Genomic DNA, 504904 nt, shown 5'->3' with positions numbered 1-504904 from the left:
TTTACAGTTCTTGGTGTGCAAATAGGCCCTAGTAACTGTTTTTACCCTTGAAACAGTTTTAAAATGGGAAAGGAAGCAGAAAAATAGAGGGCAAACTGTGAGGGCAACCATGCACCATCAGAACAAGGGTCTGTCTGCCACAATGTAGTCAGTCACACTGGTCCAACTGAGAAACAGAAGAACGGGGCACAGGGAGCTTTGTCCTTTTCTGATGCTGCTCCTCCTCACAGGGTTAAAGCACTGCTAGGCTCATCCTGTCCGACATCTGCCAAAAGCTTTCTCCCTGTCAACGTGTTTAGTCCTGTGGATCAGTTCATGCTGGTGATTTGAGAGCCTGCTGCAGCAGCACAGTGTAATCTTCAATGTCGTGTTAGGTGAGGAAATGCTGCACGCAGTTTGCAGTTGCTGCCTGGTTGCTTCAGTGGATGCTGGTTTGTGACTTGGGACATAGGTGAAAGACTAATCTTTGGTTTGTAGCACTTGGGTTTTCTGGATGTCTCTGGACATCTCTTGTGTCCTTTACAGTCACCTGTTGTTGTTGTTGTGTGGGTTTGGGTTTTGTGAGGTTTTCCCCTCTGTTTTCCCTGAAGAATCTCACTTCTTCCCTTGGCTGCAAGTGCTTCCTTACCCCTTGTATACCTGCTGCCTTTCTGAGCAGGTAGCTAAACTCTTAACATTCTTCAGTTCCATTCTGGTTTGTGCTTGATAATACCCTGCGAGTATTGAATTGCATCTGGTTCTGAAATAGGATAATAGAGTTGGACAGATGAGTTCTCATTTTGGGTTTGGTTTGATTTCTTACCACTTTTCTAGGTCTTAGACTGAGCCACTACATCCAAGAGGTGGATATGTAAAGGCTTCTGAACTGGTGTCAATGGCATTCTATTGTGGTTTTGATTTCCTAGTAACTTCTCTGCTGAAGTCAAGATGTTCCTCCCAAGTGATGACAAGTAGAATTGTGTTAGGACCATGACTGTGTTTTCTTTAAGTGCAATACTCTTCACTTACTGTTCTAGAATATAGGGTATTTCATCACTTGTTCACACTGCACCATGAATCATCATAGAATCAGCCAGGTTGGAAGAGACCTCCAAGCTCACCCAGCCCAACCAATCACCCAGCCCTGTCCAGTCAACTAGACCATTGCACTAAGTGCCTCATCCAGGCTTTTTTTGAACACCTTCAGGGACAGCAACTCAACCAGAAGTAGCTTTTGTCTGGGGGAATTCAGAAGAGCTCTGTGTCTGTGGGCAGGTTATTCCTTACTTACTTGAGCTTCTTTCCATTCCTTAAAGATTATGCCCCATAGCAAATGTCCCAGGGCAGATGGCACTGCACTATTAGATGCTTGCAATGGTAAAAACAAACAAGGAAACCAAAACCATCACCACCACCCCCTGCAAACAATCCAATCCCTGGAGCCAAACCCCATGTGTATTGGTTATTTCTTATATTTTATCCCATTTTTAATGAGTGAAATGACTTTTCTTCTTATTTCATAACAACTTAGAGCCTCTGATGGCAAATCATAGAATCAACTAGGTTGGAAGAGACCTTCAGGATCATCCAGTCCAACCTGTCACCCAGCCCTAGCCAGTCAACGTAGAATCTCTACAGTTATATCCAGTCACTAAGTTATTCTCTACAAACCTCTCTGCCAAACCCCAAACTGCACCTTCTGTGCTGCACCCGAGTAGCTGTTGAAATAGCCTTAGCTGAACTCTTTCTCCTGAACTATACCTGGGAGTAGAGTGCTTTACCCACCAAGTGTATTTCTGGTTTTATCCACCCCACTTATTTTTTTCTGTATCCTTTCCAGGACATCTTGAGTTAGAAAAGCTTCACTGACCCACAGTTATATACCTGTCTTTGACCATGAGCTGCCCTGAGCCTGAAAAGACAGGGATGAGCGAGAAGAGTCCTAGGTCTCCTCAGAAGCAAGTTATCTTCAAGAAAAGCAGTCGTGACAAAGGTGTAAGTACCAGAGCACCGCGTTTATATAGGCATGAGTTTTGCTTAGGTTAGAGGCTTGATGAGTCAATAAAAAGCTCTTTTCTGTTGTGTGGGGGGGGGGGGTTGGGCAGTGCTGAGTGATCTGATGTAACAAAACACAAGGGATAACATTAGGACACAGAGAAGGATGTGAGATAAGGAGTGCAGCATCAAGGAAAACAACCTTGAAGTTGGCAGAGAAGGTGCAAGTTAGCTGTGCGAGAGGACTAAGGGAGCTGGACAGTCAAGTTTGCTCCTCGGGCATGTGCAGAGCCTGTACTCTGTTATGCAATCAGAATTATACAATTCAAGAGCGATGTTGAGGTGCTGGAACGTGTCCAGAGAAGGGTGACAAAGCTGATGAGGGGCCTGGAACACAAACCCTATGAGGAGAGGCTGAGGGAGCTGGGGGTGTTTATCCTGGAGAAGAGGAACCTCAGGGCAGACCTCATTGCTGTCTACAACTACCTGAAGGGACATTGTAGCCAGGTGGGGTTGGGCTCTTCTGCCAGGCAAGCAGCAACAGAACAAGGGGACACAGTCTCAAGCTGTGCCAGGGGAGGTCTAGGCTGGATGTTAGGCGGAAGTTGTTGTCAGAGAGAGTGCTTGGCATTGGAATGGGCTGCTCAGGGAGGTGGTGGAGTTGCCATCCCTTGGAGGTGTTCAGGAAAAGTCTGGATGAGGCACTTAGTGCCATGGTCTGGTTGACTGGCTAGGGCTGGGTGCTAGGCTGGACTGGTTGATCTTGGAGGTCTCTTCCAACCCGATTGATTCTGTGGTTGTATGTGTTGTATTAGAGCTCTACATAGGCACTGCTTTTAGCCTGCAATAAAGGTTCCACTTATGCATCATGTTGATGTCCCAGTGTCATTCCGGTCCCTGCATGCTCAGAGCAACCCCAGCAGTGTGTGTGTGTGTCCCCCTTTTTTTTCTGAAGAAGGACCATGAAGTGTGTTTAGTGATAATTTTGAAGAGAAGATGTAAACAGGAGTTTACAGGATAAGCTTCTCGTATATTGTAATGCAAGAGGAAGGCAACCTGCTTCTCCTGCCTCCTGGGCTGTAGTCCTGCTGGCAAATGTTTGGAATGAAGCTGATTCATTGTCTTTCTAACCTGATGGCACCAAAAATCTTTACATCTGTACATGAGTATTTATGTTGTATTGAGAGTTAATCTGTATCAGCTCTTCAGGACTAATGTCCTGTGACAGTTTGGGTATTACCTGCCCCCCCACTCTTATGAAATCACCCAGACTAGACTCAGCCAAGCTGGAAGTTAAGGAATGCAGCTTTGTATTCACAGCTTAGCACAAGATAAAAGCAGGTTTTTACAATATCTACAGCTACATATAGAAATACACAAGTTAAAGGTAATACAGAAACACAGCAGCCCTCCCAGAAACCAGAGTCCCCAGGAGGGGCTCCCAACCACCCTTGCACCTCCTTTCCACCCCTCTACCTTATCCCAGACTTTGTCTTACGTGCAAGATGAGCTGTGAGGATCAGACAGGGGAGTTAGAAAGCTGAAGGATTAGTTACACAGAAGCATTCCAGGAGACAAAGACACACACTTGGACAGACAGAGCCACTGTGTCTTGTCTGTGTTTGTGTTCTTGCTCTTACCCATCTCAGCAAGCCTGAGAGTGCCGTGGACATCACCATTGTTTCCTTTTCACAGCCTATCATCTAATTTCTCCCACTGAACTATTCCAATTTGCCTCAAACTAGCACACATGTGAATAATTCTGTTGAGTCTGTGCTGGGAGAAAATGTAATTGGGGTTGTTCTGACTGCTTTGAGATTTATTGCTCTCCCTTTATCCCTCTGCCCGACACACATTCATCACCTCTGTGCAGTTCAGCCATCATCATCTTCTCCCTACAGCTGACCATCTACCTTGGAAAGAGAGACTTCATTGACAATGCAGGGGATGTGGAACCTGTAGGTGAGTCCACAAGGATGTGTGCTGCCCTTCTTGCTCTCTCAACTCCAGTTAGCCTTTCTAAATAGGTGTTATTTTTCCCCTTCTTTCAGATGGTGTCGTATTGGTGGACCCTGCAATTATCAAGGGGAAAACAGGTCTGAGGCTTCATGCAACATTTGTTTCAGAGATTGTTAGTCCTCTTCTGCAATGAGACTCTCAGATCCTTTTTGGTTGTTTGAAGGGAACAAATGTAACACTTCCCCCTCGAATACTCAACGTAATGGACGTTCTGACAGTGGGTGCGAATGCTTACTGGGTTGTGCAGCAGTGCTGAGAGGGGTTTGCCTGACTCTCTCTGCAGGAGGATTTTACATGCCCCCCTGGCTTAGCCTGCTGCATGCTTTACCTCTTGCGTGCTTCTTTCCAGTGTACGTGTCCCTGACCTGCGCTTTCCGGTACGGCCGGGAAGACATCGATGTGATTGGTCTCACCTTCCGACGGGACTTGTTCTTCTCTCAAGTCCAGGTGTACCCACCTGCTGACAAGCCAGGCTCTCTTTCCCGCTTGCAGGAATCTCTGCTGAGGAAGCTGGGGGAAAATGCTTATCCCTTTTTCTTTACAGTAAGTATCTTCTAAGAGCCTTTGACCTTCTTTTATTCCTGCGATCCTGAAACCTAGTGGTGGGCTGAAGGGATTAACAGGGAATTCATGTTCTGCAAAGTTCCACTTCTGAGTGACAGGCAATGCACCAATAACCTTTTTCTTACCATCCTAAGTGGAAAAGTGCAAGAAGCTCCTATCTGCATGTGAAAAGTGCTTTCCCTGAAATGGGAAGGAAATATGGAATGGCTTTGTGCTAGCAACAGCCTCTGGCATTCTTGTCTTTCCCGTTCCTGAGAGGCCAGAATACTTCACACCATTGCCCCAGCACTCACAGTGCAAGTGCCAAATCCTTTCTCTTCTACAATTTTATGGACCAAACAAGCAGATGAAAAGCTCTGTACCAGATGTTGTCAGCAAAGAACAGCTCATTGTCGAATCCTGACTCTGCTAGAACATGCTTCCAGTACTGTCAGTGACAGCATCCCCTAGGCAGATCCAGGTTTGAAACTCACACGCTCTGGTACAGCAACAAAGGCAGCTTCAAATGATTCTACTAAAGGTGTTGGTACCTGCCATAATGTTACTAACCACTCTGATACAATCCACTGATCTTCAAACTTGGGGAGGCTCTAGTGGGCTGTTAGCACTCAGTCTCTGCAGGCTTCCCAGCTGCTGTCTGGAGTTACTGGTTCTGCAGATGGATACAGGCTGGTGGCTGCTGTGAGCTGCGGCACCTCCTTGGATAAGGAACCAAATGTTGCAGCTTCTGCTCTGAGATGTGCCTCTAGGGCTCTGTTTGGTTTTTTGTCTCTTAGACCAGGTGCTTCATGTGCTTAGACTTCTTTTTACCTTTATTTTTTTCCTTTTATTTTTTTCTTTCTTTCTTGACTCTTAAAGTGTTTGGGAAGAAAGAAACTTGTTCCTACAAGCAAGATAGGGCCCAGCATACTAACACCCTTATCTTAGCTAGAACTTCAAAGGGCTACTGTTGTCTTTAGGATTGCTGTGTGCATTTTTTGAGCAATATATTAACTAGACTATCTGTCTAATATTACTGCTGGGTATTTATCTCCTCCTCGTCTTTCAGTTTCCAGATTACCTGCCTTGTTCAGTCTGCCTGCAGCCTGCACCTCATGATGTTGATAAGGTGAGACCAATGGGACGCTTGCACTTAATCACATTTGAAGCAAGTCAGATGGAAAATGTCATGTGAATTTATTTGGCTAGCTTGAGAGTACAGTAAGGTGATACTGGATTTTACTGTGCTATGCCACCAGTATCAGGAACCTGGCTTCAGAGCTACAAGACAGAGTACTAGAGAACAAGAATGAAGCTGTTCAAGGCAGGATTGGACGTGCCACTTGGTGCCATGGTCTAGCCTTGAGCTCTGTGGTAAAGGGTTGGACTTGATGATCTATGAGGTCTCTTCCAACCTTGGTGATACTGTGATATCAGCTTAGTTGGCAGGTAATGCAACTTAAATAGCCAAGAGTCAAGTATGTCCAGAATAAAGATGTGATTACTCTTGTTTTAACCTAGATTATTTTAAAGGGAAAGTCAGTTAAAGTACTCTGGGCCTATAATTAGCTAAAAGGAGGAGAGAGTGAGGGAGCTGAGGTTGTGCAGCCTGGAAAAGAGCTCAGGGCAGACCTCATTGCTGTCTACAACTATCTGAAGGGAGGCTGTAGCCAGGTGGGAGTTGATCTCTTCTGCCAGGCAAGCAGCAACAGAACAAGGGGACACAGTCTTAAGCTGTGCCAGGGGAGGTCTAGGCTGGATGTTAGGAGGAAGTTGTTGGCAGAGAGAGTGATTGGCATTGGAATGGGCTGCCCAGGGAGGTGGTGGAGTCACCATCCTTGGAGGTGTTCAGGTAAAGAGTGGATGAGGCACTTAGTGCCATGGTCTGGTTGACTGGATAGGGCTGGGTGCTAGGTTGGACTGGATGAGCTTGGAGGTCTCTTCCAACCTGGTTGATTCCATGATTCTAAGTGTGTGTCATGGCACTGGAATTTAAGTCCTCAGAATAAGAAAAGGATAGCAGCAAGACCACTAAATCTACAGTGCTTGTATTTTCCTTAAGGGTACCACATGATTTGTGGGTTGGATGCACAGAAAATGCTTGTAGCTGTCAGGCTGCATGAGAGAAGAGAACACTGAGTGGCTCAAATCTCACAGATCACTAAAAATAGCATGTGTTAAGACCTGCTTCTGAATTACATGCAGAGAAGGGCTGGTTTGCACATGTATGTAAACAAAACAAACCCTGGCATAAAAGTCACCACATCAGATGTTCTGCAAGGTTTCTGACACCATTTAAAGCATTCCTTTTTTGCTTGCCTGGATGCTTCTCTGAACAGCAGAGTTAGAGTAACCATCTGGGCAAGATGAGATGCAGGTTATAGAATCCATTGCAATAAGGATCAGCTGTGGGTTTTGTCAAGGAGCATTACTCTAGCAAAAATCTTTGCATTGCTCTGTAGGGAGTTATCTGGGACTCACATGGGTGTCTTATGGTGGTATAAACCTGTTAAAGCAAAGGTCATCTTGGCCTGAGGACTCCCACTGTAGATGCTGGGAAAGAGTTTGACCCTAGGTCAGTTAGCAGCATTATAGCAGCATTGCAAAGCCACTTTAGAAATGCAGTTCAGAAAGCCAAGGTGGAGTGGAGAACCTCACGGGCTGGTTGGTCTTCTGACCTCTAGCATGCTGTGAACTCTCCAGCACTGCTCTCTCAGAAGGCCTTTTAGGAGTAGGGAACTGAGCCTCACTTCTCAGTGGCAGAGTGGAGTGGATAGATGCTGCCACATCAGTTGGTAGGGATCTCTATTAGAACAGGAGGGGATCAGAAGCATTTGCAGTTGGCAGGAATCTGCTACTTTCTGGTGTACAGGAAGATATTTAAACATCTGTAGATGCTCTTGGCTTCTGACACTGATTTCACAGCTATGCCCTCTCTCCCTGGCAGTGCTGTGGGGTGGATTTTGAGGTGAAAGCTTTCTCCACAGAGAACTTGGAAGAGAGAGTTCATAAGAGGTAACAGATTGTGTGTGTCTGTCTTCAACTTTGCACTTCTTAATGGGGATGGGATGGTCCAGTAATGCACCTTGGTTGCTTGCTCAACTTTGCTCCACTTATCAGTGGCCTTCTTGGGTGTAACCACATATGAATGCAGAACTCAGGCTCAGCCAAGCACAAAGCACCACCGTGTTGTCCTGTGCTGCTTCCCAGGAACTCTGCACGCCTGCCGATCCGTAAGGTGCAATATGCTCCAGAAAATCCAGGCCCCCAGCCCTGTGCAGAGACCACCTGGCAGTTCTTCATGTCCAAGAAGCCATTGCACTTGAAAGCTTGCCTCAGTAAAGAGGTGAGGAGTTTGCCCTGGGTTGTGGACTTCAGAGTATGGATGTGTCAATATGCATTTTGCTGTTCAAAGCAGCTACTTTGTGTATTACTCAGATGATCACAGCTGAGAATGATGTGTCCAAGCATTCAGGGGCCCCCTTGTAATCTCTGTCAGTAGCTACCCTTCAGGAAGGGTGGGACTCTATTACCTGACACATTTAAGGCTAAAGTCATTGAAGGAAGAGTCATGAAGGAGTAATTTTTCCTTTTCTGGCCTCTTGAGGAAATGTAATCTGGAGGGACTAAAGGGGCTTGGGGCTTGGGAGAAGCCTCCCGGCTGGATTTCTGAACATCACATTCCTCCTAGGTGTATTACCATGGTGAGCCCATTCCAGTCACCATCACCATCAACAACAGCACAGAGAAAACAGTGAAGAAGATCAAAGTCCAGGGTATGGTTTTACTGTTCTCTGGGGTTCTTGGAGGGTAAGAAGAATGGAATGGTGAGAGGACCAAAAGACAGAATGTTATTTGCAAAGAACTTTAGCAGGCAACCTGGGGCAAACCAGGAATTTGTCCTTCCACCTGTTTGTTGCTCTCTCTGCTGTGCATGGAGTGTCATGCTGCAGCTCTTCTCCTGATTCTCAGGGTTAGGCACAGCTTCAGGTGCCTCTAGTAAAGAAGGGCCTGGCATCTGCAGTGGGTAACAGAAAAATCCAGCTCTTCTGGGAGGCTAATGGGAAGGGCTCCCCTGTCAGTGTGATGCTCCTGCTAACTGTGAATGTGCCCAGATGGGGTCAGTTCTGCCTGTCGTTTCACAAGCACCTGGCAATGTGAGGAGCAGCCACGCTGCCAGCAATGCTGTCGTTCCTCCCAAGGAAGCTGAGGGCAGGGGCTGGGTTTCAGAGACATTTTAGTACTGGTTTTATTTGTGGCACTGCATAGTTTCATCCCACAACCCCCATTGCACTTGGACCTGTGGAGCACAGTCTGAGACACCAAGGGTGAGAAAGAGAATGCAGGGAGGGAACAAAATTGCCGCAGTGTACAAAGCTCTATAGCAGAGGAAGTCAGTTCAGTGCCAGTCTTCTATGCACTGTCTGGTGGTTCTGAAGTATTTTTAGGCTAACAAAACTCTGTCAGGCATAAAAAGACTTTGTTAGTCCCTGGATTCTGTCCTTATCCTTTTTGGTGTTTGAAGAATATAAGCCCCTTACTCTCAGAGGTTCTTGGCTGTAGTGTGCTTGGTGATGGTGTCTCCTGGATGCAAATGCATGGGTTCTAGATACACCAGAAGTAGACACCATAGGCAAAAGTTCTTAGAGAAGAAAGAGGGAGATCTTTATAATGGAAAGTGCAGGTTCCTGAGGGAAACGTGGCTTGTTGATTTTTGTTACCCCGTGTTGAGCTGGCCTCTCTTCTAGGCTGCACAGGAGAGGGAGAGACACCAGGCTTACACCAAAGTGATGCACAATGGTCAGTCCATTTAGTGAAGCTAGGCCTGATACCTCTAGAGTGGAGTTGGGTAGAGGGATGTGTACTTTGATAGGCTTACACAGCAGAGATGGGCTGTCCACACGCACAGAGGCAGACCTGGCCCACCACCCCCCTTAATCCCCCTTTGCAGCACCTTAGCCACAACATTGCTTGTTCCCAGGGCTGCCCAGCCTGCCTTCTCGCAGCTCAGCTACAGAGAGCAGCTTCTCTGCCAGCCTCCCACGGCCACTCTTCTGCAGCTGTGCCTCCTTATCAGTTCAGTTACTCAATCCTGCTTACTCCCCTTATTTTCTCAGACTATTCAGTTCTGCCCAAACCCTGACACCCCCAAATCTAGGTTGTGGGTGCCATTCAGGGTGAGTAGACTTTGACCATTTGTGTGCTGTTGGTCTCATTCCAGGCCAGGCTGTATGACCTGGTGGTCCCTTCAGGCACCAAGTGGATGGGTTTTCCTGCTGTCTTCATCACATCTTCCATGCATGAGACTCAGTAGAGGGCAGGCAGCTGTGCTGTTTCTGATTGTCTGCTTTCTCCCTTCTCACTCAGTGGAACAGGTTGCCAATGTGGTTTTATACTCCAGTGACAACTATACGAAAGTGGTGGCTGCTGAGGAAGCACAGTGAGTGAATGCTCTGCTTATCCCTTCATTGCTCCTTCACACTCTTTTATTTACCCTCCTCCTCAGTAATGGCACTCCTAGCTGTAGTCTGCCTGCTGTCAACAGTACTTTCATCTCTCCTCTTGCCTTGTTTGTGTGTGCCCAAACCACCCATACTATCTGGATGCAGCCAACCTCCTTTTCACACAGCCAACAGAGACCCTGCCAATTTTTTCAGAGAATGAAGGGGTTTGAAAAGTAATTACCTGCTGGAAAAGCTTAGCAGAGGCTGTGGAAGGCTCACCACTGCTTGAAATCCTTAATTAGACTTGCAGCCTTTTTCAGAAAGGTACTGTTGTATGAGTGGGAGGCATGGGTGCTCTAGCTTGAGGCCAGTCTTCTTCACACTATTTACCTTGGTTTCTTTTGACTTTGGAAAGCCCATGAAAACCTTGAGATCCTGTGGAAAAGCACTTACAATCATAGAATCAACCAGGCTGGAAGAGACCTCCAAGCTCATCCAGTGCAACCTAGCACCCAGCCCTGTACAATCAACCAGACCATGGCACCAAGTGCCTCATCCAGTGTTTTCTAGAACACCTCCAGGGATGGTGACTCCACCACCTCCCTGGGCAGCCCATTCCAATGGCAAATCACTTCCTCTTTTGCACTGTGCTGTCACTGCAGCATTGAGCTTTACTTTGCTAGAAGGGTTGGACAGCCCCAGGCACTCTGCAGCTCAAAGACATATTTTCCATTATCTTCTCAACTAAGATACATTTTTTTTTCCACATTTGGAGGTTTGCATCTCAGTTTTGACTTCTAAAGTAAGTCTGCCATAGTGTGAAATTAATTACTTTCTGCAAATGCTTGTTCCCCTCTGCTGATTATAAAGGCAATTTTTGGACTAGTTTCAATTTAGACATCTGTGTTGCAGACAATTAAATTTGGGCAGGTAAATTCCACTTCTTTTGGACAGCTTTGTTGTTAGAAATTCTCTTTGTTGGGTGTTGGCAGACAACTAAATTTGGGCAGGTGAATTCCACTCCTTTTGGACAGCTTTGTTATCTGTTTGGAAATTCTCTTTGTTGGATAAGACAAATCAGAGCATAAAGCTTTCCTCCTAGGATCATAGAATCAACCAGGTTGGAAGAGACCTCCAAGATCATCCAGTCCAACCCATCCCCCAGCCCTATCCAGTCAACTAAACCATGGCACTAAGTGCCTCATCCAGGCTTTTCTTGAACACCTCCAGGGATGGTGACTCCACCACCTCCCTGGGCAGCCCATTCCAATGCCAATCACTCTCTCTGCCAACAACTTCCTCCTAACATCCAGCCTAGACCTCCCCTGGCACAACTTCACACTGTGTCCCCTTCTTCTCTTGCTGCTTGCCTGGCAAAAGAGACCAACCCCACCTGGCTACATCCTCCCTTCAGGTAGCTGTAGACAGCAATGAGGTCAGCCCTGAGCCTCCTCTTCTGCAGGCTGCACACCCCCAGCTCACTCAGCCTCTCCTCACAGGGCTGTGCTCCAGGCCCCTCACCAGCCTTGCTGCCCTTCTCTGGATACGTTCCAGCACCTCAACATCTCTCTTGAATTGAGGAGCCCAGAACTGGACACAGTACTCAAGGTGTGGCCTGACCTCCTCTCTCCTGCTGCTTGTTTTCAGGGAGAAGGTGCAGCCAAACAGCAGCCTGACCAAGACACTGACACTTCTGCCCTTGCTAGCAAATAACCGAGAGAGACGGGAAATAGCTCTGGATGGAAGGCTGAAGGATGAGGACACCAACTTGGCTTCTAGTACTATGTGAGTAGAATTTTCAGTGGTCCCAGGGAGTGAAGGGCTATAAAATGTCAGAGACACTTCACTCAGAGTTTGTAGGTGTAAATGCATGGCTGGATGGGTACCTCTAAGTTGCATTACTTATCCTATCATTCATTCAGGATGAATAGTGATGATGATCTGGAGATGTTTTGTCAGGGTCCAGAGAACAGAGATTAACAATATCTCTGTCCAGAGGAGCAAGATCTGTTCTTATAGATTGCCCTGTTGTGAAATTAAGGTGCAAGCGAGACCAGAGATCACCACAGGACTATTTTGTAAAGGATAAAGTTGAACAAAACAGATGGGGAGTGAGACAGAACAACAGAGAAAAAGAGAAGAAGCAGGGAAGGAAAAGAGCAGGGATTGTATTAGCATCAGCAGCAGATGGGGGGGAGAGAGAGACGTGTGTGTGGCCCAGGGATGTTGTGCTGTGGAGTTCTTCTGGCGGTGCTCTGGTGGAGGTGCACACCTGGAGGTCCACACTTTGGCAGGCATTGCTCTTGTCGTCTTATGTAGGTTTTTAGGTGGGTGTCCAGGTGCAGCTCCCCAGGGAATCTTCCTGTGCTTTCCTGCATTCGCAGGGGTCTGCTGGCAGCACCGGGGGAGGGCCTCCACCCCCTAGGGCCCTGTGCTGCTTACCTGTCCATACCCTGAATACGCAGAAGCCTTTTCTCTTCGGGGTAGCTGACATAAGGTGTGCACATCCTGGGCATTCAAACCAGGCTGAGGTCCAGGGATTTCCTCAAAGGCACTGTCTATTGATTTGCATCCCTGAGCTTTCAGCCAAGCTCCTTGTCTGAGCCCGGGAGGTTAACAAAGGCAATCTTTATCTTTGTTGATGAACAAGGGAGAGAGGATTTAGACTCTCACAGATGTCCCTCGGGCTCACCTGCTCTGTCACTTTCAGGAGAACAGATTCTTCACCTCCTTCTTCTTCCAAGTTGTTGTTGTGTTGCACTACCTAACCCTATTGTCTGTTTTCTCTGGCAGTGTTAAGGATGGAATAGACAAGACAGTGATGGGGATTTTGGTTTCCTACAAGGTCAAAGTGAAGCTCACTGTTCCAGGGTAAGCGTAACAGGCTTTTTGCTACATTTACATAGTGTTAAGGGGAGTTTGTGTCCTGCATTGATGAGTGGAGAACTGGCAGCACAGTCCACCCCAGCAGAAAGGACAGGTGGTGGAACACCAGGCTGCCTCTAAAGCCTAAGATTCTATCCAAAGAATCTATCCTGAGCCAGAGTGGTTGGATTAGCTTCTACAGATACCATATGACTTTAGGGCTGAGGTATCAACCTCTTCTCTGCATTGCAATTTCTTTTTTTTAAGCCATCAACTTATTTTGTGAGAACTGAAGTGAAATGAAATTTTGTATGAGCCTTTCTACTGGATTTCTTGTTCTCCCATCTGTCTGAGAGCCATAACTACTGTAGATCAGGTTCTGTACTGATCCAGCCTTCTGAAATAAGCTGGTGTTACCAATATACAGTGCAAAAGAAGACAAGAATCTCAGCTGATGATAGTTGATAGAATCAACCAGCTTGGAAGAGACCTCCAAGATCATCCACTCCAACCTATCACCCAGCCCTATTCAATCAACTAGACCTGATGAATCCTCTTTTCTAGTACTCCTCTTTTCTGTGCTCCTCTGATTGCCCTTGCCCTTTGGCTCTCAGAAAAACACCCATGCCCAAAACTTCAGTTCAGTAGAGTCTTTCTCCATGGGAAGGACATGAAAAATCAAAATTACCTTTTTAAAAATGAAGTTTATCTGGATGTTATGCTTTGTGGAGAAGGTTGTAGGAGGAAGGTAATTGTAATAGTCCACCAGTAAACCAGCACTTAATAATGCAGTACAATAGAAAGACACTAAATATGTTTGGTTTTCTCCTCATCATCTTCTGTAGCATGCTGGGAGACCTCACCTCCAGGTAAATGTCATCCTTTTTTACAGACCATGTAGTCATAGGTGTTAATTAATCTTTTTTAACCTCTTTCTTATTCCCTTTCCACCACCCCCTCCCCCCCAAAAAAAAAAACAACCAAAATGACCCAAATTTTTTAAAAGCCCAACACAATCAAACCAACTGAGCCTTGAGCTGATGCAAGGAAGCAGTCTGCGCATCCAGCTGTGTGCTGGGTTGCTCAAAGGCCCTGCAGGAGTGGGAAAGACACAACTTATACCAATATGATACACAGAAGGTCAATCTGTTTGTTGAAGCTAAGAGTGATGCTTATATAGCAGATTGGATACACACATATGTGATTCTGATGTTTTGTTAGCCATAACATTTGCTTGTTCCCAGGGCTGACCAGCTGCCCCCCTTCAAGGCCCCCTCACCCAGCTCAGTTTACAGACAGCAGCTAGACCTTCCCAGCTTCTACCCAAGGACACTTCCCTGCAGCTGCACCTCTTATGAGTTCTCAGACTGTTCAGTTACTCAGCCCTGTTCAAAGCCCCAGCAACTGCAAAAATACCTTTGACTTTATGTAAATACAGTCAGCACATAGAATCAGACAATGGTTTAGGTCAGAAGTGACCTCAAAGATCATCCAGTTCCAATCCCCTGCCATAGGCAGGGACACCTCCCTCTAGAACAGGTCACTCAAGTCCTCAGCCAACCTGGCCTTGAACACCTCCAAGGAAGAAGCAGCCACAGCCTCCCTGGGCAACCTGTGCCAGGGTCTCACCACCCTCACTGCAAAGAACTCTTACCTAACATCTAGTTTGAATCTCCCCTCTGCCAGTTCAAACCCATTCCCCCTTGTCCTCTCATTACAAGACATTGTCAATAGTCCCTCCCCTGCCTTCCTGTAGGTCCCTTTCAGATACTGGAAGGCCACTGTAAGGTCTCCTTGAAGCCTTCTCTTCTCCAGGCTGCAGAGCCCCAACTCTTGTAGCCTGTCCTCATAGCAGAGATGTTGCAGCCCTCTGAGCATCTCTGTGGCCTTCCTCTGCATTTGCTCTAACAATTCAATGTTCTTCTTTTGTTGGGGGCTCCAGAACTGCACCCAGGACTCCAGATGGGGTCTGAGGAGAGCAGAGGAAAAGGGGAGCATCCCCTCCCTTGCCCTCAGTTTATTAAAGTGACTATGCCTGGGATATTCATGGAGAAATCAGAGTTTAACTCATTTTGAGGGGAAAATTATGATTAGAAAAAGAGAAAAGAATGAGTGAAGCTGGAATTTGGGGCTTGGGCTGATCTGAGGTGGGGACTGAGCCAGACCCGAATGAAGTTGCAGCTCTGATGCAGTCTCTCTTCTTCTCAAAGCGAAGTGGGCACAGAACTGCCGTTTCGTCTCATGCACCCCAAACCCGTGGAAGAGAACCCAGCAGGTGAGTTATGACTGTTTTTCACCTCTCATCACTTAGGTGGAATCCTACAATTGCAAGGCTTACAGTGGTTTGCTCCCCAGGAAGCTTTTACAGTCTACAAGACTGCAGTTGGGGGGCTGCTCTGTGTGTGCATGTGTGTGTATCTATATGCATGTATATATGTGGGTGTGTGTGTATATATTTCTACAACTCTGTGATGGTTTGGGTGTTACCTGCCCCCCCACTCTTATGAAATCACCAGACTAGACTCAGCCCAGCTAGAAGTTAAGGAATGCAGCTTTGTATTCACAGCTTAGCAGAAGATACAAGCAGGTGTTTACAATATTTACAGCTATTGACAGAAATAGACAAGTTCAAAAGCAATACAGAAACACAACAGCCCTCCCAGAAACCAGAGTCCCCAGGAGGGGCTCCCAACCACCCTTCCACCTCCCTTCCAGCCCTCTATGTTACCCCAGACTTTGCCTTACGTTCAAGGTGAGTTTGGAGAATCAGCATGGGGGGTTCAGAAGAAGAAGGATTAGTTACACAGACAGCAGGTTAGGGAGACAAAGGAGGCAGCCAGAGCCAGAGAGCAACTCTGTTATCTGTTTGTGGTGTTTTCAGACATCTCAGCAAGCCTATGAGTGCAGTAGACATCACCATCGTTTCCTTTTCACAGCCTATCATCTAATTCTTCTCATCAAAATATTCTAGCTAGGCTCAAACCAGCACAATCTCAACCTCAAGGCACAAAATAACAGGGAGGAGGGATGCTGAGATGGGAGAAAGTGGAACGGGATCAGATTCCATTTTTATCTTTGATCCATGGAATCATAACTCAAAGCACAGGGACTTGAGTAAGCACTGCACAGTTAAATTTCATGTCTGCTGTGCAAAATGTCCTAAATAAAAGATTTAGCAATCCATGGCCAGCTTCCAGCAGAGTGAAAAAATAATCTGTCACAGAAGTCATCTAAGGCACATGAGCACTGTCAAAAGCAAAATACTTTTAAGTAAAGTTAGGAGGAGATAAAACTGTGATTTAGGATGTCCACTATCTTGATGTGGCCTTTATGTTCAGTGGGTATCTGAGAGGAATGTCTGCTCAGAATGGGGTCAGTGAATGGAAGTGTAGCAACTTTAAAGCAGTGTGAGGATCTAGCTTTCCCAGGCAAGAATCATAGACTGGTTTAGGTTGGAAGGGATCTCAAAGATCATCCAGTTCCAACCCCCTGCCATAGACAGGGACAACTCCCTCTGGAACAGGTCACTCAAGGCCTCATCCAACCTGGCCTTGAACACCTCCAAGGAGGAAGCAGCCACAACCTCCCTGGGCAACCTGTGCCAGTGTCTCACCACCCTCACTTTGTTCTTTACAAACTTCTTCCTAACATCTAGCTTGAATCTCCTGTCTGCCAGTTCAAACCCATTACTCCTCATCCTCTCATTACAAGACCTTGTCAATAGTCCTTCCCCAGCCTTCCTGTAGTCCTCTTCAGATACTGGAAGGCCACTATAAGGTCTCCTTGAAGCCTTCTCTTCTCCAGGCTGCAGAGCCCCAACTCTTGTAGCCTGTCCTTACAGAAGAGCTGCTGCAGCCCTCTGAGCATCTTCATGGCCCTTCGCTGCACTGGCTTCAACAGTTCCATGTCCTGCTTCTCTTGGGGGCTCCAGAACTGCACACAGGACTCCAGGTGGGGTCTGAGGAGAGCAAAGCCAAGGGGCAGAATCCCCTCCCTTGCCCTGCTGCCCACACTGCTCTTGCTGCAGCCCAGCACAGGGTTGCTGTCTGGGCTGCACTCACACTGCAGGCTCAAGTTGAGCTTTTCATCACCCCAGCCCCCAGGTCCTTTTCCTCAGGGCTGCTCTCAGCCATTCCCCACCCAGCCTGGAGCTGTGCATGTCAAGGTTTGGGATCAGATTCCAAAACTGCAGCCTGTCTTGAGCATCTGGTTCTCCTCCCACTTCCTCAGGCCCTGGCTCTCTCTTCTCTGTTCTTCGAGCTGAAGCTGCAAGGTGTTTGCTCTGTATGAGAAGCTCCTGTACAGCACCTGAAGTGGCTGAACACCAAACATTATGCCAGCCTTTTGACATTGGGGCTGTTAAAGAGGAGTGATCTTGTCATGTCCTCACTGTCTGGACAGTTTCATGGGGTTCAAACAAGCCATGCCTGCTTCTGTGCTGTGCCGCCTCCTCTGTCAGCTCTAACTTAGCTAAAGCTGCTGTTTCTAAGGACACTGGAAGATGGTGGAACCTGTGAGAGAAGAGTTATGCCATGGATAGGTGCTTTGTTCAACACTGGCAGCATTAGAAAGGAGTGACTTAAGGCCCTGTGGTGCAAAATTGTTGGGGGAATTAAGAGTGAGCAATGAGAAGAGAGATTGGTGAACTTCTCCACACTCGTTTGCTCTGGTGAGGAATTGATGTTTGCTAACTGTGCCATGTGCTGGTGTGGCCAAAGGTAGGTTCTTTGCTGCTCTGAGAATTGCACCACAGGGAACTCCAGTTTTCCCTTGGAAAACTCTGCTGTGAGCTGTGCACAGACACAGAACATTCTCACATGAGAAGTTTGTTGTGTGTGTTACAGCCTCTCCAGGGCAGCACAGCAGTGTAAGAGGCACCTCTGGGACAAAAACAGAAGGTCTGCTCCCCACTGTTCTGCTGTGTCTGTAGAGGAAGCAGCCACATCACCAAGGAGCAGCACAGGACACCCTACAGCAGCATGCTGGCCAAAGCTGTCCTGTGAGCTGCAGAAGCTGCTGTGAAGCAGCTTTGTTGGCAGAGCTGTGCCTGTGCTGTGGGTTTCCCTTTCAAGCCTCGGAGCCTCATTGAAGCTCTGCCAGCAAAACGCTGACATTGCTGCGCGCTTGAACATGACCTCAAGTGTGTGACTCGCTGTAGGAGTGCCACTTTGGCCAGGGTCTTCTATCTCTTCTGGTAGCTTGTACAGGCTGAGGCTTTCCCCTCAGATTCTGGTGCAGTAGTTCTCTTGAGGAGGAACTTGGAAGGGGGCTGGAGCTGGCCTCAGCGGGCACAGAGGAGCAGTGGCTGGTGAGGGCCATCTAGTGTCGGTAGCAGCCTCCCATGGCAGAGCTCAGAGCTGCACAATCCGGAGCTTCCATGGGCACAGAGAAGAGCTTGAAAGCTTCCAATAGGAATCATCCAAAAACTTGGGTAACTGTGAAGTATTTGACATGTTTAGAATGGCAGGAGTGTTTCTCATGAGCCGTTTCCTGGTGTTAAGAATGCCACAACCCCCTTTCTGTTACCGCTGCTTCGCTCAGATGGCTCTCGTGGAAGCATTCATAGTATGAGGAAGAATGGAACTCAGAGCATTCATACAGTCAGCCAGGTTGGAAGAGACCTCTAAGATCACCCAGTCCAACCTAGCACCCAGCCCTAGCCAGTCACCTAGACCATGGCACTAAGTGCAAGGGGTGTCCCTCAGGGGTCAGTGCTGGCACCAGTGCTGTTGAACATCTTTGTCAGTGACATGGACAGAGGAATCAGTGCACCCTCAGCAAGTGTGCAGATGGCACCAAGCTGTGTGGCACAGTCGACTTGCTAGAGGGCAGGGATGCCATCCAGAGGGACCTGGACAGGCTGCAGAGGTGTGCCCAGGCCAACCTCGTGACATTCAACAAGGCCAAGTGTAAGGTCCTGCACCTGGGTCAGTGCAATCGGAAGTATAAATCCAGGCTGGGTGGGGAATGGCTGAGAGCAGCCCTGAGGAACAAGACCTGGGGGTCTGGGATGATGAAAAGCTCAACAGGAGCCTGCAGTGTGAGTGCAGCCCAGACAGCAACCCTGTGCCGGGCTGCAGCAAGAGCAGTGTGGCCAGCAGGGCATGGGAGGGGACTCTGCCCCTTGGCTCTGCTCTCCTCAGACCCCACCTGGAGTCCTGTGTGCAGTTCTGGAGCCCCCAACACAAGAAGAACATTGAATTGTTAGAGCACAGGCAGAGGAAGGCCACAAAGATGCTCAGAGGGCTGCAGCAGCTCTGCTATGAGGACAGGCTACAAGAGTTGGGGCTCTGCATCCTGGAGAAGAGAAGGCTTCAAGGAGACCTTAGAGTGACCTTTCAGTATCTGAAGGGGCCTACAGGAAGGCTGGGGAGGGACTATTGATAAGGTCTTGTAACGAGAGAACAAGGGGGAATGGGTTTGAACTGGCAGAGGGGAGATTGAAACTAGATGTTAGGAAAGGGTTCTTTGCAGTGAGGGTGGTGAGACCCTGGCACAGGTTGCCCAGGGAGGTTGTGGCTGCTCCCTCCCTGGATGTGTAAGGTTGAATGAGGCCTTGAACAACCTGTTCTAGTGGGAGGTGTCCCTGCCTACAGCGGGAGGTTGGAACTGGATGATCTTTGAGGTCTCTTCCAACCTAAACCATTCTGTGATTCTAAGAGCCATGGACTCCATGTGCAATTCTCCCTTCTAAGATCATTTCAGAGGACAGCTGATACACTCAGTTGTATAATACACTCAAAAGGATGTGGGCAGCAGATTTCACAGGGGAAATGGAGAGCTGCAATATTTCTCAGATCTCTTCCCCCAACGCATCCTCTTAGCACAGCCCACGTATTGTTTGCTGCATTAAGTTGTCTAGGAGCCTGCTGTCAGAAGATAGCTGTGGTTCATGTGCTTTGTGGAGATGGAAATCACTAATCTCTTACACACTGAAATAATTGTAGGTCGTTTCAGGAGCTTATCCTACGGGAAAGCCTAACTCAAGAAATATATGTCTTCTCTTAAAATAAAGGTACTGTAACACAACAGAAAATTCCTCTGAAGCCTGCACAGATGACTTAAACTGTGATGGAACATGGTGTCTGAGCTCATTACAGGGAAGAAACACAAACCCTGGAACATAAACTCTATGAGGAGAGGCTGAAGGAGCTGGAGGTGTGCAGCCTGCAGAAGAGGAGGCTCAGGGGTGACCTCATTGCTGTCTACAGCTACCTGCAGGGAGGCTGTAGCCAGGTAGGGTTGGTCTCTAATGCCAGGCAAGCAGCAACAGAACAAGGGGACACAGTCTCAAGTTGTGCCAGGGTAGGTATAGGCTGGATATTAGGAAGAAGTTCTTCACAGAGAGAGTGATTGGCATTGGAATGGGCTGCCCAGGGAGGTGGTGGAGGCACCGTCCCTGGGGGTCTTCAAGAAAAGCCTGGATGAGGCACTTAGTGCCATGGTCTAGTTGACTGGATTGGGCTGGTTGCTTGGTTGGGCTGGATGATCTTGGAGGTCTCTTCCAACCTGGTTGATTCTATGATTCTATGAGGTGTCCCTGCCTATGGCAGGGGATTGGAAGTGGATGATCTTTGAGGTCACTTCTAACCTAAACCATTCTGTGAGTCTATAATCTCTCACCTGGTCCTGACTTGTCTGGATAACCTGTGTATCTCCAGGACTTCCCATCTTGGCAGGAGACTTTTGGGTGCAGGCAGGATGTCTTGCCATGTGCAGTCTTAGCACGACCCCATGCTGGCTATGCAGGCCGATTGTGTGGAGGCATTTAGAGCCTGTTCCTGGTAAACTCGAGGCAGGAAGTTTTCAGGCAGTTCAGGATAGCTAACTAACAGTTTAGCAAAGCATAATGCTGCAGAAGGTAATGACAGAACCACTGCCAGAGATAGAGAGCCATAGCAGCAGGCAAGAGGCATGAATGCAATGGCAGAGCACACTGTGTTTTACCTGCTCGTCTCTTTTTATCGATGTAGCCCAAGACTAACAGGCCTCTGGACACAGAATAGCCAATCAGAATGGCAGTTATCCAAGTCTGACCATATTAGGTGGAGCCATAGGCTTGCTTTACCCAAATTTGGGGAAAGCATAGGCCTTGCAGAAGGCAGGCACAAGCTAAGCCTGTGTACCTTGTTTACCATAGGATGTAAACAAGTCTGGGCAAGTCAGAGTCCTTAGACTCAGTGGCTCCAGGTTCTCTGTCCTCTTTCCTGCAATTGTTTCTCCCTAAAACAGAAAGAGGGAGAGCAGAAAAACATGCATGGGCAAGCCAGGCCATAGATAAGGCTATTTTGACCTGCTTAGGCATGCCACAACAACTTCATCTAAGATACAGCTGGGAGAAAGGAAAGAAGGCGAAGTAACCATCTGCTAGAGCCAAAGCCAAAGTGGGATTAAAAATGCCATGTAGTATGCTTCTTCCTTGGAGTGGGGTAGTATCCTTTTCCCTTCTGTAGCCAACATGGCTTATGTCCAGTGTAAATCATGTGTAGCATCAATATATTTAATCATGCACAGCTGATTTGGGTGTAGAGAACCTCAGAAAGATAAGCTGCTCAAGAAGATGGTTTGATTTTTTTAGGGACAAAGTGGGACAAGGGTGGTCAGCTATTGTGTGCTTTATTCCACAGCAGACTGCTCTGTCTGGTTTGTCTGTGAGCGAGCTCTGAAGCATTCATCACTCACTCAAAAGCAGGTCTGTCAGAGCGCATGGCTACTGCAGATGGATCTTTCTCTTCTGTGCCTGGAGGAGACAGAAAGAGAACAGTTTGCTACCTTTCCTTTCCCATGTTTATTTATAGTTTCCTTGTCTTGGGCTTGCAAGGCAGTATTTGCATGTTTCATGTGTGCTGGTTTGACATCTGGTTTTGGCCCCGTGTGGTTCACAGGTGGTTATTTTTAGCCAGAGCAGCTCCTGTCTTTTCCGCCTGTTGACAAAAAACGTGCAGAGATCTGTTTCTTTTAAAGATAGATTCAAACTGGGTTGTGTCTCTTCATGCTTCCAAGACCTTTCCCAGTCAGCAGTTAGCCCAGAAGCTCCTGCTGTTTTTTCCTCAAGGCTGTGGTTTCAGCATGAGTTCTTTGGTCTGGGGTTTTCCTGCCCTTCTCCTGATGCTTTGCATTTTGTGAGCCTATGTCTTGGACTGGCCTTTGTTTTGGCTGCTGTTCAACAAATGGTCATGAGTCTGCTCCCTTGGTGAAACCAGTCCTTCCATACAAGTCCAAGAGACCCATAAATGGTGTGTCCCTTCAGTAGTAAAGCTATACCTGCCCCATATTGGTATTGTAACTTCCAGGAATTAGTGACTTTTTAAAGCACTTGAACGTCTTGACAAATAACACAGCCTACTCCTTCCCCCCCCACCTTCCTTTAAAGTTGAGAAGTCAGAAGCAGTCTTATAATGAAAATTACCATATGCCACAAGTTAAATTACATGGAATCAGTTCTGTGGCTGCATAATAAAAGCATACAGAAAGCCTTCTGCAGAGAGTATGATGACATTATGGTACCTCGTTGATCTTTGGACACAGCCCCCTCCCACCTCAGCCCTCAAAGCAATTGCTAGCATGACAGTTACAAAAATCAAAGCTCCATCCATTTTCAGGTGCCTGAGAATTTGTCAATGTTATAATGTTAAGTAAGCCACAGGACAGCAAGAGAACTATTTGGAGTGGGGCTAGGGTTTAAATGTAGACATGTAACAAGCATATGGGATATAGTAGAGCAGCCTGAAGGTTAAAGTCTTGCATCTCTGAATGTAATCTTACATCTGAAGGTTGAAGTCTTGCATCTCTGAATGTAATCTTACATCTGAAGGTTGAAGTCTTGCATCTCTGAATGTAATCTTACATCTGAAGGTTGAAGTCTTGCATCTCTGAATGTTGTTTAGCCTAGAGAAGAGTAGGCTCTGGGCAGACCTCATTGCTGTCTATAACTACCTGAAGGGACGTTGTAGACAGGTGGGGTTGGTCTCTTCTCCCAGACAACCAGGGGGACACAGTCTCAAGTTGTGCCAGGGTAGGTATAGGCTGGATATTAGGAAGAAGTTCTTCACAGAGAGAGTGATTGGCATTGGAATGGGCTGCCCAGGGAGGTGGTGGAGTCACCATCCCTGGAGGTGTTCAAGCAAAGCCTGGATGAGGCACTTAGTGCCATGGTCTAGTTGACTGGATAGGGCTGGGTGCTAGGTTGGACTGGATGATCTTGGAGGTCTCTTCCAACCTGGTTGATTCTGTGATTCTAATCTTACATCTGAGTTGTATGATAAGCATTTCTACTGCCACACTACCTATGTATTGCTTCAGTAATCATTCAGTAAGCTGTGAGGAAGTCGAGATGTGGTGCTGCGGGACATCATTTAGTGCTAGGCTTGGTAGTGTTGGAAAGTGGTTGGACTTGGTGCTCTTCAAGGTGTTCCCCAACCAAATCAATTCTGTGATTCTATTCTTTGATTCATCTGACAGCAAACTAATGCCCCACTGAAACAATGCCTATTTCCTCACCTCATGCCTTCTTTGAAAATTCACTTCAAAGTATCTCACTCAGCTTTACCCACATCATTGATGTCACTGTTCCCATAGCAATGAATGTACTTCAAAGTGGGGAAAGAGCTCTGACTATTTAAAGAATGAAAATTGGAGGAAAAATGAAATGTGAATGATGCTTTGTGCATCAGAAGTTCCAAATGCTTCATTTAAAATCCTTCTCAAGCATGCATGTCCTGAGACCTTCCAGACTTCATCTTGGCTTCTGTGAGGGGAGGAAACAATTCTTTCTGAGTGTGCATAGATACCATCATGAATATCATCTTTCCATGCTCCATCCTTTGAGCACTTTGGCCTTACTGGCATACTCTTAATGCTGATCTTTCCAGCAGTGTTGGTTGCTACTTGTTGCCCTTGATTTTAGTGTGCACTGTGGCTGGAACTTCTCCAGGTGGTGAGTTATGCTGTGACTGAAGCATCTCAGATCCCTGATGATGATGGCCTAGGTGTGTGTGATGGTTTGGGTATTCCCTGCCCCCCCCCAATTTAGAAGTCACCCAGACTAGTCTCAGCCAGCTCTGGGAATATAAATGAAGCTATTTATTTACAGCTAGCACAATATACAAGCAGATATTTACAGTATATACAGTTATAGACAGAAATATGCAAGGTAAAAGGTAATACAGAAACACAACTCCCCTCCCAGAAACCTGAGTCCTCAGGAGGGGCTCCCAACCACCCCTGCACCTTCCCCTTGCCCCTCTCAACCTTACCCCAGTCCTAAAGAAGAATAGAGGTTCAGCCAAGAGGTTATGAAGCAAAGGTGGGTTAGGCCAAATGGAAGGTGAGGTTAGGGAGATGCAGTTCAGCCAGAAGCCCAAGGCAGAGTGCGACAAAATGGCAAGAGTGTTGTCTAATGTTTTCCTTTCTTCTTCAGCAAGACTCTGAGGGAAGCAGACATCACCACTGCTTTCCTTTCACAGCCTATGATCTAGTTCTTCTCACCAAAACATTCTACCCTGCTTCAAATTAGCACAGTGTGCTTGGCTCCCTGACTTAAATCCTTGAGAAGTAAGCCAGGGAAGTGCCCGTTACTTGCTAGAGATAAAACAAGCATGAGAAACAAAAAATCCCTGCCCCTCTTTGCATCACTGCAATACAATCTGTTCTGTTTATTTTAGGCTGTGCTGAAACAGCTTCCAAAAGCAGGATTTGTTGCAGTGTGGTTAGCAAAGATCCCATTAAAGAAACTCAAATGCCAAAGGTCTTGGGATTTTATTTAGGGGAAGGAGAAACTGCAAGTATTGCCTCAAGTGCATGACATATCTAACGGGAGACCACCTAAGCCCTTCTGTATTCTGACCTCTGTTTGGTTTTAGTAACTTGATGTTTATTGAGCATGAACATCATCTCCTCATCAGCTGACTACTTAAATCACAGTGACAGACCAGTGAGGGCTAACATCATGTCACGCAAGCTCTGTCCTCTCCGAGCGTGCACAGATGCCTCTCTCAGCTGTGACTGCTAGCAAGCAGAAATGGGAAAGTCTGTTTCTTAGCCCTTCTGCTGTCTTGGCAGCTTTGCTACAGTGCTTTTCCACTCAGGAGATGAAGCACTGCTTCATCAGGTGCACATACACACCTTTTGAGACCTTCTGGAGTTCTCCTTGGTGGCTGCAAATCCTGCTGCTTGCTGCCTCTTTTATCTGGTCAGTTTATACATTTTCCCAGTGTTCTAACTGCTTGGTGTATCTCTTTCCTCCTCTACTGCCTGCTGATGACTGCAGGGAAGGATGGGTAAGTTTATTTTTAGTAGTTCACATTCTAGCTTCACTTTCCAAAACTCCTTCAAATTGCCCCCAGACCCACAGAGTTCACAGAGCATGAGCTTAAATCCAAAGTAACTTACTGTAGCTTGATGTGTTACTGCTGGCAGTTGAACAGCAATGACTGACCATGTAAAACTAGTTTAAATGAACATGGTTTACCTCACAGAAGGAGAGATGCTGTGATGGTTTGGGTGTTCCACACCCCCACACACTTTTGGCAGATCACCCAGACTAGACTCAGTCGACCTGGAAATGGAATGAAGCTTTATATTTACAGCTTAGCACAAAATACAAGCAGGTATTTACAGTATATACAGAAATAGACAAGTTTTAAAGTAATATAGAAACACAACAGCCCTCCTAGAAACCAGAGTCCCCAGGAGGGGCTCCCAACCACCCTTCCACCTTCTCCCTGCTCCTCTACCTTATCCCAGACTTTGCCTTACGTCCAAGAAAGATTGGAGGGTCAGCCAGGGGGGTTAGGAAGCAGATGGATTAGTCACACAGACAGCAGGTTAGCTTAGAGAGAGAAGTGCAGCCCCAAAAGCCCAGAGAGCAGCTCTCTTATCTATATTTGTGTTCTTGTGCTTGTACATCTCAGCAAGCCTATGAGTGCAGTAGCTGTCAGCATTGTTTCCTTTTCACAGCCTGTAATCTAGTTCTTCTCACCAAAGCATTCTAGCTAGCTTCAAACTAGCACAGATGTGTGTGGTCAGCTGATGATCTGTAGCTTTAAGTTTCAGGAACACAGTAGGTTTGACCATGTTGCTCATATGTTAGCACAAAAGAAATAAGGATGAAAGGTTTCACATTTTATTCCTAAAGACAAAGACTCTTCCAGACTATTCAGATAGCTGATGAATATTCAGCTGGTATGGATGTGATTTGGTGCAGGTGAAAACCTCCTCAGTTTCCATGCTGACTTGTGCAGTCAGCTACTGTTCTCATACTGATAGATTCCTATCACTGAAGATGGTGCCTGTGGGAATGTGATCCAAATCCCTCTGAAGACAAAGGAAACATTACCAGAACCTGTTCCAGGCTTCTCTTCTTCCTCCTATATGTTGCCTTTAGTCTGCTAGCATAAAAATATTGCCAACATGTTTTTGAAAGTCCTGTGTGTTTTTCCATTTCAGTGAAGCAGAGCTGGTATTTGAGGAGTTTGCTCATCAACAACTTAAAGACAGGCTTGATGATGAAGATAAGGACACACCTTCAACTGATGAGTGACCAACAGAACAAGCTGCCAGAGAAGCTATGTAGCCTGGTGTCAGTTGGAAATTTAGGACCTAGGATTTTAGCAAACTGCGTTCTCAGAGCATCACAGGATCGCAAGACCACAGGCTCACAGGTTACTAGGGGTTGGAAGGGACCCAAGGAGATCATCGAGTCCAGCCCCCCTGCCAGAGCAGGACAATCCTATCTAACACAGATCACACAGGGACACATCCAGACAGGCCTTGAAAGGCTCCAGAGAAGGAGACACCACAACCTCTCTGGGGAGCCTGTGCCAGTGCTCTGTGACTCTTACAGTAAAGAAGTTGCTCCTTGTGTTGAGGCAGAACCTCTTTTGCTGCAGCTTACCCCCATTGCTCCTTGTCCTGTTACAGGGAGCATTGAGCAGAGCCTGACCCCCAGCCCTCAGGTGTTTATAAACATTTATTAAGCCCCCTCTCAGTCTTCCCTTCTCCAGACCAAAATGTCCCAGATCTCTCAGCCTCTCCCCATAAGGCAGTGCCCTCCTGTCCCCTCATCATCCTCATAGCCCTCCGCTGGACCCTCTCCAGCAGATTCCTGTCCCTTTTAAACTGAGGAGCCCAAAACTGAAGGCAGTATTCAAGATGAGGTCTCAGCAGGGCAGAGTAGAGGGGAAGGAGAACCTCCCTTGATCTGCTGGACACACTCTTCCTAATACACCCCCCAAGGGCTCATTGCTGTGCCATGGGTAACTTGTTAGCCACCAGGGCCCCCAGTGCATGCAGGGATCAGCCCTGAGGTCAGTGGACATACAGTCATGAATCTCTATTGCTTCTTACAAGTTTCATCTCTAGAAGAATGCAGCAAACTCAAAACCTGATGCTTACTCTAGCTACCAGAAAAGGCTGCCATGCCATTATTTCTGCTTTCAAGGCAACTTGAAGGTTGGTTGCTTTCACCACATATGAGAGATTAAATGATGGTTTGTTCAGCCTGCCTGGAATTATTGGTGTCAGAGTGGCAACTTTAGAATGCCAGTCTGAAAGGCTGCCTTGCAGCCTGTAGCGATTCATTGAAGTGTCTCAACAGACTCTACACAACTGAATTTGCTTCCTTTTGGTTGCTTTTGTGTTTGTGCTTTACCAAACTGCTCTAGAGAATATTCTTAATGCTTTCGCTGTCCCTCTGCTTGGCTTACAGCTGCTTTCTGTACCATTAGATGTCTTGCAAGTCGTCTTCCACAGCAGCTGTAATGCTGAGCTAGAATGTTAGCTTTCTAGCAGTATTCTCAACAATCATGTTATTAAAGAAGAGAGAAATGTGCACTCTCCATGTGTTCCTTAGCAAAGCTCCCCATATACAACTCCAAACAGAGAACTGCTACTTCAGACCGATCCTGTATTTAATCTTGTTTCTTGTGTGCTTCAAAAGAGTGTGCAGTAAAATCGGGGAGAAGAGGAGGCTCAGGGCTGACCTCATTGCTGTCTGCAACTACCTGAAGGGAGGCTGTAGCCAGGTGGGGTTGGGCTCTTCTGCCAGACAACCAGCAACAGAACCAGGGGACACAGTCTCAAGTTGTGCTGGGAGAAGTATAAGCTGGATGTCAGGAGGAAGTTCTTCACAGAGAGAGTGATTGGCATTGGAATGGGCTGCCCAGGGAGGTGGTGGAGTCACCGTCCCTGGAGGTGTTCAAGAAAAGCCTGGATGAGGCACTTAGTGCCATAGTCTGGTTGACTGCATAGGGCTGGGTGCTAGGTTGGACTGGGTGATCTCGGAGGTCTCTTCCGACCTGGTTGATTCTATGATTCTAGGTGATGAGGTAGCCTGCCCTGAGGAGTCTTTTTCAACATCCATCTGCCAGAGATCAGTTTATGCTCTAAGAAATGGGACTGTGTTTTGCAAACTCTGTTCTTCTGTTGTTTACATGGGTCATGAGAATCTCCAGATCATCTCCTTGATTCTGTCAGCTGTATTTTGGCTGCAGTGGGTTGCAGCAGCTAATTGCAGTTACTAGGTACAACAACTGGTGTTTTCTTTTGCTCATTTTTGCTCTAAACCTGCTCTTCAAATGTTTCTGGTTTAAATTCCCTGTAACATGTTGAGTGCAAAGCCTACACTTATTCATAGAAGCTTGTTTCCCACTCCATGCACCAGAAAATGGCATTAAGAGCTTCCCACTTGTATCTTGGTTAACAATGTGCTTTTAACAGAGAAGAAAATGAGGGACACGTTTTTGAGATGCCTGCTTTGTCCTAGTGGGAGCAGTGCTCGTGGTGAAAGCCTGCTGTAAACACAGTGTGCTTCCCTCCTGCTTCAGAGCACAGGAGCTGCACAGATGCAGCTTGTCCACTCTGCCTTGGTTACTGCTGATGACTGGAACAAGCCAAAGCAGCCAGCTCTGGAGAAAAAGGATGGGCTGTGCTCTGGCATTCCTGCAGATTCCTTCTGTATATAGGCCTTGTTTGTTTGTTTGTTCATATTGACACCATCATGTCTCCAGCATCACGGGCCACAGGTGCAGAAGAGGGGATTCTGCCCCTTTGCTCAGCGCTGTTGACCTCTCTGGGTCCAGCTCTGGAGTCCTCAGCACAGGACAGACATGGACCTCTTGGAGTGGGGCCAGAGGAGGCCACGACAAAGATGCAGAGGCTGAAACCCCTCTGTTGTGAAGAAAGGCTGAGAGTTGGAGTTGTTCAGCCTGGAGAAGCCTCTGCACAAAGCTTCTTGTGGCCTTCTAGTAATTCAAGGGCACAATCAGAATGCTTTTTAGCAGGCCTGTAGTGATGGGACAAGAGGTGATGGATTTAAACCAGAGAGAAGGGAAAAAAGCTTATGTTAAGGGTGGTGAGATGCTGTCCCAGTGGGCCCAGAGAGGTGGTAGATACCCCATCCCTGGAACCATTTCAGATCAGGTTGGCCTGGGCTCTGAGCAACCTGATCTAGCTGAAGATGTCCCTGCTCACTGCAGGGGGTTGGACTAGATGACCTTGAAAGGTCCCTTCCCACCCAAAACCATTCCATGATTACAAGCCTTGTTTTTATGGAGGGTTTAAAGGCTTTAACCAAACAGCTTTATAAGTGGCCTCTAACACTTAAAATAATTTGTGTTCAAAGTGAAGCCTTCTCCTGTTTTGCCTCTGTAAAGTGGTATGGTTAAGATGCTGAAAGCAGTGAGTTAAGACCACAGCTGACTTCACAGCTCTGTCAGTGTTCACATAATACTGTCAGTGTGTTTGGCTCCATTAGTCACAGCTCTCTCACCTCATATGAAGTTGCCAGAGGCAGTATGTTTGCTCTGGTCTCTCTGAGTACTGTGTGCTTGGTTGCTAAAGAAACCCTGTGGCCCTTTTCAGGTGTTCATGGTCACTACAACTTCTGTGCCATTTCAACTTTGAGTTTGGGAGGAGGAAGTTAGGTATTGGCACTTGTATTTCTGGCAAGGCTTTTCTAATGGCTGCCATAGTATTTTTGTTACTAACTTCTTGGTAGCTCAAGAACAACAGACTGACACTGTACAGCTGCAAAGATTGCTGGCTGCATGATCGATGTCATAGTGTTAAGTTATGGGCTGGACTTGATGGTCTCCAGAGGTCTTTTTCTGCCTTGGTGGTGGTGATTCTGTGACATATGCTGGTCTCAGAGAGATGGTGTTCAGGAAGTCCTTTAGAGATGCTGGGGAGGGAGATGTAACAATCATAGAATCATAAAATTGTTTCAGTTGCAAAAGACCTTTAAGATCAAGTCCAACCATTACCTAACTCTACCAGATCTGGTGCTAATCCATGTTCCTCAGCACCACATCTCTGCATCTTTCAAAAACCTCTATCACAGTCTTGCAGTCTAGCTTCAAAGTATGACATCCTCCACAGAGCTGCTCCTGGCTACCAGATCTGTACGTATGTGGCAGCAAACTTACGAGGCCTTGTTCCTTTTACCTTTAGAGTCATAGAATCATTAAGGTTGGGAAAGACCAAGTCCAACTGTTAGCCCAACACCATGTCTATGTGGGGTTTTTTAAACATAGCCAGAGACAGTGACTCCACCACCTCCCTAGGCAGCTGTTGCAACACCTGACCATTCTTGCAGGAAAGACTTTTTCCTAATATCCAATCTAAACATAACCCCTGGTGCAATTTCAGGCCATTTCCTCTTGTTCCATTGCTAGAGAGCAACACCCACCTCACCCCAACCTCCTTTCAGGTAGTTGTAGGGAGTGAGAAGGTCTGCCCTCAGCCTCAGCTTCTCCAAACCAAGCAATCCAAGTTCTTTCAGCCACTCCTCATTAGACCTGTTCTCTAGACCCTTCACCCGCTTCAATGTCCATCTCTAGACCCATCCCAGTACCTCAATGTCTTTTTTTATAGTGAGTGGCCCAAAACTGAATCATGGAAATGACCTTGAAAGCTCATCTGGTCCAGCCCCCCCTGCCAGAGCAGGATCACCTAGAGCAGATCACACTGGAATGCATCTGGACTGTTCTTGGATATCTCCAGAGAGGAAGACTCCACAACCTCCCTGGGCAGCCTATTCCACTGCTCTGTCACCTTCACAGTGAAAATCTTCCTCAGGTTCACATGGAACCTCCTATGCCTCAGCTTCCACACATTGCCCCTTGTCCTGTCACTGGGCATCACCAAGAAGAGGCTGGCTCCAGCCTCCTGGCACTCACCCCTTGCATATTTAGGTCACCCCTTAGTCTTCTCCAAGCTAACAAACCCCAGCTCCCTCAGCCTCTCCTCATAATGAAGATGTTCAAATTCCCTATTCCTGAAGATAGTATTTGAGGTCTGGTCTCACCAATGCTCAGTGCAATCACATCCTTACTCCTGCTGGCCACATTATTCCTGATACAGGTCAGGATGCTGTTGGCCTCTTCATTTTTGAGTCCTGAATTGTCAAACAGGGACAATCACTGCTTTGATTCACCTCTCAAATTCATCCATGGTTAACTATTCCTGATACAGGTCAGGATGCTGCTGGCCTCTTCATTTTTGAGTCCTGAATTGTCAAACAGGGACAATCACTGCTTTGATTCACCTTTCAAATTCATCCATGGTTAACTATTCCTGATACAGGTCAGGATGCTGCTGGCCTCTTCATTTTTGAGTCCTGAATTGTCAAACAGGGACAATCACTGCTTTGATTCACCTTTCAAATTCATCCATGGTTAACTATTCCTGATACAGGTCAGGATGCTGCTGGCCTCTTCATTTTTGAGTCCTGAACTGTCAAACAGGGACAATCACTGCTTTGGTTCACCTCTCAAATTCACCTATGGTTATGACTCTGTAAGCTGTGTACAAAGTCGCAGTGCACTCTGCTGTGCAATGGGGAGGAGCCAAAATGGTCTCAAATCTGTTCTTGTGCCCGGGTTCAGAAAAGCCCTCTCAGACATTGGCTGTTTGTTGAGCCCATGCTGGCTGTTCCCCCACTCGCTCAGGAGAACGAGCACTTGCTGCCCTTTCCTTCATCTCCCTGTCCTTCAGGCCAGGCTGGACTTGTGATTCTTCTGCCCTTCAGTCAGCAGAAAAGAGGTCTAGCTGGGACCATTTGCTTTTTAGCTTTCCTTTCTTCTGGTTCTGATGCTATGTTGATCTTCCACCAAGTCCGACCTGCAGGCTGCGACTCCCATTAACAGCTGGGGGAGAGCGATCCAGTTTCCTGCCGCTGCCTTTGATGTGGCGGGGCTCGGTTTGTAGAAGCCTGCCAGCTCCGGGAGCGGGATGCACTCTGCCAGCGATAGCATCTCACGCTGCTGCCTTTGAACAGGGCTTTCAGCGAGCATGTGGCCTCTGCGCTTTTAACTGTCTGCTGCTGGGACTGGTTTGGTGACAAATGTTTTCCCCTCACAAAATCCCAGCTGAAACGCTTTGTACACCAAGCTAGGAGCAGGTGTTGATCTGTTGGAAGGTAGGAGAGCCCTGCAGAGGGACCTGGCCAGGCTGGATGGGTGGGCAGAGGCCAATGGGATGAGATTTAACAAGGCCAAGTGCAGGGTTCTGCACTTTGGCCACAACAACCCCAAGCAGCACTACAGGCTGGGGACAGAGTGGCTGAGAGCAGCCAGGAGGAAAGGGACCTGGGGGTGCTGGTAGATAGTAGCTGAAGATGAGCCAGCAGTGTGCCCAGGTGGCCAAGAGAGCCAATGGCATCCTGGGCTGCATCAGGAACAGTGTGGCCAGCAGGACAAGGGAGGTTATTCTGCCCCTGTGCTCAGCAGTGATCAGGCCACACCTTGAGTGCTGTGTCCAGTTCTGGGCCCCTTAATTCAAGAAAGATGTTGAGGTGCTGGAACATGTCCAGAGAAGGGCAACAAAGCTGGTGAGGGGCCTGGAGCACAAATCCTATGAGGAGAGGTTGAGGGAGCTGGGCCTGTTTAGCCTGGAGAAGAGGAGGCTCAGGGGTGGTCTTATTACTGTCTACAACTACCTGAAGGGACATTGTAGCCAGGTGGGGGGTGGCCTCTTCTCCCAGGTAACCAGCAATAGAACAAGGGGACACAGTCTCAAGTTGTGCCAGGGTAGGTCTAGGCTGGATATTAGGAAGTTCTTCCCAGAGAGAGTGATTTCCCATTGGAATGGGCTGCCCAGGGAGGTGGTGGAGGCACCGTCCCTGGGGGTCTTCAAGAAAAGCCTGGATGAGGCACTTAGTGCCATGGTCTGGTTGACTGGTTAGGGCTGGGTGCTAGGTTGGACTGGATGAGCTTGGAGGTCTCTTCCAACCTGGTTGATTCTATGATTCTACCATCCTGTGTCTGCAGCTGGTAGGGTACTATGAGAAACAAGTGCTTCAGGCCAAGTTACCTCATGCTAAGGGAGCCCGTAAGGAAGGAATGGTAAGAGGAAAGGCTGAGTCAAGCAAGGGGCCGCTCAGAATAGTGGTGCTTGGCAGCGGGAGCCTGCTTTGGTGCCGACAGAGCAGCACGCCCTTGCCAGACTGAAAGGATGTGCAAGATCGAGCAGACGCAAAGTGTGCTTGTGCACAGCAGGTTTTACCTGGAGGGAGGAGGATTTGCCCAGAATATTTTATTAAATCCAATGAAACAGTTGGGAGTGCTGAAAACAATCCCAAGAATTCCGGGGGCCGGGATTCCAGCTTTCGGGCGCGCCTCAGGGGAGAAGCGTGACCTGCAACCACTTCTCGGGCTTCAAGCGGCCGGAGGGGATGTTCGGACCCCGCAGGCGCAATGTGAGCGATGGGCCTGGGGGCGGTGGAAGGGGCGGCCGTGGGCCGTGCCGTGCCGACGGAGGCGGACGGGCCCGCCCCGCCCCAGCGGCTCCCTCCGACCTGCGCCATGGGGAGCGGCCGCCGCCAGGGGGCGCCGCAAGCAGTTGAAGGGGGCGCCGGGCGCGCCGCGCCGGCTCGCACCGTGCAGCATGGCGGCGGCGGCGGCGGGAGCCGCGCAGCCCCAGGCCGGTGCGGGCACCGCCGCCAGCGCCGCGGCGGAGGAATCGTCGGACAGCGAACCGGAGCAGGAACCGGGCTCCCCGCAGAAACTCATCCGTAAAGTCTCTACGTCCGGGCAAATCCGCCAGAAGGTGCGTGCGGCGGGAGGGGGCCGTGGGCAGGGCCTCGGGCTCCGGCAAGCGCCGCGGGCCGGCTCTGCCTCTCCGTCTCCCTCAGCGTTGCCGCCTGCCTCCCTCTCCCGCACGGCACGGCCTGCGTCGCCGCGACCCCAGGCCATCTCTCAGGGAGTTGTCAGAGACGCTCCCACCTAAACTTGGCTTGGGGGCTTGCCGGGGAGCCCTCAAGCCCACCTTTCAGGGACCTGCCGGCGATTCCTCGCCCCAGCTCCGCAGGGACTTGCTAGAGTCTCCCCTCCCCCCCAGCTCCGCCTCACTCTTCAGAAACATGTTGGTGACCCCAAAACCGCCCATCAGGGACTTATAGGCGATCCTCGACCCCAAACAGCCTCTCTGGGACCTGCCGGCGACTCCCCCAACTCGCCCTTCACAGGCCTGGCTGGTGCCCCCCTGAGACTGCCCCTCAGAGACTTGCTAACACCACTCCCCTAACTGCTTTTCATGGACTGGGAAACCGCTAAATGTTTTTCAGGAATCCCTAGAACAAGCTGTTTCCCAGGTGCTTGTCAACAGCCGCCCCCTAAATGCCCTTCAGGGTCTGCCAGCAGCCCCCTAAATGCCACAAGGGGCTCCTTGCCCACATCCATCCAAGCAGAGGCCATCTCTAGACCACCTGTCCGAAATCATGAGAGGTTTCTTCAGCTTGCCCTCCCCCGTAGCCAAATTGAGCCGAATAGACCTTCTTCCCAGTGTCCAGGCTCAGACCCGCCCGGGGGCTTCTTTATCCTGAGGGTGATCAGTGTGCCCATGCTCAGCAGGACCCTTGCTTACTTCTTCCCTTCCTTACTCTGTCGCCTGTAATGTTTTCTTGGAGTCCCAGAAGTCTTATTTGAGTGCCTGCTCCGTAGTGTTGCACCCTTGTGTTGACCCCTGTTACCTGATACTTGAGCTGTAAGAATATCCTGTCCCTCTCCACCATCTGAAGCTGCATCTCCCCTCTTCCCTTTTCTTCTCTATACCGGAGTTGTGCTCCTCACCGCTCTCTGCCTTTCCTGAGGGACCCTGCACAGCCTAGCCGTGTATTTCTGTCTCGTTGTGCACTCCCGCATTGTCACTTTCCTAACCCCTTTCTGTGGCCCTGTTGAACGTGGTCCAAGTTTAGCCTCTTACTCAGATCTCTCTGCTCTGAAAAGTCAGTGTGTGCTTCCTTCAGCATCTCCCCATCATTTTTTGTGGCTGCATCCCAGCTTTCCCCATCTTGTGTTGTGCTATGTTTCCTTTCTGTAGCCACATGGAGATGTTTAGGCTGGTCAAACAGTGATGATTAGTCCCTGTTCCAGCTTTATCCATTTCTGCCTCACTTTGCCTTCCTGGCCAGGTAACAGTCCTTTCTACCCTCATTTTCTTGGCCCAGTCAGATTTTACCATTCCATGGCCCATTCTGGAACATTAACACTGTTTTTAGGGGCAATAACAGTATGGTGCAGCTACAGCTGCAGCTGTAGTTCCTCTGTATTGTTAATGGAAGAGAAGATGCAAAGATTTCCTTCAGCCTTAGGCTACGAACCAGCCATAGGGAGTTGCCCTCTTCTGTACTATTTTTACTATAGCAGCATCAATTTTTTTTTTTTAGCATTAAAGTCCTGTATAACTCTTGGATTGTTGCGTGATATGTTTCTGCTTAGAAATACCAGGTTAGTTACTCTTCTGCCATCACCTTCCTATTGTCTCTGAAGCATGGGCAAGCACAGTTGCTGCTGTGTGGATGCAGGAGGCTTGCTCGGTGCTGATGTTGCTAGCTCAGTGTTGCTTATCTTGTATTCGTAGTGAAGAAGGTTAAATGTCTCTGCATGATGCTAGCATCTGAAGCGTTGTTCATTGGGATCTTGTTTTTTCTGCTGGCAAGTTTGCCCTGCTTTCAGACACATAGCATACCACCGTTCTGCTGCTTGTCATTGTTTTGCTACATTGGTCCCAGGTTTGAAAACCCCTGTGACAAAGCTGGGTCAGACGTGAGGACCATGTGCTCACTTTATTATGCATGGCAGGGCTGCTTCCTCCATCTGCGAAGTGCTGCTGACACTGTCACTCACTTCTAGAGTTAAGGCACGGGGGTTCTGGGCTGCGTGAGGGAGGCGGTTCTTCTGGCCACAACAGGAAACAGTGAAGCTCTCTAAATGGGTTCATGTTCAGTGTATCAAGGAGATCTCGGTCATGCTGTAGCGCCAGGTGATCTGATTGAGTCTATTAACCTGCTGTGAAAATGAGTGTGTCTCTGAGATGTTTTCCTGCACAGAGGGTGCTGAATGTCAGAAATCTGTCTTGCTGGAAGTTGTATGAACCTTGTGATTTCTTAAGACCCAATTATAGTAAGGGTCCTATGTGAGGTTGCCATGGTCAAACTTTCATACCTGCATGGTGGTGTCTGTGAGAGTTGCAAGGACAATGACTTTCTCAGTGCTACAGTGAGAACTGTTTCTTAGAGCAGGATGTTAGAGAAGCTAAGGTGCATCGGATTTTACTTTTGTTTGAACACAGCAGAACCTGTTCTCATGTCCCTACTTAATCATTTGCCCTGTTTTACATCACTTCCTGCGTCAGCGTGGTTGGAAAAAGCCACTTGTACTGTGTGAACATAAACATGTTAAGAGCAAGGATTATAAACAGATACTGTCTACAGCTACTAAGCCTCCTGTGTGTTAATCTGTAAAGACCTTCAACTAAACAGTGTCAGAATTTTCAAGTAAGCTCAGGTATTATGGTATCAAGGTTTGATTTGTTCTGTGGCTTGCTGATGTAATTTTATTTTGTCATATTTTTTTTCTGCATGCTGCTTCATGAATACTTTTTCCTTGCCCTGAGGGCAAGGAGCAGAGACAGCTTTGTGAGTAATCATAGTTCAGATGAGACTTTAAGGAGCTCACTTCCTCTGTAAAGGAGGAATTCATCTATTGAATGACACTGTGTAGATTACTTCAAGCTGTGGTGGAAGCTGTTGGACAGGTCTGTCAGTGATAGTAAGAGATTCAGGCAGACTTTTGCTCTGCCCTGAGGATACAAATCCCTTCTAACCATGTCGTTTGCTGTAGTTAACTTGAGACCATGCCTGTAAGTGCAGCAAAGTTTGCTGTAGCCACGGAGATCTTCAGAATTTGCTCGTTTGTCATTGTCACAGACACTTTGATGATATGTTTTTCTGCCTCTGGTCCTGTCATCTGTTTTCCTAAGAAGCACTGTAAAACAAAGCTGCTTGCTTACAATACCATTAAATGTCAGTGAACTTGCTTCTGAGCCCACAGGTTGTCCAGCTGTGTTTGACAAAAATTCATTGGTGTGGTACCGTGGGGCAAACAGAGTTGTTTGGGTATACAGGTACTGAGACTGCAGCACGCAGTGTCTGAAGACAAGTCATAGCTACCACTTGTCTACCTGAAAAGTTTGTCCTTTGTGAAGATACAGGGCAAGAGGAGGAAGAGCAGAGCAGAATGTGTTTGGAACGTGAAATACTAAGTTTTAATACACTTCCTTGTTTTTAACTAGAAAGTGTCTTTGAGGAAAAAAGGTGTAAGAGTATATGAGTATAAGGTATAAGAGTGTGTTTAGCAGTTGCTTGATTGTTATTCTGGGGAAGGAAGAAGACCTCATGTGATGAAGTGTAGCTTCTGTTGTCTCAGCTGACGAAGTGGAGGCTGCACGGAGTGCTTGATCAGCCATTTTGAGACCTGTCAAACCTGTACCAGCAGCAAGCTTCATAGTGCACTGCTTTTAGCCCCTCTCCTGATCTCAAGCTGGCTCTGGTGCAGCTAGAGAAACTGGCGGTCACTTAAGATAAAGGATTTTTGAACAGATGAGAATTAGGAAAGAAGAGAAATAAGAGAAAGCTGATGTGCGTGAGGAGCAACAACAGCAGTACCCTCACTCACACCTCCTAAAGCAGTGTTGAGAACTCAAGTGGAGTCACCTGAAGTGATAGTACCATCTGCATTGTCACCTGGTGTGGAGGAAGACATGGTAATATCAAAAGCAGTCCTGGGAGATGAGGATGTGATACGCAGGAGCAGTGCACGTTTCATGGGCTCTGAGGGTCAGGCGTTTGTCTTCCTTGGCACCTGCCTGTTCCTTGAGCGCTGCGCTACAGACGCCAGAAGGCAGGAGAGCTGGCAACGAGGCCATCTCCTTTAATTCATCAGTTAGGTGTGATTGCCAATGCGCAGCTTTGCCCTGTCAAGATCTCACTTTGTTTACCAGACAGGATTTCAGCAGCGTCCTTGGGTGGCATCAGGAGGACTTCTTGTTTAGACTAATTCAGCCTAACTTGTGTTTACTTTCATGTTTATGAGCAATTTCTCTGTAATATTTTAGATTTTATAACCATTTATCACTGCCTTGAACTTTTTAAGACAATTTTGCAGTATATATTTCAACAGAGATGCAGAGAGAGCGAGCAGCTCTCCAAACTTTCTGGGATGTTGGAAGCTGCCTAGCTCCAGTAGCAGAGTTATGTCAGATTAATTTATACTATGAAAAGCAGGCTACTCCTAAGCTTTCTGCTGTAGCAGGCAGATTTTGTTCAGTATCTGAACCCCAGAGCGTTTCCGATTTCTATGCTGAATGGCCTGCTGTGGTGTAGATAACTTTTCACACTATGGGAGGTTGTGATTCTCGTTCTGATTTGTAGCCTTGAGGTCTAGGAGATGCTTTGAGGTGTACAGGTAAGAAAAAAATGGGAGGAAGCAAAATGTTCTTCCTTGGGTTTGTGTAAATTTCCAGAGCAGACTAAACTGAGTTGTCACATGCATGGTAGGCAGCATGAACAACTGAAGAAAGCTCATTTTGTTTCTTTTTGTTTTCCCTAATAGGTAAAATGGTTTTGTTTTTTAATGGGCAAATAAGTGTTATTTTTGTTTCTGGAGGGAAAACTTTTTAGAATCAGTTTTTCTGAGTGAGGAAATGGAGGAGCTTGTTTGTCTGATTCAAGTATTGAAAGGAAGTACTGTGATAAGAAGCACTGCATTTCAGTAAAGAGACAATGTAAAAGAAACATGCCACAAATGAGGAATTTTTCAGTAATTGATGACAATTTGTGTTCTGTCTGTGACATCTTCCACTAAAACACATTAAAATATCTGTCTGGTTTTGTTATGCTGCCTTCTAACAGGGTGTCTAAAGAGAATATTTCGGGGGCTTCACAGATCACAAGTTGTAGTGGCTCATGCTTTAGTCCAGGTAGAACTGGAAACCCCTTGCTTAAAAAGAGTTGACTCTTGCAGTTGATCGAATTGAAACTGAACGTTTTGAGCACAGGTTTTAAGGACTTGGATTGACACCATGAACAGACTAGAGCCTGTCTGAGCACTAAGGAAAAAAGGTTTTAGGCTATGGTGCATCACAGTAAGAACATTTCTGTCCCTTAACTCAGTCTGTGTTATGTTTCGCATGGTATGCAGACTCCTCAGTTCTGACAAAACTCTGCCTCCCAGGGCTGTGTTACCACTGATGTACTGTGAGTTTGCATCGCTGCTGGAGAATTTTGGGTGCTATGTGAAAGTAGCAGCTGATACTTCCTTTTTTTTTAATTCAAAACCCCAAACTAAACAAAGCACAAAACCACACGCACTTGTAGCTTTTCTCCTTCTTTCTAACTATAGTTCAGATTCCAGGAACTAAAGAGCTAACGTTAAAATTTTGCATGTTTTGAGAACATGGATTGACTTAGACCACAGTGCTCCAAAGTACATTGCCAGCCTAGTTACTGTTCTCTCTCTCTCAAAAGAAAGACACGCACACAAAAAAAAAGACAAAACAGGTGTTTGGGTTGGTTTGTTTGTTTTGTCTTTGACCTTTGGGTTTGTTGTTTGTGGTGGGTTTTGTTGTTTTGTTTGTTTGTGCATGCTTATTTTTTTTTCTTTTAATAAAACTAAATCAAATATTTTTAATTATCCCCTAATCAAAACCTGTTGTTACAAAAGAAAAAGAAAGGAAAAAAAAAGGGGGTGGGGTGGTGTTTGCAATTTTACTTTGGAGGAATACTGGCTTATAAATGAAAACTGAAATACCTGTCCTCAGATGACCTGATTAGAAAATCTGGTATGCCATGTAAGACACCTTTACCTTCTTTAACTGCAAATCCAGTGCAGATACACCTGCATACTTCAGAGGAAGAAGTGAGATAAAGAGAGGCTTTTGTGTTCTCTCATTTGCTTGAAAGCTATTGTTACAGCAGCATCACAATCTGGGGGCAAAATGCTACCCAAGTGAAAAACGCCTTCCTCTTGGAATATCTTTTTCCAAGGTTTCAAATGCACAAATCATTTGTCTCCACTTTCCTTGCCTTTTCCCTACTTAGGTGGTTATTACTTCTCATTTCACAAGGAATCTGTGTGTTTGTTAAAGAAAGAAGGTGCTTCTGTTTGGTTCTGCAGCAATGTGGGACAGTTATCCAGAGGAGAGTTCAGCTTCAGGCAGACAGATAGCTGAGGCAGCAGCAGTGATCCACATCAGCTGCCATTTTCCGTGATCCCTTCTTGCATGGTTTGCAATGAGCAAGGCACTGAGCTTATTGAGCAGTAGTGCTGCACCTCCCTAGAAGCAGCCCTGTGCTGCCACAGGGCATGGAGCAGTTAGACAAAGGAGGAAGTCCAAAGCCTGATGCCCTCCTTCTGAGCCCTCCTGCTCAATAAGCTCTTTGCCTTGCTCATTGCAAACCATGCGAGAAGGGAGCATGGAAAATGGCAGCTGATGTGGATCACTGCTGCTGCCTCAGCTATCTGTCTGCCTGAAGCTGAACTCTCCTCTGGATAACTGTCCCACAGGGCTGCAGAACCAAACAGAAGCATGGACAGCAAGGCAATTAGACAAAGAAAGAAGTCCAAATCCTGATGCCCAGCCATCCAGCTTGCCTGGCTAAAAGAGTACCAATGCTGAGTTCAGTGACTGATTAAAATAACTCCATCAGGGTTTGGAGGAAATGTCTTTATGTCTCTACAGACTCATTGCTAAAGAGGAAAAGTTTTACACCTGATAACTACTCTGATGGTGTGGTTTGCTTTATTTAAAAAACCCCAACAGACAAACCCCATCTTGATTACAACATGTCTGCATCAAGCACACTGAGTGTTGCATGTTTTAATAAATGTGGCTAAATGATATTCTAGCAAGGAGAGGCGATGACACCCCAGTGCCCCGTGAGGGAATTGAGATAGGGTAATTCAAAGGGTAATGAAGCTGCTGAAGGGTCTAGGGAGCAGGTCTCATGAGGAGTGGCTGTTTATTCTGGAGAGAAGGAGGCTCAGGGGAGACCTTTACTACAGCTCTGAAAGGATGTGGAGGTCAGTGACCAGTAGGACAAAGGACTTTATTCTGCCCCTGTATTCAGCACTGGTCAGGCCACACCTTGAGTACTTTGTCCAGTTCTGGGCTCCTCAATTCAAGAGAGATGTTGAGATACTGGAACGTGCCCAGAGAAGGGGAGCAAAGCTGGTGAGAGGCCTGGGACACAGCCCCGTGAGGAGAGGCTGAGGGAGCTGGGGGTGTGCAGCCTGCAGAAGAGGAGGCTTAGGACAGACCTCATTGCTGTCTACAGCTACTTGAGGGGAGGTTGTAGCCAGGTGGGATTGGTCTCTTCTGCCAGGCACCCAGCAATAGAACAAGGGGACAGAGTCTCAAGTTGTGCTGGGGGAGGTCTAGGCTGGATGTTAGGAGGAAGTTGTTGGCAGAGAGAGTGATTGGCATTGGAATGGGCTGCCCAGGGAGGTGGTGGAGTTGCCGACCCTGGAGGGGTTGAAGAAAGCAGTGGATGAGGCACTTAGTGCTGTGGTCTGGTTGACTGGCTAGGGCTGGGTGCTAGGTTGGCCTGGTTGATTCTATGATTCTATTCTGTGATTCTGTTCTCCTTTGTATGAAGTGTTAGAACAAGAGGAAGTGGCCTAGGGAGGGTTAGGTTGGATATAAGGGATATTGTTTTTACTGAAAGGTTGGTCAGGCAATGTAACAGGCTGCCCAGGGAAGTGGTGGACTCACCATCCACGGAGGTATTAAATAAAAGTGTAGACGTGGCACTTCAGGGCATATTTTAATGGCCACGATGGTCTTAGGTTGACTGTTGGATGTGATGATCTTGTAGGTCTGTCCAAATGGAACAGTTTTGTGATTCTATGATTCTTGTATTAACTGCACAAAATAACACAGGGCTTCCCCATGGGATGTGGGATCAGCGGCAGATATGGCATGCTCCAGGGTCATGTCTTGACCTGTGGGACAACTGCCTTCTGTAGTTCTTGAAAGACAGAAGTGTGAGTGGTAAAATAGGGGAGATATATTGCCTGCTTTTCAAACCTCTCTCTGCTGAGGCAGGTCAGAGCAGTGTTTTAGAATGTCTAGATCTAGTGCTGAGATTTCATTGAAAATCAGTATTCTGGGAACTCACACCAGCCCCTTCTGCTGAGCTGAAAGTTAACAAAACGGTGTTCCCAGGGCTCTGCTTATCTTCCTTGTTGTTGCTGGTGCCGTTCAAGATGTCTTGGTGTGGTCAAAGGTATTTGCAGGACATTAAAACAGGGAAAATGGAAAAACAAATGAAAACTTTTGGAGTATCCTTTAAAAACTATGTTAAATGGATGGGGAAAAAAAAACTTAAAAGCATAGGTTGTTTAATACATAAATATGGAAAATCTGATAACAACAGTTGCTACAGATGAGATAAAAATAAGTTCTAAGATACCTTAAGTATTAATTAAATGGCTGAAGGCCAAAAGCTGCTGTCTGCTCTCAAAAGTGTAATCCCATTGGAATATCACTTAGAGTAAAAGGATCAGAATTTGGCTCTACATCTACCAGCCACTTCCAAATAAGGCTCCTCACAGAATTCAGTAGCAGAGTTGATGGGAATCCACACACAGTGGGAGGAAGCTGTCATTCTCTCAGCCTCTTCTACACAAGGGCAAAGGATTCAGTTTTCTTCCTCAGGGTCTCACTTTCACTTTTCCGTGTCCTGAAGTTCTTGTACCAGTACTTTCTGCTGGCTTTTCCTTCCTGCTTGGCCAAGATCTCCATGACATTTAGCAGTATGAGAAGGATTGGGTGGCTATGACTGAGGATGAGATCCACAGCTGTATTGGGGATGTGCTTTCCCTTGCAGTCACTGTTGTGATAGCACTGATGGTGCCTTCCTGGCCTCATACTCGTATCAAATGGCCCTGACATGCCACTATGGTAAGTGCCTGCCTCGTTCTGCTTGCCCCTGAAGTGGATGGGTGGGCTTCAGTGGACGGCAGTGGGTTTTGACAATAACTCCTGTCTCTCTGAATAGAAGAGTGTTAATTAAGCTCCAGTGGTAGAGGCTGCAGCATTAGAAGGCTGTGAGTCAAACCGAGGTTATATTGCTGTGTTTCAGCAGCAGAGCCATGCACCTGTGAATTAATACAGGGGATTCTGTGGTGCTAGTGCATAGCTACGTGACAGGCATGTCTCAGAGCTGAAGGTTTCACAGCAGCTAATGTGTTTTGACATTTTTTGTGTGTCAGTATGTAGGTGTGTATGTCTAGGTGGTAGAGAAAGGAACAACAGATTTGTTTACATTTGTCCTTAAATAAATGTATGAAGTTGATGTTTGATTAGTGCCTTTTGAAGTTGTATTCCGTTCCAGCATTTTCAGGTAGCTTTTAAACTGTCATTTTTGGGGGGCTGTTACTATCTCTGTGGATGTATCTGAGCCCTTATCTTCCAGCTTTGCTATAGTTTGCTGAGATGTTTTGAGCTTTGTACTCACTTACCCTCTTGTAATAAATGTGTTTGGGAAGAATGTCTGGAGCTTATGGGAAGCATACAGCAAGCCAGGAGTTGTCCAGCTACTAACTCATCCTGAATCAGAGTGTGCTGCTGTGTTTTTCATTCTCTCTTCTAAGTAGCTGACCAGAGTATTCATCTATTTTAAGTACTTCACATGGAGCTCTCTAGCTGAGCTCACTTAACCAGGAAACTACCTGATGATATGCTGCTATGTTGTACTTCCTTTCCCACATATATGCAACTTTTCTGCATGCTTTCCAATTTATTTTTCTTAGTTAATTTGTTCTCTTTAGGTCTATGGGTGCCTGTCTCTTAGAAGAGAATCATTCACAACAGTAGCAGCTGAACGTGGTATTGAAAAGGAGCTGATTCAAAGACCTATTCATTGCTTACTGGCTGCAGCATTAACTAAGGAATAATGAAGTGTTTGAGCATTTGTTTATCTGTGCCAAGGCAGATTCTAGCTCAAGCTGTTTCAATATTTTTTGATACAAACCCCTGTTTTTGACTACTGATCCGTAGAATAAGCTTGCATTTCCTGTTTCACTGACATTGCAGCTACACTATCGGCAGATTGCTGCACACTGCTCTGAATTCTGCTTGTCTCAGTGATTGCAAAGAGTATACCAAGAGCTGTCTGCCAAGCTCTCCCCCAGTCTCTAAATGGACATGCAGAGTCCAGCTAATTCAGGAGAGCTGGAGGTTAGAACAGAGGGAGGACTGGGAGGTGGTTATTGGAGGAGATGTTGTGGGTTTTCCCGTGTGGTCCTGTGCATAGAAGTCTGTGCTATAACCTGGCATGGGTGCTTCCCAGTTTACAAAGCATAGTTTATTAAACAAAAGCAGTATTAAAACTGTACACTAAAAACCTAGACAGTGCCCCCTTTATTAGTAGAGGGCTCTTCTGTTGCTATATTGTTGACTCACAGCCCTGACTTCTATTTTGACATTTGATTCCTGCAGCTGACCTCTGGTTTTCTTTTTCCCCTCTTTTGGAGTAATTTTGATGTAATGAGTTCACACGCAAGAGCCAAGTGCATCCGTTGTAGAATTCTCAAGCAGGACTATACAACCTGTAAATTCTTTGTGTTCCACTACAGATAGGGTTGCTCCTTGTGTGTCCCATTTTTAGTATTGCTTTACCGATCCAGATTTACCCCCTTCAAGCTTCCTGAAGTTAATTTCCAGGGTGTGACCACTGTCTGGTGGAAGGATGTTGCTCTCAGATTAGCTTGTTAACCCCTAGCCTTTTGACCTTTCGTGTCTTATTCTATGGGGTGGTTAGATTTATTCCTGTAGTTTCTTTGTTGGTTTTACTGTATTCCAATTGATTTCTAAATAATTATTCATTCTGAATTTATGACCATAAGGAGCTAATAGAACTGCTTTACTCACAAGATACAGCACTTGAGACTCGTACCTGCCTCAGCATGGCAAGGCTATCTTGCCACATTTGAGTGACTGCAGACCTACTCTAGTTCTTTTTGCCACGGTTTGTCCTAAGTCAGTTTCTAGATGGGGTTGCTTGGTCCCTGAGGATCAGCTGCCTGTCAGATCCCTTAGTAAGCATATACAAAGATAGCCTGTCAGTTCTGCATATGCTTTTCTATTTTCTCCTTCTCTCTGCATTTGGTGCTTTCTGCAGTCAGTTATGTGTCGCTTGGCATCAGCACACTGCTGAAAATTTTATAGTACATGCAAATAAAACCAGCCTCTGCCCTGAAGTTTTTGACATTCTGGAGTCACATGAAAAACAGAGTAATCCAGATGCTGAGGACTTTGGTATTTGAGGTTCTTTCCTTGCTGTGTAGATAGTTCTGATTTGGTGTTTGGGATTCTTTAGTTGCTGTTTAGATCTGATTTTGCTTTTACCTTGTAGACATTCCTTTTCTGCATTCTAAAGAAGTGTCAGTGGAGCACAATTCTCATTTCAGACATGCTGCACTGAATGACTGCCCCTAAGAATATGTCATGATCTAAGCTATAAGATAGATTGCGTTGTTCTTCCTCTGTCTGTATCCAACACAGTGGAGACTCCCTATGACAAACGACACTTGCCAGCGTGACAACTGGGTCTTGTTTCCAGAGTGGCAAATCAGGGGCTCTACTTTCAGATAGGGCAATAGGCTTAAGCTTCAGGAAAGGATAGGCTACTCTGGTGTTTCATCTAATGGGCAGTACTACGTGCCAGAAGACAATAGATGCAATCTGAAAATATCTGAAGTTTGATGTGATTGTTCTGAACTTTTTACTTGAGTCGTTCACATTATCGGTAGAGAAAGCATCTCATCTGTGTAGGCTGGCTCAGATCTCCTGATGTGGCTTATTTCGAGCAGAGACAGCTCAGCTGCAAAGAATGGGATTGTGTATTGCTGGGTTTTGAGTGACCTCTGTTAATCATCTGGATTCTTGTTCACACAAGGTGGGACTGCGTGAAGGGGAAGCAGCGCAGCACAAGGCTCTCCCTGTCTTAAGTCTTTAAGTCCTCTTAGTTGTTAGAAACCATTCTCATTGAGGTCAGTGGCAAAACTTTTCTTCTGTCAGTTCAGGTTTAGTCCATTTTGACAGGAGACATTTGACAACATATTATTTCTCTTCATAAATGTCTTAAAAGGGGATGAGCTGGGGGGAGGGCTGTGTATTGCTTTCTGTGAACTGATTTGTTTTTTTTCTGCAGGAAGTAATTTTTTCTTCAAGGCCAAAGATAAATAGTGAAGTTCCAGAAATTTCCTAGGCCCTGCCTTTCAGCTGTCCTCTTGTATTCTTTGCAGAGACACTTTAGACTCTGTGCTGCATGCACATTTCCTATATATTGTGAATTTGCCCAGTAACTTTTTCTTTTGCTGCTTTGTAATATAAAGTCACTGTTAAAACTAGTAGTGTGTCATTTTAGCCTTGATCCAAGAAGATACTTCATTTTTTGATGGTCTTTGTGCCCATGGAGTGTTGTGCCACAGGACAGCAGGCTGGAGAGAAACTCGAGCTTGATAGAAAGCAGTCTGGACCGTTCCATCACAAACAATATTTATATTCATCCTTGATAGGCTGCACAGAATCAAACCTCTTGATGTTTCAGGGCAGTAGCTTTTCCCCCTAGGATCTAATGCATGATGCTAAAAATACATTTAATTCTTTTTTTTTTTTAATGGGAGAAGTGATTCCACTTTTGTCTTGATGAATTACATGCCTACTAATGTGGTCAGGGTAGCTCTTCAATTAAAAAAGCTACAGAGAGACTGTTTAGAAATAATTGTTCAGCCTCCCTCCCCTTCTATTTCATTTGCTGTCACTTTGTCACGTCCTTTAGCCAGTTAATTTTCTTCAGCTTCATTCCTCTGTAAATAGCAAGTCCTTTGGCTGTAAAAATAGAGGAGAAAGGCAGCAATGCTCGAATCATTTTATAAAGTCATCTTGATCTTATCTCCAGCCTTTTCCGCCCAAACCCACCAAGCTCTTTACTGAGCTGTGTGCCTATAAATAGAACTGCAGCTCTCATTCAGAGATGGGCAGCTCTGAACCAGAGGCTTGTTTTTCTCTGAGCAGTGCATGCACACCAGAGCTCGCTCTTCACTGCCCTTTCATGTCTAGGTTAGGTCGCTCTGAGGTTTTCTATAGATAGAGGCTGGCAAATGATATAAACTGCTATTTAGGGAGGGGCAAGGTGACCTCTGGGATTGTTGCCTTTTGGTTAAAAATACCCCCAAAAAAAGGAAAGAATAAAAGGAAAAGGAAAAAGAGAGTTCTGTTTGAAAGAGAAATGGAGGAGTGCAGGTCTTGTGCAGAGGTGAGTGAGCCCTGCCTGGTGAGCAGCACTTGAGAGCTGCAGGAGCCAAGGGGAAGCACAGGTGGTGTTTTGCTCTGAGTTTCTGTTCTGGTGGGGTGGGCAACAGTTTGAGCAGCCAGAGGACCGCTGACCAAGCTTGGAGAGTGTGGGGTCTGGCTGACCTCAGTTTAAGCATATCTGTGAGTAAGTATAGCAACAGAGCTTCAAAATCTCCTCCTGCAAGTTGCTATTTTTTGATGAGGCTCCTGGCAGACTTGATATGTTTGGGCTTTGCACCCTGGGAGTCTTCCCCAGGACTTTTTAATTCCTCTCTGACTTTGGTTCAGGGCTTTCCAGAGTTCAGTAGCTACTTTCTGTCTCATTTTTTAATTATATGTGGTTTTGCTCAAGGAATGCAAAAGAACACTCCATGTTTCTGTCTTAATCTGGAAAGCCTGTTGCCACTTTCCCACTTTTTCCCTGTAGAATGTGAACTGCAGAAGTGTGTGATTTCTTTGGCATGGTAATTTACACACTGTTCTCTTTGATACTTGGGAGCTGGAGGTGCAAGTAACTCATCAAGGAGATGCACATATATAGAGATATCCTAGCAGCGCTCTGCACAGTTGGGCAGTTCCACTTGACAGATGGGAGCTGGAGACATGCAAAGTGAAAATAGCTTTATTGGGATGTGGTAAAAATGTCAGTGTCTGAGTAGGAGTCTGAGAGCACCTTTCCTAGTTCCAGATGGGTGCCTTTGGTGCTGGCTTTGCCTTCAGGGTGGTTTCAGCAGGGGATGTTGGGCCAGTCTTTGAATTATTTTTTTCTCTTACGCTAAAACTTCGGATTGAGGTCATAGCTGAGTTTCAGTTCCTTTCCATAGCACCAGCTCTAAGTTAACATCTTATTTCTGGGTACCTCTACAGAATGTTTAAATTCTGGATCCTAAAGCCACTCCCAGATGCTTTATGGCTTCTTCAAGTATGTTCCTACTGCTATGTCCCTGCTATGCCTTGTGGAAAACAGATGCTGAGACATCTTTTGGTGACCACTTCAGACTTGTGAAGAGCTGATGTGAGACATCACAGGCATTTTTTGATCTGAGCTTAGCCTTTGATCCTGGGTTTTCATTATCTCTTTTCATTCTGCTGGAAATGCCTTCAAGTTTGGTGATTCCAGGTTGAACCTTGCACACTAAGCTGTTGTTTACCTCAGCACTGGCAGATATTTCTGCCAGTGTGCAGGTGACTTTGAAACAGAATGCTGGGAAACAGTGAGATTTGGGGTTTACTAGCCTTGGAGTTGGCCAAGTCTTAGGTCTCAAGGTAGATGATTATTCTTTTGGAGAGAGAGGGGAGCTCTCACCCCCCAGTGCAGTGGAGAAAGGTATATAATGGCTCCTATGACTGGAAGCTGTCTTTCAGATCTGATAGTATACAGGAGCCTGCTCTTCCCAGCTGATTAGTGAGTAGAAACATTACCATGGTGGTCTAGGCCTTATGACCTCTCAGGCCAGTTTGAGAACAGCTCAGTCTAGCAAGAGAGAAGCATTGTCAGGCAGCTGCTGCTTCTTCTAGTCAGCAATTTTTTCCAAGTTCTTTTTGAGGAAACTTTGAGCTTGACGAGAGCCAGTGTGTGTGTGGAAAGAATTAAAATCTGCAGCTGCTTCAAAAAGGAAAGACCCACATTAAAAATACATAGAACATTTGAAAAGCAAGTTTAGTGCCCTAGAAAGGATTTGTAAAATTAACTAAGCCCTGTGGATCATTAAGGGTATTTATTTTGTGCTCTGTAGTAGCCTGGAAGCATACATTTAACACAATGTTTGTGAATTAGTAGATCCTCATTGGTGACCTGATTCTGTTAGAAACCTGAGTTACACAGAGACTTCTAGCATGTTAAAGCTGTGTCATTTTCCTGGCACCAAGATACAGAATAACCTGTCTTACAAGATTGTTGGACCATTTGTTTCCTGTGTTATAACTGTGTGTTTATCGTGTTGGGCTCTCTCAGTAAGAAGTGTGCTCCTGGGAGCTGTTTTTCGTGGAGAGAGGAGTAGGTTTCTTATGGTACCGAGGCAGGACAGCACTGATTGTAGTTCCTAGGTACTACCTTCAATCAGTAATTCGGGGCTGAACCCTCAGCTTTGACTTTTTTGCCTTTTGTCATTCAAGATGCAGCTTTGGAGATTATTTTTGTGTGGCTGTTGGTATTCAAAACCTATTTGACAAAGTAGAATGAAGTGCATGTGGATTAAATACATACTTGCATGCGTACATAGTATGTGAGCAAGCATATGGGGCTGTGTATGCTGGTATGTCAATCTAGTTATAGAGCAGTTAAAGGGGAAAAAAGGCAAAGCACATAGACGGTTTTGGCACTCCAGTCCTGGGAAATGGCAGCCAGCCAGAGAATACTGAGGCAGGGCCAAGACTATCTGAAGAATACCAAATGCTGAAGTTGGATGTGGCTCCTTCACTCTAGTTTCACTCCTTATCCTGTGGGCCTGCAGCTTGCCAGGTCTGTGCCAGGTAGATGCTAGTAAATTCACAAGGCAGAACTGGAGATAGGGGCAGATGTACTGTGGGATGTATGTGCTTGTAGTGCCAATTAAAGGCACAATTACCCGCCACTGAAATCTGACCTCAGAGTGTTTAACTGTTATGCTCCCTGAGGCATTGGTAAGCTTTGAAATGCTCATTCAGTCTGAAGTTATTTATCTTTCTTTGCTATCATGATAGTGCTGGAGACAAGGATAAAACCACACCCCAGCATGGATTATACACTGGACAGTTTAATTTTGTTAAGTTTGCTTGCTTGCGTTGAATGAATTTGTTAAGCACTTCCAGCAGAGGGCACTAAGATTATTGATCTCAAACTTGTCTTTTTTGGTACTTGGCTATGGTGGCAGAGCATAAAAGGTGCCTGAAAGCAGCGTGTATGCTTCACCCCTCTCCCCTCCTTGTTTTGTAGACAATCATAAAAGAAGGGATGCTGATGAAACAGACCAGCTCCTTCCAGCGCTGGAAGAGACGATATTTTAAGCTGCGAGGACGAACGCTCTACTATGCAAAAACTGCTAAGGTAAGGTCTTGGGGGATAGGTGTGAGTCTAAGGGAAGAAAATCAGCAATGGAGCTTTGGTGCAGATAGGTGTAAGAAGGTAGTCTTCAGCAGAGAGAGGAGCGTGTGTTCTGTAAGCACCTCTCTTTGGGTTTTTTAGCTTCAAAAACCTCCCTATGTTTTGCCTCACGTTTGGAAATCCTTGCTTTTTAAGTAAAGCATCTTAGAATCATTTTGGTTGGAAAAGGCCTGTAAGGTCATCGAGTCCAACCATTATCTAACTCTTCCAAGTCTGGTCCTAAACTATGTCCTTCAGCACCACACCTCTGACTGGTTGAAACACCTCCAGGGATAAGGATTCAACTGCCTTTCTTGGCAGCTTGTTCCAGCCTTTGAGAACCCTTTTAGGGAAGAAGTTTCTTCTAATATCCAACCTAAATCTCTCCTGGTGCAGCTCGAGGCTGTTTCCTTTTGTCTTGTCACTTGTATCTAGGGTGAAGAGATCAACTCCCAACTCACATCAGCTCATTTCAGTGAGTTGTAGGAAGACTGTTTTTTTCACATTTTTTCCCCTTGGTGCATTTTACTAGGGAATTGGCCCTAAATCAATAGAAGCTGAAAAAGGAGGGAGCACATATGAACAAAAAAGAGCAATGGAGGAGGCAAAGAAGGCTAATGTGTCAAATCAGAGATGTCATGCATCTGTTCTAGTACACTGATAGTCAGCTAGATACAAATCTATCTCTTTTCACAAGAACATACCCTACAATTATTATGTTTTTTATTATCCCTTAATAAAGTCATCATGTTCACTGACTGAAGAATCATAGGAAAGACCTCTAGGATCATAGAGTCCAGCTGTAGCCCAGCACTGCCATGGCCGTTAGACCATGTCCTGGAGTGCCATGGCCACACATTACTTGAACACTTCTAGGGATGGTGATTCCACCACCTGCCTGGGCAGCCTGTTCCAATTCCTGACCACCCTTTCAGTAAAAAAATATCACCTAATATCCAACCTACACCTTCCTGACACAGGCCATTTCCTCTCATTCTGTCACTTGATAGGCAAGACAGGCAAGCACAAACCTCAGAGTATGAAACTAGACTAAGGAGTCCTTCATGTTCTTGGTGCTGAGTTTTTCCTTCAGACCGCGAAAGGCTGTGATCAAGTGTGCCAGGCAGATACACAGACATGTCCCTTTGAGTCTACCACTTGTGCATTGGATTCAGTAATTCACTGGGGGGTTGAATTTTTTCTTTCCAGTCCATTATTTTTGATGAAGTGGATCTGACAGACGCCAGTGTGGCAGAATCCAGCACTAAGAATGTCAACAACAGCTTCACGGTAGGATTTCTTGCACTCTTCTCCACTCTTTTTGCACCTTTCCCCCACATCACTTCTCTTTTGCAATTGAAAAACATTTGAAAATCTTCACAAGCTCTTTCAGTAAAAGCCAAAAGAAAACAACCCCCCCTTACTTTTTCCTTACAGCATCATAACTGCTCTCCATGCATGTGGGAGGTACCTGAGTTAACTATGTATAGTGCTAAAGCTGCATTCAGGAGGTTTCTTATCTATAAGCTAGCAGGGTTGAGTCCATTTATACAAAGGGACAGAAAATTTTGGTCTGCTGAGCGAGTTAGGAATGATGTTGATGTTTATTCTGGAGATCTTGCTAAAGGAATTTAGTTTTCCCTTCAGACCTTAAAATATGTAAACTTATTTCTCTGCCTTTATTTGTGTATGGCTGTATGTGTGTTTATATATGTATGCTATATATAGTGGCAAAGCAAAAGGAGGAACAAAAAGCAGTTGCACAGAAGCAGCTGTGGAATTGGTTTAGGATACTTGTAAAATGGAGAGTATGTGCGAAATATTTGCAGTCTGGAATTGTGATGGTGTCACTGCTTCATTTTCTCCAGGCTCAGTAGTTGGGAGACAAAAATAATTGTATTTCTGAGGTGCAGATGTTCTGCAAAGTCCATCTTGGGGGAAATGCCTGGTGTGCAGAGGAAAGCCGTAAACAATGGCCATGCAGAGTGAGTGTCAAAGAGCGGTGTGAGATTTGGGGTTGACAAATAGCCATAAACTTCCATGCAGCCTCAAGGGTTTGAGTGGGAGGAGACATGAGGGTGTAGAGAAAGGAGACAGTGTTGATCTAAGGCAGGGTGAAGGGAGGAGGAATCCAGATGGAGAGCGGAAGCTAATCCTGTAGGACGGTGGCCTGCAGGTGGTGACCAAGACTGAGCAGTGTGCCTTGTGCACAGGAGTAGTTACCCACTGCTTTAAACACCTAGCAAAGGGTTTTTCTCTTCCATGACTGAAGCTCTGTGCTTTGCTGTACTTGGGCAAAGCAGCTGTGGCACCCACTTCATGTCCAAATGAAACCCCAGCACTTTCTCTGAGGCTGAAAACACTTTTTGCATCCATAAGTGGACAAGTAGAAGGCACATCTGAGTCTGCTGGTAAATATCGATCCCAAGTGTCAGCGAGTGTGCCCAGGGTTCTAGAAGGATTCTGCAGTGATTTGAAATAGAGGCTGCATTTTCAGGAGTGTGATTTCATTTACCTGTTAGTAAAGCATTTTTTTCCTGGGTCATGCTTCACTTTTCCTATGCATATATATATTTCTGTAAATAAAGGCTGATTTTTCAGGTAAACAAGCAGGCTGCTACTTTTTTGCTTATTATTACATTTGGCAGAGATCTAGTCTTCATCAGAGCCTCTTTATGTAGGAACAGGAGGAAATGGTGTATTTACTCTCTCAGACTGACCCATCTGAGTTCAACAGTAAAGACTTGCTTCCATAACTGTGGTATCAGGCTCTGCCAGTCCCTGCCTTCCCTAGGGCATAACAAGTATGGGATTGCTTAGACACTTGAGTAGCAGATAGAGATTGCAGTGCGTCCAGCTGATCACTCTATCACGGGGCTCAGGTAAATGTCAAGAAAAACAACTCTCCTCTTAATTTCTGTTTACTTCTCCTGTCATGGCTTTACAGAGGGGTTTGACTGTGGTTTCTTCTGAGCTATAAAAGTACTTGAGACTAAGCAACCTTCTGATTTTCTTACTGCTGTGTGATCTGCTACATCACTGCCGTCAGCGCTTTGCATTCCTTGCAGTCTTGCAATTTTCTCTTGGTTTTCTTTGAAAGCATTCTGTTTCCTCCCTTGCATCTCCCCTGTTCAGTTCCTTTCTAAAATTCAGAGTTCTTTGATGCATTTTTTTTTCCTGTTTCAAGTCAGCAGGACTCACTTTTGAGTTATTATCATACACTGAAAGCACTCAACACACGGTATTGTACAGCAGAGACAATTGTTACGGAGTTTTAGGTGTTACAGTTTTGTTTCTGTATTTTCTTTGGTGGAGTCTGGTAGTTTGGATTTACAAGGGAGTGTTTTCTTTCGGAGGAAACTCATCCTCTACCCATGTATCTGTACTACTTAGTGTATAGATTCTGCAGGTCATGTTGCGTGAATTACACTCCTAGGCTACTAATAAAAGAGGTGGGAAACACAAACATTAGATAAACCACTTAGAGGAGCAATGTGGATCCAAGCAAAGAGGTTTAAGGAGTGATCAGTCAAAGGAGAAATTGGCAGTGAGGAGCGCAAGGAGGCAGCACCATGAGAAGACAAAACGAGAGTACAGAGCCAAGAAAGGTTCTGTTGCGTAAGTGGAGGAATAAGATTAAAAACTATAGCTGCCAGTAAACTTTTTACATAGGCTGCACATCTGACACTAATTTGTTTGCTGTCGACAAGCAGGAGAACAAGAAAAGTGAGTTTGAAGCACCAGACCTCTTCCTATCAAAAGATGACTGTAACGCAGATTCCACTCTTGTTTGCTTAGTTGATTGTGTGTAAATTTCTTCAGTAAGTATTCTCTTTGCAGTGGGGACAGTTTGCAGGACTGCTGCCTGGGGCTAATGGATATGTGACTACAGGATTGGCTGGGAGCATGTGACTAGGGGCATCTTTGAGCTTAAAATGTTATACAGCTCCATCCCCTGGGAGGTGTAAGGACAAGCTTTATGCTTAGCTGTTGTTCCTTTAGGTCAGGTAGAGTGGCTGCAGAACTGTTACCAGCTTCTGGTAACAGTTCATATAGCAGCCCCGTGCCAGGGCTCTCTTCTCTCAGGAGGAGTGTGGATGGAATACTTGCTGATTCTGTCACATCTCTGCCATCTCTGTCCTTTCAAGTCATCTGTCTGCAAGGTAAATCCTCTTGGAATGTCTGATCTGTAAGTGACTGGTTCTCTCATCAGTGGCTTTTCCTAGAGCTGCTGTCTTTCACAAGGCTTTAGAAATGATCTGCTGTGGCACAAACTCATGATAACCATGTCCTGGTACTTGAGACCCATTTATTTCAAAGAGAGTGGTCAACTTTAGCCTGGATTCTTGCCATCAGTGCATGCCTACGTTTGTACTCTTGATGAAACAGAGCTCAGCAGCACTGCATGGATGACGTCAAAGCCTGACCCTGACTTCTAGACAGAGCTTTCCCAGCCATACTGTCAAAACTTCTTATGATTTCTGAAAAGCAGATGATTTGGGATCACACTGGGTACTTTGGGTCATCCCAGTGAGGCTTCAGCTGTTTCCATTAACAGCTTTTTCCTGGACAGTGAAGTTTTGCAGCCACTTGATTTGTTGGAGTGCCTGCTTGATGCTTTAGACTGCGTTTGCTTTAGGAGCATTAAAACAGGTGATGAGGGTGAATTTTGTATTTCAGTTCTGGAATCATTGTTTCTTTCAGTCATGCCAGGAAGCCTGTGCTTTGGAAATACTCTCAAAATGACTACTTTGCCAGTGTGATGGACCTGACACATCCTGCATGCCCTGCCCACTCTCCCCTATGGAGTCTGTAAGGTTTGGAGGGGCACCAATCGTCCTGTTGTCTTTTGCTGAGGTTAATACTTTGCCACCACAGTTAACCCCTCAAAAGTATTTGAAAGGACTTTGGATCATCTCCTTAGGCCCATTTTTGTAAATGTTTCTGTGTTGAACAATCTCTTACTCCTTAGGTTGGTGTATTGGCTGAAGATCTGCTCTTTTCTGAAGATGCCAACTGAATTAGGCCTGTTGCCTTCAGTGCAGTTTGCATAGCTGATGGAGTGAGTCCTTTTCTGTCTTGTGCAGAATTTCTGTAAAGCTAAAGGGGAAAAAATGTCTCAAATATGTGAAGTCTGTAAAATAGTCTATAAAAACCACCTGCCATCAACAGAAGAGGGCCTTGGAAGGGCCTTGGAAGGACGTTGGATCTTTCTGGGTCCATAGTTTGTGTTTCACTATGACTCTCACATGCAGATTTCAAGAATGTTTTCCAGTCATTCCCACAAATGGTGGTGTGGAGGTGTGGACTTTGGCCCTAATTTTCTTAAAACATTCACTTCCCATCCCACCTTGCTCACAGCTTTGGCATCCCATAGGAGAAAGCGCCTCTCTGTGGGGAAAGATGAGTGTAATCTGATTTCGACTTTCTGAGGCTTTAGTAGAAATGAAGCCGGGTCAGAGCACTCGATTGGGCACCAGGAGCCATGCTGTTGATCCCTCCTCCCTAGTTAAAGACTCTTCGCTGGAAGAGGTGGAGCCTGAGCTCCTGCAAACCCTTTTCTGTTGGAAGTACCTCTCAGCTCAGCCACAGACAGGAAACAGCATATTATTACAGTCAAGCCTGCCTCTCCACTGCCGTCAGAAGGAAACTTAGCCCAGCTCCTCCTTAAGCAGACAGCTAATCAGCTTCTGGCAAGTAGAACCCAGCTCAGAAAGACTGACCTCTTGGTTGCATATCAAGCAATCTGTCTAGGCTTTTTTCTGAGGGAGCAGGCTGCTTTGGGCACTAGTTTAGAGGAAGATTGAACGGGAAAGGTAAGAGCAGGAGTCTGAGTTTTCTGAGCTGAGCACCGAGAAGCATGGCACCTGTGCCAGCATAACAGATCATCAGGAGCTCAGATTCCTTGGAATAAGATTGCTACAAGCTCTTACTGTTCAGATGTTCTCTCCTGTGTGGATTTACATAGATTAAGTTCTCCAGAATCGGGGTAAAGGACAATGCGCCTGCGGTGCTGTTGGAAGTGCTGCACCCATCAGTTAAGAAATACTGTTTATTAACTGATGATTCACCCTGACCAATGTCACAGGAGACAGGAAGCATTGAGATTAGAGTACTACTCCTTCAGACCACTTGCGTGGCTGGAGGCGACAGTGGCTGAAGTAGATTGAGGAACAGGGAGTTGCTGGTGCTGATGAGTGAGAGCATGCTGTCATCTCTGAGAAGCAGTGTGGATGTCATTCTGCAGCTTTACTGAAGCCTGAGGTGTGCTACAATTTTTTTTATTAGAGCCTTGTTACTTAGTACTGCCTTTATTCAGCAAGACAGATTCTTTCTTGTGAAGTCTTGTGTGGTTGTTTCATCTCCTTCAGACTATATGTTTTTGTTGTATTGTCCCAGGACTTAGTGATGCTGTGTCGAAATAGTGTAAATCTTCATTTTGGAGTTAATAACTTTTCCTAAAAACAGAGGGCAAAGTGCTAGAACTTTAACAAAAGATGATGGTCCTGAGGGTGCTTCCTGATGGGGAGAGTATGTTGTTGATGTCTTCAGATTTGTTTCACAATGAAGATGAAAGTGCCTTTGCCTCTTCTGTGATTTTGTGTCAAATGGAATAGATCCTTTGTAACAGGGAAGGTAGTGAAGTCTTTCCTAAGAGTTTGGTTTTCAAAGAGTGAATAGAGCTGCTTAAGCTAAGTGCCAGGCAGAAACTCTGCTGCTTCTGTCTAGCACAGGAGCTGTGTGCCTGCAAGGCACTGCTGGAATAAGAGGAACCCAGATCAGAAGTTGTTTGTGCTGGTTTGAAATACAAGCTTCGGGAGAGAGCATGTGACTTACTTTTATGAGCAGGAAGCATATAAGAACTTTTGTTGCAAGCTGTTTGCAGAAAGTCAGACTTGAACTTCGAGCTTGGACTGATAGAGATCAGGGAAATTGGCATGGTTTGACACTTGAACAGATTCCCCAAACTGTTCTGTGTGGTCTCCGCTCATCAAAATAGATGGGCAGTCACTGGGCTTTCTAGGATGGGAGACATCTTCCTCCCTTGCTTCCTCAGCACAAGGGTGAGAGACCCAGAGGGAAGACAGCAGCCCTCAAAAGCAGGCAAAAAGACTTACTAATCTGGGAACATAGTTACAGAGGGGAGTCACCAAGTGTCCTGGTTCTGCACCTTGCTCCTTTGCACGCAGTTATGGATTGCTTTGTTAGGGTTTGCAGAAAGGGAGGATCAGAAAAGAGGTACTCAGGGATGGGTGGTTCTTTCCCATTTTTAAACCTTGCTTAGTGTGCATGTTGCAAAGTTAGGCTTTGCTGGGGGTTATTGTCTCTCCCACACCCATGTGTGTCCATGTTCAGGAATTGTGTGCTCTCTGCTAGTGCTCTTACTCTGTTTATATTGGCAGTTGTCAGAATTTCCTTTATAAGCAAGAGAAAATATGAGCCATGGATTGCCATGTCCAGAATCACTCTGCTGTGTTTCCCCCCCCCCCCTTCATTAAGTGCAGTTTGGTCCCCATTTCCTGTCAGAACCACTGCAGTTTCAAAATACTTTGCTATTTTAGTAGTTTGTTATCCAGACTTCAGTGCAATTTTTTTTTCCTGCCTGAGAAAAGGCTCTTTGGTAAACAGACCATTCTGAGTCACTGTTAGTCAGTCAGAATAGCCATTTAGAATCCTTTCATATCAAGAATGTTTAGGGCTCTTAGTCCAGTCTCTTACAGGAGCTGGTCTGCTGGCACAGAAGAAGATAAGATCTGGAGAAAAAGCATCAAGGAGAGGACAGACATGGAAGAAGAGCCAGAGAATCTGGAAGAAGTTGCTGTGGGTGGAGAGATCTGGCGGTTGGTACTGTGTGTTACAGAATGGCCCCAAAATATGCTAGGAGGTTAGGAGAAAAATGAAGCTACTGTAAGAGGAAGAGGTCAGACTGAGCTGTACGAGTTTTGCTGTGAGATGGGATGGATAGAGAGCTGGCAAGTGAAAGCAGCTGTTTGTGAAGACCTTTTGTTTCCCTAGGGGGAAGTTTACTGTTTTGAAATTACAGTCTGCTGTTGCCCTTGTGCCTGAACACTAGGAGCTTTTGTGTGATAGTCTGTGCTCTCTGTATCCTTCATGCTGTATTGGTGTCTTATCTACCTTCCTGAGCATGGCTGCAGATTCCAGCCTCTCTTCCAGGTGAGGACACAAAGACGGAACAACCTGTGGTCAACAGGAGGTCATTTGAAAACATGATGGCTTTAGTTTTATTTGGGAGCTGCTCTGGAAGAAAAGTACTTCTTTTTACACACATCTTCACTTGGGTAATTTTGACATATATGGAGAGGTTAGATAACAATATTCACAGAAATGAGGTCTTCTTCCCAGCTGTGGTGCTCGTGGTGGCTTTGCTGTTGTGGTATGTGAAACAGGACTGGTGTTTGCCTGGTGACCCAGTGTGGAAAGCTACTGAGTTTATCAGGCTGATGAAGTTTCCTTTTCTGCTAGCCACCAGCCTCCTTTCAACACAGCTGAGGTTAGGGGGCTGTGAGAAGCTGTTACTAACAATAAGCTGTCAGTAACAGGACATTTTCCTACTGTGTACAAGGACTTCTATTGCTCAAACCTCTGATTTATTAGCTGCTAGCCTTGATGTGTATGAGCCCACTGAGACAGCAGCTCTGCCACTGGGGAACATTGACCTGCCCCTATGTTCTTGATGGTTTTGCTTCTGTTTGAGTGAATAGGAAGGTTTCTCTGAAATACCCTTTACGTTCTCAGATGTGGTGCACTTTCTGAACAGAGTAGTTCTGCTGGGAAACCATTTCCTGGCAGGACTGTGTCCTTTGGAAAACAGGTGAAGAAGGGATGGATGCATTTGCATCATGAAGTGAAGGGCGAGTAGATAACAGCTGTGCAGGTCTGTGATTCCCATGTGATGTTGCTCCATCCATGTAGCTCTCTAGTGATGAAGAGGCTTGAATTACAAGGATTGTCTGCATTTTGTACCTGCCAACAGCAGCAGAGACCTTCTTGCATACTCTTTTCAATTTTGCCATCTCTCAAGATCTTGTAAAAGTCCTAAAATCCAGTTCTTCTCTGTGCTTCTCTCACCAATTGCCAAGAACAGGAATGTGCCTTGTTTAGGAACAGAATTTCCAGAAGCATGTAGGAATGTGACCCTGGTATGAGAGATGATCATTTTCCCAGGGAATGCTCTGTCTCATCTACTTTACTGTTGCAGCATTGGGGAAGATAGGGACTGGGAAAAAGCACAGTTGGAAGAGCAGCATGAACTGAACTTGATCTGCAGGCACAGCACGGCAACAGTTAGTGCCAGTGCTCAGAGAAGATACCAGGATCACACAGAAACACAGAGTTTTAGGGGTTGGAAGGGACCTGGAAAGACCACCTAGTCCAGTTCCCTGCCAGAGTAAATGTGCTAGTCATATGCAGCCCACTGGCAGACAAGGCACATACTGCAAGGTGAATGAATCTAATGATGTAAAAGTGGTCCTTAAGAGACCACACCATGTGCAGCACCTGTTTTCCTACGGGAGTGAGCGGTCCTGGATTTTACATACTGAAAATTAGGGTAAAATAGCCATGTGAAAATTGAGGATAGGATACTTGTTACAAAGCAAACAAAGATTTGGGCACTTAGAGCCTTTGAGGTAAATCCTGTTAGTGCTATTAAAATATATTCCCCTCCTTTTATACATATATATATATATATATGGCAGAATTTGGCACAGGTATAAGAACATTAACTGCTTGTTTTATGTGGTGAAAAATAGAGTTTCATAAGTGGAACGTGGTCATTTTAGCAGGAAAGAAGGATCTTGCACTATAAAACTAAATACAAAACTGGTGCATTCCTCCAGTGTCATATGAGAAGCTTCTTTATTCTTTCCCTTCCAAGGTACCATCTAGGTTTTGGGGAAGGAGAGCTGGTGCAGTTCTTTAGAGTTCTAGCTGACCTCTGCAGTGAATTGGTTAGCAAAACTGGGTGAAAGCTGAATTGCAAATGGGAAGAGGGGGGTTTTCTGTGGAAGAAGTCAAGCCCAGGTCCCCTATGAGTCTAAGCATTGATTCTCATATTCTTTGTCTCTCCCAGGCTACAGTGACCTACTAACTCATGCCAACTTGCTGTGTGAGGCTTTGCCAGCCTTATCCTTACCTCCAGATTGTTTCAGAAGCTGACATCAATGAGATTTTGAGGATAAAGGACTTGTTGAAATCTGAAACTCATACTGGCCTTTTCGTTTCTTCTCCCTTCTTCACAGTCTTCTTTTTCACCTTCTATATTTGCTGAGGAAGCAGCATTGCTGTGTCCACATTTAGTCCATTTTGCCCTCTGAGTTCAGCAGTGCAGTCTGAAATAGAGTGGCTTCACTGGTTTGTGAATCTTGCTGATGAACCTAATAGAGAAGGTGTTTAAACTTACATCAGTGTTGAGTTAGCACTGTTGCTGAGACAGGGGCTGAAGTGGGTAAAGTGGCTGGGTCCTTGTTCCAATCTCCCACAATTTTCCTTCCCGAGTGTTTGGGTTCATGGGATGTGAAACCTCACTGCACTATGCAAAAGCAGCCATAGCTACAGATGGTGGACATTTTCCCTACCATATGTCATCAGGCTGAAGTTTTGCCTGCATCAGCATTGCTCTTGCATCTTATGTTTTTTTTCTAGTTGCAGTTCCTAGATCTTTTGATCTCCAGAAATTCCTGCTGTCCCTATACCCAAGCCATCAACCTTTCAGAGTAATCCAGGATATCTTTGGAGGATTTATGGCTAGCACCTTTGAAGATAAGACTGTATTTGAGCAGGATGTGAGCAAAAGGAAGCAGTCAGAATGAGCAGGTGTTCTCTAACACCCAGTTTTGGCCACTCTTGAGAAATATCTCACATCAGAGAAACTATATTTAGCCAAGCTGTATGTGTCATTGTATCCATCCCCCATGTTGCCTCACCACAGCATTTCTTCTGCCAGCTCCATGATTTGGCCACTCTAATTTTAACTGGGTTTACCATCTTTTGTGGTATGTTAGCTCATGAGATCTACTCTGATACTGAACAGTCCCAACGCCTGTTTTGCCAGACCGTTACTTCTTTGCTGAGAAGTTTCTGGGCAGCTAGAAGATGCTGAAAGAGGAAGTGAGCAGAGATGGTACAGTTGTCTTTGATTGCAGCAAGACCAGGGAATAAAGTTTAGGCTCCAGCTGTTCAGTGGAGGAAGCTTGCTCAGTACAGTGAAACACTAAAGGGTGAAGTATAGCAGATTGCTATTCAAATTTTGGTCTAATATAAGAAGTCTTTTTTGGACTGCCTTTCTAATCCAATTATTCACAGCTGTTCATTGGGGAAGGACATCCAGGGACATCCAGTCCATTTTTAGAATGCAGAATGAGAAGTTTTCTTTTATTGGCTCCATTGTTGCCAGCTGGCTTGATTTGGAATGTCAGTAAACTGGTGTTGGTTTTGGACAAGGCGGTGTGGGTCAACATGAGGGGTGGGGGTTAACAGGTGGTAAGAGGGCATGTGCTGTATGAAGAAGAGACAGAGTAGATGAAGCTAACATGTGGAGGTGCCAGGGGAGAATCAGTTTGTGCACAAGAGAGCCAGTGAAAGCATGGCTTTTTTTCACATTGGAGTTTTTAGATTTTGAGTGAGTGAGCCTGAAAATTGCATGTCTCCAACAAACTTCAGATGACTCATCTGAATAGAGGGCACATAACTGTCTGCAAAGGGGTGACCTAGTGGGTAGTTGTCACCATAATTCCTGCAGAAGGTATTTCTAAGGTCTCATGCACAGTGAGGAGTTCGTAAATTAAGCTGTGTTCTGTTTCGAAATGGTTTTAAGCCTTCCTGTCATTCCCATCCATATGGCTTTGCAGGAGTGATTAGAGGGATTGGCAGCCTTTTTGTCACCATGACTGCTCTGGAGCTGCTTTGCTGGTCACTACTAGTTCTCAATGAAGTCACCGTATGTGATGCAGCAAGAGCAGGGTGGCCAGCAGGGCAAGGGAGGGGATTCTCCCCTTTTGCTCTTGTCAGACCCCACTGGAGTACTGTGTGCGGTTCTGGAGCCCCCAACACAAGAAGGGCATGGAACTGTTAGAGTGATTCCAGAGGAAGGCTACAAAGATGATTAGAGAGCTGGAACACCTCTGCTATAAGGATAGGCTACAAGAGTTGGGGCTCTTCAGTTTGGAGAAGACCTTAGAGGAGACCTTATAGTGGCCTTCCAGTATCTGAAGGGGACCTACAGGAAGGCTGGGGAGGGACTATTGACAAGGTCTTGCAATGACAGGACAAGGGGTAATGGGTTTAAACTGGCAGAGGGGAGATTGAAACTAGATGTTAGGAAAGGGTTCTTTGCAGTGAGGGTGTTGAGACACTGGCACAGGTTACCCAGGGAAGTTGTGGCTGCTCCCTCCCTGGAGGTGTTCAAGACCAGGTTGGATGAAGCCTTGAGCAACCTGTTCTAGTGGGAGATGTCCCTGCCTATGGCAGGGGGTTGGAACTGGATGATCTTTGAGGTCACTTCCAACCTAAACCATTCTGGGCACATGGGTATGGGGGCATCCAGTTCCCACTAAGGAGTGAAATCTAAAGAACCACACTGCAAAGTGCAGTAGTATTTAGGATCCAAAAAATTATGTTAGTTTTTTGTATTCCCTTTTTAGGAAGAACAAGCACTTCAATTTACGTAACTGCTTCTATCTAGATAAAATTCTGAGCTGGTTCAAGGCAGGAACACTCACAGAGTTGGGCCAATCCCCAAACAGGCCAAAAATGTATGATGTTATAAATGAATCTTAAAAACTTTTTAATGTGGTTGTTTTTAACTCCTCGCAAGGCAGCCCCCATCCTAACTCCAAAGCCATCGGGTCCTTGTTTTTGTGCTCTCCGTTCATCTGAGAACAAGAGGTCACTGGATGACATTACTGCTTTGTAAATTTAGAACAAATAAAAGGAAATGCTGCTTCACCTAGTGCGTCGTCATCCTGTGGAATTTACTGTTCCAGGATGTTAGTCAAAGCTGCAGCCGGAACAGAAAAAATAGCTGGACCATGCTCCTCTCTCGCCACCTCTGCCGGCAAGGGTCCCCGCACCTTCTGTTCCAGAGCACCGGCGCACCGTGGCTGAAGCTGAGCAAGCACCCCAGGCTCCTGGCTGGGAAGGGACAGCTTTTCAGTGGGAAGATTGCTGTGGCTGCTATTAGAGCTGACAAGAGAGATGTTTCTTTTCTTAATGAGATGTTAGCTTGATCATCAGTCTCATCTAGAGAGGTCAGTGTGTGTAACAGCCTTTCTCCCTCTGTTGGTGTCCTTCAACAGATGGATGTCTGGAGTTGCAGTTACTGGCTCAAGCAGATGGAGATAAAAGTGGTAGGATGAGTGGTTTTCTTTCCCTGTGAGCGAGAGCATGTTGCTGTTCATCTCAGTTCTGCCCTGACGTGCCTGTTGCACACCAGCCTGCACAGGTCCAAGATCGTTGCTGCCTGCAGCGCAGGGAGCACGGGAGTGTTTGGCTCACAAGATGCTTGTTTGTTGTTGTGTACTTAAGGCTGGATGAAAGCTGAGGACTGTTGAACCGCTCTGTGAAGGAAGTGTCCCTATTAATGTGTTTCTGGATTCCCAATTAACCTCATTGAAATGTTTAACTGTAACAGCACTGCATGTTAATCAGAAAACCAGGGTTGTATGGTTTCTTAATTTCCCCAAAGAATTGTTACACTGGTTACATTAAAATCTTATCTGTCCTTCACAGTGAAGCCTGAATTGTCCCTCTTTGTCTGCCTTTACATACCCGTGAGGTGTTAACATTGTATTCTTTTAGTTCCTGCCTCTGAGGATACCACTAAATCCCAATGCAAACGTTGCTTGGAACTGCCTAACAGGCAGTCCTCTTCATAAATTCCTCTCACACAAAGTCGTGTTTTATTCGTGGGTTGTTTTTTTTAGTTACACAGCAGACTCTTTATTCTAATTCAGTGACTCTTTGTCTGGATGATTCAAATATGGACAATCTCTTTTATTTGTCCTCTTGGATTACAAACTTTAGCTTTGTTCTTTGAGCAGAGGACTGTCCAGCACTGAACGATGATGCAGTAGGTGACTTAAGAAGGAATTACTGGTTTTTCCATATTGGACAGTCTCTTCAGTGATCCTGGAAGTTATTAGCCTCAGAAATTATTCTTCTCAAGGGATTGTCTGCGTTTCTCTACTTTATGCCAATAGTTTAGATTTTGTATTTCCCTAGGTGATTTAAAATTACTGCATTTACCTTTTAATTATCTTAAAGTAAGAGGAAAATAAGGAAGAGGACAGCACTGAATAACAATGTTCTGAAATGGGATCAGGATGAAAATGCATTCACTTTACCAACTGTTTAAAATTCCTTTTCCCCTCTACCCCAGAGCATGCCAGTGGCTTGTTGAGATGGCAATTCCTTGTGAAAACTGCCTGGTTTTAAAGTAAGGAAGGATATCTGGATGCTTTCTCCTGGGATGTTTGGATTTTACATAGTACAACATACTGTTGTATGTCTGCAACTCTAGATGTTCTTGACTGTCCTGCCAGAAACAAAAAGTGGGACCCTGTCTGAACAAATTATTTGACCTTGGTTTTACTTTCAGGGTGAAAAAAGCAGTTTCCTCTAAGCAGGACTTCAGAGGTGCATTCTCTAACTTCAGGCTGATTTTGCAGTAACATTTCGCACTCCTAATTTTCTCTAGGTAGCCACTCTTCTATATCAGTTTTGGATGGAAATGCAGTTAACCACCCACTCTTTCATTTTCCCAAGGGGAAGAGAAAGATTCCTGATAATTGCCTTCTTTGGGAATCGGTTTGGAATTGTTTAAAGGAAAAGTGAAGGAAGTTCTTCCAAGTTTTGCTTTCAGAAAATTGTAAATATTTATTTCTGTTGGCTTACAGTTGATGCAGATCAGGTACTTTTGTTCAAGATAGAATGCTCCATAACAAAACTCTGTTTCTAATAGGAATGACCTGATCTGAGTCTCTCCAACATTGCAGTACTATCCTAATTTAATTACGTTCAGTTTGATGAAGATCATAGAATCATAGAATGGTTTGGGTTGGAAGATCATCCAGTTCTACCTCCCACTAGAACAGGTCACTCAAGCCTTCAGCCAACCTGGCCTTGAACACCTCCAAGGAGGGAGCAGCCACAACCTCCCTGGGCAACCTGTGCCAGTGTCTCACCACCCTCACTGCAAAGAACCTTTTCCCAACATCTAGTTTGAATCTCCCCTCTTCCAGTGTAAACCCATTCCTCCTCATCCTCTCATTACAAGATCTTGTAAACAGTCCCTCCCCAACCTTCCTGTAGTCCCCTTCAGATACTGGAAAGCCACTATAAGGTCTTCTCAAAGCCTTCTCTTCTCCAGGCTGAAGTGCCCCAACTCTTGCAGGCCTCTGAGCATCTTCGTGGCGCTTCTCTGCACTGGCTCCAACAGTTCCATGTCCTTCTTGTGTTGGGGGCTCCAGAACTGCACACAGGACTCCAGGTGGGGTCTGAGGAGAGCAGAGCCAAGGGGCAGAATCCCCTCCCTTGCCCTGCTGCCCACACTGCTCTTGCTGCAGCCCAGCACAGGGTTGTGTCTGGGCTGCACTCACACTGCAGGCTCAAGTTGAGCTTTTCATCATCCCAGACCCCCAGGGCCTGTTCATCAGGGCTGCTCTCAGCCATTCCCCACCCAGTCAGGAGTTACACTTGGGATTGCACTGACCCAGGTGCAGGACCTTATACTTGGCCTTGTTGAATTTCGTAAGGTCAGCGTGGTCCCACCCCTCCAGCCTGTCCATCTGGATGGCATCCCTGCCAGTCACACCTGAGAACAGAGGTGTGCACAAAGAGGCACTGTTAGTAAGATAACTACAGCGTGAGGAAGACAGATTTGCATCTTAGGAGGAATGACTGTTGCTTTATAGTCAGGTCTGGCACCCAGCTGAGTGGACAGCCCTGTGGACAGCAGGGAGCTTTTGTTTCTCTCTGCTGCCGCTGCCTGACAAAAAGAGAGAGCACGCTGGTGGCAGGCAACATGGAAACCTCTGCCTTCGCAGAGGGGAGCTTCAGCCACCGGCTGTGTTTTCTACTGGCCTGTTAAAACACTGAACTCTTTATTCAACACGGAACAGTTAATGCATGGAAGTGTGCTAGTTTGAGCCTAGCTGGGATATTTTAGTGAGAGGAATTACATTACAGGCTGTGAAAAGGGAACAGTAGTAATGTCTACTGCACTCATAGGCATGCTGAGATGGATAAGAACAAGAATGTAAACATAGATAAGGGAGTTTGCTCTCTGGCTTTGGGCTGCACTTCTCTCTCTCTAACCTGCTGTCAGTGTGACTAATCCTTCTGCTTCCTAACCCCCTGGCTGACCCTCCAAACTCACCTTGAACGTAAGGCAAAGTCTGGCATAAGGTAGAGGGGTGGGAAGAAAGTGAAAGGGTGGTTGGGAGCCCCTCCTGGGGACTCTGGTTTCTAGGAGGGCTGTTGTGTTTCTGTATTACCTTTAACTTGGCTATTTCTGTCTATAGCTGTAGATACTGTAACTATCTGCTTGCATACTGTGCTAAGCTGTGAGTATAAAGCTGCATTCAATTTCCAGAGCTGCTGAGTCTAGTCTGGGTGATTTTCTTAAGTCTGGGAGTCAGGAAGTTAGCCCAGGGCAGAAACACACTGGGGACAATATTTTTAGAGGAAGGCAAGCTCACTACTATCTCAGTCTGCTAGTGGAACGTTTGCTGGAATATCCTTTGTGTGGTACATGTAGAACAAGCTTTCAGGAAACATAAGGGTTCAAAATGCAATGCTTTCTCTTGTAGATTCCGTATTTTATTTGATTCTTCTCCCCTTCCCTCTAAATAGATTTTTAGTATGATGTTGCAGAGTATTATTGGTTTCAGCTTCCCTTGTCCTTCTTTCTCCTCTCTTCTGCTGTCTCCCACGAATACCTGATGTGGGTAGGTAATTATATACTGAAGCTACTCTGCAGTCTGAAAACCTGGTAGGCTGTGGTGTTTTGTTTGGAATAGGATTTGTATCACTAATAATACTCATCTAAATATTAGACATATAATCAAGCTGTTGTCCTGATTTTCTTGGTTTAGTACACGGAGACAGGCACCTTTAGATGATTTAGATGATCATTACTCCCATTCTCACACTGGTATCTAAAGCAGGTTGAGTGAATTGCCTTCTGAAGGTGGTTTTTTTCTCTTATGTGGTCTCTGTGACTAGAGAAGTTGAGATGACCATGTAGACTAGACCCTTGATTTTCAGATGGCTGAAACTAATAGTGCTTAGAGGTTGTCTAATCAAATTCTTCATATTAATGATATATGTGGCTTGTAATTGTGTGATCATGAACTTGCCAGAACTTTACAGTTGATTCGTTGGACTGGATGATCTTGGAGGTCTCTTCCAACCTGGTTGATTCTATGATACTATGATTCTATCTAATTCATTAATAGCTAGAAACATGTATTGTGGTGCTAGCAAGATTTTAACGTTGCTGTCAGTTTTAAAAGTACTTAAAATGGATGCAAGATCTGCACATGTAATATGTTAACTCCTACTGATCTGTGCTTGACTTGTGTTGTGCTGTTATTTGGATAGAATCATAGAATGGTTTAAGTTGGAAGAGACCTCAAGGGTCATCCCATTCTAACCTCTCCCATAGGCAGGGACACCTCCCACCAGAACAGTTTGCTCAAGGCCTCATCCATCCTGGCCTAGAACACCTCCAGGGAAAGAGCATCCACAGCCTCCCTGGACAACCTGTTGCTGTGTCTCACCATCCTCTCTGTAAAGAACGCCTTTCAGTCTGAATCTCCCCTCTTCCAGTTTAAACCCATCACCCCTTGTCCTGTCACTGCAAAACCCTGTAAATTACTCTGCTTGGTGTTGGGAGTGACAGCTAAAATCTCTGTGTTTCTGTGCGTTCATGATAGAATTAAGTTATCTTCCAGTGGAAGAGAAACGTTGTTGAGAGATGCAAATAGCTTCTGTTTTATTGTGCAAGTCGTTGCCTCTGCAAACAGTTCCAGTGAACTATGCTAGTGGTGGTGTGTTCTCTTGCTGTCTCTCACAAACATGCCCAGGGTGCACACTGTTAATTTTCTCTCACTCTTCAGATTATCACTCCCTGTCGGAAGCTCATCCTTTGTGCTGATAACCGAAAAGAGATGGAAGATTGGATTGCAGCACTGAAGACTGTCCAAAACCGTGAACATTTTGAGGTAATGGGAGCATGTGTTCCTTTACACTCTGTGCCTCATCTCCTAAATAACAGTTCATTTAGATATTGGAGTCAGTGTCAGAAGTTCTTTTTATTGACTAATGGGTATAAGTGTTGGGCCTTCTGTAAAACCTATCCCAAATACCCTGGAGTGATTCTCCAAAGGGTGCTTGTGGCTTTGTATACTCTTCACTTTTCAAGGCATGGGTAGGTTATGAAACAGTTAACTTCCCAGTCCTAACTCATGTCTTGCCTGCTTGGTGTTTTGTGTACTTCAGTGCATCTGGGCCTATAGTCAGACCAGCATAGCCACTGAAAGAAACTGTTTTGTGTTTTCCTTGCTCTGATGCTTGTCTCTTGCTGTCTTCTCACTTACGCTGGCACAAGCGTCCCTCTGCCACTCAATAAACCAGACTGATCTTGCTGCAAACTTAATCCAGTAAAAACTAAGGAAGAGAAGAATCAGGTCTTCAGCAGATAACTTCTTCAGTTCATTTCCCTATATACACTTGTAGTGATACAAGAATGGGAGGCAGAACAGGAGCAGGGATGAACTTGTAGCATCTTCTTCAAGTAGTCTTTTTTGGCTTAAAGACCTTCCTGAGTTACAGCTAGTATATGGACTGCATCTGGCCTTGTTAAAGTGTTCTGTTTCTGCCTTTCCTGACTGATAGGTGCAAGTCTTTGTTTTAAAGGGAAAAAAAAATAGTCCTGATGCTTTGTGCTGTAATACATTTATTTGCTTAGTCTACCCAGTACAGCATGGACCATTTCTCAGGGATGCATAACTGGTACGCCTGCTCACACGCTCGGCCCACCTACTGCAATGTGTGTCGCGAGGCCTTGTCTGGAGTCACGTCACACGGGCTGTCATGTGAAGGTGAGCCTGCTCTCTTCTCTCCTCCTCTGGGAGCAACTTCACAGTTTCACCAAGGTTGGAAGAGACCTCATAGATCATCAAGTCCAACCCTTTACTACAGAGCTCAAGGCTAGACCATGGCACCAAGTGCCACGTCCAATCCTGCCTTGAACAGCTCCAGGGACGGCGACTCCACCACCTCCCCGGGCAGCCCATTCCAGTGTCCAATGACTCTCTCAGTGAAGAACTTTCTCCTCACCTCCAGCCTAAATTTCCCCTGGCGCAGCCTGAGGCTGTCCCCCCTTGTTCTGGTGCTGGCCACCTGAGAGAAGAGAGCAACCTCCTCCTGGCTACAACCTCCCCTCAGGTAGTTGTAGACAGCAATAAGGTCACCCCTGAGCCTCCTCTTCTCCAGGCTAACCAATCCCAGCTCCCTCAGCCTCTCCTCATAGGGCTGTGCTCAAGGCCTCTCACCAGCCTCGTCGCCCTTCTCTGGACACACTCAAGCATCTCAATGTCCTTCCTAAACTGGGGGGCCCAGAACTGAACACAGTACTCAAGGTGTGGTCTAACCAGTGCAGAGTGCAGGGGCAGAATGACCTCCCTGCTCCTGCTGACCATACTATTCCTGATGCAGGCCAGGATGCTCTCCTGGCCACCTGGGCACACTGCTGGCTCATGTTCAGGTGGGTATCGATCAGCAGCCCCAGATCCCTTTCTGTTTGGCTGCTCTCCAGCCACTCCGACCCCAGCCTGTATCTCTGCATGGCTCAGTGCCGTGTTCCACAGATAATTTAAAAGGAATCTTCTGAACAGTCTACAAAGAGATGCAGAAAAGCACTGAGAGAGCTATAGGTTGTGTGTGAGACCAGAAGTTTTTTCTGGATCTGATCCTAAAATGCTTCACTGCTAAATCCCTTAGGCTTCAGAGAGAGTTTTCCTGCAGAAGTCAAGATATGGATCTTGGCATTTTGTAAAGTGGTAATAGATGTGATGATGGCTTTATGCTGGTTTTAGTGTTGGACCTGAAAGGCCTAAAGCTGATTTTTTTCTCCCCATATACCCAATCCTTTAATAAAATCAAGCCTCTGAAGTGAACAGGGATGTACTTCTGAGAAACCAGGTAGAATGTTCATGAGAATTGTCCTATTCATAAGAACAACTCATATTTTAAGAACATCTCAGTTAAATGTTTGAATACCAGAAGGTTATTTCTTATTTTAGCTTTGGCATAGCAGGCAGGCCTGGCTGCACGACTCAGATTTGTAGTGCGAATGGGGCTGCGCCCACGCTGTGTAAAAGGGTGCAGGAGTGTCTGAGCATGTAAATCATGGCAAGTTCAACAAGGTGATAGCTAAGCTTTGTGCAAGCACCTAGCACAAGTGACAAGGCAAAAATTAATAGCTCATCTTAGTATGCTAAGAGATTAAAATTGTGTTGGTGCTAACAAGGGTAGTGTGTACCTATGCTTTCTTCTGGAGCCGAATATGGTCACTCCTGAGAGCTTTTGCACAGACTGCTGCATTGCACATTCTAAAGCAAGGTCAAGATGTTCTTCTCTTCCTCTCTAGTGTGCAAGTTTAAAGCCCACAAGCGGTGTGCTGTGCGGGCAACCAATAACTGCAAGTGGACAACTCTGGCCTCTATCGGGAAGGATATCATTGAGGATGAAGATGGGGTAGGTGTTAATCTTAACTCTTCTAGCCTTATCTTGCTGTGGAAGCCCTGGTATGTGCTTTACCGTTTTCTTCACTGCACAAATAGCAGATTCTGCCTTTGTTAGGGATGCAGGAAAGGCCTTTAATGTCAGTGTGTAAGATTCTGTGTGAAGGGTCCAATCAGCATAGCAAGGACCTTTAATAGGAAATGACTTCTGGTATGGAGTGGAGGAGTTGAGCTTAAATAACAGAAGGCATGGGGAACCTGGTCTGAGTTTTGGCAAAAGAAAGATACCTTAGCATATGATATGTGTGATGCAAGCCTGGGCTGAGTCACCAAGTCTCTGTGCTTGAGCACAACGTAAAATGCTAAAAGAGGTGCTCTCTGGAAATGGCCTTTGCCCTCCTTAAACAGTGCACATTCAGACTTCCTTCTCAGTATATCTCAGTGCCAGAGTGCATCCTGCACCCTTGAGTTTGCTCTGCAAAGTCTGTAATGCTTCTTGCCCTCTTCATCACTTGCAGATCTCAATGCCACATCAGTGGTTGGAAGGAAACCTGCCCGTGAGTGCCAAATGCACTGTGTGTGATAAGACCTGTGGCAGTGTCCTACGCCTGCAAGACTGGCGCTGCCTTTGGTGCAAAGCCATGGTGAGTTGAATAAACATGATCATTTCAGTGAAGGATAGTCTTTGATCAGCTATTCAGATGTGTCCTTTTAATGACTTTCACTTAGAATGAAATCTCTTAATTCTGCCATTAGTGTTTGCTGTAAAGGACTTTATTGTTCTTTCCCCAGATAATAAAGAGCCCAGATAATATGAGATAGAAATTTGAATTTGTTCTGACAAGTGTCACTGTGGTGCATAAAAGTAAGACCATGAATAAGTATCTGGCTTCTCTGCAAGCTCATTCTCTTTGGCAGTGAGCTTTCATAGAAGAGTCTAATTGCAATGAATGTGAATCAGTACCTCAGGCAGAGAAGGTGCTGGGTTTTAAGGAGGTATTATTTGTTGTTTCCAGAAGTTGAAAAGGTACAACAAAAAAAAGGACAATGAAGAATACTGAGCTATTTTAATAACAGCAATTTCCTCTCCTATTGCAATAGGTTTCTTTTGCCTAACCACTGCATTGGTGCAGATCTCACTATATTTCCAGTTGTCTATAATATGAATAAGAGAAGTAGCACAAGATACATGTTTACAGTGTGGGGGTTGAGGGCTCAAACCCCAACCAACTCTTTTATCTTGCTGTCTTTGTGCACCAGCAGTGTCTGAAGTGCTCAACTCGACTTTATATTTCCTTTTTGGGTGGCTTTATGAATCTCCTACTTCTAAGTCAACTCTTGCCTTTGAGTTTCATGTTTTACTTTCTCGTTTTCTTGATTTCCCTGATTTTTTTTTTGATCTCTCAACTGAGGCTAGGATTTTGAAAGCAAAATGCCTGAAAGCTCTTAAAGCCATAGAATCTGTTGTCTGGTCCTGTCAGCGCTCAAAATACATACAGTGGCAGCAAAAGTGCTTATTAATGGAAAGAGAAGAATTAGTAGTATACTCTTAATTAGCTAATTCTTAAAATAACTTGATCTATTGACACTTCCCTGGATTCCACCTTTCCTCCTCCCTTTCTTTCTTACTCTTCCTTTACAGCCTCTTTTTGGTAGCTTTATGAGTTGTACCACAGCACCCAAAAGAGTCTGAATGACTTAGGGCTTTTTGGTGGTGTTTTCAGGTACACACAGCATGTAAAGAGTTGTTGCCGAACAAGTGCCCTCTTGGGCTGTGCAAAGTATCTGTCATTCCTCCCACTGCTCTTAACAGCATTGATTCAGATGGTAAGTAACACTAGTAAGTAGTGCCTTCTTTCTCTTCCTCTCAAGTCATGGTCCCTTCAGCTAACACTGTTAGTGCCAGGCTGTGGCAGCTGAAAATTCTCACTTTGATGTTGCTGGAATTCCAAACTGGAAGTCATTATTCAAGTATGTTTGCTTTGCTTTTGCATTCAGTTTATTACTCTGTACTCTCAGTGTTTGCTGAGCTGCAGCTGTTGAAATTTATTAAGAACAACTACATTGCAGAAGCAGTTTGAAAAGGTTGGGGATGCTGAAAATTTTGGCACAGTGCTAGGAGATAAGTGTGACATTTGACAGCATGAAGTCTGGTTCATGCTGGATTGAGAGCTGTGCACATTTGACATTTACCCACTGTGCGCCATATGCATAAGGAAAGTATTAGCTTCATAGCCGTACTGGAGTGTGGGATGTTGGTTTTTTTCTCATTCCATATCCATGGGCAGCTTACCATTTCTTGCCTTTTCCTTCTCTCTTTCCTTTTCCCCAACAGGTTTCTGGAAAGCTACTTGTCCCCCTTCTTGCACAAGTCCATTGTTGGTTTTTGTCAACTCAAAAAGTGGAGACAACCAAGGTGTAAAATTTCTGCGAAGATTCAAACAGCTACTGAATCCAGCCCAGGTCTTTGATCTCATGAATGGAGGACCTCACCTTGGGTAAGCAGGTGTTCTGTGGAACCACACAGTTCTTGTAAATACCTGAAGAGTACAAGTGATTTGTTTGACTGTAAGCTCATTGGCAAATACAAGGGACCTATTCCTCATAGAAAGCTGAACATATGAGAAGTTTGGAGGGATTTTCCCCATTCTGTGTTAAGTGTTATTGATCAGCTAAACCCCAAAGGGCAGAAAAATGTTGTTATTTCTGTTCATCATTAGCAGCAGCACAGCTTGAGGGGCCTGAGGGGAATTCCAGAAACACTCCCCTGAAGGAAGACAAAGCATGGAAAGCTTGAATGCAGAAGAAAGCTTGTCAGGAAACAGGCATCCTGATGTAGTTTTAAAGACAGTTATCTTCAGTTAAATTATGTTGACAAAGGTCATAGATAGCAAATAATGTCAAAATGAGATTTATATGGAAAGAGCTTACCTGGGAAACATCTGAAATGTCCATTCCTTAAGGATTTTATGTTAATACTGGGGAAATATCACTTAAGAGTGGTTTTGGTAAAGCTTGCTGTGCCATGGGATCTAAATGACGTTCCAGGCTTCTTTAGCAGATTACTCAGCACTGGTCAGGCCACACCTTGACTATTGTGCCCTGTTCTGGGCTCCTCCATTCAAGAGATAGGTTGAGATACTGGAATGTGTCCAGAGAAGGCCAACAAAGTTGATGAAGGGCCTGGAGTACAGCCCTGTGAGGAGAGGTTGAGGGAGCTGGGGGTGTGCAGCCTGGAGAGGAGGCGGCTCAGGGGTGACCTCATTGTTGTCTGCAGCTACCTGAAAAGAGATTGTAGCCAGGTGGGGTTGGTCTCTCCTCCCAGGCAACCAGCAACAGAACAAGGGGACACAAAGAAAAGACTGGATGAGGCACTTGGTCTAGTTGATTGAATAGGACTGGGTGATAGTTTGGACTGGGTGATCTTGGAGGTCTCTTCCAACCTGGTTGATTCTGTGATTCTAGGTTGTGCCAGGGGAGGTCTAGGCTGGATATTAGGAGGAAGTTGTTGCCAGAGAGAGCGATTGGCATTGGAATGGGCTGCCCAGGGAGGTGGTGGAGTCACCATCCCTGGAGGTGTTTTAAAAAAAGCCTGGATGAGGCACTTAGTGCCATGGTCTAGTTGACTGGATGGGGCTGGGTGCTAGGTTGGACTGAATGAGCTTGGAGGTCTCTTCCACCCTGGTTGGTTCTATGATTCTGTGAAAGCAAAAGAGAGCACTGTGGAATAAATTCCTCTGGTGTATTTCTGCAACTCTTTCTTAAAAATTAGGTCTCTAGTTTCTCCCCTTCCAAATGTTTCTCTGTTGCTTCATATGTTAGTGACTATTGTGGTGAGTTGGTGCTTCTTACAATGAGAACCAACACAAAGTGACTTTCCTTCATTTTTCTCTAAATGTGACTCAATTCTATGACTAAGACCTGTAGGTGCAGATTGCTAAATCAGACACCCAGTCTGTCCTGGGTGAATGGCCACTAAGTTCTGCTCTCTGGAGAACTATTGTAATTTCTTGCCATAGTACTCAGCAAAACACTGGCCTTTACATCTGCAGCATGCTGTCCAAAGGATGTGTCTGCCTGATAAATAATTTATAGAAAACTTTTTAAATGACATATTTTTCTCTTTCTGCTCCCTGTGAAGCAGGAACAGGGAAGGGATGGAATCAATTATTTTCTCAAGCTGTGGTATACACTTCTCAAACAGCTGTTCTTGTATGTTTTATAAAGAAGGAAATAATGCTCCAGGGTGAAGGCTACTTCTTGATAATTTAAATATGCTCAGCTAGTGGCAGTCAAACTGTAGTGTAAAACACTGCCATTTCTGGTAGGTATTTTTTAAGTGCCATCAGTGCTGGGAGAAATTATTGTTTTCATGTACTACAGCAAATGCTGCTTATGTAATATGTATAGATGTGTGTGTATGTGTACAAAACTGAAATAAAAGCAGGCAGTTGTTCTGGAAGGTGTTCAGTGTGGTTTCAAACAGCTTGAGATGAGGTTGCTTTTAGTATTCAGGAAAGGATGCCTGAAGAAATTCCCATGTCCTTCTGGTGAGTTGTTCGTCTGCCTGCAGGGCTGCCAGGACATCAGAGTGTTAATTTATGTTGCTTTCCCAGAAGGTCTAAAGCTTGTGAGGCTTTACATCTGCTTACAGGTGTCTGCTTACCAAAAGGCTGCACAGAGTTCCCACTCTCCAGGCTTTGCTTTAATTGGTGTGCCCCTGAATGCAAAGGCAGGCCATCCCTGGGGGTGTTCAAGAAAAGCCTGGATGAGGCACTTAGTGCCATGGTCTAGTTGACTGGATAGGGCTGGGTGCTAGGTTGGGCTGGATGATGTTGGAGGTCTCTTCCAACCTGGTTGGTTCTATGATTCTATCAGAGCACTCCACACAGGGAGAAATAACTATTGTTAGACTGAGTTTAGTTGACTGGCCAGGGCTGGGTGCTAGGTTGGACTGGATGAGCTTGGAGGTCTCTTCCAACCTGGTTGGTTCTATGAACATAGCCTATCTGTAGAGAGGAGTTCATTCAACGGATAGTCAACTATCACATGCTTCTTTCCTGTTCTATTCAGACAAAACTGTCCTGCTTTAGTAGAAGAGTATGCCTGGGGCATATTTCTGCAGTGAAAGGCCACTGTATGTTACTCAGCTGTATTTGTAATTCCTTATTTGTGACAATTGTCATTCACTTGTAATCTGACAGCGGCCAGCATTCGGTGTGAAATCAGAGCCCGTTTTAAGCAGATCTACCATGTGCATTTCTTAGATTGGAATTGTTTATGAGCTCTTTCTGTGACAACTGATTGCTCTTTCCTCTTGCTTCTTCCTTTCTGTTCTCCAGTTTACGCTTGTTCCAGAAGTTTGACACCTTCCGGATTCTGGTTTGTGGCGGGGATGGAAGCGTTGGCTGGGTTCTCTCCGAAATCGATAGCCTCAATCTTCACAAGCAGGTACCTGCCCAAAGAGCTTGGCTGGGAGAAAGGATGAAGCAGTAGCATCAACAGCATGGATTGAAGAGGATTTCCTTTGATCATGCAAATGTAGTTTGCCCCAGGACTGAAGCCACTTCATCAGTGTTCTTGCAGTACTTTCCTGCAAGAAGCAGTGATGGACTAATTAATCATTGCTGTCTCCAGAGCTGCTCCCCAGTTTCCTCTGATAAGAGCTAGCTTTTGCAGAAGGTCTGGGTTAATCTCAGAAAAGACTACAGTGAGAAAACTGGGAGTTCCACGAGGCTTATGATATTCATCTTGTGGTATAGTTTTTAATTCTTGTGGTGTAGTTCCTGAGTATTGGGATCAACAGAAGCTTCACTGGAGTAGAGATAGAATAGTGGGTTTAATTAGTTTCCATTTTATCTTGGAGATGCCTATGCTAGTTTGATAGGAAAAGCAGTAGCACCACCTGATGGTGAAATAAATACCTCTGTAGAAGGGATTACTTGCAGTAAGGTGCTGCTCCAGATATAGCAGGTGTAGCATACTCCTCTCTCAATTAGCAACTTAAAAGTGAAGATTTTTCCTTACTTAAATGCACTTTTGGCTATAGTGCCCATCCAAATACTTTCTCCTCACCCCAGGATTAGCTGATTTTCAATGACTGTGTAAGGAATCAGTCATGTTATTTGTGGCTGTTTGTGACTTGCATATTCCCATTTGAATTGCAGTTTTGGTTTCCTTTTCTCTAATACAGTGCCAGCTGGGAGTGCTGCCCTTGGGAACAGGGAATGACCTTGCCCGTGTGTTAGGCTGGGGGTCTGCTTGTGATGATGATACCCAGCTCCCCCAGATCCTGGAGAAGCTGGAGAGAGCCAGTACAAAGATGCTGGACAGGTAAGTAACCATCAGTAACATCTTCCCCTACTCAAGCATTGTGTGAAAATACCTTTTCAGGACAACTGGGTGGTTCTTGATTCTGCCCAGCTGCTGGACTTCAGTAATCCTTTGCCACCCTTTAGCAATGATACACAGTCTGGCTTTCTGTGTCACTGCTGAAGAATAGTAAGGAGTGGAATTGCCTTGTCTCCAGTGTCTTCTGTTGTGTTCCAGAGGTCTTGTCAGTTGAATTTGTCAGCTCTACAGTCATGACATTTTAAAAAAGATAATTCTTTTCCTGGTAAATGTGAACAAATTTATCTTGAATTTGACTTTGAACAGAAAGCGGAATGCAGATGCACTTTTTGACCTCCAGTATTGAAATACCTACTTATCTTTGTGCATTTTTAAATGTTCCTCACCCTTAGAGTTTGTTCTTGACATCTGTTACATTGAATCAAGTAATGCCCATGGGATTTCTGTAGAGAAGGATAAAGTACAGGGAAATTCCTTGTGCTGTAGGATGCTTGTTCATTGTGTCATCCTTTCCTCTTCTCCCAGTTCAGCCCCTCTCTAGTTCTGTGGCTTCCTTTCATCAGTCGTGCCCCTGCCAATGTGCAGTTTGTTCTGCTTTGAGATTCTAACCTGTACAACCTCTGGATAAAGAAGGAACTCCTCTGCCTTGTAGTGACGACTATGATACCTCCTTTTCAACAGGTGGAGCATCATGGTGTATGAAACGAAACTCCCTCGACAAGCTTCCACTTCCACGGTCACTGAAGATTTCAGTGAAGATTCTGAGGTATCTCTTAAGATGCAGAGGACAGGGGACTGGGAGCAACAACCTGAGAACAAATATGATAGGAGGCAGTGATTGAGCTCAAGTGGAGAAGGCCTGAGCCATGACTTGAGTATAGCAGGAGCTCCAAAGATCTAGGGACTTTAAATCAGTGAAGTATTCACTTACCAGAGTCAGCAACCCTAATGAGGAATCAGAAGATGCTTTGGCCACAACAACCCCAAGCAGCACTACAGGCTGGGGACTGAGTGGCTGGAAAGCAGCCAAGAGGAAAGGGACCTGGGGGTACTGGTAGATAGTAGCTGAAGATGAGCCAGCAGTGTGCCCAGGTGGCCAAGAGAGCCAATGGCATCTTGGCCTGCATCAGGAACAGTGTGGCCAGTAGCACAAGGGAGGTTCTTCTGCCCCTGTACTCAGCACTGGTCAGGCCACACCTTGAGTACTGTGTCCAGTTCTGGGCCCCTCAATTCAAGAGAGATGTTGAGGTGCTGGAAGGTGTCCAGAGAAGGGCAGCAAAGCTGGTGAGGGGCCTGGAACACAAACCCTCTGAGGAGAGACTGAGGGAGCTGGGGGTGTGCAGCCTGCAGAAGAGGAGACTCAGGGGTGACGTCATTGCTGTCTACAACTACCTGAAGGGAGGCTGTAGCCAGGTGGGGTTGGTCTCTTCTGCCAAGCACCCAGCAATAGAACAAGGGGACACAGTCTCAAGTTGTGCCGGGGAAGGTCTAGGCTGGATGTTAGGAGGAAGTTGTTGTCAGAGAGAGTGATTGGCATTGGAATGGGCTGCCCAGGGAGGTGGTGGAGTTGCTGTCCCTGGAGGTGTTCAAGCAAAGCCTGGCTGAGGCACTTAGTGCCATGGTCTGGTTGACTGGCTAGGGCTGGGTGCTAGGTTGGACTGGATGATCTTGGAGGTCTCTTCCAACCTGGTTGATTCTATGATTCTATGAATGGGCCAGGCAGGAAATGACTGACTTTTATTTGCTGTCATGACATCATATTGTTGAAATTATGAAAGGCTGCAGTCATAAAAACCAGTTTGGGATCCACAGCTGACCACAGACTTAAAGAACTGTGCTGCTGCTGATTTCTAGGTTAGAAGTAGTTTCTTCTCAGATTCAGGCAGTGAATAACTGAACCTTAGACCGCAGTACTTTTCCAGGGCAAAAAGAACCCATAGAATAAGAGTTACTCTCTGGGGAGACAGGGGTGCACAGCATATGTGGTAATGTTGGGAAGCAGCACCACAGTGGCTCCTTTCTGTCACCAGGTGCAGAAGATTCTCTTCTATGAAGACTCTGTGGCTGCTCATTTGTCCAAAATTTTGACTTCTGACCAACACTCAGTGGTCATCTCCTCAGCCAAGTGAGTAATTAAAGGCAAACTACTGTAAATGAAAGTTGCAATATGAAAATCTGAAGGCAATCCTTGCATGACTTTGTTTTCACTATCTTCTTTCTTAAGGGTGCTTTGTGAGACAGTGAAGGATTTTGTGGCTCGTGTAGGGAAAGCCTATGAAAAGGCAACAGAAAGCTCAGAAGAATCAGAGGTCATGGCCAGAAAGGTAAAATTGGGAAAAAAATGTTTGGGTTTCTACTTGTGAACTGGCAGACTGCTCTGTTTTCAGAGAACTAGGACAGCAACAGTTCAGCAAGCACTAAAACAAAAAGCTGTCCGGTTCTGTTGTTCCACTCAAATGTTCTTCTTCACCTTGTAGTGCTCTGTCCTGAAGGAGAAGCTGGACTCACTGCTGAAGACACTGAATGATGAATCTCAAGCATCTTCATCTCTGCCAAACCCTCCTCCTACCATTGCAGAAGAAACAGAAGATGGTGATGGGTCAGGCAGTGCTTGTGATTCTTCCAGCGACCGCTCGGTTGGCTCATCGTGTACTGCACGGCCCCAGATATTCCGGCCCCGAGAACAGCTCATGTTGAGAGCCAACAGCCTGAAAAAAGCCATACGCCAGATAATAGAGCATGCAGAAAAAGGTAACCTGTGGCAAGTCTTGCTTGTGACTTCTTACAGCCTCATGAGCAGTATACTTCTCTTTTCTTCCAGAGAGAAGTTAACAACAGCTTCCCTGAGGTAGAGGATCCATTCAGGAAGACTGGCTATTTAGTTGGGATATCATCTCTGCTAAGCCCACCTGTTTGAAACATTACTAGGTTAAATGAGTTTGAAGTTGAAGGTGTGGTCTCTCCCATAGGGCTGGTTTAGGAAGTTACTACCCTCCCACACTCTGTTCATTTGCATTTCCTGTCTGTTCCCACCCATACCACAGCTGTGTCAGCCCAGCTGCTTGTGTGGCCTTGCTGTTAAACAGATCTGAAAATACTTGGGAAGAAAGTATTTTGAGTATGTGAACTTGAATTGTCTTAGAAATCTTTTTGTGGTAGAGCCCAGTGGAACATTGCAGTGGTAGAACTGCCACAGAGGGCAAAACATTCTTACACTGACTTTGGGGCTGGGAAGATGTTGTAATACTGCACACTGACACAAATCAGTTCTGTTCTGATGCTAACTTTCTAGGTAGGTGAGCCTCTTCTCCGCATCTTGACCCTTCTCTCTCTTCAGCTGCTCACATCTATAGCTCAGAGTTTTTGTCTCCTTCAGAAGGTGTCAGTCTCCCAGATGTTAGTCTCCCCCTTTACTCTGCTCTCATCAGACCCCACCTGGAGTACTGTGTACAGTTCTGGAGCCCCCAGCACAAGAGGGACATGGAACTGTTGGAGTGAGTCCAGAGGAGGCCACAAAAATGCTCAGAGGGCTGCAGCAGCTCTGCTGTGAGGACAGGCTACAAGAGCTGGGGCTCTGCAGCCTGGAGAAGAGAAGGCTTCAAGGAGACCTTATAGTGGCCTTCCAGTATCTGAAGGGGGCTACAGGAAGGTCGGGGAGGGACTGTTTACCAGATCTTGTAATGAGAGGATGAGGGGTAATGGGTTTAAAATAGAAGAGGGGAGGTTGAAACTAGATCAGTTTCAATCTCAGTTAGGAGGAAGTTCTTTACAGCAAGGGTGGTGAGACACTGGCACAGGTTACCCAGGGAGGTTGTGGCTGCTCCCTCCCTGGAGGTGTTCAAGACCAGGTTGGATGAGGCCTTGAGTAACCTGTTCTAGTGAGAGGTGTCCCTGCCTATGGCAGGGGGTTGGAGTTGGATGATCCTTGAGATCCCTTCCAACCTAAACCATTCTGTGATTCTATAATAAGCTAAGTGGTTTAACTTAGGCCAAAAGAAGTACTTGAAAGCTTATTACTGTAGATAAAAGCATTGAAAATTGCAGATGGAACATCCATGCTCATCTAAATGTGCACTGAACAAACAGCTAGTAGGTTATAGATCATTGCACTGTTACCTGGATTTCCAGCACCCCAGTGTTGTGTACAACCTATCCTGAAGGTGCCATTGTAAGTGGATGGAAGCTGGGCAAACATCCTTTTCTGGTGAAGTAGTGGTCTTGACTTCTCTGCCACCCCATTTTGCTGCTTCTTCCCAGTTTGATGTTTGTTGGAGTTCTTTTGGAGCCCAACCAATTTGCTTAATCCAGCAAGAATAGTTTCTATTTCTGCTGGGCCTGTGGGTTGGATTACCTTGTAGATAGTTTTCATGAATAGCAGAGTCAGCACAAGGAAGGGGAAGAGACTGAAAGAAGAGGACTCAGCCCCAGGCAGAGGCAGTGAGCTGGTAGATAAGCTGAAGGCTGTTCACAGAGCAGTGCTCTGGGAGGGGTTGCTGGGGAGTGAGAGCTGGCCATTACATGTGAAGGAAGTTTTGACTTCTTTAGACAGTGTAATTCATTCATGCCAGCTATTTGAGATACCCTAGCTACATTTCAAATGTAGTTGTTCAATTTCTCCAAACTGTTTTTCTTCCAGAGTGTGTGATCTGATGGTTTCCTTTGTATTGTTCTTACCAGCAGTTTTCTTCCTCCTAAGTGTTACGTGTCCAAGTGCCTTTTTCAGTGGCTTCTCCTGTTGCCCCAGTAAGGATTAAGGAAACAATTAATTTAATTCAGCATTTGCTGTCGATCTGATAAGAATTTCTGGCAACATCCAAATGCAAATAAATGGAAGCATATCACCTGTAACCCAGGTTATATCTGAGGAAGCCTGATTACCTGTACACATTTCTATTTAGAGTCTCAGTGCTAAAAAGCTCAACAAAGGAAAAAGAGGGCTAAGCCAGCTGAGTTACAAAAAATGTGGAGCAGAGCTCAACTGAGAGAAGTGATGCAGGAAAGTTTTTTGTTACTCTTGTTCTTTCCTTTAAGGAATCAGGACTTTTAGAATCCAGTTTAAGAGGGACAGGGATCTGCTGGAGAGGGTCCATCAGAGAGCTACAAGGATGATGAGGGGACTGAAGAACATGGGTTATGAGGAGAGGCTGAGGGACCTGGGGCTGTTTAGTCTGGAGAAGAGAAGACTTAGAGGGGATTTGATAAATGTTTCTAAGTATCTGAGGGTTGGCCAGGAGCAGGGGGACAGGCTCTGCTCACTGCTGCCTGGGATAGGACAAGGAGCAATGGGTGTAAGTTGCAGCACAAGAGGTTCTGCCTCAACACAAGGGGGAACTTCTTTACTGTAAGGGTCCCAGAGCACTGGCACAGGCTGCCCAGAGAGGTTGTGGAGTCTCCTAGGGAGCCTTTCAAGGCCTGTCTGGATGTGTTCCTCTGTGATCTGTGTTAGATAGGATTGTCCTGCTCTGGCAGGGGGGTTGGACTTGGTGATCTCCTTTGGGTCCCTTCCAACCCCTAACATCCTGTGAGTCCCATTCTAGTATTTATGTTACACCAGTGGGAGGTGTTCTTCTCTAGGGGAGCTGTGAGGCACTCACCCATTTTCTCTTTCCTTACAGCTGTAGATGAACAGAATGCCCAGACTCAGGAGCAAGAGGGCTTCCTTCTTAGTCTCTCAGCATCTGAAGAGGGCAAGGAGCTGAGGAATGAGGATAAAATCTCCCTACAGTCTTCACACAGCAGCAGCTATGGAGTGTCCAAAGGAAGGAGTCAACGGAAAGGTACTGCCCCGGGGCTACCACCACGTAGGTCTTGGTGTGTGCATCACAGTTCTGTTAGTTGTGAGGATAAGGTGTAATGTATACCTTCCAAATTCTGTTTTTCTCTAAGCTTTGAATGATTGCTCTTGAGAGGACAGGCTTTTTTTTCTATGCTCTACCACATGCATTATGCAAACCACTTTCTGCTGTGTCTCTGATGGCTGGTTCTTTATCTTAGCATTTGGAGCTCAGGATTCAGAACTTTTCTTGCGCGTTAGCCTGTGACCTGGGTTCTGATGACTTTCAGTGTTTGGACAGGGATGATTTGGGGATTTTTCTTGTCATCTACTTGATTACATTTCCCTATAGATCCCTGCCATCCTTTGCAGGTGGCAGAGGGTGGAAGGACTTTAATAACTATATTATGTGAGTCATTTGTTAAAGACTGTGACCTCTTACGGTGACTAGAGTGTTTTGCTGTTGAGTGATTCCTGACCCAGTCTTGCTGCTTGGACTGTGCTGCTATGTGCTGATCTGAATCACACCATTATGTTTGTCAGTAGCCATGTTTGTGTTGTGTTTTACAGCTTCCAAGTCTCCCTGTGAAAGGCTAATAAACAAAGGAAGTTTGTCACTGGGCAGCTCTGCATCTCTGCCTGCCCAGACAGGAAACCGAGACAACTTGCCAATGCTGAACACAAAAATCCTCTACCCAAGTAAGTGTAACACCCACAACTTCCCACTGAAGCAGCCAACTAGACTATGGGTGACAGCAAGGCAGGCTGCAGTTTCCACATGAAAACATTACATTGTACTGCCTGCTGTCACTCTGTGAAGGGTCTTCTTGGAGAGAAATCCATTTGTGCATAACTTTCCAAGAGTGGAGACTTGGAGGGAGCTCTAAGAGTTTCCAGTTTGTAGCCAAGACCTAGGCATAGATTTGTGTGAACACTGTGCAGTGACAGAATTTAGATGCCACTTACAAGGATATGCTGAGCTGAAGGTAACCTTGAGAAGGCTGATAGGATGCTGCAGAGAGAGGTTTCTGCAAAACAGCAGCCATAAACTGGGAGTGCAGTCACTTTATGTGAAGGCTGAAGTCACTGGAGGTGCCCAGATCCAGCAGAATTCCGATGTACCTGTCTTGTGTAGCAGTTTCTCCCTATCACCACAGTGCTGTCTTTTCACCTCTGCCCCCTAATTATTTGTTTAAATTCTTTCTTCTGGAAGCAGATAATTTCCTTTCTCTCTGGCAAAATTAATTTAAGAAGCAGGACTCAGTAATTCTTGAGTAACATGGAGAATAGCTTCCTACTACACTACTCATTGAGGCAAGAATGTTGCATGCCTTACCCTGGAACTAAAAAGCTCCTGCAGTGAAGACGAGTTTACTTCCCAACCCCAGGTGTCTATAGCTGTGCTGCTTGCCTTAGGTGATACCCTGTCAGCCAAAAACCCTGTGGGCAGCCCTAGAAACTCTTCTCTTTATTGAAAGAGCTGAGCCTTCTAGAGTGGACAAAAGCACTATTGCTGGTTTCTTTCCACGGTGAATGACAAGAGTTAATGTGTTTTGCCCTCTTGTCTTGTTCTGAGATTGAAGTTACCTGCTTTCTGCTTCCTGTTAATCACATTCTTTCCTCCCCATGGTCAATATTCCTACAGATATCCGTGCTGGCATGTCAGGTTCTTTGCCTGGGAGCTCTGTCATCAGCCGATTGTTGATTCATGCTGATCCCTTTAACTCTGAGCCTGAAAACCTGTGAGTATGCCCAGGAGGCTGAAGTGAGGAGGGAAGGGGCATTTCCAAATGGCCTTAAGCAGAGCAGCAGAGTAGTTTATAGAGATAAATAATGGACTCAGAGTAATGTTCATGAACTCATATGCTGGGGTGTTCAGGTAAAGACTGGATGAGGCACTTAGTGCCATGGTTTAGTTGACTGGATAGGGCTGGGAGATAGGTTGGACTGGATGATCTTGGAGGTCTCTTCCAACCTGGTTGATTCTGTGGTTCTATTTATACTTGCAGTGACACTGTGGTAAAGGGTTGGACTTGGTGATCTGTGAGGTCTCTTCCAACCCTGATGATACTGTGATACAGTGATTTTTTAGGTGAGAATGAAATCTAGATTAGTCTTGTCCATAGGATTACTCTGGCTTCGGTTATAGGCAGTGAAGGACTTTTGAGGAGATCACTACTGTTACATCGTAGAGACCCAAGAAAGGTCATGGACAGACTAAAACAGGGGAGGCATTCAGAAGTCTGACAAGAAGACTTTCTCAGGCTGTTTCAGCTAAGCTGTTTAACAGTGAAAATCTAATGGTAGACTTTTAATTTCTTTTTGATGAAGCTAAGTGCCCCTGAAATGAGTAGCTCATTTGTCAGTTTCTCTGCCCCTGTATAAGCAATCAGCAGCGCTAGTATTTTGTGAGACTGATGATGAATATCATACCCCACTGTAAAAGAAGTGTAGGCTTTGAGTCTGTTTCTGTGGCAAGGAGACAGTTCCTCTGCAAATATTGTGGCTGTAAAGTCTTGCAGACAGAAACTGCAGACCGGAGACCCATGCACATCAATAGCTACTTCCTCGTATTCATGTGCCCAGCAGTGCTTATCAGAGCACACTGGCATGCAGCCTTCATTCTCATAGAATCATAGAATTATTCAATGGTTTAGGTTGGAAGGGACCTCAAGGATCATCCAGTTCCAACCCTCTGCCATAGGTAGGGACACCTCCCACTAGAACAGGTTGCTGAAGGTCTCATCCAACCTGGCCTTGAACACCTCCAGGGAGGTTGTGGGTGACAGAAGCACAGAATGCGATCTTTGATCACATTCTGTGCTTCTGTCATCCACAACTTCCCTGGGCAACCTGTGTCAGTGTCTCACCACCCTCACTGTAAAGAACTTCCTCCTAACATCTAGTTTCAATCTCCCCTCTTCCAGTTCAAACCCATTCCCCCTTGTCCTATCATTACAAGACCTTGTCAATAGTCCCTCCCCAGCCTTCCTGTAGGTCCCCTTCAGATACTGAAAGGCCACTGTAAGGTCTTCTCAAAGCCTTCTCCTTTCCGGGCTGCAGAGCCCCAACTCTTGTAGCCTGTCCTCATAGCAGAGATGCTCCAGCCCTCTGAGCATCTTCATAGCCCTCTTCACCTTTTTGTGCAAGAAAATGAGGAGGTAGCCAGAAGGAGTGTGTGAGATGTGTAGTAAGTGGTATGTAGACTTCAAAACGAGAGATCTGTTCTTTTGTTTGCCAGGGAATGTTACACAGAGAAGTGTGTCATGAATAATTACTTTGGAATTGGACTGGATGCAAAAATTTCTTTGGACTTCAACAATAAACGTGATGAGCACCCAGAAAAGTGCAGGTAGGTTTGGCTTTGAGTACTGCCAGAAGTGATTGAAACTGCTTTCTATTTCTGTCCAGTTTTGAAGCTGATTGTGTACAGGTGTACCAAATAGGTGCATTGTCAGTCTTGTCTGCATAGTCAGTCCTTTAAGGTTTAAAATCATGATGGAGGAGATAAATTACTGATTTATTATTGATCCATTATACTGCTGTGGCTGGTAGAAGATCTTTGAGTCTGTCAGCATGGGTTTTGTGCATTGGTGCTGTTTACTTTGTGATCTCATGCACAGATTGTTCTCCTAGGCTTGCTATTTAGCCATGAGAGAAGCTCAGCTCAGCTCTAAATGCCGCAGAGGCTAATTTCAGCCACGATCCTAACTTAGTAGAAAGCATAGGTTTAGGCCTTTTGAATACCTGGGCAACTACAGGATGCTTTGTGTAGCTTGGGGCTGGTACATTTGCTATACTTGAGCTGTGGATGTCCTGGTGTATGGGATTGATGAGTTCTGTGTCAGGGGAATCTGGCAGTGTGTGTTATTCATTTAAAGGGAAGTAGTTTCCTAGCACAAGCAATGACTTTTTTTGATTGCTTGGGCCTTTTGGAAGCAAAACATCTTTGTTTTTCAGGATGTAGGAGGTACCATTTCAATGTGGGGTATGTTTTTTTCCTTCTGAGTGAAAAGGTAAATGCCTATGCTAAGTTTTTCTCTCTTGGTTTATTCCCTTAGAAGTCGTACTAAAAACATGATGTGGTATGGAGTATTGGGGACCAAGGAGCTGCTGCACAGAACATACAAAAACCTGGAGCAGAAAGTCTTGCTGGAGGTGAGGGTTTTTCCTGCCCCTTTGTCCTTGAAACTGGGAGACCTATTTGCATTTCCTTCAGATGTTTTAGCTTTGGTGTGGTCATTCTACTTGGTAACATGAGAGATTTTCCCTTGCCTGCTTGATCATAGAACCATAGAATCAGTTAGGATTGGGAGGGACCACAAGGATAATCTAGTTCCAACCGCCCTGCCATGCCCAGGGACACCCTACCCTAGAGCAGGCTGGCCACAGCCTCATCCAGCCTGGCCTTAAGCACCTCCAAAGATGAGGCCACAGCCACCTGCCTGGGCAACCCATTCTAGGCTCTCCCCACTCTCATGGTGAAGAGTTTCCTTCTCGCACGCAGTCTGAATCTCCCCACCTCCAGCTTTGCTCCATTCCCCCAAGTCCTGTCACTACCTGAACAGCAATTGGTAACAGCAATTACACTGTATCTCACCCTGAGTTAGCTGAAAGTGGCTTTTCTTCTTCAGGAGAGCCAATGGCATCCTGGCTTAGATCAGGAACAGTGTGGCCAGTAGGACAAGGGAGGTTCTTCTGCCCCTGTACTCAACACTGGTCAGGCCACACCTTGAGTACTGTGTCCGGTTCTGGGCTCCTCAAGTCAAGAGAGATGTTGAGATACTGGAACGTGTCCAGATGAGGGTGACAAATCTGGTGAGGGGCCTGGAGCACAGCCCTGTGAGGAGAGGGCTCTCTATTTAGCCTAGAGAAGAGGAAGCTCCCTGTAGGGAGGTTGTAGCCAGGTGGAAATTGATCTCTTCTGCCCGGCAATCAGCAACAGAACAAGGGGACACAGTCTGAAGTTGTGCCAGGGGAGGTCTAGGTTGTATGTTAGGAGGAAGTTGTTGGCAGAGAGAGTGATTGGCATTGGAATGGGCTGCCCAGGGAGGTGGTGCAGTCGCTGTCCCTGGAGGTGTTCCAGAAAAGTCTCGATGGGCACTTGGTGCCATCGTCTAATTGATTAGCTGGGTCTGGGTGATAGTTTGGACTGGATGATCTTGGAGGTCTCTTCCAACCTGGTTGATTCTATTCTATTCTATTTTTGTTCTGGGAGTGTTGTCCTGCTGGGAAGCATTAGCTGCCCCCAACTCAGTATTCAGATAGAGAACTCTGTTACATTATATGTGCGGTCTCTTGTGAACACATCATTTTAGTTTGTGGGTTCAGTGGAAAGCTCTTAATTTAAGCTATAATGTTCATCAAACTGGAAAGGAGGCACTCTTGTATGGGCTGGGTAGCTTGCAGGAGGAGGCTTCTATCACAGCAGGCTATGTAGATGTTTCTGAATTTGTTTCCCTTTCTGGGGGACTAAACCGAGAGGCTTTACCAACCTCCCAGGTGTTCCCTGTTCTTCTTTGGGGAAAAGAAGCAACAGGAACCCTCTAAAACCACCCTCTGCCAGAGGAGCTGTGGTTCCTAAGACACAAATGGATATATGCAATGGGACTATTAGGTCAAGAAGAAACTAGAAAATGGAATTAATTGATTGCTAAGCTGTGCAGGCTGTTTTCTGTTCGTAGAGGGAATACTGGGGCAGGAAGGGCTCTCTTCTCTCCTGAGACTAATGTTGCCTTCCTTTCTGTGCAGTGTGATGGGAGGCCAATCCCTTTGCCCAGTCTCCAGGGAATTGCTGTACTTAACATTCCCAGCTATGCAGGAGGCACCAACTTCTGGGGAGGAACAAAGGAAGATGATGTGAGTATCTCTAAGGCAATCCAGGATAATGTGTTTTCACTTGCTGCTGCTTTTGAAGCCGTGGCCCGAGAATAGTGCTTGGAAGAAGAGGTCAGGGGGCCTGTCTGCATGAACTTTCCCTATGAAGTGGATGGGATACTAAGTCCAGTCTTCAGCAGCTTTGTACCCAAGCAGTCTCTAGTGATTTAAAAAAAAAATACAGATGCTGTCTTGAGCATTTGGACTTGGAGGAAGTGCTTTAAATTGGCCTTCTCCCTCAGACTTTCCTGCAAAGTAAAGCCTCTTTAAGACAAAGAGGTTAGATCCAGTCAGAGACATGGCCTGTGTCCTTTGTGTTTGAATTGTCCTGTAGCTGCCATTGGAAGCACAAGGCAATACATGGGCTTCTTTACCTCCCTTCTTCCTCTCTGCAGATCTTCACCTTCTCTTGTTCATTTCATACAGATTAGACAACACAACTAAAAGCCGCTCCCAGATCTGCACTAGTAAGAGATAAAGGAAACCTCTTTAACAGCTGTGTGTCAGCTGAATTCTCTCTCCCTTGTATCTGACCAGACATTTACAGCCCCCTCCTTTGATGACAAGATTTTGGAAGTGGTAGCAGTGTTTGGTAGCATGCAGATGGCAGTGTCCCGGGTGATCAACCTGCAGCATCACCGGATTGCACAGGTATTGATTGCTTTTGTGAGCTCTTCCTGCCTTCTCTAGCTCTAGATTGTGATGGGCTTGCCCTCCTTTGTGCCCTCCTTTGTGTTTGCTCTGGTCCACAGGAATAAAAGTAATATATCCAGGAGCAATTTGAGCATGGAATTGTTTGCTAGCTTGCATTTTGACCAGCAACTCAAACATTGATTAGTCCAAAGATGCAGCAAATGGTCCCTGTTACATAAGGGTGAGATGTGGCCTGCCTCTCAGGCACATGTCCCTCTAGTAACACCAAAAGGCACAAGTCCCTCTAGTACCACCAGAGCTGCAGTAACTGCTGAAGTACTTTGGAAAGAAAGAGAATGTCTCATGCTTTTTGGGAAACCACCATTGTAGAGCTGTTTTGATGCAGTCTCTTCTTGCAGTGCCGGACGGTGAAGATAGCAATCCTTGGCGAAGAAGGAGTTCCTGTGCAAGTGGATGGAGAGGCCTGGATCCAACCTCCAGGTTACATTTGGATTGTTCATAAGAACAGGGCACAAACCCTCACCCGAGACAGGGTAAGAGCAGCCTGATGCACACAGGGTAGTACACACAGCATCTGGGGTCACGTAGTCCTGGAAAGCATGGCACTGAACAATGTGAATGTAAGCATCATGTTTTGCTGCACACCATACAACGTTTGACACTGAACATGGTGAGACTTGCATCCACCATTTGGGAAATCACATGAATAAGGTCATTTTTGCAAGCTCATTTTGCTTCCTCTTCTGAGTGCCTTGTGACAGCATTTCTTAACGTGGTTACACGCTGTTTTTCCCACAGGATGCTTGCCTCACTGAGTGCTGTGAGTTGTCTGGATTCAGCTGTTGAGTATTTTAATTTCTCATTTGTGATGGTTTGGGTGTTCCCTGCCCCCCCACACTTTAGAAATCACCCAGACTATACTCAGCCAGCTCTGGAAATTGAATGAAGCTTATATTTACAGCTTAGCAGAACATACAAGCAGATAGTTACAGTATATACAGTTATAGACAGAAATAGACAAGGTAAAAGGTAATACAGGAACACAACAGCCCTCCCAGAAACCTGAGTCCCCAGGAGGGGGGACCCTTTCACCTTCCCTCTACCCCTCTCAACCTTACCTCAGTCCCAAGGAAGAATGGAGGTTCAGCCAGGGGGTTAGGAAGCAAAGTGGATTAGTCAAAGAGGCTAGAGAGAGATGCAGCTCAGCCAGTTCCCCAGCAGAAATGCCAAGTGTGTTATCTATGTTTTGATTCTTATTCTTATACATCTCAGCAAGCCAATGAGTGAGGTAGACATCAGCCTTGTTTTCCTTCCTGTCTTGGGTTCAAATGCAAGTTCCCAGAGACTCTAATAAATTTAATAGACCCAATGACAATTTATAGAATTTATAGAATGCCCTCCCCTCTTCCCCCTCCTTTTCCCAAAGATAGGGAGAAAGAGAGAGGTGAGCACACCCAAATAAATCAATCTCACTTGATTTGGAAGTTGAAAAGGAAAAGTTTAACAATAACTTAGAAAAGGTATTGGAGGTAGAGGAGTTTACAAAGGATAAGGAAGGGAAAACAGCAAAATACAACAAGGGATGGATACAACCCGAGCAATGTGATGGTGTCTCTGCCTGTGGCTGCCACGTGGTGTGCTGGTATGCGGTGTGTGTCTAGAAGGAGTGAAGAAAAGAGGAAGAGACAGGAAGCTCCTCTTTCTTTTATACCACAGGAAGTGGGGGGAGTGGGCTAACCATCACCTGGAGTGTGGCCCACCCTTGGGGAGGGGCCAAGACCCCTAGGGTCAGGTTCAGGGTTACGCCCCCCCTGGAGTGTTAACCCTATACACTTCCACAGCCTATAATCTAGTTTTTCTCACCAAAACATTCCAGCTAGGCTCAAACTAGCACATCATTATTATTCAACATATGGCTCATACCTCACTGACCAAGAAAAGCACTGCCTTACACCTTCTTCAGCAGTGTGTCTATATCATCTCATCATTTTCAAACATATCTGATGAGCACCAGCACATAAGGAAGCCACCTTGCCTTTTGACTGTTACTGAGTGGTGGTAAGCCAAAGGAAAGGATAAAGGCCTTGTTAGGGCACAAACAGGCTTTATGGTTCCTCCCAGCTCTGGCAGTGTCCCTGAATGAAGAGTTCAGTTGAGAGCAGCTTTTAACACTTTGCAGCACAATGCATCTTTACCCAGCTTCCAGAGTAAATGGAAGTCCTCTGCAAAAGATTCAACCTGCTGAATAACAAGAAAGGAGAGAACAAAGAAGAGGAAAAAGAGAAAGCAGCCAGACAGAGGCCTGAGGCATGTTATCTGCCAGGACATGAAAAGAAAGGAAAGGTGGGCACAGAGTGCCCTTGTCACGGCAGGACAGGGCAATACCCAAGACCACTTGAACTGGGAGAGAACAGTGCATATCAATCATTGAGTTGTAGAGTGATTTTAAAGGACCTTTGAAAGCTCATCTGGCCCACTCCCCCTGCAGTGAGTGGGGACATCTCTAACTGTATCTCAGATCTGTATCCAACTTGACCTTGAATGTTTCCAGGAGTCTTCAGTCTCTCTGGGCAACCTGTTCCAGTGTTTCACCACTCTCATTGTAAAAACTTTACTCCTTATATCTAGTCTAAATCTACCCTCTTTTAGATTAACGCCATTACCTCTTGTCCTGTCATCCTTTGTTGCAAATACTGTGGAGAGTAGGAGGCTGGAATAGTGTGCACAGTGTTTCCTGGGAGGTAGGAGAGCTTCTGCAAAGTCACACTGAGACTTGGAGGGAGAGTAACTGGAGCAGATAGCATAGAAAGCAAGGCAGAACAGGGTTCCTGCTGTAAAGGTGGTAGAGAGAAAAGGAGAGGCAACCTATTACATGGGGATGATGGCAAAGGTAGAGTGGAACACAGGAGGTAGAGAGGCCAGGCAAGGCTCCAGTGAGCATACTGTGTCTTGGGCCATGGCTGTGACTGGCCATCCCACTGCTCCTTGTCTGCAAATTCAGCTTTGCAGGCATGGAGTTGCTGCTGAGGAAGATTTCCAGTTTTGCAGAGTAACATTCAGCTTTTGTCTTGACCATGGATTTATCCTTATTTTTTCTGCTCTGCTTTTAATCATCATTGAACACTCCTCCCTTCACAGAGCAAGTTTGTCCCATGCAGTAGATAAGTGTGGTCCTCTCTTCATCTGTGTGACTCCCTTTTTCAAATGTAATTTGGGATGTTTCATCTAAATCTCCCCTCTGCCAGTTTAAACCCATTGCTCCTCATCCTCTCATTACAAGATCTTGTAAACAGTCCCTCCCCAACCTTCCTGTAGCCCCCTTCAGATGCTGGAAGGCCACTATAAGGTCTCCTTGAAGCCTTCTCTTCTCCAGGCTGCAGAGCCCCAGCTCTTGTAGCCTGTCCTCATAGCAGAGCTGCTGCAGCCCTCTGAGCATCTTTGTGGCCTCCTCTGGACTCACTCCAACAGTTCCATGTCCTTCTTGTGCTGGGGGCTCCAGAACTGCACACAGGACTCTAGATGGGGTCTGATGAGAGCAGAGCCAAGGGGCAGAATCCCCTCCCATGCCCTGCTGGCCACACTGCTCTTGCTGCAGCCCAGCACAGGGTTGCTGTCTGGGCTGCACTCACACTGCAGGCTCCTGTTGAGCTTTTCATCACCCCAGGCCCCCAGGCATGGGGTGATGGCATGGAAGACTTCATCCCATACATATGATTAGCAAAGTTATAAGCAGCTGAACAACTGGGTCCTGTAGTGTTCTACAGGTTTTAGAGGCATAAGCACAGCCTTTGTTTTTATAGGAGCTTCATAGTATTTCTTACAGTTTGATTGCTGTGTTTTTAGGCTTTTGAGAGCACCCTGAAGTCCTGGGAGGACAAACAGAAGTGTGAGTTGTCCCGACCCTCCTCTTTCTCCCTGCAACCTGAGATCATGTCTGAAGAAGAATCCACCCAGATCAATCAGTTTGGTCAAGCTGCAGGTGCTCTGATCCACAGGTGGGACTCAATTTGCTTTTGGTAAATGGAACCCTCCGTGGGTGCCTAAAGTTTTGTCATATTCCCTGTCCTTGGAGATGTTTCTGTTCGCTCTTATCTTTTGCAGTGCTGCTCTGTGACACTGGGGGTAGCATCATTCATTCTGCATTGTCTCAGCTGCACAAGGATTGAAGTTGGATAAACTTAGGTCATTCGGATGGAAAAATGTTACTTCCATGAGCAAGCATGGATTCTTTAATCCTGAAATAACCCATTATCTTTGAATAACAGTGGGTTTTATCAGAAATGAAACAAAGACCTCTAGGGATTCAGGTGACAGGTTGGCTTCTGGTAGCTCTGATGCCCAGCAAAGTTCAAAAAGAAGTCACTGTATGCCCCTCTGTTCATTAGTGGAGCATTTAGCTCCTTGGTCTGAGCTTCCAAGAGAGAAGTCGCAGAGAGACATCGGTTGCCATATGTGCAGCTACCTTTCACATCACCATGGCCATCCTGAAGCATATGGCTTGTATTTCAGGTTGATCCCAACTTACGTGCAGAATTTGATATGCAGCTGGAGTTGTGTGTGTGAAGTCTGCCTTGCTCTGCCTCTGCATGTTCACTGCAGCAGGGAGAACTGCCATGCTTTGCCAGAGACCGTTCCCCTCCCTGCTAATGTCACTCAGATGGGTCTTCAAAGGAGATCCCCAGTCAGAAAAGGTTTCCTGCTTTGAGCATATGCTGATCCAATCTCTGATTTCCTCTTTAGCATTCGGGAAATAGCCCAGTCCTATCAGGATATGGAGCAGGAGCTTGCCCATGCTGTCAATGCCAGCTCTAAGTCTATGGACAAGGTCTACGCTAAATCCAAGTCTACAGAGGTACTTCACTCACTTAGCATATCCCATCTCATCCTCATTCCATAGCTCTTGGTTTTCCTTGCTGATTGACCAAAAGTGGGCCTTGTTTCTTCCTTCTGACTTCTCATACCTCTGCATTTCCAGGCTTAATTTGTGCATGAATTGCCTCCCTGCAGGGTCTGAACTGCAGCCTTGTTGTGGAGATGGTGAATAATGTCAAAGCCCTGCACAACGAGACAGAGCTCCTGCTGGCAGGCAAGATGGCACTGGTAAGAAGCTCAAAGCCCAGGAGTAAAGCAGCCTTTCACTTTCTCTCCTCTCTGCTGTTGCCTTCACAAACAACATTCTGCTGGTCTTTTTATTCTTTGTGTAACAAGGTAGTTTTAACATCATCCAGGGATTAGGATGGTGTACAAACTAGAACACAGCAAGTTTCACTTGAACTTAAGCAGAAAATTCTTTACTTTGAGGGTGCCAGAGCACTGAATCAGACTGTCTAGAATAGTTTTGGAGTCTTCCTCTTGGGAGGCTTTCCAAACCTGTCAGGATTTGATGCTGTGCAACCTGCTCTATGTGAACAGTCTCTAGTAGGGAAGTTGGACTAGATGATCTCCAGAGATCCCTTCTGACCCCCTACCATTCTGTGATTCTATGGTGTTCCTACATGGACATGATGAGCACTCAACCTAGCTTGTGTGGGGCTTGGAGCTCAGAAAAGATGAAGATAGCTAACTTGGCCATGTCTGGCCAGTGCCTGCTGTGTGCTTCCTTTTAAAAGGAGGAACTGCTTTGTTGGCTAGGAATTTTGAGTCAAAGGCCTGACTCTGTGTTTCACCATATGGCTTTCAACTCTGCTTTGCTTCCATTTCTGATCCAGCAATTAGATCCTCCACAGAAGGAGCAGCTCCAAGCAGCCCTGGCAGACATGGACCTCCAGCTGAGGAAACTGGCAGACATCCCTTGGCTGTGGCAACTTATGGAGCCCTGTGATGAAGAGGTGAGGAGGACCAGCACTGTACTTCTCTAGCTGTTCTCTTTTTCAGGAGTTGGCTGTGAGTGTTTGACTTCCTGTGAGAATATGACTGATGTGATAAAAAAATCATTAAGAAGGAAACTTGACTCCCTGGGGCTAAAGGAAATCATATCCTGCTATGGTCTCTTGTGTGAATGGCATCAGCTTTCTCTATTTCCTTTCCAGTCTTGATCAGAATGAGGTTAGAGTTCTTTTTGCCTCTCTTACAAGGTCATGGAGCTGAGCTTGACAGTACTTGTTACTCTTGGGACATTCCAATCAATTTATGACTGTTTGCCTGTTTTTTCCCTTCTTTTGGCCCTACAGAACCAGATGCTGGATTACTCCAAACGCAGCCGCAGTGGCAAATTCCGGCTGGTGACTAAGTTTAAAAAGGAGAAGAACAACAAAAACAAGGAGACCCATAGCAGCATGGGACTGCCGGGTACCAAGTCTGCTCGCTCGCTGTGTCTCTTTGTGGTATCAGCGTGGTCACACCACTAGCTGGCCTCCATCCATTTCCTTTTGTGTTCTCTCCTTCTTCTGTTTCACGTACGCCTGCCTGCTCTTGGAGGTCTGATCTGTCATTTTCACGTGGCAAAACAGCTTTATTGCTCCAGTCTAAGTCATGGTCCCCTAGTACCATTCAAATATTCCTGCACAGACACAGGAGGTACCCTCTGAAGAATCCTGCCTACATGCAGACATTTCCAGGGATATTTTAGGGGTGCTTTGTGAAGTGAATCTGAGGATTTTGGCATTTTAGGTATCAAAGTGACTGTGGGGCCCAAGTCCGCCTAACTCCAGGCTTTTCACTGCTAATTCTCTGTGATATGGTTAATGATGTTTTTCTCATTGATTCACCCTCAGGCTTTAATCAAGTTTCATGGTTGGGGATCAGCATCGCAATCACAAGTGCACCCTGACCTTTAATCCTACCAGTCAGTAAATGAAAACTGACCAGGAATCAATAAATTGCCATGCAGAACACTTCCTCTCTGATTCCTCTCCAATTGGGGCAGTTGATTTTTGGTTTATACTTTCCTTATGAAGACTTCCTTCTAAAATTCAGAAGTACTACCTGTTCTGGGTCCTGTCCTTTGCCATGGAGTTGTGGGTGCAGTCTCCTTCTGTCTGACAGGCTGGTGCTCATTCATTACCTCCCCAAACTCGGGGATTTTAGTATTCTCTTATTTAGAGGCTGTGCAGCAAGGTGGAAGGCTAAACTCTTCCTCTCTACCTCAGACTGGGGGGACAGAGGTTGCAGTTTTGTTTACTTAGCACAAATGCTTGCACACAATAGCAAAATGATTGTGCTTGATGCTTCAGGACACTGTTGTTTTGTAAGCAGAGAATTGACAATGAACTTACTCATCTTAAACATGGAGGTAAACTTTACCAAACATATCCAATCCTCCCAAAACAAAGGTGCACTTCCTCCTGGCTTTGCCACAGATAGCCTCTGCGTAAGGGAACTCCTATCTTTCATTGCCCTACCTCCTGTGTTTGCGGCTGCATGTTGTGCTGCCATCTTTGCCCTGCCCTTGGGTTTGAGGCAGTGGCACTGCTTGCCCTCCTTCTCTGCCACTGAGTGCTGGTGGTGTCCTCATCTCTTACTGTCTTCTGGGATTCTGGGTACTCAATGCACTCCTGCTTTTCCGTCTCTAACAGTTCATCTCTGGGGAACGGAGGAGGTTGCGGCGTGGCTTGAGCATCTCAGTCTTTGTGAGTATAAGGATATCTTCATCCGACATGACGTCCGGGGCTCTGAGCTCCTGCACCTCGAACGGAGGGACCTCAAGGTACTTTCATGATCAGCTCATGAGAAATAGCCAGCTGCATCTGTATGGCCTTCTGTGCTGAATGTGCTTGGAAGTGGTCTGCCCGCTGCTCCTTCCGTATGCCTTGGCAGCATGGACGGGTTCAATGTGGCCTTATTTCATTCTCCCACCGTTTCAGGTCACCTGGTTTTTAAGAGCATGGGGGTGGAACAGCTAGTTGAAGGACCAGCTGTCCAATTCTGCCACTGCTTCCTGGAGATGCAGTGTGGTTCAGCACATAGATTTCAGACAGTGTTTGGTTTTAACGATGGAATGGAAGTTGTCAACTTCTCAGCTGCTGTACCTACTTTGCAGAGCGTGGCATGATTGGGAAAATTTGCTTCTAATGCTGTAGTGACTGGACAAATAGCTCATCACACTTCTTTGTTACCAGAGAAAAATAAATGTTCCTGGTCTTTGATGGAGGCTTCTAGGTGGAGAGAATCTTTTCAAATGGTGCTTTTAGTAACCACATTGCACAGTGGTGGTGCGAGAGGCTTGTGCCATCATTCTGGTGATGTGCACAGAGCAGACAAATACTGTGTTGCAAAGTAGTGCATGGCATTTGTCGAAGGCCCCTTGGACCTTCATTTGTGATTTTGACTATCTTCCTGTTCTGGGGTCTGCTGTGGGCTGTAGCTGATTCCTGTGCATGCCATCCAGCTGTGGCATGCCTTCCATTGCATGGTACCCAAGTGCCCATACATCTGTTTGCTGTGGCTAGGTAGTTATTTCTGCATGTATTGGCTATGAGCTTAGGTCACTGAGGTCTGTGTGCTCTTCCTGTTCTCTTGCTTTGGCCTGTAACAGTCAAAGCAATTTGTGTTTCAAGATAATGGTCTTGCAGTTGTTTCTCTCCATTGCTCTGTTCCTGATCTGTGTCTCGTGCTCTGACAGCTTTCTGACGTATGGTTTGAGGTCCCATATGTAACCATGAGGCTTGTAATCTTTCTGATTGGTTTCCTTCTCTTTGTGTAACTGGCTGACTAATTTGTAACCATTGCTTGGCACCTGGAATTTCCCCCTTGCTTTTGGCATAAGGTAAGATGTTTTCTCCTTTCCTCCAGGACCTGGGTGTGACCAAGGTGGGTCACATGAAGAGGATACTGCACGGGATCAAGGAGCTGAGCCGGAATACTCCTGCCAGCGAGGTTTAGCCTCCGTTTTCACTGCTTGTGTGTACCATTCTCCCTAACTGCACAGCAGTCACCTCACAGAGCAGATGTGCTCACAACTGTCTCTACTGAACAGCCATACTGTAACTGTTCAGAGCTCATATCAACCAAGCATGGTGCTACCTTCTTTTCCTGTGGGGTACTGCTGCATCCAGTCAAGAGGCACCTTATCTGCGGTCAGGCAGAGCCTCCCAGAAGAGAACTCGCTTGCTGTTTGAAGAACCGTGTCCTCTGACATGGGAAGTTCTGGTTCCAGTGACAGTGCAGGACTCTTGAGAAAAGCAACACAGCTACCTTTACTGGATAACTTAATCACAGTAGAATTATTCAGGGCAAAAGATATATTGGCCAGTCTTAGTTCAGGAGCATCTGGCAGTTTTTTCAAACCCAAAACTTTCCTGCTTACCTGTGTGTCACACATGTATCTTAGAACATTTAAGTGGGCTAAAGCTTGTCCTTGTGGCTTACTAATCCCTTTCTTAATACACTGTGGTTGCATGCAATTTGTGTCATATTCAAAAGCAGTACAGACCTCTTGCTGATGAAGACCCAGTGATTTTTCACTCATGCATGCCTTGCAACAAACAATGCATGCAGTTCAAACAGCAGTTCACACCAGCTTGTGAGGTCTTCTACTGGGCCTGACTCTCCTCTTCAGCCCGTTGCAGTGGTACCTTTAAGTTTTTAGGCATCACAAACAATTGTTCCAAAATTCCTGTCAGTAAGAGAAGACATAGATCTGGAGAGCCAGATTACAGGATGTCAGCTCTGGCAGTCTCCTCTCTGAAGTCATCTTCAGAAGACCAGATGAAAGAGATAGGAATGCTAACTGCCCGTTGGGGCTGTGTGAGAATTGTAATAGAGTGAGATAGAACAATTTACTCCCCATCACGGTGAGGGGAGCAGTATGACTGGCAATGGCCTGAGCAGCTTCCTGTCCGCTTAGTGCCACCTTTCTAGTCACAAACAGCAGAGCTGGGTTTTTTTCCCTTCAGCTTGCAGTGCAGAAAACTGTTTCTGCCACAGAGGATGTAATTGTGTCCATAGTAGTTGCATCTTTTCACCAGTCTTGGTTGTGGCTTTTTCAGCTTGCTTCTCTCTCTTTGCTGCTTTGCTCCTCCACACCAGGGTGGATACCAAAAGATTAGGCTCAGTCTTTGTGGGTTGTACCCCTGAGAGACATATCATGTGCTGTCAAACATCAGGGCTCCTGAGAGAAGGAGGATTATTACTGAGTGGATGAGCATCAGAGTGAGAACTGGAGTACAATGGTAAATTGCCTTTGGTACTATCATCAGTAGAGCATGGAAAACTTAGTGCCTCTGAATCAGAGTTCCTAGGTGGCCTTCAAATTTCCACTGTGCTGCCTGACCCCTGTTGAGTGGACTGTTAAAGCCCGAAGACCAGCACACATAGTTACATTGCTGTGTTTCTCACTGTGAAGGGAATGAAGGAACAGTGAGTGCTGTAAAGCCAGAGAAATAGCAGGACTTTTTAACAGATCTGTTGGGTTTTATATGTTTTGGACTTTTTTATGATTATTACAGCGTGGCACCTGTCTGGCTATGGCTACAGACAGTAAAACATCCACAGACACAGTGGCATGAAAGATAATTTCCTGAGGACATCTTTCTCCTTTGTTGTTTGTGAGGTTATTATGGAATCAGCATCAGCTCTCTAGTCCTGCAACAGGCAGTCAAGTTACTTTCTGTACAAACTTGCCAGCTTCAAAAGGTTATGGGCTGATTTCATGCTGGCCAAACTCCATTACATTCTTTAAGGTTTCAGAAAGGATTATTCTGGTTCTCCCTATCCATTTTTAACTACTTGTCATTTACCCACATGATTCATCTCAGCCTAGCAAGTGACAGGGAGAGTCATGAGGACAGAAGACTCAATGTGCTTGATCCAGCTAGCAAAGTATCTGGTGTAAATACAGTGGGGACCGAGCCAGAAGTGTGTTCAGCTTTGCTCTGAATTTGTTTCTGTGCATTGTCAGTAACCTCCATAGCCATATTCTCTTTTTGTCTGTACAGCCTTCCCTTACTGCATGGAATTCCTGAGGCATCAAATGTGTAAGAATTACAGACACATTGCATTTTCCCACTTATTTGTTGAGGCACAGGCCAGCATCTGCATGACAGTGAAGAGTGAGCTCCTAACCATCCTTGCTGGTGACAGTAATGTGACAGCCTGCTGCCTGTCCCCAGGAGTGTGCATGGTTAGCACATTTGTGTGGCTGCCCAGGAGAGCACTGCAGGGAGCACAAGGCAGGTGGTATCTCTGGAGAAGAGGTGAGATCTGTGTTTGTTCGTGTACGTGATGAAGAAGCTGTTCTTGCCGTGAAGTTTCTCCAGGCATCCTCATGGTTAAAGATGCACAGACAATATGCACTGGTCTTGCTTGTGTAATTCCTGGGGTATTAAATTCTTGCTTCAGGAGAAACAGTTCCCCTCTACTCTTCCTGCTCAAAGTAACAGGAATCCAAAGAGCTTATAGAGACACATTCCTTAATTTGTGTCGTGTGTGCAGAGCCTGATAGCCATTGGCCATCTGCTCTGAGTGATGATGCCTGCACAGACCAGACTTCATTCCTTTACTTTTATGATGTTGAAGGGCTCAGATCCTTTTTGTGTGCATGCACATTTTATCAGAGGCTTCGTAGCCAGCATATTCCTGTCTGTTGCTTACCTGAGGCAGGGAGGGAGTTCTGCCTTCTTTTAAGACCTGAAAAATGAGATCCACATTCAACCTGAGTGCCTTTGAATACATATTAAGGTTCATATCTAATGAAAGGCTTGTAGCTGTAGATGTCTCACTGGGAATAATGCAGATTCCTGTTGCAGAGATTTTGTGACTTTGCAGATGAGGACAATTTGTGAGAGCCATCTGCAGAGTAGGGAGCTGAACTTCTAGCCACATTACTCTGAGTTCCTCTCTGGCATCTGATAAGTTTTTGTGGGAGAGAAACTCAAGACAATGAAACAGTAAAAAAAATCTGCTGCTTCATTTACAGAAAAAAAAAAGAAAAAGAGAGAAAAAAAAAAGAGAGACTCTCCTGCAGTCTCAGGTGAAACAGCAGCTTGAAGAGAAGCTAGAACTGCACTTGCCGCACATTTAGTCTCTTAGGAAAATGCTATTGCGTGGAAGCTGTGTGGCCCCTTCTGTTCTTCATCCCTCACCCTTGGCACTGATGCTGGGGCAGTGTCTGCAGTGATTTGGCCATGCAGCTTTCTCTGCTCAGAGGAGGTTTCAGTGAGTGTTACCTCACATTCTGGCGCCGCCTCGGAGATCTCATGGCAGTTTGTTGGGAATAGCATGCTCTGCCTTACGGCTTAGTGGGATTGCATACAGTGGAGACTGGAAGGAGGTTTGGCCTATGAGGCAGCTGTTAGCAGTGCCCTGCTCTGCCTGGGTCCCCATCAGGAGGGCTGTTGACTCTAATGCAGTCCTCCTGCCTTGGCTGGTGCAGTCTCAGTGCTGAGAGCACAGGTCCCCGCTGCAGCCGGAGCCAGCTGTTGGCCTGCAGCAGAGGGGAGCTGTGCTGCTCAGTGCTCAGGTGCTGGCCTTGCCAGGCACCCAGGAGCCTCCGGCTCTGCCAAGGCCCTTCAATGCCAGTCCTGGGAACATTTCTGCACCCAAATGATAAAAAAGCTTTCTTTGTTGTTTTAGTATTATTTAAAGATGTGCATACTCTCTCTGTGATTTTAACAAAGACTGTTTACACAAAATATTTTGTATCTTAAGATGTGTGTACTGTAAAAACAGGAGAAAAAGAAAAAAAGGAGAAAAAGAAAAAAAGGAGGAAAAGAAAAAAGGAGAAAAAGAAAAAAAGGAAGGTGTAAAAAAAAAAAAAGGGTGTTTTTTTTCTACAGCCATCAGCAGTGAGTGCATGTCTGTATCATCATCCCATCATCCACCAACCGTTGTTCCTCAGGGGTCTCCCCGCCGTTCCTGTGATCCTGTAAAAAGCATAGGGGAGCAAGTGAATCCCTGTGCAGTCTTGGGAAGAAGGTTTTGTGCCTTAAGAATGGGACCTACTTCCCTCCTATTTATTGTGTTAATTTATACAGTGATTACCATGGAAATGTCTCTTGTATTGTTTATTTTGTACATAGTTTACTGTTGATTGGTGTAAATAAGTTTATCTTGTATATAAAGTAAACATGTTTCTGAGCTTCCAGTAAAGATTCTCTGTTACTGATTTCATGTGTCTGAGGGCCACAGTGGCCATCTCCTATCTGGTGGAAACCAGCTAATAAAAACCTGTGCTGTGGTAAAATGGCTTTATGCTGAATTGCATCAGAAGTTCAGAGCTGTTTCTTACAGGGGAGCAAAATGGTAAATGTGATTGTTGTCCATCATTCAAAGCACCATAGAGCTGCTCTCTGGTGGAGCTCACTGCCTGTGATGTTGGTTGGTAGGCTTCTATCTGTCTTTGGAGCTGAACTGTTGGCTTAAGTAACTGTGTAAGGTTTTCTTCTGTGTAATGAAATGGGTGTGTGGTTGGTTTTTTTTTGTGGCTGTCTGTTTAAAGGGCAAAAGAGTTTTGGGTGACTTGAGTTATTTAGATGCAAAGGGAGGCACAGAGCAGCTGGGAAGATGGGTTCCTTCAAAGCAAGAGACCTGCAGGACAGAACTCCCCTTGCTGCACCTCTTCTTCCTGCCAGATCTCAGGTTTTCTGCTGTCTGTGGCTACAACTCTATGTCATAACTGATTGTGTTATGTAGAGGGAAAAAAAAGGTCAGTCTTACTCTGTATTTTTTTGTCTGCATTATCAAAAGAGAGCTTATGTTACAGTTTTACATCGTGGCCATACATCAGAACGAGAGCTATGAAGGGAGTTTGTCACATCTGAATCCCCCCCAAGGCTGGATGGGGCTCTGGCCAGCCTGATCTAGCGTAGGGTGTCCCTGCCCATGGCAGGGGAGTTGGAACTAGATGATTCTTGTGGTCTCTTCCAATGCTGACTGGTTCTATTATTCTTCTTGTAGCATTATCTTTGCATTGGTTTAGTTGGCATGTAGTTGAAGATGCCATCTCTTTTATTAGCTGTATCTCTGCAGTGAACAAAAGAGAGGTTTAAAGCCTATTGGTTTTACTGCTGCTCATCCTGCTTAAAGCTGCACTGTCTGCAGACTCACAGCTAAGCTGGAAGACTCTCAGAAACTCAGCAGCATATTTGTTAGTTGTCTTCCATGTGCTGTAAACCTCTCACAGTGTGGTGTGGCCACATCTTCCTGGTCATGGTGGTGCACTGCTGTGATGAGAGTGGAGCAGTTGCCCTTGGGCTCCTGTGCATTTCATTTATTGCAGGCAATATGTGTGGTAACTGAAATAAGTGCAAGTGCATTTACAAAAATGAGGGAGAAATTAAGCTTCTCATGAAAAGTAGAAGCTGACTTACTATGAAATGACAGCTGTAAAGCTGAAGCTGAAAGCTGAGTGAGCAGTTCATGATGAGCTTTCTCTGCTATCTGCAGATCGATGTGATTGTACGATGCTGGCAAGAAACTCTGAGCAGATGAATTTGAACTGAGAGGACAGTTGCAGAGTTCCATAGTACTCTTGAAAAGTAAGTGGAAGGTAACTTTGAATGGTCATGAATATTTGCTGTGTGGAAAAGGCCCCTCAATTCAAGAGAGATGTTGAGGTGCTGGAACATGTCCAGAGAAGGGCAACAAAGCTGGTGAGGGGCCTGGAACACAAACCCTATGAGGAGAGGCTGAGGGAGCTGGGGGTGTGCAGCCTGGAGAAGAGGAGGTTCAGGGGGGACCTCATTGCTGTCAACAACTACCTGAAGGGAGGCTGTAGCCAGGTGGGGTTGGTCTCTTCTACCAGACACCCAGCAACAGAACAAGGGGACACAGTCTCAAGTTGTGCCGGGGGAGGTCTAGGCTGGATGTTAGGAGGAAGTTGTTGCCAGAGAGAGTGATTGGCATTGGAATGGGCTGCCCAGGGAGGTGGTGGAGTCTCCATCCCTGGAGATGTTCAAGAAAAGTCTGGATGGGGCACTTAGTGCCATGGTCTGGTTGATTGGATAAGGCTGGTGTGCTAGGTTGGACTGGATGATCTTGGAGGTCTCTTCCAACCTGGTTGATTCTGTGACCTTTGTACTTGATAGTCCAACTGAAGGAATTAACTTTGTGCAGAGGGACTAGTTAATATGACAGGATCATAAGAAACCATAGTAATGTTACATACTGTTGCAAGATTACAATGGTAAAAACTGATCATGCAAGAGTTAGCTTCCTAGTAATATAGGGGACAGAAAAACTACTGCCTTTGCTCAGGCATGCACCAGACCCCCATGTCAGACTGCATTAAGTAGCACTGCAGAAAACGTGCAAAGAAGGCAGCAGGGGAGAGACAGAAGATGCACTTACTCTCTCATGCAGGTAATTTGTTTTGGTCTCTATTTTATGTGGCAGAAACCAATAGTGAGAAACTTTGCCCCACCCAGTGTCTCATGAGTAGGATATCAGCCCTCTTGCCATCCTCTTGGTTTGATTGGTAATTAGCCAGTGGGTTGTGGAAGGGTGGAGTGGACTTGGAGAGAGGTGTGTTGTAGAGATCTTGAGGAGCCATTGAGGGGTTTTAAAAAAGCCTGCAGCTATTCTTGTCCTGTGCAGTTTTAGGTGGAGGTTTTAACATTTGGCTTTTTTAATACAGTGTAAAGCATCAGGAGAGCTGAGGAGAAGTCAAGGAAGTTTGCTCCCAAGGAATGAGCAGCAGTGGAAATGGAACAAGTTTAGAAGAAGACCTGTATGCCTTACCTGTAAAACAGCCTCAGAGTTGTAAGGTAAATTCCTTGCTTAGCTGCTGTGTACCTGGTTGGGCTAAATTACTCTGAACCTGCTCTGCCTTGAGATTCTTGTGTGGGTGGAATAAAATGTTCTTGTGGCCAGAGGAAGTGTTAGCAGCAGCTAAAAGATCCATGGCAGTTCACTAGTAGCTTCCATTTTAAGAGTTCCAGCATTCTGCTGGCTCCCTAAATGACTTAGAGTAGTAAGAAGAAAGGAAGAGGTGGAGCAGTCTGCATGTTACCTGAAGGACACCACTTCTCTTGACTTCAGATTTGTTGCCTCTGGCTTTTCATCAGAGGAGCAATTTGAGGCCTCTTGTCCTGTATGAGCAGGTTGGCTGGTGTGCTGTGCTGCCGGCAGGAGGAGCTGGAGCAAGTGACATCTTCCTTTTCTCAAAGGCAGTGCAAGCAGATACCAACCAGAGAATCCTAAGAGTCATAGAATTGGCATAGAATTGCTTGGGGTGGAAAAGACTGTTAAGATCATCAAGTCTCCAACCATTATCTAATTCTAGCAAGTCTGGTGCCAAACATGCACCTCAGCACCACATCTCTGCATCTTTTAAACATCTCCAAAGATGGGGATTCAGCCACCCCCTTGCAGAGCCTGTTCCAGTGTTTGAGAACCCTTTCAGTGAAGAAGTTTTGTCTAATATCCAGCCTAACTCTCCCCTGGTGCAGCTCGAGGCTATTTCCTCTCATCCTGTCACTTGTTACTAGGGAAAAGAGACCAACCCCCACATGGCTCCAATCTCCTGTCAGGTAATTGAAGAGAGCAATGAGGTCTCCCCGCAGCCTCCTCCAGACTGAATAACCCCACTTTCCTTTGCTGGTCCTCACCAGACCTGTTCTCCAGACCCTTCACCAGCTTCATTGCCCTTCTTTGGATACTCTGCAGTGCCTCAGTCTTTCTTGTAGTGAGGGCCCAAAACCTAACTCAAGGTGTGGCCTCACCAGTGCTGAGAAGAGGGGGACAGTCCCTGGTCCTGCTAGTTAACACTCTTCCTGATCCAGACCAGGATGCTCTTGGCCACTTGGGCACATTGCTGGCTTATCTTCAGCCACACTCCACCAATCCCCCCAAGTCTTTCTCTGCTGGATAGCTTCCCAGCTGCTCTGCCTCAGGCCCACAGCATTCATGGGATTGTTGTGGCCCAAGTTCAGGACCTAGAACTTGGCCTTGTTGAGTGGCATGACACCAGTCTTAGCCTATCATTCCTGGTCAGGCTGCAGAGCTTGTAGAAGTAATAGGCTGGGCAAGACTGTCACGGTAGCAGCCTGCTCTCTGCACGGGTTGTCAAGGTTGTCTTGCATCCAGGATGCAGAATGAATAATTAAAGCTCTTCCCAGCAGCCTGCTCTGATCTGCGTCCCCATGCATAGACTCTCCACAGAGATCGTATTCCAGACAGCATGTTCTTGTGCTCATTTGTGAGCTATGCAAAACCTTGCCCTCCATGAACCTTTTCTTTGACAAAGAGCACCCTGAGGAGAGTAATAATTCAGCTTGCTTACCTAGGAAAGCCAGAGCAATGTGGTTTGTCTGGTGCTGTGTGTATCAGCCTATCTTCCCCCTTGTAGTGCCTGTTTGGAAGCTGCTGCCTCTGAGATGGCTCACAGAACATTATGTTTCTACAAGTCTTGCAAGAAGTATCCAGGATGAGAGGGCTGAGGCAGGGAGATGCTCCCAGTGGTCATACAGGTGGCTTACAGCTTTTATTGCTCAGTGAATGGTTCAGATTTGTTCCAAATGAAAAGTTCTTTCAGTGAACTAGGAAGAACTGCTGGTGGAAACACAAGATGGCTTGCTGGAGAGCTGTGGTTTGAGGCCTTGGAGCTTTGGCCCTGTCTTGAAACCTCCATCTGTCTATAATGTATTTAATTTATGGAAATGTGCATTTAAAATCACAACTTTACTTTGAAAAAAGTGGGAAGGAATGATTCAGCACTCCTGGCTAAGCAGCCAGAGACTGAGAATGTATTGAAGAGGCAAAACCAAAACTTGTGTCTTTCTTGTACAGAAAGGAAATGGGAAGGACAAGGTGTGCAGCCTGCTGTGCTCTCTCCTTCTCCTTGTAAAAAGGAGAATCTCTTAGCTGTCAGATTTCAGAGTTCCCTCATACTTTTTCACTTCAGGGAGATGATTTCCTCTGCTTGTTAATGCCTGTTGGTAACACATTATCAGAACTCTCCACATCCTCTGCTTGTTAATGCCTGTTGGTAACACATTGTTTATCAGAACTCTCCACAGCATTAATTAAAATGCTTTGCCAATCAGGAAGATTTTCTTTACTCTCTCAGAGTCCTCCTCAGAAAAATCCCTGTGGTTTTCATGAAGGTAAGCTAGAAAGTAGCAATCCCACCGCAGTAGATTGTTCAGATTGCAGCAGTTCCCTGGCATGCAAAACTGGGCAGATCTTCAAGTGTTCTGGAGCATCTTTTCTTCAATCTCCTGCACTTGGAATCACATAATTAGAGAGAGAAAGTGCTGCCTTTTAAAAGATGTATTTCTGCACTACAGCAGCAAGAGAAATGGGAAAGCAGGAATATAAAGTCTCCAAAACACAAAGGCTGGTGAAAACTAAATTCATTCTTCCTGCATACCTACATGGGTTTAAAAAAACTCAAGTTCTGGGTTTTTAGGGGTCTGGCTCACTAGTTTAGAAGTTTTAGGGTGGCAGTTGATATATATGTCCCAAATTTCCAGTCTGTACCAAGTCATAAAACCAAAAGTGTGTTCAATAACAGATGGTAGCAGATTTCTGTCTGTAATAGTGTGGGCTTTCTGTGCTGTTTGTGGGTAGCCAGGTCAGCTACAAATACAGAGTAATACATGAGTATATGGTACTGATGTCATTTACTTGGACCTGAGCAAGGCCTTTGGTACTGTCCTGCACCACATCCTGGTCTCCAGGCTGGTGACACATGGGTTTGATGGGTGGACCGCCAGATCAATAAAGAACTGGCTTCATGGCTGCACCCAAAGAGTGGCTGTCAGTGGGACTGTGGCCAAGTGCAGGCCAGTGACAAGTGGAGGCCCTCAGGGATCAGTTCTGGGACCAGTCTTGTTCAACATCTTTGTGGGTGCCATGGACAGAGGCATTGAGTGCAGCCTCAGCAAGTTTGCTGAGCACACCAAGCTGTGTGGTGCAGCAGACAGGCTGGAGGGAAGGGATCCATCCAGAGGGACCTGGACAGGCTGCAGAGGTGGGCACAAGCCAAGCTCAGGAGGTTCAACAAGACCAAGTGCAAGGTCCTGCAGCTGGGTCGAGGCAATCGCAAGCACAAATCTAGGCTGGGCAGTGAGTGGCTGGAGAGCAGCCCTGAGGAGAGGGACTTGGGAGTGCTGCTGGACCAGAAGCTCAACAGGAGCCAGCAGTGTGCACTTGCAGCCCAGAAAGCCAACCAGAGCCTGGGCTGCAGCAGGAGAAGTGTGGCCAGCAGGGCCAGGGAGGTGATTCTCCCCCTTTGCTCTGGTGAGACCCCACCTGGAGTACTGCATCCAGTTCTGGAGACCCCATTCCAAGAGAGATGTGGAGATGCTGGAGTGTGTCCAGAGAAGGGCCACCAGGATGCTCAGAGGGCTGCAGCAGTTCTGCTGTGAGGACAGACTGAATGAGTTGGGGCTGTTCAGTCTGGAGAAGAGGAGGCTCCCAGATGACCTTCTTGTGGCCTTCCAGTGTCTGAAGGGGGCCTACAAAAAGCTGGGGAGGGACTTTTTAGGCTCTCAGGAAGTGACAGGACTGGGGGGAATGGAGCAAAGCTGGAGGTGGGGAGGTTCAGGCTGGAGGTGAGGAGGAAGTTGTTGAGCATGAGAGTGGTGAGAGCCTGGAATGGGTTGCCCAGGGAGGTGGTTGAGGCCCCATGGCTGGAGGTGTTTAAGGGCAGGCTGGATGAGGCTGTGTGCAGCCTGCTCTAGGGTAGGGTGTCCCTGGGCATGGCAGGGGGGTTGGAACTGGCTGCTCCTTGTGGTCCCTTCCAACCCTGCCTGATTCTATAACTCTGTGATTCTACTACTGTATTCCTGGTTTATGTTTTCTATTTTCAGATGTGTTTCATGAACTTTCCATCAAAACTCTGTTACTATTAATATCAGCTGGAATCTTGTAGCTGAGTGACCGTGAATGGAGGCTAAAAACATGGGGAGAGCTTTGCACTGCACACATCTTCCCCAGATGTGATTTTGGATGCTACAATCCTTCTATTTCTTTTATTTTTTCTCTTTCGTTTTTTCCCTCTTTTTTTTTTTCCTCTTTTTTTTTTTCCTCTTTTTTTTAGCTGTTTTGTAAACTTGTTTTTTTTTTTAGCACAAGTCACAGAAGAATGAACTTTGGAACCTCTGTTTATAGAGAGCTTGTTTTGAAGAAAGACCATGGCCAAGTTTTTAAGGGAAAAGAGGAAAGAAAAAAACTTGGAAGCAGTCAGAGCTCTCCTAAACACTGTCACTGGATGAGAGCTGAGATGCTGGAGAGGTCCACCTTTCCCTGACACCCTGATGGCACTTTCTCTGGTACACTGAAAGATGGCAGCATGCTGAGTCCTGCACCTAGGAAGAAATAACCCCCTGTACAAGTACAGAGGAGGGGCTGACCTGCTGGAAACAGCTCTGCAGAGAAGGATCTGGGAGCCCTGATGGGCAAGTTCACCACAAGCCAACTATGTGCTCTTGTGGCCAAGAAGGCCAACAGTGTTCTAGGGTGCATTAGGAAGAGTGTGGCCAGCAGATTGAGGGAGATTCTTCTGCTCTACTCTGCTCTGGTGAGGCTTCATCTACAATACAGCATCCAGTTCTGGGCTCCCCAGTTCAAGAGGGAGAGGAAATGACTGGAGAGAGTCCAGTGAAGATAATTAGGCAATTGGAGCAGCACTCTTTTGATGGGAGGCTGAGGGACCTAGGGCTTTTTAGCCTGGAGAAGAGCAGACTGAGAGGGGATCTTCTCAAAGCTGATTAATATAGAAGTGTGGAGGTAAAGTGCATGAGGCTGGGCTCTTTCAGGTGGTCCCCAGGGACAGGACAATGGGCACAAACTAGGAGGTTTCACTTAAATAAAAGCTTTGCTGTGAGCGTGCCAGACCACTGTAACAGGCTGCCGAAAGAGGTTGCTGAGTCTTCTTCTCTGGAGCGATTCTGAACTTACCTGGACAAGGGAGGTTATTCTGCCCCTGTACTCAGCACTGGTCAGGCCACACCTCGAGTGCTGTGTCCAGTTTTGGGCTACTCAATTCAAGAGAGATGTTGAGGTGCTGGAATGTATCCAGAGAAGGGCAGCAAGGCTGGTGAGGGGCCTGGAGCACAGCCCTGCAAGGAGAGGCTGAGGGAGCTGGGGGTGTGCAGCCTGGAGAAGAGGAGGCTCAGGGGGGACCTCATTGCTGTCTACAACTACCTGAAGGGAGGTTGTAGCCAGGTGGGGTTGGCCTCTTCTCCCAGGCAACCAGCAACAGAACAAGGGGACACAGTCTCAAGTTGTGTCAGGGGAGGTCTAGGCTGGATGTTAGGAGGAAGTTGTTGTCAGAGAGAGTGATTGGCATTGGAATGGGCTGCCCAGGGAGCTGGTGGAGTCTCCTTCCCTGGAGGTCTTCAAGACTGAATGAGGCACTTAGTGCCATGGTCTGGTTGATTGGGTAGGGCTGGGTGCTAGGTTGGTGGATCTTTGAGGTCTCTTCCAACCTGGTTGATTCTGTTCTCTTCTGCTGTGTTGCTGTGCAGCCTCCTCTAGGTGACCCTGCTTTAGCGCAGGAGTTGGAGTAGATGACCTCCAGAAGTCACTTCCAACCCTCCCCCCCTTCTGTGATCCCTGTGCCTCCAGTACAAGGTTCTTGCCTTAGCTCCTGCCAGCGGGCAGCTGATGGGGCAGGCACTGCAGCTCATGGCTGTTAAGGAAGATAATTGCCTTGGCTGTTTTGTGGTGGAAACTGATAAGAAAGTCAATTGGGAAGACTCTTAAACATTGCAGTGTGTCCCTTTTGGTTGATTATGTGCTGTGAGGAGGGGGTAGGATCTCTCAAGAGACCGCAGCCCTTGGTGCTTGCACCTACAAACTAAATCCAACCACTTCCACTTGGCAGAGAACCAAAAGAAAAACAGATTTGCCTCAAAAGAAAACCAGATGGCCTCAGCTCTTTCACCTTTCTCCTTTATGCAGGTGAATTGTTGAGCTCCCCCCGGGTACTGTTTGTTTAATGACTAAAAAGAAAGCCTTCGTGTCACTCCCAAGAGTCAATATCTGAAGTTATGGATTAACTAAATTCCAGCAGAGCTCATGGTGGAAGAATAGATCATGCCGGTGCACACTGAGCAAAGCAGTAAGTGCTCCAGAAGTATTGTATCCTTTGGGATTTCACAGTACAGCCTGCTTTAAGGAACCATAAAGCTTGTCAAAAACGTCCAGTGACCCGGGGACAAGCAAGTGTTCTGGGACTGCTGCCGCTGGCCTAAAAGCAGAGCAGTCTGGAGGGCTTCTCAGGGACAGCTGTTTTGGAGCCGCAAGCAGAGAAAGCCACAGTGCAGCGTTCAGCAAAGAGGTTGCTCTGAGTAGAAGCAGTGGAGGAGTTAACGAGTAGAAGCAGTGGAGGAGCTAACTGATCTTTCTGCAGAGGCTGTTAGCTGAGCTGTCTGAACAGAAGCTGCAGGCTGGGGGCTGTGCTGCAGCTCAGCAGTGCACTCCCCTTTGCACCCACCTTCTCTTCTTTAGGTGACTCCTGCCGCAGGATGTGGAAGCTTGTCACTGTAGGGGTGCTGTTGGCAGCCTGCTCTTCACAAGTCTGTAGTGCCTCAAGTAAGTGTTTACTTTGGAGATACTCTTTACCGGTTGCTCCAAATGCATTTCCTGCACCTCTGTCAGTAACTGGGCGTGGTTGAAATCGTTACTGTTAGCAGGGGTTGAATTCCTCTAGCAGAGGTTTGGAGAGACAGCGCTGGGCTATGGTGGCAGTCTAGTCACAGCCCTCCTGAGCCCTACAAGCTGTCTGGAGTGTCACAGAGCAGGGGCTGGAGCTTGCTTCTGCAGCGCAGCGCTGACTGCCCTCGGCTCTCGCCATGCTAGAGGGAAGCAGTTTCTCTGGAGAAGTGCCCTTTGGGAAGGACCATTAGCAGTTTTCTGCCAGCCCTTTTCCCTGCTTGTGCTTTGACATTTTGACTTCCAGTATTTTACAGTAATAAAGATGCAAACCAAGTCCTGAAAATCCAGAAGCGGGCAAACTCTTTTCTGGAGGAGCTCAAACCAGGCTCCAGGGAGCGTGAGTGCCATGAGGAGGTGTGTGACTTTGAGGAGGCCAGTGAGATATTTGAAACCAGGGAAGCAACAGTAAGTTGGTTTTATTCAAGGATGAACATGGCACTTAAACAATCGTTTGTTTTCTTCAACTGTTGCAATCCAGGGCATAGGAGATCTTGCTGTCAGCGCTGAGTGTGCATCATTCCTGACTCCTGAGGTCTAGGAAGGGTTTTGAATGCAACTGCATTACAGTGATTGTCAAGTTGCCACCTGTATGTGCCACAGAACTTGGCTGCTTCTGCATGTCCCACCTGATCCATGAGATCGAGGTCCCAGACGTGTGATCCCAATCGCTGCTCGACCCTACTGTGTGTTCTTGCTGCCGCTGAGTTTTTCCCAGGCTTTCCAGGCCTTTGCCCTCTCTGTTGTCAATTTGCTAGCTCTGGCTGCCTTTCCTTATACCTCTCCAGACTCCCTGCCTGTGCCTGACAAACATTTCTTTTATCACTAGGTTCTCTCTTCTTCTCTGAACCTCATTTTTTCATTTGGACACTGTCTGTTTTTTTTCGGCAGCACCACTGATTCCTGCTCTTTTTCACACCAGTCATCATGCTGACTCTTTATTACTGTGTTAAGCAGAGTAGGCTCACCACATAGGATGAACTACTCCTTGCCCTCCCTCAGACCCCAGAATACTTAGGGGCCTGTTTTCACAATGCCTGATTTTATCTATCTGGGCACAAATGAATTGTGCACTCAACAGGTGACACTGGTGACATTCATGCAGGCAACTGACTCATGACAAGAAAGCAGAGTGGTCTTGGGGGCTATTGAGGTGTTGTAGTGCTGGTGGGTCTGCAGAGAGGGCAAGGGCAACAGTGTTGGGTACAAGTAATGCATGAGTGTCCATGTTGGGCTGCTTGGTTGGTTTGTAGTGCCAGTCATTACACTGCCAAGAAGAACAAGACTGATGCTGTTTACTGGCCAAGACCACAATACACTTTAAATCCCTTACTTGTTAAAAATCTGCTTCTTGCTTTAATGTAAACTTTGTTTCTTCACAGCTAGATTTTTGGAGCAAGTATGTAGGTGAGTAAAAGACTTTCCTCTTCCCTTCTCTGTGTTCCTTCAAGAGTGCCTGGTACTCAGCCTTTCTGCTGCCGTGTATAATATAGTGATTCACATTCTCATTCTCTTCAATGGGTGTGCAGAGAATGTTGTCCTCTTCTATCAGACAGGCAACATTCCTAAATGAAAATGGAGGTGCATCTGTGCCTATCACCAGTCACCTCCCCAGAGCTGAGGCACTGGTCAAAATGCTCTCCAATGCCTGATGTGGCCCAAAGAGGAATCCCCCCTGTGCTCTTCATCCCCGCAGTAACCTGCCTCTGCTTTGTCTGCCTCAGATTTTGCTCTTTTTGACCCTTTTGCCCACTCCACTCACCTTGCAGCTGTAATTCAGAACCCAAACCTTTGTCTCGTGCTCAGAACCACAGAGGTGTCACCACTCAGTAGCAGAAACCATGGGCAGGGTCTGTTGATCATAGAATCAACCAGGCTGAAAGAGACCTCCGAGATCATCCAGTCCAACCTAGCACCCAGCCCTGTCCGATCACAACCACACCATGGCACTAGGTGCCCCATCCAGGCTTTGCTTGAACACCTCCAGGGACGGTGACTCCACCACCTCCCTGGGCAGCCCATTCCAATGCCAATCACTCTCTCTGCCAACAACTTCATCCTAACATCCAGCCTGTACCTCCCTGGCACAACTTGAGACTGCGACTGATGTTAAGGTTTGACCTGTGACTGTGTTTCCTACGTCTCTTTCAGATGGAGATCAGTGTGACCCAGAGCCTTGTTCCAATGGGATCTGCAAGGACAATATTGGAACGTTTTCCTGCATCTGTAACAAAGGCTGGGAGGGGGTTTTGTGCAATTATGGTAATGCTGCCTGTAATCCACTCTGAAGTAACATCCTTTGTGACAGGGATCTCTGTGTGACAGGGAGCAGCCCTTCTGTTGCTGCACAGTGTACTCGCTCTTCTCTACTAATGTATTTTCCTTTTGTCTCCTGATGTGGTAAAATCTGTGCTTACCTAGAATCATAGAGCCACAGAATGTCAGGGGCTGGAAGTGATCTCAAAAGCTCATCCAGTCCAACCCCCCTGCCAGAGCAGGATAACCAGATACCAGCTCACACAGGAACACATCCAGACTGGTTTTGAATATCTCCAGAGAGCGAGACTCAAGCACAATGAACTTTGTGTTGCCATGGGAGAAGTTTGGAGGTCTGAGAGATCTAAGTTATACAAAACTGTGATGGTTTGGGTGTTACCTGCCCCCCCTCCACCTTAAGAAAATCAGCCAGACTAGACTCAGCTGCTGGAAATTGAATGAATGAAGCTTTCTATTTACAGCTTAGCACAATGTACAAGCAGATATTTACAATATATACAGGAATATACAAATCAAAAAGTAATACAGAAACACAACTCCCCTCCCAAAAACCTGAGTCCCCAGGAAGGGCTCCCAACCACCCTTCCACCTTCCTCCCACCCCTCTGCCATGCCTCAGACTTTACCTTATGTTTAAAGGTGAGATTAGAGGGTTGGTATGGAGGTTAGGAAGCAGATGGATTAGTCAGGCAGGTTAGAGAGACAAATGCAGCCCAGAAAGCCCAGAGAGAGACTCCCTTATCTGTGTTTATGTTCTTATCCATCTCAGCAAGCCTATGAGTGCAGGTAGACATCACCATTTTTCCCTTTTCACAGCTTATAACCTCATTATTCTCACCACAGTACGCCAGCTGGGCTCAAACTAGCACAAACCCCACTGTAAATAAGTCTGTAAAGCAGGGTTTTCAGTTTCTTAAGAGCACAGGGATGATGGTAGGATGTTTTACAGTACAGGAGAAAAACCCAATCCACTGGGAATACTTGGTTGTCATTACTGTGACAGCTTCTTCCTTGGACAAAGTGTATTTAGGCATGAGTGCCTATGTCCTCTGTCATCAACGCTCTGCACTGTCTGCACACATTCAAGAGAGATGTTGAGGTGCTGGAAGGTGTCCAGAGAACGGCAACAAAGCTGGTGAAAGGCCTGGGACACAAACCCTGTGAGGAGAGGCTGAGGGAGCTGGGGGTGTTTAACTGAGAGAAGAGGAGGCTCAGGGCAGATCTCATTGCTGTCTACAACTACCTGAAGGGAGGCTGTAGCCAGGTAGGGTTGGTCTCTTCTCTCAGGCAACCAGCAATAGAACAAGGGGACACAGTGTGAAGTTGTGCCGGAGGAAGTATAGGCTGGTTGTTAGGAGGAAGTTGTTGGCAGAGAGAGTGATTGGCATTGGAATGGGCTGCCCAGAGAGGTGGTGGAGGCACCTTCCCTGGAGGTCTTCAAGACTGAATGAGGCACTTAGTGCCATGGTCTGGTTGATTGGCTAGGGCTGGGTGCTAGATTGGACTGGCTGATCTCGGAGGTCTCTTCCACCCTGGTTGATTCTATGATAGTGAGCTTTTTGTTCTCTAGTCAACCTGCCCTGACAGTAACCTCTGTTTTCTCTGCCTCCCTGCTGCCACATTCTGCACCAAGGTCCCAAGGTCTCTTTGCTGTTTTGGGGCCCAAGAGCCATTACAGCCAGCAAATGTCATCTCAAATCCTTTGTCAGCTGTTGCTCGCTTGAATCATGATGTCATTTGGGTGTTTTACCTTCCTGTGACTCTTTGGCTTTCCAAGCTCTCTTGCTGTTGATGCTTTCTGCAGAGACCAAATACACCAACTGTTCTGTCAGTAATGGAGGATGTGACCATTTCTGTAAGGACGACCCTGCCAACCAGCGCCGCTCCTGCAGCTGTGCATCTGGCTATCAGCTGATGAATGACCACACCACCTGCAAGCCTGTAGGTAAGAGGACAATGTTTGTGATGCAGATTTGTCAGAGGATTGTTCAGACATCAAGTAAGAAGGGTTTATGGGAGAACTGTGAGATCAGTGTGAGGCCAGTCCTCTTCAACATCTTCATCAGTAATGTTGATGAGGGCACAGAGTGTCTGCTCAGCAAGTTTGCTGACAACACCAAGCTGGGAGGCTTGGCTGATAGATAAAGGCTATGCAGCCATCCAGAGAGACCTGGACAGACTGGAGAGCTGGGCACAGAGGAACCAGATGAAGTTCAACAAGGACAAGTGCAGAGTCCTGCATCTGGGGAGGAATAATAAACTGCACCAGTACAGGCTGGGAGGTGATCTGCTGGAGAGCAGCCCTGTGGAGAGGGAGCTGGGGTGTGCTGGTGGCTAACAAGTTACCCATGGCACAGCAATGTGCCCTTGTGGCCAAGAAGGCCAATGGGATCCTGGGGTGTATTAGGAAGAGTGTGTCCAGCAGATCAAGGGAGGTTCTCCTCCACCTCTACTCTGCCCTGCTGAGACCTCATCTTGAATACTGTGTTCAGCTTTGGGCTCCCCAGTTTAAAGGGGACAGGGATCTGCTGGAGAGGATCCAGCAGAGGGCTAAGAGGATGATGAGGGGACTGGAGGGCATAGCTTATGAGGAGAGGCTGAGGGACCTGGGGCTGTTTAGTCTGGAGAAGAGAAGACTTAGAGGGGATTTGATAAATGTTTATAAGTATCTGAAGGCTGCCAGGATATGGGGGGACAGGCTCTGCTCACTGCTCCCTGGGGTAGGACAAGGAGCAATGGGTGTAAGTTGCAACAAAATAGGTTCTGCCACAACTCAAGGGGAAACTTCTTTACTGTAAGGGTCACAGAGCACTGGCACAGGCTGCCCAGAGAGGTTGTGGGGTCTCCTTCTCTGGAGCCTTTCAAGGCCTGTCTGGATGTGTTCCTCTGTGATCTGTGCTAGATAGGATTGTCCTGCTCTGGCAGGGGGGTTGGACTGGATGATCTCTTTGCGTCCTTTCCAACCCCTAACATCCTTTGATCCTGTGAACTGTCTGCAGCATACTTAGTAGTAGTTTTCAAAGCATCATTCCATGCAAAGTTAACTCCATGCCTTTCCCAGCTCGATGCCTGCTTTATGGCCCTTTATGGTTGCCTCTTGGGGACATGCAGGGGAGTCAGGAAACTGTCTGCTCTGCAGAGCGTTGAGGGAATTCCATGAAGCCATGCAATGATATTGCCTAGATTAGGTGGAGGGAATGCTTTAAGAAAGAGATTCTGTGTTGGGTTAACTTATCTGGATCTCCTGTAGTGGAATTCCCCTGTGGAAGATTGAAAATGGAAGACCTGGAAGCCGAAGCAGGATTCAACATTCGGCTCATTGAGGGAAAAGCGGGAAGAAGGGGTAACAGCCCTTGGCAGGTAAAGAGAAAAGAGTTTTCACCACAAAGATTTGCACCACGAGAGTTCAAGCTCTTCCTGAACTGCTCTGCCCACCTGCCTGCTCCAGAAGGGCTCCTATATTAGTGCTGATAGAGTCACATGGTTGCCTAAGATTCCCTTTACTTAGCTTTTCCAAAGCAACCCAAAGCTGGAGTAACAGGACAAAATAGTTTGTCTGTTGCTTGGCCTTGTCACTGTTGGCAAGTTGTTTACCTTACCTTGCCAACGCTGTCTAGCAAGAGGATAGTGATGACACTTAGCTGCTCTGTTGCTCCATCCTGAGGAAGGCCACCTAATCACTACTACTATAACAGAAGCTGCTGTTAACAGCCTTCTGGTGGCAGTGTGAGGTCATTTCCCCCTTTCTGCGTGGTTCCATTCTTCTAAGCCTCATCTCTCATAAATTCGAAGCATATTTAAACAGCAAAATATACCCTAGCTTTACAGAGCAGGTGGGGACATCACAGAGAGAGAGGGGATCTTGCAGAGCTTATTGTGGAACTAGCTTGTAAGCAGGGCCTGGGTTCTCTTTGACATTAAAGAGCCTTTTGCACCACAGCGTGGGACCTGCAGCCTGCAATGGCACAGTATCCCTGGTGTGCAGTGGACAGAAGAATGATCCCCTCCTTGAAGCTCTGTACTTCACAGCTTTGAACTCCTGAAGTGCTGGGGGTACTGGTAGATAGTAGGCTGAAGATGAGCCAGCAGTGTGCCCAGGTGGCCAAGAGAGCCAATGGCATCCTGGCCTGCATCAGGAACAGTGTGGCCAGCGGGACAAGGGAGGTTCTTCTTCCCCTGTACTCAGCACTGGTCAGGCCACACCTTGAGTACTGTGTCCAGTTCTGGGCCCCTCAATTCAAGAGAGATGTTGAGGTGCTGGAAGGTGTCCAGAGAAGGGCGACAAAGCTGGTGAGGGGCCTGGAACACAAATCCTATGAGGAGAGGCTGAGGGAGCTGGGGGTGTGCAGCCTGCAGAAGAGGAGGCTCAGGGCTGACCTCATTGCTGTCTACAACTACCTGAAGGGAGGCTGTAGCCAGGTGGGGTTGGTCTCTTCTGCCAGGCAACCAGCAACAGAACAAAGGGACACAGTCTCAAGTTGTGCTGGGGAAAGTATAGGCTGGATGTTAGGAGGAAGTTCTTCCCAGAGAGAGTGATTGGCATTGGAATGGGCTGCCCAGGGAGGTGGTGGAGTCACCATCCCTGGAGGTGTTCAAGCAAAGCCTGGCTGAGGCACTTAGTGCCATGGTCTGGTTGACTGGCTAGGGCTGGGTGCTAGGTTGGACTGGATGAACTTGGAGGTCTCTTCCAACCTGGTTGATTCTATGATTCTATGATCACCTGCTGATTTGGATGAAGTGACCTCTCTTTCAGGAGGAACATCACAAACATCTTTGTACACGTTCCACAGAGACCTTCCTGATAGTACTTTTTGTCGGGTGGTAGAGTTTGGGCATCAGTGAACGTGACATACTTTGGTGCATTTTGCAGCCACAGAGAAGAATGTGTGCAGTGTTCTGTGGGCCACAGGCCAAGCAGTGTCAGACCTCACCTTTTTTTTCTCTTTCAGGTCATGCTGCAAAATAGCAAAGGGAAATTTCTGTGTGGGGGTGTTCTCATCCATCCTTCTTGGGTCCTAACAGCAGCACACTGCACTGAGGCAAGAGAGAAGCTCAAAGTAAAGCTTGGTATGGAAAAAAGTCTTGGTTTTTTTCAGTGTAAGTGCTTCATTCCCAGTGTTTATCATCTCAGGAGAAAGACTAGCAAGTTGTGAAGACAGAAGTCCTCCTTAGTTGTAGAAGTAGTCTCTCTAGGAAGCACCTAACATACACCATCACCCAAACCAAGCAAACAGTTTAGTAAGAATCAGATTTCATTTGAGCCATTATCAACCTTGCTGTGGGAGCGAAGAGGGGAGATTCAAACTAGATGTTAGGGAAGGGTTCTTTACAGTGAGAGTGGTGAGACCCTGGCACAGGTTGCCCAGGGAGGTTGTGGCTGCTCCCTCATTGGAGGTGTTGAAGGCCAGGCTGGATGAGGCCTTGGGTGACCTGCTGTATTGGGAGGTGTCGCTGCCTATGGCAAGGGGTTGGAACTGGATGAGCTTTGAGGTCCTTCCAACCTAAACCATTCTGTGGTCGTCAATGTCTTCCTTTGCAGCATGCTTGCTCCCTCCACTTTTGGTGCTGACACCAAGAAGATTGTTTTCCTTCTGGAGGAGATCTTTCAAGTTGCACAAGTTCTGTGTGGTATCCACACAACAGGGCATCACGTAGGCATTTCAGTTTCCCAGCTGACATCCACACCTCTGGGGTGCTAACTCATTTAGTACTCTGTTCTCATGACTTCGGTGTATGTGTACAGTGGACACATTGGCCCATCTAGTGAGAGCGCAGTTAACTTCTAACCAACAACAAACAAGTGTCTGTATTAGGAGGGCTGTGAAAACATGAAGCAGAGTCCTGGAGCCCAGTGCAACCCAGGCCCCTTGGTGCTTCTGTCAGCTTCTCCTTTGCTCTTGCAGGGAAGTTCCACCGCCTCCGCGCCGAGGCGGACGAGCAAACCATTTGGGTTGATAAATGCGTGAGCCATGAGAACTACACCAAGGAGACCTCCGACAACGACATCGCCATGCTGCACCTGGCCGAGCCCGTCATGTACAACAAGTACGCGCTCCCCGTCTGCCTCCCCACCCGCCACCTGGCCGAGCAGCAGCTGACCAGAAGCGGCAGGCAGATGGTGGTAACTGGCTGGGGCAGCACAGCCGACGACAACCACAGCTACTCTACCTTGCTCAGCTACATTGCAATCCCCATCGTTCCCCGCAACGAGTGCGCCCAGGCGATGCGCTATACCGTCTCTGACAACATGCTGTGTGCTGGCAGCTTAGGGGACAGGCAGGACTCCTGTACCGGGGACAGCGGCGGCCCCATGGTCACTAAATATCAGGAGACCTGGTTTCTGGTAGGACTGGTGAGCTGGGGTGAAGGCTGCGGAAGAAAGGATAAGTTTGGAGTCTACACCAAAGTTAGTCAGTACCTTGAGTGGATCCAGCACCACATAGATCAGATGTCACCTTCCTTGAAGGGCTGATCCTGATACTGAGAGCCTGGAATATCGTGGCTGTGTGCAGTGTGGTGTACTGTCAGAGCTTCAGTATTAAATGTATGTGTTAACCTTCTCTGCTGTTTTCCTTGCTACCCTCTTTGGTTGGTTGGGTTTTATTTCTTTTGTGTTTGTTGTTTGTTTGCTTCTTTTTGTTTGTTTGTTTTTAACAGTGGTTAGTTTGTAGGTTATTCTGCCCCTGTGCTCAGCACTGGTCAGGCCACACCTTGAGTGCTGTGTCCAGTTTTGGGCTCCTCAATTCAAGAGAGATGTTGAGGTACTGGAAGGTGTCCGGAGAAGGGCAGCAAGGCTGGTGAGGAGCCTGGAGCACAGCCCTGTGAGGAGAGGCTGAGGGAGCTGGGGGTGTGCAGCCTGGAGAAGAGGAGGCTCAGGACAGACCTCATTGCTGTCTGCAGGTACCTGAAGGGAGGCTGTAGCCAGGTGGGGTTGGGCTCTTCTGCCAGGCACTCAGCAACAGAACAAGGGAACACAGTCTCAAGTTGTGCCAGGGTAGGTCTAGGCTGGATGTTAGGAGGAAGTTGTTGTCAGAGAGAGTGATTGGCATTGGAATGGGCTGCCCAGGGAGGTGGTGGAGTCACCGTGCCTGGAGGTGTTCAAGCAAAGCCTGGATGAGGCATTTAGTGCCATGGTCTGGTTGATTGGACAGGGCTGGGTGCTAGGTTGGACTGGATGATGTTGGAGGTCTCTTCCAACCCCGTTGATTCTATGATTCTATGTTGTACCTCTGTAGCATGGTTCTACTTAGCCCTTACAGGCATCTGTTACACCAAGCTGCTGCACAGCACTGTACAAAACAAGATAGTCCATGGTCAGACAAAGTATAAATGACTGAATTGGTTGGGGTGGAGTGCAGCAGGTGACACAGAAGTGATTTACCAATTAGCACAGTGATACAATCCTGTCCTTACAACTTTTAACATATTATCCACAGCAACTGTTTTGGTTTACTCTGTATTTGTATCACTTCTCTTTCAATACAAAGAAATGTTAATAACATCACTGCTGCCTCCACTCATTCACAGCTTCCTCCAGTGCTCCCAGATCAAGTTGAGCCAGCAGGTCACTAGAATTTCTCAGTACTTTCTGTTCTTTGCACATTCAATGCCTGGTTTTAATCCCATCACCCCCAGACTTCCTTCAGCAGGAATTCTGGTGTCAGTCAAAAAAGAGAAAGCTTAATCCCAAGTTTTTGCATGCTCTATTTATCCTAAGGCTCTGTATATCTCTGCTAATTAAGCAAGCTAAGCAAGCACTTCTGTCCATTCCTCTTCTAGTGAATGCAGTCAGCTGCAGGCTGTATTAGCATTACTAATAATGACTGATGAATCTATGTGTGTATTTGCACCTGTATCTGTATGTCCAATAAGCACCAATAAGATAGTAGGAAGTAGCACTGGCCAGAATGGTTTCATATCACAGTTTATACTTGTTTATAGTCACTTAATTATGATCAGTCTTGTGGGAGAAAAACAAAAGTTACACTAGCTCTGACCTAGCAATGCATGGTTGCAACATAGAATCACAGAATCAACCAGGTTGGAAGAGACCTCCAAGATCATCCAGTCCAACCTAGCACCCAGCCCTATCCAGTCAACCAGACCATGGCACTAAGTGCCTCATCCAGGCTTTGCTTGAACACCTCCAGGCACAGTGCCTCCACCACCTCCCTGGGCAGCCCATTCCAATGCCAATCACTCTCTCTGTGAAGAACTTCCTCCTAACATCCAGCTTATACTTTCCCCAGCACAACTTGAGACTGTGTCCCTTTGTTCTGTTGCTGGTTGCCTGAGAGAAGAGGCCACCCCCCACCTGGCTACAATGTCCCTTCAGGTAGTTGTAGACAGCAATGAGGTCTGCCCTGAGCCTCCTCTTCTGCAGGCTGCACACCCCCAGCTCCCTCAGCCTCTCCTCATAGGGTTTGTGTTCCAGGCCTTTCACCAGCTTTGTTGCATCGAGGGCACATTGGGCGCTTATTTGGATCAGTGAAGCAGCTCAGTCTGCTCCTGTGCTGAGATGGTTAAATGAACCAACCCTCAGGTACACCAAAAGCAGATGAGGATTTGTAAGAAATTGAACAGGGTGTCAGCAAAGAGGTTACAAACTAACGGACTTGGAAGCTGCATCTGTGCTTGGAAAGCAAACACTGAAGTTGATTTGCATGTTAAAGAAGTAACAGGCTAAGGACTTCCTGTCGGAGCTGAGCTGAAGCTGAAGGCTGCGGTCACACAGCTCTCTGTGTCACCTTCTCTTCCCTCCCTCCTCTTTTTTTATTTGGGGCTGGATTTAAGAATCAGTGAATGTCAAAGAACAATTCTTTGAGCAGCAGCAGCAGCCTTCCAGCCAGGGCTTGCACCAAGAAAACATCCTTCTGCTGCTGGGCATTGAACCAGAAGGAAAAACCTGGTTGCACTGAAAGGCAGTAAACCATGGAGCCAAGCAAAGGCAGGAATGGTGCTGGCAGTGGATAGCTGTGACTCCCACGGGGCAAGATGTGCCCTCCTGCAGGTGACTGCTGCAAATCCTCCTACATACTCTTGGCTCTGCATATTTCAACAGATGTTTACAGAGCAGCTCACGTCTTTTCCAGAGCAGCTGATCTTACCTACTGCTTGATGGAATGTCAGAAATCTTCCCTTAAAAACTCCAGATTTTCCTGCAGAAATGTGTCACAAAGAAGTGGTTTTTGTTGCTGGAAAGGACTGTTAAGGGCTGGCCTTGTTTTAGTGCACACACACGTGTAAGTGTGTGGACACACAGGACTGTGCTCTGATTTTGCATCTCAGACGTGCCTCACAGAATCCAGAAGGTTGTCTTTCCTCTGTCAATATTTGTGGCTGGTTAATGATCAACCTCTTGACCTCATGGCTGTTCCTGGTGTACATCCAAATCTCTCTCCTGTCTTCCCCTGGAAAAAAAAGAAAAGAAAAAGTGAGTACAATTGCACAGCTCTGTGTACAGTGAATGCATTCTGGCTCCTGTGGTTGGGGGAAAATGAGGTATGTGCTGCTGATTCCTGCAATGTTTGGCCTGGGGAGGTGATGTGAAAAACACAAAGTTCTGTCTTGTAAGTTTTGCTGCCAGATAGGTGGTGGGTGGGTGGTTTCCTCACTGGGGTTGGTGCCCACACTCTCATTTGACAAGACCATCAACAGTGATACAACAGCTGCTGTTGTTAGAAAGTGCTGGCTGGAACATGCAGGTCAGCCCTTAACTGGGACCCTGCACCACTTCGAGGAGGCTGTCACTGGAGCTGGCTTCTGCTCAGTGTGGGCCTGATCCACATCTCCCATGTTCACTGGTGCTTTTTTATTGCTTCTGTGGGCTTTGATCCCAGCCTGGGTCAGTCTCTGGTGCCTTGTGAACTGTTGGGATTCCTGTTGCAGTGCGTAGTCATCTGTGGTGTGGAGAAAGAATGGGCATCAGATCCAAATAAACTGGGTACAATCTGCTCTGTTTCTCTCTTCTCTGGTCCCCTTCTACCTCTTTGTCTTTTTTGCAGGCCAACTCACCCATGTTGTCTTTGTAACGATATCCCAGTTTTATCCCTCTTTTTCCTCTGAAGGAAGTCAGCAGGAAGGCAGTGTTCTGAATGCTCACTAAAATGGAGAGCAGTTCCTCACCTGTGGTGCTTCTCCTGTTGCTGTGCTCCATCAACAGCAGCTGTCCATTTTCATCTTCAGGTAGGTGCTTCTGAATTACATTTGTAGCTCAGTTGTCTTTAAATGTCAAGATTGCCACAAGAACTGAAGCTGTGTTTCTTTTCTGAACACAAAGACTGAAATGCACAAGATTGTTATTGCATGAAGAAGTTTGCCAGTTTGGGAAGCTAAAATGAGGCACTTCCAGCATGTGTTCTCAGACCTCATCTTGGTTTGACTACCACTACACAAGGTTTGGAAATGGCTTCAGAGAGCTTGAGAACAGGCTCTCACCAATGATGAGTGTCCTTGCAGAGAGGCAAGAGCAAAAGGAGAAGCAGCAGATGCAAACCAGAAAGGTTTACAACAGGCATATGCCCTCTGTGGGACACCTGCTTACAACAGCCAGATCCTTTAAAGAACTCCAGGGGTGGTGAAGAGTATCACCAAGGTTGGAAGAGACCTCACAGATCATCAAGTCCAACCCTTTACCACAGAGCTCAAGGCCAGACCATGGCACCAAGTGCCACGTCCAGTCCTGCCTTGAACAGCTCCAGGGATGGCGACTCCACCACCTCCCCGGGCAGCCCATTCCAGTGTCCAATGACTCTCTCAGTGAAGAACTTTCTCCTCACCTCAAGCACCACCTTTCTGGACAGCTTGTTGCAGTGCTCCAGTACCCTCAAAGTAAAGAAGCTCCTCATGTTTAGATGGAAGTTTCTATGTTCAAGTTTGTTCCTGTTACTGGGCACCACTGCAGCAGGCTCCCCAGGGAGGTGGTTGAATTCCCATCCCTGGAGAGGTTTAGAAGATGCAGAGATGTGGTGCTGAAGGAGGTGGTTTAGCACCAGACCTGGTACAGTTAGATATGGTTGGATTTGATGATCTTAAAAGCTTTTCCCAACCCAAACAATTCTGTGGTTCTATAATTTTATTTCCCTTGGGGTTGTTTAGGCAGATTCCCTCTGCCCCCTTTTTATCTTGTTTACTCTCGTGAAGGTGTACACAGCTGTGACTGATGCTGCTGAGTTGTTGCTTCCCAGTACCACCTGCTCACTTTTGTTTTCCCAGTGCTGATGAGGAAAGATGAAGCACACGAGGTGCTGAAAGTCCACAAACGTGCTAACTATTTTCTGGAGGAGATTCGTCCAGGGAACCTGGAGAGAGAGTGCAATGAGGAAAAGTGCTCCTTTGAGGAGGCTAAAGAGATCTTCCACGCACAAGAGAAAACGGTGAGGAATGCCATTTGCAGGAAAGCCAGAGAGAAGTGAGCTCTAAGTCATCCTTCCCAGGCCACCTGGCACAGCTCTGGCCTGTGGGTCTGCAGCGTGGGCACCTGTGAAATCTCACTTCCTAAGTGAGTGCACAGTTTGTTGTGTAAATGTTAAACACAGCTCCCTACAAGTATCTAAAACCTGTTCCCTGAGAGCTTCGATCCAGCAGTGTGATTCTGACATCTTCAGAGACCACTTGCTTGGTCAGGCCCCTCCAAATACAGGGGAGGAGCTCTTCACTGCCAGGGCCTAATGGCATCCCCCTGGGAAGCAGAGCTGCAGGCATCCTGCAGTTTGAGCTAACAGAGGTGTACCCAACCCGAGTTGCTTAGGTGAGGTCTTCCTTAGCAGGCAGTGCAGTGCAGCAGTAGGTGTTCAGGGTGGAGCAGTGGGTGCTGAGGACCTGGCAGTGGCACATTCCATGGGGAGCAGTGCATGTCACACGGAACTCCTAGGCTGGTGCCACAGACCTTTCACGGAAGGGAGCATGTATGGCTCTGAGCTTCCCAGTTAGTTTTCAGTCAGTGCCACCCAGCTTTTGCACTCTGGCTGGTCCCCAGCACAGATGAAAGCCAGTTGCATGCTGACCACCAAGAGAGCTGACCTGAAAATGGATTTTATGGTCCTAACAAAAGTGTTCATTTGCATGCAGCCTAAACCCCTCATTTTCCTGAACTCCATTCATCAACATGACCACTTTCTGACTGTTCTCTTCCTGTATGATTTCTTCTTGCAGATGGAGTTTTGGTTCATCTACCAAGGTAGGTAAAAAGGAATTTCAGAAAACAAAATCCATTTCTTTCTTTGTCTTCTGGGTACAAAGAATGACGTGGCAGTTTGAAGCCAGGGCTCTCTTGACTTCCCAGATGACACTCTGCCTTGTTTCTTCTGCGTAGGTTTAAATCCATGTAGTACCAACCCCTGTATGAATGGTGGAGTCTGCAAAATTAGACACTATAATTACTTCTGCATCTGCCCCCCAAGATTTGGAGGAGCCAACTGTGAAAAAGGTGAGCACAGCAGCAAACACACTGACATCCCTTGGGAAGGAAGGAGTAGAGCTGGAGGTTGCTCCTTGCATACTTGAACTGAACCTTTGCATGGGCATCTCACTGGGGTTGTCAGTGGTGACTGTCTACTCCAGAACTGGTCAGTTGCTGAAGATTGATGAAGTAGAATATATTAGAAGAGTCTTTCCTGGTATGGCATGTCAGGATGTCACCAGCCTAGGAAGGCAGTGCTGGCAGCAGCTGTAGCTCCTTCTAGCTGTGCCCTGCAGAGCAAGTGCATAGCACCACCTCCTGTCATAGAGCAGCTGCCATTCTGGGCTCGTACACATCTCTGCAAGCCCTGCGGGTGGCACCTGCCTATCTCCCATCTTCCCACAAGAAAGGATAGGGAATTGCTCCTGTTTGTCACTTCAGAGTAAGAACGAGTCCAGTACCTGCTGCCATAGACACCTGCACTGGAGCTCAGTCACGGTGAGGCTCTGTTCTCGCTGCCATTTAACCGAGTAAAGGCATCAGACAATCATCCAAAGCTCAGCACAACTCAGGGCAGCAGCCAAGTGAGCTCCTTGTGTTTGCTTCCTTCCCAGAGAAAGCAGAGTGCTGGTACCAGAATGGGGGCTGCTGGCAGTACTGCAGGGACAGCAGCAGCACCTTCCAGGTGGTCTGCTCCTGCGCCCAGGACTACTCCCTGCACCAGGACGGGAGGAGATGTGTGCAAGCAGGTAAAGCATGGGCAGCCTGAGCCACTGCAGGCAAAGAGCAGATCTGCAGGGTCATCTGCTCCACTAGCTGCAGAAGAGCTACACGTGCTGTAGTAGCTGCAGCTTGGACTTAGTATGGAAAAGATCTGCCTTACAATGTTGTCTTCATTTATATCAAATAATAAGGTTCTCCCCTATCAGATGTCTCTCCAGTCCAGTGCCTCTGAGGGTACTGGGTAAAGGAGCAGCAGTACAGTCTGGGGTGGGTCACTTCTAACAGCAGCACAGACTTAGAGTAGCTTAACTCTAGATGTTGAGATGCTTGAATCATAGAATCAGCCAGGCTGGAAGAGACCTCCAAGCTCATCCAGTCCAACCTAGCACCCAGCCCTATCCAGTCGTCTACACCATGGCACTAAATGACTCATCCAGTCATTTCTGGGCAACAAGACTGATGAGGTAGCTGGAGCACAGCCCTGTGAGGAGAGGCTGAGGGAGCTGAGAGTGTTCAGCCAGGGGAAGAGGAGGCTCATTGCTCTCTACAGCTACCTGAAAGAAGGTTGTAACCAGGTGGGGTTGGTCTCTTCTCCCAGGCACCCAGTGACAGGACAGGAGGATGCAGCCTCAAGCTGTGCCAGGGCAGATTTAGGCTGGATGTTAGGAAGAAGTTCTTCACAGCAAGAGTGATTGGCATCGGAATGGGCTGCCCAGGGAGGTGGTGGAGTCACCATCCCTGGAGGTGTTTAAGAGGAGGCTGGATGAGGCACTTAGTGCCGTGGGTTAGTTAATTAGAAGGGTTAGGTGAGGTTGGACACAATGATCTTAGAGGTCTTTTCCAACCCAGTTAATTCTGTGTGTGAAACTCAGCTATGAAGCTAAACCATGGCATTAGGAGGCCAAGGGACTTGAGAAGGGTCTTCAGAACTTTGTGTTAAGGCAGCCTGTCACAAGTTTGAATTCCACCCTGAAGGAAGCCATCAGCAGCCTGCATGTCTGTGGCTGATGCTGTGGTTCAGAAGAGGCACAGCCATTGCTGTGTTGCTCCATAATTAGCCCCACACACCCTGGTCAGATGACAGTGGGTGCAGAGTTTGATCTTATGTCAGAGTGGTTCCTGGGCTCTTAGAGGAGGGCTGACTCCTATTTTGGGAGAGGAACAGTGCTGCTCTTGTGCTGACAATAGAGCAGCACACACCCTGAACTCAGATCATTGTTTCTGTCTCTCCTCCATCCAGCACCATTCCCATGTGGCCTGATTAAAGCCAGGCAAGCTCTGGAGGAAGGATGGCTGGGGCAGAAGCAGCTCCTGAGGGGACTGCCCCAGCCTGGGGATGATGTGACCAAGTGGCATGAGAGCACCATCAGGCAAACAGAGCCAGAAGAAAGTGCTGTTGGGGAAAACGAGACCTTAAAGCATGCCTCTGGGCAGAGCATGCACATGGAGGGTGATGCCACACAGACTGAGGTGGCAGGAGATGCTTCCAGCTGGAAGGAGACACGGGTGGAGTCCGTGACCCAGCAGCTGTCAAGAGATGATGCTGCTGAGCCAGAGGTGCATGTCCCTGAAGAGCACAGTGAAGGACTAGAAGGGACCACTGAGTCTGGCCAGCCTGCTTGGAGTGAGCCAACTCAGGGCCCTGCATGGCTGAACAAGGCTCCAGCAACTGCTCCCGGGCAGAAGGACATGGTGGGAAATGCTGCTGACCAAAACCGAACAGGGGAGAGCGCCGAGCAGAAGGCAGCAGGGACCAGCCAGGCTGCGGCCGATGGAGGTAACCACGGCAGCGACTGGGGAAACGCTTCGGACACGCCGCAGCCTGCCCAGGCAGACCTCGGCGCTCCTCTAGAGAACAGTGACTCCAGGATAACAGGAGGAACTCTGTGTCACCGTGGACACTGCCCCTGGCAGGTAATGCTTTTCTTCCACTCTGACCATAAATAGAAAGCTGCTGAGTGCTTGCTTAGCGTTTCAATCACCGATCCCATCTGCAGCAGAGTTCAAGCCATTATAAGGGGTTTCTTTCAGGTTGAGAGCAATCCAGCCCCTTGCAGTCCTCGGTCTTCTACAGGTCTTTGTGATGATCCAGGTCTTAGTTGCTTATCATTCTCCTCCCTATCCAGATACAAGTGCTGTGATGAGCTCGGCTTAATTCGAGCTCTTAACGAGGCCAATCAGATCTTCTCCTGCTCTGTTATGCAGGTTCTTTGTCTGTCAGTGCTCTTGGGGAAAAGCTGTGCTTCTGACTCCTTTTGGGATGGCTGAGGAGGGGTTTTTCACCTGTCTGTGACCAGGTGAGATGCTCATTAGAATCCTAAGCTTTTCATACTTGGCATGGAGAGGAAGCTCAAATGTGGCATGTGGGAACCTCTCTTAACTGCTAATATTTATTTCTCTGTCTTGTTTTAGTTTTCACTTAATCTCCTCCCTGTGTGTCTCCTGATTTGTTATTGTCACTCATTTAGTATTGTCTCTGTTCCATCAGTGCACTGTTTGCAGGCTTGTTCACAGTGAGTTACAAGTAAGTGAGGAGGGACTTTTCAGGCTATCAGGGAGTGACAGGACTAGGGGAAATTAAGGATGGACGTGAGGAGGAAGTTGTTCAGCATGAGAGTGGGGAGAGCCTGGAATGGGTTGCCCAGGGAGGTGATTGAGGCCCCATCCCTGGAGGTGTTTAAGGCCAGGCTGGATGAGGCTGTGGGTAGCCTGATCTAGAGTAGGGTGTCCCTGCCCATGGCAGGGGAGTTGGAACTAGATGATCCTTGTGGTCCCTTCCAACCCTGACTGCTTCTATGATGCTATGATTCTAAGTTAACAGCTCAAAAGTCCCCTCAGGTTACCATCACAGACAACTATTTCCCATTGCACACATGAGGAGGTATTTTACAGGTGGAATCACAGAATCATAGAATCAACCAGGTTGGAAGAGACCTCCAAGATCATCCAGTCCAACCTAGCACCCAGCCCTAGCCAGCTGCCAGCTTGGCCAGGAGCTTGTTGTGGCAGGTGGTGTCAAAGGCTTTGCTGAAGTCCAGGTGGGCCATTTGGGGTTGCAAGAAGGGAAGGTAGTCTGAGTGCTGCCTAACCCATATAGTTTCTTCTTGAAATAAAGAAACTGGGCACAAGTCTGCTAGGACAAGAGGCTCCCAGTTGCCCCAGGGGAGGTTTAGGTTGGCTATCAGGAGAAATGTCTTCCCCGAAGGGCCTCTCAAACACTGGAACAGGCTCCCCAGGGAGGTCGTTGAATCCCCATTCCTGGAGGTGTTCAAAAGACACAGAGAGGTAGTGCTAAGGAAGGTGTTTCAGCCCCAGGCTTGGTGGAGTTAGCTAATGGGTGGACTTCATGAGCTTAAAGGTCTGGTCCAAGCCTAACAATTCTGTCAAGGCCACTGTAAAGCTTCATTCCATCAGGCAAGTAATAATCAAATCCTGTGCTTTTAAAGGCTTTGCAGGCCCTTCCCCTTCTAGCTCTTAGAACCTAAGAGAGCATTTTCAGTAACTTTTCTGTGCTACTTTTCAATGTCTTGTTCCAGAATGAAAGCTTCAGTAGTGCAGGGAATTGTCAGCATGGCTTATGTAAGACATGGCATTACTCCAGGAACTAGGACAGAGGCCAGACTGTCACACCTTTTCCCACTACTTGACTGCTAACATTGCTGCAGCTACAGCAACCAAAATGGAAGCTTCTCCTTCAGTTTAACACAAGCAGTAACAGTGTCACTGAAGAGATGCTGAGGCTTTAATGGAGTGATTAATTCTGAGATGACAAACACCTAACAGAGAGAGTGATTGGCATTGGAATGGGCTGCCCAGGGAGGTGGTGGAGTCGCCGTCCCTGGAGGTGTTCAAGCAAAGCCTGGATGAGGCACTTAGTGCCATGGTCTGGTTGATTGGACAGGGCTGGGTGCTAGGTTGGACTGGCTGAGCTTGGAGGCCCCTTCCAACCTGACTGATTCTATGATTCCCTATTGTCTGTTTTGGATATGACAACTTTTATCATCAGTAAAAGTGAAAAACTAAAGGTCCTGAATCTCCACCCCTTACTTGCACTTTCACTGGATCAACAACTGGGACAGGCAAAAGCTCTGTTCTGCTCCCTGATCTCATCACAAACACCACTCTCTTTTTCAACCTGAGTACCAATGTGTTACCTCTTGTGTTACTCTTATCCCAACCCCCAAAAATTTGAAGCCACATAAAAAAAAAAATCACAGCTTGCTTTGTTTCCTGCATCTCTGTTTAGCTTTCCCCAGTTAGTTCATCAGCACATTGTGCTCCACTGTCACCCATGTGCCATCACTCGTTACTGCTTTACCCACACCAGCTTCATGGGGTATGCTGTAGGCAGTATTGCCAAAAGTCTGATTTCAAGATACAGAGCCTGTAACCAACCAGAGAGAGAGAGCACCAGCTTGTGCCCCTGCCTCTCACAGCCCCCTGGACATGTCCTTCTGTCTCCTTACAGGTTTTGATCCGGAATAGCAAAGATGTTGGTTTCTGCGGCGGGAGTTTAATCAGCAGCCGCTGGGTGGTGACTGCTGCGCACTGCCTGGATCTGGTCAGACCACATCACGTCACTGTAGGTGAGTGCAGCTGGTGTCCCTTCTTGCTTAGCCTGTGCTTAGCACTGCATGTGAACACAGTGGGCTATGCGTGAGAAGCAGATGGACACATCCAGACGGGCTCAGATTTACAGACAGCATCATTTTCTAGGTCATGGTTAAGCACCAGGGGAGATTACAGATCAGAAGACACTTCTTCCCTGACAGAGTTTTCAGCCAGTGGACCAGGCTCCCCAGGGAGACAGCTGAATCTCCATCCCTGCAGGTGTTCAAAAAAAAGATGCACCAGACAGCCCAGAGTACACCTCAGAAGGAAGGATTCCTGCCTTGAGCCAGTTTTGGTTTTAATCACTCTTTAGTTTCCTGTGACACTGCCTGACAGCAGCAAGCCCCTCTCCAGTTACAATAGCAGGAGCTGAACCCCTTGTAGCAAGACGTTGCAATAAACACAGGTCCTGTACTTGAAACCTCCGGAAGGGGCAGGCAAGAGAAGTGAGTGAAGTACAGCATTGGGTAACTGACAGGAACAAAATCCTCAGCCTTACCATGGCTGCACCTTAAAGCTTGTATCATGTTTGTGAGGGGGAAAACACAAAGTCCCTTGGTAGCTTGGATAAACTGTGCAAAACACAGTGACTCCTAAAGAACACTGTCTTTATGGTTAAACCCATACCCCAGAAGCCCCAAGTGTCTGTTCACCCAATTGAAAACCTGAGTTCTGCCCTTAGAGGGCAGACTGGCAACACCGATTTGCCGGATCATGGCTGCAGCATAAGAAGTGACCTTTACAGCATCAGCTGGTCCAAGTGTTAACTCAGTGTCCTCCTTGCTCTCCCACGGCAGTACCATACAGGCTGTTTAGTTTGCTTAACAACTTCTCCTGACTACAGGGGACTTTGACAAGTATCAAAGAGAATTCAAAGAGCAGAAGATTAACGTGGCACAGAGCTGGACACATCCACACTACGACTCCAATGACTACAACAGCGACATCGCCTTGCTGTACTTGAGCAGCAGCGTGATTGTGAACGAGTACGCCATCCCCATCTGCCTGCCGAGCCCCAGCCTGGCCACCCTGCTCTCTGAAGAAGGCAGGGTAGGGATGGTGAGTGGCTGGGGTGCCACTCACGACAGGGGCTCGACTCTGCGCTTCCTGATGCAAGTGCGGCTGCCCATCGTCAGCCTGGAGACCTGCCAGCAGGCCATGGAGCGCCTGGTCACCGACAACATGTTCTGTGCCGGCCACACCACTGAGGTAGCAGATGCCTGCAAAGGGGACAGCGGGGGCCCTTTCACCGTGCCTTACCACAACACCTGGTTTCTCCTGGGCATTGTCAGCTGGGGCGAGGGCTGTGCAGAAAAAGGGAAGTATGGTGTGTACACCAGAGTGGCCAACTACATCCCCTGGATTAAAGAGGTTGTTGAGAGTGTGGCAGATTCAGAAAACTTCACCATTCACTTTTCTTGACACCAGGGACAACCCTGCTCCTACAGTCTAAGGCACTATGCAGTTCCTGCCCTTAACGGTGTAAAAGTCAAGATTACCTTCACAGAGATGCTGAGCCTCTCTACATTGGTTAAAGAAATGGTTACATTGGTCACTGCAGTAGTACTGAGTGCAAGACTTGGGTACAATAAATAAGTATTCTGGAAATAACAATTAACTTTTGTTAATGTCAGCTCCTTCCAGCAAGGGCTGCGGTGTCAGAAAGCTTTCAATTTCTCAAGCCTATCACACAAACAGGCAAGCAAGAGAATTGAGGGTGGGGGAGGAGGTCTGAGAGAAGAGCTGATGAAACCCAGTACTTCAGACATGAGATATGTAGGAATACACATGCTGGGAAAAGCAAACCACAGCAAGAAACTTCTGTATCCTAAACCAAGATTGATCACATGCACACAAGAGGCTAATTGTAATGTGGGGCAAGGTGCCTGATGCCAGAAAGGTAGGTGAAAGAAAAGGGCTGTGGGCAAGAGTAATAGCCCCCATCTGATTAGCCCTTCCGTGTACCTACAGTGCTGTCCTTGCAGCATGGCTTTGCTCTGCTGCTTCTTTATGCTATTTTTAATGGGTGGTCTTCATGAGCCATGCCAGAAGCTTTGTGACTTTTCTTACACTTCACTGTGAAGCTGTAAACTTTAATTGTTTTTTCCTCCCAGAACTTTCTAATAAAGGGAAGAAAGCCCATTCTAACCCAGAGACCTAGAACCTGGGCCAGTGCCACTGCTCTTCTCTTGACCTTCACACTGTACTTTCATGACAAAGGAAATCTGCTGAGTGGAAGATGGTCACTCCTTCTAGTCAAAACCAATTCAAGGAGATGTCCAAAGGACATTTCATCCATGAGCTGTTCTGCAACTGAAGAGGAAGTGGCCAGTGATAAACCAAAAATGAACAGTTAGCAGCTTTTCCACATACCAGGTGGTCCACACATACATGCTCTGGAGCAATTAACAGCCAGCCCCCAAAAAAACAGAAGATGTTTTATTGTCTAAAGTGTTGCAATACAACAAATACATGATCTGTACAAAGGACACAATAAAGCAAGTTTAAATACAAGCAAGAAAAAGAAGTCCCCATATTCACAGTCCTCGGACAACATCTTACACCAGATCCTGAACCAACAATTCAAAGACTCACTGAAAAAAAAAAAACCAAAATCAACCCAAAGAAGCTGTTAAAAAATGTCAAGGTCTCCAAAGAGTCCATGGGTGCACTGTCTTACAGCAGAGCTCATGGGGTATGCTGGGAAGGGTCACAACGGCATCTTATTGCCCTCAATGCTGATTTTCACTGCATGGGCCGATCTGCTTTTTTTCCTGATATCTGTGAATTTCCGCATCTGTTTGTCCAGCCGACTCACCCCTTTCTTAGAGGTCCCCTGGAACTTAAAAAATAAAACTAATTACCACTGAAAAAGAAGGAAAAAATAAAAATAGAAGCCCCAGAGGTTGAAGAAAAGGGATGCATGCAAGGTTACACCTGCAAGAGGGGGCTGAGGAAGCCACTAGTTCAGCGGGCTGTGTGTGCACACGCACCCATGTTCTCTCCCCACACGGCAGATAAAATGGTTCCCCCAACAGATGCAGTACACAGATGGAGGTCACTGTGCTCACAAACACCACAGTGAAGCACTCCCCTCACTGGGATTAACAACTGTGTTACAGCCTGGACTGGTTGTGTGTCTCTACTGCTGGAGTCCAGGGTCAGACACAGCCTGCACTGTGATGGCACACATAGAGGTTTCCTGTAGGGGCGAGGTCTTCAGACACAAATGCACTTGACTGAGACGTAGTGAGCTGACCTATCGATTCCAGTTTATTTTAGTAGTCACTGATTAGCACTTGGAGAGCAAGAGATTACTGGGGACAAGAGAGTGTAGGGGGAAGCTAAAGAAACACCTACGCTGACCAGACAAGAAATAAGTTAAAGCAGAAAGATGAAACACATTAACTGCAAACCAGAAGCCAAGATGATGCAGCAGTTACTTTTCACAGGTTAAGTGATGCTGTAAAGAAGCACCACTGCAGACAACCAGGCCCTTCCAGTCCACAGCCTTTACTTCCTACAACACAATTGCCACTGACTAGACAACAGAAATGGTAAGTGCTGGAAACATCACACCTTTGGGAGAACACAGATACCCAGAACATGCTAGCTGATAGCTGACAGAGAAGCATCTGTCAGAAACTGAACCTCTTGTTCTGATCACGGAGGAAGGTGCTCCCTCACACAGTGATTCTGGGTACATCTCATTCCAAAACCTGTTCCCTAGCCATTGACATTCTAGCTGGAATTTCCCTGGGATTTTTTTTAAAAATAGGGTTTTTCAACAAATAAATACCAAGGTTTAACTCCACAGTTATCTGCCACTTGTTAAGCCTCTTCCTGGCACTCTTGGTTCGTGGCAGCCTGGCTGACAGAACTGAAACGCAGACTAGAGACTGGCAGAACAGTTCCTGCACTGATGAATGGCACTGATGGATCTTCCTTCACCCCACACTCAACGGCGTTTCCCTTGCTCTGCAGAGGTCTGAGGCCTGTCACTACCCCTCAAGTCTTGCAGGTGTGACAGATTCCTTACTCTGAAACAGTAAAGCATCAGCCACAGGTGCTGGTGTACAGTGACATGAGGCCCTACACTAAGGGCTAAGAATTCCTGTGTAGCAGTTCAGGTAAAGCTGGAGAACCTAACAGAGTCACAGCAGCATTCCAGACCACAGGTGGTGCAAAGCTCTTGTTGGGTACAGGTAGTTTCATTTAACACCTGCCATTTGGGTACTCTGAAGCTGTCGAGGCAGCTAACGTGGCAGAGGTCATGTTCCACAGCCTACTTTTTTCCTGTACGACTTCCCTTTTAGGTGCCAGTACAGACATGAGGGAGGAGCAGGAGAGTTTTCCAAGTTTAGGGTACACACACTCCTTTCCTGTATGTGCAAACTGCCAACAGCTGAAGCACATGCACTGTCCACACCTCCCTTGAGGGATACCTCTCAAACTTGGGGAAGGCAGTGTCATGGCTACAGGGGCATCCTGTTGCCTTCAATGCTGAACTTGATGGCCCGATGCACTTTGCTGAGTCGTTTCTGTTCAGCAAACCGTCTCTTGTGTTTTTCCAAGCGACTAATACCTCTCTTAATAGTCCCGGGCTAGAAACAACAGCTCAGTTAATGCACAGAAGCAAAGATAACAGCAGAAAGCACAATCATTATTACTTCTTCCATTTGCATGTGTTTTACCATGTACTCTGCTTCCAAATTACACTGTACAAGGTAGATGAATGAACCAAATAAAGCAAGGCAAAGGCCTCTAAATGGAACAGTTAATGTATACCAAAGCCTCAGCTTTCCCAAACTGGAATGCTATCAGAATACAAAAACTGGGAAAGGTATAAAGATCTCAGAAACAGTTATTGAACGGCAGCTTTAGTTCAAAATGCTCTAAAATAAGAGGCCTGTAATCAGATTCTGATCCTAGAGAGAAACTAGAGCACTTAATGTGAAAATCTCTTTTTGGTAAGAGAAGCAACAACAGCCGAGTGAAAAGTATTTGATGAGCTTAAAGAGCTCACTGAACAGCAGACCTTACTGTCTGATCAAATCAGAAGAGACACTTCCAAAAAAGATAACTCTGCATAGCAGTAAGGTGACAGATTCCCAAGCTCAGTCAGAGACTAAGCTGTCCCTACACAGCAGTGCTTACCCTGGAGGACTCCATCTCCACATTCCACTTGGGCCTGACCACATAGTCTTTGTTGGAGGGCATTGGCACCCTTGCACGGGCACAGAACCCAGGGTCTCCGGGTCTAAGAGCCCTGCAGGAAAAAAAAGAAGTGACTGCTAGAGCCAAACTTTGCACAGTAAGAAGTATGAGCAATCCATCCTGTTCTGCCTCTGAAACACACTGCATAACCACTGCTTCTAAAACCTCAAACCAAACTGCAGAGTCCATACCACTCAAATACTTATTTCTCATCAAAATAAATAGGTACAATCCAACCTACTTTTCCTCTCCAGTTAACACTTTCTCCAGGTCCCTGCGAGGAGTCTGACCACCAGAGCTGCAAGGAAAGTAAAATTTTACAGGCATCTATACACAAAGAGCACTTTTAAAAGACAGTCAAGCATAGCAAAAGAAAAGAGAGGTGCTAACTGCTTGTTCTTTTCCTTCCCTCAGCATATACATGCCACTGTTTTCCTCAATGTGGTTCTTAGAAAGAAAGGAGTGTATGTTTCTGTGTGCTGCTCCTACCTGCTCAATCTCCTTCGTTGAGGCATCTGTTCCAAATCTCTCTGCTCCCTTTCTTCCCTTGTCATGCCTTTATAGTTTGATGTCAGGCCAAAGATGGGTCGAGACCACTCGTCTGTTAACAAAAATAACAAACAAAAGAAGTTCTTAATGAACAACAGGCCACTAAGGTTTATTTCCAAATCATTCTGGTGACCAAATACAGCTTTCAACGTTTGTGGCAAGTATTTACACTTCCTTTCAACCAAAGAAATGATTTCTGAGCTCTTAATATTTAAGGAAAATCCTGCCTTGTGGATAGTAAGAGCTTTCATCCATGTCATCTCTCACTGTTGCCTGCTCTTTTGGAATCTCTCTCAGGTCTTAAAATACTTCAGTGTCAGGATCTCCTGCCCCACACAGCAAATGCTATTTTAGAAACATATAAAACAGTTCCTAAATAACAGAACAGGCTTATAATGAGTCTGCAGCCATTCAGGGGGGAATGCACTACGCCGACTCCAGCTATTTAAGAAGTCACACAAGATGTCTCTGAAGTAATAAATGGTCTTCTGTCAGCACCCTTTCTTGCCTTTGCAGCATATACATGGAGTCTAGACAAGCAGCCAGGAGAGAATCAGAGCAAAATAAATCCCATTCTCAGTGTAGAACAACAATGAAAAGAACAGAGAAACGTGCACGTAGCAGTAACACAACAGTGTTCATTACAGATCTATAAACAAAGCTGTGGAAGAGATAGATCTGTGAGATTCCTACACTGAAGAATTAATTCTACTACAGATGACAGCAAAAAGGCTGATGCAGAAATTGGATTCTCAGTGATGCAAGGCACGGGGAAGTTTACTTACTGATCAGCTTCCCTGCCATATCCTTGTTAGGTCTTGACTCTTTGGGGTGTTTGTAGAGGTACATTACAGCTCGTCCAATGCCACTGTGCTTCAGGGTCTCTTGGCTCACACTGGGCAGCTGCAGGGTGAAGTAAGAAAAGAGCAAGAAATGATATCTGAATATTAATGGTATCACTGAACTCTGCCAAAAGACCAAAACTCCTATTCACAATAACCCTGAAAAAGCTAACATTTTTTATTGTCTCACTAGAAATAGGTTAAAGTATCAAACACCAAAACCTAAAGATTTGCACTACCATTCTTGTCACATAAAATCAAGTCTCCAGAACCATTTACACAAAACATTCTTTTGCTTGTATTAGCAAAGAATTGAGTTTCTGCATTTAATAAAAACTTCCATGGCAACAGCATTCATGTAATCAGCTTAGCTACAAATGCTTGAGGTCTACAGGGAGTATAACGAGCCTTCCAGTGCACTGCGTTCTTTCAGAGGCCATCACAAGAGAAAAGCAGAGGGAGACAAAGCAACTGACTCCACATTAAACTTCAAACATAACCTTGGAATGGGCACAGGGGTCAAATCATTCTAAAGCCAGGTAGAACTCTTGCAAATTCTTAGGAAGGAGAAATATTTCTTGAGTTTTGGTCAACTAAAGCCAGCTAGTACTGCTGTAAGAAAAGTCTTACATAGCAGACTATGCCATGCTTTTGTGAAGGCAGCAGAGGCAAACTGAAGTGACTAATGGTGGTGTAGGAGCCACTGGGAACAAGGGAAAAGTGACCAAGCAGCTGATTTATCCAGAATCTAGAAATGCCACAGCACTCGCTGAGAGAGGGTCATGTCTGTAGTTCACCTGACTCTCAGAACTGTCTGTGGGCCACTCGCTAGCAGAGCTATTTGTTTTGTTGCTTGTGAACAATTAAGTGCCTGAGGTTCCCCAGCCAAACTTTGTTCAGCAGGCCCAGAACATAAGACTCATTGAAATAATGCCACTTTTGAGCAAATACATGTATTTTGCAGTTCTCTTCTTCATGTATGTGCTAGTTTGAAGCGAGCTGGAATGTTCTGGTAAAAGAACTAGATAATGGGCAGTGAAAAAAGTAAACAATTGTGTCTCCTTCGCTCACAGTCACGCTGAGAACTCTGGGAAGAAGAAGTAAAACATTCTCCATTTTGTCTTTCACTCTGCCTTTGCCTTCAGACCTGGTCACATCTCATTAACCTTGCTCCCTAACCTCTTGGCTGCACCTCTCTTCTTCCCTGAGAACTGGGGTAAGGTTGAGAGGGCTGGGGGAGGTGTTGGGGTGGTTTGAGAGCCCCTCCTGGGGACTCAGGTTTCTGGGAGGGGAGTTGTGCTTCTGTATTGTTTATCCTCTGTATATGTCTGTATATAACTGTATATATTGTAAATAGCTGCCTGTATATTTGCTGCTGTAAAATAAATAGCTTCATTTATATTCCCAGAGGCTGTCTGAGTTAGCTGGGGCAAATCCAAAAGTGGGGGGGGGCAGGTAAGAGCCCAAACCATCACAATGTATTTCACTGCACAGTCTACTGGTAGCAGTTGCAACATTTCCTAAAGCATATAATTGTAAAACCATGGAGAAGTCATGAATCAGATATGGTTAAGAGTCAGTTTCAAACCTCTTGCAAGATCTTCAGAAGCTCCTCTCTTATCTTTAGTGCTGGCAGACTTCGGTCTGGAAGAGGGGAAAGCCACTCTTTGATGGCAGACATAACACCGCTGTCAATGAAAGTTTCTTTGAGGTCCTGCCTAAAAAATGTAACGAGAAGCCACAATGTCACACAATGCATCAAAATCTTCAGATGTGATGTTCCTTCAGCACAACAGTGCATTTGAAGGTTTTTCACAGTATCACAGTATCACCAAGGTTGGAAGAGACCTCATAGATCATCAAGTCCAACCCTTTACTACAGAGCTCAAGGCTAGACCATGGCACCAAGTGCCACGTCCAATCCTGCCTTGAACAGCTCCAGGGACGGCGACTCCACCACCTCCCCGGGCAGCCCATTCCAGTGTCCAATGACTCTCTCAGTGAAGAACTTTCTCCTCACCTCCAGCCTAAATTTCCCCTGGCGCAGCTTGAGGCTGTGTCCTCTTGTTCTGGTGCTGGCCACCTGAGAGAAGAGAGCAACCTCCTCCTGGCTACAGCCTCCCCTCAGGTAGTTGCAGACAGCAATAAGGTCACCCCTGAGCCTCCTCTTCTCCAGGCTAACCAATCCCAGCTCCCTCAGCCTCTCCTCGTAGGGCTGTGCTCAAGGCCTCTCCCCAGCCTCGTCGCCCTTCTCTGGACAGGCTCAAGCATCTCAGTGTCCTTCCTAAACTGGGGGGCCCAGGACTGAACACAGCACTCAAAGTGTGGTCTAACCAGTGCAGAGTGCAGGGGCAGAATGACCTCCCTGCTCCTGCTGGCCACACCATTCCTGATGCAGGCCAGGATGCCACTGGCTCTCTTGGCCACCTAGGCACACTGCTGGCTCATGTTCAGGTGGGTATCGATCAGCACCCCCAGATCCCTCTCTGTTTGGCTGCTCTCCTGCTTTTTCATGTTAAGTTAACCAGGAAAATTACGTACAGCTTTTGGGTTTTAAGGTCACCTAGCTGCAGCAGCATTTACTTGGAAGGAAAAAAATGTTTCACTGCATACTCAGTACAACTGTAATGTCACTCCATGAACCTACCAAATTCCCAATATACCCCAGGATAATTAGCTGGGAGAATGACAACTCACTTTTTAAGATGCATAACTACAGTTGGTAGCAGAGTTAATTTCTTTAGTGCCGGTTTCTTTTGTGTATTCAGTTGTCGATCCTCCTGTAAGGAGTTGAAGAATCAGTGCAAGTTAATCAGAAGGAGAAATCAGTAAATCTCATTCTTCACAACATTTCCAGGAAAAAGATTAGTCTGTTAAACAAGAAGTGCAACTCTGCCAGGATGACAGTAACTTTGTTGTATAATGTGTTTTGGGGCTGCAGGAGAATGAAGCAGAGTACATTTTCCTTTGAAATATCACATTACCCTCAAAATAAACATCACATTAGGAGACTCCCAACAAAATGGCTTTGTTTTCTAGCTCATGATTTGGGTTGATTTCAATAAACTGGAGACCTGTAGTCCTCCATGCTATGCACAGATAACCTAGAAATTCTGCTAGTAAAATTGCACCAAGACACCAGAAAAACAGCAAGCCAAACCAATTGGAAGTGAGAAACATGTATATTCACTTCAGCTAAGAATGTAACTGGACAGCTCAGGATGAAGCACTGGTGCAAGAAACATCAGAGCACATAAATGTGCATGATGTGCTAAAACAAAGCCTGGGTTTCATGTGATTATCATCAAAGATCATATTATCACTATCTGTTCAGTACTTGGGCTCCCACATAACAAAATGATCCATTACAATCAACAGATATAAGGTCTTGCCATGGCAGCTCCTTTCCACTCAATCCACAGAAGGCTTTTTCTGCACAATGGTTTTTTATTGCAAGATTCTTCCCTTTCTTCCCCTCTTCATGCCCCAGAATGGTTTGACAGGCACATGCTAGAGAGTAAGATAGCACAATAATGGAGATCAGCTCTTCTCTCTGGCATAAGGGACTTTGTTTAGCATCAGACTTGGCAGAGTTAGATAATGGTTGAACTAGAGGATCTTGAAGATCTTTTTCAATCAAAATGATTCTACAATTCCAAACTGTATGGCTTATTCAAGACAAATTTTCATAGCAGTCCCTATGGTTTTGTTTAAGGGGGACCTGAGACCCCTCAAACTACCACAACTACTTTTTTTTTGGCTGTCATTACTGACAAGATTCCTCTTTCTAAAGTTTCGTATATTCTACCCAACTGGTTTTAATGAGTTTCAGTCATGTTCTTTGACTGTTACTCCAGCAAAACTGCAACCACAAGACACCTGACAGAAGGCCAGCCCCCAGTAAACCTTGCAAAGCAACATACTAAACATGACCCCTTGAAAAAGGCAGTCTGCAGAGCAGAACTCCCATAATTCTGCTGCTCTACTACGATTCTAATGGCTTTGAAAAGGGTTCTTGTCAGGAACAGAGAGACACTCAGCGCGCTAGTAACTGTAATCACAAAATGAAACCCCACTCCCTTTCTCGGTGTTTGAAACACTAATTTGTGTAGTTTACAGAACATGCAAATGTCCCTTTTCATAGGACAGTTATCTAAGCTAATCAAAGTGTAGAAGTTAACTAATTTTAATCTTTAAAATGAGTGACTATTTTCTACAAAATTCAACAAAAGGAACGTTTTCATCCAGAAGAGCAAAAGTAACATTAAAATAGTTGATCATATATTGGAAGCTTTCTGCAGTGTACAGATTACTCCTCCTGAGTCCCAGGCAGATTTCTGTATTTTCCTGATGACAAGATTTTCCCATAGAAAGGAAGTGGATTTTAAGGTGTCTTTGGAGCCTAGAAAACTCACCTCAGCAGCCTCATTCATCTTCACGATCATAGCACTGACCACATCATCTGCATCACTAATGAAAGTTCCACCATCTCGATTTCGTCTGCGCTTGCCGCTCATACTCTTCTTTCTTTGCAACATCATGTCAAAATCTGACATGAAGTCCATACTGAAATGCAAGAAGAGTTTGTGGATGATCAAAAGAGGGTTGATCTTAATGCATTTGCAGGAAATACTTTAGAGTAACCTTTCAAAACTTCTCCAATAAATCTGCAGGCACTATGTCTTAATGGCTCTGTAGGATAATTAGTTATGCTCAGTCTACCAACTGGGAAGGGCTTCAAAGGCTCTAAGATGTCCTGGAAAGTCGGCAAGACCTTGCTGAAACAGCTAGTGAGATGCACACATGTAATATTCAGGGTCCAGAATGTGTTAAAGTGTCATCAAAACTGACAAAGGTTTAACTTCCCTGCACCTGCTAAGCAGGTAACAGTAGAGCTGAGTGCCCTTCATTAATATTAAATTCATTTGGGTTTTGATGTGGAACATGCAATACTGTTCTCTGCTGCAGAAGCACAGGTGTTCTGCTATGAACTGCTAAGTGACTGAACTGTACCAGCTGCTGTAGTTTATGAGAACACACATGCTGTAGAAACACAGTCCCAAGCCTTTCTGAACAACGAAGTTTAGCCAGTCTTTGGAGAAGCTCTTGCATTCCTATTAACGAAGGAGTATGCAATACTGTGACTTACTGCTTCCCTCTTTTGATGTTATCATCAGAGTCAGATTCATCTGCTGTCTCCTTCATGTCTGTGTCACCTTTCTCTTCCTCCAAATCTTCCTGATTAAAACCCTGGTGGGTAATGACAATGCAAATCAGTGTATGAATCAAGATTGAGCATCTATCTACTCAGGCACTTGACATTGATATTCATAAAGCTTCAGGTAAGCCTGCAGATCATCTAGAAGAAAGAGGAACAAAGGCTCCCTAAGTCCATCTGTGACTTCATGTAAGTAACTTTCCCAACAGAAGAGCTGTGAATGCTATTTAACCCAAAGACTAACTCAATGACTCCAGCAGATACAAATTGTCCCTTCTGGTACAACACATATCCTTGAACATGAATTCAAACTCAAGTCGTTCTCAAGTGCCTCCCCATGAAGATCAGATCCAGCACGTGAACAAGAGACGTGCACAGTAACACTTACCGTAAATTCCTCTTCCTCCTCATCACCAGACTCTCCAAATATATCTGCAATCAGGTTTCTGTGAAGGTAACAGTAACATTAATGTACACAGACTGCAACAGTCTTAGTGTCTTTTCTCCAAAAATTCCACTGTGTGGACATCCACCTTTCATTCTGCCATCTACTAGTGAGCTTCCTCTCCACACCACCAGTGAAGGTGGACAACCATTCTCTGCTTGGGATTCATCTGTTCTCCATTCATAACCAGTCTCCCCATCTGCAGCCCCAAAAGAATACACATTCCCAGACACACTTACTCTTGTTCATTTCCAGATTCACTGTCACTGCCAAACAGATCTTTCTCTTCTTTTTTCTTCCCATCATTCTCTTTTCTTTCTTCTTCTTCTTCCTCGCTATCTGACACAATACTTTTCTTCCTGTTGCCAGATTTCTCCGAAGGTGCATCACTATCTGATTCTTCCACATCAGAAAGGATTCGTACTTTTTTTGCAGCTGCTAACAGAAAGGAGTGTTACTACGTATGAAAACAGACTCTCATCCCTGGCATACAAAAAAAAGAGTAAAAAAAGACTACAGAAGTAACAACAAAGTAAAGAAATTACTAACAGCAATAATCAACACAACGGGTGCCAGTAGAAAGCAAGATCACCACAGTCTTCTCTCTTTTCTTCTATTAGACTCAAAAATATTACATGTTTGCACAGTAATGCAGCTACAACAATAGTTTCTACAAATGCAGCTGTGCTCAAAACCCAAATGTGCTTTTTGGTTTCTTGTCTGTCTTAGAATGGTTTAACTCTAACACTACCGCTTGTTGCAGCACTTATTTTCACCCCAGAGTTTCTTACGTGTTTTCTCGTTGTCATCCTCACTGTCAGAAAGGATAGCTGTTTTCCTCTTTACTGTTTTCTCCTCCTCTTTCTCTTCTTCATCACTGTCTGATATTTTCCTTCTCTTAGGAGCTTCCTCTTCACTGTCAGAGCCCTGAAATCCTTCCTTTACGTGATCAGTATCTGAGTGATGAGAATCATTCTGCACCTCCTCCTTCTTGTCCTCCCCATCACTCTCCTCAGACTCTATTGCTTGTTTGTGTCTGGAAACCTCCTCGCTCTCTGAGTCACTGGCTGGCTGCTTGTGGAGTTCCTCACTCTCAGAGTCACTGGCTGGCTGCTTCTGGATCAATTCACTTTCCGAGTCGCTGGCTGGCTGCTTGTGTGATTCCTCATTTTCAAAATCACTACTGTGATCTCTGGGAGGTTCTCCATTTTCAGAGTCACTCGCTCGATGATTTAAAGCATCTTCATTTTCAGAGTCACTTAAAGGCCGATTTGGACGGTCCTCAGTATCAGAATCACTGTCTTTGCCTTCATGAGCTGCTTCATTGTCTGAATCACTCACATTGTGATTTGGAGGCTCCTCATTATCTGAGTCACTGTCTTTTTGCCTTGGGATATCTTCATTTTCAGAGTCTGTCTCATGTGCCTCTACTATTTGCCCATCATCTTCTCCATCACTGTGTTCATTCTGAAAAAGAAAAACAACCTCAGACAACTCAGCAAAACCAACCTTAAAAAGTAGACAAAAAGTGCTCTGAATTTTTCCTTGTCCTTCCTCTGATCCAATTACCCAAAGCACTAAACCCAGAAATATTTTCTATAGAGAAATTATTATTAGGCCATTTGCATCAAAGGCCTATCAAATACTTCAGATCCAGAAAAATACTAGATCATTGGAAGTGTGTCCACCCTGCAGTGCAGTCACATTTTGAAAATGGTAACAGAACTTCAGAACCACTCAAATAAATACATCTAAGAAGGGCTCCTCAAGGGTAAATGCTTAGTGCTTTCACTTTGACAAGTGAGGCCTTCAAAGCGGCATAGTCAAAATTTCCAGTAATAAGGCAAGAAACGGAATCTCTCTCTAGTCATTTACTTAAGATCTCCAACAGTTTGCTTTGTATGAAATAGATTTTGCTGAAAGCATACATACATCACTTTCTAAGTGAAGCTGCAGAGAGCTTGTGCCCTTTCCTTTCTTGTCAAGGAAAGATACTTAAGAACACATCAAGACCAAAAGCCTACCAAAAATCAGAAATAAAGTTTTAGACCTTTCAGGTACTTTAAAAGTTCTGTGTTTCAATGTGCGTTACAAGGTGGAGTCAAAGCTTCTCTCCCTTAGGCTGATCACTCCCATGCCTACTCAGACACCTGAGATAACCTATGCACTTAAAACTTCAGAACTGCAACATGATTCTTTCTCTTCCACACAGAAAAAATACTGAGACATGCTTTTAGTTTTTGGAAAAGCATTTCACAAGCCACCTATCAAAATCATTACTGAAAAGACCTTGTTTATCTTTCCTATATCTAATGTTTACTTGACAAAAAGTCTCAATTGCCTTTGTCTGAGAAAACAGTATTACTCTTGAACATTCGTGTCATTAGCTCAGTACACCTGATGGTCACTGTCACAATAAAACTCCATTTTGAACTGAAAAGAGCAATACTCTGATTTTTTTTTTCTGCAAATTTAAGCTCCCTTATCCACCAGGCTTTCCTGAGATAGAGGATTTTGTCTTGGCTACAGACTCCTTCCATTACTGTATTTGCAAACTGGGTATTTAGTGTCTTAAGAGACACTTGCAAAGCTCTACATCCTGGAGCTTTCAAGTACTTGTTTGTCAGCAATTTAATTTCCTTGGGGAAGAAATTTCCATTCTTTCTATTTTCTGTAGTCATTCTACTCACACATTCAGAGTCATACCAAATAAGGTAGGTGTGTCTATCCTGCACCTAAAACAAATGATTCTACTATTAAAATGTATGATTAAGAATTTTTTTTTAAACTAATTTTAATTGTTCTTAGGAACAACTCTCTCCAGAATTATACCAAGAAGTAAATTACATTGCTCTGTAAGATTTTTGGACCTTACACTTCTATTCTCTTAGCTAGCACTTGATAAAATAATACCTTCTAAGTGACTGCAAAATCACTAACAAACTTACTGCACAATGGAAAACAGTCAGGACAATATAATTTTAAAACATACATTTCAAATACAACTTCACTATTTCCAGTGCTAGCAGTTGCTGTGACAATGAGTGAGCAGCTTTCTCTCTGCTGCTTGTCCCTGTCTCTACAGCAATACTTTCTCCGTACAGAAAGAAAACATGGTTCTGTAAAAACCTGAATTTGGAATTGTAACTAAATATGAAGATTAAGAAGTTACAGATTTGAAGATGCATGGCTGAGGAAGATCATACTCACACTCAACTGCTCTCAGCTTGTTATGGGATCTTACTGACTTAAGTGCCCTCTCCTGCCCAGTAGCTCCCACATGAACTAACAGCAGTGCATGTGATGTATTTTCTCTGACTGTATTATGTCAGATTAAAGAAAACTGCAGCTGCAAACAGAACAGGAAACAGATTTTTCAGCAGTGTTACAAGCACAGTCATTGAGAAGTACTGAAATGCAGAGACATACACTGAAATTGTTGTTTATAATAACAGAAATTCTTTAATCCTTATTTTCCTGTCACATAATTTTTGGTCTATCTTTTCTTGATTTCAGATGGCTAATGTTGAATAGATACTGAAAACTGTCAGCAGAAATAAGGCATTTTGCCAAACAAAACCAAGGAAAGCAATACAAATAATTCTACCAGTCTAAAAAGCCTTTGGTCAACACATGAACAAGTTTCTTTTTAAAAATCAACTGGAATCCCTAATGATTCCAAAGTCAGAAGTAAGGCTGAAGGTTATATATCCATCTCTTCAGAATACTGAAATAAATAACAAAGAACTTCTTATGCAAAACACTGTGTCAGAAGTCGTTATGATTATACAGCATTACTGCTGAAGCACTTGACAACACACTGAATCTCCAGTCTGCTCCTGCAAACTGACAATCGATCCTGACAACAAAGATGTTTGGGGAGAGAGAGCAGACAGGCATCCTCATTAACTCACACTGCAACTACACAGAGCTCTGCACCACAGATTCACAGTGATCAGCAGCTGAATTCCTCTGTGATATAATCACCTACAGAAGAACCATTTGGGCAATGCAGATACCTCTGCACAGATTGAGTGCCATCTACTCTAGTCTGAGTCCAAAAAGCATGAGAGCTAACCTAAATTGCACTCTATTACTTACATCAGACAAGACAGTAAGCCTTACAGAATGACAACACACACTACCTCAGATTCAGCACATGAACATAGCTCAGCATCTGCTGAAGCAGAGCTGAGACAGACTTGCTTGGAGTCTACACAGAACAGACAGGCCCAGTCCACAGTCATCAGTGCAAAGGTTTTCTGAATATAGTTACTGAATCTGTAGAAAGTGTTGGAATATACTTTGACAGAAAAAGTGCATGCACCTTCACAGCAGGACGATTGAACTCTGAAGGACAAGCTCCTTCCCCCCAGCACTTTTTTTTTTACTAGTTCGTCTCTAAAAAGACATTGTCCAATAAATCAAGTGTATAATTTTGGAGTTTTCTGGTTTTCCTTTTCCAAATAATCAAAAGATCAGACTTCCTCAAAACCAAGTAGGTCTCAGGTAATTGCTACTGCATTTTTCTCTAATTCCTTTGCTTTCTTTTCTTCCTCCTCTTTATCTATAAACATTTTAATTGAGATGTCCTTAATTTATTCAACTGAAAGAATTCCATAACATGAGGCTTTAGTACAGTATAAAATAAGAAATCAAATTTACAAATGTACAAAATCAAATTTACAGTGTTATCCTTTCACATAAAAATTCCAGTCAGCAATGAGTTTAATTGGATCAACATGCAGCCACTTTGAAGAGGTACTACTTTAATAATTTAGGAAGTTCAACAACATTGACCCATCCATTACAACCTCCTGAATGACATTTGTTAAACTGAGGCATGCATAATCATCACTGGCAAATCAGCAAGCAGGTCTTTTTCTTTTTAGATATGTAAGGTATTTGAAGTATTTGTAGAAGTTTGTTAACAGTCACAGTCAAACCATAACTTAGATTTGTGAAGACAGCAGCGACTTGGTGAAAGTGTATGAATATAATCATTAAAGAGTTCCAAATAAGCCTGACTTGTACAAACACTGTAAACATGATTTCATACTTATTACTGTACTAAAACTATGTGTTACCTATTTGTCTAAAGCAGAATTGGTAAGGACATCAAGAAGAACATTTATAGATAAAGTGGGACTGGCGGAAGGAAAGCCAGAAAAGAATTATGGAAAAGAAAAACCCACATACCTGAGACCTACATAAGTAATTCCTCAGGATTCCCCTTTTCTTTAAAGTTAAGAACCTGAAAAAAAAGTTTCAAAGTTTAAAACTTCGATTCTTTACATCCAAGTTCCAAATTAGAGACGAAATAGTAAGGAAACAGACTTAACTGATTAGGCTGCCTCAAAGGCTTTTTTACCTTTGAGTGTCATTCCTCCCACATATTCCTATAGATGAAGGAAATAAGAGGATGAGTGAATAGGGTAAATAATATGCTAAGTCACTGAAGGCTACACCTTTCAGAAACAGCTACTCCACACCGCTGCTTTTTGAGCTGCACTTTGAATCTGGTGTAGAGAAAACTAAGAATGTAAGAGTTGGTATTTATCATTTGAGACAAATCAAATAAAGCACTACGGCTTGAAGGCTCACATCTACTATCCTACAGAGAGGTGCTTTAGTTGTTTTTTTCATCTGTGTTTTGGTTTGGGGTTCTGTTTGTTTGGTTGTCGGTTGTTTTTTTGGTGATGGGTTTTTTAATGGTCTTTCTGAAGTATTGTATCTACAGAGGAATATTCAACAGCCATCACAGAACAAAGCCCTTAAAATAACACAGGCACAGTTAGCAATTATAATAATAGCTCCAAGTAGTTTGTGGTTATTTAAATGTGAAAAAGACACAGTGAAGATGCAGTAACAGTCAACTGCATGTTCTGTAGGCCAGATAGTCCATTACTTTGCCACTGTAAGTAAAATTACAATCCCACAGGAGTACAAAAGAGTAAGAAAAAGTGAACACATTTTCACATATGACAGGAAAAGCTTAATATTATTGTAGAAGCAACATGACTCTCCATGCACTCATCCCAGATCTTAAAAATTAAAGCAGAAGTACTAAATCCCTTAGAAAGAGTTATTTCTCCCATGCTGGAACCCTGATTATGACAATGAGAGATGTTGCCTTGCACCAAAGCAGTGTTTTCAATGGTGAATATCAACACCTTTTAAGAAAAAGGAATTGCCAATCTGTTTGCACTCAAATTCAGATATGCAGGAAGAACTTTCATTCTATATAAATAGAAAAACTTCATCTACTTTCTAACTCCAAGGAAAGTATGAATTCAATAAAGGGTGGAGGAAAATGAAAAAGAATGCATTTTATACCACAGCAGTCCAGCCTTTTGACAAACCAGCCAGCTATATCACATCATGCATTTTAAGCAATTTAAAAAACTTATAACCATTGAAAACTCAGAGTCAAAGCCAACCTTTACATAAAATGCAATAAAATATGCAAGACAGATTGAAATGGCTTTGATTAGTTTTTATGAACATCAAAAGCTCTCCATAACTTCAATGGCTAAAGACATGAGTTTACAGAACAAAGTTATTCTTCCTCAGTAAGATGACACAATTCTCTATCAAGTCACCAAAAAAATTCCACAAAGTTAATCTTAACTCCAAAACTGTTGTACAAATCTGAAGAGAGCCTTCACTTCTATCAGAATCACTTTTCAACCAAATCAGTCAATCCACAAGCAACACTCTCCTAAATACAACCCTGGATCAAAGTATTACCACCCTTTTCATGGTGTAGGCTTCTCAAAGCAAAGGTCACTCCAGATGGAGTGATACCATTCAGAAACTTTAACCTGTTCCTTCTCCACATGGAGACCTGCTTCTTTGGAAATGCAAGGTGAAAGACACAGCACAAACAGACTTCAGCACTCACATCTGAGAAGGTGATAGAACATTTACTCTTTGGTAAGGGAAATCTATGCCTCCACAACATTACTCTGCACAATGCCATGTAAAATTCTTCAACATACACTGCTTAGAATTTCAAACCCAAAAAGCTTTTATTTTAATTGAGTATGAGAATATTAAACTTATTCTAGTAAAAAACAGTGAACACCACTATAATAAGAAAAACTGTCAAAGTCCTTATCCTATGTATTGGTCAAGAGATTATCTGACATAATTCTTTCTGGAAGTAAAGCTGTGACAGGGAAAGGACTTAAAAAAAGACCTGAATACATATGTGAGTCTCAGGTAAGAGAAAAACCCTCTTTAAACAAACAAGAGGAGGAAATCAATTTACAGAAGAGCAATATATATGTGAGTCTCAGGTAAGAGAAAACCCCTCTTTAAACAAACAGGAGGGGGAAATCAATTTACAGAAGAGCAATCTTTATCTAGATAAGTGCCAGTAGTACCTCTGAAGGGTGTCCTACTACACTTCCATTCTCTGATCCAGACTGCTGCTCATTTACTTCATCTTCAACATCAGATCCTGAATCTCGTTCGTCTTGCACTGGAGTAGCTCCGCCATCATCTACCCCAAAACCAAGAAAAGGAAAGCAAAACTCAGTATTGCCCAGTGTTTAAAATGGATGATCAAGGAGGCAGGCAGCGCCGCAGTCACACTGTCATTCTAATCATACACTAACACAGACAAACGAAAAGCATCTACTGGGAAGGTCTGGCACAGACTCACCAGAGATACCCCAAAAGAGATCACAAAACCACTAACAACATGCACAGAAGCAGGGACTTATATATTAAACCACAGGACTAATAATAAGGTGTCTGCTGCATTGTATTCACACCAAAGGGTCCGGTCCAACCCCGCCGATGCCACTCCAGCCCCCTGCGAAGCCATCGGCTGATAACCCCCGGGGAGAAGGCGGCGCGGCCCGGCGCAGCCCCGCCGATACCACCCTAGCTCCCAGCAAAGCGATCTGCTGATAACCCCGGGAGCAGAGGAGGCCTGACCCGGCGCCGCCGATGCCACCTCAGGCCCCTGCGGAGTCAGCTGCTGACAACTCCCAGGGTATGTGAGGCGAGGCCCAGGCCGGCCCCGCGCACCCTTGGCGGAACGGCTGCAGGATTTCGCCGCCGCTTACGCGACCGCACAGTGAGGCTGAAGGGCCCCGGGCGCCGGAAACGGCCTCTGGGCAGAGAGGGGCAGGGCGATCCCCGCCACAGCCAGCAGCCTGCTTCGCAGCGCCCCGCGCCCCCGACGGCTCTGCCTGCCGCGGGGAAAGCCGCCGCGCCGCTACCTGACTGCTCCCCGCCGTAGTACTCGCTGTCCATGGCGAGCCGCCGAGCCCCGCCTTCCTTGCCGCGGGCGGCCGGCGGGGCAAAGCCCCCCACGCAGTACTCGCCGCTAGGGCCCGCCGCTTCCTCCCGCCGCCGCCGCTCGGCTCCCGGCTCGCACAGGGCCCAAGATGGCGCCGGCCCTCCCAACGGCCCGCAGCGCGCCCGCGCATGCGCCGCGGCAGCTGCCCTTTGCCCCGCGTGCCCCGCGGGGGGCGGGGCTGGCCGGGCCCGCCCCGAGGCTCCTCCCTGCCCTGCCGGGCCCCGCCCCGAGGCCCCTCCCTGCCCTGCCGGGCCCGCCCCGAGGCTCCTCCCTGCCCTGCCGGGCCCCGCCCCGAGGCCCCTCCCTGCCCTGCCGGGCCCGCCCCGAGGCTCCTCCCTGCCCTGCCGGGCCCCGCCCCGAGGCCCCTCCCTGCCCTGCCGGGCCCCGCCCCAAGGCTCCTCCCTGCCCTGCCCGGTTGCACGAAGGGAGGTTTGGGTTGGACATTAGGAGAAACATCTTCCATGAAAGGGTTCACAAAAGACTGGAACGGGATGTCCAGGGAGCTGGGGGTGTGCAGCCTGCAGAAGAGGAGGCTCAGGGCAGAGCTCTTTGCTCTCTGCAACTACCTGAAGGGAGGCTGTAGCCAGGTGGGGTTGGTCTCTTCTGCCAGGCAACCAGCAACAGAACAAGGGGGCACAGTCTAAAGTTGTGCCAGGGGAGGTCTAGGCTGGATGTTAGGAGGAAGTTGTTGGCAGAGAGAGTGATTGGCATTGGAATGGGCTGCCCAGGGAGGTGGTGGAGTCTCCATCCCTGGAGGTGTTGAAGAAAAGCCTGGATGAGGCACTTAGTGCCATGGTCTGGTTGATTGGATAGGGCTGGGTGCTAGGTTGCGCTGGCCAGGAGCGGGGACAGGCTCTGCTCACTGCTCCCTGGGATAGGACAAGGAGCAATGGGTGTAAGTTGCAGCACAAGAGGTTCTGCCTCAACACAAGGGGGAACTTCTTGACTGGAAGGGTCACAGAGCACTGGCACAGGCTGCCCAGAGAGGTTGTGGAGTCTCCTTCTCCAGAGCCTTTCAAGGCCTGTCTGGATGTGTTCCTGTGTGATCTGTGTTAGATAGGATTGTCCTGCTCTGGCAGGGGGGTTGGACTGGATGATCTCCTTGGCTCCCTTCCAACCCCTAACATCCTGTGAGCCTGTGAGCCTGTGAACTTGAAAGCAAAAGACTGATGCAACCTGCAGCCTGAGGTGGTACCATAAGAACACAAGATGCTCATGGCCATTCTCTAAAGGGCTGGATCTATTGGTAAGGGTTAAGAGCTTCTCTAAAGGCCTGGATCTATTGGTAAGGGTTAAGAGCTTTGTGCCCAGCAGCTCTAGTTCCCAGTTCAGAGCCAAGCAGTGCTGACTTAGATGGGACTCCCTGCTGTGAAGCATCCATTCTGAAGAAGCCAGCTGCAGGTTTCTTTTTTCCCCAGCTTTCTTCTTGCAGGTATTGGTAGCAAAACACTAAAGAGAATCTCACACACTGGGTTCACATCTGGAAGAACTAATACAAAAGCTGTCTGGCTAAGATGCCCTTCTTGAGGCAAAAAGTATTCGATGGAGACGGATTCCTACACCCTTTCCCAGGCTACTGCTGCTAGCAGCTCAGGAGAGCTCAGGACCCAAACAACACTTGGTTGGTCTCTGTGGGGGCACTGTCCTGCACTTGCTCTGCAACGCTGCTGGATGAAGGGTCTTTACCACTTGTGCATCAGTGGAAAAGACACCTATGGATGAACAACTGTCGCCACTACATTTGAGCTGTGTGCCATGCCAGCTGGAAAAGCTTGCTACACAGCATCTGTCTTGAATGAAAATGTCAGAAATAGCAACAACATGCTGCTGATGGCGACGCTCTGTCTCTGCCTGCAGTGGGAAGGTGGCAGACTCCAGGCACCCAAAATTTCTGCTCAGCTCCTTCTGTCCCTGCTGAGAACATACAGCCCGAGGAAAAGGTGAAACTGTGTCACTGCCTCTGGGACTTTGCCTTGGTCTGGCAAGAAACAGGCAAACGCCAGGAGCTAGCTCCCACCCATCCCAGGTGCAGCTGCAGAGGAGATGACAGCTCTGGGTGAGCAGCCCTGGCCTGGCCTCTGCAAATGCTGCTCGCAGGAGCATTCCCACTCCCCACAGCTCTTCTGTGCCCCTTCTAGGCTTGGGGTGTGTAGATTCAGACTCCTGCCAAGGCCATGCTCAGGGACTCCCTGTGTGCCTGGGTATCCTCATGCACATGTGAACAGAGCGCTTCATGGAGCAGCAGTGACTTTCCTTTGAGCACCTCGCAGCTTAGCCCTGCTAATCACCCACATACAACCACTCCAGGAGGCAGAGTCTGTCTCATGCCCAAGCCTCAGCCTGGGCATTCTTACTCAGGGTGGATAACTGCAGAGCATGAAGTCAGCTGCAGAGGGCAGATCTCAACTCATGTCTCTCTTCTCACCTGCTCCCTGATACCTTCACTGACTTGTGTCATTGATACATCATTTTAAAATGAAAAGTCCAATAAATGCACACTGTGCTGGTCTTTTGTCTCTCTTCTTGTTCTATGGCAAAGTAAACTTCTTATTCCAAGGGGGTACAGTTCAATGCATAACAAACTGCAGAAAGTTGAGCCAGTGCCATTTGGGATATTTCTAAAGAACAATGATTTTTATACTCCTACATGCTACACTCTTGTTCAGGAACATGAAGATTTAGGAAGCTGAGTACTCAGCAAAATGAGTCATTATTTCTTCTGTGCTAGAGGCACTTAAGAGATGATAGCAGAGTGATTAAGCCATTATAAACTAACACACTCCAGCAGCAAAACCACATTTATCATGCAGGCAGTTAATTTTACCATGATAAATACAGCTGAACTCTTTGAATCGAGTTATTACTACACATCTTCTACAGTTTTTCAGTCAGAAGAAGAAATTGTCAGTAAAGGCAGATGTCTGCTGGATACAATCCTACATTCTTAGCAAAAAATGCTTTCCCCTGAAAGCAGCATACATAAATGATATAGAAACTGTTTCTTTCTTTGCAGCTCTATAGGCTTTTTCCAGGTAGCCCCAAAGGTCCCATAACGATCCTCAGGACCACATTCTTAATGGCATCCCAGCCTTTTTTCCTGCTTCTATGTGACTCTTACTGCTTTTTGCTCTTTGCACTTTGTGGTTTCACTTACATCTTTTCTGGAAGGAGCAAGCACAGGTGTTTGTGCTGATGGGAGGCTCCTGTTGCTTCACTGGCCTGACTTCCACAAAGAATGTAATGGCTTTCTACAACCAACTAAATAGAAGGCAGTGTGACAATGTCAATGTGACTCATTACAGCACAGCAAGTTTGCTGCAGTCAAAACACTGAGGGAGGGAATAACATGTTGGGAGTAATGTAACAGAATCATAGAATCATGGAATGGTTTAGGTTGGAAGGGACTTCAAAGCTCATCCAGTTCCAACCCCCACTAGAGCAAGTCACTCAAGGCCTCATCCAGCCTGGCCTTGAACACTTCCAAGAATGGAGCAATGGACAAGGAAGAACATGAATTAAAACTGAAAAATAATAACAAAGATTGAATAATGTGTGCTAAGGCAACTGGAAATTGTGCACTGGTGACAGAATAGAGGATTTCTGCCTTTGCTGGAAGTGGAAGGAGGCATAAGGGCTCCTTCCTAACAGTTATCAATTCCCATCTTTCTGAAACAAAACCTATCCCCAAGCCTTGTGCTGTGACATGCCACATTCACTACACAGGAGAGGGTGTATCTGTGTCTTAACCTCACTTTGGCAATGCTGGAGAGCTGGGCATCAGCCCTGGCAACTGCTTGGCAGGCAGCCGTGTCCACACTAGTGCGCACGCTTGCATGCACACCTTTGTCCCTCCTGAGCCAGAACCTGGCACTTACTGGCCTGTAATATACCCTTGTAATACTGTCTTGGCTGCATCCCAAGAGGGAGGATGGAGCAAGACTCAGACCATAATGGGATTGCACAGTGGGGGAGAATGACCTGCCTGCTCACCAGCAGAGTAAGCAGTGCCCACTTGACGTGTGTGAAGGTGTGCAATGACACAGTTCCCACAGCCCCACCAGTCTGCCGTTCTGTACATCATCAGCAACTGGCTGGAATGAAATAAGCCTTTCCCTGAGGGACAGAATGCTGAAGACAACCAAAGGATGCACTTGGAAATCCTTTACTGGTATGTACTTCTTACTCGGTTTCCTCTGTTCCCTGCAGCGTGCCTTTCAGAGTTAACAGGCAGTGACTTAAAGCTATAAATCTGCTTAGAGGAAGGGAATGAGGTTAGTGTTGACAGGAAGCCTTCTTGACTGAACAGTTTAAATTGCAAATTGTCACAGCAATCCACCTCCCTTCAGAAACCTCAAAAAAACCCACCCTAGTTTAACGTAAAATTATGCTTGGTGTCCAGAACGCAGGGAGGGAGAAATTAAAAGGCCACTCTGACTTAGCTGGAGAGAACTGTGAGAGGTAGTGCCATGTGCACATTAAACCCTTTGATCCTGACATCAATCTCTTAATTAGGAAGCTGTCAGGAAGAGGCAGTTTTGTTAACACATGTCTCTCTGGACAGACCTATTGCTCTGAGCAACAGCAGGGTTAAATTCGCCAGTGATTAGCCAATGTTGATTTATTGCATTGCTCAGTCTGTTATGCCATACTACAAATTACCCCTAATTACAGCTGCAAATGTGTCTGTGCCTTGAGCAGTGCCTTGCCAAGCTCTGTCTTCAGCAGTTAACAGAGTTGCTCACTCCTGAGCTCAGAGTTGCTCACTCTGCACTCGCAGAGCTCGGTGCCTTCCCCAGTCTGAGCTCTCCTGTTCACTCACAGGCACTCCTCTGAGGAAGCCTCTAGCAAGCCACCTGCTCATTACATGTGCTTTACAAAGCACCTAGGCTGCCTCCACTTGCTGTATCAAGTCTCTGCTCCTTCAGCTTATGCTTTCTGGCTTTGGAATATGTCTAGACTTAACTGTGGGAACTCACCTCCCTTCTAAAGTGTATTTCAGTCATACAATGAGTTGGGCTTTTCTTTTGGACTACCCAAAGTGTTTCTGTCTATCTGTACTAGGACAGAAATATCATACCTGCATCTGAAATAGCAGCCCCACTGGGTCTTGGCCACAAGTGTTAAAAAAATCACTTAAGAATAAGGCTTGCTGCCCCAAAACACTAACCCTAACCCTAACCCCAAAACACAAGCCCTATGAGGAGAGGCTGAGGGAGCTGGGATTGGTTAGCCTGGAGAAGAGGAGGCTCAGGGCAGACCTTATTGCTGTCTACAACTACCTGAGGGAAGGTTGTAGCCAGGAGGAGGTTGCTCTCTTCTCTCAGGTGGCCAGCACCAGAACGAGAGGACACAGCCTCAGGCTGCGCCAGGGGAGATTTAGGCTGGAGGTGAGGAGAAAGTTCTTCCCTGAGAGAGTCATTGGACACTGGAATGGGCTGCCCGGGGAGGTGGTGGAGTCGCCGTCCCTGGGGCACTTCAAGGCAAGGTTGGACATGGCACTTGGTGCCATGGTCTGGCCTTGAGCTCTGTGGTAAAGGGTTGGACTTGATGATCTGTGAGGTCTCTTCCAACCCTGATGACACTGTGATACTGTGATTTGGAATTTCAGCAGGTATGTTTCATTTGCTGAAGAAATAGGTATGGCACTTAACTTCCCTGCAGTCTAACTACACAGAAAGCTTTGGGTTTAGATATCTGCCCTGGCAGTATAAAGATATGGACTTTGATTTATTTGCCAATGTGTGACCTTCAACTAATAATAACAGTGCTTGAAGTTTTGTTATGCACGTGTAGCATATAGACCCCTAAAAACTTCAGGCAGTTTTCAGGTTATCAGAGAGTGACAGGACTAGGGGGAATGGAGCAAAGCTGGAGGTGGGGAGATTCAGACTGGACATGAGGAGGAAGTTGTTCAGCATTAGAATGGTGAGAGCCTGGAATGGGTTGCCCAGGAAGGTGGTTGAGGCCCCATGCCTGGAGGTGTTTAAGGCCAGGCTGGATGAGGCTGTGACCAGCTTGATGTAGGGGAGAGTGTTCCTGACAATGAGACCTGATCTACAGTGTGAGGTGTTCCTGCCCATGGCAGGGGGAGTTGGAACTAGATGATCCTTGTGGTCCCTTTCAACCCTGACTGATTCTATGATTCTACAATTCTATTAACTTTTGTATCAGAAATAAGTCTGATAAAGAACTACTTTGAGGCAAATTCCTGGAGTAATAATGATGTGCACAGTTAGAAACTTCATGAAAGCTGCCCTGTGGTTTCCTGCCTCTGTCTAAAAGCACAAAGAGAAGCGGGGTGGGGAGTGGACAGAGAACAATCCTGAAGGAGAAGGACATGGAGGTGCTGATTCGTAGGAAACTCAACATGAGCTGGCAATGTGCTCTTGCAGCCCAGAAAGCCAACAGAATCCTGAGCTGCATCAAAAGAAGTGTGGCCAGCAGGTTGAGGGAGGGAATTCTGCCACTTTGCTCTGATAAGACCTCACTTGGACTACTGTGTCCAGTTACGGAGCCCTCAACACAAGAAGGACATGGAAGTGTTAGAGCAAGTCCAGAGAAGGCCATGAAGATGCTCAGAGGGTTGGATCACGTCTCCTATGAAGACAGGCAAGTTGGGATTGTCCAGCCTGGAGAAGAGAAGGCTCTAGGAGACCTTGGAGCAGCTTTCTGGTATTTGAAAGCAGCATCCAGGAGAGATGGAGAGAAACCTTTTACAAAGACATGCAGAGACAGGATAAGAGGTCATGACTTCAAACTGGAAGATGCTAGATTTAAATTAGAAATTATGAAGACATTCTTCATCATGGGGGTGTAAGGGACTGGAACAGGTCGGCCAGAGAACACTGGAAACATTCAAAGTCAGGTTGGATGGGGCCTTGAGCAAGCTGGTCTGGAAGCACGTGTCTCTGACTATGGCAGGGGAGTTGGAACTAAATGATCTTTAAGGTCACTTCAACTCAAACCATTCCATGATTCTGGAAGTCTTCATGCCCTATTTCTGCACCTCTATTTTCATTTATGCTATAAAACTTCAACAAACCTCTCAGTCAAGGAAGCCATTATTAAAACACAAATAGGTAACATGAATAAACACACATTACTCACAACTATTTACTGCTGTGCTTGAGTGTTTACCTTTGATTTGGATAGGGAACTACAGCAGGAGCCTCAAGAATCTGGCTCTAACATGAAGGCTTTTTTAATTTGTCCTTCCCATCATACAGTGTAGCTTCACTGAACCTAGGAAAGGAGAGAAATAAATATGAAGGTACTAGGTACACTAGCACATGATCACAGTTATTGCACATCTTCATTTTCTGGCTCACACAGGGCACACAGAGTAGTGCAGAGTGAGGGAAACCATCTGTTGTGTACAGCGCCCTGGGGGAGGAGAGCTACCTGGTGAGGTTAAGGTACAAGGAAGAAGAGTTTTCCTCACTGTCTGGACTCACCATTAGGGCTGGAACATGCCTGACTCCTGGGTCTGTGGTCTGGCTGGAGAAACCCTGTACTGGTCTTTCTGCACATGTACTATGCCTCTGTTTCTTATATATCACATCTAGTGCTAGAATTTAACAGGATATTCAAGGAGGACAGGGGAGGAGAGAACACATGGAGCAACCAGGATGAGTAAAGCTCTTGACCACATCCTAATTTGGAGAGAGCCAACTAGGCAGATAGGGAGCTGACAACACACTCAGATGCTGGAACAAAAGAGCAGAGTCTTGGTAGAGAAATGAATGGTAACACACTCAAGAAGTGTTGCCTCTTTATGTCTTATGAGTTCATTTGGCTTTGTGTCTGGGTACTGTGAAACAGAGTCCAAGCAGAACAGAGACTGATGTGCATGTTCTGACCTTGCAGAAAGAGTTGTACAAAACTCAGGGGAGACATGAGAGATGAGGGCTGGCCTTCTTTTATCTGACAATGACTCTCTGAGAATCCCAGGGAAGTCAGTAGCGCCAGAGCAGCGTAAGAGCAGATGCTGAAGGGTTTTCTTCTGGGAGTGCTTTCCAGATACCTGGAAGGATTGAGAGACAGTGGAGAGATTGAAGTTTAAGGTTCACACAGGCAAGAATCAGCCTTCCTGCTTACTGGAAATGCCATACGCTGAACTGGGAGCAAAGTCCTGTAATAAATAACTGTGCTTCAGTCATTTCCTCCTTTGTGCAGCAGAGAACTGGCACTCGGTGAGGGATCCCCTAATGGCTCCAGGGCCAGTTTCACCTTCCTTTTCCTTCTTACTCCAATGCTTATGAAAAAGAGGGAGCGAACCTGCAGAATCCAGACTGAAGATTTCTTCTGGAGAGGTAACCTCCCATCCTGAGGGGTGCAGTTTGGTTTATGGTGCTGCATTATTTTGAACAGAAAAGCAAGAGAGAGAGGCAGGCACCAACAGCCGCTCGAGTAGGTGGGGGGTTGTCCATTTAGTGACTTACCTGGGAACAAGCATTTTAAGTGTTGAAACTAAGCATCTCAAGATTATATGTCCCTTCCTGCCTGTTCTCACAGCCTGGATCCAGAACTAGCTACAGCTTTGATCTGACATGGTACAGCTGTGCTTTGTGTTTGCGTGTACCATTGCCTCTTTGTTTTGGGTAGGCATTTCTGCTCTGTTGAGCAGAGCTCTGGTTTCAGGCACAGGTGAAATAGTGTCTGTCAGTTGTTAGCCACTCTGCCTGACTGTGACCCATCTTTGGCCAGACTTGGAGGTTCAGCCAATAAATGTGCCTACCATTTGAACGAGGGAACTGCTCAGTATGAAAACATGAACAGTGACTTCCTCGGGGTTGAGGACATCTCCAGGGTTACGTGGTGGAACTCAGAGCAGACCATCACCCCAGTGCTGCAGATCTTTATGTCTGGTTTAATTGTTTCTACACTGGGTGTAGCTTTTTGCTGTAATGAAATCTGTAAACATAATTATTGTAAGGCATTTTGCTGTTATTTTCACAAGGAAGCATCTCCACCCCACTGTCTGTTCTGATCAAGCCTGAGCCCTTTTCTGGCCTAATGCTACATTCTTCTTGGCGCCGCAGGTTACATACAGTGAGCTGAAACCATGGTGGTTTTCAGAAAGGTAAGTCCTCTGTTGCCATGATTTACTAACTCTCCTGAGGCTCAAAGGGGAGAAAATAACCTTAATGTCAGGTCTATCTGAAATAAAGTATCAATAACCCAGTAACAGCGAGGTATAAAATGCTATCAATCTAAAGTAGAGGTGCAGAGGTGGCTCACCTAGCTTGGCTGTGCTCATGCTGAGCTGTCGACCTCTGACACAAGGTGTGGCACTGAAACTAGACAAATCACCTCTGGTGTTTTAGTCAATGAAAATGAGAGCTATTGGTTTGTAACATCCTTCATAAGCTTTATCCTTCATCACTACAGCTGCCTGGTTTTAGACATAAGCCCATAAACTATTGTTAGAGGGAAAAGTTGTTCAGAAACAGTTTGAAGCTTGCACAGTAAATGCTATGGTGTGTAACAAAAGCTCTACCTGACTAGACACCTGGCTAAAAAGCTGGTTCCTCAGCAGGCCTAAGTGTGACCTACCCACTGAAGGTCTGACCTACAGCCTTGTTCAGTTTTCACTCAGTATGCTTTCTCCCCTAGTACCTCAGGTATCCCTGAGGGCTTGGAGGTCAGGAGCATAACCAGCAGAGCAGCACAAGTGACACCAGGATGCTGCTCGTTCCCAGGAAAGGGCAGCTATAGCTTGCACCTTCCTTCAGTCACAGCAGAGCACTTTTTGCTTGCTTGCCCTGCAGAGAGGCAGGAGGTTGCCACACTTCTACAGATGTGGAGAGGAGCAGGACTGAAGGAAGAATGACTTTGTTGTTGTTGTTCTGGGTTTTTTTCAAAGAGGCATCATGGATCCACTCACATTTCTAAGTGATTTCAGCTGCAGCACTAAGAATATGTATCTACAAGCTCTTGTAGCAGAGCCCTCGGTATTTTCAGGCACTTCATCTGTGCACCTGTTTGGGTTTCTTTTTCCTGGTAATGTCTTGTTTTCAAGCATCTCCTCTGAAACAATAGCATAGGTAATGTGAGGCTGCCAAGGCACTTTGCCGGCATTTACTGCTCCACCTGCCAACCTCTGGGAGGTAGTGGAGCTGAGTAATCACTGTTTCTTGCGAAGGGTGTTGCCTCAGTCTTGTGAGACAGCTGGGCTTGATGACTTGTCCAAAGTCATGCTCCAGGTCAGCTGTGGAGCTGGGACTGAAACTCAGAGGTCCCAATGCTGTCACTGTTAGATTGTACAGCCTATGAGCAATAAGAACTTAACCAGTTTGACGCTGATAAAGAAGTCAAATCACTAAACAATTAAGAGCAAGAGATAAGCCTGTGAGCTACATGGTATGAAGTATGTCTCTGTACTTGCTCATAGCTTTTCTTCTCCCCAGGGTGATCACGTGTGGCTGGACACTCAACCATACAGTGAATTTAACGTCCCTATTGGGGCAGTTGTAAAGGACTCTGACTCAGGACGGATCTTGCTGGAGGATGATGAAGGCAAGGTGGGCTATGCTACAGTGTCCTGTAAATGACCATACCTCCATCTAGCCAATGGTCTGATGTTCATGATGTCTGATGTTCATAAGGTCTGCTAGGACGTGCTGAAAGAAAGATGATGAAAGTAGGGCAAGTATAGGGCAACACCCTAGTATGCCTGGGCCCCAACACTATGAAGATTTAATGCTTCCTGAGCTAAAGGTTATATCTAAAGGTTGTATCTGTGTAGCTGATGCCTTGCCTGTTTCAGGAGCACTGGATCACAGCTCGGAACATGCACATGGTGCGCCTGATGCACCCCTCCTCTGTCCAGGGGGTGGAAGACATGATCCGCCTTGGGGATCTCCATGAAGCAGGCATGGTGCACAACCTCCTCATCCGCCACCAGGAGCACAAAATCTATGTGAGTGCCAAGGCCACCAGGCATAGTACCTTCAGGAAGGACCTCTGCCACATACCTAGCAGAGTGACGTGGGCAGCCTGCCAGCCTTTCACACGTGGGGAGCTCTGCTTCCTTTACTGACCGGGGGTGCCAAAGAGACACATCATAGTTTTTCCTCTTCTTTTGTTCAAGACTATGAAGCAGAGAGCTAATAGCAGTCTCTGAATTCATGGAGACACCCACAGACAGTGACCCTGCTTACTTTCTCCTGGAGGGATCATTTCCACCAGTGACTGACAGGCAGCTAAATCCAGCCCATGTTACAGCTTAGTGCTGCACCTGTGACACAGGATCAGTCTAGCTAGTACACAGTGACATGATTTGGAGTGTCCTGTAGTCCAAGTCAATGTTTAGCTGATTCTGATGCAATAAAATAGATAAAGAACAAATCTGGATATTTAGAGTACCTGGTTTCATTTCTTGTCCATTACAGATTTTACCTGAGCCTGAGCAATTTGGCATTTGTAATTTCTTTGCTCCTTAGTTCCAGTGTGTAATATGATAATAATATTCAGGTTTCTCTGTTCTTTGCCTCCTGTGTTTTACATATAGCAGGAGAGGAGCTGTCTCTTGCCACACAGACATGGGGATGTTCAGTGTAAACAAGCACTGATTTTATAGATGCTGCAGTTGTGACTACTAAGACTGACTACATTAGACTCTGGCAGTCTGCAGTCTCACACAGAAGTTCTTGAACAATATTGTTGCCTTGCACATCTGCAGCTCTCAGCAGCTTCCTTCACTGCAATGGTGTGATTCCTTACACATGTTACTGAGTGACTGGATGAGTAACACAGCCATAGCTGCCCATTAGCAAAGTTCAGCTGCACCTGTGCTAGAAACACAAAAGCAGCTTAAGAAAACACTATGAAACAGCTTAGAATAGAATCCTAGAATCAGTCATGGTTGGAAGGGACCAGAAGGATCAGCTAGTTCCAACCCCCCTGCCATGGGCAGGGTCACCCTACCCTAGATCAGGCTGGCCAGAGGCCTGTCCAGCCTGGCCTTAAACACCTCCAGGGAGGTATGGTAACACACACAAATGCCAGGTCAGACTGGAGTTTCTTGTGCTAAAGACAGTGAGCTGAGCTGCAATTTTACAAGGAGACTGTGGCTGGCAGTCTTCCTTTTGAAAAAATTCTCCCTATCCTGGGATATTTGATGGCAGCTGATAGTGAGGAACCAGGCTCTCAGCCTTATCTGTGCTGCTATGGATCTCCCTGGCTTCCCTCCTGCTTTCATTTGGATTTACATAAGTGGCTTTGGTTGTATTCTCATTTGCAGGTTTGTTACTAGAGGTAATGCTCATAACTGTTTTGCAGACTTACACAGGATCAATCTTGGTAGCAGTGAATCCGTACCAGCTGCTGCCCCTCTACACAGTTGATCAGATCAGACTGTACTGTAACAGGAGGATTGGAGAGCTACCACCTCATGTCTTTGCCATTGCAGACAACTGTTATTTCAATATGAAGAGGAACAAGAGAGACCAGTGCTGTGTGATCAGGTGAGTGGGACTCAGACAGGCTGAGTAGTAGCAACCAAGTCTGCCGTGGTGTTGGGGCACCTTTGTAAGACCTTCCAAGTGGAAAGGCTAAGACTAGAATCAGCAGGCATGCTTCTTTCTTTTTGGTTAGGGCTGCAAAGGGTGAAACATAAGCAAGGGATTTCTGAAGTCCATTGTTTTCTCCCGGAATCATTGCATGTGGGGATGCAGTTTGCATGTGCTCACTACATATGCAAACAAAACATGGGGCTGTGCAAAGCTTTCTTTTACCTCAGGGACTTGTTACTAATGTTACATTTTCTGAGATTAGAGATTTCCTAGAGAGAAACAATCTCTGCTAACCTGAAGATGGAGGCAAGATTTCTTCATCCTATAAACACATAACATGCATTCAATGTCTGGTAACCATCAGTGAGAACAGCCACATAGTCTAATTGCATTAATACCTGATTATAGCTGAGACAACTCAGTTCATGTGCTCAGACTAGCAGTGAAAATCTGGTAATACATTAAAGAGGAAAAGCCAAGTGGTCATTTAATTTGCACTTCATGTCTTCCATGGATTTCCTTGGTTTAAATCAGTGGAAGAATTTAGTCCTCATCCTAAGTCTAAAACACAAATTCTGGCAGGCAAGATGCTGAAAAGCTAAAGTTCTTCATCCCTCCATGAAAGACATTTTGATTGACAGGGTAAATATAAGTGGGATTTTTAAACTTGGTCTGCTGTTTTGCCACTCTAGCTGAACAAAGAAGAAAGGAAACCTGTAATGATCTTGTTTCTTACTGCAGTGGAGAATCTGGAGCCGGGAAGACTGAAAGCACCAAGCTAATACTACAGTTTTTGGCAGCTGTCAGTGGCCAGCATTCCTGGATAGAGCAGCAAATCCTAGAGGCCAACCCCATTCTGGAAGGTGGGTTATTCAGCAAACAGGCCTTTATCTCAGGATGTTTGTACCAGGAAACAGATAACTTTGAGCCACTGAATTTGCATAGCTGCAACACCTCAAACACTGGGTAGAATCATAGAATAAACCAGGTTGGAAGAGACCTTCAAGATCATCCAGCCCAACCTAGCACCCAGCCCTAGCCAATCAACCAGACCATGGCACTAAGTGCCTCAGCCAGGCTTTGCTTGAACAGCTCCAGGGATGGCGACTCCACCACCTCCCCGGGCAGCCCATTCCAGTGCCCAATGACTCTCTCAGTGAAGAACTTTCTCCTCACCTCCAGCCTAAATTTCCCCCAGCGCAGCCTGAGGCTGTGTCCTCTTGTTCTGGTGCTGCTTGCCTGGCAGAAGAGACCAACTCTACCTGGCTACTACCTCCCTTCAGGTAGTTGTAGACAGCAATGAGGTCACCCCTGAGCCTCCTCTTCTCCAGGCTGCACACCCCCAGCTCCCTCAGCCTCTTCTCATAGGGTTTGTGTTCCAGGCCCCTCACCAGCTTCATCACCCTTCTCTGGACACCTTCCAGCATCTCAACATCTCTCTTGAACTGAGGAACCCAGAACCGGACACAGCACTCAAGGTGTGGCCTGACCAGTGCTGAGTCAGGCCACACCTTGAGTGCTGTGTCCAGTTCTGGGCTCCTCAATTCAAGAGTACAGGGAAAGAATAACCTCCCTTGTCCAAGTGGCCACCGTGTTCCTGATCCAGGCCAGGGTGCCATTGGCTCTCCTGGCCACCTGGGCACACTGCTGGCTCATGTTCAGCTACTATCTACCAGCACCCCCAGGTCCTTTTCCTCCTGGCTGCTCTCCAGCCACTCCGTCCCCAGCCTGTAGGTTGTTGAAGTTTTCTATACTTTCCTGCCATGTACCCATGAAGTCCAGAGCACCTCCCACAATGCAGGAGAAGATGCCATTATAGTATGTAACCCAGAACTGCCAGGAGCACAAGAGTCATTCCCAAGGACCCCTAGTTTAGCATTTGCTCTAGATATTGCAGAGTGACTGGCAAAGCATGGATGTATCTACAGGGCAGCTGCCTGTAGATACCCATCTTTTCTCAGTGGAGGGATCAGATGTGTTCCCAGTAAGTCCTTATGGAGGTCTCCAGACTTGTGCATTTCTTTTGGTTGGCCTATAGAATCATAGAACCATAGAATCAACCAGGTCGGAAGAGACCTCCAAGATCATCCAGTCCAACCTAGCACCCAGCCCTAACCAATCAACTAGACCATGGCACTAAGTGCCTCATCCAGGCTTTTCTTGAAGACCCCCAGGGACGGTGCCTCCACCACCTCCCTGGGCAGCCCATTCCAATGCCAATCACTCTCTCTGTGAAGAACTTCTTCCTAATATCCAGCCTATACCTACCCTGGCACAACTTGAGACTGTGTCCCCTTGTTCTATTGCTGGTTACCTGGGAGAAGAGGCCACCCCCCACCTGGCTACAATGCCCCTTCAGGTAGTTGTAGACAGCAATGAGGTCACCCCTGAGCCTCCTCTTCTGCAGGCTAAACAGGCCCAGCTCCCTCAACCTCTCCGCATAGGATTTGTGCTCCAGGCCCCTCACCAGCTTTGTTGCCCTTCTCTGGACATGTTCCAGCACCTCAACATCTTTCTTGAATTGAGGGGCCCAGAACTGGACACAGTACTCAAGGTGTGGCCTGACCAGTGCTGAGTACAGGGGAAGAATTACCTCCCTTGTCCTACTGGCCACACTGCTCCTGATGCAGGCCAGGATGCCATTGGCTCTCTTGGCCACCTGGGCACATAGGTTACGTTTGCATCATTTGAATGTCATCTAGGACCCAGTTACCTGGATGCACTATATGCCTGTTCCTCTCTTTAGGAGCAGGCATTCTTCTGAGCTTCTCACCACTGTCATTTATAACACAGCATGTAAAGTGCTAGTAGGAAAATGGAAGGCCATTAAAAATAGACTTGATGTTCACCTTGTAGTGACAGGATGAGGGGTAATGGATTTAAACTGGCAGAGGGGAGATTCAAACTAGATGTTAGGAAAGGGTTCTTTGCAGTGAGGGTGGTGAGACACTGGCACAGGTTGCCCAGGGAGGTTGTGGAGCACAGAATCAACCAATGTGATCAAAGATCACATTGGTTGATTCTGTGCTCCACAACCTCCCTGGTGGTGCTCAGAACCAGGTTGGATGAGGCCTTGTGCAACCTGTTCTAGTGAGAGGTGTCCCTGCCTATGGCGGGGGGTTGGAACTGAGTGATCCTTGAGGTCCCTTCCAACCTAACCCATTCTATGATTCTATCCTGCTCTGGCAGGGGGGGCTGCACCAGATGATCTTTTGGGGTCGCTTCCAGCCCCTGACATTCTATGACTGTATGTTCATTAAGTGCACTAACCCAGACACTCTGTCCACCAGCTTTTGGCAATGCCAAGACGATCCGAAATGACAACTCAAGCCGCTTTGGGAAGTACATCGACATCCACTTCAACCAGAGCGGCGTGATCGAAGGAGCCCGGATAGAGCAGTTTCTGCTGGAGAAGTCCCGTGTCTGCCGGCAGGTGAGGGTGCTGGCAGCTCTGCACTCTGCCTGCTGGGGTCTGACAGGCTTTCACTGACATGGCTGTCCATTGCCCTATTGCACAGTATCACAGTATCATCAGGGTTGGAAGAGACCTCATAGATCATCAAGTCCAACCCTTTACCACAGAGCTCAAGGCCAGACCATGGCACCAAGTGCCACATCCAATCCTGCCTTGAACAGCTCCAGGGACGGCAACTCCACCACCTCCCCTGGGAAGTCCAATGACTCTCTCAGTGAAGAACTTTCTCCTCACCTCCAGCCTAAATCTCCCCTGGCACAGCCTGAGGCTGTGTCCTCTTGTTCTGGTGCTGGCCACCTGAGAGAAGAGAGCAACCTCCTCCTGGCCACAACCACCCCTCAGGTAGTTGCAGACAGCAATAAGGTCACCCCTGAGCCTCCTCTTCTCCAGGCTAACCAATCCCAGCTCCCTCAGCCTCTCCTCGTAGGGCTGTGCTCAAGGCCTCTCCCCAGCCTCGTCGCCCTTCTCTGGACACGCTCAAGCATCTCAATGTCCCTCCTAAACTGGGGGGCCCAGAACTGAACACAGTACTCAAGGTGTGGTCTAACCAGTGCAGAGTACAGGGGCAGAATGACCTCCCTGCTCCTGCTGACCACACCATTCCTGATGCAGGCCAGGATGCCACTGGCTCTCTTGGCCACCTGGGCACACTGCTGGCTCATGTTCAGGCTTCATTTCTTCTAGGCTCCAGAGGAAAGGAACTATCACATCTTCTACTGCATGCTAATGGGAATGAATACAGAGCAGAAAAAGATGCTGAATCTGGGCACTGCTTCGGAGTACACTTATCTCACTATGGTAAGAGGCTCTGCTTTATTCTCCATTATCCCTCTGCCATTTGCTTCTCCCAGAGAGCAATTACAATCAATAGGAGCTGCAGAGAGGTAGTTGCCAAATATAATGCAGTAACACCAAAGCTGCTGTGGGCCTCAGCTTCAGAGACTTAGCATAATGTCCACCAGCCAGGGGCATCTTGTGGCAGTTCTAAGCTTTCTGTCAAAGTCAGGCTTAAGAAACGTAGAGGACAGCTTAAACCAGTTGGGAAATATCCCCCACTTTCACAAACACTCAACTTTCAGATGAATGCAAGGCATCTCATGCCTGGGAGAACACTTATGAGATTACTTCAGGGGAAAATAGAATCACAGAATCAGTTAGGGTTGGAAGAGACCACAAGGATCAGCCAGTTCCAAACCCCCTGCCATGCCCAGGGACACCCTACCTGAGATCAGGCTGGCCACAGCCTCATCCAGCCTGGCCTTAAACACCTCCAGCCATGGGGCCTCAACCACCTCCCTGGGCAACCCATTCCAGGCTCTCATCACTCTCATGCTGAACAACTTCCTCCTCACCTCCAGTCTGAACCTCTCCACCTCCAGCTTTGCCCCATTCCCCCCAGTCCTGTCACTACCTGATAGCCTATAAAGTCAGTCCCTCCCCAGCTTTTTTGTAGGCCCCCTTCAGATACTGGAAGGCCACAAGAAGGTCAGCCCAAAGCCTCCTCTTCTGCAGACTGAACAGCCCCAACTCCTTCAGTTTGTCCTCACAGCAGAGCTGCTGCAGCCCTTTGAGCATCCTCGTGGCCCTTCTCTGGACATGCTCCAGCATCTCCACATCCCCTTTGTAATAGTGGCTCCAGAACTGGATGCAGTACTCCAGGTGGGGTCTCACCAGAGCAGAGCAGAGGAGGAGAATCACCTCCCTCACCCTGCTGGCCACACTTCTCCTGAGGCAGCCCAGGACCAGTTAGGAAATATCCCCAACTTTCACAACCACTCAGATTTCAGATGAATGGCATGTTGTCATGCCAGGGAGAACACTAATGAGGTATGTGTACCTCAGGGGAAAATGAATAGGTGGAAACAGTGCTGAAAATCCTAGTTCTTATGTCTGACAGATCTTATATACCTAATGCAGGAAGCACTGTGGGTCTTCTGTCTGGGTTTATGTTGCCATAGTGGCAGGAGTGGGATGCTCATAGGTGACATTTTGAATACAACTAATTGGTTGGCTTGGGGCATGAAAGCCATCATAGAAATTCTGCTCTTCAGCCTGTGCAGATACCTCAAATACATCAGCTGGTTTGGTTTGGGCTGTTCTACAGCTGTGGAAAGAAATGGAACTATACCTTCTCTCTGCTGAAGTAAATGGGAGCTGTGCACCTAGTTTCAGAGGAAATTGAATCAAGCCTATAAAGCTTTTTCTAAAGTCTCAAAAGCAAAAGTATTAAAGTTGCTGGAGGTGTTTTGAGATGTAATGTTTTCAGAATAGCAGTGATCTTGCTGCAAGAGCTGCTGAGTGCAATTCACACATTGGCCTTTTTGTAGAGAGCTCTGAATCTCCTCGGGTCAGCAGAAGGGTGATATAATACAGAGAAGGATGATTAGATTAAAGGAGATCATATCCATAGTTTTGTTCAGGTCAGTTGCTGGCACAGGTTTGCATCTTTACATGCTGCAAACTGAAATGTCTAGGAATGTTTCACTTCTGTAATCATCACACTACACTGTTGGTAATAGCAGGGAGAAAAAAAGGCATTTTCCCATCTCTGTTTGGGCTGAAAATAGTTTCTATCGAGAGCAACATCCTATGCAGACTTTGCTGAAGCTTTTTCTAATGCTGCCTAGTATGCTTCCATCTGCCTTTCACTGAGACATAATATTCTTGTTTTGAGATTTGCCTGATCCAACCCTACTTGCTTTGATTTAGGGTTCTGCACTTTGGCCACAACAACCCCAAGCAGCGCTATAGGCTGGGGACTGAGTGGCTGGACAGCAGCCAGGAGGAAAGGGACCTGGGGGTACTGGTAGATAGTAGGCTGAAGATGAGCCAGCAGTGTGCCCAGGTGGCCAAGAGAGCCAATGGCATCCTGGCCTGCATCAGGAACAGTGTGGCCAGCAGGACAAGGGAGGTTATTCTGCCCCTGTACTCAGCACTGCTCAGACACACCTTGAGTACTGTGTCCAGTTCTGGGCCCCTCAATTCAAGAGAGATGTTGAGGTGCTGGAAGGTGTCCAGAGAAGGGCAACAAAGCTGGTGAGGGGCCTGGAGCACAAATCCTATGAGGAGAGGCTGAGGGAGCTGGGCCTGTTTAGCCTGGAGAAGAGGAGGCTCAGGGGTGATCTTATTACTGTCTACAACTACCTGAAGGGACATTGTAGCCAGGTGGGGGGTGGCCTCTTCTGCCAGGTAACCAGCAATAGAACAAGGGGACACAGTCTCAAGTTGTGCCAGGGTAGGTATAGGCTGGATATTAGGAAGAAGTTCTTCCCAGAGAGAGTGATTGGCATTGGAATGGGCTGCCCAGGGAGGTGGTGGAGGCACTGTCCCTGGGGGTCTTCAAGAAAAGACTGGATGAGGCACTTAGTGCCATGGTCTAGTTGACTGGCTAGGGCTGGGTGCTAGGTTGGGCTGGATGATCTTGGAGGTCTCTTCCAACCTGGTTGATTCTATGATTCTATGATTCTATGATTAGAGCTCTTAACTGTTCATTGACAAGGCAGAGAGAGGCAACCAGGGAAAACTGGCACAGCCTTGTAAGTGTAGGTCACCTTGTCAGAGTTTCCAGATCTTCTGTGCTCCAGAGGAGCTTTCTCCTCAGTTTGTTGGTTTTTTTTCTTTCAGCTTCCCCAGTATATAGTTAAGCCCTGGAGAAATCCATTATTTAGCCCTCTGCTACTGGGTTATTCTTGAGATTAGAGATGAGGGAAGAAACTGGAAAGAACACAGAATGTCTAAATAGGTTTTTACCTTGCATTTTGTTGCAACTGGTTTGAGGTATCCACATTATGTACGAGGCTTTATCAACCTTCAGGCCCTTTCTTCCTTGTATGGGTACCAGGAGAATTTTCCTGCTTTGAGAGTGTGATGTCTTCCAGGGCAACTGCATCTCCTGCGACGGCCGCAACGATGCAAAGGATTATGCCCACATCCGCTCAGCTATGAAGATCCTCATGTTCTCAGACTCTGAGCACTGGGACATCAGCAAGCTGCTGGCTGCAATCCTGCACCTGGGGAACATAGAGTTTGAAGGTAAACTCAGCGTTGTCTGTGTTTGCCCTTTCCTCAAACTCAGTGGCAAAGGCCTAAAGATGCTGCCTCCTCCCATCTGTCTGCATATAAACAAGTGGACAGGCTTGGAAGGGCAGGCAGATAAAATACCATGCAATTCTAATTTGTGACTGCACTGCCCACTGCTTTGAAAAGCATCTTACTATTATTTAGTCAGGCTGTCAGGTTTTCATGGTTATAAATAGGCCCTTATCACACTAATTGAAACATCAGATAACAGAATGCCACCTTACATTATAGCTGCTGATTGTGCTATGCAAGCTGCAGGACACAAAAGCAGCTGAGTGATGTTTGCTGTGGAGGGGATAGAATCACAGAATTACTTGGATTGGAAAAGATCATTGATCTTTAAGATCGTTCATCTGGCTCAACCAAGTCTAGTGATAAATAGGCTAGGTTTGGTGAGCACTTGCCCGCATAAGGGCACTGCTGGTATGACACAAGCAGGTTAGGAGACACCCATCAGTGGTAGACCAGAAGCTCTCACAGTTTAGAGAACACTCTGTGATACAGAGGACCCAGTACACTGATGTCAGCTGGATTCTTTGAGTAATGGTGACTACTGAAATGAAGGATTTCCCTCATTGCCCTTCATTGTCTCAAGTCAGAAACACAGAAAAAGACATCTCCAGAAACACTTTCTGAAGTCAGATACTGCTCCCCCAGATCCCAAATATCTGCTATGTAAAAGTCATAACCTTGTCAGTTTTGCTGCTATTTTTAGCCTGATGTGCTGGGGTTGTGATGGCCCCACAGATCCCAGGATCCCTGGGTGAAATCAGGACCTTCCTTAGTAAAATCATCAAACCTGGGATTTTCAAATGAGGTCTCACTGCCTTGCCACATTCCCAGAGAACCATGGCTGCAATAGCAGCACAGCCCCTGCTGTAGCAGAAGTTATTCACCCTCAGACTGCTTCCTCATTGCAGCGGCTGTGTATGACAACCTGGACTGCTCTGATGTGATGGACTCGCCACACTTCTCAATCGCAGCCAAACTGCTTGAGGTAACAGACTTCCATCTTCTCCTACTGGTTTGCTCCTTTGCCCTTGCTCCCTAAGCACACTGACCAAGCATCACTCTAGAGTGTTTATGTATGGATGCAGGCTATATAATGGGCATGTCCTCTCCTTCCTAATGGCACTCAAGTGATGCTGCTGGAGTTGGCTTTCTGAGCTGGGACATCTTGAGCTGGGACAACAAGCTGCCAGTGAATGCTGCTGGACAGGCAGTGTGTCATGGCTCGCTTCCTGAGACAGGCTGTGCTGGATCTCTTTTATTCACTAAAATCATAGAATCCTAGAATCAGCCAGGGTGGAAGAGACCTCCAAGATCAGCCAGTCCAACCTAGCACCCAGCCCTAGCCAATCAACTAGACCACAGCACTAAGTGCCCCATCCAGGCTTTTCTTGAACACCTCCAGGGATGGGGACTCCACCACCTCCCTGGGCAGCCCATTCCAATGCCAATCACTCTCTCTGCCAACAACTTCCTCCTAACATCCAGCCTAGACCTCCCCTGGCACAACTTGAGGCTGTGTCCCCTTGTTCCTCCAGGTGGACTCCAGTGAACTCCGGAACAGTCTGACAAATCTCTCCATCATTATCCGAGGTGAAAGTGTGTCCAGGCCTCTGAACATTGTTCAAGCTGCAGATGGAAGGGATGCCTTTGTGAAGGTACTGGTGTTTACATCTCCTTTTAAAGATGAACAACGCTTCCAGAGCTGTCTATCTTTATGGCTGATGTGATGGTTTGGGTGTTCCCTGCCCCCCCCCCACTTTAGAAGTCACCCAGACTAGTCTCAGCTGGCTCTGGGAATATAAATGAAGCTATTTATTTACAGCTAGCACAATATACAAGCAGATAGTTACAGTATATACAGTTATAGACAGAAATAGACAAGGTAAAAGGTAATACAGAAACACAACTCCCCTCCCAGAAACCTGAGTCTCCAGGAGGGGCTCTCAACCACCCCTGCACCTTCCCCCTGCCCCTCTCAACCTTACCCCAGTCCCAAGGAAGAATGGAGGTTCAGCCAAGAGGTTAAGAAGCAAAGGTGAGTGGAAGGTGAGGTTAGGGAGGTGCAGCTCAGCCAAAGCCCAGCCAGAGAGTGCAGACAAAAATGGCAAGAGTGTTATCTAATGTTTACCTTTCTTCAGCAAGACTCTGAGGGAAGCAGACATCACCATTGTTTTCCTTTCACAGCCTATGATCTAGTTCTTCTCACCAAAACATTCTACTCTGCTTCAAACTAGCACAGCTGAAGAGCCTTATGTGGCAAACTTTCACCCAGAAGGCTGCAGTCCCTCAGAACTCTTCAGGCGTCATTTGATGGCATTGTAGCAGCACAACAGCAAGCTGTAAGCGAAGTCCAAACACTGTAGCAATGGGTTCTAATTCCTCTCTCATTTTCTCTCAGGGTATATATGGGCGGATTTTCCTCTGGATAGTGAACAAGATCAACTCAGCCATTTTCATCCCAGCTTCTCAGAAGCCTAAGGACAGGCGTCAGTCCATTGGGCTGCTGGACATTTTTGGATTTGAAAACTTCAGCAACAACAGGTAGGAGGCTCTAGACTCATTTCCACTGGGAAGCTGAGAGGCAGCTGGTAAAAAGGGAAACAATGAGGAAAAAACCCCAAATAGACACACACTCCTTCTTTATCACACTGATTCTCAGAAAAGCACTGAAATTTCCATCACTGAATTTTCCCAAAGCAGACATTTAATTTTTCTTCAGACTTGGTTATATTTCTGCCTGCTCTCCCAGCCTTCAGTTTGTGCAGCATATGTCTATTCCAAAACTTAGGAATTTCCTCAGAAGAGATGACTACGAAGCTGCTATGAGCAGGCAGCCACTACATGAGCATGTAGTATCTTCCATGTCTCTGCTCCAGACTTACCCCACAGGATTTTTACAGTTTTGCATAAAGGACAGAGAAGGCCATGTTGTACTTCCCCTTTCAGCTCATGCTTCCATCTTGCTCAGTGTTCTACTGTCCCTTTTTGGAGGCTGCTTCATTTTTCTACTCTTTAGGACAGGTGTCTACAACTACCTGAAGGGAAGTTGTAGCCAAGTGGGGTTGGTCTCTTCTGCCAGGCAGCCAGCAACAGAACAAGGGGACACAGTCTCAAGTTGTGCCAAGGGAGGTCTAGGCTGGATGTTAGGAGGAGGCTGTTGGCAGAGAGAGTGATTGGCATTGGAATGGGCTGCCCAGGGAGGTGGTGGAGTCACTGTCCCTGGAGGTGTTCAGGAAAAGCCTGGATGAGGCACTTAGTGCCATGGTCTAGCTGACTGGATAGGGCTGGGTGTTAGGTTGGACTGAATGATCTTGGAGGTCTCTTCCAACCTGGCTTATTCTATGATTCCACTCCACGTTATTTTTCAGTGAAAGCATGTCCACATTGTCATCAGTGAGAACAAATCTTGATTTTTTACATCTTGGCTATTCCACATCTGGCACTGAGACTCAGATGAATCTGAATCCCAAAGATCCTCCTTAGGAAATCAGCTCAAACAGCATCAGTTCAATGTATCATGCCACTAACCCCCTAGTATTTGGCTTGTAACTGGGAAATTAATCAGTTGGCTCACATCTGCTTACCTTTATCATAGCAGAAGATATATTGCCTTGTACTGCCAGGAGTGGCAAGATGCAGTGGTGGTGAGCATTCACACTGTGGGATATAGCAGTAGTCTATCTGGACATGTATGGAGTACAGGGAATAAAAGAATACCATAGAGCAGTGCAGCACTGGCCACCGATGACCATGGATACCCATCTTGTCCTCTCCCAGCTTTGAGCAGCTCTGCATCAACATTGCCAATGAGCACCTTCAGCAGTTCTTTGTGCACCATATCTTCAAGCTGGAGCAAGAGGAATACCTTGCAGAGCACATTGCCTGGAGTAACATTGACTTCACTGATAACCGCCAGACTCTGGAAGTCATCGCACTCAAGCCTATGAACATCATCTCCCTCATTGATGAAGAGAGCAAGTTCCCAAAGGTAAACTCCTGATTTCACTTTTACTGTCTGGCTTTGCAAGGAGCTCACAGGGCTTTCTGCATGCAGAGAAGTGCAAAAATGGCTTTCAGACACATTAGCAGAGGCAATGTCTAAGCAATGTCTTCTCCCCATAGATGTTATAAATTGGCTTGCTATAGAAATGCTTTACTCTCTGCTGGAATGTGCTCTGCCTGGTACCTTGCTGCTGAAACTCTCACAGCTGCTGCAGACAGAAAAGGAGGAGTCTGGGTCAGTTTAGAAGGGTTTTTTTCAGTAATCCTTTAATTTGCCTGTTGTTTGAGTATTGCTGCAGCTTATTCCTTCTCCTCCTGGAAGAGAGAAAGGCCCTAAAATACTAGGCCTTATGCTCTGCTGGCATGTTCTCTTCTGATGCTTGAGAGAAGGGTATGTGTAAAAGAAAAGACTCTTCTGGCACTACCTTTCTCCTACACCAGCAAGGAGCAGTAATTGAGCTTTTGTTATCTCTGAGCACCACTTTGATTTGTTTGCTAAGTGTAGCCCAACGCTGGCAGGAGTCTGCTTAACTGTCCTTTTTTTGCCTGTGTTTGTTTCTAGGGTACAGATGCCACCATGCTAGTCAAAATCAATTCTCTCCATGGCAAAAGTAATGTCTACATCCCACCTAAAAGTGTCCATGACACCAAGTTTGGCATCAATCACTTTGCTGGGGTTGTCTTCTATGAATCAAAAGGTGAGCCTATCGCTGCTGGATACAGAGGGTGAAGAGAAAAGCATGACCTGACCTGGATGTGTGGCACTCCAGGGTTATGTTGATCTGAAGTCAGTCAGGAGATCAAGAAGATTACTCTAAACTAATCTGCAAGTTACTGTAAACGAAGTGGATTTTGGCTAGTGTGCTAGTTTGAGCTTAGCTGGGATATTTTGGTGAGAGGGATTAGATTGTAGGCTGTGAAAAGGAAACAATGGTGATGTGTGCTGCACTCATAGGCTTGCTCAGATGTACAAAAACAAGAACACAAACATAGATAACAGAGTTGCTCTCTGGCTTTGGGACTGCACTTCTCTCTCTAACTTAACCTGCTGTCTGTGTGACTAATCCATCTGCTTCCTAACCCCCCTGACTGATCCTCCAAACTCACCTTGAATGCAAGGCAAAGTCTGGGATAAGGTAGAGGGGTGGTAAGAAGGTGAAAGGGTGTTTGGGAGCCCCTCCTGGGGACTCTGGTTTCTGGGAGGGCTGTTGTGTTTGTGTGTTACCTTTAACTTGTCTGTTTCTTTCTATAGCTGTAGATATTGTAACTATCTGCTTGTATATTATGCTAAGCTGTGAATATAAAGCTGCATTCAATTTTCGGATCATCTGAGTCTAGTCTAGGTGATTTTTTTAAGTGTGGGAGGTCAGGTAACACCCAAACCATCACAGCTAGACAGAGTGGCACTAGAGCAAAAGGTGCTAAGTTGACTTTGCTTCCATCCTACAGATTTCCTGGAGAAAAATCGAGACACCCTGAGTGCTAATGTAATGCAAGTGATTCATTCCTCCAAAAACAAATTCCTCAAGGAGATTTTCCAGGTAGAAACCACCCCACCTAGTCTGGGACGTGGAACCATCCGACATATGGCAGCTGACTATTCCTACAAGGTTAGCTTACTGACACTGGGTTGCAGAAGCAATTCATTCCTCCTCCCTTCCGTAAGGCACTGGCTGTTCCTGCCCTTTCTTTTGCACCCTCTCTGCAAATCCTTATCCCTTTCATTCAATTAACTTCTGCAAAGCAGTCTGCAGGACAAGTCAGTCTGCTGTTCATGCTGGCAAAAAATGTAATAGTGTCACAGAATCACAGAATCAACCAGGTTGGAAGAGACCTCCAAGATCATCCAGCCCAACCTAGCACCCAGCCCTAGCCAGTCAACCAGACCATGGCACTAAGTGCCTCATCCAGGCTTTTCTTCAACACCTCCAGGGACGGTGACTCCACTACCTCCCTGGGCAGCCCATTCCAATGCCAATCACTCTCTCTGCCAGGAGCTTCCTCCTAACATCCAGCCTAGTCCTCCCCTGGTACAACTTGAGGCTGTGTCCCCTTGTTCTGTTGCTGCTTGCCTGGCAGAAGAGCCCAACCCCACCTGGCTACAACCTCCCTTTAGGTAGTTGTAGACAGCAATGAGCTCTGCCCTGTGCCTCCTCTTCTCCAGGCTGCACACCCCCAGCTCCCTCAGCCTCTCCTCACAGGGCTGTGTTCCAGGCCCCTCACCAGCTTTGTTGCCCTTCTCTGGACAACTTCCAGCACCTCAACATCTCTCTTAAACTGAGGAGCCCAGAACTGGACACAGTACTCAAGGTGCCAGCCCTGTCTCCCAGGACTGCATCCCTGGACTTCTATGTGGCCACATGTCATAGTTTTTTGCTTAAGTGTGCAACAAACTGAGATGATTTCACTTTACTCTTTTTTAAGGAAAAAGGGCAGTAAAATAATTATGCTCTTGCTGAGTTGGAGAGGAATAGAGAAAACTTATGTTTAAATATGTGCAGGAAAAAATAGTGCATACATGAATCCTTAACCCCTAATACAGATACAGGATACATGAGAATTCCCCCAAAACCTCCCCCCAGCCAAGCTAAACTACCAAAACCTCAGGGCTCATTTTCTACCCCACATCCATTGTTTTCCAATTAATCCCAAACAGGCCAAAATTCACTGCAGCTGTGGCCTTAAAGGCTGCAGCCCACAGAGTACTTCTACATAGTTACCTAGATAAGAGTTCCTCCAAGAGCTGAAAAGGAAGTGAGACAGGAGAATGAATTGACTCTGATGCAAGGTGTCAGCAGGAGGTGTTTAAAAGGAGAGTGGATGTGGTGCTTGAGGCCATGGTCTGGTGATGAAGGATGTTGGGATGAAGATTGGACTGGATGATCCTGGTGGTCCTCTCCAACCATAGCATTTCATAGTGATGAGATGTTGTGCTGAGGGATTTGGGTTAGTCAAAGACTTGTCAGTGTGAAACTACTGATTGGACTCAAGAATCTTGAAGGTCTTTTCCAATCTAAGAAGTTCTGTGATTCTGGGATTGAATAACAAAATGACAATATCCAGGGATGACCAGTCCATCCCCTCAGATGGATCTTGGTCTCTGCAGTTTTCTCAGGAACCTGGGAGCCCCTCAAACCACCACACCATGCCTGTAGGCTGTCATTTAAGCATGAGTCCTGCTACCACCCCACAAGCTTTCATCAGCTGGACAGTTTGCTGTGTCTGCCTGGGCATTAGCACTGCATCCACATCACCAGGATGGGTGTAAATGAGTAGAAACAAACTGCAGTTCAAAAGGCTCAAGGCAACAGTCCCTCTGCAAAACCCATACTTATCCAGAACCAGCAGCTATCCTGCTGCCATACTGCACACACAGCCAGTCTGCTGGAACTGTAACACCAAAGGGGCTGACTGGGCAGCTGCCAGGTGGGTCCTGCCTTTTCATTCTTGCAGGAGGCTGACAGGCTAGGTAAAAACGAGCAAATAGCTGTGCTGTCACAGAAAGATGCTCTGCTCCTGCTCCCGGTGACACCTGTAGACAGTCTCACTGCCTTGCACATTGCCACAACTTTAGCTCTCCTTCCTGGCCCAGAGGCTTTGTGACAAAGTTCAAGGTGGCTAATTATCACAGAATCATCTGTGCCCAGGAGTACGAGTAGGGAGCCTTGTCCTGTGCCTAGTGAAAACCAGGTTGTAAAGCTCAGTGGACTGGAAACAGCCTGGGGCAGAGTTCAAGTTCTCTGCCTTGCTGCAACTTTCACATACCTTGATTTCTAGGCATTTAACCTATGCAAGTATCATCATTGTGTGCAAGTACTTTTGCCTTCAACGTTTATATCTCTGAGCTTTCCCATGAGGGTACAGAATAAACAACCAGCTCACTCTCTTACCTGTTATCTGTCTATTCTCCTGGCATTGTTTCTTACCTGTTATCTGTCTACTCTCCTGGCATTGTTTTCTGATCCTGTCTTTTCTTCTTCAGCCTATATCCCATTGTGGCTTTCTGCTGTCCAGAACATCTAGCCATGGACAGGTAAACATCCTGGGGGAGAAGAATGACAGAAGTGGTACAAGCAGCAACAGAAAACTAGCTTAGCACCTCTTGCATGCTATTAATATCACAATATCACAGTATCACCAAGGTTGGAAGAGACCTCACAGATCATCAAGTCCCACCCTTTACCACAGAGCTCAAGGCCAGACCATGGCACCAAGTGCCACGTCCAGTCCTGCCTTGAACAGCTCCAGGGACGGCGACTCCACCACCTCCCCGGGCAGCCCATTCCAGTGTCCAATGACTCTCTCAGGGAAGAACTTTCTCCTCACCTCCAGCCTAAATCTCCCCTGGCACAGCCTGAGGCTGTGTCCTCTCGTTCTGGTGCTGGCCACCTGAGAGAAGAGAGCAACCTCCTCCTGGCCACAACCTCCCCTCAGGTAGTTGTAGACAGCAATAAGGTCTCCCCTGAGCCTCCTCTTCTCCAGGCTAACCAATCCCAGCTCCCTCAGCCTCTCCTCGTAGGGCTGTGCTCAAGGCCTCTCAATACCTTCAGATTAAATACCAGGTCTATCTGCATTGCTCTAAGGGGTCTTTTTTTTGTCTCTGTAAATAAGGTTGTTTCATTGGAAGGAAAAAAACACCTTCCCTTACACTGGGAAAGTACAGCAGCATGCCAAGAAAGGAGATACCAAATGTGATGTACTGCTCACTTCAAAACACACAGAAATTAGCTGAAATATTCCTATCCATTTCAAATAGGTTGGGCCACCGTTGGGAAGCCTAAGAAGAAGGCTACACACAAGAATAGTGAATGAAGGGCCAGAAAAAAGCTTAAAAGCTTTACTATCCTGAGGTCTCAGAGCTGCTCTGCTGATACACCAGGGGAGAAAAGTCACTGCCATGTCAACACAAATTCAGCTTTCAGTATTACACGTGTAAGATCTCGAGGCTTCAGATTTGTGTGGCCATCTAGCACACTAGATTTACTAGTACAGCAGAAAGGTCTCTGAAATCTAGCAGTACAAATTGCTTTCAATTCTTATGCAGCTTAAATATGTATCTGTTCTTACCACAGCTACTTCAAAGAGATGCTTGCTAGCCCTAGGTCGGATCAGAGATGCTGTAAGATACTCCCAGGAACTGTTTGTCAAAAGCATAACTGTTTGAGCACTGGAGGGCAGCACTGACCTGTAGGTAAAGCAGAAGGTGTCAATTTAAAGAGCACTTGAAACATAAGAACCAGCAGAATGAGGTACCAAGAAGATCATGGAAGTGAGGAGAGCCACTGGAGCTTCAATTGTTTGCTTAGGAAAAACTCTACAATCTCCTCCCCTCCACCTCCCCAACAAACTAGCTGTATTGTCCTGCAATCGTTAGCTGCACGCCTGTAAGTAAAAGGCCAGTGGAGTCCTTTTGTTAGCTGGAATCTGCACTGTAGTCCCCATAATTTAGTATGCCCTTAGGCCAGGTGATGATCTGTGTGAAGACGACAGGTCAAACTGCTGCCAGAGAAACTGGGGAAGTCAGGAGTTAACTGCAGTCAAGTGTAATCCCTCCGGGGTTACACCATTGGAACTGGGAGCAAAATTCACCCCAGGAGGGGTGAGACAAAGAACTTCATGTGCAGCCATAAACGGAGTAGCTCTTACCTTATGCTCCAGTTAAACTTTGCCTTTTCACTGTGTACTCTGCTATAGTGCAGGCTCTGGGCAGCCTGAGCTAGGGTAGGGTGTCCCTGGCCATGGGCAGGTCCTTGCGGTGCCTTCCAACCCTGACCGATCCTATGATTCTGTGATCAGTGCTGTGCTCATCAGGGCAGGACAATCTGTCCACCTAATCGCAAAGGAATGAGCTCTTCTGGATCTATTCTCATGATGAGATGTCTTAATGATGATCATCTGCCTGGCCTGCAGATGATAATTGCCTTGGGAGTGGCTATTTCTCACCAAGCTTTCAGGCACACACCCATGAATAATACTGTGGCACCCAGGCCCTACACTAAGCACAGCCTTGGTTGGAACAGACTGGCTTACGTGGGTGCAATTGCTCCCACCACAGGCACCCCTCACTGCTACAGCTTAGTGCCCAAGCAGGTGAAAGAGCTCAGTGGGGTTTCTTTGCAAGACTAAATCCAAATAAATAAGATGCAGATGGCTGCTTCAGCTCCCATGCAGGCAATATCTTATTCATTTTTTTTCCCTGGCAGTTGTGTGATCTTGTTAACACTGCACGAAAATACAAAGCTTTGTTAATTGTGCTTGTAATTGTGGTGTTAATTGAGGTTGCAGTGAGGCTGGAGCTGGTCTCTTCTGAATTACTAATGATAGGACAAGAGGAAATGGCCTCAAGTTGCATCAGGGGAGGTTTAGGTTGGATGTTGGGAGGAAGTTCTTTACTGAGTGGGTGGTCAGGCACTGGAACAGGCTGCCCAGGGAGGTGGTGGAGTTGCCATCCCTGGAGGTGTTTAAAAGGAGGCTGGATGAGGCACTTAGAGAGCTGAGGGAGCTGGGGGTCTGCAGCCTGGAGAAGAGGAGGCTCAGGGGTGACCTCATTGCTGTCTACAACTACCTGAAGGGACATTGTAGCCAGGTGGGGGTTGGCCTCTTCTCCCAGGCAACCAGCAATAGAACAAGGGGACACAGTCTTAAGTTGTGCCAGGGTAGGTATAGGCTGGGTGTTAGGAGGAAGTTCTTCCCAGAGAGAGTGATTGGCATTGGAATGGGCTGCCCAGGGAGGTGGTGGAGGCACCGTCCCTGGAGGTCTTCAAGCAAGGCCTGGATGAGGCACTTAGTGCCATGGTCTGGTTGACTGGCTAGGGCTGGGTGCTAGGTTGGACTGGATGATCTTGGAGGTCTCTTCCAACCTGGTTGATTCTATGATATGGTTTAGTTAATTAGAAAGGTTAGGTGATAGGTTGGACTCAATGACCTTAGAGGTCTTTTCCAACCTGGTTAATTTTGTGTGGAGTCGCCATCCCTGGAGGTGTTTAAAAGGAGAGTGGATGTGGTGCTTGAGGCTATGGTCTGGTGATGAAGGATGCTGGGATGAAGGTTGGACTGGATGATCCTGGTGGTCCTCTCCAACCATAGCGATTCATAGTGATGAGATGTTGTGCTGAGGGATTTGGGTTAGTCAAGGACTTGTCAGTGTGAAACTAATGATTGGACTTGATGGTCTTTTGCAATCTAAGAACTTCTGTGCTTCTGTGATTCTATGCAATTGGCCCTCTGCCAGTGAATGATGTAGCAGTCAGCATGTGCTTCTTCTTCCCAGGGCGTGGATACCACCAAACGGCTCTCTACTCTGGGAGGACAGTTCAAGCAATCCCTGGAGAAACTAATGAAAATCCTTGAGCAGTGCCAGCCATACTTCATCCGCTGCATCAAGCCAAATGACTACAAGAAACCTCTGGTAATGTTTTAACAACAGCTCTTGCCCTCAGTAAACTTCTTCATGAGAAAAAGCTGTTGGTTGCTATGTAGCATTTTCTATCTGTAGCTTCATCCCAGAGCTGGAGCGAAGGCTATTGCTGCAGTTTAAAAGGTGGTAGGATGTAGTATTGTTCGTTTACAAAAGCATTTCCAACCAAAGGTCATAGATGGCAAAAAAAAAAAGCAGGTAGGTGTATTCCTGAGAGGGGCTGCAAAAGCCTTTCCTGTAGGGATAAAGACAAAACCAGAGAGCTTCAGGCCCTTACCAAGGAACAAACAAAAGAAAATAGGATCTAACAATGATCATACTATGACATAGCCTGGGAGAATAGGAGAGCTGTTGGTGTTTGAGAGAGGGGTGGCATGGCTTAATTTGACTCTACTGGAAGATTGAGTTTGTCATTAAGACACTTGTGTGGAACTCGGAGATCATGATGCAGTTCTATGCTAAAGCCTTCTGTGGTGCTGATCAAGTGAGTTAATAATGTTTCAAGTAGTGCCTGTAGCCCAGTGAGCCTGTTTTTAATCTGCATTACAAGAGCCCAGCAGCACATATGCAGTGCTTTGCATGGCTATACCCAAAGGAGCTAAGTTGCTTCTCTGTGGGAATGGAATGAAGAAGGATAATAACAGGTGAATGCTGACCTTGATTTCCCACAGCTGCTGCCTACCTTATCTCAGAAAGGATAGATAAATGGACATCTGGGCCCCCCAGTTTAGGAGGGACACTGAGATGCTTGAGCGTGTCCAGAGAAGGGCAACGAGGCTGGGGAGAGGCCTTGAGCACAGCCCTACGAGGAGAGGCTGAGGGAGCTGGGATTGGTTAGCCTGGAGAAGAGGAGGCTCAGGGGAGACCTTATTGTTGTCTACAACTACCTGAGGGGAGGCTGTAGCCAGGAGGAGGTTGCTCTCTTCTCTCAGGTGGCCAGCACCAGAACGAGAGGACACAGCCTCAGGCTGTGCCAGGGGAGATTTAGGCTGGAGGTGAGGAGAAAGTTCTTCCCTGAGAGAGTCATTGGACACTGGAATGGGCTGCCCGGGGAGGTGGTGGAGTCGCCGTCCCTGGAGCTGTTCAAGGCAGGACTGGATGTGGCACTTGGTGCCATGGTCTGGCCTTGAGCTCTGTGGTAAAGGGTTGGACTTGATGATCTGTGAGGTCTCTTCCAACCTTGGTGATACTGTGATACTGTGATCTTGTTACTAAGAAAAATAAGGCACGGTTATGTAAAAGACTGGGTTGTTATTGCCTAATTATGCTAACATGGAGGTGTGTGCTCTATGCTCAAAGACTATATAATGAGAGTCAAAACAATCAATAAAGAGTCTCTGGCATAATTCACACTGAATTGGTCTGGAGTCCATGTGCCATTGCTTCTGATCACACTGGTCTATGTGAACTTTGGTCACATCTCCAACTGATCTGTGTGGGCTTTGGCCACATCTGCAGCAGCAACCAAATAGCTGCAACACTACTGCAGTTACTCACACCTGCAAACCAACATGAGCAATACATTGTTGGCATGAAATGGCAGTTTGAGAACTGATAATGGTTGCTAAAGCCAGACTGAAGTTAATGGGCTGTTTTCTGCTGCTGCTAACCAGAAATTTGAAGGGCCTTTGGGGTCAGTTGTTTATGCTCATAACAAATTGATTTGCTGCAATAATGAAGTAAGAGGTAAAAATTTCAACAGCATAGTAGGCTGCTTTGTGGGCACTCCGAGGTTGAAGGTTAATAGATGGACAGATTCACTCTGTGCTGGGTCAAGAACTGGCTGGATGACAGAGCCCAGAGAGTGGTGGTGAATGGTGCCACAAGCAGTTGGCAGCTGTCACCAGTGGTGTTCCCCAAGGATCAGTGCTGGGCCCAGGCCTGTTCAATATCTTTACTGATGATCTGGATGAGAGGATTGAGTCCAGCATCAGTAAGTATGCAGATGACACTAGGAGCAGGTGTTGATCTGTTGGAAGGTAGGAGAGCCCTGCAGAGGGACCTGGACAGGCTGGATGGGTGGGCAGAGGCCAATGGGATGAGATTGAACAAGGCCAAGTGCAGGGTTCTGTACTTTGGCCACAACAACCCCAAGCAGTGCTACAGGCTGGGGACAGAGTGGCTGGGAAGCAGCCGGGAGGAAAGGGACCTGGGGGTGCTGGCAGAGAGTAGCTGAAGATGAGGCAGCAGTGTGCCCAGGTGGCCAAGAGAGCCAATGGCATCCTGGCCTGCATCAGGAACAGTGTGGCCAGTAGGACAAGGGAGGTTATTCTGCCCCTGTACTCAGCACAGCTCAGGCCACACCTTGAGTGCTGTGTCCAGTTCTGGGCTCCTCAATTCAAGAGAGATGTTGAGGTGCTGGAAGGTGTCCAGAGAAGGGCAACAAAGCTGGTGAGGGGCCTGGAACACAAACCCTATGAGGAGAGGCTGAGGGAGATGGGGTTGTTTAGCCTGGAGAAGAGGAAGCTCAGGGCAGAGCTCATTGCTGTCTACAACTACCTGAAGGGAGGCTGCAGCCAGGTGGGGTTGGTCTCTTCTGCCAGGCAACCAGCAACAGAACAAGGGGACACAGTTGTGCTGGGGGAAGTATAGGCTGGATGTTAGGAGGAAGTTGTTGTCAGAGAGAGTGATTGGCATTGGAATGGGCTGCCCAGGGAGGTGGTGGAGTCTCCATCCCTGGAGGTATTGAAGAAAATTCTGGATGGGGCACTTAGTGCCATGGTCTGGTTGACTGGCTAGGGCTGGGTGCTAGGTTGGGCTGGATGATCTTGGATGTCTCTTCCAACCTCGTTGATTCTATGATTCTAGATGTGATCTGAGGAATGCTGCATGTGTAGCTTCCTTCAGTGCTAAGCCTCCTCCTTGTCTGCTTCTCCTTTCAGCTGTTCGACCGGGAGCTGTGCATCAAACAGCTGCGCTACTCAGGGATGATGGAGACCATCCAGATCAGGAAAGCTGGCTACCCAATTCGCTACAGCTTCCAGGAGTTCTTTGAGAGATACAGAGTTCTCCTGCCCTGGGCTCTTCGGGAACAGGTGTGGAAGCAAGAATTTGATTTAAGGCTGCCTTGGTTCTGGTTTAAATTTCCCAGAGACTCAAAAGATAGCTAACAGGACCAATACAATAATAGGATGCCTTCTCCTCTTCCCCATTCCATGCCCCTTTTGGAAAGAAAAGAATTAGATGTAGAGAAGAGGCTAAAACACCTCACCCAACTAAAATAGTCTTGCTTCCACTTGGGAGTTAGAAGGAAAAAAAACTTAAACAATAAATAAAAGGGGGAATTTCTTTACTGTAAGGGTCACAGAGCACTGGTACAGGCTCCTCAGAGAGCCTGTGGTGGAGTCTCCTTCTCTGGAGACTTTCAAGGCCTGTCTGGCTGTGTTCCTCTGTGATCTGTGCTAGATTGTGTGATCCTGCTCTGGCAGGGAGGTTGGACTCGATGATTTCTTTGGGTTCCTTCCAACGCCTAATATCCTGTGAGCCTGTATTTAAGACAGGGGAGTTACACAGAGATAAAGGGAAAGGAAAACAAGATACAATATATATCCATATAACCAGATTGATGGCAATGGATGGAGGTAGATTTTCAGACAGGGCTTGTCCACCATGTGGTGGGATTGCCACATGGTAAAGCAAAAACAGCAGAACAAGGGTGATGCTAGCAGGCAGGGAAGCAAAAGAAACAGCAAATTCCTCTGTTGTCACAGGGGCCCTAGTCAGGAAGTGGGAGTGGGCGAAGCACTACACCTGGGGTCAGATTCAGACCCACCCCCAGGGAGGAGTCAGGAGGACCTGGGGTCAGGTTCAAGACCACCCCCCAGGAGGGTTAACCCTTTACATTGGCTCATCTAACTTTTCCTTAGGAGACTTTAATCTTTTCCATGGTAGATAATTGGATTACTGCTGCACATCTGAGGGAGCTGTTATCACAGCAACTGTTGTCACAGTAATTGTAGCTAACACTTACATACTCATTTGGTCCTTAGTGAAACAGTAGAAGTGCTTTTAGGTGCAGCTATCCTTGATCTGCCCCACACAGATATCCCAGGTAGGGTGGCACCTCCATTGCCCTTAGATGTTTCTTCTCTAAAACAACACACTTCTATGGTCTCTGCCATCCTCCTTGCACTTCAGCTCTGGAATATCTGAAGTTATATTCTTCCTTTTCTTGACCATTTGAGCCAAACCACCTCATTCATTATACTTTCAGTCCAGAGGTCTGTGAGACCTCATCTGCTTCAGTTCTTCATCCTTTGCAATGCAGAGCAACATACCATTACAGAGTACAGCTGCTCTGTTTCACCACCAAGCCCTAACATGATGATGCTTTTGCATATCAGCTGAAAAATGATGTTCGCCAGAGCTGTATCCACATCTGTGAAGCAGTGCTGGGCAAGGATGAAAGCTGGCAAGCTGGAAAGACCAAGATTTTCCTTAAAGTAAGTAAAAAGAATAGTTTATTGTCTGTTCTCCTGGAAAAAGTGGGTGCTTCATGGTACAGCTTGACCTGTTTGTGAAAGAGTGGGTGACCCAGAAAGACAGTGTTCTCTTATAAACTCTCTCTTCAATCTAAGGCTGAATCTTTGTCCCTGAAGGCCAAGTAATATAATGGACACAGCTTGGTGCAGGAGAGGCTAACCCTCTTCCTATGCTGCAGTATTGCAACTTAAACAGCACAGTGCAATGTCCTGGCCTTTGCTCATTCCTTGAGCATAAGCAAGAACTGGATTCCAGAACACTACAGCAGGGGAGCTCCTTGCCTGTAGCATATACCCAGGTAAAAGCAGTCTTACTGCAGGCAGATTCTCTGCTTGTTAATGGCTGTAGCCAGGCATGGTGTTGTCAGGTGATGTACACTCTTCCTATTGCAGTTCCACACATGCATTTGAATTGCAACTTGTACTACATCATGCCAGTTTGGGGCCTTTCAGACCATGTGTCCAGTTTTCAGAAGTTGTGAGGGTGCCTGCTCAGCTGCACTTTCTTTCAACAGGATCATCATGATACAGTATTGGAGCTGCAACGCCAAAACATACTTACAGATAAGGTTCTCCTTATCCAGAAGGTGATGAGAGGATTGAAGGACAGGTCAGTGATTTTACAGGAGATGTGCTTTGGTTTGATTCAGCAACCTTTGTGGTGCAGTTTTACCCAGTGGTTTTGAGTATGAAATGTATCACAGAATCCACGTTAGCACTCTGTATATGTCAGTGGCTTGAGTGGTGCCAACCTGCTATGAGTAAAAGGTACTAATTCATAGAATCAACCAGGTTGGAAGAGACCTCCAAGATCATCCAGTCCAACCTAGCACCCAGCCCTAGCCAATCAACCAGACCATGGCACTAAGTGCCTCAGCCAGGCTTTTCTTGAACACCTCCAGGGACAGTGACTCCACCACCTCCCTGGGCAGCCCATTCCAATGCCAATCACTCTCTCTGCCAACAACTTCCTCCTAACATCCAGCCTAGACCTCCCACAGTCTATATCTTCCTCTGGCCCCAAATTCAGTGCTCATCTTGTAACAGTGCACAGTCCAGCTGGGAGGATTTTGCACCACAATTTGTTCTGGCTTAGCATCTTTACTTTCATGATGCTTCTCAAAGTGCAGGGCTGTGACACATTCAGCTTGTATGAAGACAAAGAGCTGGGAGGAGGATTTGCACTTCATCTTTCTAGCAAACTGTAGACATCTAGAAAGCAGGGAATCCCCATGGAATCTGTGGCCTTATCAGAGCTACAGGAACTCTCACATTTAGAACATAAGTGTTTGATACAAGACAGAAAAGAATCAGACAGAAACTAAGCAGTCCTTCACTTTGTGAAGATCACAGCTCTTGCATTTGGTCTGGTTTAGTTTGAAATATCTTCAGGAATTAAATTTAGTCTCTGTCAAGTAAATGCTCATCTTTGTTAAATGTTTTACATCATGATGTCTACTTATTAATCTTGTATCCCCCAACCCAAACCATGGCATAGGACTAAATCCTTGTTTGATGTAGGAATATTCCTGACAGTAGAGATGCAAGAACTAAAAAAAAACATGATACAAAATGCCCCAAAACTTCCCCCTTTTTTTTCAAAGCCTGCCTGCCACCTAATAGAGTATCAAGTCTCCTTAAAAGACCTACCTCACCTTTATTTTCAAAGCACCAGAGCTCTGTGCCACTTCTGACAGCCACAGTGTGACAGCCTTTACCAAGGGCTACTAGTCCTGACAGGACACTGGGGAGCAAGTGGTCCTCAGATGGAGGAGTTAACTTATACAGGCTTGATGTGAAGGCTTTTTCACATCTTACAGAGCTCTTCTACTGCAGGAATGACTTTGATCTGGAGTTGCTGTATTTTTGCAGCATTAAGGGCAAAGTATCAGTGTGAATTTCTTCTAGCAAACAGGAAAACACTCTGGAGCTCAACTGATTCATGGTTGCTGTTTCACTTGCAGAATGGACTGAGCATAGGTGAAATCTCCTAAGGCCAGATAAAGTCAGGCAAAGCAGCCTACTCTGACCTTTCCATCAGTATGGAAAACATGCAAGCAGATGAAATGTTTGAGCGAGGGTAATTTTAAGGCATGTGGTACAAAAATGTCTGACCAGACTAATCTTTCTGCTGCAATATATTGTTCATGGGCTACGCATAAGCAGGAAGAACAGCCCTTGCTGAGCTTTAAACTTGCCCTGGTGAGATGTCTACTAAAAACTGAGCCAGCTTTCCTGGCTCTTGTCATAGAATCATAGAATCAGCCAGATTGGAAGAGACCTCCAAGATCAGCCAGTCCAACCTAGCACCCGGCCCTAGCCAGTCAACCAGACCATGGCACTAAGTGCCTCACCCAGGCTTTTCTTGAACACCTCCAGGGATGCAGACTCCACCACCTCCCTGGGCAGCCCATTCCAATGCCAATCACTCTCTCTGCCAACAACTTCCTCCTAACATCCAGCCTAGACCTCCCCTGGCACAACTTGAGAGTGTGTCCCCTTGTTCTGTTGCTGGTTGCCTGGCAGAAGAGACCAACCCCACCTGGCTACAATGTCCCTTCAGGTAGTTGTAGACAGCAATGAGGTCTGCCCTGAGCCTCCTCTTCTCCAGGCTAAACAACCCCAGCTCCCTCAGCCTCTCCTCATAGGGTTTGTGTTCCAAGCCCTTCACCAGCTTTGTTGCCCTTCTCTGGACACCTTCCAGCACCTCAACATCTCTAGACAGCAGACAAGGCTGAGACCCGACTATAGACATCCCATAAAACAAAAAGCCTTCCACTTTGCTCTTTACCATTATTCTAAGCAGCAGCCTCATCTATCTGTCTGCTTAGGAAGCGGTTTCTGAAACAGAGGAAGTCTGCTGTAGCCATTCAGTCAGCCTGGCGAGGCTACTGCTGCCGGAAGGACTTCAGAATGGTAAGAAACAGCTGGAGCTAGAAATATCTCTTTACTTTGTGTGCTTATATGTATGTATGTATGTATTTGTGTGTATGTGTTCATATACTATGCCTTGCCATACTGAGTATTAGCAATGAAGATACTTACAGATGAAGGAAAGATAGAATCATAGAATCAACCAGGTTGGAAGAGACCTCCAAGATCATCCAGTCCAACCTAGCACCCAGCCCTAGCCAGTCAACCAGACCATGGCACTAAGTGCCTCATCCAGGCTTTGCTTGAACACCTCCAGGGATGGTGCCTCCACCACCTCCCTGGGCAGCCCATTCCAATGCCAATCACTCTCTCTGACAACAACTTCCTCCTAACATCCAGCCTAGACCTCCCCTGGCACAACTTCACACTGTGTCCCCTTCTTCTGTTGCTGGTTGCCTGGCAGCAGAGGCCACCCCCCACCTGGCTACAATGTCCCTTCAGGTAGTTGTAGACAGCAATGAGGTCAGCCCTGAGCCTCCTCTTCTCCAGACTAAACACCCCCAGCTGCCTCAGCCTCTCCTCATAGGATTTGTGCTCCAGGCTCCTCACCAGCTTCGTTGCCCTTCTCTGGACACCTTCCAGCACCTCAACATCTCTCTTGAATTGAGGGGCCCAGAACTGGACACAGTACTCAAGGTGTGGCCTGACCAGTGCTGAGTACAGGGGAAGAATAACCTCCCTTGTACTGCAGTTTGCCCCCTCCTCCTTCTGCTGTTTCCCTTGGGATTGTTCACACTTACCTCTCTGTTCACTTGGCTTCATTGCCACTCTCTTCCTTCCCTTGCCATAATCTTGAGCTGTCGTCATCGCCTCCTGGATGGTTCGAATGTTACCCCCACACTTAAGAAAATCACCTAGACTAGACTCAGCTGAGCTGGAAATGAAAGAATGAAGATTTATATTCACAGCTTAGCATAATACACAAGCAGATATTTACTGTATCTACAGCTGTAGACAGAAATAGACAAGTCAAAAAGTTACACGGAAACACAATGCTCCTCCCAGAAACCAGAGTCCCCAGGAGGGGCTCCCAACCACCCTTCCACCTCCTTTCCACCTCTCTACCTTATCCCAGACTTTGCCTTATGTTCAAGGTGAATTTGGAGAATTGGCCAGGGGGATTAGGAAGCAGATTAGTTACACAAACAGCAGGTTAGGGAGAGAGGGAGGCAGCCAGAACCAGAGAAAGCAACTCTATTATCTGTGTTTATGTTCTCACTTTTATCTCAGCAAGCCTATGAGTGCAGCAGACATCACCACTGTTTCCTTTTCACAGCCTATAATCTAATTCCTCTCACCAAAACATCCCAGCTAGGCTCAAACTAGCACAAATCCCTAGAACAGCTCCCCAGTAGAACTCTCTATAGTCACAGAATCACAGGATGTTAGGGGTTTAAAGGGACCTCCAGAGATCACTGAGTCTAGTGCCCATGCCAAGGCACAATTACCTAGGGCAGGTACTCAGGAACGCATCCAGGAGGGTTTAGGGTAAGGGCAGAAAGCAAAGCCTAAAGGGCTTTATCACATCCACCTCTCCCAGTGCCTTTATTTACTTGCTGAATTTTGTTCTCTATTTTACTCATCCCAACTTACCCTCAGTCTTAAGGTTTGGACTCATGCTTTTCCCCTCACCTCCCCACAGGCAATGCTGGGCTTCGGGCGCCTGCAGGCTCTGTACCGCAGCCGGCACCTCGCCAGGCAGTACGAAGGGACCCGGGCTGGTGTCATCAGGCTGCAGGCCGTGTGCCGCGGCTACCTAACGCGCCAGAAGGTAGCAGAGCAGAAGAAGGCTGCTTGTGTCATACAGGCGTATGCCAGGGGCATGCTCGCGCGCCAAGCCTACCAGAGGATGAAGAGGGAGGTATGGTCACAGACACACCTCACAGCATCACAGTATTATTAGGATTGGATGAGACCTCACAGATCATCAAGCCCAACCCTTTACCACAGAGCTCAAGGCCAGACCATGGCACCAAGTGCCACGTCCAATCCTGCCTTGAACAGCTCCAGGGACAGCGACTCCACCACCTCCCCGGGCAGCCCATTCCAGTGTCCAATGACTCTCTCAGTGAAGAACTTTCTCCTCACCTCCAGCCTAAATTTCCCCTGGCGCAGCCTGAGGCTGTGTCCTCTTGTTCTGGTGCTGGCCACCTGAGAGAAGAGAGCAACCTCCTCCTGGCCACAACCGCCCCTCAGGTAGTTGTAGACAGCAATAAGGTCACCCCTGAGCCTCCTCTTCTCCAGGCTAACCAATCCCAGCTCCCTCGGCGTCTTCTCGTAGGGCTGTGCTCAAGGCCTCTCCCCAGCCTCGTCGCCCTTCTCTGGACACACTCAAGCATCTCAGTGTCCCTCCTAAACTGGGGGGCTCAGAACTGAACACAGGACTCAAGGTGTGGTCTAACCAGTGCAGAGTACAGGAGCAGAATGACCTCCCTGCTCCTGCTGACCACACCATTCCTGATGCAGGCCAGGATGCCACTGGCTCTCTTGGCCACCTGGGCACACTGCTGGCTCATGTTCAGGTGGGTATCAATCAGCACCCCCAGAACCCTCTCTGTTTGGCTGCTCCCAGCCACTCTAACCCCAGCCTGTATCTCTGCATGGGGTTGTTGTGGCCAAAGTGCAGCACCCTGCACTTGGAGCTATTGAACACCATCCCCTTGGACTCTGCCCATCTGTCCAGGCGGTACCTCGTGGACTTCTTGCTTCGGTGGAGTTCTGATAGGGATTTACTGACAAGTGTTGCCGTAGTGTAGCACTGGATGTGGATAGTTCCTTTGGGATATTTCATTTGGGGCTCTTGTCAAGGAAGAAAGCATCTTTCTAAGCAGATGGATCTGGTTGTTTGCTTTTTGTGTTCATTGTCATTGATCAAAACTTCACCAACAGCTGAAATGGTTTTGACTGAGGGTAGGAAAGGTGTGCATGTGTACCAGTCACTCCTGCCAGGGGTGATCAGTTTCTACAGCAAAGCCTGGTAATGTCACTTAGGGATCCCTTTAAAACTCACACCTTGGTATGCACTGTACCTTCTACCTTGACACATAGCACATGGGAGCCCTTCCCTTCTGTATGACTGCCACACAAACAAGACAGAGCCAGTCTGAAGTTTGCTGCCTGTGGTCTGTTGTCTAAGATGCCAAATCTAAAACTAAGTCCCTGCTGGGATAAAGTGCTGGTGTGGACAGCTTATTGATGGCAGAAGGGAGCCAGCTTTGCAGTCATGGAAACAATCACAGAATGATCCTGTTGTCCACAGAACAAGCTCAAGCTGGAGGCCAGGAATATCCGCTTGGAAGAAGAGAAACGTCTCGTCCAAGTCCTTGGACCAGCAAAAGCAAGGGAAGAAGCTATGAGATTAGAGAAGGTAGGTATGTTAGTGGAGCAACACTGAATGCTACGTTGCTTGGCCAAGAAGATAGCTGCCCTGGCTCACACCCTCAGCCTTGCTCAAAGAGCTGAGCTGCTATATTTTGATACAAACCAAATGTACCTGCTTGTAATGATGCTGTAGAAGTGAGACGAGGCAAAGAAGTGCACATTTGTGTGTGCAGTGTGAGCTGGCACTTTAACCAAACATGCACAATGATGTCACTGCCCCTCCTGTGACACAAAACACTTCTAAATTCTAAATAATGTGTGGCTTTCCACAGGGTTTTCCTGAAATAGTGTTTTATCCTCTCACACATAGAATCATCGAATTAACCAGGTTGGAAGACACCTCCAAGCTCATCCAGCCCAACCTAGCACCCAGCCCTAGCCAACCAGCTAGACCATGGCACTAAGTGCCTCATCCAGGCTTTGCTTGAACAACTCCTAGCAGAACAATGTTCCAGTCATGCCTAATCAGCTTCTGTGTTTAAAGGAGCACCTGGCTACCCTGGAGAGAGAAGAGGCAGAAGCAAGAGAAAGGAAGAATGCTCTTGACCATAAGCGAACAAATCATGATGTTCTCAGTGACCAAGAAATGGTGGACAAAATTTTTGGGTTTTTACCTGCTATGATTGGAGGCCAAGAAGGACAGGCTCCTCTGGGATTTGAGGTACAGAACTGCAGAATGGTCATAGAATCATAGAATGGTTTAGGTTGGAAGGGACCTCAAAGACCATCCAATTCCAGCTCTCTGCCATAGGCAAGGACACCTCCCACTAGAACAGGCCATCTTCACCTCTTGTGTAAGTCCATTGGTGGAATTTCATCAGTGGTCCATTCTGTGTACTGAAATCATCCAAATTAGAATAATCCAGACCATCTCTTTGCAATCTGCTTCCAGAGGTCAGTTGTAGGTCACATGCAGTTTGACGACCACTCCTCTTCAAAAGCTGCCACACATCTGTTTCTTTGGCCCAACAGACCCTCACCAAATAGTGCCATTCTTTGCATTTTGGCTCCAAGCACATGCTCTGCTGACAGTGCTCTGCTGGAAGCTCTTAAAACAAAATCTGAAATATCCTGCAACTGTGGAGGATGATGTCAGGTGGGGGAAGAGTAGCCAGAGTAGAATGGTGTGGGTTAGTGCAGGATGTGACCAGTGAGTTACCCATCAGCAACGTTCTTTATGAAGACCAAAACAGGAAGGCCATATAGAACAAATGCTTCTCAGAAGGACAAGCTCTGAGTCCCAGTGATCTGTTGGTAGCAGCTGAAAATGGCTTTGGGATTAGCTGGAAAGCTAAATTCTGGAGTACCTATGGCCAAGAGAAAAAACAATCAAACAAACCCCCAAAAGAGCCTAATGCAATAATGTTAAGAGTACAGGGAAAGAAAGTAAGCTTCTCCCTTATGCTCTGCACAGGACTTGGAAACAAAGCCTAACAAGCTGGAGGAGGTGGACCTGGATATGGTTCCCATGAGTGTGGAGCTAGAAGAGGAAGCAGATGGCTTGGAAGAGTACACCTTCCCAAAGTTTGCAGCTACTTATTTCCAGGGGTCTTCTACACATACTCACATCCGGAGACAGCTGCGGCAGCCACTACTCTATCACGACGACAAGGACAACGTCCTGGTATCTCGCTCCTTGTTGTTCTTGAGCCTGCTCTCTTCACAGCCTTGGCTTCTATAGCTACTCATCTTTTGATCCCCCGACTCCTGGCACAGCCCTGGGAACAAAGACTTTAAAGCCAAGCAGATAGTCCTAAGCACTTCTGCTAAAGGAGTAGCTTCCATTAGCATTATTTGGCACTTTGCAGGCAGGCTTTTCACACAGGTACCCACCCAGCACAACCTCTCTGGTCACCTTCAGTCTGCCTAAAGAGAGAACTCTGAGATTTGTTTTGGCTGCTGCAGATACCATTTGAGATAAAAGCAGAATGGAGAGAAGCATCAGAGCTCACCCACCTGTCTGCTCTTGTGAGGGCTGCTGGTCTGGGAGTGAGAACAGAAAGGGGAGGCCCAAGCCTTCTGTTTTCCTGCTGAACCACAAGGAGATTGAGTAGGGGACTTCTTCCTGGTGCTAGGCAACCTCATAGAGGCTACAAAACCTTCACTATTACTTGACTTTGTAGTTCTGGTCAAGAGGGCTTCTCAGATAGTTCACTGCTTTTCTGTCCAGTGCATAGTGCAGTTCAGCCAAGGTTTCTCCATCTCTCAGCACCCACAGCACACCCACGAGTTGCCCACAAAAGGAACAGTGAGAGTTCAGTACTCAGACAGCAAACCTGCCATTCCCACTAGAACTGCATCCTCTCCCTTTCAGCACGTTGAGACTGTTGCTGCCATGGTGTTTGACTGGTGTAAATGGTGGGAGGAGATGGGAACTTGAACAGCTTGAACTGGGCAAAGGAAGAAAACAGGCAGAAATGGCATGAGGTTCTCCTGGCAGTGTCTGACCATGCTTTCTGCCACTACAGGCTTCTCTAGTTGTGTGGGTTATCATCCTGAGGTTCATGGGGGACCTGCCAGAGCCAGCAATGTTTGCCAAGAATTCTACCACCAAGAGCAGCTCTGTGATGACACAGATATACGACACACTTGGAAGGAAAAACCAGGTCCAGTTCAGAAATGACAGCCCAAATATGGTGAGAGGAGCAGGTTATGTATTTTCATTTGTTTTCCTTGTTTTCTGTGCTGTTCCACCAAGAGTGAGAAAAGCAAAGGAACCCTTTCATGCTGCTGTACTCAAAATGCCAGAAGTTCAAAAGGGCTCCTGTCCTGGAAGGACACTGCAGCTTCTTTTGGTAGAAGGGGAGAAAACAAAATCATCTCCACGTGAACATCTTTGCATCCTTCAGGAATCATTCTGGCTGTGCATTAAACTAATTTGCTATGCTGGTAATGTGTGTTGTAGAAAGAAATCAGAAAGGATAACAAGATTTCGAAGGGGATCTCTTCCCTGAAGCTGAAACGGTCATCCAAGTTGACAGGGAAGGTAAGAAGCAGAAATAAATTGCCTCCCCTATGTCTTTTTTTGCCTGGAACTGTGTCTTTACCTTCTCAAAGATGTTAGTGACAGCAACCTCCTTGCTGAGAAGTTGTTCCCCTACCACACCAATGCAGCCCTGCGTATGGGGTACCTGGTTCACTTTTCCTTTGAAACCATCCCCATGTGCATTCATTCTCAGGCAGATCAGCTCTATCCCTTCCTGCTGGAGAGTGGCTCCTGAACACAGGGAACAATTCCTTACTGAGAATAATGTTATTATGGAACAGTTTGCCCAAGGCCCTAGCAGACTGAGAACTGCCAAGTGCTTAGGGATGTACAGGACAGTACAAGGAATCATGGAATGACAGAATCATAGAATGCACTGAATTGGAAGGGACCTCTAGAGGTCATCTAGTCCAACCCCCAAGGAAGTTCTAGCCAACAATAGTGATGTGATGGTGCATTTTGTGAGTTATCTTCAGAGGGAATGGGTGAAATACAGCCTGTTTCTTCCTGCTCCTCCATCGAGCAGAAAGAGCTTTTAACCTCAAAGACAAAGAAGGAATGTCTCTCATTTCTGGGAAAGCTGTCTGGTGAGAGGGGAGGTGTGCTGGTTTGAAGCCAGCTGGAATATTTTGGTGAGAAGAATTAGATGGTAGGCTGTGGAAAGGAAACAGTGGTGATGGCTACTGCACTCATAGGCTTGTATAAAAATGAGAACATAAATATAGATAACAGAGTTGCTGTCTGGTTCTGGCTGCCTCCCTTTTCTCCCTAGCCTGCTGTCTGTGTAACTAATCCCTCTGCTTCCTAACCCCCCTGGCCAATTCTCCAAACTCACCTTGAATGCAAGGCAAAGTCTGGGATAAGGTAGAGGGGTGGAAAGGAGGTGGAAGGGTGGTTGGGAGCCCCTCCTGGGGACTCTGGTTTCTGGGAGGGCTGCTGTGTTTCTGTATTACATTTTGACTTGTCTATTTCTGTCTATAGCTGTAGATATTGTAACTATCTGCTTATGTATTGTGCTAAGCTGTGAGTATAAAGCTTCATTCCTTAACTTTCAGCTCAGCTGAGCCTACTCTGGGTGATTTTATAAGAGTAGGGGGGTGGGTAACACCCAAACCATCACAGGAGGCTTCTGGAGCACTCCAGGGTTCTGCTTGGTTTCTTTCAGGTAGCAAACCAGCTAAGAAGTGGAGAAGAGGCTTTCCAAGAGGACAGCTCAATCACTGAGAGACCTATGTCCAACCTAGAAAAAGTGCACTTCATTATTGGCAATGCCATCCTGCGCCCTGCCATCAGGTAGCAATTTGTGCCTCCTTTCTAGGAGCAGGCACCCATTATGTGAAGGGATTCATGCACCTCCTTTCCACAGTCCTCAGGCATTTTCCAAATGTCTCACATTGATTTCTGGGCATTCCTAGAAGAAAACCCAAGCTAGTCAGGTAGAACTGAGACTGCAGGCCACAGGCTTTATGCACCTTTATGGGAGGGGACACAGAATGCCTCCCTTACTGCCTTTTCTGGTAACTGCATGTTGTAGTTGAGGTCAGCTGTCATTGTGCATGGCTTTCTGAATACCCTGCACATAGGCAATGAGGCAGAGCTCAGGGCTGTAACTCAGTAACAACTGAAGGTGAAACACAGCCCTAGCACCATGGAGAAGAAACACTCAGAGGAGTAAGAGGCACAGAGCTAATGCACACTAAGTATATGAGAGGTGTTCATACCCTCACTTTCCCAGCTGTCTGATGTTGAGCCCTCAAGCCATGTCCCCTAATCAGAGATTGCTGAAGGTCTGGCTTGCTGAGTATATCAGCCACTAGAAGAAGAAATCTTGCTTACAAGTGATGTGAGGCTGGACCTTAGGCCAAGCAGGGTGTGAGGGCTTGACAGATCCTGGTTGATTTTGACCTGACGCTATGGATTCTGTCTTCCATTGTAGCTCATTGCAGCTTATGCAATACTTCTCTGCAACAAAGTCCACAGGCACAGGCCCTGCTCTGACCTCAGTCATCAGCTGCATTCCTCTCTACGTAGTTGCTTTATTTCAGTCAAAAGGCTCACCTAAAACAGATCCTCAGTTGGCAAAAACTGCCTTCAGTGAACGTACTCCCTCAGTATGTACTCCCTCAGTCTATGTTTCATCATATGTCCTATCTGTGAACACAAAACCTCATCCACCTTGTGCCCTCCCACGTTTCACTTGCCAAATCTGTGTTCCAAGAGCCTGGAACAATTAAAATGGTTTTGTTTCTATGCAGATTTTTGCATCTATTTCCCATATGTGCTCGCTGCAGGCAACTTGCATTTTCAGAAGCTCACTCTGAAGAGCCCTTTCCTCCATTCCTGTACAAGGACTTGCTCTAAGTTTACTAAAACAAGGTGTCCCTCTATCCTTATCCCCAAGTCAGACAGACAAGAGTCATGAGATAAAAGACACATACTGTAAGAGAGCACAGCACAAGTTTCACATATGAAGGGATATTTCACAGCTGGATGACCCAGCAGTTGTTATCCCTGCACAGTCTCCCTGCTCATCACAGGATGTGATCCAGCATGGAAATTGCACTTGAACTGCTTGAGGAACAAGGAGTGGCAAAGGACACTACTTGTACCTTGAGCCTTTTCCTGCCAAAGCCATTGACACAGTTACTTCCTGTGGTACATCACAGGCAGTCTCCTAGCAAACATGGTCAAACCTAGCTCAGAAGTAATTCTTCATGCTGCAATCATGCCAAGCTTGCAGTGGAAATGTTACCAAAGACAGTTCAGACAGGGAATCACTAACTGTTGCTTTCACATGTTCTATTACAGAGACGAGATCTATTGCCAGATTTGCAAACAGCTCACTGAAAACAACAACAGGAGCAGCTATGCTCGAGGCTGGATCCTTCTGTCACTTTGCCTTGGTTGCTTTCCTCCTTCAGACACATTTGTGAAGGTACACTACTGACCTTTCCTACACCAGCTAAAGTGCCTTAGCTGATCTGGTTTCTGGTGTAGTTGGCTGTTTTGATACAGCTAGCCACAAAAACTGCCTGCCATAGTACCTGGTGCTGTGATTTTAGCAGGAAGTCTCTCATCTGATAAGCTTACCAGGGAATTTAAATACATGATTGCTGGACTCACAATTAATTCATTTTTGTTACATGCCAGCAAACTGGGTTCTGCTGTTCCCAGTTCATGTTTTAGATCTGTAATCTGCAAAGATCCCAAGCAGTGCTACAGGCTGGGGACAGAGTGGCTGAGAGCAGCCATGAAGAAAAGGACCTGGGGGTACTGGTAGATAATAGCTGAACATGAGCCAGCAGTGTGCCCAGGTGGCCAAGAGAGCCAATGGAATCCTGGCCTGCATCAGGAACAGTGTGGCCAGTAGGACAAGGGAGGTTATTCTGCCCCTGTACTCAACACTGCTCAGGCCACACCTTGAGTGCTGTGTCCAGTTCTGGGCTCCTCAGTTCAAGGGAGATGTTGAGGTGCTGGAACATATCCAGAGAAGGGCAACGAAGCTGGTGAGGGGCCTGGAACACAAACCCTGTGAGGAGAGGCTGAGGGAGCTGGGGGTGTGCAACCTGGAGGATGCTCAGGGCTGACCTCATTGCTGTCTACAGCTACCTGAAAGGAGGCTGTAGCCAGATGGGGTTGGCCTCTTCTGCCAGGCAAGCAGTAACAGAAGAAGGGGAGACAGCTTCAAGTTGTGCCAGGGGAGGTCTAGGCTGGATGTTAGGAGGAAGTTGTTGGCAGAGAGAGTGATTGGCATCAGAATGGGCTGCCCAGGGAGGTGGTGGAGGCACCATCCCTGGAGGTATTGAAGAAAATCCTGGATGAGGCACTTAGTGCCATGGTCTGGTTGATTGGCTAGGGCTGGGTGCTAGGTTGGGCTGGATAATCTTGGATGTCTCTTCCAAACTGGTTGATTCTATGATTCTAAGAATCTGGCAAATTTTAACCTCTCCACTTCTGCCTTTCCAACATTTAAAAGGTGTCTCCAGCTACAATCCTAGTGATTAAATATACTCAGGAGGCCAATATAAAATCAGTCCCCATATTTCATCAGTTCTCACCCTACGTGTCCAAGCCCTACAAAATCCAACAGAGATTTTAGGGTTTATTCATTGATTTCCAAATTTAAATGCATGATAAATACACTTCATCAAAGGAAAAAAAACCAAACCAAACAACAACCTGTGGCTCCAACTTGCCATCAGCCTTCCTCCTAGATATTAGAGACAAACAGAATACAGAGATATGCCTGGATCTTCAGCCTTGCTTCACTGACACCCTAGCTCCAATGATTAAGCTAATCATAAATGTTGCTAAATAGACACTGCTTGGAAGAAGTCAAGCACAAACCATAGACATACTTTGACATCAGTCTTCATCCAAAGACTGTGAACTATGCAGAATTCATGAGAGAGATGAACATACTTTATCTCTAGGACTATTCTTACTCATTAAAATAACCAAGTGACTGGCCCATGCTTGCACTAAACAGAAGTATCTAAATACAAGTCCATGCTTACACCATGTTATCCAAGATAGCAGAGCCATACAAATGTCAAAAGCTCAGTTTAGCAAAGCCTTCTTTTCCAAAATCCAATCTTAATCATGGACTTTGACTGTTGATGTTGTCAAGGAATTTAGTCAAACCAAAATTAGCCATCTTCATCAGTCCTAACCTGCAATTATCCCTTGACTCAGCACTTTTGTTCATACAGAACAGGAAGTCTGAAGTCTTGTGACAACTGCAAGCAGCAGCCCTTGTCCTATAACCTAACAGTAAGAACAAAGTTTCCATTGTCCAGTATTTATCATGTTGTTCAACATGGTGAACAGGCTAACCAAGCTCCACAGCATGAAGGGAAACTTGGTGTCTCAAGCTCCACTTTGCAAAATACCAATTCCATCTCTAACCTTTAAGACTTGTGAGCTGTAAGCTAACTCATCACTCTTGTACATCATCTGCAAGAGGTTTCTAATGTTTTATCAACATGAGCATTCCCTAACTCATTTTTATGCTCTCTGCATGTAGTACCTGTTGAATTTCATCCACCATGGGCCCACAGGCTATGCCCCATATTGTGCTGAACGACTGAGACGTACCTATGTCAACGGAGCACGCACTGAACCTCCAAGCTGGCTGGAACTTCAGGTAGCAAATCCTTTTTTGCTTAATCATATTGATCTGTGTCCTTTTAATACTGGATTGTGTCTATAAACCAGTGCTAACAGACCTGTGGGTACCCAAAAAATGTGGGTATCCAAACAGAGGTCACATGCAAACAGGTAGATACCCAAATGGAGGCCACACACAAGCATAGAGGCATCCAGACAACAGGCTGCAGTGAGTCAAATGGAGAGCAGTGGAGGCAACACCTGTGTCAGGTGGGAGCAAACCAGCCACACAAATACCTGAAGGGAGGTTGTAGCCAGGTGGGGGTTGGTCTCTTCTGCCAGGCAATCAGCAACAGAACAAGGGTTAAACAGTCTCAAGTTGTGCCAAGGGAGGTCTAGGCTGGATGTTAGGAGGAAGTTGTTGGCAGAGAGAGTGATTGGCATTGGAATGGGCTGCCCAGGGAGGTGGTGGAGTCGCTGTCCATGGAGGTGTTCAAGCAAAGCCTGGATGAGGCACTTAGTGCCATGGTCTAGTTGATTGGACAGGGGTGAGTGAGAGGTTGGACTGGATGAGCTTGGAGGTCTCTTCCAACCTGGTTGATTCTATGATTCTATCTCAGACAACCAGAAGGGCTTTGCCCCCTCAAGGTTCAAAACAATGTACTCAACTCCCTCCCTGAAATGCTTAGACACCAATGCATGCAGCATGGGCAATAAACAGTACAGACACCAGCTGTGACAGAGAGCCACTGTGTCATCTATGTTTGTGTGCTTGGTTTTATACATCCCAGCAAGCCTCTGAGTGAAGCAGACACCACTGGTGTCTCCTTTTCACAGCCTATCATCTAATTTCTCTCACTAAACTATTCCAATTTGTCTCAAGCTAGCACACACTGTATCATCTTCCTCTTTCCTTTATATGTCACCCTAGTAACAAGAAGTCACACTGCACACACAGCCATCATTCAAGGGAAGGCCTCAGTTCAAGTCCTTCCTAAATCTGAGTGACCCTATTGCCTAACACACATTCCCTGGGCAAAGGACTTGCTGCAGACCATCTCTCCACTGAAGCACATGAGGCTGTACCCAAAAGACATCAAGCCAAACAAGGTTCATGAATAGTCTATTAGTCCACACTGCTGTGTGATAATCAGCTCCCCTGAGCTACAAGGAAGGAGAGGACTTGAGTTCAACACTGCTCCAGAGATGCAATTTATATTTAAGACTCACCATGCATTGAAAAAACTGTGTGGGTGTTAGAGATTCACTTACAGATTCTTGACTGGAGTGTAGTGTGCGAAGATCTTAAATCTAACTGCCTTCTTCATTCTTCACAGGAAAGTAAGGGTTGTCTCTAATTCTTTTCTCATTTAACTCTGACCTGCAGGCAACAAAGCAGAAGAAACCAATTATGTTTAATGTCACCCTGATGAATGGCCAAAGCATCACTGTCCCAGCAGACTCCGCTTCCACAGCAAAGGAAATCTGTCAGTTCATAGCAGATAAAATCAAACTGAAGGATGTATTTGGTTTTTCACTCTACATTGCTGTGTTTGATAAGGTAAAGTGTTGAAAAATAGAATGAAAGCTCCCTTGTCTTCCTGTGGAGCTGCTGCCCTCCATCCAGCCTCACTGAGGACTCCTGACTTTTGGGAGCACACATCCCAGTACTATGCTCAAACCCAATCAGTTCTGAATCCCAGATGAATCTCAGGACCAGATAATCCTAGTCTGCTTTTCTGTGGCAAGCCACTTAGCAATTCCTGCTGTAGGCCCGCAAGGTTTCTTTTTTCAGGTCACATAACTGACTGGTGCTCCTGCTCCCATGCGTGGGCACTGCAGCTCTGCTGTTTCCCTCATGTTCTGAGATCCCACCTGATTGTCATGCATGCAGCACTCAAGAACTGCTGGTGAAGGGTGAAACCAGCAGGTCTCACCTACTAGGGATCTCTGCTCAAAGACATATTTCCCACCTGCACATTACTTTCTAGTTCAGTGCTACAGTGCCCCTATCATGTGGCTTTGAAAGCCAAGGTCCTTGCCAGGGCTGCTGCTCTTAGCATGTGCTGGCATTTTAGCTTCTCCTTCCCTCTGCTTTGTTTCTAGAACAGACAGACAGAGTAGGGTAACATCTTGGTGCTCAGACATAGGCATCAATAGCAAATGCATTAATTCAGAGATGACATTCTTGTTTAGATTACAGGAGCACTTGCATGTGTGCTTAAGGTGATACAAAGGAAATAAGCCAAGTACAAGAAGAACAGAAGATTGCAGACCAGAGCTGCTTTGTCTTAACTTCCAGCTTACCTTTTGCTTTAGTTGTGGCAATTAACGAGGCAGGAATTATAAAATATGTAGTTAATTTTATTTCCAGAAAGCCCTGCCCACAACTCTATGCAAATTAGTTACATTTGGGCTCTGATTCAGTCAGGAAAATCTTCCCAAGGATGCCTATGGGCAATTCATTCATGTAGGAAAATCAGAACGTTGGGAAAGTTTAGCCACAAAAAAGGCTTTGGCACACTTACTAAATAAAAGGCAGCCTGGAGCCCTAGGGAAGGTCTGTGCTACTCACTGTGGTGGAGTAGGAATTTCAAGATAGTCCCTGACTCCTTTGTGGCAGTGTTGGAGCTGCTCAGCCATTGAGAGGCTGCCAGATCTTCCCAGGGTGCTGGGAAAGAGGCAGACAATCTCTGACCTGATCCTGGTTCCTCTTGGCACAGAGGTTTGCAGAGGTGCAGGCAGCATCTCTTGCAGATGTGCAGAGAGCACCATGGCAGTGGCACTTACTGCCACTTTGTGAGGCACTGAAATGACTTCTCCTGGGAAACTTGAGGCACTTCAGTTTCCAGGTAGTTCAAGCGCAATACATCAAGGCTAAGCTGGTCTGAAGCACACGGCAGAGCAGAACACATTGTCCAAGAGCAGTGAGGCAGAGGCAGCTCTGTGAGGCAGCCAGGCAGAAGCAGCACAACTGCTTGCAACTTAGCTCATTTTCCATTCCTTGCCCGAGTGCACTGGCCCCTTGGGCACAGAGATTGACCAACCAAAATGGCATCTGCAAACTGACCATATTAGGTGAGCCCAGGGCTTGCTCACCCTTATTTGGGCAAGATACCAACAAGTACCTAAACACTGTGGGTACCTGTTCATCACTTTGGGAGAGGACATAATGACCCAAGCCTTTGTTTTCCTCCTGCCCTTGCTTCCCCCATCAGCAGAATTGTGGGGCAAGCCAGGACATCTAATAGGCCTATTAGCCTGCCAGGACATATTTCCCAGTACCATCCCTGTGCATCAGAACACTCACATTTCCAAAGGACAACTTGCACAGCCACCTGCTTACCTTTGCAGAGTTTTGACTGCTGTCAAGAGACCAGGAGCTTTGGGTTTACTGTCCTTTGCTCAGATCCAAAGCAGGCATGCCAGTAAATGCAGCATCCCTTTGTTGTAGGTCTGGTCACTGGGTGGGGGACGAGATCACGTCCTGGATGCCATCTCTCAGTGCGAACAGCTGGTGAAGGAGCGGGGCACACACGAACGCAACGCTCCCTGGCGCCTCTACTTCCGCAAGGAAATCTTTACCCCCTGGCACAACTCCCAGGAAGATCCTGTCAGCACTGACCTCATTTACCACCAAGTCACTCGTGGCGTCCGGTTTGGAGAGTACCGTTGTGAGAAGGTGTGTCCCCACGTTCATCCTCCTAGAGAGACAAAACTATATTAACACTTCCTACATTATAAAGCAGAAAGGTGAAAGAAGTTTCCAGGGGCTGTGAACAACCCAACCCTTCCCTTCCTACTGTACAATCTCTGCCCAGGGGATTGTGCCTGCTGTCACACTGGCAGGTGTAATAATGCTGCAACTTCATGTAGCAGCTGGAGGCATGGTCAAAGGCACAGTTTAGGTCCTTTAAAAACATTTTTTCTTTGCTCTACGATTGTGTGAAGTTTATCTCTTCTTGTGCTGGATGACTGCCAAGAGTTACCCAGACAAAAATGGAGAAAAGTCTATTCCTAAACTAGCTTCGAGGTTGAATGAGGCTATCTGGATTTTGCAACATCACTCTGGGACTCTTAACGAATCATTTATTTTCAGGAGGAAGATTTGGTGGAGATAGGTGCAAAATACTGTTACATCCAGTTTGGAGATTCCATCCACAATGAACTTGTGCAGAAAGTGCTCCATGACTGTATCCCAGCAAAACAGCTCAAGTCCAAGCCCCTGGAAAAGTGGGTGAGCCTTATAACCTATGCACATGCTAAGGTAAGAAGCTTGACTGGCACTGCTCGGTAACCACTCCCAAGCACCAGCTTCACCATTTCCATTTATGAACACTCAGTTGGGAGAAGAAGCAAAAACATCTCCATTTGTATATCCCACATAGTTAATTAGGGCTTGGGAAGTAGACAACCTTGTAGAATCATAGAATGGTTTAGGTTGGAAGGTACCTCAAAGCTTATATGTAAGTTGCAGCACAAGAGGTTCCACCTCAACACAAGGGGGAACTTCTTTACTGTAAGGGTCACAGAGCCCTGGCACAGGCTCCCCAGAGAGGTTGTGAGGTTTCCTTCTCTGGAGCCTTTCAAGGCCTGTCTGGATGTGCTCCTCTGTGATCTGTGTTAGATAGGATTGTCCTGCTCTGGCAGGGGGGTTGGACTCGATGATCTCCTTGGGTGCCTTCCAACCCCAAACATCCTATGATGATCATCCAGTTCAAACCCCCTACTATAGGCAGGGACACCTCCCCCTAGAACAGGTTGCCCAAGGCCTCATCCAACCTGGCCTTCAACACCTCCAGGGAGGGAGCAGCCACAGCTTCCCTGGGTAACCTGTGCCAGTGTCTCACCACCCTCACTGCAAAGAACCCTTTCCTAACATCTAGTTTGAATCTCCCCTCTGCCACTTTAAACCCATTTTACCCCTTGTGCTGTCATTACAAGACCTTGTCAATAGTCCCTCTGCAGCTTTTCTGTAGCTCACTTCAGATACTGGAAGGCCACTATAAGGTCTCCTTGAAGCCTTCTCTTCTCCAGGCTGCAGAGCCCCAGCTCTTGTAGCCTATCCTCATAGCAGAGCTGCTGCAGCTCTCTGAGCATCTTCATGGCCTCCTCTGGACTGGCTCCAACAGTTCCATGTCCTTCTTGTGTTGGGGACTCCAGAACTGCACACAGTACTCCAGGTGGGGTCTGACCTTTCCATTCACTCTTCTACATAGGGCTCAGCAGGGAGGCAGGCAGAATGCAAAATGTATATCCAAACTCTGAATAGAGAATCCTTTAAAGCTCTCTATCTCCCATCTGACAACTAAGTCAGGATGGGTATGGGATACAGAATTGGTTTTGATCTGAAAGTTGATTAACAGAATTATTTCCACAGTACCTAAAGTGTGGTGGACTCTGAACAGATCAGTCACTTAGGATTTGAGAGCAATTTGGAATCCACATGCCTGTGGGTAGCCTCATCTGCATGTTGTTTAGGGAGGATACTGCTCCTGATCTGACTTCCTCTAGGTACCCTTCACACCAGTGACAACAGAGTACTGTTGGAAACCTCTGGGATCGGGTCTGCTCTTTACTGTCCACAGGTTATGCAAATCAGATTTTAATGAGCAAATCTTGGGTATCTTTTTGTCCTGCAGGCCCCATACACCCAGGACCGTCTCTCCAGTCAGACTGTGAAGGAGCAGCTTGTGGATTTCGCTCGCTTTCAGTGGCCTTTGCTGTTCTCACGATTCTTTGAAGTCACAAAGTTTTCAGGTAATACCTGGAGCCAGGTAGCACAGGTCAGATCAACAAAGACTTGTATGGCATTGACAAGGAGGGGTTCTTCTGCATTTTCAGGTCCCAGCTTGCCCAAGAACCACTTTATCGTCGCTGTGAATTGGAAAGGTATCTGCTTCTTGGATGAGTCGGAGAAGCGACTCCTGGAGCTGACCTTCCCAGAGATAACTGGCATCCACACCAACAGGCGAGTGCCCCAGAAGTGCAAGAGCTGCAGAAGGCATCTCTGCCTATATTCAGGAAGGGTGGAGGTGTACCTTCTGTTATCCCTCTGGGTGATTTGATCTGAGCCTAGAAAGCTGGTTCAGCCTAGGTCTGGGGAACAGGATGGGACAAGTTCTGAGCAGCCTCTTAAGGAAGCAGTGGAACAGTTGATTTGATGGAAGGAAAGATGATCCTGCTGGGTTTGAAAACTGTAAAGGAAGTACAGACAAGAACAGCTCAAATAACTAACAGAGTCCAACCATCATCTGCTAGGCATGCTGGGTGTTTAGAAACTTCTCAGGTGTGAGTGACACAAACAGGGTAACTGAAGGCTTGCTCAGGGCACACAGCCCTGCATCAGCTCACTCAGAGGATTGAATCTTGCATACATAAACCATAAGGACTGTCACAGACTTTGTTAATTGCCCAGTTACTCCAAGAGAAGTGTGCTCTTTGGTATGAAACATGGTGAAGTCCAAGGTGAACATGAACCACTTCAGTCCTTCACACCTACCAGCTTCTGAGAAGCCAAATTTAGAACTGCCAGTATTCACTGAGGGGAGTTGTTTGCAGGGAGGTGTAGGTGCCTTGCCTGTGCCTGCAGATGGGACTGTATGTTTTTCATCTGCTCTGGTAACAAACTGTTCAACAATACACAGGGCAGTGAAGACATTTGGACAGAGTTGCACTCTCATCACACTTCGTGCCGAGGAGTTTGTCCTAACATCTGTCAACAGTGTTGTCATTGCTGAATTGGTGGTCATGTTCCTGGAAGGCCTGAAGAAGAGATCACAATTTGCTGTGGCAATGCAAGAGAAAAAGTCCCCAGGTAAGTCTTACAGCTCTTCTACAGGGTAGAGAAGAAATCTTGAGAGAACCCATAGCAATTTTTGAAAGAGCTCAAAGAAAAGTGGGAGAACTTCAGCAAGAGTCCCTTTGCTCCAGGAGAGATACATAGTGATCAGCACAGCAATACAGAACACAAGGCAATGTCATTCAATACCTCTGCAGAGCTTTCCTTCCTCCTCCTACTCCCTTGCACACTTTGTTTAGATTGTACAGTTCCCAACAATCCAGGCTGCTTAAGTAGGAAGTTGGATCAGGGCTTCCTGGAAATACTTTCCAGAAACACTTCACAAAGGTCATAAACTGGAATTTTCCATGGAATATGGTTGTCTGGAATGGACAAGAGGGGATTAAAATGCGAACATTAACATCATCCTACAACCATTGAGTTTCCTTCCATGGTTTGCTGCCACCTCTAGACACAGTCAGCATCCATCTGAACCAAATGGAGTTTTGCCACTGCCCTCAGAGGATTGAAGTGAGGCTGTCAGGGGCAGTTGAAGTGACTTCTCTGAAGTGTGATCCTGTGTTACTGGATAATTAGTCATATTTACATCAATCACTTCCTACTGCTAACAGGCCTTCAAAACACAATTCCCTTGTCTTCCACGTTGTAATCCTTTTGCATTTCCTTGGACTGTCAAGCCTGGACAGTACTGCCTTTTTCTGTTTTCCAGAAGACCCTGCCATTCTGTCCTTCAAGAAGGGAGACTTACTAATCCTTGCTGAAGACAAAAGGCTGGATGGCAACTCTGGCTGGATCTCTGCCCAGAATGAAAGGACAGGCAAAACAGGGAATGTATTTTCAGAAGACATCTACATCATTCCTTCTCTCACAAAACCCTCTAGTCAAGTGCTGGTAAGGAAAGCTGAGCACTCTCTTTGGAGAGACTAGAAGATAAATGATAATAACAATCTTAAATAGGATTAGATTTATAACTGGAAGTTAACTGTTCCTCCAGAGCCAGACAAGTTGTGCTTCATTGCGTCCTGTTTGAAATCAAACCTAAACTTACCCCAAACTCTTAAGCAGCAGACTGTAGCTGCACAAAAACAATGACTTGCAAAAAAAAAGTCTGTTCATCTTTAGGGACTCTGTAGCAATTAGAAGAAATGGGTGTGCAGATTAATTTTCCTGCATTCACACTGGCCTTAATTGGTGATCATACATGGTGTCTCAGGGGAAGTGCTGTTCAGCAATGATTTTGTCTTTGGTTTTGGAGATGCAGTGTATTGAATGCTGTGCTAACAAGTGAAAAGCTGAAGATGTTGAGGAAAAATGCATCAGTGATAGGCAGGTGCATGGAAATTACTTCCTTGAGCTGATTATTCACAAGTCTTTCCTGAGCCTCTGAAAATACGGCTTGGGGGACAAAAGTCACCTGCAACACACAGCACTGAAGTTTAGTATATACACCACCTGCTCAGATATCACAGTATCATCAGGGTTGGAAGAGACCTCACAGATCATCAAGTCCAACCCTTTACCACAGAGCTCAAGGCTAGACCATGGCACCAAGTGCCACGTCCAATCCTGCCTTGAACAGCTCCAGGGACGGCGACTCCACCACCTCCCCGGGCAGCCCATTCCAGTGTCCAATGACTCTCTCAGTGAAGAACTTTCTCCTCACCTCCAGCCTAAATCTCCCCTGGCACAGCCTGAGGCTGTGTCCTCTCGTTCTGGTGCTGGCCACCTGAGAGAAGAGAGCAACCTCCTCCTGGCCACAACCACCCCTCAGGTAGTTGCAGACAGCAATAAGGTCACCCCTGAGCCTCCTCTTCTCCAGGCTAACCAATCCCAGCTCCCTCAGCCTCTCCTCGTAGGGCTGTGCTCAAGGCCTCTCCCCAGCCTCGTCGCCCTTCTCGAGTAACACCCAAAAGCCTGTACAGAGACCTGCATCCATGTGACTGTGTCGTTCCAGAGTTTGCTGATGATGTCCCCAGACCAGAGGAGGACAGCTTCACAGACCTCTTTTGTGGATGAACCTGATGAGGAAGATCCCAAAGTGAAGCCTTACACCTTGGAGGAGTTCTCCTATGAATACTTCAGGTGAAGCTCTCTGTGAAGTGTGCACCCTAGGAAGCTTCTTGATGATCTCCACTGATCTTAAAGCCTAGGATGTAACTCATTTCTGATTAGGTTTTTTTCTCTTTTGTTCTTTGTGACTTTGGATGTGGAGAAATTCTGGCACATGATTTACCTGTACCTTTTACCTGCAGAAATGCAAAGGGAAGGGTAGAAGAACCCCAACTGGACTTCTTTCCATCAGGCCCTACTCTTACTTCACTGTCTTTCTTCAGCACTTACCAGCTAGCAATGATACACATCATCTCAGGCCTCAGAGACAAAGGGGAAAATTAGTCTTCTAAAAACTCTTATTTTTCCAAGCTTTGCCCCTTTTGCACCTACACAAACCTAGTTCCTGTTCTCATTGACCTGCATAATCAAAGGAGATATGAGATCACTGTCTCAGGAAAGAACATACCTAGAGATAAGTCTTTGTGATAGTGGCTTCCTATGTCCACAGCAATACTGATCCAGTAACTTTGTATTGCTTGCACTTGTCTTCCTTCAGGACTCCTGAGAAGGAATCCATCAGCAAAGCTGTTCTGCAGAAATCCCGTGGGCGAAGCCAGCTATGGGCACACTCCAAGGAGCCCCTGAAACAGCCCTTGCTGAAAAGAGCATGCACAGATCCTGATCTTCGGGATTTGGCCTGTCAGGCCTTCATTGATATCCTTTCACCCTTCTCTTTGGGATATGAGAACACTAGAGAAGGAAGAGCTGGCTACCTCCTCTGCTGAGATAATACTACATCCACACTACAGGCCATACAGCTACATCAAAAGTGGGGAGTATCAAATCTATTTCCCTTGTCTACAGAGAAAAGGTTCCTATTGCCTTCCAAGACTCCACAACCCCTGACAGCAAACCTAATTAAGATTGTGGCTTTAAGAGTGAGCAAGATTTACTGCATATGCCCAGAGCAAGCAGCTAAGTAAAGCACAAACCACAGCTAAGCAGTGACTGCTGCACAGGGAAGGTGGGTAGGGGACAGGCAGGGAATATGTTCCAGACTTTCCTAACAGTATTTGCTACTTAGACATCAACAGAGTCACTAATCTTTCAGGGTCTGAGTGAGACTTCCAATTTATCTTCCAAAATTGGCCTGCTTTTGTCCTTAACAGCATGTTCACCCATCATGAAGTTCATGGGAGACTATCCCTCAAAACAGACACACTCCTCTGTAGAAGTCACTGACCAGATCTTTGTAGCAGCTATTCAGGAGGAGGTCTTGCGGGATGAAATTTACTGTCAGATCATGAAGCAACTGACTGAGAACAGAAACAGGTACTCGCCCACATGGAAACACTCTGCTTCTGCAGAGCCAGGGCTCAAGTGCAGGTGGCGACTGAGATCCCTCAAGTGAGGGAGCAGGGGCAGAGGGAAAGCTGTCCAAGTGCTGGAGTGACACCTTTCCTTCCCCTTTGTCCAGGCAGTGCTGCGGGACTCACCTTGGCAGAGCATTCGGGACCACTGACTGGCAGTGAAAGGCCACAGAGCAGGACCCTTACTCAATCCCCCTTGAGCTGCTGGGTTGCCCCCACCAGCGTCCAGTGGTCATCTTTGTGCAATAGGGTGTGAGGTGGGCAAGGTGTACTGAAGCCCTCTTAGTCCTCAGGCACTCTGTGAAGAAAATATGGTAGTGTAGAGTCCTTACATGCTGTCAGTGCCTGTTCTGCCAGCTTCTGTTGAGGTTTCCCAGCGACAGCATTTCTCTCCCATAAGCACATGGTTCACAGTTGATCTGTTACCACCAGAGAATACTTTTGAGTAGTTATATTAACTAGGTCACTCAGCTGCCTTGTAGAACAGATTAGTTACACAGGTCATAAATAAGTGTCCCTGAAACAGGCTGGTGTTTTCTTCCCCACTCATAAAATGATCATTTGACCTACTTTCCAGAGGGCAGGAATTGCATAAAGAAGCTTAAAACAATACTAATTATTAACAAAATAGCTCCTCTGTTTCCAGCTGCATTATATCACTGCAAAAGTTAGATAAGGAGCTTCTCTTTACTTTCTTGCTGTTCCACAGAAGTTTAACTTAGTGGAACTTCTACCATGTGTGTAACTATTAAATGGTAAATTTCCTTGTGTGCACTAAATCTCACAGGCTGTTTACCACACAGTCTGTAACCATAGTGCCAGTGCCATGCCTGATGTACTCCACTAATTTAGTCCTGTGAGCCATTCACTGTTGTGAGAGGGATCACTGGTGTGGAAAAAAACAATGCTTGAAAGGTGGCTATTTCCATAGATTTTCATTAGAACAGCCAGAATCTTTCATCCTTCCCAGGCTGCTGTGCTGTGGACCATGTCTTGCTCTCACACAGACACAAACACTTCTGATCTCTGGAGTATGAATGGGATTAAAATAGTGTGTCTTCATCTGCAAAATTAGGAAAGTAAATGGGAATAAAGAAGCCAAGACCTCTCTATTCAGCAGAGTCTGGGGCCCATTCAGAGGTAGACCTACTACCTTTCCCAACTGAAACCACTTAACACCATTTAGAGCAATCCCTGAGACACAGCTGAAGTGTGTTCTGCTCCTGGTTTGGAAGGCAGAATGACTGACCACCACCTGCCTGCAGCACCTTTCTTACTGTAAGGGCAACATGCTCATAAGAGGTCCAGAGGCTAGAAGAACTGGCTTTCCCCCTGAAAATGCTACAAACTTTATCCAGAGGGCTTAATATCTGTAACTACCAGAGCCAGGGGTCCAGAGGCTAGAAGAACTGGCTTTCTCCCTGAAAATGCTACAAACTTTATCCAGAGCCAGAGGTCCAGAGGCTAGGAGAACTGGCTTTCCACCTGAAAATGCTACAAACTTTATCTAGAGTGTTTAAGATCTGTGACTACCTCACATCACACCATCAACATGCTTATTTTATCAGAGCAGAAGCATGCACAAGGGAAAAGTCTGTTGCTTGCAAAGTGGTTGTGGCCTGAACAAAGCAGGCTAGCACATAGGGCTTGTGAATACGAACAGCTGATAAAGCACCACCCAGGTACATGTCAGCTTGAGTAGCAACTTGACAGTGGCTTTCCAAGAGGATGCCAAGATGAGTGTTACATTTGAGCTTGTATTTATTCATGAGATTTGCATCTGTTGTAACTATTTACCAGCCAGCATTGTCTCTCTGTGCAGGCTGTGGCTGTTGCACAGAAAAAGGCTGCTAGATGCCACGTGAAGGCTCTGCTGGTTTGCAGCTCTACAGAACGGCACAGCGTGCCATGATGGGACTCTTGTTTCTCTTCCTTGTAGCTGGCATGTGGTCAAACAAAGAATTCTTGTGTCTACAGCAGAACCTTTTGCCTTATGTTGACAGGTACAGCGTGACCAAGGGCTGGCAGCTCCTTTGGCTCTGCACTGGCCTGTTCCCACCCAGCAAGTCACTGCTGAAACATGCCCAGAAGTTCATTGAGACTCGTCAGAAAGAAACACTGGCCCTGGAGTGCAGTCGGAGGATCCAAACAGTGATGAGGTAAACAACCTGACATAAAACCAGCTCAAAATGTGTGAACACCATTAATCAGGTTCCAAAAAGCACATGAGCTAAAATACTGAGACTCCTCCTTTCCTTTGTCTCTTTGCACCCTTTTTGAAAAGTGATCATGAATTCTCACAGGGACTCTGAACCACTGAGAGGTTTGTGTCACAGTTTCACAGAGGCTGCAGCATTTTAAGATGTCCAGCATCACACAGAATCACTTAGATTGGAAAAGACCTTCAAGCTCCTCAAGTCCAATCATTAGTTTCACACTAAGTCCTTGACTAAACCAAATGCCTCAGCACAACATCTAATCACTATGAATTGCTATGGTTGGAAAGGACCACCAGGATCAGCCAGTCCAATCAGATGACTCCCACAGCTGGCTATTTCACATAGGGCCCACAGCCTGGAATGAAATCCTCTGTTGTCATGAATGAGGTCTTGACCTTGCTTTCCTTTAGTGAGGCTCTTGTCCTCCTTAGATGTACCCGAGGATTAGTTTTGAGTTTTTTTGAATCTCAGTAGCCCAGAGATGTAAATGTGCAGCTGCAATTGATGTTAGGAGGAAGTTGCTGGCAGAGAGAGTGATTAGCTTTGGAATGGGCTGCCCAGGGAGGTGGTGGAGTCTCCTTCCCCGGAGGTGTTCAAGAAAAAAATGGATGAGGCACTTAGTGCCATGGTCTGGTTGACTGGCTAGGGCTGAGTGCTAGGTTGGACTGGATGATCTTGGAGGTCTCTTCCAACCTCCTTGATTCTATGAATTACTACGTTTTACTCAGTGGGTTGGCACGCCTCAAGTCACTGACATATAGAGTGCTAACGTGGCCCTGTTGGCTCTCTGATAGTGAAGCTAAGCAGATCCATGCTGGCAAGAATCAGTTCCTGTTCTTTGAAGAAACCCAAATGAACAGAGCCCTAACACTCATGTGGCTGCTCACAACACAGCACCTAGGCATTACTGCAGTCCTAAGGAGGTTTGATGCAACAAGGCCTCCAAACCACAGCCCTTCCTCAACTTCTCAGCGACTTGATGTAATGAACCCTGGAAGGGTTACCAAGATTTCAGGAAGGATCACCTAGACTGTAGGGGAAAAGGTTTCCTAGATTCCTGCAGACACTGGAATTACCCAGCTTGAGACTGAGAATATGAGTGCTTTGGCATTGAGGCTAACCCCAGCGCTCTCCCTTGTGATGCTGCTGTGCCTGCCTGCCACATATCTCTTCAGTAAATAAGCTGCCTGATGATTTCTCCCTCTAGCTCCTCCATCCTTCCCTTTTACTTAGGCTGGCCTCTGTAAAGTCTGTGAGCCTGTGGGTCAGACTGAAAGGGAATGCTAGCACAGGGGCTGTGCTGCTGGCAGTGGATGGTTTTTGGCACTGCTAGGGAAATGTCACTGCACACTGAACTCTCTTTTGTAGTGCCTAAAAAATGCATGGTGAGGAATGCTATTCATTGACTTCTTTTCCTATGAAGAAGGCTGAAAAATTCCTGCCTCCCTGTATCATGTTACTATTCATGCTCCAAGCCCTGCTGAGCTGTATTGAGCTTAGAGGGGGAAACAGGCAGGGAAAAGCTGAAGGGGCTGTTTGGGAGGAGAATTCTATTTGATCTACTGCCCCAGATCTGGAGCCCCAGGGGATGGGAACAGGAACAAAGACAAATGCTGTTTTGTAAGATGATTTTTTAAGAAATTGTTGTGGGGGCAGGGAATGAGCCTCCATGAGTGGCAGAGTCAGGAATATATAAAAAAAACAGAATGGTTTTATTTTCCTGAAAACCTACCCCCAAAACTATACACAGAAATTAGTTTAGTTTAATTAGCAGACTATGGTTGACTGAGAATACCTTACAAGGATACTATAGATAAATTTGGCTATTTTAGAAGTTAGGAAATGGAAAAGGCTAAGCTATAAAAGCTATTGACCCAGGGGTGCTGGTGGCTAACAAGTTACCCATGGCACAGCAATGTGCTCTTGTGGCCAAGAAGGCCAATGGGATCCTGGGGTGTATTAGGAAGAGTGTGTCCAGCAGATCAAGGGAGGTTCTCCTCCCCCTCTACTCTGCCCTGCTGAGACCTCATCTTGAATACTGTGTTCAGCTTTGGGCTCCCCAGTTTAAAGGGGACAGGGATCTGCTGGAGAGGGTCCAGTGGAGGGCTATGAGGATGATGAGGGGACAGGAGGGCACTGCCTTATGAGGAGAGGCTGAGGGACCTGGGGCTGTTTAGTCTGGAGAAGAGAAGACTTAGAGGGGATTTGATAACTGTTTATAAGTATCTGAGGGCTGGCCAGGAGCGGGGACAGGCTCTGCTCACTGCTCCTTGGGATAGGACAAGGAGCAATGGATGCAAGTTGCAGCACAAGAGGTTCTGCCTCAACACAAGGGGGAACTTCTTTACTGTAAGGGTCTCAGAGCACTGGCACAGGCTCCCCAGAGAGGTTGTGGAGTCTCCTTCTCTGGAGCCTTTCCAGGCCTGTCTGGATGTGTTCCTCTGTGATCTGTGTTAGATAGGATTGTCCTGCTCTGGCAGGGGGTAGGACTGGATGATCTCCTTGGGTCCCTTCCAACCCCTAGCACCCTGCGAGCCTGTGACAAGCACAGCCTTTCCCTCTATCAGTCAGGCTGAGCAGGACGTTTCACTGAGAGGTGAGCCAGGCTGGCTGAGAGAAGGGCACTCCAGCCGCCGGTCAGCTCTCTCGGTGCCGAAGGAGGCCCGAGGCCGGCGAAGCCCATTGGGCTCGCACAGCAGCGGTGCTCACCGTGCCGTGGGGAGCTGTCCTAAGCAGGGATGGTCCTGTCCCTCAGGAGCTTGTCCCTCGCAGTGCCAGGGGCCTCTCTCTGCAGGAGCTCTCCAGGCGGGGGAGCGCCCCAAGGCAGGGAGCACCCCAATGCTTACACCCCCCAGACACAGGGTCGGGTTCCCGTCGCCAGGCGCGAAGCACACAGCCAGCCCCAGCCCGGCTGCCTCAGGGCTCAGCCATGCCGGGGGGACGCTTCGCTCCCCACGCTCCGGGCCCGCGGGCGGCCAGCGCGGGAAGCAGCCTGCCCGCGCCCGGCCCGGCCCCGAGGGGCAGCAAGCGGGGGCAGCAAGCGGGGGCAGCAAGCGGGGGCAGCAAGCGGGGGCAGCAAGCGGGGGCAGCAAGCGGGGGCAGCAAGCGGGGCAGAAGCGAAACCTAAGATGAAGCCTGCATCTGCTCAAAAGGGAACAGAACAGAATGGAGGGTTTCAGCTGGAAGTGACCTACAATTGCAGACTGTTTGAGCTGGAAAAGGCCTGCTAGATGCTCGAGTCCCACCATCGTGATCACAGGACGTTAGGGGTTGGAAGGGACCTCCAGAGATCATCATCTAGTCCAACATCTCTCCATAAGTAATCTGCTTTCTTTGTGAGGGGAGAGCAGACAGCTCAAAGGACTCACCTACAGTAAGTGCAGCAGAGGCCATATGAGGCCAGGGGTACATCTTTTCCTCCATGAGCAGCTGTACAGCTTCATCCTCAGGCTGCTGGTCAGGGAATAAGTGAGCACCACACTGAGTGTCAAAGCAGACCTTCTCTTTGCAATGAATCCCTAGCTGAGGCTGCAAGGAGACTTGATGATCTGTGAGGGCTCTTCCAACCCTGATGATGATGATGATACTGTGAGAGGTGGCCCCATGCCTCCAGCCAGGCTGCTGCACATCCTTGCACTCCCTGTGCTGCAAGCCCAGGAGCAGATGCTGAGTAGGGCAGGTCCACCCGCCTCAAAATGCCTGCCCAGTAGCAAAGCAGATGCTGTTCAGCTTGCTTGCAGCCAGGTTTTTCTCCTCCAAATGGAACTGCTACTTTGTTTAATGTTAAAAAAAAAAAAGAGGTTTTAAATCCACACAACTGAAGCTAGATGCCAGATTGAGCTGTCTTCCTGAGAGACTGACCCAGTATGAGGGAGGAGTTTGATCCACAGGCTTCAGTGTACAAGATGGAGATCCTGATCTGTGCCACTGAGGGCAGACCAATGCCAGCCCCAGGAGGTAACATGCTAGACTTGTCCCCACTCCAAGTGGTTCAAGGTTTTTGCATGACTCAGGCTTCAGGGCCAGTTCTTCTGCTTTAACACACACCTCTGCTCCGAGGTGTAAGTTCAAAGAACTGGGATTGGATAGCTTAAGAGCCTGCTGATTCACTGACTATATACCAGCTCTTATATAAAATGTAAGGCTTCCAGCAGCTCCCCCAGACTTTTCTGGTACTTTTCTCCTGGTCTGACACCTCTTGCATCTAAATCCATCTTTCTGCTGACACAAGAATGAAATGAAACTAATTTCTCCTTGTGGCCACTATCTTCACGCTTCAGTAAGGACAAATGCTGCTGAATGCATAGAAGGGGCAGTGGTGCTAGACTAGGAAGGTGCATTATTCACACAGCCTCCTTGCAGAGCAGAACAGACTTTATCTACACGTGTAAGACTCAGTTTCTGGCTGAATTTGCACTGGGGTGAAGGTCCATCGGAGCCCACCCCATCACACAGCACTAGCTGCTGGATGGGATCTGCTGTTGGGATGGACTACTGTTGTTAAATTCCTTCAAGATTAAATGTCCTACACAGCCTGTCTTATGATGGTGGTGGCACTTTCCAGGAGTGGCTCCAGGAAGTGGGCACCTCATCCCGTGGAGGTCGAGGCCATCTTACAGAACAACACTAAGATCTCGCACAAGATTTGCTTCCCCAATGAAACAGAACAGGTAAGAACTAACCTGTCTTCCCAGCCCTGACCTTTTTCCAAGCCATGGTGTGTTCATGTGGGAGCACACTTCAAGACACTGAGTGTCTCTCCTCTGTGTAACACACATCTTCTAACCTCACAGACATTTGACGTGGGAACAAACACCAAAATCCGGTCTCTGTGTCAGAACATTGCTTCCAAGCTGCAGCTGAGCTCCTGGGAAGGTTTCAGCCTCTTTGTGAAGATTGCAGACAAGGTAACTCTTCTCAGCCACAGCAGGGTGGCCAGACTTCCCTCTCCTCCCTCACTCATTTACCAGACCACCTAAACATCCATATATAAGACCAAGCAACACAGCAGGGCATTACTGCTTCTGTCTGAGGGGATACAACCTGGACTTGAGCTTATGCCACCTGACAATTACTTTAAGAAGCTGGATGGAGAAGCAGAGTTTCTATCAGTCTACCAGTGGTAGAGATGGCATTAAAAACAGAGAAGATGCAGGCTTTCTTGCAGCTGCTGGGATGATAGCAAATTGCATGTTGTGTACTGCTGGATTCAGCCGTTTTCCACACAGGCTTTGCCCAGGAGATGTGCTGCACAGGTACAGTGCCAAGTACTGTTAGGGAGAGCAGTGGCTGACCAACACTGGCTGACTGGTCTCTAGTTTCCCAGAAACTTGTCTTGCCTGAGCTGATTCTTGGATGGGCTGCCTCACTGAGAGGTCCCTTCTCCCTGAGGCTGTGATCAAGGCAGAAGCAGCACTGAGTCCAAGACAGGGAAAATCTGATGTGCTGTTCCTGTAAAGAGGAACCCAGCACATGCTGATATTTGACAAAGTAGATAGCTAAGTGTAAGGCAACCTCAGCTTGATTTCAGTAAGCAGGTTGGAGAGAAAAAAACATTGGAAGATGCAATAAAAATCCCCATGTGAAACAAACCATTTGAGCCTTCCTTCCCCCATTTCTTTACTTCTTTCCCCTTGCCTCTGTCTTTTCTGCTGTAATTGTGCTCTCTCACTGCAGACAGGGAAAGAAAATTCAGCCTGATACTTGATAGTCTGTATGCTCTGCTAATCCACTCTTTCCTCCCTTCATTACTTGGCCTCTTTTCCAGGTGATCAGTCAGAACGAAGCAGACTACTTCTTTGACTCACTAAGGCAGGTGACAGACTGGAACAGAAGGAACAAACCAGGGAAAGATGGTAAGGAGAATGCCAGCTTAAGATGATGCATGAAATGCTCTGTTCATCTGAGGGAACAGCAAATTTATCCATTTGGGTTAGGGTGTGGCAGAGCCTCATTATACCCTCTAAGCCTGCACATACACAGCTACAGCCTGCTCCAGCAGTAAGATCCAGTGACTTGACGCAGCCAAGCACTGGCTACCAAAAACACTGGAATATCTTTAGGGGGGAGGAGAGGGGGGGGGTGCTTGTTACCAAGATTTTTGTTGACCTTTTGCCTCCAAAACACACAGCTGGATGCACACAGGTTAGCTAGGCTGATCCTCTTGTCGTGGAGGCAGGGAATTAATGTGGCCAAGTCAGGAACTATAAAAATAGAATTATTTTATGTCTCAGTTCTAGTTTAAATTTCCCAGAGACTCAAATATAGTTAATAGAACCAATAACAATTTGCAGCATGCCTTTCCTTCTTCCCCCCTCCCCTTTTTTTTTCCAAAGAAAAGGAATTAGATGTAGAGAGGAAAAGGTAAACCACACCCAAATAAATAGTCTCACTTCGATTTGGAAGTTAAAAGAGAAACAGTAACAATAAGTAAAAGGTATTTGAGGTAGGGGAGTTACAAAGAGGTTTAGAGAAGGGAAAACAAGATACAATATATATAAATGTATATATACATACAACCAGATTGATGGCAATGGGTTTGTCCACCTCGCAGAATGATGGCCACAAGGTAAAACAAAGAGCAGCAGGAAGGTGGTGCTGGGAGGCAGGGCAAGAGCAAATGAAGTGGGAAGTTCCTCTGTCTTTATAGGGGGCTAAATGGGAAGTGGGAGTGGGCTAAGCACTTCACCTGGAGTAAGGCTCAGACCCACCCCTGGGAGGAGGCAGGAGGACTTGGGGTCAGGGTCAAAACCCCTCCCCCAGGAGGGTTAACCCTTTACATTTTATTTTCCTGAACCCCCCCCCCAAACTATGTACAGAACTACCTTAGCTTTATTTACAGATTCTAATTGGATTGGGAATCCTTCAAAAGGATGTTATGGACAGATGCAGAGATTTAGGAAGTCAGGAAATGGAAAAGGCTAAGCAATAAATGCAGCTCTACCCCACTGAGCAGAGAATTAAGGCAGCAGCAGGCTTTACTCACAGAGGTGAGAGAGGTATTTGACAGTGATCCCTTGCTGGATTTCTCTGCTGCTCGACTGCCTTCTGATGCTGCAAGCAATATCCAATAGTCTGCATCCATGCAGCAGCAGCCCAAGGTGAGTGGCAAGGCTGCCAAATTTGGAAATGTCTCTGGACATGACTGCTGCAAGTCAGGGATTCATGGAAGCGATGCTGCACCAGCAGCAGCAGGGGAGAGCCAAACTGATAGGGTCTCTCCAGTCCAGAAGGCAGCCAGCAAGTTGGCTGTGTATGGTCCAAGAGTAGCTGGGTCTGGGTGCCACTGGCAGCTCTCTCCAATGGACCCCAGGACTTGGCAAGCTTGCAGGTTTGCACAGAATGGTGCAAAAGTGGAGAGAACCACACAAAGGCAGGGATGGTGTAGAACCTTGCAAAGGCAGGGATGGTGTAGAACCATGCAAAGGCAGGGATGGTGTAGAACCATGCAAAGGCAGGGTTGGTGCAGAACCATGCAAAGGCAGGGATGGTGTAGAACCATGCAAAGGCAGGGTTGGTGCAGAACCATGCAAAGGCAGGGATGGTGTAGAACCATCCAAAGGCAGGGTTGGTGCAGAACCAAGAGCCGTGTAAAAAGGTAGGAGCTGTCCAAATCAGGGATGTCCAAAATGGGAATTCTGTCACGGAAGGAACCTGTCCTGTTGGGAACTCTGTCCAAGTGAGAACTCTTTCAAGGCAGGAACCCTCTTACACTTTCTCCCTTGCTCTCTTTATGCTTTTCTAGACAAAGTGTCCATTTGCCATGTTATACTGGGCATGAAAACCCAGCCAAGCACCAGCCCGACTGCAGCACAGGCTTCCACATGGGACAGCACACGTGGGGAAAGGCCTCCTGCTCTTCCCCCTTCAAGCCTGCAGGGCTGGGGAAGGGAATGCAGTTTCATGCCTTCTTCTCCTCTCCCCCATTCAAACCCACGGGGGGGGGGAGGACGGGGGTTGGGGGGAGAAGAAAGGAATTTGGAGTGCTCCAAAACCCCTCTTTACTGTCCAAGGCTCATGCATTGTCAGATCACATAACAGCCAACACAGGTGAACAGGTTCTTTGCACAGTGTCACTCCCATTCCTTGGGTTGTTAGAAAATTGCTGTCCAGATTATTACCTGCTAATATCAAAGCACAAGTTAGACTAAACCAACATAAGACTAATGACAGCAAACCTTTGCACTTCATGTACAACATACATTCTGAAATCTAATCCATCTCAAACTCCCCTCAAATTTCATAGTTGTTTATCCAGACTGTTGCTTATTTAAGGACATCTGAGGTTCAACTTCCTTAAGCACTAAGTACCTAAGATTTTCTGATGAAGCTGCTAGCAGCTCTGAAAATCATGACAACACTAAATCACAATTCATTTCTGTCAACATGGCCATCAGGTAATGTGTTTGCCACAGCAGAACAGAATTCAGGTGTACTGCACATCAGCAGGCAGCTGTCATGAGCATCAAAAAACACTTAGAATCACAGAATGGTTAAGGTCGGAAGGGATCTCAAAGCTCATCCAGTTCCAACCCCCCACCATAGGCAGGGACACCTCCCACTAGAACAGGTTACCCAAGGCCTGTCTGAATATCCCCTCTGCCAGTTTAAACCCCTTTTATCCCTTGTCCTGTCATTACAAGACCTTGTCAATAGTCCCTCCCCAGCCTTCCTGTAGCCCCCTTCAGATACTGGCATGCCACTGTAAGGTCTCCTCGAAGCCTTCTCCAGGCTGAAGAGCCCTAGCTATTGTTGCCTGTCCTCACAGCAGAGCTGCTGCAGCCCTCTGAGCATCTTTGTAGCCCTTCTCTCCAACAGTTCCATGTCCTTTTTGTGTTGGGGGCTCCAGAACTGCACCCAGTACTCCAGTACTTATCTTTCACCAAGACATAACACTCAACTTCTTCTTCTCTGAAGAGCCTGCACCATAGATCATTGCATGGTCAGTGTCCAGGAACTGACAACCAGTTACTTTTCTCAGTCATCTGGTAATTTTCTTCTCATTAAAACCAGAACTACATTTCTGAAGAAACTCACAAGCCATTTAAAAGGTGCAGAACTCTGCAGTGACAGGGAATACTAACAACATTTTGTTTCCTTAGGAGCTATGTCTGTGGCCTATGAGGTGTACTTCATGAGAAAGCTGTGGCTGAATGTAACTCCTGGGAAGGACCTGAAAGCTGATTCCATGTTTCATTATCATCAGGTAACCCTAAAGCAGAAATATAACAGCAGGCAACATGAAACAAGAAATCCTTTTGGGAGAGCAAGCCTGGTGGAGTATTACCAACTCCCTTACCAAGGCCCACGTTAAATAGAGCCTCCAGAGGACTGTCTCTGAAGGGCACAGCTCAGCCTCAGGAGCAGATTTATTTCTCAGTACTCCCCTCTTAGCTATACAGGAGCACAGCTCCCTTATCTAATTGTTCCTGGAAGTGCTCATCTTTCTCCATAATTGTGGAGAATCCTACAATGGTTTGGGTGGGAAAAGACCTTTAAAGACCATCCAGTGAGCCTCCAGATGGAACCAACATTTCTTGCGATGTCTTTGGACTCTGGCCAAACTCACATCCCTACCGCACAGATGTAGAACAGGTGAGACAGGGTTTGCTTCAGCCCATTACATCTGGATTCAGAGCTGGTCTCTTCCAGGAGCTGCCCAAGTACCTCAGAGGCTACCACAAGTGTTCCAAGGATGAGGCTGTCCAGCTGGCAGGCCTGATTTATAAGGTGCGCTTCAACAACGACCGCACGCAGCTGGCAGCCATCCCCAAAATCCTGAAGGAGCTGGTGCCAGACAATCTGCTCCGAGCCACCTCACCAGATGAGTGGAGAAAGGTAACAACATCGACTTTCATTAATCACACTGCTTCCTCAGAGCTTTGTAAGAGAAGAATGAACCACACTGTGATTTTGATCTGACTGCCTTTGGAAGAGTGGTGGAGGGATGCTACTAAATGTTGCTATTACAAGCCAGATTCTGCACTCTCTACCAAAGCTCTGAAAGGTTTCTGCAGGTCTGGATGACTGATTTGAGATGTTCCTTGGAGATGCCAATCTATTTTCAATGCCCACAAGAAGAACTATCATAGAATCAGTCAGGGTTGGAAGGGACCACAAGGATCAGCTAGTTCCAACCACCCTGCCATGGGCAGGGACACCCTACCCTAGAGCAGGCTTCCCACAGCCTCATCCAGCCTGGGCTTAAACACCTCCAGCCATGGAGCCTCAACCACCTCCCTGGGAAACCCATTCCAGGCTCTCACCACTCTCATGCTGAACAACTTCCTCCCCACATCCAGTCTGAACTTACCCATCTCCAGCTTTGCTCCATTCCCCTTAGTCCTGTCACTCCCTGATATCCTGAAAAGTCCCTCCCCAGCTTTTCTGTAGGCCCCCTTCAGATAGTGAAAGGCCACGAGAAGGACACCTCAGAGTCTCCTCTTCTCCAGACTGCACAGCCCCAACTCTTTCAGTCTGTGCTCACAGGAGAGACTGAAATTAGATATAGGCAAGTTAGTGATGGGACTGGGGATTTCAGAACCTTGTAAAGAAGCAGGAAATTAAGATGTGTCCTAAATATTTCATAGTTTGGCTGGTAAATCAGTCACCTTGCACCATCTGCATACTCAGAGAAAAAGGCTCTTTTATCCATCAAAAGCAAGAAAGTTTCAGCAGGTACTTACCAGTCCACCAAGGAAGACACAGGACACTATTTCAAATACAGAAGTTCACCCAGCTTGTTTCAGCAGAAAATGTGACACATGCCTGTGGATGTTGAAGGCTTTCTGAATATTGTTTCACTCCATATCATCCCCCAGCTCTGAAATCCATTCCCTTGGGCTCCTGGGCTTATTTGACACAGCCCATTAGTAAGGAACAGTGGGGAGGTTCTGGCTCTGCCTTGCCCCATGGCATAGGAGGCTCTTTTCATTTTCAGAGTCTTCTGTTGCTGTGGGCAAAAGACTGATCTTGGTGATGCTGTCTTTAATGCTAATGCTGGACAATGGAAACCAGTAAAGAGGCTTTGTATCCCTTTTTCTAAACAGAGCATTACTGCAGCCTATAGTAAACATGAAGGAAAAAATGTGGATGAGGCTAAGATTGCCTTCCTGAAAATGATACACCGGTGGCCAACATTTGGTTCAGCCTTCTTTGAGGTGAAGGTAGGTTTAAAGACTATATGAACTGACTCTAATTCCACTCCTAGGAAGTAAGAATACATTACAATGCTGAATTGCCATCAGCTACTGGGAAAGACTCAGTTCATTGGAAGTGGGGAGAGGAGTTATTTATCCATTCTCAACAATGCTTGTTCATTACCAGATGTAGTTTTGTTCCACTTTTAAACTCTAATATTACCATTATGTAGTAGTTGTAGCAGGGCACCTCTAGTTAGGTGGATGCTTAATTATCCTGTCACTGTTCTCAAGATTTGCTGCCAAATCTTGTATCTCTGAGTCCTCTTCACTCAGAATAGAACTGTACCAATCCTCTCATTCTACACTGGATACCTCCAGAAGTGATTTTCCACTTGCTACCTTTAGTTTCTCCTCACTAGGCTTTTAAATGGTGCACAAACAGCCCTTAAACTGTTATTCAATAACTTAGGAAATAACCAACCCAGTTCTGCTTTTATGTAGCAGCTGCTTAAGTCATCAATACAAGGCCAGAAAGGTCACCATTAGCAATAGTTACGCAATACTGAAGAGCTTTATGTTTGAGTGTTTGTTTGCTAAAGACAACAAGCAGCACTGAACATTGTTGAAGGTCAGGATGCACCTGATGCAGATAAATATCTGCATTTTCTGCTTATCTTGCTGTGTTACTCATTTATAGCAAACCTCAGAGCCAAACTTCCCAGAGATTGTGCTGATTGCAATCAACAAGCAGGGAGTCTCACTGATACATCACAAGACAAAGGTAAGAGCTGCTTCTCCAGACTCCCTATCCATTTTCTGTGTGAAACCAAAGACAATTCTATTGCCTCAATCAATTCTTTGCAGCTTCTGCACTAGACAGGAAAGAACGTAGAGCACCTCTGAACAAAGAGTTGTTGATCATGATGGACTGGGGCAAAGGAGCAAGATCAGAAAGATGAATGGACAGTGCTCCAGGGAACCTGCTCCAGAAAGTGCCTAGAAGATCAGGTTGAATGGCAGTGTTTACCTGTTCTCTAGCCCAGTCTGGTCTTAGCAAGTTCCTGGGCAATATGCAATTTGCTTTTAATAAGAACATAAATATCCAGTGAGGTGTAGATTATTGTAAATATGACATCAGTGTAAGACACAGAAGAATATATAAAGAAAGAAGACCTCATTACGCTGATTCAAACTCATCTGCTGGGTGAAAACACAATCGAGTACCAGTCTAGGTACAAGACCTACCTTGGTCTACTGCTTGTAAACTAAGTGAGAAAGAAGAGAAAAAAAAGCTCTGGCTTTACAGGTTTTCTCACATTTTCATTTCAGAAATGTTCTGTAGCTGTTTGTTTCCTCTTACAGGAAATTTTAACAGTCTACCCCTTCAACAAAATCTCCAACTGGAGCAGTGGGAGCACATACTTTCACATGACAGTAGGGAACCTGGTACGAGGAAACAGGATCTTATGGGAGACATCTCTGGTAAGAAAGGCTTTGTCAATTTATACACACAAACTCCTCTTCTTAACTTTACATCAAAAAAACTATTGCTGCTGTGGCAGTAAAACTGCATTTACAGCCAGCTCAGTGCTGTATAATGCCATCAGATGCAAAGACATAAGGAAAAAAAGAGTAACTTCTGAAAATCTTCCCAGATATCAAAATTCTGTCCCAGACATTACAAAAAGGCTGCACTTACCCACAAAACTAAGCAGGAGGCTTTTTATCTTGAATGGTTTGATCCATCTATGCACTAACACCATCCTTGTAAGGTCTTACACTTTTCAGTGAAGGGGATATTGCCTTTTAAGAACTGGTTTCGGATTGCCTACAGACTCAGACAAGCATCACTGTATTGATATTTAATGGTAAATGTTTCAAGGTCACAAACATATTTAAGGGCAAAGTTCTCTCACAAAAGCCTGGATTCCTAAGTATAAAATGTTAATCTACAGACTGAACACCACAGGGACAGTAGAGACATGCTCTGTACAATGGTATCAATCTGTGAAGGGAAGAGCAGAGGGAGGAATAGATAAGAGGAAGCTGGTGAGGGGCCTGGAGCACAGCCCTGTGAGGAGAGGCTGAGGGAGCTGGGGGTGTGCAGCCTGCAGAAGAGGAGGCTCAGGGTTGACTTCACTGCTGTCTATAACTATCTGAAGGGAGCTTGTAGCCAGCTGGGGTTGGTCTCTTCTGCCAGGCAAGCAGCAACACAACAAGGGGACACAGTCTCAAGTTGTGCCGGGGGAGGTCTAGGCTGGATGTTGTTAGGAAGTTGTTGTCAGAGAGAGTGCTTGGCATTGGAATGGGCTGCCCAGGGAGATGGTGGAGTCACCATCCCTGGAAGTGTTGAAGAAAAGCCTGGATGAGGCACTTAGTGCCATGGTCTGGTTGACTGGCTAGGGCTGGGTGCTAGGTTGGATGAGCCTGGAGGTCTCTTCCAACCTGGCTGATTCTATGATAAGTAATTATCAAACCAGTGCTAGCTGTTGGAAGAAGAGGTGTCCATGCAGAGGAGAACCAAAGAATGGTGACAGTTATTTCTGCTTGTGGAGCTGAGAGACTCAGACCTTTTTTTTCCCTGGCAGGGTTACAAAATGGATGACCTGTTAACATCCTACGTACGCTTGCTAATGAATGCTGTAAACAAGCAAAAGAACCTGCCAGCCTGAGAGTTGCAACAGAACCCAAGACCTCTCTCTGTGCCAAACTACCTGTAATCTGACCTCCCAGAAGAAATGCCATTTAGGAGATATTCATCTTGATGATCAGCCTTCTGATCACACACGGAATGAACTGTGTTGATGGAATACTACCACAAGAGAAACTTCAGCGAGCACATGCTTTCAAGTGTCTGTAAGACTTGTTCCTCTTAGATTGAGGTTTGAGAGAAAGTTTAGCTGGATTTGCAGTAATATGGGAGCAAGGGCAGAGGAACCCTAACATTAGAGCCTCTTCTGATACTCCAAATCTTCATCCTTAAAGAGAGACACACATTACTGGCTGTCCTCCTTCCTGAAAGAAAACGTCCCCTCGTCGTATATGCTCTTACCAAGTGCATAAATTCCTTGAGTCTTTGAAAGAAGGTAATGGGAGGAGGTTTCCACCTTTTTTAAGTTCTCAGGGTGGAGAAACACCCTTTAGTAGTAGGATAGCTGGATACCTTGAAAGTAAGATGCTTGTTTCCATCCTATTATCGGTAGGTATGCGCTGCAAATCACAGTACACTGTGACAGCCAGTTACTGTCAGAATGTAACTGCCACACCAGGGGGCTGCTAAAGTTACAGGATGTCCACTCATTGCCTTGGTTAAATTAGTTTTCTTTCTTCCACACTTCATAATGCACTTGGAAGCTAGTAACTGCTTCCTGATAGGCAGTTTCTAGGAAGCATAAACAGACTTCAAAGTGAGTCTGGATTTTGGGTCCTTTACTTTCACTCAGTTGCTCCTATTTCAAGTTACAGATGTGCTATTCCATGCAAAATGGAAGTGAAGAACTCTGTATAATATAGAGCATTTGAAAAGAGACTTTTCTGCTCTATAGCAATGTTCTCATCTTGGAGTTATGTAGACATTTGTTCATGAGACAAGAATGATAGCTTTAATTTCTCCTGCTCTTTTCCTGTTTAGCAGATACTTTGAGTGGTAAAATTTGATTCAGCACTTGTTCATCTCTCAGACCCTTGTAAACACACATCTTTGGTCCTAAAGGAAGAAGAGGGTGCTTAGAATGTGTAAAGCTTATATACACTGTGGTGTTAGTAAGCCTAGATGCTTACCCATCCAGAGTACTCGTTAGTGAACAACAAGCCATTCCTTGCTCACAGTAAAACATTGACATGTCTTAAAGCATTTACACCAAGTTCCTTCAGACATGATCTAGCAGTGCCGGAAAAAGCAGCTCTGGTAGATCGCTGAAATTTGCCAATGTATGCACAATGGTTCTCTTGTTCCCTCAGATGTGGGTGTGTGAAATTCAAACGTTAATGGCAGTGCTGTACACGAGTGGCAGGGAAGAGCCCCACTCTCTTTGTGCATCTCAGTGAGTGCCACACTTGTCAGAATAGCTGAGCCTTTTGCACGCACTTAGGTATTACTGCTGTAACGTCCATTGCTGGCAATGGAAACCTTTGAGACTAAAGACTTGGAGCTGTTTTGTCATTCTGGCTAATCTAACTGGCTGTAGGTGAGAGATATGCAATCCTTTACCTGTACAAAATCTAATTTTGCAGCCAAACTGTAATGTTTCTGGTTTTTAAATAAACACTGCAGAAAATCAACCACAATGTCTTCATTTTAACAAGCAAGTGTCCTGGGCTGCAGCAAGAGCAGTGTGGCCAGCAGGGCAAGGGAGGGGATTCTGTCCCTTTGCTCTGCTCTCATCAGACCCCCCCTGGAGTACTGTGTGCAGTTCTGGAGCCCCCAACACAAGAGGGACATGGAACTGTTGGAGCAAGTCCAGAGGAGGGCTACGAAGATGATTAGAGGGCTGGAGCACCTCTGCTATGAGGAAAGGCTACAAGAATTGGGGCTCTGCAGCCTGGAGAAGAGAAGGCTTCAAGGAGATCTTAGAGTGGCCTTCCAGTATCTGAAGGGAGCCTACAGTAAGGCTGGGGAGGGACTGTTGAGGAGGTCTTGTAATGACAGGATGAGGGGTAATGGGTTTGAACTGGCAGAGGGGAGATTTAGACTAGATGTTAGGAAAGAGTTCTTTGCAGTGAGGGTTGTGAGACACTGGCACAGGTTGCCTAGGAAGGTTGTGGCTGCTTCCTCCCTGGAGGTGTTGAAGGCCAGGTTGGATAAGGCCTTGAGCAACCTGTTCTAGTGGGGGATGTCCCTGCCTACGGTGGGGGATTGGAGCTGGATGATTCTTGAGGTCCCTTCCACCCTAGACCATTCTATGATTCTATAAATACTTGCTCCATGTAGCCTAGACCTACCAAACATCCACAACAGCCTGTAAACGACCACATCATCCCATCTACTCTGTGTATCCACAACACAGTTAGCACAACACAGCCTCTAAAAGGATGAGACCCCTTTCTGCACATCAGCAGACCAACACATCACCAGAGAAGCAGATGCAGAGTGTGAATTCACCCCGACAGTACAATTCCCATAGCTCCCCAGAGTGCACAATGCTCTCTGGCTCAGTATTGCATTGGTAATGATTGTTTTTTTAACTGTACAATACACAGCTTTGTAACATGTGGGGTTTGTGTGAAGATTGCAAGTGTATTACAGTTCTTTTTATTACAGGAACATAAAAAGGTATGGTGTTACAACATTTCAATCCACAATCATATGCTTTGGTCAGACAAGGCAAACAAGGTGTGATAAAATGAGAGCTCCACATGGTGCAGAATCCACACTGCTCATCAAGGTCTGAAACCAAGGCAAGTAGCTGCTAATTCTTTTACTCACTCTCCACCACCCTCAGCACTGAACAGTGCTTACAGACTAGTACAACCACATTTATTACATTTGCCTGACACCTCTCTTCAGCATCCAACAACTTTTATGAAGTGGCAGCTACCTTATTTAACACAAAACATGCAAGAGCCAGGAACTCCATAGGGAAGGTTGAACAATATTGGCCTAGACTGCACAGACTGCTATAAAAATAAAGACCAGGATGCAAACCTCACTGAGCTGATTGGGTTGCCATAACAAGACTGCAAGTCATTAGCACACTCTTTGAATACAAACAGGCTTCATGTAGTGTGGTGTCTAAAAGCAAAACTGTTTGCAAGCATACTCAGTGAATATTAGTGATTTTAATGCAGTATGTGTAATTATGAATGTAAACTATAAATGCCTTTGATGAGATAACAGCTTTTAGTAAGTGTAGACTTCTGAAACCAAATCCAGCCTTGATCTAAATCTATACACTCCAGTGGTGTGATACTTCAGACTAATTTGGCCAGCAAGACTATTTACAGCAATGGAAAAAAGCATGCAGCTTATTTGTGACTGAGACCTTGGCTCCATTTAAAAAAAGTAAGTTAAAAAGTAAACCAAAGCAGAAGCAAACCCCACCCTGCCAACCTATCTACACACTAATTATATTAGCTGCATTATATTCTAGTTGTCTTTTTATAAAGGGGGCTCAAAGAAGTAGGAGAAGATGAATTTCTTTCAAATATTAATAGTTATTACAGGGTCACAGGCTCACAGGATGTCAGGGGTTGGAAGGGACTCAAGGAGATCATCCAGTCCAACCCCCCTGCCAGAGCAGGACAATCCTATCTAACACAGATCACAGAGGAACACATCCAGACAGGCCTTGAAAGGCTCCAGAGAAGGAGACCTCACAACCTCTCTGGGGAGCCTGTGCCAGTGCTCTGTGACCCTTCCAGTCAAGAAGTTCCCCCTTGTGTTGAGGTGGAACCTCTTGTGCTGCAACTTACACCCGTATTACTCCTCCTTCAATTCCACTGTCCCACAAATGGCATGTCAGTGATGTTCATTACTGACACTCTGCAGGTTGCAGGCTGGGAGCAGTGAGATTATAACAAAAATAGCTGTTAAGAAGTAATAATTTAAGAGACACTAAGAGAACATCACCCTCTGCTAATGTAAAGACCAGGGACTGTGATGACCTTTTTCCCTTGTTGACTCTGGGTAATGCTCTGAAGATATGGACATTATCCAAATCCTAGAGAACTTCTTGGCTTACCAAAGAGAACAATATCAACTGTCCTTCAAACACTTAAGCTTGCTAGGTCTCCTGAATTTCTAACATGAGACAAAGCAGGAGCATGCAGTACAAAAGTAACTCCATTCACATCTACGTGCATGCATTTTCCATTGCTGAACTGGAGAGTGGCCAGTGAAAGATGATTACCTATTGCCTGCTAGTTATATAGTCTTGCTGTCTTCACCAGCGGCTACATTATGCATCTGTGTGTTCCTCCACCACCTTCCCAGGAGGTTGCTCGGATTTAGCATTAGGCTTGGCCTGTGGCTACGACTTAGGAATAGGCCTAAACCCTTTATTCCAAGGCGAATCTGCATCTCATACTGAACTGCACCTAGATCTGCAGCCCTTGAGTTTTAGGCTGTGAAAAAACACCAAAGAATAGGCTAATAGCGTGAGTCTTTGCAGTGGCTACCTAGTGCTGCACCGAAGGATGAGCTGCTCTTTGTGCCCCTAACTAAAGGACCATTGGCAGGCTGTCGAGAGAACAATGCACAAGTCATGCTTTCTCCTAAAGCAGTGACAAAAGCAGCTACAGTTGCTGTGATCTACAGTGCTTATTGGTCGGAAGATGGAAGAGCTCTGGTTAAAAACAGGCTTATCCCCTCCTCAGTGTTACAGTGGATGCAGCATACCCCAGCTAAAGGTTAATAGTAACTTACAGCAGCGAATGGCAAAGCAGCTGAAGGGAACCGAGTCAGTAAAGTCAGTAAGTATCTAAGAGATGGTCTGCATGTGGAATTCTCATCTGCATACAGTTAGCCAGGACTTCCCACCACTGCTGTGATACTGCTGCTAGAGCTTCATAGGTAGCAACCATGAACAGCTGTCAGTGCTTTAGCTATCATCTTGTTGAGATCTAGTCTGAGCAGTGTGATGGCAGTGTGGACAATTTCAATGCAGATTATTGCCCCAATCCAGTTACTGCTCACACATACATGAACTGAAGAAGCTGTAAACTCTTGCTAGCTAATTCACCTGGAGCTGCAGTGTCGCCCAGGACCAACTGCTTTGTTCATTTGACCTACTAAACTAGCACCCTTTTTGGAAGACTTAAATCATGCAAGGGGCAGCAGTCCCCAAGTGCTTTTCATCCTGTCCACTTCACAAAAGGGCAGGCACAGTCTCCAACTGCTCATGGGAAGAGGTTTGTAGGCTGCTCATCTTAGTTAAGCACCAGAAACTAGGGGGAGCACCTGCAGAGGTCCCGAAAGCTCACTATGATTATAAAATACACAGGTGGACTCAGAAACAGCACTGCTGATGGCTCACCCATAAAGAAACATTGAACATGTTCAAATCCAGTCAGTTTCTCAGCACCTTGGGTTGTGCTAGCAGAGACAGTACAAGTGAAACTTCACCAGTGATAGGCAGCACTACAGAGCAGAAGTATATGCTTAAGGTATACCAATTAACATCTGAGGTCCTTAGGCCTTAAAAATAAAGGTTATGAGGAACTCATTTGTGTGAAAATGTTAAGAAACTTTCAGAGGGGAAAGATTTACTTATTTATTTTTCTCTGCATAAGATCCCATTTGCTACAAACTTTCAATATTAGAATCCCCTACATGTAATTTGGCTTCCTGGAGCATGGCCAACAAGGATGTACTTACTGATCTTTCAAATGAAGTGAGAAGGGCAGGGAAACTGAAGCACTTAAAAAATCAATTTGATAATAGGGGATGTTTATCACACAAAAGAATAAACAAGGTTCCAGCCACATTGCCCCAAGCAATGTCAGCTCTGCCAGTGGACAGAGGATGCTTTGTGTTGACTACTTGAGGCTCTACTACCGGTGCAGTAACAGAGAACAAAGTCAGAAAATTAGAGTCAGTTTCTAAAAATCTTTTGTTTCCCATAGCCACCTCCTCCTTCAGGAGGGCACAAACTCTTCCAAAGAGGCTGACCACGGCCTTGACAACTGAAATCTCTTTAGCACTGCACAGAAAAGCAGCAATGCAAACTTCTTCAGCTGTCTAAACGGCGGACCTAAGCCAAACAAAGAAGCAGTGCAGATGCCAGAGCTGTTGGTTGCTGGTCTCTCTCGGAAAACCTGCAAACCTGAAGTGTGTACAGCATTTTTGTGTGCTCAGTGGGAATGTGGAGAAAGATCAGAACATTTTGCAGGTAGCAGAGTGACAGCTTTTAGAATATTTGCCTACATGTTAAAAAAAAATCAAAACTTCTTCATTCAGGATGAGAAATGTCTATACTTTAGCTGAAGAAGACCAGATAACACATCCCTTTCCACCCACACTCAACCACTGTTTCCACATTCCTTAGAGCACAAAGAACTGGAGTGAGGACTACAGTTCAACTGAGGAAGGAAAAACTCTGTAGAATTCCACAATGGCAGAGAAAGTTGTTATTAAGCAAATTAATAAGCAGCCTGTGAACTGATAAAGCAGAAACCATTCCTCTTTCTGCCAGCATTAGTAGACAATTGCTTCAAAAATGGGATAGTCAAGATGCAAGCTGCATTACCAGAAGCTGGGAAAGTTACTAATCTTTGGTTTTATTTGTTCTTATTAATTACCTCTGTAATCAACAGCTGCTGTGAGCAGCAGCTTATGACTGTAAGAGTGCAGTCAGTAGACTGACAGACCTGTTTTAAGCAGAGTTTAAATCCAGAGCTTTGGGATGTGCTTTCTTGGATGCCAGCTCAGACAACTTCTTCAAACGTTTCTTCAGCTCCAGAGGGAATTTCTCATAGCACTTCTTGCACACAGGCTTCATATCAAACTCCACAAACTTATTCCTTTAACACAAAGAACAGCAACCTATTAAAATGGTACTTGAAAATTACATGCTTCACTAAATCAAGTCTCCACACATCTAGGTAAACGCTGTCATTTGAGTCCTACTGCATATATAAACCAATTCACTCATTTGTCTGGCTGTGTCAGTGCAGCAATTGTGTTCCTGTCAGGAAATTAGGGTCTTCAGTACTGCTATTTAAATAAAGCAGCAAGATTTGGGTATTTATTTATATGTAACAGTCTACAATAGTAATGTTGCTACTGCAGAATGGAATGTCATTTCAAAGGACCATCCTGTGACAAACGATGAGCTCCTACATATACAAGGCTAGTACAGACAAGCCAGCACAGGATAGGATTTGAACTTGAGAAAGGAAACATGCAGGATGGCCTTTTTTTCCCCTGTCCCTCTTCTACAAATTCAGGGTAACTAGGATAACAGTTCCTTTTGAAATAACCTACACAACTGCAAAGCAGCCAGGAGGAAAGGGACCTGGGGGTACTGGTAGATAGTAGCTGATAGGAGCCAGCAGTGTGCCCAGGTGTCCAAGAGAGCCAATGGCATCCTGGCCTGCATCAGGAACAGTGTGGCCAGTAGGATAAGGGAGGTTATTCTGCCTCTGTGCTCTGCACTGGTCAGGCCACACCTTGAGTGCTGTGTCCAGTTCTGGGCTCCTCAATTCAAGAGAGATGTTGAGGTGCTGGAATGTGTCCAGAGAAGGGTGACAAAGCTGGTGAGGGGCCTGGAACACAAACCCTATGAGGAGAGGCTGAGGGAGCTGGGGGTCTGTAGCCTGGAGAAGAGAAAGCTCAGGGGTGACTTCATTGCTGTCTACAACTACCTGAAGGGAGGCTGTAGCCAGGTGGGGTTGGGTCTCTTCTGCCAGGCAACCAGCAACAGAACAAGGGGACACAGTCTCAAGTTGTGCCAGGGGAGGGCTAGACTGGATGTTAGGAGGAAGTTGTTGGCAGAGAGAGTGACTGGCATTGGAATGGGCTGCCCAGGGAGGTGGTGGAGGCACCGTCCCTGGAGGTGTTGAAGCAAAGCCTGGATGAGGCACTTGGTGCCATGGTCTAGTTGACTGGCTAGGGCTGGGTGCTAAGTTGGACTGGATGATCTTGGAGGTCTCTTCCAACCTGGTTGATTCTATGATATACTCTCACTGAAGGCAGCAACCAGATTTAAGGAGACATGGAGGATGCAGCTACTTTGCTATAAGCAGTTACTCAGGTTTAGAGCTTTTCCTCTGTATTGCTGAGTGCGTTCTCATCTTACCCAACTTTATTACAGAACAGATTAATGAAGGAAAACAGAGATGATGCTGAGTCCCAGCTCCCTTTTAATTTTGAAAGTAGTGGAATTAGAGCACCTGCTCTCACAGAGAAAAAGGTAAACTACCCCACCCCTCAGTGAGGCACTGGCTCAGGGCTCCCCCAGGCTGGTACCCTGCCACAGGGGCAAATGTCTCACCATGAGAGTGGTGGAATGGGTTGGAATGGGTTGCCTCAGGGAGGTGGTTGAGGCTAGGGAGGGACTTTCTAGGCTATCAAGGAGTGACAGGACTAGGGGGAATAGAGTAAAGCTGGAGGTGGGGAGATTCAGACTGGACATGAGGAGGAAGTTGTTCAGCATGAGAGTGGTGAGAGCCTGGAATGGGTTGCCCAGGAAGGTGGTCGAGGCCTTATCCCTGGAGGTGTTTAAGGCCAGGCTGGATGAGGCTTTGGCCAGCCTGATCTAGGGTAGGGTGTCCCTGGCCATGGCAGGGGGGTTGGAACTGGCTGATCTTTGTGGTCCCTTCCAACCCTGACTGATTCTGTGATTCTACATGGTTCAAAATACTAACACTGACTTACTTCAGTGTAAGTTTGATGTTGCAGGTGGAGCAGGAGAAGCAGTTCACACACCAGGCCTTGTTAAGAGCTGATACCACTGCAAAAGCAAAAGCACAAAATAAAGAGAAAACTGCCAGATTATCTGAATTTGGATCTGTATCCAAATTCAAATGAGGCCAGATGTGAAAAGAAACACTGGTGCCTTGCAACTGTGGGACTGCAACAGCTGCACTAACAAATGGAGCAAGGACAGCAACCCAAAACAAGGAGAGAACAAATCTCACCATCTCCTTCTATCACGTGGCTGCAGTTGTAGCAGACATCTCCAAAGAGCTGCACAGCAAAGGAAATAAGAACAGGAACTCATGTTACTGACTACTCCTACTCCCCAAATTACACAGCTGGTGTGAACATTAAATTCTAGCAACCAAAGAATTCCCAGACATTGCAGCAGCCCCCAGATAAAGCAATTTAAATCTTCTGAATAACTTCTCATACATTTGCCAAAGAGTTTATGTTCCTTTGACTCCCATACCACCAAATACTACAAAACCTGTTTTGTTGATGCCTCACACTCTACCACTGTTATGTAATCTTAAAGTCCCATAGATGTGGCAATTTGGATCAGTAGGGTATGATGTTTAGTGTAGACAGACATCTCCTATGCTAAACTAGAAACCTCAAAATAAAACTAAAGCTACCTTCAAAACAGTAACATTTCTCTTACAAGATAATAATTCATCTGACAGAAGAAAATATCAAACTTGTAGCTGTTCAGTATAGTCACACAGAAAAAAATAGGTTGTGAAACAGTTTTCCTGTGCTTTACAACAGCACAACATTTATCTTAGGTCCATGGATGCAAGTAATTATCAAAGAAGTCCACACAGTTTTGCAGTAGAATTATAGGGATTTAATAATCACAATCCATGGTCAGTGGTTTTTTTTTACTGTCAATGGTGACACAAAGAAAAATCACCATCCCCAAGACATTTCTATTTGCTTCTCATCAGCACTTCTCACATCTCCCAAGACAAACTCTTTTTCCTGTTAAATCCCATAATTTCCCAATAATGTATTAACTCTGCAAATCCAGATTAAGCAAGATCTGCATATCTTTGCATATGAAAAAATGTAAAAATGCATTTGCCAGTCAGAGCAAGCACCTACAGCACAGATGGCAGAATTTACCTGGTTATAGTGAGTTTCACAATAAGCCAGTCCTTTCTTCTCATAGTGTCGGTGCCCCAAGAATGGCTTCTCACATTTAGCACAAACAAAATGCTGTAAAAGGAAAAAAAAAAACCAAACATTCAGTGGCAGTTAAAGCAACTCCTCCATCACCAAAGAAAAACTTGCAGGGCTAAAAATCATAGCTCAATATGAGACACTTAATCATAGAATGGTTTGGATCATAAGTGACCTTGAAAGATCATCTAGTTCCAATCCCTCTGCCATGGACAGGGGCATCATTCACTAGACCAAGTTGCTCAAAAACCTATCCAACCTGGCATTGAACAATTCCAGGGATAGGGCATCCACAACCTCTCTGGGCAACCTGGTGTCCACCTGGAGCCTCCATTACAAGAAGGATGTGGATGTGCTGGAGCATGTCCAGAGAAGGGCCATGAAGATGCTCAGAGGGCTGCAGCAGCTCTGCTATGAGGACAGACTGAGAGAGTTGGGGCTGTGCAGTCTGCAGAAGAGGAGGCTCCCAGGTGACCTTCTTGTGGCCTTCCAGGATCTGAAGGGGGCTACAAAAAAGCTGGGGAAGGACTTTTTAGGCTACCAGGGAGTGATAGGACTGGAGGGAGTGGAGTGAAGCTGGAGATGGGTAGGTTCAGGCTGGATGTGAGGAGGAAGTTGTTGAGCATGAGAGTGGTGAGAGCCTGGAATGGGTTGCCCAAGGAGGTGGTTGAGGCCCCATCCCTGGAGGTGTTTAAGGCCAGGCTGGATGAGGCTGTGAGTAGCCTGACCTAGGGTAGGGTGTCCCTGCCTATGGCATGGGGGTTGGTACTAGATGATCCTTGTGGTCCCTTCCAATCCTGACTGATTCTATGATCCTCACTGGTTAAAAGCTTCTTCCTAATATCTCATCTAAATCTACCCTCTTTCACTTAAAACCATTACCCCTTAATGCTTTAACTAAACTCAGACAGGAAAATTATTATGTAAGTAAAATAAAAAAGGCAATAATTGATGGATTTGCAGACTATTACCCTGCTTGTTCCAGAGGAGAAAAACTGGAACATATGACATGATTGGTATGAATGCACTTCAAACGAGCAGCAGCATCTCTCTTAGTCAACACCTAGGAGGCTTAGATCACTAAAAATATAAACCACTAAACTTTCAAGCAAGTTGTGATGGCTCAGCTAAAAGTTACACAAATAATGAGCTGAAAAGGCTGAAAAAGCAGGAATTGCACTGGTACTGCCTATATTATCAATTGTAACACTGTTCCCATCCTGAGACTGAAGATGACCTATCTAAATGCATCCTAGTAGGTATATAAATGTATACTGATGCTGTTCAGTGAACCATATTCTGCAAGAGTCTTCACAATGCAACTCAGGCATTTCAAAATGAGATTATTGCTGTTGTGAAAGCAGAACTTTGACAACCCTGATAACCCTGCTGTACTCATTCATGCACGTAAGGTGAAACATAAGCATCTGGTTTTCTGCGTACATTACAGATCATGCAATGCCTCCAGCTCCAGGAGGTGGAGGCACTGCAGGGCTGTGTCAGGCTGAAGAAGACACCTTTCACCTGATCTACAATAAAAGAAAAAGCAAAAAAAAAAAGGCTCATCAGGGCTCTGGGCAACCTGGTCTAATTAAGAATGCTCCTGCTTACTGCAGAGGGAGTTGGACTGGATGACCTTCGGAGGTCCCTTCCAGCCCAGCCCATTCTGCAATGCTATGATTCTGTGTGAACGTTTACAGCTTCTAACTAGCAAAACTTCTAACTTCCAAAACAGCTCCTGAAGGAAGTTTCCAATTCAGAGAAGCCTCACCTCAACATGCCACTGCTTTCCCAGAGCATTGACTACTCGTCCCTCAATGGGTCTGCGGCAGGCTCCACAGATGGGGATTCCCATCTTGTCATGGCAGGGCAGGCAATACAGCTCTCCCTTGAGCTCCCGGGCCTCAGCAGTCAGCTCTTTCCTGAAAACACAAACATATCCCTGAATTAAGAACACCAAGTGAGCTCTTTAATGCTCAAGGTGAAGTTTTAGAAGACTAAACTTGAAAGTTAGCACACTTTGGCAACATTCACAATGCAAATGCAGAGTCACTGAATTAGTGAAACACAGCTACTGTCAGCTCACCTTTCTATAATGGTTTTCTGAGTTTGCCAGACAGGAGAACAGAGGTGGAGTGAACAGAGGTGGAGTGACATGTCTTTGGCTCCATACTCTGGCAGAAACATGATGCACACTTGCATACAAAGGCACAAGGACTATCCTAGCAGTGCTCAGCACTGAGCCATTACATTCTTTCTCAGTACTGGTACCCTTTCTAGGGCAGTACTGCCTTCATGGTCATTGGACTATGCCAAAAGACTGACACAACTCCCCAAGTCATCATTTTTTTTCCTATCCAGGAATGCAAAGTACTTTCAATAGTCTGGCAATAGCTACCTTTGAACAACACTTACAGTAATCTGCACACAGTGCTTCAGGTAAGTACATACCAAGGAACTACATTCATTTTCAGTATAAAACAGTGTTAGCCATATTTAGGATAAAAGAATGTGGAATGGTAAAACAAAGCTGTAGGCTTTCCAAGTATCTTTTGATTTCTCCTCACACCATTTCTGTTTGTGAAAGCAGCAAAGTTTAGGCCTTGGAAAGGACTGTGCTGCTGACTGTAATGTGTTTGTCTCTCTCCTTTTCTGTCAGAGTTCAGAATATGAGAACGTACCCACAGTGAGTGCAGTTGAAGTGATCTGGATGGTAGGAATCATTCCTAAACATCAGTGGCTGCTCATCAATTATCAGGTGGCACTTCTGACAGATGTACTTGCCCAATCCCTTAGCCTTTTCACGGTTATGGCACGGCCTGCACAGATGCCTGGTTAAACAAAGTAAAGAAAAGGAAACACTCAGTTCTTTTTCCTCAATTAACACACAGTACTGTGGGATACATTTTATGAAATACAAGAAATATCTTCCAAGATTAGACTAAACATCATTTTAGTGTAGCATCCTGTCTTTCACACCAGTTATACAGAAAAGAATGTGCAAATAGAGCAGACACAGATTTCTACTTCCTTAGAACACTGCTCCAATATTCACTGACATCCCATCAGGAATATCACCCTGTCATCCTAGAGCCATTTTGAAAGGTGGGTAAGAAAAGGTGGCAATGCCCTCTCTTTATTACTAACTATGGGATCAGCTATAGCAGAGGCACTACAGCACTGGGAGGGAGTCAGAAGAGAGAATAAGTATTAAAGCAAAGCACATTGCTGAAATGCCTTTGCCGTGGCTGCATTCCTTAGTCTTCAAGAGCTAGGACAAACAAGAGACCGTTGAACACTAGCTCTTCTGTTGACAAATTCCTTTAAGTCCTAAGTTAAATGAAATACAGAAGTATGAAATTTTATATGGTAGATCTAATTGTAGGCTCAGGGGTGATCTTATTACTGTCTACAACTACCTGAAGGGGCATTGTAGCCAGGTGGGGGGTGGCCTCTTCTCCCAGGCAACCAGCAATAGAACAAGGGGACACAGTCTCAAGTTGTGCCAGGGGAGGTATAGGCTGGATATTAGGAAGAAGTTCTTCACAGAGAGAGTGATTGGCATTGGAATGGGCTGCCCAGGGAGGTGGTGGAGGCACCATCCCTGGGGGTCTTCAAGCAAAGCCTGGATGAGGCACTTAGTGCCATGGTCTAGTTGATTGGTTAGGGCTGGGTGCTAGGTTGGACTGGATGATCTTGGAGGTCTCTTCCAACCTGGTTGATTCTATGTGGATTCTATGTGGATACTCCTATTACATGTTCTAGAACACAACCCTAAGCAGAGAGATGAGCCAAATTTCTGCGAGAGAAGCCTGGGCAAAGGTGTCAAAAATTTCTGTACAGGCTGATAGAATCCACCACTTTTATCCCAATATTTAGGAGCTAAGTTTTTTAGTTTACTTGCCTATTTCCTACCCTTCTGACTGCAACACTTAAGGCTGGGAAGAATTTATGATAAAAGCAAGATGACTTCTGTGAGTTTGTCACAAAACAGACAAGCTTGCTTAATTCCCTTCCCTGTATTGCTACGTGCAGCACTCTCTGAGATTTACAGGTCATTCTCAAAAGACACCAGACAAAAGGAAAAGTTCAAATGGAGGGAATAGATTTATGGCTGAAGTAATGGTTCCTTGCGGGGCCTCTTCCCAAATTCTGCTGTGATGAATCACCCTTAGATCTGTAAAACTGGGGTAAGAATACAACACAGATGTTGTTGTGAGACCTCAAACATTTATGACCCTCAGCTGGCAGACGCCTGTCTAAGTGCTAAGTATCATTATTATTCCCTCCAAATCTGAGTCCTCCTGTCAGCAAGTGTCTCTCTCCAGGGCTGGAAGTGGTGTGTGCCCAGACGGAGTCCAGAAAAAGCAGACAGCACCCCATTATAAGGAAACATGCAGCTGGGCTCATCTCAGCATAAAGGCAGCAATTTTATTCGGCGCTGTCAAACGCGAAGTAATTATACAGGGCAGGACATAGGGACCCCACAGCAAGTGTCCTGAAAGAGACCCCTCTCATTCGGCTCAATAAGATGCCTTCAGCCATTTGCACTGATAAACCATTATCAATCCCTCCCCACTCACAAACTGTCTCTGCCATCCCATAGACCCTCCTCTATTGCAAGCAAAGGGAAGTGTTGGACAGGCTAAGCTGTTACCATAGCAGCCGCCCCTTTCTTTCTCCCCCTCCCCACTCCTACCATTATGGAATTATCCAACTCTGAAATGTCCTGTTGTGGCTATTAATACCAGACTGCCCCCAAACAATGCTTCTCTCCACCCTCCAAAAATAATCAAGGGACTCTGAGGAGTCTGTGCTCTCGGCTGGGAGTTCAGTGGCAGCCTTCAGTAAGCACCATGAACACTGGAATATTCATACAATACATTCATATCTATAACAGCAGTGCCAAGAGCTCAGCTGGGATGAAGACTGCTCTCCCTTGCTCTGTTGTGTGACTGAGCTGATAATGCGCTATCAGAGCTAGAGGGACACTATATAGAGGGGCTCCCATCTCCACCCTCGGCAACCCTGCAACTGCTAGCTCTTTTTGGATCATCTTCTTGTTTTTACTGTTGCTGCTTCTATTTGCTTTGCTGTCATCAGAAGGAATTCCTTGAGGTTTTCTCCTAAAGGACCCCATACTCCACCCACAGGACTGCACTGTGAAGAGGTAAGAGGCTAACTACGGTTAGTAGAATGACAAAGGAGCTTTCCTGATGGCATTAGCTTTAGGCGGTGTCAGTGAGGTGGAAAGACACAGAGAGAAATGGATGAATACAGTGCAAATGTTCGAAACTAAGGATGGCAGCAACTGCTAAACTTGTGCTGAGAAAACTGAAAGCTGTGTGGTTTGTTCAGTGCTCTCTGACACTGCTTTGATGCTAATGTTGGAAATGGATATTTCAGTTGAAGGGTGGGAGGCTCAGCAGAGAGTGATTTTCAGGAGAACAGTTTCAGCCAGAAGTGGACTATTTCTAATGAAGAGTACTTCCAGTGGAAGATAGGAGACACAACCATTTGACAAGGCACAACAACCACAATCATGAAAACTCACAAACTAGCAGCAGCCCATACCAGGAACAGCTCAAGCGGAGAGGAAGAACAGCAATTTCTGATATCCACTGCAAACCCTAACATAGAATTCAAATTTAACTGCAATGGACTTTATAACAAAAGCTCCAAACTAGCCAGGTAGTTAACTCATGATAAGCTAAATGTGTCTTCTGCTTATTAACTGTTTCATTAATGATAGATAGAGCATCTCCTGGAAAGGTAATCGGGATGTGGCTATACTGGCAGCCTTGTGGATTGTTTTCTTGCTTGTTTCTGAGCAGAAGAGAAACAGGACATAAAATGTGGTCAATGTATGTGCATTTCAAAGGAGCAGCGACATCCCCATTAGAGTTCAGCACTGGGAGGCCTGGGATAATGGCTGGCTCCAGAATAGCACTCTCATTACCAACATGTAAATCACTACATATTCACACACCACCAAGAGTGCAATCCAAGCAGAAACGATTGGATAATGAAACAGGCTCTTAAAGGAGTTTTGTCAATGGAATCAAAGACTCTTGCACCAGATAGCTTAGCACAAACTACACATTCTAGGTCACTTAGGAAGGTTTCAAATTTATCTTTAGCATTCAAACAAACTAGTCCCAAAGTCTAGGACTTTGAGAAGTGCTTATTGTAGCACAACAAACCAAAAAGAAACAAGACACCTAAAAGTTAAACACATCCATTTTAAATTGACAGGATAAACCCAGGCAAAACAGAAGTGAAACTGAAAAAAACTACAAAAGGGCTTTGCACACTGTCTACAGAACACACTGCAGAAGGACTTTTTCTTCTGTAAGGTTGTAGAGCTTTGTTGAAAACTTATCAGTTCTAGCAGTAAACTCAGCAATCAATCGTAGTGACAAGACAATTTCTTTCCTGACCTGCTCAAGTGCCACATCACAATTCTCACATCAACAAAGAGAATTCTACAATAGTAATAAAAATGCAAACTTGATTAAATTTCCCTTCTAAATTAAAACCCAAGCAAAATTAGAATGACATCCTCTTCCTTTTATTATGAGTTCTGACCAGGCAATGAAAAAATACCTCCATCCACCTTGGTCTAAAAAATAAACTGGGTGACTGCAGCTCTACTATGAAGGCACTCATTTGAAAAGACTGAGTCTGCTTCAATATTATCACTAGTTGCAAGCCTCTCCCTACTCAGCTCCTAGATTGCCATGACATTTTCTTCTCTGCTTTCTACTGAGGAGAGGCTCAGGGCTGACCTCATTGCTGTCTACAACTACCTGAAAGGAGGTTGTAGCCAGGTGGGGTTGGTCTCTTCTGCCAGGCAGCCAGCAACAGAACAAGGGGACACAGTCTCAAGTTGTGCCAGGGGAGGTGTAGGCTGGATTTTGGGAGGAAGTTGTTGGCAGAGAGAGTGATTGGCACTGGAATGGGCTGCTCAGGGAGGTGGTGGAGTCGCTGTCACTAGAGGTGCTCAGGAAAAGCCTGGATGAGGCCCTTAGTGCCATAGTCTAGCTGACTGGATAGGGCTGGGTGCTAGGTTGAACTGGATGATCTTGGAGGTCTCTTCCAACCTGGTTGATTCTATGATTCCACTCCACGTTATTTTTCAGTGAAAGCATGTCCACGTTGTCATCAGTGAGAACAAATCTTGACTTTTTAAGTCTTGGCTATTCCACGTCTGGCACTGAGACTCAGATGAATCTGAATCCCAAAGATCCTCCTTAGGAAATCAGCTCAAACAGCATCAGTTCAATGCATCATGCCACTAACCCCCTAGTATCTGGCTTGCAAGTGGGAAAACAATTTGCTTATTGCTTTGCTTCCTGAACTGACCAAAATCTTCTCAAGAAGAGACATCCCTGTCTGTTCCATTAGATAACACTTGCTGGCTCGGATCAGCTGAAAAGGCAGAAGCATTTCCTGCTTTTTCAATGGTGTCACAACCATGTCCAGAGCAACGTTTAGGCATCAGACCACACAATCACCAAAAGGTGCTTAAAGGTCATCTAATAACATCTTTTGCAGATGAAAAGCATATTGAAACAAAGTGCTTAACATACAGAAAGCCTACATAGCCAGAACACGAGGACACAGCTACCAGTGTAAATGAACAGCCAGTAAAAAGGCATCATCTCACCAAATTTCTCCTTTGCAGTAGAAAAACATACATCTAAACTAATTCCACCCAGAGAGGATGAGCATTTGATCATTCAACATAACTGTCTCATACACACTTAAAAAAACCTCATGCTTGAAAATGTCTGGGGGTTTTACTTTGAAAAAGACAAATAAACACTAGAAACAAAAAGTGTAGGCTTCTCTGCAATCCCAAGACATGCACATGGAAACCAGGCAATGGCATGTACATGAAAGTAAGATTTCACCTGTATTTTCACAGATAAAATGCCACCTGGGGAAAAAATGCTGCACAATTTTTCTCACACATTTATTAAGTCCGAGACTGTAATTTGCTACCATCTCCAGGACGGCAAAGCAGCTGGCAGCAGGCACTGAGTACCTGGATGCTCAAACCCAGTCTTTTGTTCCTGCCACAAATATGCAGGGTATCTTGTCAGTGCATGGAGTAAGAAGGCCTCTCTGTGGCCACATGAAGACATTTCAGTTTCTGAATTTCATTCAGTCTCTTTTTTGTTGACTTTTGGCTCTTCAGCTGTGAACTCAACAGAAGTGGTCCAGCATATTAATCTCTAGCTATTGTAGTTCTCTGTTCCTGTGACAGGTTCTGTTCCTGTTCTCTGTGACAGGTAGTGATTACCTGGGAATTTCGTTTACATTTTCCAATGTACTGGTCTGCTCTTAATCCCACTGCAGCTTCTCAATTAGCCACCACTGTTTTTAGACATCAGGATAATCAGTTCTGTTGGGAAGCTGGATGTGTTGTGTAATGTCTTGGATCAGCTGTTTAATGATGTAAGATTTCAGCACATGGCATAGCTGCTGCCTCAGACTGAAAATTTTGTCTAACAATGCTTGCAATGATTGTAAAATCTTAACCTCAGCAGAGGAAAATGGATACATTTGAAGATGTCTTGAATATTGTAGAGAAATGGTTGATCAGCACAAAACCAAACAGTAAGCACAATAGAGGTACTGCTGCACATACTCTTAACACCTCCAAGGAATCCAATAAACAGAGACTGTGCTGGTAACAGCCTGGCTGCATTTCCACTCTACCTCTGCCTACAGAGAAGAAATGTGCAACAAGACATGGGTGCTTGCACAGAAAAATCTTACTTCTTGGTGATGCTGTTCAGGACCACACAGACAACAGAGACTGACAAAGTTAAGCTCAGTTTTATTAAGCTGCTACCTGGAAAAGTCCCTAGATAAGCTACAGTGGAGTTTAGACTTTTGAGAGAGGAAGAAAGTTAAGTTAGAAGAAAGCTGCAGGGAAGGATGACACTTTGACAAGTAACCAACAGCATACTAATGTTTTCTGAGTCAAATCGGTAATTTTTGCTGTTCAAATCATAGAATCAACCAGGTTGGAAGAGACCTCCAAGAGCATCAACCTAGCACCCAGCCCTAGCCAGTCAGCTAGACCATGGCACCAAGTGCCTCATCCAGTCTTTTCTTCAACACCTCCAGGGACAGTGACTGCACCACCTCCCTGGGCAGCCCATTCCAATGCCAATCACTCTCTCTGACAACAACTTCCTCCTAACATCCAGCCTAAACTTCCTCCAGCACAACTTGAGACTGTGTCCCCTTGTTCTGTTGCTGGCTGCCTGGCAGAAGAGACCAACCCCACCTGGCTACAGCCTCCCTTCAGGAAGTTGTAGACAGCAATGAGCTCTGCCCTGAGCCTCCTCTTCTCCAGGCTGCACATCTCCAGCTCCCTCAGCCTCCCTCCAGGCCTTTCACCAGCTTTGTTGCCCTCCTCTGGACACGTTCCAGCATCTCATCTCTCCTACCCATCTGAAAAGTTTCCTCCCATACTGGAACTCCGTGAATTTTCCTTAAATACAGGACTTTAGACTAAAATAATGCTCAAGCATTTTCAAGAGCACTGCTGTGTTTCAATAACAAAAATACTCAATATCTCTTCCACCTCTTCTAGAAATAAAATAGCTATTCTAGGCTAGGTCACCTTACAACCTGCGCTCAGAAAGGCTGACTCATAAGGAGCTCTTCATTGTGCTGGGGGAGGTCTAGACTGGATGTTAGGAGGAAGTTCTTCACAGAGAGAGTGATTGGCATTGGAATGAGCTGCCCAGGGAGGTGGAGTCGCCGTCACTGGAGGTGTTGAAGCAAAGCCTGGATGAGGCACTTAGTGCCATGGTCTAGTTGATTGGCTAGGGCTGGGTGCTAGGTTGGACTGGATGAGCCTGGAGGTCTCTTCCAACCTGGTTGATTCTATTAAATATTAATATTAGCAAACATGAGGCTCATTCTTTTTTTTTTTGGGGGGGGGGGGAGGGGAGGTTGGGGCTGGGGTGTTTTTCCTTCACAAAACCAGGCTCTTTCCTGACACTGTCTTAATTTTTTTCAGGTTTGGGATTGTTCTTGTTCCTCAACATTGTGGTGAAAAATGAATGGTCCAGCAGATCCTTCGAGCTCACTCTTCAACTGCTCAGATCAGTCAAATTTCTCTTTGGAAACATCAGAGCAATGTGGCAAAGAGTCACACCTTGAGAACATCCTATTTGCCACTTTCTACTTCCTGGATTTCATCCTGGCTTTTATTGGCAATGCCCTGGCTCTTTGGCTCTTCATCCGGGACCAAAAGTCAGGCACACCTGCTAATATTTTCCTGATGCATCTTGCGGTAGCTGATCTAACTTTTGTGCTGGTACTGCCCACCCGGCTGGTGTACCACTTCTCTGGCAACCACTGGCCATTTGGTGAGGTTCCCTGCAGACTCACTGGCTTTGTTTTCTACCTCAACATGTATGCCAGCATCTACTTCCTCATGTGCATCAGCATCGACCGCTTCCTGGCCATTGTGCACCCAGTGAAGTCCATTAAGCTCCGTAGGTCCCTTTACGCCCATCTGGCATGTGCCTTTCTCTGGGTTATAGTTGGGGTTGCAATGGCACCTCTGCTGCTCAGTGTGCAGACAGTTGAGATGAAGGACACCACCATCTGCCTGCAGCTCTACAGAGAAAAGGCCTCACGCCATGCCCTTGTGTCCTTAGCAGTGGCATTCACCTTCCCATTTGTTACCACAGTGACTTGCTACTTATTAATCATCCGAAGCCTGAGGAGTGGGAACAGAGTTGAGAAACACCTGAAGGAAAAAGCTATCAAAATGATCCTCATGGTGCTGATGATTTTTCTGATTTGCTTTGTACCTTATCACGTCAACCGCTACATTTATATCCTCCACTACAACGGGACCAAAGCCTCCTGCGAAACCCAGCGCACTCTGGCCCTTGCCAACCGCATCACTTCCTGCCTCACCAGCCTCAATGGGGCCCTTGACCCAGTCATGTATTTTTTTGTAGCTGAGAAATTCCGTGAGGCTTTGTGCAATCTCTTTTGTGTCAAGAAGACTGTGGTGTTGCCTCAGACGTACGAGGGGAAGACAAATGAAAGCTCGCTAAGTGCTAAATCCGAACTATGAACATGACTCTCATCACTGCTTGAACTTACGAACACTCTGTAGTCAGCTGAGAATGCAAATAGGCAGAGAGGCAGACCTGAGTCAAACTCAGCCTGTGGAGGGAAGTTCTCTTGTTTTTTATGGGACTGCAATTAACAAGATTACCTCTCACATGCTCTTATCTTCATGAAACTGCAAACAGAAGTGTAGTTTTCCTGATTTCAAGACATGAAACTGAGGGTTCACAGTATCACAGTATTGCCAAGGTTGGAAGAGACCTCACAGATCATCAAGTCCAACCCTTTACCACAGAGCTCAAGGCTAGACCATGGCACCAAGTGCCACGTCCAATCCTGCCTTGAACTGCCCCAGGGACAGCAACTCCACCACCTCCCCGGGCAGCCCATTCCAGTGTCCAATGACTCTCTCAGTGAAGAACTTTCTCCTCACCTCCAGCCTAAATTTCCCCTGGCACAGCCTGAGGCTGTGTCCTCTTGTTCTGGTGCTGGCCACCTGAGAGAAGAGAGCAACCTCCCCCTGGCCACAACCACCCCTCAGGTAGTTGTAGACAGCAATAAGGTCACCCCTGAGCCTCCTCTTCTCCAGGCTAAACAATCCCAGCTCCCTCAGCCTCTCCTCGTAGGGCTGTGCTCAAGGCCTCTCCCCAGCCTCGTCACCCTTCTCTGGACACACTCAAGCATCTCAATGTCCCTCCTAAACTGAGGGAGAGATCCACTCCTGAAACAAACTTGCCTGACGAGAAGAAAGTGCCTGAACATCTTGTTCAAGCCTCAGATTCAAAGCATTTACACATAGGAGGCAGAAAACTGATGCTACATGGTGACAAGGAAGAAAAAAATGTAAATGATGCAATGGACCCAACCTGGACTGGAATTATGATAGGTCTTAAAATTCTTCTACTCCTTCCCAGCACTCAGAGCTGGCAACAAGCACTTAGCTTCACACTGTGTTTCCTATCTGCTCTCTGCCACTGTCTCAAAGCTGCAGAGTGAGGTTTGACAACATTTAGTACATGGCCTCTTCTATGCAGTTCCCTGCAAAACATCAGATATCCTGATAACTCTGGAACTAAAGACTGGACAAAGGCTGGTTAGGAATCCAGCATTCATCTTTACTACATATCCAATCATAAAAACATGAACCCAAGTAGCAAAAGAGAAAGAAAAGTAAGCATATGAAGAAATGAACTCTCCTTTGCCCAGAAGAGATTCCCACCTTTGAGGTGTTTTGCAACGATCTTTGGTGACTTATCTAGGAAGACTACGCCTTCACTACAGATAAAAGAAGAATTAACTATCCTCACAGCTACAAACTGCAGTCAGTGGAAAATGTCTGTAAATGACAGTTAGATTAGGGAAAACCTAATGAGAAGTGAGAAAAAGAACTCAAGAGTTTCCAAAAACACTTCCTAGAAGACTACTTCTACCCTATGGAGACAAATATTGTAGGCAATAATATGACTGAATTACATTCTTTATGTACACAGATCTCATTTCTGTGCTTTTGGGAACGAGCTCCTTCCAACTCAAGATTTGGTCTGCAAATTATGAAATCAAACTCATTTCTCTTGCTTGAACTGCTTCAATCCTGACTGCTTTCCCAAAGTCCCCTAGGTGCTGTCACAACAGCCTGTTTTAACAAGCTCAGGCATCAAAAGAAAATCAATTATGTCCGGCTCTAAAAACTAAGGCACAGAAATTGCACACAGGATGGAAGAGGCAGCTGAGAGGACTCCCTGCTGGACAGGGTACAAACACATAACCTTTTCTTCCCTTTTCTTCATTTAGTTAGTAAGAATATAAACTCTAGGAAACTACTTAGATTTCCTCAAGAATTAAGCAAGCCTGAAATCATCTATGACTCGTGCAACGCTGGATTGCTTTATTTTCTTACTATGGTATGCTTTTGTACAAGTTCCCTTTTATGTTTTAGTTCCTATTTCTTAATTAAATGCATTCATCAACCTTCAGGACTCATTTATATATTTATATAAAACAAATGACTTATGAAGACTAAGGCAACCACATGCTGAACAGGCTTTCCTGTGACCTTTGTCTTATTCTCTTGCACTTCTTCTCTAACTTGATTTCCTGTTCAGCATCTTAGTTGATAAATGGCCTGCCCAGGATGACAGAATCCCTTCTCACTTGCTATTTGGCCTTTGCCTGAAAGGTCTTCTCTTTTCCTGAGCCCATCCACTAGCTATTAAAAATTTACTTTCTATTGATCAGAGGGCTGCAGCAGCTCTGCTATGAGGACAAGCTACACAAACTGGGGCTCTGCAGCCTGGAGAAGAGAAGGCTTCGAGGAGACCTTAGAGTGGCCTTCCAGTATCTGAAGGGGGCCTACAGGAAGGCTGGGGAGGGACTATTGACAACATCTTGTAATGACAGGATGAGGGGTAATGAGTTTAAACTGGAAGAGGGGAGATTTAGACTAGATGTTAGGAGGAAGTTCTTTACAGTGAGGGTTGTGAGACACTGTCACAAGTTGCCCAGGGAGGTTGTGGAGCACAGAATCACCCAACGTGATCACGTTGGGTGATTCTGTGCTCCACAATCTCCCTGGAGGTGTTCAAGGCCAGGCTGGATGAAGCCTTGAGCAACCTGTTCTAGTGGGAGGTGTCCCTGCCTATGGCAGGGGATTGGAAGTGGATGATCTTTGAGGTCACTTCCAACCTAAACCACTCTTGATTCTATGTTTCTTTCCATTTCTCATGTCCTTGGATATCAGGAAAATTTCACCACGGAAAGAGCAGTCAGGCATTGGAACAGGCTGTCCAGGGAGGTGGTGAAATCACTGTTCCTGGAGATGTTAAAAAATGTGTGGACATGGCACTTAATGACATGATTTAATGGCCATGGTGGTGTTAGGTCAGTGGTTGCACTTGATGATCTTAGAGGTCTTTTCCAACTGATTTGAGTCTATGATTTCTAACAGGCTGCTCTTTAAAGCCTCTTTGGTGCTTTTTCAAACTTGATCTAGAATCATATAATCAGTCAGGGTTGGAAGGGACCACAAGGATCATCTAGTCTACAACTACCTGAAAGGGCATTGTAGCCAGGTGGGGGGTGGCCTCTTCTCCTAGGTAACCAGCAATAGAACAAGGGGACACAGTCTCAAGTTGTGCCAGGGTAGGTATAGGCTGGATATTAGGAAGAAGTTCTTCACAGACAGAGTGATTGGCATTGGAATGGGCTGCCCAGGGAGGTGGTGGAGGCACCGTCCTTGGGGGCCTTCAAGAAAAGACTGGATGAGGCACTTAGTGCCATGGTCTAGTTGATTGGATAGGGCAGGGTGACAGGTTGGACTGGATGATCTTGGAGGTCTCTTCCAACCTGGTTGATTCTATGATTCTAGTTCCAACTCCCCTGCCATGCCCAGGGACACCCTACCCTAGATCAGGCTTCCCACAGCCTCATCCAGCCGGGCCTTAAACACCTCCAGGGAAGGGCCCCAACCACCTCTCTGGGCAACCCATTCCAGGCTCTCACCACTCTCAGGCTGAACAACTTCCTCCTCAAGTCCAAGCCTGAACCTACCTATCTCCAGCTTTGCTCCATTCCCCCTAGTCCTGTCACTGCCTGATATCCTGAAAAGTCTTTCCCCATCTTTTTTGGTAGTCTCCCTTCATATAGTGAAAGGCCACAGTAAGGTCACCTGGGAGCCTCCTCTTCTCCAGACTGAACAGCCCCAACTCTTTCAGTCTGTCTCCATAGCAGAGCTGCTCCAGTCCTCTGATCAGTGGCTCTTCTCTGGACACACTCCAGCACGTCCACATCCTTCTTGTAATGGGGACTCCAGAACTGTATGCTGTATGCAGTACTCCAGGTGGGGTCTCTCAGTGAACAACTAACTGACCGCTCTCAACACCTCACAACTGTATCAATGCCATAGTGATAGTAATTTCAGAGCTCCTGCTCTATTTTACCTGCCAGCATTCTTCACAAACCCCAGGTCAGCAAGCACTACATCACACAGCTCACAGCGGAAACATTCTGGGTGCCAGTTATTGTTCATTGCCTTGATAACACGCCCAATAATGAACTCACCTGCAAAAGGAAAGCAACATCTTGAGATGCACACAGTAAACATTCTTGTCAAAAGTCTACTGCCCTTCATCATCTTAACACATTAATTCCAGAAGAATTGATACAGTCTAATATTGAAAAAAAGCCACAATCAGCATACCCCAAATCACTGCTGTTATCATGCTCTGTTTCCCTCCAGAGCTCCTGCTCCTTAAAATCATAGAATCAGTCAGGGTTGGAAAGGACCACAAGGATCATCTAGTTCCAACTCCCCTTCCATGCCCTACCCTATACCAGGCTGCCCACAGCCTCATCCAGCCTGGCCTTAAACACCTCCAGGGATGGGACCTCGACCCTGGGCAACCCATTCCAGGCTCTCACCACTCTCAGGCTGAACAACTTCCTCCTCACGTCCAGCCTGAACCTACCTATCTCCAGCTTTGCTCCATTCCCCCTAGTCCTGTCATTCCCTGGTATCCTGAAAAGTCCTACCCCAGCTTTTGTGTAGGTTCCCTTCAGCTAGTGAAAGGCCACAATAAGGTCACCTGGGAGCCTCCTCTTCTCCAGATTGCACAGCCCCAACTCTTTCAGTCTGTGCTCATAGGAGAGGCACTCCAGCCCTCTGATCATCCCAGTGGCCTTATGACCCCAACAGTCCCAGCCTGGGGCTGGGTGTCACTGCAGTGATGGCAGGTTTGTGAAGTTCCATAGCTGTTACCCTGCAGCATTGACATGCTCTTACCACATTCACCGCAGCAAGGAGCAAACAACATCTGGAAGTCATGCTCACAATACTTCCGACCTTCAAACTGTGAACAAAATGAGAGAAAGAGTCCTCATGAATAACTGAACTACTCTTATGTCTTGACAGCTTTGTCTGCCTTTCCACTGAAATTACCAATTCATCAATGTCAGTCAAGTTTTCCAGCTCCAGCCTCCCATCACTTCATTTTAAACCTCTAAGGATTTTTCTTACAGACATACTCAGAGATGGATTCAGCCTCATGGTGAATTTGTCCAGCAAATAGTTAAATTAACAGCAATGCTGCTGCAAGACTGGAGAAATCTCACAGTGTCCAAAGTTCTTTTCCTATAGTTGGCCTTAATTTCAATTTTACTTTAGTTTTTTCTTTTTTGGCACTCACATAATTCAGAAATACTCCTCCTGCGTGAGGCTGAAGCTCACAGCAAATTAAGACTACAGCATGTTTAAAATAATGTGTTAGTTCCAATATGTGCTCACACATATTCTGTAAAAGACTTCCATCTAATTATTGAATGCTTTCAGTGGGTTTAGTTGCCCAATTGGAGAATTTTGGTACAAAACATCTCAAATGTAAGACAAATATTATCACAGTATCACAGTATCATCAGGGTTGGAAGAGACCTCACAGATCATCAAGTCCAACCCTTTACCACAGAGCTCAAGGCCAGACCATGGCACCAAGTGCCACGTCCAATCCTGCCTTGAACAGCTCCAGGGACGGCGACTCCACCACCTCCCCGGGCAGCCCATTCCAGTGTCCAATGACTCTCTCAGGGAAGAACTTTCTCCTCACCTCCAGCCTAAATCTCCCCTGGTGCAGCCTGAGGCTGTGTCCTCTCATTCTGGTGCTGACCACCTGAGAGAAGAGAGCAACCTCCTCCTGGCCACAACCACCCCTCAGGTAGTTGTAGACAGCAATAAGGTCACCCCTGAGCCTCCTTTTCTCCAGGCTAACCAATCCCAGCTCCCTCAGCCTCTCCTCGTAGGGCTTGTGCTCAAGGCCTCTCCCCAGCCTCGTCGCCACAAAACATGTTTCATTTTCTTTTAAAAATGCCTCTTACAGAAAGAGCAAGCACACAATTGTTGTTACAATTGATGAATTTGGACACTGGAATGGGCTGCCCGGGGAGGTAGTGGAGTCGCAGTCCCTGGAGCTGTTCAAGGCAAGGTTGGACGTGGCACTTGGTGCCATGGTCTAGCCTTAAGCTCTGTGGTAAAGGGTTGGACTTGATGATCTGTGAGGTCTCTTCCAACCCTGATGATACTGTGATACTGTGAATAGGAAAGAGCATGTAAGAAAAAAGAAAATAGAGTTGGAAGCCCTTCAAGAAAATAGCAACAAAGGTTTAGGGCTAAGAATGAAGCATGAAAGAAAGATGGAAATATGTATTTCTGCCAGAATTATCACTTCATTCTTTGCATTTTAATGGAGCTGTTTATCATCTCTAACACACAGTAAGAGAGCTCACCTCATAAAAAAGTCCATCTGGGAACTGACGAAAGCACTGAGCACAGACAAAGCAGTTTTCATGGAAGAGCTCCCCATTGCTGTTGACAATCCTCTCTGCAGGATCGAATCGAGACTGGCAGCGTTCACACACCGCATTTGCAAGAGCATCGGACATATTACTGGAAGAAAGACGAGAGTAAGAACATCAGCAATGCCACAGCCAATCACATGAATATAATCATGCCATCCAAGTTTCCCTGTCATCTATGAACAGAATGTTTCCACTGCTTTAAATGTCCTTTTATTTGGAAGAGGAGGGGGAAGAGGAGAGGGAGAGGAGAGGGAGAGGAGAGGCAGAGGAGAGGGAGAGGGAGAGGAGAGGGAGAGGAGAGAGAGAGGGAGAGGGAGAGGAGAGGGAGAGGAGAGGGAGAGGAGAGAGAGAGGGAGAGGGAGGGGAGAGGGAGAGGGAGAGGAGAGGGAGGGAGAGGAAAGGGGAGAGGGAGAGGAGAGGGAGAGGAGAGGGAGAGGAGAGGGAGAGGAGAGGGAGAGGAGAGGGAGAGGAGAGGGAGAGGAGAGGGAGAGGAGAGGGAGAGGAGAGGGAGAGGAGAGGGAGAGGAGAGACTGCACTGACATCAGTTAGAAATGATGTTCTTGTAACTCACACCTGCACTTTCGGCTGCTTCACCACTCTGTCACTCCATTCTATTAGCCTCCTGATAGCTCAAACCAAATACCCACAATTTACAACAAACAAACACACCAATCATGACTTATTGAGATTTCTGGTCTCAGGATGCACACCTCCGAGGATCTTCTGGCATGTAAGCACTGATAGCCCACTACTGTCACCTCTTCGCTGTAGAACTAAGTGGGCATCTCCCCCTCCACCCAGCAGCTTATGTGCAGAGGATTCATTGGGAAATAGCTGCATACAATGTCTTTGAAATAGCTGCATACAATGTCTTTGTCCTCCTGACAGACAAAACTGCCAGCATGTTAAAAAGGTATGGAATCATCAGGAGAAGTGTGGACAGCAGGGGGAGGGAGGTGATTCTCCCCCTCTACTCTGCTCTGGTGAGACCCCACCTGGACTACCGCATAAGCCTGCTTTCCAAACCTCTTTACAGAAGCAGTAATTTAACCAGCATGTTCCAGTAGCAGAAGATTCTCTTTCCTCTGGCCAGAGACAATCCTATGAAAATGGCACAATTTGTATTCCAGAGCTTTGTTCTGTGAGCACAACTAGAGTGAGCAGGCAACAGCCTCATGCTCCTGAGGCTACAAACCCAAGCCCTGTGCTTCAGCTGAGCCAAACGTACTGCAGCTGCAGCCCATACAAACACCTTATGCTGTGACCTAGAGGAACCTCTCAGGAGGAATTTTTGCCACTGCAACTCCAAAGACCAAGGGCACTGGGAATAATTTCAAGAATGAAGCACTCATTTAGCAGAAATTTCTTACAACCTGTTTCCTTCTTCATAGAATCATAGAATCAACCGGGTTGGAAGAGACCTCCAAGATCATCCAGTCCAGCCTAGCACCCAGCCCTATCCAATCAACCAGACCATGGCACTAAGTGCCTCATCCAGGCTTTTCTTGAAGACCCCCAGGGACAGTGCCTCCACCACCTCCCTGGGCAGCCCATTCCAATGCCAATCACTCTCTCTGTGAAGAACTTCTTCCTAATATCCAGCCTATACCTACCCTGGCACAACTTGAGACTGTGTCCCCTTGTTCTATTGCTGGTTGCCTGGGAGAAGAGGCCACCCCCCACCTGGCTACAGCCTCCCTTCAGGTAGTTGTAGACAGTAATAAGATCACCCCTGAGCCTCCTCTTCTCCAGGCTAAACAGGCCCAGCTCCCTCAACCTCTCCTCATAGGATTTGTGCTCCAGGCCCCTCACCAGCTTTGTTGCCCTTCTCTGGACACATTCCAGCACCTCAACATCTCTCTTGAATCAAGGGGCCCAGAACTGGACACAGCACTCAAGGTGTGGCCTGACCAGTGCTGAGTACAGGGGCAGAATAACCTCCCTTGTCCTACTGGCCACACTGTTCCTGATGCAGGCCAGGATGCCATTGGCTCTCTTGGCCACCTGGGCACACTGCTGGCTCAGCTTCAGCCTACTATCTATCAGTACCCCCAGGTCCCTTTCCTCCTGGCTGCTCTCAGCCACTCAGTCCCCAGTCTATAGCGCTGCTTGGGGTTGTTGTGGCCAAAGTGCAGAACCCTGCACTTGGCCTTGTTAAATCTCATCTTGCAGCATGAGGGAGCTTTAATAAGCAGAGACAGACCGGAATTATGGACAAGCAGGAAATCCTGCCATTGCATACACTAAAGATCATGAGTTAAACACTTTCATCCTGACAGAGAATCAGAGGAAGAGGTCAGCACAAAACCACTGCTGTTTGTAGGGAAGATGAGAGCTGATTGCCTTAGTTTTCAGTTGCCACGCTCTGTTACATCATCCAAATGTGTACCAGGACTTGAATATGTAATCTCCTCATTAAGCACTTTGTTCCCCACTGGAAAACTTTGACGCCATGGCCAACAGCTGTGATTAAGAAAGCTTCATGCCAACACCAGTGAAAAGGCTCCAGCAGCTTACAGAAGAAACCCAGGTAAAACAGTATCCTAGTGAGTCTCATAGCTTCCTACACAACGGCATTGCACCCTGCACACTCACACCAAAGCTGGACCTAAGGTTGTGTTTGTCAGGAGTGTTTGCTTTATGAACATGGAATCAACATTCTAGAAATCCTGGGGCTTTAAAAATTCCTCCAACAGGATTTTAATGGCACTCATGGAAACAATGAGTACCTGCCCTGCCACTGCCACTACCTGCTGGATGAAATCTGCCAGAGCAGAACTACGAGGAGAGGCTGAGGGAGCTGGGATTGTTTAGCCTGGAGAAGAGGAGGCTCAGGGGAGACCTCATTGCTGTCTACAACTACCTGAGGGGTGGTTGTGGCCAGGAGGAGGTTGCTCTCTTCTCTCAGGTGGCCAGCACCAGAATGAGAGGACACAGCCTCAAGCTATGCCAGGGGAAATTTAGGCTGGAGGTGAGGAGAAAGTTCTTCCCTGAGAGAGTCATTGGGCACTGGAATGGGCTGCCCGGGGAGGTGGTGGAGTCGCAGTCCCTGGAGCTGTTCAAGGCAGGGTTGGACGTGGCACTTGGTGCCATGGTCTGGCCTTGAGCTCTGTGGTAAAGGGTTGGACTTGATGATCTGTGAGGTCTCTTCCAACCTTGGTGATACTGTGATACTGTGTGTGACACCACCTAAACAGTCTCAAGTTGTGCTGGGGCAGGTCTAGGCTGGATGTTAGGAGGAAGCTGTTGGCAGAGAGAGTGATTGGCATTGGAATGGGCTGCCCAGGGAGGCGGTGGAGTCACCATCCCTAGAGGTGTTCAAGCAAAGCCTGGATGAGGCACTTAGTGCCATGGTCTGGTTGTTTGGATAGAGCTGGGTGCTAGGTTGGACTGGATGAGCTTGGAGGTCACTTCCAACCTGGGTTCTATAAGTATGAATGAGCAGCTGTGGCTCTTTGATAATCACAGCTCAAATTTACCTCAGTGCTCTTTTCACTCAGAACTTTGCACCCCTTTTTTACTTAAGACATTCCATTCTTTTACATTCATGCTAAAATTTGCAGCTTCAACGTTGCCCCAGAAGCACAGCTTAGCTTTTATTCACAAGCTGCACTTTCAGGTATGCTAGATTTTCTTCATCTCCCACAACTACACCCCCCCCCGTGTGCCTTTTCCATCGGGCAAAACCACGCATTCCTTCAACTAGCTCAAGGTTAAAATTAACCAAGGCTGGAGGGGGGAGGGAGGACAGTTGTAACTCAGAGCAGTTTTACACTTCAATTTACTACATTATTGCACAACCACTCCTGCCAGCAGAATGGTGTGATGGTTTGGGTGTTCCCTGCCCCCTCACTTTAGAAATCACCCAGACTAGTCTCAGCTGGCTCTGGGAATATAAATGAAGCTATTTATTTACAGCTAGCACAATATACAAGCAGATAGTTACAGTACATACAGTTATAGACAGAAATACACAAGGTAAAAAGTAATACAGGAACACAACTCCCCTCCCAGAAACCTGAGTCCCCAGGAGGGGCTCTCAACCACCCCTTCACCTTCCCCCTGCCCCTCTCACCCTTACCCCAGTCCCAAGGAAGAATGGAGGTTCAGCCAAGAGGTTAAGAAGCAAAGGTGAGTGGAAGGTGAGGTTAGGGAGATGCAGCTCAGTCAGAGCCCAGCCAGAAAGTGACAAAATGGCAAGAGTGTTATCTAATGTTTTCCTTTCTTCTTCAGCAAGACTCTGAGGGGAGTAGACATCACCATTGTTTTCCTTTCACAGCCTATGATCTAGTTTTTTCTCACCAGAACATTCTACCCTGCTTCAAACTAGCACAAATGGGAAAAGAAAGAACACCACAAAAAAACCCAAACCTAAAGCCTGGAGAAGAGGAGGCTCAGGGGTGACCTCATTGCTGTCTACAACAACCTGAGGGGTGGTTGTGGCCAGGAGGAGGTTGCTCTCTTCTCTCAGGTGGCCAGCACCAGAACAAGAGGACACAGCCTCAAGCTATGCCAGGGGAAATTTAGGCTGGAGGTGAGGAGAAAGTTCTTCCCTGAGAGAGTCATTGGACACTGGAATGGGCTGCCCGGGGAGGTGGTGGAGTTGCCGTCCCTGGAGCAGTTCAAGGCAGGATTGGACGTGGCACTTGGTGCCATGGTCTGGCCTTGAGCTCTGTGGTAAAGGGTTGGACTTGATGATCTGTGAGGTCTCTTCCAACCTTGGTGATACTGTGATAACATTCTTCTGATGGCAGTGCCAAGAGCGACCAAGAGAGTTTGACTTGCAGCATCAACTGTAGGACACTGAGGTCCGAAGCCTTCCAACAAACAGTCCCTAGTATGGAGTCCTTCTTGTACTGTGTTTGCTCACTGCTTGGGTTTTTTTTTTTTTTTGCAATTCAGTAAGATATAGAATCTTTGTCTGGTTTAACAATAAGCTGGTGACACAAAGACAGGAAAGGCTATCAAAACATGATCATCAGCTTGACATCCTGGTGTTATTCTGTCCTGTGCAAACTCTACAAGTACCAGTGCTCAAAATACGCTTTCTCCAATCTTTCATTGTTATGTGCCATATCTTTAACAAAATAACTTTGTCATAGAACCTACTTTCTAGAAATCAGTTATTTACCACAATAATGAGGTGTGGGTTTCTCATGCTTTAAGTTCCCAGAATTACCTACTATAAAGTGTCAGCAGTGCTCTCCAATAAAAAAAAAAACTTAGAGAAAACACTAAAGAAAAATTTCTTTATAAGAAGTGGGAGTTAATAGGAAAATCTTTCTGTGCCTCTGGTACATGTGCTGTAGACAGACTTCTGGGCCCCTCAATTCAAGAGAGATGTTGAAATACTGGAAGGTGTCCAGAGAAGGGTGACAAAGCTGGTGAGGGGCCTGGAACACAAACCCTGTGAGGAGAGGCTGAGGGAGCTGGGGGTGTGCAGCCTGGAGAAGAGGAGGCTCAGGGCAGACCTCATTGCTGTCTACAACTTCCTGAAGGGAGGCTGTAGCCAGGTGGGGTTGGTCTCTTTTCTCAGGCAACCAGCAACAGCACAAGGGGACAGAGTGTGAAGTTGTGCCAGGGGAGCTATGGGCTGGATGTTAGGAGGAAGTTGTTGGCAGAGAGTGACTGGCATTGGAATGGGCTGCCCAGGGAGGTGGTGGAGTCACCATCCCTGGAGGTGTTGAAGGAAAGCCTGGATGAGGCAATTAGTGCCATGGTCTGGTTGATTGGCTAGGGCTGGGTGCTAGGTTGGGCTGGATGATTTTGGAGGTGTCTTCCAACCTGGTTGATTCTATGACTTGCAAGCATTTTTCCTTCCTATATCAAGTAAGTTTGGATTTGGCTTCCAAAACCAGTGGTTTCATACATATTTGAACTGGTAAATGTCATGTTTTTTTATCATATAGAGGTTCAGGAAATGTGTCCTATATTAATAAAGGGAGCAGAAGAGAAACTACAGCCTTTGCACTGCTGGGGTTGTTCAGTGGGGAGGAGGCTGAGTGGAGCAGTTACTTCTCCCCACAACTACTGGAAAGGAGGTTATAGGGAGGTGGGTGTCACCACCCCTGAAAAGGTTAAAAACTGTGTAAATGTGGTACTCAAGGACATGGTTTAGTGGTGGCTCAGCAGTGTTAACAGACTTTCTTACCTTGGAGGGGGTCTTCTCAAATCTTCATGATTCTATGAGTAAAGTTCAGTATCTTAAATGTGGATGCAAGACAAAATCAAGCAGACAAGTAAGAGAACAGAGGAATAGACTCAGTCTCTCTCAGGTCTGGCAATCCACAGACAGAAGGAGAGCTCCTGTCACAAATGCCCAGATAAACCCCATCAGATTCTTTAATTGGTTTCCAAACTTTTTTTTTGGTTTAGTGTCAAAGACTGTTTTTAATCACAATGCTAACGAAGAATTACTTCCATGCCACAATGACCAAAAAAGCCTTACAGATAGTACAAAAAGAAAAGTTCAAGATACAGGAGCCCTGGGCCTTGGCCAAACCTCTAGGTAATCCCAGAAAGGTATTCTCCACTCCTTCTGGTCTAGGAGTAGAAACTATTCTATACAGAAGATCTCACAATCTGGTGTGCTAGTTTGAAGCAGGCTAGAATGTTTTGGTGAGAAGAACTAGATTACAGGCTGTGGAAAGAAAACAATGCTGATGGCTACTTCACTCACAGGCTTGCTGAGATGTATAGGAACAAGAAATAAAACCATAGATAACCACTCTCACTTGGGCTGCTGCCTGAGCTGCATCTCTCTAACCTCACCCCCCATTTTGGCCTAATCCACTTTGCTTCCTAACCCCGCCGGCTGAACCTCCATTCTTTCTTGGGACTGGGGCAAGGTTGAGAGGGGTAGGAGGAAGGTGAAAGGGTGGTTGGGAGCCTCTCCTGGGGACTCAGGTTTCTGGGAGGGCTGTTGTATTTCTGTATTACCTTTTATCTTGTATATTTCTGTCTATAACTGTATCTGCTGTAACTATCTGCTTGTATATTGTGCTAGCTGTAAATTAAGCTTCATTCAATTTCCAGAGCCGCCTGAGTCTAGTCTGGGTGATTGCTAAAGTGTGCAGGGGTGGAACACCCAAACCATCACATTTGGTAACATTTACACAGTCATTTCTAGCCTGTGTACTTACAGAAGATGCCTAGGAGAGTGAAAAGTCAAAAACCTAAAAGCTGTCACCATTTGTGCATACCACAGATTCATAGACAGCAGCATCTAAGAGAAAGATCAGAGGACTCCAGGACACAGACTTCTTTCCATCCTCTAGCACGGCTGAGGATTTGTGGCTTTAAATCATTAATGCTGACAACAATACCAAAATTAAAACTTGCTAGGACAGTACCAGACTTTATGATGAATTTCACAGATAAAGACTAACAGAAGAAAGAGGAAGCATATCAGTTCATGAACTCCTGCCGAAAACAGCCCTCGACTACCCTTACCATCCTTCCAAAATCTCTTCACTGCAATTGATGTTTATCCAGACAATCTTCTCAAACTGATTTGATTTCTTTGAGGTTATTGCTAAACTTGTCATAAAATGTTGGAGAAAAAAAATCTATAATTGCCATGTGTTCAGTGTAATGTTCACATTTAGCAGCGTTCACTCAGCCCAGGGAAACATCAATGACACGAAGAACTGTATGGGTTTTAAACCAATTATACCTTGCATACAGACAGACCCTTTTATTATCAAGCATGTGCCACTTCAGTCACAGTATCTGCTGGATAAACAACTTCTTATATACATTGAATCTTTCCCTTCTTCACTCCCATTACCTCAAAGGAGCTAAATGTCATATTTGTTTACCAGTACTGATAAAATAAATCACTCCAAAATGTGTCCATGGATTATCATCTGCTAGCAGCAACACTACTCTTATATTACGTTCATTTGCCTGAGGAAAGGACAGAAATCATAAAGACCTATCAGAAGGCAGAAGGAAAATTTAGCAGTAGCTGAGAAAACTCTGGGTAAAATACAAGTAATTCAAGAGATAAAATTCCCAAACAGATTTTAATCTTCTGCACTATCATCCACTGAGTAAATCCGAAACACCTACCTTTCTCCTCACTTTGCTTTGAGAATTATGATGTGGAAAATGTGTTCCATTTGCCCATTTAGGCATTGCCCCCCTCAATGTAACTCTGCCAGCTACAAAAATTGTTTCTTCCAAACCAGCCTAGCCTTATTAAAAGTCCTGTCAGCACATGTTTATTAAGCAAGCATGGTGTGCCTTGCTCCGTACATGTGTCACAACAGCAATACATACACAGTTTCTCTCCTTCAAGACACCACAATGTCAGGCCTTGAACATTCTCTTACCTAGCATAACATTCCCTCAGTCCTAGCTGTGCTTGACTTCAGAGTAAGCTCCTCACTCCATTCCTAGATATAATCATAGAATCAACCAGGATGGAAGAGACCTCCAAAATCATCCAGCCCAACCTAGCACCCAGCGCAGTCCAATCAACCAGACCATGGCACTAAGTGCCTCATCCAGGCTTTGCTTCAACACCTCCAGGCACGGTGACTCCACCACCTCCCTGGGCAGCCCATTCCAATGCCAATCATTCTCTCTGCCAACAACTTCCTCCTGACATCCAGCCTAGACCTCCCCTGGCACAACTTGAGACTGTGTCCCCTTGTTCTGTTGCTGGTTGCCTGGCAGAAGAGACCAACCCCACCTGGCCACAGACTCCCTTCAGGTAGTTGTAGACAGCAATGTGGTCTGCCCTGAGCCTCCTCTTCTGCAGGCTGCACACCCCCAGCTCCCTCAGCCTCTCCTCACAGGGCTGTGCTCCAGGCCCCTCAACAGCCTTGCTGCCCTTCTCTGGATACGTTCCAGTATTTCAACATCTCTCTTGAATTGAGGAGCCCAGAACTGGACACAGTATTCAAGGCATGGTGTGACCAGTGTTGAGTACAGGGGCAGAATAACCTCCCTTATCCTGATGGCCACATTGTTCCTGATCCAGGCCAGGATGCCACTGGCTCTCTTGGCCACCTGAGCACACTGCTGGCTCATCTTCAGCTACCAGTACCCCCAGGTCTCTCTCTGCCTGGCTGCTCTCAGCCACTCAGTCCCCAGCCTGTAATGCTGCTTGGTGTCGTTGCAGCCTAAGCATAGAACCCTGCACTTGGTCTTGTTAAATCTCATCCCATTGGCTTCTGCCCACCCATCCAGCCTGGCAAGGGCCCTCTGCAGGGCTCTCCTACCCTCCAACAGATCAACACCTGCTCCTAGCTTGGTGTCATCTGCAACCTTACTGTTGATGGACTCAAACCCCTCATCCAGATCATCAATAAAAATGTTGAACAGGACTGGGCCCAGCACTGATCCTTGGAGAACTCCACTAGTGACAGCTGCCAACTGGCTGTGGCACCATTCACCACCACTCTCTGGGCCTGGCCTTCCAGACAGTTCTTGAACCATATCAGAGTCCAACTGTCCAAGCCAGGAGCTACCATCTGTGCCAGGAGCTTGTTGTGATAGATGGTGTCAAAGGCTTTGCTGAAGTCCAGGTAGACTACATCCACAGCCTGCCCCAGATTCACCAGGCAGGTAACCTGATCATAAAAGGAGATCAGGTTGGTCAGGTAGGACCTGCCCTTTCCTAAACCCATGCTGGCTGGGCCTGATCCTTTGGCCATCCTGCAGGTACTTTGTGGTGGCACTCAACAGAACCTGTTCCATGCCCTTGCCTGGCACTAAGGTCAGACTGACAGCTCTGTAGTTTTCCAGTTCCTCCTTCTGGCCTTTCTTGTGGATGGACATCACCTTGGCCAGCATCCAGTCTTAGGGGACCTCTCCAGTGAGCCAGGACTGTTGATAAATGACGGACAGTGGCTTGGCCAGCTCAGCTGCCAGCTCTTTCAGCACCCTAGGATGGATCCCATCTGGTCCCATGGACTTGAGAGGATCCAAGTGGCTCAGCAGGTCCCTTACTTCTTCCTCATGGATTACAGGGGGACTATACTGGTCCCTGACTCATTCTGCCAGCTCGAGAGGCCAGTGTATAATAACATACCCAAGCCTGATACAGTACATTTGGAGAACCACCACTGTCAGCATCACTAAGCCAGTACTGACCAGATCACTTCCTCCAGCAGACTCACAGCACATTTAACAGCACAGGTTTAAAAAGAAAGCTCTCATGTAGGTAAGCAGTTTCCAAACACCAGCTCCTGAAATCTAGCTGACACAAAAGGCAGAAGAGAACCAGACTTGTTCTCCCACAAAACCAAACCAGTGTAGTGCTGAGTGCTATGGACATGCCATTCAGGACAGGCCACTCTCCATGCATAGCAGGTTAAGCACCTCTACTTAATAGGAAAATAAGAAAAAGTCATTCAAAATAACAAAACCATGAGCTGAAAAACCTCTGTTGCATTTACAAACTCACCAAAAATAGAGTAGGAAATTACAGTTGGAAATCATGGGGGAAAAATTATCATGCCTTCTTCCCAGAAGGCTCTTACAGGTTAGTAGCCAAAAGCAAACTACATGTTGACAGTGTGAGATGACTATGGCTGGGCATTTGTTTCCTTACCCTCCTTTATCTGCAGTTCACACTCTGCTGTTTGTGCTCCACTGTTGCCTTTTCAATGCTTATTTTCTTTTCTCTCACAGGTCCCTCTATGCTCCTCACTCTTCCTGAGTAGCATCCTGTCCACTCAATGGCATCACCATTCCTTTCATTACTCCACTCCTCACTAAGCACAGCTTATTTTCTTTTCTCTCACAGGTCCCTCTATGCTCCTCACTCTTCCTGAGTAGCATCCTGTCCACTCAATGGCATCACCATTCCTTTCATTACTCCACTCCTCACTAAGCACAGCTTATTTTCTTTTCTCTCACAGGTCCCTCTATGCTCCTCACTCTTCCTGAGTAGCATCCTGTCCACTCAATGGCATCACCATTCCTTTCATTACTCCACTCCTCACTAAGCACAGCTTTGTGCAGTAAACAAATGAAAATTTACCAGCTGAAAGGAAAACTGAAAAAGGTTCTAGTGAGGGATACAAAGCTCAAATCGAGAAGCCAAACCAACTGTTCAGTTCAAGGTAAGGATCAGGTCCATGTCCTCCTAAGAAATGACTTAAAATCAAGACTTCTGACTGCTAGAAAAACAATCACCTCTCCTGCATGTTCACTGCTCTTCCTAGTGACACAGACTTCAGATTCCATACTGATGCTCCAGGTACCAGGTCCCCCAAACAAAGTTTTATTTCATTTCTGTTAATTTCTCTCCTGCCCAAAATTAACGTCAGTGAAAACTGGTAAGTAAAATTTTAATCTGAGCCACAGGAAAACTATTAAATTAAGCAATTCTGTGTTCTGGGTCCTATTCCACTCAATGCCAGTTGTTTGGACAGGTTTAAGAAGACTTGTTTGACGTGTTCTAAATAACCTCAAGAAGTAGCTACACTCAAAGCTTCAAGTTCTGCTGGACAGAAGGCATTTATAAAAAGTAAAATCAACTAGCTTGCTATTAACAGTACAGGTGAAGCTGTAAGGGCTAGTTAGGACTACTAAGCCCTAAAAAACAAAGAATTTCACCAATATGTTGAAAAAAATATAGCATTTGAGCATTTCTTTATTCCCACCATGCCTACACACTTCACCATTAACAAGACTATCACTAATGCTGGTTCTGAACAGCCTAGGACAATGCTCCCAAACGGGAAAGGTTCTTCAGCGTCGCTTTCCTGTTATTGTTAAAAACTGAAAGCTTTCTCAGCAGAAAGTCCTTTCCTTCATAATCTACTTGGAAATTAAAATAAACAGGCTTCATCCCCTCTGGCTGTGTGCAGTCAGTTCCTGCCTTAAATCAAAAAGCCTCAAACCCAAAACTGAACATCTATCAAATCTGGAAAGTGCTTCAACGCCGCATTCCCTTCATCTCAGAGACCTACCCACGTATCCCAGCTGCTGCATCTGTCCTGCCGCTCGGGAGTGACCCTGTGCCACTTAGCCGATCCTGACGGCGTTGATAAAGTTTGGAGGATGCCAGCCCCCGAAGTCTCAGGCCAGCCATGGCACCCAATGCCACTGTGGAGGGGAACGCAGAGAGACAACTGCAGCTAACACTGGCAAGACTGATGCTCAATGAGTCACCTTCCTTTGGGGAGTTGCCTGTACATTTTAGAAGAGCTGCCGCAGGATGCACAGACCTCAGCTCCAGCATTGTTTCTTCCAATTGTCTGCCATGCTGCTGGAGCCTCAAAGACCAGCCAGCCACTTTCCTGCATTCCACCAGTAATTACCTATTCAAGCCAGCAGACAGTCTCCATTCTGTGCTGACCGGCATCATCTAACCATTCCAGGAGATTAAAACAAATAAATCCGGAGGCTTTGAATAACAAAACACTTCACTGAAGAGGTCTTTCTAAGCAAATCGGCAGAAACACAGAAAAAAAAAACCACCCCGCTAGAACTCTGGACAAGCAACACTTAGGCGTACTGCAGATTCGTTATCTGACCCTGGCACCTCTAAGGGGGTTCCCCAAAGGTTCCTGCAGCACACCATGTCTTAGGCACACCGCAAACAACAGAAAGATTCCTCACATTTGGATCAAGGATATTCCAAGAAACAAAACCATGAAGACTTTTGTTCTCCAGACGTTCTCCAGCCTGCAGAAGTGGCATGCAACAGAGGGTCAGGAAACACAGAAGGAACATATTTGGCGTTGCAGCCTCCAAAGCTCTCTGCTGGGAACTGAACAGGGCATTCTAACAAGAGTTTGCCCTTTCAACCACCCCCTTTCTCCACCCACCGTGGAAGAGACAAGGATCACACAGCACAAATAGCTTGGCCCTGTGTACAGGGATAAAAAGAGTAAGAATTTGAGAATATAGAAGTTTTTCATAGGACAAAGGAGTGGAGGATGCCAGCATCTGAGTCAGTGTCATTTGATCAACGTCACCATGAATTTCAAGAGCCATTACCAATAAATTATTGTTGACTAAATTATAAACAACAAAAAGAGGATTTTTGTAGCATGAGAATGAAATGTATTCCATGACTACAACCTGGCAAGAAAAAAGAGAAGTGATGACTTCACTAAATAAGTATTAACCAGCAGAGATCCCTTCTGTCATTTAAACAGGAGAGCTTACCGAGAACCAGCAGAAAGGCATAAATCTTGCAAAACCCTAAATCAGAAACCTCAAAAGCTACAATCCACCCCACGTTTCACTGGGAGTTTTAGGCTCCTGAAGCCTGAGAGCAATCTGCTGCTATCAGTTCTTTCACACTGTGCCTGCTTTATCCATTTCTACATAGTGGCATAAATGAAGCAGAGGAAAAAAAACTGTCCTCCATAATGGGTGTTTTTGCTGACCTTTCTACATTCCAGCACAATAAAACATCTTTAAGATGTAATATCAAATCATCTTTTAATACTTTGGTATGTGCTAAAAGTAAAATCACCACAGCATTAACCTTAACCTTAAGAGACTAGGCTAAAGATCTCCTTTTTGCTCAAACACCTAGGCTTTTACCCTTCTGACTCATAGGACATGATTTTATTGGCTTTCAGTAACCTCTCTTCCACAAAACAGCACGACTCTTTATTTCAAAAGGGAAGATGAGGGGATTGAAGGGAAAAAAACAACATAAAAACAATAACCATCCTATCTTCCCACACTTCAACACAAACTCACTCATTCCTCTCTGTCTGCCTTGCACATCAAGACTGAAAATGCATGGGTTTGTTTTCCTTTCCCTCTTGACAGGTCGCTTTTAAGAGACGGGGTCGATGCCAAAACCTTACAGCTGGTTACTTTCTGGGCCAAAGCAGAGAAGAAAGCAGCTAAGACTTCTTTTAGGCTCAGAGAAGCACCTCTATATCCCCAGAACAGACTTCCAACGAGTTTAAGATTTATCCAGAGCCCCAGAGAGCAGAGTCAGATCGAAAGATAATAAGAGTAAAGACATTTTTTCAGTCCAGAAGACCAGAAGTGGCTCCTTGTAACTCAGAGAGATGAGACACGTCTTAGTTTGATGCATATACTTTCTAGTCAGCACCAAGAACCTCTCAATATAATCAAGCTCCTACTTCAAACCATTTTACATACAATTGCTTCACAAAACAGAGCACACACACAGCAGCAGCTCTATACTGGATTAGAAAGCATCTAGTCAAGCACTAGCCTGATCAAAAGTAATACACTCTTGTTTCTTACCTCAGCTGGATTAGGAACAACCAATAAACGTATCTGTAAATGCAGCTGTTCTTCTTTGTTGACTGCAGGAAGTACATAGGCGTATCCAGATCCCAATTAGACCAAGTATAGTGATAACAACAAATTCTCACAAAAATAATTATGCCCTGAAACATGCACTTGGTAAACATTTTTTCCTTCAGCTTTGTATGATGTTAGTTTCACAAGCATTTTCTCAGCTTTATATTTTCTGACACCATCACAGCAGTGAAGTCTTACAGGAAATTAGCTTAATTCTGGTTTATTTTCTGCTTTGGACATTTGACAATGTTTTGTTCACCAGTCACCCAGTGACTCTCTCTCTTAGGAATAAAATCCACTGCCATCAACAAAGAAAACAGGCTGAAACCGAGTAGAAAACAACCATCAACCCTGCCCTTCACTACATCACTTTATTTGCTCCAAAAGGCAAACATCAAGATGGAGAAGTAGAATAAACACATCAAATACAAATTAAGTTACAGAAGCAGTCTTCACTTACTTACTTGTGCTAGTTTGAAGCTAGCTAGAATGTTTTGGTGAGAAGAATTAGATTACAAGCTGTGAAAAGGAAACAATGGTGATGTCTGCTTCACTCATAGGCTTGCTGAGATGTATAAGAATAAGAACATAAACACAGATAACAGAGTCGCTCTTTGGGCTTTGGGCTGAACTTCTCTCTCTAACCTAACCTGACTAATCCATCTGCTTCCTAACCCCCCTGGCCGACCCTCCAAACTACCTTAAACATAAAGCAAGATCTAGGGTAAGGTTGAGGGGTGGGAGGAAGATGGAAGGATGGTTGGGAGCCCCTCCTGGGGACTCAGGTTTCTGGGAGGGCTGTTGTGTTTCTGTATTACTTTTAAACTTGTATATTTCTGTATCTGTTGTAAATATCTTCTTGTCTGTTCTGTTAAGCTGTAAACATTCAATTTCCAGAGCCACTGAGTCTAGTCTGGAGGATTTTCCAAAGCGTGGAGGGGCAGGTAACACCCAAACCATCACATTACTGGTAAGGAAGTATTAGAGTATACTTCTAAAGGCACCAGAAATCACATAAATTCTATTTCTCAACACTGCAAAGCACAGAAAGGCCACACTCTTTTTATCTAATACATTTATCTCTTAGACAGGATTCATTTCTAAATGTAGTTAAACAACATAAAACTTAATAAAACTAAAATACATATACCTCTAATTTCTTTCTGTCTTATTCTCTTTGGACCTTTGTTAGAACAGAGAGATTCAAAGAAAGGGTGATTTTAATTTGTTTTTTAGTTAACAGCATCCCTTTAAACCACAGACTGCTCTTAGAATTAGGGACTAAAACAGCCTTCTTAGTCAAGACAGACAAATAAAACAGTTCAGCCAAGACATGGCAATTGGAATTATAATTTGCAAATTTCCATCACTTTTTGGTTTTCTCTAAGAAAACACAACCCTCTCGTTGCAACAACATAATTCTTTATGCAGCTTATATCTTATTTTGCTAAATAATCACCTATTTTCAATAATTTTCAAATACATAGAAAGAAAAATCTTCCTTTGTATTTTCTGGGATTTTATTTTCCCCTAATGCTAAAAGTCAGTAAATCTGCAGCTGTTTCAATTTAGAAGACAGCCTCTGTATGTAAATGGGACAGAACACTTAAAAACAAAAAGACAGGTTTTTTTTTAAATCATATTAATTACTGATAATGCATCAGTAATCACAGAACCTAGAAGTGAGTCCTTTTGTGGTTCTATTTGACAAGAAAGGGGTGAAAAAGATAATGCAAACATTTCATGTTCTCCAGTTGTCCTTGCTTTAACACACCAACATCATCCCCTACTCTGAACAGTTTCAGAACCTGAGGCACATTTATGTCATGTTCCTAGCTCTGGAAGGTTCCCACTGATCAATGTTGTGGGGATGCTCCAGCTGTGAAGCAGTTCACCTCCTTCCACAACCCTGAAAACCCTGAATCTCAAAAGCTGAAGCACACTTGATTATGTAACACGCAGAGATTTTAAGAACTGCCATGCAACAAACACTGCACAACATCTGGCCACAGCTCAAGAGAGTGCCCCAATCCTCAATTCTTTCTAACCACTCAGGAGTCTGTTCTAGCCTGAAACAACACTGAACACAGTAACTGTTAAACGGCTTTGGTCATGCAAGGTGCTGAGCAGTGCAACCTTTTGCAGACGCTAGGAATGCACAGGTTGTTTCACTGGGAAGCTGCTACACTAAATGAACGACTCTGCAAGGAACAAGTTCACTGAATTCCAACTGTGATAAATGTCCCTGGTAGAGCAGTTGATCATTCTGTCATAAGCACACCAGCAGACAGAAGTTTAGAAATTATTAGCTTACAAACTTTCCAGGGCACATATTTCTGGGAACATTACCACTTGCATTGAATTTTCAAAAGCAAAAACCAAGGCCTGCTCATAACAGCCCTCTGAAGAATATTTCAGGAAAAGGAAGCAGAAATGCTGCAAAATTTTGAAGACTTTTGCACTGAAGTTATCTCAACTGCCTTGGAACACTCCGTTAAGCTTCATGCTTCGCATCAGAGCTTCTCACTGCATACAGTACTTAACCTAAACCAGCAGGTTTCTTAGGAAGCATGGAGAGAAGACCACAAGGATTACTGCTCACAGGCATTTCCCACTGCCCTCTGCAGCTTAATGACTTCGCCTGAGGTGAACGTGCCTTTCTAAACAGCACTACACCACAGCTCTATAATACAGACTGTCCTGGAGTCCTGTATACCCCTGAACTGCTCTCTCTGCGTGACTTGAACGGGAGAGGGGAAGCCGCCGGGGTCCCCTCGCCTCGCCTGCCCTGCAGGTGTGAAGGGGGTGAGCAAAGGGTCCTGCCCGCACAAGGAGTGCCCCGTGCAGTGCCCACGCTGGAATCGGGCTGGCATTGGCTGTGCCTTTCGTGCCTAAGGAAGCGGTAACTCTGCCCTTTGTCTAGAGAGGGTATAAATATTGGGGGCTTCCTGACTTTGGGGGTTCCCGCCTTGGAGTTCGTCCCCCCTTGGAGTTCGTTACTGCCCGAACCTTCGTGCTGGCCCTAACCCCCCCCCTCCCCCGCCTTGCCTGGATACAGAAAGATCTTCAAAGACTACTTCACCTATTGACACCCTTTGTAAGCATAATGCCCCTTAATGGTCCACCTGCAGCTGCTGAAAGGGAACGAGACTGACCACACGAGGAAGTCAGCCTGAGCGTGAGTTATTTTGGCTCAACTTTATTAGTAAGAAAATGCTATTAATTAATAGCTAAAGCCTTTTCCAACTTCTGACTTCCAAAATAGTCAGATTATTGCTGGCATCCCTGTAGGTATTCTCAAGCAACTGAATCTGTTAATTAAACTAAATCAATCTTTGTATATTTAGTTTTGGGGGCGGGTTTTGGGAAAATAAAATAACTCTATTTTTGTATAAAAATTCCTGACTCGGCCACATTAATTTTCCTGCCTCCACAACACAGCATCAGCGGGGTTCATACAGCCACAGTCCTTTGGTCCTCCCCATCTTGCCCTCCATTTAGGAGTGCACATGGCCCATGAACATTTAAGACTCTTGAGTCTTCCTCTAACTGTAAGGAAATGAATGTAAACTTGTAAAAACACACCTGTGTCACACATCAGAAGAACAGACTGTTAAGACAGAAAAGACTAAGTAACCTAAAGACAGGAGACAAAAGACAGAAGTGTTCTGAATACTTACAATCACCTATCAATGTGAATGTCATCACAGAAATCAAAAACAGCACTCCCCCAAATTACAGATGAGGCTGTAATGACTACTCTGCACAGTCTCATATATAGCAACCCACCAAATGTGAGTTACACCAAATAATCACAGTATCACAGTGTCACCAAGGTTGGAAGAGACCTCATAGATCATCAAGTCCAACCCTTTACCACAGAGCTCAAGGTCAGACCATGGCACCAAGTGCCACGTCCAGTCCTGCCTTGAACAGCCCCAGGGACGGCGACTCCACCACCTCCCCGGGCAGCCCATTCCAGTGTCCAATGACTCTCTCAGTGAAGAACTTTCTCCTCACCTCCAGCCTAAATTTCCCCCAGCGAAGCTTGAGGCTGTGTCCTCTTGTTCTGGTGCTGGCCACCTGAGAGAAGAGAGCAACCTCCTCCCGGCCACAACCACCCCTCAGGTAGTTGTAGACAGCAATAAGGTCTGCCCTGAGCCTCCTCTTCTCCAGGCTAACCAATCCCAGCTCCCTCAGCCTCTCCTCATAGGGCTGTGCTCAAGGCCTCTCCCCAGCCTCGTCGCCCTTCTCTGGACACGCTCAAGCATCTCAATGTCCCTCCTAAACTGGGGGGCCCAGAACTGAACACAGTACTCCAGGTGTGGTCTAACCAGTGCAGAGTACAGGGGCAGAATGACCTCCCTGCTCCTGCTGACCACACCATTCCTGATGCAGGCCAGGATGCCACTGGCTCTCTTGGCCACCTGGGCACACTGCTGGCTCATGTTCAGGCAGAAACTGCATAATATAAACATCAAGGCTAAAGAAATAAAAGAATTAAATATACAGACTATCATGGCTCCATTTCAGCATTCCCAGTCAGGAAGAGCAATGCTTCAGGATAACAGCAATGGTAACAGAATTCAAGAGGGTGGCTATCAAAAGCAAAAGTGACCCCAATAATTTTAATCTTGCTTCTTCATGCTTTGCAGCTGCAAGATAATAATGCCTGGGGCTTTATTTCACAGATGGAAAAACGAAGTGACTGGCGACACAAGTGTTTGTGCAAACCCTCTTAAGATGCCCGTGAATGCTTTCCCCACTCTTTTGTCGTTCCCATGTGTCAATTAGTGGACTTTACAGTTTTCCAGAGTCGGACGGCGCTAGGAGGATAACCAAGGTCCAGATTTAAACAGCTCTCTGAACATGTAACTCCAAGGTGAGCCCTAAATAGAGACTTAACGTGTGGGCAAAGGCAGTGTCCTATAAGTCCGAAGGGCCCCGACCTGTGAGGCACAGCGGGAGGGGGCTGTCAGCGTCCGAGCCGCAGCACCCGGCTGCGGGACGCCCAGGCAGACACTACTCAGATCCACAACTGCTCCTCTGTTCCTGGTCTTCCCATCACCCGGCGCGGCATGCCCGTGTAGGAGTAAGGCAAGCGGAGCGGCCGGAGCCCTGCTCTTCCACGAAGTCAGGCACTCGACTGTACCATGTCGCGGCGCTGGTGCGGCGCCGGCCTCCCTGGCCGCAGCGTGCCCCGCTTCGCCTGAACCTCCCCCTCCACCGCTTCCCACCGGGCGCACCGCCTTTCTACCCAGCGCACACAAGAGCTGTTCCCGACCCTCCATCGCCTGCCACAGGCGCAGGGAAGGGCAGAAACAGCACATCAGGCTCAGGACGCGGGACTGGCACCCCCCGCCCGGCAGCCGGGCTCTCCGGGCCTCCCCTGCCGGGCTGCGTTCCCTAGCCTTACCTGCCCGTCATGGCGGCACCCCCGGGCGGCTCTGGGCTACGGCGTAGGGGCTGCGAGACGGGACAGCCGCCTCGCCTCAGCGCAGCGCCTCCAGCCCCGGCGGGCACTACAAACCACGCCCCGGCCCGACGGCGTCCCGGGCCCCCTGGGCGTGGGCGGGAGCCGCGGCCCCCGGTGACTCAGGGCAGCCCCCCCGGCCCCGCGCATACTTTTCCTATAAAGGGAAAATTTGAGTAAAGAGGCTGTGGAACGGCTTTGCCTCACACCCGCCTGCAGGGTCTCGGCAGGCCCCGGCGCACGGCTGCCCAGGAGCCGCTTCTCCCCACCGGGGAGTCAACACTTAGGCAGCTTCTCCCCAGCGGAGAGTTAACGCTTAGGCAGCTTCTCCCGTGAGGAGGAAGGCAGACGCTGTCGGTGCGGTTTCATCACGAAGCTGTTATATCTGATATGCACCTCCCTGATGCAACGTTTTTCCCTGTGGACAAATAAACTACCGCGTTTCCTGCCTGCTGCGACAGGCTGATACCCCCAGTGCATGTCCCCAAGGCGAGGGCAAACAAACGTGGCAGTGAGTTTTAACCTCAGCGCAGAAGAAGACGCCTCCCGAGGGCTGTCTTCCACAAAGCGGGTAGATGGCATCCTTTGCTGCCAACAGGAAGAGGGCTCACCCTAAAGAGGAACTTTCCAACCTCAATGTTTTCAGTAACATCTAATCCCATCTTGGCAATGACCAAACTTTGTCCTGAGCACAATTTTATGTTATCTAACAGGCATCAAGGTATCAAGTGATCCAGCAAATAGGATAGGAAGCTCTATCCAAAACTGGGTTTGAACTTTATTTGCATCTTCTAAGGTGGCCCAGTATGATGTGATTCACCATTGCTACAGTATCACAGTATCACCAAGGTGGGAAGAGACCTCATAGATCATCAAGTCCAACCCTTTACCACAGAGCTCAAGGCCAGACCATGGCACCAAGTGCCACGTCCAATCCTGCCTTGAACAGCTCCAGGGACGGCGACTCCACCACCTCCCCGGGCAGCCCATTCCAGTGTCCAATGACTCTCTCAGTGAAGAACTTTCTCCTCACCTCCAGCCTAAATCTCCCCTGGCGCAGCGTGAGGCTGTGTCCTCTTGTTCTGGTGCTGGCCACCTGAGAGAAGAGAGCAACCTCCTCCTGGCCACAACCTCCCTTCAGGTAGTTGCAGACAGCAATAAGGTCACCCCTGAGCCTCCTCTTCTCCAGGCTAACCAATCCCAGCTCCCTCAGCCTCTCCTCGTAGGGCTGTGCTCAAGGCCTCTCCCCAGCCTCGTCGCCCTTCTCTGGACACACTCAAGCATCTCAATGTCCCTCCTAAACTGGGGGGCCCAGAACTGAACACAGTACTCCAGGTGTGGTCTAACCAGTGCAGAGTACAGGGGCAGAATGACCTCCCTGCTCCTGCTGACCACACCATTCCTGATGCAGGCCAGGATGCCACTGGCTCTCTTGGCCACCTGGGCACAGATACTGTTGCAAGCTTGGGACTGAGCATGGAAACTCTTCCTCTGTTTCTTGGGTCTCCAAACCTTTTTTTTTTCAGCCCTGTGGTAAATGTTTAGAGTCATGGATACTACATTAGTATTTGGGGTTTTTTTTACTGCTTAAATTATGGTGAAGAACGAGTTAGGTGTTCTTATTTTAGGTTAGCGCTTGATTAAGGGTAGGAGGTAGTCTTAATAAAAAGCCAACAAATTGATGAATTGGTCTGACCACACAGCAACGAACAGACTCTTACTTTCTGCACCTCTGTTCCCTCCTGCTGTAATCATTCCGGGTGCTAGCATGCAACACCTCTCCTCTCACAGCCTTCTTTCAGAGAAGCAGGGATTGAATGTGTAAGACTCCCAAGGGGGTCGGGAGATGGCACAGGCCTCCCTGGGCTGTGACCGCAGGCAATCCTTTTATGCCTTCTCCTACATCACATAAGGCTATCTGTGAGCTCTATCAAGCTCCAGTAGCATCCTGCTTTTGCCCATCTACATTACGGGTATGACACCACCTTCTTTCTTGCTGCTGAAACCGCTACTGCTCGCTGCTCCCAGGCTCTTTCGGTTGCCGCATTAGTAGCAGCTGAAGCAGCATCTGCCTCCGACAGTGACAGAGCGCGGCTAAGCTGCCCTCGCTTCTCCCGGACGAGTTCCCTGATCCTTCGGTCGCCCAAGTTTGGTTTTCAGGCAGCGAAGAGACGAAAAAGCAGCAACCATGCGTGACACACGGAGCCCGCGGCAGCACTGGCAGCGCGCCGGGGCCTCGGGCGCGTCGCGCAGGCGCCGCCGCACACGGGGCGGGCGGCCGCAGCTGGGCGGTGACCCGGATGCAGCTGCGCGCAAGATGGCGGCGGGGCGGGCGGTGTAGCGTCCGGCGGCAGCCTCGGCCCCGCTATGGCGGACCTGGGCCGGCAGCTGCAGGAGTACCTCGCGCAGTCGAAAGCCGCCGCCGCCGCCGGCAGTTCCAGCGCAGCCCCTGCGTCGCCGCCTGCCAGCTGCTCGCAACAGGACACAGGGAGCGGCGCTGGCGGCCTGGGGGCCTGGCTAGGGACGCTGAACCCCTTCCCACCGGGCCGCGGCTCCCTCTCCGTGGCGGCTGGCTCGAGTTCGGGCGCGGGCTCGGGCTCAGGCTCAGGCTCAGGCTGGCCGTGGGCGACCGAGGCGGACCCTTGCTTGCCCGGACTGTCGCGCTGGCAGCGGCTGGCCGGGAGCGGGCTGTGCCTGCTCCTAGCCGCTCTGTGTTTCGGCCTCGCTGCGCTGTACGCGCCGCTGCTGCTGCTCCGCGCCCGCAAGTTCGCGCTGCTCTGGTCCCTCGGCTCGCTCTGCGCTCTGGGCGCCGCTGCCCTGCTGCGGGGGCCCGCCCGTCTGCTGCGTGAGCCCAGCCACGGCTTCCTCCTGTACCTCGGCGCCCTTGGTGGCACCCTTTACGCGGCGCTGGGGCTGCGTAGCACCCTCCTGACGGCGCTGGGCGCTGCCGTGCAGCTGGGAGCTGCTGCCACCGCGCTCCTGGCCGCCCTGCCTGGGGGTGCCTCCGGCCTGCGCCGCCTCGGCGGCCTCCTCAGCGCCGCGCTGCGCCGCCGTGGCAAAGCGCTGCCTGTGTGATCTCTGTGCCGTTGCCGCCTCCACGGCAAAACGCTGCCGGGGTGAGTCCCACGGCGTTACCGCCGCGACAGAGAGCTGCCGGGGTGAGCCCTGCGCCACCGCGGGAGGAGCAGCCGCAGCCCGTTGGGACTCGGACAGGAGAACCGAGAGACTCACGCAGGGCACGAAGACACCTGTCCGAGACCGGGATGAGGATGGTGCCGTTGGACGCCGCTTCTGTTCACCTGCTCCGCGTTCCTGCTGAGTTTTCCTCGCCAGTTCTCGATAAAGAAAAGCAGCAGCTGGCACCCGCCAACGGCACTGGTGACTCTAAACTGGTGTTGCCGTGTTGAGATGTAACGGTGTTGGTATCAGCTTGCCCAGCCGTCCCGAGCACGGGATTTTGCCTTACTGCGAAGTCAGCTCGATAGCCCCGGTCTGGAGTCTCTCCAGCACTGGGTACGAGCTGGCAGCACCCCTCTTTCCTACCTCCAGTATAGGACCATGTGGTTCCTGCAGCCTACTTCAAAACGTGAGTGAGATTCCGGAGCTGATGAAATGTAATTATTGACTTGCCCGTTACATGAAAAGCAAATATTTTACGGCTGAGATGCGTAGGACTGAGTGTTGAAACACAGAGACAATTGAGCCATACCTGATCAAGTGTGAGGGTAAAGGTTCAAAAATAGTCAGCTGTTGCTAACTCAGTTTTGAGCTGACCCTGCACAGTGAACACATAACTTTAGTCACCGTGATGGGTATGAAAATCGTGTCCACTAACCAGCACTTCTCTCTGAAAACTCTTTAAAACGCTGTCCAGTAAGTGAAACAAAACTTTTTCCTGGCGTTACAAATACTCTCAAGGGTAGGCTTGCACATGAATGGCAGGATGAAAGCTGATAACCTTAAGAGCATGAGCCTTTGCAAGTATTGGTGCCATACAGCTGCTATAAGGTGGCAAACACATGGGTTTTAGAAGGGGTAGATTCAGCTGTTGGAAATTTTTGTGTGTGCATGGGGTTTGGTCTTTTTTCCTCTCAGTTTAGACAGGAACTGCTCACATGTGGCAGCATGACCTTCAAAAAGAGATTTGCTAGTAATTAGACTTTGTTTCAGTTAGCACAGCTGTTTCAATGCAGAAACTAAGCAGCCCCGGGAAGGTGCTGAATTGGGGCTGACAGTCCCTGGCTGAGAGCTTGGTACTTCAGTTTGGGCTGCGTACTGCACTGAACAGCTGCAGACAAATGGCACTACCAGGCCTCACCTGCTGAGTATCTCACTTGACTGTATGTGCCTCGTATATAGACTGAAGCCAGACACCGCAATACTCATCTTAGGATTCAGCATATTCACTTAATACTTGCTCCCAATGAAAGGGATGTCATTAAATGGGAGTACTTAAATGTGCATAAGCTTGCTTTAATAAAAGTGTGTGTACCAAATGGCAGTATAGACATTCCACTAATGCTCACTTTCTTTCTTCTTCCTTAAAAGGGTAGATCTGTGCCCTCTGAATAGCATTAAATTCATTCTCTAATGTTTACAACTTCTAAACTCTACTACAGAAAATTAATTGTATGCCTAACAGCAGTATCAAATTCAATAAATCTTAGACTTGGTGGAGCTCTAAATTAGCAGGTTGAGCACTAGTAAAAAAACTTGACCTGAAGAGAGTACAGAAGTCTATTTCCACTAAGCAATTCTATCAAGTTTCCAGTCATAATAGGTCACAGTTTGAACTGGGAAGGTTCTTCTGTCTCCTGCTGTGCTGTTACTTTTAAGATTTTATACAAAAGCTAGCTAATGATGGAATTTGCTTATGGCTCCTTGTGTGTGTTCTGTGATTGTGGAATATTTCAAAACCTTTAAAAAGCTGTCCCTTGATAAAAGGATATTACCTAACACCAAGTACCCCTGGTTTAAGGAGTTAAACTGCCCTCAGAGGAAAACTAGCATACTCCCTCCTCTTGTCTAGACAGAGAATGCTGTATTAACTATTCTTAGGTACACTATAACTTGTTTTGGTACAGGGTTGTGATTTACTTAAGGACTAAAGCTCATCCTCTAAATCACATATTCTAACTACTAGGCAAAAGTCACTTTCAGCCCCTTAAAAATACAGACCTTGTTAATATATATATATATAAAAGCCAAAAAAGCAGGAGTGGTGGAAAAGCAAGCCTTCTCCTGTGCTAGTGAGTAAATCTTAAGTATTAGTATATACCACTAAAACTTCACAACAGATCCTAACTCCCACAGGCATCAAATGCAACCAAAGCCCTTCTTCAGATCAAAGAGCAGATTTTCTTCCCTTAGTGAAGAAACTGTCACAGCAGGTGCATCTCTTTGCTATCCTTCAAGACCATTCTGTCTCTAGAGCCACAAGACAAGGATTTTATGGGCCAATTATCAATTACTATAATTTTCAAATGCGATTTTATACACTACTAATTAAAAACTTGAGAAAAAATCCTTCTTGTGACTGAACCAAGAGAACAACAGTTAAGCATCTATGCATTGACCTTCTTAAATGATAAGTCCTCAGGATTTAATCTACTCTTCAGTAAATTTGACTTCATGAGAAGTCAGATAAAACAGATGCTGTGTATTGCAGTGTGGTTGCAATGGCTTCATCAGCTCCAGAACTCCATTGCCATATTATCCTGAAAGTTGTAACATGAAAGTCAAGGCTGGGTGGGGGGGGAGTCAGAAGCCTGGTAGTGACATTCTTCATTATACCCCTTAATGCAGGACCTTCCTGAGAGCTGGCTTTAGAATATGTACTTAAGTGATAACATTTCCATGGAGGCATTAGATACTAAAGGAGCCTTTTGATAACCCAGTGATGGGAGATGATTAATATGAATGACTTATGGGGAAAACAGAAACTGATGGTTGGTAGAAAGCTTTATTAATGAAATGTAGGATGGGAATAAGCCCTTCTCCTCATTTCCCTCCCCTGGTAAAACTAGGAAACAATCACCTAAAGAAAAAGATACTTTAAAAATGTTAAGATGAAAGTGAACGACTATAGAGGTTTGTACTTAAGCATTTGAGTGCACCAGACTACTGAACACCTAAGTCTGTAAGCAATGCATCCTACAGCCATTGTAACACATATGCATCCATATTAATTAAACTGCTAAGCTTCCTTCTTCCTCAGTTTCCAGAAACAGATGCTGTTTTGAACACAAATATATGAGTTTCCCAGGTGAAACTTAGGAGAGGATATTTGCTTTGATTTGCTAGCAGGCCAGGTTATATAACTCACTGTCTATGACAACTTGATCTAAATGGTGTTCCACGTTTTTCTCTTTCAGGATGGTAGACTAGTGAGTTCCTGTGCTTTGGAATTTTAACATCAGCACCACTTGTCAGCTGTAGGCAGCTGTGGCTAAAGGTGAAAATGACTGTTCTCCACATACGATAAAACAAAGCAAAAAGCCCTAGGAATCAACTCTTAGTATTTGAAACGGCTGAGATTTCAGGAGGTAGCTCTGTTGCTTCATCTGATACACAACCCTCTTTCTAGTAACAGGTGAGTAAAGAATCACAAACTCTGATGATTTTTTGTTAATTTTTGAGCAAATTCCATTCTGTATTCATACAAAAACAACATAACTCTTCTGACAAACTGTACATATATAGAAACAAGTTTCTGTCGGGAGGTGAACTGAAATCTCTGGAGGTGCTCCATGTCTCACAACACTTAAAAAAAAATTCCAGCTCTTCACAAAACAAAGTAGGTAAAAACGTGAGGAAAAAGGGTGGAGAGAACAAAACAACTGCTGCAATGTTGCATCTAGTAGCAGTTGACTGGTCTAGGAAGAGGCCCCTGTTAGAAACAAATGCACATTCACTTATCCCACTTAAGAATCCAGGGTTGTGATGCTGCAGGGTTACTTAATGAGTCCAGGATAGGAGTTCGTTTAAATATTGTCCAGCATGGACTGGGTGTGACCCAGTCAAAGCCTCTTCTATCGGCCTCTTCCACCACCCCTAGAAGCTCCTCTTCTTGATTGACCAGAGTTCATGTTATTTCCTCTTCCCCAATTGCTTCCACTTCTTCCTCCTCGGGAAGGGTTATTGCCTCCTGCAGGGCCTCCACCAAAAGCTTCATCCCTGTGGAATCCATCGTGATGGTCTCCATCTGAAGAACTAGACCGCCCGGATTTTGGCGCTCTCTGTGAAGGTCCTGAATTTCCTCGTCCTAAAACCAAAGCACAGTCAGTTACTGGTGCTGAAATCTAAGCCATGCTTCTCCTCAGAAACACTGTATATTTGTCTAGTTCTTCTGTAGTACAAGCATTCACAGACCAAGTGTAGTTGAGACTTGGAGTTCTGTATGACTTCTCTTACACAGAGTTAGTGTTTCTGTTATGGTCTGGAAGGTGGACAGCAATCGGGCAGTTCCTTGGGAATTAAAGAAGATTCTATCTGATACAAACACAGAATCACATCAGTAATAGTTATGATGTTCTCAAAACTACCAGGCAAACCCAGTCCTTACAGTTAACACCTCCTGATTCTCTGTAATACTTTCACTGCAAAATGCTACCTTTTTTTCCCCCTACATAAAAATACTGCAGTGATGGATCAGTTGAGGTTGGTGGTGATGACATTGAGTAACATTACTGGTTTGCTCCAGTTTTGTCTCAAAACAAAGGAAAAAGTGCTCTGCTTTACAACTAATCAGGAGCATCAACTGGAACAGCTTTTACTGCCAGGAACAGGATTTTCTATTTCTCACAATCTCACAATCTTTTTGGTACCGAGATAAAAAATAATCAACTCCAAAGTCATCAGCTCCAAATAAAAAGTAGTATTTTGAAAAAGAGAGAAGGGAAAGGGGAAAAAAATCCAAATCAGTGTTTTATGGGCACATGCTACAGCTAAAGTAGAGCATTTTTGCTCCACTTCAGCAAAAGTAGTACTTTGGTTGACTCTGCTTGGTTCTGTGTAAAATAGAAACCAAGAAGTTCCATGTTCCATGAAGTTTTAATCTTCAAATGACTTTATCAACACAAGTGAAGGTGATGAAGCCTGTATATGAAACAAGTGCTGTTCATGATTTTTGTTTATCAGGCTTTCCACCACTGTTCTAAACTTGCTTTTGTACATCAATGAGTTGTCTGGACACAAGAAGTGTGGTAATTAACAGCTGGTTTGACCTCAGTAAAGAATCCAGTAAGGGTTATCACAAATTATTACTACAACTGGAGAAGGAATCCTTACAGATTTGATAAGGTGCTGGGCAAATGAAAAACATGAACATACAGTTTTGAACAGAAGAGTACTGTTAGAAGAGGAGTTTACCAGCAGCTCTGTTTAAAACATCTGTGAGCAAATAATAAAACCTGCTGTTAATACAACACTGGAAATACAATCCATGCAGAGAAGGACTGGCATACAAATAAATCTCTGATTGCTTCAGGGCAACAGTAAGAGGAGTAGATTAAAATTAAGTGGCAAAGACAAAACTACAGTAGAGGTCTAAACATGGAAAATTCAACTCAGGCTGGCAACTCAGCATTTGGAAACAATTAAGAAGGATCTCTGTCACAGATCACAGCCTAACAGTGGGCAGTCAATATGGGTACTTCTTTAAAGGAAGACAACATTAAGAAGACAACTGCAATCCATTTATAAGAACTGGGTCTAAAACTGGTGCAAGGCTGATTGTGGAAATGGCATAAGCAGTAATAGAATCATAGAATCAACCAGGCTGGAGAGACCTCCAAGCTCATCCAGTCCAACCTAGCACCCAGCCCTAGCCAAACAACCAGACCATGGCACTAAGTGCCTCATCCAGACTTTGCTTCAATACCTCCAGGGATGGAGACTCCACCACCTCCCTGGGCAGCCCATTCCAATGCCAATCACTCTCTCTGCCAACAACTTCCTCCTAACATCCAGCCTAGACCTCTCCTGGCACAACTTGAGACTGTGTCCCCTTGTTCTGTTGCTGGGCTCTGAACCCAGCAAGGTACTGTGGGTTACAGTAGTGAGCTGCATGACCGCTCCATGTGAATATCAAGTACTTAAAGAGGGACATCAGGAAAGAATGGAGACAACAAACCCAAGTGAACTGTAGAAATCCATGGTTAAACCACATTTGAAATAATATGTGCAATCCCTGGTTACCTCATTTAGTTTGCAAAAGGACAAATTAAAATAGTATATAGAGAGTATTAAGGATAAGGAAAAGACAGAGAACAGATTCCCAGAAAAAACAATTGAACTGATCAGAGCTCTTACTCAAAGAACTAGTTTGGATTGGAAATGGCAGATTTCAGTGCAGAGGTGGCACTCAGAAGTAACAGGGATCAACTTTTAACTGTTGCCATTAAAACACAAGAAGTCAAATGGAATAAATGAACAATAGCTTTAAGAAAAACATTTTCCTTTTTTTTAAAGCATAGTTAAGTTTTAGAGCTCTCTGAATATTGTGGATGTAAAAAGTTTACATCATTCTTAATTAGAGGAGCAGACAATAGCAATGTCAGAAGCCATTAAGCAAACAGAGTATGTTGACAAGTTACTGGACTACAGATCTTTTATGGGTTTAGAGAACATTTCAGGGACATCACTACAGATTTAGAGTGTGCTTAACAGTCTTTCCTGGGTACCTGCTTACTGGCAGACAAGCTGCTGTGCTTTATGGACTTCTGCTCTGATTGTAGATGCTTACACTCTTTAAAGTAGAGAATACTTAAGGCAAGTCTTTAAAGAAGTCAGGGTTCATTAAGTCTCAGGGTTCATCAAGAAGGAAGGCTGAGAAGATGAGTTAAAGATACTAGTGCAAACGGGAATAAGTAACTATTCTGAACATTAGAGATAAAAAGACTATTAAGATTTACTCCAGTTGGAGTAAGAGGGAGCCAAAAACTAATTGCTTTTGAAAAAGGTAATAACAAAGAGGATTATGTTATACCACAGAGAAGATCTGTACTTCATCTCCCAGAATATCCCTCTGTGCTTATATTCCTATAAAACTGTTCTTCAGCTTCACAGCTGGTAAGAGCAAATATTTCCTAGTTCAGTTTTACCCTCTCTGAATAGATAGGGAACTCTAGATAAGCCTACTGTTGAAAAATGTGCTGGTGTTATGTAAGGGTCTCAGTACAAGTTGGTTTTTACCTTTGCTTCTCTCCTCTGGAGGTCCACCTGGAGCATCCATTTCTCTGTGGTCAGAAGTCCCTGGTCCATCATGCCAGGGACGTTTACGTGGTGGCAGAGAGGCCATGTCCATGCCCTGGAGCGAAGAAGAACGTTCTCTGTTAGCTGGAGAATGCCCGTCATGAGGAGGGTGATCTGGTCGAGGACCTGTGCATGAAGGGAGAAAAACAGGATAATAAGTAATGTTCATCTGATTGTTACTCCTCATTTTTGGAGGCAGTCTCAATTTTACCCACTTTCCCCACTATTTGGCATCCAATTTTAAGTTAAAATTGCATAAAGCTTCCCTCCCTTGCTCCTACCAGGCCATCAAACACTAGCTGCAAGAATGACAGGAAAGAAGTGACACATCTGAAGTGTTGTTTTCAGTATAAAGTATTTTCATATATTTTGGAGACATTCACATCTTTATTCATGTGTCATTTGTGCTCATTTTTTCCACAACATTCTAAAAGTCATTTTTGCCCCATAGAAGGTTGCCATTAGTAACACAAATACAAATGCCAGTAAAAGCTGTCAGACACTGTAGCTGAAAACATGGTTTTTGCAAACAGAGAAAATGCCATCCAAGAGAAAGGTTACTGTTGGCATTTATGCACATCTCAAAACAACCAATGAAATATGCTTCAGTCATCCAAAAATGAGGACAACAGGCAGCTGTGGGCTGCAGAAGAATTCAATTTAGCATCAAGACTTGGAGGATGCAATCATTTTTTGTTGAGCGAGACACCTGCACATGGTGCCAGTTTAGGGCAAAAATGAAGTATGCAGAATGTTGAGGTCTAAAGACTGGTAATGAGGACATGAGGTACAGGAAAAAGAGATGATTACAAAAAAAAGTGGTTATGTTGTAAAAGTCCAGTCTATTGCCTAAACCCTAACCCTCACCGATTTTTTTACCTGGATCTCTGTTTCCATCCCAGGATTCTGGTTTCCGCCCTCCTTCAAATCGTGGAAGTTCATCTGGAGTAGGAAGTAAACCCTTCCGGCCTCCTGAGCAGTGAGAGATGCAGTGGACAGGAGTCAGAAGAAACATTGCATTCATGAAAGCACTGTTATTTGCCTAAGAGATGGTTTTGCTTCCTTATCCTTGCATTTGAGTATGGAAGAACGTTTCACTCACCCCTAAGAGAGCCACGACCTCGTCCCCGAACACCATGGTCCCTTCCTCTCGAGTTTTCCTCTGGAGGGTCAAAAGCATCATCTGGCCCAAAATCTTCCGGGCCAGGAAAGCCATCTCTCCCCCTTGGTCCCCGGCCCTCATGTCTCGAGGGTCCTCCTCTTCTGAAGCTACAACAAAGAACATGGTACAGAAGTGGTTTTTAGGCAGAATTTAGACTGATAAATTTGAGTCAGCTTCAGTTTAGTAATCAAGTCACTTCTGATCTGTTTTACTTAATGCTATTATCACACAGGTAATCAAATAGGACTTGTAGGTGGAGAAGTGCTCAGTTTCTGCCCTGGAGCACTTCATTGATTTGTATTTACTGTTTCCCCTCATATTTCCTGCTGTTGATTATGTTGGGCATATTTACATGGGGAAAGTACTGTCCTATATACTGTGTTCACTTAATGAAAAGCAAAGGGAAAACCAATCTGTGAGTGATGACAGGTAGAAGGTAAGGCAAAGTATTAAGTGAATTTCCCTTAACTGTGGTGGTTTTACTTTCTTCCCCTCCATTTTAGTGCCAAAAGTGAACTGAAGTAACACAATTAATACATTCCAGCATCTCACTCTTATGTGATTTGAGATTCTTTTGCTAGAACATTCTTTCTTGGTTCAGTTCCTACAAGTTTACAATTTTAGCACATAAGCTAGACAGCATTTGGCTCTGTAAGGAGGATGACTGTTGAACAGCATGCACAGTGGCATTTTACAACCTGAAGAGCAGTTTGTCCCACTGCAATAATGAACACTTTTGTTTTGCAAAATGTAGTTATGGCACTAAAGTTGACAATTTCCTTCTAGTAAGTACCACAGCATCTTCAGTAATTTTATATGATTTGATTCTGCATCTCATCTGAAATGAGAATAGCTCCTCCAGTATCACACTGGGGTTCTAGCAGATCTTCAGAAAGAACAGTTCTTAATGAAGTGTCAGTGCCATTTCAGGTGGATGGCTGCTGGTAGTTTTGGATTTTATGTTAACCAGTTGATCACTCAGAGTGCTGGTAAAAGTGCATGCATGTTCTGGGCATTACTGAACTCCACAAGTAGCACTAGTGCCAGCTGCCACCACTGCCTCAGTTTACAGCCCATTTCTGTGCAGGCACAGGTGAGATGTTTAGACGGTGCAGGCACACTGGTTTAGGAGTTCTCAAAAGTGCCATCTCCTGCTGCTGATACTACCCACCCTTCAGTGACAGCACAGATAATGCAGAGCAGCCTGTGCCCATTCACAGTGGTAGCCCCCACCTCCCCTCTCTTCCCAGTTCCACACTGTCACCACTATAACGTTCAGGTGGTGTTGGCTTTGTGCAGCATCCCCTTCCCCAGCTCATTAACGACACAGTGCATCCTATTACAAGCAAAACTTTAGATACTTTTATTTAGAATTTTAACAACATTAACCTTTTAATTACAAATTTAAATATTTTAACAGTAGTCATAACACAATACAATATTTTTTAAACTTTTACATTTGTTTTTTTTTTTGTTGTTGGTTTTTTTTTGTTTTTAATTATAAACAATAGGTCTGTCTCCACCTCCCAGAAAACAAACACAATACAGAGAGGAGACTGCTGTGCCTGTACAGGTACAACAGTGGATGGAGGGAGTGCTGTGTATGGACAGAGAACCATTTCACATTAACCTTGATGATTTGGGGAAACAAACTGAACAGTTTCAGTACAAATGGTTCAATAACCACATAGCAATATTGGTTAGCCTTGAGACAGCACAGTCCTCTGGATGTTCTTTAGAGAGCCTCCCAATTTTAATACTGACATGGTGTGATTCTGCTTAGCTTGTAAATTACCAGGATTTGCAACACAGGGTCCTATGGCTAGCAGGAACAGGGCCTTGCCTGTTGCTTCCAAACAAGGGCACAGACACTTTAGTCTTTTTCATCTACCACACCTATGCCTGACATAACCACAGCTCCTAACGTTGTGTTTATATCCTCCGCTTTTTCGTATCGGTCACCTGTAAAGCCTGCCTTGCATAGGGCTCAGTTCCTGTTTGACTGCTCTCACATCTTCTTCCTTGAGGTCTAGGACCTTATGTACAGAACTACACATTGCAGATTAGCAGGCTGGAAGAGGCAGGTCTCTGCAGTAGAAGCATCATGTTGATATGCACAGGTAGAGTAAGAACAGGACAGGGATGAAAAGGATGGGAAATTAGAAACACACATACACACACTTCCCTCTCATGATCAAACCAGTTACAATCTAAAATCCAAACCCAATCAGGTAAAGGATTGGTTGGGATTTTGAGCTCACCTGCAGTAAATGGCACCTAATTCACCTTTATAGAGTTCATTACATCTGCAAGCACAATCAGCCTTCTGCAGCCCTATGCTGATTCCTCTTAAAACAAACTCTGTACAAACACTTGTACTCTGAATCTTCTTAGTTCAGAAGTCAGACTTACAGGTTAAAAATTCTTGAATCCACTTCCTGAAACCCTTTTAGAAATCAGGATCATCATAAAATCTTTTCCAGTTCCCAAGCAGTTCCAATGTAAGACCTGAAAAACTACTGCACTTTAAAAGTGTTGTCTGCTGTTTCAGAATGCTGTAATGCAGACCATTCAGTTTGGATTCTCTCTCTGTTTTGACATTGAAACCCCTTTAATTGTTACCTTATTTTAGTTACTGTTCATTTCTTTTCATACTCTTCACACAAAAGGAAGGTACATCTTTACAGAGCTAGGTAGAAAATAGCTAAAAGAAGAGCTGTATAGATGCAAGGAATGTAAGAAAATTATTAAAAAGGCAACTAAAACACACAAAATTCACATTATGTGGAGACCACAAGATATTTGTACAAGTACACACTCTTATACATGTGGAGTTGGTGGTCAGTGAGAGGCTTAGACCTTGGAGGCCAAATTTAAATCAGTTAAAACTAGCAAAAGTCTGGAGCAATTTCAATGACAATTAATCTTGCTGATTTAGCATAATTCCTCCATATTTACATTGGTAACTAAAAGCAAATTCATCCTTCTGTGATTGATTTGGAAATTGAGAGCAATGACATGGACATTGCTGTCAATTAGATTGTGTCTGAGTTTGCTGCTTGGCATTAAGAAGTAAGTCAGAAAGAGAAATAAAATTTCTACAAGCAAAACCAGGAGAGAATAGTCTCAATAGTCCAACAGATGCTGTAGCTCTGCCCCTCGTGTTTGATAGTAGGATCACTGTTCCTGCTCCTCACAAGCATACTGCATCTCATTCTACAGTCTCTACAGTCATGCTGCAGACTGTGACTGGAGACAGTCTCAAAATCCACTTTTAGCATTCAAATGTTTGTCACTTTAACCTTCAGGTTTCCTCTCAGTTTTCATCAAAATGGTCTCAAGTCTTCATCCTGTGTGACTGGATCTTCTCTACACATTTCCTCCCTTCTCCTTACTTACTGTTTAAAGACACGGAAGCTGCTGTGTGCAATGACCACTTTCAAGTTTTCTTCAATTACTGAATGGTTTTTATGGACTCTATACTCAGGTATTTTAAGAGTTTTCATTTCCTTATTGGTTTCCAGTTTATAAATCTGAAACAGATAGACTCCTTAATGAAAAGGAAACCAGGAAGAAAGACTTCCCTCCATTTACCCTTTAAGAGAAAAAAGAAAAGAGGAGATGTGTTCTTACCTCTCATCTCGTCTTCCTCGGAACCGTGCTTCCTCAGGATCCCGCGGATATCTATCATCCGACGGTCGCCGTCCTTCCCAAGCACCAGGAGGCCCACGGTTTGAACCCCCTCCTTCAAATTCCCTGTGATCAGGAGGAAAGGGAGGCCCAGGTCCACCTCGTCTCCACTTGTCATCTTGCAATGGCGGGCCTCCTCTCCCCTCAAATTCCCGTAACCGATGGCCAAATCTCTTATCTGGATGGAAGTCGTCGCGGAAGTCATCTGGTCGATCAAAGTCATCATGGAAATCTGGGTGAGGTCCTCGTCTATCTGGCATGCCCCTGCTGTCTCTACCATCACCCCACTCCTGGCCACCTCGAAACAACCCTCTCTCGGGCCCATGGTCAGGACCACCACTGTTCTGGTCATGCCTTCTATCTGAGAGAGGGCCCATGTGATGGTTTGGTGGACCACGGGAGTCACCTTGAGGGAAAAAATCATAGCAGATTTCTGTAATGTTTTCTGAAAGTGCTCTAGGATGCTCTAAGTTTGTACAGTTCTACAAAGCACACTGCACACACTTCACATTAAATACTTCTTTTGGGGAAAACTCTCTATTCCAGCCCGAGTCTACAGCCGCTTTCCTCTCAGCCAAGACCCTGTGCTCTGCTATGTAACCTTTTCTCTCTAGAGGCACTGCACTGCACTGCCCTGGCCTCTCTTAGGAGAATTAATCACAGAAGAACATATTTAATTACCTTTATTAAGCCCAGGTCCTTGGTTGTGAGGGCCAAGACGACCTTGTCCTCCCTGCTGCCCCAGTCCTGGTATCAGTGGTGGAGGACCTGGGTTCTGTCCATCCTGTGAGCATACAATAAGAAAAGCCATATGAATTCTCCTGTCTGAGTAGTTTTGCTTTAATGCATTTTGCAAAGGGGCAAAACGATATTCTTTGCATAAAGGCTGCATCTGCACAGGTCTTACAATAGAAAAGAGTTCATTTTCCAATGGTTTCAGCTTATTTTTGTCCAGAATCAAAGCAGTTAAGCTTTTCAGTCACTGCCTGAGAAACACATCATTTCAGAGTAAACATCATTTCAAGGACTGCTATTTCACTTGTAACAACCAAAGATGATGAAGTTTCTATTCTAGCTCTCTGATGATGAAACTGTATATTTGTTTGAAATCTATCAGGTGCTGATTTGTATGCAGTTCAAGAGTTGCACAGTTTGGAAATGAACAAACCTTCTCCCCCTAAACAACCCAACAACAATCAAGAATGATGGGACTGGGGTTGGGGAGGGACACAATAAGACAACCTCTCCTATAAAACCTTTGTAAGCTGCTAACATGGAAATACATTCATTTAATTTTTAACGTGCTGCCAAAGTTTATGTTTCTTAATTCCAACTGTGGGATCAAAAGAAAATGCTAATACTTGGCTAAGCAAGAAGTTCATGGGTTATCAAACAGGGAGAGGGTTCACAGTATTATCAGGGTTGGAAGAGACTTCACAGATCATCAAGTCCAACCCTTTACCACAGAGCTCAAGGCTAGACCATGGCACCAAGTGCCACGTCCAATCTTGCCTTGAACAGCTCCAGGGACGGCTGCAGTTGCTGCAGTCACCTGCTTTTCTGAAGCAGAAACAGCAGTGAGCAGAGGTTTTTGTCAATTATACTGTCTCAAAGGGGAAAATTTGAAGTATGTGTAGCTCCTTTGTTGTTTTCTCTGGTTTTGGGGTGAATTTTAAAGGTTAAACCAATATTCTTTAAATTCAGCTGCTATCACAGACCACGGAAGAGTTTTGCAAGTCCTGCTCTAGGGTAGGGTGTCCCTTCCCATGGCAGGTATGTTGGAACTAGATGATCCTTGTGGTCCCTTCCAACCCTGACTGATTCTGTGCTTCTGTTCTATGATTCTACCATGTTTACAGTGAGCCAACTACATTAACAGTGGTAGGGAAATAATGCAGTTGCACTGTCCACTTCTGCCTTTAAACAGCAAAGGCCAACCAGAGGCATGATTTAGGGTGTGTACTTGACTGGAACTACCGGGGGGGCACACAGATAATTTACATTGTAACAAGAAGATCCCACGATGAAAACCTATCACTGTCAACCAGAGAGAGTTGAAAGTTGCAACTTATTCTAACATCACCAAAACGAAAACAAATCCCACCAAAGCTCAGACCACAAAATCCTAAACACATAACATTTTTTTCCTAGACATGTCCAGTGTGTAAGATTTAGACTCAGCCTTCATATGGCTTGCAAAAAACCCTTCAGACTGTGGGTAATTTGCCAAGACTTTTAAACTTCTACTCCATCATTAGCATTGTATTCATAATTACAGTTGCTTTGTCTGTTCATGAATCAGTTTTCATCCTCTATATTTAAAACACTGCCTTTTTTTGTGGCCTTCAGTATATTAAGGAGGCCTGCAAGAAAGCTGGTGAGGGACTTCTTAGGATGTCAAACAGTGACAGGACTAAGGGGAATGGAGCAAACCTAGAAGTGGGTAGATTCAGATTGGATGTTAGGAAGAAGTTCTTCACCATGATGGTGGTGAGACACTGAAACAGGTTGTCCAGGGAGGTGATGGAAGTCCCAGCTCTGAAAGTTTTTAAGGCTGGACTGGATGGGGCTCTGAGCAACCTGATCTATAGTGTGAAGTGTCCCTGCCCATGGCAGGGGGGTTGGAGCTAGATGATCCTTGAGGTCCCTTCCAGCCCTGACAATTCTATGACTATTTTTTCCTGGTTGCAGAGAAGCAGTAAATCCATTTGTGTGTTTTCCCCATCCTATCTTGAAATGAAGGTCTTGAATTAAACATGTCTATTAACTGCAATATAGGGGAAACACACAAAAAGCACACAAATGTATAGCTCAAACATCACATTTGCACTAAGGGCTTAAAAAGAGGGCAAAATAAAAAGTCTATTCCAAAGCCTATTCTAAAACCTAAAAATCCAAGATAATTTTATATTAAAGAACCCCAAACCTTTCCTAGTGTCTGAATGTTGGCTTCAGCCCAGAAAACAACTTCCCTGACTAGGTTAGATTCAGCTGTCACAGTGCTGCTGCCTTTCTTGACCAAAACCTAGCTGGAGTTCTGTGATTTCTCATGTATTTAGTGTATGCTTACTTAAAATGAACTCCATCTGGCTTCTTTAATTTATGCCACTACTCTGTAACCAAAACAGCAGTTTTTAGCAATCATTTAATGAGTTTCCTTAGTGTTTAGTAAAAATCTCTGTTTCAAACAACTCAGGTGTTCAAGATAGGAAGACAGAGCCATAACACTACATTCTCATGCTTTTCATTTCAAAAACATACTCCAGGCCCCAAAGTGGGGCTTGAAGCTGAAAAGCAAATATGTACAGCTCAGGAGTCATGGTACTAAAAGTTATAAATGCACCTGAGGCAGGTACTTCTGGAGCACCTCACACCACCTCCACTGCTGGCTTGAAGATCCCCCAGTGTGGGCCAGCGTTCTGCATGAGGCAGGGAAGCTGGTGCAGCAGGGGACAACTGCTCCATGGTACTGGTGAACCTGACCTACATATGCAAATGGCACAGCTATTCCTGACAGCCATCTGCAGTCACTGAAACTATGCACTGGAGGGGGAAGGGCTTCTTTGTATGCACTGCTAAGAAAACATGTTCCTTCTAACATACTGCACAAGCTCCTGAAGCTTGTCTCTGTGCAGACAAGAGACTTGTCCTGAGGTGTTTGTACCCTGCTCAACCAGTGAGATGAAATTCAACACATCTATCTCAGAGGAATGCGAGAAGATCCAATCTAAATTAGCAACAGCAAAAAAGCTCCAAAGTACTACTGCTAGCTTGGGAATATTCTGATTGCCCATCTGCATTTGAATACTAAGATGCCTATCTTCAGAGTACAGTTTTGGCAATCACAGCTCTGGCAATTCCATTCTCATGAACAGGTCTCTCTATTCCACTTGGCATTTGCAGAAGGTAGCAGGTCTCATGTTCAGATGTACCATCTCACCCACACAGCTGCTTTCCAATGCAGGGCAGCTGCAGGTCATAGTGGTACCTCCTATGGTGGATTAACCTTTGCAAACAGGTATCAATGTTTAGGATTACTGTCACAAGTCCCCCATAATGCAGCTAAGATACAGTACTCCTGATGAAAAGGAAGGTGTAACTTGTACAAGTTTGACATCCTTCTCCTGCAAATTCAGAACAAAGCCAAGCTAAGAGCTGTTGTTTCAGACGACTCACAGAGAGGGCCTTTCTAAATAGGAACTACTCTCATATTCATATCACAAAGATGCAAAACCTGGGAACCTCATTAGCTTCAACAAGGCCAAGCACAAGGTCCTGCACCTGGGTCAGGGCAATCCATAGTATCAATACAGGCTGAGGATTTATGTGATTAAGAGCAGCCTTGTAGATGAGGACTTGAGGGTGCTGTTGGATGAGAAGCTGGACATGAGCCAGCAGTATGCACACGTAGCCCAGACAGGAAACTCTATCCTGGGCTGCATCCAAAGGCACATGGCAAGGTTGAGAAAGGGGACTCTGTCTCTCTGTTCTGGTGAGACCTCACCTGAAGTACTGCATCCATCTCCGGAGTCCTTAGCCAAAGGACATTAACCTGCTGGGACAGGTCCAGAGAAGGGCCACACAAATTAACCCCAGGGCTGGAGCACCTCTTTTAAAAGGAAAGGCTGAGAGAGGTAGGGCTGCTTAGCCCAGAGAAGATGAGGCTTCAGGGAGACCTTACTGTGTCTTTCAATACTTAAAAAGGGGCCTATAAGAAAGGTGAGCACAATCTTTTTAAGCAAGGCCTGTTGTGACAGGACAAGGAGTGATTGCTTTAGACTAAGACTTAGATGAGATACAATGAAGAGGGTTTTTTTACAACGAGGCTGATGAAACACTGGCCCAGGTTGCTGAGACAAATGACTGAAGCCCCACCCCTAGAAACACTGGAGGTCAGGTTGGACAGGGGTCTGAGCAACCTGATCTAGTTAAATATGTTCACCACAGGACTAGATGACCTTTAAATGTCCCTTCCAACCGAAAGCATTCTATGATCAGAGAATCACAGAAACATGCAGGTTGGAAAAGCCCCTCAGGATCACCAAGTCCAACCTAGAACCCTACTCTCTGAGATTCACCTTAAGCCATATCCCTAAGCACCACATCCAAGCAACCCTTAAACACATCCAGGGTCAGTGACTCAACCACCAACCTGGGCAGCTCATTCCAGTCCCTGACCACTCTCTTCATGAAAAACTTTTTCCTGACTTCTAATCTAAGCCCCAGTCTCATCTTGAGACCATTCCCCCTTGTTCTGTCTCAAATTACCTGTGAGAAGAGCCCAGCAGCAGCCTCTCCACAGTGTCCCTTCAGGTAGCTGTAGACAGCAATGAGGTCTGCCCTCAGCCTCCTCTTTTTCAAACCAACCACCCCCAGCTCCCTCAGTTGCTCCTCTTAAGATTTATTCTCCAGGCACTTCCCCAGCTTTGTTGCCCTCCTCTGGACCTGCTCCAGCACCTCCACATCTCTCTTGTATTGAGGTGCCCAAGGCTGAGCACAGTGCTTGAGGTGTGGCATCACCAAAGCCAAGTCCAAGAGGACAATCACCTCTCTGCTCCTGCTGGCCACAGCATTTTCAATACAAGCCAGGATGCCACTGGCATTCTTGTCCACCTGGACACACTGCTGGTTCTGGTTCTGGCTCCTGACTATTACAGCCTCCAGACCCCTTTCTGCCAGGCAGCTCTCCAGCCACACTGCCTCAAGCCTGCAGCGTTGCTTGGGGTTGTTGTGACCTAAGTGCAGGACCTGGCATTTGGCCTTGTTGAAACTCATCCCATTAATGTTGATACATTGATCAAACCCATCCAAGTCCCTCTGCAGAGACTCTCTACCCTCATTCAAATCAACACTGCCACCTAACTTGGTGTCACCTGCAAACTTACTGATGAACTCTCTATGCCTGAATGAAGGTGGCAAATAAAGATGTTAAAAGGAAGTGGGCCCAACACAGACCCCTGATGAACACCACTAGTACTTGTCCACCAACTGGATTGAACTGCTCTCTGGGCCCTCCTGTCCAGCCAGTGCTTTATCCAGGACAATACTATGAAACTGGAGCAAACACTGATATTATGAACTATACAACTATTCATTTTTAGAAGACATTACTAGATAAAAGCTGCACAAGTAATGAAAAAAAAGGGCCAAAAATACCTTGCTTCGTATTTTTTTAATACCTGTAACAGACTTCATAATAGCAGAGCTCATTAAAAACAACCATCCATCAAAAGCAGCTTACTGAACTCTGACCAGTGCCAACAGCAGGCTCAGACAGGGACAGTCCTACACACATGTACACACACAGAAACCTTTACACACACAAGCCTGGGAATTACTCTCCAAGCTGAAAAGTGAGTCTCCCTGGAACAGCAATGAAAACCACCATGCCAGTTTAAGTTCAGCTGTGGTGGGACCAACTCTTGTCTGCTTCAACTTTGGTGCTTTTGAAATCTTGTCAATAGCATTTCGTTCAGAGATTCCTGGAGGGAATTAGTGCTGATTTGTAAGGAAAAATGTTCAAAGGAAACCACAATTTGCAGGCTACTCAGCCTCAGTGTGAAACGGAATCACTGAGCTAAAGCTCACTTCAGCGTCATCAGGTGTTGCGGTCGGTGCTGGATTGCACGCCAGGCACTAGAAGCAGACCTGCCTGAAGCTTTAGCCAGAGCCTGTTGAGTGCCAGTGTAGGAGTTCTTGCTGCTTGGCAAACCCCACACAGTTTTTAAATACTGAGTATCTAAATTGGTTTGCAAACTTTCCTTACAAGAGTCACCTTAAAGCTGAAGACAATCAAGAGGAGTTTTAAGCAGAGAATCAGTACCACACAAAAACCCTCTAAGAGTGAGCAAATACAGCAGGCTGTGCATTGCCTGCACTAGATGAGAAGATGGAGTAAGCCCACTATGAAAGGTGCCAAAGTGGACAGAGCAGGCTGCACCTGGCACTGAAGCAGGGTTAAGCAAATCCTGACTTGACTCCTGCAGACTTACTTGGTGGGTCTCTAGGTGACATTCCACAGTACTTCAAGTCAACTAAGCCAAGCACACTGGGGTGAACCCTCTTGGAGCCGAGTGCCAAGGCAGCATGGCGCAGGGCCACTTCATCAGCATTGCAGCAGTCTGCACACATCCAGACCATGCCCAGCAATTCCAGCTCAGTGCTCACCCTACCAGACCTGAGCTGATCCTAGACAAACCTGTCTGATACTTGTTCTCCCCCTTGTTACTGTACCATTTGCCAAGCAGCACAAGTTAACGCTATACATCACCAACCTCTTAACTTGTGGCTCAAGAAGTACAGAGGTGGGTAAACTCTTCCTACACCAAGGCACTAAGCAGCACAGCTGTGTTCCTGTATGTTTAGCTTGAACTGCCAAGTTGAACCAGACCCACGCTGATTCCAGGTGTGTCAGCAGCTGTGGTAAATGCATCCCATAGCTCGGATTAACCACTCTGGGACAACTGAGAGTTGGCAGTAGCTTGCTTTAATTAATACACATGAGTTCTCTCATGCTCAGTTTGCTTAAATCAACTTTTATTAGTGCTCACCTACTCTCCAGGAGCCTCCCCATTTAAGTCTTTAAAAAACCCTGTAGTTTTTCTTCAGGTTACCCATTTTCATGTAATTCTACAGTTATCTCAGCTGGTTCCAAACTCTGTAAGTCTTTTCATTACCACCTCAGTGTTCCTCAGGCCTCAATCTCGCCAGTAAACCAAACCTCCAGGGTCTCAGCTCTTGCCTTGCATTTCTAACGTGTGCTAACAGCATTCCTTCATTCTGAGCACTCCTCTTGTTACACAGACCCACACGTACCTGATTAAATGGGGGACGAGGCCCATCACCCAACAGAGGCGTTTTCTGCTGCTGGAAAGGCAGAGGGCCCTGGGAAGGGTGCGGCCCCCTTGAAGGTTGTCCCTGAGGTCCTTGCATGTTTCCTTGAGGCCCTACTAAAGAGCCTTGTGGAGGTCCCTGCTGGCCTTGTGGACCTGGTGGCCCACGCAATTCTTGTGGAGGTCCTAACATTGTACCTTGAGGTGGAGGTCCCTGGAGGCCCCTCATCTCCTGGGGACCATGTCCTAGTAAACCACCTTGCATATGAGGACCTCTCATTTCTTGTGGATGACCCATCATCATCCCTTGTGGATTAGGTCCCTGGTTATCTCTGGGTCCTGGTGGACCCTGCATCCCTCTTGGATTAAGTCCCATCAAAGGCCCTTGAGAGATAGGGCCCTGCATCCCTTGAGATCCTGGAGCTCCTTGCATGCCGTGAGGAAGAGGTCCTTGCATTCCTCGGGGACCAGGTGGCCCCTGCATTCCTTGACCACCAGGGGGACCTTGAGGACCCATGTGACCTTGTGGGCCAGGTGGACCCTGCGGTCCTAAGTGAGTCTGAGACCCAGGTAGACCCTGTGGTCCTAAATGGCCTTGTGGGCCAGCGTTACCCTGAGGGCCGGGAGGCCCCATTGGCCCATGAGGTCCAGGATGTCTTTGCATTCCTTGATGGCCATGTAAATCCTGAGGCCGTGGCATTCCTTGTGGAGGCCCTTGGGGGCCTGGAGGTCCTTGTGGTCCCATGAACCCTTGTGGACCTGCAGCTCCTTGATGTAATGGACCTTGAGGTCCCATTTGTCCTTGGGGGCCTGGAGGTCTGAACTGTCCTTGCGGACCAGGAGGTCCCATCTGAGGCATATTCATTGGCATCTGCTGAGGTGGAAGGGGCTGCTGGAATCCTTGAGGCATCTGTGACATTGGGCCTTGCCCTGGAAAAGGCTGGGGTCCATGAAGAGAACCTCCTGGAGGTGGTGGCTGCACTTGCTCAGCTTGTTTCTGTGCAAGTCTCTCGATCTTCAATTGCTGTCCAAAAAGAGACACAGAAAAATTAACTCGGCCTGGCAGCCAGTACATGCATCAACTGAAAATCAAAAGCACTAACCTCCATTCTCAGCAGGTTAAAAAGAGATTTAGTGCTTCCTTATTGATTAAAAGAAATACAACTTAACTAACACTGATCTATGGACCTCTGAAATGAAATGTGGGGGCCTCACTAAAGGTTTGATAGCATCGTGCATGAAGTCCAACATCCTGACCAATTAGATGTCTTTTTGAATAAACAGGTGAGAACAGCTCTGCAAAAGCAAGCTCCACATTTCAGTGCTGAGTTCCAAACACAACAGATCAAGCCATAGAACTAATTTGCTAACCCCTCTCTTCCCATGCATACCTCCAAGAGCTGCGGGTTTGTGTACTGAAGTGCTGCCATTTCCTGCTCAATCTCTGCCTGTGTCTTCTTTTTCTCCTCCAGCTTAATATCTTCCTTTCTATCATTCATTGGCTCAGGTGGAGGAGGCAAAGGAACTTTATTCTGCATCCATGCCTGCAGAGAATAGCAAACACTAAATGAATTCTGTGGAAGAACAACAGATAAGCAGTGCACTGCTGCACTGGGAAAGGATCTGCTGGAATGCTGTGCAGAATTGATATTCAGAAGCTAAAAACAATGCTGGATAAACCTGCACACCTTAGAAAATCCTATTTGCCAGGTACAGATACAAAATATAAGAGATATAGCAAAATATTTTATGCTTCAGTAATTTAACTGATGTGGTAATGAATTTTGCACTGGGTGTTGGTATGGAATCATAGAATCAGCCAGGTTGGAAGAGACTTCCAAGCTCATCCAGTCCAACCTAGCACCCAGCCCTAGCCAGTCAACCAGACCATGGCACTAAGTGCCTCAGCCAGGGTTTGCTTCAACACCTCCAGGGATGGTGACTCCACCACCTCCCTGGGCAGCCCATTCCAATGCCAATCACTCTCTATGGGAAGAACTTCCTCCTAACATCCAGCCTAGACCTTTTCCCAGTACAACTTGAGCTGATACTGGAAACCCAAAACTTTTCAACTGTGTCCTAGTTTGAGCCTAGCTAGAATGTTTTGGTGAGAAGAATGAGATTACAGGCTGTGAAAAGGAAACAATGCTGATGCCTGCTTCACTCATAGGCTTGCTGAGATGCATAAAAACAAGAACATAAACATAGATAACAGAGTCACTCTCTGTCTGGGGCTGCATAAACTTCTCTCTCTAACCTAACTTGTGTGACTAATCCATCTGCTTCCTAATCCCCCTGGCCAACCCTCCAAGCTACCTTGAATATAAGGCAAGATCTGGGGTAAGGGAGAGGTAGAAGTGTGGTTGTGAGCCCCTCCTGGGGACTCAGGTTTCTGGGAGGGCTTTTGTGTGTCTGTATTACCTTTTACCTTGTGTATCTCTGTATATATTGTAAATAGCTGCTTGTATATTGTGCTAAGGTGTAAATATCACAGGATATTAGGAGTTGGAAGGGACCCAAGGAGGTCATCAAGCCCAACCCCCCTGCCAGAGCAGGACAATCCTATTTACCACAGATCACAATATAAAAATCACAAATATAAAGCTTCACAAATACAAAGCTTCATTCAATTTCCAGCTTGGCTGAGTCTAGTCTGGGTCATTTTCCAAAGTGGGTAACACCCAAACCATCACAAACAGCCCCACACTTCGTGAAGCACTGTGTATCAGGTACTCACCTGCTGAAACTGTGCTGGGATTGGTTTTGCATAGGGCACTTTTTTCTGTGGCACTTTCTTTTGGTCCTTTTGCATGACTTCCTCCATTCCCCAATCCAATCCTGGGATTGTCATTTCAATGTCATGGGACTCATCCTTCCCTTTAGCACCAGGGAGACAAACAGTCAGAACAATGCAGGTTTACAGAGAAATCCTTTTGCTCTCTTTATGGCTTATTTAGCAAAAGAGATCAAGAGGTTTTCAACAACTTTTATCTCTACATGGGAAATACACACAAAACAGAACTTCAGGGGAAAAAAAGTGTCTCTGCTAATAAAATATGCAAAAGGAAGGAAAGAGAAGTTGCAGAGTATCTGGATGGCTCAGGAAAACAGTTCCCTGTAGCTACAACTTACCCATCTGCTCCTGCTCCATGGCTATCTTTAATTGTTCAGGTATCCCCATCCCAGGAATAACTGCTAGGCTGTTGGGTTCAAGATCATCTGGCAAAACCAAAAAGGAATATTTACACCTGAAACGTTTTTCTTTATCATTTTATCCCTTTGGGTTCTAGCATGCTTTTACCATTGGTACAATTATGTATTTCACAACCAGTGGGTCACTCTGTAATTTCATACATGAATTACAGGAGATTAAAGTAATTGTAAATGCAGCTGGATCGTTTTTTTCTGGTCCAAAAAGTCAGAAATCCTGTTCTTTCAGGAAAGTTACTAAATGGGTAGGGCAAAAGCTCAGAAAAGGAAATAACTCACACCCATTAAACACAGAATCATAGAATCAACCAGGATGGAAGAGACCTCCAAGATCATCCAGTCCAACCTAGCACCCAGCCCTAGCCAGTCAACCAGACCATGGCACCGAGTGCCTCATCCAGGTTTTGCTTGAACACCTCCAGGGATGGCGACTCCACCACCTCCCTGGGCAGCCCATTCCAATGCCAATCACTCTCTCTGCCAACAACTTCCTCCTAACATCCAGCCTAGACCTCCCCTGGCACAACTTGAGACTGTGTCCCCTTGTTCTGTTGCTGCTTGCCTGGCAGCAGAGACCAACCCCACCTGGCTACAACCTCCCCTGAGGTAGCTGTAGACAGCAATGTGATCACCCCTGAGCCTTCTCTTCTGCAGGCTGCACACCCCCAGCTCCCTCAGCCTCTCCTCATAGGGTTTGTGTTCCAGGCCCCTCACCAGCTTTGTTGCCCTTCTCTGGACACCTTCCAGCACCTCAACATCTCTCTTGAATTGAGGAGCCCAGAACTGGATACAGCACTCAAGGTGTGGCCTGACCAGTGCTGAGTACAGGGGCAGAATAACCTCCCTTGTCCTACTGGCCACACTGTTCCTGATGCAGCCCAGGATGCCATTGGCTCTCTTAGCCACCGGGGCACACTGCTGGCTCATCTTCAGCTACTCTCTACCAGTACCCCCAGGTCCTTTTCTGCCTGGCTGCTCTCAGCCACTCCGTGCCCAGCCTGTAGTGCTGCTTGGCATCGTTGCAGCCAAAGTACAGAACCCTGCACTTGGCCTTGTTCAATCTCATCCCATTGGCCTCTGCCCACCCATCCAGCCTGGCAAGGGCCCTCTGCAGGGCTCTCCTACCCTCCAACAGATCCACACCTGCTCCTAGCTTGGTCTCATCTGCAAGCTTACTGATGCTGGACTCAAACCCCTCATCCAGATCATCAGTAAAGATATTGAACAGGACTGGGCCCAGCACTGATCCTTGGGGAACTCCACTAGTGACAGCTGCCAACTGCATGTGGCACCATTCACCACCACTCTCTGGGCCTGGCCTTCCAGACAGTTCTTGACCCATATCAGAGTCCAACTGTCCAAGCCAGGAGCTACCATCTGTGCCAGGAGCTTGTTGAGGCAGATGGTGTCAAAGGCTTTGCTGAAGTCCAGGTAGACTACATCCACAGCCTGCCCCAGATTCACCAGGCAGGTAACCTGATCATAAAAGGAGATCAGGTTGGTCAGGAAGGACCTGCCCTTCCTAAATCCATGCTGGCTGGGCCTGATCCCTTGGCCATCCTGTAGGTGCTTAATGAATATTTTTGTCATAACAAATCTGTATACTTGAACATTTCAACTGGCTTCGAGTGCTGCATTTAGCTAAGCAGTCCAAACACAAAAGAAGAAGTATACATATGAAGAAAGAGATGCAGCCTCAGAGATTAAAAGGTTGCCAAGGCACGTCACAAAGAGCTGGGCAGCCCTGAGCAATCCAAAATTACCAAAGTAACCCCTTCAGAGGTAAGGTTTCAAAATTTTAGTCAAATTCAATAATCTGAAAGATTTCCCTGCTGCTTTTCAGGAGTGGGGGATGTCTTAAAGTCACGTGACATTTTCAGGAGGAAAAGTAGACAAAATACTGCCAGAGGGAAATCCAAACCTTCCTGGAATTGACAGAGCAGGTCTTACCTCCTGGAGCTGTGGAAAGAAAAGAAAACTCAGAGTTGGAATGGTAGCTGCTGGTAACATGGACAGTACAATCATCTTCAGGAAAAAATATCTGCCTAGGCAGTCCCCAGTGCTGTAATATTATTTCAGTGTCTTTTCCAGAAGCTGCACTCTAGTGTCAGCTAACAACTTAGGCTGCTTCCTGACCCCAGCCCTTTTTCTTCCAAATTGAGGGAAGTTACCTTACCATATTCCACACCATCCTCTGACATCCCTGGCAGCAGATTCAAGTTGTAACGATCTCTCATTTTATCTCCAGGTCGATTTCTAGTCCAAAACTTACTGTCAAAAGGAAGTTAGATGATCTCAATAAATGGTCAAGAGTGCTAGCTACTTTCAGTCTAATGAGTTCTGCCATTTTTAGTATGCTATCTTGATTATAGAACCATTCAGTTGTTCATTAAGCCAGTTCAGCACCTGAACATTGTTTAAAAATCAAAATGAACTGTGTGGTTACAGTTCAGGAGATGCTTTGAAGTGTTGAGAGGTGTAAGTACAAGACATCAACATCAGATCCCAAAGAGATACATTTCATAGAATCATAGAATCAACCAGGTTGGAAGAGACCTCCAAGATCATCCAGTCCAACCTAGCACCCAGCCCTAGCCAGTCAACTACACCATGGCACTAAGTGCCTCATCCAGGCTTTGCTTGAACTCCTCCAGGCACAGTGCCTCCACCACCTCCCTGGGCAGCCCATTCCAATGGGAAATCACTCTCTCTGTGAAGTTCATTCTGAAGACCTCTTGGTCAGTTCAAATACAATCTCCCAATACAACTAAACTTAGAATGATAGAATCAGTCAGGGTTGGAAGGGACCACAAAGATCATCTAGATCCAACTGCCCTGCCATGGGCAGGGAGACTCTACCCTAGAGCAGGCTGCCCACAGCCTCATCCAGCCTGGTCTTAAACACCTCCAGGGATGGGGCCTTGACCACCTCCCCAGGAAACCCATTCCAGGCTCTCACCACTCTCATGCTGAACAACTTCTTCCTCACATCCAGCCTGAACCTACCCATCTCCAGCTGTGCTCCATTCCCCTTAGTCCTGTCACTCCCTGATATCCAGAAAAGTCCTACCCCAGCATTTTTGTAGCTCCCTTCAGACTTGTCAATACACATATCCACACAAAAATTAACTGTGTTTGTAAAATGTTCCATGTCTACAGTATGTTCAACCCAAGAACCCCAAACTCTGTGACTCCAAACTCATTTGCAAAAAAGACAAGACATGACCAGCAGATAATCTGCAGGAAAAAGTACAGTGAAGAAAAATATCTCTTCAGCAAGAAATTATTTTTTATCCCCCAATTTTTTCAGGAGATTTCAAAGCTCAGACTAACCCAAAATCTTAGGGTATTTTTAGGCATCCTTAGATGAAGGACATGAGGTCAGACTCTACCTTTTGATGTAAAATGTGTCAGTGCCTTCCCATTTAGCTAAGTTTTTTTCCTGACTGCTTTGACCACTGGTTGTCTATCAGAATCATAGAATCAAACAGATTGGAAAAGACCTCCAAGATCATCCAGCCCAACCTAGCACCCAGCCCTAGCCAATCAACCAGACCATGGCACTAAGTGCCTCATCCAGGCTTTGCTTGAACACCTCCAGGGACGGCGACTCCACCACCTCCCTGGGCAGCCCATTCCAATGCCAAGCACTCTCTCTGCCAACAACTTCCTCCTAACATCCAGCCTAGACCTCCCCTGGCACAACTTGAGACTGTGTCCCATTGTTCTGTTGCTGCTGGTCTGGCAGAACCAACCCCACCTGGCTACAACCTCCCTTCAGGTAGTTGTAGAAAGCAATGAGGTCACAGCCTCTCCTGGCAGGTTTTGTGTTCCAGGCCCCTCACCAGCTTTGTCACCCTTCTCTGGACACATTCCAGTATCTCAACATCTCTCTTGAATTGAGGAGCCCACAAGTGGACACAGCACTCAAGGTGTGGCCTGAGCAGTGCTGAGTACAGCGGAAGAATAACCTCCCTTGTCCTACTGGCCACACTGTTCCTGATGCAGCCCAGGATGCCATTGGCTCTCTTGGCCACCTGGGCACACTGCTGGCTCATCTTCAGCTACTATCTACCAGTACCCCCAGGTCCCTCTCTGCCTGGCTGCTCTCCAGCCACTCTGTCCCCAGCCTTGGTGTTGCTGTGGCCAGAAGCATCCCAAGCTCTTCTTTGCTCCCTGATGCCAGGCACCTTTACTTTTCAGATGTACACACATTCCCTTGAATCTTTCCATTCAAAATTTGAAAATACCTGGTGTGATCGTTGGAGCCTGAACAGAGAATGTGACCAAGTGGGTGCCAGGCCAGACTCCAGATCATTCCCTCATGGGCCATTTCCATTCCACCAACCTCCTTCTCAACCCTGATGCATCAAAAGAAACCATAAAACAAAAATCAGTCATCACACAGCTGACAATCTGCTACAGACACAATGCAAAACTTTGGCTATTTAGTTGCTGCCCTACCCATTTTGCTGCTGTATTTGTTAGCTGACCTGATTGTTTCCACTCAGTCTTGGGAATTCAACTGTGGAGGAATTTTTAACTGTGTTTTTAGAAACAGAGGTATACAGAAAACCCATGCTCTAAACATGCATGTTAAATGCTGATTGTGCTGGTTTGAGGCTAATTGGAATATTTTACTGAGAGAAATGAAATCCTTAGCTGTGAGAAGAAAGGAAGAACAACAGTAACCTCTATCACTCATTTTTCTGCTGAGAAAGGCAACTGGTCCAAATATAGCTAAAACACTCACTGCTCACACTGCTCACTTCTCTCAGCTCTGTCCCCTCCTTCTCTCTGGTGGGTCTGTGTGGTTGCCTCTGCCTTAACTCTTTAATTCAACCTAACTTTTTTTATCTCTAACCTCCTTGTTGTCTTTTTGACATCTTATCTCAGATCTCTCTAGATTTATCACATAAGATATACTAGGACTGGTCTGGTTATTTCTGAAGAGAGGGAAAGAGGGAGTGGGGGAGGAGGTTTGGGTTGGGAGCCCTCTTGGCAGTCTGATTGTTTTGGGAGAGGTATTGTGCTTCTGTATTACTTTTAACTTGTATATAACTGTAAATATTGTGTATATATCACAGGCTCACAGGATGTTAGGGGTTGGAAGGGACCAAAGGAGATCAGACCATCGAGTCCAGTCCCCCTGCCAGAGCAGGACAATCCTATCTAACACAGATCACAGAGGAACAGAGAAGGAGACTCCACAACCTCTCTGGGGAGCCTGTGCCAGTGCTCTGGGACCCTTACAGTAAAGAAGTTCTCCCTTGTGTTGAGATGGAAACTCTTCTGCTGCAACTTACACCCATTGCTCCTTGTCCTATCCCAGGGAGCAGTGAGCAGAGCCTGTCCCCCAATTTTGGTCAGCCCTCAGATACTTATAACATGTATCAAATCCCCTCTAAGTCTTCTCTTCTCCAGACTAAAAAGTCTCAAGTCTCTCAGCCTCTCCTCATAAGGCAGTGCCCTCCAGTCCCCTAATCATCCTTGTAGCCCTCCACTGGACTCTCTCCAGCAGATCCCTGTCCCTCTTAAACTGGGGAGCCCAAAACTGAACACAGTATTCCAGATGAGGTCTCAGCAGGGCAGAGTAGAGGGGGAGGAGAACCTCCCTTGATCTGCTGGACACACTCTTCCTAATACACCCCAGGATCCCATTGGCCTTCCTGGCCACAAGGGCACATTGCTGTGCCATGGGTAACTTGTTAGCCACCAGGACCCCCAGGTCCCTCTCCACAGGATATATATGCTTGTAAATTATGCTAAGCTGTAAACATAGCTTCATTCCTTAACTTTCAGCTGAGTCTAGTCTGGGTGATTTTCTTAAGTGTGTGTGGGGCTGGGTAACTCCCAAACCATCACACTGACACAAAGGTGAAAAGCACATATTATGTTTAGTGTAATAGCTTGCTTATCTGTCCAATATTCTTCCAACATGCTGATGAAAATGCCACATACCCAACATGCCAGAACAACAAAGAGCCATCAGATCCTCCACTGGCAAACAGCCCTTCATGAACAGGATGCCAGGCCACAGCTGAAACACAAAGTTAGGCACAATCAGATTGTGCAATGCTAGAATTTCTAATGAGTGGAAACCAGGATCTCAAGGATATTAAATTTTAATCCAAACTTATTCATAAAAATCCACATCATATACCAAACTCTGACCTGTGGCCTCCTTCTTATGACCCCTGAAGACCTGAAGTTCTTCTTTCAGATTACGAATGTCAAAGAGCTTACAGAGATGGTCACGAGAAGCTGTCAGTAACCAGTTGCCATTTAGATTCAGTTTCACCTCCATCACTGTGTTCTTATGAGCATGTCTGCAAACAGAGAAAGACAGACTATTTGTCCAAATACTGTTTTCTCAGACAGATTAAAATGTGCTCATTTACCAGCCCCAAATACTCAGGTCAATAACAAAATAGTTCAGGCCACTAAACCAGGGCACTGTGGCTTTCTGCATAAAGGCCCTATACCTTCATGATGTTCTTTTGTACCTTCAGAGCAACTGACAGTGCTCACTGAGACAGTAGTTAGTTACTATGCACATTTCTACTGCAGCATAAAAAACTTATCATGTGCCAGATGAAACATCTCATTTACATTTCCATATCTCAACTCTGTTTTCCAAATGAGAACTGTGTGACTAGGAGATCTATGGAGAAGGACAAAGTAACCTTGGATAGGGAAGACTAAAATCACAATTATTCACAAATATAGACTTGACTTCATCTGACTTGTAGACTTCCTGGCACAGCTAAAGCATTAGCTTTTATATTTGAAGCAATTGTGTGCAACTGAAAGGATGGGAGGCAAAAAGCTAATAAAGGAATTAAGAAAATGATGTATTTTATGAAGTTATTTTATACTTCAGCAAATCAATATCTGTGAGCAAGAACTTACAGTGTGGCAAGGCTCTGGCCAGTCTTTGGATCCCAGAACTTGATGGGCTGTTGGCTATCTTTACTCCCTGATACAACTAATCCCTTTGTTGGATGCCAATCCACACATTTCACATCTGCTCCATGTCCTGTTAGGAAGAGAAAAATTGCTCATTTTGAGATTTCACAGACACAACAGCATTAAAGGATGTACACCTTACAACTGAAATGTAATGAAAAAAACACCCCAGAGCACAGGTCACATAACAGAAAACTGAACTAAATAAAACCCATTCTGTGTTATTTAGGTTGTGTTTCTTCCCACTAATTACTGGGAGCATCTTCTTGTGTTACAACCTCAAACCAAGTTCACTTCACCAATAAAAAAGCTCTGAGAAAGGTTTCTGCTCAAACTGCACTCCTCTAGGCTGTCTTTGGCCCATACACTACTACACAATGTTTTCAATGGAACATTGAGGAAGCATTTGTATGGAGGTGGGAAAAGAAAATAACACTGTGACCCTTCACTTTGTGAAACAGTGTAAAAATCAAAGGCAAATACATATTTGCTCCTATCCTATCACTGTTACCCTTTTGCTGTCCTGTCAGAAAATAAGTAACAAAATTAAATTATGGATCTGAAAATTAAGTTAGCAAACAATGAAAAGAAATCTTAGGAGATGCAACCTCTGAGAAGGTCAGAGGGATCCACAGAATCAGGGGCTGGAAGTGACCTGGAAAGCTCATCCAGTCCAACCCCCCTGCCAGAGCAGGATCACCTATACCAGATCACATAGGAGTGCATCCAGGCTGGTTTTGAATATCTCCAGAGAGACTCCACAATGCCTCTGGGCAGCCTGTTTCAGTGCTCTGTCACCCTCATGGGGGAAAAAAAAAAGCCTCCCCATGTTTACATGAAATTTCCTATGCCTCAACTTCCACCCATTGCCCCTTGTCCTGTCATTGAGCATCACCAAGCAGAGCCTGGCTCCAGCCTCCTGGCGCTCACCCTTTACATTGGGTGAGTCACTGACATTGAGGAGGTCACCTTTCAGTCTCTTTTCCAAGCTAAAGAGCCCCAGCTCCCTCAGTCTCTCTTCATAAGAGATCTGCCCCCTGCAGGCTTCTCTAACACTCAAGAGTAAGGAGAGAAAAACATGATTTCATTTAATTTTAAACAGATGACAGACCTTGACAGAAAATCAGCGCTGCTCAGATGAGCTACAATGTGTCAAGAAGAAATGCCTGCTCCTGCTACACAACTAAATGAGGTTTCTGAGCTAACTATGGAGATTCAGAGAGGAAATAACAAACGATAATTTCTTTCTCCAATCTCTCTCCATGCCAGGCTACTTCAAGGGAAAGCAAATAGTAACAATCAATGCCAGAAAATGAGGCAGCATGTAGTAACTAAAGAAAAGAGCAAGGTGAGAAAGAAAAGGCTGCTTGCAACATAAAGGCACTGAAATTATAAAGTGGTATTGAAGAATGGTAATATGTGCCAAAAAAGACAAAGGTTTTCTAGCAAAGCCAGCCAGTTTGCACAGGGACTGCTCTGCTACATGGTAAAACATGTAACTTAACAGCACAAGCTGTCTTAATATATGGCTCAGCTTGACATGACATTAAAAATGACTATCAGTTAAAAGGTTCCTAAGCCCTCAAATTACAATTACCAGTAAGTCTCTATCTTGAAATAAAAGCAGAATGTTAACACATAGAACACTGTCTCCATCAAATGAGCACAACTTTCCTCCTCTCCAGAGGAAAGGACAGAAAGGAAAAAGATTTTCAACCCCAGAAGAACTAAATACAGCTTTGGTAAGCACATGAACCACTTTAGGGATTGATTGAAAGTGGATGAAGAAACCCAAATCTCCTCTCCTATTATAGCAGGTAAAATTGCCCTTGCAATGTGCATGGTTTCAGGAAGGAGCAGCATCCCCTAAGACTACAAATGTGCTTAGATGCAACTGCTCTGGATGCAGAAAGAAATGAAAGGCTTCTTTGTTTGGATGTGCCCCAACTACATTTCTTTCAGCAAAAGCAGGAGGCTGAACACTGAGCAAATCTTGCTTCTGACTGCCTATATGGGAGGAATGATGTGGCCAGCAGTAAGAGAAAGTGCTTCTCCTCATTCATGGAACCCAGCTCACGCTTGCAAATCTTCAGCTGCTGATACTCTGTAGTTACTTGGTATCCTGCAGCCCCCAGAGAAAGACTGGATTTTAATTCAAGGGTGACAATAGGCCTTTCTAGAGAAACAGAGCATTACAGTTAATAACTGGTTAAACTGCATGAAAATGTATTCAGACTGAAATACTTGAGCCCTACTGTAAGTATGAAAAGAACAAAGCCCGGCAAAAATAAGACAACAAAAAGCAACAAACCAAAATCCACACAAACTACCTGAGCCTTGATGCTTCTGAAATATAGGCAACAGGAAAAGCACTGAGAGACAAAGGGTCTGGTCACTAAGATTGCACTAGGAAAATGAGTTATGCTGGTGAAAGATGACCTCTGGATTGACAAAGCCTGATTTAGGCTTTCCTTTCCAGACCTACTCTAAGTTAAACGAGTCCTAACATGTACCCTGAAGGGGAAAAAAAAAGCTTAGAGTGGGCAGTCCAGTTCAAGTTCAAGAGCCACACTCTTTAATAGAGCAACTGAAGCAGCCATCCTCTAGAAGTCTTCAAAAGGGAGTGACAGAGCAGCACTGAACTAATGGGCTTCTCAGAAGCCAGGTTTGATAGTCACCACCCACTAGCCCCAGACCACAAACCTGAATGGCAGTAAATGATGCCAGGAGCCTCAGAACTTGTGATCAGAGCATATAAGATACTAGGTACTTATCAGTAGGCTTTTGACCAACAACAGCACTTTACAATTGCCCACAGTGATAAGAAGAAACTTATAATTGATATCTATACTTATAGTGGTTAAGTTTTAAAGTAAGTGGCACGTCCCCCAGAAAACAGTCTTTCAACCAGTGTGCTCTGGACTACAGCAACAGTAGAGGAAAACAAGGACCTCCCTTTGTGGTCTAATCAAAATGATCTCTTCTGGACCTGCACTAAATGGAATTTAGCTAGAAGCTCCTAATGGAGCAAAGCTTTCTGGAAAGAAAATAAACTCTTTCCTACAACAAATATGCTTGAAATAAACTAGTCAAGGAACATGCTAACTCAGAAAACTACAGAAGATAACCAAGACAACTACACATTGCCTAATCAGACTTATTCCTTTCCCCTCCCCCTCTTTCTTTTTTAATTGGAGCAATTTACAGTGTATATTGCTTTTCTTTCTGCTGATAGATGTGCCTACTATTATCTGCAACAAGACAGATGGTGCAGAAAATACATTTAAAACAAAACTCCAGACAAAGATAAGCTTTGGAGATTTTTACTTTGAAGCCATTCTCAGTTCCAGCCTAAAATTTGGGAAACAGACTGCACTCTGGTGCACAATCTCTGGCACCAAGCACCACACTCAGAAAACCTTAATTCACCCAAATCCCTGTAGTTTATGTTCCTTACTTGCTGACTCTAAACAGCTTTTGCTGAGCAACTTCAACAAACACAGATAGGTCTCCGACCTAGGAGAGCCAGGATGGGAACTGCTTTTACATTCCTTACTTGCTGACTCTAAACAGCTTTTGCTGAGCAACTTCAACAATCACAGATAGGTCTCTGACCTAGGAGAGCCAGGATGGGAACTGCTTTTACATTCCTTACTTGCTGACTCTAAACAGCTTTTGCTGAGCAACTTCAACAATCACAGATAGGTCTCTGACCTAGGAGAGCCAGGATGGGAACTGCTTTTACATTCCTTACTTGCTGACTCTAAACAGCTTTTGCTGAGCAACTTCAACAATCACAGATAGGTCTCTGACCTAGGAGAGCCAGGATGGGAACTGCTTTTACATTCCTTACTTGCTGACTCTAAACAGCTTTTGCTGAGCAACTTCAACAATCATAGATAGGTCTCTGACCTAGGAGAGCCAGGATGGGAACTGCTCTGAACAACACTTGCACTCTTTCTATCCCCTGACCCCCTGTTTGTAAAAGGCACAGACATTGTATAATTTCCCTGTCTTGTAGGGATACTTCATGGAAAAATGAACTGCAATGTGTGAATTGTTCAGCAGTCATGGCAATGGAATGTCAATAAACAAAGTGAAATGGAAAACTGAAAGTAAAGCTTGGTGATAAGCTGACCTTATTTAAAGTCATGAGCTAATGTCTGAGCATAAAATAATACAGTAATGTGTAGGTTTTAGTTACAACTGTTTCTAGCCTTCTAAAAATACCTGCAGAAAAACAATCTAAACCCAAACATATGTAGATTCTTTAGGTTCAGACACAAAAGTGCTTCTCTAGTAACAGTTTCCATATACATAATACAATGCTGAACTGAAAAATCCATTAACTAAAATATTGACTGCTAATGCTTCAATTTATTTGAAGGGTTGCTATGCAAGAGACACTGAATAGAAATACTGGTTGGGGAAAAGGCATAACAAGCTATAAGACAATTATGTGTAATAGCCTTTGATCAAATTCAACATGTCACAAGTCTGGAAAAGCACACAGAAATCAAGGATTTGATGCAACTCTCTCCTCTAGTTTCTGCGTATGTGGCTTGGTGAATTTAATATACAGTGTAGAAAACTTGGTTTGGAGCATTGTCTGTAACATCTATGTATTTTATAAGTCAACTGTGTATAAGCTACTAGTTGGGTTTTTTTAATGTGTGTATATTTACACACACATAGATAAGATTTATGGCTGCAATTTCCTGAAGGAATGGGCCCCATTTTGAAGGCACATGCATTGGAAATAGGATTTTATAGATGATTTTATAGGATTCCTAAATGCTTCTCAGCAATTATTTGGATTAATACACACATAGTGAGATGGCACTCCCAGAGTACCATCTTCTGTTAGCATCCATGTTCCAAATAAAATGGGTATTTGTAACTATGTATTTTAAAGAATGAACAGAACTATTTAACTCCTAACTGAATGTTTCTCATTTGAAGAAACCTGCTTGCTTAGGGTTTTGGTTTTGTTGCTCTCTTTTGAAGGCACACAGCTATCCTAGGCTGCTTTAAATGGGGATGTTAATAGAGCTGTGTATCCTTCATTTGAAGTGGTCACACTAGATGCTGTCTGACCACCACACATTCACCCTTCTGTAACATGTAACTCTGTAACAACAGAATGCCCCTCGGAAGAGCAGGCTTTCCGTACAGTACAATTTCCAAGGGACCTGCAAAGAGACAGCAGGTCTTAGTATCATTCAAGCTAAGACTCTCCACCCCCAGAAGGGGCAGGGGGCAAGACCTGTGAAAGCCTGCCAATCAAAGATAACAGAAAACAGCCATGCTAGCAGAAAGACCTTCTAGCTTTTATACTTAATTCCCTTAGATGTTGTTAGTTGCATCCAGTCTAGTAGACAAATTGGATTATTTTGCCCATTCCATTTTTATGGAAGGATTTTAACATGCTGATGATTGCCCATTCCTCTACACATCCTCTGCTTCTATGTAGAGCTCCCCTGGGAACTGAATGCCATAAGAACTTAGGCAGTTTTGGCAGCACTGATCAGGTGAGCAGTAAGGGCAAGAATGTATTTAATACATATCACATTATGTGAACTACACTCCTCTTGAAAGCTGTCCTACAAGACTTCACTTCCTATTCTCCACTCCAAGAACAAATACCAGAGGGATACTCCATCTATGGATGCACTGCATGCTTTTTCTTTTAGGATAATGTGGGAAGCTGGGAATAAGAAACTAAGGGAAAAGCTCACCTTAGTCTTCAGGGGATTAAAAACAATGCCTCTCACTATACTTTCAGAACTCTGTCCCATAAACTCAACCCTTATTTTCCTCTATTTGCTCACATTATAGCTTTCTGCTAGTTTGTTAAATACAGCATCTAGAGTGACCATTGGGAGTTTTAATCTACCTACAGGGCATGTCTCTCAGAGCATCAGTAGTCCTCTAAACCAGCAGTAAAATGGGGTATAATTAAGCCTCATCTACAAATATCCTTTCCCCCCCCCCCCAGTTCTGTAATAATACTAAGTTCTCTTTGCAGGCAAAGGCTCTCAAAACAGGAGTTTGCTTTTAGCATCTGTGAAATCAGAGAGCTAAAAAAGAATATCAAACCAGTAAGCACTAATGAAATTGGTGTGGGTAAACAAATAAGCTTTCCCAAGACTTCTCAGAACAGATTAAGCAGGCTCCAAATTTTGTTTCTGCTAATTTGTACGTGCTACTCCCATCCAGACTTAAGCCACTCAGTGAACAGCCTGAGTTATACTAAAATCCTTTAACAACAGCAAAGAAAAAAAAAGGTTTGAACTTAGTGCTAGTTGCAGCTTCCAGAGTGCGTAACAGAAAAGGCACTGAAGAGAACTGTGAGAAAATGCTATCATGCAGGTAACTACTACTAACAGCACACAGTGATCTGAATTCTTTATATAAGTAGCCTGAAAGCCATGGAAAAGGTCTTCTGGAAGGGCTTAGAGCAGAGGGGCAAGAAATCCACTTGGGTCTGTGTATGTGGTAACTGGGTGATGCAGGGTTCAGTCTTTAACGAATGGGACTACTCCCACGTCAAACAAAGTGAAGCTTCATTGAGTTAAAGGCAGAATGCTGAGCAACTTCCAAAGCTGCTTCAAACAGAAACAGCTGGAAAAGATCTGCTGTTTCAGATTTTTTTTTGCCTTAGGTCTTTCTTTTCTCAGTCACAGCCCATGTTCATGCTAGAGTCCATAAACTGTTCCTTTTAGACATACTTGCTTTTTCATAACTCTTCAATTTATTTTTAGCATTATCACTGCCTACACTCAATTAGGTTATATCCTGTATGAGTTGCATAACACACAGAGACAGAACTAGTTCTACAGCACGTTGTGCAACAGCACAGTAAAGGGATCAGGATCTGTAACATGGGAAGAGCTGTTCAACATTTCCTTATATGTGAGAATTACATGAAAAACCAATTCAGCATGTTTCACAATTTCTAGTCAGAAATCATACAGAAGCACAGAATCAGTCAGGGATGGAAGGGACCACAAGGATCATCTAGTTCCAACCCCCCCGCCATGGGCAGGGACACATCTTACATCAATTTAGCATCTCACCCCAAAATTCAGCATCTCACCCCAAAATTTAGCATCTCACCTCAATTTACATCTTGCCTCCATTTTATATCTCACCCCAAAATTTAGCATCTAATCTCCATTTGATAGCTTACCCCAAAACTTAGCATCCTACTTCAATTTACATCTTGCCTCCATTTTATATCTCACCCCAAAATTTAGCATCTAATCTCCATTTGATAGCTTACCCCAAAACTTAGCATCCTACTTCAATTTACATCTTGCCTCCATTTTATATCTCACCCCAAAATTTAGCATCTAATCTCCATTTGATAGCTTACCCCAAAACTTAGCATCCTACTTCAATTTACATCTTGCCTCCATTTTATATCTCACCCCAAAATTTAGCACTTATCTCCATTTGATAGCTTACCCCAAAACTTAGCATCCTACTTCAATTTACATCTTGCCTCCATTTTATATCTCACCCCAAAATTTAGCATCTTATCTCCATTTGATAGCTTATCCCAAAACTTAGCATCCTACTTCAATTTACATCTTATCTCCATTTTATATCTCACCCTAAAATTTAGCATCTAATCTCCATTTGATAGCTTACCCCAAAATTTAGCATCTTATCCCAAAAATTAGCATCCCACCCCGACATTTGGCCTCTTATCTCCATATCTGGACTGATCACAGGTGATTATTAGCTGAAAGTTATTTTACTATGTAAAAAATATTATTATCCACTCATTTTCTTAATCAGTGTCCAGGATTTTCTAATTTACCATCGATTTTGTGTGCTTCAAGCTCTAAGTATAACATTATCTGTCACAGAGAGGTTACCTATGTGATGAGGCTTTAAAACACAGCATAATGCTTAGTGCAATACAGTATTCATTATTTCTAAGTAAGAACTCATCACTAATCTTAACTAGAAAGCCATCAGGAAGCCCAGAGCTGCCTCAAGAAGAATGACAGGAGAAACTGGACAGCAAGCATAAAGGGGAAGATGCATCACATTGAAACTGTCCAACAGCACCACATGTGTATTAGTGCTTGGCAGTAAGGGCAGCTGAATTCAAGGACAAAAGCAGGTTTTCATCACTTATGAAAAGCAGATGGGATTCTGCTTTGCACTTAAGCAGTTATCCACTGAAATCCTCATGGCATATTAGTGGTAATTCCTTTGCAGGTATTCATCAGAGAATTATGAGGGGGGGTTTAACTGCCAAAGGTAGAACAATATCCATCCTTTTGCTGTTCACATTATTTTGCAGAGTAGCTGGGGCTAGATGTTCTTATCTGTTCAAAAATTAGCCTGCATACGTGGAAAGCAGCAACACACTTGCTTTTCATTGACAAAAAAAGTATTTATTTACCATGGTATTTACATTTAGTAGTATTAGAAATAAATATTGTACAGGAGATGTTAAAAATGAAAAGCAATTGTAAGAAAAATTATCATGCTTTGTATCATGAACAGCTGACAGGAGCCAAAAATACCTCTCCCTCAGAGGGAAACTGTCCTACAATTTGCTATTGCTTGTTTTCAGCAATGTTCCTTTCAAGTATTTGGTATTAGTCACTAGATCTGCAAGAGCCTGAGCTGCACTATTAAGTGTCTACTGGTTTATGCCATCAGATAGGACTGATCTCTACTCCACTGTGGCACAGCAATTACTACATGATGTTATGTAGAAAGAGGAAGAGTACAGCTCTGTCCAGGAATGGAACAACTGTTGGTCCTCCAAGAGAAGAAAAAAAATATGCCATTGGCAAAAATCACTGAATTTCTTATTCTTCAATCAATGGTCTACAGTTCACAGTATCACCAAGGTTGGAAGAGACCTCACAGATTATCAAGTCCAACCCTTTACCACAGAGTTCAAGGCTAGACCATGGCACCAAGTGCCACGTCCAATCTTGCCTTGAACAGCTCCAGGGACAGTGACTCCACCACCTCCCCAGGCAGCCCATTCCAGTGTCCAAGGACTCTCTCAGAGTTCCCAGATTCATGACTTTATATGTAGGTACAGAATCACTTTGCTGGGTAGCATAGGGTTGGCTTTTTTGAAAACAACTCCCAAAACATCCTTCAAAAGTATGAACTTTCACACTAACATGTTCCTGGTCAAGTCTTCCATACAAACCAACTAAGTGCTATGGAGTCTGCTCACAGCCTGTACCATGGGCTTGTCTTTTAAAAACAAACAAACCAAACCCACCACCAACAAAATCTGATTAGAACAGCAACTGATTTGATGCCTTACTACGACCTAACCACTGTCTACTCGGGACATTTTATGACTTGAGAAGGAAGTGAGGCATGTCTTACAAACTGGTGCCAGAAGCTGTGATGTAATTTTAAGATGCAATGATCCCAGAGCTGCTTTAAGTGAGGTTTTTCCACACATATATTGAAAGTATTGACTGCTGTGTTCACCTGCTGCCATCAAGGTGTCAAAATCCTCAGCTCTTTCACCTGCAGATATCTGTTAAGCCTACACCTGTTGCACTCACATGAAGCCATCACTAATCAAAGCCAGAGGTTGGTAGTTTTGCTGAATGCTACAGTAAGTAATGGAAAAAGGAGATGTCAAAACCATGGTACTGCTTTAGACATATTCAGACATATCTAGACACAGGATGAGAGAAAATGGCCTCCAGTTGCACCAAAGAAGTTTTAAGGTGGACATTAGAAGAAATTTCCTCATTGAAAGGGTTCTCAAAGGTTAGAACAGGCTGCCCAGGGAAGTGGTTGAATCCCCATCCCTGGAGATGTTTAAAAGATGCAGAGATGAGGTGAGGAGGGATGTGGTTTAGCACTAGACTTGGTAGAGTTAGATACAGTTGGACTTGATGACCTTGAAGGTGTTTTCCAACCAAAACTCATCTATGAGTCTTTATTTTTTTGTAACTTGTATCAGGTTTATTAGCTTCATCTTAAAATTGAGCAGGGCACTTTAATGAGATGAGAGGAAAAGGAAATGAAAGCAGGGACACACTGCAGAACTTAGCATCAGCTTGCCTCAAGGTCTGTGCTCTGACTATAGTTTGAGTCAAAGTTGTAAGCAGTACAGTTGGCATACTTAGCTCCCAATTAACAAGCAGCTAAGAGTAACCATCATTGATAATTTTTAATACCTATTTCCTTTAACATGTTTATTAAAGTTCTGCTGGTAATTACGGCTGTTGTAAGAGAAAAACAGAGTCCAAATACCTAGTTCAGAGGTTAATCTAAACATCTCAGTCTCAAACCACTGTCTTGCCAGATGAGCAGATAACACTCTCAGCAAGATGCTAAAACAAGTTTTAACAAACCTTTACAAAAATCTACACCAAGAACAACATGAAGTCTTTCATATAACTTGATATGCCCTTACTCCTAAGTGAACCCAGAGTCTTTTAATAGAAGCATCTACCTCAGGACTCCAAAGACCTTTCAGTCAACTTGCTCTTCCTTCAGAAGGAACAGGTTTCAGTGTTCCATGGTTAAGACTACAGGGCAGGATTCTATCTTTTTGCACTCCACTGAGAGAAGAGGCACTATAAACTCTCTTCTCTACCAGACACATAAATTACTTTTAAAGACAGCCATGTTCAGCTGGCCAGTAACTGAAGAACACTGCTTGTCCAGTCTGCTTCTCACTAACAGATGAGATGACTGCAGAAAAGCTCTTTTCCTTCTTGTCCACCAAAAACCTACAAATTCATGTAAGGTACTTTTGATAGGCAGTTTTCTTTGACCAAGTGGCAGATGCCATGAGGCAGATGCAAGAAGAGAAGAATCCTGGAAATGTCATCCTGGTTCCCAAAGCACTCAACAAAGAGTCACAACAGAACTGAGCAGGGATGTGTGCAGATCGAATTAGTGTTTAACTGGCATCACATAAACTTGTTATCATTAAAAAAAATAAACATCTTATTTCTCTGATTCAAAGACAAATGCTGCATGAGCACCTGCTCTCAGTAGTAAGTGACCCCTGGCCCAGGGTGGGGTGGAGTGGCAAACCAAGCTTTCTACAGGCTCTAGGGCAAGATTTGTGCAAGTCAATAATCCAGACAATTACCAAAGATATGAGATCCAAGAAGGAACATGCAGGTAAGAGACTACTGAACTTGCTCTCTGTATTTTACAGTACCACCAAGACTTGAGCAAGTTGGGAAGCAGCAAGTTTACCAAAGGAAGCTGCTGGCAGAAAGCTGAGCATGTAATACTGGCCAAAGCTACAAAGCACTACTTGTTCTATATTGAGGTGAAGCTGACTAGACAAGAGAATTTTCATCTCAAGCACAAATGACAATTTTCAAGCAACTGAAATACAGAAGGGCTTTAAATTATGAGACAGAAACACACAATGAGCACAGTAACATGAACTAAAACATTAAAAACTCAGCATGTAACATCACATGACAACTCAGGAACATGCCTAAGCTAGTGGTGATGTCAGGGCTAATAGAAAAAAAAAGATCAAAAAAAAGGAATTAAAATGCAAGAACAAAACAATTATTTGAGTAGTGTTGTGGAAACAGAAATGATACCTTCCATGGAATTTTTGAATCAAGCTGCAAAGAAAAGATGAGCTCAGGCAAGAGACAGAAACAAGGAATGCTTTATCACAGTCTTACTTCAACTTTCTGCACCATCAGTGCTCTTATTTTCTCATGCTTTCCTATATCACAACCACATCTGGGGACTCAAGTCCTCTTTCTTGCCACCTACTAATTCCAAAGTTGAAGAAAGTATTTTCTTCTTTCAGATTTAAAGACAATACTGAAGTCTCTAAGTAGGGAAACCCAAACACTCTTTTATTTCTGTTTCAATTTTAAAACTAGGCTCCCTATCAAGCAATTGCTTTGTAGAGTGTGGCTGTGTCAGTTACCTATGAAGCTCTGTAAATGCCATGCATCCCCATGTATCATTTTAAATTCCACAAGCACATCAATGGACCAAATAGTAAAGTTCTTCATACATGATTGAACAGACGGGGAAAAAATGAGTGTTCAAAACTTACCAGGGATTTTGTGCAATAAAAACCTAACAAAGAAAGGGAAAGATGTCAACAGGAAGAAATGGGATAAAGCAATCCATAAAGTAGACAGATCTATCAAAATCAGGGGAAAGAAACAGAGAGAACATAGAAGACAACATACATGGTTATGAGAAGAAAGGCAAAGGAGCCCCTTTAAGTGGGGTTCCTGAAAAAAGTGCTGGTAACAATTAACAGAAAATGCTGTTCTCAGATTCATTGACTAGCATCAAGCAGATAGGAATGAGTGGCATTTGATTTCAAGTGCAGGGTAAACAAAACACAGTTTCTTCTTCATGGGAAAAAAAAGGAAAGGTAAAAGGTATGAATCAGGTTTCCCATGACAACGCACATTAGGACTGTTCTTTCAAGATCAAAAGAAAGGACACAAGAATTAAACTGATTCCTCTACATATTATGGACAGACTGAATACCTCTTTGAACCCTTCCTGAAATGACCAGCTGAATTTTTTCACCGCTGACTTGAAAGGAATAAACAAATCAGACAAGGTGGGAATATTGTAGGAACGTTTAAGTGTGGTGTTTCCCTCTGTGGTGCAGTCTATGACTGCATTTGTGTTTAATCTCGTGGTATATGCACTCAGGAGCACATTACAAATTTCCAAAAGAAGCATCAAGTAATGCTGAAGAGGCTTGCAGGAAAATATCCTGCCTACTGCAATTGTGACTGCAGTGTTATGGTCTCATTATGCTGAAGTTTCATGGAAGAAAGCGTTGATTAGAACAGGAAAATGTTCTTCCTAGAAGCAGAAAAGCGTTCCTTTGAAATGACACATCTATACCTGGAGCAAAAACCTGATGGATGTTATCACATAATGCTCCACATTGGCAGCAGAAACATTGGCTATGATTTCAAAATGCCAATTTTCCAAATTCACCATTTCCCAACTAAAAGACAGGCAGAGCCTTTGTTAGCAAAAAACTTTGCCCTCTCAGGGAAAAAAAGAGAATAGGAAATACACTAAAAGCCAAGAGACATGGACAAAAGAATTAATACAGAGAAATGTCCATCTAATCATAAATACATACACAGTAAAAAAAACCCCAAGCAACCCAGACCATCTCTTCAGCAATGCTGAAAAAAAGAAACTTCAATGATATTGCCTGAAGTATTTTAGCTCAGACATCTTTGTTACAAGATTAGGGCAAGAGCAGCAGTATTAATATCTGAGATTTTAATTATTACTGTCCTGGAAATAAAAGTTACTGATGGGACTTATCTTTTTCTGAGGTTTGGAACATTTGATATATGAAAACAGCACGGCAGAAACCTGCTAAAATTCCATCCCATGAACTTCTGGAGCTGTATAAACAATGTGGGTTCAAACCACCAAAAAAGAAAATGTCAGCTAAGCAATTTAAAATAAAATTAAAAAGACAAGAACTGGCTAACAGGCAGATGTGCCTCAGAAAAAAAAAAGCTCTTTCCTAACAATCTTTAGATTTCTCTCAGTGCTTTCTGGAGCAGCTTTTAAAAGTTTTAACTCTTACACATGCACCAAAAGAAATGCAGTCTCAGAAACGCACAAACCAGTCCAGATAATAACAATGAACTGGGTTCATATATGAAAGTTCATAGAGGAGAGAGTGGCTCAAAAGCAGTGCTTTTGGGAAAATGGCTACATTGACAAAAGTAATAGGAAGAACAAAGCAAGTGGGTTAAGGCACAGACAGCAAAGGGAAGAGTTGTCAGTAGTAAAACGTTGCTATCCTGACCCTGGAGTTGATCTGTGCTCCTCAATCAGAACACATTTTACAATGCTGTCTGCACTGTGTTAAGCAGAGGGATGGAAAACTACATTACGTATCTTCAGGAAGCTGAACTTTAGAAAAACCTTCTGTAAAATTGCTAAGAAATTGAGTCAGTGACTGTGGGGGAGGTATAAAAGTCACCACTTGCACAAATAAACCTCCATTCATAGTTCTGTCCAAATACTAAGAGAGACACACACACAAGAAAACCCCAAACTGAAAAGACTGAAAGACAGCATTGTTTCTGTATCAGAAAAGCCTACATAAGAGCATGCCACTGCTACTGAAGTAACCCAGCAAGCAAACTGGTAAAAGTGTACTTGTTGGCAAAACAATGCAAGGTACCACTTCTGCCAAATGTACGGTCTGGGTTTTAACCTCTGGTTAATATAGCAACCCTGCATTGGAGTGCAAAGTGCATTTTTAACTTCAAAAAAAAAAAAAAAAGAGGAAGCTTTAACAGGTATAATCCCATGTCAACAGTTTATTTTCAGTGCAAGTGAAAATACAGTTAGTGCTTTGGTACACAGCATACACCTTCATTAGACTAATCTCACCTGTGAATCATGCGCTGCCACAAGATGCAGTTTTATGAGCGCCTATGTGTTGTGAGCGTGATCAGCTGCAACATAAGCACTACACTGGAGCAGCAAGGTGACAAACACCTGGCTTTAAGAATCCCAGATTCTTCACCTACTGGAGACTGGGCACTAAGCATCAGCAGTATCCTGATCTCCTCTAGACTGCACATCAATGTGCCTTTGCATCAATGCTTCCTCCACAGGAAATACTAGGGGCTTTAAGCTGTTTTACACGGTATCTACGGTGAGATGGAAGAGGCATGACAGATACATTCTATGGCAAAATAGCTTTGCTGCTTTGCTCCCATTATTCCTGCTAGCACAGAACAAGTGAAGTTTCACAACAGTTAGTGTAGTTTTTAAAGAAAAGCCTAATTTACCTACCTCTCATGCACTTTTATGAAGTCTTTTCTGCTATTGCATGAACAAAGATAAACTCTGTCCTGTGAGGAATAGATTACCTAAAAGATTAGTGCAATTTACCCCCTTTCACTGCAGGTAGTTTATTCAGACTGATTGCAAACTAGAACTATTGCACAGTACTTGGCCAGCAGAATATGCTACCTGAATCACCATGGTTACCAGAGATATCCCATTCACAGTATCTGCATCAGAGTCATGGGCTGGGATAAACTAAGCTTGAATGCTCCTTTCCATGAAAGGGTGGCATAGAGTAGACTTGTCAGGATAAATATTCTGATAGTCTTTGTGTATAGTAAATGCTACATTTCCTGAGGTTTTTAAATAGAGCACTTCAAATTAAAACTCAAACTGTAATTAAAATTCCTTGCATTGTTCATTTCAAATACCACTACTGAAACAAGTTTGTTAGATACTTGTGATAATTGCTGCTTCTAGGTAGCTTTCAGGAAAACTTCTCTCATGTCTATTCCTGACTTGCACTTCAACATCTTGCCAAAGAGTTAAACAGCTTACTCAAATACCAGCATTCTTTTGGAACAGAACTTTAGTTAATAAAACATTGTACAATGGGTTAAAAGTAACTTCTAGAACACAAACCCTATGAGGAGAGGCTGACAGAATTAGGGGTGTCTAGCCTGGAGGGTCAGGGAAGACCTCATTCCTGTCTACAACTACCTGAAGGGACATTGTAGCCAGGTGGGGGTTGGTCTCTTCTCCCAGGCAACCAGCAATAGAACAAGGGGACACAGTCTCAAGTTGTGCTGGGGAAAGTATAGGCTGGATGTTAGGAGGAAGTTGTTGCCAGAGAGAGTGATTGGCATTGGAATGGGCTGCCCAGGGAGGTGGGGGAGTCACCATCCCTGGAGGTGTCAAAGAAAAGCCTGGATGAGACATTTAGTGCCATGGTCTGGTTGACTGGCTAGGGCTGGGTGCTAGGTTGGACTGGATGATACTGGAGGTCTCTTCCAACCTGGTTGATTCTATGATTCTAGCAAATTATTTTGTACTTAGTATCTTCTTTGAATGTCAGTAAACTATAGCTTGCTACATGTTACATCTTATGACAGAGTTCTGCAGAAACTAATTCAAGTTCAAGCACTGTGCACAACACAGGCTTAATTGCCAGCATTTCCATCCAGATTTACTAAGAATAGACATCTTCCTCAAGGTGAAACTGTGGACTGAGACATACAGAGCAAGTGCTCTTAGGGAGAAAAGACTGAATAATCCTTGAAGAGTTCTGTGATGCAGGAAGGAGAAAATGGTAAAGCAGGAGAGAAGCACGCAGCATGTGATAAAGCCTTTGAGCAAGCAGGATGAGTTTTTCCAGACAGGAAGCAGCAGTTTTCTCCCTACAAAAATGGCCAGCAGGATCACACCTGCTACTTAGGGCTGCCACCAGTTGTGTTACAGCATGAATGCAGAAATTCTGAAGTTTAATAGTAGCATTACAATTTCTGATTGCACTTTTAATAAAAGCTCTGCTTGAAACTGTCAAATGCAATACATACTATAGAAATGACAGCTCTAACATGCTTATGTAGGTGATATGAATGATCTTTTTTTCCCCCTCCATTCTTTTGGAAGCAAAGGGTATTCCTGATAAGCTGGCAAGCGTGTGAAAATGACAACCTACCTTTGCCCAAAGATCTCTGAAACACAACTGCAGAATACAAATCAATTACACTTAATAAAAGAATCATCTGAGTGAATTTAGCATTTTACATTCCTGGGTTTAATACCATATGCTTATTTCCAAGATTCTGGAGAATAGGGACTTCCAAAAGGAGAATGGTGATCAATGGCAATCAACATTATCAATACTCCTAAGTTGTAGAAAACTAGTCAAGATTTTGGAGAGTGGATGTACTGCCAATATATGTATACATTAATTTTAAGTAGGTGGAGTTCCTGCTAGGGAAGTAACAAAGACTCACTGCTGTTTGAGGATAGAAGAAATTGACTGAAGATGTTACATCTTATGACAGAGGTCTACAGAAACTAATGCAAGTTCAAGCATTGTGCACAACACAGACTTCACTGCCAACATTTCCATCCAGACTTACTAAGAGGAGGCATCTTCCTCATAACTGATTCATAATTCCTTCATAATTGACTGAAGAATAAAGAAAGATTTGTAGGGAAAAAGAGTTAACTACATTATTTGACCTAAAATAAGCAAGTTTCTGTGACCTTGGTGTGGAATTTAAAAAACAGAAATTCCAACTCTTCTCTTGTTATCAGATGGGCTAAATAAAAACATTACTTCTGCCTACAAATTATGCATGGATAGAAGAGCAGAACACAAAGAAAAAACAGGGTTCTTCTTGACCAGGCACTAACAGCAAACAGTAATACACCAGACTACAACAAGCTGCAGACCTAGTCAACTTGCAGAGTTAGCAAGGGTCAGCTTGCTAGCAGTTTAGAGATATTGTAGCTATGCTGCAAGTGTGCTTAATAGCTGTCCAGGTAGCATTTGCTGTGTGTAACTGTTTCTTGCTACTAATTCATTGCAATTCAGGAGGTGGAATTTTGTCTACACACTTAGAAGTGTTATCATTCCTTTCTAAACTCAGCTGTAACAAAAACACCTGAACAAATCAAGCATGGATTTCAAGTGCTTGATAAATAGTAGGTATCAAACAAAACAATCTTTAGGGTTTTTTAAATCTTGAACGTAACTGTCATCTTAATATTTAACGTTGTTCAGTCTCCTGTTAATTATCATTAATACATTTTGGTCAGGCAAGACTTGGGATAGGTAAGGACACAAACAATGAAACAAAGTATGCAGACCAGCTTTTGCTTGAATCTCCATAACTTGAGTAAAGGCTGATGTTTACAAATACACCACAGCTCCTTTAAGGGCTTAGAGATGTGATCTAGAGCAATGTAGCTTCAAGAAGAGCACTGATAAAGCAGAAGGACAAACCTAGGGTGCTTCAGTTTAAGAAGTACTGTGGTTGCCTAAATTACTTTCTTCTTTTAAAGTAACAACTTTCAATCTATTTCAATTGCCCATGTGGCCTTAGAGCTTTACAACACTACCTGCATAATCTCTTTCAGGACTGCCTCATTTTGGAACAAAGGCGGCAGAGTAGTAAATTCATAAAGTGTGCCACTGGATACCACTATAAAGCTGTATATACTCAGGGTGGCTGACTGTAATCTGCATCTATAACAGTATGTATAAGAATATCTATATGTAGAGGCATCTTTTTCACCTGTTACTGTGTTACAAGGAGCTCTGAAGAGGCTGACAGCATGCTATTAGGTCTTCCACCTTAAAACAAGATTTCATTGCTTATGGGAGTTAAAAGCCAGTAATGATTGAGTAAAATATTAGTCACTATGAAATGACCAAATATTTGTTACATATGAAAAAAAAATCTACTAACCACTAAGAAGTGTTCTCAGTCTTAAGAGAGAGTGTGTATTTCCTCAAGGATGTTAAAAGCTGGAAGAATCATTAACTAAAAAGTGGGGTTTATTTAATAGTCTTTTGAAGGTCAGTTCCTTAGGTCATACATGCTGGTAGACAATTGAAGGGTACTACAAATGATTTTTGCTCCTTTGTTCCCCCTTTAGACAAAACTGAGGAATTCAGTATCACAGGATATGTCAGATTGGAAGGAACCTCAGAAGTCTCCTGTTCAGTCTCCTGCTAAAAACTACTAAGGGAGACCAGTTTTATTTTTCAAATATCCAAGGAGAGAGAGTGTGCAGTATCTAAAATTAAACAAATCTCACACTCTTCTACTACACTAGCAAGAGAACAGTTAAAAACCCACACACACCTGAAAATAAGATTTTCCATCTCACCAGTAAAAATGGCATTTCAAATGTGCTTTCCACCAGAGAAGATAAACTGTTTTCTTTTGCAGAACTTGAACTTTACCATAATATTCATTGTTCTAATGGTAACATACCTGGAACATCAAATGAGTTTGAACTGAAACTTCTGGGGATTCCCATGAGACTTGCATTTAAGAGAGGAGTTACTTACCTGTGAATACCATTTAAACATCAATTGGTGCTATGATTCTCCAAATGTAAGACTCATGAAAATTCTCTTTTCAGAGGAAAATGTTGTACTTTCATCTGAAAGTCTATGCTCCAGCTCAGGATAAGTTTTTCCCCTTTCTCCCATGGAAAGCTATGAAGGGGGAAATCAGCTCTTCATTAAATTGAAAGAAGATACTCAAGGATTTTTTAATCCTTATGTTTGTTATTCATAAAGCCAGGAAGAACCTCAGGCTTTGATGAAAAACTAGTTCTCAATAAGAATTAGGTCGGCCTTGTGTTAAGCAAGTAAGATTGTTCTAAGTTTTGCTATGCAAATTTTCAATCTGAGGACAGGGAATACTTAGCAGAGCTACTCCTTTCTTAACACAGAGAAAAGGAAAGTAGAAGATGACCATCTTGGAGAAGAGAGAAAGAAATGAGCTATAAAGAGGAGCTCAGATGTGAAAGTATTGTATAAATATTTAGCCTTTATTTTCCTTAACATAATAGTAGTAATAATAGACTGGATCCTGGGCTACAGTTTTTCATCAATTCATCCAACTCTTTCAGTACTAGAATAGCTACAGTTAAGCTTAATTTATCAGGTTAATTTATTATAATTAATAACAGTTAATTTATCCAGTGTTGTAACTCTTTAAAGAAAGGTTTAAGGTGATGAAGATTTTAATATAACATCTGAATTATTTTCATGCTCTGTCACTCTAAATGAAAAGGCAAAGAAAAAAGCTACTGCACATATGGTAGAAAATATACATCAAAGCTGGGTTTGCTTTCTCCCAGTTCTAAGCAGTCAAGAGAACACATTTCTCAGTCTTTTTAAATGGAAATGTTAAGTTTACTTTGAGGACTTGGGGACTGAGAAACATCCTCCCTATCCCAGTTCTGTTACTAAGCTTCCAGTCTCATATTTAAATAGTCATAACAAAAATCTCTTTATAAGCTTGTTATGGTGAGCAGCAAAGTTCACACCATTTCTATGAAGGGTCAAGACCAGTTAAACTTTCTGTCCTCAGAGATACTCGCTGCCCTTGCCTTGTCTACGTCAGGGAATTATACTGAAGCAATAAATTTCAAATATTTCATTTGAAGGAATATTTCAAGAAGTTGTAGCTTTCTCCTCAAGCTCTACTTGTGATTGTTATAGCTGTACTTCTTTAAAGCTAAGACATCCAACAGCCCAATCTCTCGTAATGAAAAAAAAACCACAAAATCTGCAGAAATCCTTTCCTCTATCAAATGACTTTTTAAGAACTTCTGACACAGCTAATTTACCTGCCATACACATGTATACTTTCAGCAGAAAAAACAGGATGTCTTCCTTTGAAAAGTGTTTTGGTTTTAAGAAGAAGCCTTTGTCTGTAAGCAGCAAAATTGAATGACAATTTGCATTTTCTCTGTAAAATGAGTAATCAGTTGGAAAGTTCTGGCACTGTACTTTGAAAACAAATTGCTGATTTGCTAATAAATGTTTGCGTGCTTAATTTAATCAACAGCTTTTTTGCAGAAGCATTCAGCACATAAGTGCATCTATAATACTCTCAACTAAAGCAGTCCTTTGCTAGCAACTGTTAAGAGATTTGTTTTAAAGCTGCTAAATCAATGAAATTTGGAGAGGAGATCTACATAACTTCTTAAGGACTATCAAAAAAACATAAGGGATTTAATCAACTGGTAGAGACAGTTTTCTCCTAGTTGAAGGAGGAAGGATGGCTCCATTCACTCATTAAAGTAGCATTCCATACCCATCTTCCAAATGTGTACAAAAGGTGTTCGTAACTCTACTCAAACTCAGCAACTTGACTCTCTAAAAGTCATGACAGAACATAAAATACAGGAGAGACTGAGGAGGGAAGAAGTGTATGCATGTGGGTACTCTCATTATACATCTGACACAGCAAGTGTCCCTGTACATATACACTATATACTGTCTGCTTGTGTCAGTGTGTTACTCATCCAAACAAACCCAGCCTCTTCTCTGGCTGCTCTGGCAGCTGAGGTTTTCCCTGATTTATCTCCACAATGTCAGAAGGGTAACTTGTTTCCACCACCTCATGCTCACCTCCTTGCTCACAATGCCAGTACTTTTTCTCAATCCTCGCACTAGCTGTTGCTTTATTAAGTTTGGTTTCATATTCATACAGACTCCACACTTTCCTCCCATTTGCTACACCTCTTAATTCCAAGTATCTTCTATTCAACCTTTTGCAAGATTCTTAATTTATCCCTTTTCTCCTGGTCTATTATACAATCCAGCTCCACGTTCCCTGGGCTGTGTTTTGACTCTGCTTCTCTACAAAGGCATGTGATGGGCCAGACCAGATTTTTCATTAGAACACAGGGCTACATAGGTAAGGGACAGATCAGAAAAAGAAATCTTCAAGCTATCTTCCTGTCTCCTGATGCCTGGCTCTCCACATTAATGTATAAACTTACATATGAAAACTACAGTGTTATTTTCCCATGACAAAAATGTGATGCAAGTCCTCTCATTACTAAATCCAAAATATCACTGAGAGCTACATGTAAAAGGAAATAATTTGAGCATGAAGAGTTGAAATGATGCAAAAGAAAATGCCAAATGCTTTGTGAAGTCTATGCCTACCTAGCACAGAATCTTTTAGGACAGTAACTACAGGATATGGAAAGAAAAAAGTAGCCCATGTAATTTATACATGAAAGAAAAGTGGAGTAAAGAAGTTGGCAAGTAAATGTTCTAAGGACTAACATGGACTGTTTTCACCACAGCACTGTGGAGTTGTTTTTTGAAGGCTTCTACCATCTATTCTGAAACCACCTATTTCTGTGGTTACACTCTAGTGTGATGGTACATCAGATAAAAAAGTCCACACAAAATTACTAAGTGTCCACTTGCAAGCACTTCTCTGCATACAATTTTACCAGAAATGAGTTGCTAACACAATTTGCAGAAGACTAACTCTAGGTGATTTCTTTGCCTCTGAGAACCTTTGATATGACAAATACTGCTGAGTAGATACCAGGAAGACACCAGCTTCAATGCACACAACCTCCATAATTTCTAGTAGTTACATAAGCTGAGAAAGCAAAGCTGGTATCATATCAGCATCAGTATTTAAATGCCTTTGTGATCTGGAATTTGTTTCATTAGTATCACAGTAATCCACTTAATTTTTTTTCTTTCTCACAGATGAACAGGTCTTGAAGACAAAGTTCACTGCTGTGTGAATGCTGACCAACTAGGCAGAAATTTCTTAATTCCCATGTGGAGTTTTATATTTAACACAAATAGAACTGGACATTTTAACAAAGGAAGCCTTGGAAATAATTACCAAGAATAGAACTGAGTTGCTAGATGACATACACAAAAAGCAGCCTCAAAAAAGTGGAGACTGAACTATTCCCATCTAAAATACAACATACCCACCACCCTAACAAACAGCAGTAACTGAGGCTAGCTCTACACTCACAAAGCTGTATCTGTATTCACACTCCCAAGTCCTTACTCCAGAAAAAGTATAGAGAAAGATGCTAGAAAAATTATTTTTCTGTATTAACTTCCATTTATGAAGTATATGATTTGTATATGATACTCTCTTAACCTCACAAAGGCACCAGAGAGGTTTCCTAATGACAAGAAAAAGTGATTGAGACTGTATAGAGAATCCTTTATGCCTGCGACCTCAATGTAGTAGCAATGTAGTAGTTGTTGGTGCAACACACAGTACAAAAGGGCTCTCGCACCACTGATGGTGCAAGTGATCTGCACTGCTTGTGAATAAAACCCTCACAAATTCACCATTAAAATCCTAGTGAGTTCCATGAGGTCTTGTGTCTAAAATGTTTGACTCACAACCATTCAGAGCCCAACTGTACCTCAAAAGGCTTAGCTGCAACATATACACGTCCCCATCCCAAATTTTGATATGGCAGTGAAGATCTATGAAGATCAGACACTTGTAACATAAGCTGGTCCACTAAAACCCACTAACAAAGAATTTTTAACTGATTCAGCATTATCAGTTCAAAACAGCTCAAAAATTCAAAGACTTTCCTTCTCTAGATTGACAGAGTTGGTGCCAATATCAGTCAGGTCTCATCTCATCTTGGGCTTTTGTTCTAAGGAAAAATCCTTTTAATGCTCACTCTTGTAGCAAGACACGTTTGTAAAACCTGCTCGGTTTGCTCTGCCTGCTGAGAAAAGGAAGAGGAAAAAACCCAACCAACCTCATAAGGGAAAAAAAGATAGAAACAGCAACATTAGGAATTTCTACCTTTTAAATTATCCAATGTATAGTTCAATTACATTCCAGGGAAAAGTTTCAGAAGCTACTGCTTCAGAGGCTGAGAACTAGTGACTAACTAGTCACTAGTCTTTAACTAAAGTGAAGGATCCAACTGGACCCGTAGCCTTGATTAGTTCTGGTTATTAAGTTCTTTTTAACCACATCTCTAAATTTAAGTACAGTATTTGCTCTTTGACCATGGAACTGGATGTCAAAAGGTTTGACATACACACTATATTGTATTTGATGTGTATGTTATACTGTGTGATTGCACTGGCATTATGCCTGAAGGGAGAGAAAAATACTATTTAACAAGAGGCAAAACAGTAACATGCTAGTATGAAATTACATTTGCTAAACAGCATGTTTTAAATCCAGGCAGAATGTAAAAGAATCATGATTGCTTTTAACTGTTGATGTTAGGATAAGAAAAATCTTTTGGCTGGGAGATCATTTAGTGTATTACTCTATTTGCAGTGAAAAAATAAATCTATAAAATATCTTATACAAAATCTTATCAAATCCTGAACTACTATCCTTCAGAGAGATGGGTAGAGTCACCTTCCCCAGAAGACCTATTTAAGACAGGCAGTCTTTGAAATCCTAGAGACACAGAACTCATCTACATGAGCTATATAATCCTTGCAGTCCTCCCAAGCACAGATTTCTGCTGTGTTTTGTGTATGTGTGACTGAGAAAGGACGAACAGTGGTACTAACACAGACGTGTTCGGAGCCTCCTAAGCCATGATTTCATGCTGTGAATAGCTAAGAAATTGTGTTTATTAATGATCCACCCAAAATGTTCTCAGGCACACATCAGAACAAACAAAACTGTTAGAGGTTCACTGCCATCAGTCTAATCATCAGTAACATTAATTTGTCAATAAAGGGACATCAAGCTTTTACTGCATATGTATTTCCCACTGGACATCATTAGCATTACAAAAAGTCATTAGTGTGTATGTTCATACAGAAATGGGAACTGTTTACATGAGTCCTGGCTTTAATATCACAACTGGTCTGAATGAAGACCTGATAGTGTTTTGCTGTAGATGCCACAATTGGAAATGCCAAAGTAACTGACATCAAAACACAACATATAGCTACACTACAGATTGCTTTCCATGTCTTGTTATATTACCAAAATCATTTTTAACAACAGCTCAACTCCTACTAGCGTATTCTAGTAAGTGCACCAAACTATACTTGTTAGTTATACTTGTTAGTATCACCCAGATGGTAATGTTACAGGAAGTAACACAGGCAAAACCTATTGGTGCAGAATTAGGAGTACAGCACCTTTATTTCAAGAGACAAGGCAGATGGTAATTGGGCTCTGCAGAAAAAAGCAAGTAACCCAGGGAGATGGTGGAGTCACCATCCCTGGAGGTGTTCAAGGAAAGACTGGATGAGGCACTTAGTGCCATGGCCTAGTTGACTGGTTAGGGCTGGGTGCTAGGTCAGACTGGATGATCTTGGAGGTCTCTTCCAACCTGGCTGATTCTATGATTCTACAACAATGTGATTTCTCATACCTTCAAGTTTTTCCAAGATAATTTACTTGAAGGTAGTTACCTAAAAATGGTTCACCAACAAATGGAAGATCTTTAATCCTGTTTACTATTTTATGCTATTAAACCTGAGCCTGATAAATCTGTACATACTTCTAACAAAACACCCTAACTCCACCTGCTAATGCCTGGAAAGCCATGATGGCAGAAACAGCAGCCAAGCAAGATAAATTAGTGAAAAGCTGGGCAGCAAAGTGACTCTGAACCTGATGACATTAAAAAAATAGTCTAGAACTTCAGGCATTATGTACTATGAACAAAACAGGGTGTTCTGTTTATTTTCGTTTTGCCAAATTAAAAGAAGTTGGGATGCACTTGTGTGCATTTCTCATGCAGCCCATGTATTCATGGATTTAACTACCAAAAAAATAACCTACAATAGACAGCTGGAAGAACTTCAACAAAACCTCATGCACAAGTTTATGCAGTTTACCACTTCTAATCTGCTTTTCCAACCTTCTTTGGGCAGTGAGACTAGAATTCTTCCTTTGGACTAGTTTTAAAGTCAAGTGAACTATTTTGTCAAATACCAGAAATAAATTTATATTTTATATAATATTTCAAGTGAAAACAAAAGTATCTCTAACAACTCTGTAGGATTTTGTTCTTTCTGTATCAGAAAAGCTTATTTGGGTACCTTTAATGAGTTTTACAAAACTGCTTTAAAATCAATCCTTAGCATTGAAGTCCTCAACTATTTCTTTAAGGATTGTTCCTTGTTACACAAAAATCAGTAGGAATAATGATATCTTATCATCTGTGAGTGATCATCTTTTTTTAATGAATACAACTGACTATAAATTTGTATTCTCATTAGTATTTTATAGTTCACTGTCACAACCTGAAGAATACCTTAATACACTAAGTGAGGCTCTGTATCTGAACTACATTGTACAATCCCTTCAACTTTACAACAGCAATCCTAACCACAACAGCTGAAGCATGGCTTGTGAAAGTAGGAAATGGAACATTCCTTAGCACAGTATTTGATGTAAATGCTTTGTGTATAATCAAATATGTCTTCAGTGAGTGCTACCAGAATTTTACTTTACAGATCACCAGATTTGTAATGGTGTGGGCATGAGTACTTACAGAATTTGAAGGCTGTACTAAGCAAAGCATTATAGGCCACATTCCTAAATATGCAAAAGCAGAATGCACGTGAGAAGCAAAAACCTGCAGACCACTCTCCTAAAGCCACAAACTCTAATTTCAAACAACAAAACTAAAGCTTGTACCATCTCCCAGAAAAGCTACTGATGTGTTGGCCGTGCAGCTCTTGCAAGTATGTCTTCTGTTAACATTGAACAGTTCTAGAGACCAAAACCATGTAAAACTTGCATGTTTTGCTGAAACATTCCCCCACTACCAACACTTGGGGGTTTTTGCATTACTTGTTTTGCTATGGGGGACTTTTGTTTGGTGGTGGTGTTGGTTTTTTTTGTTTTTGTTTCACCTTAATCTGCCTTGCTCAATTTTATGTAAAGTTCTCAAATATTTTCAACTTGCATAAAAGATGGAGGGTATTATGGGTGTATCACAGCACCAGAAGCAAAGATACTCTTCACAGAGCTATTTTGAAAGTGAAAAGTTGTATATTGAGGTGTACAAACCAAAAGAAATTAAAAGTATAGTTCTGTTTGAGATACAGTCATAATGTTCAAATATGCAAGGTAACAAAAGGAAATGCAAGTTCTGTTTTCTATGATCTCAATTAAATGCTTAACTCCTACTTTATGTCAAATATTAGAAGAATGAAGAAGAGAAGAAAGGTTTTTTATTATCTTTACAACTCTTTGTGGAGACAACCCAAATTTCCTCTACACTATTTAAGTGAGCAGTTAGTACAAACCTGGAGGAAGGTTACAGAATGTGTTTACTGCAAAGTAAAACAGTCCTGAATCTGTCTGGGTCCTTTCAGGGTAAAAAATGTAAATGATATAGCCTAGAAATTTGCTTGCCACCTCCTGAAAAGATCACACCTTCCACAACATCCACGCACAGATTCTGCTAGAATGCCACCATTGCAAGAACTCTGGAGCTCAACGTATTTTCAAAGTAGTGATGTTTAAAAGTAATGCATTACTAAATCCGGAAGAGAACTTAAGAGCTAAGAGAAGAAGGAAGAATTCTACTCTGTAAAGCAGATAATGTAGGTCCAAGCTGAAAGTATGATTTTTAAAATGAAAAATCCTCAGTTTAGGAAAGCATTGAACATGCTCACACACCTGAAACAAATTCCATGCTTCTACTGCAGTTTATCTGCATGCCTAAAACCCTCACTCTCATCACATTTTTTAATATATTCTCTTATTAAATTATATACATTCCAGATCTTTTGGAAGGAAAAAATAGTTGTCAGAAGGTACTGCCATTGCTCAATAAGACTAGAAGAACAGAAGGAGAAAGCCTGGAAAGGCACCAGAAGGAGGCCCATGCAGATGCTGGGCAGAAAATTACTGGAACAAAGCTAGGATTATTTGCATGTGCCATGCACGACATGATCAAAATTGTTTTCCCTTCCTAACCGATGCCTACCTCCTAAGGACTGAGAAACAGTAACTACCTTGCCTCTGAAGAAAATAAGAATTGAAGGCACTCCCATGAAAAGAATGGAACTCTCTGCATGAAGATGAGTGTTCTCCAGTAAAATTAGTCATAAAGATTAAATTTTGGAGAAGATAAATGTATTTCTGACCCAGAAACTGTTGTTTCTGTGAGCATGTGGAGCGAGAAAAAAAATTTCTTCTATCCACCTCCATTATTTAGAGCTTACACAGACTTTAAGTAAACAGAGTAAGGTCATTGTGAACTGCAGCCTACCTGAATATTATAAAGGCACCTAGAGCAGCAGCCAAACAAGTTTTTGTTTGGAGGATTTAGGTCAAGGACGTAATACAAAAATGTAGACAAGCTGATACTCCTGTATTGCGAACACCTAGTTAAAAAAATGGTTTTTCCCCCTCTTGAAATACCCCAATCAGTACTTTTGGTACACATACCTCGAAGTATTCTCTCCTCATGGCAACGTAGAAAGTCCCAGATTCTAACAGTGCCGTCGTCAGAGCATGTAGCAAATTTATTATCCGTGGGTGAGAAACTGTTACATGAAGACACACAGCAGGGGAAAGAAGTCAGCATTTAACAGATTATCTATGCTTCTCAGACAGGGCAAAATTATACTGTAAAGTGTTATACACCGAAGGATGCATTTGAACATAGGGAGTTCTAAGTGAATACAGCGCCTGCCAAATGACACTTCATCACCAGACACGAATTTAGCATAGGGTTACTATTGCATTGCAGTCCCCTGCCAAACGAGGAAAAATACACAGTATTCATTCCTAGCACCTTCCTACCTACGACTGCATACAGCAGTGCTTTCTCTGCAGGATGAGAAGCAAACACCAGTAAGATTTGGTAACTGCCACCTACAATTTTCACGTTTGGTAATACCATAAGAAAGTGACACTGTGTAGGAGCACAGGAGGACTGTTCTTAGGAAAAAACTCTTCAGCCACAGGTGCTTTGCAGCACAGAAGTAAAAATAAGGGAGACCTGGTCAAGGGGAAAATGCTAGTTGGATTAACTGTTGATAAACATTTATATATAAAACAAGTGTACCACTTATTGTAAAAGTAATTTGGGATAACTCCCTCTTACAACACCCCATCAACACCATTAAAAGAATCCTACAAGCACAGAAGAAGCTTCCATACTGAGCAGACAGTGTCACTTGATGAAAGTCACTGGAAAAGCAAGGAGTTATTTAGCCATGTGATTAGGGCCAGAACATCTATAGCAACTGACAGGCACTCGCTTCCTTTCTGGTGCAGTGAAAGACCACGAGGGAGCCCTCATGAAATCCCAGATCTTAATGATCAGGAAAGGGCTTAAAATAGTAGAGAAATACAGTGTAAGGCCATGAGAGTCAGACAGTAACTAAATCCAATGTAAGCACCTTATAACCAAAGTCTGGCAGAAAATGCTGCACGCTATCAAAGAAAAATGGTGACTTCAATGGAATAGTGGGTTTGTGGCAGTGAACCTTTATCACCAAGGGCCAGCACCTGAACCCGAACAAACACTGCTTTAGCTTCATTTTGGATCTGCAGCTTCCCTTCAGGCTTACTTTAAAATCATTTTCATAGCTCACTAAAAATTACGTGCAGGTTTACTTTAGAAACACCCTTCATTTACATCTTACTGATATTATCTCTTTAGATTCCATGTTTTTAATATATGAATAGACATTTGCACAACTGAGGCATCAACAGTGAACCCAAGAGAATATCCTACAGTCTTCTTTTTCAATGGCTCGCTTACAGTTTCAAGCTTGAAGAACCCATTCAGTATTAACATTAGACTTCTGTATGTGGCAGTCTGCGTGGGTATTTAGTATTACTGGAAGCCTTGGCTTCACCGAGCCAAGCAGTTCTTCACTTTATTTAGTGTTTTATTATTTTGTGAGAACTATGCAGGTGTTTTATTTCTGAAGGCTTTATATTTTATTCAGTTAAGATTATTAAAGACTGAATTCTTTATTTGGAATGAAATTGTTGTCTTACACAGTGCGTATAAAAAGGAATAACTGATACACATCGTCACCATATAAAAATAAAAGGAATACCAGTGCAAAATGCGGCAGACAAATACATCTCTAACATATTGCAGAGGCGGATACTGGGACAATACTAATTCAGAAAGGTGCCAGCAAAACTGTGAGAATGTGGAAACAAAAGGAAATACTGTGTTTATGTGGTGCAGTAAGTTTCCCAGAATCTGACAGAACCCATGCATTTCTGCACCCAGAATACACTTAGAGAACAGTCTAATCACGGCAATAGGTACTACAGAAAATGGTATATTGTGTATAAACCTGGCCTCTCTAATCGCCTCCTTATGTGCCTGGAACATCTTGACGTTGTTCATGTTGGACTGCCAGTATTTCACATATCCCCCGTGGTCTGCTGTCAGCATCCACATATCATTGTGTGACCAAGTCATAGCCCTTACAGGGCTGTCGTGAGCCTGCAAATTCAGAAACAAAACTTCTAGCAAACAAATTCCAATACTATCTGACCCACAGAAACACAGAAGTTAGTAAAGTGCCTACATAACAGCTGTGACAAGGAAATGACCACAATGATGACCTAGTTAGACTGAAGCTGTTATCGTGGAGAAACAATTCCCTTATTTTGTATACAATGGTCTTCTGAACAATAAATGAAGATTTTTTTTTCCAGTCCAAAATACTTCTTTATTATTACAAACATAGTATGTTCTTGAGAACGACCAGTACAACATGTTGGGATGGAATGAGAAGCATTAACTACCCATAGCCACAGTCTGACATGGGGTCAGAGAAAAATAAAAGATGTCCAACGCTTCCATTACAGCACTTAAACCACAAACATAACTGAAAGAGAAGATGTTTACCTAAAAGATGCTTCAAAACCTCATGGAAATACACAGCAGATTAATTTACCTGCAATATTGTTTCAAAATTGAAAGTCAGTCCATTCCACAAAGTGAATTCTCCACTAGATGCACCAGTGACCAAGCGTCTCCCCTCAGGAGTCCACTGCAAGAGAAAAATTTAACTGCAAATGCAACATTTAAATATTTCCTCACAAACCTCCAAATACATCAAAAGGTTCTTCCAGAGAATCTGCAAAACTGGAATTTACTACATGACTTTTTAGAGGATGTAAGATGAACATGCAGGATTGTGCCAAAGGGCTTTTGACTTTAACAGGACAAAGCCCATTCTATAAGCAACAAAAAATCCATTTGTAGAGAACCACCAGCTTACTGGCACCAGTGCACTTCTAGCAATATCCATAGTGAGTAATAGTGCTGACATCACAGAGAAGTTCTTAAAAGCTACCACAAAAGTCAAACACCAGAGACCAAAACACCTTTTTTTCCTCTGGGTCAAGATACATTAGTCCTCCCAATTGGAAGTGCACTTCAGACTGAAGTTGGACTAGACCTTTAAAGGGCCCTTCCAACCCCAACTATTCTGTGATTCTGCAATTACTTTGTACCTGGACCTTATCATTTCATTTACTAAAATCCTCCACAGAGAGACTAGACAGAAGAAGTAATTATACACTACATGCTAGTTTTATTTGCAAATGCTTTAACTGTTATATTGTTTCTTCAGTTCAGAAAATCATTCTAATTTAAAGACAATACCACTAAGTAAATCCAAGACTATACTCACCCTGACAACAAACACTGGGCATTTTACTTTATTAGTAGATGTCCGAACAAATTTTGTTGTTACAGCATTCATGGGGTTGTTTAGCATTCCTATAGGAGGGACCAACTATGATAGAAAAAAGAAAAGATTTAATAATGATATCTCTAACCAGAAACTGCAAGAAACACAAATTCTGAACAACTATTTCTGGAAAAGCAAGTTTTTCATTTGCAGCAATATTATCAGAAGTTGGTAGGAGTGTTCAGAAGTCTCAAGATTAGCCACCTCATACAGCCAGCAGCTTTGCAACTTCAGTGCATTATTAAAAGTTCTTACACACAAAAAATCCAAGCCTATCCAATTTCAGGTTCTCTTCACAGACAGATTCCAACAAAACAAGAATGCAGAGCGCAGACATTCCACATCTTTAAGGCCTCTTAGAGACAAATACAATCTCAGCTGACAGGCATAAATCTTCCCATTTTCTGGACTAATTTTATCCACAAACCTCATCAGGTTCTACTTACATCATTGTAATATCCTGCATCAGGCTGGATTGCTCGCATATCTCGCTGGTCTCTCTGCCACACTCTATTCTGAAAAGACGAAAAAAACTCCAAATTGGTATCACTACTTTTCATTGTTAAACAACAGAAAATGAGGAACAGGTTGACAGATATCTTGGCAAATTTGAAAGTACTCCAAAGATATTAAATTTAAAGACTCTGGTCTCAGGAAACCAGTGGAATTTGTACAGAACAAGCAAAAGATTCAAGAATGTTTGAAGTCTTCATTTCACCAGACTACATCAGCTCATTTAAAACTGCAGCTTAACAATACAAAAGAAGCAGTTCCATGTAATAAGCCAAATAATTATAACAGATGACTGGCACTTTGCTTCCCAGGCTAACAGGTACTCTATATGAAGCAAGTTCAATCACTTCAAAAGGTTTATACTCAGGTTAAACACCTGCACCACTAGGAGCTGTGTTGAACTCTAAATGAATTCTCACAGAGTGACCTGAGCTAGAAAAGAACCCTCAGTGGCTGAAGCACAAAGCTAATAAATGCATTTAAATACATACAACTTAATAGATCAAAGGATAAAAATGCCTTCAATTGGTTAAATTGTGTGAACTGTCACAGAAAACCACGAATTAAGCATAAAATTATTATTTCAGCTTTATGCTGTAAACTTCACCAATCTGTGTAGGCACCAGAAACACACGCTCAGATTCTAGATAATGCATTTCCAGCATGCAATACTACAGTTTGCTGTAATTCCTTAAACCAGGAGCAAATTATACCCAAACTACTTTTCCTCACTTCTTTTAACGGAACAACATCAAATTAAATTTGCACTGAACCCAGCACTAAAATGGAATTCAAGTGCATCCTCATTAACCAGATCCAAAAACTCAAATAGAAGTCTGATGGTGCTTATTTCTACCAAGATAAAGAAGGTCCTAATTAAAAAAAAACCATAAAAGAATCATTCTACTACTAATAGAACCTTTTGAGGGTCACACCTAAAAGCAAATGTTTTTGACTGTTGGTGTTTAAATCTTAGATGATAAATTGTTCTTATAAAAACCTTCCAATTTTTAACATATACAAGTTATAATAGCACACTGGCCACAGTGGATAGAATTCATTTCAGTTCAATGTCACTGTTGAGATTCCAACAATTTCTGTATTTACAGACTTGATTCTAATTCTTATGAGCTAATATCCAGCACTTCTACAGTAAATCTCCTTCAAAAGATCGTATTTCTGAAGAAATTAATAGCACCTCACCATCAGGAAAGCTAAATAAGCATTTTTAAAGAAGCACTTCCTAAACAGCATTTGTAGTTGTTCTGTACCTAACAACTGTACAGAAAGGGAATTTCAGAAACCACAGTGCAAGCTGTAGTGCTATTTAGAAAATCATAAGAAATATCGTTTATCGTGCTCTGGTTTTGGAGGAGTGGAAATGGTTTATTTCCCATTTCAGGAAAATTCTATTTCAAACAAAAAAAAATCCTTGTAACTAATGTCATTGTTCTTATGTTCACTGAAAAGTCAGAACATCATACAAGACACTCAATTACTCTCTAATTTGGAATTCCAAGACAGAATGTAGACAGTGGTGTTTACACAAACTACATCAGCTGTGCACATATGCAGTTTCAGTACTAAGGAACAAAGCCCTTTGTATTGGTACTACCACCAATTCATAAGCATTTGTCACTTAATCTGAAAAAGCAGACTTCCTGACTTCCCTGTGGACATGAAGACGACGACTTTTAGGAAGTTAGGAAGTTCTGGATCCAAAGTAAAACAGAAAATTAAACTAACCTCCAAGTATTTAATTACAGAAGGATTGTAGTCTATGGTCTTTCGGTTCACAGCTTTTCTCATCCGCTTTCCATCAAAAGTGAGCTGTTGCATTGCTTGCTGCTGTGCAAAATCAGGTCTTTTGTAGAACAACTGCCGAGGCGCCTGGTGCTGGAACCTCGGCATATGGAAAAATCGAGGCGGAGAGCCGATTTCTGTGGCCATGGCTACTCTGTTTCTGAGACGCTGCAAAAAGTAAAACGCCAGGTTATTGTATAATAATGACAATCCCCCCATAGCATTATCAGCACTAATTTAAGTTTACAAGGATGAATATCACCTTCAAAAAGCACTCTTTACCAGGAAGAATTATTTGCAGGTTCCTCTGAACAATTACCCGTCTTTCCCTGTGTCACATAACACTGACAATAACAGGGTGAAGTACTTTGTTCCCTATCAAGAGGGATTTTGTAAGAAACAGATCACTATAAAGCCCACATTACCATCTTTAAACAAAAACCGTACAGGAAAGTAACATCCTCAGTATGAACAACGTAACCAAATGCAAGATATGGTTAAGACCTTCAGACTCAACATGCACTGGGAGATACAATGTTAGTTACAAACAACAGATTAGTTACAAGGCTGCCTCAAAACCTTACTCTAAGACCTGAAAATAAAATTTCATTCCCTCAGCATAATTTAAGAGTAAATAAAAGACACAGAACATTCTACTTGTAGGTATACTTACAACATCATCATCATAAAATAAATGGATCACATACTTATCAAGGTTTGATAAAAGTAACCAAACATAATTTCCTTCCAACAAAATCCATCGAGATTGGTAAAAAAAAAAAAAAAGTAAAATGGAGAAAATATGTCAAATATTCCATTTTTTTCCTGAGGGAGGAAAATTAGGCTAAAATCCAATTGATCCTTAATGACAAGATAAAAGCAATGTCTTCACAGATGGAAACAATACCCATAACTGAAGTATATACTAACTTCTGACTAAACAGTGACACACTCTGAACCAGTGAAAGCTCTAACTTCATTTTAAAACTGTACTCCCCCGCCCTGAATTAGTAACTTAAGAAAACTAAACCAAAATAAACTGGTGTTCTCATCAAAAAGATCTCTTTTCATGAAGGCTAAAGCATTTGAGTCTAAGTGGATTTAATAAAAGGAAATCAAATTGGCAATTTTTAAAAAATGAAATAATCTGTTTGAAAATTCATGTATGTATTAAAACATTTACATCCTCAATTTGAAAGTGTTGGAAAGTTGTTCCAACTGCCAGTCTTAAAATTTTATCTTGCTTTGCTGAATCCCAATCATTGAAAAGTAACATCTTACTGTTAAAAAAAACGCAAAGAAAGCATAGACGTAAAAGAAGGTTTAGAAGTAAGGCATATGGACTGTTTTTAAAAGGTTTTTCACAACAAGGAGCAAGTTGCCTTTAAAATACCAGTTTATTGGCACAGAGCAGGGATTAATATCCATAGGCCTCACAAACCACTTTTAGGTTAAGGCACTCCTTCCCAGGCCAGCCCTGCCATAGAACAAATCATCTAAGACATCAGACCATTCGCTACATGAACAACACCAATGTGCAATGGGAAGAAAACCATCTCAAACCAATACAACTGGACAAGTCCAAACAGTTTCCTTAAATGAGATGGGGAAATGTATGACTTTGGCCAAAACAGCAACTTTAATTAGACCAACTTCTGTAACTGGAAATAGCAAACAGCTTTCCAATAAACAAACTTTCATCTTGTGGCTGAAAGGCTCACTTGCTTGAAAGTTGCCAAATACTAGGAGGTCTAATAAAACACTATGTCTACCTATAAATACGGTCATATCCTAACACCACAGTAACAACATAATCACTACAACGTTAAGCTCTTCTGAAAGAAGAAAAAGGTGTAAAAAACTATGTCAAGTACCCCAACACCATCTCAGATTCCCTTACGTCTTGGTCAGAGGTTAGCTAACTGTAGTGCATGAAGTTATAGGTGTTAAATCTCAAAGGTAAAATTAAAAGGGCTATAGAGTCTTTACAGCAGAAAAGGGAAACCAACTTCTTCAAATAAGAAAAACAAACCAGTATTAAACATGCAAGTCCACTAATGTAGTTTTAGAGCTCATTCAGTAGTCAGGAAAAGAAAACCTCACCACCTAGATAAAATTTCCAGTGCCAATCTGCCTCAGCTCTAGATATACACTCCTACACCAACCAGTGCTTTTAAGCAGAGGGAAAAAGGTATTTTCTTTTAAAGCTACATATCTGTAGTCTCACAGGCAATTGAAAAAATAAACTTCGAGAACCAAGAATGCAGGCAGATATATGCTTAAGCTTCAAAATAACACTTAGACCATACATTTGCCAGGAAAAAAAAGGACCTAAATGTTCCAAAACAACCAATTAATAATTTATTTACATGGTTTAGGAAAACAAACACACCTCATGGTATCTTTTTCCAATTAATAGCACAATTAAATAAAGCATTAGCCACAACATGTACCAATTCAGATCAGACACGCCTAAAACTATGGGGCAAATAGCATCTAGCTGGGATTAGCATTCCTTTAAGGTGCAATCAAGTTCATCATTGTTTACAAAGGGACATAAACACATTAATTACATCTCTTCATGCCTCCAAACCCTTCAAAGACCACGATTATGACCAGACAAAATGTGACATCACAACTACAATACTATGACAAATCCTGAGGAATATAAAAGGTTTATGTTCTGCTTCTGTTCTAAATTTTCTCTTGAACTTGCTGTCACTGCCTCCCTCACAAAAAGCCTCCTCCTACCTATAGCTACAAAGGATGCAAAAATATTTGTTTACCCAGCTGATCAAAAATATGTTTCTTCTAAAAATGCCTCAGTCGTGCTTTTCCCTACATAACATCCTCATACAAAGCAAAGTTTTCAAACAAAATCACTTCAGAAATGGAGGCGGTTTGGCACAAACTGAATTAGCAGAAGAAACTGGAGCATTTATTTCCAAAGACCTTTACCTCAGTCAGACAAATATATGCATTTAACACTTAAGTAATCACTAGCCCACTTTGTCTTTGAGAGAAACCAGTGCTCTCCTTTCTATCTCTTGTATCAGCTGTAGAAGTGATTGAATTCAGTGCATCTATAGCTAAAGCTCCTGTCATACTGGAAGCTTGAGCCGAAACATGCAAACAAGTAATGGAGGAAAATGTATCACCTCGAATAGTAATATCTAATATCCTATGCCCTAAAACTCCACTTTTTCTTTGATATACAGAATTGGAATATACCAAGGTCTTCCCAAGGATAGATCAGCTTTCATTTTATTGTTTCTCGATAGCAGTGTTACCAATCAACTGCTATTTCCTTCTAGCTCATTACACTACTACCACACTTTGAACTGTGAATTAAATCTTTGTATTCCATTCTTTCATGTATCTTTAAAAATTTACAACAAAACCTGACTTTACAGAGAGCTATCAAGTTTCCCCTTTCTCTACAAATACTTCTTCAAAGTTGATGAGCTTTCACACATTTGGAGAGTAAATACGAAGAACCTATAACAAATTTACTGAGCAGAAAAAGCGCTACCCTGAAACACTGGACGGTAAGCAGCTGGGCTTACTTTTCAGCTAAAGTGACAAAAGAAAGTCTGGAAAATGCAGTCAAATTGGAGAATAAATTAAGACATATCTGACATGAAACTGAAGTCAGGATTAGGATCAGGTAGATTAAAAACCCCCATGACAATTTAGAGGAAACAGCAAGAGTGGGAGTAAACACAGAAGAAAGAACACTGAGGAGGCAAGGTCAGTCAAGGAGGAGAAAGAAACCTAACAAGTAGAGACAGGCTAAAAAGAGGAGAAATTAAAAATAATTTAGTTGAGAGAACTGAATAAAAAAGAACTCAGGGAGCTTGTAACAAGGAAGAGTGATAGGACATCTTGGACCTTAACTATCAACAAACAGCTGAAATGGAGCAAGACTTGTATTTGTTTTTAACAGTGCCAGAAATATGGCAGCTTAACCAAGACTATTGAGTAATCAGAGGGACATATCAACAGAGCAGTTACAAATGAAAAAAAGAATGACCTTATACTCAGGACAGCACGGTGTCCCAACACAGATGTATTTGTGAAGTTTGGTTGCTTTTTAAAAGAAAAATCACATATGGTATTAGTCTGCAACAGAAAAGAGTTACCACTTAGTTCATGTACTCAAGGCCACAAAGACACTAGCAGCATTTCATTTAGTAACATTGCTACCTTATTACCATATTTGAGTATGACTTCCTTAATACCAAAATTAATCTCAAAAGTTGCAAAAAACTGTCAGATTTGGGCTTTGCTGCCCACAATCATGCACTTTAGAGATAACTTCATTCTATCAAATTAAAACAAGTTATGGTACTCAAACCAAAACAAACACACCAAAGCATCAATCTACACTAGTGAAATCAGGTAAATATTAGAGAAAGAGCTATGGCTTATATTAAATTGGTCATTTCTTACAGATAGTTCAATACTAAAAAGCCTAGTTTACATATAATATTTTTTAAAGTATTAGGTTCACTCAAAAAACAAAAGATCATCATTAATGAAATCACTAGAAACTGAAATGTATTTGCCTAATTAATAATTACTTTTCACTGAAAGGAAAGCAGCTTGGGTGCAGTACCATAAGCAACAATCTGATAAGTCAAAAAAAACATACATTTCCAAACAGTAGACTAGAAGGCTATTCTCCTGGAGAGTGCAGCAAGCAGCCACTTGCTGTGCACATCCTATACTGCCCACAGAACAAAACACACTGGGTTTTAAAAGACACTTCCCAAAAATGACTGAAGCAGCACAGGAAAACAAATGCTAACATTTCCTGAATGTTTCTATATATTACTTCTTTAAATGTGTATCAGACAGCCAAGGCAGTTGTAGGCTATTACATGTCAACTGAAACAGTGACTGCTAGTAAAAATTATTTGCATTGCAATAGCACACAGAGTTCAAAACATGGTTTCAGAGGGGAAAACAAAACAAAATTAAAAAAACCCAAACCAAAACACTATTAGAAAAGAACCACCTCAGCTTTCTGATGCACAAATATAAGGCAAAAACACCACAATGCAAAGTTAACATAACAAGTGTATTGTTAAATACATGAGTAGCAAACAATGTCTTTGATGAGAAAAGCAGCTTTACATCTGCAAGGTATAGAGAGAAATGTTACTAGAAGGAAATTGAGCTCTACAAGTCCAGAAATCCTCTTGTAAAGAGTAATCTTTGAAAAAATACACCTCTGCATTTTTAATTGGTGTATTAAGAAGTCTGTAAGCACATCTGAATAAACACACCAGTTCTGAGATGGGAAAAAAAGAACAATCAGCAATTAAATCAAACAATTTCCTATTTCATGTTATTGCTTTCTTTAAAGAGTATCAACATCAATAGCTAAAAAAATTCTGCTTTCTTTCATCCTCTGGAACAATGTGCATCTCTGCTCTGGAAGCCTGCAGTGGGGCCTTCCACAGCTTGCCCCCTTTCCCAAAGCATTCACACTATTTTCAGTAAAGTTCTTCCTTGTGCTCATCATTTCATCAATCTTTACCTGGGAATCAGATCTCTTCCCAGTGCAAAAGAATTAAGTGGACATCTACTTCCAGACATAAATGCTCTATTTTTGCCATCTCTAGCAATTTTATTTCCATGTTTTAGACAAAAAAAAACCCCAACACATCCCAGAAACAAAAAATCCCATGCATGTACACACATTGTTTCTCTCTTACACAGGAAGAGAGACAGTCATCTTGGATAACGGCTGGAAAAGACTGGTGGACTGTCACATCTTCAGGCCTTTCTTGAAAGCATAAAACTGCTAAGTAGGGGGCCACAGATGAAAAAGGATTCTTCACTTTTGCAAAGCATATAATTGTAAGTAAATGGTCCTCCAAATATTTTCAACCATCTAAATCAATTATTTCCAAAATTATTCTTCTAAAACTAACCTGAGGAAAAGTCTAGTTTTAAAATAGTGTTTCTATAGTGAAGAAGTGCTTATGATCTGGAATTGTCACTCACATTACTAAAAACACTGCAAAATCAACACTAGCAGCAGTAAGCATGCACATTTTTCTGAAGATACAATGAGTTACCAAAGAGGTGACTTGGCTTCTGCTCTATAAAGGTGAGAAAAGCTTGCTCATAAGTTTCCTTTATAATACATAATTCCACTCTGAAAACACAAGAAACATTATGAAGGAAAAATAACACCACTTTGCAGATCTAGTGATGTATATATTAATTTGACCAATTCTCAAATTGCTGTTTCAATTTCCTATTGTATCAGAAAAACATTTAATCATATTTACAAAACCAGATGACCTAAAGTCTGAATACTGCACATTTGCATGAGGCATTCAATAATCTCAAATAATTTCACAAGTACTTGTTTTTATTCAGTCTTTTTTTAGAACATAGATTTTAGATAGACAAAGGTGCTTCATCAAAAGTGCTACATGTAAACAAATATAATCCAGAAATACTGCTGTGGGTCTTTATGGATTTACAGTTCTGCAACTAAAAGGCCTCTTTCTCACTAGTTGTGAAAGATAACAGCTTAATTAAGCAGAAATACAAATCTAGTAGAAAAAACAATCTACATTCTCACTGTGACCCACTCATGACTTTGAACTGCCTTAACTGAACAACATAAAAAAAGCAAGTATCTCGGTGATAAGGACAGTTTGTACCTGACAATGAGACACAACAATGACGTGCAAAGTTGCTCAATTTAGCCTTTTAATTGTGTATTTTTGTCAAAACCACACAAACTCCAAACTTAAAACAGCAGAAAAAGTGTGTAAGGTTCTTGTCCTTTAAATACTCCTTGAGTATTTAAAAATCCTATTCCCACTTTTGAGTCACATAAGCCATGGCAAGAGCATGTAACATCCTGCATTTCATATGTATATTAAAAAAAAAAAAGTAGATGACAGTAACATTCTGGGAGAACAGAATCCTTAACTCACCACAGGTGCTGAAGGTCCTCACACTAAATCATGACACTCAAGACAAAAATATTGACTTGTATTACACAAGACTACTGCACCACTACTGTTCTCCACAGCAAGCTGATTTTCCCTTGGCTCTACTGCCATACTCTCAATTAGCATCCATTCTCTATTGTGTTCTATTCATGAACAAAACTTTTTTCTAGAAGTTACTTTTAAATTCTGACCATGCAAAGTGGAGGAAAGAGTATTTGGCAGCTTTCCCTGTTCTAGTCACTCTGGCATAAGAGAAATTTTTTTTAAAACCCAAACAAAAACAACCTCTTGCATCCTTCATCAAAAACACAGAAGTAGACACTTAAACATTGGCTAGGTCAAAAAACGCTAACTGCCCAAAAGGTTCAATGACCTCTTCTTATCTGGAGACATTTCAAAGTTGTTTTTCTTCATACACAACCAAGAATCTGCTACACTGGCACAATCAAGAACCTAAAAATGCAGTAGCACATTCTTCTCCCTTCAATTCTATGCTTTGATTATGTCTAGATTCACCATGAAGTTCAACACACAGAACACAGTCTGAAAGGCTAGATCATGTAGCATTTCTAAAACATCTATCAAAGAAACCAATAGTCACTGCATAAAGAGCAAGATGTGGCAAAATGTGTTTATTCAGATGCAGCTGTTAACTCTAAGGGTTCACTCTCTGAAGAAAGAGCAGTAGTGATGGATACTCAATTGTCAAAAGGCCTACATGTTTAAGTTTCATGAACAAACATATTATGCCCAAGAATCTCTGAAATAGTACACAGATAAATGAAGACATCTGAAATTCCAAGGAAAAATGGTATATTAGGGAAAAAAATGAATCTGAAATTCTCAGCTTACGGCACCTGGAGAACAATCTTAAAACAGTCTGGTTTGCTAAGATGCACCTATATTACATATACATTTAAGACTTGCTTCAAATTTTGGATTTCTAGTGCTAAACAGCACTACATAAATAAGTCTCAGACATTCCTCATTTTATGCTCAAACCAAATCCTTGACTCATTCTAAAGTAAACACATTTACAGAAGACAGAAGCTCACTGAAAATACTCTAATTCACAGGACTCAAGAGACAGGTCCTGCTGTAACACTTTCATCACAGTAGAGAAAATTCTTTCACAAGCAAACAGCCTAAACCGATTTCCTTTCTGCACCTCACAAAAGCAACTTGTACAGCAAGCTTAAGTGTACTTCAAACACAGAAACAACCAATTGCTGTAAGAGGATACTTGGCAGACTGCACCTAACCCCGAGTTAAAAGATGTACAGGATTTGGTCTGTTGACATTATTTCAGTATTACTGACTTGGGGTTTTGCTTTACAGCTTACTTATCATACTAAAGTATACTAAGTAAAGCAACATTCTTCTGCTAACTTAATCTATTGCTTTGACTCCTGCTTAGCATTTGTCAAGACCCGCATATAGATTATAACCCAGACTATCTTTTATCACTGTGAATTACTATGGCAACAGCAATTAATTTTAAGTGCTTGAAATACATCCAGCTTGATTTTCACACAGAAATGATAATGGGTGCTGCCTTAACTTGAAGCTACCATTTAATCAGGAAACAACATTTTAGGATTAACTTTTACATCACTTAACATAGCACGATAAATAAAAAAGCAAAAAAGGCCTCTCATCCTTGCTAATCTTAAATAGCAGGTATTTTTCACCTGGTTCTTACATCAAGACTAACTGCACTAACATTGTCTGAAAAAAAAAAACAACTCACAGATGAATCTACTTGGGATGCTCCTCCCAGTTTCACCCAACATGTAATTCACAATTATAAGGAGAATGTATTTCTGGCTCTTACCCAACTTGGCACTCTAACTCTCGGTTTCTGTTGAGTGACACTGCTGTTCAGCCAGTCCCTTCACAGCTTGCACATATCTGAGGCTATGCCTGCACATGAAGACTTTCCTGTCTTATTTTCAGAATGTTTCTACTGACCCATTCCTCAAGCATATCTAGGTTCCTTCTGACTCAAATACTATTGTTGAGTTATACAATACTCAAATCACCAGATTATCATCTTTCTTTCTCAGCTCAGGTATGACTCAACCCGAACTTTACTAGATTCTAAATAATTAAGTACCATATGAAGAAATACAGATATTTTGCTTTCATTTGGCTCCTGGCAGGAGGTAACTACTGAGAAGACTGAAGCCTTAATTTGCACAAAACACAAACAGCAGCAGGGCATGTGTAGAGAAGAAAGAATGGCAACAAATCCTACAAAAGTCTTTGGAGAACTTTAAGGTCTGTGGAAGGCAAAATTACTAGGAGGATTATAGCAGTTTGAAGGATAAAGCTTAAGTAGGAAAACTCAGCAACCGGTATCTTTGTTTCAGAAATGACCTACTGGAATTCTGATAAGAAGAACAAAGTCCATACAACCTAAAACTTTGTTTAAAATGTATTTGAGTCTCTAAGAGTTGCAAATTCAAGGCTGACAAACAGATACCAAAGCCTTTTTAGCAAGGTTTGAGATTTGAGTTGTAACTTGTTATGAAAATTTATCTTTTGTAACCTCCATCTATGGAATGATTAACATATTCAGAACTCATCCAACTTTTATTTAAAAGCAAATGTTGCAAGTATATTAATATTAAGAAAATCTCTACTTCATGATCTAAAGAATGCTTTGTGCTTTCTCTTTCCCCCTATCAGTGTTACTCAGGCCAGACCTCTGACAAAGCAACACTGTTTGCCATACCAGTGTGGGCCAAATAAAGGTAGAAACAATGTCTTAAGCTTCTATAACCAGGAAACTGCAGTTTGAAAGTGGGAGGAGGAAATTACACAGTGCTATCATGTGAAACAAAATAAAAGTGCCTTCATATGGTGAAGAGTGTAGAAATTAAAAACAAATCTCTGCAACTAAAAGCAGTGTTTATCAGTAGGTAAAAATCTTACTTCGAAGACTATTTTTCAACTTCTCTCCCCCCAAAAAAATTTACACTTCATTAGAACACTTCAGACAAAATAACTTTTTATTTAACTGCATAATTTAATAGCAGAAGACACTTGTCATCCATGTCTACACTTTACCCTGTATCCAGAAGCAGAGGGTTTGTGCAGTAGAACACCCACCTTCTGGACACATGAAGGTTATTTACATACTTCACATATTCAGTGTAAGAAGACACTAAGCACTTCTACAGCTACACTGCAGAATAAATGCTCTATAACATACTATCCTCTACTATATTTTCAAAGCAATATCCAAGAGTTTTGATTCTCTTTTGACAAAAGATGCAACAGATGCACACAGAAAGATTTACCCAAGGCAGAGACTTGTTCATTATTCCCCCCCCTAAAACCAAAACTCAAGGATTTTGAGCAAATTAGCAGCTATTTTTAAAGCAGAATACATACATTAAAGCCTACAATTGTAATGTCCAGACACAGCTAATACAGAGCCACGGTTAAGTAAGGGTAGTGGAATTGGGAGAGAATTACTCAAACGTTATCAAATTGCATAATGCTACTAAACAAGCTTTACGGATTCTGTTAGAGAAATTCAAACCTTACTTAACAATGCCCCCCATTAATGACTTAACTGGTCAAAGAAGTTTAAAAAAAAAAATTCCATCAACCAAACACCCCCGAATTGTGGAAATAGTGAGAAAACAAAACAAAAGAAAACACAATCAAAACCAGCACTACTTGGATCAAGTAACGTTCCGACTGTATTTATGTGGGTAAAGAAAGAAAGAATTGAAAAGTGTAGCTTCTCAGTATCTGCTCCAGTCTAGCATATATGTAAACTACTCTTTTGCCAGTTTGGTGTGGAAGGTAAAAGCATAATCCTCATTTGCTACTGGTTGAAATTGTTTAATCCAAAGAGGAACAAACTTCTAGTAGGAAAAAATATACTGAGCTAGTTACTGAAATTTAAGCTCTCCATGTTAAAAAGTCTGCATAATATAACCTGAATAGTTCTACAATCTTGTCAGAAACATGCCTACTTAAAACTATAGTTTATCTTAAAGAATCTCTATATTAATTTTCAATACTGGAACACTTTCTAAATTGATGGCTGATGTATATACCATCTGCTCATGCAAATGAATTAGAAATAGACTTGCTTTTAACTGGAATTACACAGGCAATTCTTCCAAGGATATTAGTTTTCTGGTCTTTCCTTGTGAATTACAAGTCATGCAAATGATTATTAAGATACAGATATGTATTACTGCTCAACTAACATATCTAAGCTTCTTTAGTAAACAGACTCCAGATTTACCATTTAATGCTGTTCAATGAAAGTATGTATTCATATTCCCTATTAACTTATTTTTCAGTAAAGGAAATACAGGTTCACATACATCAACCCTGCATGAAGCTTTTCAAAGAGCAAAGGATTCAGCCTAAGATTTTCCTCAGTAACAGTCATCAAGTTCCCCAGGAGAATGACAATTCAGTAGAAATGCACTTCACTGGAAAGTGTTGAAAATCAGAGTTCTCCAAAGGTCTAAAATCCCAGAGCAGCTTCTCAACCAAGTGACTACAGACTTTTGGAAATGCTTTCACTGACTGACGAATAAAAACAAATTACCAGAAGCAGGGAAAGTTACAAGACTTAGGGCTGCAGTTACCAGTTTAAGTAACTACAAATGAACACTGGGCAGGACAGACCTGCAGTCCTCAGCCTGTAAGTCAAGCACTTGCATCAACTGGAGCTATGGTGCTCCTTACCCAACTTAAAATACAGCTTCTACAGACTCAAATTTAAAGACAAATACTCATACACCCACAACAAAATACAGAACACTGTGTTGCCAAAACTACGTGATGAACACAAACCACACCAAACCCAAAAAATACTACCAACTTCTGTCCTCCCTTTGCAGAAGGGGACAGTAACATATGCTTTTGTATGATCTTTCTTTTGGATTTGGGAAGGTGATTTAAAGGAATACTCCCAGGCAACCAGCAACAGACCAAGGGGACACAGTCTCAAGCTGTGCCAGGGGAGGTCTAGGCTGGACGTTAGAAGGAAGTTCTTCCCGGAGAGAGTGATTTGTCATTGGAATGGGCTGCCCAGGGAGGTGGTGGAGTCACCATCCCTGCAGGTGTTCAAGAAAAGACTGGATAAGGCACTTAGTGCTATGGTCTAGTTGACTGTAAGGGCTGAGTGCTAGGTTGGACTGGATGAGCTTGGAGGTCTCTTCCAACCTGGCTGATTCTATGATTCAAACATTTAAACCCAAGAAATGTGGATTATTTCAGGTACTTGTGTACCCACCTTGAAATGTATAAAACACTACTACACAGTATAACGTGTCAATATAACTATACCTTTAGTCAGTAAACTCCTTTTAGCTTATCCTGGCCATAGCGTTCAACTCAGGGGTATTCACTTTCAGACACAGTTACAGATGAGTGATCAAATGCAAATTCCAAACTCCAAGAGCAACTGCCTTAAATTAAAACTTGGTGCCAAGTACACATAACTTTAAACATTTAGGAAATGTATTTTATAAAAAGCCAAGATCTGCCATATTAACTAAGAAGTGTCCACTGCCTGTCAACACATAGCTAAAGCATGCAGTGTAAGTCAATGCTACAGCAGATCTAGATACTTCCCATCACCTCCTCTTTCCCTATCACCTTGCCAGTTCTGTAACCAGTGTTCCTAAGACACAGGCCAAAATAGAAACCCGAGACAGATTGACAACAAATATACTACTGCTCACAGAAAGGGTTCCCCTGTACAGTTGCCTCCACTATTGTATGAACTTTGGTATCAAGAGAAAATTGGCAATAGAATATTATGACTTGAATTACTTAAAAGATGTAAACATTCTAGGTTATGTCAACACTACAAATGATAGATTGTATTAACTTTTGAGGCAGCTCATACTACTGAAACTGTGATAGAAGCAATGATTGCCCAAGCTGCTCAGAACAGAACCCCCTATTCCTGATAAGACTTCACTGCAACTTAATGTGATTCATCATTGCTACACTTGATATATTTTTCAAACCTTAAAGAGTGTATTTATATCAACTATCAGAATTAAAGATCCCATATTGTGGAAGCTGGTGCTTATTCTTCCTGTTCAACAAAATATCTTAATGAAAAGGATTTGAGTTGCTCAGTTCAGGTTTTTTTTGGTTGGTGTTTGGTTTTAATTTGGCTTTTTTCCCTCTGTATGTCAAAACCAAGTACAGAACTTCCTAGATAAATTGGCCTTTGTTTATCAGAGCTGCTCTTTCAACACAGAATCACACTTTTTCATTTTATAATTGGTGCAAATGTTAAACAGGAGCAGTATCAGTTATCTCAGTTTCAAAGCACATTCTGGTCTCAAGTATCCCTCCACATGCAGAGAATGCCTTACAATCCTAACTGCGACCACGAAACAAGTAAGAAAAAAATGTACATAAAAAAGTAATGGTTCAAAGGAAAGTATCAAGTCAGTAGCAGATTTAAACTTGAATGATCTGACTTGTGCTTAAGCTATTAAAAAGTACTACAGCTCTCATGTTCCTTTCTGGGTTGCTTTGTTTGGGGTTGGTTTTTTTTTCTTCTTCTTTAAATCAAGACCCCTTCAGACAAGGGAAAGACGACTGAAATTAAAGTTTTAAAAATTAGCAAACAATGAAGAGGTGGAATACTTTGCTACTTTTCTAATTACAACCTCCAAGAAAATGAAGGCTTTTACTACTATACAACATATTCAGGCCTTACCATTTCCCACCACAAACCTTAATCTGCATTACCATAAAATGAAGAATAGTTTTAAACATTATTTCACATCACCATGTAAGCACTGTGTTTATACTAAACATGCTATCAAAAGCAGTATTGCACAACAGAAGAGAAACTAGTTTACTTTCTTTCCTTAATATCACATTTCAAGTTTCACAACAGAATGACTGGTACACATGGTCTGAACTGTGGAGAGCTGGTTGAACCAGAAACAACATTCTATTAAGTGATGAGTACTCTTTTTAAACACTAGTGAGCACAAACAGATTGCTGCTAAGTTTAGTACCATTTAAAAATATGGGGTCACAGATGCTTTAAACTGTATTTTGTTGTTATTCATTTTACTCCAAACAATAAAGACCTATTTAGCTATCAAATCTCTACTTCTCTGCTTCTACTTTTAGATATTTCTCTAGGATCAGAGAAGAAATCTAAGGTTAATTCAATGTTTAAATCTTTTGAAAGATGTCTACTGCATCTTCTCCCCATCAAGCTCTAACAATGTTCACTTTAACTGAGGTTTGCTTATCCATGATGTTTCCTCACTAACTACACCAAACAAACCTATCTATCAGTATTTTAATTTGTGTAAACTTTTATACATTATCAGGAATTGAAGTATGACAAACAAAAAAAACTGTAAAAATCACAAACACACTGCAGATAAAAGTTTTCTTTTTGCTTTTACAGCTTTCCTACACAAAGATACAAGCAGCTTTCTAAACTATAAACTAGACTAGCACCTGGGCAAGTTAAAGTTCTTTCCAGCATTGGTGAACCAGCTATGGAAATTCCTTAGCTATCAACTCTGTGGCTGGCACATGCAAAAAGTTAAATACTTTGCATAGCATCATCTCAGTAACAAGTTTGGCTGTATTCCTTTCATACTCTTACTCAATCATAAGTCTTCTAAATGATACTTCTTTTTCAGGCAAATCAGAAGACAGAGACATCTGCTAAGGATGGAAACAAAACAAGAGGATTTCTCATCTCCTCCCACAGATCAAGGCCTTTCTTTGCTGCAGCTAAAGCAGTTTCTAGTAAGTCTAATACAACAACTCAGGATCACTACACTATTACTTCCTGTGCTAACCTCTGCTGATAATAGGAATATAAGAGTATTTATCAAAACTGTAAATTTTCTATTCCAACTGTTCTACCAGTCAAATGATTACTGTTGAAACAACACAATGGATGATCAATACTTCAGGTAACAAGGAAAAATTTTCACTGTCTATAGTGACTGATATTTAAAAGGTTTTAGCAGCTCTAGGAATAGAGCATTAAACATACACTAGTTACTAGCACATTATGTTCTCTATAGCTCTAAAGAGACTGGGTAGTGTTTGTTTTCCCACCTTTCAAAGAATCAATTCTCTTAATACATCTGATAGTTCCATTTAACCATGAACCAGTCAAATGCAGGTTGTGTAAACCTTACCTTCTAAATTGTAAAACAATTGGGCAGAGAACTCAAAAAATGCTAACTGCAAAGCAATTAAAGGCTTGCCAGATTTTTCTTATCCTGCTGAAAGTGTTTAAATGAGAAGTCTTTTAACTACATTTTCAAATCTCCCCACTAGAAATACTACAATATAATGGAACAAAATGCTCAGAACCAAATTTTGAAATAAGTTTTATACTAAAGATGATAGCAGAATGTTGCAGCAAACTGTTGAGAAGTACAAGTCAACTTAACTGACTGCAAAAAATCGGTATTGTCTGCATGGTATAAATCCTCTGACGAGTATGTGTGTATTGCTGCCTTCCTTAAGGCAAGGATAGAACAGTCTGAGTTATGAAAAATAGAAAAAAAGTAAACATCTGTTGTAAGGAGAAGGATGAGGGACTAATGTCAACACAGGAAAAGATTCCCAAATATCCCAAAGGATTCAACATCATACAAAACTAGACCAGTACTGAACAACTTTCCTATGACAACTTTTGTAAAGCAAACTAATGTGCTCAAACCGGTATTCCAAAATGCTATATTTGTAATTATACAGCTACTTACAAAAAAAGAAGCTATCCATCAGATAAAGAGAAATAACATTCATCTTCAAGAAGGTACAAAGTTTAATGAGTTCTCTCCTTAGGAAAAATGCTAAAGCATTTTTTTTTTCAAATTTAACAGGTCAGCTAAGTTTGCTACCCATGCCATAATTGTAGACTGGCAAGTCTCAAACTTTGCAATGTGCCACCTAATCGTTACCAAATCCATCCACTCTTCCCGAATAAGCCAATGTCTGCTGAACATGGCTCTAGCCGTAATGGCTAGAGCTTCCCAAGACCTATCTTTGAGCACTCATAACCCGATCACCACTGAAACACAAGGCAAAGACTTAGTAATATTTTAAACAACTTTTTTTTAATAGAAAAAGGCAGAATTCAAAGTCTCGGGCAAGGCCACAAGCAGAGACTTATGCAGCAGACAGTAAAGAAAACCATCTGCCTGCTCTCAGTCTCACCTTTCTCCGCCACCTCGGCCCTCCCGCACACCGCATCCCGCGGGCCCTGCACTCAACATATTCCGGGGCCATGGCCGGGGCCCCGCGCTCCCAAGGGCGCTTCAGCACAGGCAGCCCTGCCGCCCCTCGCTGCGGCACCCACCTCCTGCCGATGTCGGGCCACGCAGCGGCGCGGCCTCCTCCTGGCCCTGGCCACACTGCTTCTGGGCCGCGGCCTAAAAATGGCGGAAGCAGCCGCATTTCCCAGGCTACTCATGCCGCGCCCGCGCCGCCAGCGACCCCGCACGGCGCAGCGCTCGCCGCCTAGCCGGCCCTGCGTACCTGGACTCGCGCCCCGCAGCTTCAGTCGCCCGCCTCGTCCCTCCGGCCCCGGCAACCGCCGCCGCCTCACCAGCCCCTGCCAGCGCCGGCCGCCATCTTCCGTGCCCCCACCCGCGACAGGCAGGCGCACGCGCGCTACGTCAGCACGCTCGGAGGCGCGAGGCGGCCTCAGCGTGAGGCGGTGGCGGGTGCGCCGGCGCGCGGGGCGGGGCGCGCGCCGCTTCCGCCAGCCTCCCGCCGTGCCGCGAGCCGCGCCTGTGCCGGCGGGAGACGAAACCTGCCCCGGCGGCGCCAAGGGCTGCGGGCAGCGGCGCCAGGGGCTGCGGGCAGCCGCACTGGGCGCGGGGCTCGGTCTGGCTTTACTGTCGGCTCTCTGCTGCTGCAGCGTAGAGGGTCGGGGCCGCAGCTCTCATCGCTGCGGTGACGAGGGGGGAAGACCAACGTTCACGGAGTCACAATGGTGATTCCAGGTTGGGAGGGACCTCTGAGGCTCATGCAGCCCGACCTCCCCTCTGCTAGAGCAGGATCACCCACACACAAACGCGTCCAGGCGCCAATGCCTCCAGAGAAGCAGCCACTCTCAGCAGCCTGGTCCAGTGCTCTGCCACCCTCAAAATGACGAATTTTTTACTTTTGTTTACATGGAATCTCCTGTGTTCCGATGTGTGTCCACTGCTGCTTGTCCTGTCACTGAACAGCACTGAAAAGACTCCAGGGCTCCATCTGGAAGGCTGAGAGAACTGGGTTTATTCAGCCTTGAGAAGAGAAGGCTGAGAGACCTCATAGACAAGTACCGTGAGGTGGAGTCCTTTTTTCAGTCACATGGTAAAGTTACAAGGGGTAATGGGCACAGGTTGCTACTGAGGAGACCTGGACTGAATGCCAGAAAAAAACAAAAAACCAAAAAAACACCATTTGAACTATTTAACATAGTAATAAACTCCCAAGGGAGGCATTGGATTCCCATACATTGAGTAGTTTCAAGGCCCAGCTGAATGGGGTGCTGGGCCATCTCATTTAAGCTATACTCTTACCCTGGAAGGTTGAATTAGATGATCCTTAAGGTGCCTTCCAACCTGGTATTCTAGAATCTATGAATCACCAGTACCTTAAGACTTGAGAGGGCTGGCTAAGAAGTCTATCCCACTTAAACTTTGCTTTTAACTAAAAGCTAACAGTCATAGAATCATACAATCAATCAGGTTGGAAGAGACCTCCAAGCTCATCCAGTCCAACCTAGCACCCAGCCCTAGCCAGTCAACTAGACCATGGCACCAAGTTCCTCATCCAGCCTTTCTGTGAGTGCTGCCAACTCTTGGCTTCTGAGTTCCCACAGGCTCCACTAAGAGCCATCCCTTCATAGTGTCATGTTATTTTTACTCTTTGAGTCCCTCTAAGAATTGAGCAGTTAGCAAGCTACTTAAAGATTTCATCCTTTCCAGGCTTTGTCATCAACATTAGTGGTTTTCCTCAGGTTTTTCTTTTCTGAAACAGTACATGGGTTGATTGCGATAGATCACTTGGCAGAGAACAGGGAGATGCTGTCCAAATGTTCTCTCATGATGATCACAGTTAATAATGCCTCTGTCAGACCTGTCCTAAGTAGTACATGCATTATTACACACTTGGAGTCTCCAGATCTCCAACACAGGTTAACAGTCACATAATCTGAGTGGCTGGAGAGCAGCCAGGAGGAAAGGGACCTGGGGGTACTGGTAGATAGTAAGCTGAAGATGAGCCAGCAGTGTGCCCAGGTGGCCAAGAGAGCCAATGGCATCCTGGCCTGCATCAGGAACAGTGTGGCCAGCAGGACAAGGGAGGTTATTCTGCCCCTGTACTCAGCACTGGTCAGGCCACACCTTGAGTACTGTGTCCAGTTCTGGGCCCCTCAATTCAAGAAAGATGTTGAGGTGCTGGAACATGTCCAGAGAAGGGCAACAAAGCTGGTGAGGGGCCTGGAGCACAAATCCTATGAGGAGAGGTTGAGGGAGCTGGGCCTGTTTAGCCTGGAGAAGAGGAGGCTCAGGGGTGATCTTATTACTGTCTACAACTACCTGAAGGGGCACTGTAGCCCGGTGGGGGTGGCCTCTTCTCCCAGGCAACCAGCAATAGAACAAGGGGACACAGTCTCAAGTTGTGCCGGGGTAGGTATAGGCTGGATGTTAGGAAGAAGTTCTTCACAGAGAGAGTGATTGGCATTGGAATGGGCTGCCCAGGGAGGTGGTGGAGGCACCGTCCCTGGGGGTCTTCAAGAAAAGACTGGATGAGGCACTTAGTGCCATGGTCTAGTTGATTGGTTAGGGCTGGGTGCTAGGTTGGACTGGCTGATCTTGGAGGTCTCTTCCAACCTGGTTGATTCTATGATTCTATGATTCTATGATTCTAATTAATAAAATCCATAATATGCACCTAATGTTTACAAAACACATAGCCTTAATTAGAAATATATTTTAATTTACATTAAACAATAGAAAATTATTTAAGCTGTAAAAATCCACTGTCTTGATCAAACAATAAAACCCCACCACAGAAACATCATGCCAACCACCATTAAACCTTCTGAGAGCCAAGAGCAATGTTCTCTATCTCTTGTAGAAGTTCACGAAACTAAAAGGTCACATCTGTATTTCTGCTAAAACAAAACCAAACAAACAAAATTCAAACGAGCAAACAGAAAGGTTGATCATTTCCAAAACGGTGAGAGGGATTTCAAAAAAACAAATACTTGAGCCACTGGGGGAAAAAAAAGCCTTTTCAGGTTCTTTGGCTCTCACAATACAGGCATCTTTACCAACATGGAACAAACTGAAAGGACTACACTGATCTCCAGCCTGAGTGCACCTGTGAGTGGCACAGCACTGGAGTACCCCAGACCCACAACTCCTCTCACTCAGCCAAGGAGCTGGATTGAACCAGAGGGCTAAGAAGCAGTCGAAGGTTCTAGTCTTTTCTGTGCCGATAAAAGGGTTGAGGGTTAATCTTAATACTGGAAGCTGCGTTTTGTCTGAATGTCGTCAAGAATCTGCTGTAATTCCTCATCTTCAAATCTGCCCTCTAGGCTGCAAAATAAGAACCGTGAGAGTATATTAAAGGTTTTATAATCTCCCTGGGTTCAGTTCACAGAGCTCTATTACTCCTTCATCACTCCCCACATCATAATGGTACCACGAGAAGCTATCTCTAACATTACTCTACAAATACCATTTTAATCCCCGTGCAGTGCCATCTCTTTACATGACAAAACTCCATCCTTCCCAGAAATTTCTGCTGAATAATTTTTGAATGCCTTATCAAAAAGGTAAGGCAGAGCTCTAAATGAAGTCTGTGTAGCTGCAAGTTCATAAACTAAACCAGTCTTGCAATGAAATCTTATCATACCAGAAGAATATTCAGAATAATGTTCTGGTCCTTCCTCTATCTTGGCCATGAAGTAACAAAGATATGAAGAAATTACTGCTCCCCAATACATTAACCACAAAAAAGTTCACAGAAGCCCTGTGATTTGCTCCAATAGAAAAAAAAACAAACTCCAAACAAAAAACAACACAGCTGTATGATCTAAGAATCACAATGTAAGATGCTCACACTTAATCCAGTAATGTTGTCAGAAATGCATTAGTGACACTTAGAAATAGTACCACACTCTCAGATCAATGGGTAGGTGAAGGAAGACCAAAAGCAAAAGTGTTTTCATTAAGACAGATGGATTCCAGAAAGTGCACCTGCCTATATCTGGCTTTAGACCCCAGAAAAGCACAAAGCAGTCTTTTTGCAATATGTAAATGCTCACCTAGGAATCAAGGCTTTTGCTTCCTCAGCTGTCTCAGGACACAAGTTAGCCAAACATGCCAGTTCAAACTTGTGGAGCTTTTTCTGGAGCAGCAAACTGTAAGGAAAGACAACTTGGTCAAAGTATAAGAAAGGCTAAAATATAACATGGCATGAACTAAACCAATGCCTTTGAAAAAAGGAGTTGAAAACTCTGCTTTTGGCACTGAAGTCCATGTTTTTTTTCAGACCGAAAGACTCATTATACTAATAAGTAGAGGGGAAAAAAAAAGTCCCATCCCCTCACAAAATTACAAAGTCTAGAAAACTCTCTCATTTCATGCAACTAATGTCATTTAAATATCCAAACCAAAGCAGTTCAGAAAATTTGGTCTAGGCAAAGTACAACCCTCCATGAAGAATAATGATCATTTTTTTTGCCTCTTCAGAAAGACAAGATTCAAAATTACAGTACAAATCAGGAAACACAACTAAAGTGGATTTCACAAACCAGCACCAATATTACATACCAGATGCTCCAGTACAGTCTTAACCCCTCATTCTTCCACTCACCTACGGACACTGGCAATGGTTTCACGGTTTTTAAAGCGGCTGAAGCGTGCTGTGTAGTTCAAGGTTTTCATGAAGACTTCTGAGAGCTCCTGCTCATCTTCTGCACTCTCGTTCTGTTGCTTACGATGCTCGAGAAGCATATGCACTTCTGAATTCAGAAGGGTTTCCGCAGTTTCAAACTCTATATTTGAATAAGTGAACACCAGCACATACGAAGCACGGATGAAAAAGTGCACTTACAGAAGTTTTGTACGTAAAATTAGCTTTGGGTTACAAGGAAATGAATGAAAATGTCTTTTGGTAATTGTGCAAGCCCTGTCACCAATGACCGGGCAGAATTTCATACTGCAAATGCTGATAGAAGAGACATCACTTCCAGTGATAATCCGATGCGTCTTTCTGATCACACACATTTGCAGCCCTAACCTTGCAATTTGTCACGTTTTTGCAGTGTTTTCTTCACCTCTTTTGGCAGAACTTATGTCTGACTTGCTTAAAAAAAAAAATACTTAGAACTGCAACACCAAAAATACCCCCAAATCAGTAGCAATGCCCATGGTCTTAGGAAGGCTCTGAATTCTTCAAGTAAATGCATTTGCTGCTCAGTGTTTTTAAAAAGGCTTCATTTACTTCATAGGTGAGGGGCCTGGAGCACAAATCCTGTGAGGAGAGGTTGAGGGAGCTGGGCCTGTTTAGCCTGGAGAAGAGGAGGCTCAGGGGTGAACTTATTACTGTCTACAACTACCTGAAGGGACATTGTAGCCAGGTGGGGGGTGGCCTCTTCTCCCAGGTAACCAGCAATAGAACAAGGGGACACAGTCTCAAGTTGTGCCAGGGTAGGTATAGGCTGGATATTACGAAGAAGTTCTTCACAGAGAGAGTGATTTCCCATTGGAATGGGCTGCCCAGGGAGGTGGTGGAGGCACCATCCCTGGGGGTCTTCAAGCAAAGCCTGGCTTAGTGCCATGGTCTAGTTGATTGGATAGGGCTGGGTGCTAGGTTGGACTGGATGATCTTGGAGGTCTCTTCCAACCTGGTTGATTCTATGATTCTATGATTCTACTTGAGAGGTTACTTGACCTACTGAAATTTTGTCAGAAAACTGTTTGAAACGACCTCAAGAGACTTTCCTCGTCTTTGTAACTCTCTCTGGTTTTGTCGTCATCTCTACCATCACTGCATTTATTCCAATAACAAAGTCTTACAACATCAAGACTGCGAGCTGCTCCAAGCAGCACGATCTGCATCCTCAGATGTCCTCCAGCACTGCCTTACACAGCAGTGCTACGAAGGGCCTGGCAACCTTGTACGGAGTAGTACAGTTAATTTGGCTGAACACAGGTGGGGTATAGACTTTAGTGTAGAAATATCTGAAAAGCTGTCTTTCAGGATGATGGTTTTGTTCGTAACTCAAAAAAGCAGCATGATGCCCTTTCCCCTCCTGCTCCCGGCTCCCCTTGCAGGCATGCTCTGAAGTGTGAGGACACATCTGGAATTCACAGGGCAAGAAATACACAGACTGTTAACGCCTTTGGTTACAAGACATGCGGGCTCCGGACCGCTGGTTTACCAAAATGTAACAGTATCCTAATATCGGAAACGGCTGGTGCAAAAACCAAGCGCCCCAGTCCAACCAGCTCGTTCCCTCGGAGGCGCCCGGCCACAGCGGCCGCCGCCCACCACCGCCTGGCCTCGCTTGGCCTGGTTGGGCCCGGCGCCCTCTAGGCCCTTCACCGCTCCTGCTCGGGCGACCGCCCCGCAGCGCGCACCTTTAGGGAAGACGAGCTGTGAGGCGTCCTCCTCCACGTCCGCCGTCCGCGGGTCGCTGCCGCCGGCCGCCATAGCCTCCGCCGGCACCGGAAGAGCGCGGGCGCCCGGAAGCTCCACGCTTCCTCACCCCGCCAGCCGCCAGGGGGCGCCGCGGCCGCCGCGGAGGCGCCGGGCGTGGGCAGGAGGCGGGGCGGGGCGGGCCTGAGGAGCAGCTGGGCGGGAAAGAGGGAGGGAGTAGCAGTGTGAGCGCTGTGCAGGGGAGGCGTCGTGCGCCGTCCGTGCCCCAGTGCCGCTGGGTGGGTTGTTAAAGCTCGCGGTTAAGCTTGTTAGGACACCGAGAGCCGCGGAAGCAGAGGCGCTCTGTGCGCACACAGGCACCCTGCCCCGAAACACAGCCCTGTGTGTCAGAAATCAGCTCCTCGAGATCGCACCGAGACACAGCCCTGTATGTCAGAAATCAGCTCCTCGAGATCGCACCGAAACACAGCCCTGTGTGTCAGAAATCAGCTCCTCGAGATCGCACCGAAACACAGCCCTGTGTGTCAGAAATCAGCTCCTCGAAATCGCACCGAAACACAGCCCTGTGTGTCAGAAATCAGCAACTCGAGATCGCACCGAAACACAGCCCTGTGTGTCAGAAATCAGCTCCTCGAGATCGCACCGAAACACAGCCCTGTGTGTCAGAAATCAGCAACTCGAGATCGCACCGAAACACAGCCCTGTGTGTCAGAAATCAGCTCCTCGAGATCGCACCGAAACACAGCCCTGTGTGTCAGAAATCAGCTCCTCGAGATCGAAAGCAGCGGAATGCTTCACAGAAGCTTTGTTTCTGTGAAGATGGTCTGTCAAAAGTACTTGGCCTAAGACCTCAGGGGCCCCAATTCTTAGAAGGCATAAGTCACGGCCCGGGAGAAAAGGTTGTGCGCGGCCCCGCGCTCGTCTTCTATGCAAATCCAGGGTAAGGCTGCTCATGCTCAGGCAACAGGAGCTAAAAACTGCGCTGTTCCCCCTCATCAGGCTCTGGGGAGTAGCACCTAGGGGCATGGAGGCAGCAGATGAGTCGTCACTCGTCTGGCTGCACGGCAGAAGTGGGTCAGGGAGGCACTGCCTACTCCATTTGGCTACCAGAACGTCCTTCAGCTGCACATCAAACCTTGACCCTAGAAAAACTATAACCGTCTGCACCAGAATTTCTGTTGCTTGCTGTGATTAATATACCTCGGTCTGTGAGGAGGGAATATTCATCTCATAAATAACACACTTGGAACGGGAGGTTACTTTTGCAAGCCGTCCAGGAGTGATCTAGAGACCCCTAGAAGTTACAGGCAGGCTGAAAATTATGATAGCTCTCCTAACACTGTGCCATTGGAACGCTGCCTGTGATATAACTTATGGAGTAGTATTTCACAGTATCACAGTATCATCAGGGTTGGAAGGGACCTCACAGATCATCAAGTCCAACCCTTTACCACAGAGCTCAAGGCCAGACCATGGCACCAAGTGCCACGTCCAATCCTGCCTTGAACAGCTCCAGGGACGGTGACTCCACCACCTCCCCGGGCAGCCCATTCCAGTGTCCAATGACTCTCTCAGTGAAGAACTTTCTCCTCACCTCCAGCCTAAATCTCCCCTGGCACAGCCTGAGGCTGTGTCCTCTTGTTCTGGTGCTGGCCACCTGAGAGAAGAGAGCAACCTCCTCCTGGCCACAACCACCCCTCAGGTAGTTGTAGACAGCAATAAGGTCTCCCCTGAGCCTCCTCTTCTCCAGGCTAACCAATCCCAGTTCCCTCAGCCTCTCCTCGTAGGGCTGTGCTCAAGGCCTCTCCCCAGCCTCGTCGCCCTTCTCTGGACACGCTCAAGCATCTCAATGTCCTTCCTAAACTGGGGGGCCCAGAACTGAACACAGTACTCAAGGTGTGGTCTAACCAGTGCAGAGTACAGGATCTCTCCCGGGAGAGCTCACATAGAAGTGCCTAACCAGCCTAAGGCTCTTAAAGTAATCATGAGACCTTACTATGTCATCCTGCACTCCTGAATAAAGGAAAGAAATAGACTGTTGGAGAGTTTCTGATGAAACCGCTCCTGTTCCTGCAAGCTTGCATCCATGCCTAGGTGAGTTGCTTCCTGCATATTGGAAAGAGTAACACATGAAGAATAAACTTCCAGAATACAAAGGGGTCAGATCACAGATTTTTAACATTTGTGGCCTGGATAAATGAGTGTGGCAGAGAAACTGATTGAGCACTAAATTACTAAGTAGTACAAGCAGAACGATAGGAAGATAGAATGGAAACACCTTAGAGAACATCTGGCAAATTAAACAGATTTACATGAAAACAGGAAAATCTATGCCAGGTTGCTGAGAGAAACATTTACAATCACTTGGAACCCTGATAGTTTCTCAACCCACCTCTTCAGATCATTGTGATTCTCAGAACAGGAGACAGCTTGCAGAGCTATTTTTAAGTTACTAGTTTCACTTCTGTTTCCCCCCAAAGATCCATTCTACTTAAGTATATGAAACCTAACACTATTAAAGGAAAGGCAGATCTTTGCAAGAATTTATAGGTACAGGGAAAGAGGCTGTCACAAAAAACAAAGGTCTCAAGAGTCAGGTCTAAAACAAGTATGTGCATTCCTGAATGAAACCTACCTCCTCCTCCCCCCACCCCCTTTTTGAAAGCTTTTTAAAATGCACTTTAAGCCCCACAATAGATATTCTTCAGCTACTCCACCAAACCAAACATAACAGAGTACCTGACTTTTTCTTCCCTAGTTTTAAACTGTGCTTTTCCCCCTCTAGCAATAACAACTGTTTCAGCATTTATCAGTTTGATGGCAAAATGTGCATAAAACAAAAGATGAACTAGATTAAAAGGGAAAGTTTCTGGCATATTTACTGGTCATATCCTAAAATTAACTGACCAGGCAAAAGCATCAACAAAAAACTCCTGGTCAAATGCAATTTACCATGAACAGAGTCTCTTAAGTATTCCACTATTCCAGAGCAAAACAGCATTGACCCTTGCTGAAGGCACGTTGTTAGGCACTGGGTTTTTTTAGACTGACCTACTATGGTAATGTCTGCATTTTCAGAGTTTAAAAATAGACCCAGTAACAAAAGATTTCACCAATACATCTTTTAAAAAGCATAGCTAAATGCCTCTGTGTAATAAAATGTAGGAAGAACAAATAACAAGGATGTTCTATTATTAGTATAATCATGTTTTGTAATATGCTTTTCTTCCCATTCACTAGCCAAAAAAAAGAAGTTCTCAGTAGTTTATAAGCTTTCTAGGAGTAATTATGTATTCTTTGCATAGTGTCAAACCCTCCAACTTAAAAGAAATGCAGAGTTTTTGATGGATTAAAGGTGTTAAGACTGGGATAGCAAAACCTTGATCTCTTTTCATTGTCCTCAGCATTTCCAGTATGTGATAGTAGATCCTTGTGGAGATAACATCACCCTCTCAGAACACCATCTGCCAAAATAGCCAGGATCATAGCTCAAGAGCACAGATGAAAAAGTGTAACTCTTCAGTTTTATGTTTTCATACCCTTTTACTCAGTATAAAATTATATGTCTGAAATGATGACTGAACATATATGAGGAATATAAAGTTTTATTAATAGCTAATAGTAGTGGCAATGAGCCTCTGAATGCAAAACTGGCTCTTGCATGATGAGTTCTTAACTAGAGATATGCTGAGATCTAACCATACCTTCAGATGGTTGTGTATTTATGTCGGAATTCATCTGATTATAAAAGTAGTGTAGCTGATTATAAAAAGGAAAAAAAATGTGGCTCAATAATCTGGATATTGGTCAATTGGTAGTTACACACTTGTTTGAAGGAACATAGTAACAAAAATCTTCTGGGCTTTTTGTTCTGGGAGCAATCACCAAACCTTCACAGGTCATCTTACCACAGATTGTAGCAACAATGCTTCAGGGACTTTTCTGTCCTACTGCTCCATGTACTACAATGCAGTCTGAGAGCAATCTTCATAATACATATAGCAGTATAAATATTAATTTATTGAGTCACACAGGAAAGTGTTCTGGTTCTAATTTTTTCTTCAGGAAGTGGCATTTCTTTGCCACAGTGAGGTAGCTTGTAACAAAATTTATCAAAACATAGAAGTCTGCAGTTAGAATAAAAATACTCACCTATTCTTTGTTTGAAGTACCTTTCTCCTAACATTTCTGAAGTGAGTGCTAAATGACTTACTTATTTTCTTACTTCAAACAAATAAAAATAGAAGAATGTTTTCTGGGCATCTATCCTGCTTTTTATTTAGTCTGGATTGAAATACTTCAAGCCTGCAGTCACCCTTGCACCTAGCCTCATCTTCACTGTGAGCTGCTGTGTGTCACTGCTGTCACAGAGGCAACAAACACCACTGATGAAAGACACTGGACAAAGATTCTGTCTGATTCAACTTGAAACTAAAAAATCAATCAAGAAAAGTATATATGCTACAAAAATACACAAATAAGTCACTGTGTTCTAGCCAACAAAGAAGCTGAGAGAATATGCCTGATGACTTACTAGGGACATGACAACAGTAGATGTTAATTATGCAGCTAACTTCATAATTGACAAATCACCAGGAGATTTGGTTAGCCAGAGAGTCCTCCTCAACCCACTCCTTATACTGCACAGGGCATTTGCTTTCTAGATTTACCAGTAACAGAAACATATTTCAGGAAAAAAGGTTTTTGCACCAAAGTCAATGAGCTTCTCAGGCATATTTAAGTCAAAGCTACCCTCCCCTTGGTTTATTTAGGGCTTTTGAGGGTTCTTATGCCTGTTCTCCCTTGATCCCCAGGGGCTACCCTTCCCAAGAAGCACCATCAGGAAATGCAGGATTTTTAACTATACATCTGCCACAGATTAAAAGACGAGCAACAACCCGATAATGTATGGGGGAAAAAACCCAAACATATAAGCCAGGGGTATGTACATCCAAACTGTTAGACTAATCAGTTGTCCCTGTCCCAAAGCAAATATATAGCAAGAATTTAGAAAGATGAGTGTTTCTTTTCCTGAAAGTTTTAGATGATCTACAAATTCAGAATTTTCAGTGGGCTATGAATTCTCTATGTGTTTTATATATTTCACCATCATGACAATTAAGAGAGTTCTTGACGAGCAGACATCATTTCAGGATACAAAGAAACTTTGCTATGCCATTATTAGTGATGCAAAATTAATCTTTTGTTTTAATTTCCCTACTCTTTTTTTCTAGCAAGCCTGTCTTGATTATTTCTGTGCTCCCAGTCAGCTGTCATCCCATTCTGGCAACTTCCCTGCTTCAGAATGTTTAATGTAATTTAGAGGCTTGGTACTCATACATAGAGTGTATTGTTCATCTTTCTGGATGAGAAAGATTTCATCTTACTCCCCATAAAAGCTGTGAGAAACCATATAAAGAAAGCAGAACAAATAAGCTTTATCCATTATGATTTATTCTCTACAATAGTTCATTAGAGGATAGAGTTCAATTATTTACACTCAGAAGTTATTATATAGGTAGGAGGCAACCAAGTGTAATACAAAGAATTGGTCTGACATCTCTGCACTGAAGGTCAAAAGAGGTCTCCTTCTTTAAAGGAAATAAATTAACCAAAGAACCCAAACAAAATAACATGTAGTTTCCAGAATACAAAGAGAAAACAGCACTAATATTGAAGAATGCAGATGTCTGTTAATGTACTATGAAAACAAATTATTCTGTGCAAAGGTTAGAATCAACTCTTAGATTTTCTTACAGACTTGTTTTTGTGTTGTTCTTATAAAGGTGTAGATATGTGATATCTTGACCATAAAATGTTCCCAAACTGAAATGGCATCAGTTGAGAGCAACTGCTGAGCATGATAAAGTAAACCAAAACAACAAAAAAAAAACACAACCCAAAACTTAAGAACCTCACAGTGGAAACATTCCAATACTGACAGACTCCAGTGATCAGACATTCTCCTGTAGTTACTGTAAAACAAAGACAATTCATCATTGCAGTGAGATTATTTCTCAGTTGTGGTTGTCATGAGAATAAGCCCTTCTAGACCAAAAGGCACTTGCTTCTAAGGATGAGTTAAATCCAGATCAAGCCAGGTCACAGTTGCTTTGAAGATTAGTTCCAGCCAAGTAACCACAGTGAAATACTTAACATCAGTTGGTCACTGATTTTGGTTGCCTCCATCTGGGGACAACCTCTTTCATCCTTATGCATAGCTGCCACGTAATGATCTAGAAATGGGATTATTTCCTGAGACCACCTGCCCCTGTGACATTTTTTGAGATACATTTTTTTTCCAACTGATCTTATAGCTGGACCCTTATGGGACTAAAGCTGAGGGCCTGTCTCTTAGGCAGCGGACCAGTGTTTCTGATTTGCTAGTTTCTCTTCTCACTGCAACAAGACAAGAACACAGTACATATTTAGAGGCATTTTTGTTTTGTTTTATTTTGAAACAGACCGAGTGGGGAAATGGAAGTGGGAGAGGGTAAGGCTTCCCTAGTCCCAAACCATCTAGACCACTCCAGGCTTAAACCTACCGAGTCACTTGATCCTAAAGTTCTGTTCTTTTAAAAATGACAGCTAACCCTCCCCACCCCAACCCCTCAATCATCCCCTAGTCAAATAAAATTAAATCAGGAAAACACTGTACACTGTTGAAGACACAGAACAGGGCTAAACGTTTGAAAAAGAAAGAGTATTGTTGAAAAGCCTGGCACTATATGCCTGCATGACCAGTCTCACTGAGCGTGCTCAGGGGTGAAGTTTTAGCACCATTTTTTTTTGCTATCTTTTAAACATTTTAGAAATGAAATTCTAACATAGAACACTTGAACAGTAATGAGTGTAGCCCTATGTATCATACTGTTTGACAGCTGAAAGGTGAATGGTGTGTCCAGAGCTGACCCCATCCTCCCTCATCACTACACGGCACCTGGGAGAGTAATTACAAACCACTCAAGTTTGTAACAAGATCAATTTATTCTCAGCAGCAGGAAATCATGAAACAATCCCTTAAATCTTCAATTGCTTTTCAACAACATCACAAGGGAAAAGTGGCAATTTCTAAGGATGACCCAGTACAGAAGGAAAGCTGGGTCGATATTGCACCATTATCCAGAATAGGACCCCCTCCTTCCCTTGCATCTCTCTCCTCCAGCAGGGGAACATTACACCAACGTGAAGAAAAATTGCACAGTTCTGTTTGCTTCTCTAAGACCAGAAGAAGCAGCAGCATGCACTTCTCAGCTTTCTACCAGCCCTAGTCCCTGCCATGCCAGAAGGGAATTTCGGGCTTGAAACTTCATCCAGTTTGAAAAGCCATCATTACCACGCACAAACAAGCTTGTAAGATACAGGCAACCAAACAGCCATTACTCTGCTATGCACTTGTATTTTCTTTCCTGATCATTGCTGACCCTCAGAAACTTGGAAAACAAACCAACAAAATTATAGTTTCAAGTCCAGTGGCCTCACTGAGAGTCACAATTTAGTTTATGACATCCCTCAATTACACAGCAGAATAACAACTGGGTAACATCTTCCTCTTAGAAGAGGGTATTTCTTGTAGTCATCAATGATAGGAGAAGAAATACAGAATGCACCTGAGTTTCCCACAGTTTCCCCACTCATTGCCTAGATGTGGTAATGACTAAACAATGCCAGATAAGAACTTACCAGTGAAACTACACAGCTCTCTTCCATAGGCCTGCCATAAACTGGAACACTCACAGTTCTCAGATCCATAGTCACCCCAGAGAAGGTGGCTGTCCTATCAAAAGGACGGTCCTCGAGACCCTTAGCTTAAGTTACACAGATTTCAGTCACTAGTCTCACTTGTTGAACTATATTCAGTGGCCTGCAAATCCCTCCCCATCCCTAACCCAATCAGGCTCCGTTACAAACGTCTGAACACAAAACCAAGTCGTAACAGAGAAGACTGTCCAAGGACACTGGAGGTACCTTGTGCTTTGCATACACAGCGTGTGCCATGTTGCTCTCTCATGGGAGTAACAGCATTTGATTTCATAGCAGGCTACATTGCCAAGCACTGTCCAAACCCCCAGAAAACCATAAGCCTGAGAGCACTTCTAGAAAATCCACCCTACAATGGGATCTGATAAATTAAAGCCTGTTAGGGCTCACTTAAGGAATGGATTCATCTGCAAAATCAGCCCAAAGTTTCTCACACCTCTAGATGTTTTCTGTCCGTGAGGGTGGGGTGCTATCCAGATGTTGTTCAGCCCTCCCCAATATCATAACGTCCGCCTGCGATGTGTGGGGACTGCAATCAGCTCTCAGTACACAACAGATACCAGAGGGTAAGAAAAATTAAAAAGAACCTAAAAAATGTTTTGTTGGACTCCGTTGCCCAGGCTGCCAGGGGAATGCTCCTACTTGATCTGGGGGGCTTCCATAGCAAAAAACTTGAGTTTGTGGAGTGTCAGTAACACACAAGAACAGGTCAGTCCGAAGTGGCACTTTCACTCCTAGAGGTCTTCTGCACCTCACGACAGTTTGTAGGCGTGGAGCCCCAATCCAACTGAACCCCCATTCTGAGGGAAGGCTGAGATAAGGCTTGGGCCCCTGAAGTTCTGTCATGCTCTCATCCTTCCCCCCAGGTCAGCTGGAAGGCAGACTTGGCAACGGAAGCTAGCATCATAAAATGGTGCAGTAATAGAAGTAACTGGACCAGGAAGAGGAGGCATCTGCCCCAATGATGTCGTAGCCGTTGGCAGCAACTGGGGAGTGGGACTGGTCATGCAGCCGTGTGTCAGGAGTAATGATTGTAGAGGGGAGGGGCATGAAGAGTGCCATTCTGGAAACAATGCTGACGGGAAGCCATGTACTCTGCATAACTGATTGTCACCTTCTCACTGCGGTACCTACAGAACAGCACGAGAGAAAAATAACATCAACAGCCCATGCAATATGAAGGGACGTGGCCTAAAAAACAATCCACTCACATCACCTTGCAGTTGAGAGGAACCCACTACCTTCAAAAACTGCTTTGTTTGATATTGCCTCATGTAGTAATTTGGATAACCCATCTAAGCTTGAATTAGCTCCAGCATCCTAGAAGTTGAGTCCTATTCAAGGCAATCATAATTACAGGGACTCTGAAGTAGCACACAGGAAAGAAATGATCCGGTTGTATTCTTTTTATCCACTTGCTGTGGAAAACAAAAGCACATGAAAAGTCTGCTGGAAGAAGACTCAGTTTCAGAAACTAAATCACCAATATTTCTCTATTATTTGACTTAGCCACATCGTACAATCAGAATTTGCAGCATATGAGGCCCCTTCTGAGAGACCAGAGATGTCCAGGTGCTTCTAAAGCGTGCTACACAACAGGTAACTTCAAAGTTGCACTAAGCCCATGTTACATCAGATTCAAATGAAAACCTTCATCCTGTGCTCTCCTGTTAAAAAAAAAAGCCCAACCCTGCATACCCACCTCATTTCTCCAGAGGTAAGGAACGACCTGACAGATTAGTGTTTCTATACAAAACCCAAATGTCCCAGTTTTTACTAACATAAAGGGAGTTGAAACCAAAAGGACAGCTGGGGGTATAGAAAAGCAAGCAAATCCTGAAAACCAGCCAAATTTGAGTGTGGTTTGCTTTGAAGACAGCTGTCACCTCCAAATAGCTACACCATCCACAGATGAGCACACTGAGAGAAGCAAGTCCATTGTAAAGATAAAGAGGAAAAAAGAAAATCAACCTTTTTAACTTCTAAAGGTTCTGCTTCTTTTGATCATTCCTGTGGCACTTCTGTTAGAAAAGGCTAACTTCGATCCTGCCTGGACCGAACATGCTGTACTTCATTCCTGTACATCATCTGTCTAACACTTGGCACTTAGGAATTTGTCTTTCAGACCAAATGTCTCACTCATCTGAAAGAGGCATGAAGACTTCACATCAAGCACAAATACTTTAAATTGCCCACAATACACTGTAAAGTAAAAGATGACAACTATCTTAACTTACCTGGTGAGTTTAATGGTTTTCCTAAAATCATTGGTGATGGGAGCCTTAAAGCCACCTTTCCTGAGTAAGGAGTCTATGGTCTGGATCTGATCCCAGTCTGTGGAAAAAAATAGAAGCAAGGCAATTTTTTCAGTATAAAAATGCTGCATGAAAAGGCCTCTAGAAAAAGCAAACATGTAAACAGGAAACTTTGAGCCGTGGAAGTACCGGTGCTGAACTGGACAAACATAATCTTATGCATGCACACTATCTGCACATGCGAACCCCTTCTAACTCTTACTGGAACTGGTCTCTACAACAGTAATTCCATCTTCTGTATGACCTCTCTTTTTGCAAAGCTCTGTGCCTTGCTTCTGTTGCCGGAACCCCAAACTGTTTTATCACGTGGCACTCAAGTTTAGGTCCCTAAGCCTTAAAATAAGATAATACTTAGCTCTTTACATAGACAACTTTTGGGATCAACCTGATGCTCTAGTGATAGCACAGTGCACTGCTATGTGAGAGATCAGAGTTAAAATTCCTACCTTAGTCTTTTGCCCCAGAGCCAGGAGGATGCGACCACTCCACTCTGCTAGGTGGAGGAAAGGAGGCAATATTTTGAGCAGTTACCATGGTGACCTCTACTATATTTGAGTGGGAAGTGTGCTCCAGAGGGGCCCTGTTTCCTGCCCTCATCTGGAGGATGCTACTTTAGCAAGAATGAGGAGCAAAGGGACTCTCCTGTTGGTGCTGTGCAGCCTGCAGTTATCCTAGTTGGTGGGAGAAACATAGAAGAGGAAAGATGCAACGCTGAATGAAGCTGGAAGACCCATACTTTGAGATCCTCTACTTCTCAAGCCCTAAAAGGTTTTTACACTAAAATACAACTATGTACAGTTGTGGGATGAGAGAAAGGACAGATGAAAACTGTATCGAGTGTCAGTTATTCAGATTAAGCCTGGTGACTCCATGGCACTACTAGGAGGATACCACTGCAATCCAAACCCAAAATCCACAGATTTGTGTAACCCAGCTCTGTGACACAATGCATTGACATGTTTGGCTACCATCTCAAACCCACCTTGTTCCTTAGCAACCTCAGGTAAATACGTGGCTGTGCGTTTGACACCTTTCTCATTGATGAACTCTATTCTGATCCCATGGATCCCAACCTATAGATGGAAATGAACAGCCAAGTAAGAGGTGTTTGCTAGCACTAGGTCCTGATCGAATTGTCATTCCCACAACACTACACCTCTCTCTCTGGACAGCTTGGCTTTTGCCTGGATAAGGACATTCTCTTCCCCACTCTCTGTCCTTGCCAGGCAGGTCTCACAAGTAGCTCTCTTGGCAGCATAGAAGACTTCTGTCACCTTTCCCAGACAAGCCTAATTGGTCTCCCTGTCACTTCTCCTGAAGTTAGTTGTCAGAAGTCTTAACAATTTCCCATCTCTGATGCTGGGCAAGAAAGACAAGAATTCTACACAAGAGTCATGCCTACAATAGCCCAACTATAAAGTCTGTTTTATCCTAAAACTTATTAATACCTTCAGTCTTAACTACTGTTCATTCCCAGTTTCTACTCTCAGCATCAAAATGCTTATGTGAGAATCCAGTTTTTCACATGTATTTACACCCATCTCCTATTGGGCCAAATCAATAAAACACCTCTCATTCCCACTCAGATCCCCTCCCAACCAAAAGCATATTGCTAGCCCATCCTCCTTTCCATCCCCACTACTTCTCTTCCCAGTTTCTTCTACCCCCACACACACTTGTAACAAAGGAGACACATCACTATGTACTAACCCGAACCCGAACGGAACGAGAGAGTGATGCAGAGATCCAAATGCACCTGTTCTCACCTCCCAGTCCAGGTAGTCACTGGCATCCTCAAAGTTAGTGAGGAGGGAGACAGAGCAGAAGAGTTTGGGCAGCTCCTCGCGGGTCAGGGGGGGAAATCGGCTGTCCTTAAGTGCACTAAAGGAAAGAGAAGATGTATTGCCCAAACCAGACACCAAATTCAAGGCTTAGATGCTCAGTTACTCCCTTTTCAGTTGTGCCTCCACGAAACATGTTCTCTGCAGCAGCAAAGAGAAGTGATTTGCATCTCCTCCTATTCTAATTAACTGTAATGCACAAACATTGGCATAAGCTTCCTCATGCTGTCCTCTTACTGAAGTTGCAGAACAATTCTGTGCTATGGTTGAAACTGTTAGGATGCAAGACAGATCAGCCTTAAAACCAAAATTCACCTGTTGCCAAAGTGTTCCATTAAGTACTGATATATTACCTCACCCTCTTGTGAAGCACAGAATCATAGAATCAACGAGGTTGGAAGAGACCTCCAAGATCATCCAGTCCAACCTAGCACCCAGCCCTATCCAGTCAACCAGACCATGGCACTAAGTGCCTCATCCACTCTTTTCTTGAAGACCTCCAGGGACAGTGCCTCCACCACCTCCCTGGGCAGCCCATTCCAATGGCAAATCACTCTCTCTGGGAAGAACTTCCTCCTAACATCCAGCCTAGACTTCCCCGGCACAACTTGAGACTGTGTCCCCTTGTTCTATTGCTGGTTGCCTGGGAGAAGAGACCAACCCCCACCTGGCTACAATGTCCCTTCAGGTAGTTGTAGACAGCATATCAAACTGAACTATGTCAATCCAGTTTCTTAACTTTGAATCCTTACAGATCTTCAGCAAACTCAACTACTTTCAGGTTAAAGTAATACTCAACACAATTACCTGGTTAATGTGTATTCCCTGAGTCCTGAGTGAAGATTCATGGCTGAAAAGGTCCCAATGCAGCCACGAAGCCGCTTGTCTCGCCCCGTCTTCCACGTCACAAAGAGTGGACTGTAAAGACAAAAAATTAGAAATGTCATAGAGTCATAGAATCTTTTTGGTTGGAAGAGATCTTTCAGATCATCATGTCCAACTGTTAACCTAGCACAACTGAGTTACCACTAAGCCATGCCCCTCAGCACCACATTTATGGCTTTTAAACTCTTCTGGGAGTGGAGACCTTACTGCTTCCCTGGGCAGCCTGTACCAGTGCTTAATAATTTCTCCTAATATCCAATCTAACCCACTCCCAGCACAACTTGGGGCCATTCCCTCTTGTCCTATCACTTGTTAACTGGAACAAGAGTCTCACCTGTTGAGATACTAGAGTGTGCCTAGAGAAGGGCAGCAAGGCTGGGGAGGGGCCTGGAGCACAAACCCTATGAGGAGAGGCTGAGGGAGCTGGGGGTGTGCAGCCTGCAGAAGAGGAGGCTCAGGGCAGACCTCATTGCTGTCTACAACTACCTGAAGGGAGGCTGTAGCCAGGTGGGGTTGGTCTCTTCTCCCAGACAACCAGCAACAGAACAAGGGACACAGCCTCAAGTTGTGCCAGGGGAGGTCTAGGCTGGATGTTAGGAGGAAGTTGTTGTCAGAGAGAGTGATTGGCATTGGAATGGGCTGCCCAGGGAGGTGATGGAGTCCCCGTGGCTGGAGGTGTTGAAGCCAAGCCTGGATGAGGCATTTAGTCTGGTTGACTGGCCAGGGCTGGGTGCTAGGTTGGACTGGCTGGGGCTTGGAGGTCTCTTCCAACCTCCTTGATTCTATGATTGCCATTTTCCAAATGCAAAGCCATGCTTCTGTATGTCCCATCAAAGAGCCTCTAGAGATATCTGGTTGTTAAGGGGAGTGAAAAAGAGCATGTATGTGTGCCCTTGCATTGCCTCCTCCTGATAACCCACAAATGGCATGTTTTCTCACTGCCACCTAGCAATAATAGAACTCCACACACCCTTAGATACAAAAACTTGTCACCTCCCCCCACTTTTCCAGCATACTCTTTTCTCTCCAGTACTTCTCTCTAAGCCCTCCACTGACACCTTCCAGGCCAGACTCTGATGATCCCTCTCTCAAGAGGCCTATGGTTACTTGACCTCACTGACCACGTCTGTGAGTAACGTGGCCTTACTTAGTGTCATCCACTAGTTTACATGACAATTCATATAAAAATTAATACAGGTGAAGCAAATAAGATTACTTATTTATAGTTCCATTGAACCAGAAAGATTCCCCAGCATTCTGCAAATCATCTATCATTCATGTTTGCAATAAAAGCTTTTTTTTCTGTTGTTTTATGTTGGATTTGGTTTTAAAGAGATAAAAAGCAAACCTAGTTTTCTCCCCCCCCCCCCCCATTATTTCCATGAGGATATGACTTCTGGATCCATCATAGAATCAACCAGGTTGGAAGAGACCTCCAAGATCATCCAGTCCAACCTATCACCCAGCCCTATCCAGTCAACTAGACCAGTGCAGTTTATGCTCACATCTTTTGCTCACATTTTCTTTCCATTTACACATATTCCCTCCTGCTGAACACAGAATTAAGTCACTGTATTGTTCCTACTCAAACGTCATCTGGGTTTCCATTTTCCTGTCTACTATCATCAATTTACAGATTCCAAAAGTCAGCAGGCTCGTTACGATCTGTTAAACTAGAAGCCATGAGTAAACCTCAAAGAACAAAAAGTTCAGAACAACAGCATTCAGAAGAGCTTTATGAAGATGCAAAGAGGTAAAGATGACTAAGTGCAAAAAGTTCATTTCCACAGAAGTGAGTGAAACTGCAAAGAAGCTGGAGAGAGAAACAGTAAGGGCAGCAGTGGCTGCAGCTCTGCAAGAATGCCCAAACCTCTGGAAAATTTTGCTGGGCAACTGATCTAATTATAAAAACAGAGTGAATGATCTTAACTTTTTCAGATTACAGGTCACTTCAAACCCAGCAGTGAGTCCACACAAAGTCTAGGGATTTCCACTGAAATTTAAAAGATAAGTTTAACACCACAGAAAATGTGCAGTGTTAAGAAAACAATTTTCTGAGGGTAAACAAACACTGACAGGAGTTCTAAAACATGGAGACAGAATAACTCATTCTGCAACAGAGCTCAGACACTTACTCTCCTCAGTCTCTTGGAGCTGTTGTAAGCAATATGTCTTTGCAGCAAACATTGCAAAAAAATGCTAAGAGATTCTGTTCAAACAAAACCAGCACAGAGTGGGGATGATTCCTCAAATACAGGAAACAGAGCTTCTGATAGCTAAGGAGTTAGAACAATTTCAACTGCAGTGATGAAGTAGTAGCCAGTGATGTTTGTCAGAGCAAAAATGGAATTAAAAACCTCTATCACAGCATAATCCATCATTCAGTATCTAGTTACCAGCTGTGACCAACAGTACAAGTACTGCCCAAAATAGCAAATAGCCTTTAGGTGATAGCTGTGAAGTACTTTGCCCACAGAGGAAGCAGAAACATTCTTCCACAATCATCAGCTACCTTATGGTTGCTTGACCAAGACCGAGGATTTACTGTTCTGGTTTTCCAAAAACACTCCAAAGCACTTGCAGGATATCATTCCTCTACCCCTGCATCTAGCTACCATAGGTTGAAACAAAAAAGAAGCGCAGTGAAAGAAAATACTTAAGAAAGCTCTCTCCCAAAAGATGGTAAACTTACAAAAGAGACTTCTGAGAAATGTTACTGTCACAAGTTCAGTGGAAATTTAGCTTAATTAATGCTCTGAAACCATTACTTAGCCCACATGAGACCCACCCCAAACATGGCATTCACCTCAAGCATAACAGGGAAGGAAGAAAATGAAAAGCATCTCTGACAGAATACAAATCTAAATAACTTCATTCTCTAGTCCAAATTACAGGTTCACATTTCCAATTCACCTCTTTCCCCTTCCAGAGGGGAAAAAAAAAAAGATGTTTCCACTGAGCTGTGACACAGCTTTCTGCGTGTGTAATAGAAGAGATATTACCAGAAAGGACAGGATAATTGCATCCAGAAGGCTGTCATATTTTAAAATACCTGAAAACACGTTGGAAATAACTTTTCATTGTGGTCATAACAACTAAGGCATGAAAAGAAGATACATAGTTTTGTACAAGTCTGTAAAACTACACTATATAAAGTTTTTCACTGTAGAAAAGACATTGTTTCTGTAGCTGAAGAATTACTGCACTAAGCAAACTGCAGGTGCAGCTGACAATAAGTCAATTGTTCTCTAGCCCCTTCTTGAAAAATGCCTTTCCCAGATGCACAGAGAAAAGTCACAGCAACCCTTTGGCCATGATCACCCAAGAGCATTTGCCAGTTCTTTGCAGCCAAATCCTCAGCACATTATGGCAACCATTTCTCCTCCACCAACCAGGTCCTGGGCTGCACCAGGAGAAGTGTGGCCAGCAGGTCAAGGGAGGTGATTCTCACACCCTCTGCTCTGCTGAGACCCCACCTGGACTACTGCATCCAGTTCTGGAGCCACTATTACAAGAGGGATGTGGAGATGCTGGAGTGTGTCCAGAGAAGGGCCACTGGGATGCTCAGAGGGCTGCAGCAGCTCTACTATGAGGACAGACTGAAAGAGTTGGGGCTGTTGAGTCTGGAGAAGAGGAGGCTCCCAGGTGACCTTCTTGTGGCCTGCCAGTATCTTAAGGAGGCCTGTAACACCCTGATAGCCTAAGAACTAGGGGGAATGGTGCAAAGCTGGAGGTGGGGAGATTCAGACTGGACATGAGGAGGAAGTTCTTCACCATGAGAGTGGTGAGAGCCTGGAATGAGTTGCCCAGGGAGGAGGTTGAGGCCCCATCCCTGGAGGTGTTTAAGGGCAGGCTGGATGAGGCTGTGGGCAGCCTGCTCTAGGGTAGGGTGTCCCTGCCCATGGCAGGGGGGTTGGAAGTAGATGATCCTTGTGGGTCCCTTCCAACCCCGACTGATTCTATGATTCTTTAAGAACTTCCTGCCTAGGTGTGCTTGATGAGGGTTTGCTAGGCTTGAGAGGGGAATTTCAGCAACTAAAAGCTAGCTTCTCCAATTACAAAGGGAATTTTAAATTAGCAAAATATTGTTTGGCCAATTCAGAATGTAGCTTGCAGTGGGGAAAAGCCCTGTTACAGTACAGATTGCATGGCAACCTGAAACTCCCATGGTGTACTTTTAGCACCAGTTTGCAATACTGACTGAACTACAAAATTGGAAGAAGTAACTAATCACCTATTTGCATGCCACACAGATTCAAAACTGTTCTTCAAGTTACTGAACACATCATAAAAGGGCTGTTTTCTTCATGTACCAAGTTAATTCAGCCATAACTACGAGTCTTGCACTTTGTAAATGTGGCTGTTAGCATGCACGTTAAGGTTCTCTTAATTTCATATGCATCTACCAGCTGCAGAATTCTGACCAAGATGGTTGTGCACCTGCTTATCCTTCTAAGCCACTAACTGGTGGTTTTCAAGTCATAACCCTGGAACTTTTATGTTCTTGCAGAACTCTGACCTGCAGGACTACTTCTATCTTTACATTAGGGTTCAGCACCAACTTAAAAGTGCTGTAATCTGAGAAATAGGTTGGGAGAAACCTGTGCATCTTTTTATTCCTTCCATCAGCAGCCTCTTTTCTGTCTATCCAGAGACTTTGGGTAGAGACCTTTGTTTTGTTGAAAGGTCTCCTACTTTGACATTACTTTACAAAGGCAAACAATGCAAATGATTTATGTATTTTTGCTCTGCTTACTCTTAGATAACATTTGTCTTGAAGTTCATCACATTACTATCTCAGGTGTGACAGATCATCCTTGTCTGCTACTCTGCAAGAAAGCAAACCCATGCTGTTCCCTGGGCTACATAAAATTATTTGCTAGAAGAAACAGTATAAATGTTAAAGCACAAAAAATTCAGGCAGATATTTGCCTGGAGGGGAAGAAAATAGAAGACCTGTTCTTGCTTTGGAGTGCTGATCTAGTAAAACTTAAATTATCAGCACGGAAATGCTTAATGAATGACTTTTAGCATCTCAAATGTGGATGTAAAATGCAAACAGCTGAGATTCCTGAACAGCCTTTTTGAAACTAGTCAACAGAAACAGCAAGAAAATCTAGTTAGAAATCTCCTTTAACACCAAAATAATGAACCTGTATAAAATAATCTCTGGTATTGATTTAAGAGCAGAACAACAACAACCGCTCCCCATCTTTGCATTTCAATGATGAAATAATAGGCAGATTAATGGACCATTTTCTAAAAGGAGCCTACTTAGCTTAGCTACAACACCAGCAACAGAAACAGTTCTGTTTGGGGAGTCCCTGGAACTATTCTATATTCTAATCCAGAGCATTTCTCCATTCACTTGTATTTACAATTTTAAACAGCTTAGTCTGCAGTAGCATTCAGAACATGTACCCATAATCCTGCTCAGATAAGAGCCGCATGGCAGCACAACCTACATCTACACTGACAACCAATAAGGTGGAGAGGCATCTAATACATGGGAAAAGTCCTTCACCTCTTTAAGCCATTGTTCTTTCACATCAGTTTCAAATTCATTAACTTAAATTAAGGATGTCAACAACTTTTTATTTAATCTGTTGTTCTGGAGGTGGCCCCTGGAGGAGCCTCAAAAGGTGAGTCTGCCGTTCCTCTTTGCCATACAATTCTTCCACCAAACATTTTAACAGCATTAACATTTCCACACCCACACATTCAACCTTCAGATAAACATTAGCTAAATCCCACAAAAGCAAAGTCCTACCACAAATCCTTCTCCTCACTTATTCTTGTACACACATTCTTTCTTCTTAACCTTGGTATCGTCCTTGAAAGTTAACTCTCCCTTTCTCCCCTCATTTCCCCAACTAGTACTAGCTCCATAACAGCTTTTCAGTTTGACTTCTGGCTAATTTCTGGTTCTCTTCCCCGCTAAACCCATTAACCTGGACAGCTGAACACCCTTGTGAATGTCCTTGCCCATTTATCACCAGCTCAGCACTTGTTTTCGGAGGAGCCTGGAACTTGTTTCAACTTCTTTATTCCCTTTCCAGTTGCTTTGTGGAAGGAACTCTTGTCCCTTCACCAAGTTAGTGCCTGACATAAGAAGCAGGATGCTCTTCAAATTAATGATATTATTTTACAGTCTTCTGAAAACCCCATGTCAGTTTCACTCATTCTCTTAGTACAGACATACGGAGGCACAGTGCAGTTAATATTTTGCAGACGAAATCTACTCACAAAGAAGGGAGCAAACTTTAACAGAACTTTACCAGGAAGCAGTTTGCACTCCTCAATAAACACATCACATATCAAACTGTGAGCTGCAGATGCACCACACTTCATATTTTGCCTAGCTCTTTCTGTTGAACTAAGCACTGAGGGCCACTCTCCAAAGAGTTTGTCTCCACCAACAAACATAACAGAGTATTTTTTACTCTTTTGTGCACTTAAAGCATATCAGTTTTTATTTCTGGTTGACAAAGCAAGCAGGAAAATGCCCCTCTTCCTCCCTGCATACCAATTCTCCTAGTCCCCAGAGGAAACTCTTCACCCCTCCCCAACCAAACCACAGCTCTGGGTGCAGGTTTATTAGCCTTACTCCACAAGCAGAATTACTCACTAGGGGTCATTGGTAAATCGAGGAAGTCGTGGCTGAGGGAAACCGTAGAGATGACAGTAGAGTACATCAAAGCAGTAGCAGCACATCTCCGCTGTCACCACCAGGTTCTTGGTGCTGTTGGCAGTTCCATTGGGCCGAGTAAGTGGGCTCAGAGCTCCTGAAGTGGGATTCATTCGAGTAATTGGGGAATTTCCTGGGCCCAAAGTCAAGTCAGATACGTTCTCCCTTCCGTTATTCCCATCTGTATGCTGGTGGTTCTGAAGAGGACCTGAACTGGAGCCTGGTGCAGTTGTGGTCTGATTCCCATGACTGTGCGTTCCACTCCCAGACAGTTTGGGCTTCTTTACCCCACAACAGCCAGCTGCCAGCTTGGGCTCAAGTGGAGGAACACAGCGTCTTTTTCCCATCCTGCTTCAAAACCTCGCCGCCTGGAGCACTGCAGAACCCTGGCAAGGAGAGGGGGGGAGGAAACAATACACAAAACAGTTACAGGTGATAAACCACCAGCTGCTTCCTCGTCTCTGCTAAGCTTTTGGAGAGGTTTGCTGTTGCAGCTGAAAGAGGAACAAAACCCACACAACTTGCAGCAAAGCGAAGCCAGTTCAGCAAGCAGAATGAGCGTTTCATGCGCCCATGTGAGCAGTCACAACACGCCCAAAATCACTCTTCCAAAGTTATCAGTGAGGTGCACTGAACACTAACAGGCAGCTCACCACAGAAAAAAATATGAATGAAACTGTTGGAGAACAGGAGAAGAAAAGACAAAAATACTTTGGACTACAGATAAACCCCATCGGTGACTTTTCCGGATCACTCGTTCCCTCATGGTTAATGCCTGCAGCAACGGCAAACAAGCTGTTGGAAGAACACAGATGCATTTTCCTTCCCCATTCTCTACAGAAGAGTGACAAAAGCTCCAAATGACACCTTCAGGGTAGGACTCCCAAGGGTGCTGCCCTTGATTTAGCGCTTGCCTAGGCAAGATGCAGAGAAGTGGCAAGCACTGAACCTCCATTTTCTAAAGGGCAGACTACTTTCCAGATCCCATGAACTAGGACATGCCTTTACTTTCGAGGATTAAGTAAATCAGCAGTGCTCACACGTAACTGTGCAGGGTGTACAGTCAGGATACGCTGGAGAGAACGTGCAGTCAGAACAGAGGGAAGCAGCAATGGCAGGAAACAGACACAGTATTAAACACCCCCCCCCCCCAAACCCAGAAGAGTGTTCTGCTTGCAAAGAGAATGCTAGCGGTTGCATCACAAGAAGAGGTGGAACAAAAACAAGGAGGAGAGACTATGCAATCAAAAATGAACAAGGATGACAGGCAAGAACCACACATCAACGGCAGGAACATAAATAAGTGTAATACCAGCACTACCACAAGATCTAAACGCACACAGGGAGGGATGAACGTTTCCCCATCTGTCTGACAAGGCTAAATGCACAGACACAAAAGTCACAGAGAGCACCATGGAGAAATGGAAGTCACATCTGGTGCTTGTGAGTACCAGGATACTTCTTTAATCACCAGAGCACCCCTTTAGCTCTTCTAAGTGTTTAGCTGATGGCTGATACGCAAAAAAGGGGGGAGAGACATGCACTGGAGTTAATGGTGCAACAATCCCCTTCCTCCTCTGCACCTGCACACAGTGTAAACTTTATGCATCAGTTCATCTGGCATTGTTAAGCCGTTACAACCCTGATCTGAATCCGAACTGGTATGAGATGTGTTGCTGCATGTGCCTCTCCACACAAAACACACACGCTGGCAGCGCTTAGTCTGCAGGGCAATTCTCACCTCTCCGTCTTAGAACTGGGTTTAGTTCCTGGCATAAGGAACAGTTTACAGGAGCTAATGAAAACTATGCTTTTCCTCTGATCTCTACCTTTGTGATAAGGGGTTTTGAAAAATCGAGAAAGAAAAGCACATAACTTCGTCAAAGTGGACATGTAGGTTTTTGTCGAGTGCTGATTAAACTTATGCACTGCGGCCCGGGGAAGCTGCTGGGATAGGCGAGCCCCTCTCCAGGGGATTACTGGAGGCTAGCCGCATTTCAGGGGAAAGGCATTCATGCATTTGAAACCACGGCTCGTCATTTTAACTTGCAGATGTGGCAGAGGGCAGAAAAGAGGTCTTCTCCACCGAACCACCTCTGCAGCAGGCAGAAGGGGCCTAACAAAGGCGGCTGCACCGATCCCTGCCCGGCTCAGCGAAGGGCACCGTTTCCCTGCCGCGGGAGGCCTTCTCCCGCCCCTCGCCTCCCAGCTCCTCCGGCCCAGGGGAGCAACTTCTGCAGGGAACAACGCAGAAAACCCCCAACCAGCCGAGACACTGACTCTGCAAAGGGCCCCCCGTCCGCTACTTGGTGCTAGACCCGGAGCGCCCGGCGGAATCCCGCACAGCGTCCCGGTGGCGGCACTCCTCAAGAGCACCCAGCTGCTCTCCCCGGCGGAGACGTGAGGGTGCCACCCGCGGTCACGGATCGCCAGCGGGCTCTGCTGCCGCTCCCCATCCGGAAAGCCCGCCCCGCGGCACGACGGAAAAGCCACCTCCCGGCGCCAGGGCAGTCCCGCATCCCTGCCCCCTAGAGCAAGGGGGCCGCCCGGGCGCCACTGCCCCTCACCCCGGTCCTGCCGCGGTGCGAAACAAGCCCCGTGCGCCCGCACACAAACTTTCCGGCGGCGCTCCCAGGCTTTCTGACAACCTGGCTCCGAGCGACGCGGCACCAAAGAGACCCCGCAGCCCCCGCGCCTCGGCCCGGCTCCCCCGGGGAGTGCAGCCCGCCCTCTCCCGGCGGGGCAGGACTGCCGCCGCCAGGGGGCGCCAGGGAGCGGGAGCTCCCCCCCCCCCACCTCCCCGCTGAGCCCTTTCGCTGCCGCTGGGGCTGGCGGGACACCGGCGCCTTCCACCAGCATCCCCATCCCGGCTCGCCCACCTCCTGCACCCGTCCGGGGCCGGACGCGGCTTCTCCTCCGCCTCAGCCCAGCCGCCGCCGCTGCTGCCCCACCGCCTCCTCTCGCCTCATGGAGCCATGGGCCTGGGTGAGGCTCCTCAGAGAAGCAGGCCCGGCGGGCCAGGTGAGGGGAGCAGGGCCCGCCGCGGACGGGCCGGGAGCCGTGCTTCCCGGAGCCGCCGGGCAGCGAGGGGAGCTGGAGGACTACAGCGAGGCCGAGGGAAGGTCCTCCGCTATCCCAGCAGCCTCCTCCCTGCTCGTGAGGTAATTAGGGAAAAATGTACAGAGTCCGCCAGCCTCCCGTCGGCCCCGCGGTGCCAGCGCAACCATAGAGACGAGCGGACACGCTTGCCCTTATAGCAACCATAGATACGGGGGACTTCCGCTCCCCGTCAGGGGCGCGCGGGGCGGGGTTCCCTCCCTGTCACGTGACGGGCCGCACGTGCGAGGACAAACAGTGTCGGGGGCGGGAGGGGCCAGTGGCGCGCGGGGTCACCGCCCCCGGCTGCGCGCGGGCCCGGGGCGCGGCGGGAGACACCCTCGCGTCGGCGGGGGGGGAGGGGGGCGCCGCTCTCCCATTGGCCAGCAGCTGCTGTGACGCCATCCAGAGGAGGGGCGGGCGGGCGGAAACATCCATTGCGTGGCTCGGGGCAGGGAGACCCTCCCCGGGGGCCTCCCCCTCGCTCCTACAGCTTGGGTCCGTCTCGCCGCGCGGGGGCGCTCTGGGCGGGAGGCTCGGTCCCGTCGTCACCTCAGCGCAGCGGGGAGCTCAGGCGAAGCACGTCCCAGGTCTGCCCAGGTTCGCAGGAGCTTCCCGGTGAGGCGACAGGCCTGGAAGCCGGTTCAGCCGAGCACTCCAAGGGAACATACCTACCGATACGGCTCCTCCAGCGGGTGCCTTCGGCCGGGCTGAGAGGACAGACGGGAGCACGGGCAGGCCTAAAGTGGCGTGCGGTTTTGGCAGCCGGGCACCCTCTACTGTCTCTCTGGTTCTTGTTTGCAAAGGCAGCGATGAAAACAAGGCTAGGTGGCGAGCAGGGTTTAGCTAGAGGGAGATGTAAAGCACGTTTCTGGCAGCACCACAGAGGTACCACGCGTGGCAACTGCGGCAGGACACAAGCTACCTGTTCTGCTACCACTGACTGCATCTTGTTCCCGGTGCGGCACTCGGGTCCAGGGGCTGGAGGGATGGACTTAACTCGCTAGAAATAGCGCAGAGAAGCAGCTATTCCATCAACAGCTTTAGGACACGTGAAAAGAGAGCCTCAGTACCCACTCACGAAAGAGGCACTTCTTCTCTCACAGATGGTTGTTGGGAGTAAAGCCTCTGGGAGGGCGACTACTGTAAAAGTCAGCGTGTTCCGGCTGTAGGAGCTGTTAGTCTACAGCAATGTATTCGATAGAGGAACATCGAAGCAAAACACGCTATTAATTTCCTTCCGAGGACACAGGCAAAACACTTCAGAAAGCTGAAGAAGAGCTCCTGCAGATCCCACTGTAAGAACACCACGCATTCATCCTTGGCAGATGAATAAACTGATACGGCTCGTCAAGACTATGACATTTCTGTAACCCACTCTTGATCTAAGCCTAAATAAGAGGCAGGAAAACATCATTTGGAGAAGGTCAGTTGAATGTCAGAACTTACTTTCTCCTACCGAATCTGTAGGGTTTCTGCAGCACAGAGCAACACTTAAGTTACCACCAGTGTAAGGTTATGAAAGCACATGACCCTTTCAGTCTAGATAATAGGGCAGCTTATGAATAAAGGTCACTACAGGAGAATGAGATGAGAATAGTATGGAAGAAACAAGATTGGTTTTAACTTCTGCAGTCCTTAGTCTGGGGAGAAAGGTAGGGAAGGTCTCTACCTCACTCTTCAGTGGTCATGCCTAGGATTTGATGCTAAAGCCCTTTGCCAATGATATAATCCTACAAAAGGCAGAGAGAACTTTTTGCAGAGTCTTCAGGGAGCAGGCAGTATCTCAGTTCTATTACCATAACATCAAACAAATACTTCAACACTTGCCTATGTCCTGAAGCACAGGAAATACAAAGTGGTGCCAGTCTGATTCCCACCTTTTCACACCTTACCTTCTGCATTTTAATTTGGCCTGTGCCAGAATCTTACCTTTCAAGGTACACCTGGACACGCAAACACATTCCTCATGGACTTGGAAAAACTTGTAGGAGTAGTTTGAGGTTTTGTTTCTTCTAGCCAAGGAAATGAGCAAACAATTTTAACTTCCCTGTTACCAAAGTCCCAATATCATTGTACTAGAATTGCATCTTGCAACACAAGTGGTTTTTATTGTAAAGAATAAGATCAAGCTCACCTGAGACTTGCCACCCAGATGAAACTGAAAGAAGTTGCTTTTGCATGTCACAGTATCAACAAGGTTGGAGGAGACCTCACAGATCATCAAGTCCAACCCTTTACCACAATTCTCAAGGCTAGACCATGGCACCAAGTGCCACGTCCAGTCCTGCCTTGAACAGCCCCAGGGACGGCGACTCCACAACCTCCCTGGGCAGCCCATTCCAGTGTCCAATGACTCTCTCAGGGAAGAACTTTCTTTTTCTTGTGTTAAACACAAGAATGGTATGAACATATACATTCTGCTTACTTCTCTAGTTAAAAGATCAGAAATAAGGAATTAAATACCATTTTCATCTAACTTCTGAAAGAACTCAGTTCTGAAAAACAGTCAAGATAGCAGCCCTAAGCTAGAAGGGAGGTGGTGGTGGGGAAGCGTTCTTAAAATAGAACTGATTCATGAAACTTAACCTTCCTGCTGAAGAGACTAAAAATGAACTGATTCAGCAACCTTTCTAAAACTGAAGGGTGAACTTGTGCATTTAACCTTAGGAGCTAAAACCCAATTTCAACTACCCTTTGCTCTGCAGCACAAAAGGCTACTTTCCACAATGCACTTTCTTCTCCCCCAAAGAGGGAGGGCTTTACCCTTCTGAGTTTAGAGGATGACAAGATTCACTGGCATAAAGGCATACAAACCACTTGCATACAAAAACCTCCAAGTCCTTTATTCATGTTTTCAGGATGTATGTGGTACATACAATTAATGTTACACCAGCTACAGGAAGCCCTCTGTTGCAAGAGGTACTTCAAAACAAGTATCTGGAGCACCAACACAGACAGACACACACACACACAGAGACACTACAAAGTCACTTTGAAATGATTCCCCCCCACCCCAATTTTATTTTTCAACTTGACAGCCAGGACTTCTGAGCCAGAGATTCTGAACATGGCAGATCTCCTAGTGCAGTGGCACTGGTTTAAGAAGGCTACTTCAGAGACTGGAAGGTCAGAAGAACAAGAACTGAGCAGGGTAACTGAAAGCAGTGTCATTTTCAATGCTTTGAAGCATGGCTGCTGTCTGGGTCACTATCTGTAGGTCAGCCTCCTAAGTGTCCTCAGCAAAACCTCCTGCATTACAGGTGTATATTTACCCCTAGAAGCTGCAGAACAGGAGGAGAGCTCCGTCCACCACGCATTGCAGCACTAGTTCCAATTAGTAGGCACTGACACATCAGGAGGGTTAAATAAATGGGACTGGAAAGACTTTAAAAAGGGATGAGCCTGAGAGAAATCTTTGTTCATTATGACAGATCAGTGACAATCCCTTTAGGTCATCAGGTTTCACATGTCCATCTGTTGCCATCTGTTCTCTAAACTCATCCTTTTTTATTCAGATGCTCTGCTTAAAAGTAAACCCAAACTATGTGTGTGTTTCTCCAGAGTTGTTATTCTGGCTTTAGACCTTCTCCTTTCGCTTTAGTTTGGACACTTTCTTGACAGTTCCATTCTTGTTTAGAAGCTTCAAAACACGATCCTTGTGATCCAAGACCTTCAGCATAGAGTCTCGAGCCTCGTTGATTTGATCCATCACAAGTTTACACCTCTGCATATTCCCCTGAAATGAAACACCGTTGTTGTTAACAGCCTAAGCAACCACTGCACCTTCTCCCGATGCCACTGGGAACGCAGGAAGCCTACCTATGTGATTTTTGTAAGCCAGCTTTAGCTCTCCCTGACTGCACTAAGGTGTTGTAATTAAGGGTAAAGCAGCTTTGCTGGCTTGAGAGGCCACAGGAACCTACCTGGATCAGTTCATTGATTCGATGCAAGTCATCATCGGTTGCTGCCTTCTTCTTTGGAATAAGTCCCTCCTGCAGGGCAGTCAGTCTCTCATACACGTCGTGCTCCAGGTTTGTCTAAAAGACAATAGCACTTCATGAGAAGGTTCACTGCCAGGCCAGGAAACATTTGCCCACATTAAGAAAGCTACACAGAGAATACAGTAACCTGTTCCCCTCTCAGCTGCTCATGTTAGTAATTCAGAAGATGGAGCCTCTGACTTAGAGCGTGGCAGTATCAGTTCTTACTAACGGCCCACTTACAGGAGTGCTGCTCCACTTCTGAACAAACATGGATCCTAACCAGAACTGTTTCCCCTATTTCTCACAATACTATTCCAGGAATGCAGAGGTTTTGGGGAGTTTGGTGCTAGAATGCAGAGCACCTACCTCACCCCCAACCTGAAACAGAAGCATCCAGGAATGTGGATCAGTGCTGCCTCCTCAGATCAGCCGCACCATCCCAAACAGACGCTTCTTCAGACCTGTGCATCAGCAGGAGGGAGTTGCCAATTTTGATCATCTGTACAAAATACATCAGCTCTTATGTCTGGATCAAAATCAACACTCTTAAGTTTCCAAGCCACTTAAGCCACATTCCTGAGAAAGGGGAAAGCAGGTCCCACTCCCTTTGGGCATGACACACCAGCTCCTCTATGGTATCCCAATGTCAGATGACTAGATACTGAGTTTGTAAAAACAGCCTTCTCTCTCACAAATCTGTGATCCCCTGCGTTGTAGGAGGCCAGCAAGCCCCTTTACCTACCAGCTGTAGTAGCTGTGCCGCACAGAGATGGACCTTCCACCCTTGTGCACGACAGGATACACCCTTCTGGTTGGCAATCTCCTGTAGCATAGCCTTCTTCTCTTCTGGCACCAGGAAACACAAAAATATGTTACTCAAATTTCAGCAGGTCACCAGGCCTCTCTTCTCAAACAGAAACACTAACTCTAATCCTGCTCTCCACACATCCTAGGAAGTTAAAATGAGCAATGGTCTCCCACTGCTGCTCTTGCTTGTCAACAGGTTACCTTTATTTCCAGAACAATCATATTACATCCCCTTCCTCCCCTCCCCCCATTCAAAGAATGTAGCAGTCAGTGTTTCAACTGGGCTGCATGACAAAGTAAAGGCCTATCCTTTACCAGCAACATGCTTACTTATTCCTTGATTTACACAGTGGTGCAAACCCAACCTGCTTTAAAATTCTAAGATAGTACTAAATAGCCTTAAAAAAAAGAAAGAAAGAAAGAATTTGGTCTCTACTTTGCTTTTCTTAGAATAAAAGTCTTCTTTAGAAGTCTGTTTGTTAGTGGACAAGACTTGTTCCACTAAACTGAGAATGTTTTTGATTAAACTGGCAAGTTTGTAAGGGAGTAAGGAGGTCAGAAACGCAAACTGAAGCGTATCACCATAACACATCACTGTGGGTCAGGATTGCTTTCCTTAGTCACTGTACATAAATAGATTGCTCAATAAACATACGATTTCTCTCTGACAAAACTACAGCTAACTCTCTGTAGCATCCTTCCCTTTCCTCTTCCATCCTGAGAGTGCAAGAAACTTAGGCAACATCTAGCCAATTAAAGTCACTTATCAAGCCAATTAGCTCAGCCCTCATTTTCCAAACTGCTATCAAAGCTTTTCTGTGCGCTTTGTTTTATCAACACCAGCCAGCCAAGAATGCTGCCAAGCTGCCCTTCACAGGCAGGCTGGAGTGGTTCGCCCCGAGGAAGGGAAGTGCCAAGGCAGGAGCAGCAGACTGACCTTTCACCCGCACATCGCTGTATCTCTGGAAGTGGTGGTAAGCAGCTTTCCAAGGGTTGCGGTAGTGGCGCAGCAGCGTGATGGGCGGCCTGGGGCGCACGGGCACGTATCTTACGCCTTCCTCATCTGCAAAAGGATCCGGGGAGAACTGTGTGATTATCAGGAAGCCAGTGAAAGCAGGAGATCAGCATGACACAGTAATTCCAGCAGAACAGTGAGCACCACCTCGTACAACGTGATACTCTGTGGTGAGAAAGGTCATTCTCCCCACACATGGCTCTATATATAGTGGTAAGGAGTATAAATCTATACCCTCTCACTGTGTGTGCTATAGATAGTGCTGAGGAACGGATACTGCACTGCTTCTGTTCAGGAAGCAGAATGACAGAGCACATTCTCTGAGAAACAAATGGAAAACATAGACACTTGATCAGGAAAGAAGACAGAGATACCTTTACCTATGTACTCCTTTGGAGGAGACTTTCGCTTCTCTGTCTTCACCAGCAAGCTTTTGGCAGTGGATTTCTCATCATCAGTGCTGTTTGTTTCCATCATGTCCCCTTCCTCCGTGGAGATGACATGCTGCTGCTTACGGGGTTTCTTCCTTGGGGAGGCACCAGGTGGCAAATCACTTGGAGGCATTGAAAGGTTGTTGGCCAGCAATGCCAAAGATGGAGACACTGTACTTGTAGTCAAAGGAGGGACTGCTGAGAGGAAGACAAAAGGAAGAGAACCCAAACCATCAGCAGGATAAAGGTAACACACTGTTTGAACATTATCTCCAAGAGCAGTTCCTGTTTCAGCACACTGTGAGTAACATGAAGCTCCATGTGTAGCACTTCTGTTCCACGTGCAGAAGTCCAGATATTAAGCCAGCAGTAATTGCTAGGACAAGGCTAGATGCTAAGATCTCCAGTGTCTCATATGCAAAAGCATAAAGAATGAGAGCAGAGACACCTGTCCTGCAATTCCTTAGTATTTAAAGCTTATGTTAATGTTACAAGAAGAAATCTGTACTAACATCTGTCTTGTGCTGCTGTGAGAAAAAAGGGTCTTTGTGTGTATGCCAGCATGGATCACAGTCATCAACAAGCAAGTCCCTTTCCTTTGTAGTGCAAGTAGAGTCATGCAATTCAGTCCGAACCTAGTGCTCTCCTTGCCAGAGTTCACCTGTATGGCCATGCCAACAGCTCCTCATCAGCAGGCTGCTGCAGTGATCAGCACACCTCTGCAATCAGGCAGTTGAGTGGGAGGTAGCTTGAAGAACACTCCTTTATGTGGCATAGGGAAAGCCAAATCAGCCCTAAGGCCACAGCACACAATACCTGGTATGGGATCTCTTAGCAGTTTGGTATACCCACCATTACCAGCCAGAGACAAAGAACCCTGAAGAGCCAAATGCTACCTGCCTGTGGTCTAGAGGTACCTGTAGCAAGTAGCTCCTTCCATCATAGGACAACATAACAGCTTTAAAGTGAAAAAAACAGTAACTAAACCAGAACTCTGACACTCCTGAATGTAGGATACCTATAGTGTTTGAGATCCTTAAGGATATGGATTTTACTGATCACAGAACAGCCATGACAAGAGGGTCCTATCAAGTCCTGCCCTGGTCACTAATTCTTCACATACAAGAAAAGCCACTGGACCTGAACCTTGGGATTTGTGAATTAACTGAACTCACCCATCACATATTGGTGGTGCTGCTAAGCATGTGTGCTTTAAGCAAGGAATTCACAGACTCTTTGGAGTTGCATCATTTGAACATGAACAAAGCAGTCACGATCATGAGAGATTAGGAAGAAGGCAAAGAACAGCAGAATCACAAAATGGTGGAGGCCAGAAGAGACCTCTGGAGATCCAGTCCCACCCCCCTGCTAAAGCAGAGTCACCCAGTGCAGGTGACAGATGAACACATCCCGACAGGTTTTTGAAGTCTCCAGAGCAGACTCCACCTCTCAGGGCAGCCTGGTCCAGTGCTCTGGCACCCTCAAAAGACAGAAGCTTTTCCTCATGACTTAGATGGAACTTCCTGTATTCTAACCTGTACCCACTGCCTGTCGTCCTGTCACTGTGCACAACTGTAAAGTGCCCAGCCCCATCCTCTTGACCTCTACCCTGTAGCTACTGATCAGCATTGGTAAGATCATCCTCAGTTTGCTCTACTCCAAGGTAAAAAACCTAGGTCACTCAGCCTCTCCTCATGAGAGAGATGCTCTCCAGTCCCTTAATTGTCTGAGGTCTCCTCTCTTGGACTCTTTCCAGTAGTTCCCTGTCTCTTTTGAACTGGAGAGATCAGAACTGAACTTGGTGCACCATATCATAGTATCATCAGGGTTGGAAAAGACCTCACAGATCATCAAGTGGCTACACCAGGGCAGAGAGGGGAATTTAACGAAGCATGTGGGAACCCTTTGACTGATGCTCCGTTCCACCATAAAGAGATGCAATTTCATTTTCAGAATGAATGAGTTGAAATCCTCCTAATGTTTCCAGTGTGTCTCAACGAAAAGGCAGCAGCCTGACAATTAGTAGCTACCTACCAGATACTGGTCGCATTATGTCCATAGGCTCCACTTCCTCTTTGATTTTTATCTCTGGTACTGCAGGACCCAGCACTGCTGACAGAGTACCACTCATGGTTGATGGAGGAGCAGGTGCTGCCACAATTGTGGTAGAGGTTGGTGGAGCAGCTGGGACAGCTCCTGGAATGGTGGACAGTGCTGCTGCTGCAGGCTGCGAGGTGGGACTGGCCGCTGCAATGATTGTTGGAATGGCAGAGGGGGGCTGCTGGGAGGTAGGGGGGACTGCAACGGTAGGCTGCTCGGCGCCTTGGCTAGGCACTGCTTCCATAGACACAGTGACTGGAGTGGCCATGGACACGTGGATTTCAGGTTTTGGCTTGGCCCTGTAACAAAGAAAAGCAAAAGAAGCTAAAGTTGACTGCACCTCAGTCATGGCCACCTAGCACAACGTGGATTCAGACTGTCCAGTTCTTCCCGCACCCACAAGTAACACCTGGCTCAGCCACATGTCATCGCAGTTACACTTCCTCTCCCACTCCCTTTCTAATCCTTTGCATTTATTACATCTGCTGTTTTCTTCCACTCACTGTAGCAAGCAAATCCCATGACGAATTCCAGATAACTTCAAAACACTTGTGAAAGGATTGAGACAATTTCACAGTGCAGACAAGAGTGACTTTTACTCAAAGCTGTCCTGCAGGAGCTCCCACTGTAACTAACCAGTGTGAAATAAATTGCAAACCACTGAACTCCACTGAAGCAGAGTAGAAGCTCCATTTACTTTTCTTCAGCATTCATTTCCAAGCACTATAGGAAAAAAAAACCCCTCTTGAGGTTCATCCTTTCCAAGAGCAGAGCTTTTAGTTTCTCTAACCATGCTTTCAAAAAGACCTCAGCTTTCCAACAGCAGAACTAGTCAAGTGTTCAAAGTCGTCACACTGACAAGTTCAAAACAGATTAAATTTCCCAAAAGGAAGGAAAATGCTCCAGGAGCCAAAGAATACAAAATTCAAAGAGATACCATGAAGCTATGATGATGCAGTTGGCTGTTTTCTAAAGCCTTACCCAGCAGGCCTTGGTGATCCAGATGTGCTTCGCATGGTGCTCTCAACGCGTGTGCTTGCTACTTCAGGTGGCTGAGGTGGAATTAAGCTTTTCCGGACTGCCAGCCTGTAAGAGACACAGATCTCAGATCCCCACCTCCCTGATGCAGAGAGAAACACCACTGACAGCAAGAGAATCAAGCCTCTCTGGCCCAAACCAGGACAGGAGTTGCAGCTGCATCTTTGCACTGTCTTCAGCACAACTAATTTGCTAGAGTCTCCTTTTACTTTTCAAATCAGATGTTAGATTTTCTCTGCAGACAAAAAACCTATAGTTGCTCTGGCCTAGTCTGACCCCTTTTAGAGTTCCTCTGTGAATGCTGGCTTTACTTTCACCCTGCCAGTCACAGCATCTTGCTGAGACTGCCAGGCTCCAACAGTAGACAAAGGGAGCCATGCCACTGGCTTCTGCTGCTATTTCAAGACTGAGGAAATCGTCTGGAACTAAACAGTGCTCAGACAGGGATCTGCTTCGTTTTGTTGGACTAGACTGTGTCAAAGGTGTTCAAGCAAAGACTGGATGAGGCACTTAGTGCCATGGTCTAGTTGACTGGATAAGGCTGGGTGCTAGGCTGGACGGGATGATCTTGGAGGTCTCTTCCAACCTGCTTGATTCTGTGATTCTAAAGCCTGACTCCAAGACCTCAGGCCCTGAAGGTGGATGTTAGGCAGCACAGGGCTGAATACAGGAAGTATTTTAGGCACTAGTCAGTCTCCTGTGGGGCTGCAAGTCAGACTGTTGTCCAGAACAATTCACCTCTCAAAGAGAAACATTCTTTAGTGATCTACCTCTGCTTCTTTAATTTCTGTTTCAGTTTTACAGGCTACAGTTTCTCTGCCTTAAAAAAGGTTTCCACCCAAATAAGAAAATAGGCAGTTTTAGTCTCATAGGATACATCAGTTCCAAATGTTTTCCGTTGTTACTGGGAGGAAATGCATTGTTAATTCCAAAGCTGTCTCTTGCTTCTTTATTCAGGCGTTTAAAATTAGACAGATGACATAAAATATTTTAAGAGTTTAAGTTACTCCCTCCCTTTTTCCTAATGAGATTTCACAGCAGGGTACTAATCCTATCCTTTCTACTCATCTACATAGTCTTCCAAGAAAAGCACTGAAGACAAAGCATAGAATTCCAATTTTAGGAGATGATGAACTCTTTGTTTTTATTAAATTAAGCAAAAAAGCCTCAAATCCACTTTCCCTCATAAGGTCACTTTCAAAAGCTAGGACACACACTGTCCCTCTTCTCATTTTATTACTGATAGCAAGAGAAAACTAAATCCTACCCTGGGGGAGGAAAAGCAGCATGTTTCACAGATCAGCAGGTTACTCATAACCACTGCTGACTGAATAACCTGCTAGAACTTTTCTTATCTCCACTGAAATGATTCCCTTTAGTCAGGCTAAACTGCACAGGAGGGTCATTCACATGTCACCTTCCATTCTACTCACCCATCTGTGGCTGGCTTCTTCCGGAGGATGCTTGGGCGCGGGGAAGAGCCTTGGGCTGGTGCACTGGCACTGGCACTCTGGCTATGGGTTTGTACAACTGTGGTTGCTGCAGAAGCCGTGTTGAATGTGTTGCTAATAGGATTGGCTACAATGGTGGCTCCATCTGCCAAGACTACTGCTGGGAGGGATGGACGTTGACATAGAGAGAAGAACAGATAGAGAGAGGGAAAAAGCAGCAATTACTTGAGGGAACTTGATGACACAGCAAGTATTTGCAGAGCACATGGTGTCCACGCTCCTGACTCCCTCAGTCTTTAACTGCAGTGGTTTCAGGCTATTTTGTAAGCAATACCTTGCCACAAGCAATCTGATCAGTGACGCTCCTGCAGGGAAGATGGAAACTACCTCCCGCCTAACAACTGCTGCTAGGGAAATAATCTTTTCCAGAAGAAGTGGAAAACACAGAAGTCACTAGGGAGATCACCAACACAAATGGGTCAACAGAGTAACACTCCTGGTCAAGTCTGCACAGCAATATGTGCCACATGTAAGTTAGCACCATAGGCTGTGTTTATGTTCTGACCTTCTGCCAAGGCTGGCTTGGCAAACTAACTGACCAGAGCATTTAGCCATCAGGAAGCCACCACGCAGCACGTCTAGCAGCCTCGCAGCAACACATTAGCTTGGCTGCCATCTCCCATTTCTTAAGGAAACTGTTGGGGTTTCAACAGACCAGTGATTCCTCATGAAAGATGACTTCTACCATAGCCAGATCAGGTGGAAGGTACCTGGCTGTATTTACATTACTACTGTGCCCTGATGCGTAGCCGAAACAGTTTTGAGAACATGATTTACTCGTATGTGACTCTTCCCACGAGGCTTTACTGAAGAGGATTGTTTAAGTTCAGGCATTACCAATTTTTTTTCTACTCAAGTAACCTATTGTTGAGGTGCTGGAATGTGTCCAGAGAAGGGAAACAAAGCTGGTAAAGGGCCTGGAACACAAACCCTATGAGGAGAGGCTGAGGGAGCTGGGGTTGTTTAGCCTGGAGGAGAGGAGGCTCAGGGGTGACCTCATTGCTGTCTACAACTACCTGAAGGGGCACTGTAGCCTGGTGGGGGGTGGCCTCTTCTCCTAGGCAACCAGCAATAGAACAAGGGGACACAGTCTCAAGTTGTGCCAGGGTAGGTATAGGCTGGATGTTAGGAGGAAGTTCTTCACAGAGAGAGTGATTGGCATTGGAATGGGCTGCCCAGGGAGGTGGTGGAGGCACCGTCCCTGGAGGTCTTCAAGAAAAGCCTGGATGAGGCGCTCGGTGCCATGGTCTAGATGATTGGCTAGGGCTGGATGTGCTTGGAGGTCTCTTCCAACCTGGTTGATTCTATGATTCTATTCCAGACTACCCACACACTCCACCCAGCACAGCAGAAAATAGCCCCTGGGAGAATACGCGTATGAATGCATCTAGGGTGCACTACTGTGCTGGAGACTATACCAAGACCATGAGCCAAAGAAAGAAAAACAGATTAGTGGGACAGAAGTTCTGTTGCTCTTACCTGAAGTCTTGGTGTCGGCCTGTGGCTGCTGAGCGCTGATTGGTGCTGGCTGTAGTCCCTGCGTGCCAATTGGTGCAGCAGGGTGGAGTCCTTGCGTCCCAATGGGTGCTGGCTGAATACCCTGGGCACTGATTGGTGCTGGCTGGATCCCCTGTGCGCTGATTGGTGCTGGCTGGATGCCCTGGATGTGACGGGCATGGGATGCATCAACAGTCATCAGCTGCATGGGATTGAGGTGGACAGTGGAGGCCACTCCAACGCCAGTCTGAGCTGTGATGGCTGAATTGGGTGCCTGGGCTGAAACTGGAAGCAGAACACAAACACCTCATCACACCTGCCTCATGGGTCACCTCAGTTCTCCTAGCACCTCTCACTCAGATACTACCTTTCAAAGACTGTTTTGCTTTGAAAAATCAATTTGCCAGGCTGCTTGCTGCTGTAGTGAATTTGAGAGTGGAGAGGCCATACTGTCTGCCTGAAGAATTAAACATTACTGCTTATTTCCATTCCATTTCCTTTGTCAAACTGCAGCAATAGAGAACAGATCAAATTTACCTCTACTTTTAAGAAGACTCAGATTCCATATCTGTACCCAGATTCCAGTCTCAGAAAGCTCGGTACCATTTCAGCTGACTATCCACCACTCACAATGCTTCTAAGTTCCAATACTTGGCATATTCCTTGCTTAATACAAACTCCAAAACGTCATGAAAAAAATCAGAAGCCTAAGCCATTCATTAATTCTCTTTCCACAGTGCTTATCATTACATCAAGCAAAACTCTCTAGACCTTTGATTGTACAAAAACAAGCAGCAAATGCAGAGATTCAAGCATAAGTAGTTTAAAACAGAGCTACCTTCCTTATCCCCTTTTCCCAGACACATAAAATCATAAAAAAGGTTTTTTCTTAGTGCAAGTGGACAAACTGCTCTGGAGTTGAACACAATCTTATCTGACTCGGAAAAGGACTTGCAATTATAGCCTGGGTCCCACAGCCCAAACAAACATGAAGTATTTCTGTGGCAGAAATACTTCTGCTGGTAATGAAGCACCTGCTCTAAGAAGCTCAGACAGTTTATTTGAATTTACAGCTCTAAGCAACTATGATTCCATCTTTCCAGATCCACTGCACAGTGTACTATGCTTCTGCCAGCATACTAAGCAATGATGCCAGACTACCTGCAGATCCTGGATCTCCTGATGTCCAGCCTTTACACAACAGTATCACCACTTGTGCAGCCACACACAGAAAGCAAGTGCAAACTTGCCAACAATGAACTTGCTTGCTAACAATAGAGAGGCTTCTCACCGCAGAACAAGCTGGTTTTGTCATTGTCACAGCATTTCCATCAAGCTCTTGTGCTGACAAGACAGTCTAAAAACATCCATTAGAAACCTGAAATCTGTGACCAGGTCCCTGAAAATGGCTTCAGTATAAAGTATGGCACATTAATTCTCTTAGTGGAACAGCTTATGTGAGACACTCCTATTGCAGAACTTTCTATCCAACAAAATCCTTCTGGAAGGCTATACGAAACACAACCAGCATGTGGAAAGCCAAAGCTACTACTCCACCTAAAAGCTCTGCATTAACTCTCCCCATCTCAGTGATCTTTTAAAAAGCCACCTCTGTGCTTCATACCAAAGCTTTCATGTGGCTGTGCTCAGCAGAGGTGTGTGTCCATGCTGATGCCCCCAAACCCTCTGCTTTAAGTTGTCACCAGTTACTGACATCATTGCTACCTTCAACTGATGCTTCAAAACAATCTAACAAAGAAAATGTCTCTGTCAATGAGGTCCTGCTGAGGAATCTACATCTGCTTTTTGAAAAATCAGCATTAGCATAGTATCACCCTGGCATGCTGCCAAAACTGGAACTCCAGTCATGTCCTGTCAGGGATCTGTAACCGCAGCTGCCAACACTGAGTGCCAGCACCCAACTGCACCTTGTCCTTGAAAACCTTCAGCCAGAGTGCAGGAAGGTAAAAAAGCTCATCCATCCTTCTGCAAGTTATCTGATCACCCTGAAGCCCACCTCAAATCCTGACACTGACTTATGACCAAGACTTGCAACTCTCCACTGGCATTTCGGTGTCAGAAAGAAGAGGTCCCAGTAACTCATGAATTCCCTATGTGTACTTTCTCACTCAGCAAACAGGCTTTGCCACCTCTTAGTCCTTCCAAATTCCCTCTGTATTGCTCCAGATTAGCATGCCTCCAGCAGACACAGGTATCCCATGAAAATCCAAACCATGCACATTCCTACTATTTGGCCATGATCACACTGCAGGGAACAGTCCTCGAGCACTTAGTAACATAAAAATACTCCAAATCCTGTTACAAAATGACCTAAGTTTGGGTTGAGTCATAAGTTTTGTCATGACTCACATGAACTGTTTTTTACTACCTACAAATTCCTGCAACAGTTCAAATGTGAATTGCTTCATTCTTCTAAATCAAACACTAAAGGCACAAGTGTGGAACACAGCTTATTTTTAACATTTTTGGCTCAGCTTTCTCTCCCAAACTGTACACTTATGGGCAAGGAGAATACAAGGGAATTGGCAAAACATCAGGGAGAGAAGATGTGCAAGGTTTTGCACATCCTCCTGGTTTGGAGGAGTTGAATTGTTCTGACTTGTAAAGTCAAAAACTCCTTAGAGAGATTCAAACCCCTGGATATCAAAAGTGGAACTTCTGAGAAAAAAGCCTGTAATTAGCTGTGTTTAGTAGGCCGCAGAAGTAGTACAATGCTCCTTGTACATGAGTCTTCCTCTCAGGCAACAAGGCATCAAAGAGCTCTTGTCAGCAATTGTCAGAATCAAGCACAAAACCCTCTCAGCTTCTCCCACCACTGAGACTCATACATAAGCTGACAACTGAACAAAGTGTCAAACAGGTTGCCCCAAAGCTGTTCTTACCTGGATACTGGCGAATGGTGGACACGGAGCTGGTGATGGGAGTATAGGTGTGTGCAGTCAGTGGATAGGCAGAGGGTGGATATGTTGGTAAGAAATACTGGAACTGGACAGGCACTGACTGCCTACAGACATCAAAGAGAGCGAGTATTACACACATCAGTTCAGCAGTTCATCTCCAATCCCTGCCTTGGGGCCACTCCCGAGTTTTGCAGTCTCATCAAGTGTCTCAACTACTGCGATTAATTCAAAACCACCAAGTCCCCAACCCCTCCTCCAGCTTTTCAAACCACAGGATTTCCAGCCCATCACTCAAACCCCACTCACAGTCTCATTCACAGAGCTGCTATTTCCTCACCTGTTGTCATTTCTGGTTTCCATTGCTACTGGGTTGGGAGATGCCCGGTGACTGGAGAGGGGTATGAGATTACTCCTCTCTGCTGTGTAGTCAGACTGGATCCGGGGAGAAGTGTGAGTGATTTGCTGAGGAACCACTTTAGCTGCATAAAGACAAACATGTCATCAACTGACAGTCAAAGGAAAAGCTGGTAATCACTGCAAAAGCAAGAGGAATTCTCCTGGCAAAAACACCAATACCACTCCCTTCCCCCTTAGCCCAAACAAAGCCAGCCCATCCCCAGATGATTTCCTATCTGCAGTGATGACAGATTTCCTCAAGTCAGGAAGAACAAGGGAAGCAAAGCATTTTTCATCTACTTATACACCTAAGTGATGGATGTTATAAAGGTATACAGAAATTATACTTGCTAACAGAGTAAATTACTCCAGTGCTCAAGATGTATTATTTTAGGGCCCAATATCAGCCCAATCCTTTCTGCTGTCAAGAACTTATCCCAGTTGGCAAAACAAAATTTGACAGACATCAATGGAAATAAGATCAAAGCAGACAAGTATGCACAGAGGCTAAGAAAACATCTACAAAAGCTTTACAGGAAACATCAATGTATGGAGACATAACTTCATTCCTTGGAAATGTAGGGTAGTGAATGAAATTACAAGACTTCAAAACAAGAAGGAGGTCAGTAGGAAAGTCGAGATAAAGAGAAACGTGTAGAGTTCTGCAGGAAATATCTCAAGCACATTCCACATCTAGGCAAATAAAGTTCCCTGCCATCAGACTGTAGTGTTTTACCTCCAAATGCAGACACTAATCCAACTGAACAAGACCATACCTCAAGAAGCACAGGAAGAAGCTTATACAATCAACTAATGAAAGCCATTCTATTGCTAAGCAGTTACAATTTCTAGTCACAGATCTGAAGTGACAAAAGGCTCATATCTGTCTAAAAATTAAAGTAAGTTAGTGAGCCATTTTATTACTTACTCCCAGAACACCTATTCCTGGTATTAAAAACAGTCATGCAGACTCTTAACTGGTTTCTTTCAGCCTGAACCGATTTTCTTCCTCTCCTTAATTTGTCAATATGCACAAATACTATTAGCATAAACAGAAGAATCAAAGCATCACACACTCCTTTTAAATCTGAAATCACTTACCAACTGGGATGTTTGAGGTTGTGACAGCTGTAGCATGGGAAGAATGGGAGGGCATTGTCATGGTGACAATGGTACTTGTAGGCGCTTGGGTGTGAGACACAGAACCTAAAGGAAAAAGAAAACCAAACATACTAGATCTTTCTACAGAGCCCTGTCTCACCAGTCCATCTATTCCCAAATAGAGGGCAAAAACCCCAACCTAGACAACCTGTCTAAAGAGTCCATTAAGCCTTCTCATGCACTTCCAAATGCAGTCTTCACCACAAAAAAAACCAATTTCCTCAACAGTAATTTGGTTCCATCTTTAAGGAAGAAAGCCAGCAAAAAGCAACAACAAAACCCACCCCCTACAAGAGCATTATGAACACTCACCAGCTGTGGTTGCTGAAGCAATGGTATTTGTTGCCAAAATAGGTGCCACTGTTGCTGCTGCCACTGGAGTACCAGTACTGAAGATAGTTTTCTATCAAAGTAAAAGAAAATCTTTAAGTAAAGATTAGTACATTACCAACATACATTTAGTCTGTAATCCTGTCAGACTGACTCAAGAAAAATAATTTCTAACCTAACACTAACTCTTTTCCCAAATCTTAGCCCTCAAAAGATAGAGAGATGTCCCTAAGAAGCAAGAGGGTTTTTCCTTTTTGCAGTTTACCTGAGCCATGGTGTGGAGCTGTGGCTTCTGTGCTCCTATGGCTGGGTGAGAGGGCAGCGTAATCCGAGTCGCTGTATCCCTGGGCTGTGCAGGCCGCTGGATACTAATAGCTGCAGAAGGTGGATGCTGCTGGATAGACAGGGTGGGTCGACTGCAGGGAAAGAGAAATCATCGTGGAGATAAGCATGTGGGTGCTAAATAGAAGGTAAAATGCAAGGACATGCAGCACTGCTATCAAGTACCCAGTAAAGCAGCAAAAGAAACCTGAACTACACTTCTCAGTCCTCATCTGCCCTACATACCCAACCAGAATCATAGAATCAACCAGGTTGGAAGAGATCTCCAAGACCATCCAGTCCAACCTAGCACCCAGCCCTAGCCAGTCATCTAGATCATGGCACGAAGTGCCTCAGACAGGCTTTTCTTCAACACCTCCAGGCACAGTGACTCCACCACCTCCCTGGGCAGCCCATTCCAATGCCAAGCACTCTCTCTGCCAACAACTTCCTAACAACATCCAGCCTAGACCTCCCCCAGCACAACTTGAGACTGTGTCCCCTTGTTCTGTTGCTGCTTGCCTGGCAGAAGAGACCAACCCCACCTGGCTACAACCTCCCTTCAGGTAGTTGTAGACAGCAATGAAGTCACCCCTGAGCCTCCTCTTCTCAAGACTGTACACCCCCAGCTCCCTCAGCCTCTCCTCATAGGGTTTGTGTTCCAGGCCTTTCACCAACTAGGAGGGCAGATTTATCAGCAACTCCTGCTGGTTCACAGAAGCAGCTTTGTCAGGGATGCTTTTCAACATTCACATGCCATTTTTCACCCTGTCTTCATTAAAAATTATAGGCCAACTAGCCACAAGCTCCTGCAACAGAAATTCTGCTTTCCAGCAAGCAGGACTTCTAAATAGATTCATTTAAGGTCATTCCTTCTCAGAACACAGCAACACTGAGCTCTGAAGTTCACCTGCAGAGGAATTTTTATTCCCAGAACTGGAAGCATTTGCAAGGGGCAAGCATTGCTGTATTTTTAAAACATAACCCTCTAGATGTGGAATGATCATAGAATCATAGAATCAACCAGGTTGGAAGAGACCTCCAAGATCATCCAGTCCAACCTAGCACCCAGCCCTAGCCAGTCAACCAGACCATGGCACTAAGTGCCTCATCCAGTCTTTTCTTGAACACCTCTAGGGACGGTGCCTCCACCACCTCCCTGGGCAGCCCATTCCAATGCCAATCACTCTCTCTGTGAAGAACTTCCTCCTAACATCCAGCCTATACTTTCCCCGGCACAACTTGAGACTTGATCAGCTCTGCACAAGAATGTTTTCCCTTGCTGCAGCCTCTGGGACAGCAGAGCACTCTCAATATCAGTGTCTTTACCTGAGGGTTGACTCTGTAGCATGTGCTGCTGTTGTAGTTATAACAGGGGACTGAGCTCTTGTGGCTGAGACAGTTGCCACCACAGCAGGAGGAATAGCACTTGAAGTTGTCACGGGAGGACGAGACTGTACAAACAAATCAAAGAGAGACACATTCAGAGAGGGAATGTTCAGAGCATAACTAGGAACTACTCAGCTAAAACTGGTTTTCCTATGTCTTATCACTAAGTTCTGGCATTCTGAGGCATTTCCAGACTTCACATTGGCCTGCAGCCTCCTAAGGAGAACTGTGCTTATTTTCAGGATCCCATCAAGGTATTTAGGAAAGAGCCAAAGGTCAGTTCCCTTCAAAATAAAAAGAAACCCTGATCCAAGTACATCAGGATCCTAACTGAAAATGCAAAGTTCTTTAACCTCTCAACACTGAACACCAGCACTATTACAGGGAGATGGTATTGGTATCTCCAGAAGCTCAGTAAAAAGTCTACATCAATACATATTCTGAGGAACTTAACACAAGAATATTACACCAGACCTTTCAGACCTTAAAACTTGAGTATATTTGAACTAAATCCTCTCCCCAGTTTCTATGCACTTTGGAGTCAGTAAGAAAAAAACAATTTCTGGCACCAAGTCTACAAAGGAAATAAAACCACAGGAGCAGTACAACAATTTCACTACTTGCACCCAAGAAGAACTGGAAGAGAGCCAAGAGTAGCCTCAAGTCAGTAAATACATAATTGCAGCTTATATACGACAAGTGTGTGCCAGGAAGGATTTGGAGCTGATGGGCACTGCTCTGCAGAGCTGCCTGGCTGCTACCTGCCTGGATTGGCTGGTGAATGATGTGCTGAACTGCTGGCTGAGCTGTAGCTGCATTTGGCAACTGTGAAGCTGGTCTCAGGACTGTAGTTACTTTAGAACTGGACATCACTGCAGCGGCCGCTGCACCTGGGGAAGAAATGAAGTGTGTTAAAATACCCTGCATCCAAACAGCTCCAGCATGACTGCAAAGGCAGATCAGATCAGTGTTGGCTGCTATGCATGTCAGTTTTGATGTATTTCAAAGGTACAGGTGACACTGGTTTAAAAGTAAGGCTTGCAACAAGATTCACCAAAGTATGTGGGGAAGGGTAGGTATTGCTTCAAATGGCCTGGCTCTATTGGTACTTCTCACTTCTCATTCCCCTCTGTTCACCTTATACTGTGAATCCATTTGTATTTATTCCAGGCTATGGAAGTCAGTAGAAATAATTCAGTCTGATTACTGGGTTAATGTGTAAATAAGTCACCTGACAGCTAGAATAAGCTCACTGCACCTGATGAACTTCATAAGGAAAACACATGTGCAATATAGAACAAAAGCCAAACAAACAGGACAAAAAAAACCCAAACAAACACCATCAGAACAAAAAACAAAGCCCACCACCAACTCAAACCCCCCAAACAACAACCAACCAAAAAAACCCCAAAACTTTTAAACCTGCAATTGAATTTCCTTACTGTCTGCTGTCTCCTGACCATAATAAATCACTATGGAAGGCAAAGACCCTTGAAATAATTCGATGGGCCAGGCTGCAGAGTTTTTGTAGATGACCAGAACTGAAATTCTTACTACATTATTACTACAGAAGTTAACATTTAAATTGAGAAAAAAAAGAGCAGGAAGTAAAAAGGAAACATGTCCTAAGTCCCATTACAAAGTTTGTGGCCCCTGTTCCATCAGAATTGAGAACAGCACTACATGTCACTTCAGTTACAAAGAAAGCTGTGCAGTGCTCCCATCTGCTCCAGTAGAAGATCAGGTCTTTTCTTCAGTGACCAAATAACTTTAAGGATGAAAGGAAATAAAATTCTCAGTGGTACTATGAATTCAGATCTGTTTCAAGTTGAAATAGAAACCTAACCTATAAGCTCTTGACATTAAATCTGCAGTCAGAAACCAGCCAGCCTGTATTGAACCCAGGGCTTCTCTGAAGTGGCCAGTCTCCTGTTTTGTAAGCCATAGCAACCAAAACCCTGAGAGACAAGAACCTGCAGTTGTCACCAGCACTGAACTCAAGGGTAAATACAAATGCACACAGTATGATGTGTTAGTATGCTCAAAGTGCACAAGTGACCCTGTGACAGCTGGGTACTGCAATACGTCTCCCAACTGCTCAGGTGCCACGGTGTGGTGAGCAGTGCTCACTACTAAGACTCTTTGTGACATTTTGCAGGGCAGTATATAATTTTCCTTAAAGTGTTCACTGCTTTCACAGCACAGAGCTGGATTCTGGTATCTGCCAACATTTTAAACACTGTCACACAGTCCTGCCCTAAATGGCTGAAGGGAACATAATTCTTAAGAGGTCAGCAGTCACCTATTTACTTCAGCAGCTTTAACGGCTGAAGTACTTGCTGCGTTAGCTGCAGAGATGAAGGCTAGATGAGAGGCTGTGAACAGAAGGCAGGGACAGCACAGCTAGATCCTTACCTCGGGGTAGGTGAGAAGCTCCAATGTGTAGTGGAGGCCCAGGAGCACTACTTCTGATGATAGACATCTGCACATTGGTAGCCATGATATGATGCAGGTTACTAGGATGCCCCTGCAGAGTTAAAGCAATAACAAAAGCCAAAATGAACTGTGAGCTGCATTAACAAGAATTAACAGCACATTATTACCTAAGTCCCACAGACAGAAAAAAGATTTTTGTAGAAAGTCACCTACAAACCAACCAGAGATGGTCTTTTTGCCACCAGTGACATTTATACCACCTCTTGTTGGCAAATGCGGCCACAAATTAATCTGATCTGCTTGTAATTCTGGACTTTCCAGGGATATCAGCAAGATAAAAATCCACATCCTCAGCTGGCCTCACTCAAATCCATCTAAGGGCATTTTATATCCAAACCCTAAAACTTCAGAGATTTAGTGATGAGTATCCTGGCAAACTAGTTTCAAATGACAAGGACTGGCTCTGCAGTCAAAAGTCAGAGGGGACAACACTCTAAAGCATTATCTACACCTCCCCTCAAATGCTGTCACTAGTCATTTCATAGGAATGCATTCCAAACTGGTCTCTCCTGATCTGCTCCCAGGAGAGCTAAAGAACATTACAGCAATGACTCTCCACACTTTGCCTACACAAGAAGTTCTCCAAGGGTACTGAAACAGCGGAAGCCTGTAAGGAAAGACTCAGCTCCATAGCAGCTTGGATGTGCCTCTGCCACCAGAGCCTCACTGTGCTGCATCAGTTGGATAATGACAACAAAAGAGCAGCTTTCTAAAGAGCTAAGGATAACTGAGTCTGAGGTTTCAAGCTCTAAGCAGAAGTGATTGAACACCCAGTGGCCACTGAATGAGGAAGCCTGCTCTCGCTCCCTTCCCTCCTGATGCAAGAGCTCACCTCAGTTGTACCGATATTAGCAGTGATCTGACCATGCAGTGAGCTGGAAAACAAAACAAACAAAAAACCCAAACCCAAACCAGACCTGCTGCCCACTGATTGTTGCCACAGGAATTGTTGGAGCCTGTGGTATGTTGCTTTCCATGGTCACAGTAACTTGCCCAGGAACCTTTGTGGGAGTTGACAGAGTGGAGGGTGGAGCAGGAGCAATGGGCCGGCTGGGCATGGTGGGCTTCAAGGGAGGCTACAAGGAATACAAAGACAGAAACATTGGCAACTCCAAATGACAGCTGAATGTTGAAGCAAAAAACATTTCTGGAGGTTAAATCCTGGAGAGAAAGTCAGCTTAGTGCAAGGGTAAGCACAGTTAAGTACCTGAGGAGAAAGGATACTGGTCATTTAGAGCTATTCCATTTTCATTTGGGACAAAGAAAAGGCATGTTCTTGCACTGCAAATGTGTGGCTTCTAACACAGGCTGAGCCATGAGCAGGACCCTTTAGTGCTATGGTATTCCCCTAAACACTGTCAATAGTTAATCTGATACTCCCATCCACTCCTGCAGAGAAAATGGAAGATACCAGAAACTGATAAAAATGCTCTTCTCTTAAGCAAACCCCTCCTGCCTCTTCTCAAAAGTAATGCTGTGGTACTACAAAGTCCTCAGTGTATTGTATGGAAGAGCTAAACCCATGAGATAGCACACTGCCAGCAGAAGCACACAAGAAAAGCTTTAAGGAACAAAAGCAGGCATGTTTTCCTGTAACTTAATTTTGCTCAACGCTCTCAACCTGTGACACAGACTGCACTTTTCCCCCCATATGAATTGTGACCACCTTCATTACCTTCATTAGTCCATCTGAAAAGGAAAGTGGCACAGCTGGAGTCAAATGTGCTGGTGGTGCTGTCACTGTCACTGGAGCACCAGATTGGACAGGGTGGTGCTGTGTCAACATCTGAACCTGTGGATATGGACGAACCACCACTGGTTCCTGCTTTTCTTCTCGAGGCTGTATAGATGCACCAGGGCCAATGTGCTCTCTAGGAGCAACTTCTGAGTCACGACTGGATTCATCACTCACTAATGAAAAAAGACAAAAAGGAACTCTGAGGAGAAAGGTTAAAAAGTTTAACAGTTTTGCACTGATCACCCACCAGATCAGAGGTAGGATGCCAGAAACAGTTAAAGAAAGAAATTCACCCTCACAATTAAGTATATTCCAGTGATGAAAACCCTGAGAACTCTGGCACTGCTTCTCATGGCTCCTCTCAGAACTAGAACTGACAGAGCCTAAAAAGTTGGGCAACCTGCAGTCATCTCCAAGAAGTCCACCTAAACATCTTCCTCAAAGACTGACTCATCTTTCTTTCCAGTGAAATATACATAATTGTCTTAGTAACTGCCAGAAAATCCCACATCAAAGAGGTGGTATTAAAAGCGTTACGTGTGTGACTATCAAGCTGAAAAATCAGTGTCAAACCTCTGGAAAAACAAATCTGCTCTCCCGTCGGTCGCCTCTGGTAGCCTGCGGAAAACCTGTCACCTCGGCAGGGACAGCACTGGCTCGTATCAAGGCTGCCAGCCCATTTTCAGCTACATGGAACATTCCCCCATTCCCTCATCAACTCTGCTGAGAACACGCAGAGGAGTTGAGGGCACAAGCAGCCGCGCAAACATGCTTCAGACAAGCAAAACTCTACCCCGACGTCGTTTTTCAGAGTCGGCAACTAATTCGATTTTCGCCGTGTGGCAGCTTTCGGCTTGGCTGCAACACACCGGCAGGGCCGCCTCGCTCGCTCTACCCGGCACCCAGTGCCACCCTGTCCCCACACGACCGCCCGAGACCACTGGAGGAGCCAAGGGAGGGAGGAAGAACGCGACACTCAGCGTGGGCGGGGGCACCGCGATCACATCCTGCTTCGGCCGCCCACGGAACTCGGCGCAGGGCGCCCCTCCCGCGGGGCCGGAGCCCGCTTACCTGTGGTAGCGGGGGCGATAAGTCCAGCGGAGCCGCTGGTAGGGATGGGCGGAGGCGCTGGTCCCAGGCCGGCGGGCGGCGCTCCTGAGCGGGGAAACTGCTGCGAGCTCATGTCCGCCTGCGGGTACCGCCGACCGTTACACTGCGTCACAGGACGTCACGCAACCGGCGACCCGCCCCTCCCGCTCCTCGCCGAGGAGACGGCACCCCCGGCAAGCACCGCCCCAGCGCCCGCCCCGCTCATTGGGCGCGGCGCTAGCGGCACTGCCAACCCTGCGCCAATGTCTGCAGGGCCCCCCGGCGCCAGCCAATCCAGCGCAGGGCTCCGCAGCCAGTGAGGAGCGACCGTGCCAATGACCTCACGAGGCGGCGAACCAATGACAAGGAGGACAACGCTGGCCAATGAAGGGCGGCCGTAGTGCCCGGACCCGCCCTGCCGTGCCGCCGTGAGGGGCCGCAGGGCCCGGATGTTCCCGGGAGCGCGGCAGTGCCCGAGGTTGCCCGTGCTCGCAACGAGTGTGGCCCGCAGCGCCCGGATCGGCCCTGCCCGGCCTTTCCTAACCCTGTTTTCCACTGTCTCGTCCTGCTGCCGTCCCCTCCCGCTCTTCCACCCCCATCTCGCCGCCGCTCGGGGCTCCACCCCTCCCGTCTCGTTTTCTCTCTCCTCGCCCCCGCCTCAGCCGCTCGCCCCGCTCCGCAGCGCTGTCGCCAGGCGCGGGCTCCCCTCACCGCCACCGCGCACTGAAGCAGCGGCCGCCACCTCCCCAGTCGCAGCTCTTCTCCGCAGCCGCACCCCGCCCCCAGGCTTAGGCAGTGCCGAGAGCGCTGCCGCGGCGATACCTGTGCCCGGGGCGCCCCGCGGCAGCCGTCGGTGAGCCGCCGCCGGTGAGGAGCCGCCGCCGAGAACCAAGCTCCCCTTCCGCCGCTGCAGCTGCCCACGGCGGATTGGCTTCAGCCGGCCCCACCCACCTCAGCGTCCCTCTCCTCATTGGCTGCGGGGGCACTGCCCCCCAGCCTGCCGGGAGATGTAGTCCGCGAGCGCCCCCCCGGAGGCGGAGCTCTCGCGAGACGCGGGGGGGCGGTGCCCGGCCTGGGCGCACCATTGGTCGGCAGCGCTGCGGTTGCCCTGGAAACGCGGTGTGGGCGGGGCCACACCGGGGCCACGCCCCCTGACGGCGGCTTGCGGAAGCAGCGGGGAGCAGCGGCGGGCTGCGTGTAGCCGCCCCGGGACTAGGCCCGCCCCTACTGGCAGCTCTGCGTAACCGCCCCAAGGCTCAGCCCTCGTCCCCAGCCACCTTTGGGCACACGGCCAGTCAGTCCTACGGCTTCGCCACCTGCTCCTTCTGCCAGACACCCCTGTGCTGCCGCTCTCCTGTTGCCCCGCCGTCCCTGCCCAGCGCTCCCCCACGGCTCTGGGCTTCTTTCACTCCCCCGTTTCTCATCTCTGCCACCTCTCCAGAGCCGGCCCTTCACAAGGAGCGTTCCGTGCAACCGTCACCCAGGCGCAACAGACAGCGACAGAATGCTGCCGAAAAGGCTTGGCAAAAGCTTTGCTTCTTGCTCCCTGCTAAACAGAAGTTTGCAAAGAAGCACCTCGAAGCCAGGGAAGGGCTGCAAAAAGCACAAGGCACCGAGAAACAGCTGAGCTTATCACTACTGGCCTGACATGGGGCTGGCCCTGCAGTTTTGCTGCTGTGTGCCTGTTCTGCTAGGGGACTTTGTTACTGAACAGACTGCATCAAGAAATACTTGATGCCAACAACTCTGTTGTCTCTGGCACAAATACTTGCTACTCACTGAGATAGAGGGGAACAAACAAATCAAGAGAAGCCCAAACCTTGATGACAATGCACACAGCAACCCTGAGACACCACCAGTCCAAGGATGCCTCATTCTAGATCACACACACATCAGGATACCACGATTTTCTATGTTCCTGTTTAGGACCTTATGTCTTGAGGCTGTCAGACAACTGTCATTTTCAGAGTTTTAGTGATATTTTGAAGTTAAACCAGAAAGGAAACATCAAAATTACAGAATCACATTTGACTAATCCCTACTTTTGCCTTACAAACCCTTTAGATTTGTGTTTTGCACAGCCCTGCCAACACCTGTTGAAGAAACTCTCAGCGTGGGCTGTGCTAGGTTCACTTTGGAAGGATACTGCTCTTCAGAGTGACCATTGATCAGGATTCAATCAAGCCACCTGTCCTGTGGCTTGATTCTTAGGACACAGCTCTTACCCTTTGGCTAGACTCCCAGCATTATTTTGGCTCAACACCTTTCAAATAAGATGAGCAGTTCTGCTCTGCCATCTCCATGGGGCTCAAGAAAGCAAGAGTAATGCTGCAAAACGTTCAGAGGATGTAGCAAGGGGAATCAGACATAGAGCATATGAAGAACAGCTGAATGGAGCTGGCATCTTCATGCTGGAAAAGGGACAGTTCAGAGGCAATTCTGGAGTGCTGCAAAAGGTATTGAGAAGATGAACACAGTACAACTCGTTTTTAGTTGCAGTATGTTGTTTTCTATTTACACTGTAAACATGAGCAATGAAAGAGGCTGTTCTTTGTGTGTGACTAAGATATGGAATTCCTTTCAACAGGACAGGTTACCAATAAGACTAGTTAATGAAAGAAGTAACACTGACGCCACCTTTGCCTCTGGCATTACCTACTTCTTAAACCGAGGCTGCACATATGTTCTGGTAAAATCCTTGCTCTCTCTTTGCCCTGATCTTACCCCTCTGGTAGGGACCCAACACGGCTGTTACCAGGTTTTCAGATGTGGGACCCACACACAAGCTACCGAGACGCAGGTGGCAGATCGTCGCTATGGAAAACGCAAGGATGTGCGACGAAGAACTCTCCTAGAAGGCTGCTGAAGGGAATTCAGCGAGTCGAGCTTCCTGCAGCCCCGCGTGGAGCAGGGTACCGGCGCCAGCCAGGCCACCGGCTCTGTCGCAGGCACTGCGGACAGGTGCACGGCCGCTTGCTGGCACTGCCATCCCAGAGGCCGCGCCCGCAGCTCTGGCTACACGCAGCTTTCCGGAGACATCGGCTGCGGCAAGTGCAGTTGAAGGATGGCGGCGGCTCCGGCCGGGCTCTGCCAGCCGCCCGCCTCCAGGCTTGGGTGATGAGAGGCATCTCTCCTGAAACGTGCCCGCGCTCCGCCTGCCGCCTTACCGGAGCTGCCGCTCCACGGACGCGCAGGACACCGGTAATGCCATTCGAGCCCTGGCCACAGCAGGACGCGGCAAACCGGACGCTGTCCTGACCGGAGCAGAGGCGGGCTCAAGGCTGCGCAGCAGCCTCGGGCGGTACCGAGAACGGGACTCAGAAGAGAAGGCGAGCCGTCGTGCCTCGCACGGCACTGCCATCCGCCGGCTGAGCCCCAAGCCGAGCGACAGGAGGAAGGAGCAGCATGCCCTGCTCAGCAGCTCCCCAGCACGGCAGCCAGGCGGGCAGGCTGCGCCGCCAGGCTCTGACTCTGCGGCGGCGCGGCGCGGCCCCGCTAGCCCGGCAGCGGAAGCGGCGCCCCCGGAAGCAGCGGCAGCGACAGGAGCCGGAAGGGAGTGTGGCGGCCGCTCGCAGGTGCGGTTACCACGGCGACCCGGGCGCGGAGAAGGGGAGGAGGCGGGCGGCGGGGAGGCCCCAGCCGGTGAGGGGCTCAGGGAAGCTGCCGGCGAAGGCTCGGGGCTGATGCTGTCAGAGAGGAGCGGCGCTGCGGGTCCGGCCTCTGTCCGGTGAGGCACTGTGAGATGGTAGTGGGGCCCCTGGAACGACGCGCGGCCTCTGTTCGCCGCTGGTGCGGGCGAGTCAGCGACCGTATGTGCGGAGAGTGAGTGCAGAGCTGCCGAGACCGCGATCGGGAGTCAGACGCCCTTGGCCGTTGCCGCACAGCCCTCGGGTTAATGGTTTCCAGTCCGCAGCCGCCTGCGCGGAGCTGCGGTGCAGCCGGCGAGCCTGGCACCGGGCATGCAGCGCGGCGGGTCAGGTCCTTGTGGGAGCACGCTGCTTCTTAACGGCAGGCTGCAACTCGGGCTCTAGCCAGAGCGCTTCGAGAGTGTGTTCCTGGACTGATCGGTTCAACGCCACGTTTTAGTTTCGGTATCTAGTACAGCCGCGCCGTGCCCGTACTTTAAACCGGTGATCTTTTCGGTTCCACATGCTCAGTCCAGCCAGTACCTCAGCTCGGCGTTGCGGGCCTGACGCGGGAGGTGGCAGCTTTTCCCTTTTGCCCATCCCTGAAGTGGAGCGTTTCACCCGCAGGACATGGCAGAAGTCACTGCCGTCAGCCTGGCAGCACCCGCGGTGGGATGATTGATTCCTTTCCCTGTGGCTGCATGTGCAAGTCTCCAGAAGTGTACTGAACTGAATAACTGGAGGAAAAATAGGGACGAAAAATATTTACAAACGAGTCTTGGAGAATTTGTCTTAGTTCACCTCACTCTGGTGGATCTTGAATCATTTACATGTCTCCTAAATCCTCTCTTCTCCAGCGTGTGTTTTGAGATGCTGCTCTTGCTTTGGTTTATGGCTGTTACTATTAACTGAGTGTAGATCGGTTTTCTTTTGGCCAAACTGATGCCACGTGGCAGACATGTCCTTTTTGTTTTCCTATTTCACCTAGAAAAAGGCTTTTATCACAGGCTTTCGTGGAATGAGAAACAGGCAGGAGAGTTTTGGCTTAAAAGTGCAGTGCAGTGTCTTAATTTGCATGTTCCAAGCCACTTTCTGTGGTTTGCAGTGAATAAGAAGGATTTGATTCACTGAAGGTGGCCAAGAGAGCCAATGGCATCCTGGCCTGCATCAGGAGCAGTGTGGCCAGTAGGACAAGGGAGGTTATTCTGCCCCTGTACTCAGCACTGGTCAGGTCACACCTTGAGTGCTGTGTCCAGTTCTGGGCCCCTCAATTCAAGAGAGATGTTGAGGTGCTGGAACGTGTCCAGAGAAGGGCAACAAAGCTGGTGAGGGGCCTGGAACACAAACTCTATGAGGAGAGGCTGAGGGAGCTGGGGGTGTGCAGCCTGGAGAAGAGGAGGCTCAGGGGTGACCTCATTGCTGTCTACAACTACCTGAAGGGAGGCTGTAGCCAAGTGGGGGTTGGTCTCTTCTCCGAGGCAACCAGCAATAGAACAAGGGGACACAGTCTCAGGTTGTGCCGGGGTAGGTCTAGGCTGGATGTTTGGAGGAAGTTGTTGTCAGAGAGAGTGATTGGCATTGGAATGAGCTGCCCGGGGAGGTGGTGGAGACACTGTCCCTTGAAGTCTTCAAGAAAAGTCTGGATGAGGCACTTGGTGCCATGGTCTAGGTGACTGGCTAGGGCTGGGTGCTAGGTTGGACTGGATGATCTTGGAGGTCTCTTCCAACCTGGTTGATTCTATGATCAAATTAAATTATAAGGAGAGATGGAGACAGTGATTCTCCAACAGGGAAAGAATCAACCAGAAGTAGTAGTAGAAATGATTCTGGGGTGAACTGCAAAGTTTTGGGGGTTTGTTATGCCTGGTGGAAGCCAAGACTTCACTCTACAAATATTGACCGAGCTTCCTTCTCACACAGTGAGTGGCATTTGTAACCATTCTGTGTCATGCGATGCCATCTGTCCACTTCCTTGGTGCAGCAGAAAACCTATGGCATGTGCAGCTGAGCACGTTGCTCTTCTGCAGTGTGCTGCACCACAGCAAGGTGTTTCTGTCCTTGCTCTGAGACAGTGAGCATTGACATACAGAAAGCAACGGGTGGTGAACTTCTAGCTGGCATACTGTAAGTCTGTGAAGTAGGATGAGGGGTTTTTGTCTGTCCATCTGCCTGTCTGTCTCCAAGCAGAGCTATAGCTACAGATGTTCTTGCCCAAGACTGCTTTTTACATTGAGCTCAGCATGAAAAAGGGACATGAGTTAGATCCTGATGGGTTGTTGGATGTGATTTACCTGGAATTTGAGTGGGCTGTTTTTTCAGTCGTGGAAGGGAAATGGCAGATGAGCTGTCCAGAAAAAGCAGGATTTAAATGCCTGGGTGTATATTTGGTGTGTGGTAAATATATTCTAGTCACAGCTGGGTCAAAGAGGGAAGGCTTGAACTTTTGGAGACTGTAATGGAAAGCTAGTAGGAGAATTCAGGTCTTCCACAAGCTGAAGAGTGGTAGGCAAGGAATTTCCAGCCAGCTGTGTTACAGTGTATAGATCAGAGAATGTATTGGGCATGGAAGTACACATGAAGGGCTAAAAAAAATGACTTTTTTTGGGGGCTCATTTCTCACAGCAAGCTCAGTATCACTTGAGTCTGCATTCATGATTTCGTTCATTTTTTCAGCTTCTAAAGTTGGTGGTGCTTAGTGCATCCAGGAAATGCTTGTTTCTTCATTGCCCAGAGAAGGCCACTCTACTCAGCAGAACCTAAAGGGCTGACCAGGGAACCCTGCTCCTGCCTGGCTCTTCTGACACTGGTTAGTACACCAGCAGAAATGTCTGTGCAAATACAAAATGTGATTGTACCTTGCACAGAATGAATGGCAGGTGGCTTTCCACCTGATTTGAAACATCTGCTGTTTGTATTGCCTCCTCTCAAAGCTCTCAGGGGGTATTGTGTGGGTATCCCAGAACAGAAGCAAGTTTATTTGAAAGTGTAAGTGTAGAGGAAGCTGGAGTTGATTGAGGTTTAATTGCAGCTCCAGAGTCAGATGTTAAAATCCTCATCTCCATATTTTGGTAGTATTGATTGTGCAAGCCTAGATGAGACTAGGGTTATCTCACTGATGCACTGCACTAAATGTGCCACTGAATCTTAAGATATACCTTCATCACAGGATCACAGGATGTTAGGGGTTGGAAGGGACCCAAGGACATCGAGGCCAACCTCCCCTGCCAGAGCAGGACAATCCTATCTAACAGAGACCACAGAGGAACACAATCAGACAGGCCTTGAAAGTCTCCATAGAAGGAGACACCACAACCTCCCTGGGGAGCCTGTTCCAGTGCTCTGTGACCCTTACAGTAAAGAAGTTCCCCCTTGTGTTGAGGCAGAACCTCTTGGACTGCAACTTACACCCATTGCTCCTTGTCCTATCCCAGGGAGCAGTGAGCAGAGCCTGCCCCCCGCTCCTGGCAGCCCTCAGATACTTATAAACATTTGTCAAATCCCCTCTAAGTCTTCTCTTCTCCAGACCAAAAAGTCCCAGGTCCCTCAGCCTCTCCTCATCAGCCATGCCCTCCAGTCCCCTCATCATCCTCACAGCCCTCTGCTGGACTCTCTCCAGCAGATCCCTGTCCCTCTTCAACCGGGGAGCCCAAAACTGAACACAGTATTCAAGCCTTCATGTATCTGAGTGTGTGAGATTCTGTGTGTATAAAGAGAAACAATACAAAAGGTAACTTTTTTCCCCCTTCATCTTTTTAGGCTTCTATAAAATGGGAATACTTATTGCAGTTCTTGGAATCTGGTTCAGCTCTTCACTTGTCAAAGGAGACTCTAAGGCTGTGACGACATCTCTAACTACAAAGTGGTCTTCAACTCCCCTATTACTTGAGGCAAGGTAAGTGCATTGTGAGTTTTTGTTGGCAGATGAGACTATGCTTAGAGGCCAATGCAGCATGTTCTCATTTCCCAGTTGTTTTCTGGTGCTTTGGATTCTGTTCTGAGGTGCTTTGCATTATGGTCATTAAGTAACTTACTGGCAGTAATATCAGTTGAACATGATCGCTGCTTTCCTTGAGGGGATGGGATGAATATTTTAAAGGAGATAGTTTGTTTGCATGATAAATTCTTTCATTGTGCATTAGAACAAGCATTAACAACAATTCCATAGGTTTAGCATCATCTTGCAAGGTTCCAGAGTGAAAGATTTTTGAGTTCAGGAACAATTGTAGGTTTTGATCTGTTGCTTACATATGCTTAACTGGGTTAAGCTTGAGTTTAACTTTGTTCATGTGAGTTGTATGTTGATCATCCAAAGTCAGCTGCCTCACTAGGAGTTGTGCAAGTCAGCCTGAGGAGATTTCTTCTGTGATATTAAACACTTTTGTTTTTAAAGACACTGTTTAAAAAGAAAAAAGAAAGCAAAATGCTATCTTTTCACTGCCACTCTGCTGAGCACTTTAGACTTCTTCATCATTTAATTTTGTGGTATTCTGATTTGGTGATGTCTATGCAAAATACCACTTTGAGGTTTTTCTAGAAGCACATGTTTAATCTTGCATCACTTAAGGATGTTGCCACACCAGGAATCCTGACTATGTTACTGGTTTATGTGAAAATAGTTGAGCATTGATGTGTTTCATTGAGGTGGGCATGGCTTTGGGTGGTAGGACAGGTGTGTTCTGGGTGAAATCGCTTTTCTATCACCTTCTCTATAGAAGCTGATGTTTGAAGACTGAAAAACTCTTAAGCAAAGCTCAGGTGGTAATGCTGGGCTTTAAATATTCTGACATTTGCTGAGGAAAAGCTCAGAGGCTGTGAAATAGCAAAAAAATCACGTGCCAAAGGCTTGATACATAACCTAACTGTTCTATTCAAAGACTTTGGGTTGCTGGGATTGTTCATCTGAGGTGAACTGGAGAATGATACAACACTGCAGTGATGTTCAGTTTACTTAGCCCAGCAGTTCATGACCCAGTTGCTCAGTAGTACTTGCCACCTCGGATCAGGACAGGCTGAAATGAACGCACAAGCTATTGTGGCAGGCTCCAAATCTTGTGTCCTATCATCCTTTGGCACGTGAGGCATGTAACAAGTTTAGACATAATAAAGTGTTTGTTGTTAGCCATGTTTAGAGAATTGTTTTACAGAATCACAGAATCACTGAAGCTGGAAAAGACCTCTGAGATCAAGTCCAGCCAGTGACCTAACAGCACAACATCAGCTATACCATGCCACCAAGTGTCACATCCAATCTTTTCTTAAAGACCTCCCAGGGATGGTGACTCTACCACCTTCCTGGGTAGTCCATTCCAGTACCTAATCACCCCTTCTGTGAAGAAGTGCTTCCTAATATCCAACCTAAACCTCCACTGGCACAGCTTCAGACCATGCCCTCTTGTCCTAGTTGCCTGGGAGAAGAGCCCAAACCCCACCTGACTACAACTTCCCTTTAGGTAGTTGTAGAGAGTGATAAGGTCCCCTCTAAGCCTCCTCTTCTCCAGGCTGAACAACTCTCTATACCTACCTAATCATATACTGAATATGTGGTGAATTACGATTTGGAGATGTGACTTCTTTTGCTCATTTAAAAGCAAACACAAACTCCAGGGAAGTCAGCACATCAAACCACAGTTTGTAACAGCACAGTAAACAACAATGTATGTTTCTCAGAAAAGACAGCTAGCAATGAAATGCCCTAGGGAGGAGGGATCCTAGTAGGTACACAGCTGCCTGTGTGTCAGTGGTTTCTGTTGCGGAGAGGGGAAATTAATTAAGGCAAGATGATACTTTCCAAATAATTGTTTATTCACTTTGCTATCCAGAACTCTCATCACCCTCAACCACTAATTTTAATAGTATTTAGGTTCTTACACGGTTATGGAAACATTCTGTGGATATAATCTACATCTAATATAACCAGCAAAATACATAATCATTAATTGAACTGGAAGAGAAGATTCCTGCGGTCAAATGCTGCTTGTGGCCAATATGCTGTTTGCCCAGTAGCTGGGCCCAAGCTCTTTCTGCTCTATGGCAGCAGGCAGTAGAGAGTTATAAAGAGGCATTGAAGCATTTACTCACAGATTATTATTATTATTGCCCTCATGGGGGCTGGCCACAGTCCAGGCAGTGCCCAAATGCTTTCAGGGAACTCTGCCTTGTTGGACGTTGAGGCTTGAATCTTCCTGGCTTCTGGGGACAGGACGCAGCCAATCTCTGCCCTTGTCTCCTGGCTTCTTCTGGATGATCTGTGTATGTGTCCAGGGATTCTAGGCAGGACCTTCAGGTGCAGAGGCAGATGTGGTGCAGTCTCAGCATGATGTCACACTGGCCACACAGGCTGATGGCATGCAAGCATCCAGGGTCTGCTCCTGGTAACTCACAGCAGTGGAGTTTAGCAGGCAGCAATAAGGCAGTGTGCAATAGCAGCAGGGCTGGGCACAACAGAGAGAGCAGGCAGAGAGCAGGGAAGCAAAGCAGGGAAGCAAAAGCAGGTTGTTCACCTGCCTATCTCCTTTTATTAATGTGGGCCGAGATTAATTGCCCCTTGGACACAAGAATCAGGATGGCAGTTAGCCAAACCATACCACATTAGGCAGGGTCCACAGACCTGGCTCCCCCAAATATGGGAAGAGCAGGGGCCTTGCACCCTGTAGGCCATAAGCTAGGCATGTGGGCTTACACAACCCAGGCCCTGGGCAGGCCAGACTTTAGGGCACCTGTCTCTTTGTGTCCATTTGATAGGTAACCATGTACAAGCCTATTTTGGGCCTATGGGTCCTCCACCACAGTTTCTGAGAGCTGAGTAGGTGCTTTGCAAGATCCTTCATGTGCAATGTGTTTGTATTGACCTGCAGCTATTCTCTTGCTTTTTGTTTAGCTTCCCTGGTCTGCTTTCTTTTACCAACATGGTTTTCTGCTATAGTTTAATGTATGGCAGGAGCTAATTTATTGTACAACTAGAATTGTAACTCGAGAGCAGATTCAGAGCTTTAACTCTTCTCTTTTTACTCAGTGAATTTTTATCAGAAGAAGGTCAAGAAAAATTCTGGAATTTTGTTGAAGCTGCTGAAAATATTAAGACATCTGAACAGAATGGTAAAGTTTCATAATCTTTTTCCTGATGATGACTGATAACAGACATGGTTGAAAAATAAACTAAAGTGCTTTGTCTTTCATTGTCTTAGTATTGTGAAAGTCACAGGAGGACTGATTTCAGTCATGTTTTCACTGTGAGGTGCTCAAGGATATCTGTTTAACAGAAGCTGCAGTGGATGAGTCTGAAACGTGTTTTACTTGCCACTTTCTATTTCTACATATTATAAATGCCTTTTCTCTGTGTTTCTGTTCTTCAACTGAAATTAAATGGGGGTTTTTAACTGTTTCCCTCATCCCCAAGCCTGTGTTTGCATCCTCAGGAATCTCACTTTATGTTTGTATGTAAGTTTGTATGCATGCTAGTGTACCCTCCTGGATCTCTACTGAAGTTTGCTCTCGTCCATCTTCAAGCTGTAATAAAAATTGAGGAGGAATGGTCATGTGCATATTAACAACCAATGTCATGGGCTTCTCTCACTATGAATGCTCAACATCACAGAATCACAGAGTCACAGAATCACAGAGTCACAGAATTAACCAGGTTGGAAGAGACTTTTAGGATCGTCGAGTTCAACCTATCACCTAACCCTTCTAATTAACTAAACCGTGGCAATAAGTGCCTCATCCAGCCTCTTTTTAAACAACTCCAGGGATGGTGACTCCACCACAACTCAATCTGAGGAGTCCAGCTGCAAGGGTGTACTGTTACACACATAGCACTAAGTTCCAGAACAGGCAAGCAAAATGGACAAAGGGAAATAGAATCAGAGAATTACAGTTAAGATGAATAGTCCATCTTCAATGAGGATATGCTGTGGAAAGATAACTGCTTGTATGTTGACTTTTGCAGGTGCTGATTACTCTTCTTACCATGAAATGCTGAAAGTAGCCTGCCAGAACCTGTCACCTTTGCAGCAGAACCTGTTGAAATTTTCCTTGTCTTTGAGATCTTACTCTGCAACAGTTCAGGCTTTTCAGCAGGTCAGTACAGCACAGGGGAAATCCTCCCATGATCTACACAGCATTACTTAAAGACCCAGGAAGGGTTGATCTGTGTTAGGAGACAGCTGAGAATGTTAATGATCTTGAATCATAGAATCAACCAGATTGGAAGAGTCCTCCAAGATCAACCACTCCAACCTAGCACCCAGCCCTAGCCAGTCAATTAGACCATGGCACTAAGTGCCTCGTCCAGGCTTGGCTTCAACACCTCCAGGGATGGTGACTCCACCACCTCCCTGGGCAGCCCATTCCAATGCCAATCACTCTCTCTGGGAAGAACTTCCTCCTAACATCCAGCCTGTACTTCCCCTCAGCACAACTTGAGACTGTGTCCCCTTGTTCTGTTGCTGGTTGCCTGGCAGAAGAGACCAACCCCACCTGGCTACAATGTCCCTTCAGGTGGTTGTAGACAGCAATGAGGTCTGCCCTGAGCCTCCTCCAGGCTGCACACCCCCAGCTCCCTCAGCCTCTCCTCACAGGGCTGTGCTCCAGGCCCCTCAACAGCTTTGTTGCACTTCTCTGGACAGGTTCCAGCACCTCAACATCTCTTGAGAGCCATTGGCTCTCTTGGCCACCTGGGCACACTGCTGGCTCATCTTCAGCCTACTATCCGCCAGTACCCCCAGGTCCCTTTCTTCCTGCTGCTCTGTAGCCGCTCTGTCCCCAGCCTGTAGTGCTGCTTGGGGTTGGTGTGGCCAAAGTGCAGAACCCTGCACTTGGCCTTGTTAAATCTCATCCCATTGGCTTCTGCCCACCCATCCAGCCTGGCAAGGTCCCTCTGCAGGGCTCTCCTACCTTCCAACTGATGAAGCACTTCATACATCCAAGCTGATTCTGGTTTTATTGGGTGTCCAAATCTGAATCCATCTGCATCATTACACAGTTTGTCTAAGCAATACTGGGGGGTATCTCCTGTTATCTTCTGGAATCATTTTCTAATTTGATGTTTAACAGCTACAGACTGAGGAGTCATGCAAAAAAAAACCCCAAACCTAACCAGAACACTCACGATTGCAAACCTCAGTTTTTGTACCTGGAACTAATATTAGTTAATAGACTGGAAAACTATTTCTAAGTTATGACTTAGTTCTCAGATTTCAATTTTTATCTTGCATTTAAATGATGTAATAAATAGGGAAGAATTACTAGTTTTGAATTGAGGAAATCAAAGAAGAGCAATTGCCACAGAGCTGTGCTGTTACCATTTTCACTTGTTCTAAAGGGCAAACATTCAACCTACTTTACTACAAATATTTTAATACAGATAGCAGCAGATGAGCCTCCTCCAAAGGGCTGTACCCTGTTTTTTGCTGTGCATGGGCAGAAGACTTGTGAATTTGACTCTCTTGGAAGCCTTTTACAGGAAGCTTCAGAAAGGTATATGCTTAATTATCTATCACTGGATTAGCTTTTAAAGTTTACCTCAATTAATTTACTGCTATGAAGGGACTGTAATGAACCAATAGTTTCTACATGCTTCAGTATTTAACCTGTCCATTGCTTGCTGAGTGGCAGGCTCCTATTTCTTACTGCTTCTGATTGAAATGATTTGTTTACTTATCCCTTGCTCTGCTAGGAAGAGGAATGCTTTGAGAGTGCATGGGAGAAGTTGGAAACAGTTTATTGAAGGACAGCACAAGTTGTCAGGAATATGTGAAACCTTTAGTATGTAGGGAGACTAGAAAGGGCTGGGCTGCATACTAACATGATATTTAATAGAGACCATTTAATCAATGGCTTGAAGCAAGTAATTATTCTCTTTATGAGCTCCTCAGCATTAACAAATCCCTATTATCACACAATTTATTTGAAATTCAAACTTCTAGATAAGAACAGAACCTGATTCTGTTAGCAACAAACTATAAAATCATAGAATCATAGAATCAACCAGGTTGGAAGAGACCTCCAAGATCATCCAGTCCAACCTAGCACTCAGCCCTAGCCAACCAACCAGATCATGGCACTAAGTGCCACATTGCATGCCAAAAGATGTAATGATTTGGGTGTTCCCTGCCCCCCCACACTTTGTAAATCACCCAAACTAGACTCAGCCAGCTCTGGAAATTTAATGAAGCTTGTATTTGCAGCTAGCACAATATACAAGCAGATATTTACATTATATGCAGTTATAGACAGAAATAGACAAGGTGAAAGGTAATACAGAAACACAACAGCCCTCCCAGAAACCTGAGTCCCCAGGAGGGGCTCCCAACTGCCCTTCCACCTTCCCCCTACCCCTCTCAACCTTACCCCAGTCCCAAGGAAGAATGAAGGTTCAGCCAGGGGTTAGGAAGCAAAGTGGATTAATTAAAGACATGGCAGAGAGGCTAGAGAATCATAGAATCATAGAATCAACCAGGTTGGAGAAGACCTCCAAGATCATCCAGTCCAACCCAGCACCCAGCCCCAGCCAATCAACCAGATCATGGCACTAAGTGCCTCAGCCAGGCCTTGCCTCAACACCTCCAGGGACAGCAGCTCCACCACCTCCCTGGGCAGCCCATTCCAATGCCAATCACTCTCTCTGCCAACAACTTCCTCCTAACATCCAGCCCAGACCTCCCCTGCCACAACTCTTCAGAAGTAAAAAACAGCTCCTTACATTTCAGTCTGTCTTCATTGTAATCTTGGTGGTTTGGGGTTGGTTTTTTTTTGTTGTTGTGAGCATAAAGGATTCTTTTTGGTCAGTGTGCAGAGGTATGGCATCTGTAGCTCACATGTTCTTCTGATTTTAAATATTTCATTGATTTTAGACAAACTCTAAAAGCAGAAATTGGAAATAGTCCTCTCAGTCACTTTCTTGTTTGCATACTGAGCCAAGGACAGGATCCTCTTCAGTTGAAGTTCCTGGAACATTTGTTCTGTTAGCCTTGTTTGGGAGTGTTTGTTGGGTTTTGATTTTTTTTTTTTAATATAGAATTTGTGAATTCACAGAATCAGTCAGGGTTGGAAGGGACCACAAGGATCACCCAGTTCCAACCCCCCTGCCATGAGCAGGGACACTCTACCCTAGATCAGGCTGCCCACAGCCTCATCCAGCCTGGCCTTAGACACCTCCAGGGATGAGGCTTCAACCACCTCCCTGGGCAACCCATTCCAGGCTCTCACCACTCTCATGCTGAACAACTTCCTCCTCACATCCAGCCTGAATCTCCTCCAGCTTTGCTCCATTCCCCCCAGTCCTGTCACTCCCTGATATACTGAAAAGTCCCTCCCCAGCTTTTTTTTTAGGCCCCCTTCAGATAGTGGAAGGCCACAAGGTCACTTGGGAGCCTCCTCCAGACTGCACAGCCCCAACTCTTTCAGTCTGTCCTCATAGCAGAGCTGCTCCAGCCCTCTGAATATCCTTTGTGGCCCTGAAATTGCCATTCAGGAAAAAAAACCCCAAAGTTAATCAGAAATGAAAGGGAAGTTGTTATGTTTCTAATGAGGATCATGTTGCATTCCCAGTAGCACTGAACTACTTGTTTGATTTTCATGTGTTCATTTTTAATGAAGCTTGCATCAGGTGCTGTTGAGCTTGATAATCATAAATGCTTTGAGTGGAAAAGGATCTCCAAAGGTCATCTAGTCCAGCTCCCTGCAGGAAGCAACGGACATCCTCCACTAGATAGGTTGCTGAGAGCCTTGGCAAGCCTAACCTTGAATATCTCCAAGGTTGGGGCCTCAACTACCTCCCTGGGCAATCTGTTCCAGTGTATCCCCACCTTCATGGTAAAGAATTTGTTCCTGATATCCTATCTAGATCTACTCTAATTTAGAACCATTGCTCCTCATCCTCTCACTTCAGGCCTTTGTATATAGTCCCTCTCTGGCCTTCTTCTGTAGGCTCCCTTTAGATACTGCAAGGCTGCTATTAGGTCTCCCTGAAGCCTTCTCTTCTCTGGGCTGAACAACCCCAGCTCCCTCAGCCTATCCTCACAGGAGAGGTGTTGCAGCACCCCAGTCATTTTCCTGGTCCTCCTCTGGACCTACTCTATCAGGTTCATGTCCTTCCTGTGTTGAGGACTCCAAAGCTGGACACAGTACTGGAGGTGAGGTCTCAGAGAGCAGAGTAAAGCAGCAGGCTCAGCTCTCTCCATCTGCCAGCCACACTTCTCTTGATGCAGCTTAGGATGCCAAGTTGATAATGTGTGGGAACAGCCTGACATGTATTGAGTGAAGACAGAACAGTGATTCAACATGAAAAACAGACATTTTGCATTGAATCACAGTGTGATAATCTGCCAATGTTTACTCTTAGGCCAAAGCCATTTCTGTTCAAAGGAGACCACAAGTACCCAGTGTCAAATCCTGAAAGTCCTGTCGTCATATTTTACGCTGAGGTTGGCTCAGGGGAGTTCTACAGATACCATAAGAGGCTTGTTTCAAAAGCTGAGGCAGGAGAAATCACTTATGTCCTCAGGCACTATATTGCTGTAAGTATATTGGTGCACTGTAACAAAGGTATTTGATGTGGAAAAGACTGAACTGCCCAGGGTATGCAGAAAGAAGAATGTCCCAAGCCTCTTCCCTCTAAACTGACATTTGCCTATTGTGTTGCTGTGTGATACTTAACTTGGAATACTCAAAGTTGTATTTTCTGCTGTGTGTAGTTGAGGAATTTGGAATGTTTAAAATCTCACAGTTGTTTAAATAAGAGGATGATCATAGAAGTATAGAATCAACCAGGTTGGAAGAGATCTCCAAGATCATCCAATCCAACCTATCCCTCAGCCCTGTCCAGTCAACCAGACCATGGCACTAAGTGCCTCATCCAGGCTTTGCTTCAACACCTCCAGGGACAGTGCCTCCACCACCTCCCTGGGCAGCCCATTCCAATGCCAATCACTCTCTCTGGGAAGAACTTCCTCCTAACATCCAGCCTATACTTTCCCTGGCACAACTTGAGACTGTGTCCCCTTGTTCTGTTGCTGGTTGCCTGGCAGAAGAGACCAACCCCACCTGGCTACAATGTCCCTTCAGGTGGTTGTAAACAGCAATGAGGTCTGCTCTGAGCCTCCTCTTCTCCAGGCTACACAACCCCAGCTCCCTCAGCCTCTCCTCATAGGATTTGTGTTCCAGGCCTTTCACCAGCTTTGTTGCCCTTCTCTGCACACATTCCAGCACCTCAACATCTCTCTTGAATTGAGGGACCCAGAACTGGACACAGCACTCAAGGTGTGGCCTGACCAGTGCTGAGTACAGAGGCAGAAGAACCTCCCTTGTCCTACTGGCCACACTGTTCCTGACGCAGGCCAGGATGCCATTGGCTTTCTTGGCCACCTGGGCACACTGCTGCCTCATCTTCAGCCTAATGTCTATCAGTACCCCCAGGTCCCTTTCCTCCTGGCTGCTCTCAGCCACTCTGTCCCCAGCCTGTAGAGCTGTTTGGGGTTGTTGTGGCCAAAGTGTAGAACCCTGCACTTGGCCTTGTTAAATCTCATCCTGTTGGCCTCTGCCCACCCATCCAGCCTGGCCAGGTCCCTCTGCAGGGCTCTCCTACCTTCCAACAGATCAACAACTGCTCCTAGCTTGGTGTCATCTGCAACCTTATTGATGCTGGACTCAATCCCCTCGTCCAGATCATCAGTAAAGATATTGAACAGGACTGGGCCCAGCACTGATCCTTGGGGAATACCACTGGTGCCAGCTGCCAACTGGATGTGGCACCATTCACCACCACTCTCTGGGCTCTGCCATCCAGCCAGTTCTTGATCCAGCACAGAGTGAATCTGTCCAAACCATGAGCTGCCAGCTTAGCTAGGAGCTTCTTGTGGCAGACAGTGTCAAAGGCTTTGCTGAAGTCCAAGTAGACTACATCCACAGCCTGCCCCACATTCACCAGGCAGGTAGCCTGATCATAAAAGGAGATCCGGTTGGTGAGACAGGACCTGCCCTTCCTAAACCTATGCTGGTTGGGCCTGATCCCTTGGCCATCCTGTAGGTGCTTTGTGATGGCACTCCAGATGACCTGTTCCATGCCCTTTCCTGGCACTGAGGTCAGGCTGACAGGTCTGTAGTTTTCTGGCTCCTCCTTACGACCCTTCTTGTGCATGATTTGATTTGACAAATGCAGAGTCAAACTCCAGATAAACTACAGATTTTAATCTAACAAAATGTTGCTCTATCTATGATGCATTATAGCAAATCAGATCCTTCCACAGTCAGGCTGCTTGATGTGCAAAGCAGGGATTAACCTCGAGGTACCATTTTCAAATGGAAGGCATTGTTTCTGTAGCAGTTTTATTACAGGACCATTTTTCAGCTCTGGTACAATTTATTCTGCTTTCCATCTTCCCTACTCTGCCTCTAACCACTGTACTGGTATTTACAGTATCACACAGTATCACAGTATCATCAGGGTTGGAAGAGACCTCACAGATCATCAAGTCCAACCCTTTACCACAGAGCTCAAGGCCAGACCATGGCACCAAGTGCCACGTCCAATCCTGCCTTGAACAGCTCCAGGGACGGCGACTCCACCACCTCCCCGGGCAGCCCATTCCAGTGTCCAATGACTCTCTCAGTGAAGAACTTTCTCCTCTCCTCACTTTACATTTCCAAAGCTCTGAGAAAGTTTGGGTTGAATTTGTTCCTTAACATGGTGTAACGTTGCTAAAACCTGCAGTGTAGCAGGCAGAAGCCAGACTTGAATGCAAACAATGCATCAGCTGGTTCACTTCCAGTGGCATTTGTGCTGTTGAGAAAATGAAGTCACAGCTGCTGAGAAAATAGTCACCACTTTGCTCATCAGTGTTGGGAGGATGCTTTATAAATGTGTTATACCACAGATTTGGCTACAGCTCTGTGACTCTTGTATACTTCACAGTACCTTTTAAAAGTGATAATGTTTATTTCCATTTGAAGTCAGAACTAATGATGCATCTCTCTCAAGGAACTGATTTATCCAGATCTTTTAATCCTCTGATATAACTCTTCAGAGCTTGTTTAAATTTTGAACATCACAGCTGAACTTCCTTTCCCTCCTCTATCTGATTTGCTGACGTGAATCTATCCTGCTCTACTTGGCAAACATGCTGACTCCTTGCTTGCCTTTTTCCTTGGTGGGTTTTGGTGGGGGTTTGGCTCAGAGATAGCTTTATTCTCTGAACTTCAGAAAGTACAATAGGAAATACAATGAGTACAGTACTGTACATTGCTGCAGAATCACTCACTCTTTCTCACTTGTGCCTGCTGAGTTATGTCTGAAATGTGCATCAGCTGGAGATTTCTTAGCTTTGGGAAATAGCAGCTTTTAATTTGTACATCAAAACAAAGAGTGACAATATTGTGCTGTTTGCTTTTCCTTACAGAATCCCAGTAAAGAAAAAGTCTACCTCTCTGGCTATGGTGTTGAACTGGCTATTAAAAGTACAGAATACAAGGCCAAGGATGATACTCAGGTGAAAGGTGAATTATTACTTTATCTGTAATGGTTTGGGAGTTACCTGCCCTGCCCCCCCCTTATGAAATCATAGAATCATAATCATAGAATCAACCAGGTTGGAAGAGACCTCCAAGATCATCCAGTCCAACCTAGCACCCAGCCCTAGCCAGTCAACTAGACCATGGCACTAAGTGCCTCATCCAGGCTTTGCTTGAACACCTCCAGGGACAGCAACTCCACCACCTCCCTGGGCAGCCCATTCCAATGCCAATCACTCTCTCTGTGAAGAACTTCCTCCTAACATCCAGCCTAGACCTTCCCTGGCACAACTTGAGACTGTGTCCCCTTGTTCTGGTGCTGGTTGCCTGTCAGAAGAGACCAACCCCACCTGGCTGCAACCTCACTTCAGGTAGTTGTAGACAGCAATGAGGTCTGCCCTGAACCTCCTCTTCTGCAGGCTGCACACTCCCAGCTCCCTCAGCCTCTCCTCATAGGATTTGTGTTCCAGGCCCCTCACCAGCTTTGTTGTCCTTCTCTGAACACATTCCAGCACCTCAACATCTCTCTTGAATTGAGGAGCCCAGAAGTGGGCACAGCACTCAAGGTGTGGGCTGACCAGTGCTGAGTACAGGGGCAGAATAACCTACCTGTCTTGATCCAGGCCAGGATGCCATTGGCTCTCTTGGCCACCTGGGCACACTGCTGGCTCATGTTCAGCTACTCTCTACCAGTACCCCCAGGTCTCTTTCTGCCTGGCTGCTCTCAGCCACTCAGTCCCCAGCCTGTGGCACTGCTTGGGGTTGTTGTGGCCAAAGCATAGAACCCTGCACTTGGCCTTGTTAAATCTCATCCCATTGGCTTCTGCCCACCCATCCAGCCTGTCTAGGTCCCTCTGCAGGGGTATCCTATTTTCCAGTAGATCAACACCTGCTCCTAGCTTGGTGTCTTCTGCAAACTTACTGATGCTGGACTCAATCCCCTCGTCCAGATCATCAATAAAGACATTGAACAGGACTGGGCTGTGCCAATGATCCAACTTAAGATTATTGGTTGAGAATTTCCATTAGTTTGTCATGAAGAAGTCATGCAAAAGGCCTGAAATAATTTGTAAGGTAACACATTGGAAGTCTGTGTTGCTTCATGTGTGGGAAAAACCCAATCTTCTGGGGAAGATTTGGTTTTTGTAAAGTTGAAGATGCTTTACAAAATAGTGAGCTGTACTTGTGTTGCTGCAGGTAGCTGCACAGTAGAGCTGTACATGATTCTCATCCAACTCCTATCTGATTCCAGGAAGATTATCAGTAGGCAGCCTTTTATTCATGCCTGTGCTCTTTTGGCTTGCACAGAAGCAAATGCTCATCTAAAAAGTCAGGACCTTTAGTTAGACTTTAGCATAAAGTATAGAATCATAGAATAGTTTAGCTTGGAAGGGACCTCAAGGATCATCCAGTTCCAAGCCTCTGCCATAGGCAGGAACACCTCTCACTAGAACAGCTCGCTCAAGGCCTTGAACACCTCCAGGGAGGGAGCAGCCACAATCTCCCTGGGCAACCTGTGCCAGTCTTAGCAGCTTCACTGCAAAGAACCCTTTCCTAACATCCAGTTTGAATCTCCCCTCTGCCAGTTTAAACCCATTCCCCCTTGTGCTGTCATTACAAGATCTTGTCAGTAGTCCCTCCCCAGCCTTCCTGTAGGCCCCTTTCAGACTCTGGAAGGCCACTATAAAGTCTTGAAGCCTTCTCCTCTCCAGGCTACAGAGCCCCAACTCTTGTAGCCTGTCCTCACAGCAATGCTGCTGCAGCACTCTGAGCATCTTCGTGGCCTTCTCTGGACTCCCTGTAACAGTTCCATGCCCTTCTTGTGTTGGAAGCTCCAGAAGCAGCTAGATTTGAGCTGGTTTATGTTCAGCTAGGTAGGAGATTGTGTGAGTCTTCTCCACAGCCTTTTGTGGTTTAAGCCCAGAATTGGACTTTATTCAGGTCACCAGTCTAGTTCATGGTCTAGTTGACTGGCTAGGGCTGGGTGCTAGGTTGGACTGGATGATCTTGAAGGTCTGTTCCAACCTGGTTGATTCTATGACTCTAACACTTTTTATCACCTGTTTTGGGACTAAAATCAGGGCTGTGTTCACAGTTGAAGTTTAGTACTTACTTTACCAAAGATGGCATGTCCTAAAAGCTTCTAGGTCCTAGTGAATTCCTCTGCAATGTCTGGGTCTCTGAGCTGTCCACTCTGTAAGCTTTTCCTTCTCAGTAATCTGCTTCACTTCAGCTGTTAGTCCATTATTTGTAAAGGTAATGTTTCTTGGATGGACGTCTAAAAGTAAACCTGAAATTTGCTCTTTCTTTCTTTCTTCTTTCTGGATACTGCAATGAAGTTTTGTTAAGCTAATCAAAATGAGTGTGAGAGCTGTTTCTGAACAGCTTGGCAATAGTGTTCTTCTCTGTGTGTTTACAGGCACAGATGTGAATGCTACAGTAATAGATGAAAATGACCCACTTGATGAAGTGCAAGGGTTTCTGTTTGGAAAACTAAGGTAAGAGTTGTAAGTTGTTGGTCTTTGTCATATCAGAGATTCAGAGATGCTGGTCCTCTGCTTTGTTACTGTGTTCTTTAATGTCTGAGTTATCAGAGTTACTTACAGGAAACCACAGAAGTTGCTTTGCCCTTGTATCTTTTTAGGCAGTTGTATCCTGACTTGACAGAAGAGCTGAAAGAGCTTAGAAAACACCTTGTGGAGAGTACCAATGAAATGGCACCTTTGAAAGTATGGCAGCTGCAAGGTAATCTGCATGAAGGCTTTCAGTGTTGCATTGCAAAAACTTACTGTACACTTCCATTCCTGTGTTCTGAGCAAATGGGATTGCCAGTGGCTGCATGCAGCTGAGAGAGCTGGACTGTAAATGCCTGCAGTGAAACAGTGCCTCTGTTGAAATAGCTTTTACAGAATCACAGAATGCCTCAGAATGATAAGTGTTGGATGGGACCTCTGGAGGTCTTCCATCTGCCAGAGTAGGTTCACCTGGAGCAGATGCACAGGATGGTGTTCAAGCAGGTTTTCAATGCAGCCTGGTGCTGCACTTTGGCCACAACAACCCCATGCAGAGATACAGGCTGGGGTCGGAGTGGCTGAGAGCAGCCAAACAGAGAGGGATCTGGGGGTGCTGATTGATACCTGCCTGAACATGAGCCAGCAGTGTGCCCAGGTGGCCAAGAGAGCCAATGGCATCCTGGCCTGCATCAGGAATGGTGTGGCCAGCAGGAGCAGGGAGGTCATTCTGCCCCTGTACTCTGCACTGGTTAGACCACACCTTGAGTGCTGTGTTCAGTTCTGGGCCCCCCAGTTTAGGAAGGACATTGAGATGCTTGAGCGTGTCCAGAGAAGGGCAACGAGGCTGGGGAGAGGCCTTGAGCACAGCCCTACGAGGAGAGGCTGAGGGAGCTGGGATTGGTTAGCCTGGAGAAGAGGAGGCTCAGGGGTGACCTTATTGCTGTCTGCAACTACCTGAGGGGTGGTTGTAGCCAGGAGGAGGTTGCTCTCTTCTCTCAGGCAGCCAGCACCAGAACAAGAGGACACAGCCTCAGGCTGCGCCAGTGGAGATTTAGGCTGGAGGTGAGGAGAAAGTTCTTCCCTGAGAGAGTCATTGGACACTGGAATGGGCTGCCTGGGGAGGTGGTGGAGTCGCCGTCCCTGGAGCTGTTCAAGGCAGGATTGGACGTGGCACTTGGTGCCATGGTCTGGCCTTGAGCTCTGTGGTAAAGGGTTGGACTTGATGATCTGTGAGGTCTCTTCCAACCTTGGTGATACTGTGATGCTGTGATACTGTGATACTGTGATACTGTGATACTGTGACTCCACCGCCTCTCTGGGCAGTATGTTCCAATGCTCCCTCATCCTCAAATTAAACAAGTTTCTCCTCATGTTTAAATGGAACTTCCTGCTTTCAAGGTTGTGCCTGTTACTTGTCATGTCACTGGGCACCACTGGGAAGAGAAACCCCAACAAACAAGCAAACAACAAGAAAAGAAACTAACAACAAGGAAACAAGCGAAAACAGAACCCAAACCCAGATTGTTTCACTGGACATCTAAAATGAAGTTTGCTTTCTGCTCTTGTGAGATCCCCACCTCAAATACTGCATCCAGTTCTAGTGTCCCCATCTAAAGGACAAAGAACTCTTGGAGTGAGTCCAGAAGAGTGTCACAAAGATGATCCAAGGGCTGGAGCACCTCTGCTACAAGGATAGGCTAAGAAACCTGGGGTTGTTCAGCCTGGAGTAGAGAAGACTCTGGGGAGACCTTATAGCTGCCTTCCAGTACCTGAAGGGAACCTATAGGAATCATAGAATGGTTTAGGTGGGAAGGGACCTCAAAGATCATCCAGTTCCAACCCCCTGACATAAGCAGGGACACCTCCCACTAGAACAGCTTGCTCAAGGCCTCATCTAACCTGGCCTTGAACACCTCCAGGGAGGGAGCAGCCACAACCTCCACCAGTGTCTCACCACCCTCACTGCAAAGAACCCTTTCCTGACATCTAGTTTGACTCGCCCCTCTGCCAGTTCAAACCCATTCCACCTCGTCCTGTCATTACAAGACCTTGTCAATAGTCCCTCCCCAGCCTTCCTGCAGGCCCCCTTCAGACACTGGAAAGCCACTCTATGGTCTCCTCGAAGCCTTCTCCTCTCCAGGCTGCAGAGCCCCAACTGTTGTAGCCTGTCCTTGTAGCAGAGTTACTGCAGCCCTCTGAGCATCTCTGTGGCCCTCCTCTGGAGGAAAATTGGAGAGAGACTTTTCATAAGGGTGTCTAATGACAGGATGGGGGAGAATGGTGTTGAGGAATAGTAGGTTTAGACTGGATCTTAGGAAGAAGGCTGTGGATGTCCTCTCCCTGGAGGTGTTCAGGGCCAAGTTGGGTGAGGCCTTGAGCAACCAAATCTAGTTGACAGGCATCTCTGTCCATAGCAGGGAGGTTGGAGTAGATGATCTCTAATGTGCCTGCTAACCTAAGCCATTCTTTGATTTTATACTGTGAGTTAGAGTTAGATACTTCTCTTAAATTGACTGTTTGTGTGATTTGCTACATGCAGAAAAGCAAAGGAAATGTAAAGTTCCTTTCCATGGTCACATTCTCGGTGCAGAAAGCTGAGATTTCCCAAGATCAAATGAAAACTGCATTACTTGCCCAGGTGGCCAAGAGAGCCAATGGCATCCTGGCCTGCATCAGGAACAGTGTGGCCAGTAGGACAAGGGAGGTTATTTTTCCCCTGTACTCAGCACTGGTCAGGCCACACCTTGAGTACTGTGTCCAGTTCTGGGCCCCTCAATTCAAGAAGGATGTTGAGGTGCTGGAACATGTCCAGAGAAGGGCAACAAAGCTGGTGAGGGGTCTGGAGCACAAATCCTATGAGGAGAGGTTGAGGGAGCTGGGCCTGTTTAGCCTGGAGAAGAGGAGGCTCAGGAGTGATCTTATTACTGTCTACAACTACCTGAAGGGGCATTGTAGCCAGGTGGGGGGTGGCCTCTTCTGCCAGGCAACCAGCAATAGAACAAGGGGACACAGTCTCAAGTTGTGCCAGGGTAGGTCTAGGCTGGATATTAGGAAGAAGTTCTTCACAGAGAGAGTGATTGGCATTGGAATGGGCTGCCCAGGGAGGTGGTGGAGGCACCGTCCCTGGGGGTCTTCAAGAAAAGACTGGATGAGGCACTTAGTGCCATGGTCTGGTTGGACTGGATGATCTTGGAGGTCTCTTCCAACCTGGCTGATTCTATGATTCTATGAAAAGCATCTGCATGCAGTTCTGGCCCACTTTCCTGAAAATCATCTGCAGAGGCCTGTGGAAAGGCTTTTCATCCTCTGAAAAAGAAGTCATTTGAAAAGCTGAGCATATGTTGTTGCCCCAGAGAATCTACCTGTATCCAACATATGGCTGTTTTATATCTCTAGTGTGTGAAGCAAGTACTCAAACCCCTTCTGAAGGGCAGATCCTCCTACCTCAGCCAGAAAAAAAGGTGCTGGTTTGGACTCACTGGAGCAACATGTAGACAGAATGCATTGGTTCAGTTTGAAAGGGTTACTTAATGCAAGGCAACAAACAGAAGCTGAGTAAAAGTCTAGTTGACTGGCTAGGGCTGGGTGCTAGGTTGGACTGGATGATCTTGGAGGTCTCTTCCAACCTGGTTGATTCTATGATTCTATAAAAGGATGAAAAGGATGAAGATTTTCTTTTAAACTACTAAAAAAAATATCTAAAGATGCAGATGGAAAATGTAATTTCACAGGAGACAAATAAGCAAGGAAGTTGAAGGCTAAAGTTAAGATGCCTCTGCACTGGCTTGTTTTCAGTTTCCAGTTCTTGACTTCTGCTTTTTTTTCGCTTCTAGATTTAAGTTTTCAAACTGCTGCTCGCGTTCTGACTGCTCCCCCTATGGACGCTTTGATGGTCATGAAAGATCTCAGCCAGAACTTTCCTACAAAGGCCAGGTGACTCTGAGCTCCAGAAGGTTTCCTACTGTCTGTTTCTCTGAGCAGAACCTGAGGCAGGCAGCATTGGTTGGGTTAATGTCCACGTTTCCGTTTAGCAAACGCTGGGGAATGTTTATGCAGAGAAGTTCTTCAGCCTGTGGTTACAAAGGGGATCTTGCAGTGTTTTTCTTGGATGGCAGCTGATGGGAACTGGTGGAAAATTTGACAGAATTACCCAAGCTATTTTGTTGTGAAATGCTGCTGAACCTTTTGGCATGAAGTCCTCCAGAAACTGTTTGCTAGCTTTGATGGCTCTAAGGTTTATCTATTCACCGGATCCCAGTTCTCTAGGATCCCCCTTGCCAAAGAGCCTGGCCAGTCTCGTGTCAGTTAGTGCACTTGGTTTTGCACCTTGCTGATGACTGTCCTGAGCACATTCAAACTAATTTCATGAGATTCATCCACAATTTGGCCTGACCAAGTGATCCAGAAATGTATTTTCTCTGATACATTCCATGGCTTGGGTCGTGAAGGTATTCTAGGAGCTCTTCCTTCTTGAGTAGATGGAGCTATACTTGAGAGTAAAAAGAATCTGAATTCTGGTCTAATTTCCCACTACTTGATGTTAGATTGTGCTGTTTATAGCTTCTTAAGCAGGCATTGCACTTTCATTGTTTCTTCAGTCACATCTGTGAGCTGCACTCACCCATTGTGCAATGGTGCAGTCACCACAGCCAAGGTAAGGAAAGGAATGGGAGCTCACAACGAGGAGTGAAATCTCCCTTGTTTTCTGCTGCCAGCCTCCACCTCTACCTTTGTGGCAGCTGCCCACTTTCATTCTGGTTGATGTGAAATTAGACACTGAGAGTTGGCATGTGGTTATGTTCTGTTCAATTAAGCAGTGTAAGAAAAAAAGCAGTGCATCCTACTCTTCCTGACTGCAGCTCTTTGTAGGTGGAGACTAAATGTACTTGCATAAAAGGTCCAAAAAGTGGGATAAGGAGGTACCTCCTCTATTCATTAGATCAACAGACTAAATGTACTTGCATAAAAGGGCCAAAAAGTGGGATAAGGAGGTACCTAATCTATTAATTAGATCAACAGACTAAATGTACTTGCATAAAAGGTCCAAAAAGTGGGATAAGGAGGTACCTCCTCTATTCATTAGATCAACAGACTAAATGTACTTGCATAAAAGGGCCAAAAAGTAGGATAAGGAGGTACCTCCTCTGTTCATTAGATCAACAGACTAAATGTACTTGCATAAAAGGGCCAAAAAGTGGGATAAGGAGGTACCTCCTCTATTCATTAGATCAACAGACTAAATGTACTTGCATAAAAGGGCCAAAAAGTGGGATAAGGAGGTACCTAATCTATTAATTAGATCAACAGACTAAATGTACTTGCATAAAAGGGCCAAAAAGTGGGATAAGGAGGTACCTCCTCTATTCATTAGATAAACAGAAAGGTGATTCACGACATGATGTTTTTGTTCCTGTAGAGCCATAACAAAAACAGTTGTTTCTTCGGAACTCAGAGCAGAGATTGAAGAAAACCAAAAGGTAATGCTTCCAGCAAGTTAACAGTGCTTCTGCACTCATGTTTCACAGAAATTCAGGCTTGGAAAAGAAGAATTCTGTTTAAGAATCTGCGTTTTGCTCAAAATAATGACATGGTATTTTCAGACACAGGCATGTGGGGAAGGAAGAAGTGGTGGATTTTTTAAGCATGGATTATGAAGATAATTTTAACTTGTTTGCTCAAATTTGGAAATATTTGATCCTGAGTTCTTTGAGGGAGATCATGGAAGGGGAATGTTGATGTGGGGCTTTATTCACAGAGCTGCTACTACAGTGGTTGTTTAGAGTAACCAAGTGTTATGATTTGCTTTTTAGCATTCCCTTGTTAATGTGTATGAAAGGGAACTTCTGTTTCATAGCTGAACTCAGAATCTGGTAAATAGTTATTTATCTTTTTAAAAACTGCCTTTAAATATAGTGAAAGTACTGTGTTGGTTCTGTCTGGGGGGAAATCACAGGATCATAGAATGGTTTAGGTTGAAAGGGACCTCAAGGATCATCCAGTTCCAACCCCCTGACATAGGCAGGGACACCTCCCACTAGAACAGGTCACTCAAGACCTCATCCAACCTGGCCTTGAACACCTCCAGGGAGGGAGCAGCCACAGCCTCCCTGGCCAGCCTGTGCCAGTGTCTCACCACCCTCACTGCAAACAACTCTTTCCTAACATCCAGTTTGACTCTCCCCTCTGCCAGTTCAAACCCATTCCCCCTCGTCCTGTCATTACAAGACCTTGTCAGTAGTCCCTCCCCAGCCTTCCTGTAGGCCCCTTCAGATACTGTAAGGCCACTCTAAGGTCTCCTCAAAGCCTTCTCTTCTGCAGGCTGCAGAGCCCCAACTCTTGTAGCCTGTCCTCATAGCAGAGCTGCTGCAGCCTTCTCATCGTTTCCATGGCTCTGTTCTGGACTCGCTCTGACAGTTCCATGTCCTTCTCGTGCTGGGGGCTCCACAGAAAGCATCAGCAGAGATGTTGTCAGGCTTTCTGTTGAGACTGAATCTAATCTGCAAGACAGGACTGTGTCAAAAACAAAGCAGTAGAAGTTTGGATGTGTGTCACATCAGTATTGAGCTAGATATTTGCAGTAGTGACTTGCCAGCTAGAGCTGGGTAGATATTGTTCATACATTTCTTGTAGGCCTGTGCCTACTGGGTGGCTCTCTTTCAGTCTGTGACCCAGTTCCTATTTGAGCAGGACTCCAATAGCACCTGCACATTCTGAATGGCACAGCACTGCTCCTCTTGAGTAACAGTTACAAAGGGGCTGACTTTAAGTTACTGATTGCCTGTTTCGATTGTATTCTGAACTAGATATTAGAAGTGTGAATGCTTTTTAGTGGAAGCTGTTAGAGTTAAAATGTAGTTAGGTTTTTAGATCATTTTATGACCATTTAGATCATTTTTAAATGAGCTGTATGGAATGTAGCTTGTTAGGAAGCTAGTGCCTGAAAAGCAAATCTATTGAGCATCTTCTTACATTTTTAAGGCTGCAAAAGAAAATTAGCTATCATTACCCAGTTTGAGGTGTTCAGATCTCTGAAGTCATCAGTGTTTACCAGGAAGAACAGAATAGGCTCAAAATCTTCTGCCATGGCTTGTTAAGAGTGATTCCTATCTATGTGGAGAAAATGGTTCCAGTGTTGGTGCTCTGAGAGTGAAACTAGTGAAGGAATACAATTTAACAACTGTTCGAGTAAGTTTCTATGTGCTTTGAAACAGAACAATGAAAAAAACTCCAGGTTTTGATAAAATCATAGAATCAACCAGGTTGGAAGAGACCTCCAAGATCACCCAGTCCAACCTAGCACCCAGCCCTAGCCAATCAACCAGGCCATGGCACTAAGTGCCTCATCCAGGCTTTGCTTGAACACCTCCAGGGATGGTGCCTCCACCACCTCCCTGGGCAGCCCATTCCAATGCCAATTACTCTCTCTGCCAACAACTTCCTCCTGACACCCAGCCTAGACCTTCTCTGGCACAACTTGAGACACAAGAACTAGGGGACACAGTCTCAAGTTGTGGTGGGGGAAGTACAGGCTGGATGTCAGGAGGAAGTTGTTGGCAGAGAGAGTGATTGGCATTGGAATGGGCTGCCCAGGGAGGTGGTGGAGCTGCTGTCCCTGGAGGTGTTCAAGCAAAGCCTGGATAAGGCATTTAGTGCCATGGTCTAGTTGATTGGATAGTGCTGGGTGCTAGGTTGGACTGGCTGATCTTGGAGGTCTCTCCCAACCTGGTTGATTCTGTGATTCTATGATTCTATGATCTGCTTTTCACTGCTGACATATACATGAGGCCAGGACTTAACTGGTACCTTGGACACCATGTAGTTCCACTAGGGAGCACCACACAATACACAGCACTTTAAGTCTGTCTGCCTAAAACTGTGTGATAAAAAGCTAAGGAAGGCAACTGGATGCTATTTGTCCATTTGCTTTATCAGCTATCAGCTTAAAAGTTAAATTACTTCTCTCAGGCATGTCTCATTAGTTGATCTGAGTGCTTTTACAAAGTCCACTTGGGGACTTCCCCATGCATGTGGACAGAAACAAAGAGAAGCCTGATTTATGTATCTGTGCACTAAACAGCTTCTGAGTTTTTTTACCCTGGTATGGATGTGTGCACAAAGTCAGCAAAGGCTGTAGTGGAGCTGTGATGCAATTTGTAATGCAATAATGGAGATAAAATCTACAGTTTGACACATTAAACTCTCCAGTACTTTTTTTTCCCTGTGCATTCTTCTAATAGCCTTCTACTTTCCTTCAGTATTTCAAAGGTACATTGGGACTGCAACCAGGAGATTCTGCCTTGTTCATCAATGGACTACTTATTGATTTGGACACTCAGGATATATTTAGGTAGGAATATTTTTTGTTCTTCAGAAAACCTCTGTTCAGAAGCTTGCAGCCTGCTTGTACATAGATGATAAAGTCATTTAGGCAATTTTGACCTTTCTTCACAATGGATGTACCTAGACTAGGTTCAAGTATTACCTACTGAAAAAAGTAAGTCATAGTTCCTTCTCTGGTGCAAGTGAATTTTTAAGCAAGAAAAGGTGAAAAGTGGAATACCCTTGAATATTGGAACAGGCAATCATCTCTGCACAGCTCTTTTGATCTGTGCTGTGACTAGCAAGACTTTGGTCTCCGAGGCTGTCAGTGCACACGTTTGAATCTGAAGACACACTGATTTCTCAGAGGATAAACCACTGTGAATTCTTCATCTGAAAATCACCCTCCACCTTTGACAGGACTTATTTCAATAGCAGGGAAAGGAAATTATAGTTGAGTGTCTTGCTTTAACTAGAAATACAACACAATTGAACAGCTTGAAGTCATCGGAGCTTTCTGAGGACAGTCAGAAACAGGTGTGTGATGGTTTGGGTGTTCCCTGCTCCCCCACACTTTAGAAATCACCCAGCCTAGTCTCAGCTGGCTCTGGGAATATAAATGAAGCTATTTATTTACAGCTAGCACAACATACAAGCAGATAGTTACAGTATATACAGTTATAGACAGAAATAGACAAGGTAAAAGGTAATACAGAAACACAACTCCCTTCCCAGAAACCTGAGTCCCCAGGAGGGGCTCTCAACCACCCCTGCACCTTCCCCCTGCCCCTCTCAACCTTACCCCAGTCCCAAGGAAGAATAGAGGTTCGGTCAAGAGGTTAAGAAGCAAAAGTTAGTCCAAATGGAAGGTGAGGTTAGGGAGTAAGATGTTGTTCAGTCAGCAGCTCAAGGCAGAGTGAGACAAAAATGGCAAGAGTGTTATCTAGTGTTTTCCTTTCTTCTTCAGCAAGACTCTGAGGGGAGCAGACATCACCATTGCTTTCCTTTCACAGCCTATGATCTAGTTCTTCTCACCAAAACATTCTACCCTGCTTCAAACTAGCACAAGATGATAAGAAGTAACACACAGCCATGGCAGACTTATTATACTGCTGATCTGTTAACCCTTAGGATCAGAGCAAGTAATCTGCTGTGTCTTTCAAAGTGAACGTTTCTTCTCTTCCTTCCAGCTTGATCGATGTGCTGCGCAATGAAGCACGTGTAATGGAAGGCCTGCACAGCCTGGGAATTGAGGGTCTGTCCTTGCACAATGTTCTGAAGTTGAACATCCAGCCATCAGATTCAGACTATGCTGTAGACATCAGAAGCCCAGCTATTTCGGTGTGTATGGTCTGACATCAGCAATCCACTCTTTCTGCTGGGGAATGCATTCCTAAGCTGGCAGGGGAATTTCTGCTGTTGCCCAGTCAGCTCTGGAACTGCAGTGAAGAAAAAAGGAAAGTAAGCTTAGAATCATAGAATGGTTTAGGTTGGAAGGGACCTCAGCCAGGAAGAAAGAGACCTGGGGGTGCTGGTAGAGAGTAGCTGAACATGAGCCAGCAGTGTGCCCAGGTGGGCAAGAGAGCCAATGGCATCCTGGCCTGGATTAGGAACAGTGTGGCCAGCAGGACAAGGGAGGTTATTCTGCCCCTGTGCTCAGCACTGCTCAGGCCACACCTTGAGTGCTGTGTCCAGTTCTGGGCTCCTCAATTCAAGAGAGATGTTGAGATGCTGGAATGTGTCCAGAGAAGGGCGACAAAGCTGGTGAGGGGCCTGGAGAAGAGGAGGCTCAGGGTTGACCTCATTGCTGTCTACAACTACCTGAAGGGAGGCTGTAGCCAGCTGGGGTTGGTCTCTTCTGCCAGGCAAGCAGCAACAGAACAAGGGGACACAGTCTCAAGTTGTGGCAGGGGAGGTCTAGGCTGGATGTTAGGAGGAAGTTGTTGGCAGAGAGAGTGATTGGCATTGGAATGGGCTGCCCAGGGAGGTGGTGGAGTCACTGTCCCTGGAGGTGTTGAAGCAAAGCCTGGATGAGGCACTTAGTGCCATGGTCTTGTTGTTTGGCTAGGGCTGGGTGCTAGGTTGGACTGGATGCTTGGAGGTCTCTTCCAACCTGTTTGATTCTATGATTCAAGGACCATCCAGTTCCAACCCCCTGCCATAGGCAGTGACACCTCTCACCAGAACAGGTTGCTCAAGGCCTCATCCAACCTCTTTCTATATTTATAAAGAAATATAATCAACTCTTTTAAAAGTCTTCACTTTTTCTCACACAGTTCTCTGTGTAGTTTCTGACTTCTAAACCATTTTACAGACTCAAGCAGAAGCCTGTCAACCATTTAAATACCTTTCTTTATCTTAGTGGATCAACAACCTAGAAGTTGACAGTCGATACAATTCCTGGCCTTCCAGTGTGCAGGAGCTGCTGCGGCCTACATTTCCAGGAGTCATCAGACAAATCAGGAAAAACTTCCATAACTTTGTGAGTAGTAATGTGACTGGAACTGTGCATTGTTATTTTTCAACAGCAGGAAGATAAGCTTTTGCAACTGAAGCTATATATATGTACTAGATAGCCTGCCACTGAAGTGTCTCGTCCAGAGTGCTTTCCTACAAGGTTCTTGTACTATTAGCTCATGGCTGAGATTCAGAGATTACTGGGCATGGTTCTCTTCCCTCTATTAGATGCCAAAAACTGCTTCAGTGGAAAAAAAATCATCTGACAAGTGAGAACTTGATGCATTTTAACTCTGTGGTAACACCTGAAGTTGGTTAATGAAATCCCTCGAGTAGCTTAATTAGTATCTTCACTAAAAGGCTTCAGACCTACTTCACTTGTTTCAGATAAAAAGCCACCTTGCACCAAGACTTCAAAAGGTGATCAGCAGCCCTCAGCTTAATCCTGGGTGGCCTTTTAGTTTTTAGGTAAACTACTTAAAGTCAAGTCTAATGAGTTTGCAAATTCTGTGATGAAACTTCTGCCATGGGGCAGGGCAGCCCTACAGAAAAAAGAACTCTGATTAGTGGCAAATAGGGACTCCAACCACTTCAGGATGCAGGAGCATTAATAAGTTACCTTTTTCTCTGGAGTTCACTACCTCTAACATGGAAATTATTCAATGAATAGGCAACCCTTGCTAGAAATAAATTCATTCAGTTATGTCTGGGGTGGAGCTTGCTATGAGAATGTCTTAGTATGTCTGCCCTCCAGGGTGCTGAGTAGAGCCATACTGTGTGCATTGGTTCTGCCTAGTGCCTGGCTCCCATGCACATCCTAATGGGTGGATTGGTGTACAGGCAGAAGCAGAAATGCTAGGGCATACTGAGGTGAAGAGACAAAGTATGTTAGGAGTCTGCTCTGTTTTGGTAAAGGGAGTAGTTTAGACTGGGTGTGGTGGATAATGGACTTTAGGGCTTCAGCAGAGACTACTGTTTAGTGAAGCTCATCCCTCTGGCAGTGTATAGAGAGGGCTGATGCTAATTCTGCAGTGAGACATGAATGAAGCTTTCTCCAGTCAAAAACCTGTAACTTGACTTCTTAAGAGAACAGAAGCTTTTCAATTGCTGTTTGCATGCAGGTGCTGATAGTAGATCCTACTCATGAGACCACAGCAGAATTACTGAACGTGGCAGAGATGTTCTTCAGTAACCACATCCCACTGAGGTAATGGCTGTGTTTTAATGGGATATTTTTAACAGCAGTTTTATTGTTGTGACTTTTGCAGTTGTAAAATTGTGACACTGTAGAAGTGTTACATACCTTGTGTTGGTGGATGGGAAGGCAGAGAGAGTGATTTGTCATTGGAGTGGGCTGCCCAGGGTGGTGGTGGAGTCACCGTCCCTGGAGGTGTTGAAGCAAAGCCTGGATGAGGCACTTAGTGCCATGGTCTGGTTGACTGAATAGGGCTGGGGGATAGGTTGGACTGGATGAGCTTGGAGGTCTCTTCCAACCTGGTTGATTCTATGATTTTGCTACTAGCAAAAAAGAGTTCAGTTTAACTGTCAAAATCCCCCAAGCCTTAAAAGCAAGTAACTCAAAACCTTAAAAGCAAGTCCTTTGGATGAGAGAGATGAAAAGCAAGACTCTGATGGACTTGCCATTAGAGATTTATATGTCACAAGTTTGATTCATGGCTGCTTTGCTCAACATTTTATCAGTCTGCTCCAGAAAATGCCTTTGTCTAAGATGATGATGATAGCTGACAGCTGTGATTTGTTTATTAGTATAACAGACTCATGATCTGGGGATTTGATTGCAGGATAGGACTAGTCTTTGTGGTGAATGACTCAGATGACGTTGATGGACTTCAAGATGCTGGTGTTGCCCTTCTTAGGGCATATAATTATGTGGCACAAGAAATGGACAACAATTATGCTTTCCAGACTGTCATGTCTGTAAGTATTCATTTAAAAGGGAAATGAATGTTTCAGTATTTTCCACATCTGTAGGATTATATTGATGTGTTAATATGTAGAGAGTGGAAGACATTTTTATTTGACTCCTTTGGAATGTCTTCAAATTCTAGTGCCACTCTGCATTTCTTTGTGCTCTGACCTCACTTCAAACAAGTGAGACTAAATTTAATGTCATACTTAACACTCTTCCATGTTCTTCACATCCTGCCCCTCTGCTTATTCTGCCAGTGAGTTCTAACCTGCTGTATCACTTCAGTATTGTAATTTGTTTGGGAACAGTTTCAGCTGCATCCTTTTGTCCCATCAAAGGATACTGCAGGTGCTAGTAAATGCATTTTTGCTTGTGGTTTGATGCTGTTGTAAAAACTAACAAGCTGGGACACACACCAAACTGCTGGTGCCTTAAAACAGTGACTTCTATTTGCATTCTTTGGGATATGTATATTTAAGTTGAAGTAAAATCTCACACCTACAAGAGAGAAATGGTCACCTACCTTATGTGAGATCTGTCATACTGTTTATAATCACACCTTCATTTCTGAAGGGAAGGGTAGCTCTTTGGATATGCTTTACTTGAACCTTTTCACCCCTAAGCCCTACTCTTCCCCATCTTCTAATTAAAAATGCAAGTTACTATTTAAAGAAATACATGACATTTACCTCCTTGCAATCTCACTGGAACAACTATGAGGTAAAGCAAGAACACAAAAGTGCTTAGGAGCTGCTACTGCAGCTAGAAAAGATGTGTTTTACAGTCTGGTTGTTAATGCCTTACTATAATTACTGGAATGTAGGTGACAGCTTACCTTTGATAAGGACAGAGGCTTTACAGTTGGAGCTGTAAACTTGTGTTTGTATCCTCCTTTCAGATATATAACAAAGTGAAAACAGGAGATCAGCTGAAAGTAGAGCATGTGGTCAGTGTTCTTGAGAAACAGTATCCTTACGTGGAAGTCAACAGCATCCTGGGAATTGATTCTGCCTATGATCAAAACAGAAAGGTAACAGTTCAGGAAAGGGAGCCTTTAAAACTTGTTCACCACCACTGTGCAGATATATTTCCATACAGTCTCTTGATCCAGTTCTCTTACTGACTGGTAGCTACTTTGTTACTGCATTGGGGTACTTCAGTGAGTATGTTCAGCACAGAGCTTAATGTAATATATGTATTTTTAAATCTACATGTATGGAATGAGAACTAAGATAACTTCCTTGTAACATGTAAGTTGTGCTTTCATTCTGGTATGCAGACTTCTAATAGACTTCAAAACTGCCTAGAAAACAATCAAGGTGATGGAATGGTTCCTAAGCAAACCAAGGGGCTTAACATCTGGGAGGGGGTGGTGTGGGGTTTCTTAATCCCTGTTTGATCACTGTGGAAGATACAGAATGGTGGCATTCAAAATGCCTTTTCCTATAGCAAAGCATTCAACAATCTCCCTAAATGACCTTAAAGCTGCCCCTAGGGTTGACACTTTTCTGCATGGAGAAAACTTTATTGATGACCTGGACGAGGGCATTGAGTCCAGCATCAGTAAGTTTGCAGGTGACACCAAGCTAGGAGCAGGTGTTGATCTGTTGGAAGGTAGGAGAGCCCTGCAGAGGGACCTGGACAGGCTGGATGGGTGGGCAGAGGCCAATGGGATGAGATTTAACAAGGCCAAGTGCAGGGTTCTGCACTTTGGCCACAACAACCCCAAGCAGCACTACAGGCTGGGGACTGAGTGGCTGGAGAGCAGCCAGGAGGAAAGGGACCTGGGGGTACTGATAGATAGTAAGCTGAAGATGAGCCAGCAGTGTGCCCAGGTGGCCAAGAGAGCCAATGGCATCCTGGCATGCATCAGGAACAGTGTGGCCAGTAGGACAAGGGAGGTTATTTTGCCCCTGTGCTCAGCACTGGTCAGGCCACACCTTGAGTGCTGTGTCCAGTTCTGGGCTCCTTAATTCAAGAAAGATGTTGAGGTGCTGGAACATGTCCAGAGAAGGGCAACAAAGCTGGTGAGGGGCCTGGAGCACAAATCCTATGAGGAGAGGCTGAGGGAGCTGGGCCTGTTTAGCCTGGAGAAGAGGAGGCTCAGGGGTGATCTTATTACTGTCTACAACTACCTGAAGGGGCATTGTAGCCAGGTGGGGGGTGGCCTCTTCTCCCAGGCAACCAGCAATAGAACAAGGGGACACAGTCTCAAGTTGTGCCAGGGTAGGTATAGGCTGGATGTTAGGAAGAAGTTCTTCACAGAGAGAGTGATTGGCATTGGAATGGGCTGCCCAGGGAGGTGGTGGAGGCACTGTCCCTGGAGATGTTGAAGCAAAGCCTGGATGAGGCACTTAGTGCCATGGTCTGGTTGATTGGCTAGGGCTGGGTGCTAGGTTGGGCTGGATGATCTTGGAGGTCTCTTCCAACCTGGTTGATTCTATGATCTAGGACCTAACTGGGAGAGCACATCACCACTGGGTAACTTGTGCATGTGAGCTGCAGCAGATTTTATTTGAAGTTCTGCAGGGAGATGTTTATCTTCCTGTTGAATATTCTAAGAGAATGAAAACACTCTCTGCACTAGCTCTGTAACACAGATGATTCTGATTGTGGTCAGGGTTATGTAAACAGGCTTGTATGCACACACACTTACACCTTCTGAGGCAGGGAAGTGAAGGGAAATGCATCTTGAGGAAATCAAAGTCCAGAAAAGACAGGCTGAGTTCTGTGACAGGAGAGGTCTGTCCAGTTTGAGTCAAACAAAACAATACCATCATGGCCCCTAACCCACCCCTTGGAAATCCTAATGCATGCAAAGTGCTCTCCTGCAGAAGGTTTGGGAGGCCTTGCTGCAACTGGTGTGCCTGACACCATTCAGCACAGCCACACTACAAAGCCTCCCAGTAGGGAAGGAAGCTTTTAGAAAGAGCTTATCTCCACACAAAGGATAGAAGTTAAAGCAGCACTGAGCTTCATGTGATTTGAGCTTTGTGATTTTTGTGTCTTTGAAAGGGCTTGAAAGTCCTCAACAAAAACCTCTAAACAATGGAATGGGATGATATTAGGAGGAAGTTCTTCACAGAGAGAGTGATTTCCCATTGGAATGGGCTGCCCAGGGAGGTGGTGGAGGCACCATCCCTGGAGATGTTGAAGCAAAGCCTGGATGAGGCACTTAGTGCCATGGTCTAGTTGACTGGCTAGGGCTGGGTGCTAGGTTGGCCTGGATGATCTTGGAGGTCTCTTCCAACCTGGTTGATTCTATGAACTTGGCAATAATGATGGTGCATTTTGTAGTGGTTATGCAAATTCTGTCAAGACATAGTAACCTCCTGCCCCACACTAACTATCCTTCCACAAGTTTAAGAAACATCTTCTTAAAGAAATAAAAACCTCTACCCTTCCTTACATTATAGAATCATAGAATGGTTTAGGTTGGAAGGGACCTCAAAGCTCAGCCAGTTCCACCCACCTGCCATAGGCAGGGACATCTCCCACTAGAACAGGTCACTCAAGGCCTCATCCAACCTGACCTTGAACACCTCCAGGGAGGGAGCAGCCATGACCACCCTGGGCAACCTGTGCCAGTGTCTCACCACCCTTACTGTAAAGAACTCTTTCCTGACATCTAGCTTGAATCTCCCTTTTTCCAGTTTAAACCAATTGCCCCTCAACCTGTCATTACAAGACCTTGTAAACAGTCCCTCCCCAGCCTTCCTGCAGGCCCCTTTCAGATACTGAAAGGCCACTCTAAGGTCTCCTCGAATCCTTCTCTTCTCCAGGCTGAAGAACCCCAACTCTTGTAGCCTGTCCTCATAGCAGAGCTGCTGCAGCCCCCTGATCATCTTTGTGGCCCTGCAACTCCTGCTCCTTGCATTGCTCCCATATGGAGCAGCAGATTTCCTGTTGGGTGTTTTTTGCTATTGCCAGCAATTATTTACAGCATCAACTCCATGGAATATTTTACACTTCTGTATTATGAACTACCTTTTTTTGCTTCAAAACTCTGAAAGTCAGGGACATCTTGTGCACATAAGATACAGAAAGTGTCTTATGCACTGTGTAAAACTGGTGCTTTCCATACCCTACAGAAGCTGGAAGGCCATCTTAGTGTATTTAGTATAGACTGGTGTGGATAGTATATGGAAAGGTGGTACCCTGGTGGTAATGGTCTGACGTGGTAAAGCTCCTTTTTTCCCTCTATTCAGGCAGCCAGAGGTTACTATGAGCAAACAGGTGTAGGTCCTCTGCCTGTTGTGCTGTTCAATGGAATGCCTTTTCAAAAAGATCAGCTGGATCCTGATGACCTGGAAACTGTGACAATGCACAAAATCCTGGAGACCACAAGCATCTTCCAGCGAGCTGTGTACCTGGTAGGTGCTGGCTTCAGCTGGGACTTAAGAGAAACAAGGCTTGGAAAAGTGACTCAGAAGCCTTGCAGCATTTCTTGGGGGTTGGAGGTGTTTTGTGGGTTTGGTTTTGGCTTTTTGTTGGCAGCAGGGTTTTTTTTCTGTTTCTGGTTGGTTTGGGTTTTGTTTTAGTTAATCTAAGGCAAATATACATAGGAAATAACAAATATTACTTCTTTCCTTCAGGGTGAATTATCTAATGACCAAGATGTGGTTGAGTATATCATGAACCAGCCTAATGTTGTTCCAAGAATTAACTCAAGAATCTTGATGTCTGACAGAGAGTATCTGGATCTAACAGGAATGAGTAAGGGATGCTTCTAATTGCATTAAACCTGAAGTATCTGAGTCAAAGACTTCTGCTGTCCCAGTGGAAAGCTCTAGTAGTGGCAAAGCATTAACAACACCCCAAGCTGTGTTCTAGCCCTGGTCCTGGGAGAGAGGTTACATACAGTAGCAATGTTCATGTCTGCAGGTTTTTTGATACAGGAATATGTTTCAAGCAAACCTTTAAGGGATTAATAATAAGTTGAGGAATTAACAATGGCAGCAAAAGCAGAGAACACTCACATAATGTACTGAGCAAGACCTTGCTTCTCATGTCTTACCTTCTTTTGAGCAGAGACTGGCAGTGATCTCTGGAATGACTTAAGATTTCACAGCACTTTTCACAGCTACATGTACTGACATCCAGTGCAGTGACTGCACTATCATCACAGGGTTGCAAAAACGTACCTACAACTACCTTTTGTGAGTGGCTTGACAAAGAGTGACACAGTAGATTTTTAAATGTGTACCATCTGCATGAAGTAACTTCACCTGAGACACAGCAGTTCTTTCAGCTGACTTCTGCATCTCAAATACGCAGTGTTGTTATTAATGGCATTATGATACAAATATGTAACTTAGGAGACAGCAGAAATACATTCCTCAGCTTGTATATTAACAGGGGAAATGAGACATAAAAAGCAGGATCACAGGACCACAGGATGTTAGGGGTTGGAATGGACCCAAGGAGATGAAGTCCAACCCCCCTGCCAGAGCAGGACAATCCTATCTAACACAGATCACAGAGGAACACATCCAGGCAGGCCTTCAAAGTCTCCAGAGAAGGAGACTCCACAACCTCTCTGGGGAGCCTGTGCCAGTGCTCTGGGACCCTTAGAATCCTATTCCAGTGCTCACAAGGAACAAAATGGAAACTGTTCTTAATGTTCTGGTAATAGGAGTGATTGGTTTTTTCATTCTACATGGCACAGTTGCTTTGGCATCTAATACTTTTTCTTGTCCTTAGATAACTTCTACGTGGATGACTTTGCTCGATTTACCACACTGGAGTCCAAAGACAAGACAGCTGCTGTTGCAAACAGCATGACCTACTTAACAAAGAAAGGTAACATCTGCAGTGGGTTATGAACTTGAATCTAATCCTGTTTGTATTTTCAAGCATATTTAGAGTGCTGAGTACACACATTGAGCACTGTTTGGGCAGGTGGGTAATGGTGCAATCTAGAAAGAAAGACATCTACATGGAGTAAGAATGTCCCCCTCTTTAAAACCACTGCAGCCTGCAGAAGTCCCACTCAGCCTGCTCTTGCTATATTGCAGTTGCCCACCAGAAACATAGCAGTGAAAGCTCTGATCCTGTAGTGGTATCATAGAATCATAGAGTGGTTTAGGTTGGAAGGGACCTCATAGGTCATCCAATTCCAACCCCCTGCCATAGGCAGGGACACCTCCTACTAGAATAGGTTGCTCAAGGTCTCATCTAACCTAGCTTTGAACACCTCCAGGGAGGTTGTGGAGCACAGAATCACCCAATGTGATCAAAGATCACATTGGGTGATTCTGTGCTCCACAACCTCCCTGGGCAACCTGTACCAGGGTCTCACCACCCTCACTGCAAAGAACCCTTTCCTAACATCTAGTTTGACTCTCCCCTCTGATAGTTCAAACCCATTCCCCCTTGTCCTGTCATTACAAGACCTTGTCAATAGTCCCTCCCCAGCCTTCCTGCAGGCCCCCTTCAGATACTGGAAGGCTACTACAAGGTCTCCTCAGAGCCTTCTCTTCTGCAGGCTGAAGAGCCTCAACTCTCTCAACCTGTATATATTTAGTAGAAAGATACAAAAAGGCTTCAAGCTCTGTTTTACAATTCAGAAGTACCAAAAGTTAAGTCAGTTCAGATGAAAGTTGTTAGGGACTATGATATAAATGTTCTATGCTGGTTTACTGCTGCAGGGCAGGGACTGCTTTTGCCAACACTGTTTTGCTGCAGTTAAACATAACATTTTCCCTTAGTGTTCAAACTCAGCTGTGCTTGTCAGTGTAAGAAATACATTGCACAGACATCACACACAACTTAATCAGGCTCCTCCTATGTCCACTGCACTTAGCTATCATAAATAACCTGCTGTCATTTGAACCAATTCCTCTTGTCCTATCTGTCATTTTGACTTGACTCTCACAAGTTCACCCAGTAGTATCTCCAGCCACAGCCATCTGCATACACTGCCTTTAATGTTCCCACTGCTCCTTCTGTCTCAAATATGCCCTTGGTTCATGCTCAGTCACTTAGATCTGAGGAATTTTCTTGCTTTCCCTTTGTAAAGTATTAATTAAACCCACACCTCTGCACAGTGATTTGGAAGTGTGCATTAATTTGAAACCTCCATGGTTTAGTTGTTCTGGGTCACTGCCTCTTCTGTCACTTAAGATATTTAATAACTAGTATCTGATTGCAGAAATGCCACAGCACATTGATTATCTAAAAGTAAAGGAAAGTTATATGTATTGGTGGCTCAGTAACAGTACTAAAATAGCACTGTCATGTTAGTCTAAAAAAGAGGGGAGATCACAGAAACAGTTAACATCTGAAATCAGAATCATAGAATCAACCAGGTTGGAAGAGACCTCCAAGATCATCCAGGCCAACCTAGCACCCAGCCCTAGCCAGTCAACCAGACCATGGCACTAAGTGCCTCATCCAAGCTTTTCTTGAACACCTCCAGGGATGGTGACTCCACCACCTCCCTGGGCAGCCCATTCCAATGCCAATCACTCTATCTGGCAACAACTTCCTCTTAACATCCAGCCTAGACCTCCCCTGGCACAACTTGAGACTGTGTCCCCTTGTTCTGTTGCTGGTTGCCTGGCAGAAGAGACCAACCCCACCTGGCTACAGTCTCCCTGCAGGTAGTTGTAGACAGCAATGAGGCCTGCCCTGAACCTCCTCTTCTGCAGGCTGCACACCCCCAGCTCCCTCAGCCTCTCCTCACAGGGCTGTGCTCCAGGCCCCTCACCAGCTTCGTTGCCCTTCTCTGGACACATTCAAACACCTCAACATCTCTCTTGAATTGAGGAGCCCAGAACTGGACACAGCACTCAAGGTGTGGCCTGACCAGTGCTGAGTACAGGGGCAGAATAACCTACCTGTCTTGATCCAGGCCAGGATGCCATTGGCTCTCTTGGCCACCTGGGCACACTTCTGGCTCATGTTCAGCTACTCTCTACCAGCACCCCCAGGTCTCTCTCTGCCTGGCTGCTCTCCAGCCACTCAGTCCCCAGCCTGTAGCACTGCTTGGGGTTGTTGTGGCCAAAGTGCAGAACCCTGCACTTGGCCTTCTTCAATCTCATCCCATTGGCCTCTTCCCACCCATCCAGCCTGTCCAGGTACCTCTGCAGGGCTCTCCTACCTTCCAACAGATCAACACCTGCTCCTGGCTTGGTGTCATCTGCAAACTTACTGATGCAGGACTCAATCCCCTGGTCCAGACCATCAATAAAGATACTGAACAGGACTGGGCCCAGCACTGCTCCCTGGGGAACAATGGCACAGCAGTTTTTGCAAACAGCCTTCAGAGTGTGCTGTGATAGTGGTAATGTGTAATTAGTGCTGTATCATGAAAATAAAGCATCCATCTATTTGAGGAGAAAGAAAAGCCCAAGTTTATTCTAATAAAATTGGCACAAAGTTGCTGGTTGTTGGATTTGAACCTTAGCAATTCAGTTAGGGCCAGTGCAGTGCTGTGCAGCTTCTTGATATGCACTGAGATTACTATCCAATTATTAATGTCTCTCTCCTTTCCCTCTTTCCTTTCTGCTTTTTGACCAGGAATGTCTTCCAAGGAGATCTATGGTAACTGCTTTAGCATTTCATATGTTGTTCTGGGAATTTTATGGTTCCTTTACAGTACTGCCTTTAGAACCAGCAGGAAATGAAGACAGCTGCCTAACTGCATGCCTGCTTCAGCACTTTCTTCTCTCTACCAAGCTGACTTTGTGAACTAACAGCTGCAGTACTAAGAAGTGGCTATGTCTCTGCCCTAGTTGCAATCTGGAAATTATTTATGGGTTCCTTTTTAATTTCTAAATTGAAAAGGTAGCAAGCAAAAGAGAGAAAAAAAAACCAACTTAAAAATGGTGCTGCATGCTGTCTTGATGTGGGGTTTCTGGATGAGGTGAATGAAACCTAATGTAATACCAATGCTATTATTCTTGTCTTGCCAGACTTCCTAGCTTAGCTCCATCCATACCTTTCCCATGTAACTCTACTTTGTTTGAAATCTTGGCATGTGCATCCTATTTTAACTCCAAATGTGAAGAAGCAGGCTTCTCTTCACCCTCAAATTTCTCCTACTTCTTTTTGTTTAAATTGCAGATGATTCCTTTGTTAGACCTGTTACTTTTTGGATTGTTGGGGACTTTGGCAAACCTTCAGGGAGGCAATTGTTGTATGATGCAATTAAACACCAGGTAGGTAATGTTTTCATTTGAACACATTTCATTAGCAGCACTAATAAAGCAGTAAGAAGAGGCTGTGATGATTCTTCCTGTTGTGTGACCTGAGGGGACTGCTTTTCCCTGCACTCTTGTCCTTCTTCCTGCTGTATGACCTGAGGGGACTGGTTTTCCCTGCACTCTTGTGCTTCTTCTGCTGTATGACCTGAGGGGACTGGTTTTCCCTGCACTCTTGTGCTTCTTCTGCTGTATGACCTGAGGGGACTGGTTTTCCCTGCACTCTTGTGCTTCTTCTGCTGTATGACCTGAGTGGACTGGTTTTCTCTGCACTCTTGTGCTTCTTCCTGCTGTATGACCTGAGGGGACTGGTTTTCTCTGCACTCTTGTGCTTCTTCCTGCTGTATGACCTGAGGGGACTGGTTTTCCCTGCACTCTTGTGCTTCTTCTGCTGTATGACCTGAGTGGACTGGTTTTCTCTGCACTCTTGTGCTTCTTCTGCTGTATGACCTGAGGGGACTGGTTTTCCCTGCACTCTTGTGCTTCTTGCTGCTGTATGACCTGAGGAGACTGGTTTTCTCTGCACTCTTGTGCTTCTTGCTGCTGTATGACCTGAGGGGACTGGTTTTCCCTGCACTCCTGTGCTTCTTCCTGCTGTATGACCTGAGGGGACTGGTTTTCCCTGCACTCTTGTGCTTCTTCCTGCTGTATGACCTGAGGAGACTGGTTTTCCCTGCACTCTTGTGCTTCTTCTGTTGGATGACCTGAGGAGACTGGTTTTCCCTGCAACATCTCTAATTTCCAGCCTCATCTTATTGAAGGGGCTAGAACTTTGCTGACCTTGTACTAGGACAGAATTGCCCCTCTTGGCACTATGCAAATAAAGATGTTCTTTTAAGCCCATGGCTCTAAACTGAAGATGTCTTGTGTTTTGGTTTGGAGATGAATGGTACCATTGCTCTCTTCTCTAGACTGTGGTCTTTTATCTCCTACATATCTCTAGCACAGACCTACACAGAAACTAAATGTTACATTAGTTCATTCATCCTTTTACCCTGTGCTGTTAATGACCTCATTTTGAATCTGGTCCTCCTTTTGCTGCAGTGTTTATTGTAATAGACTTATTCTTTTCATTTAAAACACCTGGGAACCTAATCCTTTCCTACTGTTTCTTTTGTTCACTGCAGAAATCCAGCAACAATGTTCGAATTAGCATGATTAATAATCCTAGTGAAGAGCCAAATAGCCAGAATACACTTGTTGCTAAAGCCATATGGGCAGCCTTGCAGACACAAACATCAAACAATGCCAAGAACTTCATCACCAAAATGGCAAAAGAAGAAGTTGCCAAGGCACTGGAGGCAGGAGCTGACATCCTAGAATTTGCTGTTGGGGTAAGCATGTTTGTTGGCATTTGCAAAGGTAGAGTACTTTGCTTTTTCACAGAATCACAGAATTAACCAGGTTGGAAAAGACCTCTAGGATCATCAAGTCCAACCTAGCACCTAAAACCTTCTAATTATCTAAACCATGGCACCAAGTGCCTCATCCAGTCTCCTTTTAAACATTAGTGTGAATATAAAAGAATGGAATGTCTTAAGTAAAAAAAGGGTGCAAAGTCCTGAGTGAGAAGAGCACTGAGGTAAATTTGAGCTATGATTATCAAAGAGCCACAGCTGCTCATTCATACTTACAAAACCTAGGTTGGAAGAGGCCTCCAAGCTCATCCAGTCCAACCTAGCACCCAGCCCTATCCAAACAACCAGACCATGGCACTAAGTGCCTCATCCAGGCTTTCCTAAAACATCTCCAGGCATGGTGACTCCACCACCTCCCTGGGCAGCCCATTCCAATGCCAATCACTCTTTCTGTGAAGAACTTCTTCCTAACACCCAGCCTAAACTTGCTCTGGTGCACTTTGATACTGTATCCTCTTATTCTGTCACTGGGTGCCTGGGAGAAGAGACCAAACCCCACCTGGCTACAACCTCATTTTCAGGTAGTTGTAGAGAGCAGTGAGGTCTCACCTGAGCCTCTTCCTCTCCAGGCTGCACACCCCCAGCTCCCTCAGCCTTTCCTCATAGGGCTGTGCTCCAGCCCCCTCACCAGCCTTGGTGCCTTTCTCTGCACACATTCAAGCATCTCAACACCTTTGTTAAATTGAGGGGCCCAGAACTGGACACAGTTTTATTTAAGATGAGGTTTTTTTTTGTGTGTGTGAGTTTATATGACAAAGATGCTGGAACAATCAAAAGTAACACTGTGGCTCTGATGATTGCTTGTTTGGGTTTTTTATTCTGAAACATAAACTTTCCTAAATGTAACAATCCATCTAAATATTAAGTAAACCTTTGTGAGTAAATCCAAGTTAAACTTTGACAGGTCAAAAGATGCGCTGAGTCAGGGATCTGTTTAAGTGAGCACATTGTTTCTTGGAGCATCAGGGAGAGAACTATAATCTCTTTTAAAAAGCTGAAGAAAGAAAATTACAGTTGCATTTCTCAAAGTAGGCTTCAAAAAGTTAGGTAAGAATCACTTAAAAGGAGAGAAGAAAGCAACAAGTGATCTAAGCAGCAACAATTACTGGGGCTGTGGCCCTTCACATCAGAAATGGGAACAATGAGTGAAAGTAACAGGCAAGAACCAGGTTTAGGAGCACAAGGAAGAGGACTGTGGATAAATGTTATCAAGGCACAAAAATGTTGCTGCATGGGAACAGAAGAAGGTGCATTTAAGAGAAGTGTGCAGAAGTTGACTTTTCTTCTCATTTCAATGTCAAATACTCTTTTCTTTCAGGGTATGGACGTCAATATTTTCAAAGAAGCCTTTGAGTCTCCTAAGGTGGATTTCATTCTGTCTCATGCTATATATTGCAGAGATGTTCTAAAGCTGAAGAAGGGGCAGAGGGCTGTGATCAGCAATGGAAGGGTGAGCTCAATCAGCAGATGTGTAAAGTAAAGGAAACAGACCTTGAGCAGCAGATGCAAAGCCTCAGCTTCTGAATGCTAGAGGAGTGAGGTTTGCTGGAGTCTGGCTGGACTACTGGAATTGGCCTGGTGTCCTGTTGCCCCTTAAAGATGCAGTACTGCATGTGCAACTTCATATGCCAAACTTCTGCAAACCAAGCAGAGTTTTAAGCATGCATTTTATGCCTTGCTCTGGGATTCTTGGTTTTAATTAACTAGATTTATCCGTTAAGCTCTACTGCCACTGACATTAATACCAGCCTCAACAGCTGATACCCACTGAGGCTGTGCTGCACATCTTTTATTTAATACATCTTTTCCTAATAATGCTGATCCAGCTTCTTTTGTAGATTATTGGCCCATTAGAGGATGGTGAAATGTTCAATCAGGATGATTTTCATCTCCTTGAGAATATTATACTAAAGACATCAGGACAGAAAATCAAATCTCAGATTCAGCAGCTGGGATTTGAAGAAGATCTGTAAGTAAACACAAAGAGGCTTGCAAAAAAGTGGCAGTGCTGATAATGTGACTTTGGGCAGCCTGGGTAAAGCTTTGTCAAGTCCACTCTGTCTAAGTGTTAAGATGTTTTGTGTGGCTCACCTCTTCAGAGAGGCAAATGGAGAAGGAAAAAGATGTAAAGTATTTGTGTTGGGTTTAAAGTGCTTTAGTGACTCTTTTGTAGCTCATGGTCTCCTGGAAGCATGGAGTGGAAACTGTACCCTCAGATTGAGGAGGCAGTTCTGAGTGCACTGGCAACTGGTACCATGCTCAGAGTTCATCATGCTTAATTCGTTATCTAGTAGCAAACTACCATGGCTGGTCCCTTACCTCATAATGGAAGCTGAGGGAGTTGTGTTGGTTGGAGGTTGAATTTCAAGCAGCAAGAAACTGAGAAAGAGCCCAAATCTGTAGGAAGTTATCATAGATTCTAAGAGAATGTGATGCAGTACATCCAGAGGTATTCACTGGGGTGGTCCCTGGATCACAGCATGGGTGGCAATCACCTCCTGGGTTTACCTGAAGACTTCAGGAAGTGGTTTTGTGGATTGAGGGAGGGAAGGGATACAGGTGGACTGAAAAAATAAAGAATGAGGGTGGTGATGCATTCCCCAGGGGCTAAATGCATTGCTGTGTTCATCTAGAATCATAGAATCAGTCAGGGTTGGAAGGGACCACAAGGATCATCTACTTCCAACCCCCCTGCCATGGGCAAGGACACCCTACCCTAGATCAGGCTGGCCACAGCCCCATCCAGCCTGGCCCTAAACACCTCCAGGGATGGGGCCTCAGTCACCTCTCTGGGCATGTCCAGGTTCTCACCACTCTCATGGTGAAGACCCTCCTCACCTCCAGGCTGAATCTCCCCAACTCCAGCTTTACTGCATTCCCCCTAGTCCTGTCACTATCTGATAGCCTAAAAAGTCCCTCCCCAGCTTTTTTGTAGGCCTCCTTCAGATACTTTAAGGCCACAAAAAGGTCACCTCAGAGCCTTCTCTTCTCCAGACTGCACAGCCCCAACTCTTTCAGTCTATCCTCATAGGAGAGGTGCTCCAACCCTCTGATCATCCCAGTGGCCCTTCTTTGGGCACGCTCCAGCATGTCTTCATCTAGATGAAGTTTCATCCAAGGTTTAGCTGACTCTGGCTGGTGACAACTTTACTAACAGAGAAGATATTTGCTGCTGTGAGGCATGTTAGGAAATGATACAAATTGCTGCACATTACTACCTTTATTCTGGAGAATGCTTTCTGCACCAGCTTACCTATCTGCTCCTCTGACAGTGGAAGTGAAGCCTAACTCTTCATTAATACTTAGGCCTTCAGACTTCTCAAGGGTTTTTTGATCCCAGCTAAATCTTCCCTGACATGCTGTTTTAAACCATTTCCCTTCAATATGTCAAGCTTCATAATTCATATGTAGGACTACTATGGTATTGATTTAAAAGCAGAAAGAAGAGAAGAAAATGAGACACTGGAGTATGCTTTCTGAATCTATTTGCAGTTCAGTGAAGTACTGCTTGGCCTATCAATATTAAAAAAAAAGAGTAATATATTTTGCTGTCATCTTCACATTCAAAAGAACTGAAGTCCATCTGGAACTCACAGCTAAGACAGCAGCTTCGTATTTAGCATGACATTTTTCTGTCATGCTCTTTGACTGTTAAAGTCTGGTCAAGTAAGTTAAGCACAAGGTGTTTGTGCAGGAATCTTGTATGATTATAAATCATTTGGGGTGCTGGTGGATGAGAAGCTCAACATGAGCCAGCAGTGTGAACTTGCAGCCCAGAAAGCCAAGCAGAGCCTGGGCTGCAGCAGGAGAGGTGTGGCCAGCAGGGCCGGGGAGGTGATTCTCCCTCTCTATTCTGCTCTGGTCAGACCCCACCTGGAGTACTGCATCCAGTTCTGGAGCCCCCATTACAAGAGGGATGTGGAGATGCTGGAGCATGTCCAGAGCAGGGCCAGGAGGATGCTCAGAGGGCTGCAGCAGCTCTGCTGTGAGCACAGACTGAAGGAGTTGGGGCTGTTCAGTCTGGAGAAGAGGAGGCTCCCAGGTGACCTTCTTGTGGCCTTCCAGTATCTGAAGGGGGCTACAAAAAAGCTGGGGAGGGACTTTTTAGGCTCTCAGGGAGTGACAGGACTGGGGGGACTGGAGCAAAGCTGGAGATGGATAGGTTCAGGCTGGAGGTGAGGAGGAAGTTGTTCATCATGAGAGTGGTGAGAGCCTGGACTGGGTTGCCCAGGGTGGTGGTCGAGGCTCCATCCCTGGAGGTGTTTAAGGGCAGGCTGGATGAGGCTGTGGGCAGCCTGCTCTAGGGTAGGGTGTCCCTGCCCATGGCAGGGGGGTTGGAAGTAGATGATTCTCATGGTCCCTTCCAACCCTGACTGATTCTATGATTCTAAATCAGTGTAGGACAGGGACATGCTGTGCTGGGATCAGAAGGCTCAGTAAGCATGACAGGGTGGAGGAACAAGGTACAGTCTGAACCTAGCCTGGGTCTGGACAGAGCAGTGGTTCCTTGCTTTGAACCAAAGGCTTTTCCAAAAGCTTTTGACATTTTCTGCTGCGTAGGAGAGCTCTGGAGAACTTGGCAGGCTGCACCAGGCTGGTGGTTTTGGTATGAACAATTTAAACAGCTGTCATTATCAATCTGTGAGACTTCCTTAATCCAGGAAAGCTGACAGACCTTTTAAGTTCTGGTATCGCTTCCTGGCTAAGCTACGACGCACAAATCAATTTTCACTCAACTTTCAAGAGGTTTTACACTTTCAAGATTAGATATGTTCTTAGAATACTAGACTGAAAATTTATGGGAGTAATAAAAGGGAAGAGGTTGTCTGAAGTAATTTCCTTTCAAAACTAGGACCCCTCTCTCCCAAAGATTCTCCACATACAGGATTGCTTCCTAGTACTTGGAGTTGCAGTGTAAAATGGAAAGACCTCTGTGAAACAGGGCTTGGGTCTGAATGGATTAAAGGTCTAAGAGATGTTGAAGAAGTTCAAGTATACAGTGCCTGCAGCATGCCTGACTGATAAAATATCAGCTGTTCTCTATCTGTTACAGAGTTAGAGCTTCTGGGTCCCTCAGTCATAAGGCTACAACCTGTCCAAATGAACGAAACAGGTTTAGTTCTTCAGAGTTTGTGCAGGGATGCAGTAGAAATGTTTTGTTTGTACATCTGAATTCGGCCTGGCTTCTCCTGCTGCTAACTGGCAGAAACATGCTAGGGACACACATCTTCTCACTACCTGTAACCATTTCTTTTCCTCTTTCTTTTGTTCAGTGCAAGTGACTTGGTAATGAAAGTGGATGCTCTTCTTTCTGCTCAGCCCAAAGGAGATGCAAGGATAGAATACCACTTCTTTGAAGAGCGATACAGGTAGGTTGCTGAGCAGTGTGCTTGTCCTTCTCTTGCAGCCTTCTCAGTGGTTCATGTGGCATTTAGCTTCAAAAAACCAAACCAAACAACCAGCAATGGAATGGTCTCCAAACAGTTTTCAGGTGACAATGAGATTATAGAAAATATTTTTATCTGTCTCTATATCACAGAATATTTTGTGTTGGAAGGAACCTTTCAATGCACCTGGACAGATGTATATATGTTGGGCTTTTTTCCCCTCTATCTACTTTCAGAGGAGAGCATTCAGGAAGTAATTTGGCTTCAGAATGAGATGGATTATTTGTTCTCTTACATTTATGCACGTGTTTTATACTTTAAATTTCTCCTCTTCTGTTTAGTGCAGTTAAACTGAGACCAAAAGAGGGGGAGACCTACTTTGATGTTGTGGCCATCGTTGATCCTGTGACCAGAGATGCCCAAAGACTTGCTCCATTACTACTGGTATGAATGCAGTGGTGTAAAGCAGTTGATGGCAATTTCAAGAAGTTCATAGACTCAACCAGGTTGGAAGAGAACTCCAAGATCATCCAGTCCAGCCTATCCCCCAGCCCTGTCCCATCAACCAGACCATGGCACTAAGTGCCTCATACAGGTTTTGATTGAACACCTCTAGGGATGGAGACTCCACCACCTCCCTGGGCAGCCCATTCCAATGCCAATTACTCTCTCTGGCAAGAACTTCCTCCTAACATCCAGCCTAGACCTCCCCCAGCACAACTTGAGACTGTGTCCCCTTATTCTGTTGCTGGTTGCCTGGCAGAAGAGACCAACCCCACCTGGCTACAGCCTCCCTTCAGGTAGTTGTAGACAGCAATAAGGTCACCCCTGAGCTTCCTCTTCTCCAGGCTGCACACCCCCAGCTTCATCAGCCTCTCCTCATAGGGAGCCTCTCACCAGCTTTGTCACACTTCTCTGGACACCTTCCAGCACCTCAACATCTCTCTTGAATTAAGGAGCCCAAAACTGGACACAGCACTCAAGGTGTGGCCTGACCAGTGCTGAGCACAGGGGCAGAATAACCTCCCTTGTCCTACTGGCCACATTGTTCCTGATGCAGGCCAGGATGCCATTGGCTCTCTTGGCCAGCTGGGCACACTGCTGGCTCATGTTCAGCTACTATCTACCAGTACCCCCAGGTCCCTGCTCTCCAGCCACTCTGTCCCCAGCCTGTTATCTTAGTTGACTAAGTTGACTTAGTTCAGTAATTTTTAGAATGTAGTTGTCCTCCTTGAGTGACTGGGTGGTGACCAGCAGCCTTCTAATAATGTGTCCAAGTTGCATGACACATTTATGAATGGAAAAATAAATTACACTCTACACTGACAAGCTCATGCTAGACAGCTTTTAGTTTCACCCTTTTAATAGTTTAGTTTGCAGTGACTCTTGTTACTGAGGAGGATAGTCTCTGCATCCCCAAAAGAATGCCTGCAATGTGAAGGGGCAGGTGACTGTTGTTAATGCCACTAATTAAAAGGTGAGTGTGAAGGTGGAGTAGATGATCTTTGAGGTCCCTTTCAATGTAAGCTGTCCTATGAGGACAAAGCAAATAATCAGAAAGGAGGATGGAGAATGAGTGGTAACTGCCTGCTTGAGGTGCCAGCTATAAAAACAGTGGTCAGCTTACTTGGCATTTTAAGGGATGTCTTTTTCTCATTATTTTAGGTTTTGAACCAATTGATAAATATGAACCTGAGAGTGTTTATGAACTGCCAGTCCAAGCTTTCTGACATGCCACTGAAAAGGTAAGGAATACCAGGTGTGATGGCTTGGGTGTTACCCTCCCCCTACACACACACTTAAGAAAATCACCCAGACCAGACTCAGCCAAGCTGGAAATTAGAATAGAGCTTTATATTCACAGCTTAGCACAAAGTACAAGCAGGTATTTACAGTATCTACTGCTACAAACAGAAATAGGCAAGGTAAAATGTAATACAGAAACACAGCAGCCCTCCCAGAAACCAGAGTCCCCAGGAGGGGCTCCCAACCACCTTTCCACCTCCTCTCCACCCCTCTACCTTATCCCACCCTTTGCCTTACATTCAAGGTGAGTTTGGAGAGCTGGCCAGGGGGGTTAGGAAGCAAATGGATTAGTTAGACAGCGAGTTAGGGAGGGAGAGAAATGCCTGCAGCCAGAGCCCAAGAGCAACTGTTATCTATGTTTGTGTTCTTGTTTTTATACACCTCAGCAAGCCTATGAATGCAGTAGCCATCACCACTGTTTCCTTTTCACAGCCTAAAATCTAATTCTTCTCACCAGAATATCCCAGTTAGGCTCAAACAAGCACACCATGCCAGGGTTAGAAAGGAAGTAAAACCTGTTGGAATGTGCAAGCAGAAAACCACTATCAGCTGTCTCAATTACCACTTGGAGCTCATTTAGATAGTAGCATGATTTCCCACAGAGAATTGTGGCACCTTGTGGATAGCATATGGTAAATCCACTGCTTTAAAAGCTGGGTGCTTTTGTTTATGTAGATGTGTGTATGTGCAGACACACACCAAGATAAAAGGTTAAACAACTCGCTCGCGTTCATGCGCGTTCTGTTTGGTCCTTCACCGCGACAACTGTGGCCTTGCTTAAGGTCAACACAACCTGTGTTGCTTTGGGCAAAGGCTTGGAGTCAGTGGAGGCCTGGGAAAGCCATCAGCAAGTTCAGTGAGAGTGGAATATTTGCAGGTTTGCATTCTTCCCTTTTCTTTCTGCAATTCCAGCTTTTATCGCTACGTTTTGGAGCCGGAGATTTCTTTCACGGCAGATAATCATTTGGCTCCAGGACCAATCGCTAAGTTTTTGGATATGCCTCAGTCTCCACTGTTCACTTTGAACCTGAATACTCCTGAGAGCTGGATGGTGGAGTCTGTCAGAACCCCATATGACCTTGATAATATTTACTTAGAGGAGGTAAGACAAACCAATGTGTTCCTAACGTGTTTTAAATGATGTTGTTTGTCCAGGGTTTATTCTGCTTTTAATCTCCTAACCTAACTGTCAAGCCATAAATGAACCACCAAATGGCTGATAATACTGCACATGTCAAACCTCTGATTCCCATGCCCCAGGCCCTGCTGAAAGCCTGAGAGGGATGAAATGCTTCAGGCATTTGAAGTACCATCTTGAGCCTCCAAATAAACAGTAGCTTTACTTCTGCAGCTGCACAACTTCCAATTCCCAATGCAAGTATCTCGGTGCTGTAGCAATTAAACTGTCATTTTGGGTGTGCAAAAAGAGAAGATGCTTTGTGAGATGAGACTTGTATTTTGCTTAGGTTAAGTGTCCTCAGGCTACATCTGACTTTGGCCTGGTAGGGACCTAAGGAATTGGTATTTCTGACAGTACCTGTAAGAGTAATGCAGAGCAAACCAAAATGTTTATTTCAGATTACAAATATTAGATGAAAGCAGCTTTAAACAGATTGAGAGTCAGGATTCTGGAGTCTATCATATGCTTTTTACAGGATACCAGACTGAACGCTTACTTGAGGCCAGATTCTCCAATGAATGTTAAGAAAAGGGAAGGACTGTTGTAATCATTTTACAATTATCTGAGCATCTTATCTGTTGAGATTCCAATCTTTTTGGTCACAGGGACACTCTTTGACAATGTGTGTGTGAAGTCTGTCACTTGAAGGAGCTGACTGAGGCTTTCTAGGTATTTGTTTAATGAAATTCCTCTGGTAAAATCAAGTGTTAGTTGTTTTACTTATGGCTGTCTTAAGGAGTAACAGAATCACTAAAAATCTGCACTTTGGAGCTAGTGCTGACCTGAGCAGTATTTTCTCCTTGCAGGTGGATAACATTGTAGCTGCAGAATATGAATTGGAGTATCTGCTTCTGGAAGGACACTGCTATGATATTACTACTGGACAGCCACCTCGGGGACTCCAGTTTACACTAGGAACTTCAACCACACCTGTCATTGTTGATACTATTGTTATGGCCAACTTGGTAAGCATTCAACTGAAACTGGCACCAAATAAGTGGCCCTTCAGTCAGTGTGACCACTTGTACAAACCACTGGGTGTTCTCCAGTACGTGGTTACAGATACCTGCTGTTACATTTCACTGCTACTTGCAAATAGATCAGCACCACATCATTCCTAACACAGGTTTCTAAAACCTTGGGTGTACTTTTTTCTCTTCTACCTTTTTCAAGATGTACACATTCCTTCTCAGCAAGCTGAAGGGAGTCTTCTGGGATATCTTAAAACAATGCCAATATTCTTAAACAACCTCCTTCCTGGGAAGGTCAGACAGTTCTGAAACATACTCCTTAGAACGTCCACTCTGGTACTGTAGACCTCACATGGGCAGTTGACTTCTATAGGGACTCCTTTCTTCAGATGATCTATGCAACAGAGAGAGTCATAGAATCATAGACTCAACCAGGTTGGAAGAGACCTCCAAGATCAGCCAGTCCAACCTAGCACCCAGCCCTAGCCAATCAACCAGACCATGGCACTAAGTGCCTCATCCAGGCTTTGCTTCAACACCTCCAGGGACAGCAACTCCACCACCTCCCTGGGCAGCCCATTCCAATGCCAATCACTCTCTCTGACAACAACTTCCTAACAACATCCAGCCTAGACCTCCCCCAGACAACTTCAGACTGTGTCCCCTTGTTCTATTGCTGGTTGTCTGGCAGAAGAGACCAACCCCACCTGGCTACAGCCTCCCTTCAGGTAGTTGTAGAGAGCAATGAGGTCAGCCCTGAGCCTCCTCTTCCGCAGGCTGCACACCCCCAGCTCCCTCAGCCTCTCCTCACAGGGCTGTGCTCCAGGCCTCTCACCAGCTTTGTTGCCTTTCTCTGGACACCTTCCAGCACCTCAACATCTCTCTTGAATTAAGGAGCCCAGAACTGGACACAGCACTCAAGGTGTGGCCTGACCAGTGCTGAGCACAGGGGCAAAATAACCTCCCTTGTCCTGCTGGCCACATTGTTCCTGATGCAGGCCAGGATGCCATTGGCTCTCTTGGCCACCTGGGCACACTGCTGCCTCATCTTCAGCTACTCTCTACCAGCACCCCCAGGTCCCTTTCCTCCTGGCTGCTCTCAGCCACTCTGTCCCCAGCCTGTAGTGCTGCTTGGGGTTGTTGTGGCCAAAGTGCAGAACCCTGCACTTGGCCTTGTTAAATCTCATCCCATTGGCCTCTGCCCACCCATCCAGCCTGTCTAGGTCCTTCTGCAGGGCTCTCCTATACTCCAACAGATCAACACCTGCTCCTGGCTTGGTGTCATCTGCAAACTTACTGATGCTGGACTCAATCCCCTGGTCCAGATCATCAATCACAGAATCAATCAGGTTGGAAGGGACCTCCAAGATCATCCAGTCCAACCTGTCACCCAGCCCTATCCACTCAACTAGCCTATCCAGTCATCAAGAACAGTCAATGTTCTAGAAAATAAATGAAATATGAAAAGCTGAGAATTACTTATTTAGCTGATAAAAGGTACCAGAAGTCCAAGAGCATGACTGCTCCCTGCAGCTGCCTTTATCCACTACCTGCAGAAGGGATCAGCCTATTTGCAGTGTCTGCACTGGGCATTGAGAGAGGTCACAGACTGGAATTACACTGAGGGATGTTAGCCACTGGAATATATTCTTGATAGGTGATGTTAGTGAAAAAATGCTTTCTGTGAAGTTTTCTGAATCTTCCAATGTACTAAAGCAAAGGCAAGGAAACCACGTTCACTGATGCTAAGTATTTAATTTATAGTTCTTACACTGAATTTCTTTTTCCTCAGCACTCTTTCTTAGCCAAAGTATATCCTGTAATGATAACATATCTCTTACTGTAGAGAGGAAGATGACCCTTACTTAATTCGTGATCACATTACATGTGTGTATGTTAGGGAGTAAAGCTTGATGGCTTGGAGGTGTCATTTGGGGCAAGGACTGTTTAGGAGGGCTTGTAGTGATAGGACAAGGGACAATGGTTTGCAACTGGAGCAGGGCAAATTTAGGTTGGATATAAGGAGGAAGTTCTTCACAATGAGAGTGGTGAAATACTCAACAGGTTGCATAGGGATGTGCTTGAGGCCCTGTCCCTGGAGACATTCCAGATCAGACTTAGAATCATAGAATCAGTCAGGGTTGGAAGGGACCACAAGGATCATCTATTTCCAACCCCCCCACCATGGGCAGAGACACCCTGCCCTAGATCAGGCTGGCCACAGCCTCATCCAGCCTGGCCTTAAACATCTCCAGGGAAGGGGCCTCAACCACCTCCGTGGGCAACCCATTCCAGGCTCTCACCGCTCTCATGCTGAACAACTTCCTCCTCACATCCAGTCTGATCCTACCCACCTCCAGCTTTGCTCCATACTTGATGTGTCTCTGGGCAGCCTGATCTAGTTGGAGGTGACCCTGCTCACTGCAGGGGGTTTGGACAAGATGACCTTTGAAAGGTCTCTTCTAACCCCGTGCAATCTGTGAAACTGAGTTTTTCAAGCTAGTCAAGCGAAGATCTAAGCACCAGAGTATACCATGCTGCATCTGGGAATCCTTGTCCTCAGCTAAGTGTCAGCTGTGGGAAGGGGTATGAAGAGACAAGGAACAGGCTCCATCCTTTTTCCTTTCTTTTATAGTCTTTAGTTAAAGCAGGCTGGGTCACATATTGAATTGCATGCATTTGGGGCTGCAGTACAAAACTGAAGCATCACTACAAATGTTTGTATCTTCTTTATCTGTAATAATCTCAATCACAGGAAACAGAAAGCTCAGCTGGTATGCAATGCTTGAATTTCACATTGTAGGTTTTAAGGTTCTATAGAAGAGAGAGCCAGTAGCATAGAAACGATGTTGCTATCTCCTGATCTAGGTGAAGTACCAATCTGAAAAGCTTCAAAGTTCACTTAGAGTTTCTTTTGTAGGCAGACCTTCTGTGCACTGCTGGATAGTTGTCAGTGGTTTAAAATGCACTCATTCCTTCATGAAAACAAATCTCTCACAGAAAAAAAGGTTGGGATTGCACTGTTCCAGTCAAGAGACCCTGCAGACTTTCTAATGCTAGACCTTTTCATACTCCATTTCTTTGAGTTTTAAGGCCTTATAGGTCTCTTAATTAGCTGGCTTACAAGTAACTATTTGCATCTATGAAACAGTAGGTCAAAATATCTGACAAAATATTGGGTTTCTGCATTGGCCTTTTGTGGAAAATAACAAATCACTTTTTGCTTTCCAGGGTTACTTCCAGTTAAAAGCCAATCCTGGTGCATGGACTCTAAGACTGAGAAAGGGCAGATCTGAGGATATCTACAGAATCTACAGGTAGGATCCCAGGCTCACAGTATGTCAGGGGTTGGAAGGGACCCAACCCCCCTGCCAGAGCAGGACAATCCTATCTAACACAGATCACAGAGGAACACGTCCAGACAGGCCTGGAAAGGCTCCAGAGAAGGAGACTCCACAACCTCTCTGGGGAGCCTGTGCCAGTGCTCTGTGACCCTTACAGTAAAGAAGTTCCCCTTTGTGTGGAGGCAGAACCTCTTTTGCTGCAACTTACACCCATTGCTCCTTGTCCTATCCCAGGGAGCAGTGAGCAGAGCCTGTTCCCCCACTCCTGGCAGCCTTCAGATACTTATAAACATTTATCAAATCCCCTCTAAGTCTTTTCTTCTTCAGACTAAACAGCCCCAGGTCCCTCAGCCTCTCTTCATAAGCCATGCCCTCCAGTCCCATCATCATCCTCATAGCCCTCTGCTGGACCCTCTCCAGCAGATCCCTGTCCCTCTTCAACTGGGGACCCAAAACTGAACACAGTATTCAAAATGAGCTCTCAGAAGGGCAGAGTAGAGGGGGAGGAGAACCTCCCTTGATCTGCTGGACACACTCTTTTTAACGCATCCCAGGATCCCATTGCCCTCCTTGGCCACAAGGGCACATTGCTGTGCCATGGGGAACTTGTTGAGGACAGGAGAAGAAATATTTAAATCGTTTTCTTGTGCAACTTTTGAACTAGGTGAGCATCAGAGCATGTGAATCTAAGTGTCCTTGCCAAAGCACAGTGAACTGGACAGCAAATTACATTTTGTACTGATGTGAGATGAAATCAATTCATTTCAAAGCCCACAATAACCTGGTGTTCAGACACATGTATTTGTTACTTGTTGCATGTCTCAAACCTGTTTTACAGCCTGAAAACTTACTACATATTTCTGCTTTCTAGTCAAGGTCAATGCTTTACTCTATTTTCAGCCATGATGGAACAGATTCTCCACCTGAAGCCAGTGAAGTTATTGTTGTTCTCAACAACTTCAAGAGCAAAATTATCAAAGTGAAGGTGAGTTTAAAAACCAGAGCTGATCTTAAAAAATCTCTTTGACTGACAGCAGGGAAGAACTTGGATTAAGGCCTGATGATCCCTTCCTACAAGCATACATTTGAGGCAGCTTGCACAAAGTTCACAGTAACAGCATTTTCTGTAGATTTGGGTTTGTTTCTTTTGGTGCAGAAGAGAATGACATGTAACTGCTGTTCCTTTTGTATTCCCATAAGAAATAATTCTGCTTTCATTTTACTAACTCAGTTGTGCTTGTGACTTCATAAAAACCAGTTAGTTTTGTATGTGCTATGTCTGTCTGGTAATAAACATTCAGTGTATCCACTGAGACACTATTTTACTCTTATCCAGCAATATATTTCTTACCAATCTGAGAATACATTAGAAAAAAAAACCCAACAGGTAGATATTAGGATATTAGGAAGAAGTTCTTCACAGAGAGAGTGATTTCCCATTGGAATGGGCTGCTGAGGGAGGTGGTGGAGGCACCATCCCTGGGGGTCTTCAAGAAAAGCCTGGATGAGGCACTTAGTGCCATGGTCTGGTTGATTGGCTAGGGCTGGGTGCTAGGTTGGACTGGATGAGCTTGGAGGTCTCTTCCAACCTGGTTGATTCTATGATTCTATGATTAGAAATCTGCTGCCTTTTAGGGTTGCCTATCAGATAACAACATTATAGCTGAGAAGCTTAGAGAGGAGAACTGACAGGTAAGTGATAGCTCTAATGCATCCAGTTCACACTTCATCACAAGATTTACTCGTGATGATTTGATGCCTTTTCTGTCTCAGAGGCCAATACCTCTTGGAAACAAAAAATGGTGGAGGCTTTGTGTTGGTTCTTTTGGCAGGAGAGTGTTTGGTTTCTTCGAGGGCTTTTCTTTACCAGTCTCCATCATCAAAGATGGTCACAGAACAGCTTTTAGCAAAGCATTTTAACCATCCAGGCTAACCCACCTTTGGTGTCTGAAAACAGCTTTGGAAGCTGTTCTGAATGCCAGCTCACTACTGAGCTGTTTCTCCACACAGCTTAAGTTACCTGTTGCTTACTGAACATAATTCAGAGGGATACAGAGGCAGTGTCAAAACAACACTCTATAGCTGCTCAATAAGTAGTTCCACTCATGAAAGCAATGTTATACTTTACAGGTTCAGAAAAAGCTAGATATGATGAATGAAGATCTACTAAGTGATGGCACCAATGAGAATGAATCTGGATTTTGGGAATCTCTCAAATGGTAAAACTCATTCAACCTTCAGGTGTCTTGAAACTGCAAGCCTAGTTGATGATAGCTAGGTCTGTAATATTCCATACCTATATGCTAAGACTGCTTGAATTGAGGACCATCTTCATAGGACCCTTCTGTTTCTAGAGAACTGGGCTGCTACTTAGCACCTGCTTATCTTCCCTTAGCCCCAGTGCAACCTGGGGGCTGCATCTCAGCCAGCAATCTTTCAAGTGAATAAGGTGTTCACATCTAAGCTATTAGGCCTTCTTTGTGTCTGTAGTGCTCTGCCTTGTGGGAGGACACTCTGACGAGCATGGCAGGGATAACACCCAGCTCCAGAGCTCTACTGCACTAAGCTAGCACTGCAGCAATGTACATGCTCTGTTGCACTCTTTCACATATAGAGCTGGCCCTTACAGAAACATATTTTCCTTTGCAGGGGATTCACAGGAGGGCAAAAGAACGAAGATGTGAAACAGGATAAGGATGATGTATTAAATATCTTCTCTGTGGCTTCAGGACACCTGTATGAAAGATTCCTACGGTTAGTTTGGTATTTCTAATCTGGGGGTCTCCAATAGTAATGTGCTCTGCTTTCCTCAAGGGAAAAAGGTTAGAATCTGCAAGAATAGGAGGAGCTCAAACTGCTCAGCAGCTTGGATGTTCTCTAGATTTTGCATCTACTGTATTGTAGGAACTTTTGTCTGCCTAACATTCACATGTTCAACACAGACATAATTGAATGGATGGTATCCTGCTGCCATAGTTGTCATACTACAGTATAGCCAAATACAAATCTATTGTTTAGAAACTATAAAAGTCATAGTGGCTTTGGAAAGAATCTGAAGAAAGGGACCTGGGAGTGCTGGTAGAGAGTAGCTGAAGATGAGCCAGCAGTGTGCCCAGGTGGGCAAGAGAGCCAATGGCATCCTGGCCTGGCTCAGGAACAGTGTGGCCAGTAGAATAAGGGAGGTTATTCTTTCCCTGTGCTCAGCACTGGTCAGGCCACACCTTGAGTGCTGCATCCAGTTCTGGGCTCCTCAATTCAAGAGAGATGTTGAGGTGCTGGAAGGTGTCCAGAGAAGAGCAACAAAGCTGGTGAGGGGCCTGGAACACAAACCCTATGAGGAGAGGCTAAGGGAGCTGGGGGTGTTTAGTCTAGAGAAGAGGAGGCTCAGGAGTAACCTCATTGCTGTCTACAACTACCTGAAGGGAGGCTGCAGCCAGGTGGGGTTGGTCTTTTCTGCCAGGCAACCAGCAACAGAACAAGGGGACAGAGTCTCAAGTTGTGCTGGGGGAGGTCTATGCTGGATGTTAGGAGGAAGTTGTTGGCAGAGAGAGTGATTGGCATTGGAATGGGCTGCCCAGGGAGGTGGTGGAGTTGCTGTCCCTGGAGGTGTTGAAGCAAAGCCTGGATGAGGCACGTAGTGCCATGGTCTGGTTGACTGGCTAGGGCTGGGTGCTAGGTTGGACTGGATGATCTTGCAGGTCTCTTCCAACCTGTCTGATTCTGTGATTCTGTTCACAAAGGACTGTGAAAGCCAGCAGGTGATACATCCTGACTAGTTAAAATATATGAACTTGGGAGAGGAGGAGGAGTAATTTTGTAGATAAAATTAAGCAATTTGTAATAAGCTGAATCTTTTTCTTCATGTAGTTGCATGCAACTTCAACATGTATTTGCAGTTACTCTAACAATGCAAACCAGTGTGTCACAGTAATGATCTCTAGTGGATGGCATTGTTCTGTAAATGCTTTTATTCTTTTGTTCTTTTGATAGCATAATGATGTTGTCTGTGCTGAAACATACTAAGACGCCTTTAAAGTTCTGGTTTCTGAAGAACTACTTATCACCTACATTCAAGGTTTGTTACTAATTACAAATTTCTTCTATGGTGGGGAAAAGTTAAAAAAAAACAGCAACAAACAAACAAAAAAACAAACAGAAGAAAGCAGAATGCAGTTCTGGAGCCCCCAACACAAGAAGGATGTAGAACTGTTGGACCGGGTCCAGAGGAGGGTTATGAAGATGCTCAGAGGGCTGCAGCAGCTCTGCTATGAGGACAGGCTACAAGAGTTGGGGCTCTGCAGCCTGCAAAAGAGAAGGCTTTGAGGAGACCTTAGAGTGGCCTTTCAGTATGTGAAGGGGCCTACAGGAAGGCTGGGGAGGGACTACTGACAAGGTCTTGTAATGAGAGGACAAGGGGGAATGGGTTTGAACTGGCAGAGGGGAGATTCAAACTAGATGTTAGGAAGAAGTTCTTTGCAGTGAGGGTGGTAAGACCCTGGCACAGGTTGCCCAGGGAGGCTGTGGCTGCTGCCTCCCTGGAGGTGTTCAAGGCCAGGTTGGATGTGGCTTTGAGCGACCTGTTCTAGTGGGAGGTGTCCCTGTCTATGGTGGGGGGTTGGAACTGGATGATCTTTGAGGTCCCTTCCAACCTAAACCATTCTATGAATCTATGAAAGGTTGCAAGATGTGCATCATACTACTGTGTGAACATATATACAGTTACTTGTCATCTGTACATCTTTTAACAAAGCATGAAGATGGTATAAGCTGATGGTTCTACTTAGAAAGCTTTGGGACAAGACAAGTTGACAGTAAACTCCTGCTGAAGGCAAATACTTAGGAGAAGAGCACACAGTAAGAAAATCATACTTGAAAGAATCTGAACTGCTGTTTTTTGGTGACTCAGACAACGAAGGTGTAGATTTTAAGATGAAATTCAGGGCTACAAACCTACAGCTAATACATAAGGACTAGGCTTGGAGAAGACTACATAGGAGACAGCATTAAAACTGTGTTTAGGACTGACTAGAGTACACATGCAGTGATACAGCCCTAGATGAGAGTACACCTGGAAATACTGATTATATGTGATGCATCTTAAAACAAACAGAACCCAGAGGGAAGTGGACATCAGAAATTTCAGGTATTTGCAACGCTTAGCATTAGGAAATACCTTTTCATAGAGAATCTTTTGGGCATGAACTGAAGGGGAAACGATTTGCAGCACTCCCCACTGCTTGCTGCAGCCATAGGCAGGGGTGGTGCAACAATATGCTTCCCCCTCCCTTCCCAATGGCCATGTCCTACCAGCATCCCTTAGCTAAACCTGTACTCTCCTTGCGTCAGGAAGCCTCACAGATGAGAATGTCAACTAACTTGACAGTGAGCCAAGGTAGTCTAGTAAAAAAATCTTTCCCCAATTCTTTCCTCTCATTTTATTATTCCCACTTACACTTCTTTGTGTAGCCCCAAACAATAATTCTCCGTTCTGTGAAATTACAGGATTTGAGCAACGCATTCTTCTACACGGAGCTGTGGATCACTCTAAAATGGCTCATAAATAACTGTGTGGGGAAAAATGCCAAAATATTTAGTTGTCTTAGGACAGCTGGCTTTACAATTTGTAGTTGGTTGTTCAGCCTGAGGTTACTTCTCTGTTTGAAGTAACAACAAAACTATAGTTGTAGTGTTTCATTCTCTTACATTCGATGCCTTATTATAGGATGAAGTCTCTCTCTTGTAATGCACTTTCCTTTTCTGAACTGAAACAAGCTGATTTTTTTCCCCCTCCTGCTGCAGGAGTTCATCCCATACATGGCAAAGAAGTATAACTTCCAGTATGAGCTTGTCCAGTATAAATGGCCACGCTGGCTTCACCAGCAAACGGAGAAGCAACGTATCATCTGGGGTTACAAGATCCTCTTCCTAGATGTGCTCTTCCCATTAGCTGTTGATAAAATCCTGTTTGTAGATGCTGATCAGGTAAGTAGAGGCTGGAATTGCTTCATCTTTGCCTTTCTTCTTTCCTCTATGAATACCATGTCCTCAAATACAATTTCTGTACTGTTGGAAAGGTTGCAAGTTTGAGCCCTGCACAGGCAGGACTGAAGGGTTGGTTCTGTAACTGTAGCATGCTTCAGTGAGTGCTGTTTTTTCTGCCTGTTCCCACAAAGACTGGTTTTGTTGGCCTGTCTTTTTACTTTTGTCTCTTTCCACATTCACTCCCTGTGATTCCAGATACTTTGCCAAATGGATTCTTGTTTCACCCTTCCATTTTCCAGCTCCCTCTGCACTCCCAGCCTGCAGATCACTTACCACATATGGTATTTTCCTAAGTCACCAAACACCCTCCCAGCTTTCACCTGAGTGGCTTTCAGAGCAGTGAGAAGGCAGATCTCTTGTGCATGAAGCCACATCCTGCTGCAAAGCAAACACTTTATGTAAGGCTTTGTATGCACTCAGTACCTGAGTGGTCTGAAAAGACTGGGGAGGCAAGCAGTGAGAGCTGCCAAAATCCTCCTTCTAAAGCATGCATGAAGCTGAGCAGTACAGATTAGCAACATGGAAGCATAAAATACCTTAGGTGTTTTGGCATAGGTACAGCACGGTCCCATGGCAGTTTAAAACCATTACAACTTCTGCTCAAACATCACCTATGCTCTTCTCATTTTTTGACAGTTTTTGTTCTGTTTCTGGAAGAGATAGGAATACTTTTCCCCCCCCACAAAAATAGTAGTTTCAGAGTAGGTTTACTGCAGCAGTATCTGTGTCAAAGACACTACAAAGCCTTCACTCCTGAAGGCTTTGCAAGCTTTCAAGTTTTCTGAAAGAGATATTAATACGTTTCCCCCCTCCCCAAAAATAGTAGTTTCAGAGTAGGTTTACTGCAGCAGTATCTGTGTCAAAGACACTAAAAAGCCTTCACTCCTGAAGGCTTTGCAAACTTTCAAGTTTTCTGAAAGAAATATTAATACTTCCCCCCCCCCCCCCCCCCCCCAAATAGTAGTTTCAGAGAAGTTTTACTGCAGCAGAACCTGTGTCAAAGACACTAAAAAGCCTTCGCTCCTGAAAGCTTTGCAAACTTTCAAGAGGAAAGAATATGAAGGATCACAGAGTTCATGTACAGTGAGAATTCTTGCTGCTAATTAAGTAACAATTTGGTACTTCAGCAGTCAAGCCAAGCCCTGTCTGATTATTTTTAAGCTCTGTTTTAGTTGCTCCAGCTCTAAGGGCAGGGGGGACAAGACCTTTTGTGCTCTGTTTTTGTACTACACGTACATAATGCGAAAGACTGCTGAGTGTCACTGGCAGTTGTTCTGCTGTGTGGGATAAGAGTTTGCTCAGTTGGAACCAAATCCTGACAAGTATTTCAGAATACCCCATGGCAGGCTTCTCCAAATAAAAATAACTCCTGCCTTCCCTTCAGTAACTCCTGCCCTTCCCTTCAGTAACTCCTGCCTGCCTTCCCTTCAGTAACTCCTGCCCTTCCCTTCAGTAACTCCTGCCTGCCTTCCCTTCAGTAACTCCTGCCTTCCCTTCAGTAACTCCTGCCCTTCCCTGCAGTAACTCCTGCCTGCCTTCCCTTCAGTAACTCCTGCCCTTCCCTTCAGTAACTCCTGCCTGCCTTCCCTTCAGTAACTCCTGCCTTCCCTTCAGTAACTCCTGCCCTTCCCTGCAGTAACTCCTGCCTGCCTTCCCTTCAGTAACTCCTGCCTTCCCTTCAGTAACTCCTGCCCTTCCCTGCAGTAACTCCTGCCCTTCCCTTCAGTAACTCCTGCCCTTCCCTGCAGTAACTCCTGCCTGCCTTCCCTTCAGTAACTCCTGCCTGCCTTCCCTGCAGTAACTCCTGCCCTTCCCTGCAGTAACTCCTGCCCTTCCCTGCAGTAACTCCTGCCCTTCCCTGCAGTAACTCCTGCCTTCCCTGCAGTAACTCCTGCCTTCCCTTCAGTAACTCCTGCCCTTCCCTTCAGTAACTCCTGCCTCCCCTGCAGATCGTGCGCACGGATCTGAAGGAGTTACGCGATTTCAACCTAGATGGTGCTCCTTATGGATATACTCCCTTCTGCGACAGTCGAAGAGAAATGGATGGCTACAGGTTCTGGAAATCAGGATACTGGGCAAGCCATTTAGCTGGAAGAAAATACCACATCAGGTACTGGAGAAGTCAGCTCTTTCCCAAAAGAGGGGGAAAGCTTTTGTTAGTGCTCAGCATTAGCAGTGAACTAGCCGAGGCATGTAAGACTGCAGTGAGCTTACCGTTGCCACTGTTCCATTGCCTATAGCCCATTTGAAGCACTGAAGTTACTTTTAGCATGCTCTAAGTTGTACAGATGAACAACTGGAGTGTTAACTAACCAGACATCTTCATTTGTTAATAACAGTGTTGGAAGAAGGCACTGCCTGACAGTAAAGCTGAGATGGATTTGGTGACACCTTTTTGTCATACATGCCATGACCTTTTTAGATCTGCCTTGTATTAGATAATTGGAAGTAGTGTCACCAAGAGATTGTTTTAGCAGATTGTATCTTGGGGTCTGCTGGGGCAGCAGTAAGTTACCCATCAGTCAAATGTCATTACTAATTGCATCATCTTCATGTAGTGCTCTGTATGTTGTGGATCTGAAGAAGTTCAGAAAGATAGCAGCTGGAGATCGACTCAGAGGACAATATCAGGGTCTTAGTCAGGATCCTAACAGTCTGTCCAACCTTGATCAGGTGTGTTTTTATTGTTTGCTTTGTTTCATTTCACTTGGGTATGATTTCACTATGGGAGCTCTCCTTTCCTGGCCACACTTCAGTCATGCCTAGATGCCAGGGGCTGTCCCATGACAGCCTGCCTTCAAACGAGGCAGTTGTTGCTAGTGTCAAATGTAACTGGTTGGTGGAAGCAAGGCCTGTTCAGACATGTCTTAAGACTATCAAACTATCCAGTGCAGTCCAAGACAAACACGTAGCACAACTGGGTACTTGTTTCTTGAGCTATCCAGCTCCAAATACTTTAGCCTGCACTGACTTATTTCCATGCTGCTAAGGCTTGTACTGATGTGGATGGAAAAAAATAACACAATGGCTTTAATCAACTGAGAGTAGTCTTCCAACCTGTTCCAATGCAGGTTTGATACTGCATTCATGTTAGCAATGTAATACCATTTATTAACTAACTTTCAACCAAATAAGATTAACAGTTGTAGTATGCAGGCTTTTTTCCAAAGGACTTGTTTGGAATGAAATGAATGACTGATGCATCCCTTTTTATCTACACTAGAAAAAAACCTCTTTACAACTTCTCAGTATTATCTACTGGAGAAGATTATTCCTCCCCCCTCTGCACTCTGTGGAAACTGCTACTAACGCTTATTCTTCCAAACAGGATTTGCCTAACAACATGATCCATCAGGTGCCAATTAAATCACTCCCACAGGAGTGGCTGTGGTGTGAAACATGGTGTGATGATTCCTCAAAGAAGAGAGCAAAAACCATTGATCTGGTAAGTGCAGCTTGGCTCCCTCATTCTCATGTCACACTGAGATAGAGTGTTGTAGAGGCACTTCACCACATCAGATGTAGGCACTTCATCCTGTATTGTTACTTTGATTTTTTCACTTCATTCACTGCTTTACTTTTCTCTTACCTGGAGCAGTGGCATTATGATGGCTTTGGGAAGACTTTACACTGCCTCCTAGCTAAAGCACAGGCATTTGTTCACCAACATCAGATTAATTCCAGCAGAGGGAAGCACACCTCTATTCAGCAGATAAACCTTTTTGTTGGCATCATCTGAACTGTTTGTATGTTTTGTTTGCAGTGTAATAACCCAATGACCAAAGAGCCCAAGTTGCAAGCAGCAATGCGTATAGTTCCAGAATGGCAGGACTATGATCAAGAAATCAAACTGCTCCAGAGTCATTTCCAGAAAGAAAAACAAATGAGAACACCAGCTAATGTGCCAGGACAACACACACATGGTAATCTTTCAGACTGTTTCCCTACTTCTGTGACTTCTGGGCTTAAGCTGTGTGCTCTTTCACTACAGGCTTGCACCATGCAAGGGCTTGCTGGGTGTCCAGAGAAGGGCAACAAAGCTGGTGAGGGGCCTGGAACACAAACCCTATGAGGAGAGGCTGAGGGAGCTGGGGGTGTGCAGCCTGCAGAAGAGGAGGCTCTGGGGTGACCTTATTGCTGTCTACAACTACCTGGAGGGACATTGCAGCCAGGTGGGGGGTGGCCTCTTCTCCCAGGCAACCAGCAATAGAACAAGGGGACACAGTCTAAAGCTGTGCCAGGGTAGGTCTAGGCTGGATGTTAGGAAGAAGTTCTTCACAGAGAGAGTGATTGACATGGGAATGGGCTGCCCAGGGAGGTGGTGGAGGCACCGTCCCTGGAGGTGTTCAAGAAGAAGAGACTGTGCCATGGTCTAGTTGACTGGATAGGGTTGGGTGATAGATTGGACTGGATGATCTTGGAGGTGTCTTCCAACCTGGTTGATTCTATGATTTTAATGGGACAGAAAGGCCTTGCTGAGCAAAGCTGGTGTAGCTTAACCTGATTCTGAATCAGAGGACAGAGCTCTGTTGCACACTTGTTCCAGTTCTGTTAAAGACCCTCATTGCTCTGCAATTTTAAGAGCTTGGCCTTATCTTAACCCTTAAAGTGCTGCTATACACAATGGGTATGAATTGTTCTCCGCTAAGCGGTAACATTGCAAAGAACAAGTTTTTGGGTTGAAAATTAGTATATGAACCCCAATCTGGCAGCTGGCAATGGAATGCTCATTTTTTTTCGTTCCCTCTTTTACAGATCCAGCAGCACATGTGGAATTATGATCCATGGAGAAAAATTCAAGTTAAGACTGTTTCATAGACAATTTTTATATTGAAAGCTAGGTTTTTTCCCGGTATGTCTGCAAAACTGCTGAATAATTGAATGGGATGATGTATGCATTTTTATTACTTGCCTTTGGGTTAATTTCTGCATATGAAATAGGATCTGGATTGCTGGAATTAGCATTACTGGCTTTTTTGCACCTGTGGTGGAGATAAAAGAGCCCATGATGGAAGTTAGCGTTTCAGAAACAGAACTTCACTGGAAAAGCCAGAGCCTGTTCTTCAGCTGTTGCTGCCTCCACCACTGATGAAGATCCTGTTAGTCTCAGATCTAACTTGAGAGCCTGGAAATCGCAGACCTATTGAGGCATTGGCTAGAACCTAAGTCCTAACCTCCACTGATGGAGCTAATTTTTGCAGGTATCATTAAAAGGCTAAGAATCACGCCTTGAATTTGGGAGGCTGTTTTATCTGCAGGTTTTCAAGTGGTCACAAATGCTTCTCAGATTTGTTCAATATGCCCTCGATTTTTGTAAGAAATCCAGCATTACTTAGATTTTTCTATCTTCTGTCTTCATTTACTGCCCAACTCTTGAAGGTTTGGCTTACTGTAAAGCTATCACAATCTCTTTGAATGCCCATCCAGATACAGATGCCTAAACTTACAACGGGAGCGGAACATTGGATCTGACAGCTCAGTTCATCCTAGCCCATCTGACTTCAATCAAAGTGCCCTCCTTCCTTCCTGCTCAAAGTTCAAAATCAGTCTGCCAAATTGGTAGGGCCTTACTCTTGCTGTGGTTCACTGATTCATGAATGTGTTTTTGTTTATGAAAAAGCTGTAGAAACTTGGAAGTTTATCATCATGTAAATTTCATTAACTTTATTTTTCTTCAGATGTTGTCACATCAATAAAAACTTTGGAGTTCTTAGCTCTTAAGTTTTAGATCACACTCAGTCCTTTGATGATTTATTCTGCTTGCACTCATTGCAGTCCTAATCTGATGTTGGGGTGTCTGAATATTTTACCTGCATTTGTTTTCATTTTGTGCACAGGGAAGAAAACGTTTTTCCTGCAAGGCTTAATTACCTTGGGCTTGTTTTGTCATTGACATTCAGGTCTTAATTTTCAAAGATATGAACAGAAAAAAACACCCAACAAAAACCCCATCCTCAAACCCTGTTTCCCTCATTCCCTGTAGGATTATTGTCTGCTCCCCTAAACACTGAGAAGTTGAATATCTGAAATGCAAGAAGTAGTATTTCTAGTAGTAAAATATAGCTTCCTATGCACTGTTTCTTTAAAAAGGCAAACTAGGATCATTTCTGCCTCCCATGTTTTTATAGAGGTAAACCTTATGTGTTGTAAGAGTATCACACTAAAAATAATCCTGGCTTGAAGAGATTCTTCTAGAATTATTGTATTATACATCCTGAAAAGGTTTTAGAGGAGTCCAAAAGACAGCAGTTGTAGTGGTTTAGCTGTTTGATAAGGCAACTGAACAGAAAAGCAGCACTTCTCCAACCAGCTCAAGATATGGCCCAAACCACTGACCCAAACTCTTAAACTCACAAAAAAGAAGTATCTGGAGTCCCTTAAATGCACATTACAGGCACTGTTGACAAGGTCACTACACCAAGCAATAGCACTGCATAAACACTTTGGGGTGTGGGGAGGGGTGTATCGAAAGGGGGTTAGGGGTTGGTTTTTTCCTAGAAAAGCATTGGAGAAGACAGTTTATAATCTCCCCCTCTCCATCAGTGAACTATGCAGACATGGGAGGCTGGATTCAAATCCTGAACTGACAGAGCATGAGTTCCCTGCTCAGTTATTTTCCATTTTGTGGGCTTTGCTATTCAGAAAGTCTCCCTGATGCTCTGTAAATGACAAGTGGCTTATGCTTCTCATCAGAACTCTTCCAGTTAAGCTCTTCCAGACTTAACCTGGAAGGATTTTTTTCTAGTGTAAAAGCCAATAATGTGCCTGCCAGCAGATCAATTACACACTATGTTAATTAGCCTATTTTCAGCAGGCAATACAGCAGATGTAAGATCACACTTCTGCATTCACCTACAAACTACTTATGCCTCCTTGCAGCACAGGGACTGGCACACAATCAGGTGGGCTGCAGTGTTAGACCAGTTTCATCCAGGGATGGACGAGATAGTAGAGGAGGATCACTTAGGATGGGTGGGGAAAGGAACCTGCCCAAGCCCTCAGAAGCAGAAAAGTGCAAGTTTTCTGCAAAACACAGCCCCTCCTATCTAGAGAGCTCTATTTGGCCTCCCCCACCAACTACTGCTGAAAACTGGAAGACAGATTATAAAGTAACCTCTTCAGTTTGGCACAGTACTTTCAATGCCTTGTTTGGAATTGAATATGGCAAAGAGAGTTTTAAATGAAATGTCAGTTGTGTTTTTTAACTTCTGCTCCTCCATTCTATGTTCATGCATCTCTGTTAAATGCCTGCAGTGCAGGCTTCTCTTGGCTTGCATTATAAGATCCAGCAAGCTAGGGAGAGTATTTTTGTTCCCTCTGGTTAACAGAGACCATGCTCTTCTGCTCAGCTCTTATTAAAGGAATAGATCTAACTCACAACTGATAGATAAAGAAACCAGAATCCTGGATTGTGAGATGATTCTTACCTTTTGCAGTACTCTTAAGAGTGCTGTAACTGTTCTTGAGTATATTGTAAAACGCACATGGTAGTAATCATTCTGACTGAACTACTCCATTTCTTCCTGGGAAGCCAGTATTTATTTGCACACAAGAATAACAATCATACAGGAGAAGAGTCACTTTGGATCTGTGCATATGCCTGCTCATGGTGCTCAACTGGGCCTTGAATGAAATATCTTTTGACAGCTTCATCTAGGAAAAAATCTCAGAGTAAGATGATTACTGACACAGAGCTGCTTCTGATTGTGCCTCTGATAGTCTGTTCCTGTAAAGTAGTATGACTGAGAAAGGAAACAGCATGGGATTAGAGGTCACACCACAATTCTAGATCCTTCAGACTGGAAAGGCCACTCCTGTGGCAAAGTGATGACAATTCCTATCTCTGGATGCAAACAGCTTGTGCTCCTGGTGAAAGGTTTACACTGGAAAGCACCCAGTACTTCATTCTAAAAGAAAGATCTCACTGCCTTAGTAGAAAAAGAAATAGCAAAGAATTAAGTTTTTAAGGTTTTCTCTTTCATTAAGCTATTTGGGGGGTGGGTTGTAAAGGAAATGAAAGGGGTGGGACATGTACAAAGCAGTAAATATCCAGGCACAACCTTAGGAACCAAAACTTTTTGAAATAGAAACCGTTTTGCATATCCACATGTCCTGTAATCTGTTCAAGCATATACTGTACCCCAGTGTGGCACTGGTCCCTAGTGATTAGTGGGAGTCCTGCTCTGCTCAATGTTACCTGAACTGAGATTACAGTGAGTTTCCCAATACAGTGGCAACAATAGGGATTGTCTACCACAATAAAGTCTTTTCTGTTCTTTACCCTTGTCTCTCCTGTCAGTTACTTTTAGTCCATTAGCTGATGTTTTAATGGATTTGCTTACAGGATGTTTTTGCACTTATTCTGGTGTTGAAATGCTTCTAGAAGGGAAAGGAGTTTCTCCTCCAAGCCAGTCTTGTCTCGTATTAAAGTAACCCCTTACCCAATACACTTCTGTGAAAGACATAATGGAAGTCTTTGATAGTTGAGGTAGTTTTGTATCTTTGTTTCCACCCTACCTACTAATAATGTTAAAATGTGCCTCTAGTCAGTTTTACAGATTGCAGAGCTGGGACACACACTACTCCAGATGAGGTCTCACCAGAGCAGAGTTGCAGAATTACCTCTTGATCTGCTGGCCACACTTCTTTTGATGCAGTCCAGGATGTGATTTGCCCTTTGGTCTGCAAGTGCACATTGCTGGCTTACACCCAGCTTCTCATTCACCAGTAGCCCCAGGTCCTCTTCTGCAGGACTGCTCTCAATTTCACCATGCCCAAGACTGTATTCTTTATTTGATTAAGTTTCACACTGTGTAAGAGGGAAGAGCTGGTCTATGTTTGATCAGAAGTTACAACAGGCCAACAGTCACTAGGTTACTAAAGACAAGACCCAGGGAAACAGGGCTTGCAAGTACGTGCATATGAGCAGTAGGGAAAGATGGGATGTAAGAGATCCCAAAATAAAGGAGGAGTTCCATTCTTGGTTCAGCCTTCTGAGGCGTCCTGGCCATAGGTCACAGAATTCTGAACCCAACCATCCCGAGAGCCTCGGGAGCTGTGCTGGAGCCGCACCAGTCCGACTACCGTGGGGGTGTGGGTCCTGGGAGGGATGAGTGCCTGCCAGCCCTGCCATCTACACAGCTCAGGAGTTTGGCTGGTCAGATGGACAGGGAGAGTAGAAGCTGCTCTTTGATCAATAGAGTTACTCAGCATTCTCTGTCATAGATATTTCTCTCTCTGATTTTAGCATTTCAGCTATAATAAAGCATTGAAACTGTACCCAGAGTGGGGACCCCTGTGTGAGAGCATTCCCTGGTCCCCAGAGAACTCACTGATACCTTCATAGGGAGCACTAAGAAAAGCTAGTGTTTCTCAAATAACACTTCCACACACAAAGCTTTGTTGGGGTTTCTTTCAGAGTTGGGAATGCATTCCAAACACCAATGGGACTGAGAACAGCCTCTCAACCACAGCATCTCTGATGAAGAGATAGAAAACAGAGTTTTACACAGTTCAATGTCATAGAAACAGGTATCTGGGCACCTACAAACAGCTGGCTGTTTGAACTTGCTCAAGTTTGGTAAATGAGAAGAAATCCTAGGAGACAATTAAAAGGGGAAAAGCAAGCAGCTAAGATGAATAAATAAATGCCATATGCCTCTTGCCTCCTCAAGCAGTGAGGGCTTTTGCACCACCGCCTATTGATTATCAGAGTACATATTTATGAGACTCTACATTGCTGCATGGGTTTATGTCTGCACCCTGAAAGTGCCAGCTTAAATGGGAGAAACACTGATGGCTTTGGGAGGTAGAATGGGAAAAATAGTTTTGAATCTTTTTCTACACATCTCAATTAAAAAGAAATGTGTGTTAACCTGGACACAAGAGAGTTGCTGATGGGCAAACAGTCCTGTTTGCCTCCACCCCTGCAGACCCTATCAACACACGCCTCTAACTTCAGCCATATTCCACATTTGTGAGCAGCAGGTCAAGGTCAAGCAGGGCTGCCCCCTGGTAGCCTCACGTAACAGCTGGGATAAGAAGTTGTCTTCCACACGTTCTAGAAACCTTCTAGACTGCTTCTTCTCTGCAGTGTTTAAGGCCACAATAACCCCAAGCAGTGCTACAGGCTGGGGACTGAGTGGCTGGAAAGCAGCCAGGAAGAAAGGGACATGGGGGTACTGATAGATAGTAGCTGAAGATGAGCCACCAGTATGCCCAGGAGTCCAAGAGAGCCAATGGCATCCTGGCCTGGATCAGGAGCAGTGTGGCCAGTAGGACAAGGGAGGTTATTCTGCCCCTGTACTCAGCACTGGTCAGGCCACACCTTGAGTGCTGTGTCCAGTTCTGGGCCCCTCAATTCAGGAGAGATGTTGAGGTGCTGGAAGGTGTCCAGAGAAGGGTGACAAAGCTGGTGAGGGACCTGGAACATAAACCCTAGGAGGAGAGGCTGAGGGAGCTGGGAGTGTGCAGCCTGGAGAAGAGGAGGCTCAGGGGTGACCTCATTGCTGTCTACAACCACCTGAAGGGAGGCTGTAGCCAGCTGGGAGTTGGCCTCTTCTCCCAGGCAACCAGCAACAGAACAAGGGGACACAGTCTCAAGTTGTGCCAGGGCAGGTCTAGGCTGGATGTTAGGAGGAAGTTGTTGTCAGAGAGAGTGATTGGCATTGGAATGGGCTGCCCAGGGAGGTGGTGGAGGCACCGTCCCTGGAGGCGTTCAAGAAAAGCCTGGATGAGGCACTTAGTGCCATGGTCTGGTTGACTGGCTAGGGCTGGGTGCTAGGTTGGACTGGCTGATCTTGGAGGTCTCTTCCAACCTGGTTGATTCTATGATTCCCAGCAGATGTCTGGTAGGTTAAAGTCACCCACCAGAACGAGGGCAGGTGACCTTGAAGCAGCCTCCAGTTGTTTAAAGAGTACTAAATCAACCTCTTCTTCCTGATTGGGTCGTCTATAACAGACTCCAACCAGGATATCAGTTTTGTTGGCCTTCCCCTTAATTGTCACCCATAATGACTCAACTCGATCATCCTTGATTTCTACCCCCATGACATCAATGATGATCATCTAGCTGTATGTCTGTGTGTCAGGAAGCACGTTGCTCCAGCTAGGACTGCCACACCACAAGAGACAGCATGGAGTGTTATGGCACTGAAGGAGGCAAGAGCAGCTGCTGTAGAAGCACAGCATGTTCTGGCTTGTTTCTGGACTTCTTGTCACATGTGCAAGGCATTACTCAACAGTATCCAACCTGCAATCTGAAAAGTAATTTCCAGCACTTGTGTTGAGCTCTTATCAATAAGCAGAGCCAGCTTTTCCAGTGCAAGACTTACTGCCCTGCTCTGAATGAATAGCCTGGAGGGACTGGCACTGTAACAAAGGCTCTTGCAGGCACTGGACGCTCCACTCCATGCTCTCCTGTTCTGTCACCAGTGGCTTCTTGCCTACACACTAGCTCTGTACATTCTAACAACCAGCTAACACTAGCACTGGATTTAATCCCGTCCCTAGCAGAAGCCTTCAGTCTCCATCACAACAGAATCATAGAATCAACCAGGTTGGAAGAGACCTCCAAGATCATCCAGTCCAACCTAGCACCCAGCCCTATCCAGTCAACTAGACCATGGCACTAAGTGCCTCATCCAGTCTTTATGGATTTATCCCCCATAAATCCATAAAGGCAATTACTGGGGCTTCTGGTTGGGCTGTGACAGGCCAGTCCTCCCACTGCCCCTTGTCAGTGAGTACAGATGCTTACAGTTCTACTGCAAACCTGACAACTGGGAGCCAGAAAGAACACTGAGCCTCCACCAGTATTTGTAACTGCATGAGCAGCTGCATGGTGCCTCCACCACATCGCATCAGCTCATGGCTGCCCAGGAAGTGTCTTTGGTTACTCTGCCTAGCCTGATTTGCAGTCATTGCAGAAACACCTGAAGGGCACCCCAGGAAAGGAATTAAACCTGTGTGTGCCCTTTGGAACCAAGAGACTCACCTGTAACACAGCCACTGCCAGCAGAACACAAAACACAAGGTTCCTCAAGGAACTGACTACCCCAAACCCTGCCACTTCCCCAGAGTGGCCTTGGAGGTCACCACAGAGAGGTTCATTCTGATGCTGTATGTACACTTCACGCTTCCATCTCACCTAGCAGTGACAGTGTAAATATACCAGCATCTAAAGCCTACACACAAGGAAATGCCTCTCCATTTGCTCTGCCTTCCTCCTCTGGCATAAACTATATTTACCCAATCACAAGTATTGCTAGTGGATTATACACTCCATCTGTTTTGACTCAACACACTGATCTTTGCTGGCTTGAAGATAATTAAAGCCCTCTCCCCCACTCTCCCTTTCTGTCTGCAGCATGTATGCCAGCTGCTCGTTGGAATCCAGATAATTGAACAGCATTCCCTAATCAGGACACTCAAGGAAAATCACTTCTGACTACCAGAGTTTATTGCTGACTAGACTTTATAAGATCATTGCTAAGACAGATTGCCCTGTGCTTGGAATACACTGAATTTGCTCCTTTATTAGCCAGCTTGAGACTTGATGAGGAATGAGAACAGTGTTTCTTCTGTGTGAAGATCTGGAATAAAGAACTCTGAAATATACTTGATTATGGCACAGCAGGGTCCCCATCTACTCCTAGTCAGCCCACAAAACACAGTAAGCAATCAAGCACTCTGATTCTAACTAACACTGTTACTACATTTGAGCATAAACCCATCTGCAGATGCAGGACCTGCCTGACCACAGTGCTGTGCCTGAAGGGTATCGATTTGCTGAGGACCTGCTGAGCCTATAGGTATGTGGGAAGCACCCTAGAGATCCACTGGAAAGCACCAACAGTGCCACTTAGAAAGCAAGACAACTTCATGAGTGACCTTTGCCAACTTCTAGAGAGGGAAGGGGAAGGACCAACACCCATTTTTAAGAGAAGGCAACTGGTAACTTAGCTGAAAAGGAAACTGGGGGGTGGGGGCAGGGGACTTATCAGGTCCAGAGCTCAGTGGTCTCACTGCCTGTTCAGTGGTGGCTGCTCTATTTCTCACCATTGCTTAGTAGAGGAAGAGAGTCATGTACAGCTCTTAGCTTCCTTTTAACAGATATTACAACAGAGAACCAGCTGTTTTGTTTGCTTCAAATGAATGCCCAACACTAAAGCCATGCTCTTTCTTGCTTGTTGTTCCCTTTTCTGGGAAAACGTTCTGCTATTCACACTACAGCTCTTTGCTGAAAAGAACAGCTCTCAGATCCTTAGTTCCAACCTTTTCTCTACCTGCAGGTATTTACTTCCAGAAAAGCAGTGTAAAGGCTTCCAGAGCTCCAAAGTATTTCCTTCAGCCTTTAGACTGTTTTCTTTCTGTTTTCTGGTTTGCCTGGTTGGGCATTTATTTATAACAAAGAAAAATTAATCTTGGCACTCAAACTGGATACATTATTCCAGACATTCCAGGATCAATTGCATCAACACTGCATAAAGAAAAGAGTGTCTATGATGTGCATGTGTATTTCCATACATCCACACTAATTCTGCTGAGCATTTGCCTTTAATTCCATGCAAGCACCACAGGAGGCTCTCTGCTCATCCCACTGAGACTTTCTTTTGAACTGACCGTCCACTACAATCACTTAGCCACTTTTTGGCCTCAGAAATACAGTGTGTGTCCCCCCCCCCCGTTTGCTGGAGGTTCTTGTGTTTCTTATTCTGTGAAGTACAATTTCAAATCTGCCTTACTGAAATGCTTTTGTTGTTCTCCTCCAGAAAGAGGCCCCAGGCAATCTGCATTGCTGTGTATGATTCACTGCTGCTGAACAGCTGTTGCCACAATTGCTTCCAGACCTCTACCAAAGCACTGAATAGCACAGATCACCGCAGAGGAAAAGACTCTCCAACACCTATCTGATAGGGATCCCTACAGCAATAGTAATAGTCACTGGGGATCACAGTATGTTAGGGGTTGGAAGGGACCCAGGGAGATGGACTAGATGGTCTCCTTGGGTCCCTTCCAGCCCCTAACATCCTGTGATCCTGTGTGATCCTATGATCCCCAGTAACTATTACTACACCAGGGGAAATTTAGGCTTGAGGTGAGGAGAAAGTTCTTCACTGAGAGAGTCATTGGACACTGGAATGGGCTGCCCGGGGAGGTGGTGGAGTCGCCGTCCCTGGAGCTGTTCAAGGCAGGACTGGAAGTGGCACTTGGTGCCATGGTCTGGCCTTGAGCTCTGTGGTAAAGGGTTGGACTTGCTGATCTGTGAGGTCTCTTCCCACCTTGGTGATACTGTGATATTAAGACCTTGCTAACTAGATCTTAATCCTTTCAACACATGCTCTAAGGCTACGCTACACAGCAACATTCCTTTGGCTTTTGTGAAGCCTTTATGCATACACTCGGTGTTGCTATTGAACCCAAACCTATCACTCCACAAAGTCACATTTGTTTGACAAGGATGATGTCCCATAAAATGCTCTTGAGAGACATTTCAGCTCTCAAGGCATCGCTGATGCCCCAGAAGCTTTCCCTCTGTTCTGTTCCACGCACCTCTGGACAAGCAACTCTTTGCTGCACTTTCCTGGGAACACACACCTTATCTTCCAGAGTTTGTCTAACTCTTCAGGCTCTTCCTAAACACCACTTACTGAGTTGTCCTGTTAGAAAGAATTCAAGTATCAAATGCTCCATGTGTACTGCACCAGACTGACAAAGATAGCCTAATATTATCAACAAGCAAGAGCACACTACCCTCCTTGCTTGTATATACAGCACACACACATGCCTAGTGAGTATCCTGCTTTTTACTAAACAATTATTGCCAGCTTCACACAGGAACAAAGCAAAAGGAGTTAAGAACAGTTTTCCTTGTGTTCTACTTCCTGTCCTTAAATTGAACTGTATTTAAGATGTGTTCAAGGTTGTGTTTCTCTCTCTTGGGTAAATAAGGCCTTATCTGCTGCTGTAGGGGCAGGCAGAGAGGCCACTTAGCAGACAAGCTGACTGAATTATGCTCCTAGCCCAGGAATGCATCTCTAACCCTGAATGGAGGCACATTGGCAGGCTTACATGGGAAAACTCCTCACTGCTGCTGATCTGTCCAAATCTCTGGAAGAAGGCACTGCTGTGTTTTCACAAGCCATTTGACTGTCCCTTTCATTAAAAAACCCTCAAAAGTAAGGAACTGAATGCTTTTGCCCTCTTGAATGGTGTCAATATTTGTCCCAAGAGCATTCTTGACTGCTGCCTTTAAAGTTACTACCCATCAAATTCAGTACGTTGACCCCATGGCCACTACTGTGGGGAGCCAGTTCTGGGCTCCTCAATTCAAGAGAGATGTTGAGGTGCTGTAAGGTGTGCAGAGAAGGGCAACAAAGCTGGTGAGGGGCCTGGAACACAAACCCTGTGAGGAGAAGCTGAGGGTGCTGGGGGTGTGCAGCCTGGAGAAGAGGAGGCTCAGAGGTGACCTCTTTGCTGTCTGCAGCTACCTGAAGGGAGGCTGTAGCCAGGTGGAGTTGGGCTCTTCTGCCAGGCAACCAGCAACAGAACAAGGGGACACAGTCTCACGTTGTGCTGGGGGAGGTCTAGGCTGGGTGTTAGGAGGAAGTTGTTGCCAGAGAGAGTGATTGGCGTTGGAATGGGCTGCCCAGGGAGGTGGTGGAGTTATTGTCCCTGGAGGTGTTCAAACAAAGCCTGGATGAGGCACTTAGTGCTATGGTCTGGTTGATTGGACAGGGCTGGGGGATAGGTTGGACTGGATGATCTTGGAGGTCTCTTCCAACCTCGCTGATTCTATGATTCTCTGATCTCACTCTTAAATTTATCCAGGCCACTTTAAATGAGTTGGGTTTCTTACTCACCCATCTTACTGCTGTTCAAGTTTCATCACACTGACAGTAACAGAAATCATCTTCCAGTTGCCCACCTAAACTTACACAAAGCAGTTTCACACTCATTTCCCCCCTTAGGCCAGCTTTTACCTTCTACAGCTTTTCTTTTGCTCCCTGTTGCCATCCCACTTCACACACAGCAACTCTACAGTCTCTCACCAAGCACACAAACCAAGGAAGGTGACATTACGGCAGGTGACAGTTTTCTGCTGGAAGCTGGTTGCTGGGAATCACACTGGTGGACTCAAAGAGGGAGTTCTTAGCTCTGTGGTCCTTCTATTAACTGAAGTGGAGCGAAGCAGTCTGAACTTCTCCCTAGCAGAAGTTCTGACCTGCAGATGGAGCACTTGGACTGCTGACAAAACCCACGAGTGCCTCCCGACGCCTTCCTGGCAGCTTCCAGCAAGTTTTAAACTGGGAAAAAGATCTGTCCCGTCTGGTCCACCGTGCCATTCCGTTAAAAGAACAAAACCACAAACAACAACCACAAACCCAACACTTTAACAAAGAGGGAAAAAAAAAACTAATCAGAAGACTGAAGACAGCAACCTGAAGGCAAACCAGGTCCAAGCAGGCAAAGGCTCTCATGCCCCGCAGCGGTAGGCTGGCTGCGTGGCCAGCACATCGAGACATGCACTGAACACAACCAATACCATCTCTGAAGCACTGCTACGTTTGCTAGGCTCGCTGCTATGAAATATCAAGCTTTCTAGTGAAGTTTAAAGGTGTGATGGTTTGGGTGTTACCTGCCCCCCCCACACACACACACTTTGGAAATCCCCCAGACTAGAATCAGGCGGCTCTGGAAATTGAATGAAGCTTATATTTACAGCTAGCACAATATACAAGCAGATAGTTACAGCAGATACAGTTATAGACAGACAGATACAAGTTAAAGGTAATACAGAAACACAACAGCCCTCCCAGAAACCTGAGTCCCCAGGAGAGGTCCCAACCACCCTTCCACCTTCCTCCCACCTCTACCTTACCCCAGACTTTGCCTTGTGACCCAAGGGAGGTTGTGGCCAGGGGGAGGTTGCTCTCTTCTCTCAGGTGGCCAGCACCAGAACAAGAGGACACAGCCTCAGGCTGTGCCAGGCGAGATTTAGGCTGGAGGTGAGGAGAAAGTTCTTCCCTGAGAGAGTCATTGGACACTGGAATGGGCTGCCCGGGGAGGTGGTGGAGTCGCCGTCCCTGGAGCTGTTCAGGGCAGGATTGGATGTGGCACTTGGTGCCATGGTCTGGCCTTGAGCTCTGTGGTAAAAGGTTGGACTTGATGATCTATGAGGTCTCTTCCAACCCTGATGATACTGTGTGAATAATGGAGGGTCAGCCAGGGGGGTTAGGAAGCAAGTGGATTAATCAGAGAGATGGAAGGTGAGGTTAGAGAGAAAAATGCATCCCAGAGCTCAGGCTGCACCCAAAGCCGAATACCTTATCTATGTTTATACTCTTGTTCTTATCCATCTCAGCAAGCCTATGAGTGAAGTAGACACCACCACTGTTTCCCTTTCACAGCCTGTGATCTAATCCTTCTCACCAAAAGGTAGCTTCAAACTAGCACAGAACACTTTGAAAAAGGTCTAACTGCTTCCAGGAAAAGCAACAGCCAAACAGATCCACATCAGATTCTGGGTTGTTACTTTCTTTGTTTGGCTGATTAGGTAAGGTTTATTTTTTTAACTAATACAATCCTGTGGAACTGCTTTTATTTCACTTTCCATCGACTTTCTAGTGCAAATGATGAGCTGGAAATGCAGAAAGCTTTATACCACATTGAAGCATGTTAATTGGGTCCACAGTCTTGTATATGATCGTGACACAGCACAAGCTCCCCGGTAGGAGTGCACCAAAAAATCCTGTAGCAAGTAATTCAGAAACCTTTGCATAGTTTAAGAAACAGCTTCCCACCTCCCACTATGGCAGGAAGGACTGGGATGTACAGGTGCAAGGCTGTAGGAAATTGTATTCCCCAGAGAAGCTGTTGGCTCACATCCCACTCAGAAACACTTTTGCCTGGGTAATACCAACACCTAAAGACTTACGTAAATCTCTAAATCAAAGATGTGTTTTCAGGACTTTCATTCTGCTCACTGATGTAACCAATAAATGTACTTTGTTTCTAAAGGGCAAGCACTGGAAATACAGTGTGTGTGTGTTGTGAATGCCTCCTGCACCCTTCACTCCCCCCTTTTTGTAGGTAAAGCTACCAAAAGCAGAGAGATTGAGCTCCACCATAACAGCAGATGCACATACAGCTGGGCGGCACAGCAGAGCTAAAGCTGCACTGTCTACACTTTGAAGCAGTAGAGTCTGAGTTCTCAAGAGCCTTTCTGCTTACTTCTGAACAAACCCACTGGGGAACAAGATGCAATCCTCTTCCTCATCATCCAACTTCCTGCCCTGACTGTTTTCCCTCTACCAGACAGCTGATGCACGAGAAAGCTCTTGCCAGCTTGTATTCGTGGCATAATAAATGTACCCGATCACTTTGTGTTGCTGATCAAAGCAAGAACTGCATCCTAAAAGCACAAATGTGATCTGAAGACAGAGTCAGCCCCCATCAAGCATAAGCTGAATATTTTAACATCTGGAAGTTGACTTTAAAAGCTCTTCAGCAAAGCCTAGGTATTTCAGGGATGAAGATGTCATGGAATGAGATATTAGAAAGCTCCCACTACAGGGACTCAACCTTGTAACCACCTAAAAGCTGTCTAACTTGTTTGCTTATTCATACATTTACTCAAGGCTGTAAATCTTAATGCCTTGCTTCTTAAAGCAAGAGAAAAGCTACTCTTGCAAGCTAGAAGCTGCTTGGCATGTTAACCAAAGCACTACCCAGAGCACATGGAGATGCTCTGCTGCCAGCAAACAGCACCAAATCGAGGAAGAAATGAGGTGATTGCTTGATTCATTCACAGGGTCCTAAACTATCAGTAACTGATCTGAAAATCCTCAAAATGGGCATGGCTTTTATTTGCTATCCCTTTCTTATCCCAGGTTACAATGGGGAATGACAGAGAAGTCCCCTTCTCCATGTATCAGCCTTACTACAGGCAAGACGCATCAGCTTCTGATATTAAACCAGAATTGACAGGACAGAGAAGTGGCCATTTCTAGCCAAGGAAAAGTGTTCCAGTCCTGGTTCTCAGAGGGACAGCTCCACCAAAATAACTCATCAAATCTTACATCTGTTTTGCTAAATTTGGCAGACCCTAAGATGGAGAGCTCAGCCAGTGCAGAATGTACATGCAGACACACCCTAGTGCTCCACAGCCAGGACACAGATGAGAACAAGTACAGCAAATCGAGACCACGAAAGCTAGAAGGGATCCACACTGTCTGCTGACATGCCAGATGTCCAGGCTCTGGCTCTCCAGCATGCTCCTTGCACACATCCAGAGAAGCAACATGTGCACCTTTCCTTACCTTTCTCAACACAGAACTAAAAAGACCACTGAACACTTCACACATTCTTCCAGTCCTAACTGGGGAAGGAAGGAATAATGCCAGGAAGAGAGGTATGGTGCTTGGACATGGGTTTAGGAGGAATGGTCTCTAAGCAGAGTCCTATAAGCAGTAGAAGGGTGGTCAAGGAAAAGGGAGAGATACAGTGTCCCTCCACTTACATCTCTGAAGTATTCAACCCCAGAGGAGTCAGAGTTCTGCAGGACAAGGGACAACCTCAGCTGCAGGGACTGGAGAACTGCTGCAGGGGAGTATTACTGAACACAGGTCTGTGATTGACTCCACTGAAGCTGTGGCTGTACAGCCACAGGCACATGGGGATGGGAAAAGTGAGGGACACCTTCAGAAAAGAAATCACACCCAAGACTATTCACAGTCATTATGAGGACACATTTTTCTCTTAGAAGATGACAGCATTTTCTGCAAAAATGAAAGAGATAGAAACTGTCACTACCTTACAGCTCTACAGGAAGCAAGCTCCTGAAAATAAATGCTTTCCTTTTTCTTTCCTTTTGTTTTCTTTTTTTCACATTTGACCACACCACAGAGACAAATCTGAGCCTTCTCACATTATTCTAGCACGACCAGCAGATTCAAGCACATACCCCAACTCCCTTCTGTCTGGGTCTACAGCTTCCTGAGGCTGGTGGGAGGAGGTACAAGGAGTCATACACCTAGAATGTGACAGGAAGCTACAACTCAAAATGTCTTCTCGAGATACTTGTTTGCTCAACCCACCTGAACTCATCCAGGGAGAAGAGCAGCTGCACAAATTATCACCTACACTTTCTCCAGCAAGAGTTCAGAGATGTCAAAGTCACTTCAAAACAAGCACTCTGCATGCTCTCAGTTTATATGCCACAGGAGAACTACACTTAAATAATTAAAGCCTTTGTGAAATCAGTAACCAGGTTATTCTACCAAAACAAATCCAAAGCAAGACCAGAAGGTAAGGAAAGGAACTGGAAAACACACAGCCTTCTCTAACCAACCTAACAGCAGGAGGGAATGGGATCAAAGAAAACCAAGGAGCACTGAAAAACAAAGATGTCAGAATGATGCAAAGAAAACCACTATTGTTTAACTGATGGACTTGTGACCTGAAAGCAGATACATTATTTATTTCAACTATTTATGTTCTTTTTGAGTTCCTTTTGGCTCTGACTTGCTGTCACTGGCAAGTTACAAGGTTATTAATCATGCACGGCGATGAATAATATATCCACAGTTACAGCAACTGAATCTTGTCTGTCTGGCCCAGTGAGTAGCTCTAGATTTATTGCAGTTGGGGCTCTGAATGGTAGCTAAGACCTACATACACAGATGAGTTCAAACCTAGAGAGCAATACAAATATTCTGAAGATGTTTCTGGTGAAGTACAAAGACGGAAGAAATCAGTTGTCAGTTTTGGTTTGGATAGCTGCCAGGAGGCACAAACCAAGCCTTTGGTTAAAAGTCCCATGCAGAATAGCTCCTCTGTCATTCAAACAGTCTTTGGGAGCCACAACTAGGGAGAGCATTTACAACTGAATCTATGCCAGAATATGAACACCAGCACAAACCATACAACCCACCAGCTCCCATCACCTCCTCTATTTTAAATGGAGTCTTACAACAGCAAAGGAGCTTTTTCCAGAACACAAGGACTGCCATTTGTGATGGTTTGGGTGTTGCCCACCCCCCAATACACTTTGGAAATCACCCAAACTAGACTCAGCTGGCTCTGGAAATTTGACTGAAGCTTATATTTACAGCTAGCACAATATACAAGCAGATAGTTACAGTAGATACAGAAATACGCGAGGTAAAAGGTAATACAGAAACACAACTCCCCTCCCAGAAACCTGAGTCTCCAGCAGGGGCTCCCAACCACCCCTTCACCTTCCCCCTACCCCTCTGAACCTTACCCCAGTCCCAAGGAAGAATGGAGGTTTGGCCAGGGGGTTAGGAAGCAAAGTGGATTAATCAGAGAGATGGCAGAGAGGCTAGAGAGAAGCGCAGCTCAGGCAATGCCTCAAGAAGCAGTGCCTCATCTATGTTTGGACTCTTGTTCTTATACATCTCAGCAAGCCTATGAGTGAAGTAGACATCACCCTTGTTTTCTCTTTCACAGCCTGTAATCTAGTTCCTCTCACCAAAGCATTCTAGCCAGCTTCAAACTAGCACACCATTCATTTAAAGGCTTGTTCCACACAGTATCATCCAAAACATAGCCCAAGGTCATGCTAGAGGGTGACCCTTAACAGCATACAGTTAACCCCTGAGCCTCTCAGGTTTCCTAAGCATATGTAAAGGACAAGATAAAACCCAATATGGAAAATTCATTCACACAAAAGCAACATCAGGTGACCATACTCAGACATTCAGAGCAAATAAAGAAGTATGTAACATGAACACAAAACCAGAGACATCTTAACTTTAGAAAGTTAAATTCAGAATTGAAAAACCTACTGCCCTAGCAGTGTACCACTGCTTTGTATTATTATCAGCAAAGTCATAAGTCAATCCATTCTGAACACCTCACTGTGAGTACAATGCAGAATGGAGTAACACAGGTACGCTCTAACCTCTATCTAGTGTAGTCCCAGAGAGGGCTACTCCCAGCCTCCTTCCTTTCACCTACAGATTTAACGACACACCTTGAAAGCAAATGGACTCAGCAAGCTGATCTGAAGAGAGCAAGTGTTTGGAGTTCTTCTGGCAGGGTTGCTTCTTGCCAGGCCAGCTTTCCCCACAGGCTGATTCTTAGGCTGCATCATCATTGCAGGCAACAGAAGGGAGAGCAGTGGGAGCACATGCATTTAAAAAGGTATCTGTCTGTAGTGGAAGGGCAGAGAGGGGGCAGTGGCAGGGCACTAAGCTTATCTTCCACAGCTGCTGAAAATTACGTCAAGTTAGATGCAATGAAGAAGCAAAACTTGAAAGGAAAAGTGGGCAATTAAATGAAGCAAGCCTGTAGTTGTTCCTGAGAATACAAATGAACTTCCTGATGCCAAAGCCAAGCCACTGCATTGACAAATGTTAGTTCCCTCAAAGCTGTAAATAAGCAGACCAGAAGAATTCCCTGTGTATTCCTCTGGTCCCACCTGACATATTCACATTTTCACTATTTACTGAGAGTCCTCACCTATTATTTAAACACGTTTGAATACAGCACAGCAAACTATGATCTCATTCCAGACTGCATCAAATCCCTGCTATGAAACACAGAAAGAAAGATTCCTAAGCTAACTGTGATTGAACAGTGAGTTAATTACTGAAGAGAGGAGCACATGATAAGACCAGGAACAAAGACTGCCAGCAAGTTTCAGTCTTAACTACCATGACACAGCTGCACGAGTGCACAGAAACAGTATTTATTGACAGTTAAAGAGCAAGGGAAAGTAACTCAACAGATATCCAGGGTCCTGCCACTGCTTTAAGGGCAGCAGAGAAACAATTTGTGACTGAGCTAAACGTTGCTTACCTGCAAGGGGAAAAGTGCTACACCAATAGACATCAGCTTCCAAGCATTTTCTGAGCCCAGATCCAGAAGAGGTGTCCATTGTCTCTGTTATCACAGAGCCTGTAATGAAATACAGAGCTCAGTCTAATCAGCAGCTTCAAGGTAATAATTTCACACCACTCAGCTGAAGCAGAATTTCACAGCTCATCAGGTACCAAGAGGAAAAGTGATTTTTGTCCTAAATTACTATCTGCTCCCCTAGTGAAGATACCAGCAAATCCCATGTCATCAGTTTTTATTGGAGGTCTTGTCTAGTGCAGAGACCATGCACAGGAAAGGATTTCACCATGGAGCTCCACACTCCACATCCACACTGACCAGTGACTATGAATTCTCACTTTCACTCATCACTGCTCTGCAAAATGCTAAAACACATCCCTGCATACAACAGCCTCTCTGTGTGTGTTGGTTAACAGCCATGGACAATAAATGCAGCAAACACAGCAAACAAAAAGCCCAGGTTATCTCTGTACCTACACTGTAGGCAGGGAGACACCTTGCTAACAGATGTGCAATCTAAAAATGGTCCTTTTCTGCAGTTCAGCTAACATAAAGATGCTCATATAAAATGCTTGGGGCAAAACCTGCCTGGATAGGAAGTCTGAATCATTGCATTAGGGCAGGGGCAAGTTAGGAAACTCCAGTGAAACTACTCTAATCTGTGGGGATACCAACCCTTGCAATCACTCCCCTGGCAAACAGCACAGGGAAGCACACTCTGACCTGAAAACAGTTAAGTTAGCCACAGCCTTCAATCGAGTCATTACCTCCCTGATCCCTACAGCCCTCAGCAGCGATTTAAAGCAAATAAATAGATGAATATTTAAATCTACACCAGTCACATTTAAATTGACCATAGGTGGGGGGTGTCACTTCAGTAGATAATAAGCTTCTGGAGTAAAAGGCTGCAAATCCCAAGACGTTCAATGCTGCAAGGAGCAGCAGGCTGAAGCTCGGGCATGGCAAAGCTGTTCAGCACATCACACCACAGCAACGTCTATATTGAAATGGAAATGTTCCACTCTGGTTGCTCTGATACGACAGCCTGCAGTACAAGCAGAGTGCAGACTCAGAGATGCACAAACTTAACCAACAGAAGACAAGTCTCTTCCTTGTACAGTTGAAGTATGCTATACAGTGGCCCACAATGATACTGGATGATAAGAATTATCAGTCTGCAAAAATAAATACTGAGTACTACTGCTGTAGACATTTTCCATACCAAAAGTAGCATCCAAGTTGTGACTTGACTTACTTTCTTGCTCCAAACCAGTAGAGAATATCCAGGGGAAAAAGCAAAATAAAAAGGGAAGAGTGAATTCCCTGAGTTCTGGCTGTAGTTCTAGCTTGTCTGTGTAACACTGGCACTCCCCCCTTCAAATCTAGTGCAGCAAGTCCAAAGGCACATACATTTGGTCAGACTCCTACAAACATCAGCACTGACAAGAGGGAGGGAAGTCAGAGGACTCTGGGCATCAGAGAAAACCTCAGCTTCAAGCTAAGAAAGAAGCTTCACTAATTCCCACCCACCAAAGATGGATGCTTTGGGGCCCACCACCCACTTCACTGAAAACCCTATCATCTCAGCAGCAGATGTGAGATTTGGCTCCAGGGGGAGTAAAGATGAACCTTAGAGCCAAGCTCTCAGGCCCAGCCTAAAATATGGAACAGACAGGAGATGTGCATCTCCCACCTTAGGTGATGCTGTGGCAGCTGTTCTTGCAAGCCAATGAATGCATGCTTGTGAACGGGTCTGTTCCACTCCTGAGGTACAGGGAGGCAGGTTTTACAGAGAATGAAATCTAATTTCAAAGCTTCTGGATCAGGACTTCAGTTTCCAAGAAACACAAACACATGTCTCAGACAATTCAGAAGAAGAAACTCTAAAATTAGACCAACAAGAGAGATCTGGACGAGGTGACTGAGTCCAGCATCAGTAAGTTTGCAGATGACACCAAGCCAGGAGCAGGTGTTGATCTGCTGGAAGGTAGGAGAGCCCTGCAGAGGGACCTAGACAGGCTGGATGGGTGGGCAGAGGCCATGGGATGAGATTTAACAAGGCCAAGTGCAGGGTTCTGCACTTTGGCCACAACAACCCCAAGCAGCACTACAGGCTGGGGACAGAGTGGCTGGAAAGCAGCAGGAAGAAAGGGACCAGGGGGTACTGATAGATAGTAAGCTAAAGATGAGCCAGCAGTGTGCCCAGGTGGCCAAGAAAGCCAATGGCATCCTGGCCTGGATGAGGAACATTGTGTCCAGTAGGACAAGGGAGGTTATTCTGCCCCTGTACTCAGCACTGCTCAGGCCACACCTTGAGTGCTGTGTCCAGTTCTGGGCCCCTCAATTCAAGAGAGATGTTGAGGTGCTGGAAGGTGTCCAGAGAAGGGCAACAAAGATGGTGAGGGGCCTGGAACACAAACCCTGTGAGGAGAGGTTGAGGGAGCTGGGGGTGTGCAGCCTGGAGAAGAGGAGACTCAGGGGTGACCTCATTGCTGTCTACAACTACCTGAAGGGAGGCTGTAGCCAGATGGGGTTGGTCTCTTCTGCCAGGCAACCAGCAACAGAACAAGGGGACAGAGTCTCAAGTTGTGCTGGGGGAGGTTTATGCTGGATGTTCTGAGGAAGTTGTTGGCAGAGAGAGTGATTGGCATTGGAATGGGCTGCCCAGGGAGGTGGTGAAGTCACCATCTCTGGAGGCATTCAAGCAAAGCCTGGATGAGGCACTTAGTGCCATGGTCTGGTTGACTGGCTAGGGCTGGGTGCTAGGTTGGACTGGATGATCTTGGAGGTCTCTTCCAACCTGGTTGATTCTACAATTCTATGAAAACATACTCCTGAAGACCTGACTCAATGTTCATGTGGTGTATAGAAAGAATAACTTTTCCAGCACAGCTACAGAGAATACAACCCAGTTCTGCACTATAGTGTGCACAGGATCTAAGACCCCTTTATGGAAAGGACTGAAAGCTGAGCTCTGTCTTTCTATGCAGAGCACCAAACTGAAAAGGGCATACTCAGGTTTTATGCCAGGTGTGCTCCATACCTAAGTGTCAGACTACACTGACAAAGTTATTCAAACTCCCTGTCCTGGCTTAGGGTGGATCCCTCCCCTGGTGGAGTAAACTCACTGCAATATGGATCTCTGGAAAAGTCAGGGGAAATGAAATTGTCTTTCTTATAGTTTAAATATAAAAGTACATGGAGAATAAACTATGACAGAAATATAAGATCCTCAGGGAAGATGGGGAGGGGGCAGGCGGCAGCGAAGCAGCAAAAGCAGCAGCAGCCAAAACAGTGTTGGGAGAAGATAGCAGCAGGCAGAGCAGAAGCAGCAAGGGGAAGGTCCAAGCTGTGCTTCCAGACATAAAGCTCTTGATGCTCCAAGGAAATGATATTAACTTACCCACTGTTGCCATTCTGTGGCCTATCCCTACAGCGTTCACCTCTCCACTCAGACCTTCCACTTCTAAGTTTCTCTGGTCTGAATTTTCATGTCTGAGCTAGAAATCCAGCTCAACTGGCCACACACCTTTAATAGATAGATGGACTTAGGATCTAATTTTTGCTGTTGCACTTTCTTCCCTGTGCTAGTTTGAGCCTAGCTAGAATGTTTTGGTGAGAAGAACTAGATTACAAACTGAAAAGGAAACAATGGTGAGATCTACCTCACTCATAGGCTTGCTGAGATGTGTAAGAACATAAACACAGATAACACTCTCTGGGCTTTCAGGGCTGCCCTTCTCTCTCTCTAACCTAACCTGCTGTCTGTGTGACTAATCCATCTGCTTTTTAACCCACCTGGATGACCCTCCAATCTCCCTTAGGCACAAGGCAAAGTCTTGGGTAAGGTTGAGGGGTGGGAGGAAGGTGGAAGGGTGGTTGAGAGCCCCTTCTGGGGACTCAGGTTTCTGGGAGGGCTGTTGTGTTTCTGTATTACCTTTTGTCTATTTCTGTCTGTAGCTGTATATATTGTAAATACCTGCTTGTCTATTGTGCTAAGCTGTAAATATAAAGCTTCATGCAATTTTCTAGAGCCACTGAGTCTAGTCTGGGTGATTTCCCAAAGTGTGGAGGGGCAGGGAACACCCAAACCATCCCATTCTCTTACTGACAGGCCAAGTTTGTACGGCTCTGTGCACTTCAGAACTCTGAAAGCAGCACCACAGTTGCCCTGCAGCTTACCGATGGGCAGACAGGCTCCCAGACAGGTTAGTTACCCAACCTACTTTTAAATACCTTTTTTTCTCCCCCCCCCCCAATTTTCTGAGCAGAGTTCTCTTTCCTTCTCTCAGAGTGAAGGGTGGGGAGGCAGTCATGCATGCACACATCTAGCAGCTAACTGTGCATGATTCCCTCTGGCAGCCCTGTCAGGACCTCCGTGTTTTCATGTACAAGATGTCACTCCGGGGAAGGTTCTTACACCTGTACTGAGCCCCTCCAAAATTCATTCCACAGAGAAAGCTTTTTGTTTTTTCTTTTTACTTTTTTTTCCACAGGAGCCCAAGACAAAAGCTGGCCCTGACCCTCCACAAGATTGTGTCCAGATTTCCTGAAGATTCCTGAACAAATGTCAAGTCATTACAACAAAATGCATCACCTCTCCCTGGCCTCAAGAAACTCACAGCTTAGCACAATGCTTTCTCTGGCTGCACCACAGCAGCAGTCTACAAAGTCCTCCTTAGCAGGACTGTGGGAAACTCCCTGATCCGGAAAGGAGATTATTCCTTGGAGCTCCAACCAGAGCAGATCACTTTTCTTCACACCAGCACACTTCTAAACAGGGAAGCATGAGTAATTTCTCAGCTCCCTTTTCCTTTTTAAGCATAGTTACTAATGCCCCAGTTGGACAAAATGCTTTGAACACTGAACACAAGCCTCTATGTTTCCAAGCCTGGCACCAGCTAGCAGGATACTTGGGCAGGGCACCCAGGGAGAAGCCCTGAGTTACTGGTTACCTTCGTGAGCCTTCAGCAGGAACAGTCTCGTGTGAAGCAAGGGGAAATGCTCTCAAATACATCCCAGAGTCACGCAAAACAAATCAGTGCACAGGCACTGCTCCTGTCACTGCATCTCTGATGAGACACCAACACGGCAGGTACTGTACAGAGAAGCACCAAAGGGAGAAGCAATCAGATCAGACAGCTTCTGCTGCCAAGGGAGTATGAAAGAGTATCACAGTATCACCAAGGTTGGAAGAGACCTCACAGATCATCAAGTCCAACCCTTTACCACAGAGCTCAAGGCCAGACCATGGCACCAAGTGCCACGTCCAACCTTGCCTTGAACAGCTCCAGGGACGGCGACTCCACCACCTCCCCAGGCAGCCCATTCCAGTGTCCAATGACTCTCTCAGGGAAGAACTTTCTCCTCACCTCCAGCCTAAATCTCCCCTGGCACAGCCTGAGGCTGTGTCCTCTCGTTCTGGTGCTGGCCACCTGAGAGAAGAGAGCAACCTCCTCCTGGCCACAACCTCCCCTCAGGTAGTTGCAGACAGCAATAAGGTCTCCCCTGAGCCTCCTCTTCTCCAGGCTAACCAATCCCAGCTCCCTCAGCCTCTCCTCGTAGGGCTGTGCTCAAGGCCTCTCCCCAGCCTCGTCGCCCTTCTCTGGACACGCTCAAGCATCTCAATGTCCC

The 504904-nt window shown here is 45.4% G+C and overlaps 14 protein-coding genes and 3 long non-coding RNA genes across 45 annotated transcripts; 8 read left to right on the top strand and 9 right to left on the bottom strand.

The window, feature by feature from the left end:
* The first annotated feature begins 1693 nt into the window (after positions 1–1693).
* Positions 1694–26462, top strand: SAG (S-antigen visual arrestin). The gene is made up of 15 exons (XM_064165291.1): positions 1694–1974; positions 3876–3936; positions 4026–4070; positions 4343–4536; positions 5606–5665; positions 7484–7551; positions 7747–7882; positions 8228–8312; positions 9904–9976; positions 11628–11765; positions 12774–12851; positions 13691–13714; positions 15056–15120; positions 25114–25123; positions 26292–26462. The coding sequence occupies exons 1-15, from the start codon at positions 1876–1878 to the stop codon at positions 26383–26385; spliced, it is 1230 nt and encodes a 409-aa protein (XP_064021361.1). The 5' UTR covers positions 1694–1875; the 3' UTR covers positions 26386–26462.
* Positions 26463–33723: 7261 nt separating this feature from the next.
* DGKD (diacylglycerol kinase delta) lies at positions 33724–103087 on the top strand. 6 transcript variants are annotated; one of them, XM_064165282.1, is made up of 31 exons: positions 33724–33890; positions 50398–50508; positions 51754–51834; positions 68685–68789; positions 69536–69668; positions 71219–71325; positions 71831–71956; positions 73037–73139; positions 73648–73810; positions 76655–76763; positions 77506–77645; positions 78345–78429; positions 79694–79788; positions 79888–79987; positions 80141–80414; positions 83279–83440; positions 84007–84135; positions 85082–85178; positions 86678–86788; positions 87498–87594; positions 89188–89295; positions 89851–89964; positions 90366–90500; positions 93811–93962; positions 94708–94819; positions 94975–95067; positions 95676–95795; positions 96138–96255; positions 97482–97612; positions 98698–98781; positions 100842–100970. In XM_064165282.1, the coding sequence occupies exons 1-31, from the start codon at positions 33729–33731 to the stop codon at positions 100866–100868; spliced, it is 3684 nt and encodes a 1227-aa protein (XP_064021352.1). In that variant the 5' UTR covers positions 33724–33728; the 3' UTR covers positions 100869–100970. The 6 variants fall into 6 exon arrangements, with proteins under 6 accessions (XP_064021352.1, XP_064021351.1, XP_064021353.1 ...); XM_064165285.1 differs by lacking the exon at positions 97482–97612 and adding an exon at positions 35509–35569 and having other exon boundaries at positions 33805–33890; positions 100842–103087; XM_064165281.1 differs by lacking the exon at positions 97482–97612 and having other exon boundaries at positions 100842–103087.
* Positions 103088–103868: 781 nt separating this feature from the next.
* Positions 103869–121342, top strand: LOC135187007 (vitamin K-dependent protein C-like). Of its 3 annotated transcripts, XM_064165287.1 has the most exons (11): positions 103869–104381; positions 105479–105608; positions 111754–111913; positions 112303–112386; positions 112754–112914; positions 113889–113913; positions 114658–114768; positions 116587–116727; positions 118033–118142; positions 119732–119849; positions 120686–121342. In XM_064165287.1, the coding sequence occupies exons 3-11, from the start codon at positions 111889–111891 to the stop codon at positions 121252–121254; spliced, it is 1344 nt and encodes a 447-aa protein (XP_064021357.1). In that variant the 5' UTR covers positions 103869–104381; positions 105479–105608; positions 111754–111888; the 3' UTR covers positions 121255–121342. The 3 variants fall into 3 exon arrangements, with proteins under 3 accessions (XP_064021357.1, XP_064021360.1, XP_064021359.1); XM_064165290.1 differs by lacking the exon at positions 114658–114768 and having other exon boundaries at positions 103871–104381; XM_064165289.1 differs by lacking the exons at positions 103869–104381; positions 105479–105608 and adding an exon at positions 110205–110368.
* A 1927-nt stretch (positions 121343–123269) lies between these two features.
* Positions 123270–134130, top strand: LOC135186999 (coagulation factor VII-like). 3 transcript variants are annotated; one of them, XM_064165273.1, is made up of 9 exons: positions 123270–124215; positions 124850–124967; positions 125997–126157; positions 126936–126960; positions 127096–127209; positions 127797–127931; positions 129146–129819; positions 132374–132491; positions 133361–134130. In XM_064165273.1, the coding sequence occupies exons 2-9, from the start codon at positions 124877–124879 to the stop codon at positions 133936–133938; spliced, it is 1896 nt and encodes a 631-aa protein (XP_064021343.1). In that variant the 5' UTR covers positions 123270–124215; positions 124850–124876; the 3' UTR covers positions 133939–134130. The 3 variants fall into 3 exon arrangements, with proteins under 3 accessions (XP_064021343.1, XP_064021344.1, XP_064021345.1); XM_064165274.1 differs by lacking the exon at positions 127797–127931 and having other exon boundaries at positions 123270–124967; XM_064165275.1 differs by lacking the exons at positions 123270–124215; positions 124850–124967; positions 125997–126157 and adding an exon at positions 126192–126282.
* Positions 134131–134940: 810 nt separating this feature from the next.
* On the bottom strand, positions 134941–172893 carry IWS1 (interacts with SUPT6H, CTD assembly factor 1). 7 transcript variants are annotated; one of them, XM_064165267.1, is made up of 15 exons: positions 172842–172893; positions 152176–152294; positions 145579–146254; positions 145027–145225; positions 144731–144788; positions 144274–144374; positions 143540–143690; positions 141822–141904; positions 140713–140842; positions 139068–139185; positions 138223–138334; positions 137975–138031; positions 137674–137785; positions 136962–137120; positions 135271–135358 (listed from the first exon to the last, which is right to left on the bottom strand). In XM_064165267.1, the coding sequence occupies exons 1-14, from the start codon at positions 172876–172878 to the stop codon at positions 136992–136994; spliced, it is 2082 nt and encodes a 693-aa protein (XP_064021337.1). In that variant the 5' UTR covers positions 172879–172893; the 3' UTR covers positions 135271–135358; positions 136962–136991. The 7 variants fall into 7 exon arrangements, with proteins under 7 accessions (XP_064021335.1, XP_064021338.1, XP_064021340.1 ...); XM_064165269.1 differs by having other exon boundaries at positions 145027–145222; XM_064165272.1 differs by lacking the exon at positions 172842–172893 and adding an exon at positions 153022–153222 and having other exon boundaries at positions 145027–145222.
* On the top strand, positions 162166–229749 carry MYO7B (myosin VIIB). The gene is made up of 48 exons (XM_064165264.1): positions 162166–162183; positions 163511–163624; positions 163870–164022; positions 165384–165568; positions 166358–166479; positions 168907–169049; positions 169776–169889; positions 172970–173123; positions 174092–174168; positions 174719–174838; positions 175582–175724; positions 176961–177171; positions 177748–177883; positions 178635–178795; positions 184456–184593; positions 187485–187637; positions 188946–189044; positions 189599–189693; positions 191915–191999; positions 193660–193788; positions 195277–195384; positions 195883–196059; positions 196813–197022; positions 197867–198034; positions 198304–198384; positions 199550–199677; positions 201193–201319; positions 203411–203530; positions 204881–205054; positions 206948–207175; positions 207593–207760; positions 209136–209253; positions 209338–209464; positions 210141–210310; positions 211005–211186; positions 212250–212377; positions 212904–213061; positions 213526–213679; positions 215721–215876; positions 220501–220606; positions 220730–220843; positions 221704–221791; positions 225038–225141; positions 225588–225773; positions 226985–227101; positions 227775–227858; positions 228440–228559; positions 229666–229749. The coding sequence occupies exons 1-48, from the start codon at positions 162166–162168 to the stop codon at positions 229747–229749; spliced, it is 6435 nt and encodes a 2144-aa protein (XP_064021334.1).
* Positions 181125–193850, bottom strand: LOC135187002 (uncharacterized). Its single transcript, XR_010307164.1, has 4 exons — positions 193611–193850; positions 192758–192891; positions 182253–182370; positions 181125–181227 (listed from the first exon to the last, which is right to left on the bottom strand). It is a non-coding gene; the product is annotated as an uncharacterized LOC135187002 (long non-coding RNA).
* Positions 213653–222540, bottom strand: LOC135187000 (uncharacterized). The gene is made up of 3 exons (XR_010307163.1): positions 222453–222540; positions 219305–221759; positions 213653–214780 (listed from the first exon to the last, which is right to left on the bottom strand). It is a non-coding gene; the product is annotated as an uncharacterized LOC135187000 (long non-coding RNA).
* Positions 229750–232293: 2544 nt separating the features above from the next.
* LIMS2 (LIM zinc finger domain containing 2) lies at positions 232294–279074 on the bottom strand. 3 transcript variants are annotated; one of them, XM_064165261.1, is made up of 10 exons: positions 278796–279074; positions 257004–257163; positions 255511–255577; positions 254669–254789; positions 242300–242449; positions 241390–241540; positions 239562–239654; positions 238655–238703; positions 238392–238467; positions 232294–236536 (listed from the first exon to the last, which is right to left on the bottom strand). In XM_064165261.1, the coding sequence occupies exons 2-10, from the start codon at positions 257157–257159 to the stop codon at positions 236389–236391; spliced, it is 1011 nt and encodes a 336-aa protein (XP_064021331.1). In that variant the 5' UTR covers positions 257160–257163; positions 278796–279074; the 3' UTR covers positions 232294–236388. The 3 variants fall into 3 exon arrangements, with proteins under 3 accessions (XP_064021331.1, XP_064021330.1, XP_064021329.1); XM_064165260.1 differs by lacking the exon at positions 278796–279074 and adding an exon at positions 276754–276937; XM_064165259.1 differs by lacking the exon at positions 278796–279074 and adding an exon at positions 269658–269717.
* Positions 244663–251325, top strand: GPR17 (G protein-coupled receptor 17). The gene is made up of 2 exons (XM_064165262.1): positions 244663–244788; positions 249664–251325. The coding sequence occupies exon 2, from the start codon at positions 249703–249705 to the stop codon at positions 250735–250737; it is 1035 nt and encodes a 344-aa protein (XP_064021332.1). The 5' UTR covers positions 244663–244788; positions 249664–249702; the 3' UTR covers positions 250738–251325.
* Positions 279075–279082: 8 nt separating the features above from the next.
* SFT2D3 (SFT2 domain containing 3) lies at positions 279083–289682 on the top strand. The gene is made up of 3 exons (XM_064165263.1): positions 279083–280396; positions 283185–283402; positions 287967–289682. The coding sequence occupies exon 1, from the start codon at positions 279178–279180 to the stop codon at positions 279883–279885; it is 708 nt and encodes a 235-aa protein (XP_064021333.1). The 5' UTR covers positions 279083–279177; the 3' UTR covers positions 279886–280396; positions 283185–283402; positions 287967–289682.
* Positions 282754–359890, bottom strand: WDR33 (WD repeat domain 33). Of its 5 annotated transcripts, XM_064165258.1 has the most exons (23): positions 359582–359603; positions 343190–343414; positions 341377–341445; positions 340871–340975; positions 340130–340225; positions 339521–339672; positions 337644–337741; positions 309871–309997; positions 309133–309287; positions 308920–308998; positions 307209–307319; positions 305135–305229; positions 304909–304917; positions 302881–302967; positions 302486–302625; positions 301140–301292; positions 299732–300772; positions 292598–292700; positions 291860–292322; positions 288167–288333; positions 287944–288036; positions 287005–287190; positions 282754–284074 (listed from the first exon to the last, which is right to left on the bottom strand). In XM_064165258.1, exons 2-23 carry the CDS (start codon positions 343391–343393, stop codon positions 283842–283844), a joined length of 3966 nt encoding a protein of 1321 aa, XP_064021328.1. In that variant the 5' UTR covers positions 343394–343414; positions 359582–359603; the 3' UTR covers positions 282754–283841. The 5 variants fall into 5 exon arrangements, with proteins under 5 accessions (XP_064021328.1, XP_064021324.1, XP_064021325.1 ...); XM_064165254.1 differs by lacking the exons at positions 282754–284074; positions 287005–287190; positions 287944–288036; ... (6 more) ...; positions 302881–302967; positions 359582–359603 and adding an exon at positions 359440–359548 and having other exon boundaries at positions 304755–304917; XM_064165255.1 differs by lacking the exons at positions 282754–284074; positions 287005–287190; positions 287944–288036; ... (6 more) ...; positions 302881–302967; positions 359582–359603 and adding an exon at positions 359761–359890 and having other exon boundaries at positions 304757–304917.
* Positions 359891–362193: 2303 nt separating this feature from the next.
* Positions 362194–366009, bottom strand: POLR2D (RNA polymerase II subunit D). The gene is made up of 4 exons (XM_064164769.1): positions 365871–366009; positions 364102–364282; positions 363551–363646; positions 362194–362819 (listed from the first exon to the last, which is right to left on the bottom strand). The coding sequence occupies exons 1-4, from the start codon at positions 365941–365943 to the stop codon at positions 362741–362743; spliced, it is 429 nt and encodes a 142-aa protein (XP_064020839.1). The 5' UTR covers positions 365944–366009; the 3' UTR covers positions 362194–362740.
* Positions 366010–371326: 5317 nt separating this feature from the next.
* AMMECR1L (AMMECR1 like) lies at positions 371327–388611 on the bottom strand. 2 transcript variants are annotated; one of them, XM_064165250.1, is made up of 7 exons: positions 388259–388611; positions 385320–385765; positions 378614–378724; positions 377732–377846; positions 376948–377038; positions 375888–375984; positions 371327–374780 (listed from the first exon to the last, which is right to left on the bottom strand). In XM_064165250.1, the coding sequence occupies exons 2-7, from the start codon at positions 385724–385726 to the stop codon at positions 374669–374671; spliced, it is 933 nt and encodes a 310-aa protein (XP_064021320.1). In that variant the 5' UTR covers positions 385727–385765; positions 388259–388611; the 3' UTR covers positions 371327–374668. The 2 variants fall into 2 exon arrangements, with proteins under 2 accessions (XP_064021320.1, XP_064021321.1); XM_064165251.1 differs by lacking the exon at positions 388259–388611 and adding an exon at positions 387947–388079.
* Positions 388612–391300: 2689 nt separating this feature from the next.
* Positions 391301–413612, bottom strand: SAP130 (Sin3A associated protein 130). 5 transcript variants are annotated; one of them, XM_064165247.1, is made up of 21 exons: positions 413524–413612; positions 412684–412801; positions 411550–411785; positions 410792–410950; positions 409794–409905; positions 408144–408268; positions 407319–407443; positions 405934–406084; positions 405651–405741; positions 405279–405383; positions 404119–404260; positions 403764–403885; positions 400843–401145; positions 399286–399463; positions 397796–397900; positions 396749–397113; positions 394664–394912; positions 394206–394331; positions 393204–393307; positions 392402–392515; positions 391301–392214 (listed from the first exon to the last, which is right to left on the bottom strand). In XM_064165247.1, exons 2-21 carry the CDS (start codon positions 412793–412795, stop codon positions 392056–392058), a joined length of 3183 nt encoding a protein of 1060 aa, XP_064021317.1. In that variant the 5' UTR covers positions 412796–412801; positions 413524–413612; the 3' UTR covers positions 391301–392055. The 5 variants fall into 5 exon arrangements, with proteins under 5 accessions (XP_064021317.1, XP_064021313.1, XP_064021312.1 ...); XM_064165243.1 differs by having other exon boundaries at positions 394664–394909; positions 413524–413606; XM_064165242.1 differs by having other exon boundaries at positions 399286–399460; positions 413524–413606.
* Positions 413613–416310: 2698 nt separating this feature from the next.
* UGGT1 (UDP-glucose glycoprotein glucosyltransferase 1) lies at positions 416311–484684 on the top strand. Of its 3 annotated transcripts, none has more exons than XM_064165239.1 (42): positions 416311–416428; positions 419001–419133; positions 420084–420219; positions 423340–423422; positions 424273–424403; positions 425689–425801; positions 428668–428842; positions 431720–431816; positions 434251–434329; positions 434476–434576; positions 438178–438277; positions 439761–439821; positions 442600–442691; positions 443854–444004; positions 445026–445145; positions 446242–446327; positions 446923–447058; positions 447949–448080; positions 451259–451423; positions 451646–451766; positions 452754–452852; positions 455574–455597; positions 456120–456214; positions 457384–457590; positions 458993–459124; positions 459513–459643; positions 462948–463043; positions 463403–463505; positions 464727–464806; positions 465780–465969; positions 466854–467012; positions 470250–470335; positions 471263–471347; positions 472493–472581; positions 473012–473116; positions 474353–474437; positions 476162–476344; positions 478354–478514; positions 478963–479077; positions 479733–479849; positions 480168–480327; positions 481160–484684. In XM_064165239.1, the coding sequence occupies exons 3-42, from the start codon at positions 420095–420097 to the stop codon at positions 481183–481185; spliced, it is 4596 nt and encodes a 1531-aa protein (XP_064021309.1). In that variant the 5' UTR covers positions 416311–416428; positions 419001–419133; positions 420084–420094; the 3' UTR covers positions 481186–484684. The 3 variants fall into 3 exon arrangements, with proteins under 3 accessions (XP_064021309.1, XP_064021311.1, XP_064021310.1); XM_064165240.1 differs by lacking the exon at positions 416311–416428 and adding an exon at positions 416446–416523; XM_064165241.1 differs by lacking the exon at positions 455574–455597.
* Positions 443998–498525, bottom strand: LOC135186987 (uncharacterized). Its single transcript, XR_010307160.1, has 3 exons — positions 498405–498525; positions 447886–448061; positions 443998–444102 (listed from the first exon to the last, which is right to left on the bottom strand). It is a non-coding gene; the product is annotated as an uncharacterized LOC135186987 (long non-coding RNA).
* Positions 498526–504904: the final 6379 nt, after the last annotated feature.

The sequence above is a fragment of the Pogoniulus pusillus genome, chromosome 26 (assembly GCF_015220805.1).
Source record: "Pogoniulus pusillus isolate bPogPus1 chromosome 26, bPogPus1.pri, whole genome shotgun sequence".
Lineage (NCBI taxonomy): Eukaryota > Metazoa > Chordata > Aves > Piciformes > Lybiidae > Pogoniulus > Pogoniulus pusillus.
The sequence above is the reverse complement of the archived record's forward strand: the minus strand, read 5'-3'. Positions and strand labels throughout refer to the sequence as shown.

What these genes read in the sequence shown, in the direction of transcription:
- LOC135187007 (XM_064165287.1), top strand. Translation starts at nt 111,889, where the DNA reads ATGCCGGTGCACACTGAGCAAAGCA. An exon ending in CACCACCTGCAAGCCTGTAG is followed by an intron (nt 116,728 to 118,032) that starts GTAAGAGGACAA and finishes GATCTCCTGTAG; the next exon opens with TGGAATTCCCCTGTGGAAGA. An exon ending in GAAGCTCAAAGTAAAGCTTG is followed by an intron (nt 119,850 to 120,685) that starts GTATGGAAAAAA and finishes TTGCTCTTGCAG; the next exon opens with GGAAGTTCCACCGCCTCCGC.
- IWS1 (XM_064165265.1), bottom strand. Translation starts at nt 172,878, where the DNA reads ATGTGGATACCTCAAACCAGTTGCAACAAAATGCAAG. An exon ending in TATGGCAGGGAAGCTGATCA is followed by an intron (nt 138,335 to 139,067) that starts GTAAGTAAACTT and finishes TTTTGTTAACAG; the next exon opens with ACGAGTGGTCTCGACCCATC. An exon ending in CAACGAAGGAGATTGAGCAG is followed by an intron (nt 138,032 to 138,222) that starts GTAGGAGCAGCA and finishes CTTTCCTTGCAG; the next exon opens with CTCTGGTGGTCAGACTCCTC.
- MYO7B (XM_064165264.1), top strand. An exon ending in AGTACACTTATCTCACTATG is followed by an intron (nt 169,890 to 172,969) that starts GTAAGAGGCTCT and finishes GATGTCTTCCAG; the next exon opens with GGCAACTGCATCTCCTGCGA. An exon ending in ACGACAAGGACAACGTCCTG is followed by an intron (nt 197,023 to 197,866) that starts GTATCTCGCTCC and finishes CTGCCACTACAG; the next exon opens with GCTTCTCTAGTTGTGTGGGT.
- SFT2D3 (XM_064165263.1), top strand. Translation starts at nt 279,178, where the DNA reads ATGGCGGACCTGGGCCGGCAGCTGCAGGAGTACCTCGCGCAGTCGAAA.
- DGKD (XM_064165281.1), top strand. Translation starts at nt 33,729, where the DNA reads ATGGCGGCGGCGGCGGCGGGAGCCGCGCAGCCCCAGGCCGGTGCGGGC. An exon ending in TCATTGAGGATGAAGATGGG is followed by an intron (nt 71,326 to 71,830) that starts GTAGGTGTTAAT and finishes CATCACTTGCAG; the next exon opens with ATCTCAATGCCACATCAGTG. An exon ending in CTAAATCCAAGTCTACAGAG is followed by an intron (nt 94,820 to 94,974) that starts GTACTTCACTCA and finishes GCCTCCCTGCAG; the next exon opens with GGTCTGAACTGCAGCCTTGT.
- SAP130 (XM_064165247.1), bottom strand. Translation starts at nt 412,795, where the DNA reads ATGAGCTCGCAGCAGTTTCCCCGCTCAGGAGCGCCGCCCGCCGGCCTG. An exon ending in TATCGCCCCCGCTACCACAG is followed by an intron (nt 411,786 to 412,683) that starts GTAAGCGGGCTC and finishes TTTTTTCATTAG; the next exon opens with TGAGTGATGAATCCAGTCGT. An exon ending in AGCTCCACACCATGGCTCAG is followed by an intron (nt 405,742 to 405,933) that starts GTAAACTGCAAA and finishes TTACTTTGATAG; the next exon opens with AAAACTATCTTCAGTACTGG.
- LOC135186999 (XM_064165273.1), top strand. Translation starts at nt 124,877, where the DNA reads ATGCTCACTAAAATGGAGAGCAGTTCCTCACCTGTGGTGCTTCTCCTG. An exon ending in GAGGAGATGTGTGCAAGCAG is followed by an intron (nt 127,932 to 129,145) that starts GTAAAGCATGGG and finishes TCCTCCATCCAG; the next exon opens with CACCATTCCCATGTGGCCTG. An exon ending in ACCACATCACGTCACTGTAG is followed by an intron (nt 132,492 to 133,360) that starts GTGAGTGCAGCT and finishes TCCTGACTACAG; the next exon opens with GGGACTTTGACAAGTATCAA.
- LIMS2 (XM_064165259.1), bottom strand. Translation starts at nt 269,692, where the DNA reads ATGGTTTTGTTTCTTGGAATATCCTTGATCCAAAT. An exon ending in TTTGTGAAGAATGCTGGCAG is followed by an intron (nt 242,450 to 254,668) that starts GTAAAATAGAGC and finishes TTGTTTAACCAG; the next exon opens with GCATCTGTGCAGGCCGTGCC. An exon ending in TTCAACTGCACTCACTGTGG is followed by an intron (nt 241,541 to 242,299) that starts GTACGTTCTCAT and finishes TTGTGTTTTCAG; the next exon opens with GAAAGAGCTGACTGCTGAGG.
- POLR2D (XM_064164769.1), bottom strand. Translation starts at nt 365,943, where the DNA reads ATGGCGGCCGGCGGCAGCGACCCGCGGACGGCGGACGTGGAGGAGGAC. An exon ending in ACCATTGCCAGTGTCCGTAG is followed by an intron (nt 363,647 to 364,101) that starts GTGAGTGGAAGA and finishes CTTTCCTTACAG; the next exon opens with TTTGCTGCTCCAGAAAAAGC. An exon ending in GCAAAAGCCTTGATTCCTAG is followed by an intron (nt 362,820 to 363,550) that starts GTGAGCATTTAC and finishes CTTATTTTGCAG; the next exon opens with CCTAGAGGGCAGATTTGAAG.
- GPR17 (XM_064165262.1), top strand. Translation starts at nt 249,703, where the DNA reads ATGAATGGTCCAGCAGATCCTTCGAGCTCACTCTTCAACTGCTCAGAT.
- WDR33 (XM_064165258.1), bottom strand. Translation starts at nt 343,393, where the DNA reads ATGGCCACAGAAATCGGCTCTCCGCCTCGATTTTTCCATATGCCGAGG. An exon ending in CTGTAATTAAATACTTGGAG is followed by an intron (nt 341,446 to 343,189) that starts GTTAGTTTAATT and finishes TCGTCTTTTCAG; the next exon opens with AATAGAGTGTGGCAGAGAGA. An exon ending in CATGGAGCAGGAGCAGATGG is followed by an intron (nt 302,626 to 302,880) that starts GTAAGTTGTAGC and finishes CTGGTGCTAAAG; the next exon opens with GGAAGGATGAGTCCCATGAC.
- SAG (XM_064165291.1), top strand. Translation starts at nt 1,876, where the DNA reads ATGAGCTGCCCTGAGCCTGAAAAGACAGGGATGAGCGAGAAGAGTCCT. An exon ending in AAAGCAGTCGTGACAAAGGT is followed by an intron (nt 1,975 to 3,875) that starts GTAAGTACCAGA and finishes TTCTCCCTACAG; the next exon opens with CTGACCATCTACCTTGGAAA. An exon ending in AATTATCAAGGGGAAAACAG is followed by an intron (nt 4,071 to 4,342) that starts GTCTGAGGCTTC and finishes GCTTCTTTCCAG; the next exon opens with TGTACGTGTCCCTGACCTGC.
- AMMECR1L (XM_064165250.1), bottom strand. Translation starts at nt 385,726, where the DNA reads ATGGGAAAAAGACGCTGTGTTCCTCCACTTGAGCCCAAGCTGGCAGCT. An exon ending in CGATTTACCAATGACCCCTA is followed by an intron (nt 378,725 to 385,319) that starts GTGAGTAATTCT and finishes TTGTCTTTACAG; the next exon opens with TCCACTCTTTGTGACGTGGA. An exon ending in AGGGAATACACATTAACCAG is followed by an intron (nt 377,847 to 378,613) that starts GTAATTGTGTTG and finishes TCTTTCCTTTAG; the next exon opens with TGCACTTAAGGACAGCCGAT.
- UGGT1 (XM_064165239.1), top strand. Translation starts at nt 420,095, where the DNA reads ATGGGAATACTTATTGCAGTTCTTGGAATCTGGTTCAGCTCTTCACTT. An exon ending in GAAAGTATGGCAGCTGCAAG is followed by an intron (nt 434,577 to 438,177) that starts GTAATCTGCATG and finishes TTTCGCTTCTAG; the next exon opens with ATTTAAGTTTTCAAACTGCT. An exon ending in TCTGACATGCCACTGAAAAG is followed by an intron (nt 464,807 to 465,779) that starts GTAAGGAATACC and finishes CTGCAATTCCAG; the next exon opens with CTTTTATCGCTACGTTTTGG.